At 39.6% G+C, this 420,895-nt stretch overlaps 19 protein-coding genes and 1 non-coding gene across 63 annotated transcripts; 11 read left to right on the top strand and 9 right to left on the bottom strand.

The window, feature by feature from the left end:
• Positions 1-31,111: 31,111 nt before the first annotated feature.
• On the top strand, positions 31,112-36,250 carry LOC132911354 (glucose dehydrogenase [FAD, quinone]-like). Of its 3 annotated transcripts, none has more exons than XM_060967969.1 (4): positions 31,112-31,216; positions 32,733-32,945; positions 33,568-33,738; positions 34,390-36,250. In XM_060967969.1, the coding sequence occupies exons 2-4, from the start codon at positions 32,762-32,764 to the stop codon at positions 35,889-35,891; spliced, it is 1,857 nt and encodes a 618-aa protein (XP_060823952.1). In that variant the 5' UTR covers positions 31,112-31,216; positions 32,733-32,761; the 3' UTR covers positions 35,892-36,250. The 3 variants fall into 3 exon arrangements, with proteins under 3 accessions (XP_060823952.1, XP_060823954.1, XP_060823953.1); XM_060967971.1 differs by lacking the exon at positions 32,733-32,945 and adding an exon at positions 33,863-33,949 and having other exon boundaries at positions 31,127-31,216; XM_060967970.1 differs by lacking the exon at positions 32,733-32,945 and having other exon boundaries at positions 31,128-31,216.
• A 150-nt stretch (positions 36,251-36,400) lies between these two features.
• On the top strand, positions 36,401-41,336 carry LOC132911355 (threonylcarbamoyladenosine tRNA methylthiotransferase). Its single transcript, XM_060967972.1, has 2 exons — positions 36,401-38,338; positions 39,783-41,336. The coding sequence occupies exons 1-2, from the start codon at positions 37,941-37,943 to the stop codon at positions 41,005-41,007; spliced, it is 1,623 nt and encodes a 540-aa protein (XP_060823955.1). The 5' UTR covers positions 36,401-37,940; the 3' UTR covers positions 41,008-41,336.
• Positions 41,337-48,953: 7,617 nt separating this feature from the next.
• LOC132911356 (F-box only protein 43-like) lies at positions 48,954-95,357 on the bottom strand. The gene is made up of 2 exons (XM_060967973.1): positions 94,522-95,357; positions 48,954-49,268 (listed from the first exon to the last, which is right to left on the bottom strand). Exons 1-2 carry the CDS (start codon positions 95,092-95,094, stop codon positions 49,014-49,016), a joined length of 828 nt encoding a protein of 275 aa, XP_060823956.1. The 5' UTR covers positions 95,095-95,357; the 3' UTR covers positions 48,954-49,013.
• Positions 95,358-97,372: 2,015 nt separating this feature from the next.
• Positions 97,373-240,101, top strand: LOC132911115 (DNA-directed RNA polymerases I, II, and III subunit RPABC4). Its single transcript, XM_060967520.1, has 4 exons — positions 97,373-97,558; positions 97,861-97,953; positions 98,148-98,182; positions 240,091-240,101. The coding sequence occupies exons 1-3, from the start codon at positions 97,501-97,503 to the stop codon at positions 98,168-98,170; spliced, it is 174 nt and encodes a 57-aa protein (XP_060823503.1). The 5' UTR covers positions 97,373-97,500; the 3' UTR covers positions 98,171-98,182; positions 240,091-240,101.
• Positions 99,912-103,522, top strand: LOC132911220 (rac GTPase-activating protein 1). Its single transcript, XM_060967688.1, has 10 exons — positions 99,912-100,299; positions 100,628-100,830; positions 100,896-101,053; positions 101,128-101,542; positions 101,634-101,803; positions 101,872-101,998; positions 102,072-102,304; positions 102,375-102,672; positions 102,743-102,918; positions 102,994-103,522. The coding sequence occupies exons 1-10, from the start codon at positions 100,218-100,220 to the stop codon at positions 103,055-103,057; spliced, it is 1,926 nt and encodes a 641-aa protein (XP_060823671.1). The 5' UTR covers positions 99,912-100,217; the 3' UTR covers positions 103,058-103,522.
• On the bottom strand, positions 102,723-115,643 carry LOC132911219 (GATOR complex protein Iml1). 16 transcript variants are annotated; one of them, XM_060967673.1, is made up of 26 exons: positions 115,047-115,642; positions 114,569-114,978; positions 114,368-114,493; positions 113,828-114,299; positions 113,551-113,747; positions 113,190-113,473; positions 112,891-113,120; positions 112,593-112,805; positions 112,388-112,534; positions 112,166-112,315; positions 111,484-111,492; positions 110,234-110,451; positions 109,881-110,086; positions 109,643-109,817; positions 109,385-109,585; positions 108,507-108,602; positions 107,911-107,984; positions 106,367-106,474; positions 106,064-106,274; positions 105,423-105,531; positions 105,102-105,344; positions 104,854-105,014; positions 104,603-104,771; positions 104,190-104,506; positions 103,891-104,119; positions 102,723-103,803 (listed from the first exon to the last, which is right to left on the bottom strand). In XM_060967673.1, the coding sequence occupies exons 2-25, from the start codon at positions 114,917-114,919 to the stop codon at positions 103,922-103,924; spliced, it is 4,665 nt and encodes a 1,554-aa protein (XP_060823656.1). In that variant the 5' UTR covers positions 114,920-114,978; positions 115,047-115,642; the 3' UTR covers positions 102,723-103,803; positions 103,891-103,921. The 16 variants fall into 16 exon arrangements, with proteins under 16 accessions (XP_060823656.1, XP_060823663.1, XP_060823653.1 ...); XM_060967680.1 differs by having other exon boundaries at positions 102,723-104,119; positions 112,388-112,525; positions 115,047-115,643; XM_060967670.1 differs by having other exon boundaries at positions 102,723-104,119.
• Positions 116,237-118,056, top strand: LOC132911221 (uncharacterized). Its single transcript, XM_060967689.1, has 4 exons — positions 116,237-116,700; positions 116,806-117,168; positions 117,272-117,575; positions 117,677-118,056. The coding sequence occupies exons 1-4, from the start codon at positions 116,566-116,568 to the stop codon at positions 117,934-117,936; spliced, it is 1,062 nt and encodes a 353-aa protein (XP_060823672.1). The 5' UTR covers positions 116,237-116,565; the 3' UTR covers positions 117,937-118,056.
• On the top strand, positions 118,423-120,598 carry LOC132911222 (protein split ends-like). The gene is made up of 4 exons (XM_060967690.1): positions 118,423-119,388; positions 119,531-119,949; positions 120,016-120,156; positions 120,252-120,598. Exons 1-4 carry the CDS (start codon positions 118,745-118,747, stop codon positions 120,407-120,409), a joined length of 1,362 nt encoding a protein of 453 aa, XP_060823673.1. The 5' UTR covers positions 118,423-118,744; the 3' UTR covers positions 120,410-120,598.
• On the bottom strand, positions 120,934-137,483 carry LOC132911056 (uncharacterized). Of its 5 annotated transcripts, XM_060967397.1 has the most exons (21): positions 137,232-137,480; positions 135,468-135,620; positions 135,188-135,397; positions 133,576-133,777; positions 131,120-131,280; positions 130,881-131,009; positions 130,634-130,813; positions 130,224-130,466; positions 129,151-129,780; positions 127,751-127,963; positions 126,578-126,741; positions 126,347-126,494; positions 126,087-126,201; positions 122,914-122,973; positions 122,697-122,824; positions 122,479-122,619; positions 122,189-122,393; positions 121,948-122,096; positions 121,638-121,853; positions 121,423-121,524; positions 120,934-121,332 (listed from the first exon to the last, which is right to left on the bottom strand). In XM_060967397.1, the coding sequence occupies exons 2-21, from the start codon at positions 135,618-135,620 to the stop codon at positions 121,249-121,251; spliced, it is 3,633 nt and encodes a 1,210-aa protein (XP_060823380.1). In that variant the 5' UTR covers positions 137,232-137,480; the 3' UTR covers positions 120,934-121,248. The 5 variants fall into 5 exon arrangements, with proteins under 5 accessions (XP_060823380.1, XP_060823381.1, XP_060823379.1 ...); XM_060967394.1 differs by lacking the exons at positions 120,934-121,332; positions 121,423-121,524; positions 121,638-121,853; ... (3 more) ...; positions 122,697-122,824; positions 122,914-122,973 and adding an exon at positions 124,070-125,565 and having other exon boundaries at positions 137,232-137,482; XM_060967395.1 differs by lacking the exons at positions 120,934-121,332; positions 121,423-121,524; positions 121,638-121,853; ... (3 more) ...; positions 122,697-122,824; positions 122,914-122,973 and adding an exon at positions 124,070-125,565 and having other exon boundaries at positions 127,751-127,960; positions 137,232-137,482.
• LOC132911111 (uncharacterized) lies at positions 140,186-141,348 on the top strand. Its single transcript, XM_060967517.1, has 4 exons — positions 140,186-140,424; positions 140,514-140,650; positions 140,830-140,955; positions 141,022-141,348. Exons 1-4 carry the CDS (start codon positions 140,361-140,363, stop codon positions 141,166-141,168), a joined length of 474 nt encoding a protein of 157 aa, XP_060823500.1. The 5' UTR covers positions 140,186-140,360; the 3' UTR covers positions 141,169-141,348.
• On the bottom strand, positions 141,213-146,836 carry LOC132911412 (peptidoglycan recognition protein 3-like). The gene is given in 7 exon segments (XM_060968029.1): positions 141,213-141,490; positions 141,645-141,807; positions 142,046-142,209; positions 144,329-144,407; positions 145,050-145,267; positions 145,855-146,181; positions 146,602-146,836. Coding segments are annotated over 7 exon segments (1,245 nt in total). The 5' UTR covers positions 146,714-146,836; the 3' UTR covers positions 141,213-141,308.
• LOC132911080 (facilitated trehalose transporter Tret1-2 homolog) lies at positions 148,723-158,315 on the bottom strand. The gene is made up of 11 exons (XM_060967471.1): positions 157,988-158,315; positions 155,640-156,009; positions 154,689-154,866; positions 153,483-153,618; positions 152,396-152,604; positions 151,746-152,015; positions 151,042-151,267; positions 149,811-150,004; positions 149,545-149,724; positions 148,964-149,098; positions 148,723-148,866 (listed from the first exon to the last, which is right to left on the bottom strand). Exons 2-11 carry the CDS (start codon positions 155,654-155,656, stop codon positions 148,831-148,833), a joined length of 1,581 nt encoding a protein of 526 aa, XP_060823454.1. The 5' UTR covers positions 155,657-156,009; positions 157,988-158,315; the 3' UTR covers positions 148,723-148,830.
• LOC132911092 (enolase) lies at positions 162,211-166,004 on the bottom strand. The gene is made up of 7 exons (XM_060967489.1): positions 165,839-166,004; positions 165,149-165,251; positions 164,659-164,832; positions 164,316-164,473; positions 163,880-164,180; positions 163,430-163,716; positions 162,211-163,203 (listed from the first exon to the last, which is right to left on the bottom strand). Exons 2-7 carry the CDS (start codon positions 165,209-165,211, stop codon positions 162,882-162,884), a joined length of 1,305 nt encoding a protein of 434 aa, XP_060823472.1. The 5' UTR covers positions 165,212-165,251; positions 165,839-166,004; the 3' UTR covers positions 162,211-162,881.
• LOC132911104 (breast cancer metastasis-suppressor 1-like protein) lies at positions 166,840-168,812 on the bottom strand. Its single transcript, XM_060967507.1, has 3 exons — positions 168,627-168,812; positions 168,070-168,308; positions 166,840-167,966 (listed from the first exon to the last, which is right to left on the bottom strand). Exons 2-3 carry the CDS (start codon positions 168,285-168,287, stop codon positions 167,492-167,494), a joined length of 693 nt encoding a protein of 230 aa, XP_060823490.1. The 5' UTR covers positions 168,288-168,308; positions 168,627-168,812; the 3' UTR covers positions 166,840-167,491.
• On the top strand, positions 169,947-238,711 carry LOC132911061 (uncharacterized). Of its 9 annotated transcripts, none has more exons than XM_060967412.1 (17): positions 190,151-190,421; positions 190,678-190,768; positions 197,542-197,586; positions 197,923-197,950; positions 216,401-216,684; positions 223,527-223,664; positions 226,712-226,779; positions 226,860-227,152; positions 228,031-228,335; positions 230,822-231,995; positions 232,299-232,479; positions 233,000-233,133; positions 233,216-233,364; positions 233,506-233,685; positions 234,156-234,260; positions 234,840-235,040; positions 235,450-238,711. In XM_060967412.1, exons 2-17 carry the CDS (start codon positions 190,691-190,693, stop codon positions 235,609-235,611), a joined length of 3,525 nt encoding a protein of 1,174 aa, XP_060823395.1. In that variant the 5' UTR covers positions 190,151-190,421; positions 190,678-190,690; the 3' UTR covers positions 235,612-238,711. The 9 variants fall into 9 exon arrangements, with proteins under 9 accessions (XP_060823397.1, XP_060823395.1, XP_060823394.1 ...); XM_060967411.1 differs by having other exon boundaries at positions 190,151-190,531; XM_060967414.1 differs by lacking the exons at positions 190,151-190,421; positions 190,678-190,768 and adding an exon at positions 169,947-170,185.
• On the bottom strand, positions 172,978-189,205 carry LOC132911109 (globin-1-like). 2 transcript variants are annotated; one of them, XR_009658905.1, is made up of 5 exons: positions 188,704-189,205; positions 185,395-186,289; positions 178,116-178,347; positions 177,102-177,447; positions 172,978-176,975 (listed from the first exon to the last, which is right to left on the bottom strand). XR_009658905.1 is itself a non-coding variant. In XM_060967512.1 (4 exons), exons 2-4 carry the CDS (start codon positions 185,544-185,546, stop codon positions 177,277-177,279), a joined length of 555 nt encoding a protein of 184 aa, XP_060823495.1. In that variant the 5' UTR covers positions 185,547-186,289; positions 188,704-189,205; the 3' UTR covers positions 172,978-177,276. The 2 variants fall into 2 exon arrangements, 1 of the variants encoding a protein (XP_060823495.1); XM_060967512.1 differs by having other exon boundaries at positions 172,978-177,447.
• A 2,231-nt stretch (positions 240,102-242,332) lies between the features above and the next one.
• On the top strand, positions 242,333-244,776 carry LOC132911046 (MD-2-related lipid-recognition protein-like). The gene is made up of 4 exons (XM_060967371.1): positions 242,333-242,493; positions 243,779-243,904; positions 244,095-244,264; positions 244,655-244,776. The coding sequence occupies exons 1-4, from the start codon at positions 242,391-242,393 to the stop codon at positions 244,736-244,738; spliced, it is 483 nt and encodes a 160-aa protein (XP_060823354.1). The 5' UTR covers positions 242,333-242,390; the 3' UTR covers positions 244,739-244,776.
• A 366-nt stretch (positions 244,777-245,142) lies between these two features.
• Positions 245,143-245,224, bottom strand: Trnas-cga (transfer RNA serine (anticodon CGA)). The gene has a single exon. It is a non-coding gene; the product is annotated as a tRNA-Ser (tRNA).
• Positions 245,225-247,660: 2,436 nt separating this feature from the next.
• Positions 247,661-279,305, top strand: LOC132911064 (echinoderm microtubule-associated protein-like 2). 13 transcript variants are annotated; one of them, XM_060967425.1, is made up of 19 exons: positions 247,661-248,256; positions 257,742-257,846; positions 264,927-265,157; positions 265,841-266,003; positions 266,372-266,485; positions 267,589-267,717; positions 268,617-268,685; positions 272,082-272,387; positions 272,821-272,893; positions 273,197-273,403; positions 273,717-273,954; positions 274,382-274,539; positions 274,782-275,039; positions 275,498-275,635; positions 275,723-275,839; positions 276,686-276,709; positions 277,326-277,413; positions 277,580-277,806; positions 277,999-279,305. In XM_060967425.1, the coding sequence occupies exons 2-19, from the start codon at positions 257,801-257,803 to the stop codon at positions 278,125-278,127; spliced, it is 2,715 nt and encodes a 904-aa protein (XP_060823408.1). In that variant the 5' UTR covers positions 247,661-248,256; positions 257,742-257,800; the 3' UTR covers positions 278,128-279,305. The 13 variants fall into 13 exon arrangements, with proteins under 13 accessions (XP_060823408.1, XP_060823407.1, XP_060823417.1 ...); XM_060967424.1 differs by having other exon boundaries at positions 267,568-267,717; XM_060967434.1 differs by lacking the exon at positions 266,372-266,485.
• A 74,988-nt stretch (positions 279,306-354,293) lies between these two features.
• On the top strand, positions 354,294-386,207 carry LOC132911093 (mRNA decay activator protein ZFP36L2-A). 2 transcript variants are annotated; one of them, XM_060967491.1, is made up of 4 exons: positions 354,294-355,017; positions 370,313-370,372; positions 377,046-378,213; positions 378,941-386,207. In XM_060967491.1, exons 1-3 carry the CDS (start codon positions 354,958-354,960, stop codon positions 378,177-378,179), a joined length of 1,254 nt encoding a protein of 417 aa, XP_060823474.1. In that variant the 5' UTR covers positions 354,294-354,957; the 3' UTR covers positions 378,180-378,213; positions 378,941-386,207. The 2 variants fall into 2 exon arrangements, with proteins under 2 accessions (XP_060823474.1, XP_060823475.1); XM_060967492.1 differs by lacking the exon at positions 370,313-370,372 and having other exon boundaries at positions 354,301-355,017.
• The last annotated feature ends 34,688 nt before the right edge of the window (positions 386,208-420,895 follow it).

Here is a 420,895-nt window from a genome sequence, read left to right as displayed (position 1 = left end):
CCCAACCCCCACCTAACCCCAACCTAACCCCAACCTAACCCCAACCTAACCCCAACCTAACCCCAACCTAACCCCAACCTAACCCCAACCTAACCCCAACCTAACCCCACCTAACCCCAACCTAACCCCAACCTAACCCCAACCTAACCCCAACCTAACCCAACCTAACCCCAACCTAACCCCAACCTAACCCCAACCTAACCCCAACCTAACCCCAACCTAACCCCTCCAACCCACCTAACCCCAACCTAACCCCAACCTAACCCCAACCTAACCCCAACCTAACCCCAACCTAAACCCCACCCAACCCCCAACCTAACCCCAACCTAACCCCAACCTAACCCCAACTAACCCCCAACCTAACCCCAACCTAACCCCAACCTAACCCCAACCTAACCCCAACCTAACCCCAACCTAACCCCCACCCAAACCCCCCTACCCACCTAACCCCAACCTAACCCCAACCTAACCCCAACCTAACCCCAACCTAACCCCAACCTAACCCCAACCTAACCCCACCTAACCCAACCTAACCCCAACCTAACCCCCAACCTAACCCCAACCTAACCCCCAACCTAACCCCAACCTAACCCCAACCTAACCCCAACCTAACCCCAACCTAACCCCAACCTAACCCCAACCTAACCCCAACCTAACCCCAACCTACCCCCAACCTAACCCCAACCTAACCCCAACCTAACCCCAACCTAACCCCAACCTAACCCCAACCTAACACCCAACCTAACCCCAACCTAACCCCAACCTAACCCCAACCTAACCCCAACCTAACCCCAACCTAACCCCAACCTAACCCCAACCTAACCCCAACCTAACCCCAACCTAACCCCAACCTAACCCCAACCTAACCCCAACCTAACCCCAACCTAACCCCAACCTAACCCCAACCTAACCCCCAACCTAACCCCAACCTAACCCCAACCTAACCCCAACCTAACCCCAACCTAACCCCAACCTAACCCAACCTAACCCCAACCTAACCCCAACCTAACCCCAACCTAACCCCAACCTAACCCCAACCTACCCCAACCTACCCCAACCTAACCCCAACCTAACCCCAACCTAACCCAACCTAACCTAACCCCAACCTAACCCCAACCTAAACCCAACCTAACCCCAACCTAACCCCAACCTAACCCAACCTAACCCCAACCTAACCCCAACCTAACCCCAACCAACCCCAACCTAACCCCCAACCAACCCCCAACCCTAACCCAACCTAACCCCAACCTAACCCCAACCTAACCCCAACCTAACCCCAACCTAACCCCAACCTAACCCCAACCTAACCTACCCCAACCTAACCCCAACCTAACCCCAACCTAACCCCAACCTAACCCCAACCTAACCCTCAACCTAACCCCAACCTAACCCCAACCTAACCCCAACCTAACCCCAACCTAACCCCAACCTAACCCAACCTAACCCCAACCTAACCCCAACCTAACCCCAACCTAACCCCCAACCTAACCCCAACCTAACCCCAACCTAACCCCAACCTAACCCCAACCTAACCCCAACCTAACCCCAACCTAACCCCAACCTAACCCCAACCTAACCCCAACCTAACCCAACCTAACCCCAACCTAACCCCAACCTAACCCCAACCTAACCCCAACCTAACCCCAACCTAACCCCAATCCTAACCCCAACCTAACCCCCAACCTAACCCCAACCTAACCCAACCTAACCCCAACCTAACCCCAACCTAACCCCAACCTAACCCCAACCTAACCCCAACCTAACCCCAACCTAACCCCAACCTAACCCCAACCTAACCCCAACCTAACCCCAACCTAACCCCAACCTAACCCCAACCTAACCCAACCTAACCCCAACCTAACCCCAACCTAACCCCAACCTAACCCCAACCTAACCCCAACCTAACCCCAACCTAACCCCAACCTAACCCCAACCTAACCCCAACCTAACCCCAACCTAACCCCAACCTAACCCAACCTAACCCCAACCTAACCCCAACCTAACCCCAACCTAACCCCAACCTAACCCCAACCTAACCCCAACCTAACCCCAACCTAACCCCAACCTAACCCCAACCTAACCCCAACCTAACCCCAACCTAACCCCAACCTAACCCCAACCTAACCCCAACCTAACCCCTAACCCCAACCTAACCCCAACCTAACCCCAACCTAACCCAACCTAACCCCAACCTAACCCCACCCCCACCTAACCCCAACCTAACCCCAACCTAACCCCCAACCTAACCCCAACCTAACCCCAACCTAACCCCAACCTAACCCCAACCTAACCCCAACCTAACCCCAACCTAACCCCAACCTAACCCCAACCTAACCCCAACCTAACCCCAACCTAACCCCAACCTAACCCCAACCTAACCCCAACCTACCCTAACCCCAACCTAACCCCAACCTAACCCCAACCTAACCCCAACCTAACCCCAACCTAACCCCAACCTAACCCCAACCTAACCCCAACCTACCCAACCTAACCCCAACCTAACCCAACCTAACCCCAACCTAACCCCAACCTAACCCCAACCTAACCCCAACCTAACCCCAACCTAACCCCAACCTAACCCCAACCTAACCCCAACCTAACCCCAACCTAACCCCAACCTAACCCCAACCTAACCCCAACCTAACCCCAACCTAACCCCAACCTAACCCAACCTAACCCCAACCTAACCCCAACCTAACCCCAACCTAACCCCAACCTAACCCCAACCTAACCCCAACCTAACCCCAACCTAACCCCAACCTAACCCCAACCTAACCCCAACCTAACCCCAACCTAACCCCAACCTAACCCCAACCTAACCCCAACCTAACCCCAACCTAACCCCAACCTAACCCCAACCTAACCCCAACCTAACCCCAACCTAACCCCAACCTAACCCCAACCTAACCCCAACCTAACCCCAACCTAACCCCTACCTAACCCCAACCTAACCCCAACCTAACCCCAACCTAACCCCAACCTAACCCCAACCTAACCCCAACCTAACCCCAACCTAACCCCAACCTAACCCCAACCTAACCCCAACCTAACCCCAACCTAACCCCAACCTAACCCAACTAACCCAACCTAACCCCAACCTAACCCCAACCTAACCCCAACCTAACCCCAACCTAACCCCAACCTAACCCCAACCTAACCCCAACCTAACCCCAACCTAACCCCAACCTAACCCCAACCTAACCCCAACCTAACCCAACCTAACCCCAACCTACCCCAACCACCCAACCTAACCCCAACCTAACCCCAACCTAACCCCAACCTAACCCCAACCTAACCCCAACCTAACCCCAACCTAACCCCAACCTAACCCCAACCTAACCCCAACCTAACCCCAACCTAACCCCAACCTAACCCCAACCTAACCCCAACCTAACCCCAACCTAACCCCAACCTAACCCCAACCTAACCCCAACCCTAACCCCAACCTAACCCCAACCTAACCCCAACCTAACCCCAACCTAACCCCAACCTAACCCCAACCTAACCCCAACCTAACCCCAACCTAACCCCAACCTAACCCCAACCTAACCCCAACCTAACCCCAACCTAACCCCAACCTAACCCAACCTAACCCCAACCTAACCCCAACCTAACCCCAACCTAACCCCAACCTAACCCCAACCTAACCCCAACCTAACCCCAACCTAACCCCCAACCTAACCCAACCTAACCCCAACCTAACCCCAACCTAACCCCAACCTAACCCCAACCTAACCCCAACCTAACCCCAACCTAACCCCAACCTACCCCAACCTAACCCCAACCTAACCCCAACCTAACCCCAACCTAACCCCAACCTAACCCCAACCTAACCCCAACCTAACCCCAACCTAACCCCAACCTAACCCCAACCTAACCCCAACCTAACCCCAACCTAACCCCAACCTAACCCCAACCTAACCCCAACCTAACCCCAACCTAACCCCAACCTAACCCCAACCTAACCCCAACCTAACCCCAACCTAACCCCAACCTAACCCCAACCTAACCCCAACCTAACCCCAACCTAACCCCAACCTAACCCCAACCTAACCCAACCTAACCCAACCTAACCCCAACCTAACCCCAACCTAACCCCAACCTAACCCCAACCTAACCCCAACCTAACCCCAACCTAACCCCAACCTAACCCCAACCTAACCCCAACCTAACCCCAACCTAACCCCAACCTAACCCCAACCTAACCCCAACCTAACCCCAACCTAACCCCAACCTAACCCCAACCTAACCCCAACCTAACCCCAACCTAACCCCAACCTAACCCCAACCTAACCCCAACCTAACCCCAACCTAACCCCAACCTAACCCCAACCTAACCCCAACCTAACCCCAACCTAACCCCAACCTAACCCAACCTAACCCCAACCTAACCCCAACCTAACCCCAACCTAACCCCAACCTAACCCCAACCTAACCCCAACCTAACCCCAACCTAACCCCAACCTAACCCCAACCTAACCCCAACCTAACCCCCAACCTAACCCCAACCTAACCCCAACCTAACCCCAACCTAACCCCAACCTAACCCCAACCTAACCCCAACCTAACCCCAACCTAACCCAACCAACCTAACCCCAACCTAACCCCAACCTAACCCCAACCTAACCCCAACCTAACCCCAACCTAACCCCAACCTAACCCACCCAACCCAACCTAACCCCAACCTAACCCCAACCTAACCCAACCTAACCCCAACCTAACCCCAACCTAACCCCAACCTAACCCCAACCTAACCCCAACCTAACCCCAACCTAACCCCAACCTAACCCCAACCTAACCCCAACCTAACCCCAACCTAACCCCAACCTAACCCCAACCTAACCCCAACCTAACCCCAACCTAACCCCAACCTAACCCCAACCTAACCCCAACCTAACCCCAACCTAACCCCAACCTAACCCCAACCTAACCCCAACCTAACCCCAACCTAACCCCAACCTAACCCCAACCTAACCCCAACCTACCCCAACCTAACCCCAACCTAACCCCAACCTAACCCCAACCTAACCCCAACCTAACCCCAACCTAACCCCAACCTAACCCCAACCTAACCCCAACCTAACCCCAACCTAACCCCAACCTAACCCCAACCTAACCCCAACCTAACCCCAACCTAACCCCAACCTAACCCCAACCTAACCCCAACCTAACCCCAACCTAACCCCAACCTAACCCCAACCTAACCCCAACCTAACCCCAACCTAACCCCAACCTAACCCCAACCTAACCCCAACCTAACCCCAACCTAACCCCAACCTAACCCCAACCTAACCCCAACCTAACCCCAACCTAACCCCAACCTAACCCCAACCTAACCCCAACCTACCCCAACCTAACCCCAACCTAACCCCAACCTAACCCCAACCTAACCCCAACCTAACCCCAACCTAACCCCAACCTAACCCCAACCTAACCCCAACCTAACCCCAACCTAACCCCAACCTAACCCCAACCTAACCCCAACCTAACCCCAACCTAACCCCAACCTAACCCCAACCTAACCCCAACCTAACCCCAACCTAACCCCAACCTAACCCCAACCTAACCCCAACCTAACCCCAACCTAACCCCAACCTAACCCAACCTAACCCCAACCTAACCCCAACCTAACCCCAACCTAACCCCAACCTAACCCCAACCTAACCCCAACCTAACCCCAACCTAACCCCAACCTAACCCCAACCTAACCCCAACCTAACCCCAACCTAACCCCAACCTAACCCCAACCTAACCCCAACCTAACCCCAACCTAACCCCAACCTAACCCCAACCTAACCCCAACCTAACCCCAACCTAACCCCAACCTAACCCCAACCTAACCCCAACCTAACCCCAACCTAACCCCAACCTAACCCCAACCTAACCCCAACCTAACCCCAACCTAACCCCAACCTAACCCCAACCTAACCCCAACCTAACCCCAACCTAACCCCAACCTAACCCCAACCTAACCCCAACCTAACCCCAACCTAACCCCAACCTAACCCCAACCTAACCCCAACCTAACCCCAACCTAACCCCAACCTAACCCCAACCTAACCCCAACCTAACCCCAACCTAACCCCAACCTAACCCCAACCTAACCCCAACCTAACCCCAACCTAACCCCAACCTAACCCCAACCTAACCCCAACCTAACCCCAACCTAACCCCAACCTAACCCCAACCTAACCCCAACCTAACCCCAACCTAACCCCAACCTAACCCCAACCTAACCCCAACCTAACCCCAACCTAACCCCAACCTAACCCCAACCTAACCCCAACCTAACCCCAACCTAACCCCAACCTAACCCCAACCTAACCCCAACCTAACCCCAACCTAACCCCAACCTAACCCCAACCTAACCCCAACCTAACCCCAACCTAACCCCAACCTAACCCCAACCTAACCCCAACCTAACCCCAACCTAACCCCAACCTAACCCCAACCTAACCCCAACCTAACCCCAACCTAACCCCAACCTAACCCCAACCTAACCCCAACCTAACCCCAACCTAACCCCAACCTAACCCCAACCTAACCCCAACCTAACCCCAACCTAACCCCAACCTAACCCCAACCTAACCCCAACCTAACCCCAACCTAACCCCAACCTAACCCCAACCTAACCCCAACCTAACCCCAACCTAACCCCAACCTAACCCCAACCTAACCCCAACCTAACCCCAACCTAACCCCAACCTAACAACCCCAACCTAACCCCAACCTAACCCCAACCTAACCCCAACCTAACCCCAACCTAACCCCAACCTAACCCCAACCTAACCCCAACCAACCCCAACCTAACCCCAACCTAACCCCAACCTAACCCCAACCTAACCCCAACCTAACCCCAACCTAACCCCAACCTAACCCCAACCTAACCCCAACCTAACCCCAACCTAACCCCAACCTAACCCCAACCTAACCCCAACAACCCCAACCTAACCCCAACCTAACCCCAACCTAACCCCAACCTAACCCCAACCTAACCCCAACCTAACCCCAACCTAACCCCAACCTAACCCCAACCTAACCCCAACCTAACCCCAACCTAACCCCAACCTAACCCCAACCTAACCCCAACCTAACCCCAACCTAACCCCAACCTAACCCCAACCTAACCCCAACCTAACCCCAACCTAACCCCAACCTAACCCCAACCTAACCCCAACCTAACCCCAACCTAACCCCAACCTAACCCCAACCTAACCCCAACCTAACCCCAACCTAACCCCAACCTAACCCCAACCTAACCCCAACCTAACCCCAACCTAACCCCAACCTAACCCCAACCTAACCCCAACCTAACCCCAACCTAACCCCAACCTAACCCCAACCTAACCCCAACCTAACCCCAACCTAACCCCAACCTCACCCCAACCTAACCCCAACCTAACCCCAACCTAGCCCCAACCTAACCCCAACCTAACCCCAACCTAACCCCAACCTAACCCCAACCTAACCCCAACCTAACCCCAACCTAACCCCAACCTAACCCCAACCTAACCCCAACCTAACCCCAACCTAACCCCAACCTAACCCCAACCTAACCCCAACCTAACCCCAACCTAACCCCAACCTAACCCCAACCTACCCAACCTAACCCCAACCTAACCCCAACCTAACCCCAACCTAACCCCAACCTAACCCCAACCTAACCCCAACCTAACCCCAACCTAACCCCAACCTAACCCCAACCTAACCCCAACCTAACCCCAACCTAACCCCAACCTAACCCCAACCTAACCCCAACCTAACCCCAACCTCACCCCAACCTAACCCCAACCTAACCCCAACCTAACCCCAACCTAACCCCAACCTAACCCCAACCTAACCCCAACCTAACCCCAACCTAACCCCAACCTAACCCCAACCTAACCCCAACCTAACCCCAACCTAACCCCAACCTAACCCCAACCTAACCCCAACCTAACCCAACCTAACCCCAACCTAACCCCAACCTAACCCCAACCTAACCCCAACCTAACCCCAACCTAACCCCAACCTAACCCCAACCTAACCCAACCTAACCCCAACCTAACCCCAACCTAACCCCAACCTAACCCCAACCTAACCCCAACCTAACCCCAACCTAACCCCAACCTAACCCCAACCTAACCCCAACCTAACCCCAACCTAACCCCAACCTAACCCCAACCTAACCCCAACCTAACCCCAACCTAACCCCAACCTAACCCCAACCTAACCCCAACCTAACCCCAACCTAACCCCAACCTAACCCCAACCTAACCCCAACCTAACCCCAACCTAACCCCAACCTAACCCCAACCTAACCCCAACCTAACCCCAACCTAACCCCAACCTAACCCCAACCTAACCCCAACCTAACCCCAACCTAACCCCAACCTAACCCCAACCTAACCCCAACCTAACCCCAACCTAACCCCAACCTAACCCCAACCTAACCCCAACCTAACCCCAACCTAACCCCAACCTAACCCCAACCTAACCCCAACCTAACCCCAACCTAACCCCAACCTAACCCCAACCTAACCCCAACCTAACCCCAACCTAACCCCAACCTAACCCCAACCTAACCCCAACCTAACCCCAACCTAACCCCAACCTAACCCCAACCTAACCCCAACCTAACCCCAACCTAACCCCAACCTAACCCCAACCTAACCCCAACCTAACCCCAACCTAACCCCAACCTAACCCGCAGAATTGGTTTCCAACCCTCCACAACGTTGTGGAAGTATCTCCAACGATTTCCAACCCCGTAGAATAGTTTTCCAACCCTCCAGATCGTTGTGGAAGGCTCTCCAACCATTTCCAACCCCGTAGAATGGTTTTCCAACCCTCCAGATCGTTGTCAAAGTCTCTCCAACGATTTCCAATCACGCAGAATGGTTTTCTAACACTCCACTTCGTTGTGGAACGCTGCCCCACGTCGTCCAACGACGTCCCACGTTGTCCCACGGTGCAGTCCAGTCTAGATCATCCAAAATTCTTTTCCCGGCTTTTGGTGACCCAAACTGGACTGGTGCGTAGTTCTCAGCTTGGTATCGTTTTCCAAAGATTAATCAACTGATTAATTTTTGGAAAACGATGCCAATTACCAGGTCTCACCACGTGGAGGTGACTACGCACGGGACCCGCCCATGATTTGTTTCACATTATGCATCGGTCTCGACGTTCAACCTGTTGGCAGGAATGTCGAGTTATGACTCTACGTGATCATGGGCCTGCGTAAAGAGATAGCTGTTTCGTAGCCTAACTGCGAAACATATATCTCCAACGCAGCGGTTACACGAATCTCTACAAACGTAAAACAAAGTTTACACGACGCAATATCTATCTCCCACACAACGCAACATGTATCTCACACACAACGATTACATCGATCGGTACAAACATCGTACAATAATTCGCAACCCTATCGGCAACATTCCGTATCAAAGATACATTTGTCTAACTTGGAACGAAAGAAAAGAAATAAGGCTACCATGAAAAAGGAGCTCCAACAATCAGACTATGCAAGAAAACGCGATCTCTCGAAAGAACTAACAAACCTACGCGACGTACCCCCGTGCACCAGATAACCCTAAGGTTCAGCCGAACCCAAGCATTGACCTTCGCCCGATTCCTGTCACGTCGTTTTTATCTTATCACGGTCGATGACACTTGCCGATGATACCAGTGTCCAGCAAATGGGCCTGCGATTTAACACACTCCAACTGAACATGTTGAACTCGGGGAGGGACCGCTGAACAGGATTACGAAGGCAAGGCCCCAACTGAACAGTGGGGTCCACCCCCACGGGTTCGATCAGAATTACGGAGGACGTGAAATGCAGGTCCCTGTCCAAGTACCTAAGTACCAATCGGACAGCATTGCGGACCTGCGACTCGATCGTCAACAGATTCACAGGTATCACCAGCGTGATGACAACGCCCGCGATTCGAGGCAAACGACGAGCAGTCGTCGAGTAGTCATCAAGACAAGAGGTGTCCTTGGGCGACCTATGAATCCAAAGAGTTGTCCAGTGCACGTTGACCCGCACGTACCCGGGATACGCGCGAGCGAGTACGCCACGCCGCAGTTTGAAAGAACTGAGCGATCGCGAACCGATAAATCGCGGGAACAATTTTTCCAATGTGGTAAGCGAGGGGATCAAGAGCGACGAGATTTATATTTTTCGTTCCAAGATGGATAAGTATCTTTGTACGGAATGAGCTTGCAATGCACATAACATAGGTATCTATCTTATGATTAATTAAGGCTAAAACGCACGCATTCCACTTTGACCCACGTTGTCCCACGTCGTCCCACGTTGTGCCACGTTGTCCCACGTTGTCCCACGTTGTCCAGCGTTGTCCACCGTTGTCCAGCGTTGTCTACCGTTGTCCAGCGTTGTCCAGCGTTGCCCTACGGTGTCTGACGGTGTCCCATGGCGCAGTCCAGAATAGATTACCCAATATTCTCTTCGTAGCTTTTGGTGATCCAAACTGCACTGTATTGGTGTAGTTCTTAGCTTGGTATCGATTTATTGTACAATGTTTGTGCTGATCGATGTAATCGTTTCCCAAAAATTAATCAACTGATTAATCTGCGAAAGTTATTACATCGATCAGTACAAATATTGTACAATAATTCAGCATTCGGTAACAACGATACATTTGTCTAACTTGGATCGAGAGAAGGAAAATGAAAATACCGATACTGCATATACAATTGAGAATCTTGCAAAATGGATATACAACTCGTTGTGCTAAACTTTTGAAGATATCGAAAGTTATAAATTGTGACGATGCCGTAATATACTTCTCTTAATAATGTGATATCAAGAACAATCAGACTATGAAAGAAAAATCATCTGGACCTCTAGCATATATATTTAATATGCTATGAAACGTTGAAATATGTAACTGAAATGTATTCTCTGTAAATTAATAAATCTGAAACAAACTCATTTACTGAATTTGATACATGTAAAAGAAACAGGCATCTCTCAAACGAGAACATTTTATATATGAAAAATAAACTACTAATAATGGTCAATTATAGATCAAATTACTATTGATTAAATTTTAGCAAATATAGAGAATCATTTGTATCTTTTTAAACGAAAGTAGGGTTACGTCGAGAACAAGAATTTTAAGTAATTGAATTTAAACTGAATTAAAACTTGAAAATTTCATATGCAATAACTAAGATGAGAGAAAATCCGATTATTATAAAATCACTTGTTTTGTCTTTTAACTTTCAACGGTATCTGTTATTTCCTACAACAACATAGTGACTTGCAACATAGTGAACCGAAAGATATGCGCATAAATCATATTTTGCAGAATTTTTGCTACAAACGTGACGATAATCGCGAATGAACTCTTGTTTCATGCAAATGAAATTCGAATATTTATAAAAATACTGTTACTCTTATGTTACTGTGAAAAGATAGAAAATATCGCGGCCGAAGGATTCTAACAGCTATGGTTCTAAGAACGAACAATCATCAGCATTAATTCTAATAGCAATGAATTAAATTTTTTAAAATATTTCAAGCCTTCGTAGCAATATTAAGATATTTCATTATAATACTTTGTTACGTGTTGAAATCGTTCACAATTTCATACATGTATATATATATTACATTCGTAATAAAGTACTATATTTTAACAGTCATGGTAACGTTAACACTAATACAGAAATAAGTCTTTTAGCAGTATTTTCAGTAATAAACGTACTAATAAGGGGCGCTGAAAAAAAAACAAAGCAGTAGCCAGAAGGGCTACAAGGATTCGATCGTCTTCCACTCTATATAAACCCGATCAACACGCTGAGAGTGGAACTGAATGTTCTTGTTTCGCAACGCTAATTTACTACTAATATTTATGAAGCAGAAAATTCTCAAAATCAAACGCGAAGAGTGCTTTGTAAAACTGCAATATCAATTAATCTATCATTAAAATAAAAAAAAGAAAAGTCTGAAAATTCCCGAAACTTGAGACGCAACGCTAATAAATTTAAATCTACGCACTCGTATTTAAACAATACGCAACACTAATAGCGAGGGATCGTACTGCAACCATTTTGGAGGTTACCGATGAACGATCACACTTGCACAGCTCTTGCAGCTGTACGTGTGATCCAGGAACAGTGTCCGACAAATGCAGTCGGAGGGTTTGGGTATTTTGTAAACGCAACTCTACTTAACAAAACGCGTTCATTCGTTGTCGCAACGCTAAAGGGAAAAATAAGTAGAACTCGCGATGGAACAATATCGCAACGCTAACTCTTAAAGTGAATTTAATGAAAATAATCATTTACTATATGAATAAGCTATTTTAAATATTCTGGTATTGCTACTTGCAATACTATAAAATAAAGTGAACACTTTTATAATCTAATTTTAAACAATAGAAAACAGGAAAAATTCTAAAAATTGCAAAAGGCAATCGCGATATCGTAATTCGCAACTCTAAAGCAAACGCGATTATCATTTTATCGCAACTCTAATTCAAACCGTAATCATATTCTCGCCACACTAATGCAAAGCCGCGATGTTATTTCGCAACTCTAATACAACCCGCAATTAATTTATCGCAACACTAATAAGAAAAATCACGAGTGGAGGGCTGACATATCGCAGTGCAACCATTTAGGAGGTTGCCGATGAACGATCACACTTGCACAGCTCTTGCAGCTGTATCGTGTGATCCAGGAAAGGTGTCCGACAAATGCAGTCGGAGGGTTTGGGCATTTTATAAACGCAACTCTACTTAAGAAAACGCGATCATTCGTTATCGCAACGCTAACAGGAAAAATTAGTAGAACTCGCGATGAAACAATATCGCAACGCTAACTTTTAAACTGAATTTAATGAAAATTACTACTTAAAATATGAAAAATATTCTGGTATTGCTACTTGCAATACTATAAAAATAATTGAAAAATAACATTTTTATAATACAAAACAAAACAGGATAAATTCTGATACGTATAGTTCTATAGGAAATTCTAAAAATTCATAATAAAAATTGCAAAAGGCAATCGCGTTATCGTAATTCGCAACTCTAAAACAAACGCGATTATCATTTTATCGCAACTCTAATTCAAACCGTAATCATTCTCTCGTGACACTAATAAAAAGCCACGATGTTATTTCGCTACTCTAATACAACCCGTAATTAATCTGTCGCGACACTAATAAGAGAAATCGCGATTTGCCCAATAGGACGATGGACCGATATATACATCGGTCAAAAAAACAAAAACTACTACTACGACTAAAAATACTAAAAGCGAGCATAGTGGCAAAGTAGTAACAATAATGACTTCCCATGCTCTGGATGACCCAAAGGATGGGGAGCCATTAGTAGTTGCCCTCTTGAGTGGCAGTTTGCCGGGCCTCTTCGGCTTATAGCTTCTTCTTTCTTCGGGCGCAATGCCCGCTGAAACTTAAATCTAAGCTCGAGACTTCTAAATCGCAAACAAAAAAAAAAAATTTGAAAATAAAAATATAAACCGCGGAAGCTGATTGAAGTGCACATGGACTGACCAACGATCTCAGCGGTGATCGTTGCTCACTCGCACGTGCGTGCTCGAGCGATAAACGTTCGTTTCGAGCCCACTCGCGACCGCGACCGCGAAATTCGAAAAATCGAAAGGCAAAACCAGAGACGAGAGCATGCTCTACTCGTGCCAGTTTCACCGTCGATTTTTCAAATAAATTTCCAGAAACAGGTTGGTCACACGAAAACGTGCCTACCCGACCAGAGACTGTGCCAACCTGCCCGGCCCTACCTACTTATAATTAACAGACATACCAGAAAGTATACTACCTATCCTACCTAGCGCTATATTTAAAAAATGGCAAAACAGGCACACCAACACACCCGCTCCACGGTTCTCACACAAACGCCCGGGTGCAAAGGTCCTACACTAGAGAGGACGTCCCGGGACGCCTCCGACACCCGAGCTTAACACAACATGCATACTCTAAGGTACGTACCGTTTTCCTGAAATCGACTGACGAAGGCTAGTGACCATTGCGTAAAACGTGATAAACACGTCTGAGGAAATGATATCGTTAAAATAAATGTAAGTAAACTTGGAATTATAATTGTAATTTACGGCAATATTAAAAGCGTGGTTGCAGTTAATCGCGTGGATGATATTATCAGAAATTATGATTGTATCGAGACGTAAATTGAATCGATATATGTCTCGACATTTTTAGTATTTGAGATTGTAACGAATGAGAAAAAACGACGCAATTCCACGGCCTAACAACACATATACATAATGTGGAAAATACGTCGTGCACGATACACTAACGCGTCGTCAGTCGCTGAGAAATTATTACATTACTTAATTCTAGATCATCGTGCCCAATGTCTTTCTCCCATTCAAGTAGCACCTGGGCACGTGAATGAGATTCTGACAATGGGCACGGAAGGGGTTAAACCTGAAAATCCTGATCTAAAAAGATGATTAGTTTGTGTAATTTTTATTTAACGGACTAACGTTCTTTGATTTTATATTTTACTACTTCGTTTCTGATTAAATCTACTTTATTAATTTAATAGTAACTAAGTAACTCTACTTTATTAATTTAACAAATTAGAGCAAAATTTTAATATTGCAAAAAAGGTAGCGTTAATTGAAAAGGATTGAGGCTCGATCAAATGGAATTATTAACTCTAAATATATTATTAAAAAAGAAATAATCTCAGGCGATCTTTTTATCAAAGCATATATTCGAAAGTGCAGAAGCAGTGTTCAAAATTATTGCTTTGATTCAAAAATCTGCCTGTCGCGAAGTGCCTTCTTGCACGTAAAATATTACACATTCTTGTACGGGAAAAATGAATTTTAACTCATTCTAGCCAAAGTGAAATAAACGAACGTGACTTAATATTGTCACGATCGATTCATAGCTAAAAATCAAGTATATTTATGTCATACAGGTATATTCGTGTAGATATTTGCCATTTGCAAATATTCATACGGAATATTAACATGCGTATTTATAAGTAACACGAATATATTTTCAAGTGCATATGTTGAACCTAATTATTGAAAAACTAATTATTATAATCGCGATGTGCAAGAAGACCTATCCTAAACTAATAAATTTGAAAAAGGAGTGTTACTACTCACGGGTATGAAGAATACCCGCGGTCACTATGCTCGCAAAAAATTCTACGTAATACAACCAGTCACTCGTGCCGATTCGGACCTTTCGTCCTACGACATGATTGAGTGACCGGAGGAACAGAAACGCATGCGACTCACCGTTCGAAGCGGAGAAACAGAGGACGAATATCATCGGGAACTGCGTAGGGTCCAGTGGTGGAAATGGAGGTTGCGAAGAATCTGCTACAGAACAAAACACGATGAGTGATTGCTGATTATTTAAAAAGTTGGAGATAATGAAAAATGAAAGTTTATTAACTGTAGTAACTTTAGTAATAATAAAGATTGAAATACTAATAAACTTTGGTAAGTATAAAAACTGAAACTCTAATATGAAAGTAAAAAATCTAGAAATTAAGAATCTAATGATTTCTGAAATACGTTAGTCATTTGTTTCATAATTCGGTACTAAGACTTTAACACTTATTTCATTTTAATGAAAGAATTACCCCAGAAGATTCTAATCTGCCAAATTTTCAATCAAATTGTATTTCTTAATTAATAGTGATCAAAGAAAAATATACAGAATAGACATAATCGAAGTACGATATGTAAAGATACTTACATTCCTGGCTTTTGAGCCACTGTTAAAAGATTCCCAAAGAAGGTAAAGAAGTTGAAGCAGTGGTATGTCTATCACAAAACATAAGATATCGTTAATATCGTTAATACATAATAACAAACTCGAAACATTACCAATAATAAAGAATATACTCTAATAAGTATGTAAATTGGAACTCTAATATAAAGGTTTGAGAACAAAACATTCAATGATTTTTTATGTGTATCAGATAGTTTTATTGTATTTTAATGTTAAGACTTTAAGACATTATTTTAATTAAAAAGGATATTTACAGCTTTCTAAATTATCCATCATTTTTATTTCATAATTAACAGTATTTCGAACAAAATATACTAAATAGAACAAATTGAAATACAATATATAAAACTACTTACATTCTTGAGCTCCTGGAGAGGCTTTATCCTCTTGAGGGAAGCACTGACTCTAATACCGAAAGCGAATATTCAAAAGAATAAATATATAAAAAAAGAAAAATAAAAGACTACGTTACCGCGACCGCTTAAATTATTATCGGCGAACAAGAACTCTAATATCGCGTACAAATTTGATTGATCAAATTTTATTTCTTTCGCGTGTGATTATTCGATCGAATTTAATCAAAACTATCGTGATTTTTAAATATTGAAAAGAAACTGTTGCGTAGCAAACACTGACTCTACAAACCGCATTGCGCGCGGTCACAAATGTTCCCTGAAAATAAAGCAGTTTTGGGGCGGGGTTGAGGGGGTGGAAAAGAAGCGAAACGTCGTTTCGACAATTTTCTTCTTTTTCCTATCGAACATTTATTTAGAAAATACTGCTATTTCTTTATACTTAAAAATTATTATTAAGAAATTGGAACAAGTATGAAAATGTAAGTTGAAAATTGTGAGATATTTCTCGATAGCGAAGAAATGCTTACGAATATCGTGAATGCAATGCAATCGCTTGCAAGAATTATACTGTTCGCAATTAGAATATATACTGTGAATTTTCGTTATTAGAATACGAAATATACATACCACTAATACACTATACTCGCGAGTTATAAATATTGGAAAATATTTGTAAGAATTCAAAAGTTCGCCACTAAATATATTTAGGGAATACTTGACAAACGCACGCGAAATCTTGTTTCGAAATATTTAAATCTAACTGTTACCAAGTTGCAAGTTTATGACGTTAGAGTAGCAAATTCACATAATACAACAAAAGAAATTGAATTTCATAAGTGATTTATTGAGATATAACTCAATTTGAAATAATAAGACAATTCGTTAAAAATTTGTTTGAAATAAGAGAATGATTTCATAAATCGGAAATAGAACAATAATTTATTTAATCGAAGCTATTGACACAGCATATACAATTTCGCGTCTTGCGAAAGGAACATTTGAGTCATTGCACTAAACTGTTTAATATTCTCCAACGTCACCACAATAATCTTCCCTTAAAAATGGGAAAATAAAAAGAAACTCGGACAAACAGACAATGAAAGACAAATCGCGGCGCGAACTCGTTCGTTCGCGATCTTTCGAAAGAATCAATGGATTCTCGCGACGCACTCCCGTGCACAAAATAATCGCAAGATTCAGTGGCAAAGAAGAATCGAATTATATATTTCATTCCAAGTCAGATAAGTATCATTGTACAGAATGGACTCAGAATGGATTTGAGAGTCAAGACATATCCCACGTTGTCCCACGTTGTCCCACGTTGTCCCACGTTGTCCCACGTTGTCCCACGTTGTCCCACGTTGTCCCACGTTGTCCCACGTTGTCCCACGTTGTCCCACGTTGTCCCACGTTGTCCCACGTTGTCCCACGTTGTCCCACGTTGTCCCACGTTGTCCCACGTTGTCCCACGTTGTCCCACGTTGTCCCACGTTGTCCCACGTTGTCCCACGTTGTCCCACGTTGTCCCACGTTGTCCCACGTTGTCCCACGTTGTCCCACGTTGTCCCACGTTGTCCCACGTTGTCCCACGTTGTCCCACGTTGTCCCACGTTGTCCCACGTTGTCCCACGTTGTCCCACGTTGTCCCACGTTGTCCCACGTTGTCCAACGATGTCCCACGGTGTCCCACGGTGCAGTCCAGTCCAGATTAACATTATGCATCGGTCTCGACGTTCAACCTGTTGACAGGAATGTCGAGTTCTGACTTTACGTGATCATGGGCCTGCGTAAAGAGATAGCTGTTTCGTAGCCTAACTGCGAAACATATATCTCCAACGCAGCGGTTACACGAATCTCTACAAACGTAAAACAAAGTTTACACGACGCAATATCTATCTCCCACACAACGCAACATGTATCTCACACACAACAATTACATCGATCAGTAGAAACATCATACAATAATTCGCAACCCTATAGGCAACATTCCGTATCAAAGATACATTTGTCTATCTTGGTACGAAAGAAAAGAAATGAGGCTACTATGGAACAGAAGATCCAACAATCAGACTATGAAAGAAAATGCGATCTCTCGAAAGAACTAACAAACCTACGCGACGTACCCCCGTGCACCAGATAACCCTAAGGTTCAGATTAACCGAAGCATTGACCTTCGCCCGATTCCTGTCACGTCGTTTGGATCTTATCACGGTCGATGGCACTTACCGATGATACCAGTGACCAGCAAATGGGCCTGCGATTTAACACACTCCAACGGAACATGTTGAACTCGGGAAGGGACCGCTGAACAGTATTGCAGAGGCAAGGCCCTAACAGCACAGTGGGGACAACCCCCATGGGTTCGATCAGAATTACGGAGGACGTGAAATGCAGATCCCTGTTCAAGTACCGAAGTACCAATCGGACAGCATTGCGGACCCGCGATTCAATCGTCAACAGATTTACAAGTATCACCAGCGTGATCACGGTCGATGGCACTTAACGATGATACCAGTGACAAGCAAATGGGCATGCGATTTAACACACTCCAACAGAACATGATGAACTCGGGGAGGGACCGCTGAACCGTATTACAAAGGCAAGGCCCCAACAGCACAGTGGGGTCCACCCCCACGGGTTCGATCAGAATTACGGAGGACGTGAAATGCAGATCCCTGTTCAAGTACCGAAGTACCAATCGGACAGCATTGCGGACCCGCGATTCAATCGTCAACAGATTTACAGGTATCACCAGCGTGATCACGGTCGATGGCACTTAACGAGGATACCAGTGACCAGCAAATGGGCCTGCGATTTAACACACTCCAACGGAACATGATGAACTCGGGGAGGGACCGCTGAACCGTATTACAAAGGCAAGGCCCTAACAGCACAGTGGGGTCCACCCCCACGGGTTCGATCAGAATTACGGAGGAGGTGAAATGCAGGTTCCTGTTCAAGTACCGAAGTACCAAGCGGACAGCATTGTGGACCCGCGATTCGATCGTCAACAGATTTACAAGTATCACCAGCGTGATGACAACGCCAACGATTCGAGGCAAACAACGAGCAGTCGTCGAGACAAAAGGTGTGATTGTTCAAGCTATGAATCCAAAGAGTTGTCCAGTGCACGTTGACCCGCACGTACCCGGGATACGCTCGAGCGAGTACGCCACGCCGCAGTTTGAAAGAACTGAGCGATCGCGAACCGATAAATCGCGGGAACAATTTTTCCAATGTGGTAAGCGAGGGGATCAAGAGAGACGAGATTTATATTTTTCGTTCCAAGATGGATAAGTATCTTTGTACGGAATGAGCTTACAATGCACATAACATAGGTATCTATCTTACGATTAATTAAGGCTAAAACGCACGCATCCCACGATGTCCCATGGTATCCCTCGATGTCCCACGTTGTCCCACGATGTCCCACGATGTCCCCCGGTGCCCCCGCGGGGGGGTATTAGTCCAGTCTAGATCACCAAAACTATTTTGGATGATCATGACCAGACTATATTCAAGTAGTTTTTAGCTTGATATCGTTTTTCAAATAATAATACTAATATTTAAGATAGTAGTTGGTGTATTATTATTTGGAAAACGATACCAATTACCGGGACCCACCACGAGGAGGTAACTACAACAGTTTTTAAGCATTGAAAGCAGAGATGTAAAATTATTTTATAACATAGAAGTAGCGTGTATTGAAATTTATTAATTAGAATAGCTGTAGTACGTGGATCTGCAGAATTATACTTGATTATTGAACATATCATCGAAGAAACGAAACCATGCAAGATAACAATTGTAGTGCGAATGGGTGAATGGTGAGTTGTCGCTGCCTTCGATTAAATTGCACTTGCTTCCTTCGTTCCACGAATACGGGACTGTTTCCTTGGTTTCGAGCAGACATGGAAAATTACATCCCATCCATAGACACTCAATAGGTACACTCTGCGTTACCATTGTTTTTATATGAAATAGTGAAATGAGAAATTAAATACTATATTTCAAATTAAAAAATAATGCTGTATAGAAATAAAATAGCACTTCAGGGACTTGAAAGATTTCGTAAATATTAAATAAAACGAAATAAATCATTAATTTTCTCACAACGAATTGATGGTATTCATTTAAATCAATGAATATAGAGTTGCTTCCAATTAATGGTACAACTGTTATAAATTAAGAGCATCATTACTTTGAATTAATGGGAGGATATGGTTATAAATTATTCGTATAATAGTTAAGAATTAATAGAGTAATTGTTTTAGATTAATGGCTTAAGTGTTAGAAATTCATGGCTTACCTGTATAAAATAACAGTTTAAATGTTGTAAATTAATAGCTTAAATGTTATAAATTAATAGCTTAAATGTTATAAATTAATAGCTTAAATGTTATAAATTAATGGCTTAAATGCTATAAATTAATGGCATAAATGTTATAAATTAATTATTTAAGTGTTGTAAATTAATAGCATAGACGTTATAAGTCACTAGTTGCAATGTTATTGTTTGGCTTTTTTTTTATTTACCTTATATTCAAATTCTTCTTCGACGTTCACTCTTCGGGAGTTCAAGCAGGAAAGAGCTCGCGCGCGACTTGCGTGTTCCTTATATAACTTGATAAGGTATGGGGGGGATGTTAATCAAACGATGTTAATCAAGAGCGACGAGATTTATATTTTTCGTTTCAAGATGGATATGTATCTTTGTACGGAATGAGCTTACAATGCACCTAACATAGGTATCTATCTTATGATTAATTAAGGCTAAAACGCACGCATCCCACGTTGTCCCACGATGTCCCACGATGTCCCCCGGTGCCCCCGCGGGGGGGTATTAGTCCAGTCTAGATCACCAAAACTATTTTGGATGATCAAGACCAGACTATATTCAAGTAGTTTTTAGCTTGATATCGTTTCTCAAATAATAATACTAATATTTAAAATAGTAGTTGGTGTATTATTATTTGGAAAACGATACCAATTACCGGGACCCACCACGAGGAGGTAACTACGCTCGGGTCCCATTTACATAAACAGTTTTTAAGCATTGAAAGCAGAGATGTAAAATTATTTTATAACAAAGAAGTAGCGTGTATTGAAATTTATTAATTAGAATAGCTGTAGTACGTGGATCTGCAGAATTATACTTGATTATTGAACATATCATCGAAGAAACGAAACCATGCAAGATAACAATTGTAGTGCGAATGGGTGAATGGTGAGTTGTCGCTGCCTTCGATTAAATTGCACTTGCTTCCTTCGTTCCACGAATACGGGACTGTTTCCTTGGTTTCGAGCAGACATGGAAAATTACATCCCATCCATAGACACTCAATAGGTACACTCTGCGTTACCATTGTTTTTATATGAAATAGTGAAATGAGAAATTAAATACTATATTTCAAATTAAAAAATAATGCTGTATAGAAATAAAATAGCACTTCAGGGACTTGAAAGATTTCGTAAATATTAAATAAAACGAAATAAATCATTAATTTTCTCACAACGAATTGATGGTATTCATTTAAATCAATGAATATAGAGTTGCTTCCAATTAATGGTACAACTGTTATAAATTAAGAGCATCATTACTTTGAATTAATGGGAGGATATGGTTATAAATTATTGGTATAATTGTTAAGAATTAATGGAGTAATTGTTTTAGTTTAAGAGTCATAAATTAATGGATTAAATGTTATAAATTAATTGCTTAAATGTTACAAATTAATAGCTTAAGTGTTGTAAATTAACGATTTAGAAGTTATAAATTACCAGTTCAATGTTATTGTTAATATTTTTTGTTTATTTACCGTATATTTAAGTTCTTCTTCGATGTTCACTCTCCGACAGTTCAGGCACTAAAGAGCTCGCGCGCCACTTCCGGGTTCCCTATATACCTTTACAAAGTATCGAGATGTCAATCAAAGGGTAACAATCTTTTGACAAAGCAAAAGACGGTTTTTCCATTATAACAAAATCAAATTGACCAATTTCTTAATTTTTATCGTAAATTGGCGTCTTCAATGATTCAATACGATGTCCATTTTTATCGTTTTAATAGTTTCCACAAGCTAAGACTATATTCACACTTCTTTGATACTAGTTTTCGACTATCAATTAGTTTGAACAGAAAGAGAAAGAAAACCTAACGGCAGTCGATGACGTTACTGTGAAATAAATTAAGGTATTAAATAATGAACGCTCTTGTATTAAATATTCTTTTTGCTTGAATAGCACCTACATCACTGTAGGTGATATTTAAAATTCTTATTTAATGCTTACTTAAAAGTCAGGTTCCTTTTTAATTCCTCTCAAGTTAAACGAGTAAATTTACTGGTTATGGTAGTAAGAAAAAATGGCTCCTTTTTCTTCAGTAGCACCGGCATCGATGTACGTGATACAGATATTAATTATATAGCGAATAATATTCTTCGTTAGATCTATCAACGGATTTGTTAGGCTATTAGCGATAGACTTATTGATTCCTTAAAGAATGGTTTGATTGTTATACATTAATGTTTCAAATGATTTAATTAATTTTTCCACTCTTATAAATTAATAGTTTAATTGTTATTAATTAGTTGCTTAAATGTTGTTAATTATTCGCTGGATTGTTATAAATTAATTGTTCGAAAGTTGTTAATTATTGGCTTGATTATTATGAATTAATGGTGTAACTGTTATTAAGCAATGGATTAAATATTACAAATTAATGCTTTAATTGTTCTCAAATAATAGTTTAGACGTTGTTAATTAACGGTGTGATTGTTATAAATTGGCGCTTTCAACGGTTTATCAAGACAATTATCATTTTTATAGTTTTATATTATAATTTTAATAGTTCTTACGCGCTAAAAGTAAATTCATTTTATTTAGTAGAAATTTTAGCTCGTATACTAAAATGTTTTCAGTCAAGAAGTTCCATTTATTAAATACAAGCACATACGTTTATTCGTCATTGTTGCGTTATAGACTAGACTATGTCATACCGATCATTATTTACGTATAGATTTATATACGATCAATTATTAAGTGCATTTGCTATTTTTTTTTTCTTTACTTTTATTAAATAATCTATTACTAAAGTTGTTCATTGTTAATACCGACTACGAGAACATCTCTTTTCTCATATCCCATGAGAGAAATTGTTTAATTAAATATCTACTTTTGATTAATAAGACGCTGGAGAATCTGAAACACGCGGAAATATATCGATGTAAGGATTAATAATAACGCGGAATAATGAACGCGGTCCATTTGCTGGAGTTCTAGCAATACTTTTCATATACAATCACGCTTTGTTAGTAAACAATTTATTTTATGGTTAAGCTTATTATAAATTCTCTTCTAGAATGGGAGTTTTGTCGAAAAATTCAAACACGTCGTCGGTATCAGGATAACAGAAGGTTTCGCTACGCTATAGTCCTGAAGGATACGACGCGTATAGAGGTGAGTATAGGATTTTCCTCGCGGGAAACCAACATCTTTTGGTCGAGTTGTTGACGTCTTGTTGAATAGGTCCACTGAAGAAAGTCCTGTGTGCCGTTTTCCCCTGACCTAGAACAATCTGGCAATATGGTGGACAGGGATTGTTGCTAAACGAGTGAATTCCCGATATCGGAATGGTAAATTTCCCTCGTGATTAGGAGGTCATGTTTAGAGGTATGTTGAAAATCCGGAAGAACTTGTCCGTGGGATAAGATTCTCCGAGTAATGAGATCCTGCTCGTAGTTTGGTCCAGAAATCGGTACTATGGATCACCGGTGTTTCTCAATTTGATCTATATCTAACTATATCCAACTGATGGCCTAAAATACACCTCGTTGCTTCACCTTTTTTTTTTTTTTTTTTTTTTTTTAAAGAATATATTGCCAAATTATGGTATTTATTCTGTATAAAACTTCTTCTAATGTGCCATTCATTATGAGAATCAAAAGCAAATATACGTAAATAATTATGTCGATATTATATATTATGCGTAGATGACGATGCGTAAATTCACGAGCACGCGTGATTTGCAGATCACAGGATGACGAACGTTCAAAGTCATCGTCTCTATGTTCCCTATGTTCACTTTATTACACTAGCTATATGTATTTTAGTAGAAGCACATCCAGCACCACCGCGATAACAGCCTTACATGTCTGCCCTTCCCCGTCCACGATAGCATAGATATTTAGCCGATCAAGTGGCGTTGACGATACGAATTTATTTGTACATATATAGATCGTTACATCTAGTATATTCACGCGAGCTACGTTTACTGAAATTATCAATGTTGGTAGAATAATACTTGTAATTCCTACAAACAACTAATATTCTATCCCAAAATGTGTAGCATTTTTAACGATATAAGATTGACAGTGGATTTGAAAATGTGGTGGACTTGTCGAAACACTACTCCCTTGCCGATTTCGATGATCTTTGAATATGTTGCCGGGAACATGATTCTACGAACTTTTCTCTGTACGTCGTACTTTTCTGTGTAATCGTCGGGCGGCTCTAGTTTCCCAGAGATAGTTTGCAAAAAGCTGTCGTTACCACTGCAGCGAACTCTCTCTGTAATTGTGTGTCCGTAGTAGCGTATGCGCTGATATTGATCGTCGGCTACCTTGCGGCGCGACGCGGCATTGGGCGAGCTTGGATAATTCCATTGATCCTTCGGATGAAAGCCCCGTGCACGACTGCATAATACGCGAGGCTATAAGAAATGTCAGCGATAGTTCGATTAAAAATGAATATCAGCAACGTAGGTCTGAGATTGTGTACTGTGTACGCTATTTATTTATAGTTTATAGATATTGGATTAGCTTTGGGTTACGCTATGCTCTCTGACCGCCGCTGTGGGTGGCCGGTTACGAGCGAGGCAGATATATATTCGCATATAATATGTATGTATAGGCAGAATGCGTAATAGCGTACGCGTTACTATTAGTAGCGAGGGGCCGTATAGAATGACCAGCCAGAAATCCAAGACTTACATATCCCTGCTTACACACCCTACGTGTTTGCTGTAGTTCGGATCCTTGACACATAAGATTTCGATCCATTGATGTATAACACGACCTCCTACTTGTTGTCCCAATAGCTACCACGAAGCCTGGATTTTATTAATTTTTTACGAATTACATTAAAAATCATGAAATGTTTTAGAAAATATTCCATAATGTTTCACGTTAAATATATTTACAAAATTGCCAGTTCTGTGTATAAGAATAGATTTCAAACGAGGACTGTTTGTTGGCACATAGCATAACATGAAAAAGCAATCAGCAGTAAACGTGTTAACGCGGGTGGTCTTATTTAAAATAAATTCGTATTACTATCGAGAGATGTATGATATCGGCGCGACGTGACGCAACGTCGATATATGTGTTTCTGTGTCAGTACAATACTGACATAGGTCACACACGATGCGCTCCACTTGCTACATGTCTACCTGTTTATAACAAGGTGCATCGAGATCGATGTGAATACTTTGTCGCAACGAATCGGCATAATTGACGCGTTGAAAGATAATAGAGAGAGAGAGAGAGAGAGAGAGAGAGAAAGAGAGAGAGAGAGACGATACGATAGAAAGACAATGAGAAACTAAAATTGAAAATCACTCGCACAATCACTCGATAACTCCGTTGAATCGTTTTTCTACGCAAATGGTTTATCATCGATGAAATTTCATTCTTCTGTCAAAAAGTTCTCACATCTTATATAATTAACTCGGTTGTTCACGCTTTTATCCAGAGCTATCGGGGAATAGGCCAGTCGAGCTTAAGGGGTCTGCAATCGAATGACAACCAGATTATCCACTGAAAAAATTTCCGATTTGCCCGAAAATCCGGGGCTATCGTATCAGGCGGTCAGGAGAAGATTCAGAATGCCTCTTCAACGATCGGACTTCTTTTGATTCCCTCGGGATCTTCTGTGGTGGTGGAATACTCTCGTCGAGCTAGGTGACGTCGCATTGCGCGCCCATATCACAGGGTAACAACGACGACGGAGGTTTTCACTAAATAACTCTGTTTGTTGACTTGCGATCAAGTCCTTTTATCAAAAATAATTAGATTAGTTGATATCATAGCACGAAGTGGTATATACAAAATGATAAGATGAAATTGATCGTACGTTTAGTGATCATTAGACTACAAGTATTTATTATTTTTTCTATTATATTCTCTCTCCTATTATAACGAGTACTGTACTTTAGATATTTTACACGGGAACAATATGAAACAATTCTATTTCTATACGTTCGACGAAAGTAAGTATTAACCTCTTAGGTACGGCTGAATTTTCCGCGCAGCTGTTTCTTTATACGGCAGAGTTTGACGCGAATTACGCGTAAATGATACAGCACTGCAATGTGTGACGGATAATGCTGTTCCCTACGCAAACACATTGGAACGAAATGTTTGATAACTAAATTATAATTTTTCTTAAAGATATAACGCATATACTTTAACTTTAATAATTTACTTTAACAATTAATAATAAAATTGAGTGTAATATATTTTAAAGCACGATACGACACACAGACCCACGTCACAATTTTCACACTCATAGCGCGATAGTGTTTTTCAAATTGCTCTTCGTTTTCTATTTTGAAGCGACATTTTGAGGTTGAAGATTCTAAAAAATTACAAGGATACGGATCGGTATGTCAAAAAGAGCATCTAATAATGGTATATTTATATTAACGAAAAGCAACAATTGATATCTGACTCTGGCGTATCAAAAACAAAAACTATGTATTCTATCTGTATATTGTTAACACTGTTATAAAACGTTGTGAGGGCAAAAGAAGTGTGAAGCTAGACAAATGATAAAGATGATTTAGTTCAAACGGTGAGCGACGAATGAATCATTAGAGTGTGCCACTATAGTGGCGCGTCATAATGCAAGATGACATCCGCGAAAGCCACTATAGTGGCGCATCGTATCTAAGAGGTTAAACGGCAATAAATAACCTTGAATGATCTTCGAACATCGATATATTATAGGTTGCTATGCATTCGTCGTGGAACGGGCTACACGCCTTCATGAATAGAAACATCTTCCGTATAGAACATCCGTATAAAAAAACGAAGATCACCTTAAAATCTCAGAAACACACCCATCCACCCACCTAAAGAAGATATGTGATTACCGTAGGATATCTCGCCCTCTCTCGCCTGCCGCGTCTAGCCTCGGAATAGTGCATGTACCATTTTAAACATCTTCTTAAATGAGCTACAGTTTGGGAAATAATTGCGTACGAAACTTAAAATGGATATATGTATTTAGTGGATATCTACTGGATATATTAAATGGATACATATATATTTTTATAGTGGTATATGTGTATTTAATGATAGCGTACATTTTATGCATCTTTGCATCTTCGAATTTCGCATAAATATGTAAAAATTCGTGGTTTAATGACTATTAATTGTTACGCTATAACTAATAGTTAATTAATTATTTAGAATATCGACACGTTTTAGATTTCGATAATGTTTTCATATGCTGTGGAAGTCAACATTTTCAACAACTTTCTCCTACGTATGTAACTGTCGGGATCTCTTAGTCTTAGCGAGATATTCGCAAACAACTGTCGGTATCGGTATCGGTATCGGTATCGGTACAGTGAATTATTTGTATAGATTTCATTAAAACTCATCCTCGAATACCGAGTATAACTGAAGTAATCCGTGCGTTTATTTTATCGTTCCGAATCGATTTCCCCAGATGCTTGCTATAAGGCGGTCAATGATCCACACACTTTCGTAATTCAGATACGTGTTTCGCCCGAATGAATTCCCCCGAGGCCATCTTTGAGGGAAGAAAAGGAATAGGCGGTAACTTATCAGGAGTCCAGACTTACCGAAGGTATCCCAAGGGAACTGATTGTGGGTGGAAGAGCGCAGGCTTCGCAGATTGCGAGAGTTGCTACCCCTGAATAAAAGCAACATACTTGATAGTGTGCGGATGCTTTACAGTATAATAGGTCAGAGCAGAAAATAGCAAGGTATGCCGGATAATGCAAAAATTATAGCTGCATCTCTTGTGATGTTGTCATGTGATTTACAACATATATTTCTGGACATTCCAGGTATTGTATGGAAGGTGAATTAATCGTAGAACTAGCTACTAAAATAGTAAATTTTAGAATTTTTATTTTCTTCTTTTCTTTTATCGAGATCCTTCATTGAGATAGAAACATAACTATATATGTACATATGACTGGCAAATTTCAAAAAGGGAGGCGTGAAGATGAGAGCAGCATCGAACTGAGACACACACAACCAGGTAATTATCAATAAGAAAATATCCGCGTACGATATCATAATATATAAGCATATGTACAAACGCCTTAGTTAGAATAACGCAATACAGTGTAGAGGATACACATATACTGAATTAGACTATAGCTATATTAAGGGATAAATTAAGATAGCAACAAAATGTATCAAACGTGCACGAACAAACGTTAGAAAACATTGTAATTGTAATAGGCGTAAGCCTCGATACAGTAAACTCCTCAATACGTAAGAGAGAGAGAGAGAGAGAGAGAGAGAAGGAAGAAACCTACATGAAAACGCATTTTCTATTTTGCATAATGTATATGCCTTGCATATTCATGTTTAAGAACATGCGCACAAGTATATTACGCATATGTGATGTAGAAATATATGCTTGTATGGCATATTCATTTCGCCAAATTGATTCAGTTCGTGATAACTAGATTACGGATATTTATGCATTCGTGTGAAATTTAAGGATGCAAAAGGCAATTTAAAGAAGGCAAATAATGCGGAAAAATATGAAAAACTTTTAACTTTGATCCGATAACTTCTTCCATTTAGAATTTATTATATTTTCTTGTATGCATCGATCGTGCTAAGCTACGGACAACGACAAATCAAATGCGAAGGTGATATGTCAATTTGTGGAATTGGAATATGCGTAGGTATGTGGTAGTGCCCCGGAAAAGTTAAATAGATTATTGAGAAATAGAAACGAGAACTAAAACACTGCTTGTCGGGCAATAACGTAACTCGATCCCTAGATGTCAATGTTCAATGTTCAAACATGTACGAATTTTGTACTGGATTGTACACGATAATTAATGGAACACTCTGTATACCTAATAGAATACAGTCAATATTTTCAACGGTACAACAATCTAAATCTTTCCTTTTAATATAAATATTAGGTATCTACGTTTAACATCTTGAATATATAGAAAATAAAGAAAATCGAATTTTCATTTTTCATTTTATAAGTATTTGCGAATAAGTTCGTTTTCGTTTTCCTCTCATCCTTGAAATGATTTTTGTATAAAGTTCTTGACTTGATGAATGTTCGTTTCAAGAAAAGGCTTCCCTCCCCCTATAAAAAACAATTGGAGTTACATTAATTGGAAAAGCAGATAAGGATCCCATAACTCTGAAAACTTATGGACCGCTATGTATAATTGATATTAGAACAAAGCTATTTGAATACTCTTTATGAAACAGCATATTATTAGATGAAATTGTGAGCGGATATTTTGTTATAAATGAACACGGTTTTTCCAAACGAAGGTCTAGAATCAATGCGTAGTCTGACGTCAATGTGACTGCAGATATTGAAACTTCCGAGCAGAAGTACGTCACCTTTAACGTCCGAAGTACATTTAGATCATTCTCTCTCTCTCTCTCTCTCTCCCCCTCTCAGAGACTGTGGAGTGTTTTTCGAAAGAAAGGAAGATAATTTTACACAGGATTTCCACCTCGAAAACAATTTATATGATTACTGTTTATTATCGGAATTAACTTTCTTTGATTAAAAAATCAAAAAAAATTTGTCTCTATCGTTAGTAATTGATAAAAGTTCGTATAAACGCATTATGCTTGGATATGCACGTATAATCGCACAAGGGCCTGAAGATATACTAAGAACGAATAACGACATCATACTGAAAGTACAATATGTTATTAGAGACCAAGCAAAAATAAAGATCGAAAGTGAGAAATGTAAACACTGAATTGCTGCTGAAAATGTGGCCAATATAATCGTATAAGAGAAAGGACTTGTATTAAATTAAATGTAATGTAACGTATTCAATTCTTTTTTCTCTCGTAACTTTTGAACCGCGACTTTCGCCCCAGGCCTCGCGTGAAGTGCATTTTACTCGCCACCTTTTCTCCATAACATATCCAAAAATCAACAGAATCAATATTGCAGCCCTTTTTCTCTAGTTTTATATATACTAAAAGTGCGTTGACCTTGAAAATACTCAATGATTAGTCTGATATCTCGAGAGATATCGAATATAGATAAGAGATCGAATTGCACGAATCCGATGGGTCTTTTGAAATGCAACACGATTCATATTTTTAATACATCCATACATCAGGTAACGAGTTAATTCATTGGATTGGCAACTAAGCGATTGCGGATTTTTTCATTAGATGGTATTGACAAACTCTGCAATCACTTAGTTGCCAACCCGATAGTAAAATAGTTCTTATTGACTCAGCTTATACACTTACGAGCGATATTTACTGTCATTTACAGTTATTTGCGGTTGGTATATTATTTTAGTTGTCTTAGCGCATATTTAACCGAATAATTTTAATACGAAATATTTCCAACGTTTTAATTTTGGAAATTCAGATTTTGTCCGATGAATTTTAGAGATTTCGGCAGCTTTAAAACTTTAAACCAATAGCGTACAACGAAATATGTAATGTGTTACTTGCGGGAACGTCGCGTCGTCTTGCTGACACGCTGGAGAGATGTGACAGGGTGGCTAGCAAGAGAAAAGAAAAGTCACCGCCAACTACTTACCGGGCAATATTTTTTACAAAGAATCCAAATCTTTCTGCAACCGTTGTAATCCGAAATATACCAACGATCGACATACGTTAACCGTATCGCTATATCTTAGATAAGACGTACACATATGTAGTTTATGTATTATGCAATATCCGATATTGGATAAACGATAGTTAGGTATGCGGAATTCAGTGTTGAAACGATCGCCACTAAGAAAGCATTCGTCGCCTTGTTGTGCCGTCGTATCGGTGTCCTCTCTTAAGTTTGGGGTTTAATCCATGTATGTACTTTCGAAATTTCCGTATTTTCGCTAATTGAGTTTTCACTATCTCCGATCTTCTACCACCTAAGACATAATACTCACGCGTACGTTACATGTTTACCGATATCCCGTGGTTTTATCATCCATTTTTGAGCGTATCACTACTATTCCAAATAACTTTTTATTCTACCATCAGGTTGTATAAACAAAAGAAGGTAATTATTCGGATAAGCGGTTATTAATCTACCTCAAGCTACAACCCATTCGTTCCTCTTTTCTATTTGTTCGATATTAAAACTGCTTCTCTCTTCCATCATTGAGTTTTAAGTATAGATTAGGCCATATAAACGACATGTGGCCACCTGCTTCAGGATTATGTGTAATCGTAATCGAAATTTAATTAAAGTATTTTACGAATATCTCGGAAACTATGGCTAACCGACAGTAACGTGTACCAGAAGAAATCGTTCAAAATGTTGGCTTTGACAACATGTTTCGAGATTATCGAAATCGTTGGGTGTACCACTTTCTGAATAATTACCAAAAATGTATTTATTGCGCTACTACTTGTCAAAGAAAAGTAGCTTTAACCTCTTAGGTACGATGCTATATGTTATTATTATGCTATATATTATTACATACGATGCATTCGATGTATATCATACTACGACGCGCCACTATAGTGGCACGCTCTACTGACTCATTCGCTCATCGTTTGAACTAAATCACCTTTTTCATTTGTCTAGCTTCACCCTTCTTTTGCCCTCACAACGTTTTATAACAGTGTTAACAATGTACAGACAGAATATATAGTCTTTGTTTTTGATACGCCAATGTCATATATCGATTGTTGCTTTTCGTTAAAATAAATAGCCCCTAGGCGTCTGAAAGAACAAATTAGGTGTCGATAAATAAATAAAATAAATAGAATAGATAAGTAATTTAAAAAATATATCCTTCGAGATAAATTGGCGTGAAAAAAGTAATACGATCGATCGAAGGTTTAATTATTATTATTATGTTCAAGAATAGTGAATGCTTAAACAGTTGAATGCAGATGTTTATGAATTATGCAGATGATATTCGATTGTTCGTTATGATTCGCAATGCTTTATTCAAGTGAAGGAATTACGTTTCCTTCTAGACCCATTGTGATCGGAATTAAATTAAATTAGTTCTACTTTTTAAACAAATACAGGTGGACGATACTTTTATCAAGTACAGATTTAAAGGAGAAATAATTTCGAAGAAGAAATAAGCTAAATACAACCGTGACACCCGTGTATACGCGTGAAAATCGTCAAGAAGGTGTAGATTGATTTTCTTACAATTTTTGTAAAATTTCTAGGATACGTTATCTAGTATATTATCCATACATGATTCGAGTTTTAAAAGTGTCAGCTTTGTCGAAATGGAGGTATCTACCTTCGAAGTTGGAAATTTTAACACCACGCAGTCCCTATATCAAACCGCTGCATGGGCGATTTTTCGATTAACTGCAGGAGCACGATTCATACAAAATTTAATATTACAGATCGATAAAGGAAATCGAAGAGGTATAAAATGGATGTTAGACATATTATTTTCGGAGGGATGAAATCAGAACCGATCGCGTCGTTGTTGTCGATGCTCTTAAGCATATTGCTATATATCATGTATTCGATTGCTCCTTACTCTACGACGAATATTCCTACCAAATCGTTAATGCCGTCTTACGATTTCATAGTCGTGGGCGGTGGTTCTGCAGGTATGTTCTTTTGTGATATCGATACAAAGTTCCGTCATAAATCTAATAAAAATGTAACAAAGACAAGCGCACCTGTGTGTTTACGTGAGCGGAATAGCGCGTTCTTACTCATACGATCAACTGACACAAAAATCTAACAAATCGCGCACCTCGATCTTTTACCAATGCAGATTACGTTTAACGACTCCATCCGTATTAATGTTATGTTAAAGTTATACGTTGTTGTGTATATTAACGACGAAATTTTAACTTATTTCCTTCGCATGGTGAAACTACGGGAAAGCTACCTACTCCCCGATTTCGATGGGTTTTGGATATGTTGTAAAAGTCGCCATTTCGAACAACATTTTGGGGGGAGTGGAAGGGGTGGGGAGGCAAGTAGCTTTTCTGCAGTTTCCTATTTCATGCATATTCGATGTTTATTTTGTAAACATTTTTTGAAGTTAATCGCGTTAATCCCGTTTCGCAATTTCGACAAATTTTCTCTCCTTTTTTTCGATGTTTCGAAGTTGAACTGTAAATTTTTGATTTAAAAGACATTTGCAACGTTTAGTTTATGTTTAAGGATATTAAGTCTTCTTACGTACGTTCTATAGTGTCATATCAATTTACGTGATTACAGGAGCCGTGGTCGCGAGTCGCTTATCTGAGGTAGAAGATTGGAACGTACTCCTCCTGGAGGCAGGTGGCGATGGAAGTGCTCTATATGATATTCCTATTCTTGCCGCCAATCTGCAGCTCGCCGAAATCGATTGGAAATACAAAGTGGAGACCAATGAAAATTTCTGTCGGGGTAAATAATACCTAATACGCGACACCTCGTTATGATAATGACAAGTATTTAATTAGAAAAACAATGCTGCATCCCCATCCATAATCATTCGTATCTAACGCTTTATTTTTTACGTTGGGAAAAGTAAATTAAAGGTGAAGGAGATACAAGAAAGCGTGTCACGCTTGCAAAGGATCATAAAATGCAATCTATGGCAACGCGAATAAATAAAGCAAATAAATAAGTGGAACTTTCTAGAACATTGGCGCATCATCATCTTTCGATCCTAGCGAATATTAACGCTGGGACTAACAAACGCGTCAAGATAACGGATCCGAGTTTTTCTTTTTCGCAATTACTAAAAACATGCAGGTACTTTTGACAAAATTAATACTGATTTTTATCTAAATAGATAGATATATGAATGTATGGATCTATTTATCTTCATTGAAGAATTATTGTTCGAATTATATCTATTTACGAGTATATAAGTGTATAGAACGTTTAGGTACAATTAAGTAGGTCTAACGTTGATCGAATGGTCGAAGTCGGGAAACGAATCTATGAAGTCGAACCGAAAAGAATATAAACACGAATCGATAACCAACCAACACCAGTATTGAGTTACGAATACTTCGTTTCACTTTACCGTGCCTTAAATTATGCCCACAGCGATGAAGGAGGGTCGTTGCTTCTGGCCACGTGGCAAAGTGATCGGAGGCAGCAGCGCGATAAACTACATGCTCTACGTCCGTGGTAATAGAAAAGATTACGACATTTGGGAACAATTGGGCAATCCGGGATGGTCCTACGAGAATGTCCTCGGTTATTTCAAGAAATCGGAAGACAATCAAAATCGCTTCTACGCCGAGACACCGTATCATTCGACCGGGGGTTATCTAACTGTCCAAGAATCACCATGGCACACTCCCTTGGCCGATGCGTTCGTTCGAGCTGGCCAAGAAATGGGTTATGAGAATAGAGACATTAACGGAGAACGACACACTGGCTTTATGATTCCTCAGGGGACCGTTAAACATGGAAGCCGGTGCTCCACGGCGAAGGCCTTCCTGCGGCCGGCAAGGAATCGCAAGAATTTACACGTCGCTATGGAAGCGCATGTTACCAAAATTTTAATAGAGCCGTCGTCGAAGAAGGTTTACGGCGTAGAGTTTGTTAGAGACGGGAAAACGTTACGGGTTCGTGCTGACAAGGAAGTGATCGTTTCCGGAGGAGCTATCAATAGCCCTCAGTTGCTGATGTTGTCGGGAATAGGACCTAAAGAACACCTATCGGAACACGGCATACCAGTGATTCGGGATTTAAAAGTGGGTCAGAATCTTCAAGATCATATAGTTGCGGGGGGCATTACGTTCTTAGTAAATGAAGAAATTTCACTGATAGAGAGCAGGATGTATAATATTCGCAATGTCCTGGAATACGTACTATTCGGAGACGGTCCTTTGACCGGTTTAGGGGGTATCGAAGGACTAGCTTTCGTTAATACCAAATATGCGAATACTTCCGACGATTTTCCAGACATACAGCTGCATTTTTCGGCAGGGGGGACGAACTCTGACAACGGTAGGCATATTAGAAAGGTTCATGGACTGACCAAAGAATTCTATGACGCCGTATACGGGGAGCTTAACGATAAAGACGTGTGGGGTGTCCTTCCTACGCTTTTAAGACCGAAAAGCAAAGGAGTTATCAAGCTTCGGAGCAACGATCCTTTCGATCATCCATTGATTTATGCGAATCATTTTGAAGAGCCGGAAGATATGGCGACACTGATCGAAGGGGTTAAGTTTGTGTTCGAGATGAGTAAGACTGCTTCGTTTAGACGTTACGGGAGCGAAACGAATCCAAAACCATTTCCTGGTTGCAAGCATATTCCGATGTATAGCGATCCATACTGGGAGTGCATGATCAGATTCTATTCCATGACTCTATATCATCCCGTGGGTACTTGCAAGATGGGGCCTAGTTCGGATCCAAAAGCTGTAGTAGACCCTCAGCTTCGAGTTTACGGGGTTAGCGGACTTCGAGTTATAGACGGCTCGATTATGCCAAATATAGTTAGCGGTAATACCAATGCGCCGATTATCATGATCGCAGAGAAGGGTTCCGATATGGTGAAAGCGGAATGGTTGAGGGAACGGACGTCGAAATGAATGGCTATTTTTGTAAATTAATTCAAAGCGAATACTAGTACTATATTACATGATAGAAACTTTTAATTTCAAACTCAAAATAAATTTTCATTGTGTTTTACGTACAGTGGAGTACGAGCCAGAATATGTAGTCATGTTTTATTAAATGAACATCAAGTAATGTAAATGTTAACAGCTAGTTAACAAGACGCAGTTTTTCGACCGATTCGGTATTGCGACCTAACCCCGGCAAGAGGAGACATAGAATCGTAATGTAACTATTGTCTTAAGGCTTAGCACGGTACGCGCGGCTTTTACAAATAAAATCGATCAGAATAATGCACATGACGTAACACATAGAACAGAGATACGATGAACAGGATAGATTGAACGAAATGGTTTCGATTTACTCTTTCGCGATTTCTCTCGGTGTTCTTTGAGCTGAAATTAATCAACTGGAATAGAGTCGAGCCGTAACGGTAACAGACGCACAGATAAACGCGAATATTCAAACAAACAAAGACATATGAATTTTACTTAACAGATATATGTAGGAATCAATATTTTGAACAAATTTTTCCTATACACGTAATCGTCGGTCGTCCATAGTTTCCGAGATATCTGCAAAACGTTATCGATATCACAACAGTGAATTCTGCCCATAATTGTGCGTCCGCAACAGCGTACGCGTTAATATTGGTTACCGGCTGCCTTACAGCGGACAGATATGATGACAATGATCCAACCGAAATCTAGTTCTTATCTTTCGTTTATATAGCATACATAAACGAGAATTCACCGAATTTGGGCAAAGATATACGAAGCTGTAAGAAATATCTATTCTATCGCGATTAAAAATGGATATCATCAATGCATTGGGTTTGGTTTCGAGTTAATGTTATCAATCCGCTTGCGTGAAGCAGTAACGGTTCTTCTATTTCGTCGAATAATATTTTGCATGATTAATTTGTTCTCATGTTACGCAAGCGTTGCCAGTCGCTTTGCGGCGGCGGGGTTGAGAAAGATAACCCGAGGTCAAACGCAATATTCTATTACAGCTTCGTATATGCAGTTGTGCACGGAGTATTTAAGCTCGCCCAATTCTCGTTTATACATACTACAAACAAAAGGTAAGAGATAGATTTGAGTTGATTTTGAGCGATCAATACCGACCCATAGGCTGTCACAGACGCAAAGTGTATTTGTAATTTTCGAAGAATAAAGGCAACTTCTTGCATTAAATACGTATTCAATTATGTAATAATAATTATATAATTATTTAAGAAGCTTAAATTTTCGTGAGTAAAAAGAAAAGGAAATGTAAGAAAATGTGAAGTTCGAACGCCTGAAACATCTCTGTTTTCTAGGCTTCTTTAGCCTCGACTGTGGGAAGGGAAGAGAAAGCGTCAACACTTGAGGCTGCCATAAATTAGGCCCCTACATTTTGCGACTGCGTTGCCTAGTATATTCGAGTATACTTTGCACAATCGTCGATGATATGGGCGAATGTCGAAACGAAACTACGCGAATTCGGCATTTCCAAGTCTACAGAACGTGCTGTAAACGTAACTAACCTCAACCCGCTTGTAATATTTTTTTATAGAAGCGTTTATTTATTCAATAATTTGGTATACCGCAAAGATTGATATGCTACTGTGCGTACACAGTTTCGTTTACGATTATACGATGTCCTCTTTTATACTCTATTTGCAAATTTTATGTTACTATTTAGTTTCAATTCCAATCATTATAAACGGTGTAATCTTATTCCATGCTTTACCAATCGGTAACGCTGAGAATAATACAAAAGTACATCGTTAGATGGCATTAAGAAAGCTTCCAGCATTTTCACGTGTTGACATAAAGTTGTAAAATATAACTTATATGTATAATAGTTAGTAGATTTTCATGGAATGTATTCCTTTTTTGTTCTATGAGTTGTTTTATTATTTATTTTATAATATTATTGGGACAATGAATAACATTCAAACGAACTAATCTAGATGTCGAATTATTAACGTGCCAGAATAACCTATAAATGACTTTAGTGTCTCGATTTCTGTAAAAAAAATGCTAGCTCCGTGTCAAGATATCATTGAAGATATAGAAGATTTAATATCGTCGCAAGATATTACGCCAAAGGAACGATATAGTGCAAGGAAAAATGTTACTGTTCGTTCTAAACGTAAACAAGTAACTGAAGATGTACCAGAACCTCCTATTTTCGATAGTATTGTACCAGGGACACAGACAATTTATACAAAGACATGGGGTTGTACTCATAATAATTCTGACAGTGAATATATGGCAGGTCAACTTGCTGCTTATGGTTACAAATTAACAGAAAATAAATATGAAGCAGATCTGTGGCTCTTAAACTCTTGTACGGTAAAAAGTCCAGCAGAGGATCATTTCAGGAATGAAATCGAAGCTGGAAGAAAGATGGGAAAACATGTTGTAGTTGCGGGGTATGAAAACTTCTTTGTATCTAATGAACGTAGTTCTTTTTACCATATCGCAAAATTTATTTATTTTGACTACTTATTACAAGGGTAATTATCAGTAGGTGAATGAGAAAGAATTAAAGTTATAATGAAGTATAGCAAAAACAAAGTAGTTAACAAAGACTTTTGCGTAGATTATAATTTTCTATATTACTTTTCACAAAGTATTAAACGTGTGTATATATATGAATAATAAGTCTCTTGTAATTGTGCGATAATTCTGTACTCGAGCAAATCTACATTTGAAAAAGGAAGAAGGATTTTCTCTTTATCCAAGTATTTATTTCTTTCCAAGTTAGTTTGCCTCATTATACGCCCAGATCCACTAAATACTAATTGAATTATTGAACAGAATTGTCTTCAAGCAAAATTTATATTCAAACGTCTAATAAAATTCTATTATTCTAGTATCTCATTTCTATACCGGTAAATAATAATTCTTAATCAATAAGTACCACTTAATCAATAATTACGTTTCATATAATGTAATATAAAATATAATTAATTGAAACTGATAATTGAAATGTAATATATTTCATAAAATAAATTACATTTCATGTAAATATATATTACAATATAAGAGCAAATCGAAGGATTATATATTATTCTATCAGATTAGTTTGTTAGTTTCTTTCTTATCCATTTCTCAAATTGCGTTCTTAAAGCTAAATTTGAAATATGTTACTTATACTTAATACTGCGCTAACAATTATTATTATTACCTAGTTCCATATTCATTGATTATTTGCAATTAATTAAGATTAATATTTTAATTTTGTATGATTTATTTTTACATATATACAAGATTAAATTTTACGTTAATAGAAATTAATAAGATATGACATATGTTTTAATCTAGATTAAAATTTATTTTGACTACAAAATTTACTGGCCAAAAAGTGAAAATCAATTTTCCTATTATACTTTGTTTCGTTTAAATATACGTAGAAACTAAGCAGAAGGTAGCGTACAATCTCATAACAAAAGGGAGAAGTAACAAAATGATTTTATTATGCGAACAGTATGATTTATATGATTTCGTATAAAATCATACTTAATCTTAAAATATATCGTTTATAATTATTTTATAAAGAAATGTTTAATGTTATCGTCAAAGTTGTATAGTCCATTACCTAATTTCTTAGAATCTATACTTATACGTATGTATATGAATGGATACTTTGCTGAAAATTAAAAGGAATCAAATAATCGAAAACAATCCTAATAAAACTTTATTTGTTGTTGATTTTTTCAGAATATGCTATTAACAATTACAATTAAAAATATATGTATATATATATATATTTTTTTTTGCGTATTGTTCTTCGGGACTTTTGTTTGTTTAAACTAAATTTATATTCAGTTTAAAGGCTCAAAAGAGGAAATAGTAAAAAAAGATTGGTTTCAGATGTGTACCACAAGGTGCACCGAAGTCATCTTTCTTACAAGGATTAAGCATGATCGGCGTGCAACAAATCGATCGTGTGGTAGAAGTAGTCGAAGAAACTCTAAAAGGAAATACCGTTCAGTTCCTGCAGCAGAAAAAGGAAGGTGGTAAAAAGATTGGCGGCGCCTCTTTAAGATTGCCTAAGATTCGTAGGAATCCACTGATCGAAATCATAGCCATAAATACAGGGTGTTTGAATCAATGCACTTATTGCAAGACAAAACATGCGAGAGGTGAACTGGGAAGTTATCCTCCCGATGAGATTGTCGAGCGTGCGATACAGGCGTTCGACGAAGGCGTCTGCGAGTTATGGTTAACCTCTGAAGACACAGGAACTTATGGCAGAGATATTGGCACGAGTTTGCCCGAATTACTGTGGACACTGGTGAAAGTGGTGCCCGATGGATGTAGGGTGCGCGTTGGAATGACCAACCCACCATATATCCTGGAGCATCTGGAGGAGATGAGCAAAATTCTGAGCCATCCAAAAGTCTACAGTTTTCTTCACATTCCGGTGCAATCTGGAAGCGATCAGGTGTTAGCCGATATGAAGCGAGAGTATACTCGTGCCGATTTCGAGCGAGTTGTCAACTTTCTACGAGAACGTGTTCCTGAGTTAACTATAGCGACGGATATCATTTGCGGTTTCCCAACAGAAACAGAACAGGATTTTGAAGAGACGATGATACTTTGCGAAAAGTATAAGTTCCCGAGTTTGTTTGTCAATCAATTTTTTCCCAGGCCGGGAACGCCGGCTGCTCGAATGACGAAAATACCGACGCAAATTGTGAAAAACAGAACCAAAAGGTTATCGGAATTTTTTCAATCCTATTCTCCGTATTCTGACAGAATAGGACTCGTGCAGGATGTGCTAGTGACAGAAATATCCCATGATAGAAAGCACTACGTCGGACATAATAAATCTTATGAACAGGTTCTCTTACCGTTGAAGGAAGAATATTTAGGAAAAATAGTTACGGTAAAGATCGTAGAAACGACAAAATATTCTATGAAGGGGCAACCAATAACAGAAGGTACGTCCCCGGCGTTAAAACCATGCTTACCAAAAGGAGCTATATCAGGAATAGCAATGGAAATGAAATCATCGAAACATAGAATAGGAGTTGCCCTGGCAATTCTTCTAGCGATCATTCTCAGGCTATTATGGAAGTTTTCTATGATTTAGCAAGTCTCTTGTTCTTAAATTCTTTAATTCAGGCGGTAATACCAGGGACGGATTGGAACTTGAATTTCTACCGGAAGATGACCGACTGACTGGCTGGCTCTCCATTTTTATTTCATTAGTTAAATTTTACGTAGGGCTGCGTCAAATCCAAACAAATTTTCCGAAACTACGCGATGCGACGTGAATCAGTGCGCATCTAAAATTAATAATTGTATCGACAAATCTATTTAAATTTTAGACAATTCACTAACAAATCTTTACATTAACAAACTTTATAAAATCAACAATTAAAATTTGTAATCTGTTGACTCCATAAGAAGCTAATGCATGATGAATTGATAACAATATAATAATAATAATAATAATAATAATAATAATAATAATAATAATGTGAATAAAAATAAACGAATATGAATATAGCGATATTATCAAATACAATGTTAATTTTTATCCTTGGAGCAAAATATAATTATACTATAAATTTTATACAATCTGTGTATATCTAATAAATTGATTTTTATAATAAACTATCAGTTATCAATTCTTATTTTCGCGGTAAAATAGATTTATGTTATAAAGTTCGATAGAATTTATTTTTAGCATAGCGATATTTTCTATAAATTGTAAAATAAAATTTTTCTAATTTTCATCTTTGCATCGTCAAATAGCAACGGTAAGTTATGGCTCAAGTGTACACAGCAGTGGTTTAAATTCTCGCTCGACAGGTGTAACGTGTATTTATCAAGAATTTATCGTATTTACGATCATTTGCGACACTTGGAGTCGATGTTATATTTAATATAATAAAAACAGTCGAGTCTGAATTTCCAACGAATTAAGAATGGCTTTGCTGTTGAATTCGACGGGTGTGAAGGGTGTGTTGGATAAAAATAAAGAAAAAGGAATGGAACTGTATGAAATAAAATGCTTAACAATTAAAAAAGTAAGAACTCTGGTTTACAATTAATTGACTATATTTGAATTGACAAAATACAGGAACCGGCCCTGAATGGGCTTACAAAATATTATTAGGACAACCCGAGTATACAAATTAATCTTCTAGTCGAACAATGATATCGAATATAATTTAACTTATTCTCAATGCATTCAGAACTATAATAGTAGAAAGGGAAAGAAGAAGGTATTGAGCGTCTCCAGGTTAATTTATCCTCGAGAAATCATAAGTATAGAGAAGAGGAAGAGTATACATTATACTTAGTAAAACAGTATGTTCGCTAAGGAAACATAAACCTCTTGATTTATTGCATTAACAATGCTCTTTTATTTGGTACCGTCCCTCCCGATGCTAACGTTTCGCCTCTTAAAGTACTATATTATTATTACTCGAAAAATATTAACTTATTGTTACTAAACGTAAGTTTAAGCTTATTCTAAAACGAGTTATTATCAAGGTATTTCCTGAGTATTAAAATTCACAGGTAAAACTGTGTAATCCGCTAGAAACGATAAAAGAGATATTTGTAAAGATCCTTTTTGTTAAATTCAAAGTTGGAAACTGTTTCTCCAAACAGCATTACAACAATCAGATTACTCTCGTTTTTTGTATAAGATATGAATTTCCGCTGTTTTGTGTACAGCTTTATGTACAGCGACAGACTTAATTTTAAAAAGAAACCTTTTACGACATATTCCTATTGAAATCTCTAGAGCATAATCATTTTACTGCTCCTGCGTATCAATATCATATTAATGTCTTGTAACGTTTTAATATATTATCATATACATAAATGTGGACAAAAAGAACGTTAGCATAACTCTTTTAACAAATACAATTTATTGTTGCACATTCTAGCCTATTTCGTTAGATTATTCTCTTTAAATTGACATATTAATGAAATATTATGAAAAATAATCTCTTTTATCTTTCGTACTATGTATATGTAAAATGTAAAATGTAAAATGTAATGAACGATTTTTTAACATTAAAAGCTGGCACTTTAAATATTTTGGATCCTGGTAACGTCTAAACATACAACAGGACTGACCCATAGACATACTCCCGTTTATAAACGAAATATCTCATCAAATATTTGCGCGCGTATACAGTAACGAAAATTGGTAAATAAGAGAGCAGATGTTTGACCTTTTGAAGGATTATTAAATCGAAAATCTTTTCTGATCAGTTTCGTATTTGCATATGAGAATCATTTAGATTAACAGTAATTCATTTTTCGATATTTCCTATAAACTCGAGTTTTGAGGATTTTAATGTACTTGGCACATTTTTATTTTACTCAACATCAGATTTCGCATACCTTTTATTCACATCAATCCTCCAAAAAGTAATATGTATAGCGTAGTACGAATTAAATTAAGATTAACGACTGTGTGATTTGATCATTGTTCATCGCTGATACGAAATAACACAAAAGTTAATGCGAAAAGAATAATGTAAAATTTATATACTATGTTTTTCTTTATTCGCGATATAAATTGGATAAATCGCTTAATCGCTAATCTTAGTTTAATTATACGTACCCACGCGCGCGCAGACACACACACACACACACACACACAAATGATATGACACGATATGATATGATGATGATGATGATGATGTGTATATATACATATATATCACCTTCGAGGCACTATTTGCACAATACTAACAATAAGTAAAAATATACTACACTTCAGAAGGCCACATTTTATACATGCGTCGCACAACGACCGCTTTTCTCTGAGCTTTTATCGAACATTTAAAATTTAAATTTACATATGTTACAAATATTAGTTAGATATTTCTCTGGTATCTATACGTAAAATAGTGTAATCCTGCAGCCTCGTTCGCGAAAATTTTGGCATCCTTCTAGCTCGACCACAAACGCACTAAACTTTACATCTTGTATCTTTTACCAATCGATTTCAACGGTTTTCGAGGCGACAGTACGCAAAATATTATGTAAATAATTATAAAATAGCATTTCCATTGCTCGACCTAGAACGCTACTAACAATATGTACAATACATTCGAGCTTTTGATTAAGTCTTTGAGCGTATTAATGATCATCTAAATATTAAAGACGCTATGTACACTGGAATGGTATTGTCCTATATCACAGAAATGTCGTGCGTGCTCGCTGTACCCACGCTGTTTTAAAATGATCCGTCGTTATCTTTATTTAAGCTGTTATGCAAAGGAAATTACGGCCAAGTAATTGAAGGAATAGTTCAAGAGACGATACTTATGCCGTGAATTATCGAACAAGTATTTAAAAAATAACGGTCTTCCCCGCTAAAGTAATTTCCCAATTTTCTATGTAATGCCTTTTCATATGCTTGTCTTTCCATTTTTCTTTTCCTTATTACATTAACATATCATATACAGTGTAATGTACATACACACATGTCTTTATATCGATTATATTCTCTTCTTTTCATATTTTGAAAATAGTGGTTCAAAATACGGCATGAAAAAATATTCGCAATATAAATATATAGCGTGTTGGAAAAATCCAACACAGAAAACACGTTTATAGGAATCTATGTCTAGAAATGCTTCATTAGGTAATGATAAAAAACTAAATGATAAAAAACTTTGTCATACATTAGATAGGACCATCGAGCGTCTAATAATTTGTTTAACAAACAATGAACAATTAATTTTTCGTATTTCCTTGATAAAATATTTGCTCCTTCAAGTATATTATGCTAATTTGGTCTCGATCTTGTAGAACATTTCGACATCCGTGAAACAACACTGTTTTACTGAATTAAGGAATCAGAACAGAAACGACACTTTGCTTTCCACTGTTTACTCTTACATTCGGTAAAAACTTTTGATGGTACAACATGAAATGAATTTAAAACGGTAATACGACAAGCGACAATAAAATTTTTCTAAAATTGTCTAAAATTGTTAAAATTCCTTCGAAGAACATAACAAGTCGTCTGTATCATAATTAAAAAATATTTACCACGAAGAATAAAAATATTTAATTTCGGTTGATTACTAATCGATGTTAATAAAATTTTTAATAAATTAGCTATACACGCTTTGCTAATTAAAAATAACAGTTATGATATTTTGGTACATCACTTATGTTCTAAATTCACGGCATAAGTTTCTATATATACATATTATTTGACAAAACGATACGGGACTAAATGCATATATGAAAATAACGAAACACAGGATCATTTTACGACATTTCATAGAAATTATTTGGATTTTTACTTAAAGAGTCATACTATAATAAATCTTTCGTTTTCTGTTTACAAAGTAGAGATTTCGTGATCGATATCGCGATACTCGTTTTATTAGTAATAAACTTAGTATACAATTTCATTTGGTTGACGTTAAGATCGATCAAAGATTTGACGACACGATATAACATATGGAACGCGATACGATTAAATGAATTCCTCGTACATATCATATCGGTATCAATTTCGGTAAAATATTCTCTGTTCTTTATCCTTTTGACAGCCAATTGATCTTATAGAGAATAAATAAAATAGAGAAAATAGCTTATTATAAATTATATATACATACATATATGTCATGGGTTCGCAGAGATATCAGATTAAAAGAAATGTTTATTTCTTTTATCGGAAGAGAGCGATTAAAAACGAAATTTATGTATCGATCACGAAATTCAACCGAATACGAATATATTACTATGCGCTGGTTATTTACATGCAGTCTTTCGCGATCCAGCATACACCGGTACAAAAATAACGTTCGAACGAACAAAGAGAAGGGTACAAATATTAAATAAAATAAACTGACGTTTGATTCGAACATTAAAACGGACGTACAAAGAATCGATATGGCATACTAGAACACTACGAACAATGTAAAAAATAAAGTACGGCTCCCAAGAAGGGCGGAAGAAACGTTAATAATAATTTAAAAAAGAAAAAAGAAAAAAACATACGTTATGGCAATTCTTATGGCGTAAATTACATAATGGCACAAAAGTGTATCCTCGTTTTTTGTACCGGTTCGAATGTTGAAACCCTGAGCGTAATATTGACGAAAACTTCACTTAGAAGGAGATTGTACCCGCTGGAACTGGAGGAAATCAAACCTGGGATTCTAACAGACGGAGTCAATTACGATCAGTACGATTTTGCGTCGCAAGAAGAATCATACATACATATACCTTGCCGGTTTATCGGTATTATCATCGGTCAGTCTCGTTCGCTCGATATTTAAATTGACTCTATTCGTAGTACAAAGGAAAAAAGGAAAAAAAAAAAGAAGAAAAAGACGGTTACTTGATGATCACTTGTCTGCATATGTACGCGAATTGAATGTACGTTGGTACGGACACGATTGAGTAGTTTACAGTCAACTAGCAAATAAAGCGGAATTTACACTGTTTTAATGTGGATAATCGCTGCAGACGAAACGAGGATAAAAGCAATGTTGCTCCTTTTCTTTCTTTTCCTTTTTCTTTTCTTTTTTTTTTTCTTTTTTCTTTTCTTAAAGAACTATCCGTTTCTCTTGAAGATCATCCACAATGAAACAGTGTAAAAAATTCGACTTCGCTTGCTAGTTGACCGTAAACTATTCGATCCTGTCCGAACCAACCTTTAATTTTTGTTCAAAAAATTCCATGGATTGTAGGCCAATACCATTAATATAAAAATAATACTTTCAAGTTGGTTTAATGCTAGCAGATATTTGTCACGCGATCATTCATAGCGCTAAACGCTATTATCGAGATGTAGAAACAAGGATGTTTATACAGATATGGTAAATTACGATCGATAAAGGATCAAAGGTAAGTCTCCATCGTCGAGAAGGTTTCGTCATTACCGCTCTTCTTTATCCCCCGATACTTCTTGACTCACACAACTTGTTATCTTACTATTCCTATAGCTACATACATACTTCAATAATACTTTTTGAGCGACCCTTTTTACGAGTCATGGCAATCCTTTTTTGACCTCGTATTTTATAAGACTAGCAGCAATACGTACACACGCGAGACAAAACATTTCCTTGTTCTCTTTGGAGAGAGAATCGCATCTTAGGAGGAGAGTAAGCGATAAGAGAGAAAGAACGTGCGCATCGAGGGATTACGATTCGACGAACGGTAAGGTAAGACGGGATTAAATTGCACGAGATACATTTTACTAAAAATTAGTCAACAATTTTCGGCTGATATAAGTCGCTTTGCAACTTAGCCATGGATAAAGTTTAAAAAACTAGAAACGATTTTTTGTCCTGCCTGACGAACGTATTTAAATATTTTCAATTTATCTAATAACATTACTAAGATAAAAGCATTGACAAACATCGAGAGGCGAACAAATAATTTAATCGATTGAGATGCTTGTCGAGTCCTTTCGTGGACAACGCGTTGTACTCTCTTAACGGATTATTGTTCGCGATAAAAGCATAAAAACATAGATATATTTGGTCAAGGTATTAAAATGAAAATAACCCCGCCCCCTTTCATCGAGCCGATAAATATTTAAGCACAAGACGCAAACAAATTCAGTTTCATTTTTTCGCGCGTTAACATTCCGGCAACATTTAGCGGCAACGTTTCGTTTTATTACAATTCAACGGTTGACCATATCCTTCTTTCGGCGATCTACTTTAATTGGCGTTCTTACCTTGATTCGGTTATATTCTTTTTGTTAGCGATACGTCACGAATGAAACTCTGTAGACTACGGCGAAGGGGGCAGAGAAAACGCACAACCGGTTAATTAGTAAGGCAATTCATAGAAAAGTCAAAAGCTGGTATGTACGCGTTCTAGAGAAGACGCGCTGCATTATATATCGACGGTTATCGTATCGCGAGAGAGCGTTCGCGTGATAGAAAAAATCAGTCGAGCGAAAAGAGTGCAACTTGGTTTCTAACCAACCGTCTTCCCTTTACTGGCTTCATTAAGTCGCGACACACGATGCCTTTAACCGAGTAAAAAGTGGTCGACGCGAAGCGTCGGCTCATGCCCTTAAAAGTTTTACGACTCGGTTCTTATATTCTTTCCTCGTATGTATTTTCTTTTTTCTCTCTTGCTGTATTTCTTATCCGTATTGTTAATCGGCGATCCACAGCCCCGTCTATCTTCTCCGCCTTACCAAGCAAAACATCCAGGGGATACGTCGAATCTCCTCTTCCACTCAATTATGTAATTTAAGAGCCGCGTAAAAGTCGAGTTAATCGCGCAGCAGCTAAAACTCAATCACATCGCGAATTTATGATTCTCAAACAGGCGATATTCAATTTGCTGAGTTTGAATTTAACAACTTCGTGAGACCGCGTTTTAAAATTTCATAGACTTCCCACTAACTCACCGCGAAATCAATAACGATCCAAAAGGCGTATCTTATGTGGCTTTTACGTCGATGGACTGTTTAGTAACCGAGAGTTTCGTTAGCTCTTGCTCTCTCCTCCATTTGCTTGTTTGATTAAACGAATATCGCAAGTGGTTCGGAAGCGAGAAAAATTATAAAAGGGGAATGATTTGAATCGCCATCCCTCTGATTTATAAAAATAAAGTGTAACGATTTTGTGTGTGTGTGTGTGTGTGTGTGTGTGTGTGTGTGTGTGTGTGTGTGTGTGTGTGTGTGTGTGTGTGTGTGTGTGTGTGTGTGTGTGTGTGTGTGTGTCCATGATATACTAACATTAATATCCCATCTTTTTTTACGATTCGCAAATCACAAGTTTCAAGTCTCTTTAAAATTTCGTAAAATACGGATAAGTTTCACACGTTTTAAAAACACACAGTGTAATCGATCCTTTCTTTCGGTTGCGAACCACTTAGATTTTTTAAATACAACGTGTCACAGCAGTTAAATAATCCCCTAGTATAATATTTCTCGCAATTCTCGACACGCGCGCGCTCGCACTGTGCAACAAGATTATAATTTAATTTTCGTCGAAAGATGCGTTATGATTTCCTTTCCCTTTTTTCTTTCTTTCTTTCTTTTTTTTTTTTTTTTTTTTCTTTTGAGGGGGGGGGTGAAATTCATCTAATAAGACACACCCGACGATCGACGACGTTTTCCAACGAAAGCGTTCATAATCTCCTGAGGTTTCGTTTACTCTGTCTCGAGCCAATGATCAGTCGCCGTTTATTCCTCTTGGTCGGTGTGGCTAATAGCGGTGTTTTACAAGGACCAGTGTGTGGCCTCGATGAACAGAAGGTGCAAAATTCCATGGAGCAACTTTGCCTCGAACATGTTCCCACGTTTTTCTCGCCGTCCACGTGACAGGGAAATGAACACCTCGGGCAAGGTAACAAATGTTCCCAGGGTGCGAGTGTACGACTGGCCTGTTAACAAAGATATAACAATAATTATTAAAATTATTTTTAATTTATAATCATATCATTATATTAATTTACATTTACAATTATAAATATCAGGTTTTTCATATATGTACGTTTGCATATTCTTGTTCCATATGTAGGTATATTCGAGAATTCAATTCTTCGTAAGTATCTATTTTCTTTCTAGTTTATTTATTCTGAAAGTAACCGTAGAATTCTAAATAGTACGAAGTTATACGTTTATTTGTGAAAATTCTATATTCACTGATATCGATACGTTTAATAGCGTAGCAAATTTTTAACAATTCCTTGCAACGTATGTATATAACGTATATCGAATAAAAAGGCAGGCAGCATGCATCAAGTATGAAAAATCTTCTAGAGGCGATACGTTACTATACCGATGAAGATAGAAAAAATATAAAATATAAGATGTAATATTAAGGAACGTTACGCGTTATTCGGAAATTATAAAATAGTAAAAATGTGTCTACATACGTACATACATGCGCATGATACATATATGTATTTTCTGTAGGTAAGTTTCGTATTACGAACAACGATAAGATCACGGATGGTAACACACACAGAGGTTACCAAAGAACTATGAAAGTAGTAGATTCATACTTTATCGACACTGGTCGGTAGAACGATGATACGACGCTAAGGGTATTTTCAAATTGCATTCTCTTTATAGAAAATATGTATATACGTGTCGAAAGATAATTTCGACTTATCGGATAACATTTAGCAGAAAAAGTACGTTGTCGATACTAGCAATATCGTCAACGTTAAAATTCTGCTGATAAAATTCCGTTATATAAGTATATTTATAGAAAACTGTATTAACGCGTTTAACGAACAAAATATGATGATATTAAAGAAACATTGAGCACCTAGTTTTCGTTGATATTTTGGTTAATCAAAGAAACCTTTGTCAATTTTTCTTTCTCAATTTCTTTAACGAAATATATCGAAAGAAAGTGGTAAACATTCGGTAGTGACAGCTACTTTCCTTCGTTTCAATGTTCTAGTGTTGCTTGAATTTAAAAGCTGTACAAATTCTTAATTTTCGTTTGACACCAAAACATGTTAAAAGAAATAATATAAATAATAAGAAAGAAAGTATGCTAATTTACCTAGCGTGATAGAAACATATTTCATGCAATTTCAATAAAGATAGGCTTGCACCATGGCGGATGAAAAATATATTTTCATCGTTGTTTATTGTCGTTAAAACCAACGGGTGTTTTACATTTTAGTATAAAAAAAAAAAAAAAAAAAAAAAAAAAAAAAAAAAAATGAATGTAGTTAATGGTCCAAGTGTGAAAAAGATCCCCATTAGTCTCGTCCTATATGTATTATCTCAAGTGTCTCTTATCTATTTTTAGATAATGCAGTTGGTATTTCCTATTTACTTAATTGCCAAAAATGTAAAGTAATTAGAGGAAAAGACAGAGTTGTCAGGTTCTAGCTGTTTTCATCTGGAACACTAATTAATCGATATAGTTACGTCAGGTTGCACCTGTTCGCGTCAGGATGACATATTGCAATAACGCAAAGTGAAAGGAGCGCTGTGATGTATCCTAACATGAAGACTACACGAAGATTCTTAGACTCTTCCACGTGTGCATTTTCACAAGGTATCGCAGCTCGAAGGATAACGACAACTTCTAAATTTCAACATGCAAAATAAACGGTACATCAACGACTGTACTTTTATAGGAAACTTCGATAAAGATTCTTAATCCGAATCATTTTTTCACTCACTTACAACAGCTTTTTCCTTTAGATATTCCTTTATAGACATTTAGAAATATAATAAAATTCCGATAAAATTGTATTTTATTGTATTAACAAAAGCTTCTGCTATAATTCTTTAGTATAAATATAGAAATAATAAAATCAGGAGAATTGATATTTACGGAAAGAAGACCGAGTACTTCAAATTATCCATTATAGTACGGAGAGATTAAGATTACGAATAATCTGCTTCGATGTATCAAAGTTAATCGAAAAATTATAACGATCGTAAAGCTTATGAAGGATAAAAAACAAGTAGAAAAGCAATGACATTTTTACGAGCAAGGAGCCATTCATGATAAACGAGCGCATGGATTGCATGCGTTTACAATTCAGCATAGCGTCACGTCACGAACACAACAAACAGCGTTGTCAAAGCGAGCTACCGAGCATCTGTCGTGCATTGCTAATTAGCGCGGCAGAAAATGCGTGAGAAAATTTAAGCAATCGAGTATGCGAGAACAAAATCAAAGGTTATCAAACGAACATCTTACGTTCCCTTCTCTTCGATGCAATGAACCATAAGACATCGCACTCATTTACAACTAGCAATAAATGTGAGCTATTCGAATGTCCTTGCCTAGCAACCGAGCGGATTCCGAGCAGTCTGGACGAATCCGAAACTACGTAACATCAAAACGGTGGCGCTAGAATTTCTGGCGGGAAAGAAGTGGACCACGCAAGTTAGGACACAGATCACCATATGTAAGTATGCATGGGATGTTATCTTCTCCTTATTTCGTTACCAGACCAAAAGCTCTCATAGACATGGATGAATTATATTACATCAATGAATCGTTTACTTCCCTAACCATATTTTATTTGTAATTTATAAATAATTCGTACGGTATCTTATTTATAGCTAATAAATTGAGAAATTTTCAGAAAACATCACTTTCAAAATTTTCTGACAATATTATATGAAAATGTCAATGATACTAAAATTTAACTAAATTGTTTGAATTGCTTAGTTAAGTACAGGTGTATTGTTACATATGTTATACAATAATCTAGATTCGTTGCTTCTAATTCAAATATCTATATGCAAAATCTAATATATAATACTCAAAACTTGTTATTATTTCATTTGATATTAAGAAATGAAATGAAATTTAAAATATCAAATTATTTTCAAAATCAGAACAATAAATTACGATTATATCATTTTATATATGCACGTCGACTGTACTGGTATCAGATCGTTTTATTTATAATAATTATTACTCGTGAAATTTTATTCAGATTAGAGAAAACGATTATTTAACTTTTTCTCTTTATAAGTAAAGGAAAACTTTAGATCCACGTCTGAAGTCGCACAAAAGTCTACAAAGTACGTATCTTCTTTTTATCGATAGTCTACATTTAACAAAAACGTTCTTTTCGAATGTGTAAAATGGAGAAATGGAGAAACTAATTGGAGGATACGGTTTCTACGGAAAGGATCGTACGAGTTTAAAATTTGAAAGCGTGGTAATATTTTCTCCCATCAGAGGCGGGCAGTAGAAACGTCTATTGGCTGTGGCAGCAGTTGGGTTCGAAATGTAGAAAATGACGGTAGGGTTTCTCTACGCTCTACACTCTACCACAAGCCCTTTCTTCACAATATAGCAGGCCAGCTGGCGCAACAATGTGTAGTGTGTATCTACGAAAAGCGATGTCGTAACGCAACGGACCCTAAATATCCCCCCCAGTGTAGCCGTACGCACTTCCTGCAACCCAAACGAAGTATACTTCTCCGAGAGCAATAGCGTAGACTGTTGTAGAATATAGGGAATGATTACAGCGGAATTTTGTATATTTAATTACATTCGTAATAAAATTATTTTTATTATTATGAAACACTGAAAGGAGGGAATAACCTCGTATAATCATACATTCGAATTTTTTGTTCTCCTTTTAAAAATAGGCGATAAATTTACAATGTGTTTTAATATTAATCTACGAATAACTAACATTAATATATATATATATATATAAGTTATAACTAATAACTGTATCGATAATTTGTTAAGCGGATGTCGAGAGGATGGCAGAAATATATATATATATATATATATGTATTTAATCATACGGGCAGATAGTTTTCAAATTGCTCCTTTGTAAAGTGCGGAAAATCTGACATCATACTTTTTCTTACTTGTGGGCTTCAATTATGAAAATATATATTTCTGAGCAATGTATATGTACATATATACTCTGTGTGTGTGCGCGCGTGTGTGTATAATATACAATACAGTGAGGGACAAAAATATTTATTCAAAGTTGAACTGAAAGGAGAAACATTTTCTATTGCTATTAAATATATTCAAGTATATGTAACTGTATATTATACACAAACATTTATAGTACTGAAAACGTACAGAAACAATAGTTAATCTGCGGGTGCAATGTAACGTCAAAAGAATGTGTTAAGGAAATTTCGAAAAAAGATTGGGAATGTATAAAACCAAACTTTGTTGAAAACTTACTACTATCCATGCCCAAAAGATTGCAGGCAGTTATTCGTCATAAAGGAAAGCCCATGAAATATTAACTGTAATAAAATAAATTGAAATAAAATACTCATTATTTCACTACCAGAAGATTAGTCATACACATGTACAATATGTAGTAACACCGTTATAATGGAGAGATTCGACTATTTTTTTTTTTTCTTTTTTTTTTATATAAAGGAAGCAACATAAAATAGTGACTGACTTTATATGTAAGAGTATGCACGTATAATTATGCGCTTAATTCCGTGAATAACTGTACCTCGCGACACACCGTGCAAATTTGCAAGAAATTGTTCAAAAAACACAAAGTACTTAAAAAAATGAAGAATCTAGAAAGCAATTAACATTGCGGATCACAATAATAAGATGGTAAGGTATAGTAAGATGGTAGGAAACAACATTACAAGTTCGGATAAAGCGAATAAATGTACGTATGTAATTACCAAAGTTCGGGCGATGAGGAATGTTTAACGTTTGAATCGCTATACATATATCATAAAATATTCATATAACATAAAATAATTTCACATGTTACACAGTGTGGTCAATAATGTGTTAGATATCAACGCGAAACTCGCTTTCCTATTTTTATGTATAGAATTATTTTATTGATATTAATTAATCCCTTAAAGTCTATATCGGTTTTCATAAATACCATAAATACGGAAAGGACGTTAATGTTTTTCTAGAAAAAGTAATTTCCCATACAATTTTATGAACGTTGATATAACAAAGTAATAAAAAACAAGTTTTATTTTGAAACACTTTCTTAAAATTTGGCCAACTCTTAGGAAGTTAATTCTCGAATTTCTATGCTTCAGTCTTACTATTCTATTATTTTAGCAAATAAAGAGGATTTATAATGTAAAAATTTAAGAGGATGTTTAACATATTTTATCACATTTTGCCCAAAGGATATTTCTAACGTTAAAATATCCTTATATAAATAATTGAGTCGAAAGTGGAAAAACGTGGCAGGCTTAACAACTGTCCCTACAGTCCTAATACATTCTGATACTTATCCGTTAGAATATTTGAAATATAACGTTGAAATGTTCTAATATATCGGTATAAACTTCTCGAAGAGAGATAAATCTTGTCAGTGAGAACAGTTATACATAACGACCGACCGAACCGAAAAATCTTCGTTCTACCGCGTAGATAACCATGGAATAAAAAGGGCATGTGGGAATAGACCCACACAATGTTACACTGTACCGCCCTGAAACTTCATGGAACGAAGATAAAAAATTCTTGACTACGCAGGCATCGCGCCGCGCCGTGCCGCGCCGCGCCAGCACAATGTTGAAACGAAGATCAAGCATGTCATTGTATTCGATCGGAACTGTTTGTGTTAGTTTTTCTTCGAAAATCATGATGTATCGAATATATTCTTGAGGTTAGGACTAGACTGCCCGTTCAACTTCCCAGCGATAAAGTAGCTAACAAAGTACGGTAAGATCAACAAGAGGTTTAACAGAATGTAGCGATACAACGTAGGAAAATAGAGAAAATTCTGGATGCAGAGGACGACGAATTCTACGCTTCCGGAATAAAGATCATCACGAACGATTATGACGAACAAATTTTTCTCTATGCTATTTCTAGCGTTTACATTTTTTTTTCATTATAGAATAGATACGCGTTATTGTTGAGTTGTATTAAATTTAAAGAAAATTAGTTTTCGTGTTTAATTTTTTTTTTTATTTCGATATTATCAAGTAAAACTCTGTGTGTGTGTGTGTGTGTGTGTGTGTGTGTGTGTGTGTGTGTGTGTGTGTGTGTGTGTGTGTGTGTGTGTGTGTGTGTGTGTGTGTGTAATAATAAAATAATTAACAAAATATAATAAAAGACACAATGTGAATCTTATTCAACAGTTAAAAAGTTATCTCTTTATGTTAAATAATAAAAAAATCTAAATATACCGGATAACTTAAAGGCTCTTATGTAAGAGTTTATTATATAAATAAATACGACGAAAATTTTAAGAAAATTTTAGTGATATTTTGAAAAGGTGTGAAAGCATCACGTTTTACATCTACCTAATTTGTTACGGATTTCTATCGTGTTCTAATATGTTAAACGTTCCAAATCTTTAATTTATTATTTCAAACGTATCTTACACTAGATACGTTATATATAATTAATAAAGTTATTAAAATTTCTTGTTTCTTTTCCGAATATTATTCAAACTTTATGTTTTGACGTTTTGTTAGTTTGGTCTTGGATATCTGTAAAACAGAACAGATATATGAAAAATTGAATAAAACAGTCGGTAATTAAATAACTAATACGCTAATCTCTCAATGGTTTCCACTTGGTCATTGACCGCGATAATTAATTAGTCATGAGATAATTTCAAGCGCTGTGTTAAACCGTTTAAAACCGGAACCTTTATATCTTGATAAATTCTACACATATTAAATGAAATTGGCGGCACTCTCACACTTAAAACGATAATAGCGTGACACATTTTTGAAAATTAGCTATGCTATATTATTACCACAATTAATTTGCAAACCATTTAATTGAAAATGCTAAAATAGTTTCGATAGGAAAAACAAGATAATATTTTGAAATTTGTATAACAATTTTGTATAAGAATAACAAATGTTTTACCAAGTTCTCCTCTTTAAATCAAAAAGTATTCATCGAATTAAATAAAAAATTATTTTGCACTTGTCATAGTTAAGAGAAATAATAACATGTACATATACAATACCCTATACATACATACATACATACATACATACATGTATGCGACGAATATATACATATACGCAAAGCTGATGTGTTAAATTCATTTTCAATCGCTATCGCTTTACGGTGGCATGTTATTTTTTATAATAAAATTAATATTTCAAAAGTATTTAAATTATTAACGAGAGAACAACTAAATATGTATACTGTAAAACAGCAAATTATTAATTGTTCTGTTTTCAATTTCAATAGTCATTTCAGCCGCCCCCCTGCCCCTTTTGATTCTGTTATCGCTTCGCTATCAATTCCTAAAGAATTGCAGAATCGATTATTAATAGAGATGTCAAGATAAAATCACAAAGATTGTAGAATTAATGTAGGGGAACGATATAATTTTATCTTAAACACTTAACGATCAAACAGCCACATATTTTTTTAGTGAAATAAGATTTTGAAAAATATTAGTTTGCTTCTGATTTTATGAAATATTTATAATTTCGCCGGGAAATTTTGTTATGTTTCTAACGTCTATGTTATGTTACACAATTACAATGTATTGTTATTAATATTTATTGTATCTTTTATGTTGCTATTTCTATATTAGGTATGTATTTCGCGCGTCTGTAACTATAATTATACAAAATTTAATTTTTGAACGTAATTGCTGATTGTTATTGCAGCACACCATCGTTTGAATCCACAATGAAACGAGTAAAAAATGACTATTTTCTCAATGTGACGTTTTGCACCGATACCTACGATATCTAGATTTCAACTGGTTTTAGATGAGATCTCGGTAATCATTAAAAGAACCTTTTTCGATGAATTTAGAAATCTACTACCTGCAGATTGGCATAACCGAGACTTTCAAAATTTCAGACCACTTATCTCAGTTTTTTCGCCTATCACGTTGAATTAAGGTGTATACACCGGTAATTCAATATCCCCGTTAAACGTGCTAGGAGCGTATCGAGTTTCGGGCTCTGATTCGGTCATCAAATTAGATCCCGGTTCAGTTAATCCTATCGACCAGCACGCATGTTTCCTCGTTTACGGTTGTTCAGGATTCTGCCTTCTCTTTGTCACCTACCGTTCCTAAATTCGAACAAATCACGATCTTTATCTCACCCTTATCTCCAACCTACCGTTCCCAATTTCGCACCAATAGAAACAATTTTCCTCGTCTGTTTGTGATTCAATGTTAATATATGAATATACGAGTATTTGAAAACTTTCTATAAATACTATAGCGTGCGTAATGATTCTATTTGATGCGCAATCTTTCTCAGCACTAAAAAATTAATATTAGATAATTTTAAAATGATACAAATATTTTTTTATATTTAACAAAGTTTAAATTCCGTCAATAACAAAATAATCCTAATACCATGTTATGCATACTAATTCAAATATCTACCAAAAAGGTAGAACCTCGACATTTATTTTTTTCATTAAATATTACAGCAAATATCGTACTTTGAGTATTTCTATCGTTTCACATTCAAGCGGTTAATTTAATGCAGTAAAATTCCAGGTAAAATTTTCAAATCGATAACGTACATCAACATAACTTCTTAATTGATCGACATGTATATGAAATTTCGGCAAATTCTGATGAATCGTGTTTCAGAGAACATGAACACTGTTCGCGTTGTAATTAAATTGTTCAATTAATATTGGGTTAATCGAATTAATATTCGAATATTGAAGAACGAAGCGTTCGAAAATTTATTCAAAAGGTAAATTAAAGTATTAAATCAGCCTTGTCTTAGTCATCGAAGAAAGGAAGTGCAGAAGAGGAGGTATTAAATCTGCAATGCAAACACCTTCGATAACTTAAGACTTGACTTGACTTAACTTAAGATATAGGTACCGCCTACCAGATGTTTTCTGGACCTTCGAAAGAATACTTTTGCCTCAGTGAAAAAAAATACTGAGACCCTCGATCGTTGTGCGATTACATTTCTCGACAACTTGACAAATATTAAATGATTTCAAGAAAGATACTATATGTCGTGTGATTAGTTGCTTTATAGATTGATGCGTAGAATATAAAGGATAAATTTAATTTTCCTACCGAAATCATATCTTTTTCCCAGTAAATTCATTAATCGATTTAGCTTGACATTTCTTGTAAAAGCTTATTAAGCCATTTACGCCAAACGATCATTAGTTTAAAAGATTTTCTAATTAAAGGTTGGATTAAAATGTGTTAGTGGCGTAGCAACAGCAAGTTATGTTTTCTCGAACGCTATACATATACGTATATAATAAGTATACGATAATATATTTTCTAGCAAATAATACTATAATATTTACCTACAAATAAACTTCAAAAATGTAAAATAATACTTGTAAAAAAGTTTCAACATTGTATGCCATGACCGATATAATTTTCATCGGAATATTGAAATGTGATAACAAAGTTTATAAATTTTCAAACAGATTGCTGATATTTATTGGGTTGGCAACTAAGTGATTGCGAACCCAATAACACAGTAGTGGTATTTGATATAGGTATCGATAAATTATGCAAAAGTACTTAATAGATCTAATTATCTTCATTGAAGCTAATATTCAATAAGTGTAATTAAATTTCTACTTCTTATTCTGCATTTCTTTGTTCAAATATGTATTTTTTTCATAATAACTTTGTATTTTAACCCTTTATACTGTTCGAAAATTTCTAGTTGAATATGTAGGCGGTACATATACATTCTACCGATCATTCGATGGCAGAAAGGCGGCTTGTTATGTTTCATTACCCCTGAAAATAATCGGCAATAGACATACAATACAGGTACCTTGACCTCGTCCTTCACGATGTGTGCTTTACTGCCGCTCCGCCACTCTCTCTCTCTCTCTCTCTCTCTCTCTCTCTCTCTCTCTCTCTCTCTCTCTCTCTCTCTCTCTCTCTCTCTCTCTCTCGTTTATCGTTTATAATTAGTTAATCGATTCATCTAGATACCAAAGGCGTCAAGGTCGCTCAAAGGAACCCTCAGTGTCAATGAGCGATGGCCGTTTATAACGAGTCTTCAAATAGAACGTCAACGCATTTATATATATATATATATACGTGTAACATTCCAAACAACGTCGAAGAATTTACAAACTTGCGGAGAATCACAAGGTCTTGCATCGCTATCATAATTTTGCTCGATTTTTAAAGAAGGCGATAAACTTGATCGCCCTAAAAAATAGTATATATTATACCTACTAATACGTACAGTTTTTTGAAAATTGTTTACGTTTTCTAAATTTTATTACAAATGTTTATTATAGATACGATAATTATTACTATACGATATAAGGTAATGGTTATTATTAATCACGTATCTTATGTAAGCAAATATTGCACTAGGCTTTAGATCTCACTATTAAAATAAACACCAACAGTAATAATAATAATAATAATAATTATTATTATTATTATTATTATTGTTGTTGTTGTTGTTGTTGTTGTTAATAATAATTACAATTTTGACTAATAGGTACCGAAAGTAATCTGAAAGTCGTATAAAAAATTTAATGCATTCGAAAAACGTTAAAAAAAGAATTGCGTCAGAAATGAGTTATGTATATTACGATATCCGATTTGTGATTTCTCCAAACGTCCGCACATTTTCACTATCCTTAGACTTAGAAGCATTCATAAACCTTTTACACTAAATTAAAGCAGATTCTTTAATTTAAAATTTCGTAAATCAACGTTCAAGAAGGAAATTAAAACCCCATCAGTGTTTATGAAAAACAGATTAATAGGCGGATCACCTATCAATCCTAATGAATTATACATACATACATACGTTCTGATTCCCGCCGAAAGTGACGGACGAAATTTAAGAGATTGTCTCGAGGTCGCGTTGAGCGGGTCATTCGAAACAGGCGCGCGCTTAGTAACCAAACAAGCTGTATCATTCGGTCTACGTAGTTCTCACACAAAATTGCCTCCTACCTTTTCTCTATAGTGATCAATTAAATATTTCCACGTATTCAGCATTTAACACCAGTCAAGTATTTTTAATACTTTTAAATTTCGTGAATTTTCCAATATTCTCATTATTCTCTTATATATATATATATATATATATATATATATATATATATATATATATATATATATGTGTGTGTGTGTGTGTGTATGTATATGTATATGTATATATGTATATGACAAGGGTAAAGATAAAGAACTGAGTGGAAAAACGAAAAAGTTATTCAAAATTAACTAAATAATTGCCTCTTCCAGAAATAAGAGATATGCATTAAAATTTTATAGCTTGATCATGATGATTCATTAAGATAGTATTCATTTTTTATGTTGCCTTAGCTACTACGACTATCGTGTAGAACGAAAACTTTATAACATTTTTGAAAATTAACACATTCTGCTACAAATTTTGATAGAATTAGACAAGAGTCATTTATTACGAGTTTTCTTCAAACAGGTAATGAAATGTTAAATCTGGCAAATTGGATATTAAATGTAGCAATTGAAGAAAAAGATTCGTAACTAATCGAACGAACAAGTGGCGTTTCTCAACGAACCAACAAAAGATCAAACAAAATCTCGCTATCGTTTGTCTATTTTGTTCTTCGTTAAACAAGAAATTACATATGTTATAGATCTACGACACTACACTCGAAGAAACAGCGCTGAACAGGATAAAACAGTTATCCAATATATCGCAGAAGATCAGTAAGAGGTATACATTACATAATAAGATAATAATTTTATGAAAATAGATTGCCCTTTCTAATTGTTTTTAAATTTCACTTTCTACAGAACCTCCCGATACGAATTTTCATTTTCACATATTTCACGTATTTATTGATACCTTTGTATTAAAATATAAATATCAGCATGAAATTAGAACTTTTTCTTTTTATCGGAACTGTTAAGCCATAGTTGAAACGTGATTGCTCGAAGAGAAATATGAAGCGGGTCATTGGAACAAATAGAGATTGACGCAGTCGGTAATGCGATCTACTTTGGTTCTTCGTCGAATGCACGATTTCTATCAGGCAAAAGAAGAATTTTTTCAGGCCAATCGAAGCCGTGTCCGACCAGAAGGACGGATATCTCCGGGTTCCGGGACAAAAAGGTCCAAGGTACACCACTACCGTGAACAGGTATACGCCCGTCGATGACTTTGTATGTGCAGGTAGAAATGTACGTGAGAGAGTTCAAAAGAGACCCAAATGTTCGCTCTTTGAGGATGAAGAATAAAAAGATTTTTAAGAACTGCCCGTGACGCGCCGTGACGCACCGTGACGCGCCATGACGCGCCGTGACGCACCGCGTCGCACCGGTTAAGACGCTTACGAAAATATGTGCATATTTTATATGGAAAAGCTCACTTTTTGACGGCATCTCGTATCCTTATTATCATTTACTCTATTCGATGAAAAAAGGCTAGTTGTATGAAATACTCGTGTTAAATAAACAGGAAATGAATTACGGTACCAAACGGATGATCAAATTTTACTTTCTTGCAAAGGCTCAAATAATTGGAGAGAAAATTTTGTGACATTTCTTACTCTTGTGAAACAAGCGTTTATCGTCGATTATCGATTATCAATGATAATTTAATTAATGATTATCAATGATTTAAAGATATTCGTGTGTTAGTCAATCTTTTAATATGTATAATGTTAATATGTATGCACAATTTCAATTAACACTTTGCTTTGTAATGAATTTCTATCTAGCCTCGTAGCAAGTACAAACTTGTCTTGGCTATTAAGTTTTTAAATTACATATACATAAATACATTTCCCGCATACACGCAAACTATGTTTTCGTCGGAAAAATTTCATGAACGATGTCATTGGAAATCGTAATGGTACAATTTTCCACCTTTCGATCTTTAATTTTCATATTTGTTCCTATAAAGAAAATAATAGAGAGAAGTCGGGAAAATTTAGTTGGACAATATGCAAAGCCTAGGTAGTAATGAAGCAAAATTCAAGCTCGGTCGTATGCATATGGTACGTGTTCGTAAGCACGATGGAGAGACTAAAGTTGGAAGAATATCGCTGGGTGAAGGGTTCTCCAGAGAGATTCGCGCCAAAAGTTGGCGGCTTATATTTCCAGACGCGAGTTTGCGTGCGAGTTAAGAGGGTTTTGCGCACGCAAACACGCAGAAACGGCGTGTATATGCATGGGCCCGGGATCGTTTGGTCGAAGTGGGCCAGATGCCCTCCGGCAACGCACGTCAGATGTATCATTATCTCGGCCTCACTGTTGCTATGCAATTAGAGTCCGTTAATCGGGATCCCCACCATGTGACGCCAACGCGCCTTTCGTGACGCCAGTCAGAGGGTGGGGAGAAAGAGAAGCGTCAAGGATGAACGGAGATAGGAGAACGGAAAAGGAAACACGTTCGGAGAAAGAAGACAGAGAAACGTCTACGGAGAAAGAAAAAGAGACCAAGGCAGACGTAGAAAGGGATAGCAACCGCGATGAGACCGGAGACGAAGACGGCAACAACAACAATAACAACGCAGCACGTGGACGTGAGAGCGCGAAAGTTCTGCCTTCGACTTTGCTCTTTCCTCCTCTTCCCTCCTCTTCACTCCTCTTTCCTCCTCTCCTTTTTCCTCGAAGCTTGCGCAGTTTTCTTTTTTCGGGGGCGTTCCTTATTTTGTCCCCATGGACTCTGTGCCCTCTGGATTGTAACGAAGAAGAAATTTTTCGCACACAGGAACAATTGTTCCGCGGGCGATTTCAACCTTAATGGCCATTTCTTTCTGTTACTCTGTTTTCGTTTCCAAACCAATTTCCTAGAGGTCCGCCGCAAAATGATTTATACACGCATGTGCGTATATATATGATGGCTTATACGTATATGATGACTTTTCGTAATAGGATCAATTATCGCTTTCATTTACAAACTCAATTTTCGATACAAGTTACGTTTGTAATTTTGATTAAAGTAAATAACCGTACAAAGTAAAAGATTTTTCTCCTTCCAAATAAAAGCATTTGTCATTAAACTTTGTCACGTTCCTTTTTTGTACGTGTGCTGTGCCTCTTCCTACCTTCGCTATACAAAGAGGCTAAGGCAGACTGCCAATGAGACATTTCTTTACCATTCATTAAGATCTGCTTGGCCTTGAAGAGATTTCAAGGAAGACGCGTGCGCAAACGGGCGGGAAAACCATGAAACGATACCGGCTCCTTCATTCAGGCTACGAGACCTCGAACGTTTCTATCTATTTCCAAGTAAGTTTTGCTGTTTAGCATAAACCACGTATAAAATTTCTAATAAAGGGCTAGTACACATACGTACGTATATCGTTACTGTATAGTCGTTTACGTAGAACGTTACTGTTTAGCTATTAATTACAATTTTTTTGTATTTAGTTGCAATTATAGCTTTAAAAAGTATATAAGAAGATACGAAAATTGTTCCATCTATCTTCGGAAATATTAATTTGAAAACTTTCACATCGATAGAAATAAAAAATATGATCTTTGTGAGGCATCTTCTAATATAGTTTCGAATACAGAAATTCAAAGTAATTAATTCACTGATTACTTGATTAGATGTGGCTTTCGAAATTATCGATAAAATAACGCGTATTTATATGTGCATCGTCATCCTTCTCCTAGAATTCCAACGAATCCTTTTTATCTTTTCTTTTTAATAACACATCGTGACAGTCAGTTACACACACACACACACACACACACATTTAATTTTACATTACATATATGTCACATACACGTTTGACATATACGTGTAATATATTAAAGAGAAGTACTACTAGCCAAGTCGACACGTTATTTATTTAATGACGACGATATATTATTTAAATTATCACTTTTCAAATATTTTACTTACATAATGTTCACTGAATCCCATTAAAAACCCGAAATTACAATACAGAAGCAAGTATAAACGGGATTATTGTAAACGTTTAGTATTTGAGAAGAGAAACGTGCTGAAAATAATTATCGAATAGGGAACGGAAAGGTCGAGCGAAGCGAGTTAGCCAGCAGAGAGTGGAGAATGCGCCGAATGTACGCAGTTAGCAATCGATCGAGCGATCGGCAAGATTCAGGATGCAGGATGATATCTTGTCGGATGACGTGACCTGCTCAAGGCCACCATCCGTCCTGCGCAAAACAGAGACCGTTCGTGGTAGAAAGGTGTCTCTCCGACAGTGTCAAAATCATTGCTAGCCAGGGCCACGCGTCTATTACACATACATTATTCAACGCAATCACGAAAAAGTCTCGTTGCGAATTCAGCACGATGCACCGTAACCGCGTAGCAACAGGGGCCCGGCAACAGGACCTGTCTCAGTCTCTCTCTTTCGGTCGGCGTCCGCATCGTTCTAACTTTTGGTAATATCAATCTTGTCCTCTCCTTTTATTTCTCACTGTCTCTCTTATTCCTGAGCGAGCACGTTCGTCGCTTTCTCGTTGCTCGTTAACAACGCGGCCGCGGCAGGGAGAACTCGGTGCCACCGACGCGACGCGACGCCAGCGACGCGGTTCTTTTCTGTACCTCCTTTTCGGCAACCCAGAGAGACCGCCGAACCAAAGGGCAGTGCGCTGCCTAACGGAATGTTTTGCTATGGTCAACGAACTCTCGATAAAGAAGAATGCAGCTCTGCGATTCGGAGCAATTTCCAATAATCTGCTCCATGGCTAAATACGTAAGCGAAAGATCGTTGTAGCAGCAGCGAATATTCGTGTACGGATCACGTGCGAAAAGCGTCATTGAAAAATTTTGTTGCGTTATTGAAAGTACGCTCGATGCATCGACAATCGACACGAGCAATAATCACGTAAATTGCGGATTTTTATGCATTTACTATACGCGTTCTATGGCAAAATGTACAAAAGACATAAAGATAAAAGATGTAAAAAATATTGCTTGTAATATTTCATTTAAAATTCTTATGACATTTAATGAATACTCTTTGCGTAAATCATTGTTACAATAATGTGGCATTAACGCTAACAGTAAATTAATTTTCATCGTGAAATGACGAGTATTGGGTTGGAAAATAAGTGATTGCGGATTTTGTCAATACCACTTAATAACAAATCACTTAGTTGCCAACCTAATATAGATGTGATTTCGCAGTGGAAACATCTATTCTGACGCGAATCGTGGCTACGCGATATTAATTCTTTTCATCCACCTACATACTACTTTCTTAAAACCAGCGAGTAAAATCCAAGCGTAAGCAATTCAGTGCACAAGATGTAAATGAAGTATAAATTACAGTATACGTGAAAATTGATTTCTACGACACGCTCAAAATCGAAGCGGTGCTGAATGCAGGATTGCATTTAGTTTGGACAAATATTGTTACAATTAAACGTATTTGTACGCATGTAGCGTATCGAATTTCTTCGGTCATGTTACGTTTCATAACGTTGTCCTCGATAAGAATGTTACGTCCGATACGATACATGACTGATGATAGCAGCGTTTAGGCTTACGATCTGGCGAGTGGCGATTAGGCCACTTGAAATCTACTTTTAGCAGGATTTTTCATTTTTTCCACGAAAAGATAGAACATCCTCCAACTATCGGCAGAATCGTTTTTTCCGTTATCCATTAGTTCTGCAAGCACGATATCTAATATTGTCTGTAAATTCTTCTCGATTTGTAACAGCGTGATAACGTGTTTTCTCTATAATGATATTATATATAAATAATAATAATATTGTACATAAACAATTTTATATATATTATCATTTAATAAACAAATTTTCTGTCTTAAATGTAGGTTCTATCAAATCTTATCATATAATTCTATTTTACAGTAAAGACAAAGATTAACAAATTTTACACCTTACTGTAAAATTCATTATAGGTATATGTGTGTAGAACGAGATGTACCTGAGCTGTTAGATACTACATATGAACGGAGATTATAGGCGTATATTCGTTCGCACCGTTCCTTGTCTAATATAAACCAAACAACTTTCTTCTATTAAAACAAATTCCGTTAATTATCAGTTTGTTCCTCTAGTATAGAAATGATAGGACTCTATAAATTTTGCTTTTAACGTGGCTACGTCGCATAATCGTCGTCGAAAGTGTTTATTTTGAAAGGGAACGAGTGGAATGGAAACGTCGCATTGGGCAAAAGGCATAAGTACGGGCCGGAATCTTGTTGAACATAAAAGAGAATGGCGAAACCCCGACACGAAAACAGCCTATCGGTAATGATCTTTTCGCGCATTTCGCGGAATATTTACCAAATATTAGCACATTTCGTCCGAAAAAAATCACCTTTTATATATATGTATGTAAATCTTTCATATATGTGTGTATAAATCTTGCTCGACTTAAGATTTAGATGAAAATTGAAATTTCAATTTAGAGTTGCATCTTTGAAAAATCGAAATAATCATAGAGATAGAAACACGTAGTTGATGTTAACATAAAGCGAAGGTACAAAAGGTTGTCGAATAAGGTTGAAGATATTACTGTTAAACTGGATTTATCGATACAATTGGCCGTAAGGGAGTCTCTTTGGAAAAATTCGCGTAGAATTAAACTTACGAATATGTACGTATATAGCTTTGAACGTTTTCACGAGTCTATAATTGGACACGTATGTAGATAAGAATATAAATACAAACATTAGAAACTCGAATCATGTATATTTGAGGTGTTATATTTTTTTCTTAGAAACGTTTGCAAACATAACGTTTATGTTTCACACGTCTAACGTTGGCACGTCCGTTAGAAATCTCTCTCTTCCGGTCACTTGATATTCAATGGCAATTAGCAAAATTTAAAGCTACAGTCTTGCCTCTTCAACTTCGACGTTCGTATTAGCGAGTGTTTAAACATTGAGTATAATAAATTAAATATCGTTGAGATTTGATTTAATTGATTTTTACATAGAGCGAGTAATACTTTCTTATTTCGATTTCAATAGGCAATTGAAATTTTTCTCCGCGATATATATATATATTTCGGCCAGATTTTCAAAAATGTATGAAAATCACGGTGACATTCCCACGAGTAATTATATGTTATTACATTTGAAAACATTTATACATTTTACTCTTGTTTAATTAACATTATTGTTTAATTAACATACTGAAAAATATCGACACCGTTCGCATATAATTAAAGTAGGTAATAAACATAAAAATGAAATGCATTGAACAGGGGACGTGTTTGGGAACAAAGCAGCAAAAATTTCGTGGCGATTGTTCGCAAAACAATTGACTATTTCTCGGTACACGACGGGTCTCTTACCTCTCGACCGTCCGAACGAAGAAATACGAATAGAACATGGCATTAACACGAGAATACGTGCTCTTCGGTATGAAACAACCGGTAAATCCATACCTAACATAGGCAAAGTTTTACGACGGTAAATCGCTAATCCATAAACCTTGAACGGCACTCACAGAAAGCCTGACAAGGACAAGTAAAAGGGCCGCGTCTTACCTTACTGCCGCAATAGGCATTATCTAAATTAACGTGACACTGCAGAGTTTGGATAAAAAGAAATATGTAAGTAACAGGTTCCTTCGAAGCGTTCCTTCCAATTATTCCAATTATCAAATCATTGAATCTTACGTTTAAACTTAAATGTCATTTCATTTACTAGATACGATTCATTTACTGAATAAAAAAAAAAAAAAGAAAGAAAGAAAGAAAAAATGAAAAGAAAAAGAAAATAAAGAAAATGTAGTGGGAGAAATGACGTTATTAATACCTATTTATTTACGTACCATCGTACCATCATCTACCTACTCAGGTACTTTATCGCCGGCTCCTTTGTTGCAAGTACGTGAAAACTTAACACCTTCGTTAATCGGGAATGTCGAAAATACGAAAGTGGAGAGATATTTGCTCTCTTCTCTAAATCTTTACCGTATTAGTACTCTAATACCGTAGTAGTAGCCTTGCAACTGACACTGCGCAGTAAACTCTAGGTTTCCATAAAATATAATAGATATTGTATTTGACGACACACGTTTGCTAATAAAACCAATAATTTAATATACGTACTTGCCTTTTAGCTTAATTTCCTTAATATACTGTACTGTATGTACGTATCTTGATTTCATTGATTTCGTATGGCAAACTATTTACGGATAAAGATAGGATCCCGGTTTACCCGGATTTTTAACGACTCGTATCTGTGCTACCTTGTGTTTTGCGCTGTTGTGCACTTTCGTCCTTTGTTCCACCAGTAAATCTCCAAAGTCTAGACCTTGACGCAAGCTATGGCCTTTCGAACCTGACACCAAAGGAACACCCACCTTAACTTTATCTCTACCTCATTATCGGATCGTCGTTAGCCGTGAACTCTGCCCTCGTACCTGTTAGCAGATCGGGCCACCTTCGCTTTCATTACCTACAACGAAGTGAAAGATCCGGTCTGTTTCCTAAGATAACGCTAATCGTGCTATTTTCTAGAAGCACAAAATAGTTTTCGCACTCTTCGTTATTCGAAATGTCGGCCTTTGTGCGTTTTGCGTGAAATTTGTAACAATGCGCTGCAGAGGCGATTTTATACTTTTATATTGACATATATCATTTTGATCTATGACACGTAAATTATCTTGACATGCATATATTGCGATATTATATTATATTATATTAGCACTTTAATCTCTGCACTGCGTCATCCCCGAAAAACCATATCCGATAAATGAATTGTTCAAATCCGGGTTTTTATTCCATATGAATTTATACCGTTAATCGGATCGTGTTACTACAAAGTGTGCACTTTATTTATATGAATTTCGATCAGCAGCAGTTCCATTCTATACACGTGTACCGCATGCATCTTGCTTAAACGAGTTAATAAATCTTGTTGTGCATACAGCGTGCATTATCTTGTTAGTCTAGCGTAATCAATCGAATGAGAATGGAGGGGAGATACGTTGACCGAGTTACCTACGTGCACCAAGGCCTAGACGTTACATTGAGAAAACAGGCAATGAATGAACGAACCAACAAACCGGATGTCGATGGTGGTGCGCGCAAGTAAAAGTTGCCGAGCACTGAACGCGATTAAACTCAGCCGGTTTTATCTACCACTAGCACCAGCTCTAAGTAGTTATGCGGTACAAGTATCGGTATCGGTACTGCATCTACCCGATACCTCTCAATTGCAACTATTAACTACAGTTGTTGTTTCCTTTAATGAAGTTGAAAAGGTACCTGCGAAGGTAATTCCGCGCTACCATCTGGTACTCGAGGACGGGACCGGTTTCAAACATTTTCTTTACGATCGTTTTACTTATTTTTCCGTCGCGATAGAATCATATCGTTGTAACGTCATTGTGATATCGATCTTTGTTGTGCGCGTATAATATATACAGGGTGGTACGTAGTTCATGGCACGAAAGGGATCAAAGAGTTTCTATGGCTTGAAATAAGACCAAAATTGAGAAAATCAAGCTTGACAATTTCCGAAATTCCCAGTTAGACGAGAATAGGTAATTAATCGATAGGAGGTTGTTGCACGTATGAAAATAAGTGAAATATGTAGAATAACATTTACACGTATATTACACGTGCAGGGTTAATTTTTGGCTAACATATTCAAATTCTCCTTCGTACTTTCTCCGAAGCAAGGTCTTGAACGACAAAATTGTATTTTTTCATCTTTGTACTTGATTGATTTGAATACGAAATACAAAATGTCTTCAGAACAAAGAGATGATTGGTTCCCGAACCTTTCCCAGAAGTTTTTCTTTCTGAATTACACGGTTAAAGAGTGACACGACGAAGAAATCTATGATAAATATTCTGCAATTTCTTCATCCCGAACGACGATTTTTATTGAAACTAGATCAATGGTTATTGAGAATTTTACGCAAGACTCCGGTTCGTTTCGATCTTTTCAAGGAAACTATATTAGAAATCGTATACCCATGTGTGCGAAAGATAAAATATAATTACACGAAGCTTATAAAATAAGGAAATGATGGATTACTTGTACAAAATATACTGCACGAAGCATTTTGTAGATCGCGACACGACTCAATTGCAACGTCCATTTGAGAATTTCTAACACGCATCGAGCTAAGCCTCGACCTTGAACGTCTTCATGCCGCGCAAGGACGTTCATTGATCGATAAAACCAGACGAGTCTCTGTATCTCGCTTTATTACTGGCCTCCTGTTTACATACGTACGATTGCTTTTACGGTTAGTACACTGCTGGCAGTTTTAACACAATTTCGATCGAATAATTTCCCTTTTTAATTTCGCTTTTACAGCACTACATATGCACAGGATTGTCCAGAAATTATATGCCACTAGCGTGACTACCATAGAGCGTGATTTTAAGCTCTCGGGTTTGGTTTGTTGGAAATCGATATGGGAAATACGGTTGCCACACAATCGCCACACAATTGTCACACGATTGACCCTGATCTTGACAATCGATAGTTTCTATCACATCCTGCTCATCGCGAGGACGCGGCCGCAATCTCTTGGAAAACGGTGTTAAAGTTCCGCTACTGGTTCTTGTGTTGACGTTATTTACGGTATATTCATATTCCGCGGCGAAAAAGAAGAGATTACTTCCTAGTACAGGAAATAACCGGTTCTAAATAGAACCAAGTCGATTAACTTTGCAATTTCAAATTATTATCAAATTATTTTCTATTACTTTCTATTAATTTACGAAGAAATCCTGCTAGCAGGCGGTTAAATGACATCGAAGCGGCCACGATATGGTATTATTATAGATTCTGATATTATGGATAGCGAATAGAATCACATTTATTTATGCGATGATCGATGCAACTCGTTATTCCGCGTAGGAAACTATTAAAAAGAGAGCAACGGTAATTTCTTTTGTTGTATCTTTGATGAAACCGGATTCTAATTACATTCGCTTAGATGTATTTCAATCTGTCTCGTATCTCATTAGTAGGCAGCCGAGTACTCTTGTAAGGACAAGAGGAAACAATTCGTGAAATACAAGCATGAACTCGTACACGACTATTATAATCGAAATGGTGTCCCGTCGCTTTATAATTATCCAGTGGCGAAGCGCGCCGTAATACTTTTATAGGGTCTGGATTCGTGAAGCGAATAACTTTAAGCGAATAACTACTTTAAACGGACAGTTCAATATATCGCAGTTCATTCACGTTCGTTAATCGCATCAAACATACGTAAGATATTACGGTTAATTTTGCACTACAAATGTATAAATGGGTAAATCAACAAAGGAACAAGAGAAAGACGAAACTATGTACATATTACGCAACCAGAATTTAAGATCAAATTGAATGTTCCTTCTTACAGGCGGCAAAACGTCTACAGATTCTTTCAAACAGCAAATAGAAAAGCATCTGCAAAGTTTCGAATAATCAAGTTCGACAAAAGAGTCCGAGCGCTCTAACAAAACGTTAATTACATTACTATCGATAAAACTGGGATTGTTTAGAAAGAGAATGTCAAGAATCCATTTTATAAAATATGATTATAAAATTGTAACGTTAGTATAGAGCGAAGTGGAATTAAATCAAATTAAGAGGGTGAACAGAAACTCACAATTCCAAATTGCTTTTCATTTCGATAGACAAATTTAAAATTTCATGACAATGAACTCGCGCGATGCTCTTCTAATACTGTACTAATGATTAACGTATTTATATTTTGATTCGTGTTATTTTTCATACTTGAACAATTAAGCATGTTTACTTTCAGAATTTGTGGAATAGAATTTTTAAGTTGTGAATAATAATGGCAAACTTTAATAACGCAATCCCTTCTAACAAAATTACATCATTTATCTTATTGTTGACCCAATAATATGTAATTAACGAATGACGTAATTCATGAATACATTATACGTTTTAATTATTTGTCTGAAAATTGGCCGACAGTTGAATATTCAAATGTGAAATCTGATTCATCGATGTAATGGTTCCCAAATATTCTTGCTTGAATCAATCATGGCAATAAAGCTGCTTTAACCAACCTGTATGATACATAGAAACCACACACACGCACGCACACGCACATACAATTACATTACATACATGTGTAGATAGTTTGAGGAACTCGAGGACAAATTACTTTCCCAAAATGTTTCATAAATGAATTTGATTTTAAAAATGTAATAAATTTGATTAAAAAATTATGGCATGACTTGTAACTCTTGCAGATTTATTAATTACTTAAAATCGATTTTATCGTGTCGTAATAATAAATTAATAATACAAAATTTCATCGCTATTCATCAACGCCTGATCTTTACTTGTGACTTTGTAATTAAATTAAGTCAAAAGTAAGCAAGTGTCCATGTACTTTTGATCGGTGGTTACATGTGTCTGTATATTAAAAACTACATTGTAAATTAAATGAAAGGCATAAAAAATAGAAACACGGTTCTCTTTTCCGTTTCTCCGCGTTTTTAGTTCCTCGCAGAAACAAATTTAAATAGGTATAGCACGAGATCGTGCTATTGAATTAATCAAAAACTGTAACGGAAAACGAGGCAACAACACCGTTGCAACGGTGCATCCACTACACATCGGTTTACCGAAGCGGAGAAGTCAAGGACGTTCAAAGCACATTCTATCCTACACACGAAGTTGTTTGCCGCGTGTTGTCTAGGTCGTGCAAGACCGAAGGCGTAGAGGAGGAGTTTGGAATCCGAGAGACGCGAATAGCTGACCGGAGCTCGTGAGAAATCGGTTTATAGACTCACGGATATCCGCTGGAACGTTAATCGCTCTTACGGAGAAGATATACTCTTTCCGATAAAACCGGTCGTATAATGGCATCACTTTCCGTCCAGCAAGCTTCAAATATTCAATTATAGGTATTTCTTTATTCCTAGATCATAAAGAGGCATTTTCTTGCACATATTCAAGAAACATACGAAATTTGTTAAGTTCAAGGTATCGATCAAGGCACTGGTGTCGCTTGAAAAAGTTCAAGAAAATTTCCTGGTGTAAATGACACAAAAAAGTTGCGCTCAAGGATAACGACCGGAATCCAAGTGAAACGTGTTTTGTACGTATCGCTATAGATATATGTACATGTTAACGCGTAAAATCATTTTACAGTATTGCCATGTAAATGATATTTTCGGTTAAAGGGTCAAAGTGTTTTTTAGCAGCGTATCGATAAAATAAACGTTAAAGGAAAAGCTAAAAAATATTTTTCGCTCGAATTTAAATTTCTTCGCGATGCAAGTTCGCATAATGAACTTTCACTTCTGGAATCGTGCCTTTTTATAGAACCTTTCGTCAGCATAGAAATACGCATCAGTACTAGGCGTTTAATTTTTCAAAACGAACGTCAACGTTTCACACGCCTTTTTTCAATGTATTTTTTTTATATGTATTGTTGTATTCTGGCATATACGTAGATTTTTACTAATTGATGAATAACAAAACTTGAATTTTCATTTTGTTATAAATACATATACACATTAATTATATTCTGTTCTCGTTTCTTGGTGACGATTAACAACGATATCGTTTTTCTTTTCTCTCTCTCTCTCTCTCTCTCTCTCTCTCTCTCTCTCTCTCTCTCTCTCTACGACGATCCTTTCATCTCGGACCCGCGGAAAGCGACCTGTTGCCAAGGGAAGGCTTAAAAGTAAACAACATTACGTCATCAGGGGCCCTGGTGTCTAGCTTGGTCGGTGTGCGAACTCTCAAACTCAGAGCTTCTGTCTGTTTTTTTCTATCTCTACCTCTCTATCGCCAGGATCAAAAGCTTACTCTTTAGTGACATATATATATATATATTTTGTATACACGAAGTCGTGCGCTCAGCTCAATATGTTACAGTTAAGGATAATGCCTCTTTTGTAACATGAAAAATGTTGCACGCAATAAACCATACACTATATACATATACATGTTTCTGGGATCATCCTAATCGCATACTCGATACTTACCGTTTTATTGTTTTTGACTCTGTATAATTTAACAAATAAACCTGCGAAAAGCTATTTCTTAAATTTTCATTTAAGACTATTCACCTATTTAAACAACAACATATTCGATAATGTTTTATGATATAGCTATGTACATGTTTGAAACGGAACAACCATTAACTATTATTTGAAAAGATAAATAACACGTTTACAATATATTTGAGAGATACATATTAAGAAACCTGGACGTATAAATTACGTATAACAAGTATATCCAAATTTTCGATAAGAGACATTGACAATTGTTATTAATTGTTAAATTGTAATATGTGTGTGTGTGTGTGTATATATATATATAATACAACATACTATATATATATATATATATATATATATATATATATATAACGCATAAAGAGAGAAATTGAAAAAGAAATTGTCGAGTTGATCGAAGAGCGTGCGATTTCAGTGCTCCCAATCTTATGTACCTATGTACTTATACATATAAGAGACCACACATTTGCAACCGATAACTGAGTGATAGAAGGAAGAAAAAGAGAGAGAGAGAGAGAGAGAGAGAGAAGAATGGGGGAGAAGCTTGGGGAGAGAATGAGAGGTAGTAAAAAAGTGGCCGAGCAGCCAACGAACACGGCCAAGTACGCGGCTCCTTCCCCGGAGGGTCGCACTGGTTATTCGGCCTGCGAATAATAATCATAGCGGTCGCCCTCCTGGTCGTTTCGGTTTCCTTCTCTCTTTCCCTCGCGCGGATCACCCTGTCGTCCGCTGCATAGCAACAAGGACCGTTCTCTCTTTCGCTCTTGAGGCTTGCCAGAGGCTCGGCCATACACGAGGCTGGAGAGGACGGAAAGCATGCCAGCGAAACAGAGAGGTGTTTGAGGGAGGAGGACGAAACACTCCGAAACGAGAGAGTGAGAGGGTACGAGCAGCCATCTGAAGAGGATAGAAATATAAACGGACGCAGAAGGAACGGCTGACAGAATCTCTTTTGGAGGAAAAGGATACGGGCAAGGAAAGAGAGGATAACAGAGAATAAAGAAACGGAAGAACAAGAGTGCTACGTATGTCTGTACATGTAGTTACAAAGGACTCCGTAGAGAAAACCAGGAAAAACTGCGAAAAAGATGAACGGGACAAATGACCAAGGAAATAAGCTACGAAACGAGGAAGGCAACGGGAATACATGTTGATGCTGGTCCGCGTTGGCCAAAGAGCACAAAAATATAGACGGAGAATAGAGAATTACAACGATTAAACATTGAAATAATTGTTAAGCATGTTTGGAGAGTAAAGTGCACAAAACGGAAGAAATATATGTAAATAGGCACAATTGTGTTTATACTGTAAATTATGTTAATATTGTAATTTTGATATAACATTAGATAGTTTATTTATTAAATAAGACTAAATGAGACATAAGATTTCTTACATTTTTTATTAATTATAGTTAAAACATGCAATATCAATCTAACAAATATATCTAAGCGTTTATCTTTAATAATAAATCCTGAATAAGTCGAGCAAAAACAATGAGATAGAGGGAAAGTAAACGGGTTTATAGAACTGTAGCAACGACCGTTATTAGCTCGTTGGCATAAAAAAAAGTGCAAGTTTGGAATTCGCAAAAACAAAGGTGTGCTACAGGCAAAGAGGACTGGAAAAATCAATTTACAGATCAACGGCTTAGATGTGTGCAAATATCATTTTCGGGATTGAAAAGAGAAGGAAGAAGTCACAGCAGTTCGTTAAATGGAGAAGGGAAGGTGGTTAGTTATAATAATATTAATACGTGAAATAGCATAACAGAGCTGATATTACATTTTTATTAGGCTGTATGAAAGCACGCGTACATCGTTACACGCGTATCTGTGCAACTATTATAATTATTTTATTACAATATATTGTACATATCTATGATTAAAATACTGGAAAACGTCGAATGTTTAAATATCAATTCGATTAAGATTCATTATTTACCAGCTCGTTACGAAAACAATTCTAAGAGAAGCTGGTTTATCGGATAAGTAGGAACCTAAGTTGTAAAAATCTTCTCTTATAATTAATAATCCGCACGTAAGCTACGATATACGGGTTCGTCATTTTTACTCATCCAAAGTTATAAAAACTAAAGAAACTGAATTCCTAACTTCGTTTCTCAAAGAAGAGGAACAGATACGTACACGTATAAAGAAAGCAAAAACGTAGGGACTTTTGTTTAGGAAGCTCTACGATTTCTTCCATAACCCGACTCTCGCTTTTCTCCTGTTAGGAATCGAAGGGTTAACAAGAAAGGCATGAATCAAGGTTCTTGGCTGGTCCAGGATGCAAAGGGTTCTTAGGACCATATGACTCAGCAATCATATGGTTAGTGACGTCAGAGACCAGCAAAATGATCGAACTAGTAAAAGCAACGACCGATAGAACAACACAATTCACAGTATATATGTATAGCGTATAGCGATCCGGATGCTAATCCATCCGTGCGTGCTAAATCGTACCAGTTTCTCCCTTCTACTAGGTCAGATACATAGGTATAGATGTTCTCTCACACGAGTCTTTCGTTTTCTCAGAATAGAAACGTGAAATTTCGAATGACGCGCAAAGCGTCCAAGATATTACGTACCGATAACAATATCAAATCACAGAGGTTACAACGATTATCCATGATTTGTCATTTAGATTGTTTAAAGCAGAAATTTCTACTTCCTTTTTAATATGCTTTTCCCGACATAACGTTTGATCGCTTGATTACTTTATATTCCTATTTACCGTTTGATATCGCTGTTAATATTAAAACGAGATGTTTCCGATATACATATCCGCATGAATATACATATATATCGTGCAGTTTATCGAACAATTTATCATAGCATAGAAACGATTTATCTATGTTGTGTCTTCGTTACAGAGGTACCTCTGTACCCGTAAAAAATAGAATAAATTTCGTTGTACGATGAATTTTAATACAAGAGAAATTTCCACCACCCTGTAAGTTATCGACAAATTTTGAAATTTTCCCGAATAAGAATAAAATATCTTTTCCTGTTTTATTTCGAAAGGGTGAAGAGTCACGCCTTTTAACCTAATTGTTCCTACTGCAGAAAGATAATAATCTGACTATCTGACGTTATCTAGGGTCTACATATCTATCACCTCAAGTACTAATATCGTTAGCTAATGCGGTTATCGCTTCTTTAATATTTGTAGTTACATGGTAGATGCGGTTGGTATTATTTATCAAGAACACACAACGTATAATGCGGATGAATGAAGCACGAATGGACTTATTTTTTGAATCTTTAGAGATAAGAAACATAATACAATCTATCGATTCGACTGAAATAACTACACATAGCGAAGGAGCAAGCTCCGTTATACCTTATCGAACAGTAAATATCGTAATTCTGTATAATCTTCGAATTAACTCAAATACATACATAATAGAAAATGAGGCATATTATGTTTCTATCCTCTTGCGAATAAGCAAACGTAGTGTCAGTTTCATCTTAAATTGATTCGTCATCTGCAAGGCACTTCCGCTATTTACCGCGCAGATATGTATGCGTACGCACGTGTGCGTCGAGCAAAACGAAACGCACCAGGCATTCTGCATTGTTGAAATCCGTCCAGGGAATTGTATATAGTAAACCTATAGTGTACAGGTTATAACATAATCTTTGAATAATATAATTTACACGAAATCCCTTTGTATTTCATTAAATTCATTATCTGAAGTATAAATTTTTTATTTAGGTATTTGTATAAATTAATGTAAACATTGTCATTTACTATTTTAGATGCAATGAATATGCATATCTATTGTATATTATATAATAGATATATCGAATAATGAGGTTTTTATAATAACCATCCGCTTTAAACAGATTAAAAATCTCTCCTCCATAAGACTGTGTATATAGATATATAAAAAAAGGTATGTATATATGTATATGTATATATATATATATATATATATATATATATATATATATATATATATTTAAGATGTAACTATTTAAGATGTAATAAACGTTAGTAAATTAAATAGTTTCTTCAGAAGGCTGCGTATATGCAAAGGCGAGGAGCAGGCGAGTAACGATGCAAAAGAAGAGAGAAGGAGAAAACGGTGGACAAAAACATTTTTTGAACACAGCTGCGAGTTGCCGCTCTCCACCAGCGAAGGTTTATCATTCTAAGTAGGGGAGGTTTCTCTCTTTATGTTCTCTTTCATGCTCTGTTCTTTATTATCTCTCTCGCATCCTGTCGAGCCTCTCTTACCACCACTTTAATCCTCGGTTGGGCTGTCTCTATTAGACACAACAAATAATAAAAATTGAGCGATTCGCCGTTAAATGATAATCATCGATGCTTTGTTTCGCCAGCAACATTATTTAAGAATAATAATTTTGAATTGCCATTGTGAACATAAAAACTCTTTTGCTTAAACATCTACTTTATCTTCAATCTATTTTTATATTAAATTTGAAAGAAACCTTTTAGATTTCATACTGCATCTGTCACTTGTGAAACTTGCTTGACATAATAGACAGAATTCTCGAATTCTCCAAGTCCATGTGATCGAAAAGTGGTCACTGGGTCTGATAAAATGAGTAAACTATGAGCGAAATTACTATCGAAATTTATTTTGGCCCCCTTCCCGCCACGATACGCTTGTGCCAACGTTTTTACCAATCCGCAAACCACTTTTTATAGACTAGAGATATAGCATTCAGACTCGGAACGAAGGGATCCACGAAGCAATAATTTTAGCCGGGGAAATAAGAAAAGGTCGCACGGGGCCGTATCGGATAATGAATACGAAGTTTGCGGAATGGTATTCATCGAATCTTTAGCCAAAAATTCACGAATCCCAACGGAATATGTTAGGGGATATATGAGCGAGAAAGCATTATCATGGTGCGAAATCAAAGTCGCGTTTGAAAATCGACTAGCAGGAACTAAATTATATTCCAATACGTTTGCCACTATCTTTAATTGGCAGTCGTCGATCATCGAGTTCTAACTTCATTCATCGACTTACTTCATTCAGTCATTGACTTCATTCAAGCGTCGTCGCTCACCTCTCGCAATGGAAAAAGTCTTCCAGATCGATTCTTATCTTGGACGCGTCCTCTGCTTTCTTTGAACATTTTCTACCATTCGAATATCCTTGTTCGTGATACGCCCTCATTGCCGTAAATTTCGTTCCAAAGACAAAATTTGACGCGGAGTCTTCGCTCAACGAAATTCAGCACGTTAAAGATCGCCAAGAGCAGCTTTTTTAAATTACAAGACAAGAGGTTACGCGTAAACGAACAATGACAATGACATAAAATTTTCCACGGTGCTACCAATATAAAAAAGAAAGACTCGTGGAAATAAATAAAGCGAGCTACCAAGATGAATTAGTTCTAGTATATTTTGATCATATTGTAGAAAGTTAGCAAACGAGAAAAGAATTTAAGACGATCGAAAGAAAGAGGTATAATCTAGAAAACTTGCCTTTTGTTGCAGATTGTGTAAATTCTACTCGAAATAGCTCTCGAAAAACTCGAAATAGCAACTCGAAAAATTTGAAAGAAAAGAAATTTTTATTTTGCGATATTATCACATTTCACGCGAGAAAACGATAAAAAGATATCTGTACATTCCTTTTCCTATCATCAACCATTTCACAGTTCTTCGTCAATCAGTAGCTATCGATAAATATCTTGTACGTGTATGCCGAAGACAATGTCCTCGATTTAAAACTTATCGCTAATGTTCTTCATCGCCGTATCGCCTTTCCAAATAATTTAACGTTACGATTATTATGCAATTTCTAACATTCTGAAATTTTAATTATACACTGAAAAGATATTCGTATGCAATTTTCTGCTTAATTAATTCATAAATATACAAAGTATGTACTGTTTAAGTAAGCATAAAAGGCACATCGAAGCCATTCTCTAATCGTATCGGCCAAGTAACGAGCAAATGGAAAATAACAAAATATGTACATAATCGTACGTGTAATTGGTTACGTAAAATTTATTTGAATGGAATATATAGTGCAGCTGCATTTCTCTTTCTCTTTCGTTCCCTCGCGGCATATTGGATTACTATCTTTCGTCAGACACTGTCGCGTCGCCGGGGTTTCAAAAGCAAACTCATAGGGATAGGGGCAGCTGTCGTACCGTACATTCCTGCGTCCCTATCTTCTCCCCGCCCCGCTCCTTTACCCCCGAGTGCTTACAGCTTACAGCCCAATACTTTTCTCCGTCTTTCATTCTCGAATCGTTATTGATTTTCTTTCTCTTCTCTCAAATTCTCTTCAACGCTGTCAAGAATAACGAATGGCGAGAGAAGCTAAGAAGAAAAATCTACGAGCAAAGCCGTACTGGGATTCAACCATTGGTCCCTATCGCTATTTTTACCCTGAAACCGACTACGATAAACTTTGATTTTTTTCATATCATCAAATGTACTTTATCGACTGCTTTTAATAAACGGATCATTTTTATATTTCTACGCTATTTATGTAAAAAAAATTACATTCAAACTATTATAGAACATTCTAAATTGGCTTGTACAATAATTTAATTTAATTTAATTTTTATTTAATTTAATTTACATTTACATTTAACATGTAGGCACGGTATCGAACTAAGCATGCTTCTATATAGACGGAAATAATTATTACACAAACAAAGTTATTATTCAAACAATCAATTGTATTTGTAATTATTCAAGCAATCAAAGCTTTCGTTTGTGCCAATTTCAATTTACGATAAAATATGATTTCGTCCTTTCAAAATGACGCTTCGAATTCTACAGAGAATTACTTTCGCGTTATTCGTTTGTTTAAAAAGTTAAATACTTTGAAATAGATATTCGACTTGAATTGAATTCTTGACATAAAATTGACATTTTTGAAATTGACTTCTTCTCGTTTGATGTTATAATTTCATGATTTGGTATTAAAATTTACATGTATTAAGCGGTGTTTAGCAAACGTAGCCAGTGCGAAACATAGAATAAATATTAGTTGCTGTGTAACGATGAGAAACTTTGCGAAAGGATGTTTGCAGAAATGTGCGGTAAATTTATATGCGTTCGTTTTATGTGGAATTATCCTGACGTTGCAGTTGATACTATCTGTTCACAGAAGGATTAAAGGGTTCCAACAGTAACGTACACGATCTCTGCTTGTTACTGCGCGAGATAAAATCCTCAGAGATTAGAGTAGGGACTCAATTCGTATCTCCGCCGGAAGTTGTCGACCCTTGGGCCAGGCTGTGTCTCCCGTTATGATCTTTTCTCACTTTTCCTATTGCTTCGGTTGCATAATATTGATATACGCTATTTACTTTCTTTCGAACCATTAAACCGTTTTACGTTAAACGATTAATTCGATTTAAAAAAAAGCAGTACCAGATATATAGTACAGATATACGGTAACGCTTAAGATATAAAAAAGACGATTTCTCGCCGTTTAGTCGTAATGATGAACACTGGATTCTATTTAGCCATTAAATCACACCTTCGCTAGTAACCATATTAATGTTATTGATCTACGTAATTATAAATATATCTTGATTCAGACATTTTTTATTCGATTCGCAATTTCGTAATGTTGTCAAATTTGCTATCCTTACGAAGATCGTTGATTAAACCAACGTTCTTGTTTGCGAAACAACAATTTGTAATTAATCGAATAAAAACTAAAAAATAAGTTTTGTATTATGCGTTTAACATTCGTTAATATTCGTTGTTCGAACGTTCGGTTCAATATTTATTCAACAAAAATTTGTTAAACCTAATCGAACCTAAAATACCACCCACAAGCTTTAACATTGTATTTTGAGAAAAGAAGAAAGAAGAAAACAAAAAGGGAGACGAATGTGGTTGGTTCGATGAGAACGAATATAGTGAATAAGTTATAGAAATGCCGGAAGGATGGACACAACTGTGTCGTTAAAAGTGTTTCGATTAAAGAAGCGAGGGTGCCGCAGGTGATACTGGAAGGAGAAAGGTCGTGGTTGACCAACGCGACGAGAACGAGGAGAATACCTGGTATCGACCGGAAAAGACACAACTGATGCGAATCGAAAGCCACGTGATGCACACACGCAATGTTCTAGTATGTAAGTATACCTATCCTTCCTATCTTCCCTTCACCCTATTATCAATTTTTATAATCTATATTTATAACATTTTTCTCTCCGCTTTTATCCTTTCGATCTTTTTTTTTTTTTTTTTTTTTTTTTCTTTATATATATCTAAACCGAGAAAAATTTATGCGTTGTAGGCTCCTGCAATTTTATCAGTAATTACGTATAGTCACAGCAACGAACAAAAGTATTGCCATCGAGTAGTTTCCTAGTTAAATCCTATATAAATTTGTAAAAAATAACTTGTTTAATATCTCTTTGTACAACGTCTTTTAAAAATTGCAAACACTTGCCATATTAATTTTGCATTTAAAAATTATCGTATAAAATCTTTATTTCAAATAATTGTTACAAAGAACCGAAATTTCTGTTTTGCTTGCTTCAAATTTGTACATCTTGCATCAATTTTACGACTGAAGTCGTATTTATTTTTATTCATACCGATGCTTAACAGTAATGAATTACGATAAGGATTACATGCTCGAAAATTATATCTTACATACAGATTTATGCAGTATCGAGAAATTGAAGAAGATCTAACGTGAGCCAATATTTTTATTTATCGCTATAGTTGTTTTACCTTGAAAACGTTTAAACGCAACGATAATAAAGTTAAACGATAGATCGTAATTTTAAACACTGGTCAACACACGGAAACGATATATAACATATTTTCAAAATCAATTTTCGTTCGTGTTTGATAAATCGCTCTTTAAAATACCGCGATTCTATTTACAAAACATTTACAAAAGGAAATTAAGAGCTTAAATTCCTCGAACAAATGGTTATATTATAAGTGTAAAGCTTCACTGTGACTAACTCGAGTTGCTTACTTAAATGCCTGCAGAATTGCAATTTATCACTGGCAGGTGCCGTCTTGTCATATTTTTTCAACGTGATTATGCTGCAGACACCGAGACATCTGTCATCTCGATTTAAGAATTGCTGCAAGTTTTGTAAACCGTCTACATCTTTCAATCATTTTGCTAACAATCCTCTCGCATCGATTTGTGCTGTCACAATGTTTCCTTTCAATATTAGGAGAATGGTTTAATGGAAAATAGTAGGTATCGATGGACGTACGTTACAGATGATCAAAAAGAATAAATCATATTATTAATCATATTAAGAAAAATGAAAAATGTTTGCGATAACAAAATTGATATAAACGAATTAGATGTCTATTTAGAAAATTATCTATAATTACTATGACTTTTACTATTTTCTCATGAAACACGTGAGAAGGCCGTGCGCAATTTTAGATATTAAAAACAACTGAATTATGAAGGAACTATGTTACTTCTTGGCTGAAACCAAACATTAACTAATTTAGAAAAAGAACTGCTGCGCTATGTACCGACTTTAGTTAATTTGCTTTTAATGTGCAGAATATTGGGTTATAATATACGTAGAATGTTATAAATCTGACATGATCTTGGCTACTAATTTTCATCTGTTAACGGTCCCGATTGCGTCCAAGTAACGTTGTATTTTAGCTATGTTATTAGGCAACTAAAAGATAAATATACTCTTCTTCTTCCATCTTCCTTCTGGTTTTCCATCTTCTTTGCAAAAATACGAGAGCAAGTGTGTTTTTTAGTACTAATAATCGGAAAACAGTTTTTTCTGGAGAAACTTTCTATAAAATAAATTTCTCATACATGATTCATGGTTTTCAAACAACGAAGTAATAAATTGGAAAATGAAAATTTCCAGTTTACAGAATAACTAGCTCCCTGTATGCAACAACTAGCTAATATCAAATACTTTTTTTTAAACTTTTAGCATCTTTATAAACTTCTTTGCCGCATGGGTTTGCGTCAGTGAACCGAAAGCAATCAACTGCAGGTGCCTCCCCATGCAATTTACTGCATTTATCGAGCTCCAGACATGTTCTTTCTTTTTCTTTTTCTTTTTTTCCGAAATTTGTTCTCGGAAACCCGAAACCACAAGAGAGAGGTCGGCGCCCTATAATTGCTGCTCGCACCAAATTGCAACTCAGATGCGAAGCTGATAAAACGTTATTTTGCCTTCGGCATTGCTTTAACGTTGACTATCTTCCTGGTTGAATTGTAAACGGCGAATCCGTCATCCATGAAAAGTTAGAAAACGAATATTCGTAAAATTCGAATTTATCGTGTACAAAGAAAATACGTATATGTAAGATGATTAATTGTAATTACGTTATTTTAGTTGCATCAAAAACTAGAAAAAAGGGCACAGGAAGAACACTATCCCCTGGTTACCCCCTAGTTAAAATGACCTTTTTTTTTTTTTTTTTTTTTTTTTTTGTGGAGGAAACCTTCATAGGCGCCCCGCGCTCTCCGGGGAGAGGGCGCCGGGTAGTGCCGGATTCGTACCGGCTAAATAAACCGAGCAATACACTCAAATATTCAAAATCCTTTTTGCCTTTTACTCGTTAAGTAAAGTTCTGCTTTGCAGAGATATAGAAACGGCCTGCTGATCGATTAGTTGTAATACTTTATAATGCCGTATATAGCATACATGTATCACCTGTTAATAATAAGTTAGATAATCCTAGATTTGAACGTTCTATCGTGCATTTTATTATAGTGGCTCTTGTAGTTACATAATTGTAAGTCACTGTCTTTGCCACTCCTTATTTTCTTAAAAAAATTTTCTTTCGCTTTCACTTCCGACAGCAACAAGATACCAACACTCCGAGGAATTTTTTTATCGAAATATTATATATAAACATTTTGAAATTTCGTTGTCGCTGTAACGAGAAACGATTCGTGACGATATTGGTAACATTTGAAACAGATCTGAAAATATTGGTACATACAGAAGATACACGATATTTAGTGGAAGCATATACTTTGCAAACATCGTCAAACCATTCGAACAGTTAATTAATTACTCGTTGTACGCATTACTGAGATATATGACGCTATTTATGCTGTACATATTTGTATTAATTTATCGCTAACTGTATGCTTGCAATAAACGTCATGTAACTTCTATATACGTACATACGTATATTTTTGGATTTCAATTTTCATATTTCATTACTATGATCACGATGTATTACCACCCTATCGCATCGGTTCTTAATTGTTCTAACTCCATAGGAAAGAAGGAAAAAAGTAATTAACCAACCCGTAATTTATTCATTTATATTACCGATACATAATTAACCGCAACGAATATTCGGTTCCTTCGGGTCCTACTTCTACACGATAATACCGAACTTGATAAACTCTAAACTCAGGTTTTCTCCGTTAAGAACTAGAGCGACGATATTCGTAAGAACATCCCGTGATAAATTCGCGAGCCACTGCAGATAGAGGGAGATCTCTTAAAATTTTCGGGAACGAGTTATAGCGCGAGCTCCTTTGACAGAAATCCGTATTGGAAAACGGCAAAGGGGGTAGAGATTGGAAACGCAAGCGTTCAGTCGATAGCCCCCCACGCGATTTAACGCGTTTATCGAGGTATCGAGGCATTCTTGGCCTTTTTGCGCGACTCTTGCTCCGCGAATCGTGGGACCAGAGAGCTCGCCCGTTGCTGCTGCTCGTTATACGCATACCAGCAGCAGCAGCCGCCCTGTGTACAGCCCTGCGCGTCACCCCTTAACGCTCAGAACTCTACACATTCTACATTCTGTGTACATACGTACGTATGGGCGCGCCAACACCGAGAAACCTGCTCGAAAGAACAGAGACCGAGATCACAATGCCGATAGCGATCGATCTTTCGACCACACGACTGCCGACCACGGACCATTCAATGGATCCTTTTCTTTTTTTTTTTTTTTTTTTTTTACTCATCTTTTAATTGGGAGATCTCGCAAAAACGACAACGTTTCCCGATGATTTGACGTTTTACAATTATTTTTCGTTAGTTGATTCTTAACGTGTAGACTTACGACAATTACATTGATTTAGTTTATGGATTTAACCTTGCAATTAGTATTTTTAATTCTTCTCTTTCTTTTTATTTTATTTCGATATAGCTCGGCCACTGTAACTAGTAGACTGCGTATTTTTATGCGTTTATGCGAAATTCAAGAATGGAAAGAAACACATAAAATGCATACAATATACAAAAGTTAGTGCAGTATATGTTGTAATATTTAATGGGTGAAACAAATCCGCACCTAGGTTTCGCGTATACAATCGTACTCATAAAAATATGAATATACACAGATATCCGCAGTTTAGTAATCAGCGTCCTTAATTTAACCGCGCTTTGTATACCTTTACTTAATTTCAATTTGTTCAAAAGGCAAAAAATGATATAGAAAAAGAAAAAGAAAAAAGGAAAAGAAATAAAAGTTATTAAGATCAGTGTTTAAAGGCGTACAATCAGAATTTTTGACAACTTGGATTTCCATCCTTAAAGATACACAGATACAAAGTGAGGTAATATTACGTAATAATAATGTTTTATTTTCGATTTTGATCGAAATCACAAATTGTGTAAAGATTTCAGAAATATTAAGAAGGTTAATGTTGTTTTAAAATAGATCGATATGCAAGAACAATTATCCATTTACTGATTTTGCTTTTGACATTTTGTATCTGAAGGAATGTTTCTCGAAACATGTAGTAACTCCGATAATTCCAAATTCTATTTCGTCAATTTTGTCTATTCCATTCTATTCTATTATACTTGTACTCTGATACTCGATATAACGATTTTCGAACATACAATAAAAAATTCACTGCGCCCAGTGTCAGAAACTTTTACACGCCAGTGTGCAACGCTGAACATACATAGCTAGCAAATAGTTATTATAAAGGGTGACATTTTCCCATCGTAGTTGAACAGAGTTACGTTATCGAATCGTGAATGTACATAGAGTGTAAACTTGTCTGCCGTTTTCAAGGAATACTTTGCGGATTCCGCGAATCCCTTTTAACCGTCTAACGTAACTTATCCTTTCTGTAAACGATAGAAGTTTCATTGGGTTGCAGGAACGGTGCGGCGTGTCGGATGGTGCTTACGTCTCGCTTACAAATGTGTATCCTTCTTGAATTTCATGAATGCATAATTATTTCTTTGTATTACTTCTTCGTTATTAGCAACCAAGGAGGTACGCAAATTTTGTAGGAATTAATTTGTCTGAACTCGGCTCGATGTAATTTACATTACTGATACGAACGACAATTAAATTAGATACCTTCGCCAAAAACGATCTATAGTATAGATCTCGACGGAATTTCTACATACGTACTTACTATCGAATAAAACAACGAACAAAAATACTATTAAGCTAATGTCCGTCGTTTTTACGCGTAATTACCGTTAAGTAGATGAAAAGTCTTATTGTCTCGTTGTTTATAAAGTTCATCTTCGGTAGAATAAAGGCGACGTATCGGTTAATTAAACTAATTCGCAAGATCGCGCGTCAACGACAAACGTTAATTAGCACGGCGGTTACGGCACGAGAGACTGGTCGCGCAATAACGTTTCTAATTGAAACGAAACGTATATCCAAGGATAAATTACAACGGTTGTCCGAAGAATTTTTATTCGCCACCAAGTGGCAAGTGTCAATGGCCTATGATCGTAGTAAATAGATGGTGGATATATTTATACAAATTCATATCGTTAGGGACTCAGCCAAAGAGATGAGGTCTATGCTCGCAGTCGTTGTTGCTTGACATTTTCTGTAAATGCGCAAAAACTGAAATGCTGGAAACCCAATCACGATTTCGTAGAAAGAGGTGTGTGTGTGTGTCTCTTTCCTCGTGCTCCGTTGCCAGACCGCTTTACGCTTCACGAAGTACCGAGAAACGAAGGATACACCTGGCCAGGTGCTCGGTACTACTGGGTCAATATGTGCACGTGATAATGCTGCTGCAGCACCGTTGCACAGCAGCTAAAAATTTCAAAAATATAACCAACGGTTTCAGCCAATTCCCGCAAAATTTCCTTCGCGCTTACAATGGCTACAAAAAGTACTCGTACATCGTTGTATTTATTCAAGTATTTAGCACGTTTATTATAACGCTGATAATTAATTAGTAAGATGCGAATTTTTATGCGGATTAATATTTTTGAGAATTATAAAAAATATTATAAATAATTAAAATAGCAGAACATCGATAGAAAATTGTTTTATTACCAAACGTTATAGAAAGTATGCACTATAATTTCGATATCTGACATATATCTTGTAATTGGACTGCGTTCGAAATTCTTTAAATTGTATCGCGCGCAATTTTGTCATCAACTTTTCCGATCAATTTCGTTTGGAGCGAAAAGTGGAAAGACTCGGACAAAATCCGTTAGGTCCGGTTAAAACGTGGTGTCGTCGATTAAAATTTCAAAGCACCCACCGGAAAAAGAAACTGGAAGGAAAGTTCCTTGCGACAGGAAACCGGCTGCACCAACTGTTAACTTATACGACCACTCAACGACCCTCGCTAGCCGTTGCTAATTATGGAACAATTCCTTCCTTCCTTCCTTCCTTCCTTCCTTTCCCTAGAACCGTGCATTTCGCTCTCGCGCGACTTTAAGGAAACCATTATTTCAACCCGCTGCATTGCTTACCAACCAGAACGGATCAACCGTCGTGCAAGCAATTATTCAAGTTGCACGTTTTCCTGCAACCATCTAACGTATCTTCGATGGTGGACAACGAAGCTCTTGTCCTCTTGAATTCGAGACGAAAGGAAACGAGGGAGAACGAAAGCGAAAGTCGCAACGAGAGTCTTTCCACGGTACAGAGGCTTTACACTTTGCACGCTGTGCAAAACTCTCACGATGATTCGGTTAAAAAATAACGAATCCTTACGAAAATGAGGGCAAAAAAAAAGTAACTCTTAAACCCTCCTCTGCACCTTAAACCATGCACGGATTGATGACAATTTTTTACCACGGAAAGAAATTTCTACGGTATCTTTCGAGGTTGTCTGAGGTTGAAGCAAACTGAAACTGATTATATATATATCGATATATAGGGAATAGCGATGTTGATCTAACGGTTAAGCGAGACCAATTGATTTTATTGTTTCGCGCCGTTTACAAGATTTCGAGAAAGAACTTGAAATTTAATTTGGTACCCGGTACGTTTAATGTGTAAGTAACCTATTACCTCTATCTTTACGCCAACATCGGATAAAAAATCTATCGTGTATGTTAGACGAGACAAGACCATCGTAACTACGTATGTAGTAGTGTGTTAATAAGATTTGAATTTGATTCGTTGTGAAATATACAGTAACAACGACAGTTATGCTATCGATAAACAAAAAGAATTAATTAAAAAGCGAAAAATGGCTTAGTCAAGGAAGAGAAAAAAGAAAAGAAGAAAATTGGAAAGTATGTTGCAAGTCCAGAAGAAATACATACATACACGCATACGTATGAAACAGGAATGATTAATAAATTTTTTGTAGTGGAATTGAACTTTTGAGGTAAATATTTATACGCGGTATACGCTATTGAAACTGGAAAATCAAACTGGGAATATTGAAACTTTGCACGATTTCTCTATTGATATTTAAATACGTTTTGCGAACAACAAGGGGTTGCAAAGTTGGCTGATCCATCATCGATAGTCCCATTTTATATACTCGATAGAACGTTCGTTATCCCAGCTAATCGAAACACACAACTGATTGTTGTTCGAACAATCGAATTTCTCAAATTACCGATTAACTTTGTTCTTACTAATGATATGGTGGTCTGATAGTCAAGATTTTTTATCGTACAAATATCTTTCCACCGCATCGGACGCATAACTGACAGAAGCGTTCGAGGAAGCGGTTTACAGGCAAAATTTTTAGGCGACGATTTTCGTGGAACGATCTCGGTTAACCACGGGATGGTTTAGCGTGTCGCATCTCGATGTAACCCTCGTAAAAGACAAAGAAAAGAGCAGCTCGGCTCTTTGTTTTAGCATCGAATACTGTAATATATTCGCATTGTTCTCTGCGGCCGGTTTTTGCCCGAGGGCTAACGGCGGCTTGCCCTCCAAAGGCAAAGATTCGTTGCGTCTTTGATGCAGAAGGAAAAGAGTCTCTCCCCCGTGATATATCGGCCGCTCGACTCACTTTATCGGGCAACGTTAAACGACCTCGTGTATATTCGCATGAAAATGTTAACACGCGCTACCCCCAAGAAAGCGCGAATTATATTTATACGCCGGGTTCGCGGTGAGATCGAGATCGCTTAGAAGAAGGGAGCCGCGGTAGCACCGGTTTCGTGTCAATTATGTAAAATAGATTAGGCTCCGATAGATCAACTTACTACCTCGCGCATCGGATAAAATAAACGTTATGTATTTTTTCCCCTCGTATTTTTCAACCGATATCAAAACTTGGGATGATATCGTCATCGCGACGCTTGTATCACAACGAAATCTCGTCGCCGAGAATAATTATTTGAAAATTACTTCTAACGTAACGTTTGAACGCGACGAGTGTTTTCTTCCGGATATTCTATGTATTTTTGTATATATTACGTATGTAGTACATGCATATATGCGTTCTACACCCTTAAATTTCCAATGAACGCACTGGAATTTTCGATCTATTTCTAATCTAATCAAATCTTTCAAAATAGACTGTTCATCGAAGAGTTCATTTTAACCGCAAGTTTCGTTTGTACCCTCCGCTATCGAAATCGAGTCTCAGAGACTCGGCTGATTCTATCTTTCTTATTCTTTTCCATTCTGTTTACAACTAATTACAAGTATTTACTATTTGTATTTCGGCTATCTTTCGACGGTACTACGATTAGGATTATTTGATTAGGAGAATTTGTCATTTTACGAGTACGAGGAAATCTGGTCTGCGTCCATTATTTTCTTTGCCATTGTACGTATACTCGTCTATAAATTTGGATCGCAACAGGATATCGACAAGAGGTAAATGTTGTAGCATTTCAAACGCTTATTACGATAGTGCGAAAAAGGCTAGGGGGGGGGTGTATTTCACACCGCGAAGATTTACTAAATTAAAGCGAAGCCAGGACGATGATCGTTCAGAAAGATTGTATGAGATTAATTCGCGGAATGCAATGCTAATTCGTTTAATAAAGAGATTGACGAATACTTTATTATCGCGATGCGTGCAACAAAAGACCTTCGAGTGCCGCATGCCATGTCCAAGAGCTTTTGTTACTCGCACCGCGATAACAAAGCGGTCGCCTACGGTCTCCTTAATCTGCTTAATCTACTACTATCGCGATTTAACGCGAGAAGAAATGCACACCGACGAAAGCTGAAGGTGCAAACGGCATTACGGCATTAACGGCAGGTAGTTGCCGTACTACCAGCGCAGCGCAACACCGGTTACAGAGTAGACACGTTACCATTAATATGCTTGACCATGAATGAAGGGAAACGAGTTCGCGCGTGGCTTGCTTTCCCCTAGAATCAAATCGCCTCAAAGATAATTCAGCAACGAGCAAAAAGAGCCCTGGTTACGTAACATGGAAAATGCGTAAACATCCGGCAATCGAGAATTACTCGACATAGAAAATAAAATTAATACTCTGCCGTTCCTTCAAGTTTCATTAAATGTGACGTATCATCTTTATATTCTTAAACGTTGAAATATCTTTTATAAAACTATCCCGAAATATTTCTTCTTCGATGTTGTCTTACGTAATAACGCCAATTACGTTCCAATTACTCTTACTAACTCTTGCTCCAACTATTTGGTATTCGTCTTCGTGATATAAGAATACTAGCAAATTATATTCTTTAAATACATATACAGTGGCTCGTGAAAGTATTTCAACTGTACGGTACAGTATCAACGATACACCGATCGTATGTTTCGAATAAATGTCTGAGAACTTGTACGCGTGTTTTCCGATTGATTTCAAACTATTTCAAATTACAAATTTTTTCGTATAACGCATACAGTATTTTCATAGAAGTTTGTCGTGGGTAAGTGTTCGAGCGAATACGCAACTTTTAATACGCTACTTATCGAAAAACTTTCGTATTCTACTAATTCGATACACTTAAATTAGCGCTAAAGATCGGAGAATTTGCTGCGCCAAAAACTCGTCATCCGTCGCGAGAGGGTGATTTTTCAGCACTGGAATATATCGTATCTACCGTCACGGTTGACGAGCCAGCGGCATTTCAAAGAAGAAATCACAATAAATCAACGTCAAACGGATGATCTCGCCGACGAAACAATTATGTTGCTTAATTCGAATTTGTTCGTTCGCTCATGTGCAAATCACGTCCACGAGATACATCCATACGTATATGCATACGCAAGCTGTAAGATCGTTAAATGAAATCCTAAGCTACCGAGTTCCAATCCGTCACTATTCCCTAATTATTCTTCGAAATTCTGCTTGTAAAAAAGTATAACCTCGGACGGCACAGCAACAACGGAAGAGAGAGAGAGAGAATATAAGCTACACCTAATTATAGGTTTAGATACGCCTGACGATATTTCATATCGAACATAATATCTCCTCGCCACATTACATCTCTTCACCTTAATCGAGCTCGTATGTACGTTGTTATTATTCGATAAAAGCGAAACTATGATCCGATTATAATTATTTCTATTCTCAGTCCGCGAACAATCGCGTCTTACGACAAATCACAATGTAATTACTACGTACATAGTTATCCTACCGATCGTAGGCACGCCAACACTCGTCACGAACATTAAAATTAACAACATGTTTGTTTTACCAAAAGCTCTACAAATTAATAAGAGATTACGAACCTAGCAACGAGATAACACGTAAACGTTAAACGTAAAATAATTTATGTAGCCCTAAAACCTGTAAAATACGTACCGAAATGTTATATGCTGTACCAAAGCCCTAGGTTACGCTATAAAACTATACAAATAAAGTTCTTACGAGTTAAAAAAGGAAAATAGTTTCTTTTATATACTACACAGTACTATACACTATAGATAGTTTGATCTTCTCAAAATTTCAGAAAATTTTATGATCCAGATAGAAGATAGAATCTTTGAAATTGCTTTTTGTAGTCACAATGTTAAAAAAAATAGAAAGATGTAGCGTTGAAAGAACGTTGATCCTTGATAGATTGGTTGATGATTGTAAATGCCGTTGAATAAATGGACAAAAAGATCGACCGATCACCGATAGAATCACTTACCATCTTTTCTTATGCAATTCTCTTAGAGACTATATATATATATATACATATAAAATTAGAATATAATAGTAATATGTTAAAAATTAACTGCACGATTCATCTTAAGGTATGTAGGTACATGTTCATTTTAGATAATATCACTGTTTCGAGTCGTTAATCTTTCTATAAAAAATTAATCAATTTAGAGACGCAAAGAGCTTCTCGAACGATATGATATTTCCGCGGCGTTTGACAATTACAATAAATCGATATTATAGCCTGTAAGATCAATTTCACCGCGTTATGATAATCTACTATCCTTAACTACGATGATCGCAAAGGACAAAAAATCAACGAAAAATTCTTGTATCCGTAATCTTTTGATTAAGCCTGTTAAAAATAAATCAATAAATAATTTAATAAAAATAAAGTGTCGGGATGCTTTTTAACGCCAGTTTTTAACCCACCCACCCCCCTCTTAATGGATAATAATCCAAATCCACCTACTAGATTAATTCAAATCGATACAACAGCAAATTTTTATCAAAATAATATTTCTTCCAGGCTCGATATTTAATGATAAGAATGCAACAACGAATACTCGTTGTTACTCGAGTATCTAGAGATACTGTACGGTAAGAGGGAAGAATATGACTCCGGTTGATGTAAAACATATATGTATTTCTTTCTTTACAGGGATCGAATACGATCCCTAGAAAGAAACTTTGTATATCGTTTAAATACGCAACGTTCGCGTTCTAGAAGATGCGTGAACGTCGTACCAGTAGCATTTTTTCTCACGTTCGTGCAACAAACAGACAAGCAGGTTAATGAACCAGTTGTTTAACCGATGTTCTTATCTTATATATTATTATGTAGCGTGAATTTCATCAGAAATTGTCGACTACGATAGAATTTCATCTAAAAAGAAAGAAGGTAATCTTATACAAAATCTAATTTTGCATATGATTGTACAAAACGAGATAAAATAATTCAAGTTAAATATAAGTATAACTTGAATTTATCTTTACCTATTATTTATTCTGCATTTGATAAGACAATATCCTGGCATTTTGAATAGAAAACGGAGTAATCTTATGCTATTCCGTAATGAAAAATTATTTGGCGATACGTAACCCGAGAATATTAATCAAAGAATTCACTTACCTTGACGAAAGAGTGGAATTTTACTTTGCTGGGAGAAACAGGTGGACTGCTAGGTGATAGTTGATTTCCTGGTACTTGGAGAAGATTCTGTACCTCTAACAAGTATCCTTTCCTGGCGTATCTGCTCCTAGGACTGCTTTGAATATCTCCTTCTATCTTTGACTTTTTAATTAATTTTAGATTTTCCTTGGCATTCTGTCTGAGTATTACATGGATCAGTCTTCTGGTATTGGCCCTAGAATCGTTTATACAGATTCTCTTCCATGTTTTCGACACCATACTGATCGAACAAAGATCCTGCGGTCCAAGGAAGGATAATATTTTAGATACTATCCTCCAATGATTGCTTTTGTCTCCAAGGAGCGCCAATATATCCACTGTTTCTCTTCCTGTATAATCTGGAGTAGCTCTCACTCTAGACCTGTATCTCGAAATTATTGGTGTATACCCGCCAGAATGAGGAGTAATAGTCACATAACCACTGTCGTTAACACTGTCGTGCCAACTGCGATTGCTCGAGTTTATCGTGATGCAAGGTGTCTCGCAGATACTTATGTTTTCCATTTCATCCATCTTCGTGCCTTTCCGGAGGATATATTCCCATTTCTCACTTGTCACTTCAACATGATGTTATTTCAACATGACATTGCGTTAAAAGTGTTCAAAACCATGTGACAAACAACAATTCACCAGAAATGTATCACCAGAAATATTAATCTTCACTGTGTAAGGATTCGAAGTAAGATTCGCGGCAAACATGCGCACGCGGACACCGACTCTCCCTATGCGTGTTCCTGCGCTGCAAGCACTACGAAACTTTGAAGTCTGTTTATCCGTTGTCCCACCGTAGCTCCCTTGGCAATTGCCCGACCAATCGGCTAACCTGACTCATCCCGCCATTCGTTGCCAAGCGCTACCATTGGCTCGAAATTCTTGGCCGCGTTAGTGATGCTGTTACCTCTAGCGGCTGCTGCTGGACTTACCGAATTCTGTTGCTGGGGAGACCTCTTTGATTTCTGATTTCTCTTTCACAGCGCGTGCGCATACAAAAATTCCTTCAATTTTACCAATTTCAATATTTTTTCATTTTCTCCTTGTCGTTTCTTTCTTTCTTTCTTTCTTTCCTTTAAATTAATGCTTATTATAGGAAAACAAGGGAAGCCACTTAATTATTTTTTAATATTATGACCAACTATAAAGTCATTATACGACTTAAATAATATGTCGGGGATTACTTCGATTACTTCAATTCCACTAGGTGGAATATAGGAGAAATTACTAGCATACATATTAAACAAAATTCTGTTTAATCTCTCTACAGTAACTTTATTAATGTGGCAGTAATTAAAGTAAAATAATTTCTTTTAATTTCGAATTAAATATACATAAAATATGTACATATGTACGTATATATGTTTGTTTGTATGTATGCTTAATGTAAATCTATCGAGTAACGAGTAACTTATACACTGTGTAACTATTGATTCTCATATATGTATATCATTAATATCCTATCAAGTATAATAATTTATCGATATTTTAGAAAGAAATATATATTTTATTATCAACATTGACATTTTTTATATTTTTGTAATAAGAAACTTTTGATTTAACTTGTATATCCAATACATATAGTTTGTTAAAAGTCTACTTAATTTCAATTTTCTTTCACAGTCCTTTATAATTTTACTGTTAATATTATTATTTGACATAATGCTACCGTACTGGTAATATTTACTTGTGAAACATCTTATTAAGTGTACTATAATATACAAGTATAATTTTAATTTTCAAAATGAAAAAAGCGTATTTTCTTTATGCGTATGATTAATATAATAGACGTTTCTTAATATGGGGATATTTCTTGAAAGTTAGAAGATCCGTTTAACGTGTACATACATACGATATTTCATTTGTATAATGCATAGCATATTATATGTATTATGTTAAATATGCACAGGTTTATCAGACAACAATACGCGTATGAGATTTTATGGATGAACAGATGAGAATATTGTCATGTTTTTATTATATCAGAGCAAAATAAAAACACTACTAATAGATTTGACACAATTGTTTTAGTAATCACGTGTAATCAACTTTATTCAAATTTATTTGCATGGAAGACGTTGAGAATTTATTGTTAGATTGACGAAATCTCAGCAGCAATTTACCAATGGTATTTTTTACGAGCTGTTGAGAAGTATGTTATTAACAGTAAATTGTTACACGAGGCTCGAATGTTATTAATTCGAATGGATGAAAGTGACAAGAATACTATTGCTATCGTGTCTGTTAGTAGGTACAGACGCAGTACTATTATTTCTAGAGACATCCTGCTTGCTATTAATGTTATTCTGCTTCTTCGAACTAGTTCAATTTCACAAAAGAGGCTAGTATCAAAATATTTTTACTTGCAAATTGTAAATTTTACAACGAAAACTAAATAAGAAGGAAGAAAGAGATAGATAGGATATGAAAACATAATTTCTGTGTCATATTAATGATAGAGTTATTAGTCACTTACTAAATTTAATAAGATCTTAAAAATGCCTCCTTCCATACACAGATATAGCTGCTTAGTTTTTAAAAAATTAGATACAAAAAAGAGTTGATAAATACTATGTATACCACATCTCACTATAATGAATTAAAAATAAATAGTTAACAAACCTTAGTCAATCAATGTCATCAAAGTAGTCGAGAAAAAAGATTGTTAGTTTTCAGAAATTACAAAAAGGTTAACAGGATAAGAGAGTAATGGCGAGGGTAAGGGTGAGGGTAACGGAGAGGGTAAGGGTGAGGGTAAGGGTGAGGGTGAGCGAGAGAGAGTGGGAGAGGGAGATAGAGAGGGAGAAAGACAGTTACTCGTTCTTCGCGTACGTACTTAGGCACAGGCAGCAAATCTGCAGTTGATTAACAAGATAGTCAGTAAACTTTATTGCGAAACGCAAAGGTTTTGATTGAAAATTGGGTACAATGGAATCTAACAAGTCGGAATCGACGCCAAAGCAAGCTATGGTATACATTTGCGGAGGTACAGTTAAGATAATAAACATGAAATATTCCTAACCTCACGTTTTGTGTCGCATTAGTGTGTTCGTCACGTATTTTCGAAATAAACATAAACTTTGTGTAAATAGTGCTTTGTCCATCATAATTAATTATATCATGTTAATATTGTATAACATTACAAACTCTTTGAATCCGTTTTTTATTTCACGAAACATAAACTTTTATCAACTTATTGGTATCTTTCCATTCATAATGTGTTCCATTCATAAACTGTATATAAACTTTTGTTATATAAATATATATATAATTTGTTTGTTTTTGTAGAATGTCATCATGATAATGAAATACGCCCAAGAGATCCAATTCGATGCCGAGAATGTGGATATAGGATCATGTACAAAAAACGAACTAAAAGACGTATCCTTTTACATTTATAGAAATACACGTTAGATATTATTAAATGTTAATAATGCACTTGTGCAATGTTACTCGATACATATCACTATAGAAGATTTTAATAGTAATTATTCGTTCTATAAATACTTGCTACACTCGTTGTAGATACGTATAAACATAATATAAGCAAGTCATTTTCCTTAATGAATTTTTAGTTGTTGTGTTTGATGCACGATAAAGCAATCTATCTATTTTTCGTATAAATTATATATCGTCATTAATAAATGTAATGTAGTTATTAATAAATTATATATTTTTGCCTATATTACGGTAAATCAATCTGCTCCTTCACATACTTACACAAATTAATAAACTTTAAAACATTATGTCCTTTACATCCTTTGGGTTGCATGCTTTTAAAAAGAGCATAAAACCGCAATTGTTATGAAAGTAAAACTGTGTACTTAATTATAAATAAGTAATGTTTATTGCTACTTAAAAATACAAAAATTGGACGCGACTTGTGACTTTTTCATTGTTAAAAGATATTATTATTTTATAAAGCTACTTTTATACACAATTTGGAAACCTTTATTAACTACAAAGTCGATAAATAGGAGCCAGCAGAAAAGCTATCTGAGTCAATACTAGAAGCAACATTAACATACATCGTAGGAATACAGGCGAATTAGAAAAGAATGCTATGTACAATCAGGTACGTGCCAGGGTATATAGCAAGGGTTGGCTTCGAACTAGAAATAATAAAGCGAGAATTGAGATACTTGAGCGAGCTATCACGAATGAGGGAGGAAAGGTTCTCCAAAGGATATTGGGAGAGATTAAAGAAAACGGAATAAAAGAATCATTGGATCACACAAGTAAGAAGCAACGCAACACCAAAAGCTGGAATAAGACAAATAATAGAAGAAAACCTGCCACCGTGTCAAATATTTAATATAGGAGGAATAGAAAATAGAAACCATATATTAAGTAAACGACCCATGTACAAAGAAGTTAAGTCAAACGTATTAAGAAATAGGGAATGACCAAAAAAATGGGAAACCATTGAGAAAGAAACGTGGGAGTTGATGAACTTCATGAATGGAAGCTTGAAACTAAGGGTATCATATAGGAAGAGTAGAATCGGGAGCAATAGTTCAAAGAAGAACAAAGAACCAAATAACCCACAAACCAATAAATAAATAAATATATATATATATATATATATATATAACGATATTGAGCTATATTAGAATTCTAACTTTACTTTGGCATAATGATATGCGTAATAAGTTAAGACAGTTCAAAAATAGAAAAGATATGAAAGATGTTGTTCGACATTTATAATGTTCTTTTTAAATAGAATACAAATTATCCATACATATGTATATGTATATGTATATGTATCTCATACATCAAATTTTTCCTTCTACTACAGCATACACACTTAATCAAAATACTCGATATTTTTATCAAAAACAATTGTTTCGAAACTATTGTATTAAGCATTGTATTGTACTTGTATAATACAATACAACATAATTTATTTAACAAATAGCTATAACAAATAAGAATAAAATTATAAATTGATTTCATATATCGGAATATAAGACATTCAAATTAAATAAAAGGCCGCGTTTCTATTGGTTTCTTTATCAATGTTCGTGCTAAGAAGAGAAACTTCAAAAATTGCATTCAAAGCCGAACTCGTCTGTAATATCAAGTAATACAATTGACTGAGGAACCTTTCGCTAGGTATCTTCTATCGGGCAACCATTTCGCTCTTTTATGAAGAGTAACGGAAGTGACCATGCGGTCGCAATTTCATCAAGAACGTATTCTCTCTGGTAGGTATGCCGGTAATGCAGGTTGCCACAGTTGGATTAACACGGGAGACATCCAGCGGAGAAATAAAAAAAGAAAAAAACTGATCGAAAATGTATCCCTCTGATTGGTCGAATTTGAATTGTACGAGAAACGATTGTTGTGCGTATTCAACGTACTTACAATGTCAACGGCTAAGTAATACAGCGTGGTACTATTTGTGTACATCGAAGAAGTGATTTCTACTTACTATTATAAAAAATTAATGATAGAAATGCATTACACGCGTCATATTATCGAATTTATAGTTAAAGTTCGAATGAATTGATATTGGCAACGATACAAGTATTGTAAAATTGTAATAATCGATAGAAAGTTGTCGCGAACCTGTTGTTGGCGTGGTTTGTATACATGACGATATATTTTAATTTCTCTTAAACGAATTCTATATCAATTTAAAGATGACATCGTTATCGTTGCTGGCGAGTCACGATGAAGTGGTTCGATGTATGAATGTACACTTAAACGGAGCTTGCGAAGAAGGTTCGGTTTTCATATATTTGCTCTCTACAATGTTTTACTAGTTTATAGAAAGATATATTGAGAAGATACGAATGCCTAAGCTTTTGTATATAAATGTTTTCCATGCCCCGTATTCTTTTCCATATTTCTTGTGTTCTTTCCATTCGTGCTATAATTTAACGATGAAATTGCTATTGTAAATATGTACACAGAAAACGAAGACGACACAGTCATGTTGTTAACGTAGTTTCAAGTTAATTTACTGTATCATTTAACATCATTGTACTCGTATGTGAAACCATTTGTGACACTAGCATTAAATAAAAGATACATCCTATTTTTTATGTAGAATTTCTAAAGTTTGCTGTGAATCAAGAAGAAATGAGACAGAAATGGTTGGCATCTATACAAGAATGTCAACGTCTTCATTCAGCTTTAGAGAAATCTCATCAGGAGGCAGCTGATTTAGATAAAAAATTAAGTCACGCCAGAAGACTTCTAGACGAAGAGAAAAAGAGAAGACGAGCCGTTGAAGAACAACGAAATTCATTGGTAAATATGTTCTTTTTTCATGATTCTTAAACAGGTGACAATACATCCTCGTTACTTGTATATAGGAAAAACAAATTGCTATGGCCAGAGATCTTTTATTTAATGATGGTGGGAGAAATTTAAACGACGAAACCCGCGAGAAATTACAATTTTTGAATAACACTACGTTAAACGGTCGTCACAGTAATGTATATAATATTAAGGATGTACATCAAAATGACAAGTGAGTTTCCTTCTATTTATATAGAGTGATATTGATTGATACATAGGAAAACGTTGATTAATTATCGCTTTTAGATTAAACACTATAGCGGAGCTGGACTCCACTGGCTCTATTTTAAGTGACTTAAGTTGCTTTTCAAAGTCCGAAGATGATTTAGATATTAGTGCAATCATTCAACAAAATCACAAGAAACGTGAATGGGTAGAGCACAGACCAAGTGGTGAATATTCCACGAAAAAGCGACGTAGTACAATCGTACAAAAAGCTGCAGAATTAACTTCGTCTGATAGAATAGTAGCTACAACTACAGTGGTGATGCCAAAAGATGGCAATATCACTGCATCTTCTGTAATCGAAGCTATACCTGGGGATGAAAACATAGATCCACAAGAACCTTTACATAATTCGCGTAAAAGACGTAAAAGTGGTGATCGTAGTAAATCAAAATTGACACCCGTCGATACAAATGATATTCAAATGGATACCGCTGTAAGTTATTTTATTCGAATTAAACACATTTTTCTCTCTTCCGTGCTTCTGCAATTTCAGTTAAAATAACAGAGTGAAAATTATATTACAGCCTTCTGCGCCAAAAATAGAAGCTCTTACATCAGAATCAGATTCTGAGGGCGTTTTTAAACCTAGTCCAAACATAGGCGGATATACTTTAAATACGAAATCGGCTAGAGGGCATAGCTTTGTAGCGAAGACTGTAATTAAACCGGAAGTTTGTACACCATGTGACAAGAGGTAAAATATCTATAAGGATTCGGTTCATACCGAGAATCATAGAAATAGTTTTATAAATAACATTTTAGGATTCGATTTGGAAAGGTAGCCCTGAAATGTAAAGATTGTAAAGCTACAGCTCATATGGAATGCAAAGACTTAGTTCCATTACCGTGTGTACCTGCTGGAAATACACCTACACTACGAGGAACATCGGTAAGCTCTTGAAAATTGCGGTATCTCTGTATATATAGGTATATGATAAAAAGTGATAACAAACTATTCTTAGGGAACGATAGCAGATTATACACCGATGATCCCGCCAATGGTACCATCACTGGTTGTTCATTGCATCAACGAAATAGAATTGAGGGGAATGAGCGAACAAGGATTGTACAGGGTAAATGGCGGTTTGACGGAGGTAAAATGTCTAAAAGAGAAATTCCTTAAAGGCAAAGGTGCGCCCAATCTCTCCGATGTCGATATATCCACCATATGTTCTACCCTTAAAGATTTCCTTAGGTACGTTGATTCGAATATTTTGTTCTGTACAAGTGAAACACAATTTATTTAGTTTCTTCCTTGCTCTTAGATCGTTACGAGAACCGTTAATCACTGTCGGATTATGGGCAGACTTTGTTCGGGCAACTACTATTACCGATAAACAAGACGCTGATGCTGCTTTGTACCAAGCAATTTCCGAATTACCTCAACCTAACAGAGACACGCTTGCCTTTTTAATCTTGCACTTACAAAGAGTATCGAGTAGTCCAGAATGTAAAATGCCAATAGCTAATTTAGCTAAAGTGTTTGGGCCTACTTTGGTCGGCTATAGTTGCCAGAAACCATCGCCCAATTCTCTTCTTTCAGAGACAAGTAATCAAGTCGCTGTAAGTATTATGATAAAAAATTGAAAGGACTAAATAACGCTTGCCTGACCTTTTACTTTTCTTTTTATAGATAGTGGAAAATTTATTGAAAATTCCTTCGGATTATTGGGCAAATTTCGTTAATCCCGAAAATCAAAACAATATTGGTCCTCATAGAGCTGGCGAGTTACAGCATACACCGTCTCAGGAATCTTTACTTAAACGCAGCATTTCCCGTGGCTTCTTTAATACTCCACTCACTTCTAGGTTTGCACCTTATTATTACGTACTTTTAACTTGAAATCAATTACGTAAGATACTCATATTCGGATATTGTTACAGTCGGACATTCATGAGGAAAAACAAGAAGTACTTTGCTGCATCTCCCTCTAGAGTAGCTTACTGACAGGAATAGATATGTATTTAAATTATACTTACATCGAGATGCAAATAATTTCTAAATAATTATTGACTCCTTGAACATAAATAATTAATATTTGTTCAATGTGCAACATAATTTTTCTACGTTCTATTTAAAATTTTGTAATATTTTGACATAAAATGTATTTTTATGTAACGTATGGTACGGAATAATATTAGAACATTAGAAATAGAATATTAAAAATAAGCAAAATTAAAATGTTAATAATATATTATGTTTATATATCCTTTATGATGACTTTAAACGTGTGAAAGTATGCGGTGACGTTAACACGATACCAGTATTTCTCTGAATTGAGATTAAAATACAATTATATAGCACTAAGGCGTAATGTTATATGTGTAGAATTAAATAAATGTGATATTTTTGTTAATAACAACATTTCTAAAAATGTTCGATTCAATAAAAATACAGACCATTTTATTTCAATATAGCTTCGTTTCCTTACTTTCGTAGGTGTATAAATACACGTATCAACAAGTAACAAAAATTATAAATTTACTACTATCGGTGCCGTAAAAACAACAGATGCCTTATGCAAACTAATTGTAAGTGAACTTGAAATATATATATATATAATAAACATTAGCTTTCAGTTCGTTTACATCGTTCTTTTAAGCATTAAAATATATCTTTAATTCTGTACATATTACCGTTATCATCGTAATAACAATTGTATCACAAAGTACATGTTACATTCGAAATGATTTCTTAACCGTCTAAAACGAAGTACTTACTTTAATGGCGATGAGATTAAATTTTCTAAATACTACAATCGAAATATAAGCTTCTAAAACAATATTTATGTTATACGTTCCATTTGATCCTTTAGATTGTTTTCGTACACGATTTCTCTTTTATCTCCCAGCAATGTTCCCAGAACTGTTTCAATCTATTGTCCCCATTCGAACAAAAATGCCTAAAATCTTGTATGAGCTTTTTCTGAAACAATTCATCGCCAACTAACGTGGACGATGATTTCCATTTTCGACTAAGCATGTGATTCCACGACCAAAGGAAACCAATCTAAACAGATGAGAGAATTCATTTCTCTAACAACTTCTTACTAATTATACTAATTATACAGATTACCTACCCTCTTATCCTTGTTGTAGTCATCTTTATTCTTGCCGCTAACGTGTCTCGTAATGTAAGCTTCATGAGGGCTGGGTTGATCAGAATGAATTGGATATCCCTTTTGACCTGTGTTTCGTCTCACTATGTTGGTAGCAGTTCGAGAACGTGATCTTGTATTTATCGTAGATGGAATCAGTATGAATGCATTGCCGGTCATATGAACGTACTGGTGATCGTTTTCAGTGCTTTCTATTAGACATGGAACAAAGCCAAATCTTTGTACAATTGTCTCTTGAAAAAGAAAGAGTCTTTGTGCGTAGGTTGCTTCTCGAAATTCTGGAATCAAGAACCATCGATAGCCATTGGATTGATCATTGATAAACATTCGTTCTTTAATTAGCGCTTTAATTCGCGTCGATGCCGAGAACAAACCTTCGAAAAGATGCCGTTTGTTTGCCATAAGACACTCTGTATTTAATGGTATAAAAATAGGCCCCCTTAAAGGATCACTTTTTAAAGTGAACGGTAATGCTAATAGATCGCTTGGGATAGGAACCATTTGAATTCCGCACATTTGAGCCTTACGTTGCCACACAAATATCTTCCGAGATTGAAATCCAAACGTGTAGTAGTTATATTTCGAAATATGAACTCGCTTTAGATCACAAAAGATATATACTTACAAGGTCAGCGACTATACTACCAGACGATGCAACCCATTGTACCACTAGTTCGTAAGAATGATCTACTTTGTATATCGATTGATATCTTAGATGTCCCCATTCGATTCTATCGCTTCTATTGTTTATGTCTATATCTAGATGAGTATGTTTGTATGACGGAACTAACAGGCAAAGTGAATAATACAAGTGAATTAATGGAAAATACGTGAACACCAAAAGTTAACACTACAAGAAGTATAAAAAATTACCTTGCCATTCTCCATGCTCATCCGCCATGTCGGCTATGTCTAACTCGTCTTTAAGAAACGGCGCTACGTTTGATTCGTCTACGGTAGTAGTATCGCAGCTGGGTATAGTCATTGGAGATGACATCAGGGGGAATGATCCTGGCGAGGATGGTTCACACCAGCCTTTGGGTGCCCTTATTTCGACCTCTACCCATTCGTTCTCAAAGCTTTGCAAATTACCCAGTGGCGAGAAATAATCGCCAGCTTAAAGATAGTAGGAAAAATTATACAAACAATAAACAACGAATTAATATATAATTAATATACAATAATTTCCCTTACCTCTTTGATTTTCTTTATCTTGTACTATGTGATACAAATAAAATCCTAGGATGAATGGTTTAGAAAAATCTCCGGATGCATGGCATATGAGCTTGTCTTGTATCATACCCTAGATGAAAGTATATTATAAAAATACATAGAACCAATAACTTCACTGTTACGTCGCGCGAGATGGTCCGTGCGACGTCCCTTACGGTCTGACCGCCAAGGCCTTACCCCTCGTTACACTGATTCGTTATGTCTATACGCGATAAACCCAAGGAACCACCATAAACCGAATCTTTTTAGCTTAACTTCTATTCATGTATTTTCGGTTTATGGATGGTCCTTTAAACGGTCCTTGGGTTTATTGCACGCTCTTACTAATTACGGAGAAAGCGGATGTGTCCAGCGAAATAACTGGCTTTCCCTGGAACAAGGACACCCATGAGCCGACGAAGTCAAACAATTCCTGTCTACGCAACAATTACAATACATATTATATAACTGTAAACTACAGTTGTATTCAAAAACAAACAGCCCTATTATCCCACAAGAAATAAGGGGATCGCCCTGCTCGTGGTGTCGATTCTTATAATCGTAACGGGAATTTACGACTGGACGAAGAAACATTCACTGTACAATAACAACGTTATTCTTACGTTCATGATATTGATGGCACTCTCCACTGTTACTCCTCCTTCTATGTGATTATTTAACCATTGCACTGCATCTGCGCTAACAAATGTTTGGCTCGGAAGAGATGGGTGATGTGTGAGGAATCCAACGCCGTTTTGCGGGTGTTTCATTGCTTCTAGAATTTCGTTATTTGACGCGGTGTTCTTTAACTTTGTCAATTCCATGTTGGTACTACTAGTAACGAAATTGAAATAATTAATATAACGTTAACGTATGCAAACGATTTATGCGGATGCGTGTGAGATGAAACTCGACGTATAGTTTACCTATCTTCGTTAGAATCGAAATGGTCTTGCTGTTGCTCGAGTGAAAGGGGCAACACAGCTTCGCTGGCAGGTGAGATTCGGCCCCTATCCATCACTTTGGAACCTGATCTAACAAAACGAGTGAAATCAATTAATCGCATGGTGATTGTATCATCACAGTGGTGTATGGCAGAGAAACAGAGCAATAGAGAAAATTAAGCAATGTATAGTGTGAAAAGCAACAAAATTTGCATCTGCATAATACTATTTATTTTCTTTTTCAAACAAAAGTATAAGATAGAATGGCCTGTATATAGATAGAATATGTATGCACATACAAAGGGTAAGGATAGAACCAATATCTTGATACTTAAACGTGAGAATCGATAGCTTAATTCATGCTTCGGTATCGTAATATAGATGCACATACATATCTTGCTGTCAACGGCAAATATTTAAATTTAACGTTAAGTTGAAGAAATTTAAAAGATTAAAACACCAACCTGTTTGGCACGTGGCGAGGAGTGTCGAGGCACGTGCGGGCAGTCGCAGCGGTATTCACTACATGCCTCTCCTGTACAGAGAACCCCGTCACTCCCTCACTCACTACCAATTTTTTTTTCTACCATACAGAGTATTTGTACAATTGTAAATCACATTCTTGGAAATTTTCTGTAACATTTTACCATTACCTATGATGAAATAAATGGTACAAATGCTCTGTATCTCATTTTTGCTAAATGATGAAAAGAAGGATGAAAGCAGCTGAAAAGTATAGAATGGGAGATATGTACAAAGATCGTACTGAAACATTTACAAATACAGCTCTCTTCTATTCCGAGCACACCCTTCCCAGAAATTTGAATCAAAGGTATCTTTGTGTTGTTCATCACCAGAGTAGAAGCGTTGTAATATCTTAAAGCGAATAACGCAATATCGATTGAATAATATGGAATTTATGGAGGCCAGCCTCCTTAATGCTACGTAATAATTGTTTGTACAACACGTACACACGAATCTTTACCGTTTCGCCGGCATCGTTTTGTAAAACATGCAGATGTGCGGTTTGTCGGGAATTATGTGCGGTATTGGTTTCAATGTGCGTACTCGTACAAAACTATATAACTCATAAAAAACTGAAACTGAATGGGCAGAGCTGCACAAATTTTTCTACGTTTTTTTTTTTTTTTTTTAAATATACAATAAATATAATTTCGATGCCTTATCATTTATTGTATCGATAAATGATATCGAAATACGTATCGAATGAAACTCCATAAAGACTGGAATTATAATTCCAGCAAAAGCAATTCGATTTTCGATCATTTTGTATGATTGTATCAACAGCAAATATAATTATTCGTGTCGTATATAAACAATTTAAAGCAGTTAATATTTAGTAATTAAACCGATGCGGCACAGAAGCGAACAAGCAAAATGAAAAGGTGGTATCAAACATCAAATTTCAATGGACATTTCGTTGCAAGATGCAATAGGTTGCAAGCTATACTATTACATTTGCCAAAGCAACAATGCCGAAATCATCAATCTAAGCTTATTCAAACCTTGGTCTCGGTTTCTCTGGTAGACGATTGCTTCCGAGTCGCTCCCTGAAGGGAGAGCTGCCGACTAGATTGGTCTGAAAAGCATGATGAATAGTATGGGTAACTGTAAATGTATGAACAAGCTCATGATCATGAGGTAGTATATCACCGGTCTGTTTCATTATGTAATGCATTGTTAACATTCTATTCGGGGAGCATTATTACATCGACGAAGAGAGAAGAAGATAAATAAAATGTTGGCGTTCTGCATTACACAAAAGCTTGCTAAAAAAAATCATGTGCGCATTCAAGGCAGATATCAAGCATGGTTGCATTGTGTAATACGTTGTGTAAAGCTGTCTGAATGTTCTGACAAACTTGCTGTTAGAATCTAACATTACTAAAGAACTGGATGTAACTGGTATATAAAGATTAAAATGAAAAAAAAAAGAAAAAAAAAAAAAAAGAAAAGAGAAAAGAACGTCAAGAATTCATGGGTGTCCGCCCTTATTGCCAAAGGAGGCGTCCTATATATTCTGAGATCGATGGATAGAGATGATAATGATTTCATTGACATCCGGATCAGCGTACTGAGGCTACAGGATGCGAGGATGTACCTGGTTAGTGAGGACAATCAGGCTCGTGCTGTGCCTGCGTCTGGTCAAGTGAGAGGCAGGATCTCTCTGGGAAACACCACCTAGAGTCGAAGGATTCTGAAACATATCATGCTAAATGCCCTCTCCTAACATTCCACTCATCTATTTCTACCTACGATTACGTGTGATATATATCTCTCTCGTGTGACAGTGTAATTTTGACATTGACACCCGCCAGCTCTAAATACTAGTTCAGAGTTTGTTATTTGAAAATAATTAGTATCTGTACGTAATAAAAAAAAAAAAAAATATCGTCAAATTCGAGTAGGTAATAGCCACTGTAAGTGATTTATCGAGTGCCGAATAAGCTTGTGAAAAAATCGTGCTCCTTTTTTTTAAACTTAAATTAACCCTCGTGTTACTGTTTGTTCCATCCTGCATATTTAGTACACCACTGAAAGAAACACGCTATAAATTACAATGGCACTGCGTTGAAACTCTTGCAAAACAAAAATTGCGAAATAAAGAAAAACAAAGGAGAATTACAACTCTTGATATTAAACGAACTAATCGATATTCGAAACTAACAAAAGCACCAAAATTGCGTTACTTAGGCGTCGTACATCAGGCATGCGACAGTCAATTCTAGAGTGCAAAAGTACAGCGCAATATGGTACAAAATAGATCGTTAGTTAAACCCAAAGTAACGTAATGTTCTAGTTTAGACGAAAAACAGGATATAATAGCGAAACATCTGTCAATTGGATTTTACTCAAGGTTCCCCTTTTCAATAATTTCAATCGATTTAAAATGTTTATGTTTTACATCGTTCAATTCCCATAAACTGAAAAATCAGGCTATGACGTTATATATTGAAAAAGATTTTATGCAAAAGTTACCCAATTTTTGTTGGGATTCGGGCGGCGTATTTTATTCGGCCACAGCTCGATGAACCGTAAAAATCCGTCCAAGAGAGACACTTGTTCGGAAATGGTGAGAGGTGTATATATATCGCATCTTGATGATCCCTCTAAAAATTTTCGAGTCGCCGAATTGTGCAAAGGAAGTAAAAACACGCGAAATCTCCAGTATTTAAGCGCCTAGAAATATTTAACGATCTCAGAAAAAATTGAAATAATATACGATACAAATCTTACCTCTACTAAAGCGAAATCAGTATGGCCCCTGGTACAGATGTAATGATCCAAGTAGTTCCAATTGTAATTTTCAAGCTTCTCCGTTGTAAAAGATACCCATGATACTTCGTACGTGTCGTGATGAGGTGCGTGAAATCGATAAAGATAATGAATATTGAACGGAGGGTAAGGATGCCTGTAAGGATACATTCAAATATTCTCTCTTTACTTCTCATTAATTTGTAACGCAATTTCTCACCTTGGCCGATATCTTGTTACTGTTATACAATTATCGAATAAAGATATTTTGTGAAATATTCTCCCAATGCTTAGCAAATATTCCTCCTTCGGTTCTGATTCTGTTTGCCGTCCCCGCATTACAGAGCTTATTGCAGGGACAGCATTACTACCGGGTGTATGGCTCTGATTTTGATTATTTTGCGGTAAAATAATTAATTGAAAACCCTTGATTAAGAGAAGAAAAGAAGAGAAAGATAAAGAAGGAAAGAAAGAAAAAAGGGGGGAAAAAAAGAGAAAGAAAATAAACATAGTTACACAGAATTGCACACATACGGGAAAAGATCACGTTTGAAGGCATGATTGGCATAATACCTGTGCTAATCGTTGCGACACAAGCTCCTTAAATACTTCGGCAGTTGTTAAAGGTTTTTTATATATTGCTCGTTGTTGAGCAAAATCTGTATTAACGTCGTCAGGCAATAGATTATAGTCTGACACAACGTAGTCGTTTTGTAAACTCCTTTTATCGGGAAAATAATCTGTAGTAATTGGCAAACATGCTGGGATTGTCAATGATTTCCAATCAACACCTACAAAATAAGATGCTGGATATATATGAAAAATGCAATTTGCATCTTAGACCGCTTCAAATGAATAAATAAATGAACTACTTTTAATATATAATGTTAATTTTCGTGACTACGTAAGTACTAAATCTAGGTATTATGCAGCAGTTAATGCAAAAATACACAGATATAATACACAGGAGAAATTTTCACAAAATTATTGTACAAGTGCAAGTACATATTAAATAATTTATGCATCCCAAACAAAGATAGTGATTATATTAGTATTACAATATGTGTTACCGGTATATGAAATCCAAGATGACCATGATTTAGTACTAAAGCATGCAATGCAAGAAGTATTATTTGTAACGTAATTCAATGAATTCTCGAGATAGTTTGTTACAAAGCATAACAAACTAAGTTTTTGAAAATAATATCGAAGGAGACGAACGTGTATGGATAATCGGAACAAATATACCGCGTCAACGATAATTACATAACAGAAGAAGATACTTCGATTATTCCCATAAAATTACATTTCTATACGTTATTAGTAAATAATATCAAATATCGTACTACTACTTATTACTAGTAATATAAGTAAGTGCGATCTTAAAGCGAGATGATAGAGTGGAAGGATTATAAAGCAGATGAGAGAATGTTTGAAGAATATATGATATATAAAATTCATAGTACATGTAGAGAATCGGAAGAAATTAGAATTTTGAACAGTGCAAATATTTTATGAAACAAGTAGAGATAAGAAATAAGAAATAACAAAAGAATTCTATGTAGGTGTATAAATAATCGTAATGGTAACAAATATTTAATAGATTATTTATAGAAATTATTTTGGAATTACTTTTTCGCAACAGAGGACATACATGCATAGAAGAATCATAAAGACTAGAGCTATGAAGAACAAAAGTTACTACAAATTTAATGCCCTGGAAAGAAAGAAAAAAAAAGAAAAAAAAAAGAAAAAAAAAGAAAGAAAAAAGGAAAGAATGTGTACCATAACCGAATCAACCCCCAATAACGTATGGCGCTAACCTATGATTGCTGTTTAATGTGACATCATAGTTGTACATCACACACGCGTCAATGCGTCCAGCGTTGCATCCCAATAAGACGTACCATAGCATGGAAATAAATGTAATAATAATATTATTCATATAGATGATCGATGAGCCTCAAAAATAAATATGAATATGTCCAAGAATGAAAATACTTCTTATGCATGATGATCGTGTGACTGTGTATTAAACTTTCGTTCATTTCTACTTGGAAAGCAATATCTTTCCCTGAAATTTGTATCAACTATTTTCATTCTTTAAGAAATTATGTTTCAAAATTATATCGATTAATCCTTCTTGGTATTAAGTATGAATGATAAGAATGAATTTGTGCATCGATTGAATAATTTATAATATTACACCTACATTATTTTACTTATGTATGCCTTTATTGTTCTCCTAAAATTGCCAAGAAGCATTATACATCCGCAATTAATTGTCTAATATTCTGTACCACATGAATTAATCGTTTGCTTAATTAGAAATCCTTTCAAAATTCTTTCTTCAAACTGTAAACTCATTTTATGATAATTTTTGGACAACTTGTGAATAATAATATGGCTAATGTTGTTATTTGGATATGTTATAAAATATTATTTGCCAGTAGTTATATAGTATATTTATGTTGTAAATGTCGCTTTATTAGAATATATGCAAACCTGTTGTTAGCGCCGGTGTCCATTCCTGTTCACCAGTAGCACCCCATAACAATGTCAAAGACTTATTGCCTGACGTAGAGGATATCGGATTCCCACTTTTATCAGCGCTTGATAGTAAAAGATTTAATCTCTGCGGTTTATTCTTTGTGTCTATGAAAAACACAGTTGCGGTGCTGTATTATATTAATACACGACTGTATGTATTTTATATGAAATACTAACGATCTTGAAACTGATTTGAATTAGAGACGTCGTTATGTTCCATAGGGGAACCACTTATAGTGGAAGTAGCATCAGATTGTGATTCTGAACACATGTGCGTTGGCACAGCTTGATAATGATGCTGCTGTATAAGAACACCTGTTGGCCCTACGATATTAGTTGAATTTAAACGATTATGTAATTTCTTTTCTTTATTAGTAATTACCTTTAGGAAAAATATGTGTCCATCTTCGTCTGTTACTAGTTAATTTAATTGTAACGTGAGATGGATCAAAAGGATTAATAAGTGCCCTACTAGGCCTAATAGTCGCAGGTTGAGATATTGTATTTGTGGGGCTTCCAGCACTACCAACAACCGGCCTAAATGGCGGTGATATTTCTGAATCGGTTAAATCGCTTTTTACCGATATCCTCGATTCTACGTAACATATAATTGTTAAATACGATTATATCTCGATATCTTATCAACGCTTATAATTTGTACAAGTAATTTCGATACATACCATTGACTTCTCCATTGGATTCACTACTAGTTACGTCGTCTGTTCTAGAAGGTATCAAGATTGCTGCGCTTCTTGTTGCAGCTGGAGGTGTGTGAGATTCAGGTGGTGGGTGATGTATATCAGGATCTGACATTTTTCTTTTCAGAAGTTTCAATATATGCGCGTTATTATGTGTTTCCATGCTGGCAACGCTTGTCTTCTTAGTTCTTGTCGTAACTCGTTGCAAACTACTTATAGAAAATTTTAAACTGGAACATCTGGCGTTAAAGTTTCGGCATTTAACTTAATATTGAATTTACCTTGATGTATGGACCGAAGGTAATTGAAAGACTTGCGCATCGTATGCATCATAGTCGAACAAAGTATTGTGTAAACATTCCTTTGCATCTTCTTGTAAAAGCTTATTTTTACACTGCAATTTTCCAGTTTCTGCTGATTGTTTTGACACCCTCTGAGGAAGTTTTATACGAGGTATAAATGTTGAATAAGGAATTTTTTTATTTGTCGAATAAAAACTGAGATTAATCCAGTGCGGCATGCTATAGTCATCGGGCGCATTAACAGATGTATCCTTATTGTGAAACTAAAATTATATCACAAATATTAATATTTATAACATCATTACCAAATGCTATATAATATTTTCATAAGCATAAATACCTTTAATAAAGGTACCGCATGTAACGGTTGTTCTCCGACACACACCAAATCACTACCAACTCCGTTATCAATAATTCTTTGTTTTGTAACATTCGTTAACTCTCTGTCAACTTCGAAAACACCTACGCCAGGTGTAATCACCACCGATAACTGACCAGTTCTATCAAAACTACGATCCAGATAATGTTTCTCAAACACTGTAAGCGAGCTAAATTAAGCGAAATACTTTGTAATAAATTAAGCTATATGTATACATGCGCGCGTGTTTAAATATTACCGTTTAAAGACATGTTCAGTACTTCTAAAAAGTTGCCCTGTGCAGCTGTTGAATTTACTGCTTTTGGTATAGAGACACCTGATTTTTGATGATATTCTAATACAATCTTTTGATAGTCTGTGAACAGTTTACGTAATTGTACCAACACGTTACTCCAATCTTCAAATCTTTCATTTTGAACTACCACCCTGTAGAAATCTTCATAAAATCTTCCCCTATAATCATGTTGTAAACATTCACGCATGTGATTCGGAAATTCTTCCAGACTGTTAGCATTATAAAACGTTCTTGAGAATAGAACGATCGTTACTTCATGATTACTGCCATTCTTTTTCCATTTTTGAAATAAATCAGCTAAAAACCCATTAACAGCCTTTTCAAAATATAAGTCACCGTGAATGTCAAAATCCCACATTTCTGAACTCATTTGAATAAAAAGATACACCATACTGGTCGAAGAACGAAACACGACCTAAAAGATAAATTTTTAAGAGACAATTTTATATATACTTCCTTTTACCACCATGTTCAAATGCAAACCTTAGTATCATTAGTTATAACACCACAAGCGACTCTGTCACCCTGCGACCACATTTCGTATACTTGACATCTGATGCTGCCTCCACAGAACTCAATCTTCTTGTTCATATATACGCAAGTATTGACCTAATAAATAAATTTATATTTAACTTGGCAAAAATACTTGGATACAAGTTGAAAAATAAACAATATCCATTCTACCAAGCTATTTTTCAGACGCCACATTTCACTACGACCCAGATACTGGTCTTTGAAGGTAAGTTCAATGGAATCCAAAGCTACATCGTCTGGATTAACAACATTCATATATACGTCTGCAAATGTTCTTAACTGAAACATTGTGGCTACATTGTTCTCCACGCTAATTGTCTCCCTTCCTTGTAAATCTTCTTTAAATGATGTGACTTGAAGGAGCAGACGACTAAATTCAACCTCCGGGTGATAAATTTCAACAACATCTCCAGTTTTTATACTAGGGTGATCTTTTGGATTGATTATTAAATCCTCTTCGCTAAAGGTCTTTTGGTGAACTATCAATTTATACAGCTTCATTTTTAAGCCATTACTTCTTTCATCATAGATCTAACCATAACATGTCATAGAATAGAATCCTACAATGCGATACGCTATATAGAATATTTCTTTTGTATGTATAAATCTAATGTAAAAAATTACATACATTAAGATGAACAAACAACGACTTACTTATCCATTTTCTACTCGGTATGAAACATTTCTACGATATATTTAAAATAAGTATTGGATCCGAAACATAATATTTATATATACATATATATTATCAATGACACGCTATTAAGATAATGTAAATTAATTATAATAAATATTCCACTAAGCTACTACTATGCTTTATAGAAATTTCAAGATCCTTCCCTCTTCCAGCTTTATCCCCTACTGTTATCATATGAAGTTCGTTCACATTGTCTTACTTCATTCAAATCTCAAATAACAAATAAACGTTGGCACTGTACACAGGGGATTAAGAATTAACATTAAACTCAACGACCATATTTTTAATATGCTTTATTCTTTAGAATCTTGGTAACAGGTTTCGTTTTATACAAGAATGTCACTAGCCATTAGTATTTCTCATACGATCAATATGGTTTGGTTTATTCATCGGTCGAATATGTACACTTTAGGTTATACACGTTGATGTAAAAGTCAGATGACAAACGAATGACATCACATGTATATGTAAATGAATAAAATTATGTATTGTTTCATGAACAAAGAAACAGATTTGTGAGAAAAATAATTAAGTTTTATGAAACAAATAAAAGAAGAAAGAAAGATTGTGGAGAACAAATCCGCTGTACTTTACGGATAAATTAACCGTAGATAGATGAATTTAAATTATATATAAATCAAGCAAATCCTTTAACAAATTATTGATATCAAAATATTTTAATGTCGCACAGACTTGTGTAAGTAGTGCTTAAGGCCTGTGATGAATTTGTATACCATATTTCAGGTAACATAGTCATTTAAATATCTAGAAAATGAGTCTAACATACTAACACAAAGTAATAATTTAATGAAAATGTAATATAAGTGGTTCAACTGTGATATAACAATTTAGAGGGTCGAAAAATTATGTAATAATTTCCTTGAAAAAGGAATTTCTAAATTCTACGTTATCATATAGTATCATTATCCTAACATAGATTTCATCAATCTTGTCCAATAACATATACTGTATATAAAAACAGGTTTAGTAAATGAAAATCATATCTAAGTTAAAATAAAATTATATCGTGAAAAAGGTTAACGGAATCTTGTCGTATTTAAATCAAATTTTCTAAGATATTGAGAAGCAGTTACGCAGTTGCGTCAAATTGTAAAGAACGTTGCGTCGCCATTACGCAGAGCTGCCATTAAATCGAAAAGTTCCTAAAAATGCGGCGTCTGCTAGATCGCTAAGAGTGTTTTGTTAATAGAAAAAACGTAATTTAATCTAATCTGCTGGAAGATTTAGACTACTGTTTGTAAAATGGGCGTGTTGAGCTTATCCTTTGATATTTATGCGATAGCAACCTGTTCCGGTTAAAATGATATTCATTTTATAAATATCAGTCATGTCATTGACGATGCATAACCTATGTGTGATGTTTCTAACGTAAAGTATATACCTAATTGTCGTCTAAAGATTGAAAATACATTTGATTAAATGATGAGAGATGCGTACCAAGGGCCTGCTATTGTTGCTTATCTGCATAGCAGGAAGCAGCATTATCTTCATCGCTTTCAGCAATCAACGACCTTCCATTCAAACTCTAGTTACAGAGACACACAAGCAATTACGAAACTTCCAAGTAAATATTACCGTAATATTCTCTGTTGATTGATTGTTATTATAGAGTATTAATAATATAATGATTATATACTGTTAATTTCTCCATATTTTGTAATCTTTCCAGGAAAATTTGAAAGACGTTGAAGAAAAGCGCTTGGTGACAGATTCCAAGTATCTTGCGATGCTTGGGCTCGATGGGCAAACAAGCACAACGCCTTTTAGTCTTAAATCTCAAAACGTGACCGTTGTCTCTCTTATTAGGCCTGGAAACGAACAACACATTTACGGCTTTGTGAGAAATGTCAGTCACTTTTTGCCAAATAACAGTATTGTCGTATATAGCGTCGGATTGAACGACGATTCTCTGCAAAGTATTAGGACGGCTTGCAACTCTACGAAATGTAATGTGATTCATTTTGATATAAGTCTATTTCCGGCCCATGTTGAAGACGATAGGCTACATGTTTATAGACCTCTAGTTATTCAGGTAACTAAATATTTGTAAATAAATATATATGCGTATAAAGTACGTGTATAAAGTAAGGTGAAGCAAAGAATTGTGCTACTCGGTTTCTTTTCGTATGTTGCAGACAGCTTTAAACACATTAGGAAATATACTGTATATGGATTCTAATATGCGTTTGAATTCTTCAGACATTTCAAAGTATCTTTCACCAAAATCTGGGATCTTAAGTTGGCCTACAAGGCATGCGATTAGCTCTTTAACGCACCCAAAGATGTATGAATATTTTCACGTCTCTGCAGAAAGTTTCTTCTTTCTTCCTTTAATAAGAGCATCGCACTTAGTAATTAGAAACGTTAAAGAAATTAGAGAGAAAGTAATGTTGCCGTGGGTTCAGTGTGCACTGACAAGAGATTGTATTTGTCCTATCGGTATATATGCTGAGAACAATATTTTTTTCTACGTATTAAGACGTTGCGTTAAGACACGGCGGTGATTGTAGTACGTAAGTAATTCGAACTTATCATTGTAGGAGCTCAATCAGCAGGTTGCCGATTTAATAAGAAACCACAGTATCGGTATTCCGGTTGTCACGCGTATGACGCTTCTGCACTGAATATCGTACTCGGACTGCACTTTAATTTCGATGATACGTATTACGTACATCAAGGGCGAGAAACGTACTTTAATAGGGTACAACCAGAGGAGATTACGGAAGAGTATGTTACGATCACACGACAGAATAACGCGACAGAGTCGAACTTGCGGAATATCATATCAACTGAACGCTAATTTCCCTGATATCACGATTAATATTAAAACATGAATCAAGCGATAGATCGATTAAGCACAAGTTAATATAAGGATACATAGATAAGTTAAAGGATAAATAAAGAACTTTAGCGAACAAACTATACTGTATATGTCTGTAGTCATTACCCTGGAAAAATAATTCAGTCTGTGCACTTTGTTTGTAATTATCTGTGAATTATTTTTGGAAGTAAGCGAACATTGTAAATGAACATTAACTAATATGAAAAATGTTTGTTTCTCTAATATTTGTTTGAAATATAAATTCAAATATTCAAGTTGTCTTACGCAGGAGGCAACTGAAATGAAATATGTATAGGATATGGTTAAGATGAAGCGTATGCTTATCTCGTTGGTCGATCAGCGGAATAAGCAATCGGATGAGTTATCGAACGTGAATGTAAAGTGGGATCGCGAGTCGCTTAACGGATGGTGTTAACGATCGAAGGTGGCGCGCACCTGCGTCAAATTCGAAATCGGATTCGCGCGGTATCACGCGCGAACGTACTCGTGTAGAAATTTCTCGGTAAATTTCAAGTTGAAGCACAGTGCCGGCAATACGTCGCTAACAGGGATTCGTTGTTGTTTGTATAAACGAAAAGTGCAACATCGCGTGAAAGATGGACGAATATGCGTACACGAGTCGTATCGGGACTGCGTATGATTAGTCGAAAGACACGACCGGAAGCCAACGATATGTGACGAGTGGTTAAATTTCGATATACTGTTGTCTGTTATATAATAATCTTGATCGCGTATTGCCTGACGCCAGAATTAAGGACGCTTGACGATGTTCGGCAACGACGTTGACAGCTGGTATGATTGTAAGAGAGATGATATTAACGAGATGCATAAACGATGCGTAAACGACGCTGAGGCCAGAAACGGTGTATGTCTGATCAGTTCTAGTCGTTGGAAAAATGTTGCGTCCGATGATAGTGAGAGAAGAACTGGAACCTCTCGAAGCAATGGAACGATTCGCTGTGGTACGATTCCTACGAGTTCTAGATCCGGTACGGAAGTTCGATTCATTAATCCGGCAATTTACGCGGAGACGTTGAACGGCGAGGATGTAGAGCACGAGGTGGAAATTGAAGCGAAGCTCGGTTCTAGAGACGACGAACGTTTCGTGAGAAATTGCGGTGATTCCGCCGGAATCAGCGACATGATGTCCACACTGTCCATCAATAACGACCTGGCTGCTTCGTTTATGGATCACGCTGGTGACCAATGTTCAGCCGAAGAAACGTATCGTTGTTATTCCTTAAATTCACCGACTGCATGCGCATCCTTACGATCCGGTATTGTTCGTTCCAAATCCGTCACCTCGTGTAAGCATTCGAATCGAATCGAGAGACGTTGTAAAATTGCCGATAGAGCGGACGATAGCTACGATCTTTGTTCTACTAGGGATATCGAGTGGAAAACGCAGAGGTATCTCGTGTAGTGTCGTAAACGTAGTTACCTTGTACGAATTGTTACTTATTATTATAATCTATATCTATACTGTATATTTAATGGCGGTAGAAAAGTGATTAAATTGAAGAGCGACGAAATACGATTTCTCATCAAGTAGGTATACGTTTAATGGACAGCGAATCGTGCAAGTTTCTACCTCGTCGATATCCGGTGTTAGAATAACGGGGAACAGGCGGAACGAATCGGACGTTGGCAAGAAGATCACTTACAGCGAGTGGATGCGAAGGAAGGAAGAAATAGCGCGACGGAAAAAGGAGGAGAAAGACGAGGCTGAACGGCAGAGGCAAATGGAGGAGGATAGGCTAGCCCGTGAAAAGGTGGAAAGAGAATGCCGCGAGAGGGAGAATTTCGTCAAATGGTCCGAGATGAAAAAGAAGGAAGAGGAGAGGAAGAAGGCTGTAATAGAGAAGGAACTAGAATTGCAGAAGCAATTGAAAGAAGTGGAGGATAAAGCGGCTGTAGCGAAGACTTTGTATCTTCGTCAATGGGCTCGTAAAAAGAAAGAAGAGGAGAGAGGTAAATAAAGCATCGGGCTTTTCCTTCGTCTCGTTGATGATTTGTGCATTTACGATGTTTGTGTAGCATGCCAGAAGAAAGAGGAAATGAAGCGAAAAAAGCACGAAGAAGAAAGGAAAAAGAGATTAGAGGAGAGCACGAAAGCCTACGAAAACTGGCGAAAGATGGCGAAGAACAAACCGAGACCTGCCACGCAAGGGCTTCTGCGTCAGTTGCTTCATTTTGTCTTATACATGGAAAGAAATGCTTTCAAATGGTAGAAATGTAATAATAATGATACGACATTTTTCACCTATCGTCAGCTCATCAAAAAGCCAAGCCAGCGTACGTGAATCCTACGCCGTGGCAGCGAATCGTCGACGATACCGAGGACGTCGAGCAGGACGCATCGAATGTCGGCAGAAAAATGCAAGGTCAGCCGAGGATGAGCAGTAAGAGAAGCGCTGTATCTCGTCAGTGATGAAATCGTCGATCGATTGGAACTCGTTGGAACTCGGGAAAGCTACACGTGGTTCGCAGTTCGAAGTTTGAAGTTTGAAGAACGATCGCATAGTTTCATTCTTACGACTCGAAGCGAGATAGAATTAGAAAGAAGCGACGGACGAAACCGAATATCATTGAGTACGAATTAATTTTGGATCGCAGACTGTCGCCTGTGCGGTACGGACAGCAGTTGTTTTAGAAAAGACATATCGTACGATTAGATTAGAACGATTCTACACGCACCGACCTATAGTAGATATCCCGATAGATAACTTCGTTTCATAGCAGATATTCTTCGCTTTTTTTACAATCTTCGACGTTCGTCCCCTATGATCAATGGATATTAACATGTATCTCGTGTTAATCGCGAACAGCGTTTATCGGTCAATATTTAGAGATGCGTCAAGTAAGTAAGTAAGATGTAACCGAAAGTTCGTAGATAGTAAGGATGAGAAAGAGAAAGAAGAAGGAGAAGTTGCGCGAAGGTAATTGAAAGAAACGTATAGGGAGAGAACTGAATAATCTTGTTATTTGTATTATTAATACTAAATAATAGCGTACTGTATATTACATGACGTAGAATCGTTACAATTCGTAGAATCGTAACTTGTTCACGGGGACAGGTGAGTGCTTTCTACTTCGTTCGTTACGTATTTCGAGAAAAAGAATTTCAGAGACCAGTGAAAAACGACAATTCGAATACATACAGAAGAGGACGTCGACGTATGTATGACGGATGTCATGCATTTTAGCCAAGTATCTAAAGGTGTAAGCGAACGATTACACGGTACGCGGCATCAGCATCGTCCGATCGATCTACTTGACGAAACTTTCCTCTTCTTCTCGAAGTCTCTCTATATCCGATTTGTTCATGAAATAGTAGGAGGGTTGCCGTGATTTCTGGAAATTCGAGGCAACAATCATTTCCATTGAATCGTCGATCGGAATCGTCGATCGGTTAGTTAGAACGAAGGTAGAGAGATTTCTTACTAAATCTTTGACTATGCGTTTTGCACCCGCTTTTATAAGAACGTTGCTTAATTCCTCGACAGATGGTAAACCCATTGCATAATGTAAGGCGGTTCTCTCCAACTAAAAATAGGCCGTTAAACGTACCAACGTATCGGATAATGGATCTGATTTGGTATTTTTACTTTAAGAATAAAATTAACCCTGTCCTTCTGTTTCGAAATTAACATACTTACATTGTCACCTATACGTAGAGTTTCTGGATACATTCTGGCAATGTAGCGAACCGTTTCTTCGTTCTCGCGAAGCACAGCGATGTGCAGAGCGGATCTGCCCATCGAATTCTTTCCCATTGCCAATAACTTTCCTCCTCCGTTGTTCTTGCCTAACAATTCTTTTACTCTCGCTACGTTGCCTGTTCTGATCTCGTGGTGCACCTGTTCACGTTGCGTCTGTAAAAGTGTCTCCTTAGCGCGTGTTATTCTCGATCGTTAGATCCTTGGAAAATGCACTATATATAATATAAGATTATCCGTTTTCTTTTACCACGTAATTTGGAATGGATTGTAAAAATTGTACGGTTGCCTCTCTTCTTCGTTGTGCGGCGATCTCTACGATGTTTATTCCTTCGTCTTCCACGTCTAAAATATGGTCGTAGCCTTCTAACAGTAGTTCTACTAATTTCTCAGTTTCACCTGAACAAACGTTAGAACGAGCTTGATGAAAGTGTCGCGTGGTAAAAGTGATCCCTATTCGAAATTTGTCCGCAATTGGAAGTACGTGTTACCTCTTGCTGTCAAATAAGCTACGTATCGATCGATCTCGTCCATATTTTCTCTAATATTTGCCAATTCAGCCACGTCTCTGGCTGTTCTATACAATTCGTCTCTGAAACCAACGTTAACTTGGCTCTCTTGAAGCAAATGGAACAAGCCATCCTTTGGGTAAGATCGAATCGCGGCGAAGTGAATAACGCTTTGACCATGTTCGTCCTGAAGAAACACGATTTTCCATAAAAATCATTATGTTAGTTCGAATCCCTTCTGAAATTCTATAGTTTAATGACGATCGACGCACTCTGTTTGGATTGCTAAAGGCTGACTCCGGCACGTCGGAATCTGGACTTTGTGGATAACCAGCATCCTCGTCCCCATTTTCATTTTCGATATTCTCTATGTTTTCTTCGGCACGATCAGGTATGATCAATACGTTCGGCTCCTAACATATCGTACAGCTATCTATACTTGGTGTATGAAAATTATTCGTACGCGCATGTATCTAGAGTTATTATTTACCTGTTGTTGCGCGCTGTTTTTCCTCTTATTGGCAAAGTTATATAAATACGTAGCCAGATATGTAACTGGATCGTTTGGACGGGTATTGGCAACTTCTGTCAAACCTCTGATCAATGGATCGCCGAGTGCTATAAACATATTAACTTGGTGATTACGTTGTATTTCGATATTTTCGTGTCGAGATTTTCGTGCGTTCGTTCGTCTAACGTCAACTTACACGATGCCAAGTAGCGACCCTCTTCTTCTCGAAATATCGCTATATCAACCGGCTTGTCGTCTGAAAAGCGAATAATACTTTTATTTTCATCAACTAGAAGATACAAAAGGCAAAAACATATTGCACCTATTTATTCGCTTTATAAAGCGTAATAAATTATTATTCGAATGGAATCTCTGGCTTTTCTTTTTACATCGATTTAATTAATTTACATCGATCGAGGCGCAATACGTTCCAAATGCTTTACTCGTTTTTTTCTTATTTATCTTATCTGTCTTGTTTGAAAATAAGAAAGAAGCGAAATTTTCACAAAAGATAGGTGCATCGGTGAACATTGAGTGCACAGCTGTTGGTTGCACTTTGGAAAACGCGTTGCGCACAACAAACAAATCTAGCACGATACAACGATCTCGGTATGCGGAAGCAGGTATACACACGAATTTTATGATAGGAGTTACATCGATCGAAGCGATAGAAGCGATAGAATCGATAGAAGCGATAGAAGCGATAGAAGCGATAGAATCGATAGAAGCGATAGAAGCGATAGAAGCGATAGAAGCGATTAGAAGCGAAAGAGGATTTTCGTTTACGTATAATCGTTCGCGTACAGTAGCCACTTGTAAAAACGTACGGTTCGTCGGTTCAAGTTGGAAAGACACGTGCTACGCCATTTCTGTTTCGTGTGAACATCGAACAGCTCGTGCATGACACATATTATTCAATTTATATAGAATCTCTGTGTAACCGATTTTAGCCCGTTTTTAGCTACGTACACACACTTTACGTGTAGGTACACAAGCATGGTGTCGTGCGACAACATGTCAAAGCGTCTTAACAATTGCCCATGTACCAATAACGTTCATTTTACTAACCTAACGAACAAAATCCAGCGTCCCTCCGACCAGCTAATCTTTCATTTTCGTTTAATTAATTCGGTGCACGAGAAATAGAATAACGTTCGCACACGTCTTTCCAACGTCCCAACCCGTCTCTTTACTTTTCTCTCCTCTCGCTTTCGACTTTCCTCCACTCTCCACTTTCGACTTTAGTTTGCTTATGGACGGTCAATCGACGTATTGCCTCGATATACGGGATTTCCACGTATAAGCGGTTATAATTCGGTTATCAAGAAGGAAGAAGAAAGAAAAAGGAAGAAAGAAAAAAAGAAAAAGAAAAGGGGAATGAAATTGATAGTATAGGTGCGTTGAATAACATGGACGACGAAAGACAGAGTCTTTCGTTGATCGCTTTAGCGTCCCCTCTTTAGCGACGACGATTAATTCTGGAAACGTTTAGCACTGTTCCGTTTGCGGAAAATTCCCGCGATCAGAGTTGCAATCTTCAACGAATTGTTTATCGACAGTTCCTTCTCCAACGCCAGAATATTGAGAACAGCTCTGGAGAAATCTTGAAGGGTCTGCAGCTCGGTAATGCTCAACGATTGCTGGTTACCGATTCGAACCATATCCCGTTTCGCTGTTTCTTGTATACTTAATCCACGAACTACACACAGATGCTTCAAATGATCAAATTCCTTCGACAATTCCGGGAACCTGATTATCGCGTTAAACCTGAGAGTATTGCCAACGGCGTACGGTCGTGCGCCGAGGAAGCCCAGCTTCTTGTCTCTCTTGAATTTCATTCTCTCGTCGAGCATCGTCATCACCTTCGCCAGTCTTACGTAGCCACGACCGATCAAACCCGGTCTGTTCTCGCTGGTGCGACAAATAACCCTCAGGTGATCCTGAACGTTCACCCAGGCAGCTAGGTCACCGGCGGAGGCGACGTAAACTCCTCGGCCGTAAGGCCAATGCTTCCCATGAAGACGTTTGTCATCGTGAACTTCAAGATCCGTAATAGGCAACAGCAAACCGGCTGCGGCCAGTTGGGCCCTGATCGGGCTCGGTTGATCTAGAATTTCGCTGAGGGTAAAGTAAGTTCCGGGCTCGTCCTCGCTGCTACCCTCCGCCATCATTGCCGAGATCTCTTGGCTCATCAATTCGCTGGTGATCTCTCGTTCCACCTCTTCCAGCTGGTTCACCGTAAGCGTCAAGGGAAGCGTGTAATCTTCCAGATTTCTGCAACACTCTATTACAGCGGCTTGAACGTATTTGGCCGGAGGATCGAGATCGTACGCCTCGATCGCCGAAACTATCACTTCGTCCAACGTGTCGGCATTCTCTTCGCTGTCGTCGTTCTCGTTGTAAAAGAATCTCGGCGGAGGGTGGTCGGGAAGATCACCGCTGGCAGTCACGCAATGTATGTCCCTGATCAAAGGGTCGAAAAATTCTGCGAACACGATGTAACTTTCGTAGTCCGGCGCTACCACCCACACAGACTCGTGCTCGTCCACGTTGCTGACCACCGAATAAGCGCTGCTCGCCTTGCTGTTGCAAGCCGAGTTACCGTATTTTTTTAAAGCGGGCCAGATCACATCAAAGAGATTGTGGTCCATGCGTGTCACACGGTGCTTGATACGATCGAATACGGGCCGTTTCAGGCAACGGCCGATCAGCGTGCCGGAGTTCCCAGCAGATTTTGGCGTCGTACCGTGTCTTACGCCGATCAGAAGACGGAAACATCTCTCCAAGGTAGCCAGGGTCTCTGGTTCGGTTATGTCTCGACGCGCGGAATACGTGTCGCCTCCGGGAACTGTTCCCCTCGAACGTGCACATCAGCGCGAGGACGGTCCGACGGTGGAAGAAGCGGAAGAAGCGGAAGAAGCGAAAACGTGAACAACCGTGGATAGATTAATCAATTATCATCGGTCAAGAATGATTATTTACGTTGTTTTGGTTGTTGAACGTTTCAGCAAATTCTACCGCATTATCCGATTTTAATCCATTCTTTCGATTAAACATTTTTCTAATTAATTTTTCGAACATCCTCTGGTTACGGGTCAAATACCTTTCGATTACTGTATAAGAAAGATTATGCAAAATTGCGACGACGATCTTGATAGACAATGGGAAAACTAACGCGTGCGAAAAGACAACGTGACGACGAGGATCGATAACTACAAGTTGGTCCATGTTCGGCAACTAAAATAGTTCAGACGTTATAGTTTCTATGTTTCGAGAGTAAAAATGCGAATCGCTGTAAACGATCGTGGCACGGAGTACAGTTCGTTAGTGAACGATGGTGCTCGTAAGTGCGTTGTTCGAATAAAATACCTTTGTCCACCAACATCTCGTCGGCGAGCTTCTCGTTAACTCCGAAATCGCGGAGAAGCGATTTATGGGAAAATTCCGATTGGTTCTGTTTGTAGTAGTCCGCCTTTTGACCCAACTGCACCAATCAGAAAATTAGCAATACATACATCGATGCGGTTTTTTAATCAATTTATCCAACTCCACGCTCGTGTCCGATATTGATCTCGTTTCGTTTAATTAATCCTATGAAAGACGCTGGCTTATCGATAGAATGTACTCACATTGTCTTGAACTAAAGGATTGGCACCCAAGTGAAGCAGAAGGTTGTAGTAATGGCCGTTGTCCGCTATGGTGGCTGCATAGTGCAAAGGAGTCCGGCCATCGAGATCGACCGCATGCGCGGTTTCTGGAAACCTGCCCGCCAGATATCTAAAGGAAAGATAAAAGACGATCGTTTCGCTTCCATGCTTTTCGTTTCATCAATTGTCCATTAAATCTCCATATTAATTTACCTGATAACGGTGGTGTTTCCAAATACAACAGCAACGTGAAGAGGTGTCGCACCGTGCGGCGATGACCCGTCTCTCGCAACCGCAAATTTGCGCCGATCTAAGGCGCTCTGCAGATCTCTCAGGTTTCCTTCTTGCGCTGCCATGTGTACAGCATGAATTTTCCCCTGAAACGAACGATCGTTAAAAATCGGTAATCCCTCTCGAGAGCTACGAATTAGTCGTTGAAAACATCTGGTTACCTAATTGATCCGGATAAGTTAACGACTATACGAGTAACGATACGAGTAACTGTAATAGCGCGCAAGGTGCACAGGGGTTGGCGCAACATCGACAAAACATAGAGCTGCGTTAAAATAATAATAAAAAAAGAAGCCGTAAAATTAAACCGTTTCGCTATCGCCGTTTAAGGAAAAAGTCCCCTGTTCGCAGCCCGAGTTTCAAATTTTCAACGTGCTAGGTATTACGATAATATACGCTTTTACATTTTACATTTTACGTATGTATAACACTAGAAAGACAACGATAGATTGGTAGAATGTCCGAACGGCTTTCGAGCGGTGGTAACGAGAAGGTGGAAAGTAGACGCAAAAGAATCCGAAACGTTTAATATCGATCGTTCGTTCTGCAAGCATCGAGTGTCATCTACTACATAGATTTCCACATTACCACATATATAGAGCACCATAGGTATAGGAAAGGTATGTGTACGTATATGAAAGGTGTGAATCGATCGATCGAATCACGCGGATCGATACAACTCGATTATTTTATGTGAAACAACAAACGGAGAAAAAGTGGCCAATAACGAAAGATGGCCAATAGCCCGAGAAACGACCGCGTTCTTCCTTTATGCCTGTACCTTTTTCTAACATCTTGGTTTATCGTTATATTTTTTCAATGTTCCGCCAACATCTGTTTTATCTTCAAATTGCTTTCGCGCGTTTAGCGTCACTTGTGCCACTGTTATAGCTATCGTTGCGCCGCGTCGCCGTGAAAAGCTCTAAATTAAACTGCCACAGGACGACGCGTCACCGATCAACGAGTCGACAGGCAAACCAATCAGGACGAATTTCTCATAATTTACGTTTTCGACGAAACTCTTTTCGCAAACCTCCGTTTGCGTCGAGAGACGCGACACGAGGGAAAAAAAACGAGTGCTTTTGTACGCAATACCATGTAAGAAGGGACACGATCGATGAATGCCTGCAGCTCAGGATTGCCCGAATGTCGGCCGACCAGTCTTCTGCCTTCGCCACTTAACACTAACGCGGCCAATTGCTCCATGTTGCCGGTCTCCAGCAGCTTCTCGATTTCCGGGTCCGCCGTCATGCTGCCCTCGTTCACTTCTGCTTCCGGAAGCTCCTCGTGTTCGCCGACGATTACCTGCTAATCATTTGCAGGTGCAAAACCATGCGCACCAACGACTCGTGCCGATCGATACGCGACAATATTAATCGTACCTCGCAATCTAGATGCGGTAAATCGATCGTTCTCCATTACGAGCTTTGCTCGTACGTACGCTGTTTGCGCGAAACACGATCCACTATCGAATAAGTCGTTTCTTTGTGTTTAGCGTTGGCTCATTTTGCTAATTGGATGCTATAGAACGAGTAGAACGAATAGAACAGTATCTGTTCCGAATGGGTTTTTCACCGATTAATTGCCAACGAGATAGCCGATTTAAAGGGTAACTTTAGGGATTGACGATTAGACACGATATGGACACGATTGGCCGAGAATTACATTTTAGGGATAGTTTTCGACGAATTGAACGTTTAATGTTTAGATATTCGTAAATGGAAATAGCGTTAACGCGTATATTTGTTGTTTCAGATTCGTGAGAAATGGGCAAGTAACTATAAGTAATAAAAATGAAAAAGAAAAGAAAAGAAAAGAAATCAAGAGGATCTTCACACTGAGAATTTGTATTTGTTATTACTTGTTGTTTCTATAAAATGATGACTTGATTCTTCCATATCGTCATACTTTAATACGATCGCGAGAAACGCAACGATGAAACATCAAAATTATTGAAAAGAACGTGGCATGCAATGGCGTTAGTTGCATTATCTTTGGCATCTCGACTAAAATTAATGAAAAAGAAAATATACATTTCAATGCGTTTGTCTGGGTCTGTAGTGCGTAAAAGTCATAACAGAAGTTCCTTGCTTAGTTATTTATTTATTGGCATATATTTGTGCGTGACAAAGAGAAAATATACTGTTATAATATCGATCATTCTTTACTTTCGATATACATGATAGCCTAATTACATCCTGTCACTTGCAACCGCAACCGTAAATCGCTCGTTATACCTATAAGCTATCTAACTATACACGAAAGAATAATCGAAACCTATCGTACGATCTACCAACGTCTTCTGCCTTTCGACCGTATATTTATATTTCTCTATCTCTATCGATACTAAGATCGCGTTATAACGTTACTTATTTTATACTTTTTTTTATATCTCTCGCTCAACGATACAAGTCTTATCATAAACAATAAGTTTATACTTTTGTGCTAGGGAATTCCTGAAAATTCGATTCGTTTAAGAGTTAGGATGACTGTACCTGGTCTTCGTCGTTCCTTGGATCATCGACACCAGAGTCGCCTGTACTCGGCTCGTTTCTTTCCTCTTCCTCCGCTTTCTTTCCCTTCTCCTGCTCGACGGTCTCTTCCATTTTCGGGGCTTCTTCCGTGTCTGCAGGCTCTTCTTCCTCTTTCTCTTCCTCTTCCTCTTTCTCTTCTTCTTCTTCTTCTTCTTTCCTCTCTTCCTCACCTTCTATTCCCTCTGGCTTCAGCCCTTCCGCAGCTTCGTTTTCCGCAACTTCGTTTTCCGCATTGGAATTTTCCTCGGTTTCTGGGACCGCTGTACCTGTTACCACGTCATCGTCCGAGGACCTTTCTTCAGTGTCTTCGACATTTACTCCCTCGTGTTCTTCGTTATTTTCCGTGGTTTCTGGTTCTTTGGATTCTTCTGCATGTTCCGCGTTCTCACGTTCTGCCTCCACTTCCTCTGTATTTTCCGTATCTCCCGTATTCTCAGCAGGTTCTGCGCTTTCTCTGTTAGCCGCATCTTCCGCATCTTCTCCACCTTCTGCATTTTTAACGTTCTCTGTATCCTCTGCAACTTCATGATTTTCTGCGTCTTCTGCGTTTCCCTGTTGCTCCTTCTCGTCATCCTCCTCCACATTCTTTATCTGTTTCATAAAACGATTAATTTATCTGATTCTTCAAGTCTCGAAATAGAAACTCTAGAAGATTATTTTTCGATTTTTGCCGCTAATAAATAGGATCGTGTTACGGAGAATCGTAGAGTTCAGATTTTTACTTAAAAAAAGACGTCGTTTCGAAATAATTGCCTCGATTCTAAAGTGTTTTAGAATTTTACAATTTATCGTAATCAGACTGCAGACATTTACGCAAATTCGTATTTCCTATAAATAGGATTAAATGGAACCTAGGCGGAATCTTGTTTCGGCCATTGGATAGCTATATTGCGACAAGTGCCGTACTTTGCATATATCGCGTGTTTTTTGCCTGTTCTGTGCATTTTGTCACATATGCATAAAAATTAAATTTCCCATAAATGCATAAAAATTCGCAGTCTAATTATAATAAAAGTATCGTTGTGAGCGATTACTTGGTCCATAGATCTACTCAAGCTTTTCGTCGTCGATTCCGCGCTACCAAATGCGCTATCGATATCCGCGCTGCTGGCTTTCTTCATTCCTTTCGATATAGCTTGCTCCGCTTCTAGAATCCTCCAGTCCCAGTGTTTGGGATACGATGATCCGGCAACTCGAGGTGCTTCCGGTATCACAGTTAACAGCGATTGGTCAATATCCGATGGCCGATTTTTGTAAAACGCCGGTGCCTTTTGTTTCTGATTAAAAAATTTCAAGAGTAAATTTAACTTTGCTTTATCTCGAGGGAATAGCGAAAGAAATATCATTTTTCGCTAATTTCTCTAATCTCCGAGTTTCGTTTTCTACACCATCTGGAACAATCGTTTATTTACGAATTATTCGAAAGTTGATTCCAGCTACTCACGTGATCTAATTTGCTTTCATCGGCTCCATATTCCGTTATCAAATTATACAACGTTCCATCGTCTTTTGCCGCAGCCGCATAATGTAACGGCGTCTTGCCATCGTTATCCTGCGCCTCCACAATGAAAGGACATTTTCCAAGAATTTCCCTCGCGATTTCCGTGTGACCCAAACCAGCAGCCTGTCGATCGCCAAACTTTGCGATAAAGAAAGAGGATAAAGAGTACAATTGGAAAGCGTATATATACCTTGTGCAAGGCGTTCAAGCCGTTGCCATCTTTGGCGCAAAGAACGATGGGCGACGAGGCCTCGACCGTGCCCCTCAGCCCCTCTAAATCGTTATTCACCGTAGCTGCGTGAATATCTTTCGTTGTACTCTATAAAACGATTATTTACAATTACATCAAAGTTATAATACATCGCGTTGCATATTACGTACGTAACAACCTTATTATAGACGTTAAAGAATTTGAACGTTGATACGAACCATTATGAATGGTACGGCTTCTAAGAATCTTTTCACTCGCAGATTGTTGCTCGTCTCCATACGTAATTTGTTCCCATGGCCTTCCCACAGAACCCGTTGTAGTTTCCCTATATCTCGATTGTGGATCCATATTCTTATATTGGAAGGTTTGAAGTCCAGAACTAGAGGAAGACATTAACTGTGTCAGCTAGAGAAATTGTTTGACGAGTTCAATGGAAAAATGACCTGAGTGTATCGTATCGTCTTGTTTCTTTAATTTCACTTTTTTATTTTATCGACAACATGGTTCTCGCGAGTTTGAAATATTCGTTAAAGCAATCGTATGTATTAAATACCATGCGCGCGTGTGCCTGTATACATGGCAGGAAGCTTACGAAAAACATACATGATAAAAATTATAATGACGCGACCTTTTCTCTCCGAGATATAACTGCTTCATTAAGGATTTACAAGCGACAAGATTTCCAACTATACATCGCGTGTCGAGGAAATGTGATAAATGTTTCAGATACTCGGGGGAATCCTCTTACCAGCAGATATCGATTTTCTGTCAACAATGTTCACTACTTTTTCCCTATAAAAACTTGAGAGAATTAAATTTCTCTTCGCGTTATTTTGAAAATATAGCGAGTTAAGAGCAGGTATTTACGGTTTTTAATAAATATCATTTAGACGAGTCCCTGCAACGTTCCAATTCAACGTGCATTGTTACGACACACGTTCAATATTATCAATGAGTCATCGATTTTTACATAACTTTAACAAGACAGTGACGCAGAGGAAATTAAACGAGATATCTTGCGCATGCCTTCGACGAAGAATTACGTCGTACATTCGATAATCGTGTTTGTCCGTCTCTTGTGCCGTAAACACTTGATCAGCTGACGCAATAAATTGATAATCGTGATCTTTGTTAGGTGAAATCGGCGATTCTTTCTGTAAGCCAGAATATATACAAATAATAAAATATGGATCGATCTGTGAGTTTGAAAGAGTCTGTCTCTTAAGTTTGAGGTAAATGACTAAACATATGTACGTATAAAAAAAAACTCTCGAATGGAAAATGTGAGATACAATTGTATTTTATTAAAATTATAATAATATGTCCGTCGAGTGTCTCCTCCTTTCGAGAATAGCGTTTTACTTTGACGTAGATCGCATGTTCCGACGGATTGATCAATTTTTGAAAAGCCAACCGAGTGCACGGGCCCTGTCACTCGCTCGTACGTTTGCATCCACCTATACATATATTTTACGTATCCTTTGCTTTCTTGGTAAATAGATCGATCGATGTTGACAGAGATGCCATTGTACGTATTGCATGCTAACGCTAACGATAAATTATCGCGTGAAATGGGTAAGTAGTAGGCAAATACAACGATTCCAATTATATTTAATCTCGCGTTCGGTTTCGATAATTCACCGTACAACATTATTAGAGTATCGGTTGATTTTGAAAATCAATGATGTTTCATTACATTCGATTCGATTCATTATTCGAATCTGCGATACTTTGAAGCAAGTTCGAGCCGTTTATAAATTTATTCCAATAAAATTGAACGTAATCGTTGTCGTCACTGATTTAACGCGCCTATTCACCTTCGGCTTCGTTCAACTAGGTATTATTCACATTTTCTTCGAACAGTTTAGCACGCGGCTTCGTATATGCAATACGGCTGGTGCAAGAACGTTATACGAGTTTTTCAGGAAACGGACTCGTTTGCCGATTCTCGAAAGAAATATGTCATTTTCACTACATTCGCTACGTTTCGCTATACCTACAACTTTGATCCTACTCACTCGTAAACATTGGTCGGAATATACTATAGCCGACTTATACTTTCCATTACCCAATAATCTCGTCGTGCGATCGAGAAGGGCTAGAAAGGGAAGAGAAGGGCTAAAGAAGCTATCTTTAGATCGTTGTAACGTCAATAGGATTTCCGCCGCAGTCGTAGTTTTTGAGGATTCTTAAATAATTCGTTGGTCAATCGACCAGACCAATCGTGTCGTCCTATCGATCGAAGCGGTTTTCCTTGCCGTACAGACTTAAGTTCTATCGATTCTTCCGGGTCGTTATCGAGAATATTCCATGGACTATAGCGTATAAGCGAATGTGTAACTGTGCGAAAGTGGGGAACGAGCCAAGTGCACGACGCATCCCCTCGTCTATTCTTCCAGTTGTTCTTAATCGATTTAAACGTACAACGGGCCATTAATCGTACGTTTGACGAAATTGAGTTGTCGCAATTAATATAAATGTTCGCGACCACCTTTGTTTCTTCTGGACCTGAGAAATTTCCGTGTAATATATTTTGCCAATTAAACGATTGCAGGCTTCTGCACGTACCGATAGAGACACGATTGAAAACCGAAGAATCCGAGATAATCCGTCGTCTAATCTTCGTGAAAGATGTAACATCTAAAACAACTATAGGTAATTGGAAATGACTCACGTTCCTTGCCAGAGTTGGTCTTGCGACGAGACATGTTCTCCGTTTCCGGTAGCTCGACCTCCGAACTATGTTCCAAATAGTACGAAGCGGGATTACCCTTTTTGTCGATAATGCTCGCGTCACAGTCGTTTTCTATGAGAACATCCCAAATTGCCTCGGGATTCTTGCAAGCAGCACAGTAGTGCAACGCGGTTCTTCCTTCCTAAGAGTAAGAGATACAACGTTTTAATCGCAATCTGAATTATTTACAAAACGCAAAAATCATCAACGCATTTACGGTAGATTGAAAATATTGTCCGAGTATATTGAGTCTCGTATCGTTCGATAGAAGCTTCTCACGACGGCAACGAAGATTTATTGCTGCTTGGCAAATTGGCAGAATTACCAGCGATCGATCGATTATCACGATTCGTTAAAACGTCGATCGGACCTATCGAACGGTTCTCATAAACGTTCGCCGTTCTCAAAATAACTCGAGCGAGCAATAGGTTTCGGGAACGAAAAGCGCGATCGCCGTTAGAGAATGAATATTTCAGACGCTTAAACAACGAATACACGTGTAAACGGCGAATATAAAGGTCTAATGGAGATTAAGGGCAGGAAAAGTTTGAGAAGCTGACATTTGCCATGTTGTAGGCGCTGCGTGCGCCTGGACACCGAGTCCATGATGACTGCGGGGAAGAACAGGTGGTTTACGCTTTGTTATTAGCCGCGTCACGCGATGCGAAAAAGACGAGCGTCGCGTCGCGTCGTTGCGAAAAACGACTTTTCCATTACTGTTCGCCGGTTGGGTATCTTGGAACAAGCACAAACACGACTGACTAAATTTTTCGCTTTACGATTAGTCACCGGTAGCGAAGTGGAAAAGTCATGAACGTTTGTAAGAATTTTCAACTCGTTGATTGCTACGATGGCCATCGGTGATCCGAATTTACTAAATTTATATATATATATATATATTAAATTTTTTAAAATTATTAAAATAATTGCACGTTGCACGATGCGATAAAGACACTTAAAAATGTTGGAAGTATAGGTATCGAAAGTGAATGTAAAATTACGCTAGGTTTGGACATCGACGACCTAGTTCGATCCAACTTTAGATCAAAGTTTTACGTGAATTTCAGATTGTCATTTAGGAGCCAATCTTACTTTATCTTTACGCAATTCTTCTTTCGTCTTTTATCGAGAATAAAAACGAAGCGAAACAAACTACTACTACGTTATATCATCTTTGATTTATTCATTATTATTCGTCTCTGACCTTTTATACACACGTATATTCGTAAGCAGCACCTGTTTCGCCTTTGCGTCGAAATTACTTTTTCTCCTGATCTAACCTGATCTAGATGGGTTGAGAAAAGATGAAAGGTACTTTCAAGTAAGTTTAAGTGGCAGACTATTACAAGTTGGATCACGACCACGGATGTTCTGTACGAGATAGAGATGCGGTAAGTTCACTTTGAATCGACGAAAAACAAGAAAACAAATATAAAAAGAACGATACTTGAAAACTTGATACAAAGTAATACTAAAAAAAAAAAAAAGAAAAAGAAAAAGATAACAAAGAAGAAGATAGTTGAGAATAAAAAGATCGTATGATAAAGATTACTTTATCTTTCTGCTGAACGGCGATGGGAAAATTGTGCGCAAGCCACTCGACGATATCTCGATGATCGTGGTAGACTGCCTTGTGAAGCAAAGGAGTGCCAGCTGGATCTTTCGCAATCGCCAGCTTTTTTTTAGGTTCTTCCGATACGAGCTTTTGCGTTTCCGTCAGAGAACCACGTGAAACCGCGTCGTGCACGCAAGAGATTTTTGTCTGAAAGGTACAGATATTTATCATTTTTTCCGCGTGTAAAGTTCGTTACGAATAAATACCAATAGCTTACCAAATAATTTGGGAGTCCTTTTAGGAAGACTCTGGTTCTCAGGTCTGGAGAGTATTCACCCAACAAACGTGCTCCGCGTCCTTCTAGAACGACATGTTCCAGCTTCTCAAGTTCTCCTCGTAGCAGCCAAGATTTCAACGTCGTCGAGTTCATCTATACCGCGAGAATTAAACACGATCGATTACGATACCAGCGATTCCAGCCAAAATTCGATTTAACGAAAGTTGCCATATTATTAAGTTACGGAGAAAAGCGTTGGAAAAAATATTTTGCGCGGAAAGTTGTAAGTTAATTCGAGCTAATACGCGGCCACGAATAAATCCTTGAGACACTCGTTTATTGATTCTCCATCAAGCTTATCCGATCGAAACGGTCCGCATTCTGCACCGTCCAAGCTGTTTATCGAATCGCAGATTATTCGAATGAAATAAATTTGTTTCACGATGTTGCTTGCAACTTTAAAATAAACGAAGCAGTCGCGCCGAAAGGAACAACAAATTATTTTCTCTGTAAACTCCAAACTCTTCTCCAAATTATCTTATTTCCAAAAGTACCACAAATAAATAACGGACACCGCAAATTGACGGTCGAAGAATTTGAAGATTGTATTCTGTAACTTTGAGTATGACAGCCTAGGACGTGAAATCCGAAAAGAGAATCAACTTGGAGAAAAGATGAAAAACAAAGTAAGAAGATAATGGATAAAAATAAAAATAGGAAAAAGGGGACGAAAAATGAAAGAACGAAAAGTATACGCGATTGTGTGTTTACTGTAATTAATAGAATTAGTCGAGAAGAGCTTTTATCGAGACATCGGAATTTAGTTTTTCCTGGTAGGATTACTAGCGGTGAGTCCCCTGGTTCGTTGGTCGCGTGTGAAGCCAAACGTAATATAGCAAAAGTATAGCCAAACGCAAATACAGAGTGTGAAATAATTTCGACGTTATCGCTGTGAATTGCGTTTTCAATTTCATTTGTTTCGCGAAGAAGATATTCGCATGGGAAGAAAAAGATGGACGAATTCTCTTATTTCCTGCTATTTAGTTGAACGGGACACACGTGGACGACTGATTTGTTTAGCAAGTATTCTATCTTCATTTGAAATACACAGAAGCGAATTTGCGAAACAGTTGACAATGTTTACGACGATAAGACACAGAGTGGATAAAGAAAGCGAAGATAAGATTCACGGCAAATTCAATTGCAGTTTTTTATATTATCGGTGTATGTACGAGCATTGTTTGATCATACCGTACTGATTACTCCTGTAGGAATACTTGTCGAAACTGGCTGATACGATAATTATACGTAAATTGCATGCGTTTTATTACACGATGACGAGATAATTCATTAATTTGCGACCGGAAAATGTATTCTAGCGATCTAAAGATCAGAATAAAACTTATATACGTGGCATATGCCTGTGCCTATAGCTAATATAGGTAGAATCAAAGTCAACGTTAATTTTGCCAAAAATATTTACATTCTTTTAGATCAAACCTTTTAAACCAATTATACGTACCGTTACGCGTAAATCGTGCTTTCTAGCACAAAAGATCGTCTGTTTAAAGAAAAATAAAAGAGACGAGAAGAAATATACGGAAAGAAGAAGAAGAAGAAATCAATAAGTACATGGTGCATAGATTGTAATAAAAACGCAAACGTAAGTGAACAAGCATGTGTATCGTGCATATATAAGCGATTTTATATAATGTTCTCGCCGATCGTTCATCGTTCATCGTTCGATCGTCCTCGATGAATTACCTGATTGACTTGGCGTCACGAGATTCTCGTCGTATCCAAGTCATAGTTCGCGGCACGAACCAATGGAAATGAACGGCGGGAGATGAGTTGGAGAAGAGAACGTGTGCGATACGAGGAAGAGTCTCGCAACGAATGAAGTCGATGCAGGGCGTCGCGACGCGCGCCACCTATGAACACGTTACCATAGGATTCGCCGGGTTATCGAGACCGGACATTTCAAGTATACGGAAAAGAACCACCAGGAAATGAAACGCAATGCCGAATATAACAAAGTTTCGTAAAATTGTAACGTTTTTTCGTATAATGCTTGGATATAACCACGTATACAGATAGGATTTCGACTTTAGAGAAACGAAGAAGAAACGTGTATTTTCGATCGCCGTACGTCTTTCGCACGTTTAATTTCTTAATTAAAAATTGATACCAATCTTTCGGAAGTCGCCGCACGATCTAAGCATAAAAGTAGAACGTAGGTATTTCCTTCGGCGAAGTAAGCGGAATTTTCACAGTATGCGCGAAGCAAGATAATCGTTAAATTACTCAAGCCTAGGAGAATTACTTAATTTATTATTAGAGACGCGACTTGGGAAACTTTAAACGGAGTTGCTTCGAGTTTTTGGAATTTGTAATTTTGGAATTCTTGCTTTGCCTATTTCGTCTTTTTTCCTTCTTTTTTTTTTCTTTTTTTTTTTTTTTTTTCTCATACTTGACCTTATTTTACCTATCGATGTTGAATATTCTTTGGCACATTTCTCTTTTCTCATGGATTAGCAAATAATCCAGTATGACGTAGCTGATGATTAACGAGATACGGTACGAGAGATACGAATCACAGTAGCAAGGAAAGCATTAGGGAACCTTGAGCGCCCGTCACCGTCGCTCCGACTAAAAAAGTTGCCCAAGGCCAACATGAAATTGTTCGGTGATTCCCTTCGAAACGAACCGTTTCGAGTCATCAAAGACTCGTAAGTTAGAAGATACTGTTAATCGTCTAAATTGCAAGAACTATCGCGCAACGTGAAATTCACCAGCGAAAGTGTTTTGTCGTTGGGCGGAACGTAAGAAATTTATACGCGCCAATACGGAGGAGGAAAAGTCTTTTCGTGGAAATGACGTTTTCACGGCACGAACGCAAGTGATAGATATTACGTATCGTGATTAATTTTTCGTTTTTGTGGTAGTTGGTTCTTAATTCCGTCGGTCTACCCGTTCCAATCAATCGTCACCGATGTTATTGTTTTTTCCGGCCTTGTTGCGACAACGGCTCGTTTTTGACCGAATCGGTAACAAGCCGAATTGGTAACAAACAAAAGCAGCGTTCATACCGTTCCGTACGTTCAGCGAAAACGTACGATTCCGTCAGAAACTTGGCCGACGATCCATTGATTTTATCATTTTCGAACCTAACTCGTTTCTCGATTCAAAGTTTCCTCTCCTTTTACGTCGCATAGCAGGAATGCTCGCTGTACCTTAATTATAGACTTGACTTAAAAAGAGTTTCTATTCTTCCTCTTTTCTATACTTTTTGGCCGATTCTTATTTCGATATCAACGATATTCTCCTCCGTATTTGCCTTTAGTTTCGATAAATTCGAACGCGAAATTCGAACGCGTGCTCTATCGCAATATGAAACGAAGAGAGGTATTGTCAGGTAAACGAGTTGTTTCGTATCTAATAACCTTCTTTGCGTTTTCTTCGTAAATATTTATCGTACAGGTTTATCGAATCGTTTCGGTAAGAAAAATCCTTCGAACGACACAAGTATTCTTTATTCGTCGCTAACGTTCAGTCGTGGAACGGACTCGAACTCGACGATTATCGACTTTTACGTTTCACGTTCAAGACAGTTTGACCGATTGTTTCGTTCATTCGCTAGTCGTTTACCTCGTTTACTTATTTAGTTTGCACCTCGACCATCGGGATCGATACTCTGGAGCAACGACACACCGATCGCGTGAATCTTGGGTCGGTCGTATGTATCATCGTTGCATCGAGGAGGTCGTTACGTAGTGCGATCGTCGGGGAATATTCGCGTCAATTTTTTAACATCGAGATTCCAACGTAAACGAAACGAAACGAAAGCGAAAGCGAAAGCGAAAAGAAAATGCATACAACCATTGAGGAAGATAACTTTATATCGAGTCATTCTGGCAAGACCAAACTGCGTTCTAGGTAATAAGCGTTTTAAGCGTTTTAAGCGAGAACCACGGAGAAAAGCACGACACGCTTATTATTATTATTATTATTTAATATGTTAATTGTTCAAAGGTACGAGTTTTCCAAAACATTTAAAGTTTGAAACTTTGACGTTAAAAACGAAACGTTTATTCCACACGTTCGACCTATCTTTACACGTAGAACAACTTCCTGCTAAGTATTTATTCTGTCTGGTTCGGAATCAGTCGTGTTGGAGCATACTCGTTAATCGACAATCAAAAACGAAGCGTCGCACGAAAAAATGCCGCTTGGACGTTTCCAACGTGTACAACAATGATTAATCGAGGGTGATTTATGAACAAAATAAAATTGTGCAAATATCCCAATACGATAACTAACCATCTTTATGTGTTGCAAGTCACGCCATTTTCGCGAAAGAACTCTGCGATCTGTGGTTTTTTAGCGATCGTTTCCCATTTACATTTCGCTGCTGTGATAATCCGTACTCGTAATAAAATAAATTTTCACGATAAGGCACATACGAATACTGAGGTGTCTGTTGGTCGACTGGAAACGCGCGGTGTCTTCCACGTGTCCCAGTCAAGCACGCTTTTCATTATTCAAGAACAGTATAGCACTTATACACGTATATGTATACGCAGTGTGTCGTGGCATTTCAAGGAAGAAAGTAATGAAATTTTCTGGTCTGGTCAGACCGACCGATCAAGCCGGAATTATTCCTTTAAAGGAGAAACAATTTAAATAAAGATGGGAAAATCGGATTCATTATAGCGTTATAACGGAAACGTCGATCGACCTTTCCGTCTTTGATTCGTGGACAATTCATGGACAAACACCAGCGATTGGCACAATTGCTGACACAATGTATTTTGCGAATCGCAGGGACAAAGTTAGTCGGTGTATCGACGTGTTGCGCGATCGATCGTGTCGCGTAAAATTATTACTGACACGATGGACAAACAGACGTTGATATTTTCCTTTCTTCTCTTCTTTGCTTCGGCCATCTTTGCCAGCGGTAATTATAAAGCAACGAACGTTTATATCTACATTTTTACTCGTGCTCTATATATTTTTCTCGAATAGTTGATCTTTTATTGAAAATAGATACGCGTAGAACGGAGCTGAGTTGCAGCGGTCGTGCTTATTACAACGTGACCCTGACCGCTTATTATCCCGTTTTTGACAGTGACAACGAGTTTGACTATTTGGATGCTAGAACGAGGAAACTGAGGAATCTACAGGTTTGTTCTCGATCAGAATCAGTGTTCGATTTGTCGCCAACCTGTCGTCCTTGTTTTTCTAACCAGTACGATCTTTGTTCTTTCGTTCTTCGTTATATGGTTACCGCACAACATCGAATATACTAGTAACTATCCCGTTATTAAGGGAAACAACGATATGGTTACTCGTTTCGTTATAGGATTATCTGGATGGTCGTGGAGAATTTGTGACAGTCTCGATGGACCTGGATTCTGGGATACCATACGGCACGAAATTGTGCATTCCCGAATTAAACGAAAAATTCTTACGGCCGATTCCGCTTCAGGTATGGTAGATTTAAAGACTCGGCAGCCTGTCCCTCGTTGTGACACGGTCGCGTCATATTTTTCAGGCTAGAGACAAAAGCCGCTACAACGACGTTACCACGAATTCGCCCGATTTCTCTCACGTGGACATTTGCGTTAGAACAGAGCAAGATACTTACGATAATTCGGTGAATGGCATCGTAACGCTTTACGTGAAATTGGCAGAAAAATGATTTCGTGAAAATTACGAAGAATCGATAACACGCAACGATAGAACTGCGATGCGAACAACGTTTACTTCTTTTCGAAAACATGTACGATACAGCGTCTAAAATAAATCGATTATGCAACGATGCTTTCCGTTGAAGAATTATCAGATCGACGACCAGTGAGGCCACGTTTGAATCAGTTGATAGAGGCTGTCGCCTGGACAGGAAGTTGACGTCGTTTGTCGATGGCCAAGCAACGTATAGTTCTCTTGTATTTTCCCAAGCGTTACACCGTACTCGATCAAATCCTTAACTGCCTTTATCGCAGCCGCGCTTGGATTATGACCTGTGAATATTTCGATGATAATAAATCCCATAAAAATTGTAATTCTACCATTTTGCATCGATTCTATTAAAAAAGACTCGAGAGAATTCAACGAATCCGACGGTAGAAGTTGCGATAAACGTCGCGTTACTTACTAAGCCAACGACAAACTTACCAACGAAATTGCCAATCATGCAAATTCCGATGCTCTTCGAATTGTAAGGCGTGGAATGTGCACCGTGTTTACCCCATCCTCTTCCTTCGTAAATGTTTCCATCTTCGCCAACCAAAAAATTGTAACCTATGTCCTTCCAGCCTTTCTGGTTCATGTGATAGTTCTAAATGCATTAATAAAGCAAAGAAAATCGTTACATCGATTGGATAGGCAGCCTCCGTTGGATCGACGGTCCAAGGCTTCGGAAATTTTAATCCGGCCCTGAACCTGAGAAACGAAATTTCCAGAGTGGAAATTTGTTGATTAAATTTCAACGTTGTCGACGCTGATCATTTTAAACTCTCATTTTAAAATCAGTTTAAACTCTCCGGTCGACAAGCGGAAAAGACCGGTTCAATCACCTGAAAGCTTCTCACTCTGGCTTGACAAATCGCTCGAGTCGTGCAACTATCGCTCGCCGAATGATGAATAATAACGAACGGAGCAGGCTCCTCTGCGAGATTCCTAAGAGTTGACTTTGGTGCGTTGGCTCCCCATTCTGATCTTGATATTATACTTGGACGTACTAAATATCGAGGAAAATTGAAAAATTCAATGGATATCGGAAAGCGAAGTAGTAAAACAGTAGGTAATACCGAACATTTCTCTTCAATGTCCTTTTATCAGTTTGATAGATACGATAGACACGTTCGGTGACAGACGCGTCGTGCATCGTGCGATAACGATTGAAATAACCATCGAAATAACGATTTCTGTCGAAGGATCGGATCTAACTAGATTTTACGACCGTCGGATATTACCTTATTGTTAGTGGCTTATTCAGCAACAGTGTCATCGTATTGGCGTAAAAATAATTAATTAACATGTCCTCGAATCGTCAGCTACCGGCTAAATAATGATAACGATAAGGCGACGATAAACGAACGTTCTTGACATTACGGGTCGATATGCCATAAGCAATAAGCGCAATCTTGTTTCATATCGCTTATAAATTTTTTTTTATAAAAATGATCGGTGACTCGCACGAATATTACTTTATGTAGAATAAACATCATACTCTGCTTTTCTCAAGCAAGCCTAAGATAATTAAGCGGAATTTCGTTAGCAACAACGTTCGTTGGACTAGATGGATAGCTGGATGGATTTTTGGCGTTAGAAAACGATATCGCTGGTTCGTTGAACCGAAATAAATATTTGTAAAACCAAACGAACTAAGAAAATTAATCATAGAAATAGCCAAATCTTCGAATAGGACTTGCGATCGAAACAGCGTTATATAATTTGCTGCGCTATACATCGACTTCATGCAGGTCTAACCGAAACTTATATTTACAATTCATATTTCGCAATTGCTGCTAATTTTCACTCGAGAAAAGATCGTAATAGAGAGAAGAAGCACGAGGATGCTACACGATCGTGAATGTAAAATTTCCTCGAGTGGAAACGCTGAAACGATTCGAAGAACACGTCGAGATACTTGCACTATTAATCGGCCTTAAGCGACGACACGTTGCTTCGATAGTATAATTTCCAACGATTTTCAAGGAACAATACATTACCAGGCGTCTTATGCACAGCACAAAACAACACTTGACAGCTGGCGAGTAGGAGAATCACCGCTATTAACTTTGTCATCTTCGTTCACAGACATCTGCTAACATTGTGATAAATGCCTCAAATATATACGATGCAGATGGTTGGTTCAATTTGTTGATCTTTGACCGTGTCGGTAAGAGGGAGGGGGGAGGATATTTCCCATCATGTGCTCAGACGTCTTTAACGAGCTATCCATACGTTTATCCATAGAGATCGATTTAAGGTTTGCTTTGTCAGTTTCGAAATAAAATACAATAAAAAAAAAAAAAAAAAAAAAAAAAAAAAAATCGAAATAAAATAAATAGTACAGCGGTATGGAATTAGGATTAAGTTCTCGGAGAATGTAATAAAGCGTCGAGTACGTACGGCTCTTGTAGGTGCTGATTCGTTGGTTTGAAATTCAAGTCATAACTTGTCGATTTAGCCAAGAGGGTTATCCGTAGAGAGCGGTAAAAGAATCGTTTACACTCTCCAACGGACTATCGAACATAAATGCAGATTGATCGGAATTACAGCTGGTAGCGAGTATTTCAAGAATAAAATCGATTCGATGACGAAACTTTTGTACTATTCCTTGAAAGAACGGTTGAATCGCGATGAAGATACGGTCAATTTCTTCGATGCTTTTTGTTCTCGCGATTGGAATACTGTGCAACAAAAAAATTGATTTTCCCGGGTCCTAGGCCATACGTTATAAACCGAGAGAACGTAGCTTTTCGACAAAATTCAAATAACAGGCAAGACAACTGACAGGCTCGTTCGACGCTTAATCTCTGATCAAGGTATCTCTCCGTATATGGAAACATGGCGAGCCACAAAGGTGAGAATGGCCAAAGCTTCGTCCCTTGCGTGGACACGCGTGTTTTGCTTTATCTCGGAAGGAGTATCGTTGCCGCGAGAGTTCGATGTAAGATTTCCCGCGCAGTTTCGCATCATCTGTTATCAGCTTTTGAAAAATTCCCATGAAAATTTCGTAACAAACGAAATGATATCTCGATCTCGTTTAAATTGAACTTAAGTTAAAAGCACGGATAATTACACGTTCTTAACGCGTAACTAGAACGTAAACGAGTTCCTAAAAAACTTACTTTCTCGGCGGAATGATCTTCTTAAATCATTTTCCTGTTTATGCTTATGCGTTTCACGAGTTGTGTCGTGGGAGATTTCCTGGTAAATATGAAAAACAGTAAATTCGATGGAAGATCGATATGCTTTATTTCTTATGCCAATGCGAAAGATTACACGTCACATGGTCCGTAGAGTTGTACCATGTTACAAAATACCGGTCGATTCGACGAATCGATCTATAGAATGTACGTTTTTGCAATTATTTTGTACCAGAGTGAAAGAGTCGAGAAGCGAGAAAGAAGACTAGGGATGAACTTGTCCCTGATAAATGATAATATTTATTATTATCTATTATTAGTCAGTTGCGCGTTTAACGTATCGTTTTGTTACTATTTGTCGTATTTTTCAGCAATATGCGGGAGAACAGCGGTGAAATTTAGTTCACGGTATATGACGCTCGAGTTAGCTGACTCGAACGAAAGCGAGAAATAAGTCGCAGTTAGCCGTGTATCGAAAACATTTATATCGCATTATCGTTAATTACATCTTTCTTCCATAGTACCATATAAATGCTGTAAACTTCTTTAACGTAACGAAACACGCGATGAAACAAGATTTTGCAATCATTTATCGTATGTAAAAACGCGTCAAACGTAAACTATATATATACGAAAAATATATTTTATTTTCAAATGCATTAGCTTTCTTTCTTCTTGCTCGAGATATTTTCATTCGTTCAACGGTAATCAACGACAATGTCGTTCAATGTTTCGGTATAGGATGGTCGGTCCAGCGTGGAAATTTCTGAACGTACTTGTAAAATTCATTGCCTGGACAGAGAGTATTCCTGGCTTGTCGATGTCCCAGCACGTGATAATCATCGTGGATTTTGCCAAGGGATACTCCGTAACTGATCAAGGCGTTCACCGCCTTCAAAGCTAGCTCATTGGGAAGAGTATCTGCAAAAATTATTATCGTTGCGTGCACTTGGATCTACGAGCTTAGTTTTATCCAAATAAGTCTATGATTTCTACTTTTTCCTACTTCTACTATTCGCTCGATCTTTCGAATTTCCATATCAACGACACTCGACGCTGTTCTAGCATTGAAAATGTACCTAATTAACACGGATCTCGACATAACGATTGCAAGTACAAGAATCACGTTCGAGTATTTATCTGCTTCTGTCGTACAATTTCGAAATTCTGTCCAACGTTAGAGTTTCCGATATGGTAAGATCCACTGAAACTATCCGTTTTGTCGTTTGTAGGAAAAACAACGTATATCGAGAGACCGCGGATTTCTATGTCAATTTCTATGTCAATTTATATTTTAACCGATCCAATGGAATCTAAGCATTCGCTAAGAATTCGCTTGATAACGATGAAACGTAGCGACGAGTGCCGTACGCGTTTTTCGCTTAAAAATTTCGCATAGACGCGAAATTGCGTTGCCCGCCGAATCATACGTCGTAATTCTCAATATGGTCGATTTATTTCGTTAAGAATAAGTAGTTGTAGTTTTGTTAAAATCGCGTCACACTCACCGCTAAAATCACCGATAACGCATATTCCGATGCTCTGAGTGTTGTAACCAGGTGCATGCGCCCCGACGTAATCCCAGCCTCGACCCTCGTAAACGTTCCCATCCTCGCCGATAACGAAGTTGTAACCGATATCGAACCACTGTCTATCGTCTATATGATAGTTTTGGTAACTCCTTACGATCTCGGAGCACGTTTTCTGATCGTAACAGCGTTTAGCCGTGCCTCCGTGATGAACGACCACGTAAGGTGTCGGCGTCGTTTCCAACGGCACTCGGGCAACCGGTGGCCTGGCTCGCCACTCCAGCCTGCTCACGATGTTTGGCACCGCTACGCAATTAACGTGCTTTTCAGTATTTGCATTTCTGTATGGAAACTCTCTGGAATACGGTATCGGCGATACAGCACGGCGCGAGATTATCGGTAAAACGACTCGACGATGCAAAGTCGTTGCTATTCTCTCTCTTGTTAGCTAGTTCCATGTCCATATGGGTATATTAGGTTTTGCGGTGACGATCGATTTCGAGATTTCTTTTGTTTAGTAAAATGCTTCGTATTACGGAAAACACGACGAAAAACGACAAAAAAAGAAAAAAGTAATTTGACCTATTAAGAATTGTTTATTTTGTTAAGCACTTGCACGTTTGAGTCGATGATTTATCGCATCGACGAGATCTTTCCTCTCGAAACTTTGCTTGATTCTTTTTAGAAAAATAACTTGAAACAAAGAAATCGAGAACGGCTGCTTACCGGTTTCGCTTTCGATATCAGTTTGGTAAAATGGCAACGCGAGGGCATTTTCGATCGAAGCGAGCAACGTGGAAACGTATAACGCAAACGCTAAAGAAATAGGCGACCCCATGATGCTCGACACCGCGTTAGCTCGTAGTTAAAAGTCTGACTGAATGGGAATGGCGAAAGAGCGTCGGTTTTTAAACGAAAAATTGTACGCGACTGGGAAGCCCCTCGGACGCATACGTTGGGTCTTTTAATCCCTTCCTTTCTCTAGATAGTTGTATCACGAAACAAGTCGTTTCGAAACGAATTCGTTGGAGCCAATAAACGAAAAAGTACATCGATCCGTAATCTCTGATAGATAGAAAAATCTAAAAGATAAAGCAACGTGAAACGTTACCGCGATAAGATCGATTGCTCGATAATTGCATTTTTACTTATTATTACCTGTATATACAACTTTCAATCCGACGATTCGCTGAAATATTTGACCAGTTAATACGAATTTGTTGTCGGTGATGCAGCCATTCGCCAAATACAATCGAGCGATACGAGTACTGGTGTACGAGAACGTCTTCTTATAGAGTATAGGAAAAATGTTAATTAACGCTGCAAATGACATTCAATCTGAGAATGATTTCGTAAACTATATCTCCCGAAATTAGAAAGCATGCGAGTGACGAGTTTTTTTCTATAACTTTATATCAGGGGAAAATAAAAAGTTTAATTAGAAAGAAAAAGAGCGTTCGTCTAAGTGCGTATGTTTTTAAAAGAAGCTTTTCAAATATCGCTATAACCGATTTTCCCGCAGATGTCGCCACATTCGTCGCAAAATCGTTAAATTCGTCTGTTACTTTACCGGTATACGATACGTGTATCGATCACGATAAATTGTCCGTTTTCATTCGTTTCCCTATCAACGTCTTCTAGTAGCGCGTAATATTAATTGATTTATGATCTTCAGATCGAATATATCTCTTTCTTTTTTTTCTTTTTTTACGCGAACAGAAGAAAACGAATTACGCATACCCAGTGGCTCGTGCCACTGAGTTATGCGGTACTCGGCGAGATGGCAGCGCCGTACTACCACTAAAAACCCCTTCTCATTTTCGCTATTGAAACGATACTCGAGGTTCCAACTCTGGAACCATTATATCTAACTATTATAGCCACTACCGTTATATCGAATATATCTATTCGTATATTTCATATATTATATTAAAGGTAATATATATACATGGGATAGTTATAGCTTTAGCCACCTTTAGCTATGTAATGTACCGCGCAACGATAAAGAGTGCAACACCGTGATGAAAGCGAATATTTATTTACACGTATATACATAAATATCATAATACGACAAAAATAGGTTTTAGGAGCAAGTAACTTTCTTGATACATGCGTTCCAATTATCACAAATTTTTTTGAATCCTTTGTAGGATGTTGCTAGGAAATATAAGAGATCGTGTATACTCGTTGATCAACCATCGAGCATGTTCGTTGCTCGAGGAGATCTTTGATGTACGCTATCGTGGCAGTCACGATATGGAACAACACGAGTATTTGACTGTCGCAACTGGAACCGCGGCGAAATAGGAAGAAGACGATCGGTTCTCCGCGATATCAAACCATATTAAATATCCGAGAACGAGGATTCGCTTCCGGAACTTTGGAGCAAGCTGTATGGCCGAGTTATTCGGTTAGTTAAAGCGTAAAGTTAAACGCGGAGACGCGGTCGCTGTACAAGCTTACGCTTCGATAGATATATAATAAAGAGAGAAAGGTGTGGATAAACGTTGATTTTTTTCTTCTATTCTTATGATTTGTCGACGGACGCGACCGAGATATCGACCAAAGTGACAAGTTGAGAGGATACCGTTCAAAATTATTGTCCTGGAACAATGAACAAGGTAACGAGGAAACGGGAATATCTCTGATCGACAACAGAAATTTCGAACTTTCGAAAACTATTTTGAAATTACTTTAAGAAACGTCGGAGAGGCAAAGATAAAACTTTTGAAAATTAAACCTTAAACTTTCAAGGGCCCGATTTATCTATCGATAAACGTTTGAAAATCGGAGAATACGCAGAAGTCGCGAGAAACTGATTCAATTTTTGCGTTCTCTTCGACCTACTCTTCCATTATAATTACCTATATTGTATATAAATCTTACGCTTGTACATTTTAAAGTACGAATCTTTAGGTAGGATGAGATTACGTAGAATGGCTCGTCGCTCGTCCTTTATCTCGAACGAGTAATCCAAAGTAAGTTGTCTTGCTGCAATGGAAAATCGATGTTAATCGTTTTTAATCCCCAAATCAAAGAACAAACTACAGCGTACGTTGGATCAAAGTAGAAACGTAGGACGGCATACCTGAAAGTAGTCCTCGATTTCTTGAAGCGTGCGATTTTTCGTTTCCGGTAAAGCAACGTAAACGAATACTGCCTCCAAGAGGGCGGAAATGCCAAAAATTGCAAAAATTCCAGTAATGCCTACTGTGTCGCTTACCTGTTTTAACGATGCAAACGTTATTTGCAACAATTTCTAGCGATATTTTGTCGCTGTTATCAAGAGTTTGTTACTTTTGGTTATCGAATATTATGCGTGTACAAATAGAAATATTACGATGCATAGGAGCCGCTACGTGTCGAGTCGATCATTTTTCTACTCGTTGTCTAGGATTTTGTGAAAATTTCAAGAAAAATATATTTAAATACAGTCTCTATTTAAGCCGACTGTTGTTCCCCGATAAATTTAGAAAGATCGAGTGTCCTTTCTACCGTAAACGGTATCGATGAAATTACACGAGTACATACTACAACTGTGATCATTTTTTAATCTCTCGCAAACATTTCAAAAGCGTCATTTACGTTCGAGTATCCTTGCTCGCTATATAAACAAATTATTAAGCTAATTCTATTATCGAGTTAAATCTTATATAATCGTGGACGTACCGCGGGGAAAGATTTTGTAACTATAAAGATGAATAAGTTGAAAAAGAAGAAATTGCAACCACCGCCAATTCCTCGAGCCCTTTGCGGAAGTAACTCGGCAACCATTAACCCTGGAAATGTCATCAATCCCATGGAGCTCACTGCCACGTAGATCAATAGAAAAATACCAACAACGTAAACCTGAAATATACGAATATGATATAACGGATCGCGTTACTACATAAATCTATAACGTTTATGATAAATAAATGAAAATGTACGCTCACGTCGATAGAAGATTCTTCCTGAATCGATAAATATCCTGCGAGGACTAAGGAAGCGAAGGCCGTCCCCACGGCAGAAAACATTCCTAGATATCTCCTATTTATTTTCAACAATAAAACGCTCGCTATTGAACTAAACAAGACCCTAGTAATGGCCGTAATTACCGCTGCCAAATAGTTATTTATCCTGTCACCACCTGCGTATAACAAAATAAGTATACGTAATCGGAATTATGTAATTAATATAATAGTAACGTCGAATGTATAAAGTGTATACGGGATAAAACCGATATAAAATTTCTTTCTACTGGTCTACGATATCCGCTGGATCCGCGTGATCCTTACAGAGTTGCTCGTTTCAAACGCAAAAATTCTCGCTCGACAAACAAGAGGAAAATTAATGCGAACGGTTGAAAGATTACGCACGATCGCCTATACTTGAAATTATTCTCTAAAGACAGTCATCGTTATTCGTGATTTTAAATAACTTTAAATGTTTAAAGGAAGGCTTTGCGCACACAGACTTTACACGTTACTCTCGCATTTTTACGGAAAGTTTTTTATTTAGAATTGCTGCGCAAATTTGCTACGTAATGGCAGATTTCGTAGACGTTCCCGAAAAACAAACAGACCAGAGAAAACGTGGAAACGCGTTTTCCAATTTGAAAAACTCGAATGAGACTTAAAAAAGAAAATATTAACCGGTAACGTAACGTGTGTATCGCAGCCGGTTCAGGCTGCTCTTGAATTCTTCGATACCAATCGTCCAAGTAGAGCATCCTTTGATCGTTTCCAATTAGCGAAAAGTATAGCAAATATTGCCCGATTTAAAACATGTTCCTTTTTCCAGGTTCCTTGTTAAATCGTAAAAGAAATAGAATGTACGAAACATAGAATTACTTGTAGAATTGTTTACGCAAACAAATTTTTAAGCTTTGCAACGCAAACGCTTTTTACGGTAAGCTGGAAATCTCTCGATGAAAGCATTTTTCGCTTCGTATCGTTCGTATAGTCGAATATTCGTTTTTGAGACGAGAAACTCTATAACGATAGAAAATGAACTCTATAACGATGATCTTAACGATCGCTTATTAGATATTTTAGAACAATATTCGAATCGATAGCGTTACGAAAGCATTTAACAATTTGCTTTACAGATTGAGAAGTTGTTGGTGTTCGGTATTTTCTATAAATCGTGTAGCTGTATATTAAATGCATAAACGATTCCCTTTACCGATATCTTCGACGAGATTTACTGCATAGAAAACGATGACAAACGTCCCACTTATTAACTGAAGAATGTTAAAGATATTGATGATCGTTAGTGGTTTCAAAACACTAGGATCGAGGAGCGTAGAAACGACAGAGGAAATTTGTCCGAGCCGTGAAGTCGTGGTCGTAGCCGTCCGTGCTAAGTCTGTTTTCATTCGAGCTTCCAATATTCTCATTTCGGCATCAACCTTTCGCAAATATAAACGTAATTTGTAAGAGTCAACTTTTCATCGTAAATTCATCATCGGCTTACCGCAAGGGACGCGACACGTTACGTGGCGTGACATCGCGAAAAGTAAAATAAAATTTGTCAAGAAATAAGTAATTGCAAATGACAAAAAATGACTAATTATTCGATTTTATAATTACTCAGGCGTTAATCGACTGTAAGAACGAACAGTTACTAGATAAAACATAAAACGACGAGGTTCTCGTCGTAGAAACCATTTCGCTAATAGGCTCAATTGCTGTATACATATCTAATGATAGGGGGTCTTTTAAATGTCATTTTCCCAAATGGCAAACCGACGATATACTTTGCGAATACACCGATTATGACGACAAAACGAATTTCTTCGGCTTTCGATAGACTTACTTTCGATAGACTCTGGATTCCGTGACTATTTTACAAAGATATCTGTACCTACGTATACATATTGTGCTTACCTGTTGCACGTTACCTCCTCTCAACCACAGCAAGGCTTTTCTCGCCTTGTCGGGTTTCTTGCGTCTTACGAGCCAAGCAGGACTTTCCGGAATCAGGATTAACGCGATCAGTGCCGTTATGGGAAGAACGGCCCCGCAAAGGGCCACGATGTTCCACGTAAAACAAGCTCCTAACGCGTAAATGATGACAATACCGAGGCAATAAAAGGTGAGCGTACTTCCTGTCAGAAATCCACGAAGCGTCGAATCAGCCGTTTCACCCAGTAACACCTGTCGGACACCATTCCGAGATCAATGTCTCAAATTTCAAGATAGATGGGCTGCTGATCCTACGATTCTTAAATTAACGAAATAATAAAGAATGAAGAAGAAGAAGAAGAAAAAAAAGTGCAGATAGATTTGTACGGTAGATCGTACATTTACGTGACACGAATATGACAACCGATAGATTATACATATATGTATGTAACGTGGACAAAATATAAACAGAATCTGATAATAAGGCTAATCTATAAATAAAAAGTCATTGTATGTATTAAAGTTAATTATCAATGTACGAAAAATAAAAACAATTTGTCCATCGAAGAATTTGGCCGAATAATGAAAAGTTTGTTACGCGATTGAAAAGAGAAATGATTAATAGTTCCTACCTGAGCTGGTACTCCCATTAGACCAACGCCAAAACCTAGTACAACTCTTCCTATCAAAAGGCAGGAAATGTCTTTGGCAAAACCTATCACGAACCATCCAACGAATAGCGGTACTGCTGCAAATTGTAAAGATCCACGTCTGCCAATCTCATCCAACAATGGGCCGGATACCAAAGATCCGACAGGTGTTGCTAGACTATGAACCGAAGCTGAAACACAAATAACAAAGATATATGCTTGAACGGAAAAGAAAAATTACGTTTTTGCCGATTGCCGATGAGTCGGCACGTACTCTTCGATGTAGTGGACTTTAAGCCACAAAATAAGCGATTTAATCCTTCTCGGCCTTGGCGCGAAACGAGGGAGCGGGCATCCAAGAGTAACGTGAAATAACGTTTAACGGGTAATTGATTTAAGTAACTGATCAAGTTACCGATTAAGTTAAATTACTGAAGCGAGCTCGACGAGAAAAGAAGAAGCGGGCAATAGGAGAAATTCGTGTCCTACGCGGGATTTTCGCTTCGCCGCTGGTCCCGAGTTCTTCGAATTTCCAAGCCGAGTGTACAATCTTCGAATAATGAAATTACGAGACGCGAACGTAACAGTACTCCGTGTAACGAAATGACTAGTCTGCGAATACGGTGGGAACGATAAACCCGTGTACTAAAGTTCTGTACGCAAAATACAACAGCGATCCCAAAGAACACGCATCGCGGTCATACTCTCGCGGAGAACGCGAGGGACGAACGTCTCAGAGATTTTGACGCGCTTCGTCTTTGACTAATGGACGGCGCAAGTGGCGAGTTCCGCCAATCGAACGGAATAACCGAAATAGCGATGATGGTAATTTTCTGAAAAGTCAAAGTCTGCCGAAAAGGCAAGGTAGGGGAATGCAAACAGGAGATTAGAGGGAAAGAAACCTGCAGGACCGCAGGAGACGCGTGGCAATGGTTCGTATTATTGGAGATTGCGATTTACCGTCTTGCTTCGTAGTATGTAATGATTCAAGATGTTACGAGATCTAGCTACTATGTTATCAAGTATTATCGTACGTAATTGAGAAATTTATTTTGAAACAGGTAGGTACCTATCCAGGATCCAAGTTGCCGATCAGCGTACATCGTACCATTTTCTTCGGCCAATTGCGGTAACAAAATTGCACTGTAACCAATTGGCATTCCTCCGCCGGTTAGTAGCAATAATACCGCACCGGATACCAAGCACTAAAACACAAAAAAGATGTTGAAAAATGAAGAACATCGAACGAAAAAGATCAAATGAAAAAAATATCAAAAACATTCAGGAAAATACAAAAGTATACCTTCAAAATGTTTTGCCATAACACCTTTGGATCTATTTCGTTCGATAGTTGCCAAATTCTCCGATTTCTAATTTTTCTAAATATTCTAAACTTGCAAAAATCGGAGAATTGGAAGAGGAGAAAAGATACGCGTTACCTAGATACTAACACGTTTGAACAACTTTTTTGCCGTACACGTGCATGCATAACCGGCAGTGGTCGGCTCGGTTTTTGAGTTATAGGCGACGATATCGCATTAATGTATAGAATACTCGCCTCGCGATACATACATATGCATAGGAAACTTTATAACATATGCATGAACTTTATAACATATTTGAAAATCATCGAAATCCAAGGTGGATTCTTATCTGTGAATACATATTTACCTAAACGAAACATTTTTCAAATAAACGAAAGTGATATTTGTTACTTGTTTTTTTACTTTCAAATGGACTCAAAGGTATCATGGAGGGTTTCATTGTTTTATTGTTATCGTATTATCATCAATAGCGTAATAATATCTGTCAATAGTATTTGTCAATACCGTTTCTTAATATACATGTACATGTACGTGTACTGTTACGAGACTTTCCCTTGATTTCGGTATACAGGCAGCTGAATTTAGTTAATTTTAGTTAACTTCTACATTACATATATATATGTAATAACATATGTATATTACGGTGAACAGAAAATGACTTTGACTTGGAACTTGGAAGGAAATGCTGGTCGATAAATAATTACTTGGTATGTAAAACGGAGCAACTTTGTTCTTTCTTGAAAGACAGTGTCGTTTCGTACGTCTAATAGAGCGTACAGCAATTTGATTTAATTGCAATTAATTCGCCAACAAGTGAGAAAAGTATATTTATATCGTTCTTATCGTTCCAAGTTTTATCCGACCGCCGACTTTTCAAACCATTACAACATAATTCCTTCCCTGTACGTCGTACATTTTATTAATACTATGCGTTTATTAATGCACCTCACCTGTGCGAATATACCTTTGGAATTTGACGAGTAATATATCACGTCACATTTTTCGTCCAAAGTGCTATCTTTATCGTGAGTATTATTATTTTCAATGTCTTCGCAAACATTGCCAACCTGTATTATCTTTGCATCGTAATCGGCCGCATGGTATCCTAACATCGAACGGTGTTCTTCCCTGAAATAGCAGCATTTGACAAAGAAAGGAAGAAATCTTTTTAAATATACCATAATTTTTATTATATCGATGACATCGTCTTCCAGCCTTTTTCTCCAAGTAGCACAATTTTACATTTAGAAAATTACACGAGTTATAATGCGGCTATCGGCTACACGCGTGAGCAAGAACTGCCGTTTGTCTTGACAATTTACTATTTACAAGAAAAACGCTGAAAACTAATAGCATCAACACCCTGAATGTAGAAAGAGGATGTCTCGGTTAGAAGATATCAACCGTGATATACGATAGACGAGTACGTTACGATGAATAAAAATAAAAAAGATGAATAGATAAAAAAGAGATAAAGATAAGCGCATGTAGGAATCGAAGCATACGCAAGCGTATGCGTGTATGTACCTGGTTGCGAAACTTGCAATATCGTTACAGTTAGTTACAGTTAGATGCGACAAAATATAGAAATATACACGTACTTTGCGATATTTGATATATTGCTCTGTATACTCGATCTGTTGAAATATCGAATTAATTTTTACGTACGGTTATGATTTACGCGATGGTACGCTTTAACGTCCGTACAAGCATAAGAAACTTATTATTCTATAAACACAAGCACAGAGATATAAAGAAAGACAGACACATAGAGATATACGTGTATAGCTTATTATAGCATATACCTCTATGAACAGTATGGGCACAAGCGACAACGTAACGTAAACTATGTTTCTACGATGATTGTTGCTCGAAATGCATAATACAGCGATTTAACATACCCATCTGGCTGCGCCATATCGAAGCAGGTTTAAACAAATTCAAACCGTTTAATATCGATCTTTGTCGATTCTCACAATCAGTCACTTCGCTAATTAATAATTCGACCACGTGATTGAACAACTTTGCGTTTTGTTGCTTCTTATTTGCCTTCTAATTTTCCTTGGTCTCTGATACGTTTGACTTGGCATGAAATAATATTTCGTTAATGGAAATCTTTGATATAAATGATGAAAACAGTGACTTTCGCTTAATAAGACACGTTTATTATGTAATGCATTACATGAAAGTAATGTTGTCGACGTAGTCGTTGTGTTTTTACTTCCGCGCGTTCTATGCATTTTGTGCATGTCGTAGGTGTTAGTTTCCAAGCTAATTGTAATGAAATATTTGGATAAAAGTCAGATGGAGTTTCAACGGACCACTTTATTCGGCTTCTAGATTCTTCGTTCTAGATTCTCGATTCTAGATTCGTGATTTTACATTCTACGCTTATTGAACTCGCGCCGGATGACCTTTGATCGATGACGTTCCCCGTATACATTTACATGTATATGTATATATATATATATATACATATATTTGAACGTTTACTTCAAATTTTTGCATTTTAACGAAACTTTTCAGTTACCTTACTTAGAGTAAAGTAAAGCTACCTAACTTGGAGTTTCCACAGTTTCGTAAGATTTTGTTGGAAAATACATCTGTTTCGTTGGTACAATAAGTTGCGAGTCTTTTAATCACCGTGACTGTGAAACGTGAAACCCATCTTGACTCTAGTACTTTAATAATTCTATGACTTTCCTTTCATAAGCGATTCAGATGCTGCTGATAAGCTTGTAGAATTGTTTCAACCTCTCCGATTTCGATCACTTGTAAATGCGTTGTAAAGTTTAACATTTCAAACAACTTTTCTCTATACATATAACCGTCGATCTCTTGATCGAGCTTAGTTTGCCAGATGTTCTCTAAAAACTGTACATATCGCTACGATGTATTTCTACCTATAGTTGTGCATCTATGGCTGCGTATGCGTCGCTATTGGTTGCCGGTCGCTTATCTTTCGTCCATAAACGGAAGTCGAGCGAGCTTGAAGACTCCAAGCACAAAGCGCGTATGCGAAAACGTAAGAAATATCTGTTACGAGTGGTTTTCGATTTGGCACCGTCACAACGCCCCAAACACATCCGTGAAATAAAAACGATTATTCTTTTCGTAAAGTAATATCGTTTATTTATTATTTGTTATAATATTTATCAATTATTCGTTCGTCTACTATTCATACGATCGGTCATTATTCCGCGCAAGCGTTACCGGCCGCCTCGCGACGACCGCGTTGCATAGTTTAACCAAAATCCGAAACCCGATACATTGATATTCGTTTTTTGGTTGAATTACAAGTTGCAACAGACGTTCCTCGCAATCTCGCGTATGCGTTATATCGTTGTGCACGAGGGTTTTATGCTCGACCGATCCTCCCTTGCGAATCGAATAAGCGGAGCGGCAAATAGAAAACGCATACGCTGTCACATAGGCGCAACTATAGGCAGAAATACACCGCATACATGTAAATGTATATTCGCGCGTTTACGATACAAAATCAAATACTAGGCGAGACCGATCGTTATACGTATAAAAAAAAAGTTGTTCGAAATGTTTGTTTCTCTAACATATTCAAAGATCATCGAAATCGATGCTTTTGGTTTTTGCTTTTGAAATTGTAGGTCTTAATGAATTACAACTTTAACCTTAGAGATAATATTTGAAACGTACATGGTAGTTATATAAAATTCACGGATTTTCCCAATGATAAATTTAATAATTAATTCAACAGATGACTATCGAGTGTGTTTGATCTAGATAATTATGGACTACAGTGCGAAAGACCAGTTTTATCTGCAGCCTCTTGTCTTGGATATTCTTCTGCCGTAGGATTTTTTTTTTTTTTTTAATATCCATGTATAATTGATACGTCCAACTGAATTCTTTCTCAAGGAAAGATAGAATCACGATAAAGTAAGAGAATTGGAAAAATGCGAATGGTCAAACTGTAGCGTATTTTTAACGTTAAGAAATCAAATATTTCCATCGTAGAAAGGATCTCTGTCTCTTTTAACCGTTGCTTATTACCACTTTACGAACGTACGCGTATATAATAGGGGCAACTCTATACGTTCCTTGAACATGCTATACCGATATATACGATGGAGAAATGTTACGAAAGAATGATATATTTTGCCTGTGATTTGATAGAAAATAGATTTGTATTTTAAACGTTTATGTTTTAAAAATAACAATTATTATCACTTATTGTTAGAGGCAAAGTTTCAACTTTTTCATTTTCACACACCCATAGCTGCAACTTTTAGTACTTTTACTTTCTCATCTTCGTAGTGGTATTGTATCATATCTCGGGCAACGTTTATCGTAATTGTAGAAATTTTCCAATTACTATGAGACGAGAAATGGAACATGGATAGTTTGACACCATCGAGAGAGGGAAATTCAACTGTTTCGAGAAATAATTAACAAATTCGATAGTTCCACTGTGCGTACGTACGAAGCAGAAAACCGATACGCAACGGAAAAGCGACGAACGATAAGTAAACGATTCGTTAGACACGCACCGGGTCTCGTTTGCCTTGGATCACGTTGGCTCAACTGAATGAAACATTCCACCATACGCGCTCTTATAAGCCACTTACTTCGATTAAATCCCTTTCTCGGCGTTCATCGTGGGCACACTAGACGGCAGAGCGACCATTATCTCTAAGTGGCTTACCTTCAGCAGGAAATATCCGGTCAGAAAAGATCAGTTTCAACTAAGATCAACGGAATGACGGTGATTCTATATGAAACGATGAGACGAAAAAATAAAATAACCTTTTTCCATTCACACTTTCATACGGATCTCTCTTTTCTCTATACATACGCGTGTTGATAGCCAGCAGTTGTTCTATCGTATTTTAGATGCTTTCGGATAGGAACCTACGCAAACATGATCGATCGCGACAGAAACGGTCCGTCATTGAAATAAAGTATGATTTTATGCGGCCATCAAAAATGAACCATCGGATGCCGAGTTTATTCGTCTGATGTTCAATAACCTTGACCCGATATTCGAATAACTGACTAGCAAGGCTAACGACTCAACTTGACCGATTACATTAAGGCTACTTCGTGCTCGCGGTCAACCGTATAAACGATCTTTTTGTTTTTTTTTTTTTTTCATAGAAAATGACCTAGAACGTCAACTACTTCGTAGTACAGATAGTGAAAGTACACCGAGATACGATCAATTTTCTTGCATATTCGTTCGAGACGTAATTATATATAACATTAAATAAAAACCAAAATCGTTTGTACGATTAATAACTATCTCATAGATTCTATTGAGAATCCTTTAGGATTTCGAATTTGAACTTTATTTTCCTTTCCTCTAGAAAAAAAGCTCTGTAAAATTCAAGTAATTTAATTTCCAACAATACGTCATTTATATTTCTATCTATTCAGGGTAAGGTATAATTTAATGTTCTGATTTGATTCAGCAGAATCATAGAACGGGACAGATATTACGCTAACTTTCTACGTATCGATAGAGGTAAGAACTTTTATTCGCCAATGATGTGCAACATCGCGTGTACGTAGATTTTTGTCCTTGTGTATATTTCTTCTCTAGAAACCATCCGATAGATACTGTATACCGTTACTGAATATCGTTTAATAATTCAATAATATTGGTCGCTTTTTATACCGTAAAAGTTATCGTAATTCATCAATTTGATAAAATTGTCGTTATAATCTGTTTTTCGTACACGTTTTGTACACGATAAAGGTAAGTGGAAGGTAAATCCGCATTCGCGGTCAGGACACGATTCGCCTTCCGGATCTTCTACGATTTCAGAAACATGCACGGTGAGCCTGACTGTGTACACTTTATGTACGTATTTATGACTCAAGATTTGATCTAACATTGCCAATTTGTATAATAAAAAACACCTAGGTATAGAAAATATTAGGCTCTAGAAGGTAAAAGGCGTTTATAAACATACCCTCCGCGATTAATTTTCAGAATCTTTGATTTTATTCACCCTGATTTACTATATCACACTGAAAATGTTTATACGCGTATACAGTTTTATCTCGTTCGATCGCTGCTCTTTTCATTTTCTTTATACATATAATCCTGAAAATTTATAACGATGTACGATTACTCTTGAATTTAGAGCTTCTTTTGTAATTAATGGGCTTTTATTGCAAAAAACTCTCCCATTCTTGCGTGAAAGATGATTCAAAGCGGAAAGGGAATTTTCAACGATGAAATTAAAAGATGATAATATCGATTGATCCGATAATTTTCGAATATGTTGCAAAGTTCAATATTTTAGACAGTTGAGTGAAAGAACGTGTGGAAACGTTAGTTACCCTCTAATTTCGACGATTTTTGCCTATATTGTAGAAATCGATATTTCGAGTAGCTTTTTCCTATGAACATAAAAAGCGAACTCGCTCGGTTCTCAAGATATTCGCGAAGATTGACGTTAAACGTCCATAAGTGGGAGAATTGCAGGAAGTAGGAAAATTGAAATATATGGACTACATTTTCAGTAGGAGCGGCAGAAATACGAGGCGTTTGAAACAGGATTGATAAGGAAAGGAAACTTAGCTGTAAGCCAGATTTGGTGAATTGGGGAGAGACTGTTCTGGGATGATTATATAAGAAGAATAAGTTTATTTGATAGTTTAGTCAAACGTGCGGTATCTTATAGATCTTATGGAGAAAACACCTAGAGAGGATTCCATGAAATTATCTAAAGTGCGACGTTAGTATTGGATCGATATACACGCCGGACCACCTGCTATTACAAGAAATCAAAAGATGGAGATTGAGAATATGCCGAGCTATGCGAGTGCCATTAAATTTGACGTAAGAGCCGAAGAGGCGAGAGGGAGGACTCTAGCCAAGGGGACTATAAAAGAAGGAAGAAAGGAATCGAGGAAGACAGATGGCGAGAAAAATAGCGGGAGAAATGTGTAGAAAGGTGTGGATATAGCAAGGGAGGAATACGATATTTGGAGAGAATGTGTGCTTAGGAAAAGGGACGAGGAAGAGTAGCTACAAACAAGCAACAAGAACAATTCAATAGAATAGCTAATTGTAGTTATAAAGATTAAAGATCAAAAGCGTTACTAAGGTATTCGTTTAATAAGGCAAGTAAGGGAAACCAAAGACTATTAGCTAGAGCGGAGTGCGGAAATCGAAGAAAGAAGGATCTGGTATGATGCAAAGCTCGCAGTACGTTTGTTACGTGGAAATCGGAAGGGATCGTTAGAATGGTACGGTGAAATTAAAAGAAGGAATGTATAGTATGTTCGGTTACAGGTGTCAGGAAATTTAAAGGATGATTCTTGAAGCCAAAATAACGCGATTAAAATTCGGCCAAAACATCCCTGCACGCGAGCAAACCTCCTTACACGAACGAAAAAAGGTAAGACTAAGGAGTGGGGCGCACAGTGATCCTCGAACCGAATGACACACGGGCGGCAGCTTAGTACGATACTTACTTAAGACCGTGATATTTAGAGACGTAAACGGCTCCGCGCGACATTTTGCAAAAGAAATGGTAGATCGAACGTTAAACCTGGTTACTTTGTTTACTTTTTAAATGCATTATATATATATATTTTTATATATATATATATATATATATATATATATATATATATATATATTGCGAGATTGTTTTTGTAATTCTTTCCGTTAGCGTTGCGTTAATAAATTATCGCCTTCTTATACGTAGTGTTGCGTTTGTGAAATGCCCAAATTCCTTCCACTGCGACTGTGGAAATATGTTCTTGTTCCTCGATCACCTCCTGATTCAGCTAAGACAATTGCACAGAGGTGATGGAGCACCAGCAGCTTTGTACGTGACCGTAATTCAACATCTTGATATTGGCGTTGCGTATATCGAAACATGAGTGCACGGATTAGTATCTATTAGCGTTGCGTGAACAATTATAACACTTCACTGCGGTGTATACTTTTGCGAATTTTCATAGTTTCTCCTTTTTATTTCCTTTTTGCCAGTAGCAAATTTAAATAACATTGCACGTGTGATAAAGCACTCCCCGCTTGTATTTATATCTTGTAGTTATGGACTTGATAAATTAGCGTTGCGAAACGCAGAAATGTCCCACTCATTCACGATTTGTTCAGAATTCTATCGAGCGCGCTGCCCTTCTGGCTATTGGATCTATTTCCTTTTCAGTATCCTTTTCAGCGTTTATTGATGGAAATATCATTGAACGATATATCTATCTGTTCGATGCTGACGAATATTTTCAATTTGTTATTATAGTACTTGAAATTATTATAAATGGTTTTATTTAGTAATTATATGTATATCGCATTTCAGGAAAAATGAGAGGTGATACATTAATATATTTGATTTACTTTAATTTAATATAATATGAATAACTTTCTAGCAGACGAAAAAAAAGAACAAAGTAGTGATAATGAAGTTAATAACATTTTGTAGAGTGGAGTATTAATTTATTTGAAATATTATAACGTTGATTATATGTTATAATATTTATTCACATTTATTTTACTTTCGTTTTACAGTGTTTCTGATGACTTAATTTAAATGGATTTAGATCTCGTGGTTAACGAGAAACCAGAATTAAGCTTCATCAATGTCATTATCACGTATGATATTCGTTCAATTTGTGCTTTTAATTTCACAGATAACAAATTTCATCGTTTCGTTTTCTGTTTTTACTTCTCGCTGTGAAATCTGATCTAATTTAACCATCTCTATGAAACAAGATCTAAATATCATACTTGAAATATTAAGATATAATTTATATATCCTTTAATCAAATAAAAGCTCTCCAAACAAATTAATAAATTAATTTCGTAGTATTGTTATTACTATTATTATTATTATTATTATTACTGGTATCGTATTGTATCATCGGTAATATTATTTCATTTAACTGGTATATCTGTAAACAATTCTTAAAATGATAATTAAATAATAAATATCTGTATATTTTTATTTCTCCATGTACTTTTTTTAATGGAAACTAAAAAATTTCTCAGTTTTATATGCTATAGTAACATTGATAGCATTGAATATTATTTTATTAACACAATTGCAAATGTTACGAAAGTATATATTCGATTTATTTTGCAGAAAATATAACAACTAGTGTCTCGTGTTAATAAAATATATTATTTTTTAAGCATGAGGATTACGGAATTTCTCCCCTGCATATTTGGCAGCCGCACCCAATTCTTCTTCAATACGAAGAATCTGATTGTACTTTGCCAAACGTTCTGAACGACAAGGTGCACCCGTTTTGATCTGACCGGTCGATAGACCAACGACTAAATCAGCTATGAACGTATCTTCTGTCTCTCCAGAACGATGAGACACCATTGTACCCCATCCAGCGCTTTTAGCAAGTTTATGGGCATTAATTGATTCTGTGACAGTGCCTATTTGATTGACTTTTAGTAACAGACAGTTGCAAGCCTTCTTCTCAATAGCCGTTTTAATCCTGTAACGTGTAATAGGTTTACAATGAAATTATTGTCTATGAGCATGAAAATTCGTCTTTCAACGAATGTAATTACTTTTTAAAATTTACAAGTTATCTATTTAATGCTACAAATGACTTTATAGGATAAATAATTAATTCGATATTTCCGAGTTATCGAATATCGAAATTCGATGGACTTGTAATTTCGTAAGAAATCGGAAATAATTTAATTTAATGATTTTACCTTTCAGGATTTGTAACGGTAAGGTCATCGCCTACAATTTGAATAGGAGTGGAGGATGTAATAGAAGTCCACGAGTTCCAGTCGTCTTGGTCAAATGGATCTTCGATCGATACAATCGGGAATTCCTTAACAAATTCTAAATATAAGTTCTTCAAAGCTTGTGGTTCCAAATATGTCTTTGGATCAGACTTTTCATTCTTAAAATCTAAATCATATTTCCCATTTTTATGAAATTCAGATGCAGCAACATCCATACCAATCTTGATTTTGCCTTCGTATCCAGCAACCTACATTGTGCAATAATTATGAATAATCATTTCAATAACTATTTCAACAACATTTAACTTAATACCATAACAAAATCGAACGTAAACTATATCTCGCAAGGACACTTCTTGCGTATGTTCATTAGTAAGAAAATATTTTCCTTTTAAAGAGAGAAATACTTACTTTAATGGCATCTATGATCAGATTTAAAGCTTCTTTGTTCTCTAAAATATTTGGAGCGAAGCCACCTTCGTCACCAACGGCAGTAGCATCGAGGCCAAACTTCTTTTTAATACCAGCCTTCAAATGGTGGTAAACTTCAGTACCCATTTTCATGGCTTCGGTGAAATTAGCAGCACCAGTAGGTAGAATCATAAACTCCTGCATTGCCAATTTGTTTCCAGCATGTGAGCCTCCGTTAATAACATTAAAAGCTGGTACTGGCAAAATAATATTGGCATTTCCTGCCAATTCCGCGATATATCTGTAATTTACAGAACAATTTACAAAATTACCTATTACATGTCGAATGTAATAGAATGTAAAATTTCGTTCATCTTGTATTATTTGAAAAAGTTGTATCAAATTTAAAATTTGTTTATACATTATACACACTTACTTATATAAAGGAATCCCTTTTTTAGCAGCTCCTGCTTTACAAACTGCCAAAGAAACACCCAAAAGTGCATTGGCACCAAGTTTTGACTTATTTGGTGTACCATCGAGTTTCAATAGAAGATTATCGATATCGGTTTGCTGCGTAACTTCCAAATTTGACTAGGTAACGAATATTTTCATATTGATTAGTTAATAAATTCAAATGTTTCTATTGTTCGATCATATGAACAATATATACAACTTCTAAATGTGTATAAAAAATTGACAAATTTTGATAAATCTACGTAAAATTGAAAGAAGTTATGTATGCTACATATTATGCATAAACGCTGAACAGTCAATACCTTCAACAATTCAGGCGTGATGATATTATTAATATTCTCTACAGCTTTAAAAACAGATTTCCCATGATACTTAGATTTATCATTATCTCGAAGTTCTAAAGCTTCATGAACACCGGTGGAAGCACCTGATGGTACTTCAGCCCTAAACAGCCCATTGTCTGTTACAAGATCAACCTATGAATAAAATATATAAAAGATAATAAGAAACTTATAATAAATAACTTATGTGTAATCTTAGTTATTACATAACGCATTATAATATAAAATGTTGCATGCATATAATTGGAAATTAGAAATATATATTAAAATTATACCAATATTCAGTATAAGTTACATAATGTACACTTGTCAATCTATGATTTATAATTTATCATACTTTTAGAACAAAAATCATTATATACTAAAATAAATCTTTGTTTTATATGCAGCGATATTACATTTAGAATAAAATTTAATCTGTTTAAGAATTAACATTTTCTTGTAATCTTACCTCTACAGTAGGATTACCACGAGAGTCAAAAATTTGACGTGCCTTGATGCTTTTGATTGGCATTTTCCTACTGTAATTAGTACTGTATTTACTGATTAGAAGCCTGAAACAAAAATATTTAACAATAACAAAACACTGATTCTAAATGTTGAAAAATTATTAAATACAGACCATTTAACACGAGAAGGTGGTACAATCTAACTTTCATATTACATGTCAGTTACTAATAGTTTCAAGGATAAATAATCTTTCCTTAATATTAACATCAAATTGTCTTTAAATTTAAGCATTTTAAATATTGTTCGACAAAATATGTGTGAAATTGAAATACCGGTAGGCAAGCTTGCCTTGGAAATAATATAGTATTTGACCTTGACAAGGTCACTGGAAGAAGTTTAAAAATCTGAACAATCAAGTTAATAGTTGTTTGATTTCTAAAGTGGTACATCTTCCAAAATTACGTATAATGTACTCGAACTATCGCATATAATGACCTTACGATGAAACTTCGGCACTTAATGCACTCGGCACGTATCAAAACCATTTCTTTTTTCTTTCCTTTTTTTGTTTTATGAATTTAAGAAACAAAACACTATACAAATCAAATCTTGATATTTCATACAGTGTCTAGAAATTCTTGTAGATACGATTTCTTGCTCATGCTGTAAAACTGAAGAAAATATGGCTCACCTACTGCAACGTATGACAATCCTCTTCAAGTGTTCGAAGTAGAATGATACTGTCCTACAGTTGACCTCAAATAACGAAGGTAGCTCTCCTATCGATTCTGATCCCGTCACGTATGAATTACGGAAGCGTTGAGACTAAAAGTTTCTCAACAACCTAGACTACTGAGAATATGATAAAATTTACGTACATATATATATATATATATATATATATATATATAAGCAGGTATAAGATATGGAAACAGAATCTTAAAGTTTTAATTGAATATAATTTGTCATGATAAAATAACGAAAATTGCGTAATCTAAATGTATGGTTTTATCGTTTCATTAATGATTTACTATCTTTGTATTGCATTGTTCATAAGCGCGCGAATTTGTAAAACTGCTAAAATAACTTAAAAATTGCAAGCTTTATATGCGCACAGAATTTTATTTATTGCGCACATAATCTTTGTAATGATGAAACTATTTAGTTTTAAATATTATTATTATATAATATGCTATATGATATTGGAAATAAATTCACCATTGTATGAAAAAACCAAAAGTGTTATGTAGAAATATTATTTATTATACTTTCAAAATAAATAGGATTTGTACAAGAATAGAAATTTATAGATAAACAAATTTATTTCAATCTGAATGAATGACTATAGAAGATTAATATATTATATAAAGCATATAAATAATATACTTTACTTATTTTTACATATATATGTAAAAAAATAAGTAGTATATAATATATAAATATAATATATGTATATATATATATATATATATATATATATATATATATATATATATATATATACTTTCATGCTACTTTTACCATTCGAAATTTAATGTAATCACTAAATACACTGAATTAAACGTTATCAAGAGTTTGCTCATATTTACATGTACATGATCTGTACCTAGGAAATTTGGCTTACTGTTTAGGACATATATAGTTTTTAAATTACTTAGAGTGTTTGTAGAGGTAAATATAAAAGATGCCAGATTTTTTTACAAACATTACTTTTCTTGAAAGTTTATTCAAAAATATGAAATATGTATATTCAATTATTATGATACAGTTTGTACATGTATAATAGTATATCTGTAAAAGATAAATTTATAATTTAAATAATAAATTCTAAATTGAAAAATTTTACGCTATCAAATGCTAATGAACATGCTTATAACTTTTGAGAAACGTATTTTATAATAAGAATAAGCGCATTTCATTGTGAACAAGCTGAGTGAAATTACTTAAACAGATTCTTACATTTGGTATCGAATTATTTTTACAACTAAGTATTATTCCGTTCGTAAACAAAATAATAATAACTATATTAACAAGAAGTTAATATTTTATTAGTTTCTGAATTACGTTTTCAAAGGCATAGATATTTTTGTTATCAAATTCTTCCGTCAGTCCGTTTACACCATTACTCTATCAACTAAAGTAGTTCTACAGAGATCAAAGTGTTTTACAGAAGGCACTCTATATATGTTACAAATGTAAAGGAAGTGCCAGTATTCTAAAATGAAGGTAATGTTATCGCTCTAATCTGTTTTATACACCCTATACCTATAAAAGGGCGACACATTAACATCATCAAGATTGTTATATTTTAAAAAATTGCGTTCATATAACTGTATGTATAGTATTATATTATTTCAGTTTTTCGACTACTTAGACTTTTCTTTATCAATGCCCAATCTTCAAGGATGTCCGCATCATTAAGCATGTAAACAATATAAGGTCCAGAAACTGAAATAGCTCTTCTTCTTTCAGTGTGGTTTCTTCGCCTTCTACCATTAGAATTTAACCACAAATCTGCATGAATATCAACATTATTCCTATCTTCTTCTAGTCTACGTATTTTTTCTTGTAAATCATTATGGATGCAATCCCAAATTAACTCTTTTTCACTTTCAAAATTCTGTAATGCAGCTTGTTCTTCCGCTAAGAATTTATTTTGGATATTTTGTAATCTATATTGCTTTAATATTCCAGCTACTTCTGTTTTTGTTTTCATATTCTCTTTTAATCGTTCCAACGGTACTAAATATTCTTCAGATTTTCCGACTCGAACTTCTCCCAATTTTGTATCTACTTGGGTAATTCTTTCACGATAAAGCCTGAAGTTATAAAAATTAAAACGTTCAATCGAAGATAACAAAATTCCTTCTATAAAGATTCGTACGTAAGAGAAAGTTTTATCATACGAAAAGATTTACTTACTGCTCTTTGAGGAGCGTAAATTGTCTTTCTAAATCTACTAAGTTTTCCATGCATTCGTTACGTCGCCTTTCGCACTCATCCTCATCCATCTCAGAGGAATCGTCACTGTCACTATGTTCTGCACTACTGTCACACGACGCAGAGCTTTGATTACTTTCATTGCTGTCGTGAGACATTTCTTCTCCTTCTGCCTCTGATTCATCTTTAACGCTTGGCATCTGTCAAAATGTGATGATCACCTACAGGATTAAGTAGCAACAGATTGGTAATATATTAGATGTATATAAACATTTCCAAGTTATATTTAATTTGGATGAAAATATTCCAACTTGAAAATATTTAACTTTAAAATTTATATTATAGCGATATAACCATAAAAATGTATATAATATATATATATGTATCTATATATATATATATGTGTGTGTGTGTGTGTGTGTGTATATATATGTACGTATAAAATGTTATATAAATTTTTCTTTCACTACTTGTGAAATTAAATCAAGTATCGTACCATTAATGTCAACGTAAAAATAATATTCTAACAATATTAATACCTTCATAACTGGAAATTGAGGAAAATTCTCCTGAGTTATTGCATCTTGAATTACTGATGATTTTCGATAACTATACGTATACTTATTTATATTATATTAATATAAATACATACTCACTGTCAAATAACTATTTACTATGTACTTTCCTTTTTAAAACGATGTCATTGAACGGTGAATATTTTGAAGTATTTTTCACACTGCATGAAACCAACCATTTGTATCTGACCATTGACTAAGATAAAGGATAGATCTGACACTGAATGCTTTTTAACACAGGCACCGACAAGGTACAATGAAGACGTGACATTCGATGCTTTTTCATATCTCATGTATTGGGGGTCCCCTATGGACTATGATGTCGCCAGAAAATAGATTTGAATAATTTCTAAACATTTCTAGGTATCCTTTATTCATCTCTATCTATTTCGCAAGAACGCGGACTTGTTTGGCCTCCTATGTTGATTTTTCACGACTTGACACTAGCCAACTTTCGGACGAATTTCCCTAGGCCTCGGTACATGAGTGTCGAGGTATGGATAGCAGCTAATATGGCGTCGAAGAAACGCATAGAACATCCTACAAGTGCTCAGTTTTACATAGTTATAATTTTTAGGCGTCTGGATTCCGTAATTTCGAACGTGCATTGTACATATGGGTACATATCGGGTTGTACATATCGAAATACATACACAGGATTGCAAATAACCATTTTATCACATTCATATATCTAGGTAGATAGGAGTACATGGTACATGAAAATCTATAGATTTTTACTAGGCAGATGAAATAAGATTTTCAATTAGGCAGGGTTGTTTGAAAGTTGTGGAATGGATGTTTTCTAGTTAGATTCGTGGTTTAGTAGAGTATCTTTACACTAACACCTTAAATAAGTACTTAAATATTTAAGTAAAATATCAGTATTGTTAATTAGGTGCATTTACAATTAAGGGTGGTATTTAAGTAGATAAAGTGGATGAGTAGTACATTCTTTATTAGGTGTATGTCATTGTTTAAAAATATTCTTAAGTCCCAAATATTTCATATCTTTATAACAGCGAAGGTGTAAAATACCGATACACATACGAAATACTATCACGCAAATAGTTATAATTCTAATCCAATTTTTATTTCCGGGTTTAGTTTTTCGCGCCGCTTTGCTCAGTGTTCCTTCTGATGTTTCTTGTGGGCAACGATCAAAGGGCTGAACGTTTTGCAAACGCGCATCAAAAGGAGAATTTTTTCAAATTTTCTTATACAAAATTAGTAAATGTTTGCGTAAATTCCCGTCCTGAAAGTTCTATTAACACCGAAGATAATTAGTAATCAAGTTGTTGTTACAGTCGTAGTGGTAGTAGTGTTAGTAATCGAGAAAAAGTAGAATTTTTATTATTTTCACCTTTATCGTTCTTTTCATTGTCAATTATTTTGTTATATAAGATACTAGAGAATGCCTTTGATTATTCTCGCAGTAACGAGAGTGATAAAAAGTGTTAAAGAAGGGAAAAAATGAAATAAGAAAAGGAAGAACGAAGAAGCGACGATGGCAATTGTAAAGAAAGGTACGAATTGTTTAATACGTCTATACAGTGGTTTATTAAAATAACATTTATCGAAACAACATTTTGCTCCTGATCATCGATATTAATATGTTTAACGCCAGTACGTTTAAATATGCTTAATAGTAACAGAAACGTTTTGGAGATCTTACTTTGTCATTAGTGTCATGTGTACTTGACTCACGATCAAAGACGTATGAATGTATGTATGTATGTATGTATGTATGCATGTATGTATGTATGTATGTATGTATGTATGTATGTATGTATGTGCAATAAAATGCGTATATCCGACATATGTATGTACGTCGTGAAATTGATGCGAAAGAACTACGAAATGAAAGGGAATGAAGAAAATATTTATAACTTATGCGTACATACATAATATACACATATATAACGAAAGCAGTTAGAAAAAAAAGTATATGTATACATATATATATATATTTTTTTTTGTTTCTTCTAAATCTTTTCGTGCATAATATTCCATTCGTATAAGATAAGACATTTAAACCTGGATAGAACAAACAGACATATAATGCAATATTCGCAAAGTGTAAAGTATACTAGGAATTAATGTATACGATATACACACATATTTCTCGTGTGCTTTTCATGTTTCGTGAAAACTTTCGATTACGCAGGACTGTTTCTGCGCAAAACGAAGATACATACATACAGTTCGTTTCGGGTTTTCTTCTCCCGTATCACGTTCTTTCGTTTCTATTCGCTCTTTTCGATTAAATTTAAAATTTGTCACACACGAGACGGTTACGGTAAGAATTCTTTTACTCCGTACATTCCTACGTGAAATCAAACGATCGATAAGACATACAGGGGGGAAATCTCTGTTTCGAGAATATAATTTCGCAAGAATCGCAAGTCTTAAAAAATAAATATAAATCAAGAAAGATGTAGGCACTTGATTTTTTACATATAATTTTCACTTTCTTTCGTGATACGAAATTGTATTCAACGTATAAAAGTTCTACTTTTGTTGAGGGGGGAGAGGAAGAGGGAGGGATGGTGGTGGTGGTGGTGGTGGTACTCGATCTTTCCGGAAGGAGATGCGTGTCTTGGAGTCCCTGGAGGAAATGTTCAATTATCATAAGTCGAGCAAATAGTTCCTTACCATACGCATCTAGTGTGCCGTACGTAGTTTGGTGTTGCAGCGGATCTTTTTGCTCATCTGTTTCGTGTACCGACAATCTTACGTAGATTTTCTAAATAACGCAACATTTGCCATAGCGGCACGGTACTTCTTTCAAACGATACTTGTTCTAAGACGGTTTTCAACGAAATACGTACGTCGTATCAGCGGCGTAATCAACAGCGATCGAGTTACGTTTACCGAAAATTAACGAGAGAATCGTGTGTCTGAAAACAAAACGGTTAACGTTTCGTTAGCCGAATTTCTTTCAACCTATAACGAAAGAAGTCGAGTTATGGAACCGCGAAGGGCGAAGTTTTCTCACTTTGTCGATCGATCTTTCTTTTCGTTATATACGCGATTGTGCTTACATCGTACACGATCGTGAGCGAATTCATCGTTAGCAAGTTTCTCAAGTCGGATAGTTTCAAAATCGGCATTCACCACTGATAAGATACGAAACTAAGAAAAGTTCTCGCTGTATCAATACCGAACATTACTGTAATACCGAAATGCCAATTACGTATCGACGTAGTTGCGTTGTTGCGCTCAAGTGCAAACGAATTATTCCAAGTTATCGAGTCGGAAGATCGTCTATTATGCGAAAACTGCGTTACATCTTCGTTTTCTTCCCCCCCTAGTATCGAACACGTATTTTCTCTCTGAGGCAAAGTACTCGTCATTTCTGTTTCTCGCTCGTCAAGAAACAATTTTAGGATACCTTGGGGCGAGTCGTGGTCGTATTTTTAATAGATGATGTAGGCCTCGTCTGACTTATTTTGTACGTACTATTACCTAATATGTTCTGAGTTTTGTTGAAGTTACTTTAACGTTACGTATACTGCGTTAGAATGTTTCGGAAGACACGGCGAATATTCGCTCGAAGAAGAGAGAACGGAGGAAAAAATACGAATATTATTTACATGTCGATAAATGGTGATCCAGCATTTTAGTGCGAACGAATTATCACGTACGTACATGGATAGTTTGTTCTTTTTTTTTTTTTTTTTTAATGATGTTTATTAGTAGCCGGCAATCTATCGGCTGTAATTCGAAGTGAAACGCGACAGCTTTATTTGTTATTTACACGCGTAGCGGTAGTAAAGAGTTGGTGTTAGTAGGTGCGATTGTAACGGAATACACGTGATTTTGGAAACGCGTATTTGCCAGACGTCATTCTGCGGACAGGTTTCTGTTCTGTGTACGTAACGCGTTCTGTAGTAACTGATAGACGATTGACTCGTAATTGTTAGAAAAACTGACGATTCGATATCCTCGACAACGAGTGACAGAAATAAATTGACCTCAGAGAGAAATTAGAGATAGATAAGTATATACGGCATGGAAGATATAGAAATAAAGCGGTTCCATGATCTAAGAACCACCTGGGAAATTGACATTGCGCGAAAGCATACGTCCCAATGTTCGCATACTTTACGTTCTTAATCGCGGATAAAAATCTACACAGTTGTCTTTTGACGGTCAAAGGTTACACGCATCCATATACATGTATAGTATGTTTTTTAATTACAAAAATGATGTCACTACGATGGAAACATGTTCCTGTATTATCTGCAAATAACGGAGCTGATCCGTATATGGATAGCAATATCATGATGGAGGATTTACACAGGCGAGAGTTGGGTAGGGGAGACACTGATGTTTATTTTGCTTCTCAATCGATTATAGAATTTTCAAGGTATCGTTAATTCGCTACCAATGACGCTTGGCCGTTGAATTACTTTCTACGAGATAAATACAATTTGCATAACGAAGTAATCGAGAATTCGTAGAAAATAATTATTCGTATAGAAATGAATATATGTATACAATATAATATTATCGTTACATATACACATATTATATTATATAGGTATATAAATCTGCAATCTCTGGATGTCGAGTTTTATTGGGAATCTTTTTATTCATTGCTACTTACTTGTATTACAATTCTCTCGTTCTAAATTGTTCCTTCGATCGACGTAATGTAATGGTTTTCTTTAAATTCGCATGGTTCGCTCTTGAGAGTTATCAAATTTGCGTTTCTACACGTTGTACGTGAATCGTAGAAAATTAACTATTGCTTCAGGAATAGAAATAATTAATCTGTTTCGTATTTTGTTATTAGAAAAAATAGTGTAATATTTATAGAGGCAAATGTAGAATAAGCGGTACGGTACGTACGGTACGCTTTTACATGTGTGTGTGTGTGTGTGTGTTTGTTTGTTTGTTTTAAATAGATATTTTGCATTGTTTCGGTATGATTAAATGTTACATTGCATTTTTAAACTTTTAACATTGTACATTAATGAATACAATTTTTTTTTACACAAAAGCTACTAAGAATTTGTAATTTCGTAAAATGGTAATGCACGATAGGGGGATAAGTGCAACGTTATTGCGGGATCGTATAATAGTACAATATTATTCTACCATGTAATACATATACGAGTTTTCGACGTACAGTAACCTGTCTCGATTAATTTCGAAAATAGATGCTCCAAACAACCGTAACTATACACACCGCATGTATTGTATCGTGTGCCTCGATTTACTTACTCTTTGTATACCGAGTTGCGAACAATACGAGTCTTAAGACGATCAACGCATGTTCCACAGTTGTTCACGAAAGTAATGGAACATTCGTAATTCAAACTGTTAATAAATAAAATATGCACTTTAAGCTAGAAGTTTCGAGATAAGTGGGATAAGGCGAGAATCGATCGACGCGAGTTAAACTCGTACGTAAAAGATATACGTAAGTATATACGTGTACACAGAGCGAAACGTTGTTTCGTACGGTGGAGAAATTTTACAGGTGACGATTTTTATAACCCATCGATAGAGATAGCTACATCGTGAAATTAACGATAAGGCATCGATATAATCGAATAGACGGAGCCGCAAATTTTCTTGCGATCGCGGTTCGGAACACCGTGTAATACGCGTTTCGGAAAAAAAAAAGAAAAAAAAAAAAGAAAGAAAAGAAAGAGACCGTGTATGGTAGAACCGCGTGGAATAATCGGAGCAACAGTTGGAACGTTATTTTGAAAGCCGCAGTGACTAAAAACGTAAAAGTGCGTCATTTATTTGCCAACACTTTGGATCGTAAGCATAGCAATAGTTTTCGCGATAATTGTAATCGTTATTTTCGATGATATATCTAATCTGAAAAGGTTGGTCCATTCTAACAGCGACTTATCGGCATTTTCATACGCATCGATTCGATCGATCTTCCGCTGGTTCGTTTGTCCAAACCAGCCGAATATGGTCCGATAGATCGGATTTTGGGAAAGCTAATCTCGAGTTGCAATCGCACCACTTATCGATAATCTTGCACGCACGCGTCTGCCATTGCGTCTCGTTATGCTTATGAGCGGCCTAATGGGATTCTGTGCTTTCAGAGAATACAGGTTATCGATTTCTTTGTTATCCGTTGCAGCACTTTCCAATATTGCTGTCGCTTGTAACGAGGCGACTTTGAAACGCTCTGCGACACACGAATCAACGACAGCTGTGTATGGCTGTGGCAGATATAACGAAACACGATTCGCAATTCCCCATCGAACGTGTGTACGTGTATATATCTCGTATGTGAAATATATGGTTCGTGGTACGCAAATACCAAAGCTTTTTCCATTTTACGATAATTCGTATTTCCAAGTCTCGAGACGATACGCTCTGTAACGTTAATTTCTTTACTTTCGCATATACACGTATAAGGGCAACGAAAGATTCGCTGAAAGTAATTGAAACCGGTTGAACTTGATATTCTTACCCGTGATTACCTTACCACTTCGAATTACCTTTACCTTTACTTTTCCCTTTTTATATCTACGCGTATAGTTGATCGAATCATGGATCGAAATAAATTAATAGAAAGATATATTTTTCCGTTGGACCGAAAGGAATTTCTTATGTCCCGTGTCGTATGATTTCTCTCATAATATATGGTCTCACGTTGCGACTATTTCGTATCACGAGCGATAGAGACGTGTCCTGCGTGATTTATGTGATCCAAGGTTCTCGTAAATAAAAGCAACGATCGACTTGGATTGGTTCAAGGTAACCACTATTCTGGTATCGGTCATGTATCAGTCATGGAGGGTCTATCGACAGCCAGAGGTGTATGTGAAATCGCTTCGGATGCGTTTGAGCTATCTTTAATTATAAACCTTTTAAACCGTTGTAAACCTTTTCGATGAATTTTTAAGTCAAGCAAAGTACGATACAGCTGTAAGAGGATAAATAGGTTTAAAGGAAAGAGAAAATTATGAAAGAAGGAGAAGGATGTAAAGATATAAAGATACGAGAAATAGAGATGGTTAGGATGTTTAGGATATATCGCCCGTGTACCAATTATCATGTTTTTGTTAATATCACGTTACTTCGTCGTTTCTTAAAAGCTTATTTCTTGCCGAAATTGAATTATTCGCATTTAACATCGTTAACTTATTTACGTATTACGTATACTCTCATTCTGCTAAACTTCCATGTTTCAATTTTCTGGTAATTATCTTTTCACCTGTTTCTTAGAGTTTCTTAAAGCGCGTAACTTCGTCCTGTAATTCGATAGCAAAAAATATCTTTGCCTTCTCCCTGACTAATACGTGCATTAACGAGCAAAGAACTTTGTTCAAGGGTTTCTCGTTTTCCTAGAAATTATAATTTCGTTACTCTGTATCTAATATAAAAAGAAAAAGTATGTTTTATACTCATAAGATATAAAATATCGTATATAATGTACGATGTAAAATATAAAATATAGATATATGATATTCGAGAGATATTTAAATTTATTTAAAATCTAAAGTTAGGTGATAATAAAATTCTCGCGCAAGGATATTGTCTTGTATTAATTATGTTATCGAGTGATTCATCGACTATTCAGATTGTTCGCAAAAACTGAACGGAAACGATCAAACTAAATCGACGATTGTCCATTTCTGGTTGCGTTACTCTTTCTTTTTTTTTTTTTTTTTCTTTTAACTTGTACAAGTTGGACAGAGCTAAGTTTCAGATTTCTGTACTCGGGTGTTTTCGTGAATAAATATTTCGCAGAAACTTTTGCACGTGAGTAACCGCTAATCGTAATTGCTGGCAGTCAATTCGGTTTGAAACGATCCTTGATACGTGTGTACCATATATATATATACATGGCTGAAATTCCATAATCGATAGCGCGGCGAAGCGAGGGGCCATCGAATAATAAGGTAACGCTATTTTTGTAGAATCTTTGCTCCCTTTTACAACCTCCCGAACCATTTCATCCCGAAACTTTCGTATCGTGTTCAAACATGTACGCGTTATGTCGTCAATACGTATATAACGATATACGTATATAATAATACAAGTATACGTACGTGTATATGAATGATCGCGAGAGGAGATTGTGGGATCTCGTGTTCGACCGATACGAATAATTAAACAGAGACAAGTTGTCTTCCGCTAACTTGCAAGTTTGCAGAAACGTTAAACGAGAACGCGTTATCTGTTTTCTTTGGCCGTCAAGAGAGTGAACGAGATACGATAATCATATAGCCATTTCTTACGAATTATGCATTTTCCATGTCCGAGACCTGCTCGAAGGAAAAAGATTTCAAACCTAACTACAACCCATAGGGCATCCATCCGTTTGTGCCTCTGTAAAGAAAAAGTTACACAAAGATTTATCTCTGTCTCGCTTCCATCGAATACGTTCGATCGTACCGATCGCACATCGCGGATCAGAGAATCCGGAGAAACATACATACTTTTTTTGATACATACTTTGGAACAAACGAACGATCGCGCCATCGGCTGATTTATTCGTTCTCATTGATGGTATCGATCTCATTGCTTTCGAACCTCGGTTTCTTCTCGAAAACTACGACTGCCGATAGAAAAAGCGATCAGCGAATCGGCAAATCATTTTTCTTCCTTACAAACGAAAAGGCTAAGACGACTAGGATTTAGCAGTGCCGCTTTGCGCTTTGTCGTTCTGAGCTTTGTCGAAACCGTCGATTAACGTTTCGATGATGAATTTGATCGTCACTTTGTAGGTGCTCTCCACGTTCTCCGAGTATCGATCTTCTAAAGTTCGCTTCACGGCTTCTAAGAATGGTTGCTCGATTTTCTGAAAATAAAATTCATTGAGAGAGGAATAGGAGGGGGCGGGGAGAGAGAGAGAGAGAGAGAGAGAGAGAGAGAGAGAGAGAGAAACGTCAAATGGATCAAAGTTGAAATAAAATTCTTAAAATTTACGAATTATTTATTTTTAGTTAATTAATCGTTTGTCTCCCGTTTCACTTCGTATATACGTTCCTATAATTGTTAACGAATGCTAAGTTTAGTAACTTGTAGACGATTTAGCGTAAAATGCTAGTTATACGCGTTTCCGTGTGTTGTCCGTTTAACGCCATCGATCGAGTCGATATATGCAAGAGTTTTGCAAACTATAATAACATTACCAAAAACATCGTGCAAAGTATCACATACAAGTTACAACGTAGTCTTTCGATCGGACACGATCAGACTCGAAAACTATTCGATCCGTGTTTTAGTACGTGGAAGGCTCGCGATTCGTTCGATATTCGATCGAAGCAGCCTAACGAGGAAGCGAACGGTCGGCTTGGAATCGCTAACAGAACCGGAAGAAGAATTTTCAGGAGAAGTAGAAAAGGAAAACAAAATTTTTAATATTCCGCCTGTTATATGGTACGTGTAACGTCGCTATGGTGTCGCTACGACCATAGCATTCGTTGGTAACGATAATATTAATTATATTACTTTTTACGAGCTTACCCAAAAGTACTGTGGATTAAAGTCAGGAATCTTTGTATGCGTGGCTCCGACTTGATGAAGACAGGTGAGGAAATCATCCATATTGTCGAGTCCTCTGATACCTTCGTCCAAAGCAGCCATTACTTTTTCCGCGTGTTTGCCCAATTCTACCATATCGAAGCGCTCCTCTTTCGATTTCAAGTCGAGAAAACGCGAAAACATTTGCACCAATTCCTCGTTTTCTTCGAACAACCTGCGAATAAACGAGACGGTGAACTTATAAAAAGTCGAAACTCGGTATCTCCTTGGTATCCTATGCGACACTTTACCACAATTTTTATACCGTTTCCTACTCTTTAGTGATAAATAATATATTTTTAAAGACGCGAAGAGAAGAGCACGTGTTTAAGATAAAATTTCGAAACTATGACACGTAATTGAGTACGAGATGAAGATCGAGGTAGGAGGAAAGATTAGTTTGCTAATGTTTATGAACGTTTAGACGATGTGTAGCGTTATTTATCGAAAGAAACCTTACAAGCTGCTATCTATTTCTATAAAAAGTGTCCAAAGTTGTATTAAATATAAGTTTTATTAAATAACAATTATACCGTCATTTTGTGTACGACTTTATTCTATATTCGAATAAAATCGTGTTTCAACGTTTTTACCTATGACAAGGAAAAGTACTTTGTTTTTCTAGAATTCTGTAGGCGTCATAAATCTTGTACTTGGACTTTAGGGGATACAAGCTTTTACGATATATCCTGTGTACTTTCTCCGAAAGTAAAACTCGCGAAACTTGGTCCGTGACACGGTCGAGGCAACGCTGTTGTTCCATAAGACTTTATCTTTGTTTCCTTCCTTTACTCGTTTGGCTTTACAGCGACCGTTTCCCCGTTTTCGTGTCAGATATTGTTTTTAATTTTGATTATCATTCTTTTATTCGTGTTTTATTCGTGCCTCTCGGCTTTGCACGACTTCCGGCTATCCATCGCGTTAAACTTTTCGTTCGATCGCTTCTTTTACGGCTATTTTATTTACACGTATACGTTAAAAAGTTCCTAAAGTCTTCGTTCCCTAAGTTTAATACGAACGTTTTAAAATCTGTGACCGACGGAGCTTATCTTTTTAGGCAAGACGAGTGTCGCGGTATATTAGGTAACGAAAGAATAAACATCCGAGAAACGATCGTTACTTGTTATGCTTATAGTAAGTATTTCAGTCTCGAGTCTTATTCGAGTCGCGTTTAATTAGCCGTTCCGCGACGACCGCGACGACCGCGACCACAAACCTATCTCTTCAACGACGCGTTGCGCTTCGTTTTCAGTTCGCTTCAGTTCTTAAGCGGCTAAAATTTTTAATTTCGACTTTGTAGCAGGCTCGTAAGATGTTGAGCAACCGGCTTAGAGATTTGGTTCCGATAATATAAATAAAAGCATTATTAACGCATCGCGCGTTTATCATTATTATACGTATAACCTACTTTACGAGTGCCGCTTTTTGCGTTATGTAGCAACGTTATATAGCAATACGCAACTTTGTACATAATACATAACTTTGTAGAGATGCGATGCAACGTAGAGACGCACATTGTACGCGTACGTGTACGTGTTCCATGTGTGTTGGTGTCTGGAACGAATGGAATCGATAGTAAGGAACTTTGATAAGGCCCTTGAGACGCGAATAGCTTTTCAGAGGTAATTATCGACTTTGATGTTTCGTAATCGATCCGCCAAATTTGTTATATCGTAGTCCGTATATACGGATGTGTACGATCACCCTAGGAGAATTGCTCGAGACGCAACGTTTCATAGCTTAGATGTCAATTTAACGAACGAAACGAACGATTCTTGAAGAATTAGATCGGTGTAAATACCGTGTGCATACGGTGACGTATTGACGAAGAATGGAGTAAGTAATAAGAAGGAGGTTTGATTAACTTGAAAAGTAAATCATTAAATTGGAAGGAAGATGACGACGACGACGACGACGACGAACAACGATACTCGAACAAGCTATATCGATGCGTAGGATGCAGGTAAAAATAAATAATAAAAAGGTTGCCTCTGTCTGCGTCAGAAACCCTTTGATACGCCGGTAACCGACGATTGTCAATTTCCAACGGCTATCGACCGTCGTCGTTTGTCGCATCTGTGAGTAACCCAGTGAGTAAGTTCAGTCAGCATATATGCGACGCGACACTCTTTTTTCGGTTTTCCACCAACGAAGAAAGCAGATCATCTACCGTCGTTAAGGAGAATGGATCGTATCCAGCAGCTGGAGCGCTATCGATCACGAAAAAGGGCAAACATTTCGTTTCTACGTGTACATATTACTTGTCAACTACGTTGACGGTAAAGACGCGTAAACGATAGCTTCTTTAATAACGCGTTCGATTATATTCGAAACGATATAGAGCTTTGCAATTTCAAAATATCCGCTTTTGTCGGAAGAGTTCTCGTTTTATTTATTTATCGATTAAAAAGAAATTCTTTACGTCGTCAACTTGTTTCAAGACGAATTCGTTTCGTTGAAAATTATAAGATCGGCGATGCTTGACGATTGAAATAGTAGGAAATAGAAAGAATAAGAAAAGAAGGAAAAAGGCGAAAAATTTCGCGATAAAGAGATAGAGATAAAGAGATGGTCGGTGGAGTGAAGTCGGGTTAAGTTTGGAAGAAAGAAAGAAAGCGTATGGACGAAGAAAGAATAAGGAGGAAACGAAATGAAAAGAACGAGAGGGACGAACGATCGGTTTGAAAGCGGACGAAAAATAGCTGGAAGAATGGAGGAAAAAGGAAGAAACGGGATAGACTCGTTTTCACGTCGACTCGCCTAGAAATGACAGACACGAACGCACTATTTCTGCGCTTGGTCACGCGAATAGTCTGAAAATGCCAATACGAGGAAGTCCATTGTTCGTTAACAGCTGGGATAGAGAGGGAGAAACAACGATCGCCTGCGTTTCACGTCGGAACCTTCAATCCTCGAACGCTCGTTAACATTGAGAAACAGAAAGCAAAAAAAAAAAAAAAAAAAAAAGAAAAAAAATAAACGTGGCCGCGTGTATCGTTTAGTTGTTGTTAATCGCTGTTCATTCGTTACGTTTGCTGTTTCACGAATACCTTGACGCATCGATACCAGAGATAGAGGGACGAAAAATTCCACCATACTTTTAATACGAATTTCACATGTATTTGATTACATACTCTGATAATAATTTATTTTCCGATTAACGATCGCGCGATACTTGTCCGAGCGTACGGAGCACGGTTTCGATTGGGAATCGGGAAAATTCGGAAGAGGGATAAATCTGTGCAAAGATACAAGTGGAAAATATACGGACTATCGTTTTTCCACGCTTCTATACTTTGCTCCGTGGTTGATTATTGGTTCACGGAGGGTCGAATCTGTGCGGTTTTTTCCTCGGTCCACGATAAATTATTTCAGGGTAGCCCTTTGTAGGCATATCCCGTACGCTCTAATTACGCCGAGAGTGCATCGATATCAGGAATCTCATCAATTCAGTAACAAGTGGATAGATAAAGATAGAAAATAAAGGGAGTGAAAGAGATGGACGCGTGTACGCTAAAAGGGTAGCAAGTAAACGGGCAGCAGCGAATAATGGAATCATTTGTCGTCGAACGATATCGGACATCGGCGAGGAGAGCGTAATTAGATGGCGACTAAACTTATAAATCCTGCTTTGTAGATATGTATTTGCTTTTTCTACTCGGATTTTTCATCTTCACGGAACGAAGACCAGCGACTTATCGTAAATAGATCGTTTGGTGGTAATTCTGAAAACGACGAAACGATAAAGTAAATGTAGTGTGTAGATTGTAATTTGATCACGATACCTCTGGTAAATTATAGTTGTTTGTTAGTAATCGTTTCATAGTTAACCGAGTATCTGTTGGTCGTAACATTCGATGATTATATCCGCTCTGATTGTTTCTCTTCTACGTGTACATGTATATTAAACGCAATTATCGATTATTCGATAAGTAAAATTATTATTTGCTACCTTGAATTATTAAATAATCGATAGCCGTTATTCCCGTTACGTTTCGTTCGACTCTGAAACATTCGTCTAATAGATGATAATATTGCTCTGGTTTCGTTAATTTATAATTTCCAACTATCTTTGATATTTTCTTTTTTCCTCTTTTAACGGGTATTTTCGATACGAACGATGAACGGAAGAAGTAGGCTTTTAATTTTTCAGTAAAATATAATAATTCGATAAGACATAAGAAGATACGACCCTTTCGTAAGACTATGTAATTCACGTTCGACTAACGAAATGAAAATTTGTATTCGGAACAGAGTCAAGAGTAAAGATGATTTTTCGCGAATATACGATTCCGTCCTACGTCCTCCTTCCCGTTTTCCCGATAATCTCCTTTATCGAAGCGTTTCGATCATTTTCCGAAGTTTGTCGTTCGGGGCTAGCTAATGTTTCAAGGACGCGACTGAAGAATAAATTGGCAAATGGAAATCGTACGCGTCTCGTAAAAATACGAGTTTAAGAAAAATGAAATCAAGTGGGTTGTAGATTGAAACGTAGAGTCGCAGCGATGCATGTGAATTTCGTCCTAAGAGCGAAATCGATCGAGAAAGGAGTACCGAGAGTGGAATACCGAGTATAGGTAAAATCTAATATTGGATGACGTGTTATAGCGAAGATTTCGGGTCTAACCCTTACCTGGATTATCGATTTTACTTTTATAAGCGCCGTTCGTGTATAGGAAATTATTTAGAACTGCGTGTAACATCGGAGAAGCTGCTTGTTATCTACAAAATAATTTAACAACTTACGATATAATTTCAATTTTGTCTGTTTCTTTAACACGTTGATCGCCAACGAGCAGTCTTGCGTGTTCGGTGAACACGCGTTCTCTTACGCTTTGCATTAGTTTCTCTTAAAATCTATACGCGTACGTATATTTTGGTCGAAATTTATTTTGCCATCTTTCGAGATGCCATATTTTCTTCTATTTGTCGCGAAAGAGGCAAAAGGATAGCACGATGATCCACACGAATCCGAATGAAATATTTACACGTATTTAGTATGTTTTAGAGAATTTCATCGATCGAATTATAGCTATAATAGAACCATATAATAGAAAGTATATCTAACTCGTAACTACGTCGTAATACGAATAAATAACGAATAGCTTGTTACTCTTTTCCACGCTGGATCATTTTACCGTCCGATCGTTGCTTGAAATCTCTAGTTTCGACTCTTTAAAATTTTCCCGGCGAATACGTAAGTAGAAGGAACCGACGCTTTACGAACAGAGTAATTGCATATCTACATTTTTCCCGTATATGTAATTTCCTTCGCTATAGCGTCTGGTAAACGAGATATTCGTATTACTCGAAAAATTGAAATGTTATTATTCGAAAAGTAAGGCGCACGACGCTCTTGGAACAGCAAGATCGATCGTTGATATTTTTATACGCGGAATTTATTACTTTGTAGGAGGAAACGGCAAGACGTTATCTATATCGCGAACATAGTAGAGATAGGTAGAGATGCGAGGAAAACGAACGCTGGAAAAGCAACGTACAACGATCGTATCGATGATTTAGTACTTGCGACTCGCCTGTAATTAATATGCAAACGTCAAGGTTAACATTTCGCGTTTAAACAAAAATACTGTCTCGTTCAGAGTCATTTTTCGAAAATTGAATTCTACGCCGAATTTACCTAAATACGTCAATCACCCTCGGCTATTATAGTTCAATATTTAGAAACCTATCGTTGTTTCACGAACGGTGAAAAGGGTCGGAAGCCGACATATAAAGACGAACGAAGGGAAATTACGTGCGTTTGACGGAGAAGAAACCGGGGCTAAAATCTAGTGTCCGTGGACGAACGTTGAAAAAAAAAGAAGAAAAAAAAGAAACAAGAGAGGCAGACGAGGTAGTTAATTATCCAATTTAATTATCTGCAAAGGCCTCGTTTCGTGACCCGTTATTCTATTAACTAGGTGCATATTTTTTTCTTTTATTTCCGTTTATTTATTTCAAATTCTATATCGAATTCCTTTTTTCCAATTCGATGGACACGGTACGCTTTCACGATGAATATATCGTACGTCCAGAATGTCCTTGATTTGTTTCCTCTACGATAAAAGGAATTTCGGAGCCAAGTATTATCCTACTACCGCGGAAATTGGAAACGTTTCGAATATGATTCGTACGCTTATAAAGTTGCAAGTTTGTTCGAAACGGGTGTTATTTCGGTGTACGTAAATTCTGTTATCCAAATGTTTTTATTGCTCGAAACCTATCGATCCGAACGTTGTTTGGACATTTTAGATGGTGGAAAACACGATATACTAGCAATACTTATAATACGTGTCTGTGATCTCAGGGAAGATACAAAGAAAGGTTGCAACGAATGTGGAAGAACATGCGCTGTTTGGAAATGTGCGTTTGACGCAGTAGTATGAAATAAATTATCGACTTGCGTAATTCTCTTAATAAAAGTATAAAATCTCCTTAGAACGGAAATTTTATTACGCGATCCATCGAGTAACCATGGAATCGAAACCATATAATAGTTTGTCGGATTAATAAGATTAATTTCCTTGGATTAGAAAAAGTTAACAGGAACGATTATACCGCCGATGGTATCTCATTGTCTTTTGTAATATACGGTCTCTCGAGAAAAGGTTAATTCGTCCGTAACCGTTAGCTTTATCCGCCTTTAACGATATCGCGTACAAGTACGGATATCGCGAACGGGGGAAAAGATATAGATAAGACTGAGCTCTAAAGGGGTGGCGAGTTTCTCGGATATCGCAATCGTACGATACCGGAACTCTACTTTATCGGCCACCTCTTAAGGAAATTGTAGGTAGTCCGTGAATCCTCGTCTTCCGTTAAAGCGATATAACAGTTCGAACGGACGAAATTTTGACAACTGTTGGATCGTTATCGCCGGCTAGCGATATTAGTTCGACTCGATATTAAACACGTCGATAGGACGTTTGTAACAACGGAGAAACGAAATTGACGAATAGCATCGTTTTCGTCGTTTCGGTCATCGTACAAAGTCTTTCGAAAAAACGCCTACCTTTCAACAGCATGGTTTTATTTCTTATTTATTTCTCGCGATTAATTATATCACACGTTACGTTATTAATTATATTACAGAGCCACGTACCCTTTCTTCTATCTCTGGATTCCAGTGACATCGTGTACTTAATGCACACCCTAGTGATACGTAATTTTTATAGAACTTTTCTTACATTTAATAAGTAGCATTAACGGGGTTACAAACCTCATGAGCATAAAGACACCGGTCGTTTCTAGCTTTCTGGAGACCGCTTTCCAACTGGCCATAACCGTAAATTTCTGTTTCGCTGTTAACGGAAGCCGTGGGTCCGTGGTAGGTTGATTCGGTGTGGCCAATTTGCCGAGTTCGCAGCCCATGTCGAGTATCGGTGATCCGTTCCTTTCTTCCTCGGGAATAGAGTTTTACCTTGGGGAACAATTAGTAGATTTGGCCGGATCGAGCGGGAAAAATCTTCAACCCTGTACGAAGCTTCGTTGATCTTCGACTCGCTTCGACCATCGAATCTACGGACACCGCACCGGAATCAATCCGGCCGAAAAACGGACGAGCAAACTTTAATCAAGCGGCGGGTAACCAGCTGGTTTCCCACGGTTTCATCGAATCACTCGCGTTCAAGCGTTTCACTGGATTTTTGCCCCGAAGGATTTAACGTATCAAGAAAAAGGCTAGTCATTTATAATCCCTCGCTTCTCACCACTTGGTTACCACTTTACGAATAATCGATGCGATGCAACGTGTCGTTCGATCGCTGGCGTCCCATTCGAAGTTACCGTAGTCGTCGTCGTCGTCGTCGTCGTCGTCGTCGTCGTCGTCGAAATCGAAACTGTTACGTTTAAGCGAAAAGTTCAAATCCATTCGTCCTCCTGCTGGTCTCCGTTGTTGATAATTTTTCATTTAAAGTTCATTTAAGATACACGTGAAAAACGGGAAACTCGTTCCTCCTCCTCCTTCTCCTCTCCAATATGCTTTATCTTCTGCGAATGTCAAGACGAATCACCAAGTAACAACGAACCACGGTTCTTTCGAGTCTTTTCTTCGGCTGCATCGAATGCAACGATGCCTTGTCGAAATATTCTAGCAGAACGACCGCGGCGGAATACTGTAATTAGAACAACTTGCTTGATAAGTGGTAACGATTCGTTTGGTGGAAAAGGGGAGACGGTGGACGTTGCTAAGCGCGAACGGAGATTCAAGCGCGAGCATTTCGGTTTCCCGATCGTCAAGTTGTAAGTAGAAGAGAGAGTTGTATATCGCCAATACAGCGAAATATTTGATTTCGATGCGAGATTTATTATATGCGGTTATAGGGTTTTCACGAGATTTCAAGGTGTTTTGGTTTCGTCGCAAACGTACCGATACGACGCGATGTCGAGATGCTGCATCGTCCACTGGAAGAATTAAGAAAATGGAAAAACAAATATTTTCTATTTTCATCTAACGAGAATGTACAATAAAATTCTATAACTTTCTACCTGAAACTTTCTAGTCCAAGTGGATATTACTCTTCGAGCAAACTGACTTTTCGCCGATATCATCCGTCTCGTTCGACGTTCATAAATATGTAAAAAAAGGAATAAGAAATAATTACCTCTCCTGATAAATAGACCTATCTATCAACTAGCCTAATAAATAGGTAAACGTGGTGGAAAGTATCGATCAACGTGTAATTATCGAATTGCTTGAACGACCAAAGATTTAAACTTCAGCGTAGCAGAAACTAACGAAGATACAAAAATTCTCATTCGACCGTTAACCATGTAGTTTTAATTGTTAAAGAGATTCGCTTTTGATTCGGAGTCGAACCGTCGGGAAATAATTGGGAGAAGAAGGGGAACGAAAGTCTCTTACTCGATGGAAAAATGTAAAACTCGAGGAGGAAGCGATAACGAAGGTGAAAATGAAGGAAAAAGGAGAAATGTTTGAAGGAATAATCGGAAGACGGCAAAGTTTGTAACGAAGGATACTTTACCTCGCGCGTAAACAAAGACGCGAGAAGAGGAGAAAGAACGTAAAAATTTGGTATCGAGATGCGAATAATCGATCCGATCCTCGTCGAGTTAACGTTTACGAAACACGATGAGCGAGTATAACGGAACAAGAGCGTTATGGAAAAACTTGGAAACGGGAAAATAAATATGAAATCGTTTCCTTCTGTTTCAACGCTCGATCGAGAAAGAAATACAAAGTACGATGTTGGTGCTTACGAGCAGTACTCGTCGTCGCGTTGGCCAATCTGTAGGAAAAGATCTGGTCGATTGTTTTACACGGCAAAGTGTAGAAATTAATTGGTAGAAGCAGCACGTATATACGTGCATGTACATGCGTACGTATCTATAAATTCCGTATTAAAGCGCAACCATGCGTTACTAGATCGCGTATGTTTATACAAATGCGTGTTTTTATCGGAACGAACGAACGAACGGAGCAAACGAAAAAGCGGAGATTCGTTCTGTATTATAGTTTATTCTAAATACGCGTTTGTTATATCTTCGCACACTATGCACACCTTGCGCATTTCCGTACATCTTTGTACATTTAAATTTACGCATAGACGTCGATATTCTATACGTATTATGGTTCGAACGTATAGGCGGTTTTAATTGTCGTTTAATTACCGCTTGAATCGATCGCAGTGATCCGTCTAGCGATTTAGCAGGATTTATTTTATCCGACTCGTAGATTTGAAACGAAACAACTGGAAGATATCGAGCTTGTCAAACGGTGGATTGCGACGAGTCGAACGATTGTCGCGCAACTACAACCATCTACCTGCCAACTATTACCGTAACGTATACACATATTTACTTTTACAGATCCACCTACAATCTTTCTACGATAGCCGTAGTAACAGCAATGGATAAAATCGGTCGAGATTTTCTTTTATCCGTGACGTGATTTTCTTATTTTATGACTAAATTAATCGTGTCGTGGAAAAATAAGCGAGTGGCCGGATACTTGCACGGTGTACCGGAACAGTGTACAGAAACAAGGAAGTGGAAGCGTATTCGAAACGATGGAAATTTCACCCTTTTTCACTTTTTACTTTACAGTTTTTACTTACATTTGCTAACTTTTCTCTGGGCATTGGAAGACCATTGAATCGACGTGTACGTTAACTAGAAATATTTTTGACGATCACCGGTGCACGAACGCGTATACTACAAAGTTTCACTCCTAAGATACTGACGATAAGTACATCTCCGTTTGATTTGGGGCGAGAAGCTCGGTGTAAAAGTATCTCGAGGACTGGAAAAGAAGAAAGTTGAGAAATCAGTGTGATGCTGAGCACCGACACCGTGTCAAGCGTTTTCGCACGAATATCAATTCTCGAGACAGTTTCTCTGGCAAGGACGGTGCCAGGAAGGAAAGGAAAGGGAGGGAAAGGGAAGAAACGATAGAGCGACGAAAGATCGTAGTCGGTGTGCTTTTTAGGAAAGCATCGTCCACCGTTTAATTTCCTCTGTCCTGAGAGTAGGGGTAAACGGAGGAAACAGAGAAACGCGAAAGAATCACCTGGTGGATGGATGAAACACGGTTTCTCCGATTCCCGACGAACCGTCAACCGAATCGATTCGCACGATTTACAAGCCACGAGCTACGATTGTCCTTCCCTTGTTTTAAATAGGTCCTGGCTCGTCGGTCAGCGGTGCGCTGCTTCTGCATTCTGTTCCCTCTTCCTCGTTCCGATCGAAGGAAGAGAGAGCCGAGAGGATATATGGTTAGCGCGCGCCAGTATCTTCAGCGACGCATCCTTTTCCCAGAGGAGCAAGTTTTCGTTCCGCATGTGCCTGTACGTGCGTTCTTCGTTCCGAGTAGGCGCGACTGCTGTCGGCGGAGCCGTTCATTCGCGGTTTCCAACGCGGCTTCCAAGGACCTATCGCGATTTTCCAACACGTTCTCGTGGTCACGGTTCCAGTTTTCTATCTTTAGAACGTCTCCCGGGGCTCGGATCGTTCGCGTGACGATGATTTGCGCAACCGTGTTGCCTTCAGCCCGGACGAGCCGAGACTGAGCCACCGGTAACAAGTGCTCGGGTCGAGCACGCACATGCGCGCAGCCACATCCACCCCGTTGTCTTTTCCATCTTCCCTTAGAAACCCCTTTCCTCTCCTATCGTCCCTCGCCCGCCATCCCCCACCGCTTATTTCCTTCCCCACTCGGCGTTAATCTTTCTCGATACAACCTGCGACCAATTAATCGAGCGCTTTGCGCTTTTCTTCACCGGCCGAGGCAACGAATTCCTCTTCCACTGCCGAGCGTTTTCGACCTCGCAAGTCGCGTCCGACTGGGTTGCATGGGTATATACGTAAGCCGACGAGGAACCATGCTCCTTCGCATACCTATAGCCTCTAAAAACAGCGTTACACGTTAGAATAGAAGACCATGTTCGTAATATCCTAACGAATCCTAATGTCCTAACGACCATGTTCGTAATATCCTTGCACGCAATTTTCGATACGAAATAAAGTAAAAGAAAACTACTCGTTTAAATATATTTTACGATCGTAACGATGGTGTCACCTCCGAACAAGGTGGAACGCTAACCTGGCTACCGACACCAGCAAATCCGACAGGTGTGTTTACGTTCGTTAAGGACGAAGGACGAGAGGGTTCCGTGAAAAGGCCGGAAGATGCTCGACTCGCGAGCACCTACCAATCAGCTGGCTTTGCGTTAATTCAACCTAAAGCCGCGCGGCGAGGTTTCCGTTCTTTTCTCGCAGAGGCCGTTTCTTAGTCAGTTCGTGACGACGCGTGCCCTCGACGCGACGTACCTCTCGATCTCGTTCGATAAATCCATTTTCCCCTGATCGATCCGCGATCGTTCCACGACACCGCTCTCTTCTTTCCTGTTGTCGTCGTCAGTCAACTTGCCGGACGAACGTTCGCTTTTATCCATTTTCCTCCTTATCCAATTCGTGTTGATCGATCGGACTCGACCAACGATCGATCGGCGATCCGACCGATAAAATCCTATTGTCCGACAACGGTGAACGATTTCGTGATAATTCGTCAAGTTGGAGCGGCACGGAACGATATTCGTTTCGAAACGTGATACGACAGGATCGTTAAAGTTGCTCGGCTTCTAAAAAAGGGGAGCAGGAACGCGCGTTCGTATAAAACTGTGACAAACGATCAACGATCGAACAAGAAGAGAAGGTTATCGAAGAATTAACAACGTATTGCCGTGATGATATATATTGTCGCGTCAGTTTGCTATGCAAGCGCGATACGTATGTAAATTTACCGCGTATTAACATATTCGAAATTATCGGATGAAAATTGTTGTTGCACGCGATAAAAGCTAATTACGTAATTAGTCCGTAATTATTTCCTTCTATGTGTACGTATCCTTTTGTTCCTAGAACGGTATTTCGTATATATACATATTTCTATAACGGTACTTTGTCATGTATAAACGAACGACGTGGTTACGTGGTTATTTCGTATATTTGTATAAAAAATAAGTGTGAAATTTGCGTTGTACAGTGAAAAACGATGAATGTTGATAAGTACGAGAGGTGCCAAAGATATCGGTGAGGCGAATCTAGACGAAAACAGCGACCCTTTTGTTGGCCAGGTAAGCGCAACCAAAGACCTTGGAAAACTTTTTTACTTTTTTGCTTCTTCCACTTGCGATTTATGCGATTCCTACCGTATTCCCGTTATTACCGCCATGTGATCTACGGAGCATATACTCGTGTATTTGGCTCGATGATTCTTACGCGTTCTGTAATCATACTGGTCTATCGCTCCGTTAAACGATCCTACTCGTTACGAAGTTACATACTCCTCTTATGTTCGTGAATCTACGATATAATTCGCTGTACTAAAAGCTTGTTAAAACGGAAGGTTGGTTTTACAAAGTTTGAATTATCTAGATATTTTCTTCGAATCGGAAAAACTGAATAAATACTGAAGAAATACTTTTCTATACCAATGAATAACGGGATAGTTACATTTTGCCACCGCATATAATACGATTTAATTTTGTCCGTTTGCTTTGAGACTATAGCTTCCTTCGTGTTGCGTAAAGCGTTTTGTAGGTATTTGTACGAAACTAAATTATTGTTTCTACAAGTTATACATTCTCTCTCTCTCTCTCTCTCTCTCTCTCTCTCTCTCTGTATCTATCTATCTATCTCGTGTACTATTCTATATTTAATTGCACAAGGTATGCGATATTTAACTACTTAGGTAGCTGTGGAAAACCGACATAAGTATGTATGTTATAATCGTTTGTTTCGATCGTAGCAATTTTAGCGAAATTCCAAGTCAATTTAAAATCGACTAATACGGATTGCTATTGTTATTCGTATTTTATTTGCTGACACAAGCTTTAAACATAGTTCGGAAATTCTACGTACGGAGCTTGTGTTCATTTATCGTATACAAAGTTCGTGCGAGTTGAACCGAGATAAAAACATTTACGCGTTACGCGAATAACTCTGAATGCCACGAATAATACACACGACGTTGGTGGCATGTTCAAATGTTCGTACCATTTAATTCGCCTAGTTGTTGCGTACTTGTAAGTACTTTTAATTTATGTTATAAGGATAAATTATAAATGTCCGTTAACGCTTGAAAACGCTTGACGAACTTGGGTCGCTTGTTCGTCGTAAATTAATGTAAATTTCATATAAATACATCTTTACAAAGAAAAAGATGACTGTTCGGTAATACGTAAGTACAGTTTATATTACGTGCGTACAATTCTAAACTTAAACACGTTTTTTTGCGTTATTTCTTCGATATCCCCAAGAAAGTGAAAAGTGAAATTGTTTTTGCAAAGGGTAAATTGGCCGCTGTAGGATATCCGGCGATGTTACAAGGCGAATAATTATTGCCAGTTATAACCGAAACGAAAGCAACGCGAGAGAATAATTTTTCAAGAGGACAATGCCGCTGTTCGCGTCTAATTGCTTGTAATCAAGGAGCTAGTTTCAAGATTTTGGAGTAGAATCATTGGCATAGCCAGCGTCGAGAAAATATCGTTGAGCTTAAACAAAGAGTAGAATCCGCTTCGGATTTTTATTGCTGATATTCGAAACGAAACTTGAAATAAATTAGTGGATAACTTGCATCCGACAGGTTGATAGAAGCGATCAAAAATGAAAAAAAAAAAAAAAAAAAAAAAGAGAAACTCGTCAAGTATCGAACGAGAAGGTATCAAAATTAACATAGAGTATATCTCTTCGTACCTTCTATCTATCGAAAAGCACGATGCGATCGATCGACTGTAATTTTATCGAAGGATATTCCTTCAACTATATAAACAACTAATAAATGACTAACTCGAGAATTGCAACAGGATTTGTGTTATATCGTCCTGGTAGATGGTTTATCAGCGAGTTATCAAGTATGCTAGGTCGAAGGAGGGTGGCTCTGAAGAGGGAGAGAAATTTTTAATTTAGAGCGAATCAGCAGCAGGGTGTCACGGCTAGTCGAGTTATTTTACTCTCTCGGCGGTTGTTTAAAATCTTGCAAAGTTAAGGGAACAGCTGTTTAGCGTGAACGAAACGAGCAAGATATTATCAAGCAAGGAATCGTGTCGTTTTCAAAGAAAATTAATTAAACGACATTAAGATGCGATAGCTATTGTCAAAATTGGCTGATAATAATAATAACGTCGGTAATAATAAAAGTTGCATACTTTTATACTCGACTCTTTCGAAAGAACTCACCAAGCCGAAAGGGAATTATCACTGGAATACCGTGAATCGTTTGAGCGTTTACTATCTTTACAGACTCGGAAGGAGAGTAAGTAAACGGGGAAAAATGTATCGAACTAGGTAAATTTATTTATTTGTAAGTCGATATACTTTCACCTTTTTCACTTACCGACTAGTAGATGGTCGGTGAAACATTTTCCAAAAAGATCGGTTCCTATTTCTTTCACTTTTAAAATTGTTTTTATTTTTACCGTGTCTTTGTATAGAGCTTGCTGCAAGAAAAAAAAAAACAAAAAGAAAAAAAAAAGAAAAATCATCGATTTCATTATTCATTTCTTCGGAATACACGCGTTTAAGTCAATAAGCGTATAGTTTCACGCGATCGCTAACGATGTATTCATAATTAATGGATTAAGCAGAATGACTTTCAAGGATAGCTTTTAATTACTTCCTGTAATCGCCTTAATTCCGTTATGAATCTGTTACGCGTCCAATTAGCGTAAACGTGGTATGTATCACGGGTGTATAAGATATATTATTCTCTTTACGAAAGAAGCAAAACTTGAACTTGCTCCGAATTAAAATGCACTTTCTCTTTTGACGCTTGTCTTTCCGATATTGTTTAATTGCAAAACATAAGAGAAGAAAAACAGAAAATCATCGAGTTAACGAGTAGACCACACGGTTCTAAATCTCTCGCATATTCAAAGTGGATTAAAAATAATACGTTTGATCGTCGAACGTCTCTCGTAACTCGATTACCGAGTAATTCGTTTCTAAATTAAAATTAGCGAGCAGTATTAAACATAAAGATCCGAATCTGTGCAGGATGTTACGTATGCTGTTCGCCGTTCTTTTTTGTCTTTTCTCTCAAGCGCTAGATTTTTATGAGAAACGGCAAAGGTCAAAGTTTTACGATCTTTTAGACGCCGTACAATGACCTCAGTAAATTTTGTTAATTTACCACCGTCCTTTAAATCGATAGTTAAAATGTTTTTTTACGAAACGAGTGTTCGATACGACTCAAGTACGACGCAGTGATATTCGGTAACATGGAAATATAAAAATGAAAGAATTTTTTGCAATCCTTAGATGATTTCATCGGTAGTTCAGTGATTACAGTACGGTCGCCGTTACGTGCACACACGTATTGCCGCTGTTATACCACGTTTATCATTTTGATTTATACAGTTCGAAAAAGTTAGAGAAATGGGAAGAAATGCTGGCAAGCGTACGGGCGTGCAGCGTTGTGTCGTAACAGAAAATTTCTCGCCGAATAGAATTTTCTCCGTATCACGATAGAAAAGGAGCAACGTTCTATCTTCGACAGAGGGAAAAATGGGATAATCCGTAACACGGATAATCCACGCGCGATCAATCCTTCCGCATACAAGGTTACGTTATTGGATTTAAAGGTCTCGATACATGGTACATACATATCGCGAAGGAAATATCGCATCAGAATACGTTATCATCTTACGGACTGTTAGGTACTTTAGCGTTGTTTATTCGATTCGTTGATAAATTTGTCTATTATGACGATCGGCACATTACCCTCTACGAACAAATCTTTATTTGGAATATGACAATTTTCCTTACGATCACTTTTCTTCTATTCGCCGCTCTTAAACGTGCATAATATTTACACGTCGTCCGTTCTTGACGATTTTAAACGAAATCTTATTTACCTCGTTTTTCTCTTTTTTTTTTTTATCATCGTCCTTTCCTTGTTGTCTACTTTTCGTTTCACTCTTTTGTTTTTCACCGGGGAATGTGGATCGTCTACTCGTTTCCCTTTGTATCTCTTTTTCCTGCGTTAGCCGCCGTCGTTAAGCATCCTTGCTCTCTCTTTTTTTTTTTATTTCTCGATAATTCAAGCGGTTTTCGGCTGCTGTACATACTCCATTGAATTTATCATACACCTTTTTGCGTACACGAGTATGTACCTACATACGTAATTGCACGGTGCGCCGTATGACTCCTCCTACTTCCTGTCTTTTGCCCAATTTCCAACTCCAAATTCACCGTGTACGGCCGTGTATTTATGTACTACGCTTTCTCCGCCGTTCCTTCTTCGTTTCGATTCAACTTTTAATTCAACTACGCTACAAGCGAACCTACACAATAGCGTATACGATATAGCGAATAGTAGCACTTTTATATAGATAGCGTCAACATTTACGTTACGTACAATAGTACGAGAATACGAACAGCAACCGAATAAAAAGGTTACATTGGCTGGATTTGACGATAGTGGGAAATTACGTGCAAAGGATATTCGACGAAGATGTATTTTTGCTGGGAAGAAATAAAAATTTCGAATACGCGCAAGTACGTGCATGTATCGAAAGAAAAAATTGTCAGACAAGTCGGACCGTGCGCTTCCTTATCGTAGATCGTATCGCACATCCTCGATTGACGACTGTGGAATGCCTCGGGGATTCTTCCGAGAATTTTCATTCCAAGCGAAATTATAATTCCAGGCACAGACGCGGCCTCGAGAGGTCGAAACTCGATGGACGAGTTGCCACTAACCGAAACGAGAATCACTGAATCTAGTATTTTCTAATTCGTGGTGTCCATAGTTATTTATCGATGACAACGAAATCGCAGAAAGTACGTCTGTCCTCTTTTATTCCTCTCGAAAGAAACTAATCTTACGAGAATCGATATGGTAATTAGGTATCGAGAAACGTGTTTGACAAAAGATATTTCGATATTTCGATAGTTTGCGAAAGATAGTTCCTCGATTGCGAGCAACGTGTTTAATTTGTCGTACCTTGGTCCGAAGGCGATCGCACGATCAAGGATTCGAGGTTGAAAGCCGATTGTCTGTGATCTCTACGTGTGATCTCTAGGATCGATCATCGGGAGGGCGATCATTCGGCAGTGGCACGAAATCGGGCCAGAAACCAAGCGAAAAAGACCGAGCGAGTCTGGCATTATCGATGATTTCCGAATCACCGTGAATAGTCGAAAATTTGAAATGCTAATTATCCGGTCCGGCACGACTCAACGTCAATTACCAGATTTTAAACGAACGTCTGCCGCGCTATTTAAGTTGGCGGCGGCCAAACGGTAGAGTTCGATCGAAATTATCGAGGCGATCGTTAAAATTTTTTTGCCACGAAAAGGAAGGACTTGGATCGGTCCAGTTGGAAGTTGATGGGGAATATCCTGTCAAGAGCAACACGGGTTCCACCAATTCCACCGATTATCGAACATGTATCCGTTTTAGTGTTCCCGCATACCTATGCGTTCGAGCCTCTTTTCTTTTCATAGACTATGCAGAGTTCCAGCCAGATATCACATTTTTCATCGTACGATACGATAAATCGTATAAGACGTTTCAATACGTAAAAGTTAGTCGATTTAAAACGATGCCAGAGGTAAAGAACGCACCTGTTACACTACAAAGTTAGTTTTTCTAAGCGTTGTACAATGTATATTTAACGTAACGTTTATCCCACCCTTCGATACATAATATTACTATCTGGATGGAAAAGTACGTCGCTGTAACGTCATTTCGCTTTAATTTAACTTTTAACGAACCTTTAAATCGTAGTTGGATCCGCCTCTTTAAACGAACTTTCCCAAGGGATTGGAACTTTGAAATCTTAGGAATAATAATATTTCTTTACGAAGTAAGAAATAATTTTGCGGTGACATGGCGGTGATAAAATCGCAAATTCCGTTCCTATATATTCCGTAATTGGAGGTTCCGTGCGATTGAAAATAGAAATTCATTGTAAAATAGGTTATGCTTATCGTTCGCTTCGAAATAATATTTATCTTTGATAGTAAGAACGTGGCAGTCGCTCGGAAGACGAAGAAATTTCTTTCGATCGGTTCGTTCGATACGTATGTGCGTACGTGTTACGTGGATATCCGTACGGCAGGAAGCGGCAGAAAACAGCGGCAGAAAACAGCGGCAAACGGCAGTAAACGGCAGCAAACGGCAGTTCGAGGAGCCAAGTATCGAGTACCAGGACGTAAAGATTAGGCTCCATTTTCCTTGGACCCGATCGGGACAGGCGCGTATTTAGCAACAAACCCGTAGATTACAGGAGCAACCTAGACATATAATTAGACCGAGGTATCTCGTGAGAAAATGCCCGACCGCTTAATAGCTTCGGGTCACGGAACCTAAGGGAACTTGTACCGATTTCAGATCGGTAGTCTTGTTTATTCGTGAGAGAGTATTCGATGGTCGCGTCGCGTCGCATCCGAGTGATTCATGGACGCCGTGCTCGCTCATTCATGGAAAGTACGTATCGGCGGCTCGACACTGTTGCCAACGTATATTGTAGTTTCAAACGAACGAGTATCGAGTCAGTTCGTAGCGTAATTATGGGACGGGTACATAGATAGATCTGCTTTTTAAGAACGTTTTAACACGTTTAACGTTTGCGTCTGTAATACGCAAAGTATATAACGAAGACGACGAAGAAACGAATAGGAAATTTAGTAGCAATAACGAACGAACGAACTATAAATATATACAATACATGTATACGTGAATTAAACGATTAAAGAGAATAGCAGGCCACGCGTTCGGTATCTTTCACGATCAGCGTCACGCGCTAATGCACTGCATTACTTAACTCTGTCTTTTTTTTTTTCAAAAAGGCTTGTACCATACGTAAAATTATATTAACGAGTTTGTTCGATGTTTCAGACGATGCAGACCAAGAACGTAAACGAGACTGCGTACAAAAGCGACGTGAGTATTACGTGTGTTTACGTGTTTCTAAAATGTGAATCTGTATACTCTGTAAAATAGATTATCTCGAAATACGTAGAATTTAACGAATATAGATAACGGTGAGCGTGAAATTCAATTTTTTCGTCGAGGCTTAGTTATTTTCTTATTTTGACGTACGATTTTCATTAAAAAAAATAAAGAAAAAAAAGCTCGATATAAGTATAGCTCGTTCAAAAAGTATTACCTTCTAGAAACAATTGTTTCGCTGACAGACATTTCCGATAGACATTTTCACGTATAAGCGTCCCTTTAAGTTTGACTTAAACTCTTGCGTGTTCTCTTTGTGTGTTACAGAAACGCCGGCTCGACTGCACGACTGGAAGTAAGCAAGCTTTTATCTTGGAAACTAACCGGTCCTTTGTACGAAGATGACAAAAATATCACGTAGCTCTATACTCTGGCTCTATAGGTTTCGATGTTTATAAAAAGGAAAGGAAAAGAAAAATTTTCCGCGAACATTCCCATATAAAATTCTACAATGCGTAAAATGAAATTTTTTAAAAAATAACTCCGCTCTTGTACGCGTTGTTAAGAACGTTAAAATTAGTTTATTTCGTTCCTTCAACTTGTAGCAATAGATTTTTCGTTATTTGGATTACGTTTGCTCTTTACTCGATCGATCGATGGTTTTCGGCGCAAATCGCTATCGCTCGATATATCTTTGCGCGTATAAATAGGTATCCGAACTTATTAAGATTAAAATTATTAAATAGAGAAATGTGGGACACGCGTTGGTTAAAGTTTGATGGAAAGGAGGGGAAAGATAAAAAGGATCGTTAGTCGAATTAGCGTGGTTCGATGAACGTTTGAACTCGGATCGGGTTACACCGAACCTTTCACGGCTAGCCGAATGTTGGAACCGGACTGGATGATGCGAGCACGTTCGTGATGATACCAGTACGTTAACGCGATAGTTACTCGTTTACTAGTCGTTACTAGTGTTTGTCGTCTCAGTGGTCGCTGATCTTTAGTCGATCGAAAAGATGATAAACGAACGGATCGATAAAGCAGAGATCCAAGCGCTGCGAGTCACCTGGTAAAGATCGTCGAACCCTGCAGAGGCGCCTCGACCTTCGTCGCGGGTCTGAAAGGATTAAGAATCCTCTTGTTCGCCGTAAACCTTGGCCGTAGCTTGCTGGTGGGGCGAGCGAGGCGCGGACAAGAGAGAGGAGACGATCGTTCCCGGTACCCACCTGGCGTCTCACCCGAGGCTTCACGCCAAGTACTACGTCGCTGCTCGAACGAGCTGCCTCCTATGGGATAGCACGCGTCAGACAAAGTTGTGAAAACCGTCGATCACGAGGTTTTTTTCATTAAGAATCGGCGCAGCGCGCTAAACGCGATCGAAATCCGTCGAAACGATCGAATCGCGCGGAACGGTGGAGTCGAAAGGCGGCGGCGGCCAAGTTTGCCAGGTGAAGCAAAACAGGTGAACTAAACGTGGAAAACGCTGGTTAACTCGCCGTGGGATCACGCGCACACGTCAAGGAAACGATCGATTTCTCGGAAATCGATCATCGTGTTCGGTAGCTTCGTCTTCGACGTTAAGGCGATTCGTATTGTATCAACGCCGCGCGTACCTTGGACAGGTTGAATAAAATTCATCTTCGTGCGGATATTTCACGGGCGTGGAGAACGTACGATTTGAAAAGGTGCCTCAGAGTACACGCGCGTTCGTGTTCGGATACGCAGAACAAGTGAAAGGTAACGTTCAGTCTACTATGTACCTTTGAAAAGAGCATCGGTTTTCTCCTTCTCTTCTATCTTTTTCCTTCTTATATCCTTGCTGCAACGTACCGCTGAATTTTCAGCAGTTTAACGACGTTCCATACGTTTTTTAAGCGACGCGACGTTCAGCGGGCTACGGTCACGATTAATAACGTTCCAACGAATTTTCCAACGTTGAAATCGAAGGATTTAAAAGAGTAGAAGCAGAGTCTTTCTTTGTACGACACGTGCGAACGGAAACGAATTGATACGCGAAAGGACAGAGGATCTGTCAATGGAAACATCGTGCAGGACGCTGATGGCTAAATAACTTGTTGGAAATTTTATTAGAACATTACCGACCAACTACGTAGTTACCAAACGCTGTCCGATGTGGAATAAGGAGGAAACGGAAACTATATCGAGCAAACCATGAATCTTTGGATCGAAGAAACTCGCATCGTCAATGTGGAATTACTATTAAGCAAAAACGTAACTAGCAACGTTCGACGAAGCTGGACGTTGCATCGATTTCTAGTAAAGAGAAAGAAAGAAGCGAGACGCTTGCGAAATCCGAACGAAAGAAGCGTCGTATAGACGTAGAAAGAAATTGGACTAGGCGGCAAGGAGAAAGCGAGATAAGCCGGCGAAAAGAATATCGTAAACGTTTGCGTGTTGAAAATTGTAGGGAACGAGGTACACGTTTTACTTGGTTAGGACGAAAGACTGAAATCGGATGTAGAGAAGATGGAAAGAAGCGCGTTCGCCCGGAATGCGCGAACCTGAGTGGGGCGCGGAGCGGTACCGTGTAAATAAAACGTACATTGTATATACTGGCGTTTGTTAGGGCGCTGAGACGCTGCGTGCGCGTGTTTCCAGTTTCAAGGGAATTTTCCCCTTTGCGATCTTGATTTTTGCGTGTGAAGTGCGGCCACAGTGGCACCAGGAGGGGGACACGTGCTAGCTGCTTGAAAATATCTTCTGCTACGCGATTGTTGCGCGACCATCGTGGGATACCTTCGAGAGGTAAAATACCTTTCTTGAAAATAGCTGACATTAACGCAGTGTCTCGCGTTTGCCGCGATCGATACGTATATGTATTCGCTGGATTTCGGTCGAATTAATTCCGATGGGTATATAGGGTCAGACCGTATCTCTATTACCCGCAAATGCAAATCGATATTCTCGTAATTAATAATCGCGTACGATCCTCGATTGTCGGCACGCGAATCGATAGATGCTCCATGTTCTCTATAAAACGTTTTTTTCAAACGAGGCAAGTTTAACTAACCGATTAACGCGCGTCGTACGATACTTTGTCTACGAAGCGACATCAAAATTTCACGCGACAATTTTCTAATTATTTTCTAATAACTTTCTAATAATCTCCGATAGGCTGTTACTAACGCGATATTTCGAAGCTTTACGACTCGGTTAATTATACGAATCGCGTCTTTATTATAGCGTAAAACCTGTTTTAATCATAATACTCTAACTACGATGATGTAAAACAAAACGGCTACGGCAAGCTGCTTCTAACATTATCCAATTAACATCGACGGTAATTTCCAGCTAATCGTTTAACAAATACCTGTGTACAAATTACTTTCCAATTACGCGGCGTTCCAATTACCTTCGCGATAATGGATAAAAGACATTTTTAATATTGTCGCCGCAAAGTTCACCTTCGAACTTTGCCTTTAAATTTTGCTTTTTTAACTGCTAAACTTTAGCTTTACTTGCTTTACTGAAACTAAAGATTAAATTCTGTCGTACGAGATTGGCATTGGCCGTTTAGTCTGAATCGCGAATCGAGCTTTTCTTTTACCGATTAAATATAAGAAATATCAAACTTCTTTGATAAAAAATTGCCATTTTAGTCCTTTACCATCGATTTATAAAGCGATCGAATATTTTGGCGACGATATTTTCTCCACGCTACCTTTAATATTTAAACAACGATTCGTTTCAAGTTTTCAAAAACTTTGTATCTTTTGACGTCTGTATACCGTACTTTGGAATACTGATACAGAGAGAAACGCTATGAAAATAAGCTATATAAAAATGTGGGGTCTTAGCGAAACTGTAGAAAGGCCAATTTCAATATATGTAGGATATTTGCGGTACAATGGCTCAAACCATACCTGGCGCTTATCTTTCGTTCATATTTTGTAGTGTATAGTACATAAATGAGAGGATATAAATGGGAAAACTCGGGTATTTCTCCTATCCTTTCGACGAAAGAAAAATTAAAAATCGGGTTTGGCTGTGGATTAGACTTTTCAATCTGACCACCGTGGGCTGTCCCGCAACGTTTGCATGAAATAACGAATACTCGATTTCGTAAAATAATATCAATTATTCGTTGGCCTATTATTTTGACAATGCGTTACATACGCTGTCGCAAATGCACAACCGTAGCCAGAATACCAAGTCGAGCTTTGCTTTAGCATATTTCAAAATCATCGAGATAGCAGAAGAATAGAAGAAGGCAGCTTTTCCGCAGTTTCTTGGAAACTTTTTATGAATCTAGAAAAATAAAGTCGAGCGTTGGTAACGCGTACGTGCAGGGAAAAGTTGTTCGAAATACTTGACGATGTGTTTCAAGGCGATGAAAATCGGCGAGGTGTGCCCTGATGTAAACGAAGTACCAGTTGTATATATAAGAGCAGAGTTGACCGAACGTTCGTTAAAGGAGAGAAAATTATCCTTGTACGCCGAGGAATTGCATGAAAAATAAAATCTGTTTTCGTTCGACTACTGCTCGTAATTCCGATGCGATGGCCAAACAGGGTCTATAAATGTATTATTGAATCGAAGCAACATCGTCTGGAATTTGTGCCAGCGTATTACGATGGAACGTTTCAAGCAAGTTGTAAATACGATATCGCGGACGTGCTCGGTGAATGTACTCGCTGTACTCGCGTACACACTCGCGTACATACTCGCGTAACTACCTTACGTAGAATATTTTTTACGAAGAGAAATTTGCGGTTTCTGTTGGCCTGCCGACGTATAATATTTATCAGATTTTTCGTTTCTTATCAGCGAGTAGTAAACGTAACGGTTATAAAGAATGTAACATCTTCTTTGAAAGCACGCGTATGTACGTAGGTATAACTACTGTTTTTAAGCGTCTGAGGGTCGTAATTGAAACATTCAAATAAATTCCGTTTGGTAGTTGAATCGTGTATAAAACTTTGCCCTCTAACTTGTTTCCGATTGCTATTATTAATAGTTAAAAAGCAACATCACGTGATAATTGAAAAACAGATGGACCAGCTTTTCAGCTACAAAAAGTATTTTCACGAGATTACGCGGTATTTTACGACTATTCTGTTCTTTATTTGTTTTTAGAGTGTCATAGCCGATAATTTTCTGTTACGATATTATGGATTACTGGTTCGTGAGAAAGCAGACAATCGAATCACAGGATGGAAATAAAATCTTAAACAACCATCTTTGCGAGCGTTGAAGATGAAACTGTATACAATTGTAGATAGCCCAGTTCGATGAATAGCCGTAGTAACCTAGAAACTACGTCGAATCGGAACACCGGGAATTGTTCGACATGTCGGTAGAAGTTCTCTAAACATAAGTAACCCATAGTTGTCGACTACTTAATTACGAGTCGATTAATTTTGATAGCGCCTATCGACGAAAAATCTGCTACTTCTCGTCGAGATGAAACGTCGTTTTCCAGATAAAAAATATCGAGGCACGTATTTGCTTCTATCTTTTATCGTGAATTTTTCAACCAGCTTGATCTAAGCCATTTTCATTCGTATCGTCTCAAGCCCTTGACCGACGTCTCTGTCAAGAGTGAGCAATCCTTGGATCGTAATATCAATTATCTAAACGTTAATATCAATAACGTCGAGACGGTATACGCATAGAAACGCAACAAAAGTAATTTAGTAATTTAACGCTCGAATTGCGGTCGAACGTTCAATGGTATCGTAACAAAGACCGTTTAAAAAGATTCTAGGCGAATTCACCGGAGAAAATACTGTACGTAATTACGCGATGTTTCGACGGTAACAGTATTACTGGTGGCTGTGCGCTTCGCCCGGTCTCCTAATTAATTACGGCCCTCGTAGCTAATGCAGGTAACGACGTATCCTCCGTTGCTCGAAAATAACTGAACGGCAGACTATTGCCGGTTGGGTGGAAATTCAGCAGTTAGAACACTGGCCAACCATCATCGAACTATAACCAACGCGTATAAAACGAATATTATATATTTGTACTTTTACGCAATTGCCAACGTCTAGCGTTTCGATTCACGCGTCAAGTCTAAAATCATATCCTGTAGTTTGACCGATTTCACAAGGCCTTTATTGATCGTTCGTCTAACTCGTTATGTAATTACAATTAACGGCATATTTTTCTTTTGGTTCTTCGCGCGTAAATGCGTAACACGTAATGAAATTAGCATACGCTTGACTACAGCCTAGTTGAGAAAGTAGGGAATCGTCGGAAACTGGCAGATCGTCGCTACTGTTACAGTTTCTTTCGTTTATAGGCTCGTCGAAACTCGGATCATCGACGTTCATCCAGCGCGAAGGGAACGACCGTCGGATGACGTAGAGGTATACGATTTACCTTTTTCCTGGCAAATCTAGCGGGACACCGAATGCGCTGGTTCAACATTCGACGAGTGTATAGGTGGATTTATTTTATCCCGGTAGGCCGATAGATAGTCAAAGGCGCTGTACAGTTAGCCACGAACGCACGATACGTATGGGAAGACGATGGCGAAACAGCAGATGTTCGTACCGTTGAAAATACACGCGCACGTTTCGAGTCCTCGATTCTCGAGGGAGAAAATGGTTGGAACTGACGCGACAGATTCCTCGGGGCGATCTGTCGGGCAGAGGGGGTCGGGATACTCGGGTTCGACGGAACAAACTATCGAGCGAGATGCGCAGATAGGACGAGGAAACTCGATCGTTTATTATAGCGCAGAAATAGTGATTTTCGCGATTAGAAGGGAAAAATGGATCCACACGTTGCGGCAATGTAGAAACGAGCGTAGATCGTCAATGAGAAAACGAGCATAGCAAGGGCTGGAGAAACGAGAGCTTGTAAAACTGGTACAGAGGCGTTTTGCTTTTTCTCCGATGCTAATATTAAGTCGGTCGGGTAGCTTGACTCTTTCTTCGGCCGCTTGTTCGGATTTGCGCTCGTAGCGAGATATATTTCCTGGATCCGCAAGTTGTTTCGCGCAATTTCCATTCCATTTCGTTCCATTCGATCCGGCGAAGCGTTTCCGTCCCTTTACAGATATATCCTTTTCGATAGATTCGTACATTTTTTTCAGCTGGTCTAAAATTCAAGTATCGTTTCTGCCAATCGTCCCAGGCGCCGGTGTAGCCCGGAGTATCGTAAAGTGACGATATTATGCAAAAATAAGTCAAAATTAGAAAAGTAAAAAAAAGTAGAAAGGAAGAAGACGAAGAAACACAGAAATGTCAAAGAAATATATATATGAAATATTCGCAATTATAGAATAAGCAAGGTACACCAACGACAAGGCGACACCGTACAAACTAACTCGACTGTTTCAGTAGCGATGTAATGAACGCTATTGGATCGTTATTTATCCAAACTAATGTTCGACGTTGCTTCATGAACGACGTTTATCACACGTACTAAACGTTAACGTGTTTCTTCTAAAAAAGACTTTCTCGCAACCAGTTTCTCAATGTATCTTTATGAATATATCTTTTTACGTAAATTTCCATATGGACTTGCAGAGATGGAATCGATTCTTGATTTCTTTCTATTTTTCTTTTTTTTTTCTTTTTTCTACAAAGATCATTAAACCGATCTTAATACAAATTCGTTAACTTTTACTTAATAAACGGTCAAACACAGCGAGTTGCGCGTTCGTATAATATATAGATAAATTCTTACAACGCGGCAGGCATTGAACGCTTTCGATTTCAGTTTGAACTTTCGAAACCCCGTAGATTTTTACGAAGCGCGAAAAATAAACACGAAGAGAGCTATTCGCATCAAAGTTTCGTTTGAAAATCTGTAATCGTACATCGGAGGATGGATGGTAGAAAGAGTATGGAAAACCGAGGATCGCGATGATTTTCCGACTCGCGACAGGAATTGTGACACGTGGAAGAGGGACGCGATAGAATCGAACGAAATAAAAATTAGCGTGGCAATTTCATAGCGTGAGCTCTCTTTCTCTTCCTCTGCACCGCTTTCTCCTTCGCTCTTCCTCGTAATTTTATGCCGCGACGAGAATTTTCATTCTCACGGTGGTAGAGCGCTGGCAGGGAGAGAGAACGAGGGACGCGGTCTCGATAGAGTAGAATGAAAACCCTCGGTAAAACTAGTTGCCTGGCAAAAACTAGACGCTATTCAAAGGCCGTTTGTAGGAAGGTGGACGGCGCGGTGCGGCGCGGCGCGGCGATGCGTCGCGTCGGGAGCCGGCGCGCGGCGGTCTTCACGATGCAGCGCGGCACGGCGCGGCGAGGAAACAGAAGCAACACGAGAAGGAAGTGCGAGGAAGCGCCTCCTGCGAAAGGGACGGTCTACGAAAGAAGAATGAACCGGGACGAACGGGAGACGAGATGATTTCGTTAGCGGGATGCATCGGTGCTTGAGTGAATTTTTACTACGGCCCTGCTTCTCCTTTCAATATTATCGCGGTTCGCGTACTTGAAAAATATTATCTTATAACGTTTAACACGATGCTGCGATGTCTACCACGCCGCGGATATGATATTAATGTTTGGCGAATGAGGTGGTTCAAGGACCAAGTCGCAGTCCTTCTCTTCGTCATTCTTCGCCGAGAAATTCTTTTCAAGCCAAGTCTTTCCTGCATTTTAAACACAGAGTTGTACGAAATAAGAGGAAAACATCGTATTAACATAGGCTTTAAGGAATGATTCTCGCGTAATAACAACATAAACATGATTTTTATGAGTTTTTCTCTAGACTAACTACCGGTTATACGCGACTAGACCTCTTTGGGATGTAAATAGATAGGTACACTCGAAGTACAAATATAATTTTTTTATTTCATTGCTTCTTATCGTTTATCGTACGTTGTACGAGTGTTGCTCTCATCTTTCACCGTGTAACCATTGTCGAGAAATTTTTTTCGAGTCAGACGGTTCACGCTGGGATTGAACTTATTTTCGAAAGAGAAACACGAAGAAACGGAAAATTCTAGCGTTTAGGAAAAAATGTTATATAACGGTATAACGAAATAAGAAGAGTTTGTACTGGTTAAAAAAGATATTATAAACGAATAATCAAGCAAAAATGTCAGGTTCGATGACTGGATAAATTTGTAACAAAGTACTGCGAAGCGAGCTTCGTTCAAGATCGATCGATCGGTTAGTTTCTCAATTTTGTGCAGGTCAGTTTAAAAAATTTAACAAACAATAAGAAAAATCGAAACAAGGAAATTACATTTGTACTTGACGATTCTATTTTAAAAAGACCGAGTCCTGTATAACCGATAGTTACTCTAAAGAAGAATCGTTTGCTGTTGTGAACGTTACACGAGAGTCTCCACCTAGATAAATGCTGTGTCAAAAAGTTAGATCAAAAATACGTAATAACAAGCAACCGATCTTTTATTTGTTGCAATGGTCAAATGGTTAATTAATAACTTGAACGCTGCGCAAAGTACTAATCCAAAAGTACCAATCGTATCGCGCGTGCCGATTATCGTTTGAGGATTGGACGGAGAGTTTATCAGGGGAAAGATATATATATGTTGATAACGAAAAATTTGCAAATAAAACACGGTCTAATTAGGAATACAAAAGGCGCGCGAAGCAAAAGGAATTTTTGTGTTTTTCGATGGTTTAAACATCTTTGTTCGTTAACGAGTAACGTGCTAGTGGAAGAAGAAGTTAAATGGAAATCGAACTTACGCGGAATAATGTTCGTTCAACGATTGTGACTCAAGGTCGCAGACGATGAGATATTCTTTTTGATGCGACCAAAATGCATATTAGGTTGTACTTAATATAAGGTGTCAGGGAACCACTTCTGGCTCTCGAGTATAATTTCAAATATCGCTACTTGCATGAGAACGATCGATCGACCTCGAATATAATTATGTAGTTAAAATGCCAAAAGTATGACTTGCAAGTATAATGCAAGGGGATAATAACAGACACCTTGAGTTTTGTTACTTTCGATAACTTGTACCACTTTGCAATCGTAAACTATACCTACTATGCGAACAATTTACATCGCGTAATTGAATTTGTTTGATAATAGGCATTTTTTCAAATCGAGGCAAGAAGATGTTTATCACGGGACGAAAATGTTCTACTCGTACGAACGTTGTACATTTATGGTTAAATACTTATGTTTAAGCAACGATGAACGTAGTAAGTCTAACGTGGCTATGTTTTATTGGAAAATTTACAGCTTTCCCGGACAATAATTCCCCGTACGCGCGTCACTTCGTAGATGTTGTAACGAATTGCGCGAAATTTACAAAACGTAGAAGGTAAAAATATGAAAGTGCGAAGTGAACGGGAATTTCATACGTGGTTGCCGAAGCTCGTTTGGTAATATGTATAGACGAACGTGAAAAAGCAATAACGTTTTGCGTACTGGTGTGCAAAGATACGTGCAACGTGTGTTTGGTAATGACACTAGAATTTCATGATACTTAACCACATTGTCGCTAATTTAATACTTACAGATTCCTAGGATTCGATTAGCACAGTTGGCGTATGAAAAATACTAGGAATATACGGAATATTTGGACGACGGGACGACTGAAATACTAAACTTCGTTGCAACATCCTCCTTTTACGTTGTGCTAATTAAAAGTTACCAACTTTTATTCTATGATTATTAACTAAGTAGTTATTAACTGAGTAAACCTCTAAACGCGATATAACATGCGTCTAACGCGAAACTTTTACATCTTCGTACTTGAAATTAGCCAATTTCTCGCTTCTTATTGACGCGGATACCAACTTTTAGAACGTTAATTAACAGGAAGGATCGAAATATTTGGCGATATACGTATTCTACGCAAGACGATAAAATTTCACCAAAAGAATTCTTACATTTCCACTTTACGTGTTTTTCTTGCTATTTCGAAGACGGGCATAAGATTCGCTTCGTTGCCAGTTGCAACTAACTTGCACGTAAAAGGTTTACCAACCATTCTGTAGAGATATTAAGAATTCGTATTTAACGTCTTATTGTTAGGTAATTAACAACCTCGTGCAATATTACGTTCCGTCAGTTTTCTCGATAAAATTCCGTCTTACGTTAGAAAGATTCGGATGGACGTGTCTTCTTGCAGGTCACCGTCAGAAAAATTCGCTTTTAACCTAACGTTGTACGTTAGTGGTTCCGAAGGTCGTGTCGTTTTCTTCGTATACGTATATATGCGAGCGCACGATATTAAAAGTCAATTGCGTTGCTTATATATTTTTATTTAATTATACACGTACGTATGTATATCACTGGTACAAATCGAACGTAATATACAACATTAAGGATATTAAGTTCTGTAATAACGCGTGGAACGAACTAAAATCATGAATGTGGAATGTTTAAAAGGTCAGCGAATAGAAATGCAGGTTTTAAACGGTACATGGATCTATGTTTACTGTTTCTGGTGTTGTCCGTGCTTCGTTTTTCTTTCATCCATTTTCTCGTTGTTGTACGCTCGAGGAAGATTCGTTTCGTGGTTACTTCGGCTCACCTGTAACGCTCGCGAGTACGGGGAAGCACGCATGGTTGAGCTTCTTAAGTGGTCTCCTCGTGCTCGGGTCTAGTCTTTGGTTGTTTTCGACCCACCTACCGTCTTCCTACACTTCTCTTCCTCAACGTATTTTCTCACGGGCACCTCGCGTAGTACGTAAATGTACGTATGTGCTACTTACGCGCGTCATCCGCTGTCAACGACACTCTCTTTTCTCGACCACCTAATTTTCTTCGACCTAACAGGAAGAACATACCGTCAAATTTGGTGGGCCTTCGAACCTTTTCACCTGGTTCTTTCGCGATATGCATCGTTGCTTGACACGTTCCAGCGGTTTCTTTTATTTACGGAGGCCGATTTAATATTAGCTATATAACCGGATTTTGGAGATTTAGGCATTATTTACAGACAACGATACAGAATATAGAATTCGGCATGGCGAAGAGTCTAAAAGACAGTAAATCGATATGGTTGTTATAATTTATGGTTATAATTTAAAACATGCCCGATTATATAGCAAACAGATATCAGGTACAGAAAAGATTTCCTTCTTTTTGATTTCCTGTTTCATAATATGCGAACAGTAGTTGCACATTACCCGCTGTACATACATATGCAGCCAAATATAAACGCAATAGAAGATACAAGTAAGATATAGAAAGATAGGCTCGCAACGAGTGCGGTACATACGTGCTTGCGTTTCATTCGACGATACCATTTGCATTTTATCGAACATGAACTATTTTTCCATCGTACGCGAGTATCAAAGAAATAGCTGTAAAACTGTTCCATCGTTGCGTAACGGTTATCCTTATGTTTTTCACTCGATCGTAAGTTAGTTCCTACTGACATTCGAACAATGTACTTGAACCAGTTTTCTAAGTAAGTCGATCAAACAGTTACACATACAAATAAGTATGTCGAACCTTTTACGAATATCTAACGCGCAATGTCGCGTCGCTGGATTTTTCATGTTTAATCTTGTATTATATGTGTACGAAATTTGAAGATTCCCCGGGAATGTAGTTTTTGAATAACGAGTATCTATAATTATATAACGAATATATAAAGATGTGATCTAATTACGAATGACTTGACTCAACTGAAATTAACTTTAAACGAAGTACCATAATTATCTATCTGTGTCAGGTTGCGCGTATATATTTTCAAATAATCTTGAATCAAAGAATCGTAAGTATACAAATGTATATGTATATGTGTAATATTATTTCGAATATAACACGTATAATATATAATATCGTTTGAGAGAATGGGTATCGAAACGAATGTGTCTATCAAGAGTGAGTTAAAGAACGATTGTTTCTCGAGCACGCCTCATAGAAAAGATTCTTCTTAGGCGGTGGACGTCGCAGACGCGGAGGAACGCGGCATTGGAAACCGATGAGGGTCTCGATAACGTCGCGTTACACTCAACGTTAGGGTGGATTCACACTACGCGCACCGTCATGAAAGGTCAAGCGTTTTCGAGAAATATATTTTTTACGTGACAATCGTCACGGCTAATCGACGATTCTCTTTGCGTCCATGTAGGTGCTTGCTACAGTGACAAAGACAACATGACAATGTAGCTACGTGTAATGTGAAACGACCTTTATTCGCTCCTAGAGAAGCGTCAAATGGCATTTCGATGCGATGCGATGCGTTGATTCTTTCCCACGTGAAATGGATGTGTCGCGACTCCGTGCGAGAATAGGCAGACGAGATAATCGAAAAAAATCAGGGATAAAAAGAATTGTCAAAATGAGACGAAATGTTTTTATTATAAAAATTGCATAGTTTCGTAGGATTTCGTTAGGATCGGATATGCTAACATCCAAGATGAGAAGTCTCGAAGGCGTTCGGTAGGGCTTCATAATGCTCCTATAACTAATTCGACGGCGAAATTAGCACATTTCATGTACGAAATTAGCCATTGAGTACTTAGAATCGAAGGATATCCGCCGTGGTATTAAAGATTATCTGCCGTTTGAACGAAAGAAAGAATTATTCGCAGACGAAGTACGTAGATCACGGCGTAAACTAAACGAAGTAATGTATATCCCAATTAGCAACGAAAGAAAATGCCTTATACACGCGTATTCGATAGAACGAAGTGGAAATAATTTCAAATTTGAAAAATGAAATCGATCGATAGGTGAATACGTTGGATAATACGTAACGATACGAGGAACGGATACACGCGTTAATGCCATGCCGTATTCTATAGAGGTAGCGAGCAACGACACGTGTCGAGACCTTTCAAACTCTCAAGAACCATCAGGCTATCGATAGTCACGAGTTTAGATTTGGCGGTAAATTCGATATGTTCTTAATCGAGGACCGATGATCCCGGCGTCACGGTGACGCGTAGGGCGACAAGGACATTTCGAAAGGAACGGGTCACAAAGTGACGGAGGTGACGAACCTCCCGGCAAGAAGATGATCGACGATGAGTCGAACGACTCGGCATATCACCTTAGAATCTCGAAAGAGCAATGTTATCCAGAGAAAGTTTGTAACACGCGTGTGTATGTGTATCATAATTTATCGTTATCCGTAGCAAAGTAGTTTATCGCATCTTTCGTCGCTCGATGACCAAAACAGGAAATATCGACGCGAGTAATCGACGCAAGAGAGGTTTAGAAGAAAACCATTAGTTTTATGGTGCTCTTCTTAGTAATAGTAAATACTTGCAGATCCAGTTTCAACAGAGGTTGAATTACAAAAAGAAAGGAAAATGATACAACCAGTTTTAGTAGGCGATACCCACCTTGCTGAATAATCGATCTTTAACGAATAAGATGTATCTCGATAAGTATCGGCATGAAAAATATGTTCTATATAGGTAAATGTTCGATATATGGAAAATGGAAAGAATATGATATCGTTAAAATAAGAACACGATAGTCTTTTTTAAAAAATAAAGTCCTATTTTAGTTACGTCTTATCGTTCGAGGACCTGTTGTCGGTCATTATAGGTGGATTTGGTGTAAAAAAAAAAACATTCGTACACCCTGGAAACAAAATAACGTTTTTACGAATTAGATGGAACTCGAGTTTTTTTTTTTTTTTTATAGCTCGGATAAGAAAGTAGTAAAGATCTTTACTATTTCGTTTGCGATTCAGTCGAGTGGAATCTTGTCAAAAAACCGTTTACACGTCATCCGCTAGATGGTAGATTAATTTTCCCAACTCATTAGAAAGTCTCAGATAGTCTGATCCAATTTGAAGGAAGTTACTTCGTTTTAAGTGGTGTACGAATACACCGACTGTATGTATATTTGTTTATCGGATGCGCGTACGAATGAATATCTTTAGAAGCACGTTGAAACGAGGCACGTTTATGGAATCTCGGATTTATGGAACGGAGGGTTTCGCGCGTCTAAATCGCCGAAAAGAGGATCGAAAGTTGCTGGTCGCTGGCGGAAACTTGGGTCGAATGTCTACGTGTGGAAACCGTGGTTACACGGCGTGCGCGCAATTATATGCGATTCCACATATCGCCGATGTTTCTCGCGAGGAGACCACACAGTCGGTTGGTACACGCATCGCGGAGAACAAGTTTAAACCGAGTGGTGGAAAAAAGAAGGAAAAACGAAGACAAGAGAACAGGCTGCTCCATATGTAACCATATGTAGATACATACTACTGTCCGTCGTGGCTAGCTCCACCAATTTCAATGGTTATTCAGCTTCGAAAGAAGCAATACGTAATCGAGACGATTTCACACTAAGAGGTGTAAGTCCGCGATCAAACGGATTAATTCTTTATTATAGCCTTGATCGTTGGTCCTTTCGTACATCTTGGAACTATTTGGAAAAAAATTATGTCGTAGGTAACCTATACGCTGTCGTTCTAAAAAGTACAGAAATTTAATCTCCAACGATCCGATCTAAGGAATCGTTAGAAATACACGAGGTTGCTATTTGATCCAATTCGTGGGTCGTTCGGCGCGTAGACAACATGGTAATAAGACATAAACTATGTTAATAGGAACGCAGAATAGTTGACAGAAACGTGAAAAACAAGCTAGTAGTCGGAACAGATACAGACTCGATCCGTGATATCGCGATCGAGTTCCTACGATAGATGTTCGTTTCTTGCCATCTTATTTATTCACATTGCCGTTGACAAGTTAAATTATCTTTCGTTTGTCACTTTCTTTCGCGACGTTCCCACTTTTTCTTCTTCGCGTTTTCGAGCGATTTCCACGGCGTTGGTATACGCAGCTGCGTCGATGGATGAAACGTTTTGCAGCTTTTATATACCGGGTGTCAGATGTAATCCGCTCTTGATAAAAGTATGAATTTGATAAAATTACGAACATGGCGTCGTTTTATAGCGTATAAATAAATTTATCGATTGGAGTGTAGCTTTAGAAATTCCGTAAGAGCGTCAAATGAAAAGAAGATGATTTATCGTAGGGCGCGGGAAATTGTAGGGTGGCACTTTTCGTAGGTTAAGGTATCGAATGGTCGCAGGGCAGAAGAATGAGAAAGAATGAGAAAGAATGAGAAAGAATGAGAAAGAACGAGTGACGGATACGAACTATACAAAGAGAGCGTCGTCAGCAATCCGATATGTAAAGCGAAGGAAAGTGTAGGAACGGAGGAGTGTCGCGACAATCGGCATCGACTATCGGAGATCGGAGAGATCGAGCAGCCAGTGGCAGTACCAACGAGCAGCTTGATATTCGTCGGACGCACGCCACGGAGTCCGTCTGCGTATGGACGCGGAATAAATTATCCGAACCTCTGTCCTTCTTCTCTCCTTTTCACCATCGTACCCTTCTCTCTCCTTCCCTCTTTCTCTATCTTTCTCTATCTTCCTCTATGATCGTCCGTACCTTTTTCTCTAACGAGCGTCTCTTTCCCCTATAGATCGTTCTCCCACCGGTGTCTATAACGATTTCTCATTCGTAGTGGTGGGACGATACCGGAAGTGAAGTCAGAACGGCGGAACCAGACGTTCACTCAATGGAAAGTTTGAGTCGTTTCAGTGCGTCTAAGAAGGGCCGAGCGTAGATCGGAGTTCCGCTCGCGTGGAAAATCCGTTTCTTTCGCCGGGCACGCAGCATTCCCGCTCGCGACTCGCGCGTGCACGGTGCACGGTGCACGGAACAAACTCGAACGACCGTAGAAAATAAGTTCGCTCGACGTACGATCGCATCCTTCCTCTCGTCGTGCATCGATCGACGAGAAAATCCCCTTTCAACCACATCGGTGTCGGACGCGACGGTGATACCGGGCTGCTGAAACATGTGCCCTGGCGTTTCTTTCCATTTCGTAGAAACACGCGACGAATCGATTGGCATCGATGCGACTACTTCGAAGAAACGCGAAAGAGCAGAAGATCGAGTCGACGAATATCGGTGATGAACGTTCTCTTGGTATCCTTGCGAAGAACGAACGAGCGAAACGATGTTCTGCTTCGAAGAAGATTCAAGTCGTAGCACGTTGAAAGATACGTTGGAGTTGGAGTTGGAAGATGGTGATTTTTTAAGAGAAAGCGGAAAAACGACGAGTACCGTGTAGACGTGTGTTTGGAAATGGAAGACTACGATAATTATAGTCGAACGAAGCACCGGCAGGCATCGGCTGCCAGAATTTTATACGAAACGCGAGATCTCGATAATTCGTCTAGCCGAACGGTGCGTAATTCGACTTGAACGTTTTATTCGCGTCGTAAACGTTTTACGTAGAAAAGTGGCAAGTTTTCTTTCGAAAAGAAATATCGTGAAATAAAACTATATGTGCCGTTGTTACGACTCTGTCGAGCTACGGTGGAACATTTTCGACAGCGAAGGAAACGGACGCGACGACGACGACGACGTTGCTCGTGTGCGTTTTCTTCATCGTGGAACGTACGATTCGACGAGAGTGTAATTACGATGGAAACTTTGGACGGCTTGCGACACGGGTTTTTTGCAAACACGAGACACGTTGGTTTAGTTAATTCGAACGACGATAAAATCGGGCTTCTATTACGAGAACGAAGGAATTAACGAGCTACGGATAGAGTCCCGTTTCACGGTTGGCCGTTGATTTTCAGCATTTTCAGCGTTTCCAGCGAAACGAGATACAACGGGCACACTTTCACTCGCGTGTTACGCGTGTTTCTCGATTAAAACGCTACGAACGCATCGTTCGACTTGGAATTTGCCAGCTAGTGATGACAGGTTGTTCCTTCGGTGTAGAAGGTATTCGCGAGGTGTTTGTAAAAGGTGTAGGAGAGGCTGTTGGTGTATTCGCGACAGCATACCTCAGAAATGGTCAGCCAACACGCGATGGCCACTACGGTTCGCAGAGTTAAGCAGGAGAATCGTCTGAGGCGACAAAACCAAAATCAAGGTATAAAAACCACGGTCAAATCACGTTTCTAGCGTCCCTCGAATGGCAGTCGGAATTCTCGATTTGCGCGACGTCTATGTAAGCGCGCTAGATAGAAGCTACCTGCAACGTTATACGTTACGAGATAATCCATGCTCGACGAACTTACTGAATAATTTGTCAAATATCGCGAAAAGTATTATCGCGACGATAAAGTTGAACGTACGCCTATAACCTTCCCTAGTAAAAGAAAAAAAAGATTTGAAAATAATAAAACAGTCTTTTTCAGTTCTTTCTAATTCTATCTTCTAATACGTCTTTTTTTATATATTAAATATATTAAATTTTAATATATTAAACGCATACGACGTTATATTCTGTACGTAAGTCGTGCATGTAATTTATACTGCGATTAATCAAGTGCGAAAAGGTAAATAGGATATCGTTTCGAGTCGAAGAAATTGATCCAAGCATCGTTTATTTGTTACCGGCGCAACGAGGTAACGATACATTAAACGATAATTTGAAAAATAACGCGAACAGTTCACGAAAATATATACAAAGATAAACGTACCTGCATGGTGACTTTCGATGCAGCGAAACGTAGCACGGAAACACAATGAAATTTAAACGAACAAATATAGACTAACTCGGTTGCGATAATGCCGATAAATTTGCTAGAAAAGAAGAACTCGAAGAATTCATTTCTCTATGGTGGATACGTCGAACTTTGCTCCAACTAAATGGAACTTTACGCGCAGCTCAACATCCGCTTAATCGTAATTACTGATAAAAGTATCAGGAACTAATGCTATATAGTCGTTGAACGTTTCGGAGACTTTTTTGTTTTCAGACGCGTGGCAATTTTGTCAAACTTTTACGTTCTTCCATTAACTTTACTTTCGTTAACCTTTCAATCCACAAGATTCAATTCGATTCAACCAAAACAAATATATCGATCACGGAGAAGAAACAGAAACAGAAACAGAAACGAAACATGTAGCGTGTTTACGTGTTTCAGATGAGGAGGGACTTTACAAGCCTGTACCACCGCCGAAACCGGTGCCGAACAATCAAAAGAATCAGAATGGGCAGGAGAGCGGCAGAGTGCAGGCGGTAGTGGAGCAATCGTCGCGGCCGATTTCCGCTATAGAAAGGAACATCGCGTTAGACGACAACCAGGTTCGAAGTTCTGGGCAGAATCCTGCACCCGAATACAGGATGCCACCGCTCTACGGGGAGGAACAGAGCTCGAATCAGACTCAACAGGCAGCTAACTTGCAGACTCACAGCAGCAAATTTCCAGTAAGTTTATTTCAGGCCGTTCGTATATGTACCTGTTCTATTATAGTTGTGATTAATTTGCGACAGCGTTTTGAACAACCAACGAAGAGGTTCGTTCGGCGAAGAGAACAAGACCAAGAGCCATGTAAAAATAACACGAGCGTAGGAAGAATAACGTAGAATACGGGTGGTTCCGTGCGATGCAACCGCGTCACGGACAGTGGTTGCGCGTTAATTAACGATGCATATTAACGATGCGTGCATTAATTCCACGTGCGCGAAAAACCTACCTATGTTCGCCGATTGTGCACTGGAACGTGGATGGTACATATGTATTATGTATATACGTACATACGTAGATAGTAGAGCACAGTTACGCTTCTATACACGCGTGGCGTATAGAAGTGGTCGCGGGCTGGAGACTTTTGTTATAGACACGCGGCGCATAGGCGTGCCGGTGAATTTTTACCAACACCGATAACGCGACGAGTTTCGAGGTGTAACAGACTGAATATGGCGATTCCAGTCGTGGACTTTGACTTGGAAGTCGATGAAAAAAGGAAACGCCACGGTTAGAAGTCAAGGCGTAACGCTTTATTCGGTATGGTCTCCACCGTCGACTTTCTAGCCTTCTTCTTGTACCTCTTCTTCGGACGTTGCTGCTGCTGCTGCTGTTGCTGCTGCTGCTGTTGCCGCTGATGTTGCTGCTGCTGCTATTGCCAGCAACGAGTAAGCCAGTGTGCGAGTGTCCTTTTAATTGCGTTTTTCTCTTCCGACGGCATATCCAAGGCCGCGTCTCGTTTAGAATCGTTTTTACGAATCCAAGTGGGAATCGTATTCACGCGCGACGCTCAGTTTCGACACCTGTCACCTTTGGGTTGAACGTTTGTTGGAACGAAACGAGTGAGTATCTACTTTGCTTACACGGTGAATAGATGCTTGTCGATCCGACATGTGTACATATATGTATATATAGCGCACATACGTATACGACAAGTTTACCACTATAGGATGGGGAGAGTGGTAATCGTAGTAAAGTATGCTTTAACTTGCCCAAGTATGCCCGACTATGCTACGAGTAAATAATCGACAGCAGGTTCTTACGTATGTCAATGAAAATAAACGAAAAATGTATAGAGGCCTCGTTCTCGAGAAAACAAAGTTTAAACGTGTTTAATTACGTGGCCTGTTACTTACACGCGTACGATACATTTACAAATTTATTTTTTTCGAGAATGAACTATCTTCTTTATTTATTCTTAAACGTGGTTTAAACCCTCGTCGACTGTTTACCCATATTCGGTATTCGGTATAAGGATAATATAATTATATTATTAACTCGGTCTCTTCTCTTCGGCGTTACCGATAGACAAAGAACAACCCGATCTAAAGGGTAAAGAAAAGAATTGCTGTGAAATATCTAGCATTTGTAATTGACGGGATATATTGGAGTAATTCGGAGAAATGTTTACAGTTTGTTTGAAACGATACGATGCTGCGCATTCGATTCGTATATTAAATTATTGTGCTTTGTTTGGCGATAATAATCTTCCCGTTCTGTTCTTGATTGTATGGTAATAAGTAATTAACCGTTATTAACTTTCTCTCGTAAAACGGAGATGGTTAATTTCGCGTTTCAGTGGAACGTTTGAATAAGAGTAGGTACGAGTGAAACAAAAGACGTAATTTATATTACGCGTAGAACGTAATAGAAAACTCGTAAAAGAATAATGATATGAAAATTGTCGAAAGAATTAATTTCTTGTTAACAACGCCTTCGTTATTGTTTCACGCAGAAATACATATATTACACGAAGATATTTCGCGATTACTACATAAAATTTCAATATTTCTATTGATACGACATCGATTCTCGAATAACGGTTTAATTCGTACGGCTGCTGGTATTTTTTATAACGTTTCGTTTTATAACATTCACGTTTATTAGATTATCCGAAAAAGATCTATTCGTATTAATTACGTTGTTCTTCTTACTTTTTCCAACAGAAATTTCGATAATTTGTTTAATTTGTCAAAGGTACGCGCGTATAGATAAAGTAATCTCAACGGTAGGATAGTATCGATATAGAGTGAAGATTAAACTCGTTAAATTTTAATCTTATTCAGAAAGAACCGCTTGTGCCACATAACCAGGATACCATTCCGTAACGTTAAAACGTAGAATAAATATGAAAATCACGCCATCTTTTATTCTCTCATCTTTATTACAGTTAGTAAACTGTACAATGCTATATCGGAACTTAGAAGTTAGCGATTGCCAGAAAAAGGGCAATAGCGGGCTTGTTAGGGAGAAATTTACATTATTCGAAGACCAATGGATTCCATTCGTACGATGGTTCGTCTATCAAAGTGATAAGTTATCGATTAAAGAGATACGTTGTACGTTGGATGTTACGATTGTGTAGTCGAGAGATTCGATGCCAGTTGGTCAGATATAACGTAATCGCGCTATCCTTCGCTCTAGTTCTTACAAAATAATTTTGATGGAAACGATCGATTATTTGGACTATGAGGAAAGCCGACTATTACGCTTTCGATTGGTTTTATTTTGAAGTTTTGTCGGAAATGCCGCGGAATCGCTTTCCTCTTAACTCGAGTTGCTATTATTTTGGGAAGGAAAGCGCTGTTCTTTGGATGGCCGGGCTTTATCGCGGCGCGCGACGCTTTGCAAATAAATTTTGTCAAACGGACCGTAATAACAAGGGAGGTATTAAATTCCATAAGGGAGGAACACAAGCAAAACGTGTGAATTTAATATCCTCCTTGATGTTCCGCGGTGATTGTGTAGAAGTATATCAAAGAGACGCTCTTAAGAGCGCTTTGACATTCTCCTTTCAGCAGGAATGAAAGCATTTTATTCTGCCCGCTGCCTTCCTTCCCCTTCTACCTTGTTCAATGCTCCATTTCTCCTCCGATATCAACTTCAATCTCGGTTCTTTTTTTCCTCCGAGGATAAGCAACGGCTTTGCCTGCTGCTGGATCCTTGCGGGATCGTGCGTCTGAGAAAATGGACAAGTTTTCTTTGCAAATTGAACGAACATGGGAACACGCGCGATGACTCGTTCGGAACCGAATGCTTGTCCACGATGTCTGCTGGCTGCTAGCTGCTAGCATCAAGGGTAATGAAAATCAGATCGTACGTTCGTTAATTCGACGATTCCGTTAGCAGTTCTATGTTAGAACAGCGCGTCCAACGGTAACGCGGCTTCATCCGTTTCGATGAATTTGCACTTTGATTAATTACGAGATTATCCTTTTAAATTTTCTTTTTTTATTTCCTATTTTTTATTTTCGAGAAAAGTACAAGTCGCAAGGGGCACAGCAAAAAATTAACTTTAAAAAATGCTTATCAAGCGTTGTTTTTGTTTGCTGGATTCTATGCCGGATCGTCTAATTCCGATCGTTATGCTAAAATCGTTATTGAGAAGAAAGATACATAATACGATGTTACAAATTTTTGATGCCAAGAGACAAGAAGACAAATAAATAAGACAGAGAAACAGATAAATAAGATACGTAAATAAAACTCGAGAAAAGCTTGACGAGTGTCTTGGAAATTTCTCTGTTCGCTTAGACGTATAAAATGATTTTGCTGCAAGACGAATTCTACCATCGCGTTTGAAATTTGTCTTACGATGTAATATACTCGTTCGTTTCGCATAAATGTAAAGTTGTCGCGACGATTTAAATAATCATGTTCGAGTAATTATATAATCATTATTTGCCTCGTTAACTTATCGGCTGAAACAAATTACGGATAACGCTTTTTATATAAGATTATTCGTTATAAACTTGCTTGCAACTTACTAGTGCTCGGACATTTTTTACACTTGTTTCGATAATACAGTCTTCTAACGTAAAATGTGAAATATCGTTGAAAGAATGTACGATAAACGTTTTTGTTGTGTCTCTCGTGATACGTGGTATTCGTTGCTAAATTACATTAATTACATTCATTAATTACTCGATCGATTAAATACTACCGTTAAAGACAATCGCGTAAAAACGAGCGTGTTTATCTTACGATAGAGATATTTTGCGTAGAGATATTTTGAGCTCGCTTTTTTTATACCAATTTCGCTTAATTTTATGACACAGCGTTTAACGTTACGATACACTTTCTAAAATTTCTTTACAACTTTAGCGGCCGTTAATAAATATCGTTGTCACGCTTGTCATCCGCGTCAAGTCGGCACGAAACGATATCGAAATAATATTTAAGATGAAATAAATCGAAAGCAGTTTAAATTGGACGTTAAAATGTATTACGACGTCAAAATGTCAACGTCGACAACCTAAATCTTACTAGCTTGATATCTTATTTTCTTACCCACATATGTTCTATCGTTGTTTCTTTATCCCATCCCCTCCTTCCTTCCACTTTCACTTTCATTGGTCAACTCACGAGAAACCATATATATGTTTCTTCTCACTTTGTTTTCTATCGTTCTTCTTCTCGATTCTCGTTAATCTCATACTGCGAACGAATTAAATATTTTTCTTCCGAGCAATCTTTACAGGATCGTACGTTTCGTTCGTTGTTTGTTAGAAAATCAAGATTACCATTGAAACGTAGCGCAGCTACGATTTCGAATCGATTTTCCTTCGATTAAATTATTTTCCAACTATTCTGGTGTTTCGAGGAAAGTGAAAGCGTACACTGTAGCGTAATTTATTGCCTTGAACCATCCTGTATATTTTCTGTACTATCGTATTTTCGGTATGCGATTAATATAATCCGTTATACCGTATCTTGGATAACATCTCAGGTGATCCGTCATAGTGCATCCATTCAAGTACAATTTATTCGTCGTGTTAATTGGAAACAGAGAAAGAAGAGTGGCAAATGATATGATGATCGCAAGAAAGAAGAGAATCGATAGCGATTTAAAATTAACATGGCGAAACGACATTAGTTAATAACGAACTAGTTATTGCGGCGAAGCTACTAAAAGTTTGCGAAAACGAGCGTATTTGAAGAAATACTATAGAGACGGTGGTGAGAGGAAAGCGATCAAAAAGGAACCAAAGGGCTAATCTTTAAAGGCAAATTCGTCTCTAGCTTTCCGGTAGAAAGCAAAATAGCATCGGATTAATTGCCGTCGTCTCGGACTTGACAAGATACCGTCGCTAACACGTATGTTCCACATTCTACTTGCGCATTGCGCGGAAGATGTTGGGTGAAATCTTCGGTAACAGTTCGTTGTAAGTACGTTCGTTACGTTCTTGGGAAAATTCTCAGAGATTCTCCAGCCAGACAAAGCGAGCATCATACTTGCGTACCGTTTACCGGAAGTTGAGAAGGGGGTTGCGATAGCCGTTTAGATACATCACTTTTCCCCGTGGATCGGCCTCGCGAAGCGAGAACAAATCGGAACAATTGTCGGTGACGACATCCTACTTCTACGCAAGTTCGCTATTTTCGTCACTTGGCGAACTTGTCTTTGGCACCTTTGTTGTACCCGCCGACAATCACCTTATGTATTCCGCGCATTTAACTGTTTGCGAATTATTCAGCCGATCTTTCGTGACTTGGAAATTCTCGTCTCGTCTCGTCTCGTCTCGTCTCGTCTCGTCTCGTCTCGTCTCGTCTCGTCTCGTCTCGTCTCGTCCCGTCCCGTCGAGTTTCTCTCGGTAGCTGCTCTCCGTGAAACCGCCATGCTGCAGCTAATTAAACGCAGTGATCGTGTTGTGCAGTAATATTTTGATTACTCGTGTAACTGTAATTTAACGAACTGGTAAATATCAAATATTTATTTTATTCCAAAATCTTAAATATTAATTTTATTCCAATAAAATTCCAGTATCGTACGTACTTTACTATGACATATATTTTACAGAGACGAGAGGCGAGAAATTTCAGAAAATACTTGTCTAACAAGAATGTAAGACGATGCAAGAGGAACAGTTTCACATACATACGTAACGGTGAACTCGTTTCACGGGCAACGAACCTACCGAGGATTTTCCTGTTCTCTTTATTTCTCGTTTCTTTTCTTTGTTCGTTTCGTAGCAAATTATACTATAGAAAATCATGCGGAAGCATGCACGGAAAATTGTTCGTAAACAGTGCACGCTATCGAACGGTGTTGATTAGGCGTGTTCATTGTCTGTTGCAACAGCTCTCTCGTTTTTATCACGCTTGCTTTCTTCCGACCGATGCGCTGCGCTGCGCTGCGACGCGACGCGATACGATGCGATGCGATGCGATGCGATTTCAAGGCGAGTTTAGTTCAGTGACACCTCTTTTTAGACGCGTTATATGCACGCAAAGAGCGGCTGATCGGCGAGCGGTGCTCCTGTTCTCGATGTTGTTTGGAAAAATCGGATAGGTAGCGTGAAATCGAGACCGAGAAGCGACGCGACGTTTACGATGAGAAATCCTCGTTGAAAACATTGCGTCGTCTTAACGCGCATCGGTCGATCTTGCTTCCGTTCTGACTTTTTATCATCGAATCTACCTACGTATTTATGGCGATGTGTAATCCAACTGCAATTCGTTCGCGTGTCAAAAAACGTACACCGCGTCTATGCAGACTTGGCAGGGTGGTGAGAAAATTATATAAACGAACAAATTTATAGGATGATCGATGATGAAATTGCGCGCAATTTACCAACGCTATCTGATCCTTTAAATGTTGCAGATAGGGAATTATTAGTATTACTGTATTGAAAAATTTCCTTTAACAGTATCGCGGTGTTAAATTCACGGTGGTTATTAATAGCGAAGTTAAGATTGTATTTACTGATAAATTGGCAAAATAGAGAAAGCGAACGATTAATATCGAAGATAGGAATAAAATTGCGAGTTAACGATATAGAATTGCATATTTCGTTTATAGATCGAACGCGAGGTTGTCCTGTCGTCGGGAGACAAAAACTCCAAGATTCCTATTCTACACGAGTACAAACAAAGAACCGCCGGTAGAGTGGCGATCGCACCGGATGCTCCGATCAAACAACAGGCCTGGGTTCAAGAGGTAAGCTAATTCTCTCGTTAACGTTCGTAATGTGCTGGTAAGACTAGAAACAGTCAAATTTCTTACATAACGTGGTCGACTGTTGCCGCTAGATGCGATAACGTTATTACGATATACCTTATTAATATGTAAGAGTATAACCACCGTGAAACAATGTGATTTAAGACGAGCAGAGTTTAAAACGCGGCATTTGTTTTATGCTCGTTGGTCGCTTAATTACAATTTATAATCGCTAGTTTTGAACGATCAATATGTTTTATCGGGTAGAGAGAAAAGATTCGTTTTTCTTTTTCACGGAATATCGCCGTTGTACTTGGAAATACATACCTATTCATCTTTCAAAAGCTTCCATTACCTCTTGAGTTCCGAATCTTTGGCACACGATTTCGAATCCTGTTCTTTTCTAATTCGAAAAGCATCGGTTAATCGTACGAAGACACAGGCATGGAGTAAATGGACGCCAATTCGCAGAGATGGTCGAATCGCGATCATTACGAAATCTTTTCATTGACCGGCGATTGGCTGGCGCGCGTGCAACTCGTACAGCGATCGGGCACCTACGTGAATCGCTGGAAATGCGAGTAGGTGTCGTTAATGCACGTGCTACGAGGTACTATTCCACGATCGTAGGTTACAAACGGATGTGAGAGCCATAGCGTGTGCAAAGAACACGGAGAATTATCGTCGGATCTGCGTTCAGAGTGCGTTCTTTCTTCGTCGTTCTCGCATAGAGCCGGCTTGTTTAATTTATTTTAGATTCGTCGATGAAACACTGACACGGTTCGAACCGAACGATCGCACCGGATCTCATTGCGCTTTCGTTAATTTGTTTCTAACGTGCCGGAGAATCGCGTCATACGACTATCTTCGCGGAATTTAACGTTTCTTTGTTACGGTATTTATCCTATAATCACCATGGTAAATAGCAATATGTGCGCGTACTTTTCACCGTAAAACCGAGCTATTGTTTTTACAATGTAGGCGTCTTGCAAATCTATTACCTGTTTCCCTTGGTTCGTTCCATGGCGCACGTATGCGCGTACATAAATCGCTAAGAATTAGCGATTAGCAAGAACTAGCTGTCCTAGTTAAGAAGAAATTCGTATCGTAGGCGATTATAGGCATATCTTGTTGCCGCTGCAATCGTCGCGATGACCGTTGGCTATGCGGCCAGCACGATAAGAAAGCGCGCTTACGATCTTTGCCGGAAAGACGAAGCGCGTGTTAGTTAGCATCCGAAATACGCAAGTAGATGTTTTTGTCCTACTCAAAGCCTGATCGTTGTCCACGTCCTTAAGTCGCGTAAATAAATGTGCGTAAACCAGGTACGGCTTACGACGAACAGAAAATATACCTGATCCAACGTATTATTGAGAACGACTGGTAACATTTTATATTCGTACGTTAGATTTAGCGTAGCGTAATCCTCGACACGGCAGCTGTGCAGGGACCATAAGTCAGAAAATCTTTTTTCGTATGCACGAAGCGTACGATGGAGCCCTACGGGCGAAACTTGGCTCTGTTCTCTCCTCCCTGCCTCTCTCTTCCTCTATCCTTCTGATTGACAGTGTCAGTTGTTATTCCAACCACATCCCTTCCTAAGAACCAAAGGATTCAGTCCGACAACTTTGAAATTCCCTCTGCGGTTTAAACGGACATGCTGCCATTAGCTGCCCGCTGTTCTCTTCGACGGAGAATTGTTTTCGGTGGATTCCGGCAGATTGCGTCGAGAGTTTCCCTAACCAACGCGACGCCTTTCCTCCGGTGAGAAGCGCGCTTCGCCTCGCCGGTTTCGAAATATTCGATTCAGTTCGCGGATATCTTTCGATTATCGGTGTCGGTAATCGATAATTTCTTACTTTTATTTGAAAAATAACTTGATTTCACGTCACGAGACCAAGCGTGCAATACACTTGGAAAATTCGGCGTACGCTTTCACGTTGGCGTCTGAAAATTGGCGGCAAAGGGAATACAAACGCACATATTCAAAAGTGAAAGTACAATATATATTTTATCCGTATATCGTAACAAATTTCGCGAGAAACCGATAATTTGCTCTTATTGACTCTTATCGAGCTTGAATTAATTATCACTCGTAGCAATTAAGCAAAGAATTAGATTAAAAGGCGAATTTATTTGAACGGAAGGGACGCGCGGCAGAGCAAAAATTTGAATGGAAAAGCTTTTTAATACGGAAAAACTTATTCGAGCGTCGGGATAGCCTTGTTAAAACGAGTAATTCCACGGGTTGTCGCCAAGTTAAAAAGTCCAAAGTCGTAGCGACCGAGCCGAGCGATTTAATAACGTATCCCACACTTTCCCTTATAGCGTGTTACGTAAAATGTCTCCACGCTGGTTAATCGCTTGTCCGTGTCCCGTAGCAAAAGTTTCAGGTGCTTCTCAATCGCTTTATCCGCCGACGCTCGCGAGCGTTGGCTGCCAATGACTTTTCTCTGATGCTAATTGCACAAAGCTCGAGGCTTAACAACCGTACATGGCTACCAATAAATTGATACTCTCTGGTGCCGAATAATTGAATTTGTTAGATTGCTAGCGTCCGATGTTTGTCATCGTTACAGTACGTACGTCGAGTATCGCGTAATTAGATTAGATTCGTTTATTCGTTTATTTATATGCCAATGGTAAGGTATATCTAATCTGTTTACTACAGACACGATAATTCAGCCTGAAATTGTAACAAAAGAAAGAAACGACATAGAGTGCGGAATGGTTATTAACCTTTTTATATGTTAACAAGTTAAAGCGATTAGGGAGTTTCTGTCGTTTTTACGGCACTTTTAACTATTACTTAAAAATACTAGCCGCAAGATTATCGGTATTTTACGCAAGATTAACTTTTATTTTTCATTTCGTTTCATTTCGTTTCATTTCATAATACGTGTAAGTTGGAAACTTCTTCGAACAAAGAATCTATCAAGATAGATAGACCTAACGAAATTGCACGAGTGTGAAATATTGGTCGAGCGGATGGATAACACGGAGAGATAAGAGCTTGAGAGGTAACTACGATGTAAACGATTTTTCAGGGCACTCAGATGCAAGAAGCGAGACAGGAGGGTCAAGCCAGGAGTTATCAGCCAGCGGAATCTTACGCGTAAATATCTATTTGTATCGTGCCGCACTCGGTGAATCCGAGAATTGATTTTTCCTGATAAAATCGCAATTTCTCCAAAGGTCGACGTCGGCTGCATCGGCGCCGAGGACCACGAAAATCGACGAAGACAAGAGCAAGTCGATTTCGAGAACTTATCACACGATCAAGGACATGATATCGAGCCGTTTCGGACAGAGTCGTAAGGATGTCGAACCGGAACCGGAAGCGAGTTTGAACAATGTCACGGAAGAACTGAGAAAGTCCAGCAGAAGCATCGACGAGGAGGAGGCGAAGAAGAAGGAAGGGATTTATGGGAAACCGCGGGCGCAGGAACCTCCCGTTAATATGCAGCAATATCCAAAGAACGCATGCGGTGAGTATTTTATATCGCGTATCTTTCGTATCGCAACGTCGTCCTGATTCTCTTTGAATTTCCACTGAAACACCGTCTTTCTGAAACGTACTACGATATCGCGAGATTCTCACGGTGGCAATTTGTAATTTTGTAGTTTCGCGATTAAAGTCTCGAGCCAAGCCACCAGTGTAATTCTATATTGTAGTAACAGGACGATCCTCTCGCTGGTAATTAACTAGAAGCCACGGCGTTACAATGTTGCCGCAGCGATGATTAACGCTTTGCCTTTACACAAGATGATCCGTCATCGAAAGTCAATTTCGGTGTGCCGCGTTACGGCATGTGCGTGCATGTAAAACGTAAAACGTAAAATGGAAATAAGAGAGCGTAGTTGGCAGTATGATTGTCGGCACCGCCTTCGAGCCTGCTAGTTAACTAGCCAGAGGATCACCGGTTGTAAGGCAATGGGTTAATCTTGAGAACATGCTATCGATCTTCGATGGCATCCCACGCGATACAGCTAAATGATTTTTACGTACGATTAGGTATAATTAGGTTTGTCGTGTAGAGATCGATGGCTATAAATTATAAACGGGCGAGACAAGTTGAAAATCAGAAAGTGGAAAATCGATCGATATTCTTTGTATCCTCGGCATCCTTTAGAATTCGAATATCTTCGTTCGATTTTTCGACGAAAGGTTTCAAATAAAATTGCATTTTCGCGCTACTCTACTTACTATACTTTGCGTATACACGTGAAATGTAACGGGAGGGAAAAAAAAGTATCGAAACTGTGTAAAAATTGAAATTTAACGTCGGCCGCGTTTACTCGTCAAAGTCGTCCACTCGCAACGTAACGGACAATGACATTTATGTAACGCTTGAACCTGATTTAGGTCAGTACGGGCACTCGTATAGTTACCTGAGCAATCAACAGAACGTACCGCTTCCTGGACAACTTCAGCCTACGTCGCAGATTCAACCCAATTTACCAGGCCAAAGTGCTCAGCTTCACGTGACGCATCACGCTCCACCTGGAGGAGTTCAAACGGTCCATCAAACTCAAGTTCCTGGTTTTGGCCAATCAGCGACAGGTGGCCAGCAGGTGCAAAATGTTGCGAGGGAATACGTTGTTCAGGGACCATCTGGATTGCCGAGTCAGCAATTGCATCAAGGACTTCATCAGAGCCCTCAGAACCAGGTAATCTTTGATTTACTTCCGCGCTCTGCGAATCGCTTCTCAATGCCGGTAGACAGCATTGGTTTCGTTTCAAACGACTTTAAATTACTCGCTCGAGTCGAAAGTTCCATCAACGAATGTATACATAGGAAGTACCTAAACGTGAAAGTTATTACGCGGGAAATTACTCGTATAGTCAGCGATTTCCATGCAATACGGGATTTAGTTTTGCAATTTAATTCTATCGAATTCTTAGATTAGATTTAATTTCGTTGGACCTGTTTTGTATCGATGCAATCATCTCGACGCTTCGCTCTACTATCAACAATTATCCGCGATATTACGTAGCGACTAGCTACGACAATTACCTACCATCGTTTCATAGATTCATCGGAGTTACAAAAATTGCATATTCAAAGTAAACGAGTATTCGTTCGCGTGTATCTTACGTGTTGAGATTCAAACGTATCCTGTCAATGAAATAACCGGTTTCGTATAAAATACGACTAGTACCGACTTTGAATAAAGCGAAAGACGTGATTTCGTTGTCCGACAGCTTTTAATTTCATTTCATCGAACGTACGACGAAGCCGTTACGTTTTCCAACGAACTATTTTTAATCGTTCGCATATTTTCATTTATTTTCACGTTTCTATATTTTATCTCGCTTCCTAAATTGCATACGTACGATGTATATTCTTTTTCCTTTTTTTTTTTTTTTTTTTTTTTTTTTTTTTAATACGAAAGCACACCTGCTATATCGAAGTGGCGAACGGGAATTTATTGCACGTCGAAATAACGACTCTATGAAAAAATAGAAAAAGAAGAAAATATGAGAAAATTTCGTTGGGTTTCGCCCTTAATTAAAAAGCTGGAATACGGGGAGGGTACGTTGGAAGAATTGTTTCGAATTTTTGACATTACGACGAAAATTGCAGTTTGTAACTGACACGTTATTTAAGTACCTGTATCATAGCGCATAGTCGTTCATTTATTTGTACAACGTATAACAAATTACAGGTACTATAGGTAGTCGTTTAAAATATACCAAAGGCCAAGTTTGTACATTCCTCGTGAAAAATTTGCAAACGATGACACGCAAATGACGAATTCGAATGGTAGTTTAGTAGTGGTACTTTGGATTCGCGACCATTGCCGGCCAAAGCAATCAACTTGTTTCCCAGCCGTTATCGACGTACGTTTCAAATATTCAACGAACATATTTGCCGGTAATACGCCTTTATTCGTATCGATTTGTTCGCGATGAAATTTTTAGACGTTCCTCCACATTTCCGCCCCCTCCGCCCTGCTTCTCTTTCCAAGGTCTTTTCCGCGCAAAGATCGTGTTTCGAGCAGGGAACGATCGAAATGTTTCGGATACGCGCCAGGTGTCAGGTAAAATCGCCGATGGTTATTTCCGGTGTAACCAGCGGAAAGATTATTTTTACGTAAGTAAGGGTAACCTTCTCCTCATATAAATTCAGAAAGGGCAATAACGCGACACATACGTGCTATTCAAATAGCCGGTGCACGTGATACGTGTTCCATATTTATGCCATCTAAAACCGACCACACGCAGCACGATGCACTGTGCGTACAACTCTCCAAATTTATCGATATCCCGATGTAAGACGTAGCGTCGGTTGGTTCGTTACTTTGCTACAGGGCAGATGAAAAATCCAGCTACTTAACGTAAGCTAACGGCACCTATCGTTTTCGAATTTAGAAAATTTTACAAGTTCTTTTTACAAGGAGCGGCGAGAACCTTTCCCGTTGTCCTTCGATCCGTCGTTTCCCCGATGAACTTGCAGAGAGGCATCTCCGATAGATTGTTATTTTTCTCGAAACGTGTTCACGTGACTCATCCGCGTGAAACATCCAAGATAATATACGCGTTGTAACAGTATAGGTTAGAGTAATTGGAGAAAAACGAGCAGAAGGCTGCGAGTGGCGTTCGTAATTAATACGTAAAATAATTAATGGGAATGTAAATTGCTCTTAGAGGGAGGTAGGCAGGTAGGTAGGTAGTAAAAAAGTGTGGACACGTTCGCGTCCTGCTGCATCCGTGCTCGAGACCGGAGTAAACTGACGAATACGTTACTAATTTACAGGTGGTAGTAAATTTCCGATACTCGGTGTCGTGTTATATTCTGAACGGGTTGTTATCTCCGTTATTACGAGAAATACGAGACATATAGGTATATGTAAGTAGGTACAGGCAAATAAGTAGTCATCTATGCCGATACAAAAATTTCAATCGCAAGAAATCGATATGGCTGTCGATTATGCCGTGACCCTTGGTATAGTTCGATATCGTTTGATTTTCCGTTATAATCCTTGTTATTACTTTTCTCACTTTGACGTAGCTTTCGTGGTACTTGGACGATGACGTATATAGTTATTTACGTATTACGATAATATCGTATATCGGTTAATTTTTGTCATTCGCTCGAGATTGACAGTTCGATGAATTTATCGGGATTAACGGGAACGATTTTGGAAAGCAGGGCCAGAGCACGCAGATGCAGAAGCCTCATGGTCTAGGCGTGCAACCGCACCAGGTGGGCAACGCGACGATGCAACCGTCGAATCAAAACTTCCAGAGTGCGCAACAATTGTTGCATCAGAATCAGAGCCATCATCAGAGTCCGAGATTCGCGCAGCAGCACGCACAGAACATGCAGCAACGACAACTGATCCAACAGATGCATCAGCAGCAGCAACTGGTCGGACAGCAAAACTGCCAAACCAGCGGCGGTGGCGGAGGCGGAGGCGGCGGCGCCGGCGTTAGGAACGTGCAGCAAAGCTATTTCTCGAACAACGTGTCTTATCAGCAATACCAACAAGCTCGACAAACCATGTCGAGATCTCAGATCGATCTACCGAGCACTTCCAGACAAGCTCAAGAGCTCAGGCTGCCCGGACAGGAAGTGTATTACCATTATGCTCAAGGTCGACCGAGGTACGGTGTACCGCAGGTCTATATGAAAACCGAAAGTAACCAGGAAGCGGAGTTTCAGCGACGAAACTCGACGAAAGGTATCGAGAAGGCGGCGTCCCAGCCGCAGCTTTCGTACGAGGACGAAAGGTCTGGCTGCGCTAACGAACAATCGAGAAATCCGGTTGACGGGTTAAAAACTCTTACGGTGGATCCGTTGGACAAAGAAAGATACGAGATCACGGTGGAAGATCGCGGACAAGGGGAATTCAGGAGAAGCGATTCTCAAAGGAAAGACGAGTATCGGCCGGAAACCAGCTTCGCTATTCGCAGAGACGATGCCGTTAGGTGTTCGAAAAGGGAACAGGAACAGCTGGCAGTGGCCGCCGGTCAGGAAAGTCAGGAGTCGGAAGGAACTTGCGTGCAAAAAAGAATCGAAGAGTTGCAGAAACGAGCCGAGGAGAATCACGACGTGGGTAGGAGTTCGTCCGGGTCGAAAATTGGAAACGGTGAGCCTCTGAAGAGGATGGAGAATCAATACGCAAAGGATTGCGTAGCGAAATCGGAGGCAAGGAAGGACGAGCTAGAACACGGTATCAGCCGATTGAAAATCCAGAATCAGGGATCTGGATCGGATTACGATAAAGCTGGACAGAGTTCCTCCAATGTTGATTCGGGAAGAGGATCTGCTGTTTATTCCAGCGGAAGACGGCCACCACCCGAAGACCAAACTCACCCCCCAGGTTTGTTACTCGCCAACCTTGCTAGAGTCTCCTTAAGTCGCCACGATAAATATTTCACCGTGTCTCAAAGTATATACATATATATATACACGTAAACAGTAGAAGGTAGGTAATCCTAGCTTCCTCTAGTTTTAGTCAGGCTTGTACAATACGTATACGTTTGCAATTGTGTCGTGCAAATGTTTCCTCGATGATTACGAATACCGACTGACGATCGAATAATCGGTAATCGAGTTGCGCGTAAACGTTTTGTTGCAATTGTAAAATTGTATTATAATTACGTAGATTTACTCAAACTTACAGTACAGGATTCCGAATGGGTGGACATAGTCGAGTCGGAACTGAGAAGCATTTTAGAACCAAGAGACGTCCCCGCGATGGCGCATTCCACCCTGTCCGAAAGTGTATCGTCGGTAACGCCGCCTCTACCGCCGCTTTCACCCCATGAAAGTCCCAGAACATCGAGAAATCGATACTCGGCGAGGTAACGCTACTTCAAACAGATCCTCTTCGTCCCGTAACCGATGTCGCTTCCGGTCACTGGTCCAGGGTTGCTCCCGATTATTTCTGGCCTTCGCGTACATCGGGGCACCGATACGGGTCTGCTAAAATGGATCCGCAACCAACCGATCGCTAATTGTCGAACGTAGGCAGACGGGTGTGCTCCTTTTAGGAACAACCAACTTACTTACCGAGAAACCAGAATTTTTCTTTCTCGTCCTATTTCGTCGCGTGAAATATCTTTCGCCAACTACCGCCAACCATAGTTTCGAACGATTGTTCGATTTAGAAGTAATGCTTTCGTACGTAAAGGTCGGTTGGTTTCGCTGGTCGATCACGGTAGTCGTGTCACCGTAATCGCCGATTTATCGCTTAATCGTATCGTCGTCGCGTCAACGACGACGGAGTATCCGATCGAAATAACTAATCTTTGCCAGTTTAACCGTCTTCTTGCCATGGAATTCTTGGCAATCTTAACGGTTACGTATTTGTGGGCCTTGTAGCTTACCATACGGATCGAAACCCAATTACAGCGATTACAGCAAGGCTATAGAGAAGAGAAGCGGGTTCCCGGGTAGTTCGAAGCATCGTGGTGCGTCTGCCTCGAAAAAAGATGCTGCGAAGAAATTCTCTCATCGTAAGTAACGTTCGATTTTCTTCTTTTTCACCGTCGTTACTTTATCCTCTTTAAGGTATCTATACGGCTATCGTTTATTTAGTTTTCGGTGTAGAAGCAGCCGACTTGACTTCGACCACCACTGGACTCGATTTAGACTCGATGCTGGATAGAAGCGATTCCGATTTAAGTACAAACGACGCAAGAACGATTAGGAAGCAGCTGGAAGGTCTAGAAAATATGTACAGCGAGGTGAGACAAGTAGCAACTTACGTTGCTGTAATTTCCACAAATTAGCCGATGTTCAAACGTTAAATCTTGTAACTTGTAACTTGGACCTATAACATCGTGACACGAATAGCTGTGGTAAAATAGGATTACTAACGATCGTAGGTACTGAAATTGCTCGGCGGAAGTGTGAAAAAGAGACGGAAGGCCAGAGGTCTGGCCAGTTACGGTTCCGTCTCATCGTTGCCGACGTCATCCGTTTCATCGAGACCCGTTACGAGGCACCATGATAAACGTAGATCGCACGCGATCGACGACAGAATGAAGAAAGCCAAAGACATAAAGGTCGGTTCGATTAAAGACGCGTCGCGTCGATTTCACGATCTTGGTATCATTTTCATCCATCTTTCGCCAATCTTCGTCGGCCATTCATCACCGTTTGTCATAGATTCCGTTAGCTAATTTTACTTACTAAAACGGCATTTTGCTTTTCGCGTGAATCTTCTTTACAGCGGTCGTTACTGTTGCTTATTCGCGAAACTTTATTGCCATACTTGGTGTATCTGCAACACGCGTGCATAAGCTTTTTCTTTTTAAACGAATCAAGGTGGAACGATATCGAACGAGGAGCAATCTCACGTACGTTAATGTTTACAAGCCGTTACCGAGCGGCCGATGTTTTATTACGCTTACTATCGTAATTTTCATTATACGAAAAAAAAAAAGTTTTCATTACATTAAAATACACAAATTGTAGCTGGGTGATCTATTTTCACGAACACGCGGTTGATTAAAGATTGTCCTTGCGTTTGCAGAGCATTAACAAACGCTTCCAACGACTAGAATCTCACGTAGTGACGCTTGCCAGATCTGTGGCACACTTGAGTTCGGAGATGAGGACGCAACATTTGATGATACAGGTGAGAGAATCTGGTTAACGACTTAAAAACGCTTAGCTTAGAAGAGATCTTTGGAAAGGCGAGACGCTTGACTTGGATTTTTAATTATCTTTACGTATCGCTGTATGCAGTTTATCTTACATATATCGTACGTATAAGCGTATAACATTAATGTAACATACAATAATAACGACTTTTTAAATATTTGAAGTTTAAAAAGCAACGTGCTCGGCAATGAAGGAAACTCGTTTCGTACGGAACGACGAAAGAACAAAAATGAAATAAAAATGAAATCGAATCATCGGTAATGAAATAAAGACGAGGACGATTCAAAGGCGCTGTTTACATGTATCTAAGTACGATCGAAGTATTTTATTTGAATTTGTCGGAATTTGAGTCTGTCGTAACGAAAATACCGTTTCTCATATACGGTATAGTTGAATCGAAACGAATTTGTCCGAAACTGTTATCCAATTACTTGTTCTAACAAAGTCGAGTGAGCGATCGGACGTAGGAGGTAACATAGGAGATAGGAAAGAGTGGAATAGGCGGGAAAACGAGTCAGAATTTTCGAAACTCACCACTATCAGGTATTCGCAGGAAATGGAGAACATAAGGGGCGAGATTGCTGCACTCAGGACTCAGACGAGCATGGCAATGGTGAGGTCGCAGTCTCAACCGCTGATCAAGGATTCCGAGTTGCCGGCTCTTTCCAACCCTTCGAGGGTGAAAAAGCTAACCAAGTTCTTCGGCACAGAACCACCGCTCATCAGACTATTCCTCAGGGAACTTGGGTATGAGGTAGGTAATTCGAATTTACGCTGCTTTCGTTTCTAGTCGTATCGATGTTTCTAATCTGGATCGATAGAATCATCGATTCGCGCGTTTATCCACGAAATAAGCGTTATTAAATGGAATCGCGATGAAACGAATCGCAGAGCAAATTTTCAAAAATACTCTTTTTCCCTGATCATACAAATTAACGTCGGCGATCGACGTAACGTCGAAGAAATTTGTGCGACGGATATTTCCATTTGAATGGTTCGCTCTGTACACCGATAATTTTATTCGTACAAATTGATGCGACGGTGCGAAAAGCGGCGCAGACGCCTCGTACCTGCGATTCTTTTTTTACCGCGTTATCAGACACAACTAAAATATCATTTTTCCTTTTTCATTTTTTCAATTAACCAAATTGAACGTGTCCCAGAAATATGCAAATGCGTTTGAGAAAGAAAAAGTCGGTATGGTAGAGCTTCCCTACCTAAGCGAAGAGAGGTTGCAAAAAATGGGTGTTCCCTTGGGACCAAGGCTGAGGATTCTGCAAGAAGCGAGGATATCGGTGTGTAAGGATCCAATTTACGTTGTGTGAGTCCCACGGAACGCGTTGTTCTCCGCAAGATTATACACAGCCAACTCCGAGCAGGTACATCCGGAAGCCGCCGAAGGAGAATTTTTATCCTTTCGTTTTTTAATAAGATCGTGTTTCCTCGAGTTTTCAGGTTTCATCGTTATCCGTTTGAACGCTTTCAACGATCGATTTTGAATAGCGAAGCGCGAAGTTTCTGATTTCGCTCGAAAGATGAGCCGATTTCCCTGATGAAACGATGAAACGATGAAACAACGAAACGTTAAAGCGAACGACTATTCGCTTGAAAATTAAATTAATATTTGAAAGACGTGCGAGTCTAACGACGAAATAAATTAAATATTCATTAGGCGTATTAATTACGAGTCGTATACCCGTACTAAACGTATCCGTACTTCGATTCGTATATTACAGATGACGCGTTTTGTTTTCGACTCTAGTATTAATACGTAATGGGTATAATCTGCGATGTATCGCGTTTAATACGCGCTGGATAGATCAGAAATGTATCAACGATCCAAGTTTTCCAGTTAAGCGACGAGGATTGTTTGCGATTCTGGAGATTCCGTTGTCCGTCAACTTGTTTTGCTTCTAATTTTGCTTCCATAATTTATTATAAATTATTAGTAAAGCGAGCACATCGATACGCGTATAATACTTGTGTATTATCATGTATAATTGCCCGAATCGTTGTCGGATATCTCACGTATCCGTGATATACGCGAGAAATACGTAAATTTATAATACATAAAAGAGCAGTTACAAATAGAAAGAAGCGTTCTAGGAAAAGTATCGTCTATCTCTGTCTCTAAAGAGGTAATCGTTTAATTAACGGTAAGAACAATTTTTTTTATCGTTTACAGTCGATTAAACGAACGTTCAATTGTAATAACATTAGCGTAACTTTTTATTTTGTACACTGCACCGTTACTGCAATTACGGTTAATCGATCACCTAGGATGGTATGGATAAAACATGTTTTCTTACGCAGACCGTGCGTGCGCTGGATTTGTTTTCTTGCGATCGATCGGTCCGGGTCGATCGTCTCGATTGAGAACAAGCTCGAGCAGTTAACGTGAACACGCATTGAGAACGAGAAGCAAAAATAGATTTGCCAAAGAGACGGGAGAACGTCGCCGATCGAGTGGTGTGTGCCGATGGAGATTGTCATTCGAGGAAGCGAGTGAAATTTTCTTCCCAAGCGTGATATTCTTTTGACTTGTAACCATTCAACCACTATTGTTTCAGCTTTTCAGCCAAACATCTCGCTGTTTATCTCGTTATATCCAACGTTTTCGATCGCATGGTCGTAAATGATTTCAGTTTTTTGTACGTGTTTGTAATTTGTCAAATTTTTCTACCTTTCTACCTTTCTACGTTTCTACGTTTCTACGTTTCTACGCGATATTGTTGCGTCTACGCGATGAATCTCTAGCCGCGATCTCTTCAGCTATTTGTTTGCGATTTCCTATTTCCTTTTAACGAACGAACCACCGGTTTTCCTCCGTAAAAATTAAAAGACATTCTGCTCGAACGATAAAAATAGCAAACACGTATTCGTTCGACTAAATTATCAGCTAGACGAGGTCATCGTTCGAAGTTTAAACCGATTAAATATTCAGGATACGATCCATATCGATACTTTCGCGATACTTGTATCTCGATAATGGGGAACATGCGTCGCGCGGAATTTTTCTAATTTGCTCTTTATTCCATAAATCGATCCGACGTAAAAATAAAGAAAAAAAAAAAAAAAAAGAAAAGAAAGAAAAAAGAATAAAGTTCAAGCTAGTTGTCGTACGAATCGTTTGATTTTGAATAGAAAATCGTCGACGCGTCAAATACCTGGGTGTTTCGCGTTTACATGTGTTTGACGAATTTGCAAACGGCGGCCGACATAGTCTCCGTGCAGCAACGCGAACAGATTCTTTCTTCGTACTTTGAAAATTCCACAGATATTTATACGTACGTTTATTTATTTAACGCGTCGTATTATTTTAGGTAGTATCTATTTTGTATTTGATCGTTCGGTTATCGAGAAATCAAACGTTTGACTAGGTTCGTCGAGAAGGAAAGTGACGGTCGTCGGTTCTCGAGACAAAGTTTTCGATAGATTTACATTTCCTAGTAAAAGCATCGGTCGCGTAATTTTACGAATATCGTTCCTCTCGAGTAGCTAGAGGATGGACTTGACTCGTTAGAAAGTTATAACGAAGATTACTTGTCGTAGAGAAATAGTTTAAACGAGTTAGCTAATAATTTGACGGCGATCGTAAAGTCGAAAGCTGCCGATGATCACGCCTAGTATAAGAATTGGAAAAGTTTCAATTAAATTTTGTAGCTACGGTTTTTCAGGAAAGTTTTAAACGACGAAATAATCGGACGGTAATTTGCAACTCGAGGCAAATAAAATAAAATCGCGTTGAAAAGCACGAGAGGTTTTGATAAAAGTTTACTTCTCGAAAGAATCGATCGTTCGAATAAATGAATTTGTCGTCGTGTGAAAAAGCTGGCAAAACAAGCAGTTTCGATTACGGTCAAACGACTACGCACACACACAGGAGCGCACGCGCGCGCGCATTACGGTGATACCAAAGAATCGATACCTGCTCCTCTGTAATGACGATTGCTCCAACAAGGACAATCTCACTGCGAATGATGTCGATTATGTAAAAAGATGACACGCCGCTTCGGTTCTCGATCGATATCGAGTTCACGTGACACGTCACTTACAATTAGCGTTAACGGTAAATTTCACATTGATTTCATTAATCGACTAATATTCATAGGTTCGATAAGTATTTGTTACTAAGCATCGTTACATGTTGCACCTTTCTAACAGTTATTTCTACGTCTAGTAATATCTCTTTATGTCATTGAATTCGTTTTCTAGTTGGTGCTATTCGACACAGATGCCTGATGAAACTTTTAGAGTTTCTGACGAACGTCGATACGTTTACGCCGAATTCTGTACAGTTAATCGTTTGTAAGAACGTTTCGTTAACGACACGATTAATATTTGTATTATTATAAGTTTATTATTATTTTGTTAAATCTTGTATGTAATAAATAAGTGAAGAGAGCCATACGATGGTTCAATAAATCGTTTATTTAATAAATTATTTACACACGCTAGTTCGACGAACGGATCCGAACGAAATATGCAGCATTCCAATATTTCGAAGCATATATATTTCGTGCTTGATTTAAGCGTTTCCAATACGAATAGAGGAGATTGTAAGTATCTTTGTGCGAAAATTATGCAAAGCTAGAAAAATTGCCAACGTTTTCTCTGAAAACGATTCAAATTATAAACGATCGTTACCGAAATTGTTACCGAACGAAATTTTGTGACCGAATGAAATTGAATTTAACTGTAAAACGTCGTATTTTTCCAACCCTTTCCTAAAGATATTCGATCAGATTATAAATTTCGAATATTTGCTTTTCCGCTGAAAACTTTCTATTTTGCCTGCTGTTTAGCTGCTATTTGTAAACTGCAAGTTGTTCGCAACAAATCTTGTTCGTGATTCGTACGCATCTCCGTCTCCTATCTCTGTTCGATTCGAAAAGTAAGAGGCGAAGCGTGCTGTCCACGAAAACATCTTCTATTCTAAATTCTAAACTATCCGCCGACTAGTACCTTGTGAATCAACCGGTTCTTTCAATTGAATAATTGCATATTAGCTGTTATAACGCACGGTGTGCGGCGTATGGACCGAGCGATCCGCTATTATGGCCCCAGCCATCGGACTAGCTCTAATCGACACTGCGAATAATAATTATTTCGTTCATCTTGTTCATTTACATTTTACGCCATCGATCCTAACCGCGCTATCTATCTTCTTCCAATTGCTCGTTCCAACTGCAGTAAACGCTTCGTTGCTTCATCCTTCCAGTTCACTGCTTCTCCAACGTTTTACCATCGTTGTTCGATTTCGGCCGCGAACATCTTTTCTCGTTGGACAAAATGTTAAAACGATACACGACGCGAAAGAGCCGGCTGGAAACTCACGATATACGAAACATCGGTGAAAAATGACAGGGATCGATTACTTTAGACCGTTCGAAAGGAAAAGGAAGAGACGCGAATCGATGTTTGCGATTTTATCGAGAATATGCTATTTATTTAATATCCATCCGTCTAAGACGTTTTTACGATTCTGAGCTTTCGATTCTCCAACAGGGTTCCGTGTTACCACTTTCTTTCGTCATATTAATTTTATTAAATAACCGAAGAATCGCTGTACGCGCTAGATTAAGTACGCGTAAAATTAATTTTCTTTTATCAACGTAAAATATTATTTCCACAATTTCAATTTCCTTTTTATTTCGTTTATAACCGGTTTTTCATCAACGATAACGATGCAATTACGTTCTGTGTTGAAGCACGATGAGATCACGTTTGGATAGGTTCGACGCGGAGCAAAGTTACAAAACGCCAATAGGGCATGGATCGCACTTTGAGAAACGGTGGCCTGATTCTGTATAAACTGTTACAAGGTTGCGCCATATTTTTGGCCCAAGGGAATTAGAATTCAAAAATTAGGTGAAACTCTGTTCGAGGTAAGTAACAACGCGAAGCTTCATCCCAGTTCTCTCGGAGAACTTTTCAAACGTTAATGAAACGAGTTAGATAGTTTTACTGACTTTACGTCATCTTACGTAAGATGCACGCTTCGGATCGTACCGATTATATTTTTAGTTTGATCTTTTACAAATTGTTTTTTTTTTTTTTTTTTTTTTTTGTTTTTTTTATTTGCCTGACACCCTAGCTAGACACTAGCTAAACCTTAGCTGACACCGAGCTATAAATATATGCGCAAAGTATGTAATATTTAGGTGTATGCTTATGGACCACTAGACGGGATACTCGAAAAGAAAGACAACGATTACTCGTCTGTGATTTTCTTACCGTAGCTATTCTTAATTGCATGAATTATTCCACCTTTCGAAGAATTTGCAAGTTACAATCTCTGTAATGTAACCGTATCGAGATAGGCGTGAATATTATTAATAATTTATTAATAGTCGGCGAACGGATTGGAAGGGAAAAAATTAGCATTTGGCGTAAGTCGTAAACTATCGGTTTAGCCAGCCGAAATTCGTTTAACTACGTTAAATGTGTTTTACATTTGGATTTTTTTAATTAAATCGCGTATATAAGAGTGCAAAAAGCAAATGGATGGAAAAATTGACCGTTCCAATGGTGAGAATCGTAAGGGCAGGTTGCGACGGCATCTAAATGAGAAGTAAATGGACGTTGAGAGGGGTAAGACCGGATCGCATATTTGAAATTTCGGCGGAATCGGCGGCGAGACCGAGTTCCGGCATGGCCGGGCCACTTTTATCAGGAAATGCACAATTTAACAATTGCGTCCAATTATTTTTCCAGAGGTCTCGTGTTTGATTGGTCATCCGAGGTTGGCCTCGGCCCGCGGCAGCCCTTTGCCGGCCTTTATGCTCGATCCGCATAGCGACGCCACTCGAACGATCGTCGAACTCTTATTTCCGGCTCTGATGGTTCAAACGTGTCTTGTATTATATAGGATACGGCGCGTATCTATGCTTATCGAGAATGGTGCTTTCGCGGCTAATCTAAAAAGTGGCGCGATCGATCGCACGATGGAGTGGACGTTGGAAAGGGATCAAGCATCCAGGAATATGGAAAGTTGCGAATTTCCGCTGAAAGTATGGTTCCGTGTAATCTTCGTAGAAAGCAATTTACCTTCGTCGAGCAAGATAACGATTTTCTTCTCTTCGATATCGATATAGAAATGCCGTTAATGAGAGATTGCTCTTACATACGAAGCGGTTGCCAATTAGGAAAAGTATGTTAAAGAAACTTTGAAACTGGCGATACGATGATATTCATTGGTAAAATATGTGGCGTATACCTTGGCGTGACTTAAAATATCGTATCCCTTTAAAAACTCGTATCGATAATAGCATTCGAAATATTTTATACGACATTGGTAATTTATATGGAACTAGAACCGTTTATTTTATTACAAAGTTTTCACTACCGTGTATTTACTTAAATGAAATAAATTAAATATCCACCAATACGGAAATTTACATGCCACAGCGAACGAAATAAATGGAAGAGAAATCGAAGATAAACAAATACTTGGACAAATACTTGGCCGGCGATCGATTATGAGAACTAGATCGGGTATGACGATTACGGAAACGCGATGGTCACTGAATCAACGGAACAACGGTATAGCGTGATAACAACGTGCGGTTGCTTCGACAACGGACGAAACAAGCCTGTACTCGCTACTTTCTCGTTGCTAAAGCATTTTACACACCGTGAGACTTGCCTCGCCGCACGATCCAGGACCGAATCTCGCGCAAGGCCCATCCCGACATTGCCTCGTCCACTTAACCATCATTTACGTATTTACAACGTAATTTACGATTTCAATGAGAAATCTAGTTAACGTGGTCGATAGTTAACGCCTGGAACAACAAAAGTCGCTGTATAGAAATTTACGAGCGGATACTCTTTTCTCGTTTACCCGCCTGACCAAAGGGTACGCTGTTTCTTCCTTACGCACGATCACATTCGTATCAGGGATACGTACGTATAATGGTTTCTCGCTAGACGCAGCGAGACGAGTCTCACCGTGTGTAAGCTACTTGAGATACAATTTCAATTGACCTATGGCCCCACTCTTGAACCTTCCCTACTCCCCTCAACAGTCGTACACGTTCTGTTGATAGAGCGGAATCGTCGTCTTTCGTTCGCTTCACATCGCAACGACCGTCCATCGAGGATGAACCGAAACAGTGCGCTACTCGTTTCCCTCTTCTTGTTCGTGGCCTTGTCCATGGTCTATGCGGAACTCGTGCCGTGGCGGCAATGTCCTTATCCTGATCGTGAGTATGGCTCGTTCGATTCTACAAATCGGCATTCGAATCGCGTTTCCTGCGACCAAGCACCAGATCCGATAGATACGTAAATCGGTGAATTTCCATACTTGAAAGATGCGTCGCGCTTCTTGTCCTTCTATTCGTCTGTCTATACCTTGATAAGTTTTTAAAACGCGAAACGCTGGCAAGTTCGATCTGAAATTGGAAAAATCTTTGTGCGACAAAGATCTGTAAGATTATTAAATTATTACGCGAGAGCAGGCCGAAGACAACACAAAAAACACGATGATTTCCGTCTTTGTTGATTTTTCTATTTTAACGCGGCTATCGCAATATGTTATACCCAGTTGAGAAAAGTTTGCCTTTTAAAAATAACAAATCGATATTAAGTTTTATAAGAAACTAAAGGTACAACCAAGTATAAATAATGCTGTGAAGTCGATAATCGTAAAATATTTGAAAAAAGAACGTTTAAACGTTTGAAACGTATAAAAATTGTTTGCCGGTATAAAAGGAAAACGCGACACGGCTTATTTTGCCCATTTACATAATTTCTTGTATGCGATATATTCGTAAGATTCAGATTTCAAATCGTAATAGCAAACGATCATTTGTGTATTATCACGCATATCGCATAAAAATCTCTAAATTCTTGTATTTACTGGATAAACTGCAATTCGGTCAAATGTCATAAAAGCGCGAGTTATTGTGGTCGTTATAACGTTTATATATATGTATACCAAGAGTTGTGAAAAAATGTTTTATTCATTCGAGATTAATCGACTAATTTGTGTTGTTTCTCGATAAAATCAATTTAGCGGACCTTCGCATATTTTTTCCTATATATGTATAATAAAATAATTTACGAATGACAATGAAAATTTGCAAAATTATCATTTGTAGTTTTATAACGCTTCTTCTCAATTTCTACGTACCGCATTTTCTCTTCTATCCACAGAATACAAGATGTTAGACTTATAAATGGTACATAGTACATCGAGATAAATGTACAAAGTTAATTCAACGGCGTATCGCGTTTGACTATTTCGTCACAGTTTTATAAACAACCGTATCGCGAATATGAATATATATGTGCGTATATATAATAAACTTCTCGCTGTATCGCGTTCGTAGCAGGAAGAGATGCGATAATCGGCAAAATTTATTTATAAACGTTACAGAAGCATCGCTGATGAGAACTTGGAGCTTGGACTCGATTTCTCACATTCCGCGTAATAAAAGTTCGTCGGTCGATTAACGTCGACAATTTGTGTTTTTTTTTTTTTTATAGCCGATACTCAGTCGAATTGCACTATCGATGAAGTATACATAGATCCTTGTAAAGAAAGCGCAGAAGGAAAACCATGTAAATTAAAAAGAGGAGTTGTCGGGAATATGACGTTCCACTATACACCTTGTAAGTATTGGTACTACTATCCTTGTTTACGACTTAGGGACAAAAATAATATAACGTGACAAATGAAATAGGATATGGCGGTAACATGGTTCCGTCTTTATCGAATTTAACGTTGTAAATCAACGGATTTCAAGAATTTAGTTCGAGATACCTCGTGAAAATGAACCACTCTTCGTCTTCTATTTCCCAGCTTTCTCGTCGGAAAAGATACAAGGTCGAATTTTTTGGGCAAGCCAGGTAATGGATATTCCATTTTTGGGAATGAGTCCCGATGCCTGTTTATCGACTTCTTGTCCGATCGAAGCAGGCCAAAAGAATACGTATCACGTGGAAGTACCAATTTTAAAGAAATATCCTGTCGTAAGTAGACGAAACAACATATACATATGCGTCTGTAAAACGGTATACGTATCTCCCTTAGTAACGTACTGTCTGTCGATTACGTTTCAATTAATTCCATCGCAAGTACATTTCTTAACTAAATTATTAATCAGATACGCTTCTTATAATCGTTGAACTTCTCTATGATTTGTCCTATGTATTTATTACTTTCGACAACGTGTTATTTTCTTGGAAAATGCGCACATGTACGCGAGGTGTTAAGAAATGGGTTTGTACTTAAGGCGCAAACGTATCTATGAAAGTAGTTTCGGCCTAGGTATTATACGTGCCTCATCGTGCATACAGTACTGCTACCAAATTGTACAATCGTGTCGATTGTTTGTTAATCAGAATTTATTTTTACTTCAGCGAACGTACGATCTTAAATGGAAAATCTGGAACGAGGAAGAGCAAGAATGTTGTTTTATGTTTCAAATTAAGATAACAAAATGACATTAACTACGTGTGCTTCACCGTCTTATTGCGTTTAATCGAGATTAAAATTTACCAGCCAAAGCTAACTTAATAAAATAAACGAACAAGTATTAATAAGAGTTTGTTTATCCTTTCCCGTTACATACGTACTTACGTTATTAAGATGCCTAGGATCAGTCGGTAACGACTACCGTCTAAAATAGCTCGTTAACTATCGACTGTGAAATATGAAAGTTAAGTTAAAGGAAGAAAATACGAGGTACGAAAGACAAAGACGACGCGCTTTTGTCGTGAAACTAATATTATCGTATACGTGTAAACGGTTTCATGCTGTTACGTACACGCAAAATTCAACAATGGCTTTCGTTAGAAATAATTATGCGTTACGCGAGGTAAAAGAAATGGCGGGAAAAAAGAAACGCCGCTGCGGATAGGATTCGAACCTATGCGGGAAAAACCCATTGGATTTCGAGTCCAACTCCTTAACCACTCGGACACCGCAGCTTACGCCACGATCGTTCGTAACGTTTCTTTATTAGCGAATTATAATATCGAAAGAAATAATATTAAATAAAGCTAACAGTCCTATGAATTTTCTTTCGAAACTGTAACGTACATAAAAAAGTAGAACAGTATCGCATAGTATATTTCGTATCGATTCTATTTTTAGATATCTTACGGAAATTATTACAACAGTAATCCAACATTCAAAAAAGGTACAGTATCAGAATCAAACGGTGGCTAAAAGTAACTTTGGTTACGAGTTAACCGGAACGATCGTTATCAGGATCAATGATCAAAATCGTTTTGGTCACTGGTAATCGGTATTGGTACGTACACGCATTTACAGAAAACATTTATATCGGCTGTGGTAATAGTTTCGCTTACCATATTCGTGTTACCATATGCTACGTGTTATCGACTCGGTGCAGAATAAGAGTGTGCAACGAGATTCGTCCGTGGTGAAACGATGACAGTGATTGGAATTAAAACTTAACAAATTACGGCAACACAAATAATTTTTCATGTACGCATACGGTAGAAATAGATGGTTGTTAAATAGGCTGTTAAATACATCGAAATTTATACTTTTGCGATCGATACGATCGTTGATTTGATAAACATCGATACTATTATGTTCATAGAAGAGGTTTTTAGAAGCGCGTACATGCGACGTAAGTGGATAATTATTTCTCATAGATGCCTCGCGTATTCCCTGATAGCGTAATTTCAGTTAAAATTTCAAGCTGTGTACTCGCATGCGTACGCCTGCTATTTAGCCGTTTAGGGCTTTTTCAACCAAAATCACGAATTATTTAACGTCAACGTGGACTACTCGGATTTTTAGCTTGGAAATTATGTAGCACCTGTCGCAACAACTTTATCGTATTTATACGCATATCGATTCTTTTCTTTTTTGGTTTAATTCGCCAAACGTACGACACTGCTGCGAACCGATCGTTTCTTTTCCTTATTTTACAAAATTATATAGCGTGTAAAAATGACGCAAAATATGAAGTCATCTTTGCGGACGGATTAGCGATACCAAAGATGGTGATCGTCGACAAAATTCATCGTGTATCGTAATTCCATCGTTCTATGTTTTAATAGTAGACGGAGCAGTGGAACTCGAGTCCAATGGAATCGAATCCGGAGGAATAAAATCGTTGTGGAAGTGGGCGGATTCGGTGGATCCTCGTAACAGATAAGTGCATGGAGAAAGGAAGATAAGCGTGGAGTACGCGCAAAGTACTTTCGGAATGTAAAGCGGTCTGTCGAAGATTTGAATAAGAGTTGCAAAACTAACTGGCCACGCACAATATGCATCGCGTAGCCCAACAAAGGATACACTTTTACCTGGCGCACGAAAGAAAGTCTCGAAACGCGAAAGGAAGTGGTTCGGGTGTCTGTAAGTAAGTTAACGAGCAAGTACGTAACCCACGTTCGATCCTATTCTATTTCTTCCACGGCTACGGATCTATTTCGGTCGATCTGTACGCATAACTAATTATGTACCTGTCTCTGTTAATCGTATCTGGCCATTGGACGAAGGACAGTGTCGAAAAGACGACAATCGGGAAAGTTTCAGAAATTATTCCGTCGTTTCTTGCTATCGGATATTTTTCCCTCTCGAATAAAATAACGAATAGTCTATCGTGTATGTTTCGTATACGTATCCAAGTCGTAAATCATAAATCGAGATGATTACGCAACGTTCGTCGTACCCTTAAGGGCAAGTAACAACGTTTCTCCGCGTTTTTACTCTTTATTTCGTCGCTGTCGATTTCATTTTTCTCGAACGTTGTGAGCGAAAGCCGATCTTCGAATCGTTCGTTACCAACGAGACATCGTTTCGATGGCGATGAAAGAAGAATAGGTTTGCCGTTTGAACGTTGCAGGTGCTGGTCGAATACGAAGTAACACACGACAAGAATGCAATGAATTTAATAATTCGAACGAGTCATGGACAGCGTTGCGAGAGAAGAATTTGTAATTAATTGGAACGCGCACACCTACATTTATTATCTAAAATTTAATTGAAACGAAAACAATTCTAGAAGCAAATACTATTATGATACGTCGTATTAATTAATTATCGTTCATTCGACTCGAGAACGTTAATTAAAGAAAACATATTACGCGAAACCGATCTACTTGATCTTGACACGAAATAAAAATTTGTCCAGCGATTTGTGTGAAGAAACAAAAAGGAAAATGGAAACGAAAGAGAAAGACGCTGGTAGCGTTGAGCGTGCGATAAGCGTACAAGGAAAAACAGAGTTAAACGCGGCGTTAATTTACGCGAGAAAAAAAGGAAGAAAATAAAGTAAATGGTAAGCAAAGTATATTTGGAAAGCGGTGGATCGTTTTCCGTCGCAATGGTACGTCACTGCGTCGGCTCACACCTGTTGCCCTGAATAGAACACGCGGGTGATACGTCACTGGCCGTAAACTGTTGGCACGGCTCACCTGTTGGCCTCAACAGTGCTTGGCTGGGTTGTTGAGCGTGCGGTTCCTTTCGCCCGGCGCTGCTTCGCGATCGCTTCGTTATCGCGTCTCCGTGGTCCCTTCGTGGTGCGTTTCCGTGAGAGTTTCGTACGAATCGCGGTTTCGAGTCGAAGAAATCACTCGGCCGTTGGGATTTGGCGTTTCGCGAATCCCTGTAAAGGACAAGGGCGACGGCATCGCTAGGAAACATCGACGACGCCCAGAAAATTCAAAACGGAAAACGACAAACGAAAAACGCGTCGATCGCTTGGTAGGTGGTAGAAAAACGAAAAGAAAGGAAAGGGGAGAAGAGCGACAGCGGCAGGGCTTTCCACGGATTCCTGAACGCCGTGAATTCGCCTCGAGCCGGATTGTATGCAAATACCTAAGGAAATATCCGCAAGCTTGTTTCTGCCTCTGTCCGACCCCACCAGCCTCAGCCCCGGCTATCGTGTCGTTATTTACGCTGCTGACTAACGTTCCTGTCTTCCCGTGGAAGAGGTCCACTCCGTCCGATCGTGCATACCGCACGATCGTTTCGCACACAGGTAATGCCGTGCATCTTTTTTCTTTTCCTTTTTTTTTCCTTTCCGTTTCTTTTCCCTTCTTTTCATTTCTCTTCTTTTCTTTGCTTTGCTTTTGTCTCGTTATTCCTTCTGCGTTTCTTTCTTTCTTCCTTTCTCTTCTTTTCCTTTTCCCGCGTGTTCGTCACGCGTTTTCCGTAGATCAGTCGAATCGCCGTTACGTTCGAAAGAGACACGGATGTTCTTTATTTAACGGCGACTAATTAGCGACTGCGATTATTACAAAATTAAATTTGATGATTTGATATTTGGATTCTTTGGATGTTCTCGCGATCGAGTTCGATGCAGGATGCACGTGCATCAGCTACCACGTTCGTAAGATTACCAGTTCAATTAGATTTTCGGATAAGCGATTAAAGCGTGACTAAATTTAGGAAAACGATTTAAAGCAGATTGCAAGTAAAAGTGGAAAGCTGTTATCTGGATTTTGGTGATAAATTGATAGATATATATATATGTATATATTTAATATAATATTTAATATACCAATGTATATATATATATGTGTGTGTGTGTATGTGTGTATAGATATACGAAAGGCAGTGCGCTATGTTTTGACCTTGTGATAGTGTTAGATCGATAGCGTTTACATCTCGTAACAATGCGTATTCTTAGAGACAAATTCAAAGCAGCAAGAATGTACGTATGTACGAATTGTTTCGTATATTCGTTACCTTGTCGACTCGGAGAAGGCTACCAGATGAAAAGTGTTTAGTATAGAATTTGTACTTACACATGTACACATAGGTGTGTGCGTACAACGAACGATGTAACGTACAATGAAACGACGAAGTTAGTCTATATAGTCTATATCTATAATAAAATTGTATTTGTCGCGGATGATAATTTTAGGAAAGAGAAAGCGAAAGAAATCTCGGATTCAGGTGGCATTCGTTCGTTTCGGTTGAGCAAAATAGTTTGCAGAAAAACGCACGTTCGAACGATAAGAAAGCGAATATGTAATAACGTTGATATTATTTGTTTCGTTGCGTGATTATACGCATCGTTGTTGGATTCAGAACGTTATCTGTTATAATTACGTGAAAGACGATAACTCGACATCGATATACGCATAAAAAGACGGTGACGCGCGTGATTGTTGTTTGACAAGTGCTTGCCGCAATAGGATACGGTTGACAGAAAGCATAACGTATTGCGTGATTTTCTTACACACCCGTCTTTAGTCCTTTACCCGTGTGAAATTCATTTCGTCAGCCAGGCTGGTGAAAGTACAATTCCCACAGCTCCCAAGGGACTACCACGCTCTCAACTTTTCCCTAAAAGTAATTTCGGATCGGCGTCGCTCGCCGCGCCGCGAAAATAATCTTTAATCGAACGTTATTCCTTCGATACAAGCGTGTACTCGTTCGCGTAAAAACCCTGGACCGTGCGGTTGCAAATTTTCTAGCAAACGACATTCCGTGATCGCCAAGTCCAACGTTCGCGTCATAATGTCGACTCGACACGGATCGTTAAGGATTTATACGTGCATTTTCATTACGTTCTTTTCTAGTTTCTTTCGTATTTCTGAAACGTTTGACGATTCCAACTCTTTGCGTGCCATAGGCGTACCTGTATACGTACGTGCATCTAACCGATTATGCATTATGCATAAACGAACGTCGTCCGGATAATCTGCAGACTTGACGTATACTTGATCGGTTCGCAATTATCCGGACGCTCGATTCATTACTACGTATTTGCGTTTGGCGCGTCGATTTTCACGAATGTTTCGTAAATCGTCGCAGCTATGCGTAACATTACCGTTACTCGTATAAATAACGACACAACTCTTTCCCACTTGCGATCAACTCGCGGACCACTCGCAGCCGCGCGAGCACAAACTTCATTGTCGAGTACGACACAATTTCCATTCGCTCCGTCGCTAACTAACCAATGGATAAGTAACTAATGGACTCTGCGGACGCGATCGTGCGAGCGTGTGGTATATGTAAACTGAAAATAGGAGCGCGTTGTCGTCACCGATTTTCAACCAACTATCGCTAGGATCCGCCGTTGGAAGCGTGCCGATACGATTTCGGTAAGGGTGAGCGTGTCCACGTCGTCTCCAGACGGACCATAAACAAGATATCGTCTCGAGGCGAAGACACAGAAATTTTTTAATCAACACCGCTACGTTCCACTTTCTTTTTTCTTTTTCTTTTTTTTTTTTTTTTTCGCGCTACCAAACACCATCGATAAGAGTCGCACTCTTTACGCGTCACGACTCGATGTAGTTAGGTAGAGACAATGGCGAGAGAAATTACAACGCTGAATGTCGTGAGAAATCCGGCAGCACGTTGTTGGCTCATTGTCAGAACCAGTGCTCGTAAATGGCAAAGCGGTACGCTTCGAATCTTGTTCGCTCTATTTTTCACAAAACGCTTTTATTTCCACGCAGACCACGTAGATTTTTCACTTTTTCACAGTTTTCTATATTCGATGAATTAACTTTAAATTGCCAGAGAATCTTGAGACACGTTGCCAGAGCAAAATGATCGGCAACAATTTATTTTACGCGGACATCGTAAGAAGCTTTTTTTTTTTTTATTCTCGGAAAGACTATAAAGAAAAGAAAATCCGATGTATGGAGAATCTGATCGTCTATCGAGGGGTACAGGTTACGAAACTACGGTACTAAACGATCGATATCGTTGTATGTCGTATCGATATTGTTCTCCTATCTTCGGTAAGAAAGATACGTAAGACACGTAAGCCGCGTTTTCGTAATGGAGAACGGTGTTTGGCTGCTCACGATAAGTGTCAAGGTTGTTGGAATAGTGAATCACAAGGCGCTCGTTTAAGGCGTTTAGATCGTCGAAATTGCGTGGAAAATTGTTGTAATCCTGCGATGATGCAAACAAAAAGAAATACAAGGAAGAAATACCGGCAGGAAGTTCATTGTTGAGAACCTTCACGATTTAATCGTGCCGATACGTAATAGGAAGGAATTGCAAATGAAGTTTTTAAAAACAGGCTGCGTGGATATTGGACTCGACGATGACACGTACATTCTTGAATACGTACAAAAATTTGTATAGAGCGAGTTTCGCCGGATTAACGGGGAATCTAGTAAATACTGGAACAGCGTTTATGAACAAAGCTCGAGAAAAATTGACGCGTTCGTAAATATCGCGATAACGGCGACACACGCGCTACCAATTACAAATTTCAACTCTGTTTCCAACAGAACGATAGGTGCTTCTCCCTGTCGTAGAATAATATCGACAATTTTGAACGTTCGTTTGCAATTAGTCGCGATAAAGACCAACGAACGCTTTGGCGCTTTTTATTTCGAGCCGAAGCGGAATTACAGCTCGACACACACCATCGTCCACCTTTCATCGAGAATCGTTCGTCCGTACGCCTTCCGCGCCTACAATTACTCTAGTCTCGTTAGCGATTTATTTCAAAGGAAAATGACTAACGTGGATATTCGAGAAGATAGCTACGGAAGATATTCATCGGTGATTTACATAAATATTAATTTGTCGTTTACAATAATCGTTCGAAAGATACGATCAACGTACCGATCGCAAATTCATAACGAAACACATTTCGGAGATAATGGTAATAGGTAGTAGCAACGATGCGATCTTTAGCAATTATCTTTCAAAGGATAAACTTCACGCGAAATGCTTTTCGTTGATTTGTATTGGTAATAATTCCGTCTATTTGACGGAAGAGTTGAGAAAAAGTAGAATAATGATTTTCTGTGAAACATCGGCGACCGCTGGAACTCGTTCTCCATTCTCCGGAACGAAAATTTCAATCGCGATCTTAGAATGCCGCAGCAGCTATCTTGCGAGTGAAGACACCTTGAACGATCAGCAGTTAAATCTAACATAAACGTTTAACGATATAATTTGGGTGTACGTGCGTAAAATACGCGAGATACGTGAGATGGGCTGTAATTAAACGAGGTGGGCTTAGAAAACGCATTTATTAAGATCTTTATTCGACCGTTTATTACGTAACTATTCATCCTTTTACCATTATCTGTTTGAATCGCGTTTATTCGCGTTACTTTTTCTTTTTCTTAGAATTCGTATTTTTCAAAATATAATCTGTCTTTTTGAGCGGCAGTGCGCTGTGATAATTTACGGCACGTTACGCGAATAAACTCAAGCTAGAGCTCGTACGTATAAAACGCAAGAATACATTTCGGAAAATACGGTATCGCGTATTTAGTTGGTATCGCTGGAAAGTGGACAAGTTTCGACAGCGTTGGCGCATTAATTCCGTCGTCGACACGCGAACGCACGGTTTGCATAGCATCGCAGTTTACTGACCTTGGCGTTACGTGCACTAAGGCGTGTGTTTCTCGATAAGCAACTCGGTAAATCGATGAACTTAAGATATACGTTAGGGACACGTTTCGAAGATACGGAAAAAATTGTCTTAACAACCAGTCGAATAGTTATAAATCAAAACGTGTAGTCGTAAATTAATCCTGTGCCGTACGTGCAAGTGCATAGTTTGCATCGCGTCGCAGTTGAGCGACCTCCAAGCGAAGTAACGATGGCGGTTAAATTCACCTCATTGGAATTTCAACTATTCTATCGTAGGACAATACCAACGCGGATGACGATAAACTTCTCTTTATTTTCGGTGCACGGTACGTACATAATACGTAGGTACTGGCGGGTATAATGTTATTCTCGCTTAATGCTGCGATTTTATTATCTCTGTCGTTCGCAGAAAGGGCCGCAACTTGCCTAACTTTTCCGTTTTATTCGCTACATTGCGTATACGTGTTTCTTATTCGCGCAGTTGCTGGTCGAACGCAACGTGGGATGATAGCATTATGTAAATTTCGCTGCTCTATCCTATCCTCCGTGTTAATGACACGGTAGCAAAGGACAGATAGCCGACGTTGAATCAAATTTATGCGAGTATAGTCGTCATCGACTTCTAACTTCTAATCACGAGCCAACGTCACGCGTTTCCCACTACGTGTGTCGAATCCTAGACGCACCGATAACGGTCTATACGCATACCAAACCAATTTTTGCGTTAATGTCGATCGACGTTCAATGAGTTGTACTCTTTAATTAACATAATTGTAAATCGTTGTAAATCGTTGAGATCAGAGTGAGAGAGAGAGAGAGAGAGAGAGAGAGAGAGAGAGAATTGCTAGAGATGTCGTGTAATCGAACCAAGTTTGAAAAATGTTCAAGATAATCGCGCACAATCTCAGTAATAAAACGTATCTTTTATACAAACTCTTATACTCGTCGAGTCGTATCGTGACCAGAAGACGTTCCTATAATTATATACCTATTTCGAATTGATTGATATCCGTGACGCATACATCGCAACGCTTTCAAGAAGGTATCTTAACGAGTACGGCGTCGTATTGTAACGATATGTCTCGATAATAAATAACAATTACAACCGCCTATATGGAACATTAATTGGGTTAACGTGCCACTTCAACGATTTTCTCCGATCGATCGAGAAAAGGTCGTCACTTTCCGAGAAATGGAATTTTTGTACAGTCGTAACTTTGAAACCGATACTTTTACGTATTTGTAAAAATATACTTTATTTATCGCGATATATAAAATGTTGAAAAATTTCTTATACAACGCAATGGGTTGAAAATTCCTCTTGCCTATAAGCAGGTGCAATTGCATCAAGGTCGTTATGTTTGGAAGGCCGATGCTATTGGAGTATTTGCGCACAATTACGGAGGTCTGTCGCGAAAACTCGATACTTCTTCGTACTAAGTGATGTTTAGGGAAATGAACTGTGTGTCTGTGTGTACCACCAACGATAAGAAGATAGATTACGATCGCTCGAAGTTAGACATCGAGATTCTCGGAACTATCGTTTCGTCGGTCTTTTCTAATTTTAATATTTACTCGAATACTACGTTAATGTCACGTTTGTAACGCATCGATCTCGAAAAGAATTGAAAAAGTAGAAATTTGTCGTATCGTATAAGCGATTTGGGAGGGACAGGGGGACATGCGGAATTGTTTAATATCATTTTCATATAGTATAGCTAACCGGAACCTGCTTAAAGTTTAATAGAACCAGCTACGCGAATATTTTTCTCTGCGAGGGTTTATTTTCGGTATCTGCCGCTTTCTATGTTTTATTTTAAACCGCTCTCAAGGTCTTAAACAATCGCGTAGAATACATAATCGAAAACTCGATTTTAACTCGTATTCGTTTTTTTGCAAACCGACGGGCGATTTTAATTTTCAAACGATTTTCTAATCGGCTGCGGGCAACTGGAACCGAATGGATTCGAACGAAAGGCGTACACGGTTTTTCGGTTATCGTAGATAATGGAAAAGGAGTCGCGTTGTAAGCGAGCGAAAGACCAGGAAGACGTAACGCAACTGCGTCTACGCTTATATAAGGTGTTCCAGATTAATTAAGATGCTTCATTAAGTCTAATGAATATACCATCTGCGTGTTGCCGCAACGAGAAACTCCACCGTATGATTTTATCATCACGGAACCATATTGCAAAATAAGTGAAATTTACAACATCGATCAACTTGGCTTTCTGTAAACTCCTCGATTTTATTAATCCGTCCTTTTCGTTGCAAGATCGACGTTCGATTCGTCGAGAGATAAACCATCCAATTCCGTAGGATCATTCGTTAGAAACATTTATTTTTCGTTTACTTTCGATATGGTATATGGAAAATGGTATATGGGAGCGAAGATTAGAGGAACGAGTAAACAGGGAACAGACTTTTCCCATTCTCGTCAACGAACGTGATCTACTTTGAGCGCGTAGCCGGTCTGCCTGTTAGCTAGCAGGAATCGCGCTTAACGAGACTGGCGAGTTTTATTCGAGCCGAACAGGCTATATCAATGCGCAGCGGGCACCATTCATAGCGTGGTGACATCAATTCGCGCGAATGCAAATCCAGTTTATCATTAACATAATCTGATGTCCGGCGAGAGATTGTCATTCGTTGTCCGACTTACGTAAGGAAGAAAGTAAGGAGAGAAGTATGCGCGGTGGAGCGATTGAGAAACGAGAATAAATGATAAAAGGGAAGGGCCGTTCCAGACGGCGGCCTATCGGACGCGTGGAAGAATCGTTTCGAACGAATGGCGGTGGTGAAAATGACGATACGAGTAGAAAGCAAGGAATAAGCGCGCGCGCACGTGCTTACTTGTAGTAACTTCTTTACGGTTGCCGGTCGCTAAATTGGGCCGGTTAATTACTACGTGTTAAGAGCGTAACAGTACAAGTAACTTATTATAAATACAAACGTAGACACTGCGTACGTACATTGTATATTGACGCGTGTTTTGTGCGCGCGCGATTAATCGCGGAGGTGTGCCTGACTAATTATCTAACTTTACTTTAACCTGACTTGATTAAAATTAGCGTAACACGATAACGATCTTGATAAAGAAAGGAGAACGTAAGAAAAGAAATTTTTATTTATTCGTTTTTTAATTATCGTATTCCTGCGCTAAGATCGACGCGTGAATTCGTTGTCGATGTCCGTCATAACGGAGATTTATCGCAAGCAGAATGAAACTTTTGTCGAACGTTGCTGTCAGGGGATACGTGGAACCGAACACCGGCGAATCTTAACGCTGACTTGATATCGAGGTTGCTTACAAACGGCGAACCAATTATCCGCGTCGCGTTTAAATACGCGCATATAAGGAACGAACGCGAAGAGAGACGCGCGTGTGTCTGTTCACAGGCTGTATCGTAAAATAAGCTTCGTGGGGGCCAGTCTTATGCACCAATAAGGCAGCATTCTGGCCAGGTCAATGCTTACTGGTTTTGCGTTTCAGCTCGTTCCCGCGTCTCTTGCTCTTTCAGTCTTCGCTCAACGATCTCCGTTTCGAGCGAAATGCTCCTATACTTGCCTACACTGCTCAAGTACATTGGTAGAAGGACTCCCCCGAGCATAGGCTTCCTTCTTCGAAGGATAAGCCAGCTGTTTCTCGATGTGTCCTGATTCACGGTTCTCCTCCATTCATCGTATCGGCAAATGTTAGCTCGCTCGTTTTCAGTCGTTCCCCGCTACCATTTTACTCCTTACGAACCAAATCCCTTTCGTTTCGTCCAACTTGATAACCCTTCTCGTCCCATGCTATCTCCCTCCTCCAACATATTTGTCGCGACCGTAGTCAAAAAAGCGATAAGCAGACGCGTTTCAGTTACGCGAATCACCAGCGAAATATTATTTAGCGATCAACGCGATTTAAGAAAAAGTACACTCGAATGTAATATTAACTCATCGCGAGATTCCATATAATCTACTTACATACATACGTACGAATACGATATCTTAGGCATTTTTTAAATCGGGTTACGGATATCTGGTCCGCAGGTCTACAGCATTTGACATTCTTGTACATTTATCATTTCGGGTCTCGACTATCCGGCATGCCTTAATTTAAACGGTATAACCCGGTCCCGATTAAACCGGTTAATCGAGATTTTACGAGCCGAGCCGCGGTGAAAACTTGCAACGTTTAAACGTGATTAATAATTGATTTTGGTCGTGCTTAGAAGAACATATGTACTATAAATCAGATTGTATCTGGTTTATTTTTGAAAAGGTTGTATAATACCGTCCAAAGTGGTGTAAATTGTTAACGTAGCGAAAACATTCTAAATCGAATCCTGCATTTACGTTAGAGATGAACATTCGGTTTTCGATAAAAGGAAATATCGAATATTACGTTTCGCCGTTGGATAACAGATGCCTTAAAAACGATTAGACTCATAGATACGTACATATGTAAGCTGCGAAGAGAGAAAATTGCCAGTTTGCCGCATCTGAATTCACGATAATTAACTCGATATACTTTCTTCTTCTTTATATTATACACGTACATATATATATATATATAGAAAGGAACGCAAGCGCGAAAGGTGTAACGCGTCCTAGTTTCTAAAGCAACTTCACCTGGGTTCGCGATCGCGTAGCGCCATTCGTTTTCATTGATCAAGGTCGCGTCGGGTTTCTATTCTTCCTCTTGCTAGGAATTCAATTCTCGTTTAGAGACGAAGAAACGTGGAAAAAAAATGAAGCGAGACTTTTTCAAACGTACGATCTGTAAGAATGCGATCGATTTCCGAGACTCCGTATTCATTTCAGAGAAAATCGCAAACGGTTTAACTTTCAGACGTTTGAACGAGGCTTTCGAGCAGTCACTCTCGACTCTCTGTGTTCGCTTGAGAGTGATACTCTCGAGAGCTAGCTCGCGATAGTTTTACTCTCGAATGAACACTCGGGTTTAGAAAAAGTCAAGAGAACTTTTTCCCGTTGTCTTTTTGTATGGAATATAACGGTCACCTGGATTTTATTCGTTTAAAAACAAAAATATAATTATCATGGTACATGTACGTATATTTTGCTACGTATATTATTATTATTATTATGATATATTAGAATCAACGAACTTGATAAGGATATAGTCGATCAGTATAATGTCTTTTCTTTTAGATACGGAGTCTTCAACGAAGGAGCAATATCAGTATGAAAAGAAAAATTCGGACGCGACGATGCACGTAAACGGGCATACGACACAGGACGCGAAGCAAGAAATGAGTAAGTTTTTTTATTGCGTACGTATTCGCAAACAAATACGTTGTACGTTCTTTGGATCGTAAATTACATATTCTAACATGTTCCAACTATATGAACACGTTTAAGGGAACTCGATTTTCTTCTTTTAAAAAATCTATTTTACGATAAAATCCGTATTGTAAAAATGCGTTTCGAAGTTAATTTTCGCGGTTCTATTTGTACTTATTTCTGATTAGTAAAACTTGCGTCATCTGCAAGGTAAACGTACTATCCCGTTGACTTACATAGACTATGCGCATATATAACACGAAATCTTTCGATGATAATTGGTAAATTCGAATAAATATAATTGTAGATTAAAAAGCCGTTGAAGGATAGAATCGATACTGTGTGAATTTAATTAGAATCGAGGAATCCAGGGTCGGAAACATTGAAAAATTTCCAGAGTTTGAAAAGGATAATTTTCGCGGGATGATCGAAGAGGAAGATAAAAAGAATTTATTTGAGAGTAACGAAACAAATATCGATATCTGTTACGCATGTGTGTAACTATGGATCGAAAAAGACGATTGGAGTAGCGCGTTGCCGTAGAAATAGTTGGCTGTGAAGTCGAACGTGAGCCGAACGTGCGTCGTAAATGCGAAAAATAGATATTGTATGGTGACCGGTGTCACTTGTTATATAAGGCATTGAAGGTAACGCGATGACGTTACGCAAAGGTGCGCCATGCTCATCCTGTTCTTTCGTTAATATCGATCCCACATTTCGCTTCTCTAGTCGACGATGTATCGTAACGTTGTAACGGTCCTTGGCTGGAATTTCACGAAATTTCAACGTTCACCAAGCACCTGAATTCAGTGGAAACGTTCGACGTTTCGATGCTTCGTCGAGTTTGTCGAGCATCGGATCGTGTGGCCGGAACGTTCGGTCTATGAAGCGTCATTGAAGCTCCGTTGTCGTTACCAAGTGTGTCAATCTGGAATTTAAACTGCTTTTGGTCGAGAGAAGAAATTTTCGGTCGACCGATTAATCTCATCTTTGAATAATGTAGCCGAGTCTTTGACGAAATAATAACGAATATTATTATACAACCGATCGTTTCTGATAATCGTAGTTTCCTGTATTATTAATTTATCGTACTTTACGTTTTATATTTTAATCAATTACGTTAGGATACAACGCTGTAATAAGATACGCGATAAATAACCAAAATAAATAATAATAATGCGATGGTATTGTGCTAGTAATAGCGTAAAACACTAATTGCGTTAGATTAGAACGAAAATTGGTGTAATTCGATACCGATATAATTAGAAATTGTCGATATCCGGAGACAGTAGACAAGATAAGTAGTATATATATATAGCTCTACATTTGCGTAACCTTCTTTTTCGCTATTAATATACATACATATATCGAAATTAGCTAGCATGACCACTGAATATTCTACACCTACGTAACGAAACGTTAGTCTAGACTAAAAATATCATCGGCAACCAACAACAATTCGGTATTTTGCCGTTATGTTGCCAACGTAACGACAAAATGTATCGATAAAAACTGAATTTTGTTTTTACCCTGACTTTATTATTACATCGTAATTTATATATTATATTATAATTAGTGTATCAGTTTGAAAATCAATTTCAAGTACGTTCCAACAACAGCGATAATGGATAACTCGATATTTGCATTAAAAGGGTCGTATTTGTTGTGTTCGATGCTCGTGGATCAATAAATGGCGTGATGGAAGCAACGCACATTCTTTAAAAAACGGACAATGCAGTTATTGCTTTAATTAAAAAATTTAAACTCGTATTTTGCTATCGGATACATAATTCATCGGTTTGCTATTAAATTAACGAATGAAATTCCTTAATGTCTCGAAAAATTCGGAAAATTGTACAATTTTTTGCGCATTATTCGAGCAGAAGTTGGTAAAGAACGTGTAAGTATAATATCGGCTACCAGATGTTTACGATAAGTATCGACTCGAGGAAAAATTCTCCATTTTTATAACCAGGAAATTTTCGCCGGTAATCGTTTCCCGTAAATAGTCTATTGTACTCTTAGTCGCTTAAAATAAAAGTTGCCTGTCGCATGGAAAGTTTTGGTAATCGTTTTACGATTTCGATAGAGTTTGACTTGTTTTTCAGACTGCGCGATTCGGTGGAATCGGGCCAGAGGATGACATAACCGAAGTAATTTTTAATGGAACGACTCCGTCGATATAGGACAAGATGATTTCAAAGAATAGCTAGGGCGTGTCCGATAATCAGGATGCGACTCGTTCATTAGAGACGACCCCAAACGATAAATCGAACGCGTCTAATCTCATCTCCGGAAATGAGTAGAGTCGTTCGGTTTGCATTTATGGGATAGGTTTCTCGCGATCGAGCGAGCAAACTTCGTAACGAATATTTTTCAAGATGTTTACGGATAAATAATCGAATAATTGCCTGTAAATATCGATAACTATCTATATTAATTGACAAATAAAATATCGAATATCCGTACAAGTTCTCTGCTTGTCCCCGTTTTCAATGCAAAATATTTTAAAGGTACTATACTTAGAAAAGGGTGTGTAATTAAAAGAAAAGATCGGTTAAGTTAGAATACACGTTATTAACACGATCAGTGTTAGTGGTATTAATGATGATTAAGTCGAAAGAACACAAAAATTTAGAACAAGAACAAAAAGGCTAAGTAAAATTTTCGTACGTAAATCGTGGAGCGTCGTAAATCGGTCGTTTAAGTGTTCGTACGGAATTGCCATTTGGCAAAAGTGTGTCGGTTACTTCAGGGTGCCTCGTGCGAATAATTCGCTCGCGCTTCGTCATCTCTAATCTTAGACTGATTAAATTTTAAGCCATTGCCGTTGTATAATATTGTACTATCTTTCGATCGATAACGGAGGTTGAAACTTGTCATTTAATAAAAATTCGTATGATCATTGGTTAATTGTAATATAATTATAGAAAGATGCCCGTTCAGCGTTGTAAAAGATACGTTTTTAACCAGGTTTCGTTAAATTTACTAACTCGTATGTTTCGTCAAATCGTAAGAGGGAAACGTTCTTTCGTCGCTCCTCGAACTACGTACGATTTGAATTTTACGTATCCACTTTTCACCCTCTACACCGACGCCGCTAGAATTCAGAGAAAGAGTAGGAAGGAAACAAAGAGAGAAAAAGAAAAAGAAAAAGAAAAAACACGTAAAATACGGGTAGCCGGTGTGCGTGCGTGTGTGTGCGTATTTGTGCAGTTGTCAGTGGTATCGTGACCCCGGTGAATGGCTCGCGTAACGTAGCCGAGTCATCTGGATCATCTGGAGTATCTAGAACGTATTGATCGCGGCTAAGCAGCTGTACTCTCGGGCTGACAGTAACGTTAGGGCGACCGTACGGAAAACACACGTGTACTCGTTCGCGCGACGGAAACGTCGTTGTCGTCGGTGCTATCGTCGTTCTGCTAGCTACGGGGAAACTCGAGGGAAAGTGCAAAGCCCTTTGTCTCGGATCGATCCAAGCGATTTCCAAGTGCTGTTGCGGTCAATAAAAATGAAAAAAAACGAAACGGAACAGGTCGAGTCGCTGATTCGTTGAAACGCGATTTTTTCCTTTCTATGCTTCTCGGGTAAACAGATGGTTTAATATTCGAAAGGTTGGTTAGGTGATTCCACGCGTTGTCGTGTTTTGTACGGTGTTACCGAGAGAGGTTCTGCGAACATGCGGATCAGTGACAGTGAATCTTTGGAATTTTTACGTTTCGGTGTTTTAAAGGTTCCGCCCCTTTTCCGTAATAGTTTTTAGCAAAAGATGTAGTGTATATTTATAATTTACATACATGTAGGTACATCGCGATTTTAAAACGACGGTCCGTTGAATTTTCAGTATCCGTTTTCGTCTCGGTGCTTGTACAAATTTTGCGAACGTTTTAATAAGAATCTGCTCCGCAGTAAGGCAAATGATTTTATTTGCGTCGAAAATACAGATCGCAAACGATATATTTATATATCGATATAATTATTATATAAAACGAAGAAAACGATTTAGAAAGTGAAATAAAAATGATCGAAACGATGATGGTTCCAAGCGAATGGTGTTATCTCGTGTAATAAAGATGTCAAGCAAAACGTTCCTAGATTCGAATAACAGTAGTACGTAACGCACGTATTTGTACAACACATGTATATATTTCTCTCGAATCGTGGAACGACAACTATAAATATAAATAACTGTTTCAAAGTTTGATATAACGTGGAATAGTCGATCGAGATGTTTAGCCTTAAAAGCAAACGTAATTTATTCAACGCTTATCTTTTCAAAATGGAAGGGGAAATACCAAACGCTTCTTCGTCTATCCGTTGGAAGATACAGTTTTATATAACGCTGATATTATATTCTTGAATCTGATGATAGAATAGCGAGTAAGTAGATGTCTGTCGTATTAAGAAATACTAATCTTTCGTGAGAACCAAAACATATGTTGTCCGATCGTAAAATTATTTTTCTCCTTAATCGATGGATTTATTTATATCTTGAATATAAAACGACATTTTTCCAATAAATTTCGGTGTTGGACAATTAAGAAGTCGTAATATCCGCAACTCCGGAATAATTTCTCTCTTTTAGAAATACCGATTTATGCGATATTAAATTTACGTCGCTATGTTTTCAAACGACTACGCCGCAAATTTGAACGTATCACGCTATCTCTACAATTTCATACTGCGGATAATAAATATATCATCACTTTCGTGTCTTCTTTTTACTTATCTCCTTTATTCGTTACAGTTTGTCTTTATTGACATTAAAATCCTCTCACTTGTTCACTCACTCACAAAAGAAGGTATTAATCGATCTCTTGTTTTTCGCTGTTCGTTCTATTTTCAACAAACGGAGATTTAATTCGAAATTTATTTTTCTGCTTTTCCCCGTGTGCTCTGTTGCTATCGAAGATGTTTTTCTGAAAGAATACGTGCTTAGTCATAAATTGCCAATAATGTTTTAACGATACCGACTTTCATGATGTTTCGCAACTCGAATTGATTATGTATACAGAGTTTCCTGGATCCTTTCCGCCAACCTAACCCCGAACGGTACTAATATATTCTAGGAATAAACATAGCAAGAGAGTGTTGTATAAAAATGTCGTGAAAAGTTGTAAGAAGAATGCGAAAAACAATTTATCTTTCGTTCGATAAAAGTTTTAACGGTAACCGCGTTCCTTTCAGATAAGAAAAATTAACGCAACGAACGTGCAACTTGGTTGTTGATGGAAATTCTAAAAAAATTTCGAGTGTGGCGAGTATCAGCGCGTTACACGTATAACGACATTCCGATAGCGCATGTTTCGTTGATTTCGTTTTGTACTAGATTTATGTGGAGAGAAATTATTTGTTATATCGATCTCTCTGATCTAGCCGGTTGGTGCGAGTGCATTGTAATTAATACTTTAATACTTTATTAAGGTAAATGGAACAGTTTGCTGTTACTATTTAGCGTTACAATCGTGGGAAATGGGTCATTAAATAATTCTACGTTACAGAATGATTTGCATATAATCGGAGTAAACGTGTATGTTATAAACCTTGTGAAAAGTTTCTTTCGCTTCTTTCTCGTATTCTTTACGGGAATACAATGTTATAGCGATCATAGCTTTTTAGTATGTACGTTATTAGAGGCATTTCCTTCGAAGCTCCAAGCCACTCTCGATACCGAGAAATCACGAAAATCATTTTGAACACATACCATTTTTTATATGAGACTCTAGTTTTGTTCAATTTCGGATATGTTATCCCGAGGAACCTGAGTAACAGGCGCTTTGTTCGAGACGTGGCGCGATCGTGGTTGAAAAGTTACGACGAAAAGAAAATGCTACTGGCTAGATTACATTTACACCGATATAACTGGTTAAAAGTGAAATTGCATACGCATTTGCATAGGATTGCGATCTTAACAGTGGTAAGATATAGTTAAGTTACGTAAGTTTAGTTCACATTGAGTGGCCGGGGTGCCGAATCCCTAGATTCCTCGAAACATCTGATCTAATCCAAGCTGACTTTTAAACCACGCTCGTCACACGGCTCGTACAAAGTACGCGTTACTCAAGACCTTCTCCTCGACAACGTATCTCAAGGTCAAGGTCAACGCCATTCGACTCGCGATTCCCTTTTACGCGTGATCGTCGATATTTCTACTCGACGAAAATATTGCAGTATTTTTCTGTCTGATTGATAAAAGTTTCGTAGCTCAATTTGTACAAGCACGGAAGTCGAAGAAAACACGCGCAAGACCCGTTCGACCGTTCTTACCGATGTACCCGTATAATTCTAATGCGATATGTTCGAAAAAATTTCGAATCTTTCGATTAGGAAATAAACGATGGATCGAACGAAACACATCGACCCATAGAACGTAATAAACGCTTGAAGAAAAGTGATTACCCGGCTGAGGAAGGAAAATGAATTTACATTAAAGCAAATTTACTCGCGTTTCGTAGAAGAAAAGTCACAGTCGGCCGAAGAGACATGCTGCGAAACGGAGTACGTTGGCTCCGTTTGCGTTCGTTAATCAATTCGATCGAATAACTTATTGATACGTCGGTGTCATCGTAAAGAGTTAATCGCAATGTCCACGCCGGACGCGATGGACACCATCGACGAAGCGGAGCAGGCGTGGCGTGAGTATCGCTAGAATTCCGAACATACTTTTCCCTTTTCCCTTTTCTCAATCCTCTATTACTCGCGGAAATAAATTAAATCCATATTAACGCTGATGATGGTCGATTCCAGGAAATGTATGTTCGTAGCGAATACATAGGTACCTTGAAACTTGCGTGTGCCTGCACTCCCGGATTAGATGGTCGTGCACATTTGTACCATTTGTGGATGATAGATCATTTTTACAACAGTCAAGTGAACGCTATAATACGCGAACAAACCGTAACTCGACGATCGCAAACTAGAGAAATCTGACAAATCTGAGAGATCTGATAAACGTGTAGCTGTGAAATAGCCTTTGAACGTTTACAAGACGAAAGAATTCCCACGTTTCATTGCCATATTTTTATTCCGTTGAACGCGAATTCCCTTTTACAGACGAGATGCTGGAGTGCGAGACCGGATCGCTGTTAGTCCGAGTCGCGGACCTCGAGAGGCAATCCTTGGCGCAGAGGGACGAGATAGTTTGTCTTCGAGCTACTCTGGCGGATGCGCTGAGGCGAATTGCCCAGCTGGAAGGACGCGAGAAAAGAGAGGATGAGAGAAACGAGAGGAGAAACGAAAGAATAGTGTCCTCGCCCTTAAGGAACGGTCATGTATCGCTTAGAAGTGAGTACGCGTTATACGTTATCCTTACGTATATACGTTACGCGAATCAATTCGCTATTCGCACATTCTTCGTTCATTATCTAGATGTATTCGCGAAGAAAAGACTTTTAGAACGTATTTTTTAATTTTCAAGAATATATGTGAGTATATGTATATGTATATTCGTTGCACAGTTATTAGCGAGTAGCGGAAAAAGGAAGAATCGATGAAGAAAAGATTCACGTGGATAAGGAGAAAATCGGTGGTTCGTTAGAAATGGATATTCGCGAGTTTCGGCTACGGGTTCGATTAACTTGGGGAAAATGGACCGCGGATTAGAAAAGGGAAAAGGATATATATATTTTCGAGACACGAAAGCCCGTATCGCGGCTAGGAATTCCAAAGTTTCGAAGCTAATTGTTACGGAAGCCGTGGAGGCACGTCGCAAATCGCAGATACGGGGAAGCCTCGCGAGTTTCAGCCCATTTAAAACAAAGTTCATCGGGTGTAGCTGTTAGCACGCGACTGGTTAGGCTCGTGTTTCGTTACCTTCGCGTTTCATCGAGCAATCGGTGCGCTTCGAGGTGAATTCCGGGCTACTACTGGTTCTAAACGAATCTAAACGGAACGTAAAACTGACTCTTCGTCTGCTTCTGTAAAAAGTGATCGATAATGTTACGTCGTTGATATTTCGCGTGTCTCAGGTAATCAAAATTCAACACCCCAGAAAGACATACGTTTACGACAAACTGGCAGCTCTTGCCTGAGGAATTCGTCTTCGTCAGGATCTTCCCAGGATATTCGGGACTCGATCTCCAGTCCACGGAGACCGGCCAGTTACACGCACTCGTCGCAACTTCCTCAACGGTATTTATATCATTTTAAACTTTTCGTGCCACGATATGTACAGTGTGTAAAGAAAGTAAGTAAGTACGTATCGTAATCTACTCATCAGTAGATTACAACGTTAAAAATGTTAAAGTTTTTTAACTAATAAAGACTGATTTAACAATTTGACGATCGAGACAATCGATATTGCGACATTTAAATGCATTTTAAAGGCGAAATTTTGTTTACAAATCTCCACCGATTCCAAGATGTAGATATACGCTACCGATCCTCATTACGCTTACTTTCTTTGCTCTCCGTGCAACGTATCTTATATAGAGATATCGTTTGGCAAGAATTCCAGTTATGGGCTGGAATAGACGGAGCAAATTAAACTAAATTTTCAGAAGGTCGGTTCATTACCAATCGACGGGTTCGTTACACTCGGACAGTCCCAGTAGTAGTAGCGTTTCCCCGGTGCCATCGCCGAGTCCTAGAGCCACGCCACTGCCAGTAGCCAGGTACATGTTTTTCAACGAAATTCGTTCATTTTCTATTTCGTTCGTAGCTTTCTTACTTAAACAAGAATGCCAGCAATTTCGTTATCTTTGACGTAGAAAGCGATTCACGGTATAGCAGAAAATGACGACTATTCGAAGAAACAAATCGAAACGAACGTGGTCGACTTGCTTACCAACTCGTTACCCTTGTATGCAAAACTTACTGCTCCCATTAGATTAACGATTTAAGTAGATATTCTTCTCGATGTGCATGTCGTCGGATACGATTACAATTGTTCGAATTACGATTTAGCGGTATAAATTGGAAAGAAGTTTCTATTCTTTGGATAAATACTCTTCGAGAAATCATTCTCTTTGGTGCTTGTTCGTAGTGAAATGCAAACCATATATTTATCGATGTTATTGCTATAAATTATTACTCTGTCGTTGTTTTGTTAATTTTATAGAGCATGAAAGTTCTGAAAAGAAGTAGTATGGTCTTCCGCTTTCGAATTTATTGCAGATTTTAGAGACGAAACGCTAGATATAGAGAAATCTAATCCTTTCAAACGTTATCCGGCCGAATCGTATACGTATCTTTCGGATTTCGGATCGTATCTAGAGAAAACGCGTTTTGTCGTAGACAAAAGATGTAGAATTGTGCGGAAAGATCTTAGGCCACGTACCGAACGGTGGATTCGCAGGATTTTTTTTTACGTCGAATAGGACGTAAACGTTGGAAACAGCGTAACCTGATTAAAAATCATGAACAAACGTTGTACACATACGCACGCGCATAGGAACGTCCGCCTCGAATCGGGCGAGAATAAAGAAAAAATGAAGAGAAAAGCTGCGTATCGAGGTTAAGCGATTAACAATGCGAGTGGTAATCGGTAAAATGGCGACGAATCGAGTCGTCGCGTGCGCTTGCCAAATCGTTTGATATTTAAACGTCGATGTCGTTGGAACGAATCATCGGTGAGATTATTGTATAATAATCGAGGAGAACGAGAGGGGAGAATTTCAGTGAACTCGAGATAAATCGAATCCTGGCTACAGAGTGACAGTTTCGTCATACAGGTAACGAGATTTTTTCGTCACAGAGTAATCCTGTTATTCGATAGATCGCCGACAGCGAGATCGAACGGGCCACCGCAAAGCAGCTTGAGAAGGGCGAAACGGTGGTCGTCGACAGGGGACTTTACGCATTCCCCGCAAAATCAGGGAAGCAATTCGCAACTTGTCAGTAACAGGTAAGCAAGGGGTCGATATTATTAACCAGCGAGTGCACATTTGCCTGCTTTCGTGATTTCCCTCTTTTTCACACACCGATTCTGGTCGAACCCTCTCTCGGTGCACATTTTCGCTTCTATGAACGTTTTACGTTACGCGACGGCCGAACGTGCTTTTTCTTCTTGAATGAATGAAAGTAAACCGAGTGCGCGCGCCTACACAACTACAAACGCCTTTGAAACACCTCGTTCGGTTTGTCGAACCATTAAAGTGCAATTTCCTCTCGAAAAAATTCCAACAGTCGTCACGGTGAACGATCGTCTATAACCATCGTTAAAGTCTTAAATAAACCATTCGTTGCTTGTTTTAAAGTCAAAACGACGCTACAAGCAGTTCGTACATTTGCTCGTACTAATTCGTTTCTGGATGTGTCGAGTCGTGGCTCGTACAAGATTCGCGAGAGTCGCGTTACCCTCGAATGACACCTCTTCTTTTCGCTTATAAAATAAGTATTTACATATTTCTACCCTTGGAACTTTACAAGTCGAACCTGAAAAGCGAATATCACCCGCCGATCGACAAAGCGGCGAACAGGGCAACGGACTATCGATTGTGTCTCGCGATGTGAATTCACTTCGCAGCTCATTAATCGTCAAAAGCGTGTAACTGTCTCCCGGTTGCTTTTCATTCGCTCGAGCTTCCCTTTGGTGGCAACTGAATCGAGAGAGCGCTGCCGGAAGTGTATAATTCTCTTCGTCGCGGGGGGAGCGCGCAAATCGTCCATGGAAAAGAAAAGAAAAGCACGTACGTTCCGTCTCGAAATTCCTGTTTCTTTCTCTCTGTTCTTTTTTCTTTGTATTACTATTATTTTCTTTGTTTTGCACCGCATGGTTTTCGTTTGCATTTTCGTTCATTATAGATTCTCAGCCTCCACCAAGTCTCTGTTCAACCTCTTCAAGCCACCGGCGCTGAACAACGTGAAACACGGGTAAATAAAGATATTTTTTCGCACTTTCCGATTTTCGTAGAATTTTCCCAACCTTTGGAAGCTTCACCTTTTCGTGGCCATAAAACCATTTTTTAGACGCAAATCGGTAAATTAATGATCGAAAGTTCGTCGAATAACAAATTTAGTTGTCAACCTACTAACTTATTTATACGATAAAGAGGAATACTACTGTATTCTCTCTCTCTCTCTCTTTCTCTTTCTCATTTTATGACTATAAGACAACTTTAATTGAATGCAAATAAATATAAAATATTTGCTCCGATATCGGATAAAATCTGTCTATAAGAATGACAAAGAGTATCGATATCCTGTAAGATGTCCTTTGTACATCACGCGAGGAACTTCAAACCGGGCATCGCTTGCTTTCCGGTTTTACCACGACTTTGGAAACACCCTGTATCTTTTACAGTTTAAATACTCAAGTGAGACATATGCGTTTCACTAGTCACGAAAGGGTTAAGCGGATGAACACGCCATGTGCGCGTTGCACGTTGCACGTTGCACGTTACACGTTGCATGGTGCACATTATTGTACGTTGTACACACGTACAGCCGGTTTTAAGACGTACCTTTTTACACCTCTTTCAGGTGAGTGGTGAAAGGCATGGATAATTTTTCGTTCGCGCGTTACTTCTCGCGATATTTTACGATTAATTTCTTCCAATAGTACTAATCGATGAATCGATGGCCAATAAAGCGAGAAAGGCGTCGTCGTTGTCGCGTTTCGTGTCCGTATGATTTAAATATTTTCTTGTATCTCGGAAAACGACGAAAACAATTATTAGGACGATGAAAATCATCGATACATCCCGTATGGTTGCAACAGCTGTACCGATTAATATTATACTTGCAACGGAATTGAATTTCGGTAAGCTTACTGAATTTTGTGAGCTTGGCGATATCGTACTACGATAACGTGGCATGCCGTTAATTACCATAATAAAAGTTACCTTCGACGTTCGACCTCGCACGCGGATAACACGAGGTTGCACGAGATCGCCGCTGGCGATGACGAGCGCACACCTTCGCAGCGTAGAACGAAGAAAAGGTCCGTGCATGCGTTACGTTCTTACGCCAGAACCATCAAGAACCATCTTAATTTTTGTTTTAATTTTAAATGGGAAACGCTTATTTGGAATGTAGTAACTCGAGCATGACTTTCTTTTCGTTCGTGAAAGGAATATCTTGTTTGGAACGCGGTTCGCCTTTTTATTTCTCCTCGATCAGCCCTCCGTAATCCACTGTACGTTCGAGGAACGTTTCAGAGACGCATTTCTCGGTCTCTGGATTTGTGAGCGTGGTAAAAATTCCAAGACTCGGCCCAATAGCAAGACGCGTCTATTCGAACGGGTGAGTTATCGAATACCTGATGGTTCGTGTTTTCCTCGCAGCGATGTTACTTTATATATCTATATATGTGTGTGTATATCTGACAAAAAAAAAAAGAAAGAAAAAAAACAGCACGACGATTAATCGTGAGAAATGTGCGTAATTCTTGAAACGTTTGAAAGAATTGATCGAAGCACGTTGTATCCACGCTACGTTATATTTTCTCGGCATACGGTTAAAGCGTGGCCGGGTTAAAGACCGACTCGAAAAACGCAATGGCAAATTCCGTTGAACGATTCGAGACGATATGCAAACGGCATGGAATCACGCGAATCCACGCGTTAAAGGCTATCCGCGATACACGTAAAGAGGACTGCGAGACGTTGTTGCCCCGTATAGATTCGGACACGATAATCCAAGGAATACTTGGCTGAAATCACGACTACGAGGCAACAGGTACGAACGAAAGTCACGTGGATAACGGGCCGTTTAGCGCGTAGCAAGCACCGCCATTGCATTCCCGAAGAAAGTGAATCGCGATTCTTGTCGTTATACAACCGTGAATTCCCCGTTTCCTGGTACACGCCGATGCGTTTTCAGCGTACCTTGGACGCTTGGGAAAAAATTTGTCAGGTAACGAAAGTTCCTTTTCACGCTTTACCGATTCATTTACCGGCTATCCGTTTAACCGTTCTGGCTCGGTATTTGAACGCGCTTCTGTACTTTGACTATCCGGTTAGAAGGTTTACCTGCATGCAAAAATCCCACTCCGTACGGTCGAACTTGCGTAATTTTTGTTAGCATGCTACGTAGCGGTTAACAATTTCATGACACAGAAGTTGTTTCAACTTTACAAGTAGATAGATTCTGTTCGCTTAAAGGGAGGAAGACTTGCGTCTGTTTCTCCCGATGCGTTTTCAACCTAGGGGTTATTCGACGCATAGCCAAGTAGAACAATATCGTAGCATGCCGTGCAACGTATTCTTCTTATTTGTATCGGTGGAATAATCTGCGTCGTATATCTTGTGGAATATTCGATTCGGCGAGATATCTCACGCGGCAGCAACTGGATAATATTCAGTTCACTCTGATTGGCATTCAGCGGAATGGTTCACGGTCGCCGTTAACGCAAAAACGTGGTTTAAATCGAGGAAAGAACGAACGACCTCCACCGCTCGCCTCGCCAAACGACCAGTTTCGGACTTTTCGAACGAGTCGTAAATCGCGCGTCTCGAATGGTCTCGCCAGTCGTTGATCGTAATCCAGTCGCGAAGGAGAACAGACGATCGAGCAAAAAGGAAGGCCGAAGTGACGTAACGTGGTAACGCGCAGAACTATGCCCGCTTGAGTAATAAAAGCAGTCTCGCGCACCACGCGTGAGTCACTCTTTCCTGATTTCTCGAACACGTCGCCACGGAAAATTGTGCGTTTTCGTGATTTCCATCGGTATATCGTTCGAGCTCGATAGGTGTAACGCTATCCGTGAAACTAAAACGAATTCGACAAGACACGGTGATTCTTCTTTCGTTGTTTTAGAACGGTCCTCGATCGACTATATCGAGGCCTGTTCGTTCCTTCGATAAAAACTGAAACGAAAGTAAATAAAGCGATTGTCGCGGTACGGCTATCGACGCGAAAGTTGATAAATGACGGATAAAAGTGGAAAGTAGTACTGCCACGCGGTAACGCGTTGACCGAGGAAACGTGAAATGCGAACGTTTCTCGTTTTTGCGAGAAAGACCGATCGTGGAAAGTATCGTGGAAAGTAATAATGGAAATTTGAACGTACGCGATAGCGAACGAAAGAAAGTTGTTTCGAGATATTACAAGTGCGTATACGTAGCTGTTCGCCTCGAACAATCGAAACTTACCTCTACCTTGCTATCTATCTACCGTTTCTTATCTTAATCCGCGTCTGTATAAATTCTCTCTTCGATCGAATCCACTTTCGTACGCGGGCGACGCGCGTTCTCCGAACGCGTTGTCCGAAGGAAGAAGGTTGGTTCGCGCGAACAGATTAAAAGGAACGTATCTATGAATTCGCAGCACCAGAGACATGCAGTACAACGAGGAGGAAAGCACCGTCCGCATGTACCTACGGGGTCGGCCCGTCGTCCTTTACGTCCCGACGCCTTTGATGGAGTTGTACGACCTTCACAAAGTCAGCACACCGCCTCAGAGTAAACTAAAACTCGACTGGGTGTACGGTTATCGAGGCAGAGACTGTCGAAGTAATCTGCATCTGCTGCCAACCGGCGAAATCGTTTATTTCGTCGCGGCCGTAGTGGTCTTGTACAACATGGAAGAGCATAGCCAGAGGCACTACTTGGGTCATACGGACGATATCAAGTGGTGGGTTAATTGAATTCATGCGTGGATCTGCTCCGTCGATCTTAATGATCGTGCGGAACTAATGGCGGCGGTATCGCGTCTTCGAACGACTTTCCTCTCGATCTTTCTACCGAACCGAAAGGACGTTAATTAATTGGATTTCGTCTGAAACGAGATCGTCCGTTCGCGGTTGTAAAATCCAGAATACTACGAATAGATATATCCTCGCGTATATGTCTGTGCGTTATCGCTCGAACGTTTCCGATCTCTTTCAATAGTTTCGATACATTCTTCTCGCGGCCTCTAAACGTAAACGAAATAAAAAGCAACTTGCAATACGCTACCGAAGATTTGATTCAACATCCGCGGTCAAAAGATTTCTTATTCTCACTAGTAGATCTCTTTCTTCTTTCCACTTGTCGCGTGGTTTTGTATTAATTGAGAAATATTTTAGCATAGCGATCCACCCAAACAAACTCGTGGTCGCCACTGGTCAAGTTTGTGGAACCGACAGACGAGATGCTATGGTAAGAACGTATTATATTAGATTTTACCAGGGTTGAACGAGGAGTGATAGTTTAAAAACGACGATCGACAATCGACGATACCTACGCTTGACACGCCTACGATATGTTTGGAAAGGGTGATAAAATCGCAGCAAGATATCGTGTAATTGTAATTGAAGGGAATACAATCGCGTAATGACTGTTCGGTATAAAATTTACCTACTACCTCCGTTGGGAGATTGTAACAACGAAGGTATATCGCTTCTCGTTCGACTCTCTCGCATACCACGTACGTGCAAGAAATACGTTGCGAATTTTTCTCAGCCTCACATAAGGATATGGAACTCGGTCAGTTTGACCACTCTTTGCGTGATTGGTAACGGCGAGTTCGATGGCTCGATTTGTTGTCTCTCGTTCTCGAAAGCAGACGGTGGAAATTACCTGTGTGCTATCGACGAGACTTCTGATCACAACATATCGATCTGGGATTGGCAGAAAGGAGAACGAGGTACCAAAGTGACTGAAACAAAGGTACGTTCCAATCAACGTTGATTTCGCTCTATGCGCGGTTACAGATTCAAGTAACGCAGACTCGTCAAGATTAATCTCGTACGAACGTACTTTCGTTGCGACTTTTCGTTTGATTAAAAAATGTTTGAAATTCCTGTTACGATACTTGATATGTTAGCGCTATTTGTTTAGACACCGTGTGTGTACGCGCGTATGTCCGAACTGATCAAAGGAAGAAAAAGAGTTTTGGTTGACAAAGATACCCACTTCGATACTCCACAGCGATTGGAAACCGGAACCGGCCCATTTCATGAATGACGATTGTCAATTGCAGTGCTCGGTGGACACGGTGGTATGCGCCGAATGGCATCCGCTGGAACGGAACCAGATCGTATCCTGCGGTAAGGGACACGTGTCCTTTTGGTCCCTCGATAACGGTGGCATGCTGTACAAACGGATGGGCATTTTCGAGAGCAGAGAAAAACCAAGATACGTTACCTGTGTGGCTTTTAATCAGAGCGGTGATGTTCTTACTGGCGATAGCAACGGTAACATCATCGTTTGGGGCAGAGGTAAGAGGAATTTCGTGTTACTGTACGCGCTGACCGTTGATGTATCGCGGCCAGTAACTAGTCGCTTTGCGTAGAAAAACGAACAAAAAGCAGAAACTGCGTACACGTTTCTGTATACAGGGTAGTATGCCACGACGCGGGCAATCAACCTGCGTTGACAAAAGGACGATAAGATACAAATGCATTTTTCTTTTAAGTTTCAAGTCTAAAAGTGTTTCGAGTTATTTCGAGATATTATCACTGTATTACTACCAAGTGATTCGACTTACGCCATATCGCTTGATAGATCGTTGAACGTAAAAAGTGAATAGTTTTGTCGCGCGTTTGATACTTGCCGTCATAATCGCAATATTATGCGTGTAAAGATAATATAACATCCTATATTTGTAATAATAACGATCTTTTAATCGTAACATTTTTTTTATAGGAACAAACACGATTTCGAAGATATCGAGGAACATTCACGAAGGATCTATATTTTCGATTTGCGTTTTAAAAGATGGTTTTATCGTCACCGGAGGTGGCAAAGATGGCAAAATATTGTACTTTGACGAATCGTTAAACCTGACGGGGGAAGAAGCGCAAGTAAGCTTAAGAAAATAATACCTAATAATAATGCTACCACTGCTGTTCTCTAAGATTAATCGTGACCCTTAGAAATTAAAACGCAATAATTTACTTAAGCTTATTCTTATCCACGACGTTTATCGTTTCGAGTTAACACTTTGCCCATTAATTTTTTTCCTTGAATTTCTTCGAAATACTTGGAGCACGTGCAGTGGCAGTATTATCGCGTTATCGTTAATACAATATTTTTGATTTATTAGATCGAGGATCATTTCGGCGGGATTCGAACACTCGCGGAAGGCAGAGGTTCGCAGTTGCTGATTGGAACAACCAGGAATTGCATTTTAGTCGGCGATGTGGGAATGGGATTTAGTCCGGCGATGTTGGGACACGCCGAAGAAGTTTGGGGACTCGCGGCTCATCCGACTTTACCGCAGTTTGCAACGGCAGGCCACGATAGGTTGTTGCAAATGTGGGATAGTCTCAGTCACACCGTGGTCTGGAGCAAAGATATCGGGGTAAATTATAACTTAGATTAGAATAGCATCTAACGAAAGCGGCGACTCTATCTCACCGAATTATTTTTCCGTTTGCGTTTTATCTTCGGTACAAGCTCGCTTTAACATCGAAATATTCCAAACCTATGAATTCGTTGTTGGAACAATCGTATTGGCACATGACATTGAGAAAATCTTTTCGCACCGTTCTACGCGAACGTGTAACTTAAACTTTGTTATAAAACGGCGAGTCACGCGATGATATTTTCGTGTGCTGTTTTTCGTTCCGACTCGTCTTGTATATGGATTGCCGAAGGTTTCGAAATAAACGATAATTCCTAACGACGCGTCGATCGTATCTCAATCGTTATACACAAATAAAGATAAACGTTGAATACTTTGTGTGCAGATTGTGAGAAAGAACGAGTGTACCGTAACTATAATTCTACAGCGATTGAACAGAATTTTCGTTCATTTAGGAGCAAGCACAGAGCATCGGTTTCACACCAGACGGTAATGTTATGGTGGTCGGATGCACTTCCGGAAAATGGTTAGCGATCGACAGTGAAACTCGAGAATTATACACTCATCACAGCGACGGGTCTGAACCTATTCAGGTAAAACTCCTTATAATTGTTTCATTTCCCATGGCGATAAATTTTATTTCGCCAACGATCCTCTAACGAGTTTGTTTTTCCTTTCAGGTCGTTAGATTTTCACCGGACGGAACGCTATTAGCTCTGGGCTCCAGAGACAACTATATTTATGTTTATCAGGTAAACGAAGATGCGGTGAAATATAGTCGAGTTGGACGATGTATGGTAAGATTGTTTTCTTCGTTACAAATTTCCTTACCCGATAAGAAAAATTAACGCATCTATAGAATACAGATTTGTTACCACGTACATATAATACGATTCCTATTGGCATCGAAATTTTTCAGTCGATTAACTTTTCAATATTTCATTTTATTATACGCATTGTAGTAACTGGTGCAATTTCAAACCGTGTAGTAATTCTAATTTTTTATATTCTTCGTATTTGTTCGTATTTGATATTGAATCGATGGGTTTAAAATTTGCTGTACAAACTGCTTTTATGTATTAAAGTTATACCATATCATTTGTATAAAAAGCACTCGACGATACTCGTACTTTTAGATGTTCGTTCGACCAGTGTTTCTACATAGTAAAGCGAGCTACTTTCATTTACGAGCGTGTTGTAATATATATATATATATATACACAGAGACGATTCGTTTCAGACAAATACACGCTTTGTTTGAAAAATTTATACGTAGTTTCTCATGGAATATGAATGAAAGTAAATGTATCGGCTGAATGTAAAACTACACGCATTGTAAATATCTCATTGTTCGTTACTCGTTCGACGATATTAAAGCGATCGCTGAAGAGAATTAACGTTACGATTCATTGTTTCGACCACAAGGATCGATATACGTATTTAAGCGAAGTACACGTAATTAGGACATAGAAATCATCGTATATCATAGCGATATCGTAGTCCCATAGTACGTGATATTTAATTTACGAAGAAAGCTGGTAACAATTCGCAACCGCACGTTCCATATAAATTTACTTACGATTAGAGTAACGTCGTAAAATCAAAAAAATATCATAATACATACGTTCTTTCTTCGTTTCTAGCCAAAGAGGATACGCAGGCGTGGTGTAAGACACGTTTTTAGTTGATCAAAGAACTAAAAAGAGACATTATGTTACAAAAGCATTTATTCTACAATTTCGTAAAAGTAATTTCATCGATTTTTTCCAAAAAAGAACGAGGAATACGCAGAGGAAATACAGTTTCGGTTTTAGGAAATTACGAGGATGCGATTCTTCGCGTCCGATACCTTAAGCGATAATTTCTATGGCAGATGTATTTCCCGGATTTTATACGAAATACAGTTCAACCGATTTATTTATGTAATGAAACGCGATTGTCACGAACAATAATGCAAATGTACTATTTCGTAGACGATATAATGTCTCTAAAAATGATACGATATTGCCACAGCTATTTATAGCCGCATATGAGCAGAAATTTCTTTTTAAAAATTGCTTACGTCAAGCACGCACGGTAGTCATTGTCTGCTGCACAAATTATTGGCGCTCCTTTCATAGTAATGGCTGTAAACTCGGACACTCCCAGCTGTTTCGCGAAGCTAATCATTTTATTATAACGTTATATCATTTTTTTATTCGCAGCTTATAGAGAGAAAGAGAGAGAGAGAGAGAGAAGCGAGAAATATTTTTTCATTGCTTAGACGGCAAAAAATTGTTTCAGGGACATTCGAGTTTCATAACTCATTTGGACTGGTCAATGGACGGACAATATTTACGTAGCAACAGCGGAGACTACGAACTGCTATATTGTAAGTAAATTAACTTGCGTTGCACCTATAATTATAATTTCTATAAGCTTGTGAAACGCTTTCGCATTTTATAAATAGAATATTTGCAAGTCGAAGGGCTTATCCACGCTTTGATGATGATTTATTGTATTATATTTAATAATCAAGGATACGTATAAAACCGTAGGGAATCCCGGAGTTTGTCGTCAGATCCCACAACCATCGATGATGAGGGACATGGACTGGGCGAGTCACACCTGCGTAATATCCTTCGAAACGATTGGGATATGGCCGGAAGGAGCCGATGGTACAGACGTAAATAATTGTACCCGTAGCGGTGATTCCAAGTTGCTCGCAACCGGCGACGACTTTGGAAAAGTCAAGTTGTTCACTTACCCCGCTTGTCAACCGAAGGTAACCTTCGATGTAGTATTATTTAGCTAAGTAAATTGTACGTTTTAAGTTCGTTCTGGATAATTCGAACGGCTGAGAACGATACTCCGACCGAACTACGATATAACGAGTCGGAGCTCAAGCATGCCTATAAAGAAGAGAAAGCAACGAATACTCGATAGCTATAAACGAGAATAAATTTGCTTGTTTCAGTCGCTGTGTCATGCGTACGGTGGTCATTCGAGTCACGTTACGAACGTATCGTTCCTTCAAGACGACACGCGACTAATTTCCACTGGCGGAAGTGACACGAGCGTTCTTCAATGGATCGTAAATTACTAACTCTGTTATCTACCAATCGAGTCGAGTGGAAAATAGAGACAGTGAAAGTACGAAGCACCACGAAATAGCATTCGGCATGATCTGCCGAATTTAGTCCGGCAACTCTGTGACCGCCATTCTCGTTGCTAGCTTAAGGAGCAGTCGAAAGAAACAAGCGGCGTCGGTTGCGACCGTGGAAGGAAAAAGTGCTGGTTTAAAGAGAGGAGAACGGAAAAGATGCTGCGTACAGTTAAATAATTTTACTCTTTAAGTGTCCTTCACGAATCAATGACTGAAAGTCATGACGCTAATTTCTTATTATTGTTAGTCACGAACGGTCTTGATCCGTAATTTTGAGCTGCGAAAACAAGACGACGTGAAAATATTAGTGAAATCTTGTCAGCCAATGTGGCGAACGATATGATAGACTATACTTGGTCAATTAGTATGTAATAACGTAACAAAGTGTCTTTTTCATATTTCATGTATTTACAACTATTTTTCGAACGCCGAAGCGCCGCCGACTTTACAAATTTATGTGAGTGTTGTTCGTCTAGTAATCGCTGACGAAACGCACCGTGATGTTTTCCACATAAACACACAAATTGCACAGTTCGTACATAAGTAGATATATACTTTCGTATAATTAGTAGCGATAAAATGAAGTTGAGTGACTTTCAACCGATTTGATGGGAAACGTCGACATTCCAATTGCTCGTGCCCGTAAAAAGGTAGGATTATCGTTATCTTGTGCAGCCACGTAAATTCTATTTCTTCTGAACGTTAGCTATCACGCTACCAGCCACCACCCAACAATGTGTTTATTTTTCGCGAATAGATCGTTACCGATCTTAGTTACTGTAAGCTTATTTTGTGGCGGTACGAGCCCTTGAAGCAATTTTAAATAGCGAGAGCCAAAATAGATCGAGCGAAGAGTACGCAATTGGGGAGAGCGAAAGAAATTGCAAGATAATGGGATGACCGATTAATTGGTTAAATTGTTAAAATTATTGAAATTGTTCTATTTCGTCGGAAAATCGTGATACACACGTGGTGTATTTACGTTTGGTCTGCTGCTGATTCTTTTTTTTTTTCTTTTTCAGAAATACGATATTTCTGTAATGCAGGCTTTTTTTGTAATGCTTCTGAAAATACGAATAAAAATGTGGACGAAGAACGTCTCGAATTTTATCGAATAACTGGATTATATTTCACCTAATTACTTTCTTGTCACGCGCCGTAGGTATAAATCTGTTACGGTCGTCAACAGGCATACGCTTTCTCATTTCATGTTATGTCAAAGCTTTTACCGCATTCCTATATATGTATGTATATAATTTGTTCGAAGTTTGGCCACTTGATCGTTGGTTTTAGATCGATAGCTTGATTCGTTCCACGTATCTATCATTCTCTATCGATGGACCCTAACGAACATTCTGATGAAAAGAAATTGAAAATATCGCGCTCCACATTGTATTTGTCGAATCATCACATCGTTCGGTCTGTTATGCGTAACTCGTATAATTCCAGTCGTATTATGAAAGATACTTCAAATCGGATAACCAAGCCCAAAACTATCGAGAATGACAAATCTATGATGCAACGACACAATATTATAAATAGATATTATATTTGAAAACCAAATGAGCAAAAATGACTACTGTAATTAATAATTATCGCGCTTTTATGTTACCATTCGATAAATAAGAGATAATAATTGATCTGCAGATCAACTAAATCTGTATTATCTATCACCTATTCCACGATCAAATCTATCAAATCTACATTACACTCTGTTCTTAATATTCGACGCTTAAATAAAGTTATTTATATGTGTAATACGTTATAACTTTCAATTAATAAATAGAATTAAATGATACAGCGTCATTCGAAGTAACACGTTGTGCGTCGAGCTTGTTATTATATTAAACTAATATTAAAGCTAGAGAAATTAAACCGATATATTCGGGCGAAGAATAGACTACGGACAGGCACGTTGACCGGCACAATTATCGAACAATGAAACTTCGTATAACATAGGAAAATATTTGTGTATGATTATCGAAACGTAAGGTTTGCGCGATTGGTGTCCTTTCGATTTACGTTTGGCCCAGTTCTTTGGTCATATTCTCTAGGATTAAGGCGTAAAAGTTTGCGGACGTCATACGCCGGCAACCGTGTCGCCTTGGTTTCGCAAGTTTCCACGGCTTAAAATTCAGTTTAGACGCAAAACGAGTCTCGAGAACCTGCTCGTGCATTAGTTCGTAAAATATTTTGCAGTCAGCCGATGCGAGGCAACATGACTCGTAATCGTATATGATTAAATGTACGTTAATCGATGAATCCCGTCTTGCCGTGACTTTTTATCGGCGCTTGCACCTTATCCTCGAACAATTGAACCTAAAAACGTAAAAAGTCGATTTCGAATTACTCTTTCGTGTGTAATTCGGCGTTAAACTTTGTAATTCGGGTATGTGCCTATCCATTCCATAACGTGTAATGTTTTGTACGGAGGAATCGCGTGATAAGAAATGGTCGGTCAACGACGAAGGAGCGTAAATTTTGCAGCGAAATTTAGTTGGACTTTCTCACGTCCGTTTATAACCGTTAACACACCGTTGAGACAAACTCTATAATTAAGCGATTGTTCTCGTTCGCTGTTTCGGAATCGCCGACCGTGCACAGCAAATGAAAAGTTCCCTTAATCGCAGAGTACCTGACGTTACGTGTCATCCACGGTTCACCGTTCAAAAAGAAATCCTTTATGCTCGATAATTTGCACAAAGTATCAACTCGGAGCAACGCTACTGCAATTTTTCGTTAATCGATTTTTTATGTATTTAAGAAGTAGGGATTTTTTAACGCGTACAAATATGTTTTGATCGATTAGACAGGAACGTACGATACCTACTTACAATGATACCTTTATCGATCTTTGACACACTTTGTTGATCTTTGTTACATTAGTTTCGTTAGTTTTGTTATTTGTAAAACGAACATCGAACATTGTTTTCTTTGGCTCTGGTGGTTATTATAGTTTGAAATAATTGCATACCTGCCTTCTAAATTGCGCGTATCAGCCAATGCTTAAATCAACGATATCGCAAACTCGAACGTAAATATTGTTTTGTCATATCAATAACTACAACTTCGAATTGACTTTCAAATGCTTGGAAAGAAAGGAAAAACTATAAAAGATAACGAAAATCGAGTTGTTTATTCCGGCGCCGTTAAATCTGACGCAAGCAACTGTTATAAAAAGGAACCTACTTTCAGTTGAAACGTGTTTAGGTACTAAAGCAACTAGACCATGAAGGAACGAGACATTTCCCACACGCGATTTTTCTCCGATTGTCATTCCAACTAAAAACTTTCCTCGTTAAAGAGCGTTAACAACATCCAGCTCGAATTATGCGAATGAATAAAATTTATTCTTTAGCGATAAATCACATTTTGTAGCTAGAGAATCGTAAATAAGTTTAAAAAAAAAAAAACGTTAAAAGCGTTCGCTTGAAGAAAGAATCGCTTCGAACCGCGATAACTCGAAAACGAATGCGTGAAACGCAAAAGTTTAAACGTTACTTTGTAAGTAAAGGTCGATATTTTTATCGTACGTAAAAAGCGCGTATAAAGATGTACAGAGAGTAAGATTCCATCGTGGACGTGATTCGTGGGGCGAGTTTCTCGAAAGAAATATAGAACGAAAATGTGGCTTTTGTCAAAAACTAAGACGCGTTTCGTGTGGCCGGTTGAATTCGGCGTTACGCTGTTTCACGGTACAGGCGAGGTATACTCGTCGGTGGTCAGAACGCGAAATATTTCACGATTTATGACGGCGATAATCGTGTCAGCGTTTATCAGCGTTCGGTAAGAGTTGGGTGCGATATTATTCATACCGTACGTACGTTCGGCTATCGTAGAATTTAACGTGTAATTTTGGCCGAACGGTTCGACCAACGATCAATCGATGTCTTCACCACGGTATTATTTCAAAGCGATAACTACATTGGTCGTAACGAAACATTCGTATTTTCCAGGTATATAAATTTACAGAAATCGTTTAGCAAACGCTTTAGAATATAATCGTTAACTCGATTTTAAGCAAATGCCAATAAATGCCATACCGTGCGTAACACGATGGAAATAGTAGAAACGAGAGCAAATTATCTATAGCTGTTTCTTTATAAAAATTGCCCCATCTATCGTCACATCAGGATATATCGTAGTATATATTTTAGCATAGTACCTGAATTTTGTTATTCTGTTATCGTGAACGTGGACTTTAAGCGATTGTGCGTCGTCTCCTAGAAAAGTTAATATCGGGTTTTCCTCTGAATATCGCAAGCAAGGAAACGATGAGTAGAAAATTATTCGATGTTTTCCTGAAATGGAAAACCATCGCGGCGGAAGACAGCGGAAGCCCCGATAACCTTGTCCTTTCAAAATCCGTAACTGTGAATTTTAACGATACAGATTTTCGTTTCGAGATCCTTCGAGGTATATATAAAAATGTGAAACAATCGAGTGCTAAAAAAATGAGAAAAACGACGAGTTTTAAGAGCGTACGTGGCGTTGCCGCGCCAGATCCTGTTCGATTCGTTTTCGTCGAAGGAAAGAAGGATCATCGGGGGACCAATTAGAGGATACCGCGGTCTTATTGCGCGGTCAAATATAAATCTCGGAAGGACGAGGAACCACCGTATCAGGAACGGTAGCAGGCAACGCCCTCGGGAAAAAGGATCGAAAAGGAGGGTTCGCGGCAAGGATCGAACGACAAGCAGTCAGGGATGGCGGACACGGTCGAACCGAGGGAGGACCGAGGGGAATCAAAATCGAGGAAAAAGAACCAGGGACACAGTGTGTTGGCTTCAAATCAAGAGACCAGACGAACCGGTCTACCTCTCCGCGAGATGCGTCTAATTTTTTTCCCCGTTCTCCTTCCTTTTTTCCTTCCCCTTCCTTTTTTTCCTTTTTTTCCTTTTGCTTTCTTTCCGTCTCTCTCGTTTTTTCGCTCGCCCCTACGTTCGCCCAGAGCCTTTCCTTTCACGCCGTCCTCCCTCTCTTCGCCGTCAGGATCTACCTTTCACCCCCTCTTTTCATCCAACGGAGATGCCTGCAGGTGTCCGGTTGGGGACTGACCAAAAATCTTGGCCGGGAGTCCCGATTTCCGACTCCCTTGTCGCTGTCGAACGTCGCGTTGATACCGCGGTGGTGCATCTCTCACCGACTATCACGCGATCCTCTCGATCCTACTACGGCAAAGGAGGTGTTAACTGGAAGAAATAATTCCGCGTATAAGCGCCGTTCCCGTCGAGCAAAGAAATCACGACAACCTGTAGCTGTAGATTTCACCAACGATGCTCGATCTTTGCCTTTTGCTTTCGTTTTAGTTTTTCTCTTCTTTTCTCTTCCTTTCTCGTCTCGTCTGTTCTCGAACGTAGCGAAAGAAAGGCAATCAGAGTGATGAATTCCAAAATGACTATCGACTATCGGTAGGTGTTTACACAAAATCTGCGATCTATTTAACGATAGATTAGATATAGTTACCCGTGATAAACACGATCGAAAATACTGGTTAAAAATTAATTGGAAACACGAAATACTTTCCTAAGCATAATATTATTCGATCGAAGAAAAGATAAGATAAATTTATTCGATGAATTTAAGCGAATTTAATTTATTCGACTATTTTCAGAAGGAAAAGAAAGGAGCGAGAAGATTTTACTGGTCTTTAATTGGCAATCGAGGCAAGTGATTTGGCACTTCTGAACGTGCCATGCGAGGATGTCTACGATATTTCAATCGTGTTAGCCATTATCGAGTGAACTGTGGCTAAACTGTTGCTCTGCCGTAAAAAAAGGGCGTCTTCGCGACTAAAAGAAAGCGGTATCCGCGTTGAAACTGAAGATATAACTGGCTGTTAAAGCTGAACGAAAAGTCGTTTTTCTTAAAACCAGCCGAGAACTTTTCCACCAGGTACGCCTATTTGGATTAACACGACAGCGTTGCCGTGATCGAGGTTTAATCAAGCCTTTAAGGTCGATGGATACGTTTTATGATAATTAATTGTCATCGTTGTAGACTGTAGTTACGCAACCAAGTGGATCAAACACATTACGGAGAAGAAAATGCGATAGGTATGTAACTCGAGTAAATGCAAGTATAACGTATAATATTTAGGATGACGAGAACGACGAATAAAACGAGTATGCGGCGATACTTTTCGAAGAATCGGGCGATCCTGCCTACGGAATAACGACGAAACGGCGGGCCTTGTCGCCTTGTGAGCGAGCGAGCGAGAAGAGAGTTCAAGGTGATCCAACGTTATTCAGGATCGGCGACCCTTCGAGACGTTCAGGATTCGTTTAGAAAACGTTCGGTAGGAGGAAATCACACGGTTGTACCGGCGATACGACGAGAATACTTAAAGAGGTGCATTGCTGCACGGTTCCTCGATTCGAATGCAAAGCCGGATCGTAAAAGGCGCATCGAATGGCTCTTAACCTTAACATTTTCTCTCTACGGAGGTTTTCGATTTTGTCACCGTTCCTTAAACGTGACACGATCATCCGCGATTTCTTCGTTTCTTCGTTTCTTCGTTTCTTCGTTTCTTCGTTCCTTCGTTTCTTCGTTTCTTCGTTTCTTCGTTTCTTCTTCGTCGACCGCTTCCAACTAAGATTTGATGTTAAGTCGCCGTGATCGCGAGATATTAAGTTACAATTGAAGATATTTCGTTCTAGCTAGACTACGCTCGAGCAGCGGCATATCGACGGCGGTGGAATCAGCTTCGATACGTACAGTGTCCGATCGAACAACGTATAAAAGCGGCCACGACGTGATTTCTTGTGGAGAAATAAGAAAAACGTATGGAACAAAATTTGCTCGTTATCGGATTAGTTTGCGAGAAAATCGAGATCGAAAATTTATCGAGTTAAGTCTAAGTAATCGATCCTGTATATGTATACTCGGAAATCCGAGTCGTTTCTATCCTTTACCTCGATAAACGATCCCCGATATAATTTTTCAAATAATTTTTGATTCCAGCGTATCGACAGTGTAGAGTACATACTTCCTTCCCCTCCAAGCAACTCGTTACTTCAACTTCTTTTCTTTCTTTCGCCTTTTATCCGCCTTTTATCCGAAATAAAATTTGCGCAGGTTTCGATCGATTCAATATTCAATAATTAATATAGCGCGTATTGCTGCAACGAATTAGATGAAAATTTCTCGAATATCCTGCAGCAGAGATACATCATAAAGTAACACCGCTATAAATTCGAAGATCACGAACGGCATGCCCGTTTCGAACGCGAATGAATTACCGGGCAAAAGCGTAACGAGAGGAACATCTCACGCCTTTCTCTGCGAGATAATTTGCATGCGACCGACCAATGAATAATTTCGTTCGACACGAGTGAAAATCGCTCGGAGCGATCGATTGCTCCGAGCCACGCGAAGCAGAACTACCTCTTCTAATATCAAGAACCATTCCAGGGGCAAAAATAAATTACGAATTTGCGGATCGATAAGTTTATTACAAGAGTTTGTTGCAACATTAGGCCAACTGTGGTTCAACACTTTGATTTCCACAGCTCGTATCGAGACATAGGAAATTCTCTTAATTTCTAATTTTGCCGATGCGAAACCTAACAGGTTTCTTCTTTTTATTTCGGATTATAGCTTCTAAATAATATGCAAAACTGTCGCAATACCCTTTGAAATCGAATAGCTTTCTTGAAATTGGCTTTTTTCGAGAAGTTGGGGGGATTAATGAACCAGATGAGATGCAAAAAAAAAAGTTTGAGGAAATTGCAATTGATCGAAATCATTTTTCAACCTTTTTATCCAGGCTTGTAGTGGAAATTTAAACAATATATTTGTAAATGGTTAAAAGTCGATGTCTGTCGTTTGCGTCGACCGATCTTGATAAAATTCTCAGCATATATATATTCCGATCAATTGCAACTTATTCGAAATTTTGTCAGACATCATTTAGCAAACTAATCCTTCCATCTGCTCAGAAAAAAAAAAAAAAAAAAAAAAAAAAAAAAAAAAAAAAAAAGAATAGAAACTGTCTTTTGACCCGATCTTAAAAAAAAGTTTGTCGGATCGATCGGAGATTCGATTTCGACGAACGGGGTCTTGAGCTACCTTACCTGGTTTCATCAGTGGAACGCACCCACGCGTCATTCAACTAACTCGTAGTTCCTTCTCGATATTTTGCACCCGCGATAAATTTTCCCTTTACGCGTGAAATTGTAGCGGCACGCGAGATTCCATTAATTTATTAAACGCGAAAGCACATGGACAAGCGACCTGACCGCTGCGCCGTGGTCGTCGCTGTGACTGTGGAGCACGCTCGAGGGGAGATGTACGGCAATTTAAAAGCCCGTATTTTCGAAGAGCACACGAGCTGCCTGCTCTGACATAACACCTCCCTGGCCTTCTGGACGGCAAAGCGGGTGGTGAAGCGGCTGGACGAGCAATTTACAAATCAGTTGGAGTGGCTGGACGACATACGGGTACGCAACCAGGGAAATCGAAAAACCTGGATCCTGAAACGTTCCGACCGATTGTCCGGTCGCGTGTCCCACATCCGACATCCAACGGCACGGCGATTAAGTAGCTTCTCGGTTTCTTCTTTCCCACGGGAATGCTTGCTGCGCGTTTCACGCGTATCGAGGAGTCTGACGCATTCGTGAAATACGTTCAATTAGTCAGAGTTTAATTCAAGGTAATGGAAATGTTTCCATGCATGTTCTCGCTGTTGAGATTAAAATATATCGTCGAAGCGTCCGAGTCTATCGAGCACAAGGATTGACTCTTGCGATCTTGTACCGTCCAGCTGTGCATAACGTTCGAATAGTATGCACCTAAGAATGTCTTTTTTCCGTGTTTCGGTACAGGTTTTTAATGTTTCGAAGATATCGTTGGAAATGGATAGGTACCTGTTGGAAATATTGCCGAAAGATTGCAGTTTGAATAGGAAATACGATAACGTGGAGCACGACATTGTCTCTAGATAGTTTTTCAGAAACTAGCGAACCGATTAACTTCCAGCCTTTTTCGTCGCTCTCTTTTGCATTCGAGCGATTCGAAGTAAGAGAAAGAAACTTTTAATTGGATCGCAACGTTGATTTTAACGAGGAAGAAAATGAGATACGCGAGGGAATAATCCAAAACACGAAGTAGAATCTTCTTTACGGAAAAAAAAGATGAAAGGAGGAGAAGGAGAAAGGGGCGACGAGAGGTTGATCGGTGAAATTCGACGGTAGCGAATTCTTGGCTGGTTCTTCGTTGAAAATGTTCCGGCGAAACGAAATAAAGAAAGAGGAAGAAAGAGGAAGAAAGAGGAAGAAAGAGGAAGGAAGAGGAAGAAAGAGGAAGAAAGAGGGAGAAAGAGGGAGTAAGAGGAAGAAAGAGAAGGTGGCCGACGATGCTGAGAGCCACGAAGAATGAAGTAAGAGTCGTAAAACGGGTTCTCCTGGACCCCCTTGGCTGTGCTTTTCTTTCTCTTTTCAATCGAACCTTCGATCTTTCGCATTAAACGCCACGATGTTTTAACTTTTAACGAGCGACAACGGCAAATTTGCCGCTCAAAAACCTGCGATAGTTTCCGGTTTCGTGTTACCAGATGCGAGCGTCGTCGACTATCTTATCCGTAAGCCTATCATCGACCGACCTGCATTTCAACCTACCGATAAAAGCTAACGTGATTACTTTATTGAAATTTCCGGGGGAGGCACGCGGCCAACCTGCCCAACTTTCTCATTAGATCGCTGCTTATTACGTATCGTTAATTTTGCCCAATGGAGGATTTCCAATATTCGTCCATGCGTTTTAAGGAAGGAGCTGCGTGTCGCACGAACGGCACGATTATCGATTTGAATGTTTAGATCGGGCGATCCGTCGATCGTTTGTCATCGTGCTACGATAATCCTTGTTATCGCTGTGCGATCGATCGAGAAAAAAGCAGCTCGAGTATGATTCGCAGAGATGACAGCACGACGATCGGTAATACGTATTTCGATTTCGATCGGCGACGATCGATCGACGCTACGCGGCGTCATTCCGTTTGCGGTCGAACGCTTCCGATCGATTTATCGGGTCTAATCGCGTGCCCGTGGTTACGTGACCGCGATCGTTCCGTGTACGAAGAGAGTCTAACACCGTTCGAACGATAAATAGAGTACGGCCGTGATTTTTCTCTTATTACGTCCTGCTGGCACAGCTTGCTTTTCCCTTGTTGGGGACCGGTTTCGGACCTTTTAACGGGCTCTCGTTAATTATCGTCGTTCGGTGTTTGAACGTTGTTCAACGTTGCGAAGAAACTTGCATTCACCTGGCAACGGACAACTTGGAAAAACGTAAATAGAAGAAGAAATTATCGTTCGCGTTGAACAACGTTATCCGTTAATACGACGGTGTAAGGAAACTTATTTCAGCGAAAGAGATTGCGATATGTACGATGAGAGAGGAAATTGCATAACACAACTGTTACAGATCAGGAGAGAACGATATCGCGAGCAGCTCGGCACAGCTACAGGCAGCGATCGAAGAAGTATGTTTGTTTTTCGGAGAAGAAGAGGAGAATTGCCATTCTTCGGTGCAACGACGTCGGACTATATTTGAATTTAACGATCTAGCAGAATGGAATCGAATTCGGACGGTAAATTGGCAATCGGCGAAATATCGTTTATCCCGCTCTGTTTCCAACAGGGACCTCGAACCGCAAAAAACTTCGTTAACGAGAACCACTTTGTTTACGTGTACGAAATAACCTGATAAATGTATTTTAATCGTTAAAATCAATATCAACGAATAGGAAACAACGCGAGATAAGATATGAAAAATACGATAAGAATATTTTTAACCAAATATCTCGTTGATCGGTGGTTGGCTTCTTCTGAAACTTTTTCCTTTCCGTCTTCGCTGTCATCCGCCGCGCGCAACGAAATCGCCGACGTACAGCCACCTTTCGTAAAAACTGGTTTGTTCAATCGTATCTCGTTAATCATCGTTCGTTATTCGTCCCTTATCGATTATCTATCGCGTATTCTGAAAACTTGTTTAAATTTCATTTACATGCAAACCGTACTACGTTGTTCGTCGATTCTGATCGGCCTTTACCGTTTCACCGTCACGATCCACTTTGATTTTTCGTGTACGCTTCTTTTCCTTTATTGCCATATTTCATTATCCGCAAGTTTTAACGTTGTTCTTTCGCTCGTGCATCGGTGCATCACTTTAGACTCGACGAGGGTTCCGAGTAATTTCATTTCCGTATCGACGCGTCTTTTATCAATTTCTTTGCTTCTTTACTAAAAGTAATTATCGCTTCATCCACGATTTCATAGACATCTTATAAATTATCTCTTATAAATTTCATTTCTTCGCGCATCATTTGGCACTTTGTGCGTTTCGATGAAACCAACTGCAAAAATTACGATGGTATAAAAGTTATGACACTCTCGTGGAAGAAAAAAAGAGCGGAAAAAACGGGTTCTATCGGTATTTAGCCGGACGAGGTATGCGGCATAAGGTTCTCGGCCTTTGACCCCGGCGAGCTCGTCATGGAAAATCCGTCATGGCGCCCCCTTCTTTTCCATGGAAGACCTCTTTGTAATGCACGATGGCGGAAAGCATACGCCGTGGTATTTCAATCGTGTCGCCTGTGCATCATGACCGCTGCAATCGCGAATGCAACGACTTTCATTATTCCCCTCGCTCTTCCGCGATATCGACGTTTCGTTGCACTCGCCAGATCAAAGAATCGCTGCTTCCTCCAACTTCTATGAATATATTTGCCTTGCTTGAACAAGCCGCTATTTATAGTTTATTATCGTCGTGGCGCATTTGTCACTACGATAGATCGCGGCTTACGATTCCACGGTATTTATTTATCTGTTTTACGTACCTAGTAGATTCGCATAGTTCGTCTTACGTATCTCTTTGCTCTCTGCTTGATAAGTTCACGCGTGTGCGTGGATTCTCTTTTGGAAAATTCGACGTAACGCTTGATAAATATTTTCGTGATTTTTTCTTTTCTCCGACATTAAGAAGATATCTAAACTAACTTTCGCCATTTAGAAAATCACTCGATCCGGTAAAACAGGAACTAAGAGAATCGTACAGCTTGTTGTAAAATTTATCCAAAAGATGAACGAAGATAATAAAAACAGCAAACGATTACCTTTTTCATGTAAATTAGTCGTGACGCACCGTCTCCTAACTAACTTGCGTATATATTTTGAAATCTTCAACGAAATGAATTATTTATGATGGAACGTTACACTCGTTGAAGCAGAGAATTATTCTCTGCATTCGAGTCGAAAGTTCTAATTATGCTTATTAAATTTTCCAAAACGATCTCTAGTTTCAACGATTTTTACAGACGCTTGTCAAAATACTGTATACTGGAACGAGTCTACCACTTTGTTCGATTCTTTCGAACCATATTTATAATCATCCGATCGATTGTGAATGTGGCGTATGAATATCTTTTAATTAGAACAATTTTAATTAGAAAGGCCGCGTCATATTTCTTAATTGAAGGTTGAAAAACGCTGTAATAACGGGCAGTAATTTTTAATTAAGAGGGGGAAACGCTGTAATTGTTAAAAAGATCGTTACTCTCCTCGCGAACCATATAGTTATGGCGCAAACCGCATAGAAATCTTTCTTCTACGTCCAATTGAACGACTCGCATCTTTGAAACGTTCGAAACATCGTTTGATATCTACCATCCGCCTCTTGTCTTTCACCAATCTTTCTTACGGAATACGCTTTTCAGACGTATTACGTATATGCGATATTCGTCGCACGTTATGGACAGGACTCGTGTAACGTGGAATTAGCATCGAAAATTTTCGATAAACTATTATTCAAACAGACGCGTAGATATCGTTGTTACAAGTACTAAGCTAGATCTAGAACAATACGCTCGTATCGTTATACATGTATATGTAACGATATAGGACATCGGCCTGTTACGAATATAACACGTGTTATTATCTGCATCTCCCAACAGACGTCATACATATGTACAAAGATATATATACTGACTAAAAAGTAAAAAATATATATATATAATATCCGCAGACTATCGAAATCGCTTCTTACAACTGTTACGCAGCATTAAATTACTTTCCTACGTATCATTGTTAGTCTTTTAACGACATTTTAATGACAAAAGATTGATAAAAGTTGTAGCATTTTCGTAGAAAGCGATGATCGATGATCGAAAACATTTGATTATTAGTATTATTATTACACACGCGTGTATATATCGGTCACAGAGTACTTCTAACGAGGAGAAAGCAATAATAAAAATTAAAGTACGCCTACCCCTTTCGAAACTGCACGAAAATAAATCTCAACAGAGTATGCGTTGTTACTTGCCCATCGACAGACAGTTTCATAGGTTTGCTTAATGCAATAGTGACCCGTGGTGGACTTTGTAAGTAGCCAGTTGTTACCCGGCAATTTTCAACAGCAGGCGCTTGTCGTTAAACGTCAGCGTCACTCTTGGCCACTTGAGACCATCATCGTACTTAAAACGAATCGACCATAGCAGCTCGTAAATACTGTCATCCCAGTAAGCTAATATAAGTCACCGTGTAGCATGCGCAAAAGTTCTATGGCCCTTGAAGAAATATTCGATCGTTTTCTATCTTCGATCCATTAGATGATGAAATAACAAATTTTCTACATCGGACGAACGGTTCGCTCTCCATATCTGTGTGTGTGTAGATGCACAGAGTATTTGCTGGCTAAACCTTTACGATATGTGTTATAGATATAAATCAGAAAAATTATATTATTATGCTATTAAGATTCGAGTCTAACCGCCATTTCCTTCAAAATCATAGGGCGTTTCTTAAATATGCATCCTAAGATATCAGAGAACTTAACATTTCTATATACTGGTTTTCACGAGAAGGTTACTCGACCGAATTAGGATTATTTGTAAAATAGTTCTTACCGAGAGAGTATCACGGTTGCGATGTACTACGTATCTGGTTTTTCCTTTTCAAACTCGTTAACTGTCCTGTGCGAAAGATACAGCGATTAAGACGTTGTTTGTTTCGAACGAAATACGTTAGAAAAGGTAACGCACGATAACCGTGATATATCTCTACGTGATAATAACGCCTGCATAAATATGGGATAGTTAAGAATTTCTCCGCCGAAAGGAAAGTGCGATTATACGATTACTCATCGCGTAAGAAGCGTCGTGCAAGAGGAAATAGAAAGTACTTTTGCTATTTCGTTAAATGTACATAAACGTAATTTAAGCCCTCGGTCGTCCAAGTGATTTTTACATAAAGCTTATATTCGTTGTACGCTGTGAAAAAAGGAAAAGTGCAAAAACTTGTATTACGTGAAACTACTGTTTGAATACGTATATCGTTACATACCCGTTTCTTCACTTTCACCGAATTATCGATGAAAATTTACTCCGTCTATTAACGTTCGTCTTCAAATTGTATAGGCGAGCGTGATTAAGCTTCTTCTTCGCTTTCGTCGTTTATACGTACCTACTTACTTTCGCGCAACTGGTGAAACCGAACGATTACGACTTTCCACGGTAATACCAGATGTCTTCGAATTATCGTCTCTTAATTCCTTGCTTAAAACTTTGGCAGAATGGTATTTCAAAATAACTTTAGTTCGCAGAAGCACGATGCAGAACTATAGAGCAACGATCTTCGTAATGGAACTAAATATAGGTCTGGAGAATATTTCATGCGATTGCTCTTGTAAATTACAAATTGGACGTAGTTTTATGGACACGCCCGGTATATAAAGACAACGTACACAAATACGGCGATATATTGTAAGTACAAATGCATATAGTACGTATAAACGTGTATACCAGCGTAGTCAGCGATAAGAGATACACGTAGATATGAAAATAAATAGCACCCCGTGCGAATAATCATATTTTCTCGAATGGATTTTTACTGAAATCGTGGCAATTTATGGGGACAGAATGCTCGAACGCTGCGATGAAATATGCTTCGTTCGTCGCCTTTTGGAACTCGCAACGCGATACGATTTACGCGGAAATTTGAAAATAATTCGAATATATATCGTAAAATATCGTGAAATAACGTGGAATTCGTGGCTCGTGCGTGGAATAAGAATCGTTGTACGGCTGCGACGAACAAGCCTTTTCCTATTCGATAAATTATTTACAGCAACGAAATTCTTACCGAAGCGAGTACTCGCGCACAGTAGTTGGTTATCTATAGGTATCGAGTTACGTTACCGCTCCATTAATACCAGCAAGCGGTGAAATAATATCGATCAAGATACGCTACTGTTTGCGGTATGACGATTTTCCTTGATAAACTGTTATCGCAAGTGTTTACCGTCCCATTCGGTCCACGTACTATAAAACGACCGATTATTTGTAAATATGTATCAATGACTGATTAGAACCGATCGATTCTCTTATTTATTTTTGTAAAAAATTCCATCGATCGAGAAAATATTATTAGTTCAACGAATGATTATCTTCGTAAACAATGCGGAAGAATTAAAATCCTGAACGCGATATTTGATATCGATAGATTGAAAAATTTCAATGAAAGAGCTGATAAATCAAATACGGAGACGGAGACGGAGACGGAGACGGAGACGGAGAGTGTTTTCTTTTCAACGATCTTGAATCTTTCCATAGCCTCCAGTCACCAAGAAAAATATCAATTACCATTTATGACGTGTCCTCGTACGAGTCGAAAAAGGAGAAGAGAAAGAAGCGAAACTTTCGCTGTCGGTGCGTACCCATCGTAGTTTGTAGTCTCTACGAGTCGCATTCTCCACGCGAACTATACTGAATGGGTTCCTTTCCATCTCGTCTTTCGCCTTTGCCACACGGCTTCCACGACGATCGTCTGTATCCGCCACTGAACACGCAGGATGTCTCGTTTAAGAATATAAATGCGAGTTTCACGAAAACTACCTTACACGAAAAAATAGTGCTTGCTATTTTAGATCGTGTAGCACGGGCTGCGACTCGTCGCGTTCCCTTTCTAGACCACGTTTTTTCAACTAGCGCCGTATCGAAAATATATCTGCGTATTTCTATTAACTAAGAAACTATCGAAACTGAGAAACCCGATACTCGCCATTGCGAACGATTTGGCAGCCGTGATATTATAATTTTATACAGAAAGAAACAATTCGGTCGAATGCTCGTTGCGAGTAATCGAATGGTCCGTTTTTTTTTATCATTGTATCATAGTTATTTGCCATAAATGAAATCGTAAGTACGTATTAGCCACGGGATTGCAGCAACGGGCACCTCGCGTCTTTCCCCGCCGAACGGCATTCGGATAGGTCAGGTTCTATCTCCGGTTCGCGTGAAAAAAGTCGCATCGTGTTGCTTCGACTGCGGAGAAATAAAGTTTTATCGTTGACTGTACCTACGGACTCGTCTCAAAGACCGAACACGCACGGTGACGTGTCGGTAACGTACTCACACAGCAGACTTAATTTGTGGTTCGACGGCGTCTCTATCTAAGTATATACACGAACGTGTGTACAGACAGAGAGATAAGAGAGGCTATACGTGTGAATGGGCAAAGCGTCACCTTGAAAAGGAGTAAGCGTCGAAAGAACGTCTTATGTACGATGTACTTAATATGTAACGGATATACCTATGTGTGTACGTATCCATTCGCATGTACCTATAGTAAATGTATCTATGCGTAAGTCGACGATCCGCGCCGGTTCCTTGTCTACGTTCTAACTCGATGAAAACGCGCTGTTTCAGTTTCCGTATATATCGTTTCATCTGGCTCGTAGTCGATAAATAAAGTAACGCGTTTATTTAAAAATCACTGCGAGATAAATACGAAACGATCGTATACTTTATTTACGCGAATACTTTATTTACATAAACGGCAGACCCTGTCCGAAAACCTATTACGTAACGAGAACGTGTTCGATGTACGGTATCCGGGTGGTCGACGATCCTGATTAAACATTTACACGACGATACAAATTTTTCGACTCGGTTACCACGTTTTGTAATAAAGGACAACAGCGTGACGACCGCGAATAATGGATACGCATTGGTGTAAGCGAGGTGTCGCGCGTGTGTCTGTGCCATATCTGTGAACGCATATAGCAGCGAATTATTAATGCTTATTTATGTATACGCTTATCTAGGCGAAACGCAAACACGCAATTGAAACTCGTATTCTTGCAAAATGCACGCTTCGATGATTTTAATAACGTTTAATGATCGTTAATTGCGCAAACGTAGAAGAAATGCAAGGTAGACGATGCTTTTAACCGAATATTAGAATATTCGTATTACGACGTGCGTTCGTGCTCGCCTGGTAAAAAGAGAAGGTGGCCGTTTCGAAGCCGTTTCAGACGACGACAGGCTGCGGTGATAAAAGAGATCTTATTTACTATGAAGGTATACTAGGAACGCTCCGATAACGCGACTGTGCCGTTAAATGGAAAACGTGGCAGCGCTGACACTTTCGTTTTGCGAAATTCACGTCAGCAGACGCACAAACCATTGCTGCCTCGAATTTCCATCGACTCGAAAAAGTACAAAGCGAGTGAAACGTTTATTAGGCGAAATAAATGAAAACGGGAATTGAAAAACATTGGTAGAAGTTTAACGCGACGAGAAAGTGTCGCTCTATTCGGGCATGCGAGCAACGTTCTATGTACTTGGGTATATAGCTGGCAACAATAGAGATTGTATACGCGAGAGGCAAAGATCCGAAACGATCGTTTATGCGCCCTCTTTCTCGCCTTCCATTTCATTCTAGCCGCTTCACTACCTTTTTATTATTATCTACCGTTTCTTTGCTGCGAGTTGACATCGTCGTCACGTAGCAGACTTCCTACGTCCTACGTTCTACGAGCCCGACTGCCTTTCTGAATACGTAACATCCCTTTTGTACATCCCTTCGGCTCGATCTCGGATATCTGCACTTATCTCGTCGAGAACATATATTAACAAACAACGTTATCAAAATACGTAAACTCGATATTTTGTCTCTAACGAAGGGTTCAAAGGCTCGTCAAAGGTCGAGCGATGTACATAAAGCAGCGCGTAAGGACGCGCTGATACGAGCGTAAAACAAACCGTTGATTCGAAAGCACGCGAGACCTCTGGCTAATTAATTTCGGACGTTTTCCGTACGTAACGGGTATGGCGTACGTATGCAACGCGAAACGAACATAAAACCGTCGAAAGCAGCACGGCATCGTAATAAACGATGTACTTAACTTCCTTAATGGTAATTATAAAATATTGCCGGACAGAAGGGACAAATATGCCTGTTACGGCTACTGATACATGGAGACGCGCGAACAATGTTCCCACGCGCGGAATATAAATCAAACGCGAAGAACGCGTGTAAAAAGTCGTGTATAGGTTGTTTGGTATAGTCGAAAAGGGAAGCGAAAAAGGGAGAAGAAAATGCAATGCCGTGAATGCAGCGCGACATTCCGTCTCCTGCATATATAATGACCATTGTCGTTACACGTGTGTTGGTGGCGTGGCGTGGCGTGGCGTGGCGTGACGTGGTTTACTCCTCAGGATCTTTCTCTCTCGTCTCTCTCCCCTCTCACTCTCTCTCTCTCTCTCTCTCTCTCTCCCTCTCTTGAATAGGTACGCAGGAGGGATGGTGAACCGTTAAAAAATGTCTAGAATTTCGAGCGACGACTCTCTCGTGAGCAAAGAAGAAGTTTCTAATCAACGTGGAACCAAGACCCTGATGGTCACGCGTCGCTGCAACGTAAAACGAGAAATCTTTTTTTCACGTTGGAGATGAGGTCGCGACTCCCGGTACGATAAAGATTTATCGACGAGCGTTCTTCTATGAAAGACGCGTACGTTTGAAAAATGATCTGCCAACAAAGCGATCCGGCGCTTTGCGGAGCAAAGAGGAGTCCGAGCGGTAAGATCGACGCCTTATGCCTCGGACTGTACGTAAATTTGTATCAATTGCCGGTACAGCTGCTTCAATTTATTGTGGGATTAGAAACAATGAGTGGGGTCAAATGGTCCCTTCTTGTCATAATGTACCAACCCTCGTTGCCGTCTGTTATGACGTCACTCGCACGACCGAAATTATCAGTCGTCCATTTGCTTTTCGAGCCGCGCCTGCCCAATCGTCGTTTCTCTCGATTGAATCAAGAGAAAATCATTGTGTCGCTCGTATATACGCTATACACGAGTCGTTCTCTACTTTTATTCGTTCGTTGGTAGGGTCACTAGAATTTTCCACCGACGATTCTTCTCCATACGAGTTATACAGTGTACAACGCATCGAGCATGCGTTCAAGGAAAGAATGATATCGTAAGGACAGTCACCACGATATATAGATATACAATTGTATGTAGTAGTAGTATATATTAATTTAATATACTATAAACTACGTTTAACGTAAACGTTTACGTTTGTCCGTACACTAATACGTATTAGGTATTAGGTATTAGGTATTAGGTTGCCATATGCGTATGAAGTATCGTTTGAACGCTGCAGATTCTTCGCGCGTCGGGTCGTCTGAAATAGGATCTAAAGTCTATTCTTTTTCGATCTAACTGTTGGAATTGGTCACATTGTCTTTTTTTTTTTTTTTTTTTTTTTTTTTCCATTTTCTCTTTTAAAATACTCGTTTGCGAATAACTATCGCGCGTCTTTGTAATAAAAAAATGATCGTACGTGGCGATAAGGAAACGTAACGACGTACCGTGTTAAACATTTTTGAGTCGAATTACCGCGTGTCATGAAACGAATTGCGTTTTACAATGACTTTTTATCGAGTCGATAGAAATCGAAAGTGGAAATGAAACGTAATAACAGTGATTAACGCGTCCGACCAAGCCACGCTATTCACGCGAATTAATCAGTTTACAAAAATGAAAACAACATCGATCAATCCTATTTATACCAATAAATTCCACGTAATCGTCATGGACAAAGAACAACGTTGAAGTTTTCGTCGCAACAGCGTTTCCTTTTATCGGCGACAGAACAACGGTTCTATTCTATTCTATTCTATTATTAACAAATAAGCGGATCTTTGCTGTATTTACGTATTACATGCCAACGATAAATAAACGAAAATATTTTACCGAACAAAAGGTTTCGATCGGCTTAAATAGGCGACTCGATGAGAAGGGAACTCGTTTATGTTAGCTAGTAACAGTAGGAAAAAGAAAATACGGTTCCTCTGATAAATCTGAAAATGACCGTTACGCGACAGAACAGCGAGGGAAGCAGACAAAATTTCTAGCTGTTTCCGACTTGGAAGAGAAAGACCGATCGCGCATGCAGCCGTAGGTATAGCATCGATGGACCAACGACCAACGATCAACGAAACGCGCATCGACCAGCTTACGGGGTCTGATGACGATGAACCCTTGAATCGACTTACTCGTACGAATATAAACGCTCGATATTAGCGTGGACGCTCGCGATTCCTAGATCCATGTAAAACATCGCGCGGACAGCATCGTTCGACGAAGATAAGAGGGATTGACGCGGACGAGGCACGATAAGAACAACTAATTTTTTCTCCGATTCGGTTAAAAGTTATCGGTAAGACCAACGTACGTAACATTTTCCTTTTATTTCGTTCGACGCTTATCACGAAAGTCTGTTTTCGTTTATGGATTGTTGCCGAGGTTATCTATACTAGAGAGTAACGCTGCACTTTTCTCACTTTTTCTCTGTCATTCGGTGATTCTCTACTTACTTACTCGAACGTTTCGTAATTGATATTAACCAGCAATAAGAATCCAGTAAAATGCTTCGCTCTTCGAACGACATTTTTCTTGTCGTGTACCGATTATAAAATCGTCTAATACGTACACGATCTCGATCGCACGATCGTTGTGCGGATTAAACCAACGAATATGATTTTATACCTGTTTTCATTCCCTCTATCATCCCTCGGCTCGTGTTCTTTCTCGGATTCTCTTTTTTTTCAAAGCACAACTCCACGGATTATCGTCCTTATCTTCCCTTTGCCGAGTCACGAACGATAACGCAAACACTTGACTCGAACGGAGACAAAATTGGCTCGGTCGATTCATCCGACGATGAGAGGGCACCGTTTTATCGAGTGCATATAATTATAACCTACGCCGATGGACAGCATAGCCGCGGTATTATTTACCGCGTTATCGACGTGCTTACGTTCGTATTATATTTAAATTAATTTCGCGATAACCTCGAGAAAAAAAAAAAAACAAAGATAACCCCCTGGAAGATGAGATGGCCAACTTGGAAAAGGAAGAATGACAATGGCATCTTTTACGCGCATCGAGCGCACATTGAATGCTTTTGTGAATGTAGGAAAATACAGCTAGCTGTCTCGTCTGGATGATACTGGATAATTAGTAAAAGAAAGCTAGCCTTAGCGTCTTATCGAACAGTGATTTTATTGTTCGGTTATTGAACGCGTAACAATTAGACGAGCGAGGAATGTAACAACGAGCCTCCAGCGTTCTGTCAATAACTAACGTTTCAAACGACCTATTTTTATCTCTGTAGAGGCGCGGAGAGCGGGCGCGTGATAACGAAAGGCGACATTTTCATTCTCGGAGCGCGTTAGAAACGGAGAAATTTGCCTGCGTATGGAAAATGACAGTGACGAAATCCTAATACGTACGTGGAATTAACCGACCGAATATTATCGATCGAATAAAGAATAAAGAGAGCGTTTTATCGGCCAGAGGCGGCTGGACGGTGTCGCGGAGGGCAACGATACTATCAGGGACCAATGGATTCACCTGAATAGATATAACGACGTACGAAATTCAGTTAAAGCCGAGGAAAATTGAGTCAACCGTATGCGACCCGCTCGAAATGCAAAGCTATTCCGCATACACGTTCCTACAATTTCTTTCGTAAGGGGTTCAACGTCCTCTTGCCGCCTCGATTTAATTGGCATCGGCGATCGCCGATCGCCGATCTCCGCCGCGCCGGAAGTTTGAATTTCAAATGCGCTCGCTCAAAAATAACGCAGCGAACGAAAACGATTTGACACAGCACCGTTAAATCTTCCCCTTTTACAAACGTTTAACCAAATCGAACCCGATTAATCTCGCCCGCTTTCTCCGCTGTCCACTCGAACGATAATCTCGATATCGCGAATTTCGATCGCTTTCTTGCCCCTTTCCAATGGGCGTCGACGACGGTACGGCATTTTCGAACGTTGTTAATCGTCGAGCGTGTTTTACCGAGTGAATTATTATCGTTGGGCTTAGATATCGCGCCAATTGATTTTAAATTGGACAAATCAAACGATAATAGTATTAACAGATACGTACGCGAACGGAACGAACCGCATAAGTAAATCGATATTCCGACTTGTAGGAAATTTACGGTTACCGTAATTATCTGTACGCGCTGATTACGATACGAAAAAGAAATTGTTTTAAAGAAATTGAGTGGATGTGGCAGCGACGCGTGGTTACCGAGATGACGGCCGATATCTTTGATCGTGTAAGAATCGCGTAAGAATCGCGGGAAAAGGGTGGATCGCGAACGAGACCACGGGGTCATCTTTTTTCTCTTTGCAAAAATTCATTAACTCGCCGCTTGGATCTCGTAGATAACCCCACTAGCTAACGAAACGAGTCTCTCGATCTTTCGATCGAGATGTGGCCAAACACGCGTAGAAGAAAGTTTATTCGATCGCGGTGTCCCTCGAGAAAGGTACAGCCTAGGAAAAAGTATTTTTCTCAACAGCGTAAAACAACAGCGCAACAACCGATTCTTTTTTCCACGTATTTGAGAGTTTACACGATACTGGAAGAAGATAAGCGAGTTTGAATATTTTTTAAGTACACGAATATTAACTAGGAGTATTTAATTAGCGACATGCTTTCGTAACTTGTCTTTACGAGAATTTCACTTTGCCTTTTTCGTCCTCTTGCTTCTTCGATTTGCTGATATGCGTGTAATACGGTGATATCCACGATCTATGGTCTTTCGAATAACGAAAGAAAGAATAAAACGAGAGAAGAACAACGAAATACGTAACTTTGGATAACCGAATCTCGTAATAAGCATAGGTGGTACGTTAAGGAATTTCAAGGCATAAACTATCGTCGGGTTAAAGACAATTTCGTTTTGTCGCGACATACGATAGAATAGCGTTGGTTCCCTGCTCTTTGCCGCGCGTAAATAACCACCGACGCATAAATCAAGCGCGTAACGCACTTTCTAAGAGGAGGCCGAGAAAGGGACGAAAGTATTATAATCGTGGGTTAGAAATTCAAATGTAGAATACTTATCATCGACTCCCGGAGACTCTAGCTCGTGACGCGATGCCAGTCAGAGTCGAGATGAGATTATCTTTGCCGACAGGAAACGCCGGAACCTTTGCCCCGAGTCGTACGTATTTCGTTTCGTTCGTAACGCGTACTGCGATTAAATTTAACCGAGCTTTATAAGCTAGCGGATTTTCTCGCCGATTTCGACTAACGAACCAACGAAAGTTGTACGCGTGTACTTACAAGCGCGGTCTATCTAAGCCTGATCTAACCGTAAGTAAGCGGATCGTCCAGCTGTAGAATGGGCGTGGAAAGTGCGTTCGAATTCTAAAAGCGTACAAACGTGCTTTTAAAAAGAGCGCGATCGTCTTACGCGATAATTAATGATAAACTCGGGCGATCCTTTCGTTGAAAATAAAGGTAGCGAGTTGGCTGCGAACGCGTAGTGGATGGACCGGGGAAAAAATGAAAGCGCAGTTAGACGATGAATGGTTCGAACAGGCTTGGAACACGATCAGTGGGTCGATTTCGTCTACGTAAAGGTTCTCGACGTTGCTCGAGACGTGCCTTCTTATCGTCGATACCGTATAACTAAAGCGGCAGAACAAGGCGCCATATTGGGAGACCGAGAGAACGCCTCTACCCCTTTCCTCTGATAGTACGAGTAGAACAAAGGAAATACACGAACGCAGACGATAGTAAAGTGGCTTTCAGTTGAGATTTAACTGCTGCCGCGAATTTTACTTAATTTCTAGGTAATTTTAGTAACGTTTCGACGTTTAATCAGATCGAAGCGTTAAACGCATTTTAATAACGATTGAGCGCATAAAATCGGCAACATACAACGCTGGACTAATTTATACTTTTTTTTAGACGCGACATCGTTGATGTACATTTTACTGTAATCGAGCGCGCTTTAATCAGATTCGTTGGAAGACGTTCGTTGTACGATAATAAAGTCGTTAAAAAGCTTATGCAAAATGTCCACTCTGATAATTCTATTGGTAATACGATATTCGTTCCATATTTCATAAGGTGCGCGTAAAAAGTCGTTCTTCGTTGTGTAATTAACGATCGTGCTACAAACCTGTTAGAAAAATTTCTCCTCTCTGCACGACGCTGTCCGCGATACAAACTCGAACGACTCGAACGATAAATGCGAAACCGCAGCCGAAGCAAAAAGCGAGGAAGAAAATTCGAAAAATGCCTAAACCGAACGCACGATCCGAAGACAACCGCCGGTCGGAAAGCAAATGGAGCACGAAGGAATGAAAATCTCGGTCGAAAATACTCACCAGGAACTGTAAATCGGGCAAAAAGCGAGCGAGCCGTTCGATCGACGTTAGGGTAAGAAGGCAGTTGGACCGAGCGAATAGGAGAAAAAGAAAACGGCGAACGGGCCATCGAGGATCTGAGAACGAACGGAGGAGAAAGAAAAATGGGCGTCCGACGAATGGACAAAATGGAGAAGCTGCCTATCGTTAAATTGGGAACCACTGTCGAAGATAACCAATGGTCCAGGCACACACGCGTGCTCGTACAGGCGCAAGCATATGCGCGCACACAGGCGCGCACAAGCATACAGTCAGCGTTCGTACGAGATCCGTGTAATTCCAAGAAGCGTACAGTCGTTGGAAAAAGTGACGGGTTCTTCGACGGACTACGTTGGGCCGTAAATCGCGGGGGCGGAGGGCGAGGAAGACAAGCCGATGGAAATGCGCGCATTACGCCAGTCGAGCATATTCATGAAAGTTCCTTGACATCGACGCCGTTGCGAGCAAATGACCAAACGGAACCCAGGAGGTCCCCGAGGTTGCGTACCAAGAAAACCGTGTCGTCAGTCTGTTCGAAGTTTGTCCATCGCCGCTGGTCACGCTACATGTATCCACGTTGATTTTCCTACAGTTTTCGAAAACGAACGATAGACGTCCTACCTTCGCGTATCCAGATATCGAACCCTTTTAAGTCTGTTCTAAAGTCATTTCTAAAAAATTATCCGTCTATACGGCTAAAACTTTGCAAGTGTATTCGTCAAATCGTATAATAATCGTTAATAATCGCCAAATTATATACGTGTATCGAACGCGTACAAAAGAACAAACGACATAACTAATTCAAATACGCGGTATAATCCGCGCACATCGGCGCATCGTGCGCGTCCTCCACAACGAAACAATACGTAAAAATTTATCTATGACAAGGACGCTTGTCATTCATACTGCAATTACTTGTGCAAACAAGCAGTATCGTATGTAAGTATTAGGTACGCCACATACACTCCTGTATCCCACTTTACGTAACAACCACCGATGACGTGACCGTTCCCCATAAACGATAGAACTACGCGGGAATTCCGATAAACCGATAAACCGATAAACCTATAGGCAGATTCGGCCATGTAATTTCCGATAACGTTCACAGTTGGAAGAACGGCGCGGTAACGCGTTTTTTCTTTCTTTTTTTTTTTTTTTTTTTCTTTTTTTTTTCTTTTTGGCAGTAAAGCTCATCGGACGCGCAGGATTTTTAAGAGGGCGGTAATCGCAATCGCGCGCATCCACGTCGATTCTTCTTCCCCGAAAGATCGATTCGCCGCGACTCAACCGTTTGAACGGTTCTGCCGCTTTTTACTTTATTTCCGTATCCGTTAGCATGAAAGAAGGATATTCATGAACGTTTTTTACGCGATCCAGGCCGGCCGTAAAGGGATGGCGAGAGGAGAGGAGAAACAACGGGCCGTTTGTGCATTTCTGGTGACGTTCTCCAACCGGTCGAGCTCGCTGCTCGAAGGGCCCTATTTGTCCTTTGATAAAGTCGAAGCCTTCGAACGAGCTCGATCTTCGTCCATGCCGGAACACGACGTGGCAAATTTTCACTCACGTGAGTAAGTTGTCAAACGCGATTTCTCGCCGAGTTCGAATCGAGAAAACACGAAGGTTGATGGTGTCATATCCTCTTCCGTGAGACTCGAGAACGGCCGTTTCAGCTCTCAGCGAAGTTGCGTGCTATCTATCGAGATTTAGAGAGATACGCGTTTCCAGTTCGCTTTCATTTACTATTTCCTCTTGCTTTTTTTAACCTTCGGTTGCATTTTTTACAAAGATCTTTTACGAAGATCGTTTAAGATCGCACATAGAATGGGAAAATGAATCTGCCGTACAGGTACGATAGGTATGAAATTTTGCCACGCCTTCAGTTCCGTTTTACGAATCTGAAGAAACGCTACATTTTCCTATTTATATACATACGTGTGGTACACGCGAGAGTCTTTTGTCGTTACGAAAAGGTTCTCTTCTTGTAACGAAAGCTTGAGTTTGCGAAATCAATCGGTTATCAGTTCAGAGTATCGTCCAAATAATAAATAACTAATAGAAAATTGTAGAAAATTAGAAACGCACTTTATCGAATATGGCGTAGCGAAGAGAAAAATTCTTTGACGTAATTTGTCAATTCTTTTTATCGTACCTAACCTTTATTTAATAAAAATATTGGGGCACGTATCACGTGTCCTTTAAATTATCTTGTTTAGCTATACGTCGGAGACACAACATAAACGTAAGATGCGAAGAGCAGTTTTTAACAACTCGCCTCTCGATAAGTAATCATCGTTATATCTTTTAATGTAAAATCGCGTTGCAACCTACTTATCAGGCGTTTCTTTATTTAACAAATAAAAAATTCTTATCACGGTGTTTACGACCTATACTATTTCGTTAACAATGCATTCGACCGATGTTTAGCGACATCTCCGGACATTTTTTCACGTTTCATTCATTCGTGTTACTTACGAATCGAAGGTTGAAAAATATCAAAAATATCAAAGCTTCGGCCCGCCTTGTCGCATCAACGAATCCGTTGGCAGATTGTTTCTGACGTATAAGAAAAGAGAACTCGAGAGCGATAGGAAAATTAATCAATTTTGTCGCACGACGACAACGACGACGGCGACCATTACGTTTTTTGCATAACAAAAATTATCACGGCTTAGTCAGCGAACAATGGATATACGATATCGTTGAATTTGTTCGGCGCGGCGTCGAATTTGCGTGTCACACGTTCGCACTTTCGCGTCATGTAGCTTTCGCTGACATCTTCGCGATTGTGTTCGCGTAAACAGGATTCGGTTTACGCAAGCGGAAACCAACGGTTAGCAGAAACGAAGCTGACGATCGATAAATCTCGTACGTTTTGTGTCCTTTCGAAATGCGAGTATTTTTATTTTATGCGTGTCGTTACTTTACCAAAGAAGAAGAGAATTCAACTAGCGATCTATCGATTAGTAATTTGCTACGTTCGATCGTAGAAATAAGCCTCGTAGCTGCCACCCTTGTATACGTGTACAGTGTACAATCTTACGGCGTATATCTACATACGTAGATGACAAAGAATCGAACTCGAAGAATGTTTCATTTTTACAATAGTATTCGATGCAAATTACGCAAGCGTTACGAAAATAGAAATCGTTTAACGTATGCGTACGACATGATAAACTAAAGCCAGTTTCGCACGGAGATACTCGTATCGCGAGCTGCGTGCACGTGTGAATGTCGCCATTTCTTTTAACGTTTCGTTTATCGCCTTCGTACGAATAAAAATCGTTACCAGAATGGACGAAACGAGTATAGCGATGCTGCGTATCGGCAGATTTGTCGTGCGATCGCATTCATTCGTTCACGTGTATACATATTCGGCGTATAATCGATAGAATTTGTAAGAATTAGAGAAAATTCATATTCCATCTGTAGCGGAAATCGACGGCAAATCCTGTCGAACGACGGCAGCGTAGTGGTTAGCGTTTTAGGTTACGAACGTTCGGGACCCAGGTTCAAATCCCGGCGACCGTAGTCCGATTTTTCTTTCACGATACAAAAATGAGAGGAAAAGCAGCAGCACATCCCCCCCCCCCAGCAGCGACATCTACACCAGCAGCAGAACCTATCTCTCGACCTCCTACACCCAACAAATTATAGCACTATCGCACAACAACTACTATCACACCCTCGCATCCTAACGATAAAATAATTAACCTTTATATTTAATTGAATAAATTTAATATCGATATTTACGCCATTATCAATGACGATACCAAGAGTATATATATAAGTATAATCTCTCGTATCGTAAAGTAAACTAATTACTAAATACGGAATATGGAGACAAGATAAATAAATAATAATATAAAATAAAATCCGAAGTAGGAGGAACAAATTGAAATTAGAAACGCGCGCGCATATATATACAAGTGCGCAAATAAATATAAGTAGGAGAGAGAGAGAGAGAAAAAGAGAGGGAGTTTAAACGTTAAAATACGAGAAGAGCAAAAAAGACCCAACTACGTTGAAATTGTTCGTTGTACTCTATGAAGTTATCAGCATCCACAGAAGGTTTTACCGTAGAGCAGTTAGAATGTAGGATATATTATAACGATTCCGTTTCGGAACGATCATCATCGCCAAACGGATTGCTCTCTCTCCCTCCATCGTTCGTCAATGACGGTGATGAAGCCACGTGGTGGTGGGATCACGTGTGCGTGTATGCACAGCCAACGTAAGTAAGCAAAGTAAGTTACTTCTTGTACGGTACGTACACTACGCACGTGATGCGCTTCCCACACGTACGTATCCTCGCACAGGTTACTACATATAATGCTCGACGAACAAAACGGATTCTCTTTTGTTCGCCAATGAACGTGAGTACAGGGTCGGTCTGCCCTCTGGTCTACTTCGTCTTAATTACGGTCGGGCAGGTCCTTAACCTTGCCACTGGCAATTGCTTTTTTCTTCGCATTTTTTTAGACCTTTTCTCCGATCAAAAAGAATAATTTGCTCAATTTCACGAGCGGGCACGTACTCGAATCAACCTTTTGCTAAATTATACTTTTAATTTGACTCCGTAGATCGGTACGAACGTTGCTAAGAGTTTCGAGAATAAACTTTCGGGTCACTTTCGACATTGTCGTTTCGTTTCTTCGGTTAACCGATGTTTATCAAAATTTTTTATTTATTTTGACTTACTAATAAGATGTAGCGTATAGCGAAACGTTCGTTCGATGAATTACGATTTCAGCGGATGCGAATTGCGAACTACGTGCGCGAAAAATCAGAAATATTTTTTTGCGTTCCGTGGTTCGCGACTCAACCATGTACGAGAAGCGATGGAAAAGGATCGAAGAAAGCAATTCGATTCGGTGAATCGGTCGCGTCGCCTCGTTTTCCCCCTTTCTAAGGCGTATTTTACCCGTTGAGAGTCTACTGAAATCGTTACGTCTGCTAAAATTACTCGCACCACGGCAGGGTGTAAACGAAACATGAGTTTAGGTTTGTGGTGCAGGAACTGCTGGCCAACGGATCGATTCTGGATGTAACTCGTTACGATTCGCCGTAAATAACGTCGTCGTAACGAAGCAATGTGGACGTCTCACGGGTCTTTGCGACCGATTGAAACGTAATCGTCACCCTCGGAGCGAAACGCTAACCAAAATAGCGGGAACATCTGTTCCATAGAAATGAGAGAGAATCAGCCTGTCAGAATGCAATGGAATCTCCATTTGTCGCAATTAATAGACAACGGCATTTAGATCAAGCGCCATATCCCTGAGAAATACAATCGAGAAACAAAACACGGCCATATATCGTTCACGCGTGTCCGAGATTCTCCCTCTAGGGAGGAATTTCTTCACTGGCTGTACTCTACCCCCGCACGCTAACAAACAGTTGAGAAACGGGCAGGACGGCAGCTTCTTACGTCGCATTCGTTATGATATTCGGCATTTTAGACGCCGAAATCACCGATATATTTCGCGTTGCTTTTATTCGTTATTTTATTCGTAAACGGTAAGGCGAGAGCTGAATTTTTCAACGACACGTTGGTCGCTCGAACAACTTTGCGAGAAGGATTTTTTCGTAACTAATGAGAAAGTCGTTTTATCCGTAGGTTGCTATAGAGATTATGCGTGAAAACATTCACCTTTGAGATACGATGTATAGATAATATGCTAAATAACGTATCGTCAAAATTTCAAAGGAAAGTCGATCGACGCTACGAATACCTTAACTCGATTTCATCGTATACGCAGAGCGCTTTAAATTATCGATCGATATCTTGCACGGTAAATTAAAACGTAATCGCGAAAGTTAGCTGCCAAGTATTTTGGTAGTATTCGGACGTTGCCAATGAGAATCGTTCAACGTGCCCAAGTAGATGATAATGGGCAAGTAAGTGAAAGTGATTAATCGTGACTGATCGACCGTAGTCACGACTCGGAGCTAGTGAATGGATTTACCGTAAATGAAATATAATAAAAACTGGAGCGCTGCGTACGGTTCGTCGACCGATTCTCGAGAATTTATACGATTATTTTTTATAGCTGCGTGTTAAATCAAAATCATTTACCAATATCATTTAACGACACTTATGAATTAACGATTTGACGATTTTATGGCTTATGCAAACAATCGCAAAGCGTGCGATCTCACATAATGGCGTGCGAGAGAAGAATTAATCACGTTACAGCGTGAAAAAATACATATACGAATCGAATATTTACATGCACTTTGGTTTCGTAGTAGGTGTATCATTCATCGAAAATAATTATTGGCTTCTCATTTTTCTCGATCCTTTTTCCCATTATCGACTATGTAACGTCACTCTTCTCGGAATAAATATCGTAAATATCGAACTAGGAGCGATTAAAGGTGGCAAAGTTAACGACGATACGAGCAAACCTGTGACCATTTCTAATTCGAGTTTAATAACACGTACAACGATCGAAAAGACTTCCAGAAGAGAGGCCTAGCCATCGAAGGATCACAACGTGCAACGTATCAATTGCGTTTTCATAAAATTACAATTGTACGAACGATTAATCCGGCTGTTTGGTATTAAGAAATTCTCCTGTTCTTTTCGCTGTCGATGACTGCGTGCTCGATTGCTTTGTTCGTTCGAAGGGCGGACGTTCCTTTCGATCAAAAGAATGCCGCGCACTTGATCGTTGATCTAAAGCACGCTGAAAGGCTTAGAAAGAGAACAAAGAGAACGTAACGAGCGTCGTTCGAACATTTCGGATACATTTTGTAATTCAGCCACGCCCGGCTGCCTTGTAGCGTGATAACGTAAGTTGTCGTAATTACGTTCCATGCATAGTTAATGTCGCTTACCTATGACACTCGCATAGTCTCGCGAATTGGCAGATTGTAACGAAAATCTTGTCGATGACACCGCCTACTCGTCGTTCCCATCGTCCTCGGTTCGTCCTTCTCGAGATGACAACGTACCAGCTTTATTTTCTTCTCGATCGATTCACTCCGTTGATCGCTTTTCGTCGTTTTTGTACATTCCCCGTCAAGTCGTTTCGTAAGTTTTCAAAAGGAAGAATATTTAAGAAACTGTGAAATTTCCCCGTTTTACTTTTCTCAACTTTTAATTAGAGTAAGTATCTAGACTTTAGACCGTGTATTTTGGGAAACCGCCGGCGTTTTTCACCGAGCTGAAATTTTTTCTCCTGACAGCCGTTTCTGTCGACTGTCGGTAGAACGTATATTTAGGAAGGCTATTTATATTTTGTATTTGTTATACATCAGCCCGTCAAACAGATGTTATTCTTTGAACGATCTATGTACATACATATTCGTTATTTGGTGTTTCGGGTTAAATCTTCTCATAAACGAGTTTGCATGACATTTTTCATTTACTGGGAAATTTTCTTATATTTGTTGAAATAGAAGCAATGAGTAAAGGATCGACGCTCTATGAGTAAATATATATATATATATAGATCATCAAATTTATAATCTCTGTTGTACAAGTATCGATCGTCGATCACACGGATCATATCTTTTCAGTATCTATCACAAACGCTTATTTATTGTTTACGTCGTGTAATTATTTCGATTAAAACGCATTCTTTTGTACGTGAACGAATAATACAAATCGATTAGAGTCGATGATCGAACAAATAGGTGTACGATATAATCGTAAAACTTGTTTCGCGTTGAACGTTTCGTTTCCGATAACTTGCCAAACAGAAACACACTCGACACCAGTATTTCGAAAACAACTTAGAAACTTGAATGGAAGCCAAAATTTACTGGCTAAAATAGGTATCGAAAGAACACTCGTTTCTTTTTACACGTGGGAAAGTACGTCGACCGAGAATTATAATTCGAACGTCGCTAATTACGCGGCTAAGATATACTTGTGTTTTCGTCTATGCACTATACTCGTAAGCGGTACTATGCGCTACTAGTATGTACTATAGCGGTAAATAGACGTATATGCCTCCTTGTCCCTTTTCTAGTCCCTTTCTTAAAGGTTAAAGCCGAGTTAACCAAACTCCGATAAATATTCAGTAGCTCTGAATTATCCGCTACATCGCAGGAAACTTATGATTTACGTCGCGTAATTCAGGACTCGTTCGGCTCGAGCATCAGTTGCGTAATTACGAGTCACTCGTAATTAAACGCGTGCCTATTTCTAAATTTGAGTTGTGTAGCGATGCGACGAGTAAATATATATACCATACCGAACAAATCTACTAATAGATAGGTAGTTGTACGCTACGATACCGAGTATCTTGGGTCATTTTTTTGTAGAATGAGATGGTTTAACGTACAGTTTGATAGGTATCGTTTAGAACGTGGAAAACGACCGTGTATAAAAGAGGAAGGTAGCCTGGAGGGAGCACCACGAACGTTAACGGTTGAGAACACTGTTCGGTCAGGGAGAAGTCACGAACGCAAAAGGAAGGCGACGCGACGTAAGGTAAAAGAGTTTTGTTTGGGTAGGAGAGGAAAAAAAGGAAACGGCTTCGGAAGCCACGTAGACCCGACCATACTCCATTCTTTGTTGAATTTTCGACCACGAGTTTGTGCAGCAATTACCGGACGAGCATTTCTGAAAAGCGATCTGCCCGTCTCGATGACCACACGGCCGTGGTAGCGCGCGTTCGGATAGCTTCGCGTCGCCATGGAATATTCCATCTCCGTACTAGCTACACGCTTTATCTGCATCTATACGCTTTATCGCGTTTATTATCCTCGTCGATTATTTCTCCTTCTTTTCGTCGCTGTACGCGCGGTAGGCTATTATCGCGATGATCGAGGTGGAAATTAATCCTACGATATCCTGTACAACGTGCATTGTGAACGAATTGTGTCGAATCAACGTACCGTTGTTTTTCTCTTTTTTTCCAGATCACACCTCCGATCCTTTTTAATCTACGGGAAGAAAGATAATTTTTTCGATACGGATCACGGAAATACGTATCTGGTATATAGCGAAACGACGAGCAAAAACAGAAACGTATTAAATACGATATTGAGATCAACGCGATCGTATCGCGCTATGTCGCGTGTTGCGCAAAATCTATTATTGTTATCGTTTCCGTCGAGCGTTTCCTCGACGAATCTCGATCATCGTCGGTTCATTTGCAATCGTTCGCAAAAGCTGCGCGTTTTCCGAGCCGCGTAACGCGCCACGAACCTTTCCACGGATCGTCTGTTCGCAGGCAGCATCGCGACGCGTATTCGTCCGGCTAGGACGATGCTGGGGCCCGCGAAAACCAAAGTCCCTGATGATCGGACAACGCGTTGGCGATCTGTCGTGGATCTATCGAGAGGAAGCGCGCGAACCCGTGCAACAAAGGTAACGGCGTGGTGGATGGTTATTTTCGCCGCTCTGTCTTTTTTCTAGCCTGTCGGACAGGTCTAGATGCTTTCTGACCTGCTAAAACAAATGCCCGACCTATCTGGGATCGCTTCTTATCCGAGCCGAGACCTATCTACGCGAAGGAGCCGAAAAATACTCCGTGATGTTGCGTTAGTCCCTGGCTAAGCCAGCCATTCCAGCGGACTACGAACACTGTTTTACATTCGAAAATATATATGTAGGTGTAGCGTGTTGCATCGGTGTTGAAACCGAGGATAAAGAAGGGAGATCGAAAAAAGGGAAAGGATGGAAATAGGAATTTCGATGTTGCTAAATCATTTTCAAACAAAATTCGGTTTTTGCTAAGATATATTTTCGGAGTATCCCTGATTAACCGCTAATCTCTCGCCTTATCTTAATCGTAAGTGTTTTAATCGATGCGATCGTCGAAAATGATCGGAAGTAAAAAAACGATTGGTTTTATAGCGATGTAAGGCTTCGTTAACCTACTGCGACGATCACGCAGATACGATCGCCTGAAATCTCTTTCGTTCCATCGATACTCGTCTAAATTCGATCGAACCGATTATCGCGAGGCAATCGTCGTGCCACGTTACGGCTGCGCCGTTCCGTCATTTCTGTCACGTACGAGTCAGCTTATACATAAATATTATTCATCGAGTAACCGCGTAAATACACAGGCTACGCCATACGAACATGCAAATAATTTAACGCGCGTAAATTCCAGCAATACCCCTCGATGATTTCTGTTTCTCTTCGCTTTCAATCGTGTCGTCCTAAAGAGCGTGGAAGCACGGTTGGCTCGATCGTACACGAATATTCGTATTCTACTATGCGAATATTATCGACACGGGACGGTATTAGATCCGAAGGCAGAGTCGAACGTTACTGTTACGGGGGAAAAAGTGTTAATGGTTGATCGTTGCTCGCGATCGTTAATTGCTGTAAAAGTTGCTCGATGCCGATTGCGAGTCATAAAGTACAACAAGTACGATAATACTAGCAGGATGATAATGAATGAAATTAAAAATTGAAAGATAATAAAGTGGTCGGACAACTTGCCAGCAACGTTGCAATATAGAGTATAAACACGAGTGACTTTGCGAAAAGAAAAGGGGCTGATAATAAAACAAAAGTATAGAGATAACTATATCTACATACTTTGTATCTTTTATTAGCGAACGTGATATCTTTCAAAACGAAAACCTAACGTAAAATCTAACTTCGTTTCGCGTCAATATCGGGCTAACTAATTCGTGAGCAGTAAGACCGGTTTCACACGGAGATACGCGTACACCGATGGAAACGATCGCACGACGATTCGTTTCGCGTAGCTTGCGAACCGTACGTTTCGTACGAGAATCACGGACGAAACGTTGAAACAAATGGCGGCATTCAGTGTGAAAGCAGCCTAAAACGAGCGATGTCAGCCAGACGTGTCAACGATCATCCGGAACGTAATAATAGAACGAAAATACATAATCTTTTGGTAGAGCAAAGAAAATATTAAATGCAAAGACGACTGGTATCGCTCGCGATACAACGATTGCGAAACAACGAAAGTAAAAATCTAAAAGCAAGAGAGTTTAATGAAAGAGCGAATCGAGTCGATCTTTAGGATTTTTCGAACGATAACGGTATCGGAACAAATCTCCGAAGGTGAAATCGCTCGTGAAAACCAAAGGGAACGAGCTCGTGACAGATTCGATTCGAAGATGGCGAACGATCCCGCGGAAGAAACCCGAACGCATCGTCGTTGAGCAGAAAATTACATTACGCAACTGAAGCGATCGGAGGACGGAGAAGAGCATCGCGCTACTTCGTCTCAGTCGGATCGTTATGACAGCCGTAAAAGCGCAAAATTCTCATCTTATTGCCCTGCACCTCGTATTCTTTAAACTTTAAAGTATACGTTTGCCGTAGCCACGCGATAAGTGAGCGGCCCCTCGTGCAGGAGGCACGCCCTGAACCGAGAAAACGTTCCCCCAATAATTTCAAGCTTTTCTTTTCTCCTCCCCTTCTTTTTCTCCTCTCCTTCTTTTTCTTTCTTTCATTCCTTCTTTCCCTCTACCCTTTTTTCGTTCTCCCGCTTCACTTTTTTGACTGCGTGCAGCGTGCTCCGCACTTGCTCCTCAGCATGGGGTCGGTAAAAATGTAAGAACCTCTACGAGGTATCTTCTCCTTCTGTCTCGTAGATCGTCCTTCGACGTCATTTTAAATAAAGTATTTGAATGATTATATTTCAACCCGCGTTCCTCGAAATATCTAATTATATAAGAATATGGAAATATATAATAAGAATAAGGATATTTCAGAGTATTTTTTCGAAAACTAAGTTTCGAAATACTCGGCCGTCGCTTTTCACCGATGCTGTTTTTCTAGGTTCGGTGTACGGATGGAAAAAGAAAACGCAAGAGCTTCCCTTGTATCGTAAATTGACAAAGGAGTGCGATGTTCACTTAGGCCGAAAGTGTGTCAAGGACACAGGTGAAGCTCCTCGTTTCTTTCCTATTTTATTGTATCAAAATCGACAGAGGAAGCGCTGTATCATCGTTTTTCAGGCAATTAACTTCCTAACGCAATACCATTTAAACCAGCTGAACAATTACCGCAAAAGTATGGCAGCTACAAAGTGCGAGCGTCGATATAATGTACAAATATATAGGATTATAGAGCACGACAGCACGTACGTATGTATGAAATGTTAAATTATTCCAACTAGAGTAAGAAGGGAAAAAAGAAACAAACTCGGAGAAATATCTTTTTGTTGCGTCGATCGAGACGATTCGGCGATCTGAAATCGATTTAGAGCGTAAATCGATTTAGAAAATGAGCTGAATTTTCCTTATTCGTGGAACAAGGAATCGAGAGAAGATGGAATTACGTAAAGGCAAATCTATTTCTGTTTCGACGCTTTTACGAGATTACGAAATTTCGTCAGAAAATTATATATCATTTAACGTAAGAGACGTTGAAAAAGAAAAAATATATAAAACATCTATGTTATAATTATTTTCCGCATTATGAGCTAGGTATTTGGTGTTGGTAGGTTAAGAAAATCGAGTTTCCCGATCTTCTAGTGTTGCGCAGATCCGGTGATTAGCAGCGTACACGAGGGGTAGCGAAAGAGTGCGAGAAGGATGAAAAATGAAAGAAAGAACGAAGAAATTCTAGCCGATTGTTCGGCATGAATGAGGCACCTTGCTCGCTGGCAGCGGTCTTTTCCCCCTTGGCCGCAGGTGAGGTCGAAATTTCAACGACAATGAGTCGGAATAACGACTTTCCAAACAGAGTGCACAATACCTCAATAGGGAATGTCGTCTAAAAGGTCTCGTAAATTTTCCATAAGGACAATCGGCACCAGGGTGAAAAGATAATCCGATGAGCCACCACTGATCTCGTGTCCCCGTGTTTTCGAGGAGCGACGTCAGACTCGAAAATTTTTCTTTGTCAGGTACTCTACCCTCTGACAGGTAACTTCGCGAGAAGGTGAATACAGGTGAATATTCTTTACCTGTAACCATTTATTTTTCAATAAAATAATGATAATTTTAATAAGATAGATCTTATTGATCGTTACTTTTTACTTTTTAACGCGTCAAAGATGCACGCTTATGTACAGATCGACGATAGCCGCGATCGTAAGAAGGCAGAGATCAACGATCGCCGGTAAAAAAACGATAGCGGTTGTTCGAAGGAGAAAGCCATAAGCATTCGTATTTGAATAAATTAGCTATGCGGAGAGAAGAGAAAGAAATATCGGCGTAATCGGTTCTCTGGAAACTAGCTTTTACGCGTTGACCAAATATCGCGACTTTCCATCGATTCGAGAAGGATGAAAAAATATGGCTATGAATATGATCGGACGTTTCTAAACGAATTAAAATCGTCGCCGTGTCTACAAAGATATATATACAATCTCGAATCGTTTTCCCAAGAATAACGATTTCCTAAGAAATTTACCGGGAATAAGGTTTCGTTACTACGCTCTTGCGAAACCAGCTCGACCCTTTTTGCTCTCGTACGTCGCCTTTCAACGATGAAATATCTAAAACATTCGAACGTGTATAATCGAAACACTTTCGTAAATCGATTTTCTGCAACTGGAAAACGCTATGAAACTATGTTCGCGTTCGGCACGTGCTAAACCGTGAAAGAGTCGATAAACGTGAAATTATACGTAGAATAAAGAAGGCCTACGTATCCTAGCGATCTTCCGCCTCCGTCCTCGTGTCCGTCTCCTCCTGCTCGAAACTCGTTAAAGTTCCAACGTATATACCGGACCGTGTTTACGCAGGTATGTAACAACGAACGAGAACAACGTTCGTACATGTATTTACGAGAGTAACTTTAGCGTCGCTTTACGTATCCCGGCTAACGCGGAAAATGCCACTTTCTGCGGGCCAACTACAGAAATACGCGGCGCTTTAGCGCTACGAACTCTTTCGAATGCTAATACGTATGTATTGTAAGAAAGCCTGTATAATGGAGTAGCTTGGGACAAGCGACGAGTCGAAATGATGAACGATGTAAACGCACGAGAAAAGAAAAAGCGCCTTTCTTTTATTGGAAAGAAAAATCGTAGAGATCGGGTAAACTAAAGTCGAAAGTTCGCCGTACGGCGATTCACGTAGCCAGAAACATTCAACGAGTCGATCGTTTAATATACATCGACGGAAATAATTTTGCTTTTGTTCGTTTCCGTGGAATTATTTGCTTCTATCGAGAGATAACATCGGGAGGAAATAGGGGGCGTGAAGAATCTTACGCGATCTATCCTTCTGTATTTTTCCCACGTGACTTTAAGACGCTACGAGTCGTGTCCTGTTCACCCATTTTCGAAGGACCTTAACCAACCATGAAGCAACTTGCACGCTAGTTATCTTTGATATTACAGACTTGCGATCGACGTCGAAAATCCACGCTTCCTTCTCGATACCTTTAAAGTCTTCTCTTTATTCTGTCCGTATAATTCTATTATACTCAAATTTTACACTCTGACGTATTATTTTGCTACTCGCTGTATCAGAGAATACAGCGGAACCGCTGCGATTATTTTTAGTAGAATAATTTTAAACTCGCTTTCGGAGTAAGAAATACCCTCTAACCCAACTTTTCCGATATTTATCCCCGCAACGAAAATAATATTTTCTAACTCGACTACGATCGACCAAACGATCGAGCGATTTTAAGTGGAAAACTCTTGCAAAGACGAACAACAGTTGATCGGTGATACGTACACACTTGCATACACGTAGTCGATTGTACACTTAAATGCACGGATTTACGGGTGTTGAACACCGAACACCGGAAATCCTTGAGTAGTGTTGACGCGTACATCGAGATGACTGCACTAAATACATGCATAATTGTATTGTTACGCGACCCATGTGAGTTACAAGTTGCTTAATACGTATGCCTTGCATCGAATTCAGTCGTTTCGCACGAATTACGATAAAACGGTAATTTACGATCAGGCTATCTAACGATCGAGTTTAACAATTTTTACTTTCTCGATCTGTGAAACATTCACCCTGATATAATAGAGAAAAAGAGAGAAAGAATAGCGAGACTCGTCCAAGTTATACTTACTCGGAAACTTGATCGATTAGACTTTCTCGGTAGCGAGAGAAGGATCTGAGAACGGCTAATCGTCGTCCAGTGTAAATAAATCGAAAGATATAGGTACGTCGATCGATAAATCGTTTCGTTCGTTCGACAAAATTTCTACGCGGACAAAACCAAAGAACCGTAGGGGGAAGAGTCGGCTAGTACCGACGGCAATGTCTTAGGAGCGATAACAGCGCGTAACAGACACGTAAGAATAAAATACGCGAAAGAACGGATGGAAAAATTTGCAACAGAACTGGTTAAAAACCTGACACGAACTTGAAGCGTCGGAAGACCGAGGAGAACGAAGCCATACGAGTTGCTGGCATGAAAAATAAGGAACTGGAGTGGAAACACTATCGAGTGTTGTCCACACGCACACGATATCTACGCTATTAGGTTTGCTGGTTAGGTTAGGCCTCGATAGAGCCAGTAAACGTAATATAGATATTAAACAAAAAAATGTTGTCCCTCTGGTAAATAAACGACTTTTCTCTATTACGTATACCGTACTATCGAGTGCTACTATCGATACCGTCTAACAAGTGTAATATATTAAGCGTAAGTATCTTTATATATTACACTCGTTATAATCTGAAAGGTTTCCACGTGTTTGTCGTTCGGTACTGAACATCGAACGTCCTCCAGTACCTACGAATCAGCCGTCGAACACCGCGGACGAAATTTCTTTTATCTGTAAGTTTAATCTGTTGGCAACTGAAATTAAATTAGACGTTCGTCTAATCTTTCTCCTATCTCTCCCTGCGGAAAAATGTTTGAAATTCCAAAGTAAGAAAAAAGGAAAACGGACGAATGCGAAGGCTGGGAAGATGTCGAATGCACAGATTAAGAAAATATTAATTACTCTACTCGTGGTATATGTAAGAATAAAATCTCGACAGAGATGTGTATTCTATCGTCTAAGTGTCTGTTTCTTGACATCGTTGATCGTTTAAAGCGAAAAATCTAGCAATTAAAGAATCGGTCGATATCGAACGATCGTTTTCCAACTTAATTTCCCTCCTTTTATCAAGTTCCATCTTTGCTGGAAACTGATTTTTTAAATTTGGACTTTCAGCGGGCTCGAGATGTAACGAAAGAACGTAGAGCGGTCGGTATCGCACGATTCTACCCCAACGTTAGTTTTCTGTTGTATTTATCGCGTACGTTTTATAAAACGTGTTGTCTCGTGTTTGCCTGAAAGTCATCGAAACCGTGTTGTTGTTATTTAAGCTCGACCGAAGGTTGCGAATGATCGGCGCAGTAACGTTAAGAGTCAAGGTCATCCGAAAGTCATAAAAAGCATGGAGATCGTATTGTTAGCAGTCAAGGTCGTTCGAATGTCAAAGCGAGGTCAGCCAGATCGTGATCCCTATATAGGACGTATTAACTGGCCAAAACTATCGATCATCTGGAACGTAAGGTGTATAGTTTTTGCGTGTTTGAGAGCGTGACTGCAACGATTTTGTATTAATTTTTCGAAAACCAACAATTTTCAGAGTATCGTTGCGAAACATCGGGAAACCCATAAACATACGTTGGATGTTAGATATGCTACGACGGACGCCATGGGAATACGCGTAGAATGTAGCAGAGTCGTGAACTATAGAAAGTAGACGAGTACGCTGTATATACGCGAAGGATAGATTCCTTCCATCGAACGTATGTATGTACATCGTGGTTTGTACGTATGTAAGAGGAGCCGGATACGATAAAGAATTATCATTCGGGGGGACAAACGGCGAGCCCAAACAACCGTTCGGTCTTCTTTATCAGCCCTTAGCTCGATAGATGTCACGATTAGCGATACCTATGAGAAGGTTTCGAAAAGGGGAATAAAAAATAAAATGACGATACGCGACCACGCAACTATCGTTGTATCGTAACGGATAATTAAGAAACCATCCATCAGAGTAGCGTGTATTCGTTTTTTATTTCTATCGACTCGTCTCTATCTATTATATTTCGAATAAATAAACTGCCTTGAATAGAACTGTGGAATTAATTTATAAAAGGCTCGTATTATCTCGTCAGATTGAAATTTTCGATCAAATCAAAGATCCGGCCGCGGTTTAAATTTTAGTACCTTTATGTTTTATAGCGAACCGGTGTAGCGAAGAGAACCGGGCTATACGGTAAACCGGTTTATAAATTTTATTCAAAACAGCTCACAATAGAGATACCTATGCGCAAGCGTTTATACAATTTGAAAAATATCGCAGCAAAACTCATTAATATACGTAGAAGAGTACGAGAATACAGAACACCAATTTCAATTCTTAAACATACTCGAACGTTTTATAAGATAATACGAATAAACGGCGAGAAATCGTTACAAGTCAAATACTATCTCGAACAGATTCTTGAAAGCAAATTTATAGAAAAATATTTGGATAGACGAGTTCGATTTGGGATCGGAAAAGATAAAAGTAGTACGGATAAAAAGCAGAGTGCAAGGGGGCAGATATCTGCAAGTTATAGATCGACGTGGTAGCCACCGTGGGCATCGTTTTTGCGCGGGAAAGGTATTTTCGTTCTGCGGATCTGCTTTGTTGGTCCGCGTGTTAAAATATCTTTGCACGTTAGAAAGTGTTTGCGGTCGGAAGATATTTTAGGACGTGGAAACGTTTCCATGGTGAGGTGAGGTCAACCGAGTCGTACCATAAAGGGGGGATCTACGAGTGATAAAAATCTCGTAATGCGTTTTAAGCGGGCGAATTTCCGATACCATAATAAATAGCTGACTCGAAATTCGGCGGAACGATCGGGTAACGTGCGCGGCGAAATGTAATTGCGATGTAAAGCGAAAATAATCATGGTTGTGTTATAGTAGATGGAGGTAACGATAAGAGGGAGGGATTCGTCGAACGTCCTTGTTTAAATCTATATTTCCTCTGGAAAGAGATAGTTTTATACGCGTGTGTATTAGAAAGTGGTAGAACAATCGTTATATCGATCGATCACAGCTCGTAGGTAGCGTAATGTCTAAAAAGATAAAAATTAACGACGTCGAAAAGAAACACGATTAATTCGATCGACTGGAAAGTGCAAATTTTTCGCGCTTGGTAAAACAAACTCGAAAGATAAAAAGACAACTATAGCGCTGCACGTTGCGAGAGCAAACGCTTCGCGCTATGCTCTCCGCGATTGATAAATCTGTGGCCACTCGATGGATCGCCACTCGATTTTGAATATGATTTTCTTTCTCGTCCCGTCGAGCCTGAGCCAAGAGATTGGAAAAACACGTTGATTCTTTTACCTTCGAACGTGAAAATCGTATACAGCTGTCCTCGACTAAGCCTTCGAAATGATCCGACACGAAAACAAGCCGACCGGCACAGATGTGCGATCGCAAACTGAAATGCACGTGGAAAAATAAAGCGTGACTCATACTCGATATTCAGACGCGAATCGTATAAAACGAACAATCGTAATGGCGCGTTCGAAAAGTTTTCGCGCGTTGAGGTTTCCGCCGAACGCTTTGTAAATAATCACTCGTTATACGCTGTGCGCGGGAGACGGAGTACGATTAACTTTTTCTTTTTCAAAGTTTCAAGTCGCATCGACTTACGGCTAATTTTATATTCGATGGAAACGATCGCTCGTAACTACGCCCAATTCGAAACGAGCCAACCACAGATTAAGTATTTTCCTACATTTTACCAAAGTACCAACGATATCCGTTTTCCGTTTTCCGTTTTCCGTTTTCCGTTTTCCGTTTTCCGTTTTCTGTAGTGGGCAATGAATGCAGTGGATCGGAATTATTTTTTCATTCCAGTACGTATACATATATATACACATCAGCGTTACTCGCAACTTTTCGTCATTTTCATTCGCTTTCCGTCTGTCTAATGCACGCTATAAACATTATACCGTTAAGCATCGTAGATTACACTCTGTGCGAAATAAAATTTCCAAACAGTTGAATTTAGTTTCGTTCTAAATATACGACGTCGTCGTATTTTAAACATATATATTGTCACCGTGTATATCGTTATACCGTTTAACGCGATAATATAATTCGGTAAATAATATTAAGGAAAAACGGATGGCTGAAGAAAACGATCGTCGTTCTTGGTAAATTTAAACAGATGTTCCGTGAAACGATTCTCTCTGTAAATACGTGCTACGTGTTTTCAAGATGATTTTTTCTAATCCATCGAGAGATAATGCATCTCTGGTATACGCAACATTTCAAAGGGCGATCGTCCTTATCAGAGAAACGGCATTATCGCGGCCTAAATGTTTGTCGTAGACGATACATAAGTTTTCAGGCGGATTGGAACGCGTCTACTTTAAAAATTCCTCCCGCTAGTGCTATGCTACCGCCGATACGTAGTAGTACTTAAGTACTTGAGTACCTACTAGCGTTTGTTCGCACCGTTTATTTTTTTCTTTTCTTTTCTTTTTTTTTTTTTTTTTTCATACCTAGCGCGAACTCCTTTACGATTCGTGATAGCGAAACGAATATGCAGAATGCGTCGCAATAACTTAAGAAAATGTTAGCTAGTCATTGTCGATAACTCAGAAAAATCACGTATATATGCTGTAATATATACAGAGCATAAGTTTGTTTCGGAGCACCCGATATATACACCCATCTACTAGCCGTAATTCGTAACAATTTCGAATTTTTCGAGATCGACGCCAGATTCCACGTGAATTCTGGAGATACGAATTAATTCGACGTACATGTGATTAAGGTGGTTAATTAATGGAAGATGGTCGGCGCGGTGAGGGCAACAGGTCTGTAGAGTTGGCAACGTCGCTACCGTTAAAATGTAAACAACTCGGCGTAGTACAGCCCGCGAGAAAATTTTAAAGGTTGCCAGAAGATATACTCGAACGCAAAACCTTCGGCTTTGCGTTCGAGCTCGAATCTTCGATTCGATCCCTATTGCTCTTAACTCGTAAACCAGACGGTCCTTGAGATTTTCTACTTGATTATCTTTTCTATTCGTCATTGACGAACGTCGCACGAACAACTATCGTGTTAAACTTGCAATTTTAACGTTAAAAACAATTTTTTCGACAACTGTTTTGGTTCTTTGTAATTACGACCACGAACGTTCAACGAACGAACAAAGACGGACGAAACTTGAAGACTACCTTAGAAGGACTACCTAAGAAATACCTTAGTTATTAACCTTGAGAAAATCTTACTCTCGCGAGTAAGATAACGAGTAATCGTTTCGTCCGAAAAATTCCGAAATTGAAAATAAAATGGAGGTGGTTGTGGATTGGGCGTCGAAGGAGTTGGCGTCGGAGCAACCGGGAGAAGCAGGATACGCTCGGCAAAGTCGCATCGACGCGACACGACGCTACGCGACGATACGCGTTGAAAATTTCCGTCACGAGGGTCGCCATGGTTTTGTACGGCAAACTCGTATGTTTATCTCGAGAATTGCCGCGTGCCGGAGAGAGAAGGCAACACAATAATAAGGGGTTTTTTGGACAGCCTTGGAGGGAAGAGCGAAGAACGGCCGACGAAGAGAAGGAAAGGAGAGGAAAAGAAAGGAAAACAAAGAAAGACGAGAAGAAAGACGGGACGAGATCGTTGGCGGAGCTGCTTCGTAGCTCGGGCCAGGGGCGAGGGAGAAGGGAAGACAGAGAGTGGACGAGCAGGTCCTTAGATCCCTTGAAAAATGAATCTCCCACAGGTTCAGGGTTATACCCGACCCGACCGTTCACCAAAAACGATCCCTAACCTGCGTCAAAACTTCAAGGGAAGCAAATTTTACTTTTGTAAATGGATACTTTGACCGATACCGATCTACTAAATATGACGTATAGCTTTTAAGGTTGTACTCTCGACAATGAAAACCGATTCCTCGAAACGAACGTTTCGTCGTCGTCGTCGTCGTCGTTGAGGCGATTTTCCTATCCAAGTATGCACATATTTCGGTGTAGAGATAAAAGTATACGTTGTATCGATAAGTAGGTACATAGTTCAAACGGCATACGCAATTTTTTCGTCACGATGCACAACTCCGATGAAACGTTTACCAACTACGTGTTATAAAAGCTATATAAAAGATATAATTCCTGAAACGATGTTTACGATGTAAATGGACTCTGAACGATACCTATCTAAAACGTAAGATTTAGCTTTTAACTTATCCATCAGTGGTAATAATATAATTTTCCGAGGTTCTAGTTTCCAGAAAATTCAATATTCTTTCGAAGCTTTCGGTGTTATATACGAGGCAATTTGCATATTTACAATTACATTAGAAAAGTTCCGGTATTTGAATTTTTATCGAAACGATTATTTCGATTCTGTCTTGTCAAATCTTGTTTCTTTTCTTTTTTTTTTTTTTTTTTTTTTTTCATACGATAGAGACAAATAAATTTTCTATGATAAATCTTAAAGTACATAATTTCTTCTTGCAAGAAATAACTTAGCTTCTACGCGAGCTAATCGACTCGTTCGAGAGGAAATACGTAATACCGATACAAAGTAATTGAAATATGAAACGGAAAATTTATACAGTTTCGTCAAGCCGCGAACTCAGCGTGTTATAATTAAACTTGGCAACGCGAGTGTGCGAATCGAACGTTCATAATGTTATCAAAGTTTCGTAGATGCAGACTTACGAGCGAAGAAACAAGTTTTTCGTGACACACATACCCACGAGTGATGTAACGTAATTGCAACGATGAAGCAATTCCGTAAATATACCAGCCAGTTTTGGAATTCTACGGCACGCGTTTTTTCAAATAATTCGTACGCCTCCGATCACAGGAAAAGAGAAAACAAAGAGGAGGGGAATCAAAAACGTGAATTTTATATCGGACCGATGATAAGTCGCACATTGTGCAGATAATATACATACGCGGATGTACTACCGCTCGAAAGTTTCACATCGTTTATTCGACGAGATGATAACTTGGATTTTTTAATGGTACGTATATCGCAAGACGATTTAATAGATTCGACGTAAAAGTTAGTAAACGGTACCTATCTGATATCCGAGTAAGAAAAATATTCGTTCCTGACAGAAACCTATCGTTATGATAACAGGGTTTAAACGTAGTCTTTTCAGTCTTTTCAGCCTTTCCAGTTTTAGGAAAGCCGAGAAATTACTAGCCATGCGAGTGTTAGGAGTTTCAACGCGACCAACGCAGCACGTTTAAAATATCGACGAATCGCGAAGAGGAAAGGAAGTTCCGCCATTTCCGGCGCGACTAACCGCAACTCGACCAAAAGCGAACAAATTGTTAAGCAGCGTGGAAAAATATTCGCGATAATTGGCTGGTCCGTTCACGCTGCTCCATTCTTACGAAACGTTGCCAGCAATTAAACGCGTCGCGTCGACTCAATCAGGGAAATCCATTATCGCGCACCACACTTGACGGATCTCTCTCTCTCTCCCCCCCCCCTCATTGCCGATATTCTATGCGATAAAACAAGCGAGGTAAACGTGGCTACGTTCGTCCCATTCCCCTCGTCCATCCAACTTCGAAGCCTCCAAGAACGCAACTCGTTCGTACTCGGTCTCTGTGTATGGTGTATGGAGCCACTGCGTGGCTAGAGCGACAATTACTAACCTGGGTCAATGAAAGAGGAAAGAATACTATGTAGTTGGCTCAACGACGCGTAAAATGTACGCAAAAAGTCGCGCTACCGGCGCTCGCTTCCCTTTCGTCTCCATTTAACGGTATTAACGTCCGTTGATTTTTTCGCCGGCAAATCCAGTTTCGAATCGAAGTTTCGAAGACAGATTCGATGAAATTTGAGACACGGGCCGATAGGGAGGTAAGGGAAACCGCGCAGGTTGGTTTGAACGAACCCGTGATTATTATTACCAAGTAAGCAGATACGTTTGCCCGTTCGGCTGTATTTTCGCGAGCCAACGAAACGTTTCGGTGCGGTTACGTGCGACGTGTACTGCAACTGGTTTTTGTACCTAGGATTACTGACCTAGACCAACGAAACCAGAGGGAGGCGAGGGCGAGAAACAGCCGGCTCGGTGATACGATTGCGTGAATTTGCTTAATGACACCGCTAACGTTTACCGTGCAATCGCGGCTCGTTATCGCGAATGCGTGGTGCCAACTTTTGTCACTTGGTACGCGCGAACGCGTTCCCGCGATAACGTCGTTTCTGCACGAGAATTCTGGACGGTCGAACGAGTAAGCGTATAGCATAACCGAGTTTTTACTCGGACGAAACGATGACAGATGTTTGGGGGATGAATTACCGCGATGATATTTTAATTGGATATTTTACAAGTCGTTCGAGGCGTGAGCTCGACTCTTTGAGGAAATTTCCAGCGCTGGCGATTCGCCACGATGGATCTTTCTTACTTGGAAATAGGAATACTTCTCGTTTAGAGATATAGTTTCGGTGTTGGTTCGAATACCAGTAAATCATAGGTGTATAATATACGTACGACCTATGATCCAGCGAGGATACGTACCGGTTCTATTCCCCCTCGATAGCGCGATCCTAGCACACAGAGAGCGTGCGTTGGTCACCGTGCGACGCTATCCGGGACTAAACTTCGCCTTGGACCGTCATAAATTTAATCCGATTTCGGACTTAAGCCTCGTTGCGCGGATGTATCTCGCACTACGCCAAGCCCGGTCCACGTCGATCAAGAAAAACGTGACCTCCGAACTAGAAATTGCTCGAGTTCAAGAACGGTATTTTTTAACTCTGCTCGTAGAGCATCATCATAAAGGATGTTTTCATTGTTTTACGGTTGGTAGGATAATTGTTAATACGTATGTTACGTATATGTATCGACGCTTGCATCCTTTTGCTTCGAGTGTCTTGCAAACGTAATTTTGGAGGTAGCTGTACCGCTTCTATCGTACTGCTGTTGCAGAGAAATTGATATAACTTTACGCACACAATCTCTTAACGCATATACGTACGTCACACGAAGCTCGTTTCTCGAGTGCCTGACTCGAGTCGACTCACTCGACGATCCGAGTAAGAGGGAAATCGGTCGAGCAAAGTGGAAGGGAAAAGGAGAAACGTTGGAAGATTGTGGCTGGAAAGGAGACGGATGCGTTCGAGCAAAGTGGAAGAAAGAAAACAAACTGGAAGAGGAGTCACGGAGCGAGAAGAAGACGCTTGTCGAGCTACCGTGGTTAGAAAGAGATGCGCGGTCGGGTCTAAAAGAGCGAGAGTAGAATAAAAACACGCGTTCAGGAGCGAGGCAGAGAAAGAAAGAGACGGATCGAAAGAGAGAATGGACGGAGACTGGGTTCGATGAAACGAGAAAGACCGACAGACAGAGACAGAGACAGAGAGAGAGAGAAGAGAGAGGTAGAGGGAGAGAGAAGGCTATAAATCATGAGACGAGAGAGAAGAAAACGCGTTTAGTATAGAAGAAGAGAGAGAAAGGACTTCCGAAGGCTGCGGTGAGCGACTCCGGCATGGCAGTTAGAACGGGAGAGAAGAGATACGATAGTCGTCACGTTGGATTTCATCGAAAGGACAGAGAACGGAGAAGCGTTCAAGGGCGCGATAAGGAGACGCCGATCGGGCGAATGCGCGGGAAAGAAAGAGAACGAGAACGAATGGATTATGGGAATAGAGAGGAAAGGAGATAAGTGAGTCGAGGGGAGTCGTGCGATGGGGCGACAGAGAGAATGAGAGAGAGAGAAGAGAGGCGCTAAGGTGGAAAAGGATGGACGCGTAGGGGGAAACGTAATGGCGGAAGGGAGAGAGGGAGAGAAGGAACGATGGTGCGAGCGAATAAGGGAGAAAATAAAAGGACGTGGAACGAAAAGGAGCGCGTAAGAGAACGAGAAGGAAAAGCCGAGTGAGGGCAACGTCGAAAACGAAGGAGGAGGAAGTGACTAATTGACGGAGTGGAGGAAAGCCGGCGGTGGTGCGAGAGGGAGCGGCTGGTCCGGGGGAACGTTCGACGATGCAAGACGAAGAGGGAAAGTGGCTTCGAGCCCCGAGACATCTTGGGGAAGATTTTTTATCCCTTCAAGGTCAGACCTTCGGTATGGCCGCTGCTGGACCACAGCTCTCGCCTTGTCCAAGTAACGAGAGTTAACAGTATCGAACATCCAACCGAGTAACGTTCGGGCCGTTTTTATTTATAATTATCACGTAGTTATCAGTTTCGTTCTCGACTCGCGATTCGTAACTCGTAAATTTCTGCCCGTCCGTGTCTACGCACCGCACTTGCGTTACGTAACAAGGAAATAAAAGAAGATGAAATAAAATAGACGCGGAAGACGAAACGGCACGGCGATGGTTTGCCAGGCGGATCGGTAAATCCGCGAGAGATTGAGAAGCGTCAACCGTTAGTTTAGCACGAACGCGACCCACGAATATCGACTATGAATATCGAATGAAGTATGGAAACGACGAGACGGCGATTCGTCGTGGTCGTCGCATCGCCGTCTCGTTTTCTCCGGTGTTCGTGTTTCCCGATCCTGGTCGTATTTCTTGGCACGATGCGCGTGCACGCGCGCCGTTTCCCCCTTTCCCTGCTGGGCGGCTATACACGCTGTAAAAGAAACGACGACGATAGGTACTTGATAAAATTTCTCTTCCGGCACAAGGCACAAGTACAAGCAGGCGCGTTAAAGGCAGGGCTACGCGTGTATACCGTTGCGATCGCATTACGCTGTCGCGCGGTTGAATTCGCCAGCGTGCAGACGCCCCCTTAAAAAATATTCGCCAGCCTTTCGAGTATTGTTCGTACACGGTTCGCGAATTAACGGTAGTTTATGCCGCTACCTGAATCCCAACAAAGGCAGAGGACCACCTTCGCGCGTGAAACTTTATCGAAATGGAACGAATATTTACCATTCTCTTGGTCTCGTTCTCTCGTCCTCTCGTCCCTCGGTTTCCATCCAACGATCCAACGATAGCGTGTCCCGCCTTCGGAAATTAAAACTTCAACGCGCAAAACTATTTTCAAATTAAATTCACAAAACAAGCGTCGACATTTTCTCTTACCGTTCAACGTACTACAGACGTTATCGCTATTAGACTTAATAAGGCTTAATAAGGCGATAGTCTACGGGTTCGATAGTGTATGGATATCGATATCGTACGCGTTCGTTTCCCATTAAAAATAAAAAAAATAAAAGAACGAGTTTCACAGGAGTCGAGGTGAAAATAATTTCAGTCAACAACTACGTATTACGTATCGGATCGTGTTATCTCGCGTATCGTTGTTCGAGTCCAAATTCAGTAAAAATTCAATAACCATTTTAATTGGCTTTCCGAGAACGACAGCGGTTACGATTCGCGTCGATTCGATGATTGGTACGGTGTACCGTCTCCTGGTTGGTCGACGAGTACGTCGCAACGTCGTGTTTCGTACGTATACGTAAATCCGTCTACCAAGGAGTCACGATGATCGAATGACAAATGCAGAGATCGCGTACACGAATACGATACGAATGTAAGGGGAAATTCGTTATCGAGGAATGCAAACAAGAATTCAGCTGCCATAGGACCGGCAGTTTGGTCAGAGCGGCTGACTTCGAACCACTATCTACGCGTTGGCGTAACAAGTGGCGGAAGCGAAATGGTCGATCCGGGTAGCGTTTTATGATTTAACCCACTTGTACGAAGGTCAAAGTCGAAATTAGAAACTCCTACGATCGTTTCCGACTTTCGTTCGTTGTCGTGATCGTCGACCGGTAGAATTGGTGGCGGAGAAAGTGTTTGGTCGACGGAGAAAGGAGCAGAGAACGGAATGAAACGAGAAGAAAGGGAGCAAGGTTGATGGGAGAAGGGAGACGCGGTGTCGGAGGTGAAGGAAAGATGAATTTGTTCGTTCGATCGTAAGAAACTCGGGCGAAGGGGTGTCGACGGAAGAGTATAGGACGCGGTAAGAGGAGGGATAGAGAGGGCGGCGATAGTTTGGTGCGCGAACGATGCCGCATCGGACGGCTCCCGTACAAGCGAGAGACATCGACGGCCGAAAAAGGGGACCGGTTCCTTGCCTGTTCCTCGACCGTAATCCACTGTCCAAGGGAGGTAATTTCGAATTTTGTAAAAAGAACTATCTCCTAACGGGTCTTCTTACCTGATCCACGGCTATGATCCGTCGCAAGGGGAAACGTAAATTCCGAGTTTTTAGTCGGTCGGTCGGTTTTTTTTCCGTTCCGTTTCTAAATAATATCTCGTCTCGTTATTAAATTATTACCTGGGGTGATTATCAGGCTGCCGAGTCTGCCCACCATCGAAATCTCGGTATCTCGATAGTTTTTATTTTTATACGCGGTTATTTACTACCGAACGTATACGTAAACTTGTCTCGTCAAAGATCTTTTAATATTTGAGAATCGAGTTGAACGTCGATCGAACGTCGATTTCTCGCGATAAGGAAATTCTAATATTCCGTGATGTTAAAAGTATCGAGGATAGTTGTAAATTATATACGTTACAAAGTATTCGTAACGTTAGGTTAACGGTCTAGCGTCTCTCGGTGTACCTTTTCGTTTCGATTAATTGCCTTTAAATGCAACTACATTGACCTCGTGATATCAACAGCTAAACAAACCACGCGATATCTAACGAGGGTTAATACGTTTAACTTTACGCAATATAAAAAGCTAAGCACAGCTGCCGCCAACTCTATGTATAACTGTATTTCAATTATTCGTTTCTGCCTATTTCGAGCCGAAATTTCGACTAAAAGTCAATCACGCGGCAGCGCTTCGACCGAATCGATCGCTCTTCGATCACGGATAACGATAACCCTTTGCTCGCCTAACAGATTCTCTATCGCACGGCCCACGGCTCGAATCGTCGATCCAGCTCGGAACCTTCGGCCATCGTTTTTCAACAAAGCATCGACTTAACCCACGATCGAAAGTACGCCTCTTGCTGCCACGAAGACAAAAACTCTAAAAACTCGCTCAGTCGGTTTTAAAGTCCTTCTGCTCTTAGATTGTACGGCGCTGCTCAATTTTACTCCGAAACGCAACGTTTTCAAATTCTTGGCTCGGTCGTCCACTTTCACGTTCCTAACAACGTTTTATCGTCGCTAATCTCCGAATAGCTACGTGAAAAATATTTACCTGCGAGAAGGTAATCGATCGACCTAATCTGATCGCGGCAAACGTAACGGAACGCAACGCGAGGAAAAGATCGATTTTGTCGTTGTTTGCGAGCAGGCGTAATCGACGCGATGAAAGTGCCATTCCGTCGGTGCTCGCAACGCCGCGTCGGTGCCGAGAGCGCTTCCAGCTGAAATCAACACGAATGGCCGCCGCTTATCTGCAGTTTATTTTTACGCTTTTTTTTTTATCTTATCCCAACTAATATTTCTCCTGGTTGTGTTTGAGGATGATTGATAAAGACGGGAGCTGTCACACTGGTGCGCTGGCCGATGCGCGCTACGCAACGATCGAGCGTCCAAGAGCGGTGTGGTTCGTGATTCCGAGGCGAAGCGAAGATGCGACGAGGTCCGCCAGCGCTGGCCAACGATCTATAAATATTCCCATGTTCGATACAATCGGCTCGCTAAACAAGATAAAAAAGACGCGAACGGCAAGGCGTGGAAGATTTTCTGTTTCAGTTTTTCTTATTATCATTCGCATGGACGAGAAATCGCGCATCGACGCTCTCTTATCGTTTGGGGTATTCGTCGAATCGCTTCATTGTCCTTCTCTGCTCGTCGAACGACGAGTTTTTCATGCGGATCTTTATGAATTTATAGGAAATCTGAAAAAATCCGTGCAACTTTGCACAGAATTCGTAGAATATGTGAAATATATAAGATATCCAAAGAACGGTGTTTTCTACAACACTTGGTAGATAAAACATTTTCCTGTTAAGATTTTACTTAATTAAAAAATTATATTCTCAAGAATATGGATCTGCGGAAAAATCCGCTGTCTGACGATGGATCTCGAAAAATGTTCGCTCCATGAAAAATTACAATTCTGTACAGATACTAAACGCGCTTCCTTGTAGGTTCGATGTTTGATCAGTGACGATCTAACGATTCTGTTTCGTTCGACGATTTCGAAGACAACGGTTTCTTACGTCGTAAATACCACTTACGACCTAGTTTCTTCTTTTTCTTTTTTTTTGTCGTATAACGATACAGAGACAGAGCGGTAAATTTCCACAGCATCGTTTTCTTATAGTATCGTATATATGGTAAAAAGACTTAGCGCACCGAGTACGACGAAGACTCGGCAGACGATAAACCGTCTGGAAGAAATTCGAGAGGATAGAGCCATACGCAGGTACGAGCGATCAAAACGGATCTTTACACCCCTGCGGTTGCAGATCTTTCGATTCGTAGCCGACTCTCCATTTATTTCCCCTACCGGTAACCTTCGACGACAAATGTTTCGTAGTGTCTGTCGACCACGATTTCCACCACGCGTATAAATAACTACGGTGGGGTACGCGTGTATATCGTATATCGTATATTCACAGGGGTGCAGGTTGTTCAGGTACACAGGTGTGGCATAATACCGGTAGATGACGATTTCGTGGATTACGTACAAATTGTACGGGTGAAGTCGCACGATTTTCTGTGACGTGATTTTAATTTGAAATAATATTTTTCCTTTTTTTTTTTTCTTCTTTGCAGCTTTCAAGATATTAATAAAAATACCTCGTTGCCTTTTCCTCGTTATATCGTTTATATTATCGTTGCTTATAGTTTAACCTTTTCAGACGGTACACGATAACGCGTACTATCTTCTGTACTACTTTTATTTTGCATCGCCACGTTTCTACGTTTGTGCAACGTATTCGACTAAAAACATTGAACATAATCGAGGAAACGTGGAAACATGGTCGTTAAGAATAGGGTACGTTGACAACGAATGATCGCATGAAAATGACCTTATTTTCGGTTCATGAATCATTCATGCAAATCGTTCATCATCGAAAGGTGTTGTTTACCTAACCCGGTCACGTACGTATCGCGTACATATTCGTCGTTTAGTTTATAATTCGCGTGTTTTTTCAGGGAGTGCGGTTTAAAAATGCGCGTGGGAAATTAATAGTTCGTAATAACGAGTGCTACAAAAGGTAAACAGGAACGTTAGAATTATAAAGGAATACCGATCGGCGTACGTAGGTCTGCAGTTATTTTAAAGCGAGACTAACCTGTTTACATTGGCGATGTTGGTGGCGATACTAAGAAACTGTTGCGATATTATTTAAAGGAAAGCGAAAACGGTGGGCGAAATTCACGATGGATAGACGGATAGAAGCAGAGGAAGAAAGATTCTCGAGTTTCACGATTTCCACGATCGAAAGACGCTTCACCCCTACGGTATTCCGACCCTTGGCCTGTCTCCCCCTGCCAACCCCGTGGCGAGGACATTCATATATTTTATAACGCGGGTCGCTTTTACCCCCGGGATAAATAAACACACACGCACGGATGTATAATGGAGGAACAGGTCGAGCACACAGGTGTCTGGAAGAGGCCAGAAAGGCCACGGATGGATGTTACGTGCGTCATCGTTGATGCGTGTACGCCTTGAAAATGGGACTTCTGGTGTCCGACCCCCTACACTGCTCTCCTTTTTTAAGGGATCCGACAAACGCGAACAGGGGCTAGACGTGTGTATGCGCCTGTATCGTCCTATCTCCTTTCTCGTCCAAGTTTCCCCTTCTGTACCGTTTCTTTTTCTTTTGCTTTCTCGTTTTCAATTCCCTCTACACCGTCGCACCCCCATCCACCGGGCCCGAAATGGCGCAGGTGCTGCCTCCTGTAAAATCCTACCAAAGGTCGGCACACAGTGGCGTGGGTATTGTATCAGTCGAGCGGAATGAATTTCCTTCGTGGAAGACTAGGATCGAGGACGGCATAGAGTCGCGGAGTAACAACGATCTTTTTCCAATTGAATCGTCGGTGTTTCTTAAACGGCAATTTTCTTGAACCACGTTGTCCAGTATTCCGACCCGTGTTCCGTAACGTTCGACGTATCCGTGTTCCACGGGCTGGTCTATTCACCGAATGTGATCGTCGAATTTACATACCGCGCCCAGAACCTTGACGAGGAGAGGAAGATTACCACGGTGCGTGTCGATCACGATCCACGCCCATGCCACGTCTCGTAGTCGAACGTCCTTAGGGATGCGACGCACATGTATAGCGGTACGGCACGCGTTTGGAAAAGTATTGACCGAATCTCGTCCTCGCAGCCCAGCTTTCCATCTCTGTCCGATTTTTGAAATTCAGATCTCACGAATAAGGCCTACGGGATATTCGTAAGAACGTGGAACTCTGTGTAGAAATCGATTCGCCGACGACCGTATACCGGAATGATCGAAGAAACAAAGATCGATATAAAGAAAAGAGGAGGGATTTGGCGCGGACGTGGATCGATGCGGTGGCTTTCAAAAGATTCCAAGGCTGGGGCGTCTTTCCCACGACCACAACGAACCCCGAGCGACCGTTGAAGGAGCTGCAACGTCTACGGGGGTGGGCGAGTCTGTTTTCACATGTGGCTCGCGAAAAAAAGGCCGTCGGAAGGCCGTTATGGGGTCACGGGTCGACTTATGGCTCTGGCTGACTTATGCTACTCTTGCGTATGCATGGTCTTTGTCTCTCCAGTTAGACACGGTATACGCGTCCTCTAAACCGGTCAGTTTTTCTCAGAATTTGAAAACGGATTCCACGGAAGAGGACTCGGTCTCCAATGCGAACGAGCCATTACCATCTAGGGTGTAGGTACGCAGCTAATGACAGCTTGGTCCAAGAAAAATGAAAGAAAGAGCTTTTGTCCTGAAGGATATCGATTACGAAAGTGAAATTTCTTTCCAACATCAGCTCGATAGGATAGAACGGTTTTGATATTAAACGCACGACCGCCGAACGTACAAACTACGATTTGTGAAACACCGCTCGAAAGGTGGTTGCGAGGAGGAAAATCGAGTTAAATCCCAGTTAGCGTGTATTAGACGCGGCACGTTGCTTCGACGTCGAGCATCGAAAAAGCAATCGATTATAAAATTACCGGTCTTTCCTTTCTTGTTGGTTCGATGAAACAGAAGTGGCACGGCGTAACGGCTGTTACGATTCACGGGCGAAACGCGGCGATGGTAATTGCGATCGAGCGATCGATCCGGCAACAGATAATGCCACGTTCACGACGGTATTCGATAAAGATCTCGTTAAAGGAGCGTGAAATTAGCGGTGAAACAAGCGAGATCGTCGTGGCCGTGTCGTTGGCAGATGTCTAGACCTGTATAATCATAATCGAGCCGCAGGATTTTAACCTGCTCGCTGTTTCCTTGTTAGGGGAACGTGCGGACGCTTTATCAATACGAGAAAGTGATTCGTGGCCGATACGACGAGACGATGATGGCTGGTATCGGTTCTTACCGAAATTCAATTACACGATCGGGGCAAGTTGGCAGATTAACATCGGTGATTCTCTCCTTTTGTTCTCGTTTTTTGAAACGTATTTTCGGGATCGGGGAGGTCGGTGAAAAATTACGCGTATTTGTGGTTCGTACGTTTAACGTGGACGCGATCTTATCATTATCTTTATAAGTGTTTCAATTTCTTGATCAAATAGCGCGGCAACGAGAAAACGTGGCTCGAACGATTGGGCACGTAAAACAGGCTTATGCCCAACCCGTTTTTGCCTGGAGAACTCAATTTCTGTTTAAATTATATAGGGTTATCGCGATATTTTTTACAAGCGTTAATTTCGCATGCTTTTAGTACGATTATAGAAGGGAACGATGAAAAGATGAAAAGAAAAAAGTAAAAGAAAGAGGAAGCTAATATTTCGAAGCGACAGAAACTATTGGCATAGAATGCATTATTCATACACGATTCTCGCGTAAATCGCGTAAATCGCGTAAATCGCGTAAATCGCGTAAATCGCGTCGGTGGATAATCCGTGATGGATGGTGGTTTCCTCGCAGGAACGTAGTTCTTCCTCCCGCAAATCGTATCGGGAGGCGTGACAAGCGCCAAACATTTCTTCCGCAATTTCCTGGCACCGGCAAATCGCGCGTCGCACGGCCATGCTAGCGACTAATGACTTACATAACGAATAATCTAGCAGCTCGGGGTATTAATTACCGGTGTGATTTTCTACCATCGCCAGTAGCAATTTTCATCAGGCGGCTCTATATTTTCTTTCAGCCTCATCAGTTTACCTATTTTTTTTATCCTTAGCGCCACGTCGATCTTCGTTCATCCATCGCCATTTATTTCGGCTGAAAGTATGTCGCGGTTCTTCTAGTACACCGAAGAATTACGGAGAAGAATGGAAGATGGTCATTTCGTTTAACGCTCGGCCGTGCGTAAAAGTTTTCGTATAGAGGCTACTCTCCCTACATACTCGTCCATATATTCACACATTAGTATATTATGTATCGTTAAAAATAGATACGTAATGAATTTAGATTCTTTTTTATCGCAACGAACTTTTGTTTTTTTTTTGATAAAAAGTGAAACAAGTTCTACCGCTTTACCGCGAACGTTTAATAATTGCTGTACGCAACTAAAGTTCGATCGCGAAGAAAGAAAAATCGACCGAATAACAGCAACGTGAATGCAGAACGTGTTTTCGTGCCGGCAATACGTCGTCACCTTGTTTCACATTATTCCACATTTCCTCGTTTAACCTAAATACGAAGCGCATAAGTAGTATCGTATAAAATCGTCGATGTTTTGTTTTTCTACTCCAAATTCGACGCGCGTATTTGACTTTTTAAGCAGCGAAAGTCTGACGGTGATTCTCTGACCCCTCATCAAGAAACTGCTTTTAAAGAGTGCCACCACGCCACGCCACACCACTCCACACCACGCCACACCAGGCAACACCACGGCACGCCACGCCACGCTATGCCACGCTATGCCACGCTATGCCACGCTACGCCATTCTACGCCACGCCGATACGGTCGCCAGGAATAATTTTATTGTAATCCGATGCCTGGTGGCCAGTGGCGTAAGGCGTAACGCGATGTACGTTTTCGTCGCCGCCTTTAAAATCGTACAATTTCACGGTGGCGAGCGTTTTCGAAACGTGACGATCAGCAAATAGCTTTGACGGAAACTCGTTTTCAACGATTTTTATAGTTGCTTAAAATTCGGAGTTTGAAATTAACGACGAGTCTCGCTTTTCCTAGATACATCCTCGCGTACATTTGCAACGTGAACACGCTAAATCTTATAATATTCGTATACCAGTGGTCTGCTAAGAGAATCGTTATATCACGAAACATCTCGTTTCTAACTGAACTCTCTTGGTATACGAGGTATAAAATTCTAATTCTCTTTTATCTTAGCTCTTTCTATCCGTCTCTGTTTCATTGCCTTTCGACCGAACAAAATCCTATAGTCGTTGCCCTGCTATTTAACTGTTACGACGAGTAATTATTTTTACTAACATTAGCTCCGAATGCAAACGGATAAAAAATACATATGCTTTGTAAAATGAAGGAAAAGTTGTTTTCGTTTTAAAGATCATCGATATTAAGGCGAAAGTGAGAGAAAAAATATGTCAGAACTTTCGAGAAGTTCTGTCGGTGACCCATATGCCCTATCGCATTAGAGTAAACAGATTACCTCGAAAGGAAGTACGCATACGTATATATGAGCGCTCGAGTATCGAGAGGAAGGGCCTGCAGACGGACGAGAGTACAAGAACCTCGCTAAAAGCGTCGTTCGTCAACGAAGCTATAGGACAAGTAATGCTGAAAAATAGTTTGAAAAACTACTGGAAACTATCCGAGAAAACGATCGGTCGTTCCGTAGGATTTCTAGGTTTAGAATTTCCCCTGGTATAAGAACAGAACCCTGTCCTAGTCTCGTTCGAACAGCTTTCTTCGTCGTCTGTGACGAGAAACGCGTGAGCGAACATGCATCGTCGGCCACAACGTTCGACATAAAGGTCTTATAATCTTCCTCAAGGATCCCATGCGACGCTTTCACTTGGAACAAGGTACAAGGTCTAAGGGTACGTAAGCCGCGTACTCGTGTACTTACGTACAGCAACTACGTACTACGTTCTTAAGTGTAAGAATACTTGGATAGATTTTTGCTGCTTAGCGATAAATCGAAAGCGAATCTCGTCGCATCGCTGTACATCGTCTCGTTGCATATACGGTAACATTTTCTTTCTTGGTTCGAGCAGAAACTTGACTGCGCCAACGCTATAAGCTCCTAGAGTGCTAAATCTTTTTCCTTCCTATCATCCTCTGCGAATATCAACGAACTTTCCGTACGTTTTTACGAACAGATGACAAACACGTTTCGCACGAGCCTCTAATTACACAAAAGGATATGACTTCATCGTAGCATAAATGCCTGTTGCTGTCGTTGTTCGTAAGACCTTTAATCCGCCTCTGCGGCACGTAACAGAAACTAATACGTGTAATATGTACTGTAACGGTGCGACGACGAAGGCGCAAACGCCGGCAGACGCGAGCGTGCGTAAGATCCGAGGAGAACGATTTACGTTAAGAGGCATCGCTATTTCGTCGCGCATCGTTAAAATAAAACGACGCGATTAGCGTCTCGCTAGAGTTTAGGTCAATGTTGCCTTGTTGAAACTTTCTATGCATTTTTCTTCCTACTTTTTCAACGTACGTACCGCGATTCGAACGTTCCCTATATCGATAGATATAGAATCAGAGATCGATACGGTGGACGATTCGACGATTATACCGGGACCAGCTACCACGTCGTAATAATAGAATAAGCAACCAAGCGAGTTTCTTAACCGTGCGATATCGTCGATTTTTCTAAGACCGTTGTAACGTCGTGTATAGAGTGCTATTCGTTACGAATATTTAGAATATGTAATTAGGAATTTCCAAGTCTATAAGCATCGCTTGAAACGAGCATCGATGACTTCTGACTTATTTTTGCTTGCGGAATAACCCGCGACTACTTCGTTTGGATTCCTCTGGAATTTTCAAAAAATTATTTCAGAATACTCGTTATCAAACGCTGTCTTTGATAATAATAACAAAGCGATCAACTTGGCTGTTGCAACGAAGATGATCGCTATAATTTTTCATAATTATCGGTATCGTTGTTATCATCGTCGTAAACATTTTATTTGCATATTTTACTCGTTCTGATACGCATTTAATAGTAAGAAAGTTCTGTTTATTATCGTTTAGGTTCCGTAACGTAGGAAGAGTTTAGGAAGCTCAAAGTGTTCCACGTTGAAGAAATTTGATAACGAAAAGAGGCATACGAAGACGTAAAGTGCCTTAACCCGTTGTAAAAAAAATTAAGATAGCGTTGAACTGTTTCCCTCGAGAACATAACGCTTCTTTCTTTGTCCGAAGAACGATATATAAGGCTTGGTTTAATTTATAGTAAGTACGTAGGTTTCGGTTACAAAAAAGATCAGATCTATTCCAACTTATAAGCAGAGCGTCTGCTTTCGATAACGAATGGTTCGAACAGCGATTACGATCCTCTAACTATGTGAAAGAACTATAAACCGATTACTTCTAAACTAAAATTTCCTTTCTGCAGAGCACTTAGGTTAGTAATAAACTTAGGTTTACAGCTTTACGGTGAAGAGAGATTTTATCTTCGCAAATTCTTGTCCCAGCTATTAATCAGGTTTAACAACGATTTTTGCTATGAAAATTTGTATCGTGTGTTTATTATGGCATCGTTGTCTTCGATCGTACGAGTGAACAAAACCTCCGTTAAGGAAAAACACGCGCGTTTTAACGTTATCGCGTCATTGCAGTTTTGATCACGTTCTCTTCCGCTATTTGACAGTTGTGGCACGGTATCGTCGAGAATTACCCGTTCTTTTCCTCGATGGCGTCGGTTCCTGGTATTTTATTGGAAGGAGCAAACAGGCCGCACAGGGTGCCTGGCGTGCACTTGGTCAAACAACGAGGTCTCTATGGAGGCCCCTCGTTTATTGGCGCTTCTAATTCAGGAGCGGAAGTGGCCGAAAAGCAACGGTGAAAACAGACCTCCCGGATTAAAATAGGTAACCATAACTGCTCGGCTTAAATGCTTTGTATTAATAATTAACACGTTCCGCGGACAAGCCGCGCCAACCATCGTCCCTTTTTAATCGGTTCGTTTATCTGCCCTCGAAATTCTTCTTATCTCGTGATAATTCGATTGTCGTTAATCTTTTCTGGCAAGTCCTCTGGAAGATTAGAAAAAAATCGAAAAGAAGAAAAATACTTCTTTCGATGACGTCTTGTCGTTTATCGAGTAGCTCCGCCAACTGCTTTTTACGAAATGTTTCATATTTTCCGGCAACGAATACCTTCGAACGTGACGAAACCTTGCTCGTTCGAACGAATCGTGATACACGGACGACAAAACGATCTTTGACGTTCGAGTACGAAACGACGGCAAACATTTCCAATTTCCAATTTATCCATCCTGTTTTCGATAGAAGATAGAAAGACGATAGAAGCGGGTAATCCTCATTTTTTCGTCTTTCCGTTTACATTTTCTCAAAAAAGAGCGGTCGTGATTTATCAGCGTAGGAAGTTTACGCATGCTCGCGTTCTCTCTCTAGAATCCCGGTAATTCGTTGCATTACGAAACAAAGTTCGTGAAAGCAAAAGTTTCGTTGTGATAATGAAATTTGTTTCATTCGCTGAAGAATTTTACGTTGCGCTTACTCGTATAGGAAAGTTTCTGCGATTTATTGCTTTAACGGTGCTTACATCGTGAGATAGTGCGTACTTCTGTCGTCGTCATAGAAGATAACGCAAGTACAAATTTGAACACGCTTTTGTGTAAAATTGAAAAATTCGTCGTTTTCCTTTGTTCCGTAGATCTAGAATTTGGAATATGAACTCGCGATAGCTAAACTTTAGACTTTCTTTTCTATGAAAACAAGAATACTATAAGCTAGGATCGGATATTATTCGGATAAAGCATTTAAAGAACGATCGTTTATGCATTATGCGTCGTGCGATACTCGCGACTTATTGTTCAGGCATTATTATCTCTAACGAATAAATTTAGATCGGATGATACCATTCAGAAAGAAAATAAATTACGTCGTAAGAGCCGCGAGAATCGTAAATATATTTTGTTTGACTCGGTAGTTTCTCGTGTATCCGTTTCTATTTGAAAATAGCAGAAAGCTCGAAAGGTAAAACGAATGGTAAAACGTAGTAAAAAGTACAGATGCATACAGAATGATGTACAATTTATCGGTTGCCGTTGAATCTACGATATTTTTTCATCGCGATCAAACTGCCGAATGGTATGTCGCTGGAAAAATTAAATATCAGGGCTTAAAACCAAAGAGACAAATTTCTTTCGTATCTAATACCACGTCACGTCCCGTTCAATTTCTTATAGCAAGTAATTTCAATTTCGTAACAACTTCTCGTATTCGTTGTATCGTTTAAATCGTATAATCTTCAAATATAACCAAATACGCGTTTTCCTTGTTATTAACAAAAGTATACAGGATGAAGGTAAGTGCAACATTAAGGCTTCGTGCTGTATACGAAGTATAAAGTGGTAGTTATTCGACTCTGCAACGATTAAATAGCGCAACCGTGCGATCTTCTCCCTTATGTATTCTACCTGCGAGCACCGAGCAATAATAATGCCTTATTATCACCGGATAATGAATAATCAGATTGCGCGTATCAGTGGTGCGAAAAAAAAGTAAACGAGCGGCTAATAGAGAATGTTTCCAAGTTCGTCGTGTCTTGAAATTATTTATCGAATCTATAAAGCGTATTACGTACCTACTTTGTTAGTTTCAAACGACTTGCGATAACTTTACGATCCTGTTTCGTACGAAACCGAAAGTCGTTACTTTCGGAAATTTGTCTAGATGCGTTTGCATTGTATCGTTTGTAACGATTAATTCGTTTAAATATGTATTTAAAAAATTATGTATTCTATGTACATCTCGGTACGAGTTTAAAGACCGACAGATCTTCGTTTCAAATCGCCAGAGAAATTATTATTTCTTTTTAATTTTATGCGACAAGTAAATTATTTCTTTCCCATATCCTGTGTTGATCGAACTTAATTAAACGCGTTAACGATCGTTATCGTTTCATCGTTATTATCATAATTAAACAAATGATAACGATTAAAAATATTGGCAAAGATCTAGCAGGCAGGCAACGACAGTTAGAGGAAAAGTGATTGTTCAAATCGGTAGGACCATTGAACCGTTAAGATCGATGTTTCGTCCGATGAGACTCTTAGGGTAGCCCGGAATCTATCTCTCGGTCGTATCTGTCATTTGCCACGTCATATAATTAGATGGACCATAATAATTAGAAGGAACTGTCGTAAAATTAAGCATTTCGATTTAACCGTAGAGACCGTTAAGTGGTATAAGACACCTTCGAGTCAAAATGTTCCTTATGGTTATTGCTCCGTCAGGTAGAAAGTATTTTCATCCCGAATTTTCACCCGCAAGCGATCGATGGTGGGGCGACCAACATCTAGCAAGAGTTTTCACCAAACTTCACTGGTTCATCATCTTTAGGACACTCGACATCTTATCTCTTTGCCAGGTTTCCAGTCTTCGATCGTTTACCTACTTAACTTGTACCTTACGCACCAGCGTAACTATCTTTTCTACAAAGTCGTTGGAAATATATACAGGGTGCGCCGTTAGAATTCGGACAGAATTCAATTTGTAGTTCCCACCATATTAGAATTCAGATGTTTGTGCTGATTGACTCTGAAGTTAGTTAAATATGTCAATAAGTCTTCTATAACCTCAAAATGACAGAACTCGTTAAGCAAAACCCGGAATACGATAGAAGAGCGGCGATTATAGAAAGTCTTCGCGCCGGGTGGATGCCAAAGTGAATCGGAGGAACGACCGTTGGCTGGCCCACAATCTCGAAGATGTTCCTGTTGTGGGCAAAACCAAATTTCCAGCAAGTGTTCACGTTTTGAGCGTTGTCTCAAGTGAGGGCGACGTCATGCCTCCGCACTTCTTCCAAAAAGGCGAAAGAATCACAAAGGAGGTTTATTTGGAGGTCCTGAAGACAGTAATAAAGCCGTGGATGGAAATTACGGCTTCTGGAAGGCCGTATTTATTTCAACAAGATGGCGCACCTGCTCACACAAGTCATCTTGTTCAAAATTGGCTCTCTGACAATGTGGACATGTTTTGGTCGAAAGATTTCTGGCCTCCTAACAGTCCCGACCTAAACCCATTGGACTATTACGTGTGGGGCGTTATCGAGAGACAAACTAATAAATGCAGGCACCCCAACGTCAACTCCCTACGAGCTGCTATCGAGTCAGAATTCGCGACAATTAAACGCGACCAGTTGAAGTCAGCGTGCTCGCGCTTTAGAGCAAGAATAGAGCAGGTCATAGAGGCAGAGGGTGGTTACATAGAATAAAAGTTCTCAGCAAGGACCCTTTAAATGAGATATAACAACATTTTCATGTGTTTTTGTGTATTGACTTAAATAAACAACTTTCTGCACAAAACTTCTTTTGTCCGGATTCTAACGGCGCACCCTGTACTGTCTTTGAACGGTTGATCGAGCATTAATAAATAAATAGTCAGCATTAATCGATAAATAAAGAAATAGGGGATCGGTCAATTCGTGGCGTCGATTGTCTGATCGTAACGGGAATTTACGACTCCCGTTGACGCGCTTCCTCGCGATCGCGTCTCTCCGCGACTGGTCGAATAAGCAATCGATCTATCGCAGTGAAACTGTTGTTCGAAGGTATAATAGACGTTACGGTTAATCCTATAGAGCTATTTATCGCGTAGTGTGATATACATGTGGCATTGTAAACGGAGCTTAACATCGTAGAGATAGACCTGCTGTGATAAGTGTCGTCAGTGTGAACGTTATCTCTGGAAAATTCCACGAAAGACCGCGGAGCTTCGTGACGATTGTGAAAAATGAAAGACATTCCGATAATTGCTGCTGTAGTTTAATAAAATTTTACGTCGAGTTACCAAACGTTTCTCGTGCAGTCACGCAGATTGATAAAATGGTAATCGATTAATCTCTCTTTCCGTTCCGACCCGCACACCGTTTCCTCTCAAGAAACAAAAGCGAACAAAAATAAATGCATGTAGCACGATATAAACTAATATAACGTATGATTAACAAATTAATTGTGAGAATCGCTATTGTATCACACGCGTCTATATTCTCGATCGTATCGTAAGAATTTTTACGTTGTTTAATGCATTTTTCGATGCTGGTATCGCTATTATCCGGCTATCGTCAAGTTCGTTCGAACGATCCGATAATTTTCGAATTCGAAGATCAGATAGATGGACACGATCGTTTCCGCCTACTGGTTATTTCCTATTCGTGTATTTCTTATTTCTGTATATTTAGTAAATTGTAAACATTATCGACAAGCTACAAACATAAATATTTAGTCAACTCGTTTCTTTCCCCCCCCCCTTCCCCGTTGCTGTTTATGCAAATTTATCTCTAACCTACTTAAAAGGCATTTCCTCTAATAATGGCTAATAATAAAAACGACTCAACGCCAATATTTGATAATAAGTTTCGTAGAATTGATATTTGCGTTAAAGATTACTTTTGTAAGAAAGTTTGGAATCCTATATCGATTTTCAACTAAAATGTTGTTATGTCTTTGACGTTTGATATTTCTGTACCGTCGTTAACTGTCGTTTTCACGAGTACGAGTATCAAAGTACGAGTAATGAAAAACTGAAAACACATGGGATTGTATATGCGTATAGTAAAAAGTGGGCGATTAAAATGCGTCAAAGGCAAAAGGAATTTCTATCCAGATTCTGCTTTATTATCGATGTCGCGTAAAGATACGCATTTACATAAACGCCGTCGGGTTTTAATTTAGTCGTCGGGCCTCGTAATTCTATTACACGCTTCTGTATTATTCGTATTTTATACTTATACCTTATTTGATCAACGGTAACTACAATATCGTAGCGATGAAAATTGAAATGAAAAAACACCGACTTATACTGACGTACAAAGCATGACTTAGATAAGAACTTATACGAGCTGACGATCACGTATCCGGATGATGCAGAAACATAATGCATGTGCAATGCGCACATCTTGAGACTGAACGTGCGCTGACGTCAGTGGTTGTCGATTTGATCTAGGTGAAATCGATTTCGCTACCAAGGACGAAATTCTACCACTATCGATGTACTCGACGTAAAACGTGATGTCGATCGTTAGACGATTTAACAAGGATTTCAAGGATGTTCGAGAAACGTGTTTCGCTTTATTATTTCTCAACGACGAATCTGCTCAGTTCTCTGCTGCTACGACTCGTAAGTAATAGTTTTGAATCTTAGTATCGGCTGGTTCAACGACACTTTGTATAATTCGAATAAGCGACTTTAGTTAGCGACCGGACAAACTTCCTCCGTTTGGTTATCGTTTCCTTCGCGAGATAAAAACCTGAAAAGTCGCCTTCGTTCTGTTTCAAGCGTCGTTTATCATCTGGTAATTTCCTAAATACGCGGCATCTGAATGTTTCGCGTGTCGCGTTGTCTTATGCATATTATAGAGTGAAACGAAAGAAAGAATGGAAGAACGAAAAAACGGACGAAAATAAAAGTGGACGACAAGCTCTAAACGGTTGCGATCTCGGAGGCGGCAGACTGATACGTCGAGTTACAGAGGCCAGTATATGGTGTGTAGAGAAAGGGAAAGTCAATCGGGTGAAAGTCGCTCGTCTGGATAGTTTTACCTCCGTTTATCCAACGCGTACACGATCCTACGCGACGAGACCACGATCTTTCGCCCTCTATTACGCTACCTTTGCTCTTTTTCGATTTCATTTCCTTCTACCCTTGTCTCTCGCTAACCAAGCATTCCGTCACTCTGCTTCTCTGGCCAATGTCCGCCGTAAGATTCCACGTTGATAACAAAGTTTTTTTTTTTTATAAATTTTCACTTTATAATAAACGTAACAACGTTATGTTTAATTATTGCTGCGTGGTTATCGGTATGATCTTTGCTCGTTTAAACAGAATTAACTTAAGCAAACTTGGCCGAACCAACGATGACCTATTCGACTCAGCCTTTAATAAAATATCGTTTCAACCTACAATAATAACGATAAGAGAGATAACGGCACGAATTGATATTACTTTGCTTTTCCATGTTGTTTTAGGCAATATGCTAAACCAAATTGTGTCTATAACTAAGAAAACTGACTTGTCCGAACGTTTCGAACTTGGAGTACCCTATCGAATTATGAATCACGAAATTATACAAATACAAAAAAAAAAAAAAAAAAAAATGCAAAATAAACGTGAAAATACTTTGGTCTATGCGTTTTCATTTACTACGATGAGAAAACGTTGCCTTAAAGTATATCAACTTGGCTCTTAAATATTTATTCGAACGATAAGTAGGCTTAGAGATAATCCTACGGAAAGATTAGGCAAATGTACTTTATTACATTTTGACCGTAGAGTTGAGAATTGAAATGTATACCTGAGTGAGACGAGACGGTAATTAGCCTTAGAAAGAATCAGAAAGAGATATCGATAAAAGAGAAATTCGTAACACTGGTTTGGTGGTAATGGTTTTGCTAAATTTATACGTTTCTTTTGCCACAGAATTAACTAATGGTATACAAGATTTGACGATTAGAAAAATGTTTCACGGTCTTACGCAATAGAAATTTATCGCTTGTTTGAAATTAACATGACACGTGAAAGTCGTGATCGACGTGGCGCCAGTCGTTAAAAATGTGACAGAATGAGAAAGTGATTCTTCGTAATAAGTGTGCGTTTGTCGCGGCCATTAATCCATGTATAAAATTGCTTGCGGAATCATTAAGCGGACAATGTATAAAAATATCGTTCGTGAAAGCGTGATTTATACAGAGCCAGGGAAGAGATTTCAATTGTTTTATAAATCTAATGTAAGATAGAAGGAACGCGAATTAAAAAAAAAACGTTGTTAGATTTTTATTATTCGCTATTTGGAAGTGTCTTTGCGTTAATAGGCGGGAAACGAAATAGAGGTAGAGACCTAATTTCGTCGTCGTATCTCTCCTGCCTCTGTCGATAGCAACGAGGTAACGATAAGAGAAACAAGATGCGATTAGTCGAAGAATTCGTCTATCCGGGTTTTGATCTGTAGATTTCAATTTCAACGCGTGCAACTTTAATCTGAGAGCAACGTCATAAAGCCAGCTCTCCTTCCATCGTTCAAACCACACGCTACCGATAAGAATCGGAGGCAATCGGTACGTCTACATCGACACGTATCCATGTACATAACGCGCTAAGAACCGTATCCTTGCTTCACGTTCGAACGTTTCAAGGAAATCGTGCATCGTGCTGTATCCCGAAGCTCATCTCGTTGTGCAATTTTTTCTCATATACTCACGATTACCCACATGCTATATTTATTTTTTATTTATATATTTTTTTTTCTTCACCAACAAGATATAATACTTTACCAAATGTCCGCAAGGACAAATTGTAAAATAACCAAAATAAAATAAAAAAAAAATATATATATATACTCACGATCGATCTTAACTTTGCGCGTTCAGCGACGAAAGAAAACTCGCGCGCAACGAAAAGTTTCGAATATCCGACCAACTAGCTGGTCCAGTAGCTGTAGTAGTTGGTCTATTAAAACGGTCTCTTATTTGCGTAAATCGTGTAAATCGTGCGACGAATGAGACATGGAAAAGGAAAACCGTAGAAGAAACGCTAGGGAAGGAGAAATTGTAATCGCAGTTGCGGAGAAGCGAGATCGCATGGAAATAATCGCGGTGTTTCGCGTTGCGGCGTGGTGGTGGATACCTCGTTGTGGAAAAAGTGGGATCGCTAGCGAGATAAGCTCGGCGGAATGGCCGACGTGCGCGATTTCGCGGGGTCAGTTTTCGCATCGGCGGTAAAGAAGGCGAGCGGATAACGAGTTTTTCGCACGGGGCACTACCGTGGGGCTGCCGTTGCGCCAGCTAACTCTTCTCTCCGTCCAGTTTGCTGAGCGTGGCGTGCATTTACCCGTATCGTTGCGCGACTACTTACCTGGCTGCCAGCATGTCGCTGCCTTGGCCTTTAACGATTCCTGCAACGATCTCGCAGCTCCGATTTCCATCGATTCGATGCCGATCTCCGCGACACGCGCGCGGCTATCCACCGGCCTTTCTCTCTCTCCTCCTTTTCTTTTCTTCTCTATCGCGAATTTCGACGGTCTCGACCCATCCCGCCTCCACCTTTCCATAACTCGTTTCCGTCGTTTGTAAACAATGCCGAGCCGGGTGATCGGACTCCGCCAACGATAAACGAAATCTCGATGGATCTTCGACCAGATGGGATTTACGTTACATCGTGGCGGCGGTGAAAATGATCGTGCGTACAACGCGTCGGTAAATTGGAAAGGACACGTTGGAAACACGTTACGACAGAGAGATGCCGTTATCGTGGATTCGGCCGAACTATAGTCTCTTACGATTCTACGACACTACGATTAATTAGACCGTACAGGTACGACATAGGAGAAAAAATAACTAATAATACTTTCACTTTAGATGCCTGACGATTTACGCAATCTTAGCCGCAAGTGAAACATCGTTTTTCTCCGAGACGGTTGCGTTCGATCTTAAACGAGACGAACGAGAATAGAATCGCGCGCACTTTTATTAGTATCCCATTAATATTTCGTCACTTTGTACTTTTCTTTTCTTTTTCTTTTTTCTGCTATTTATATGCCGTAGAATGGAAGTATTCGAAAATACCTTTCTCCGAATTAAACGATCGAATGCGTGCGATGCAATGACAATGTAACGATTCGTAATTCGCTTAAACACGTCGAAAACGCACGTTAAAAACTTTCATCTTTTTCGTAGCACGTAATTACGTACGTGGACGCGTAATATCATTTTATTACGTATTTGCAACGATTACGTGCAATTATCTAAACAAGTTAATAGATCTTAGAAAGTCGGAAAGAGAAAATTATGTGAAAAATTGAAAATATCGCTAATAGCGAGGAAAGTTGATTTATTGAGAAACGAAGATTGCAATTCGAGAAACAGATTGAATTATCTTTATTTACTTGCTCTGTGTCACAGAAGAACAACTTCCATAACGAGAGAAAGGAACTTTTCGTTGCCGGTAAGAGGAAAAGGAGGAAAGAAAGAAAAGAACGAAAAGAAAGAAAAAAAAAAAAAGAGAAGAAAAGAGAAAATATAGGAGCAAGCAAGAGGAATGGACGATTAAATTTCATGGAACAGTGAGCCGATCAAGATGCCATCTTTTAGAAGCAACTACGTAAATATAATTTTTAGATTAAGAAAGCGAATTCATCATCCGCCATATCCAGATCGATGCATTTCTCGAACAGAGAAGAGACGAGCGGACTTACATCGAATAGGTGTGAAATTTGCATGGTAAGAGTTTCAGTCACTTTCCTCCATTAGTCGTTGTGGATAAAAGCGATTCGATCTGGGGACCGTGCGATACAAGAAACGAGCAACTGGAACAAAATCCATCGTCGAAAGTTTCGAAAGTGTCGGTGAAGACGTCGCGGTCGATGGGCGAACGAGAGAAACAGCCAGAGGAGAGACAAAGAGAAAGAGAGAGTTCTCGTTACCGCGATTAAAGACAGAATACGGTAACAAAAGCGAGGCAGGAAGAAAAAGAAAAGTTAGCCAAGTGTCCAGCAGATGTACGTACGTTGGGTACGTACGCGTTATTATTGGAGTGTACGAGGAAAGACAGGGGTGTACATGTGTTGAACAGAACCCTATGCACGGTCGGTCGGTTTGAACTTCTTCTTCGCAGGTCGCGTCCTTTGTCCTTTCGGTGGTCAAATCGTGTACATCGGTTCGAGTACCGTTAACAATTAAGAAACATGCCCTTTTTCCTTGGCGACGCGACGTGACGCGACGTCATGTGACTTTCGCTTCCGCTGCAACTATCGGAGGGTGAAAACGAAACATCGCCCTCTTCGGTTCTGAGAACTTGAACGAGAAACTCGAGAGGATCACGACCAAGGTTAATGCGCTCTGGTGAAACGCTGCGCGATCAATGGAATTTCCTAATCGACTAAACTTTCGATATATACGTATAATCGTTATTCGTTTCATTAAACGTTACGATACATAAACATATTTCGCGATTATATCGTGAAATCTGGAAATATCTTACATCTGATAATGAGAAGGAATAGGAATTCGGTAGATTCGAAGATAATTATCGATTCGAGCATCATTGTTCAACGCGTTGGCCGATAACAGCGTCCCTTTCGCGGGGAGAACGATCGAAAGAAGAGGAAGAGCAGGAGGTGGAGGAGGATTCTTGAGACGAGAATGTGCCGGCTAATAAGAAAATGCCACGCTGAAAATGTCACACGCTGAGCAGCGTGACGTCACGCTACAACTCGTTTCTGCTTGTTTTTACGCTTCTGTTGTGTCGTCGAGGCATAATCTTTGAAGCGAGAGTTCCAAATGAAAACGAATCCAGAGCTGTTCAGCAGTCGAGCATGTAAATGCCTGGCAATGTACGTATTTGCTTAAAAATCGCTCGGAGAGATCGCTTTTACCATATGTCTTAAAAGCAAAACGATTTACTTGGTAGCTTGTATGAAACTATACTCGCGCTATATTAATCGTGCGTCTTTCCGTTGTGTTAGAACTCGACGAGTGTCGTGAAAGTATCAATTGGAATAAAATCACAGTACGATCGGATACGATGAGAACGAAAAGACGATAGAAAACACAGTGCAGTTTCGAATAATCTTTCCAACGTTCATAGTTTTATCGCTGTGGCTAGTGTAATTTTCGTGTCCTTGTGTCGTTATCGTAACCCCGTTACCTTTATCCCCTAAGCCGTTACAGATTACTGAACGTGTATCTGTGCCATAATTATCGGTGTTTCTAACTTTCCAATTCCATGACTAAACGAGAGCAACGTTGCTTTAAACAAGCTCGAGTATATTTTGTAAAATATTCCTGTGAAAATTAAAATTAAAGGAAAATCGGTATATTCGAATTTTAGGATAAATCACTCGCTAGTGTTTAGCCAGTAGATAGTAGTAGTGTTTAGCCTTTGAAAGATGCTGTTGAAAAATCTCTTATGTAAAGATTCTAAAGCCTAGCCTTAGAGAAATCTTAGTTATCGCTTGTTCGATGAACATAATAATACGCTATCTCCTCTCCCGATTGACTTTCAGGCAAGCAGCGACGGATTTTTACAAAACTGCTCGCAGCTGTAACGCCGACGTATCGGTCGAAGGAGGAAGTGACATTTTGCGAAAGGAAAGCCGGAAGTTCCGACACGAGGTCGTTCGAGTAGGAAGCGAGGTTATCGCCAATTTTATAGACACTCAATGTCAAGTACTACGAAAAGATCGAGCATGACGCGAATATTTGTGAAAAATGTCTAGTAGGTCTCGACTCTTTCCGATTAAAAAGTTTGTCCAGTGACAAAATAAGCTTTTACGAAAATAGAGATTTTCTATATCTCTACTTTATATTTGCACAACGACTCCCCACTTTTATATCTGAATGACGTAATTGCAAACATTTTATGTCTTTACAACGCGCACAATTTTTACACTTACACTTTGTAGTCTAGATTAAAGTATTAGGTATCTTTCTACAATGTGCATATAGTTTCTATAAAAATTCATGCGTTTTATCGTCGAGGCGTTAATCATAAACACCTAAGACGAATAAATATCGATCGCGTTAAACCGATCTGCGAAACGATCGATTCACCACTTATCGGAAAGGGAAAGCGAACAAAATATTATTGTGTTAAACTTTCATAACTCGCGTTACCATTGATTAGAATCTTAATGAAACGATGACGGGATACTATTGTTTGTGCTAAATTAAGCTTCCAAACATAGTAAAGGATAAAGGAAATAATCAACGGTCGAATACCCGAGTTCTCTATCTATACCAACTTGAGATTATTAATCGGCAATTATCGATGAGTCATTAAATATAAAAAAAGGCTCATATAGGTAGTAAAGGATTCGATAACGCGATTCGCACAACGAATAGATTAGTACGCTAGCGTAAAATTGCGTATTTATTACGTTAAAGGTCACTAATCTTTTACTGAATTTTATTTCATCGTTCTTGTATATTTGAAACACTCGATGGAATTTCTTCGTTTGTATCAAAAAGCAATTATTTTCCCATTTATTTTTTGATTTGAAAATCTTTTATACGACCGATTAATCTCTCGGTGGATTTTATTTTTCGCTTATCTTCTTGACAGTCCTTTTAACATTTTCGATTCAAAATATTTTTCGAGCAACGGAACGCTGAAATTATCATATTTGTTTATAATCTGTATCATTTACCAAAATAAAATCATGTCATTCGCTTAATTTGTTTAAGAATTCAGCATGATCGATCGATACGATCAGTGTCGCTAGTTAACCAGTGTAACAAAAATCCTTGTATCTTTTATCTGATTACGGTCATCGTGTTATAATCAACATCGCTTGATAGTAGCTTGGAAGTCAGGCTCTGTCCAATTAGAGGATGTCACGGTTTTTCCCATGTGACATACGGGCCCATGAGGGTCTCTTCGCGATAGAACCCTAATAGGGAGAAGGAGGGTTAATGCTTTCAACCCCAAACAGATTCTCATGGAGTTATATATAACGACTAATGGGAGTCAGTTTTCGTTATGGTGGCCTAGCTATACGTAGGTATAGATATATCGGTTTGGAACATGCGGGCACTTTGTAGGCCATACGTGTTCTATACGAACCAATTGAAATCTCCATTTTCACTATAAACGATACCGCGCGCTATGTCGACTAGCGAATGAAATTCAAAATCATATCGTGTTTATTTTTCATTGACAATGTTTCTTTAAAATTTTCTTCCAGACTATGCATCGTTTTATACCGTTTCCAGCTTTTTTACTCAAATCTAAAATAGAATTTACATTGAAAATATTAAAACAGAATAATCAAGCTTTTGGAATTTGTTTAATCGTTGGGTACGTACAATAAAATTTAACATTTCATTTTCTGCCGGTAATAAATTTTTTCTAAAACTAGTACGCAGTGCTGTGTAGGTAACGATGAATAGTCGGAATAAGAATAACAGTAGATAAGCCTTAAGCGTGACTTACGAAAACATATTTTTAATACACAATTTTTTTTTTATTACCCTGTACTTTTTATTACGATGTATCTCAAAGTTTAACGTCAACGCCTCTAACTTCATGTCGCGAAAACTGCAACTGTTCACAAAGGATCGAGTAGAAAACGTTTCATTTATAGGATGTACGGGAGCGAAAGCGACAACAATAAATTGCGACGTTTGTATATCGCGTCTTCTTGTTCCAATTCGGCATTCGTTATCTTTTCCGATACTTGTAAAACCTATACGTTAGTCGTTCGAACGAGTTTGAAATTTTCAATGTTTGAAATTTCGCGAAAGGACTTTTTTTCGTATTAACGTAAATCGGCGTATCGCGTTGTTACACCATTTACGACACGTTCAAATTGCTGTACGTATAATCGAATGCTAACAATGCGAGGACAGCGGTTACTTACAATCTACGACTTACATCGTGCATGAATAGAAGCTCAATTTCATTCATGCGACTCTTCTCGGTATTCTATCGCGCGGCTACATTCGAGCTATCCTATCACACTGCATTGAATATCGCGAGTGCAATAATTACGCGGCCTTTCGTATGTCAACGTAACGTTTCGTTATCTTTTCGCCGTATATAATGTATAACGAAAACCCATGTTTAACAACTATCGTGCATAAATCATCAATTACGTATCTATGTTTTGTATAAATTAGTCGAAGCATTTCAATCTTTTAATTAATAATTTGTATTGCCAAATACGCGTTACGAATGTTTCGACGGTATCTATATGTTTGAAAGTTGAAGCGCGACCAAAGGATACCAGATTTACGAGAAATACCTTTATCCTGTGAAACAAAGTTTGTTCGTCACGTGCTGCTTTCTCAAATAAACGATTATCGTCGTAAAGCTTCTTACATCGGTTTTTATTCGATTTATTATTTGCACTGTGTTAAAAGCAGTCCACGTAATTTCGATTATCATTATGATATATTACATAACTGGATCTTACATCGAAGCAAGGTTTTCACATGTGATTACTTTTCACCAGTTTTCAATTTCGAAATGCGTAATCAAATCACGCGGCGATATTTTTTATTCTTTTTAAATATGGGATATCAGGCTGATGATAATACGCTCTGAAAGATATATATATATATATATATATAAAAAAAAAATATGTTTTTAAGAATAATAAATCTTGTACTTACGTTTAGTGATAAATCAGTTGATAGAGGAGAGACATTGAAATCGCCGTTTCAAATTTATCCTCTAGAATCGAAGATCGTTATCACTCCAATCATCGTTATTATTGCAGCATTCTATATCCGATGTGTTCGATTGGAGCATCGTTTTAATCGAGATTCATTGGCAGAAACATATTTGGAGGGGCGGACGGGGGGGAACGAGGGAACGAGTAAACACCGCGGGGAACGATCGTCCTAAAAACAGCCATGCTACTAGGTATGCTAGGAAACTACCCTAAACTTCCACCAATGAGAAAGAACAGGATAAAGAGGGAGAAGAACTCGGAGGGATTCGAAAATCGCGGATCAAGGGGTTGTTGATACCGAGAGAAAGAGGGAGAGATGTTTGCATGATTGGCCTGAGGAGTCGGCGCGGTTGCCAAATCTCCGGCAACAGCGGCGCAAAGATGGTGGGGACGGGTAGCAGTGACGCGTAGTCTGATTGGCGGAGCTCACGGTGCCGCCTTTCGAGTCTCACGGAGCGTCGCGCGGTCGCACGGATCCGCAGTTCGCATTCGGAGGTCTTGCGAGCTACATCTTTTCGAGAAGAAAAAGAAAGATCGGACGGGACTTTTCAATTTTCCCCCTCCACGGGAATCGCGATAAAGAGTCTTCGATTCGAAAAAGTGCCAAGTTTAGCAACTCTCGCGAGTACTCTTCCTCCGTCACCGGTACAATACGACACGTACACCTACACAAACGCATACGTACACGTACACGAACAGGATCACACAACCCATATATACGTAATCGTCTTTCGTTTTCACGGTGATCTCTACACGTGACACAAGCTGAGCATCGAAGAGGCTCCAAGGCAAGAGAGCGGCGTGCTGTTCGTTCGAATTTCTTTGTCAGCCTGCTTGTACGCCGAGAGAATCGAAACGGGTGTGCTTCCAATGTAAATCCACGAGAACGTATCGTCGGAGTGGCAGTTTTTGTGTTCTCAAAGTTGATACGTACGACCGCGGTTTCTTCTTAACTATTCACCGGCTTTCGTGCTACACCACGCACGCTGTTCTGCTTTGAAAGGAGAAGAAGGCTAGTCACGGCCGGATCGCGACTACGTTATAACCTAACTGCAGTGTGTTTTTGTGCGGAAACGAGGGAAAATGTCGACTGCCGTCATGAGCACCCCTATGTTCGTTGAGTGTAGCGAGCACTTATTTAAGGTAAGATACTTTACCATTTGTCACACGAACGTTTCGTCCTTTGGTGCCTTCTTTTTTCAAACGTTTCGTGTTGTCGAGTCGTAGGTAGGGCAAACATAGGCGACTGAGTATAGAAGCGACTGAGTATACCGTTGAACGCTGCGAGTATCGATATATTTGAAACGTTGCAAATGGAAATTCAGACTCGTGAACTTTGTTATGAATCAGGTGATGTTCGACGTGTTTGTTTGGTCAGTGGTTATTTCGTGTCGTTATCTTGGACGATCGCTTTCTATTAAGATTGCGCTATCGCGAACGCGTTCCCTATCGTTTCGAAGAATCGAGAATCCGACTGATAAGCAACAAAAGCAGCAGGTTCTAGATGCAAAGATGGCTGGTTCAGCACGTGGCATCGCGAATACTTGGAAATTCCGACTACAGTGTGGTGGTGAATTCGTTCGTGTTGGATTCTCTCGTGGCCGTTGTAGTACTCGCTGGTACTCGGTGGTACCGTGGCGCAAACATTTGTGCAACGGTGTTAGTACGTATTCTGTTGCGACTGCCACGGTCTATTGCACCGCGGGACAAATATGGAATGGAACGGATAGAAATGGTGTACGAAGAATCTGCGCGGTTGGTAGATACGTAGCAGAAACAGGGCCGCGCGTTAGGAAATCGCGCGTCTTCCCAAATAAATTATCTATATCAAAATGAAATGTAGTTGGGTAGACGCTATAGCTACATGCTATGTATTACCATTGCTATGGTAATGGTATTTATTTTACCGCGCAAAAGAACGAGAGGTCGTGATGTAAGAGTTATTTTCGATCGTATGGTCGCTGCTTTCTTCGACGTTTATTTGTTTTCGATACAATTTTTACTTTAAATCGCGTTAGTTGCTGCATCTGTTCAACTCGACTCGATTTTCGGATTTATTTTTCGCTTCGTCGTAAACAGAGCCAAGTCCGAAAACATTTGGACTCGTCTTTCGACAAGACTGAATTCTTCCATCTCGCGAACCGTCTATTTTAAAATTCTATATATTTTGAAATACATCTTCGCAAGTATGCTCTCCGATTTTAGCGTACGACCAGGCGTCAAATTCCTACGAAAACAAGTTGGAACTTTTATTATTTTCTATATAAATTAGAGGTCGTTCTCAATGTTGCGCCGTTGTAAATATTCTTCGTTTGATACACTCGATCGCCGATGACGAGCCTTTGTGTTTAGGTTTTGCAGATCGAAACGTGTTTGTATAAGCTCTATCTCGTTACACACGACTCTGCTTACTCGTGTTTCTCATTTTGCATATGGTTTTAAAACAGAATATGACATAGCTGTCCGCAGTCAATGATTCGTCCGAATTTCCGACGACCCGCTCATTGTTTCAAGTATAGAAGCTCGTGCCAACGTTTTTTCGTTTCGCGTCATTCGTTCCCGCTTCTGAAATCTCCGATTACACCGATTCTCAGACCCCTGGGAATTTGGCTTCATTTTTATCGTCGTCCAAATTTACGCTTTCGCCTAATAGATAGAGCTACGAGCGTAGATGATACTCTTTGAATTCATCTTCTTTTGACATTGTATTTTGCTTACGCCGAGGATGAAATTTTTATTTGAAGCAATTACGTTACGACCACTCTGTACAGTACATCCACTACATATGAAGTAAAAATCGAATAAATATAAAAATTTAAATCAAGTTGCCAACTTAGATCTGGGAATTTTGATAAATTTCCTGCGATATGTTGGCGATGGGTTGCTTCGTGCGTTCATCTGGCTAGGTTTCGTACATCATATAAATAAAAATATAAATTCGTTAATGTACGTACGAATTCCGTCATGCGACAGAAACTTGTTTTATAAACACGCGGTGGAACTGTTCTTTCCTGGTTTCGTCAGTTTGTTAGTTTTTCTTTGTAGCGATATTGGAACAACACGGTATCATATCTGGCGATATTCTCTAATTTGAATACAAATGCCTTTGTTCACTGTTACGAGAAAACAGGCAAATAATTTCATTTATGTTTACCAACTTCCTTTTGTCTGCATTACCGCCAATCCGTAATCTGTTTCGACGATAAGAATATGTCTATTTAACCAAAGTATGTCGCTAATAGCAATTTTTCTTTTCATAGACATTTGTATCTAAGCGTAATACGATTTTCCAAGCTTCTATTTTCCACTGTATAGCTTCCACGTTTTACGAGACACGAATTCGAAATTTACGGTACTCGTTCGTTCTTGACAAAAGTTTCCAACGATTAACATGCGCCGACAACACGCGATAAACAATTAAATAAATACGTAATTCTTGTAATTTTATTTCGATGTAATTTGTAAAAGCGGTGAAACCGTTTGTTTATCGCTGTTCTTATACCGATACTTTGGAATTTTCAATAATCTCAGTGGCAGCGTAATCTGTTCCCTTTGATCAGAGTTCAAGCATCGGGGTTACATTTAAGTATTTAAAGGATAGAATGAACTTAAACCCTGGGCAATTGTTCAAACGAAAAGCAAAGGAACACGTGGGCGATCGTATTCGCGAGTAAAAATACCACACGTTCGTTCTATAAATTGTTTCTTTGGTGAATTACACCTCCATTCATTTATTCATAGCCAAGTCTCGACTTAACTAGCTTACTTCGGTCACGATTGGCACGGATAAGCGAGTTTAGAGACCGCGGGGGTCTCGTTACATCGAATTACCAATTCGGATATACAGGGAGTGTTCCAATTTTTGTCGGCTAAATGCTATGACGGGATTTTTTTTTAAATATAAATCTGTAGACTGTAGGTAATGGAAATATTTGTACACGATCTGTTACAGTGTCGGAAAATTTAAAATGTTTTCGTGGTGTTGTGTAAAATCTTTCCTCCTGTTTCCGTCTAACGGAAAAGAGCTTTGTCGAAGAAGTCGTAATCGTTATTGTTTTCGTTTCGCGACCGACGAAATGGTCGGACAAACGACGCGGCAGCGTTCGAGTTTTATCCCAAACTTTTTTCTTTCCCCTCTTTCCTTTTCATCTACACACAACTCGTAACTTTCCTCGGCAATTTCTCCTCAGCGATTTCGAAACTCGTTCGATCCGGGAAACAGCCTTTCGACTTTCGTGCTCGACGCCCATCCGAAACTCCTCTCGAAATTTGGACTTTGCTACCTACGGTTTAGATAATCGTTCCGTTCCGCCCGGATATTTTCTCTTCTCGTTATTTTTTGTTCGAGGAGAATAACGTTTGATGACTTTAATGGTAGCAGATTTGGATCCATTTAGGTATCGTCGAAGGCAAATTCGTTAAAAATCTACAAGTTGCACGTATTGTTACGCTACGTGACGCACGCTTCGCCGAAATCAGAAAGTAGATAAAACTTTCTAATACAAAATCAGGAAGCTTGAACCGTGAGAGAATAAATGGTGTTTCTTGTAATTCACGCGTATAAGCACGAGCACGATATGATATTCGTCCATAAACCTCAGGCAACCCCATATACATACAACCGAGTATAAATCTAATAAACATGCGTGTAACGTTAGAAATTTCAAAGAAATTGTTGGCCGTGGAATACCAAGAACCACAATGCTCTCATCTTATTCCGAACGTGTACACGGTAGTGTACTTGGTTTCTTCTTTCCTCTCGGCCGTTAGAACGAAATTTATTCAAATATCGTCGAGTTAGGTTCCGAGCGTCGAGATGCTAGATGGAAGGAAGTATGTATAAAGCGCGGAGCATGACGCATCGGAATGATCGAGCAAAGATTCGATTCACAAACAGCGAGTCTTTTGTGTATCGAAACAAGAATATAACCAGGTGTCACGATGTAAATACGCGTATTAAAACCTACTGTTATCGAGATACAATTTTACGATCTCGTTACGCCTTATACCTTTTTATCTGACCAACTTTTAACTAATCCCGTTGGATGAATCTTGCGCGTAAGATAGAAGCGCTTTAGGAAAAATGGGTTGTAAAGATGGGAACCATCTCGTGACAGGAGATGTTAAATTATTTATCGCGAAAGGATGAGAGAGAAGAGAAGGTTGGCTGATTGAAGTCGGTGATCGGGCCACGTGCATGGAAGCGCCGAGTCTTTTACCCTTTCCGTGGAATTATTGGGGCCTGGATTTTTCTGAAAGTGGAAACCTCGCCCTGAGCGAGCAACGTGCCCGACGCTGCACCACGCCGGCAACATGGACAAAAAGCGGCTCGGTAAATGCAAGCCGTAAGTAGCGTAGGAACCTGTTGCTTCGGATTTATGAGGGAAGGAGAGCCGACCGAGGAAAAGACCGAGTTCGAGCGAGAGAATCGGATACGAGACCCGGGTGGGGGAGAACGAAGAGAACTCTGGCTAGACGAAGCTAGAAACCGTACGAACGATCGAGACACGAAAAAGCAAGACGAGGATAAGTGATCGAGGCAAAACCAAAGGGGCGCAGCAATGCTGCAAACAAACGGGGGAAAAAGTGGAGAAATGTAGGGGAGCTGAAAAGTGGAAAACTGCGGGAGGGCGGGAGAGTGTGTGCGTGTGCGTTAGCTAGTGCGGATAGAAATGGAAGTGGGTGAGCAAGAAAGATGAAGCGAAAGGGAGACGGAGCATGTACGGTTCGTTGAAAAAAAGAGAGAAACCATGCTTTGTATCTGGTTTCTATGCAGGTTCCTGCGTTCTCTGTCCAATGCCGTAATATGCTCACCGTAATGGTATTTGTCCTTTCCTTTACGTTGTTACGAATTTTTTATGTTTTTGAAAAGAAACGGGTTTTACTGTCTCTAAAACGCTGATGAAAAAGAATGGGTTTTTTCGTGCACTTTGTTCGGACAATTTTCTAGACTTTGCTTATAGAATATTCCTTTTCGTCCGCTTTCGTCATCCTACGTATCGCTTATAACGATCAATTATCATTTACCGGTTCATTTTTATAGTGTCCTCGTGGCTCTTGTTGTCCGGTTTAAAGTGCGTGTAATGTCGAATTAAAGTAGGGCAAGCAAAAACCAGTAGTTCTTTCTAAGATGGTATCGGAACCGTTGAAATTGTCTCGAATACACTCGTTGATCAGGAAAAAGAAATGAAAAATAGTAGAATATAAAGAGGAGGGATGTACGAAAGTCTTCTAACGGCAGAATTACGTTAATTACGTGAGCTGCGTCAAAACATAATGTACGAATTTCTGCTGCGATACTAACCGTAAAAAATCAGGGGACCTCGGTCGAGTACTTTTAACGTGGTGGAACAAAAATGCCGGGAAATGAACGGGAAGAGTCTTTTGGCTGTTTCTGCACCTTGCGTGCTCTCTCTCTTTCTCTCTCTTTTCTATGCACCGAAGGAAATCGACGGCGGTCGTCTGGAAAATATGCATATATTTTTATATATAGATATAAATTTGCAACATGTTCTTTCGAGCGTTTGCTCCGAGGAAATCCGCTGTGATCCGCCGTAAAAATATATTTTATTAAAGGGTTATTGCACTGAGTTATCTATGCCAATACATTCGAGTAATACGACTTATTGCATACAAGCTTAGAACCTGCAACGTATTGTTTAGATTTCCCCTTACCCGTTCTTTTGTCACGGTATCTTTATTTTCTTTTAGAACCGTATTTTATAGATCGTGGTAAGAGTAAGATTCAAATGCTTTAACGTCTCGTAGCGTTCGAAAGGAGGATTGAAATTACGATTTGGAACTACAGCGTTGCAACTGTCGAAAATACAACGGAAGATGCTAGTAGAAGGGTAGAGAATTTTATTTCTTGTTGTATATAACGAACGTTCGATGTATCCGGATTCAACGTTTATGCGTAAATGACGATGCATGTAAATTTCAAATTATAAATTCGCTTTCTTTTTTCTTACTCGCGCGTTACTTACTCTTGCTGAAAGAGATTTAGCGAGGTCATAAAACTAGTCAGGCTTGAAGGTATAACTGCGGATTAATTTTTCTCAATAAGATAATTACCGTAGAGTAGAAAGTGACGACAGGGCCTCGTCAGGCGTGTACGACCCTAACCGTGGCTAGATCGATCGACGCGTTTACGCGTTTAACGCTTCAATTTACGATCTCGCTACGTACGTGCGTCTTTTCCATAAAGATGGCATTTTCCATTCTTCCTTTTCACCCAACTATATCGTTTGGTACGACAAACTGTTTTCCGCTTAGAAGGATAAACGATTACGATCTTTTTGATCGGAAAAAAACCAAGAAATCTGCAGTGAAAAATAAAAAATGTATCTCCGAGCCTCGATATCGGTCAAGGATATCTTTATCTTTTTTTGACGAGGTTTGATACAAGATTTTTCGACTTTAACTTACAAATAGCTTAACGGTTAGTCTGTTTATCCACGGGAGGATGTGATAGCTGGTTTTTGAAACGCCAACATTCATTCACACGAACGGTTGAAATTTCACACCGCCGTTTTTTTACGCGTAACTGACTTACATCGATCGGCTTCTTAGCCATCTATTTATCAGACGCGCGTATCTTTTTTGCTGGTTTATCGGAGCGGATTCACCGATTACACTTCGAGGTCTTCGGGCGTTCTTCCTTGTTCGTGTTAGGTACCCGTATTTCTAGAAAAAAACCGGAGGAAAGAGATTAAGATTATCACGGTGTTTTATTTTCCCACAAATTCAGCTTATAACGGCCGAAAGATTCTAAATTCGGTGGAAATCTTATCGCTTTCGGTATCTTTGGTATTCCTCTTTTATTTATCGATGTCCCAGATTTTCTTACGTCGTTGATATTCCGAACGGACACGGTAAACTTGGATCAACAGCTGCTAATAACCGCTGACGTTGATGCAACCATAAACATGTGACGCGGCACTCGACGGCAGCGCAGCGATCAGGCGCCTTTGGTTACGAAAGTTTCGGGACCCGGGTTCTCAAATCCCAGCGCCCGTAGTCCGATTTTTCTTCCACGACGTCTAAATGAGAAGAAAAAACAGCAGTACCCCACAACGAAATCTACACCAGCACTGTAGCTCTATCGTCACAACTATGTACACCTGTGAAACTCATAAACAAATGAACAAACGAGGTACATTGTTATGCGTTAGGAGAAATGGTCGGTATCTTTTCGAATGAAATGCAAGTTGAAGTAAAATTCAAGAAATTTTTTTTTTAATGAAATTTCAAATTAGAGTTTTTCTAGAACGTGTACGAGGCATTATGTGTGTGGATGTTAAAAAATGAAAGAGAAAAAGAATGGGTACATCGTGGCCTAAAAGAATTGGAATTATATTGCGGAGACAGAGAGAATAGTAGGACCACGCAGGATTTCTCGACCAGATGGAAATCTCCTTTTTATTCTTTTATGAGACTGAGATTCGAGCGTGTCTCCCTTTTGCGGTTCTCCTTGCAAAAAGTACGTTCGACGAGACGCTCAAAAACTGTTCCCGTATTTCTGAAAAGAAACTGGATACACAAAAGCGTAGAAGGAAGCCGAAGAACGAGAAGGGTGCACCTTGCTTTCCTGCGTTCTTCACAACGCGCGTTTCTGTTCCCAAGGAAGCCTAAAGGTTGTCTCACACGTGAGAAAGCGAGAGTGCCACGCAATATTTTCCCGGCCTGGTATCTCTCGATCCTTCTCTTGATATTTTAGCGTCTCTCGATTTCACTTTCACGCTTGATTTACCCGACGAGATGCACCTTTCCAATTAAAAACATTCGAATTTCCACGCCGTGTTGCCGATCCACCGAAAAGATTTAGGCCGAGTTTCCGTTCGTTCGATCGGCAACCAACCTGTCGACGAGAAATTCGATGTTTTATGGGCTCGTATTCCGAGGATGAGAGAATTTAGAGCTCTGACATCGTTTAATCGCGCGTCGAACTTAGAAGCGGATCGATGCTTGAAAATTTTATTGTTTTAGAAAGTAGCGCGGCTCTCGATGAGAGCAAGCACGTTTCTTCGATCATTCTTATAACGACTGTAATAATCGTGATTGCCAACCAGTTTCGAATTTTGATTCGGAACGGAGTTGAGCTCGATCGCAGAAATAATTCGATCGTCAGCATTTTTGTCCTTACTTTGAACGTTTTTCCTTCTCCTCCAGCGGTATGGGCCAGAATTAAACGAAGAATCGCTTTACGAGTTTGTCGGCTAGTTTGTACGACTTTGTTATTTTTTAGTTCTTTTTATCCCACTCGTAATCGTTGATTGCGACTTCAGATATACAGGATTACATCAATTTATTAAAAGAAAAAGAAAAAACATTTAACTGCTCTAATAAGTATTCATTTATGCTTACGATGTATTTATTTGTGAAATCAGAATCATAGATAACTATGAATATACAACTACATATATTATCTTTATTACTGTTACATATGTGTTACTACGCATATATGTTATTACATTGTATATTTAAAGTACTTGTTTTTGCGACGATTATCGATGTGACGAGAGGTCCGATCTGATGAAAAATACCCTTCTAATTGATCGAAAACTTAATTCGAAACAATTATTTTTCTATAGGTATTTTTTACAGCCTGTACAAAGTCAAGTGAAGTGAGAAGCGAGTTCGTGGGAGCTGTTTAATAAGTAGCTACTTGTTGAATAAAACATATCGAGCGCGGAAGGTTAGTGCTATTACGATCAGCGCGAAAACAGTGTTTTGCAGCGTATCTTTAATAATAGAGCATTGGCGAGAATACAGAACGAGAGAGAGAGAGAGAGAGTGTGTGTGTGTGTGTAAGAGGGCGGCAGGGAGGGGGTGGCAGGGAAAGAGAGAGAGAGAGAGACGACGAGGAAAATATGTTGTTTTGTAGCGGCGATCGAAGCGAGACTCTCGAAGAAAGGCGTGTCGGTGGAGCGTGCAGGCGTTGCATTGCTAAAACATTATACTCGGAACACGAACCTTGTTGAGAAAGGTAGGAATAGTGATTAGTGCGGAGTGCATAAGTATTCTGCGTGCATCGGACAGCTATTTCGAATGAGATATTGTGTTGTGTTCCGCTGCGTGACCGGAATAATGAATTCATCGTTAATGACTTGTTATTTTCTGCTTCTTCTTCTTCTTCTCCTTCTTCTCCTCTTTTTTATTTCTTTTTCCTCTCCACTGAACGATCGATTAATCGTTAACGACGAAAGGAAAACTGGCACGCTGAAACGACCGTGATTTAAAAAACGAAAACAAACGTGAAAGTTGCCCGAGTCTAACTGGTTACTGTGACGTGCAAAATAGCCGATCGAGAGGAAAGATCACGATCGTATTGCTTCGCCCCGATTGAAATTATTTGGTCGTTGTATGCGAAACGGTCGATTTCACAAACGCGCAAGCCCTTTCGCGATTTAATTTGCCAAAAGTGTTTAGTGGTTAATCGACGTAGCCGATATGAACCGAGTTTATTTTCGGTAATTTGCGTACGAATTTCTGGTCGATCTGGTTTCGAAGTGTGCACGATAGTCGCTGGTTTGAAAGCCACGTGCTTCTCTGTACGTATAGATCGGCTTGCAGCGGTACTTTCTGCTCGGCTGAACTTGTTAGTTGCATCGAGTAAAGCTTCTTTCTCGATCTTTTCGACACTGTTATAGGCTTCCGGTGTAATTTACCTCTGTATATATCTGGATCGTTGCTCGAGTAACATCACCTTATTATTTAGATAGCTAACTACATATATTCCAAGTTTTTACTTTCCTGATAAATCGGTCAAAGTCTATCGCCATCACGTATTGTTAACCAAATGACAGGGAAAGTAGTCGATGTTGTTGCTACCATCGGTTGTCGCATCGTGTACAACTTCATTTTTACTTGTATTTTAATTATACGCGTTTGCACCACTGCGATAGTTCAACGAGGATAATTGTTGTTTAACGTTGATATTAACTATAACTGTTTTCGTAATTAAGAGAGAAAAGAAATTATCAATTAAGAAATAATTATCGTTTTTTTAACGTTAGTTATATCTAAATATAAAATATAAATCTCGTATAAAAATGTTTGTATGCGTTTACCGTACGTAATTATTATGTAATATATAATATATAATTGTTTTTAAACTACCGTCATTCCTTTAATCGTTGGCCGACTTTAACGCAACGTAGCGATCGTGTACAGGAAATAAAATTTGCATAGGTACATCGGTTCAATTGGGGTAAAGGATCGCTTTCTCGGCGTTGCCGTAAATCTGCAATTATGGCTTTTATGATACAATAGAGAGATACGTACGTATCCCCATTGTGGAATTCATTAAGCACAGAGTGTCGGACGAAAATGGCCTATGAGGACGTGCAACGTTGTTAACCAGCAATCTATAAGGTATTCCGCACGCGAACCTCCTTCTCTGCCTGCTTAGGCCAGAATTCTTCCTTTTCGTCGATCGTTGCTTTTCGACACGTCGCTGCGCATATAAATCGCTATAAATTCGTTTTTCGTTGCCATTGTCGCGAAAGTTGACACTTTTGCTATTTTATCCTGGCGGTTTTAGTCGCTGTTGCGAAATTGTTGTTTCCTTCGGCTGGTTTAGCTTTTTGCCAAGTAAATTTTGCTTGCTATTTTGTATCTTCTATAGAAACGATAATATTCATTTATTACACACACACGTGTACACACACACTCTCTCTCTCTTTCCCATTCATTCATTCACCTACTCGGCGGAAGTTAATTGGCATTAAATTTTTTTACAAACATAATGCGCGTTTGCTTGAATAACGACACCGTGTACGTCGCTTCAAGGAGAGCCTTGGGAAAGAATCGAACTCGCTTGCGATATAAGACTATCGCTGTGAACGTTTGCAGGAAAACGTTGACGACTCGTTGCGTTTCCTTTTCGTTCGTAAAATGTCAGGATAGTTGCGAGAAACGTGAAACTGAAAACAAAAATGGAACTATCTCGTCCTTTCACGAACACTCGTTAGCTGGTCTTTCTCTCATGAAAAATCGAAACGAGGAGGAAGAAAGGCCGAAGGTAGCGCTGGAAACATGGTATGCCCTTTTTGTTCGGCCATGTGTACGGAACGCGTCGTTTTTACAAACAGACGCACATGTGCTTTCTTAGCCTGGATGGATTTTCTTGGACTCGTGTATGGTTATCTTTTCAAAGCGTTTCAAGTGCTTACTTGTCGTTCCACGAAGTGAAAATTAGAGTCGAGTCGCTTCTGAACAACGTACCAGCAGCGTTCTATAACGTTAGGAAAATATGAATAAAATCGAAAGAAAAAGCTTTGCTTTGCGAACAAAGGCATATTATGTTGGAATAAAACATAACTCGACAACCAAGGTCGAAGACCGATCATCTATGGCAAAAGAGTTGCTCGAAACGTTTACAACGTATTTTAAAATCATGGAAATCGGATTTTCACCAAAACGCAAATTCGTTGAACGAGGTTTTTTTTTTACAAATCTCCAGCGGTATCCGTAGAAAACCACAATAGAGTAGCCACTTACGCTACTCTATCGATGCTCCAACGATACTCTAACATCTGTAAGACGCTTTTCGCGAGGATTCATCACCTTGCGTGTAACGAAACGTAGTCGTCCAATTATGGCGTATCTGGTGAAAATAGCTGATGAAACGGGAGATTTTCCTGACGATGCGCGGACAGTTTTACCTTTGATTCTCGTTTGCCAGTAAATTTAAAGGATGCCGTGGCGGTGAGGCGGCCGAAACGGAACGGGAGAGAAGTAAAAACTAAAAGGAAGCATGAAAACAACTCGATGGGCACCCTATGCTCGCTGGCGAATATGTTGGCTGCGTGTTGGTTCGCTGCGGTGGCTTCGTGTCGCACACTTGCTCTTTCGATGCACACGTGCATCCAGTTTCTTTATGCGAAGGAAAGTCTTGGTGGTCATGCAGCAACGCCTGAATCACGCGGCGTTGCACTCAGCATCGTGCGCGCGCGCGCCTGTGTCTGTGTTTTACGACCAGTCAACTTTGCGGCTTCTGCATAACTCTCTGTATTTTCGTGTGTCACGGGATGTATTCGGTGGCTCTTTGTTCTCGTGTGCGTGGACACGACGATTTCATCGTGATTCAACGTGCAACCTCTTTCTCTATCTATATCTCTTGTTCGTTCGCGCTTTACCTTGTTCGACAGTTACCTCTCTCTGAATCGCGTGCGATCGCTTTTCACACTTTTTCGTCCATCTTCTGTACAAATAGAATCTTCGCCGTAGGAGCTAGCTGACGGTATAGCGCGAACGTCATGGGAACGTAAGGCCTCTGTTTCTCAAGCTTGTTTATACGATGTGTACGAACCATGACGAGGATAGACATTTTATGTACTTTGGTGGACTATGCGTTTCTCGTACAACCAGCAAGCGCGTTCGTTGTAATTGCCTTGCGTTAGTTTTACTTACCAATGGGAGTTTGTGACGCATACGCTTTGTCCGTACTTGGAAGATTTCTAGTAGATTTGGCGAGCGAAAGTTAATTCAACGCTTTAGTATTCGATAATTTTCACGATCGCTCGGTGATTACCCGATAACGAGGTTAATAATTTGATTCTACATTTAATAGAAAATTAATTGTCGTTTTCCTGTTTTCGCGAGAGGAAATTCCCTACTTTTAGCAACTTTAGTTGCAACTTTTAGCGACTGTATGTAATGTACTGTACAAACGTACGCCAAATCCGTTGCGTATATAAGAAGATACGGTATAGAGAGGAGAGGCAAAGGAATAATTTTAAACGAATACACTTTTCAACTTCTCATGGTCTTTCGTTATACTTATCTCATCGATCGTGTTCCCCATTCTACGCAGAACGGAATGCAACGTGGCCAGCTAGAAAAAGTCGCACGTGTAATTGGCCTCCGATCCTTCAATTATTAACCGCTAGTTAATCGCAAACACGATCGTTGACGGCTTTCATGGCCTTTAATTACAAGACGAAGTTTGAGCCGCGTTATCAAGGTACACGAGTCAAGTGACTTTATCGTAAATCATTTGTTCGTGGGAATCGTACGATTTGTTTTTTGATTAGGAAAATCGGTAGCTGTAGGTAATTTTTCAAACGTTCTCGTCCCAAGTCCCGAAGCACTCGCTAACGTTAAACGCGTAACGCTTGTAAAATGTCTTCGATATAAGACTTTCGAAATACGTGCTTTTGCAAACACCGTTGATAAAACGAAAACGTTTTACGTTTTATGCGAATGTCGGTGTTGGTTCACCACGGCTGGTTCTCCCTCAGTTTACCATTTACATTGTACTTTTAATTAATTCGTTATTTTTCGTTTATTCCGGTTCTGTTTTTACTCGAGCTAACGAACTAGCGTCGTACGTGTATACATCGTGGTTGCAGTTGGCCAGACATTTTTTACATTGTCTCGCGATGAATTATCGTTACGTGTTTGAATGGTACATTGATTGTGGGCTAACGTGTTTCCCGAGTGGTTTAAGCCTGACTCGCATGTAGCTACGTAAATCGTGTCTCGTACGCAACGAACAAACGACTGAACCGTGACTTGCCCTCGATACACGATGAATAATGTGTAGAACAGTTTTCTCAGCGATCGGAATAATATCATTTTTCAGACGACTAACGTTCTAACGCGCGTCTTTTCTTCGCCTTCGTTATTTTCTTCGACTACCCGAGGTATGGATGGTGCAACAGCGGTGATCTTTTTAGCGTTCAGGTTTAGACGTATTCGCGAAATCCTACTTGTCGCTCGTGTACGCGAATAATATCTCGTTAACGTATAGCTAGATGGTTCTGTTTCGAGCGATGTTTCGTCGTTGTCGTGATTCAGCGATAAAGGTAAGCTGTAACAGAGGAAAGACGAAGCTATAATGCTATAAATCGATATGATTTATCTACTTTGCGTCTGCTTTGTTTCCGTTTTGATTAATTTTGATTTTCGTATTTCAATATTTGTAAAGCTCGTTCCGCTTTGTTCGGGGTTTCTCCGCTCGATGCGGTGCATTGTCTGGCCGATCGTTTCCTATTAGGATCCCATTAGCGTGGAAAAGTAGGGGAAACGGGAAGGAAAAGCTTGGAACAATAGGTTGATGGAAGCATGAGTAGGTAGGCTACCACGTGCTTGCGTTGTGAAAACTGTCTAACTTTCTACCGGCGGTGAAACGTTACAGAAGGTTGATTCTGATAAAGCAAACACAATGGTATTCCTACGCAGCCACGAAACAAATACTAGTCGCGAAGATGATCCGTACACTCGGTACATATGGTAGTATCGAATTTTTATCAGGTCACATGGCTAATAAATCGCGTGCCATCACTGTAATGATGTGCAATACAAGCGAAATATATATGTATAACGTTTCTTTTTTCGATATTTCGTTTCACGGTCCCTTTAACGGTCTACTGCGTTTTGTCCACTATACATATGTATATTTTATTACGATTATTTGAAATAAAATTTGTGAAGAATCTGCTGACCAACCGGTAACGCTTAAGCGAAGTAAATATTCGCAACGAGCGAATCAGCTGTGGAAACAGACTGAATATTTAACTGGCGGAAACACTGTGTTTATTCAGTTATTAATGTTGGTTTCGCTAGCTCTTAACGCTCACCTTGGATTCCCGAGTGCGAACTGGGATTTGCATGAAAATAAAAAATGTTCTCTCTCTCTCTCTCTCTCTATAGCTCGATTGTGATTGTTCCGTAAGCAACTGGAGAAAAAGTTGCGCGTTCCTAAAAGGCGTAGTTAAAATTGACGTGGATCTTTGAGTCAGCGAACAATGTTCGACCAGCTGACACGTGTTGTTCGAAATAATAACGATTTAATAAAATCTCCGTTCTTATTAAATTTTGTATATAGCTTTATAAAAGGCGATGTAGTTTTATACCGAATATTCCGCGATATTCAACGTTACACAGAAGCTTGTTTTTACGCTATTATTATTCCGAACCACTCGTATAACAGCGTACGATGTAATAAAAAGTGTCATTGAACGGTCGGTCGAGGAAGCAGAGAGGAGAGGAACAAGTGCAGGCGAATCGACTCTGAAAAGTTGGAATCCGGTTTTTACATGGTCGGCGTCGCCATCTTTTCCACTCGCTATCAGACCTGAATCATACGTTAGTCATCGCGTTTTACAATCACTCGCGTCCCGTGCACACGCACGGTGGTCACGTCGACAAAGGGAAAAACCAGCGCGCCAGGTCTCGAAAGGGGCGACACGCTCTTCTGCGCCGGAAAGCGAAACGTTCGTTGGCTCTCCTTGTGCTCGCCTGCCTCTTTTGTCCGTCCAGTCGAGTCGTGCCTTGAAAACGGTCTTCAACTTCAACGTATGCGAGCGAAAATCTCTCGATCGGATGCTTCTACCGCGTCGCATCGCGTAGCAACCCATCCGATCTCTCCGATCTTTTACCCGATCTTTCCAAGCGAGCCGACTTCTTATAACTAAATTATCATTTTCAGAAAAATGGCCAGATTCTTCCTGTTTTTTCCACTTACGCGCGTTTTGTACGAAAGAACCAGGTTAGTTGGGATTTTTTATTTCCTGTCTTATAGCGAGTACGTACGTATTTTGTTTTAAAGATTCCCTCCTCGCCATTCATATCATCAATATCGGTATTATATCGCGTATTAAATACAACAATAACCTTACCTCGCTGAACAAACATTTCATACACGACGCATACATACGATACGCGCTTGCAATTCGCCCAATATTTCGTTAACTTGGTGTTCGCAATGCCATCTTATTTTCTTTTTCTTTTTTTCTTTGTTCTTTTTTGATTTTTTTTTTTTTTTTATCGCGTTCACGTGACATTCGCAATGTCACGATATCACAGCATGCCTATGTATACGAGCAATTGTAGGACATTGGACGTTACGTGTTAAATAGTTTGCCGCTTAGATTAGAGGTCAATTTATCGTTAGGAAATATAGCGTACTGCAAATTCAAACAACGAGGTTAACGAGAGATCGCGCGCTATTTATTTTTGCCTACGACTTAGCTTCAACTTCACGATTTGTCTCTCGTGTAAGAACAGGGTCGTTTCTATTTCTTATCGACTGGGAAATCGGCGAGAAAAATGCAGTCGACGAACGATGCCGACTGCCGTTGAATCGGTTGAAACCGAGTAATTAGGATAGTTGAGCGAGTCCCGGCAATGAGTCTCGGTTACGTAAGAATCGGTGCATGAAACGCCGATTTCCATTGAGTCGCGTCGCACGGCGTTGCTTCTTCGCTCTCGACTTGCCCGCCGCGGCGCCGCAACCTTCTTCCTCTCGCTTTGCTTACTTTCATCTTTGACCTTCGAAACGAATCCATGGTCTACGCGTTTCGACATACGTACAATGGAATGACAAAGCCCCGTGGTACCTGCATCGATGGACGACCGAGCAATCGATCTATTTTTTCCTGTTTCCTCTTTTTCACGATTCCATACGATATTGTATATTCGATAATAGGAAATACGTATAAAATTTATCGAAGGCACGCTCGAGTTTTACTATGAGAAGCGAAAAATCACATATGTATTTTGTTTGGCAGAAGAAAAGGCTTCTTTTCGCGCAAAGCTGTTACGGATAACTGGGTGAATCGTTATCGATAGAAATTCGTTGTAGCGTATTTCTTCTATCGATTGGGAAAGGTGAAGGCACCGTTAAGATCAAAACGCATTGATCGACGCAAGTTCTTTCCCGATGTAATATAATTTTCTGATGTCATGGGAACGTGAAATATTTAAATATACGTTGTAAGCGATTTATCGTTGGTAATATGTGCGATGTTTACGATGTTGCACCGTTGCATAATCCTGTGGTGCCCTGCCATTCTACGTAACGATGTTTGCGCCTCTCTACATTGAACCAATATTTATCAACATGTACATAAATTCAAGTCAAAGGTAACTTTCATCGTTCCCCTGTGAAGAATTTTGATTTCCTATTTAGACCGTCCTATTACGTACAAAAAATAGTACAATATTTTTCTATTTTTATTTGTCTCGCGAATCTACGACTTGTTTCATCTAATTACATTTAAATTATAATCAACTTATCCGACCGTGTCTGATAAAACGTTTCCACGTCTATCAGACAATATCGGAAAATACTTTTACACACATACAAACAATGATCGTGTATTTAAATGGACGTTTGCCATAACGTTTCTCGAAAATTTGTCAGCCATTCGAGAACACGACGAAACAACTCGGTTTCGCGCTAGAAGACGTAATTCTTATCACGTGTTTTACTCAAGAAATCGCGATACGTGCTAATTAACGGCAAATTACATACTTTGTGTCGTTCGTGGAAACAATTTTTGTCAAGGATTGTTTTATCGCCCGTCAATACGTTATAAGTATTTTCGATACGATATCGAATCGGTCATTCTCATTGTTTTTTACATTTTATTCTCTTTCGTGTCCAGGTAGAGACGACGATAAGCAATTGATATTTTCGTTCTAAATTGTGACACGACACGCTTAGAAATTATCGTCTTAGAACTTTGAAACCTATATACATCCGATAAAATCGTATCGAAGTTAAACATTTATATTTCTATGACAATCGACCTATATTTTGCGAAACGCGGAATCTTTCCTCGATGGTAGGCGTGTTTCTTAACAAGTATCGCCACGGTTGAACGTTATTTCGCTAATAAATCATTTTTTTTTCTTTTTATTTTATTTTGGTTATTTTACAATTTGTCCTTGTGGACATTTGGTAAAGTGTTATATCTTGTTGGTGAAGAAAAAAAAAAAATATAAATAAAAAATAAATATACCCAGCGGGGTGCCAGCCTCGTTTTTTCTAAGTTATATCTTTTATGAGGTCTATTGGGTGTTTGCTTTTTAGTCTTCTTGCGATATTTGTTGTGTTGCACGTTTCAGCTGCCAGCTGGTTCGGGTGTGTTACTATTCTTGTTCTGTATCTTGTTGCGAATCTGGTAATCTCGCTAATAAATCATATTGGATAATTTGTTTCGTTGGTTCCATGACCGATCGAGTATCGGAACTGTCCGAGAGTTTGACAAACACGTGGTTCCATTCGTCGAACACGTGTCGTACCGTTTTACGTTTCTCTATATTCGGTACCATTACCCTGAAAACACGATTATCGTAGGAGATCGCCTTGCGCCGAACTACAAAGCTCGTTTAACGTGAAACGTAGTTTCTGTGGAAGAAAACGTGTCAGCCAGATGAATGCACGAAACGCGGCACAGGCTACTAACTGTCGCCCATTCTCGGTGTCTCTGTCGTCGAATCCAGTGAATGAAAGGAGCTACGACTATTTTCAGCCGGTTTCGTGGAAACTCTCTCGAGTCGATCCGTGGAATCGACTCTTAACACGTTTGTTACACGCAGTCGCGTTTACAAAACGGACGCTGGGGCCTCTGTACGGCATGCATTCTCGTTCGAGTGCACGAACACGGAACATGTGTGGAACATGGAACTTTGGTCGACAGTGGTAACGAATAATTAATTCTTCGATTCTTTTCTAGCGACTGTTTCCCCGAACCTTGCCTCGTGTTCCGTGCGGTCAGCCTTATGCTAAATATCGTTTTTCTTTACTCGTCGATCGATAATTCGAGGAGGATCGATCTCGTGGATAGGAAAGTCGGAGGACTGTTCGAGAATTCTTAGACTATGAAAAACTGTTTCGAGTAGAAACTCGAGTCACGTATTTTTTTCCCGTGTTTCGCGATCGCCCGACCTGTTGCGTTCCAATAGCATTTCGACGTCTACGTTCTATCAGAACGAACTGTCGTTCTATTTTTAGAAGATTTTTGCGACATTGAGCGTCCGTGAAACAGAGCGATCAATTTACGTCGATGAACGCGTCTCACCGCGTCGATTGTTTCGCACGAGTTTCGTTTCAAGCTCGCCGTAAAATCAGCAGCGTCCGGTACCACCAATCGTTCCTAGTTCGCGTTGTTGGCAAACATCTTTTCGAGCAATACGCAGATGACGAACGGATATAACGGATGACGAACGAAGCGCGTCTTGAATTATTTTCGTCTATCGACGACGCATGTCGTGATCGTAGACGTTTTTCCCCATAGAATTGTCGAATACGATCGACGTTGTCGAGCATTCGACTTTAAGGTTTATTCGTCTATTTCTCGATGCTAACTTTCTCTGGCTTCTCAAGGTACGCTCTAGCTTTCATTCTGGCTGCGCCAGACAAACGCGTCTTTCTATAATCTGTGCGACCAGTATTACGACGAACGCGCAATAAACCGTGACACGGAAAAAGGAAGCGTAAAAACGTCTCGGCGACCGTACGCGCGTGACTGCATCTAGCCGAACCAGGTTCGGTTGACAAGGAGCGAATAGTAGCAGCGAAAGAATACGTGTGCGCGTTTGCGTTCGCGTTCGCGTTCACGACTGCACGATAAACGGCAATTGCACGTTGATGATCGCAGGATAACCGACACTCTGGCATTCCTGCCTTCGTCGATGTTTCTTTGCATTAATACCTGCAGTCGACAGACTAATTACGCCTGTGCTAGGAACGTGTATCGCGCGGACCGTGTCCGTGTGCGCCGCGAACACACGTGCTCGTGGAAATTTCCAGGCGATGCGATATAACGCGACGTGATCTATGGAAGCTGGAACGGAGGAGGATCGATTAACCTTCGGGTTCTGTGATATAAGCAAAGATTTACGGAGAAAGTATCGATCGATTACTCAATTTTTTGTTAATACGTTAGATGCTTTGTTACATACCTGCGTGTTGGTCATAACCGTTTGGAAAATCTACAGTTGCGCGCGAGTACTCCAAATTCTCCAAATGATCCAAGATGAATCGCGTTCGATTCTTGCGAGAGTATTACGAATCACGGCCTTGATCGTCGTACGATTTCCAATTTGTAATTGTTACGAAACGTTCCACGTTTACGTTGTTTCGTCCGTTGGGAAAGAGTTTTCCAAGATCGTTGGATTCGACGATACGACGCATCGCTGTTTTTATTTGTTCGGAGATTCGATGGTACGAATAACGTATTTACAGGAGAGCAATAAGGATTTGAAGAAAGATGGACGATTGAGATAGATTTCAGGGTTATCGTTTGCGTGCAACCGTAGCAACGTTTATCGCGAAAGCCGAACGTACACGCGTCTAAAGACCATAAATTACCATAATAAGCCATTTAGCTGTACCTGGCTATTTATGGTTATTATTCTTCTCGATGGAAACCGAGAACATTTCGATCGATGATATCTCCAACTTGATTTATTCGATTGTTTAATCAATTATTTAGTTGATTCAACTGTTCTCCAAGTTATTCCGGATTAACGTTTAAATCAATTCCGTTGCGATAAAAGTTCTTAGCAACGAATCGTTGGTAGATGGAGAGCTAAATCAAAAACTAACGATATGATGTTTGGTCGAGATGGAGAAGTAGCGCCTGACAAAGGAGGCGAGGATGGAAAGTAAAACGTCGTTCGTTTTATGGTTTCGTTCTGTGGAAGATTCGATCTCTCGAAAGGTTGGTTTTTTCTCGGGTTGCTGGAAATCCCGTAACGTTGGATCGTTTCAAAAGCTTGTTCTTTCGGTCCACGTATAGTTCCAGATTTTCAAGCAGTTTCTCGTTCCACGAATTTTTCGCCGAGACGTCGAACCTTTGTCTTCTCTCGTATACCTGGGTCCACTGGCCGATAATTTTAGATCCATCATCGTCGATTCCTCGATCCCAAGCCGATCAACGATAGCGTTATCCATATGGTCGTCGGATAGAACATTGTAAACGATTCGCGTGTTTTTGTTGTCTCTTTATTTACATACATCGTTTACGCTCACATTTACATACGTATTTATCGTTGGATAAACAAGAGGTCAAAATATCAGCAGACCAGGCGTTACTTTTATCACGTTTCGTAACACGTTTCTCAATCGCGATTCCTACTCTTACGTACCAAGTCGATGTTAACGGTTTCTCGTAAAAATACAAAAAGTACTCGACGAGCATCGTCGAAGCACTATTCGAATAAAGCAATTGTGCACGAGCTTCCTGTATTTTTGATTAGAGTCTATTAGAAATAAATGGTCGTTATTGGTCAAGGGTTCTCATCCAAGTATTATTTATTCCATTGCGTAACGCGTCTCTAACGACGTAATATTTGCAACGAAGACTGGTGTTTTCGGGCAACGTTGTATATCGTACGTGTAGCGTGTGTCCATCGAAATTACTACGATCGTGCCTATTCTTTCGTTCGTTAGGTATTTATCGCGGCATTTGTTCGTCGCTCGGTACTCGATTCTTCGAAACGGTAGTTTGTTTGCGATTGAACGTCGGCGGTAATGCTTGGTCGACGACGCTTCCACAAATTGGAGTAGCTGTTTCTCGAAGGAAACGCGAGGTGATTCGCGTATGAGCGCGGTTATTACGACCACGTCGACGACGACGACGACGTCGTTATTCGTTACTAATAATACTAATCTCGCTCCGAACATGTTTACGCGCAGCGTTACCTTCGAGCATCCTTATTAACGTATTAACGAAACAGCCTTTCAGCGTTTTAACGTCTTTCGTCCCGTTGCGAGTTGCGCGAAAATGACACGATTGGAAAATTGCCAAGATCGTTTTGTTCTGCCAATAACTTTTTTAAACTTGGTCGAAGATCAACGAAGTTCGGAAGGAATTTCTGATCGTTGAAGTCGGAGCTGAAGTTGGAACGGACCTCGCTGCTCTTCGTATAAATTCCGAAGCATGTTGGAGCGAAATTCGTGTTGTCTTTGTCGTATAGTTTATTTATCGTTTGTTTCGTAGCAATACAAGTATTAGAATTGCAGCGATATTTTCATACGATCGAATCAATAGCCTTTTCGGCTACGATAAAATGATAAATTTTGTCTTTTATGGCGCGTGAATGAACATCATTGTCCGTCAAACATGTAACATATACGCGTACAATTGTATGCGTGTTATGTAATTAGCGCGTTAACGAACTGTCACAAATGGAGTCAAAATTGGAAATTAAAGAGATAAAGAAAAGTCAGAGTCGGGAATTTTTATCCCCGAGTCTGTAGCTGTGTAGCGAATCGTGTACGTTCGATAACGCCAGCAAAGTTTCATTCGTCGATCGAGATCTATCTAATTTCTTTTTCTTTTGTTTGTTCGTTCGTAACTTTTATTTCAGAAAGGAAATTGAAAACGGCATAACTAATTTCGATTCTCGTTTTCGCGTGTGTGTTACAGAACGGCCCTGCAAAGGCGAAAGAGCCAACCTCGACATCAACGACGAATACCTCGGGCAACGGTTCAGCCGGCAATAATGGCGGACACGCGCCTCTTCGCCGTAGCTACACCTCCCTGGTAACAACCCTGATCGAACAGCATCGTAAACTAGATCGCAGCGCGAGCGAGCCGACGTCTCGCTATAAAACGGAGCTGTGCAGGCCATTCGAGGAAAGCGGCACCTGCAAATATGGCGACAAGTGTCAGTTCGCTCACGGTTACAGCGAGCTACGGAATCTCGCCCGGCATCCGAAATACAAGACCGAGCTGTGCCGCACGTTCCACACGATTGGTTTCTGTCCGTACGGACCCCGTTGCCATTTCATTCACAACTTCGAGGAGGCTCGAATTCACAATCAAAAAGTGAGCGCGCAACTAGGATCCACGCAACCGAACATAATGGGCCTGAATCCTATTCTAAGCGCGGCAGCAGCGGCAGCGGCAGCCGCAGCCGCCGGTGGAAATACCTGCAGCGGCTCGAACGTCAATCCGACGACGATCAGCAGCGTCGCTCTGCTCGAACAGATCGCGGCCTCGCCTCAGGTAGCTGCAGTCGCGGCCGCGACGAGCCCCAACCTCATGAGAGCCAATTCCCTGAGCCTGTGCAGTACCACCAATGCGTACAATCCACCGCCATTGCTTCGAACCAACTCGTTGAGTCTAACGACCAGCCAACACCACCACCACCACCACCATCACCACCATCACCATCAGACTAGCTCGACGACCGTTAGCTCGTCGGTGATCGGCGCCACCAGGCCGAAGCCGACCTTTTCACTCGGCAGCACCGGAGACTCGGTTTCTCCGTCGTCCAGCCTTAGTCAGTCGCCTACCAACTCTATGGCGAGTTTCTTCAGCGACGACTGCAATCAGCAACCGTCCGTTACCTCGCCGTTCAGCTTCGGCCAGGATTTCGGGCTCCTTGCCACGAGACGAAGTCCCAGCCCTCGAACCAACAGCGTATGCAGTCCTCTGAGCTCCGACGAGCCCACGCCGAGAACACCGTCTCCGGTCTCGCCGAACGCCGAGTCCAGACTGCCAGTCTTCAACAGGATCAGCAGCACCCTCGCCGACTTTGAGAATCTTAAGATCTAAGGGAATTCTCCTCTGGGTCCTTCGACTTCCTTTGGTATATTCTATTTTCCTAACATTCTTTCTGGAGATATGTACAGAAACGTTTCAAAGAGCAAAGCAAAACGAGAGAGAGAGAGAGAGAGGGAGATAGAGAGTGTGAGAGTAAGAGAGAGTGTGTGTGTGTGAGAGAGAGTGTGAGAGAGAGTGAGAGAGAGAGTGTGAAAGGTACAGAAAGAGAGAGAGAGAGAGAGAGAGAGAGAGAAACGATTAAGAGCGTTGGACCCAAAGTACACGCGTTAATTTATACATGTATCGACCGAAAAGACAGGTGATTATTTAGGGAGAGGGGACGGACTCTTCCACCGACTCAAAGAGGTTTTTCCTTTTCTCTTTTCTCGTTTTTAACATTTGAACTATATTTCTCGCGTTAGGCGGGCCTTCCTCTCCGTCGTGCTCGGCTTCTTATTTAAGCGTATCTTTTTTATTCGTAGAATACTTTAGGCATCTTACTCGTTCTTTAAACTGTCGTTTCTTCATGTTTATCATAATTATGATTATATTATTATTATTATTATTATTATTATATAATTATATTATATATATATATAATATTATGTCAGTATATTATATTATCATCGCTACAATTAATATTAATAACGTTATCAGTAATATCACTAGCGACTCTGAATATCGCCGTTAATTCTAACCGCGTTAGTAGCGTCAGTCACTTTGTGACTCCGACTACAGGTCCGTTTCCTTCTTTTTTCTCTTCTTTACTTTAGGTTTACGCTCGTTTAGTGGAAAGGTCGAGATGGTATCAGCCCGGATGTCTCGACCTGCTCGTGAGAATCCTTGGATGATTCAACCGTGGAAAAGGAGAAAGATAGAGGAAAGAAAAAGAGAAGCGTAAAGATCCGGGAGCAAGGATAGCGCGAACGTAAGAATATGCAGAAACGAAAAGGCGGCGATGAGAGCGAATAGGTACGGGAAGAACGAGTCCAAGTTTCTACCGAATTCTAACTTCACTCGAGCAAGTTGTTCTTTGATCTCTTTTGGACTCGCGCAGCCCCGTCTCTCGGCATCTCCGCTTTCAATGTCCGATCCTCGGCTTTGTCCTTGCTCCTCCGTTTTGCTTGGTTCACCCAAGGATTCTCTCAACAACGAGGCGTTTTTCCATCCGGGGCAGGTGAAATGTTGCAATATTTCGAACCAACTCGTACGTTTTTTAAATAATTCCTGGATTTCTTCTTGCGAAAAAGCGGGAGGGGAAAGTAGACTTTTGAGAGTGAAAGGAAGTCGAGATCGAGTCGCACGAGGGAATTTATTAAAAGCAAAACAGATGGAGAGGAAGATATATATATATATATATATATATATATATATATATATATATATATATAATTCATGTGTGTGCGTGTATGTAGATATGTGTATGTGTGTGTGTGTGTATACACACGCACGCACGCACGCACACACTCATGAACACGAGTACAACGTGTCGCGTTGGTGTTGGGTATAGATGACGAAGCGCACGAGATCACAATCAAAGATCATGCTATGCAAATTAAGTGGCTTAGGAACTCCGATTGTCTTCCAACGTTAGAGAAAATAAGTTTGTGTTTGTGTGTCAGTGTGAGTGTACAATCTCGTGATATTACGAAGTAACCTAACAAAATGGAAGATAGATAGAAAGAGAGAGAGTGAGAGTGAGGGGGGGTGGGTGGGTGGGAGGAAGGGAGAGAGAGAGCGAATGGTGAGAGCAAGAAGCGAGCAATAGGAAGATAATGAGAGAAAGTGATGCGTTCGTGATCGCACTGTGTGTGTGTGTGTGTGTATGTATGCGCGTGTGCGTGTGCATGTGTGAGCGTATACATGTGAACGAAAGAACGTGCTCATTTAACGATAAGTTATACGAAGATAGATACTTTTATAGACGAGAATTCGTCAGGGCTTTCAATCGTTTTACGCGTTCAAGGCGAATTTTGTACGAGAGACGCTGTACGCCAACGAAAGGTTGACAACTGATTTATAAGTTTCCCGAGAAAAAAGATTTTTGTCTTTGGAATGATGTTCTATCCCGAGACGAAAGTATCTCCTAATGGAATTTCTTACCAGCATCAGAGTTACTTTTATAATTTTCTTTTTAATCGATTTTTAGACATTTTATCCATCTATAGACGTTCTTGATTCTTTTTCATTTTCTAGCTTATTGGACCGAAGAAGCATTATCGGACGTACGTCATAGCTTGGTTGAAAATTTTGGTTTTTTCCATGTTCTTGTTTGTTTTCTTTTACGTTCTCGGTTAATCGATCGATCAAATGTTCGAAAAGAACAAAGAAAAGTCTATTTTTACCGACTTTCCAAAGCTAAGACAATCGAGTAATTGTAAGAAATTTTAATGGCAAAGGAGAGCCAATTCTTCTTTCCATGACCGACTGGTACCAAAAGCAAATCTTGGTAAACCCATTTCTTTCTCTAACGAACCACGAAATAAATTCGCTCTAGCTTTAGCTCGATAGGATAATATGCTCTCTCTGTTTCTCCCTCTCGTTCAAAGTCTATACGATAACAGTTGATGCTGCAATTTGTAATTGCAACAGCTACATACCAGTTTTCTTTTTTTATGGGAAAGGACAATGCGTATACACATACCGCGAAGCGGACCCTATTACTCCTTCCGTTTCCCGTCGTTGGCCCTCTCCTTTTAACATCGTAGCCTCGACCGCGATAAAAGCATAAACATTATGGATGAAAAGAAAAGCAATCGTATGACGAAGAGAGCGAACGGAGAAAACATATAGGTAGATCGAGCGAAAGCGACAGTGAGCTTAGGGCAATGAGGCGACGTAATTTCGAGAGTGCTTCCGTCTGCCGGCAAATAATCACTTTTCGTGTTAAGATCGTTCAAAGCGTCGTTTCGAGAAAGTGGAACGACGAACCGAGTAACTTGTCGGTGTCTTATTTTCGTTCGTCTTATTTTTTTATTTTCGTTTCTTTTTCAAATATCGCCAATGGATTTCTTGGCGAAAAAAGCGCGTTGCCTTTATCAGAATGTCGAGAGAACAATGTTGAGCAATACGAAACAAAAAAGAAAGTGCTAAATAACGTAGTTTCTGAAAAACGAAATACATTTTGTATATATGCACGCCACATACTTGCGCTGATAATTGAATCTATAATCACGTTTGCTTCAAGTATAAATTAATCGAAATCGTTTTAGTTTAAACTGTTATGGATTTGATTATTACCGTTATTATTATTATTATTATCATCATCATCATCATCATCATCATCATCATCATCATTATTATTATTATTATTATTATTATCATCGTCATCATCATTATCATCACCATCGTCATCATCACAAGCATCATTGTACTAATATTATTTTTATTATTAATTATTAACTATTATTTTATATTATTATTATTATTATATTACTATTATTATTATTATTGTAGAATTCGCAACACTATAAGTCTCAATACTACAACAAACGGCACGACATATTCATTTAATATTGTCATATTATTTATCTGACTGATCGTTTCTTTTTCCCTTTATATTATTATTATCATTATCATCATCGTCATCATCATCATCATCATCATTATTATTAGTAATATTAATGTTAATATCATTATTTTTATTATTTTTGTTTTTTCCATTTTCTTGCAAAACGATGCAGTCAATTGCGAGTGCCCATTATGCAATTCGATTGCTTCGACGATCGTCGTTCAAAACTCCGAACTAAGGTCAATTAGTATCCTGTCTCACCTAACAAATATATATATATATATATTTGCTGCTTTCGCGGCTCTATATCCTTTATATTATGGTATTATTCTTATTCTTCTTATTATTCTAATTGCTATTATTATTATTATTATTATTATTATTATTATTATTATTATTATTATTATTATTATTATTATTAGCAACACCATCATTATCATCATCTCAATCGTTACTATTATTGCTATTACTTCTATTATTACTACCGCAATTGCTACTACTACTTCTGCTACTGTCGCTATTACTCGTTACGTTACTATCGTCACTTTACTACCGTCATCACTGCCGCCAGCACTGTCTTCCGACGTGCTAGCGTTATCCTAGCATTTTCACAGATCGTCACATCTCATCAACGTTATCGATCGTATCTTCGTTATTACCGTTGTTTCGCGTTGAAAAAAACGCGAAGCCGTCCCTTAACCCATTTGTGCTTGGTCCATCTTTTGTACATTTATTATTTAACGAATATTATTTAATTCCTTGCCATAACGTACATGCATACTCGCCCGTTTCTCTCGTGCCCGTACGTAACGATACGCTCGATTCCTCCATTTACGCGACTCTCCATCCACGAGCCCAGAAAGCAGAAAGCTAGAGATTCCGAAATCTAGAGTGGCAAAGAAAATCCTCGTGTTTCTATAATTCACCGATTCAAGGTTTACCGGGCTGTCGATGTTGCCCGCGCCATAGGCTGATGCGTATCGCGTATTTGCTTTTGCGAGGAAAGGCAACGTTTCTGTTGGCGCGCGCGCTCTCACCATCGATAGCGCGCGATAAAGTCGATTAGCGATGGCGACGATTAAAAAATCTGCTGGCTCGGCGCTGTCGCAGGTTGCGGCGCGCCGCTCCGGTTCGCGTCGAGAAAGGAATAAAATCGCGGGGAGAAGTACGCGTACGAAGAGGGAAGGAGAAACGGTGGAAAGAGCGCGTTTGCCGGGCACGGAGAGTGAAAGTCGCAGAGAGTTTGTTCGTCGGTCGATCGAGACAAGAAAATAAAAAGATGCGTAGGCATATACGGGGGTCGGGCTGCGGCGGCGGGTTAGGTTTGGCGCGCGTTCTCCAAAACAAAGCTATGGTATACACCGTGAAACGTTTAATACGAATACGTATACGCGTATACGTATACACACTCACGGCCCTAGCGAAACGGGAGGAGGCACGCCGGACTCTCTCGACGAGTTCTCGAGACCTGGCGGCAGCCCGCACGATTTCACGCACCACGATGAGACAAGTAACGACTAGCAACGACGGCACGCCTTTCAAAAAAGCGTCTCGCGATGCTGCGACGGCATTTCCTTGGTCGCGTTCCGTCGCTCTCGCTATCTACCAACCTATCCTGTTACGTCATCCATCTATATATGTATGTATTAGTATGTAATATACAGGGTATTTTTAAATTATGTCACTGTTTATCACACAGGGAACGACGTTTATGTAGAATCGCAACTTGTTTGTTTTATCGATGCGTGCTGCACGCGTAACGCGATTTAAGATGCCCGTTTCACCTTTGATATAATTTTCAAAAACCCTGGATATAATATATATATATGGATATGTCTGTATCCGATTGGTACATTTACATCGTTTCGCTTGTCCAAGTTGATCGATGTTTCCGCTCTTTCTTCCTAGCTCGGAAAACTCGATTGGTCGGATCTTTTTACTTCGAAACAGAAATTACTCGTGTATCGCCGATACAAAGACAAATTTTCTCCTTCTTTTCCCTCTCGTTCTTGGTTTCTCTTTTTTTAATGTCGCTATCGTTAGACGATTACTCGATGCGTGGCAATTTCGGGTAACTTCGAAGCTGCGCGTTCTTCGAAATCGTGGCAGAATGGAAGGCAAACTAGATACGGTACTGTCGGATATATCTCTCGAGAGATCGAAAACAATCGGTACGAAATCCGCGACGAGAGAATCCTACTAGGTAGGAGGGTGTATTTAATTTATTTACAAATGGAAAATAGTTTACCGCAGCAGCGTAGACGCAAAGTGGATTTATAATCGTTGTACGTTCGTACTACAAATTATATTTCCCTCGTTCTACTCTCCCATTTTTCTGTTTTCTCTTTCTTCTCCCCTTTTCTTTTGTTTCTCGAACCAAAGTTCGTGGAACCAAGCGAGTTTTCTGTTAATTCATAGGAGAACAACATGCCGCGATTTCGAATATACAGTGTCGTTTACGTTTCTTGCATCGAGCACGGTTTATTTTTAAATTTCTTTCTAGTTTTCACACGTTTCCCTTTTTTTATTTTATACTTACGAGAACGAAAGAGTAGTTGGCGAGAGGAAAGGAGAACGTAAATTTCAGTTGACTAGTGCAATTAATATAACTGTATGTATTTATTCGAACCATTTTACATGGATAGTTTATTTTATAACACACACGAAGGCACGTGTACGTCTCTTAGTTTTTCCTGCTCTTCGAAATGGCGTGGATAGGCTTCTGGAACTTTGAACTATTCCTGGCAAAAATATCTTCATCTTTCTCGGTTCCTCCGAATCCTATTGGCGAGCAAACGCTATGTCCCGAATTGTACAAATGAAAACCTTTGTCGATCGAGACACACATGCATACATCGTATATACATACATATATAGCATAAGCGACAGGACGAGACTCTGTCGCAGCAGCGAACGACGCAAATTTCGTACCCTCCTGTTATAGACTTGACAATATATACATATTAAATATAATATTAATAATAAAATATATACTTTACGTTACGTCTCTTTTTTAATTTAATATATTTATTTTTTCAATCAAGTATTTATATATTTATACAATATTTTATACAACGTTCTTCACAAGATACACAATATATATATATATATATACACATATATATATAAATAAATAAATAAGTCAAGAAATAAATGTGTAGTACACGCGTTACGACAATGTAATGTGACAGGTCGATCTCTTGGCTCTCAGAGGAAACCGATGATCACTAACAAGCCCGCAAGATTCTTTATGTCTTATAATTATTATAATTATTATTATTATTATTATTATTATTATTATTATTATATTATAATATTCTTACTATTTCTTTTTTTTTTTTTTTTTTTTTTATCATGTATTTTCTTCCGTTTCTTCGAGACCAATCTACCAGAATGTATTTCTCTCCCCCCTTCTTTTCTTGCCCCGTGGAGAACCGGTTCCTGTCAGGGCCGACTAACCACGGTGTGTTCCCATCAAATGGAAAAAAAAGAAGAAAAAAAACGACGAGAGTGTGTATACTTAATTTCTCCTTGTGATACGCGACCGCCGTGCGATGTCGACCGGCAGCCGTTCGAGAAAACGATTTGCGCGGCAGATATATATCATGTTCGACGAAAGCGAGCGAGCGAGCGAGAGAGAGAATGAGAATGTGTGTGTGTGTGTGTGTGAGAGAGAGAGAGAGAGAGAGACATTTAGCGATATGTACTAAGAGAGGTCGAAATTCGTTTTTGGGAGCCAATTGATAGGCTGGCGGAAGTCGTTCGAACTGGACATGGTATCTGTCGAAGAGCTCGCACGTAAGGTCATTGCGAAATCTCGGTTTGTCCGCGCTGTGTTTCTTTTCTTCCGATCGTCTTCAAGATCCATCTTCCAGCTAACGATTAGCGGTTCAACGGAGGATTGCGATTTTTCACGAGTCTCTCGTTGGGTCGTTCGCCGGAAGGTTCGTCGTCGTTTAACGAGATTTCGCAGAAACGATCCAAGGTTACTTTCTGTTTCTGTATCTTTTTTTTTCTTTTTATTTCGGGACAATGTAGGTTACATAGTGCGTGTGGTACAGTCTCGAACGACTTCAGTCTAATCCACAATGGGACCATAAAGGTGATAAATGCGTGTAGAGTTTCATTAATTAGAGGAATGGCGAGAAAGACAGAGAGAGAGTGCCTTAAAACATAAAAAAGAAAGATACGAACGCCGTTTGCGAGAGGCGACGTTTGTTCGACCAACGGTGAACGCGAAATTCCCTTCCAGGATACTTCTGTTAGCGACGTAGTACGTAAGGACTGTTCGTCGTTTGGCGAATGCACGATTGATTTTTGTTTGTGTCTCCGATATTTTTTTTCTTACCGCTTTCACCCGACGCCGAACGAATCTCGCCCCGCGCATCGACGATTCTTCTTCGTTTCATTTACCGAAAGAACACACATATACGCGAGTCTCATGTACCACGATTGAAGAAAATTGTAGTTTGATAAGTATTGCCAACAATACACGTATCTATTTAATACATTTTATTATTACAAAATAATGGAGTTTGTACGATTGATTTTTTCACCACCGTGACTCCTCATCTTGTCCTTCCCCTTCTTTTCGTCCCCTAAATCCAGTTGCCGATAATCGCCCACTGATTCTTACTCGTTCACCGATATACTATATGCACGTGTATAGTCACTCTTAACTTTACGTACAAATAACTTTTGTTCGTCAAGTGCGATTTAATTTTGTACAAAATACAACGCTTTATTACGATATCCAATAGAATTTCATAGGATTGCGTGCAATCGCGATTTCTACCAAACACCATTGTATCATCTCGGTCGATTTAAGGGACGTAGGAAATCTACGCTTCCTTCGTTGGGAAATTTTCTAGCGTAATGACATCCTGTCGTTCGTCCGTAGTTGAAAATTACGCATCCTGGTTTACGACACGATGTCGAACGTTCGTCACGATGGTTCGTCGTCTCCTTATCGGACGCCAGGCCCTCTGCGCAATACGATCGAACGGAGCACGTATTCGATTCGCAACTCGGTAGAACAGACGTTTTCTATCAAATTTAATGGCCTTTTGTGAATGGCCAAAGAAGAACGAGAATCACGAGGTCGTTGGGCAAAGATCTCTATTTCTTGCGTACGTCTCGATTCGTACACGATCGGATACAGGCTGATTTCACGCGAAACAAATTAGTCGAAAAGATGGAATACAAATCGTTCACACGACGTTCCGTTTCCGAGAACATCGGCTTTCGAACACTTTTATTCCGTGGCCGAAACTTACGGTCGCGTATCGACCCTCGCAAAGACGCGGTTAATCGGACTAAACGGCCGCTTCGCAGAAATAGGAAGAAACGGCTAGGAAGAAAAAATGCGAACGGCGTAATTAACGGTTAACGACGTGGCGAGTGGTGATCGAAGTCGGTCTCTCGGTTGATCGAACGATCGGAACCAGCCTAGCGCGCGCGCCCGCCAACCGATAAGATTGCCAGCGAAACGGAACTCGAACGAGAGCAACGGCTTCGTTTCGCCGATATATCGTATACCTTTGTAATAAACTCTGTCGGGGACTGCATTCCTTCCGTCGTTCCTTCCCCCCTTCCTTCCCTTTCGTTTTCGTTCAGCGCGATGACGACGATGTCGTGGCAATTTTACCGTGACAGTAAGTTGCGAAACGCGATAAGCCTTCGGTAGACAGCGGCGGATTATTGGAGCAAGTCGTTGTTTCGCATAGGAGATATCGTGGCATGAATGAGTTACGAGTACGAGCGGCGCAGGGGTGAAAAACTAGCAAAAGCTGGTGTATAACGACCGATACCGTGTAGAATTTAGTTCACAGCGAAATTTACCTTTCTTTCGGCCTTTTCTATCCGTATGATTTGTTCGACTATCGGGTTCAGTTTGACGAACCTCGTTTCCCAAAGCCTTCGGAAAGATTTTCGGCGAGAAGGGAAACAGCGATCGCGTGTTAAAGCGTCTGTATCGCTCGATGCACTTTTGCAAACAAACGTAAGTAGATCTCCTACGTACGATACGTGTCTGTTATCAATTACGTTTCCTCGAATCAAGCGACGTTGACCGCGATAGAAATCGCGAGCAATGCGTGTACATCGGTGAAACATCTGTCGTGAAAACATCAATCACTGTCAAAGTCGTTTCGAACGTTGCGCAACGAGATTTAGCCTTAAGAACAGCATCCCTCGTGTTCGTACGATCCTCGATGATCCTTTACACAGACGTTCACGATACTATTATTTTTACGATGTTACGAATAAATATTCCAAGAATGATTATCGCCCAACTGCACGTACTTTGATACATTCTTAACGAGTTATTATGTCAATGATTCGGAGCAGCAACGGGTTATCCTCGATCGTATCGAGTCCTTGTTCATCGTCCCTGACCGTTCCGGTCTCGTTGTTCCTCTTGGCGACGATTACGCAGGGAACGATCTAATTTGCGTTCTTATCGCGCGATCGTGTAGCTTTTTTTTCCACGCTGTCGATAATCCCTGCATTATAAATCAGTATTCAGGAAACACCGCGGATGATATCAAGGGGCAAAGAAGGAAAAAGGAACGTATCTCTGTTATCTTCTGCCGCAATTAGAATCGCGAGATCCCGTATACGCAATGTCAAAAATTACGTTTCCTTGCCAAAGTGTGTTTCGCGTTAGCGACGAAAACGCGATTCTTTCGTTCGAAGGTTCGTAACGTTCGTAACGTACAGTTTGTGAAAGAGACACGGTTTCTTTGCAGAGACGCGTGGAACGTAAGCACCGGTATGAAAGTAGAAAATAGACTGTGGCGTAAGACTCGAAGGGTCGAAGCACGAACGTTGATCGCATTTTCGAAGCGTGAAACTTGACGATAAAATATCGAAGCGCCGTGCCGTGGCGGTTACGTGTCATTTCCATGCGCAAGTTGTAAAGCATGCATCGTTACATCGTCCACCGAATACAATTTCACAGTGGAAGATACGAAAAAAGATGGAAGCGTTGATCGTACGAAATATCGTACGGATAAAATACGGCGACTCTTATCGTGCAACGCCTCGATCCGCAAACTAACAACCACAAATACACAACTGGTTGCTCCTATGTATTTTCATATTATGAACGTTCTAACGAAGAAAATATTGTAAAAGTAAGAAGTAAAGTTGTAGACGTAAATTTCGAAGCGAACAGTTTGGGAAGAACGCAAAGACGAAAGCGGAAGATGCGGAACGAGATGGAAGAAAATTCGAATGGAAGGTAATGTTATACTGTATATGTATATGTGGATAGTTGCTTACGCGAAAAATATAAATTAGCGTTGCGCGATATAATAATGAAAAAAAGAGGGGAAAAAAAAGTAATACGTTGGAGCGCAAATACGCAGGAATGGACAAGGAGGATGACTGTGATCTTTGACCGGTTTCCCGTGGCTCTGTTCGCGCGAGCATAAAAAATCACGACTGCAAGACGAATCCGTAATTACGCTCGGCCGGTTTCCTTCGTCGACTTGTACGCGCGACGACGTTGTCGTGAACGTAAAGGAAAAGGTAGTTTAGAGCGGCGCTCACCGAGCTTCTGACATGTCGCGAACGAGTCACGTTCCGCGGCTGCCCGGTGCGCTTTACACATCCGGTTGCAGCGAACGTGGGCGCAGTAGCGAACAGGACGGGCCGTGCATCGGTGTAGAGAGCGTAGAACGAATCAGAGTGTGGTAGATCCGTGCTTGATTTCTATTTAACGGGCCGCCTCCGAACGCCGTCTCATTAGCGATCCACCGGCTTCAGAATCGATCGCGTCGCCTTAACGAGCTTCGAATCGACCGAATCCCTTCGATTCGCTTGGTTATTATGTCATCGTCCTCTTTCGGACATTTTCCCTCTCCTCCTCTCCTCTCCTCTCCTCTCCTCTCCTCTTCAACCGGCAAACGCTGTTCTCTCTTCTCTTCTTGCTTTCGATCTGTCCGGTTTAGCAAAGGTGTCGCGGAATCCGAATCGAACGATCTATAGCTCGTCTATCCGTTTCAAACGAAATTCCAAAGGCAGAGATAAACGATCGTTGCGCTATTCGAAAATTCGTTTATCCGAGCGATCGTGTATTCGTGTCTGTTCACTCGGACGAACGTGCAGTGGTATAAAAAGGTGGTTCGTGTTTGACAGTGTTCGTGTTCGTTCTAACAAGCAACGGAGTTTTTATAGTTGAGTATACGGTCGGTTAAAGACTGAGTTTTCGTATCTTCTGTTGGCTTTCTTCGACGGTTTTAAGGTTATTCGCAGTAAGCGTCTTTTATGCGGCGATAAAATGCATAAACCTCGCAATGTGGAGCGAACGTAACGGTTATGGTAGCTACAATTTCATTCACGTAAGATTTGCATCGTACGGACGTTGCTGCTCGCGAAGCAAGAAATTCGGCTTCGTAAAGCGCGTTATGCGAGTTGCATTTTAAAACATCGAGATTAAGAGAATATCTTGGAGAAGTAACGCCAACGATAAAAATGCCATCCTACCTCGACCACTTCGAGTTACTAATTCTCGCGGCAAACATCTCGCAGGAATTCAATTTCTTCGATCGGTTAGCAGCTAAACGCGGACAGTGGAAATTTGGAAAGATTCGCACGCTCTTAGAGAATATAGGGTATAACGGATTTTAATTCGGAGGTTCCTCGTTGCTTCACCGTTGTCTCTCCTTCGCATCGATGTCTCTACAGTTACGTATCTTTGAAAAAATCGAATCGAATCTCTTTGCTACGCCTTCTATCCACGGAATTTGAAAAATGGCCGCCGACGTATCCGCGTAGCGCGTTTAATAACGCGACGCGGCTTGAAATATCGTCGCGCTTTGTTACAATGTAATTAATCAACGTATTTACGGTGTCTCCGGGCGTGATGCGTTCCGATGTTTTTATACGGATACCGGTAAAAGCGTTCGTTCATCTTGCATGTGTGTAATAAATTGAGCGAATCTTTTATCGATGCTCCCGCAACCGGTGCACGCGACTTCCGGCAGAAAAAGCGTGCAGAGGAAAGTAGGCCAGAGATAAAGAGATTTTTTAAACGAGAAACGCCGAGAACGTGTATATTTCGAGTCGGCGAAAGAAAGTTGCCGTTTTTCTGCCAATCTCCGACGAATGGTTAACGCGCGACGTATTACGCGTTTCTGAAAATGGACCGACGTCCTCGAGTACGGTACTCGACCGGCGTAGAAACTGTCACCGAACAAAGTAGCAACGCGTAGGCGTGGAAAATTTACGAGGAAAGCAGTTTGTCGCGTCGTTGATTTTTCGTCGGATCTGCCGCGACGAACGTGTCGGATCAGCGCGCAGCGGAGCAAACGCTGCTTAGCAAAATCGAGCTTATCGAGTGGCGAGAGATCGAAAGTTCGAGTAGCGTGGAGCGAGGCCGGTTTTCCCGCCATTTTCCATGTGTCCTTCCCTCGCGTGCATCGCCTCGAGGTCGTCGACCTGCCTCGGCAGAGGCCGATCGTGGACATCCGAAAAGGCAGGCAAGATTGGCGAGGGCGAGAGCCAACAGCGAACAGAGACCAAGAGAAAGAGAACTCGCGTTCTCCGCTCTTTCTCGGCTCTCCGCTTTGTCCTCGTCGCACTCTGGTCGCTCGCCCTCTCCCATCTCGCCACGTGTTGGCTACGTATACGTAGTATGTACCTTGCAGCATCATTCAGAGAGGCGCCTAAAATTAGCGAGGGAGTATATGGCGTAAAGAAATTTGGCAACGGTGATCGAACGCGAGTCTTTAGAATCGGACGTTGCTATTGCGAGAATCGTTTCGTTTTCTCGTTAATTAGCGGATGACCACGGTTCGACTAAGGCTCGCACGTCGAAAGAAATTTCACGACGACGATTCGACGGACACGTAGGATCGATCTTTGCCGTAGAGAGAGAGTCTCGTTGTTCGGCGTTCGTAGTTCCGAGTATCCGTATAATGCGAGTATCGTTACTATCTCACTCGGATTTTCCAGATTTCTACGGCTTTCGACGACTCGTCGAGGCAAGTGAAACGAAGCAGAGATAGGCTAGAACGACGATTATAGAACGCGGTACTAGTTAGAGCAGCTATCGAATTTTGCACGGTCCTGAATAGCGAAGCATCGTAAAGTAAGCCATGTTTAGAGTAACCGCGTAGCTACTGGAAAATACCGCTCCGCTCGCTCGTTACGTCTTCCGATATCGATTGCTTCCTGCATTCTTCGCGTCTGAATTTCTGCCGCTTATTACGTAGCATGAGCCGCGCCATCCGATAATCCGCGGTAAGTAGTTTGCTCGAGATCGCGTAGCGGTGTTTCGATAAGTTCATTTTACCAAAAAGATCTCTGTGTCTTGGTTACTCGATCGCGTCCGAGGTTATCGACCTGCGAACGACGCGGCGTCATAACAGATCTATTATTTGTATAAATACAAGGCAATCGATCAGGCGATCATCTTCTAATACCCTACGCGAACCAAACGTCTCTGTTTCTGTTTTTCTCTTTGGAAGTTTCGCTCTCTCGAAACCTAAGCTTCATCCAACTAATTACGGCAAATACAATCTTCTTAATCGTAACCGTCAATCGTCGATTCTGTATTTCATCATATTACCTTTTTCTCTCCTTCCGTCTCATTTATCTATACCACTCGTTATCCAGTATTATTATTTTTCATTCCATCTCCATCTTCCGAAGTACTCTGCAATGTGTATTATTATTATTATTATTACTATTATCATCATCATCATCATCGTTATTATTATTATTACCATCTTAAGAACAAAGAATTCGATATCGTTTCGTTATTTTGGACGTGCTTGGTGGTTCTAGCGACAAACGGTGCTTTTAACACGTATGGAAACTGGAAATATTTAAGCCAGCTTTGACCAAATATCTGCCACCGTGATCGCTACGATCTCTAAGGAAGATCGCGTTGTCGTTGTTCGACGGTGGGTTAGAAAATATTTATCGGCGTCATCTCTAGAGAGCTCCGTGTTCCTCTTGCCAAGAGAGGTTCCACGTTCTACTCATCTCGTGTTCTACAGAGTCGGTTCGAATTCTCTGCGGTTTCGCCTCCGCTGCGTTGCCCCTTTATCACCACTGTGTCAGAGGCCATTAACCTCTTCCACTCGGTTTCTTCTTCTTCTTCTTCTGGCGTTTCTGCCTCCACCGTCTCCAGCCCCCCCTCCATCGACCGAACGACTCTCCTCGTTCCACCAAACTTGCCTCTTCTTTCTTTCCTCGCCGACAGATCGCTACTATGGCGCTTATCTGCCGTTTCTCCCCTCGTGCCATCTCGCGAATGCTGCTTTGCCGCGTGGTTACTTGGTCGCTTGGTTACTTGGTTACTCGGTTACCAAGGTGCTGAGGAAAAAGAACCCCGGTTCCTCCGTCGATTTCTGCGAAGCTAAACTCTCGGCTCCGTGTCTTTTTCTCTTTCGATCTTTCCCTCTTCCTTTCTCCCGTTCTCTTTCGTTATCTTCCCTCTGCTTCGTTCAGCTACGATCAAAGAAACGCTCGTTAACCCTTCGTCGTCTTCGGTTCGTTTTACAATCTCGATGCCTCTACCGTCGACGCGTTAATTCCGCGCGCAAGCGTTACTCGAAGGAGATATTTCTCGTACTATCGGTTGGCTAACCGATTCCTTCGCGCCTAGAAGCAACTTTTTCTTTCCTTTCTACCGTTCCAGGTCTCTGGAAACGTTCGAAACGACTGCGAGATATCGCGCTTGTCGTCGTATCTCCGAAGCGATATCGTAGAACCGTTTGTCAAGTCGAACGACGAAAAACACAGCCGAAAAGGAATTTGCAAGAAATTGAATTCGAATTTAAAGTAAAGGGATTGCAGTTTACCAACGTGCCGTTAAAATTATCGAAACTAATAAAACTTTTAAACTATTAATCTTAATAGTTTTAAAGATTTAACGCGATAAATACTGCGCGTTCGGTTCTCCGAATCCAGCAAATTGCTACGAAAATAGCCTTTCCACGGTTCCAAGTTCCGACACGTTCGAACCTAATTGCTCGAGAGTAGATACACGCGACATCGACGCGTTACACGAAAAAAATATCGGAACGTGTTTTTAAGGCCTCCGAGCGTTTCATTATTTCTGACAACGTGTCTTTTGCGGTCGAAATATCGCAACGACGAGCTATATGCATCGCGGTTCGCTGTAACTTTCCAAATCGATCGGTAATTTGCCCGTCGGGCGAAAAAGGGCGTTAAAGTCTTACGTGGTGGTTTTCGTCGCTCCGCGGCGGATCACCGGCTTCCAAGCAAGCGGCTACGGCTGATTTATTGCGTTAAATCAGAGAATTAACGTGATTCGTCCACGCAGTTACGCGAACGTATCGCGCTTCGTAGGATCGGACCGCGCGTAACGATTTCGATCGGACGAAAATTGCGACTTGGATATCAAATTATTTGGCAGCAACGATAATTTCATGCGTAACAATTCGATGCAAAATGGATCGAAAGAGTCAACCACTGGCAGCTTATGGAACTCGACGATGGCGAACGTCACGTAAAGTCGACGACTCGAATCGTCGCGTTGATCTCTTTCCAGTTAAAAATCGCGCCTTCGTTCCGTGTTATAACGTACACCTGTTTTGTAATATTGCGTCTAGTTTCAGACAAACTTTCGGTTACGCGTTTGTAAAAAGGCTCGTAAGAAATGCAAGGAAAAGGCAAATATCTGTAATACCCGTATCTAAATAAACGTCGCTATAAACACTAACAAATTCGTCGCGAGAGAAATATTAAAAATTGAATTGCTCGTCGCTATGGGATAGGAAATGCGAATAACGTCGGAAAAGCGTAGCTGGTAATATAGTAATTTCTTGCCAGTTTCAATTCGATCCTCTCGAGTACTCGCGACGCCGCTACAAACTTTCGATCGTACGAGAGAGAGGGAGAGAGATATCTACCCGGTCTGCCGTGAAAATATTTCATTTTACGAGAAAACTGATAATGTTGACGAGTTATTTATACGTGCCATTTATCTCGTGTTGTAATACGTTTATTTGGATAAGCATGGAAAATAAACGACGTAAAAGTGCGACAAGTGTGAGTAAGAGCGTAAAATGGCGATACCTTCGAGGTCGAAATATGATTCGCGAATTACGTGAAACGAAATACTTTTTGCGTGATATTTTATATCGACACAAACGGGCTATCTGCGTTTCTCGCTTCATTGAAAAAGTCTGCAATTAACGTATGGTAAAAATGAAGTAAGTAGCACGGTATTATCGAGCACCAAAATATTATTATTTATTTATTTATTTGGAGCAATAGACGGGCATATATTTGCTCGTTGCACGGAAAACGTTCTTCGTACTTTGTCGAGCTGTGCTCCGGTCAATCCCTAGAAGAAGAACGCGAGCGAAACGCCGACGCACTGATCGCGTTAAAGTGGATAAATCGCTACGAAGTAGTTGTCTCTCGAACAACGATGCGACGATAGTTCGATGGTCGCGGACGAAACTGCAGCTACGAAGAAAAGAATATAACCGAAACGCGCGAACGTTCCAAGACTCGAGCGTAATTGCGTCGTGCGAACGCGGTCGTAGCACGTGCTTCGGTTTCCCACGTAAAGCAACAAAGGACATCGTCCAGAGATGTCGATCGCGTCGAGAGAACGATAACGAGCTTAATTTGGTATTGCTTCTTGCGTAGTTAATTATTCGAATCTAACTTTGTAAATCCAGTATAACTTTATACGCGTAAAAGAGTTTGAGAAGTACTCTGATTTATGCGATCCAAAGAGGAAAAGTTATCAAGAAACGGGTATATCGTCGCGAATCGGCATCGAGTTGCAAGATCTTGTTGGATTCTTTGCCAGCTCGCGTAACTTTAAGGATAAGCGAACGAGACTGTATCTTAGTTCAAGATCTTCTAGTCGACCAAATAGATGTACAAACGCTTGTCTTGTTTTAGCTCGCAAGATCGAAGTAGAAATAATTAACAAGCTGCAACGCGAGCGAACGTAACGTAAAATACTTTTTTATTCGTTATCTTCCAAAGTATACGAATGTATGCAGCATCGGACACTGGCAGATTAAGGTACTTGTAACGCGACAACGTCCTTCGAAAGTAAACACGCCGAGGCTCGAAACGAAGACGTTTTCGTACTCTCTGCTTATTGTAGGAATTACGCGTCGAAACTTTCAACTTTAAAGATGAATATTTCTATTTCGGCAAGGTTGGCCTCTCTAAAAATCGGAATACCCAACGTATCGTGTCAGAATTTCAAAGAAATTATAAAAACGTCAACCTACGAACGCCTTAATTAAAATTATCAGTAAAGAGCGTGTTTTTCGTGTCGTGGGTAATTCTTGCATTTATTCTCCGTTATACGACAGTGATTGTATATTTGTTCGTACATTGGACAGGCTTCTCTCTTAACCGGTTGATAAACGGATCGTTTATTTTCAAAGTCGATTATTTTTTTTTTAATTGGGGAAACGAACGTTTTTACGTATACTTTAACGTGAACTTTTCATTGAAGAAAATTCGTTGAAATTTCGCTGAATGGAAATAACGAGGAACAAGAGGCGTTCTTATCGAACCGACCGACACGCTCTATAGTCGATCATTTTTTATTAGTAGCTGGTATACGCGGCGCGCGTCGGCGAGGCAAATACGTCGTTTCACGACGTTGCAGTCACATGTGAGCAAACACGAGGAGCAAACGATCGGGCGTACGGTCCTTCGGACATAAACGGTGAAATAGAGCGATGTCGGAAGGGGGCGAATTGCTTGTTTCAATAATACTCCATGCGACCAACGAGTGATTTGTGTTTGAATGAAAATTACGACGGGACATTCGATACCTCCACAGATGCCCATGCAAATGATACCGGATGGACATCTGCCGGCAACGGTCACAGAATACCACGACCGTACTGCCATCCTTTCGTTTTCTTCGCTAATTTTCCACTGGAAACTTTGTCCTTTTCCTCGAAGAGCTCGACCGTGCAAAAGATCGCATCAACGGCACGATGTTTCGTCGCGATAACGTTTGGAGATAATAATGATTATAGTATAAGGTAAACTTTGTCTCGTTCCATTGCACTACACACCTACGTAGTTACAATTAGCGAAGGATCGGGGCTATACACCGACTCTCGCCGACCACTCTCCTAATTGAATTTTATTTTCTCGGGCGAACCGCGGTTCGCCCTCCGATAGAGAGATTTTAATGGACGATAAGCTGACGCGTTTAATCGACTCTCTCAAGCATTCGTTGCTCTTGCAATTTATGGTTTTCGTGATTGCACCGATATACCGCGAACATTACGTTTCGAACGCGTCTCGAGATCTTCTTTCGTTAAATGCGAACATCGGTGCAACGAGGCGACGTATCATCGTTACGGGAATAGATTTTCGTACTTTGAGACGGAATTCGTTGAACCGTTTATCGCGTTGAAAGGAAAATTCTACCGAAATTTTCGAAAGGATAGAAAGGAAATTTCTTAAGCTTTCAGAAATAGAGGAAATTGCCACAACCTGGTACTAGAAATGGAAGCAATTGCGGGTACAGGGAAGGAAACGAACGCGATAGTTTTTAGTTTTTAGTCTGTAATCGAGAATCTGGTAGATTCGATAAAATCATACAGAAGATATCAAGACCGAAGCGATATAGAGTTTACGTTAAGTAGAAGAGCCATTAAATAGTGGATTTAATGCGAAAACTTGCAACCTCGTTAAATACGAATAGTATTGCTATTACTTAAGCAAGAAACAAGATAACGCGAGACATTTAAATGGCCATTTCATCACTGTAAAAATGGAATGAATAATACTGTCCGTTCAAGGACTGTACAAGATTTGCACCAAGTAACCAAGAATCTCGTATCAGATTCGATGTGACATTTTCTCTAGTATTGCGAGATATTCGTAAACTCAGCTCGATCCTAGGATTTTTTTTTTTTTTTCTTTTTTATACTACATCCAACGTCTATTATCGTTGTTATCCATAGGTGTCGCTTTGTAACGTAATATCGAACGTAGTCTGGCTCGTATCGTCGTACCACGAGTCGCAGAAATTTCGCAGAAACATCTACGAAACCGCGTGATTGTAGATGGGTAAAAGTTGGAATAACCGTTTCCGGTGTTAACGGAAAATCGGGTGCGTTCGGTTCTAATGGTACAAGCTCGTATAAAAGTGAGTGCGTAAGGAGAATGGCGTGACACCTTCGGTGACAATAAAAACGCATCCATCCATGGGAAAGAAAAATCTCGGCATCTCGAAGCGCCCATGTGCGCCATCGGGCGAACTGGTTGCGCGAAGTTTTTTGGTCGGCTCGAAAAATAGATAAAAATGTGCAAATAAACGCCGGTCGTGGCTCAGGGACAACCGGTTGCCATCTTGCTTTCTTATATAAGTCCCTCCTTGGTCTTAAAGACGTTCCATCGCCGTGCACTCGCTAACATTTGACTTACCTTCGCCTCTGCCTCCCTCCACCTTCCTCTTTCTCTCTTTTCGTTCCTCTCGCATCCTTCTCGTCCGTCTCGCTTTCCCCCGCTTTCTCTTTCTTTTCCTTCCCTCTCCGTCTCTCGTGCAACCGTGCGTCTATAGTCGATCGTTTTTCCCTCTTGCCTTCGTCTTTCTCTTCTTTCTCCTCTCTTCTCTTCGCTCGCTCGCTCACTCTCTCTCTCTCTCTCTCTCTTCTACTCTTCCCTCTTTCGCGTTTCCTCCTTTCTTCTCGCTTCCATGCCCTTCTTCTCGACGCTTCTCTCGATCGAACAGCATACGATATACCATGTATACGTACGTGATTTCTTTCACCGCTTTGTTTCATCTTTTGTATCCTCAACTCGTACATACGTTAATTTCAATTTCTTTTCTACCGCAAAGAATCTGTTCGTCCTATGCGATACAAGATTGCTCGATATCCAGATTAGTTGTAGCCCCGTTACTTACCACGAACAAAGAGTCCTTTCTTCCGTCTTTCGATATTATTTAGTTCGATTCAACTTTTTATTTAAGCGTACACGGAATAGGATGTACGCGTGTCGCGTAAAAGATTCATACAATAATTAGCAACTGTTGGTCTCAGATCATACGGCTAACGACTCCATTTTTCCTGTTCTTTTCCTTCCGCCGACCTATCGTCCGAGCACGTATCAAAGCGATTTTCTCCGTTCCCAAGGCTCGAACGATCCCAAGCGAAGTAATAGATTAACGAACCGAGTCTACTCGAATCTTCTTTATTAATAGATATTTCATAGAAAGAGTTTCTATATCTCTCTCTCTGTCTCTCTGCCTCTTCGGTTTTTTCCCCTCGATTCTTCTCGCCGATAGAAACGAGCGATCTCTCTTTCTTTCACAACGTTTCTATTTTTCTTTGCCGATTTGCCTGAAAGCGTATACAATGCACAACTTCCCTCTCTTCTTACACTCTTATTCCGTTCGTTATTTTCGTCTCTTTTTCTATCACAATGCACTCCCACCTTCTCTTTCCACCAACGATTTTCTCTGTTCCTTTATCTTCGACCTCTTCCACCTCTTCCCACCTCTCGCTCCTCGTAGCCTTCTCCGCTCCTCTCTTTCATCCCGTTTCTCCCCTTTCTCTCTCGTCTTCGAGCCACCGGATCTCAACTCGGTTACATTTTCAAATATACTTGTCCCATCCACCGTTCCCCTTTTTTCGTTTTTCTTTTTACCTTTTACCGGTCCGACTACGATCCTTCGTTTCTTCGTTTTTTCAGCCGTTGCAGTGCGGAGACACGCGATCGCCGCTCGCTGCATCACGAATTACGTATATACCAGACGATTATATATCTACGTTATAGAAACGATTCCACCAACGATCGGATGGATCGAATTGTTCGTTCGATCGTATTTTCGATCTATAACGATGACTTTTACGCCTCTCTTCGTTTAATCGATCCTATCGTTTCGCGTGCGTAGGGATCCGTCGTCGATTTTACCGCGAGTATAAGAATTAATTGTTTCGCCGTAGACAGGACAAAACGTGGCCACGAGGAATAAAATTCAACGTGATTGCGATACTTTGAATCGGCGTGAAGATCACTGGCAAGAGTGACGACGACGACGACGACGACGACGACGACGACGACGACAACGACGACGACGAAGTTAGGATAAGCAAGATAAGGAGATCGAGGAAGGGTGAACGAACGCGTGATACAATAAAACGTGTCTTGACGATTGCATCGTTCGATCGCACTCGCACGACGGATATTTTCCAAGACGCGCATCCTATTCCGACTTGTTCGTTACGTTCGCGCCAAATTACAAATATTTACTGTTACACAACCTATACAATACGGTTTCGAGAATTTATCGTTGAGGACTGACAAGTTGTACGTTGAAATTGTCGATCGAGTTCTATCTCGCCTAAATTTGTCGACTCGTCCAACGTACTTCTCCGATCACCGAAACAATTCTACGTGTACGCGTGGTACAGTATACAGTGTACAAGACGTTCCACGCGACCGGGACAAGCCGTAACGTTAAAACGACGAACGGAGTAGGGTTTCGTTAGAGAAATGAAACAAATATGTGCAGAATAATAGATGAAACGCGTCTCTTCTGAAATCGGAGACGTTTCAAACGTTTCGAGATCGTCTCCATCTTTCTTTAACGAAGCTATATACGTTTTGTCGTTTTCTGCGGAAAGAAAAGCATCGGGATACGGTAAAACTCCATTTATTCGACACGGTCGGGGGACAAGACGTATCGGATAACTAGTTCGATCGGATAATAAGAGTCCGACAGTTCTGCCTTGCTCTGACGTTTCTTCGTTCGTATAATCCACCGATTCAATCAATTTCTAATATACCTCTATACGCGTATGTTGGTATGCAAGGTACGAGCCTGAAATTCATGCGCTTCGCGCGCAACACCCTGTATGACCGCGCGTCAGGTCGTAAGGCAAGAAATCCGTCGATCGAACGTTTCCGTGGACTGGCGATCAGCGGCGTGGGCCGCTCGGTACTCGAGTTTAAGTTAAAGGGGGCCCGAGACTCGTTTCTGGTTTCTGACCGTTCTACTCGGGACCCTCGCCTCCTCGCCGGAGATCTACCTGCGACGCAGGGGGCTGATCCGTCCGCGAGATATTTTTCATCGCTCTAGGTTACGGGGTAAGTTACCGTGGTTGGCAACACTTGACTCCACGGTGCAAGGTTACGGTAGGCGGACTCTGTCTCCTCCTCCTCCTGCTCCTCCTGCTCCTCCTCTCTTTTTCTCTCATCTCTCATCGTACAGAAAATATACCCATAAACTCTGGCCGTACATGTGTACACCGGGCATTTGGAGTTACACCCACGTGTATTTTACGTGGTCGCACACAGGCGCGCGCGCACTATTCCAGCGCACAAAGAAGCACGCGAACCGGGTGCAACGCGTGAAAGAGGAGGACAGGGTGCGAACGGGTCGGACAGAGAAGAGGAGACCGGTCGAGGAGGATGAAAGCGTGTTGTGAAAGGAACATCGAGTCGGAGTTTGGTCGGGGGAACGGGTGAAAGACGAAAGAGAGAAGAGGACGGAAACGCGGAGAGGTGGGCGAGGATGAGAGATGGCTGACGAGGAGGATGGCTTGATAAGTTGTGGGAAAGAGAAGGAGGGGGAGTAAATAAGGAGAGTCGGTTGTAGGGAGCCGTGGGACGAGCGAGAGGGAAGAAAAAGAGGGATAATGGTAAAAGAGGACTGGAGAGGAGAGGAGAGGAGAGGAGAGGAGAGGGGGAGAGTAAAAGGAAAAAGTCAAAGGGTAAATGAGCCGAGAGGCTGAAGAAGGAGGAAGGGATCGTGGAAAGGAGCAACGGAGAATAGAAAGGGAAAGGGTGAGTAGGAAAGGGAGTAAATAAGGAAGCCATAGGGGAATGGAAATGGGGAAGGAAACGGAATGCGTGTTGGCTCTGCGTGTCCGCTTATTCCTCTAGGAATACGAATACTCGCTATTTAACGCTTCGATTCTCATCGCGCGCAACACAAAATTCGTGCATTTCGACGCGTTCTAACGCTTATTTCGTATCTCTTACGAGCCGTTTTATCTCGTTACGCATATTCGTTGACGCGTACGACGTAAATTCGGAATTATCGTAATCGGAGAAAGAAACCGCGATAAAGAGCCGAGTAAAGCGTCGAGGTATACGGGCGAACGATACGAAATAAAATAAAGGACACGAGGCGGAAAATAAAAGGAAAAAATTGACAACATGAGAAAGCAGAAGGTAAAGCGGAGAGAAGCGTAGGAAACGAGAGGGGAAAAAAGAAAGCGGCGAGAGGAAGAGAAGCTTCTGTGCAGCATACGTGCAAGTTAAACATACGGGAGACACTTGTCGGTGAAAAATGTGGATTTATCAGCGGTGCTTGTAAAGCGCGACAAGAAAAACGTTTTCGCTTCTGACACCGGGACGGGCTAGGTTTTTGCGCGTCTCGGAAAACAATGTCGCGCTTTGGCGTCGATGCCGTTAAGACCCATTTAACCTCCTCTGACCGATTTTAACGATCAATCGCTGTCTATTCGATTTACGCGTGCTTCGGCAACGCTAATTCTTTCGAAATTTTCGAGTCGCCTACTCCGCTGAAAACCGTACTTGAATTTTTTCACCGAAGATGCACGTACGATGGATTTTGGATACTTGGAACGATATTAAGCGATGCGAAGACACGCCTGTTCGAAGCTTTTATACGATCGACCGACGCGCAAGTTATTCGAGAGACGCGATTACACGCCTTCGCTGAATACGCGATAAAAACAATCAATGTAACGGCGTACGGACAGACTAGACGATAAATCCAGCTAAAAGTCATTAAGATTCCAATAGAAACCAAGTTCGGAGACACGGCAGCGGTTAGAAAAAATCAAGAGAAGCGAATGCCGCGGTAACGGCGATTGCTAAGCGACTGGTTTATGCGTATGTATGAGGCTCGAGCAGCGGACTCGAACGTTTACCATGCGACTCTGATAACCCAGGCCCGCCGTTGATAATGAGCTTTGTCGAGGAGTATCGATCGAACGGTCACGACTCACGTTATATTGTGCAATTCGTATGATAAATACCTCGGTGAAAAAATAAACCACGGATTTCGGTGAATGATTTTCGGTTTTTGCCGATCTAACTCTTTTATTTAACTATTATACCAATCTCCGCGTAATGCTTCTCGCTCGCTAATCTTTGGTTTTTTGTTTTAACGAAATCGATAGACGCAAGTAACAGCGAAGAAAAAAAAAGACAAAAAAAAAAGAGAAAAAGCATTCTACGCGTAAATAACGTATACTTACGTATACGTTTACGTTTTACCAAATATACTCGAATATGCTCGATACGGCGATACGGCTTCGCATAGGAGATTACGATTAGACGCAAACTTGCAATTAGAAAAGCGAGCAGCGTCGTATTCGCTGTTCGTTTCGGAGAAGAGCGAGTAAAAAAATTCGTGGCAATTTATCAGAATTAGTTGTGGGACGAGCAGAGTCTTTTTACGGCTTACCATAATTCACCTCTTTGTGCAACATTGGAGCGTGCGCGCGCTCTTTCGGAAAAAACAAAGCTTACGTGGTAGGCGAGTACAACGAGGACGAAGCCAGAACGCGGGTGCGATGCACTCGACAAGGACAACTCGTGTTTTCATAAACTCCGTTAATGAAACACATGCGCGTAAAACGTTCCCCCTCCTCGTCCACGTTTTTTCCCTTCCTTCCACGCTCCGCACTCTACTATTTCCAATTCAATGTGGCTTGAGAAAGCTAACAATAGCCTGACTAAATCGTCTCGGTATTTATTAGCGAATATCCGAAGAATTCTAATTCGATTCGCTGAATTCGCCTGCGTATAGACCTTGTCGTTTAGTGAAAACATGGAAAGTGCCGTTAATCAGACCGAAAAATAACGACGTTGCGAAGAAAGTAAAACGAAAGGACACAGCGAAGCGGTTAAAATTTACTTTTCCACGGAGTATTTCAATCGCGACATATACGGCGTCCTTTCACCAAAAATTATCCTTCTTTTCGATCGATCGATTATTTTCCTCTCTCGTAAAATTCTGCCTCAGCCGCGATATAATTTAAGGTTCTTACCGAACGAATGCAACGACAACCGTCGTACGATAGGAGTTAAGTCAACAGATACGCTTTTGTCCACGATAAAAGCTTCTTATCATCCGCGTCTGAGTTCGTGTTCCCCTTCGTTACAATGACAATGAGAGGAGCGCTAACAGGAATAGAATAAACGTGGCGGTAAAAAGGTGAGTGGCGTCGAGTTTTATTCGTTCGTTCTCTTCGCGACATAATAAGGAGATAATGAAGCTTAACGTATTAAACAACGCGCGATAAGACGGACAGACGATAACGGTATATCGATAACAGAATCTCTCGGAGAGCAGTTATAAATTAACAGTTGTAAATTAGTTTCAACGGTAAGAAAATGAAATTTTTATTTCGAGCCACGATGTATCGGATTTTATTGTTTTTCTATACGATTACATCTTTTACGAAAGTGTGCTCGTATTTACGGATACAAATATCACGTGCTACGGCTAAAAATAAAAGTAGCACCGATGAAAGTAAATCTCCAACGATTCATCGGTCGTACAGTTTTTTGCCTATGTTAACGTTATTTTCTCAGATCTTTGTCGGTTTTCTCGCTCGAACAACACGCATAGGTGTACGTATCCTTTATTTCCACCTACCTTTCGGCTTTACGGTGACTTTCGGTTACGCATACGAAATAAATCGGAACAATAACCGTAAAGCATAAACAAAACGCATACGTAATAAACCATAACGATACTACGGAACTTAACCTAGACTCTGTTGCTATCTATACATTCAAGTACCTAAATCTATTCTTGTAATTCGTATTACTATCAACCTATATAAATCTATGTCTCACATTATTCGTATTACCCTTTCTGATATTTGACATCGCGCTTCTCGCCTCTCTGCCGCGCCAATTTCTCAGTTCGATTCTCGTCCGAACCGTCCTCCTTTTCTTTCTCCTTCTTTCCCTGAAACGCATCAAGTAAAACACGTCTTTCTTTTTATCGCAAGATTGCTCCAATATATTTATTCGTTTTAGGAATTATATTTTACTTTTGTAATTTGAACGATCGCATTGAAATAATAGTTAACGTTTCGAAGATAAAGCTACAGTTTATCGCTGACATACCGTTGATAAAGAATTCTAACAAGGGAAACTTGTCAATGTAATTATTTACATTTATGCAGGAACGAGGTTTCTCGTTTCAGTCTCGGTTCGATGCTTTTAAAACTACATTTCAAGCGTTTCGTATATTATTTTATTCAGATATTTGTTAAATCTCTTCGGACCATACATGTTGTTACATTTTATTCGAGGATTCACGCGGTAGAATTTTCTTATCGAACGCTTCTTGTTATCGCGTTGTCCAAAGATTTCCACAGACGATGCATGGTTGAAGGATCGCTGTAAACCTACCTTGTATCTTGTATCTCTTGCGAGAATTTAATTTCACGTTTATCGACCAAAGAGTCGAAACAGAACTTGGCTTATTTCGTTTTATTCGTTCACCGTTTGCCCTTTAGAATCACGATACGAAACAGTTTCGTTTAATCGTTTCGCGTAAAAAGACGAATAACGATTATCGATTATTTAGCGAACACGACCGGGAAAACGGAAACACCCTGTAGAGTGAACGGAGACTCGATGCGTTAGCGGAAAACACGGTTGAATCAGAAAGACGACGGCATGGCACTGCGTGCTGAAAATACGACACCCTTCTTCGCTCTCCTCCGTAGCTTTCATTGACCCGCCAAGGACTCGTTCGGTACCTTGCTTTTGTTGTATGTAAATTAACAGCCGAGAGACGCGAGAATACGAAAGGAGACGCAAAGACGACGCGCGCCTCTTTCTCGGCGCTGTGCCCGCCGTTTCTCGTCCGCTCGTGCCAACTCAGTAACAGTAACAAACCCGATCGTACAAATTCTTCCAGACGTGCGATTCCTGCTTTCGCCATATTTTATGTTCACGCTTTATTCTTCTCATATATCAGCCAAACGAATGGTTACACCTGTACACACCTACACCCGTGCGATTTAATTAGTTCTTTCACCTGCGCCGCGAACGATATAAAAGCCTGGAAATATGTTGGACGTGTCGCAGGTGTGGATGACTATATATTTGAAAGCTAATCGGCAATTGTCCGTTCTGAAACACAGCTAAACGTAAGTAGTTTACGTGTACTTACACGTACAGAGTATTTGTACAGAGTATATGTAATGTAAAATCACACTCGCATATACATATGTATATATATCGTGTATAATATATAATGTAATGTATAATTTATATATCGCATTTTTCGGTTTCGCGTTTCGATTTTGTGGTCGAAGGAAATTCAACTTTGCGTTTCTCAAGTAGGCATACGTAGACACGACCTCGACCATGTTTCAAAATTATATGCTGTGCCGGTGGCATCGTAATTACGACTTGCAACGGTAACGAGCGTCAACGTTGTGAAAGCAACTAATCGAAATTGCGGTTAATGACCAAACCAGTTGATCAATTAACTTCGTCGCTACTATATCATTCGTCTACGTCATGTACAAATACTTCTATTCGCCTTGTCCGCCTTTATAGGCGTAGAATTTCATGGTTTCACCGTCCTTTCGTTTCCGATAACACATCCGTCCTTTTCCCATGCATCCAGCAGATAGAAATCTAAAGATAGATCGGAAAAAACCGCGATACAGTTCTATTTGGATACATGCGTGTATTCTTTTGCCGTTTTCCTGTTAATACTCGTAAAAAGCTCGTAAAAGCATAGTAATGAAATATCGAACGCGACTTTGTAATTTCGATTCTCTGGAACCTTAAATTAACTTTCCACGTTGTAAATAACAGGTGGTGAAAAAAGAAAAGGTGTTCGCGTATATTCGTGGCTCGGTTAAAACTTGCACTTTCGCGCACCTGAATTTCGTACAGCAAATTGCAATTTAGCCTCGTATTTATTGCACTTTCTCCTTCCTTTCGGCATAATTAATTTTTTTTTTTTTCTGTACACGATTATTAAGATTATTTAAGACGTTTAAAGTTACCATGTTACTTAATCGCGTGCACGTATTTCCGTGCCTATTAACAAGTATTATGGTCTCCTTTCTGTTTTTATACGGTTCTGTGTTATTTATTTGAGAATTTCATCCGATCGAAAGGGCCATTAGCAGCTACTGCAGCTCCGATCCCGCGTCCCAAAAATCAAACAAGGACCAAGGACCGACATCGAATATTACATACTCGTGCGGACGTGGATCCAGCTACGCGTAGGTTCACAGTCCACGACCAAGTTATTTACAATTAACTAAACGAAGTTTCAAGCTGCACAGCTGGCGACTGGTGGCGATGGTTTAAAAATTACCGACCGGCTCCAGGCCACGGCCCGCCCCAAAGCAAAGCAAGGCGCGACAAGGCGAGGCGAGGCGAGGCAACACGACGCGACGCGTGCTAGTCTTTTTACGAATGATTCGATGCCGCGTAACGGCTGCAACGACGCTTTCTGACGAATAGAAATGCTCGTCGTAACGGAGCTTTAATTAAAAGCGGCAGTTAAAGAACCTTCGGCGAGACATTGTCTACGTCGTAGTGGCGACCGCGTAGCTACGCGTAGGTAGGACAGGCGGATGCGATACGTATCCGCACCAATCCGCGGTTCAGGGTGAGCCTCGCTTGCACCATATTCTGCTTCTTTACCAGAAAATTAACCTTTCCATCGTCCCGTCGATGTCGTCGCTCTGCGATCGGCTAACGACTCACGAGATGCGCTCCGTCACTCTCCTCCCAGTCCTTCGAATTGGCAACTTCTCGTAAAAAATAAAAATAAAAAACAGACGAAGAAATTACAGGAGCGCAGAAACGTACCAGTCGCGCACGAGTTAATTGAGTAATTGAGATAAATATATTGGGCAACGTTCGCCGCTGAGATGACTTTTACCCGATTCCTTGGTCGATGCTGTAAATGTCAGCAACGTTCAACCGCGTGTTCGTGGTAATTTTTAAAGCAGCCTCTTTTTGCTAGCTACGCGATGAGCGATCGATCGAACGTCTGATTTTAGAGAAACGGCACGTTGCGAAAGATTTCCTTGTTTAAAGTAACGAGATGCGTTAGATACGATTTGCGCGTTAATGCTCGATATTTTTTCACATTGCAATTTTTCCCCGAATATCTAATCTAAACGATCGTTTGGCCATTTCCTTTGAATCATATTCTCCCGTCCAACTAGTCGAGTTATAACGAATACGCGCGTGCGTGGCGTATATGATACGTATAAATTATTCTAAATTGTTTGGTGAAACATCGTTAATCGTTTGAAACGTCGTGTTCGATCAATGCTCTGATGCGTTACGTTACGATTTTAATTACAAAATTGCCAACGTTTTAACCGTCGAAATTAATTGCCGAGATAACTTATGTTAGTCGAACTTAATCCTCCAAATAACCAAGATAAGTACTATACTATAGTCCATTTTTCATTTAATAACGTTTCATTTCACATATGGGCAGTAAGGTAAAACGAGTGAAAGTTGTTGCAAACGACGGTGGGCAGACCGAGCACGGGCAACGGTTAAAAGCTACCATAACAGGAGATGACATTCCTCTTTACTATGGTAATTTATTCCTTTCATTTTCCATAAATAATCTTTCTTTCCACATCCGAAGATCTCGATTCTTTTGATATGTAAACGAACGCGTTTCCTAATCGTTACGCTGTTTTCCCCGCTCCTCGCTCTCCCACGATTAAATTCTAAGACGGTTGACGTTAAATAAACACGTTGGATATATATGTGCTACGTGTAATTAACGAAACGTATAAATAATAAAATATAATCAAAGAACTACATAGTCTGTCGAGGAAGATACACGCTAGAAAATGCAAAGACGTTGATAGCATCGTTTCCTAGTTGAGTCCCACGTGGTTTCATATACCGTGATACGTGCAAAGAAAACGCGCGCGTGTTAGGTAGAGGTAGGAATTTTCCATGTATTCTTATACATGGTGCCGTCGATTTATATCGACGAACGTATTCTTTGCGCGACAAAGTATTTCTCGAGAAGTATACTTTACGTTATTTGTTTAATCAAAACGTATTAAAGCCGGCGGTCTTCCCTGAGAATTATCTTCCATTACACGTGGATTGGCCATTTGCCGTACAATTCGTCATTGTCAGTTTCCAAGGAACAAATTGTTTACGGATAATTTTGAACGTTTGAAAATATTGCCTTATCGAGATTACGCGGCGCGCGTGAAATACGCACGCGCAAAGTACGAAAGATGTATCGGCGGACGTGATCGAGTAGCCTGTCAGCGTGCATCGTAATTGCACGCACCGAGATTTCTATTTGTCTCGTCGGACGATCTCTGTGCTCTTGGTCTGTGCCGTGAGATCGTTACGCGTACGAGTCGTTCGATTCGACTACGTTACAGTTTCGTCGTTGCTGAATTTTCTCCACAAGACTAGGAAACGACGTTTAGACGCTGCTGGAAAAATTCGCTCTTCGATCATACTTTGTCGATTAACGTTCGAATTAACCGATCGACGCTCTGAATGATACGGAAAGGAGGAAAAATTCGTATGCCATCGGAAGATTTATAACGCGAGAGTTAAAAATATCGGTTTAAAACAATATCGGTAAATCATGGCGGGAAATCGCGCCGAAGTCGGGAATACGGTAATTTCCGGTAGTAACTCAGCGCGGACGCGAAAAGTCATTGAAAATAAACGGAAATTACAGTCCGTACGTTCTCTATCCGTCTGTATGGAAGGTAAGGTCTCGAAAATACAAGCGAACATTGTAGGTTCGCTTGGCTGGTAGCTGAAGTCGCCGGTTTGAAGCCTGAATGGCAGACGTTCGGCCGTATTTTATCCTCTCTTGTTGCTTCTTCAGCTTCACTGCCATTTCCAGCCGGCTCTCTATAACGTTTCGTTATTACGGGCCGGCCACGCTGTCCGTGATTTATCTCGAGGCATACGTTTTCTTCAGAAAGGAAAGATCAAGCGGCGCTACGAGTCTTCCTCGCGAGGATCTCCGTCACGAGATAAAGCGGTCTAGTCTTTGCGATCGAGCGGCACGACGAGACTAAGGACGCGATAAAACCATGAAAATACTTTCGAAAACGTCTCTTAGCGACACCGTTACGTAAGATACGTGTCATACTGTATTCGTGGTTAGGGGGCCGTGTAAAATCGGAGTAGAACGAGCGATCGATGAAACGATCAGCGACGGCGGAAGAGAAGAAAGTCAATCGATATAAGTGGCGCAGCTTTCGAAAGCGAAAGTCCTCGTTGCTCGTAGCTCTTTTATACGGTCGTGTATGTAAGTACGCGTTCAAGCGCGATAAAAACATTGAGCAACCGGATGCCGGATGCCGTAGCCCTGGCCACGAAAATCGGCCGGCCTCTTCTCGGCCTCCTGCCCGAGGCCTTGAAGAGTTTCAAGCGCTCGTACTCGGTTCTATTTTCAAGTGTGCCCATTGCCGGTGCCTCGCGCGAACTCTCCGCTCTCTACCGAACGAATTTTTCCATCTTACGGATTTTCCATCTGAAAAAAGGACCAGTTTTACGATTCTACGTCGAATTATTACCGTTTCTTTTCCTTCAACGAGTCGTACGAACGACGCGTTAAGCTTACCATGTAATTACTATTATACGTTAACACGTATCGCGATACGTGACTTTGACTTTACGATATTTCGTAGCAACATCTATCGGCGTAATCGATAATAAATCGCATACATTTTCGCATACGCTTAACCTGGATCGTCCTTTGACGAAAGAAAAGACATTCCGAATTGATTATCGATCGATGATGGTTGGTGATCGGCCAATCGCGGCTAGTACGAGAGTAGGACGTTATCGAGGTCGAAAAGTACAAGAGTCGAAACGATCGTATCGAGGGTTGACGCGCGAGGTCAAGAGGGATCAAAAGAAACGCTGTGCAAGCATTTAAACACGCGGCTGACATCGGAACAACGAATTAATTAAACAATTAAATTCACCGCGCGATTATAAGGAACAATTAAGGTCGTACATAGAAACGGAAACTGGTGTTCCCTCCGTTGTTCGGTTCAACCATCGTCGGGCTGACGTTTACAAGCTTAACTGGACGGTTACCAGTTTTTAGAATGAGCGTTTTTAGAATGGGGCTTTGTACAAAGAGCCGAGCATCCAACCGATTAAAGTTCGGGATAGAGTTTAATTGGACGACCGGGAGAGGCAGAAGCGCTGCATCGAGCTGCTAATTAAGCGATTATCGTCACAGCCGATGCTACTTCCATTATCGTACCCGTCGGAAAATCGACCGATATCGTACCGTTTGCTCGAACCGATTCGTCGAGTACACCGTTGATCGATCGTTGCTTGTATAGTTTCATTTACGTATACGATCTCTTTGCAACGAGGTTAACGGGGTGATCTTTTAAAGAGTTGCTCCGACGATAAAAATCGACGAAACAGTTTGCTTCGATAGTTTAGTTCTCTCGATGCAAATTGATCGTTGAATTCCATACCGTTTTGTAATATACATGGTATACGCGAGTCGAGTAATTTGTCTTTACTCGGTGATTCAAGGTAGAGTAAAATACGGCAAAGCGAATATATTTAATAATAACGAATTGGTGGAGTTGCGGCGTTGATGGTATTACAAGATAACAAGGTAACAAGTTTTGCTAATCGTTATTACGCCGACCTATTTTCCTATAGAGGCACATGAACGTCTATTGTATGGCATGATAGCTCGAGTGCTTTATTCTAATACCGGCTACCACACCACGTATTCGTCGATCGATTTGGCGTAATGGAATTACGAGATTTTTCGAATTAACCGCCATTAAGAAATTCTACCATCGCCGAAACGAAACGAATCGTTATTTCTCGTTTTGTAACATTGAGAAAATTGTATTTGGCATGCCGTGTTTACCGGTGTTTTGCTCTATACCGTGTTGACACACGTGATCTATCAAGTATAACAAGCGATATCGGATTTCAAGACAACCTCGATACGGTTTGTCTTGAAAGCCGATACTATTGGGTTGAGATAGAAACGAAACGTCGTTTTCTCAAATAAAATTATAGCCACGCGTACTTTCTTCGAATTTCTTCTTCTTGATTTCTCGATTATGCGTGGAAATTACGTATATTTGGTGGAAATAATTTCCGCGTATTTCTCCGTCGATCGATCAACCTCGTTTTCTCAAATTCATAAGAGGCAAATTCGAAGTCGAAGATACGTGGTTGAAGGATAAAAATCTGTTATCGATATTTCGAAGATTTAGATGAAACGAAAGTATCGGATTTGGTACTGTCTGATGGTGGAGGGTGCAGCGGAGCTGATAAATTTGGCAACCATCGGATTATCGTAGGTTGCTCGAAGCGAAGTGGAAGACGCAAGAAGGCAAGAAGCTCCTTCCGAACAATATGCCAGATTAAAATGGAAAGTTGCGCGAGATTTCTGCCGTTACAATTGAAAGTGGCCACTTACCGCTTACGGAGCGACTTTCGATGTAATCTCGTCGGTGCAGCAGAAGACACGTTTGCAGTTCGCGAAAGTCGAGCGACGTTTATGTCGACGAGACAGGATTGCTACTCGTGTTTACGTGGTTACAGCCACGAAACGAGACGTCCGTCGTAACTGGTTGTGTTCCACTGAAAGCAGAAACTGGGTGGCAGGCCGTGGTTGGAAAAGGAATTCTCTTTCATTTCCATAGACCGAGACGAGATAGATGTTTGCAAGGAAATAGATTTATCTTTTTCGTTGCTCTATCCGATAAAACGATTAGACTCGCCTCTTCTCTAGCGAGGAAATTTAAATGTCGCCGTTATCCGTTTCCTTCGATGCAAAGAAAAATACCCGAAATGAAAATTTACAAATTATTGTGGCTACTACGTGTTATTATCGTTCGAAATCAGGGGAAACATCGTAACTCACGTTATAATTACTATATAGACTACGCACGCGTTTACGCAAATGCGTGTTTTTATGCAAGGTACACGAATAAGGGGGATTTAGGAATCGTTTATTCGTTATCAGAGAATCGAACGAATCCCTTCCTCTTTCTCGCGCGAACATTGGAATATTCGAATTTTGCGTATCGTATTGCGTATTTTCTGCATACGTATGTTTACATATTATCTCGTATATATTTTGCGTATTTCGATATATCGTGTCTGCATAAACATCCGCAGACTAATTATAACAATTGCTGTGCGAACGCACGATATCGCAATCGTATTACCGCGTGAGCGGAGGGCCGAACGATATGAGTCAGTGAATTTCAAGAAGTCGCTTCGTTTCGTCATAATCGTAACACTTTCATCGTTCTATTTATTTATAATTCTCGCATGTATAAATAATCGTGCACCGATTCGCAGCTCGATAATCGAGAAATCGAAAGGATGACGCGGAAACATGGAGAAAAAAGTGTGTGGCGTGTCCGGCGAAACAGTTATTATATCTTGCGTTTCTAATCGAGAAAACGAACGATCATAATTTTTTAGAACGCATAGATTATCTTGGTTTCTTAACGCGATCGTCTAGTTTCTCAAATCTAAACAAATTTTCGCTTTCCCGTAAACGAAATCGTGTACGTGAATCGACGAGCTTCGAGACGAGTGGAAATTTATATAGATTTAGCGCGATTTATATAGAGCGTTATAAAGAAATCTAGAGGAAATTTGAAGTATCGCTAAACCGAGGAAGAACCATTCCGATCGTTCAAAGACGATTGAACAGCTGGACGGTTCTAATATGCACAAGTGGCGGAAAAGGACAAAAGAGGATCGGCGAGTCGACGAATCGCTGTTTATCGCGATTAGCTATCCACGCGCGGTAAATATTTTTAGAATGCGGAACAGGGAAACCAGCTGGCCAAGGTCAAAATGGGGAGAGGAGAGGTTGGAACGCGGGCTCGTGGTGCCGCCTCACGACCGATACCTTTTGGAGAACGATCAAGAAACGTCCCCGGCCACGTCGAACGATCGAACGCGGGAACTGACTTTTATTATGTTGGCTATGTCGCCTGGCATGGCCTCGCCTTAATCCCCACCGCTTACACGTTCTTCCGGGGTCTGGCTGACCCCGCTCGTAAAGCGGATTTAATTCACCCTTTGTCCCTGTGGTTTTTGCTACAGTCTTTCCACTGTTGCGCCTTTTCCTTTATTTCTTTCTCCTATTTTTCTTTGTCCGCGTGGATGCGATCGGACCTGTTTTCTAGAAAAACGATCGTTTCCACGGTAGAATTAAACTGAAATTTCTTTCGAAAGCACGATAGAGAGAAAGTTTAACAAGAATGTACAGCGAATCACCGAGTGACTTAATAAGAACTAGCTTGCCGACACAATTATATTTTTAAATGAAACCGCTACTCTAGCTTACGCAATAAGTTGTTTTCCCTCATTGTTCTGCATACAGCTACTCGATAAAATCACACGCGTATAAACCTGTAATAACGAAGCGGATTAGCGACTCGGAATTTAGCATGTCTCGTAAATATACTTTTTCGATAGAAAAATATCATTCTGTTTCGTAAAAACTGCGAATTAAGGCAAACGTGTACGAGCAAAAGGTACAAGTTGCGTCATTCTAGTTATCTCGTTCTATCTTTTCCTATTCCGGTATACATTTTCCTATCTATCTTTAATTGGAAAGGAAATTATCACGATCCGTCTCGGTTTCCACAGAATTCCTCGAGTCACTGTAAGTGTTTCGTAGTATTTTCTGCTTTGAGCGCAGACGAATATTTTTTAGATATAATAGCTATAACTGTTCGTACAACAATATAGTACAATGTATATAATACGTATATAAAAAGTACCATAGAAAGAAACAAAGAAATCTTAACGTAATATAATACTTGGTATAATGTTAGATTATTGGCGTAAATTAGTATCTCTTTTACGAAATCAATCTAGAACTGAAAAATTATTGACATTTCCACGTTAAATTGGCAATTAATTGTTTCTATCGCGTATACACTTGAGATATCGACAAGTTGCGATCGATGTAATAACGTTGTACCGTGACGATGTAATTATAATACTTTTGATATAAATTTAAATTTTACCTTGGAAACGTTGAATAGCGATTGGAAAGCGTCAATGCGAAAGATACGTTTACGCAATTTGTATAATCGTTTCTACGTATTAAATGTACTTGAGTAGCGCCGAGTGTTGAAACAGTTATCGCTTGTAATTATTACGATATTATTGTAACTTGAAATTTTATCAAAGTTCTCGGCGATAAAACAAGATGTTTACGCTTCGGATACACCAGCCAGAGAAACAAAACGTATTACAACTAAAACCTGTATGATTAGCAAATTCTAATTCTCTTGGAATATTTTCATTTTCTTTACGCACGACTTAAGCGTGTGTAGCGTGTGTGTAAATGTAGCGGTCGAGCAATTTTAGACGTAATATTTCGAAATGCGAAACGTTCGAATCGTACGGGCAAATTGACGACACGAAGCCAGGTCCGAATTAAGGATGCTCCGAATAAAAGGAAAATGGCGAAGACGAGGGAGCATCGGGGCGAGTCGCGCGTGCAATTTTCCCGCGTGCGCACCAGTACACGCAGGAGGAAAACCCTCGGCCTGCTGGTCTAAATGCAGAGGCCTGTTGTCCGTAAGGAAATTATTTTATTTGAAACGATCGGCCGTAGAATTATATGCGAGTGAAGCGGAGCCAGGTCTAAACGCAGCCAAAACAAAACGAGCAATCGTGACTCCCGATTTGCGAATTCTCGGTCTCTACGATGATGCTGCCGAGGGAATGAGCGACTTTTACCTCTCATTGTCTTTGGCCGATCGCCAAGAATCTTGGGAATCTTCCGTGGCTCGTGTAAACTCGTCCACTGAGCTCTGCGAATACATTTTCCATGTCAGCAGAGAATCCCGACTTTTCCATCTAGGTAATTGTAAACGTTGCATAGTTACTCGCTGGAAATCGCGTCTGTTGAATCGTAAGGAAATTTTGAGCGTTGTCGCGCATTCGCTGTTTATTCTTGTCACGTTACGCTTGAAATTAGAATCTTAATGGAGTTTGGAAATTGCATCGCGTCGAAGCAATTACGGAATGAATTATCGGTCGTAGGAAACGATTCTATATGATAATATTTCCACGATTCTTTGCCGTAGAATTACGATACTGTTTGCTCGAATATCGCGTAAAACGTCATAGAAACGAAACAAACGCGTTTAATTGGTAAAAGAAGTCGCTGAAATGGTGTCTCGGCATTAAAAATTTGTACCTTTTAAGCCATCGTCCATTCGTTTAAATATTCCATTCTCTTACTTCAAGAATCTTCTCCTTGCTTGCCGTATCGTTTTGCGTACACGTTTATTTAGCTGTTCGTTTACCTACTTCTCCGATATTGTCAATTTCATCTACCCATTCGTTCATTCATCTACCGGTATCTACATATTTAAGGTTTTATCTATTTATTTGCTTAACAGTTGGCTGCGTGTTTTAAAGGAAAGTAGCTGCGCATAGAAATTATAAACACCACATGTTGCACGCATGTACGAAAATACACATTTTGCTATTTTATTCAAAGATATTCCGTTGGTAGCATTTTGCCTCGTAAAAGATAAGTTTTATGATTTTGGAATCGATCGTAAAATATGGAAAACACTGTTAATACGTAGCCAACAAACGCTAGTCGTTAAAAAAAACACGGCAATTTTTAATACCGAAACAGGTTTTAGGAAATATTATGCTAGAAAGTGCGTCGCTTGTAAATTTTAGTATAGATATATTTAGAATGATTCGTCCTTCGAGATCAATTTTAAAGATTAATCATTTCAATGATTGGAAGAGTCTGTGATCGTGGCGTGTCAAACTATGCTGGTTATTAATCATGTATATCGAACGTTTAATTACGGATTACGATTCTTTCGAAATATCGAATGCACTTGAATAAATAATTTCTTGGCTCTCTTTCTTAAAGAAAGAACGTCTGCCTTTCGTTGGTACAAAATTTCCCAATATTCGTAATAAGAGCGTCCGCTGAATACATAACACGTCCTTGTTCAATTTTCATTTGTAGATTCTATTCTTCTATAAGTTGTATTCCATTGGATTAATCGGTTTCGTATTTCCAGAATAAGATTACGCGTGTCTACTCGTTCGCTACATGTACAATAGAAATTTCGCTTCGATACGCTGCCAATGTCGGTAAGTGGTTCTTCGGTGATTTGCATGTTTCGAAGGTAGAAATTTTAGTGACGAAATAATAGGATGAGAAACATATTTGAAGCGTGTGAAGAGAATTTCGTTAGTGTCGAAATCACCAAACTACAGCCTTGAAGATCAGCCTTGTATAAAATTAGACGAAAATATTTTACAAATTACTCTGGCACAAAGTGAATGCTAAATATGCATAATTCATTTTGCGACTCGTCCTTATCGATCAGATAATAGGTTTATAAATTGAAAAGTATACATAAAATTAATGTTCGTTGCTAGTTTCTGGCCGATTGTATATAAAAATTAACGAAACACAGAACCTGATTGTTACTTTATAAAACTTTTTAAAGCTATCTTTAACTTTACGATCCTAATGTGGAATTTAATAAAGAGAATCCTAATATTCGGTATCGTTAAGAAACCTGCTTCGCGCATCAGCCCCGCAACCAGTCGTTTCATTTTATTAACCATTCGGTAACAAGTCAAACCGGCAACGAGAAAGTTCATATTCGAACGGGCGATCATCGATTCAAAATGGAAAATGGAAAATGGAAAAATGTTTCCAGCTGATTCGCGACGGAGGAGGGATCGACGGAGCGTCGAGACTCGATGCAATTGGGAAACGAGTGCACGGACGTCGAGAGTCGTTCGGTTCCAATTTCGAAATGGTTCGACGCCGCGTGTCGTCCCGTAGCATTGCACGCAGCCACGTACATCATTATCGAATTACCAGGTGTTTTGCGGCGCAGTTTCGTAATCGGGCCGTTCCGTCGCGCTGAATATTAAGCCGGTATTACGCGAGAATTGTCGCACGCGCTCTGCCCGTGTCTCACTTATGACTCCTCGTGGTTAAGCACGTGCGCCCCGAGTTTCCGAATTTTTTATTGCTAAAATGTTGCTCGCCTATCGATAGCCTTACCATCGGTAGGTTTACGCGAAAGCTTACGCCAGAAGATTCAGAGCGAAGAAGAATCACTAGGTACGTAAAGTATCGTTCTCCAAAGTTTCAACTTGACAACTACCCACCGATCAAATTTTCTATACATAGCGCGTCTTCCACTCCGACGAGTCACGTGTATTTCCAAATCACGCTTCGAAGGTCCATACGTTCAGGTATCTCGTGTCACTTTCGTCGAGTAGTAGTGCCCTTTTCGACAAATACGTACTATATAAGTGATGTTTTTTAACCGGCTCGATAAAAAAAGAAATGAACTTTCTACTATGTCTAGGTAGGTGACGAACTTTCACAAATATCTCCTTACGGAATTGTCCCGGCCGTGAATCGTGGTGCACAATGTCGAAGGATCCGTTCTGTTTAACGAAGAGTGGTCCCTGAATGTGAAAGAAGAAATTGTTCTGTCGAAATCTCTCGGAAATCTGTACGTTAGGATCGAACGAAATATTTTATAAATGCTTTTATAAATGCTTCAGACGTGGATGAATGAAAAATTATATTAACGAAAAAGGTAAAAAATAGTTCGAGTAATCATTTTCTTAATTTTCCTTTTTTTTCTTTTTATTTTTTTTTTTTTTTTTTTTTTTTCTTTACGTATCACAGACTCGTGAAATTTGTTGGAAGTTTAACATTTAGCATCTAGTACGATACTCGTACAAGTTGTTTTCAAGATTGATCCCCGATTTCGTCAAGGAACATTCGTAAATGGTAAGGATGTTACTTAATTTTCTTTAGCGACTTCTCAGCGAGCATCGTAAAGTGAGTTTAATATTCAGCACGCCAAGCGACAAGTTACAAAACACGTTACGATATCCCTGCCAAGACGATAACATAATCTTTGCACAACGCTCAAGAAACTCTCTCGTTGCGCATGTAAACGTCGTAGAATATCGTTTGTTGATTTTATTCGGTAAAATAGAAATTCGAGTAAATATCAGCATTAAAAAACATCGTGTTTGGCTGATCGATAGATCATACTCGTCGAATGCCTCGTTTCGTAGCTTGATTCATAGCTCACCGAAGACGAGACGACGACGACGATTCGTAAACTATGAACATCGGTAACGATTCCAAACTTTTCCAAGCATAGAAAGTCGGTTTGCTCTTTTTGTCGAGAGTAAAAATTGATAGCGCGATGCCGAAGAACTTGGCACGAACTTTGTTTCCCTTTATCGCAGGTCGTTCGAATTTCCTTCGAACGAGAAAGTAACGACGAACGCGTAAACATTGACGCACGCACGTTGATTAGCGTCGAACACAATCGTGTCGCCGTTATGTCACACACGCGGCTTAATACGACGAGTACTGTTTACAAGAAGCGTACTTCGTTCCGTTTTCACTTCTATTCCACCGCTCGGGACGGATGGCACGAGGTTGGCTACTTTCGACTAGTTTCGAGGTTTCACTTCTTCAAACACTGTCCAACGTTTATCGATGGTTACGAGAGAATTATAGTTGTTGAAAACCTGAGACGAGAGAAGAGTAGCCTTTTTATTTATCGCTGGTTTATAACCGGTTATAGTTTTTCCTTGCTATACTTCTTCGTTAGCATAGTTCTAGATCGAATTGTAAGTTATTATGGAATTTCTTTAAAAAGAAAGCAGAATCTATAATCGCATAGTTGAATATTTTATTTTTAACCAACTAATCAGGATCCATTAGCTTGTCATTTTATTCCATTATCGAGTAATACATATTTACGAGCTTCGGACTGAATTTTACGTAATGAATTTTGTCGTAATTGCGTGTTTTGTATAGAATTACGATAATTTGAAGTATCCGATGATATTGCGAAACTGTTTGAATGAAATTTTCGCTAACGACTCTGTTTTACTTTCACCGAGTCAAACTCGTTTTCCAACATCCTTTTCCCACAACATATTCATTTCCATCGCCAACGTAACGTAACTTTTGCCTCTCGATATTCAAGCTTGCTTTAGTTTATCCAACGTACTATATGTATATCGTTCGTACGATCGTTTTCATCGCTTCGATTACTTCGATTTAAAGAATACGTTGGCGATTATGAAATTGAATCTAAAATCAAGTTTAATTACGACAAGTTTTTCAATCGATGGGAAATTTTACAGATTACGCGAACGGGTTTAATGAGATTCCTATGAAATGAAAGATTAAATAGCAATTAACTTTAATCTGTTAGAAACAACAGGTCGCTCGCTCGCTAATTACAGTCATAATTAATTTACCGACATAGCCGACGAAAGCTCTTACTTCAACTTTAGCAATATTCGTTGAAATTTATTAGCATCTCGAGAAACTGTGTTCCAATGCTCGTTATATTTCTGTACACATATCAGGAGCAATTTTCTCTCGTATTTTAATCTCACCTGTAATATTATTTTCTAGCGCCATGTCGATAGTTATCGCTAATAAGTAATGTGGCGCACGTTTTGTTCACCTTATTAGGCTGAATTTCCATCGCGTTTCACTTTCTTCGCCATACATAATCACGATACTATATCGATAGGCTGCCTTCGGAGGCGGATAAAGTACGCGCATACATATAAAACGAACCGACGCACGAGACTTCAATAAGCAACCAGAACCTGTCTATCGGCTCTAACGATTGTTTGCCAATCGACTTCCGTGTAATCGGTCGGTTAGTTGTTACGCATGCCTTGGGCCACCTAACGATTACCAACATTCTTGCTTTCTCTCGTTTCTCGTATCATTTTTTGCACACCAGGTACCATTATTCTAACGGCGATCGATTATAAATTAATAAGCGTTCGATATTTCGAACGAGATGTTCATTTTTCCATCGGTTGTTTCAGCGTCTTACGATGTCCTAATTTCTTGCAAACGTGATAATAAAAGGGCTATAATATTCGTCGTTCATAAACATTTCGAATAAAAGGCTTCGAAAGATTCGATAAATATTGTGCGAGCGATATTGCTATCGAGTAGTGGCATCTAAAATTTTCAAACGACACACGTTTCGGTATTTCCAACCGCTGATAATTTCAATTCAAATTTCCCTCCTTATCGACCTATCCGTTATCGTATCACGTTCGCTTCTGTAGGAAATCTAAAAGGGGCAGCAGGTTACGGATTTTTTAAATTTCGCGCCACTAGAACATTGGCTCGCTGGTA

The sequence above is a fragment of the Bombus pascuorum genome, chromosome 10, assembly GCF_905332965.1.
Source record: "Bombus pascuorum chromosome 10, iyBomPasc1.1, whole genome shotgun sequence".
Classification (NCBI taxonomy): Eukaryota; Metazoa; Arthropoda; class Insecta; order Hymenoptera; family Apidae; genus Bombus; species Bombus pascuorum.
Note: the sequence above shows the minus strand (reverse complement) of the source record. Positions and strands in the feature narration are given on the sequence as shown.

Coding starts and splice junctions, on each gene's coding strand:
- LOC132911354 (XM_060967969.1), top strand. CDS start 32,762: ATGGATGTTAGACATATTATTTTCGGAGGGATGAAATCAGAACCGATC. Junction 32,946..33,567: donor CGTGGGCGGTGGTTCTGCAG/GTATGTTCTTTT, acceptor ACGTGATTACAG/GAGCCGTGGTCGCGAGTCGC. Junction 33,739..34,389: donor CAATGAAAATTTCTGTCGGG/GTAAATAATACC, acceptor TTATGCCCACAG/CGATGAAGGAGGGTCGTTGC.
- LOC132911355 (XM_060967972.1), top strand. CDS start 37,941: ATGCTAGCTCCGTGTCAAGATATCATTGAAGATATAGAAGATTTAATA. Junction 38,339..39,782: donor AAACATGTTGTAGTTGCGGG/GTATGAAAACTT, acceptor GATTGGTTTCAG/ATGTGTACCACAAGGTGCAC.
- LOC132911356 (XM_060967973.1), bottom strand. CDS start 95,094: ATGGATGAAATGGAAAACATAAGTATCTGCGAGACACCTTGCATCACG. Junction 49,269..94,521: donor AATTCCACTCTTTCGTCAAG/GTAAGTGAATTC, acceptor CTTTGTTAACAG/GCCAGTCGTACACTCGCACC.
- LOC132911115 (XM_060967520.1), top strand. CDS start 97,501: ATGGAATCTAACAAGTCGGAATCGACGCCAAAGCAAGCTATGGTATAC. Junction 97,559..97,860: donor TATGGTATACATTTGCGGAG/GTACAGTTAAGA, acceptor TTGTTTTTGTAG/AATGTCATCATGATAATGAA. Junction 97,954..98,147: donor CAAAAAACGAACTAAAAGAC/GTATCCTTTTAC, acceptor ATGAATTTTTAG/TTGTTGTGTTTGATGCACGA.
- LOC132911220 (XM_060967688.1), top strand. CDS start 100,218: ATGACATCGTTATCGTTGCTGGCGAGTCACGATGAAGTGGTTCGATGT. Junction 101,054..101,127: donor GATGTACATCAAAATGACAA/GTGAGTTTCCTT, acceptor TATCGCTTTTAG/ATTAAACACTATAGCGGAGC. Junction 102,673..102,742: donor AGACAAGTAATCAAGTCGCT/GTAAGTATTATG, acceptor TTCTTTTTATAG/ATAGTGGAAAATTTATTGAA.
- LOC132911219 (XM_060967670.1), bottom strand. CDS start 114,919: ATGAAGCTGTATAAATTGATAGTTCACCAAAAGACCTTTAGCGAAGAG. Junction 107,985..108,506: donor TGATTGTCCTCACTAACCAG/GTACATCCTCGC, acceptor CATGCTTTTCAG/ACCAATCTAGTCGGCAGCTC. Junction 105,015..105,101: donor TGAGCATGGAGAATGGCAAG/GTAATTTTTTAT, acceptor TTTGCCTGTTAG/TTCCGTCATACAAACATACT.
- LOC132911221 (XM_060967689.1), top strand. CDS start 116,566: ATGCGTACCAAGGGCCTGCTATTGTTGCTTATCTGCATAGCAGGAAGC. Junction 116,701..116,805: donor AGCAATTACGAAACTTCCAA/GTAAATATTACC, acceptor TAATCTTTCCAG/GAAAATTTGAAAGACGTTGA. Junction 117,169..117,271: donor ATAGACCTCTAGTTATTCAG/GTAACTAAATAT, acceptor CGTATGTTGCAG/ACAGCTTTAAACACATTAGG.
- LOC132911222 (XM_060967690.1), top strand. CDS start 118,745: ATGTTCGGCAACGACGTTGACAGCTGGTATGATTGTAAGAGAGATGAT. Junction 119,389..119,530: donor ATCGAGTGGAAAACGCAGAG/GTATCTCGTGTA, acceptor CTCATCAAGTAG/GTATACGTTTAATGGACAGC. Junction 120,157..120,251: donor TGCCACGCAAGGGCTTCTGC/GTCAGTTGCTTC, acceptor ACCTATCGTCAG/CTCATCAAAAAGCCAAGCCA.
- LOC132911056 (XM_060967394.1), bottom strand. CDS start 135,620: ATGAACTCGACGACGTTGAAATCTTGGCTGCTACGAGGAGAACTTGAG. Junction 133,778..135,187: donor CCGTTCAGCAGAAAGATAAA/GTAATCTTTATC, acceptor TCTTACTCTTAG/GAAGGAAGAACCGCGTTGCA. Junction 129,781..130,223: donor TGAGTAGATCTATGGACCAA/GTAATCGCTCAC, acceptor TTTATGAAACAG/ATAAAGAATGTGGAGGAGGA.
- LOC132911111 (XM_060967517.1), top strand. CDS start 140,361: ATGGACAAACAGACGTTGATATTTTCCTTTCTTCTCTTCTTTGCTTCG. Junction 140,425..140,513: donor TTCGGCCATCTTTGCCAGCG/GTAATTATAAAG, acceptor TATTGAAAATAG/ATACGCGTAGAACGGAGCTG. Junction 140,956..141,021: donor TACGGCCGATTCCGCTTCAG/GTATGGTAGATT, acceptor CATATTTTTCAG/GCTAGAGACAAAAGCCGCTA.
- LOC132911080 (XM_060967471.1), bottom strand. Junction 150,005..151,041: donor AAATCTCGTCGAAGATATCG/GTAAAGGGAATC, acceptor TGTTATACGCAG/GTGGTGACAGGATAAATAAC. Junction 149,725..149,810: donor AGGAAGAATCTTCTATCGAC/GTGAGCGTACAT, acceptor CGTATATTTCAG/GTTTACGTTGTTGGTATTTT.
- LOC132911092 (XM_060967489.1), bottom strand. CDS start 165,211: ATGCCAATCAAAAGCATCAAGGCACGTCAAATTTTTGACTCTCGTGGT. Junction 164,181..164,315: donor AAAGGGATTCCTTTATATAA/GTAAGTGTGTAT, acceptor TGTAAATTACAG/ATATATCGCGGAATTGGCAG. Junction 163,717..163,879: donor TGATCATAGATGCCATTAAA/GTAAGTATTTCT, acceptor TGCACAATGTAG/GTTGCTGGATACGAAGGCAA.
- LOC132911104 (XM_060967507.1), bottom strand. CDS start 168,287: ATGCCAAGCGTTAAAGATGAATCAGAGGCAGAAGGAGAAGAAATGTCT. Junction 167,967..168,069: donor TTTACGCTCCTCAAAGAGCA/GTAAGTAAATCT, acceptor TTATAACTTCAG/GCTTTATCGTGAAAGAATTA.
- LOC132911109 (XM_060967512.1), bottom strand. CDS start 185,546: ATGGGCTGCGAACTCGGCAAATTGGCCACACCGAATCAACCTACCACG. Junction 178,348..185,394: donor GGTGTCTTTATGCTCATGAG/GTTTGTAACCCC, acceptor GTTTATTCGCAG/GTTGTTCGAAGAAAACGAGG. Junction 177,448..178,115: donor TTAATCCACAGTACTTTTGG/GTAAGCTCGTAA, acceptor TTTTATTTTCAG/AAAATCGAGCAACCATTCTT.
- LOC132911061 (XM_060967412.1), top strand. CDS start 190,691: ATGTTGATAAGTACGAGAGGTGCCAAAGATATCGGTGAGGCGAATCTA. Junction 232,480..232,999: donor AGAAATCGATACTCGGCGAG/GTAACGCTACTT, acceptor TGGGCCTTGTAG/CTTACCATACGGATCGAAAC. Junction 233,686..234,155: donor AGAAAGCCAAAGACATAAAG/GTCGGTTCGATT, acceptor TTGCGTTTGCAG/AGCATTAACAAACGCTTCCA.
- LOC132911046 (XM_060967371.1), top strand. CDS start 242,391: ATGAACCGAAACAGTGCGCTACTCGTTTCCCTCTTCTTGTTCGTGGCC. Junction 242,494..243,778: donor GCAATGTCCTTATCCTGATC/GTGAGTATGGCT, acceptor TTTTTTTTATAG/CCGATACTCAGTCGAATTGC. Junction 244,265..244,654: donor TTTTAAAGAAATATCCTGTC/GTAAGTAGACGA, acceptor TTTTTACTTCAG/CGAACGTACGATCTTAAATG.
- LOC132911064 (XM_060967428.1), top strand. CDS start 264,457: ATGTCCACGCCGGACGCGATGGACACCATCGACGAAGCGGAGCAGGCG. Junction 265,158..265,840: donor CGGTCATGTATCGCTTAGAA/GTGAGTACGCGT, acceptor CGCGTGTCTCAG/GTAATCAAAATTCAACACCC. Junction 275,840..276,685: donor GTCGAGTTGGACGATGTATG/GTAAGATTGTTT, acceptor CTTCGTTTCTAG/CCAAAGAGGATACGCAGGCG.
- LOC132911093 (XM_060967491.1), top strand. CDS start 354,958: ATGTCGACTGCCGTCATGAGCACCCCTATGTTCGTTGAGTGTAGCGAG. Junction 355,018..370,312: donor GTAGCGAGCACTTATTTAAG/GTAAGATACTTT, acceptor TATCATTTTCAG/AAAAATGGCCAGATTCTTCC. Junction 370,373..377,045: donor GTTTTGTACGAAAGAACCAG/GTTAGTTGGGAT, acceptor TGTGTGTTACAG/AACGGCCCTGCAAAGGCGAA.